A 576,716-nucleotide genomic window follows, 5' to 3' on the forward strand; every position below is an offset into this window, starting at 1 on the left:
GCGTTTCTTTATTTACTGTTCTCCCCGGTGGTGCCTGGGGTTCTTTCACTCTCTCTTTCTCTCTGCCGTTGTCTCTTTTTCCTCCTCTCTCTCCACAGCGCTTTCCCCTACACACACAATGGCCGGGATGTAATGGGAGCCAAATTTGTAAATGTCCTGATTTTGCCGCAAAAATCGGATATTTTACAAACTCGGCTAATGTAACAGCATCCAAGTTCATGAAAAGTCAGATGTTTTCTACTCTGAAAAAAGTCGGAACCAGATGTTTTCCCCATGTTAAACATACAACTCTGCCGATGTAATGGAGTCAGGTTTTTCACACAAAACAGCTCTACAAATCGGACATAAATACAGCTGTTTTTTTGGGTATCCGGTCTCTAGGATCTGCTTGTGCGTCTTGGAGGACTGGGTTTTAGATAGTGTGTGCTGCTTCAATCGTGGGACTTTTGGGTGACAATGGGTGACTTTCGATCACACTGTGCAACTGTTATAGACCCATTCCGGTTGGTCTGAAAAAGTTAGATGCTTCCTGATCTAAATCTCCCGCAAGAAGTCGGATTCAATTTGCATTCGGAGCTTAAAAAACGCAAACCATTACATTGAGTTCTGTCAAAAATTGCACATTTTAATGTCCTTTTCCTGGACGCAAAACTCGTCTTCCATTACATCCTAGCCATTATCTCCTGGCCAATGGTAAAAACTATGATGGCTAAATACCGATGGTGAGTGTTGGCCCCACTATGATCATGTGCCATCTGTGCTCACCAGCACTCACTGGCTCACCATCGATTATTTGCAGATTGTGGAAAACCAGTGACGATTGATGGCAGCTCCATCGATGGTCATTACTAGCCTGCAGTTAGGGCTAGGCTACAGTTAGTGTTAGGGTTGGGCTGCAGGGTTACAACTACAAGTACCTGAAAACATTATGTTGTCATGCCGACTGTTGGCATCTCGGCAATGTCGACATAATGTCAATGTAGACATTGTGAGTATCGATAATTGACGCTGACAGAACGTTCAAGTTGACATTCTGAATGTCAATATTCAGTACATGTCAACATTTTGATCCACACTTTTCATGGGGACATTGGTAGTCCTCCAATATTATCCAAAACAAAATATTGGTACACCATGAAGCAGGGTTATATTTATAACCCTTTTCCACTTCCACTATAACCCGGGTAAATGCCGAATTAACGCAGGCCGCGGCCCAGTGGAAAAGAGTCCTTAAAAAATTACCCAGGTCCAGTGACCTGGAATTCCGACCCGGGCAGCTACCGGGTGTTGGACCCAGGTAACAGGGCAGTGTAAACAGGTGACACAGGTAATCTGACCTGGGTCACATTAAAAGCTTGGGGAGATCCAGATCACCGGCGTTGGGAAATTATAAAAGTCTAGCAGATTAGGGGGGAATTTAATTGCCGTTGCCATAATGTGTTAACTCTGGCAATTGCACGCCGCCTCACAACCTTCACCCGCAGATTCACACAAAAGGTGGGGTAGAGAACACGTTTGTGTGAGGTTCCACTGCCGTATGTGCAGCAGATGCCACACAGAATCAGTCGAGCAATGGATTCACCAGCAACTGAATTCCTCACTAGTTGTTTATTAAAGTTAAAACATACATTTTATTATAAAGTCACTAAAATTAGAAGACACTATAAATACAGGTCTCACCTATATATTAGACAAAACTACTAAAGAAACGTTCTTATACAAGTCTAAAAACCATCAGTACAGATTAATGGTCTTCAGAAGCACTCAGTACTCAGTGTTCATAAATTAAAATAATAAGTGTCTGAAGACTGGTCCAGAATATGGCAGCTAATCTAAATTATGTATCAACTAGTAACATTAGGTGAGTACCAGTACCTTTTTTCTGACTTTTTTCTCATTGAATAATATTACCTACTTGTCTAAAAAAAATGGAACAAGTAGGAATATTATATAGACAGTATTATGTAATATCTCGTGGCAGAATGTTGGCAATTTCTATAGTTACAGTATAAGGAGAACACTATTGTACACTGCTTATCTTTACCTGTGAACATTAAATCAAACTATTATCACTTGGTCTGTTTACGATTCCCACAGACATCTGAAAATTGTCTGACCAAGTATAAAGTCACAATGCAGTTTTAGAAGCATGGCACAGTACTCATACATACTCAGGTATGTATTAATGTGACTAGTGTTTACTTTTTCCCAATTTTAGAGAAGAAAATGACAACTGGAATGTTTTCTGAATTTGTTCTCATCATTCTGACCCATTCCTGAGCAAGAATTGTCTGGTAGTATATGACCTATTGTGGCACCAGACATTCCAAGCATTGGGTCTTACTTTAGACTTTTTGTATTTTTTTGGTGTATGTTTCTAAATACTCCTTTGCACATACAGTAATTGAATATAAATGGTAAATTCTATTGAAATAGTTTTCATTCTAGCATTTTACAGCCATTTTACAATTGGGCCCCCATATGTAGCAAACAGTGGGTCCCTTACTTGTGACCTGAAGCCAGAAGCTGAAGGGAGCTGAGAGCACTGTGTGCTCACAATCAAACTATGGGGGAGATGTACTAAGCAGTGAAAAGAGTGGAGAAGTAGCAATCAGCTGCTCTGTATAATTTTATATTATGCAAATTATAAATGTTACTTCAATGCTGATTGGTTGCCATGGGCAACATCTCTGTACTGGCTCACTTCTCCACTCTTTTCACTGCTTAGTACATCTCCCCCTATAACGTGTCCATCAATTACTTTCTCTCAGCACTAAATAGAACCATATGAGACAAGTGGATGAACTCAGTGTTCCTTTAATGATTGATGCCATCATTATGTTATCAAAGTCATCAGTATACTGTAGATATGACAAATGCAGATATTATTCTGTTTTATAAGAGCAATATCATTTCCAAGATAAGGGAAACCAAAGTTGTTAGCAGCTGAAAACTATAATTTAATCCATTTTATATATTAATTGTGTCAGTGTATATTTTCACAGACGGACGATTTGACAGAACAAATCCATGTGTAGCTACCATCAGATATTGCTATGTATAGTAAGTTATCATTACATTTTGTAAAATATTTAACTGTTTCTATTTCGCAAATGTAACCACTCAACTGACAATTTTTTCCTTCAAAATCATACATAAAGTACATATAGTTTTTATTTCTTAACTTTTTTATTTAATATAGTTTAAAAAGTATTTTTAAAAATATTTAAATATTATATTGTGCACATCTGCAGAACGGATCTCCTCGTCAAAAACTGGGGGACAGTGGGATGGCGCGGACGCATGTTACCTGACCATGCCAGTTAAGTGGTTAATTTCAAGTGATATCACAGTAAGAGGTTCCAATACAAACATTTCTAAAATAACACTAAAGTATTAGCCAGCTCTGGGTTATATTGATATCAGCTAGCCACATAGTCATCACAGGAATAGTCTGTGAGCCGAACAATTTAATGAATCACAAATTTCTACTTGATGCATGAATCTGAGCAAAATTATAGAATTTATTTTGTTGGTACAAAAAGCGAGGCTTTTTACAAAGTATTAATAAGAATACTAGTGTGCTTATCGGGATAGAGAATTGGTGAGAGGGATGCAGATTTTGTCATTATGATGTAGGATTCAATGAAATCCTCATAGGTAATAATCTCCTTGAGAAACTTGCTCAGAACCTTTGAAAAGGAAAAACAAAGACGTGATGAGATAGAAATTAACACACACACAGACAGACAGACAAGAGAATAAAACACAACTGGGAGAATTACGGTTTAACCACAGAGACAGGGTAGTGTCAGAGGGTTACCTTTCAATGCTGCATTTTTTTATGACTCAAAACATGGTGCGGTGAAGGTCAATGGCTTGCCCTGCCTACCCTGACTTCATGTGACTGTCAAAAAGCACCAGAGGCACCATTTCTTCCAAATAATTTACAGTGGGAAGTGCTGTAGCCCTGCTGCAGGAAAATAACTCAGCAGCCAAAATGCAACAGGAAAACAGACTTTCCCATTGTCTGTTACGAATTGCAGTGACATCCTATTTCTTATTGCTGAGAAAAATGCAGTTCTTAAAAGCCCCATCTAGCGCTAGCCAAAGTAACATAGTACAGTAACATAAACAATTATGGGTGGAAAAATGCACATATAAAGAGTACTGTAGCTTGATAAAGAAGGAAAAGTGACATAAGTACAGTATTTTCACTTAGGGGGGGTCATTCCGAGTTGTTCGCTCGTTATTTTTTTCTCGCAACGGAGCGATTAGTCGCTAATGGGCATGCGCAATGTCCGCAGTGCAACTGCGCCAAGTAAATTTGCTATGCAGGTAGGTATTTTACTCACGGCATTACGAGGTTTTTTCTTCGTTCTGGTGATCGTAATGTGATTGACAGGAAGTGGGTGTTTCTGGGCGGAAACTGGACGTTTTATGGGAGTGTGTGAAAAAACGCTACAGTTTCTGGGAAAAACGCGTGAGTGGCTGGAGAAACGGAGGAGTGTCTGGGCGAACGCTGGGTGTGTTTGTGACGTCAAACCAGGAACGACAAGCACTGAACTGATCGCACTGGCAGAGTAAGTCTCGAGCTACTCAGAAACTGCACAGAGAAGTCTTTTCGCAATATTGCGAATCTTTCGTTCGCAATTTTGATAAGCTAAGATTCACTCCCAGTAGGCGGCGGCTTAGCGTGTGCAAAGCTGCTAAAAGCAGCTTGCGAGCGAACAACTCGGAATGACCCCCGGGGACCGATTCAATTAGGAGTGATTTATCAGTTTGGTTTATCAGTTTTTGCTGCAAAATCACAGCACTGTTTTTATTTGCAAATCAATTCCAAAATTACAATCCAATTTCACAGTAAATTTGCGTTTTGTTTGAGTCCCTCATCCTGAACAGGTGAAAAGATATGCAAAATATTTATTCCAAGGTAAAAATTACGAGGCACCGTGCAAAACCTCCTGTATACATCTCCCAATGAATAATAATACAATTGAAAGGGTTCAATGATATAATTTTGCCAATAAAGACCTGTACTTTTTAGGTGATTTTCTCTAAAAGCTCAAAAATGGGTTCAATTACGTGGGATGGGCTCAATTACATGTATGCATAGCTGTTGTACTGATGGTTAATAAGGGTTTGAACATGCATATGACAGTAGCAAGTATATATTTCAACATTTCACAAAGTTTACTTTGATGAACATTTATCCACAATTAATAAAAATATGCAAAAAAATATACTCAAATGCTTTGCTTCTGGACACTAGTAGCCTTCTATACAGTCTGTCCTGTCTTAATTGAGATTTTTGGGGGGTTCAGGATGATTTTCTGACTTTTTCATGAACATGTCCCAGGTCTCAACTTGTAGACAAATTATGTGACATCGCTGTGATACCTGTGGACCACCATTTCTAATTGGATTTTGCAGAAATAAGCCAAAATGCTTTCACTGGTAAAATCGCTCCTACTTGAATTGACCTCTAGGAGGTGTAACATACAAGCAAGACATGGGGAGGCATTCATTCTGTCACATATAGAGGAAACGAGAGAGACAAGTACACGGAGCACATAATAGCTTCTCACTGTGTGATGCGACAGTTTGTGGCTGACACATATCGTCCTGTATAGTGGATATTGCATCGCACCACATTATTGGTGAAATCAGACTCCAAAACCGTGTATTTGGGATTCACCACAACCTAAGAGACAAATGTTGTATATTAATGACATGTAGCTTATTGGAGAAGAATAGATGTGACATAGAAATAAATAACAATAAGATCAACTACTCGAACATATAAAGTCAACTTGACACAATGAATGGCATTACTTTCTCACAGTCAGGGGTTCTATTTGGAATAGGTCATTGTACAGATTTTGAAGGTTCTCCCCATGTTTGTGTGGGTTTCTCTATTATGGTAAGTTACTTAGCTTCTGATGAAAAGGGACAGTGGTGTATGTTTGCGTGGTAACACTGTGAGCTCCAGGGAGAAGAGTCTGATGTGAATGATTGAATACATTCTTCTCCAGCACTGCATAATACATACCTCCCAACTGACCCGATTTTCACGGGAGAGTCACGTTTTTTTGGGACTGTCCCTCCCTCGGGCCGCAGTGTCCCGTGGTGGTGGTGATGGGGGGTCAGCTGGGAGGCTCCTATCACTCGCTGCTCTGCTTAGTGCAGAGCAGCGATGAATATACGCTGTGCGCACGCGCAGAGCATCTATTCTTGGGAGGCAGAGCGACTGGGGGCATTACCAGCAGCTCACAGAGCGCTGGCCATGCCCCCAGGGTGACTAAAATGGGAGGCGTGGCTCGTGATCACAGCATCCCCACAAGCCATGACCCCTTTTCAACAGGCCACGACCCCTTTTCGGCGGCACGGAGTGTTCCAATTTGCCTGCCGTGGATGTTGGGAGGTATGATAATATAGTATATACAAATAAACAATAATGAATAAACTTACCTTCAGTATGTAGTTTCCTGGCTTTACTTCTGTTATATCAATCCACTGACAGTCTATATCCGCATTGTATGTGTCATAACAGCCAGGACTTAGACCCTGAATAAGGGGCACAGATTGTCACTGTGTTCACAGTAGAGAGAGTGTGGAGAGGAAGAGGAAACAGCTTTTTGAGAAGAAAAATAGCAAAGGGAGTTACAGGCAGAAAATGAAGCATCCAAGCAAAGAACAGGAAGAATATTCACTAACCTGGGTGTGCGAAGTGCAAGCATATCTCTTGAGGTTTCCAAAGTCACAGGTGGTATCCTCTAGACAAAAGCTGGCCTTATGCCCTTCTGCCACTTTCCTTCCTGTTGTGGCATCCAGTAGATCATAGTGACTGAACTCATCCATGCTGTGATAGTGTCTGTAGGTCATAGATCAAATGTGAACACTGTCATCATACATTCAGCCTACTTTCTTTTAGTTATCCGAATTAATAGGAATTGTTTTAAAAAGCAAACACGCAAGATTCAGTAAGAATGAAAGTGGCTATATAGAGATAATGGTGGGGATCCCCGGGGATCTGTATTTCTACCTTAAAACACAGTGGTAATCTATTTATAACCCTCATGTACTCACTGATGGCAGCTGTGCCACTCCCATGCTTGGCGTGGACGAGTGGGCAAGAAATCTGCAGTTCCCTGATTTTTCACTCTCTGTGGGAAGCGAAGCAGAACTCTGACATCATAATCTGAAGCGTCCGCTGCATACGCAGAGCTGAGGAGAGAGTAAATAGAGCAAGGGTGGTAACAGTCATTCTCTTACACCATGCAAAATTGCAGCATCAGTTAGCCTTTCAATGCAAAACAGGAATGTCAGCCTGAAGCCCAGATACAAGGAGTACCATCCGGCAACCCCAATACACACTGAGGGAAGTAACTAATCAAACCTAGATAATGCTTTCATCTTTTCTCAGTAGTTTGACAGAAAGCTCCCAGCACAACTCTGAACTGCTGTAACTTTAGATGCAGGAATAGGCTATATGTGGGCCTAGCCAATCAACTTAAAATTGTCTATACTAAACATGGATACTCATGAGGTTACTTCATGTACTCTACTACTGCTAATACTCTAATGCTACAGTTTGTTCTAACACCACCCATTTAATTTCCTATGTGCAGCAATGTCATGTTTTAGAAATTATTACTGTACACAGTTTTCATAGATGTCTCTCATTGTGTTATACTACTTGCAGACTATGAAACCTAGCTTATAAAAGTAGTTGTAGTTCCTAATTTTATGGTGCCTCTTTGTACAGTATAAGCTAACATACAATGGTGCCCATTCAATTCAGCACAAACTTCCATCAGAATCCTGAGTGATCTGTAATTGCGCAGATTTCCAGTCATTATGGTATGGAAATATTTTTTGTTTTTTTTGGCTGCAAAGTATTAGCATTAAGTACTAACAGAAACTCACGCTAATCAATCTGCTAAATGTACTTATACTTGTGATTATTGGAGGTCATTCCGAGTTGTTCGCTCGCAAGGCGATTTTAGCAGAGTTGCTCACGCTAAGCCGCCGCCTACTGGGAGTGAATCTTAGCATCTTAAAATTGCGAACGAAGTAATCGCAATATTGCGATTACACACCTCGTAGCAGTTTCTGAGTAGCTTCAGACTTACTCGGCATCTGCGATCAGTTCAGTGCTTGTCGTTCCTGGTTTGACGTCACAAACACACCCAGCGTTCGCCCAGACACTCCTCCGTTTCTCCGGCCACTCCTGCGTTTTTTCCGGAAACGGTAGCGTTTTTCCCCACACGCCCATAAAACGACCTGTTTCCGCCCAGTAACACCCATTTCCTGTCAATCACATTACGATCGCCAGACCGATGAAAAAGCCGTGAGTAAAATTACTAAGTGCATAGCAAATTTACTTGGCGCAGTCGCAGTGCGGACATTGCGCATGCGCATTAAGCGGAAAATCGCTGCGATGCGAAGATTTTTACCGAGCGAACTACTCGGAATGAGGGCCTTGTTAGATATACTGTATAAAATAAAACTGAACTTTGCTAGGGAATACTTCATCAATGATGGAACAGACCACCGTGAGAATTTGCATTGTTTTGCTTCTAAAATGAAGCACTGCATATAGGATGCACAATCAGCTCCTGCTGTTTAAAATGATATACAGCATGCCTATATTCTGTGTGTAATAGCCACTGTATTTGCATAACATTTTTTATGCTACATTGTATTCCAGCCAAACACTGTAACATAATTAGATACAGTCGCAATTACACACTGAATATAGCCATGCCACATGTCATTTAAATCAGCATAAGATGCTTGTGCATCCTAGAGGACTGGGCATTATTTAGTGTGTGTTGCTTTAATCATGGGACTTTTGGGGGCAAATGGGTGACCTTCTTTGACACTGTGGTCCTCCTATACTAAAAGACACATTTCAGTTGGTCCGAAAATATCAGACATTTTCTAGTCTAAATACCGCGATACCTCAGATCCGATACACTGAAGCCAGGAAATACATTTCCTGAGTTCCGGGAAAGAGAAGCACATTTGAAATGTCCGATGTGTTGCGTTAGTTTCCCAGGCAGCATTATCGGCTCTCATTACATCCCGGGGGGGCAGATATAACATGTGCAGAGAGAGTTAGATTTGGGTGAGAGTTAGATTTGCAGTATAAAAATAAAGCAGCCAGTATTTACCCTGCACAGAAATAAAATAACCCACCCAAATCTAACTCTCTCTGCAAATGTTATATCTGCCCCCCCTCTCCTGCAGTGCACATGGTTTTGCCCAATTGCTAACTTTCTTGCTGCTGCGATCAACTTGGAATTACCCCCTATGTCTGATGTCATTGCTTAAATATCAGTGACTTTTTATATCTGCACTACAGTGTTATTGAACTAAAAATGTGTATTATAAAAAATAATGCACTGTCATCTACTGTAAATTATGTAGGGGATAATATGACCCCTGCTGTAAAGGATATGGATATTATAAGTCAGTGAGTTCTGTGACATAAAAAAAAAAAAAAAGGCTGTATGTAGGCTGAGGACTACATGCAATAGGGGGTGCACTGTTCAATAGTCAACATTGAAATTATGACATTAGATCTCACTAACTATAATAAATGACAACAGAAATCCCTGCTCAATCATACCACTTTCAGACTGCCTTTGCCGGGTCGCACCCGGGATTTGTACATGGATACATCCCGGGTGTGACCTGGCTAAGACCCTTTTTCAGACCAGAGGCCCCGACCATCTCACCAGTTCACACAGAACCATGAACCAGTTTGAATCTGTGTTCAACCCTGGTCGCTAGACTCGCTACCCAAGTTGAAATACCTCAACCTGGGTTATTTCAACTGGCCCCTATCAGACCCATTCACGTGCAATAACCTGTGTTATTGCTGGTGGTCAGAAAATAGGATTGTTATACCTACCGGTACATCTTTTTCTCTTAGTCCGTAGAGGATGCTGGGGACTCCAAAAGGACCATGGGGTATAGACGGGATCCGCAGGAGACATGGGCACTTTAAGACTTTAAATGGGTGTGAACTGGCTCCTCCCTCTATGCCCCTCCTCCAGACCTCAGTTATAGGAACTGTGCCCAGGGAGACGGACATTTCGAGGAAAAGGATTTTTGTTAACCAAGGGTGAGATACATACCAGCTCACACCACAACACACCGTACAACATGGCATTTAACTAAAACCAGTTAACAGCATGAACCAAAGAATCAGCAACAGGCTGATCGAAACCAAAAACACAACCTTTGTGTAACAAAAGCAATAACTATGAACAAGTACTGCAGATAGAGTCCGCACAGGGACGGGCGCCCAGCATCCTCTACGGACTAAGAGAAAAGGATTTACCGGTAGGTATTAAAATCCTATTGTCTCCTTCGTCCTAGAGGATGCTGGGGACTCCAAAAGGACCATGGGGTTTATACCAAAGCTCCAGACCGGGCGGGAGAGTGCGGATGACTCTGCAGCATCGATTGAGCAAACATGAGATCCTCATCAGCCAGGGTATCAAACTTGTAGAATTTTGCAAAAGTGTTTGAACCCGACCAAGTAGCTGCTCGGCAAAGTTGTAGCGCCGAGACTCCTCGGGCAGCCGCCCAAGATGATCCCACCATCCTGGTAGAATGGGCCTTCACTGTTTTCGGTAACGACAATCCAGCTGTAGAATGAGCATGCTGAATGGCATTACAGATCCAGTGTGCAATAGTCTGCTTAGAAGCAGGAGCCCCAATCTTGTTGGAAGCATACAGGACAAACAGAGCCTCCGTTTTCCTAACACGAGCCGCCCTGGCTACATACATTTTCAAAGCTCTGACCACATCGAGAGACTTTGAATCAGCCAAGGCTTCAGTAGCCACAGTTACCACAATAGGTTGGTTCATGTGAAACGAAGAAACCACCTTTGGTAGAAATTGTTGACGAGTTCTCAACTCCGCTCTATCCTTGTGGAAAATCAAATAGGGGCTTTTATGAGACAAAGCTGCCAATTCCGACACCCGCCTTGCGGACGCCAAGGCCAATAGCATGACCACTTTCCAAGTGAGAAATTTCAACTCAACCGTTTGTAAAGGTTCAAACCAATGTGACATAAGGAACTGTAACACCACGTTAATGTCCCATAGTGCCACTGGGGGCACAAATGGAGGTTGGATGTGCAGCACGCCTTTCACAAAAGTCTGTACTTCTGGAAGCGAGGCCAATTCCCTGCACTTTAATGGAGCCTAACTTTAGGCCTGCATCCACACCTGCTTGTAAAAAATGTAGAAACCGACCCAGCTGAAATTCTTCCGTAGGAGCCTTCTTGGATTCACACCAAGACACATATTTTCTCCAAATACGGTGGTAATGCTTCGCCATTACCTCCTTTCTAGCATTCAGTAGAGTGGGGATGACCTCACTGGGAATACCCTTTCGAGCTAGGATTTTGCCTTCAACCGCCACGCCGTCAAACGCAACCGCGGTAAGTCTTGGAACACGCACGGCCCTTGCTGTAACAGATCCTCCCTTTGAGGAAGAGGCCAGGGATCCTCTATGAGTAATTCCTGAAGATCTGGATACCAGGCCCTCCGTGGCCAATATGGAAGAACGAGTACCGCCTGAACCCTTGTTCTTCTTATGATACGTATCACCTTTGGGATGAGTGGAAGTGAAGGGAACACAGAGAACCGACAGATATACCCACGGTGTCACTAGGGCGTCCACTGCTACTGCTTGAGGGTCCCTCGACCTGGAACAATATGTCTGAAGTTTCTTGTTGAGGCGAGACTCCATCATGTCTATTTGAGGAATTCCCCAACGACTTGTCACTTCTGCAAAGACCTCTTGATGAAGACCCCACTCTCCTGGATGGAGATCGTGTCTGCTGAGGAAGTCTGCTTCTCAGTTGTCCACGCCTGGAATGAAGACCGCCGACAGAGCGCTTGCCTGTTTTTTCGCCCAGCGAAGAACTTTTGTGGCCTGCGCCATCGCCGCTCTGCTCCTGTAGAAGGCCGTTGTAGATGGCCCTTAATTTCAGAATGTTTATGTGCAGACAAGCTTCCTGGCTTGACCATTTTCCCTGGAAATTTTGTCCCTGTGTGACTGCTCCCCAACTTCGGAGACTTGCATCCGTGGTTACTAGGATCCAATCTTGGATCCCGAACCTGCGTCCCTCTAGAAGGTGAGCACTTTGGAGCCACTACAGGAGAGAAATCCTGGCCCTGGGAGATAGGCTTATCTTCCGGTGCATGTGTAGGTGAGACCCGGACCACTTGTCCAACAGGTCCCACTGAAAAAACCTGGCATGGAACCTGCCAAACGGGATGGCCTCATAGGCCGCCACCATCTTCCCCAGCACCCGAGTGCCTTGATGAATCGACACTCTTGCCGGTTTCAGAATCCCCTTGACCATGTTCTGTATTTCCAGAGCTTTTTCCATCGGGAGAAAAATTCTCTGCAGTTCCGTGTCCAAAATCATGCCCAAGAACGACAGCCGTGTTGTCGAAATCAACTGTGACTTTGGCAATTTTAGGAGCCAACCATGTTGTCGCAGAACTGACAGCGAGAGCACAACGTTTTTTGTTTTTTTTTGTTAATAACTGCTCCTTTTATCTCGCCTTTATCAGGAGATCGTCTCAGTACGGGATAATTGTGACACCCTGCTTGCGCAGGAGCACCATCATTTCCGCCATTACTTTGGTGAAAATCCTCGGGGCCATGGAAAGACCAAACGGCAACGTCTGAAATTGGTAATGACAATCCTGAACAGCAAACCTCAGGTAAGCCTGATGTGGAGGATATATAGGGACATGTAGGTAAGCATCCTTTATGTCGACTGACACCATAAAATCCCCCCCTTCCAGACTGGAGATCACTGCTCGGAGAGATTCCATCTTGAATTTGAATCTTTTCAAATATAGATTGAGGGATTTTAAGTTCAGAATCGGTCTGACCGAGCCATCCGACTTCGGGACCACGAACAGGCTTGAATAAAACCCTTCTCCACGTTGTGACGGGGGTACCGTGACAATGACTTGCTGTTGACACAGCTTTTGTATTGCAGCGCACACTACTTCTCTTTCCGGAAGAGAAGCTGGCAAGGCCGATTTGAAAAATCGGTTGGGTAGCACGTCTTGAAACTCCAGTATGTATCCTTGGGGCACAATTTCCAGCACCTAAGGATCCAGGCCTGAGTGAGCCCAGACCCGACTGAAGACCTGAAGACGTGCCCCCACCGGTGCGGACTCCCGCAGCGGACCCTCTGCATCATGCGGTGGACTTGGTAGAAGCCGGGGAGGACTTCTGCTCCTGGTAGCTTGCCACAGCCGGCGATCTTTTTCCCCTTCCCTTACCTCTAGCAGCAAGGAAGGAGGATCCTGCATCTGATACTGAGGCATTTTCTTTTGCTGTGGAGGGCAAAAGGTAGAAAAGATGACTTACCCGCGGTAGCTGTAGATACCAGGTCCGCGAGGCCTTCACCAAACAAAATGCCACCTTTGTGGGGCAGAGCCTCCATAGCCTTCTTGGAGTCAGCATCACCATTCCATTGATGAGTCCACAACGCTCTCCTAGCCGAGATTGCCATGGCATTGGCCCTTGATCCCAAGAGGCCAATATCTTTCACATCCTCCCTTAGAAAGACTGCAGCGTCCCTGATATGACCCAGCGTCAAAAGCACGCTATCTCTATCCAGGGCAATTTCAGATGACAAGTTATCTGCCCACTTTTCAATAGCGCTATTCACCCATGCCGCTGCCACGGCAGGTCTGGGCAGCGTACCTGTAGTAACATAAATAGATTTCAAGGTAGTTTCCTGCTTACGATCCGCAGGATCCTTTAGGGCTGCCGTGTCAGGAGACGGAAGCGCCACCTTCTTGGACAACCGCGCTAGAGCTTTGTCCACCGTGGGAGTTGACTCCCACTTTACCCTATCCTCAGAGGGAAACGGATATGCCATAGAAATTCTCTTGGGAATCAGCAACTTATTGTCAGGAGTATCCCAAGCCTTTTCAAAAAGAGTGTTCAGTTCATGAGAGGGAGGAAACGTTACCATATGTTTCTTTCCCTTATACATACAGACCCTTGTCTCAGGCACAGCAGGGTCTTCAGTGATATGTAACACGTCCTTAATTGCCACAATCATGTACTGAATGCTCTTAGCCAGTTTAGGATCCAATTTGGCATCACTATAGTCGACACTGGAGTCCGAATCCGTGTCGGTATCTGTGTCAGCTATCTGGGTAAACAAACGTTTCTGTGACCCTGAGGGGGTCTGAGTTTGTGACAAAACATCTTCCATGGATTGTGTCCATGCTTGGTTCTGTCTAATCTCTTATGCAACGAAGCCACACTTGCATTTAAGACACTCCACATATCTACCCAATCAGCAGTCGGCGGTGCCGACAGAGTCACTCCCACATTCTGTTCTGCCCCCACACCAGCCTCCTCCTGGGAAGAGCATTCAGCCTCTGAGATGTCGACACACGCGTACCGACACCCACCATCAGACTGGGCTATAGGGAACAGAACAACAGTAAGGCCCTTCAGAGAGACAGAGAGGGAGTTTGCCAGCTCACACCCAGCGCCTCACCCGGTCTGAAGGAATATACAATGCCCCAGACCTTGCAGCGCTTTTATATATATACACATATTCAACACCAAATATGCTGTGCCCCCCCCTGTTTTTGCACCCTGTTACTTGTGACAGAAGTGAAGGGCCAGGACCAGCGTCTCTGCAGCTTGCTGTGAAGAGAAACAATGGCGCTGATAAGAGCTGGAAGAACAAAGCCCCGCCCCCTAAATGGCGCGCTTGTGTCCCGCTTACTTTTATACTGGCGGGGGTCTGTATACAGTGCCTTTGCACTGTATACCTCTGTGCCAGATCTTAAAAGAGATTTTATTGCTGCCCAGTGCGCCTCCCCTGCGCCCTGCACCCGTGTAGTGCCGTTTGTGAGCGGGAGCAGTGGCACGCAGCACGACCGCTGCGCGGTACCTCTGAGACTGATGTCTTCTGCCGCCTTCACTGAAGTCTTCTTTGCTTCGGTTACTCACCCGATTCTTTCTTCTGGCTCTGTGAGGGAAACGGCGGCGCAGACTCCGGGAACGAGCAGCTAGGCTATACCAAGTGATCAGACCCTCTGGAGCTAATGGTGTCCAGTAGCCTAAGAAGCAGAGCCTTTAACTCACAGAAGTAGGTCTGCTTCTCTCCCCTCAGCCCCACGAAGCAGGGAGCCTGTTGCCAGCAGTGCTCCTTGAAAACAACAAACCTAACAGAAAGTCTTTTCTAGAGAAACTCTGTAGAGCTCCCCTAGTGTGTGTCCAGTCTCTCTGGGCACAGAATCTAACTGAGGTCTGGAGGAGGGGCATAGAGGGAGGAGCCAGTTCACACCCATTTAAAGTCTTATAGTGCCCATGTCTCCTGCAGATCCCGTCTATACCCCATGGTCCTTTTGGAGTCCCCAGCATCCTCTAGGACGAAGGAGAAAGGGGTATTACAGAAATGTATACATGTATTAACATTACTTTGTATGGATATTAAATGTAGGCTCTTTGGTTATAGCCTTGTGCTTTTATATAGTCACAAAGTCCCCAGTGTTCAAATATCCATAACATTTATATTAGGAAGTTCATTATGCCATATGTAATCAGAATGTGCTTCAATTTTCTAGATATGTGTGTGTGTGTGTGTGTGTGTGTGTGTGTGTGTGTGTGTGTGTGTGTGTGTGTATATTTATATTTAAAATATATCATATTTTAGTCTTAAGACAGCATTAGTGTTCCTATATGAGTCTGTTAGCATTACCTATTAGGTCACTGACTCTAATGAACAACGCATGAATCTACAAGTGATTGAGGCTATCTGACAACTTCATCTCTATTAATGTTGGAATCAGTGAGGCTGATGTATTAAGCCTGGAGAAGGAATAAAGAAGTGATAAAGCGGTGGTAAGTGCAACGTGATAACGCACCAGCCAATCAGCTCCAATATGTAAATTGACAGTTATGAGCTGATTGGCTGGTGTGTTATCACATTGCACTTATCACCGCTTTATCACTTCTTTATGCCTTCTCCAGGCTTAATACATCTGCCCCATTGTGCCTACATGAGTACATAGAAGTACAGTATATCTACTATATAAAAGTGAAAATTTGTCCTTCTGTCTGTCTTTCTATACAAATCCACAGTTTACAAGCGAAGATCGTGAAATTTGGCATACAAGCGTATTAAAACATGCCGGAGGCAACTAAAAAAATTAGAAATCCCTAGCACCCCAAGGGGGCGGGACAGCAGCACAGAGTATATCAGGAGACAGCATAACTCCGGAATTTCAGGACCCATACACTCCAAAATTGGTACACATATGACTTTCACTCTGGAAACAAACACTGGGGTATATTTACTAACATTCGTAATTCTCCCGATTTGGTGGGAGAATAATCACGAATGACATCGAAAGTGTAAAACTGCAACTTTTTGAATTTATTACGACTAATTTACTAAGCTGCCGTATTCTGCATTTTCGGGTTTTCCGATGTCGATGTCATTCGTTTTTTTAGGCAGTGTTTTACGTGAGTGACTTGTAAAACACTGCCGACTTTAATACAATGAATCTCGGCCGGATCTGAGAGATCCGTGCTGGGCTTCATTGTGCACTTTGTTAAACAAAAAAATAAGAATTTACTTACCGATAATTCTATTTCTCGGAGTCCGTAGTGGATGCTGGGGTTCCTGAAAGGACCATGGGGAATAGCGGCTCCGCAGGAGACAGGGCACAAAAAGTAAAGCTTTTCCAGATCAGGTGGTGTGCACTGGCTCCTCCCCCTATGACCCTCCTCCAGACTCCAGTTAGGTACTGTGCCCGGACGAGCGTACACAATAAGGGAGGATTTTGAATCCCGGGTAAGACTCATACCAGCCACACCAATCACACCGTACAACTTGTGATCTAAACCCAGTTAACAGTATGATAACAGAGGAGCCTCTGAAAGATGGCTCCCTAAACAATAACCTGAATTAGTTAACAATAACTATGTACAAGTATTGCAGATAATCCGCACTTGGGATGGGCGCCCAGCATCCACTACGGACTCCGAGAAATAGAATTATCGGTAAGTAAATTCTTATTTTCTCTATCGTCCTAGTGGATGCTGGGGTTCCTGAAAGGACCATGGGGATTATACCAAAGCTCCCAAACGGGCGGGAGAGTGCGGATGACTCTGCAGCACCGAATGAGAGAACTCCAGGTCCTCCTTTGCCAGGGTATCAAATTTGTAGAATTTTACAAACGTGTTCTCCCCTGACCACGTAGCTGCTCGGCAGAGTTGTAATGCCGAGACCCCTCGGGCAGCCGCCCAAGATGAGCCCACCTTCCTTGTGGAATGGGCCTTAACAGATTTAGGCTGTGGCAGGCCTGCCACAGAATGTGCAAGTTGAATTGTGTTACAAATCCAACGAGCAATCGACTGCTTAGAAGCAGGCGCACCCAACTTGTTGGGTGCATACAGTATAAACAGCGAGTCAGATTTTCTGACTCCAGCCGTCCTTGAAATGTATATTTTTAAAGCTCTGACAACGTCCAACAACTTGGAGTCCTCCAAGTCGCTTGTAGCCGCAGGCACTACAATAGGCTGGTTCAGGTGAAACGCTGATACCACCTTAGGGAGAAAATGCAGACGCGTCCGCAGCTCTGCCCTATCCGAATGGAAAATTAAATAAGGGCTTTTATAAGATAAAGCCGCCAGTTCAGATACTCTCCTGGCGGACGCCAGGGCCAGTAACATAGTCACTTTCCATGTGAGATATTTCAAATCCACATTTTTTAGTGGTTCAAACCAATGGGATTTGAGGAAATCTAAAACTACATTTAGATCCCACGGTGCCACCGGAGGCACCACAGGAGGCTGTATATGCAGTACTCCTTTGACAAAAGTCTGGACCTCAGGAACTGAGGCCAATTCTTTTTGGAAGAATATTGACAGGGCCGAAATTTGAACCTTAATAGATCCCAATTTGAGACCCATAGACAATCCTGATTGCAGGAAATGTAGGAAACGACCCAGTTGAAATTCCTCCGTCGGAGCACTCCGATCCTCGCACCACGCAACATATTTCCGCCAAATGCGGTGATAATGCTTCGCGGTGACTTCCTTTCTTGCCTTAATCAAGGTAGGAATGACTTCTTCTGGAATGCCTTTTCCTTTTAGGATCTGGCGTTCAACCGCCATGCCGTCAAACGCAGCCGCGGTAAGTCTTGGAATAGACACGGTCCCTGCTGAAGCAGGTCCTGTCTTAGAGGTAGAGGCCACGGATCGTCCGTGACCATCTCTTGAAGTTCCGGGTACCAAGACCTTCTTGGCCAATCCGGAGCCACTAGTATCGTTCTTACTCCGCTTTGCCGTATGATTCTCAATACCTTTGGTATGAGAGGCAGAGGAGGAAACACATACACCGACTGGTACACCCAAGGTGTTACCAGCGCGTCCACAGCTATTGCCTGCGGATCTCTTGACCTGGCGCAATACCTGTCCAGTTTTTTGTTGAGGCGAGACGCCATCATGTCCACCATTGGTCTTTCCCAACGGTTTATTAGCATGTGGAAAACTTCTGGATGAAGTCCCCACTCTCCCGGGTGAAGATCGTGTCTGCTGAGGAAGTCTGCTTCCCAGTTGTCCACTCCCGGGATGAACACTGCTGACAGTGCTATCACGTGATTCTCCGCCCAGCGAAGGATCCTGGCAGCTTCTGCCATTGCACTCCTGCTTCTTGTGCCGCCCTGTCTGTTTACATGGGCGACTGCCGTGATGTTGTCCGACTGGATCAACACCGGTCTTCCTTGAAGCAGAGGTTCCGCCTGGCTTAGAGCATTGTAGATTGCTCTTAGTTCCAGAATGTTTATGTGAAGAGACTTTTCCAGGCTCGACCACACTCCCTGGAAGTTTCTTCCTTGTGTGACTGCTCCCCAGCCTCTCAGGCTGGCGTCCGTGGTCACCAGGATCCAATCCTGTATGCCGAATCTGCGGCCCTCCAATAGATGAGCCCTCTGCAACCACCACAGAAGAGATACCCTTGTCCTTGGAGACAGGGTTATCCGCAGGTGCATCTGAAGATGCGTGCATTGATGTACAGACACCTTTCCTGGTTTTAGGAGATTCCTGACCAGGTCGGATAACTCCTTGGCTTTTTCCTCGGGAAGAAAAACCTTTTTCTGAACCGTGTCCAGAATCATCCCTAGGAACAGCAGACGAGTTGTCGGCATTAATTGGGATTTTGGAATATTCAGAATCCATCCGTGCTGCTTTAGCACCTCTTGAGATATTGCTAATCCCATCTCTAGCTGTTCTCTGGACCTTGCCCTTATTAGGAGATCGTCCAAGTATGGGATAATTAATACGCCTTTTCTTCGAAGAAGAATCATCATCTCGGCCATTACCTTTGTAAAGACCCGAGGTGCCGTGGACAAACCAAACGGCAGCGTCTGAAACTGATAGTGACAGTTTTGTACAACGAACCTGAGGTACCCCTGGTGTGAGGGGTAAATTGGAACGTGGAGATACGCATCCTTGATGTCAAAGGATACCATAAAGTCCCCTTCTTCCAGGTTCGCTATCACTGCTCTGAGTGACTCCATCTTGAACTTGAACTTCTTTATGTACAGGTTCAAGGACTTCAGATTTAGAATAGGCCTTACCGAGCCATCCGGCTTCGGTACCACAAATAGAGTGGAATAATACCCCTTCCCTTGTTGTAGAAGAGGTACCTTGACTATCACCTGCTGAGAGTACAGCTTGTGAATGGCTTCCAAAACCGTCTCCCTTTCGGAAGGGGACGTTGGTAAAGCAGACTTCAGGAAACGGCGAGGTGGATCTGTCTCTAATTCCAACCTGTACCCCTGAGATATTATCTGCAGGATCCAGGGATCTACCTGCGAGTGAGCCCACTGCGCGCTGTAATTTTTGAGACGACCTCCCACCGTCCCCGAGTCCGCTTGAGAAGCCCCAGCGTCATGCTGAGGCTTTTGTAGAAGCCGGGGAGGGCTTCTGTTCCTGGGAAGGAGCTGCCTTGTTTCTTCCCTCGACCTCTGCCTCGTGGCAGATATGAATAGCCCTTTGCTCTCTTATTTTTAAAGGAACGAAAGGGCTGCGGTTGAAAAGTCGGTGCCTTTTTCTGTTGGGGAGTGACTTGAGGTAGAAAGGTGGATTTCCCGGCTGTAGCCGTGGCCACCAAATCTGATAGACCGACTCCAAATAACTCCTCCCCTTTATACGGCAAAACTTCCATATGCCGTTTTGAATCCGCATCGCCTGTCCACTGTCGCGTCCATAAAGCTCTTCTGGCCGAAATGGACATAGCACTTACCCGTGATGCCAGTGTGCAGATATCCCTCTGTGCATCACGCATATAAAGAAATGCATCCTTTATTTGTTCTAACGACAGTAAAATATTGTCCCTGTCCAGGGTATCAATATTTTCAATCAGGGACTCTGACCAAACTACCCCAGCACTGCACATCCAGGCAGTCGCTATAGCTGGTCGTAGTATAACACCTGCATGTGTGTATATACTTTTTTGGATATTTTCCATCCTCCTATCTGATGGATCTTTAAGTGCGGCCGTCTCAGGAGAAGGTAACGCCACTTGTTTTGATAAGCGTGTTAGCGCCTTGTCCACCCTAGGAGGTGTTTCCCAGCGCTCCCTAACCTCTGGCGGGAAAGGGTATAATGCCAATAATTTCTTTGAAATTATCAGCTTTTTATCAGGGGCAACCCACGCTTCATCACACACGTCATTTAATTCTTCTGATTCAGGAAAAACTATAGGTAGTTTTTTCACACCCCACATAATACCCTGTTTAGTGGTACCTGTAGTATCAGCTAAATGTAACGCCTCCTTCATTGCCAAAATCATATAACGTGTGGCCCTACTGGAAAATACGGTTGATTCGTCACCGTCACCACTGGAATCAGTGCCTGTGTCTGGGTCTGTGTCGACCGACTGAGGCAAAGGGCGTTTTACAGCCCCTGACGGTGTTTGAGGCGCCTGGACAGGCACTAATTGATTGTCCGGCCGCCTCATGTCGTCAAACGACTGCTTTAGCGTGTTGACACTATCCCGTAATTCCATAAATAAAGGCATCCATTCTGGTGTCGACCCCCTAGGAGGTGACATCCCCATATTTGGCAATTGCTCCGCCTCCACACCAATATCGTCCTCATACATGTCGACACACACGTACCGACACACAGCAGACACACAGGGAATGCTCTAAACGAAGACAGGACCCACTAGCCCTTTGGGGAGACAGAGGGAGAGTCTGCCAGCACACACCAAAAAGCGCTATATATGACAGGGATAGCCTTATAATAAGTGCTCCCTTATAGCTGCTTTATATATATCAAGATATTGCCATTAAATTTGCCCCCCCTCTCTGTTTTACCCTGTTTCTGTAGTGCAGTGCAGGGGAGAGACCTGGGAGCCGTCCTGACCAGCGGAGCTGTGAGAGGAAATGGCGCCGTGTGCTGAGGAGATAGGCCCCGCCCCTTTTTCGGCGGGCTCGTCTCCCGCTATTTTGTGAATACAGGCAGGGGTTAAATATCTCCATATAGCCTCTGGGGGCTATATGTGAGGTATTTTTAGCCTTTATATAGGTTTACATTTGCCTCCCAGGGCGCCCCCCCCCAGCGCCCTGCACCCTCAGTGACTGCGTGTGAAGTGTGCTGAGAGGAAAATGGCGCACAGCTGCAGTGCTGTGCGCTACCTTTAGAAGACTGCAGGAGTCTTCAGCCGCCGATTCTGGACCTCTTCTTACTTCAGCATCTGCAAGGGGGCCGGCGGCGCGGCTCCGGTGACCATCCAGGCTGTACCTGTGATCGTCCCTCTGGAGCTGATGTCCAGTAGCCAAGAAGCCAATCCATCCTGCACGCAGGTGAGTTCACTTCTTCTCCCCTCTGTCCCTCGTTGCAGTGATCCTGTTGCCAGCAGGAATCACTGTAAAATAAAAAACCTAAGCTAAACTTTCTCTAAGCAGCTCTTTATGAGAGCCACCTAGAATTGCACCCTTCTCGGCCGGGCACAAAAATCTAACTGGAGTCTGGAGGAGGGTCATAGGGGGAGGAGCCAGTGCACACCACCTGATCTGGAAAAGCTTTACTTTTTGTGCCCTGTCTCCTGCGGAGCCGCTATTCCCCATGGTCCTTTCAGGAACCCCAGCATCCACTAGGACGATAGAGAAAATAAAGTTTAAATGTTAAAAAAAAATTGCGTGGGGTCCCCCCTCCTAAGGCAAACCAGCCTCGGGCTCTTTGAGCCGATCCTGGTTGCAGAAATATGGGGAAAAAATGGACAGGGGTTCCCCCATATTTAAGCAACCAGCATCGGGCTCTGCGCCTGGTCCTGGTTCCAAAAATACGGGGGACAAAAAGAGTAGGGGTCCCCCGTATTTTTGAAACCAGCACCGGGCTCCACTAGCTGGACAGATAATGCCACAGCCGGGGGTCACTTTTATACAGTGCCATGCGGCCGTGGCATCAAATATCCAACTAGTCACTCCTGGCCGGGGTACCCTGGGGGAGTGGGGACCCCTTCAATCAAGGGGTCTCCCCCCCCCCAGCCACCCAAGGGCCAGGGGTGAAGCCCGAGGCTGTCCCCCCCATCCAATAGGCTGCGGATGGGGGGCTGATAGCCTTTTTGTAAAAGTGATTGATATTGTTTTTAGTAGCAGTACTACAAGGCCCAGCAAGCCTCCCCCGCATGCTGGTACTTGGAGAACCACAAGTACCAGCATGCGGCGGAAAAACGGGCCCGCTGGTACCTGTAGTACTACTACTAAAAAAATACCCAAAAAAAGACAATACACACACACCTTGAAAGTAAAGTTTTATTACATCCATCCACACAAACATACATACATACTTACCTTATGTTCACACGCAGGTCGGTCCTCTTGTCCAGTAGAATCCATGGGGTACCTGTTGAATAAATTATACTCACCAGATCCAGGGTACCAGGCTCCTCGGATAATCCTTTTGTAATCCACGTACTTGATTAAAAAAAAAAACCGGAGACCCGAGCCACGCACTGAAAGGGGACCCATGTTTTCACATGGGTCCCCTTTCCCCGAATGCCAGAAACCCACTCTGACTTCTGTCTAAGTGGGTTTCTTCAGCCAATCAGGGAGCGCCACGTTGTAGCACCCTCCTGATCGGCTGTGTGCTCCTGTACTGTCTGACAGGCGGCACACGGCAGTGTTACAATGTAGCGCCTATGCGCTCCATTGTAACCAATGGTGGGAACTTTCTGCTCAGCGGTTGACCGAAAGTGACCTCACCGCTGAGCAGAAAGTTCCCACCATTGGTTACAATGGAGCGCATAGGCGCTACATTGTAACACTGCCGCGTGCTGCCTGTCAGTCAGTACAGGAGCACATAGCCGATCATGAGGGTGCTACAACGTGGCGCTCCCTGATTGGCTGAAGAAACCCACTTAGACAGAAGTCAGAGTGGGTTTCTGGCATTCGGGGAAAGGGGACCCATGTGAAAACATGGGTCCCCTTTCAGTGCGTGGCTCGGGTCTCCGTTTTTTTTTTTTAATCAAGTACGTGGATTACAAAAGGATTATCCGAGGAGCCTGGTACCCTGGATCTGGTGAGTATAATTTATTCAACAGGTACCCCATGGATTCTACTGGACAAGAGGACCGACCTGCCTGTGAACATAAGGTAAGTATGTATGTATGTTTGTGTGGATGGATGTAATAAAACTTTACTTTCAAGGTGTGTGTGTATTGTCTTTTTTTGGGTATTTTTTTAGTAGTAGTACTACAGGTACCAGCGGGCCCGTTTTTCCGCCGCATGCTGGTACTTGTGGTTCTCCAAGTACCAGCATGCGGGGGAGGCTTGCTGGGCCTTGTAGTACTGCTACTAAAAACAATATCAATCACTTTTACAAAAAGGCTATCAGCCCCCCATCCGCAGCCTATTGGATGGGGGGGACAGCCTCGGGCTTCACCCCTGGCCCTTGGGTGGCTGGGGGGGGGACCCCTTGATTGAAGGGGTCCTCACTCCCCCAGGGTACCCCGGCCAGGGGTGACTAGTTGGATATTTGATGCCACGGCCGCAGGGCACTATATAAAAGTGACCCCCGGCTGTGGCATTATCTGTCCAGCTAGTGGAGCCCGGTGCTGGTTTCAAAAATATGGGGGACCCCTACGCTTTTTGTCCCCCGTATTTTTGGAACCAGGACCAGGCGCAGAGCCCGATGCTGGTTGCTTAAATATGGGGGAACCCCTGTCATTTTCTTTCCCATATTTCTGCAACCAGGATCGGCTCAAAGAGCCCGAGGCTGGTTATGCTTAGGAGGGGGGACCCCACGCAATTTTTTTTCAAAAAATTAACACTTTCCCACCCCTTTCCACTGATATACATGCACGGATCTCATGGATCCGTGCATGCCTATCCAATCACGGCTCAAAAAAGCAGGTCTGGTTTTTTTTAGCACTTTTTTACGAGTTGTATTTTTTCACGGCAGTGGTTTTTTTTTTTTTGCTTTGCACTTCTTAGTAAATGACCGAGATTCATACTTAAACAGCCGCGTTTTGACCGATGGTGTATTCATTCGTATTTTTTTTGTTGGACTTCAAAAAAAATACGAATGCCCTCATCACTGCCGAGATTTGAGTTTAGTAAAAGACCGAGATGACACTTTGAAGAAAAAACGGCATCTCGGTCAAAATCGGGACCTTAGTAAATATACCCCACTGTGTGGGAAAGACACCCCTAGGCTTGAGGCAGCAGCACAGAGTTTTTCAGCAGACAGCATAACTCTGGAATGCCTGGAGCAATTTACACCAAACTTGCTACACAAATGACTTACACTCTGGGAACAAACACTGTGGGGGTAACACACCACTAGCACCCCTAGGGGTGGGCCAGCAGCACAGACTATATCAGGACATGCATGATGTCAGTGATGACAGGGCTGCATGTGACAGGGCCGGTGACATGATGTGAGGAGGGGAATGCAGGTAGCACAAACCCACACACTGACAGTTATATAGTGGAAGTAGCACGGTCCCCCAGCAGCACAGAGTATATCAGGAGATACATAATGTGCTGTGCTATATAAGAAACTGTCAAAAAAAACACTCATTTCACAGGGGCACTGACATGATGTGAGCAGGGGAATGGAGGCAGCAAGAAGCCACAGACTAAGAGCTGTATAGTGGGAAGAGCAGGGTCCCTCGGGGGACCAAAAACGGGTCTGGCCACTACACAAAGTGCGTCAGGGAAGTAAGATATGCCTATATACTAGATCTCCAACCAACGTAAATTAACGAACAACTATCATTCGCATTTACCATCCTCATCCCATAGCAAAGCATGGGTATTCAATTATCTACAATGTTATTTATACTGTGGGGCAGATGTATTAACCTGGAGAAGGCATAAGGAAGTGATAAACCAGTGATATGTGTAAGGTGCTAAAGGCACCAGGCAATCAGATCCTAACTGTTAATTTACATATTGGAACTGATTGGCTGGTGCCTTTAACACCTTGCACATATCACTGGTTTATCACTTCCTTATGCCTTCTCCAGGTTAATACATCTGCCCCTGTGTGTTTAATATTTACATTTATTTTTGTAAATAGACATTCTTAAAATCCCAGCCAACGCCGGGTGCTCCAGCTAGTAAGAAATAAATGACTGCTTTAAGACACATTTTAGGGATGCAGACCTAGAGAGACAATTCTCCTCCGCCGCACAGCGCAGGGAATAAAGATGAGCTCGCTGGACATAAGTTGCAGCTTGGACATAACTTGGATCAGGCACCAAATCAGGAAGTCCTGGAACAGAAGAAAGGGTTAACTCTAGCACCACTAACTAGGAAACATAAAACTCACATATTCCTGATGTACTACCAGTGTTTGAGTACACTGGGCTTGCTAGTAGTAAATCTAGTTACACTAAACAGTTACAAATAATATATTTTATGTCACACATATTTTGGGGGTAATTCCAAGTTGATCGCAGCAGGAATTTTGTTAGCAGTTGGGCAAAACCATGTGCACTGTAGGGGAGGCAGATAAAACATGTGCAGAGAGAGTTAGATTTGGGTGGGGTGTGGTCAATCTGCAATCTAATTTGCAGTGTAAAAATAAAGCAGCCAGTATTTACCCTGCACAGAAACAAAATAACCCACCCAAATCTCTTTCTGCACATGTTATATCTGCCTCCCCTGCAGTGCACATGGTTTTGCCCAATTGCTATCAAAAATCCTGCTGCGATCAACTTGGAATTACCCCCTTTATACCATAATTACACAGTAATTTACAATATAGTCAGATTGAATGAATCATTTAATAATATAAAGTATTTTCTTTGTATCATGTATTCTGTAGCGGATCATCACAAAACACTATGTACAGACTGGACAAATCACAGAAGCCACGTAGCCAAGTTGACTATATTTATTGAAGTTAAATGATACACATTTGCTCTAGATCCCAAAAAGAGCATCATGGCACCTAGATCTGACTGAGCTGTTCTTTAAATCTACATAATATTGTCCATCGCTGCTCTAAAAACGTAAATGGTCAGACCAAGCCTGTGAACTAGAACTATCTACCTGTAACATTAAAGTGGTACCCACACCACTTGTATAATTGGCATATGAGTTGCACATTTTCACAGTGACCATCCTCCATCCCCAAACTCACCTCTCCCATTCTGACCACTTCTGAAAACACTTCCAACGGTGGCTCTTCCTTGTTGTCCACCCTGTGATTCATCTGTATTGGCTGGGGGATTTGCCACACGGCTTTGTGGCTGAAACAAATCTGGCCTTTGTGCTCCATAATACCCTCCTTCTCCCTGACTCACTCCTCCATATGGGGGGAACCCTGTTTCACCCCCCCCAACTCCTACACCTGGGCGCACCGAATCACTTTCTACAGGAATGTCAGCTCCCCGAAAGAGACTGTGGGCAAAACGTCTGTCAAGTCCATCTTGTGGCACAACAGGGTTGGCTGGAGCTGGCTGCTGTGGGGGCAAGTTAGGAGGTGCAGCAAAATATGGCGGCTGCGCAAAAGGAGGAGATGGTTCTTCATAAAAATCCTCATATCCACCACCCCAAGGAGGTTGTGCAGCATAGCCACCCCCTCCTCTGGCATAACCATAGCTTTCTTCATATGGTTGAGGGTAGAATTCGGGTTGTTGTACATAGGGAGGTTGGGGTCTTGGGAAAAAAGTCTGTCCTACTGAATTCTGGGAAGAAGATTGACGTATTCTCCCTCCACCACCAGCCCCTGCGGAAGGAACAAATCGACCTGTGCTTGCTGATTCGCCTCCACCTCGCCAGCTGTCAGGCACTTGTCCAAAACCAAACGGATGACGAGTATTTCCTCTCACTGTCTGTGATCCAGTGCGAGGTAAAGTGGGGGCCTGGCGGCGGAGATCCACACCACCTCCACGGCTCCCATCCAACAGAACTCGAGTTCCTCCTGTGCCCTCCCCTGCAGCCTGGTACTCAGAACCTGAATTTAGCAGTCGGTAGCGTCTTCCATTCTCTTCCCATTGGATCATTTGCCCCCAGCCAGCCCCATCCTGCCCCAGAGTCAGGTACAGTCCTGACAAACATAAGCAGAGTTGTGCTAATAGGGCCATGTTGGTGTACCCTTTTCACTGATACCGGACTTCGAGGAACTGTGACTGTCAGGTGCCCGACCAGTGGGGAAATCGGAATAGTAACTGGGGACAAACTAGATTTCTCTGCCAATCATAACACACATCGTGGTTAGTAAGGAATGTGGTCGATGCTATAACACACAGCAGAATGCTGACTGGATAGGGTTGAATTGATAAATGCTCTGCACAAATCTGGGGGTTAATAATGCAACTCAATGAAGTTAAGGAATAGAAAGAATGAACAGCAGCTGCAGCTTTCTGTCATTAAGAGGGATAATGGCAGCAGTAATCTGCAGGCTTGCGGGGCTGTGTAGATCACAGGCAGAAAGTGATGCTGCTCATGAGGGAATAACTGTATGCACTCCAGCAGAGGAGGGGTTAACGGTCACATCCTTTGTTCTCTCCGTCCTGTTACTCCGGTCATCTTTGTCAGTAACGTTCTGAGCCTCGCAGTCGGTCCTCTTACGTCCAGTCCCGTTATTCGGTCTCCTTATCTGTTTCCTCTATCACTCCATCCCTCTTTCTCTCTATCCATTTCTCCCTCTCACTTCCTGTTTATGCCTCTCTCCCTCTTTCCCTTTTTCTGAGCCCTCCTTTCCTGGCCCCTCCAGAAAGTCGCTGTATGTTCTATACACTCTGACTGCAGTCTTTCTCCGGGTCTCTGACACTGCTATCACCCGTCCGCTTCCCTGTTCTCACGCTCTAGCTGGAAGTCTGGATTGGAACAGGACGTGTGCAGTAACTGTATAACATTTGACTTTATACAAATGGTCCTAAAGCCTGCCCTACACTCCCTCACGTGTTGCCAGTAATGTAGCCCCCCCTTGTAGAAGGACTCTTACTGACGCAAGACTTTATATTTTTTTTAATTGCAAGACAAAATTGCATTGTGTAACCCAATCTTGATTCTAATGTTTTCCACATTATATACTGGAAGTGCAGACAGCTATCCTGTAATGAATCCAGTCTTCTAGCCAGTTTCATGCACATACAGTAACATACAGCAGCATGATAATTTATGCTTCTTAATCTTTCCCAATTCATTATATTTAAGTTTCTCTATTTTTTTACTGTGTGTGATGGAACTGTTTTCTCTCTCCCTCTCTCTTTCTCTTGGCGAGATGCAGCAAGTGTAAAATCAGGGGCAAACCTGCAAAAATTCAAATCCAGAGGTTTGGCTGCGTGCTACATATGCACCAAGCCCCGGAATGCGATAGATTCTGGGGCTTGGATGTGGTGGGCAACGTCATCTTCAGATGCCATTGTCCAATATAAGCCTATGGGCTTCTATCGCACAGACCCTTATGAGAGGGACCTTCCAGCACCCCACCGCTGTGTGCGCATTACTCAACGCACGCGCAGATAGGACTCTGGGTCCTAATACCGAAAGTCCTATCATTGCAAAGGACTCATATCGCAAGAGCTATCCTTTATGATTTTCTTCATGCATACGCTGTTAGTAAACGCTGATATGCATGCGGAGAGCGGTGAAATGCATCGCAAGCAAAATGCCATGAGTGCTGCATCATGCACTCTCAGATTTATCTACATATATAACTCTTACAAATAATAATAATTTTAGCATCACTAAGTAGATATGGAATCACAATGATGATTAACAATCAGGCTCTTTAAAGGGGCCTACACACTGGCCGATTTCTGCATAAAAAATAAACGATAACAACATTTATGTGATTATCGTTTTTTTTAGCTTGAAATCGGCCAGTGTGTACGGGGGTAATATTGATGAACGATGTGCGTTCCCGCACGTTGCTCAGCGTTCATCAGTATTGAGCTGACATGCAGCTCAACCCGTCAATGTTGGGCTAAGCTGCATGTTCAGGAATGGTGGCGATGACGTCACTGAATGTTTTCGTTGAACGATAACATTCAGTATGTACGCACTATATTGTTGAACACTGTCGTTCAACGATATAGTCGTCCATCGCCGCCGTTCTGCCTACGGGTAGTGTGTACCCGCCTTTAGGCCCATACACACTAGAAGACTTGAACAATGTGAAAGATGAACAATGTGGAAGATTAGCAATTTCCCCTGAACTCCCTGACAAACAAGATTGAGTGTACACACTGAGCTTTGTTACAAACGATCTGAACGACAAACGATCTGCTCTGCTGGGATTGAGGGAATTGAGCTGCATGCATGGATGACTGACAACCTGCTTCCAACGACTACGGGTGCATTCATCGTTTGCTGTGTACACACTAGAACAATTTGAACGATCTGAAAGATTTGATCGTTCACAACCGTCATTATCGCTCATATCTTTGGAAAATATCTTCTGGTGTGTATGGGCCTTTAGAAGTTTGGGTCCCATTTAAGTAGGAGACATAACCCCTTTATCATTCGCTAAAGGGGATACGGTATGACCCACTTTCAGTATTCAACACACAGCGGTAAACTAGGTTTACAAATGTTTGTCAATATCTTTCTCAGTAGATGGCGAGAGTGATACTGTGCCCATTGCCGACAATGGGAACCCAGGACAGCCTTTCTAGCTTTTATCGAATCCTTCCAGGAACTGCCGGGTCCCTGCCAGATGAAACTGTCATGTAAATTCACAGACTGGCCGCCACGCACGTGCATGACACAGTAGCCTGTCACTGGCAGCTACACCATGCTGGCGTGGCAATGCGGAATACCAATGATATATTTGTTAGTAGCACTGCAATAATAAACAAAATATGGTATTAGGATTCATTATTAAATGGAGCCCTTTATTTTGAAATAACGTGTTCTTAATCCACTCTATGATTAGTACTGTTTTTCTCATTGGCTGTGCTCAGTATAAATTTTGCCATCTTGGTGTGCCAGGTCCCAGACGACTCGTCTGCGCTGAGCGTCTTTTTCATTCGAAATGTGCATCTTATTTGCATGAATAAAACAACTACAATTGACAAAACTACATTGCTAGTTGTGCTGATCAATTTAGTGTGCTACACCTGTATATCTATGTGCGAATGAATCTGTAAACAAAGTGTTGTGATGCTGTGGCTTTTCTCATGGCAAGTTCCGTTGTGCTTAATCTGCGACTGTGGGGTATGTTCAACTGAGGCCGGATCCATTCCAACATGCATTTGTCGGAATGGATCCGACAAGGGCTATCCAATGCCCATCTCAATCCGACTTTAAAAAACTCGAATTGAGATGAGGGACTGGAGAAGGGGGAGACCAGTGGGGAGACGGGGGACAGCCGCGGGCCGACGGGGGACAGCAGCGCTGGAGGAGGATGTGGCACAGCCGCCACACCTCACGGCAGCGTCCACCCGGCTCCAGCAAGTGGGACCTCACTTGCTGGAGCCGGGTGGATGCTGCCGTGAGCGGCGGCTGTGCCACATCCTCCTGCAGCGCTGTACTGTAGCGCTGCTGTCCCCCGTCTGCCCGCGGCTCTCCCCCCTCTCCTCCTCTCAGGTCCCTCATCTCTGTCCGATTTTTTTTTATGCCGGACTGAGATCAGAATCAGAATCAGCTTTATTGGCCAGGTGTACTCACGTACACTAGGAATTCTTTGTAATACAATGCATCGCCAAGCAGCAACATGGAGGAAAAAACGTAGCATACATTACAAACATTACACATATGAGTTCATACTGCACATATGCAACTGTACAGTAGACATATTATACATTTAAGACTAAAAACTAAGGCTGCTTGGCAGAGCAGCACCGAGGCAGCCATCCGCGGCGCCAACTAGAACTCACACAATGCACATAATACAGAAGATTTAAGTATTACATCAAAAGATAAACCACACAGACAAAGACACAGAAAGAATAATGCATGATTGGTGTAGGCATTTTGAGTAATAACCTCCAGGGGTTGTGTATTCCACCATCACAAGGCACCAGGTGCGGCAGCCATCTTAGGCGCACTGCGTAGGATTACCCAGGGTGGAATAGTCCACCCCTAAAAGAGAACACAAAATGGGGAGATTGCAGAGTCCTTAAGTTCAGAGTAGAGTTCCAATAAAAACATCAGGTCCACGCATTTTTCATCCCATCCACAAGCGCACCAGATAAGGCAGCCATGTTGGGCGCACTACAAGGTTACACAGTGGGAGATGAGCCATACAGGGGCCAAATGCATGTATGGGAGAACTGACACGTGTGTAGGAGTATGCTATACCCTGCATGGAAAGATCCAAATGAAGCACACCCCGCCCACAGGGGAACCATCCGAGGCAGCCATGTTGGGCGCACTGCATAGGTTACTGCTGGCAGGGTGTGCAACCAATGGAGGTACACATTACGGGAATAGCACACAGTGGGGTGGAAGTACCGTGTAAGAAGAAAGAGAAGAGAAAGACACATTTGCAGGAAAACTGTACTAACATTATTTTGTGAAAAAGATAAATGTCCTGGTCTCATGAGAGCAGTGCGGGTGGGTGTGAGAATGTGGGGTGCACACTAATGTCCAATGGAACTGACCCAGCAAAGTCTGGTCCTGATGCGCACGTCCCTCAGTTCCCTGCTGAGCTTGAGGGGTAGTCCCGGGGGCAGTCATGATGTTCTTGGACACAGAAGTAGTAGGCATTGGTCCTGGTGTTCTCATGGCAGAGGTGAGGAGAGGCCACATAATGTTCCAGATTTCTTTCTTGATGCTGTTCAATGTTTTTTTAACTGTTCATTTTCAAGACGCTTAGAGAAGGAACGCTTTGAGTATTGGAACGCACAGCTGACATGCACAGCTGTGCATGGTTGAAGTTACAGATATACTATGGGAAATTGACACAACTACAGCTGAGGCAAATGGGTTCACTACGGCTGGCCGGCGGTCGGGCTCCCGGCGACCAGCATCCCGGCGCCGGGAGCCCGAAACAGAAGACCACCCGAGGCAAATGTCCCACTAATCAAAGGTGTTACATTACACAGTGATTGACTAAACAAACACCAGCCCAGTGAGCCTTAATTAAATATGCGGCACTGACCAAGCTTTGAAACGCAGGTATTTTAAAATACAAACAAAAGCATAAATCACAAAACTGTCTAACAAAAGATTTGAACATACATTTGGAATAAAGATGATTTGCATACGTGCAGATAGCAATAGCCAGATTACATGGGGAGATTTGATGGTCAGAAACGGGGCCAAAACCTGTCGAATTTGGCCCTGTTTCCCTCAGAAGCACGTGAATCGTCAGCTATACCGCTGATTCACATACTATTCGACATGTCGAATTTCCCGACTTGTCGAATAAAAAAGCTGGGGACTAAATAGGTCGGAACTACTTCCGACCTGGAAAAGTAAAAAACTGCCGTCTTTTCGACAAGACGTCAGTTTCGATCTTAATTGAATATACCCCTGTGTGTTTAAAACCAATTCATGTGCAGTTAAAGTCACAGACCAGCGTCTCTAGTACACATTTCAGTGGTCTTGCTTTGAGTATGTGAGGCGAAGGAGATGCACATAAAAAAAAGAAGAGAAAAAGATGGCATGCTACCCCTCTCTGAGCAGCTCAGTCCTGCCAGACATTTCTCGCTGTATGACGTATTGAGGCTAAGTGTATGAGGACACTGTGTGTTCTAAAATTATTTGTTTATATACTCTGTAATTGGGCGCTGCGGAACCCTTGTGGCGCCATATAAATAAAGGATAATAATAATAATAATAAAAAAAAAACAGTAGTCTAATAACAATTCTATGATATAACCTTCCTAAATGTCTGTCTAGAGCAAATACAGTAGAGCTGAATGGAATGTGCCTACTGACAGCTCCCTCCAACTGGCACCCCTATGCTAATCTCTCTGCCCAGCTGCCCGCAGGCCACAACTCAGACACTTTCTGGTACCTCTTCCTGCCTCTTACAGCCCAGTTTCACACTGTCATGCCACCCAGTCCCACTCTCCTCAGGGGTCACACCTTGAGAAAAAGCCTTAATGGATTGAAACACGTTGGTAAGGAGAGTGTGGACTTCTAAGGACCATCTTAAAGTTTGATATCCAAAGCATAAAGGTATGCTGTGTCTGTTTGCATTAGACTGTAGCCCAGACCTGCACTTTTGCATTTAGACACTTTATTTTAACATTGTTGCATACCGACTTGGTGTTGGACTTTGAATGGACTTCCTGTGTGTCTTTTTTAATCTTTGTTAACATTTCGGAATACATTTTTCATAAACCTTACACTGCTTGTGGAAAGAATTTGTGGCTAAACGTAAAAAAATCGCTATATGGGGATCCCAACTGCCTTGATGTGAGTTTGGGTATGCTCCACTAGTCTCCCTTTTGGCGATTGGTTTTATTGGTATTAGCTGTCTTTGAAAGAAACCTTTATATATGCCCCATCCATTTGCCAAGTGAGATTTTGGTACGCCTGATGTCATTGTTTTGGTGTTGAGAACTATAGGTATACACTATACCTTCTTTTATTCCCATTCTATAACACTGAGGTGTAAAATATCTCTCAGTAAGAAAATACCACACATTGGTATAATACATTTAATTTTATTTATATGTATTCAATCTGGAGTAAAAGTAATTCAAAGGAAAAATCGGTATCATGGATCCAGTCAACTATCATCAAATAAACCGTTATATGAGGAACCCAGTCCCTTTATTTGTGAGTTTGGGTACGCTGCAGTATTCTTTCTCCCTGTGGTGATTGGTTCCATTGATGTCTAGTCTCTTCTGAAAAGAAACCTGTATATATCTAGTGTATTTATTTGACAAGTTTTTGGTACACCCGATGTTGTTATTCTGGTGATGAGAACTACATCTCCCACTACACCTCTCCAAGATTACTTGTTGTTAACACAGATGTGTATAACATCTCCAAATACGAAAGTATTACACATTGCTTTATTCTCTATTTTATTTACATGTACCATTTTTGGAGGAAATGTCAATAACAGAAAGATCTGTCATCTTTAACCCAGTGGACTTTTGGTTTGCATTATCATTGTTTATCTAGTGTTGCCTTTGATCTATTGCCTTATCCGTCGTATATTATATCAAATTGTGAGCACTTACTCAATGCTTATGGGTATGTTGGAACCAGGTATGTATCTAGAGGTCCAATTGCCCCACACAGTGCCAGTTACATATGAACCCCCAGTGCCAGTTACACAATAACTTGGAGCAGCGGCGCATGTAACATGCTGCCGTCAGTGGCCCTGGGAGAGAGAGCGGCAGCACACACTGGCCGGCAGAGTCAGCTGAGGGAAAGGAGAAGCGCACGCTGAGCTCTCCTCCCCGCCCCGACACAGGAGCAGCAGCAGAGCCCGGGCGGCGGCGGTAATTAGATCCCACGCAGAGTGGGACTGTGGGCCAGGAGAGGCGCAAGCTGCGCTCTCCTCCCCGGCCCAAAGACACGGAGCAGCAGCAGAGCCCGGGCGGCTGTGGTGAGTAACGTGTAACTTGACACTGTATGTGTAACTGGCACTGTGTGGGGGATATGTATATCCTGCACTTTGGGGGTCATTTGTGTAACTGGCACTGTGGGGGGGGGGATATGTATATCCTGCACTGTGGGGGCATGTGTACATACTACACAGTGGGAGCATGTGTATATCCTGCACTGTGGGGGCATTTGTGTAACTGGCACTGTGGGGGCATGTGTATATCCTGCACTGTGGGGGCATGTGTATATCCTGCACTGTGGGGGCATTTGTGTAACTGGCACTGTGGGGGCATGTGTATATCCTGCACTGTGGGGGCATTTGTGTAACTGGCACTGTGGGGGCATTTGTATATCCTGCACTGTGGGGGCATGTGTATATCCTGCACTGTGGGGGCATTTGTGTAACTGGCACTGTGGGGGCATGTGTATATCCTGCACTGTGGGGGCATTTGTGTAACTGGCACTGGGGGTACATATGTAACTGGCACTGTGGGGGCATGTGTATATCCTTCACTGTGGGGGCATGTGTATATCCTGCACTGTGGGGGCATTTGTGTAACTGGCATTGGGGGTACATATGTGTATCCTGCACAGTTGGGGGCATTTGTGTAACTGGCACTGGGGGTACATATGTGTATCCTGCACCGTGAGGGCATATGTGTAACTGGCACTGGCAGGGCGTATGTGTATCCTGCACCGTGGGGGGCGTATGTGTATCTGGCACTGCTGGGGGCGTATGTGTATCTGACATTGCTGGGGGCGTATGTGTATCTGACACTGCTGGGGGGCGTATGTGTATCTGGCACTGCTGGGGGCGTATGTGTATCTGGCACTGCTGGGGGCGTATGTGTATCTGGCACTGCTGGGGGCGTATGTGTATCTGGCACTGCTGGGGGCGTATGTGTATCTGGCACTGCTGGGGACGTATGTGTATCTGGCAATATACTCCAGTCATTATGTGTATCTACTGTTCTCTCCCAGATTAACTCAGGTGCATATACTACTGCTCTCTCCCGATGTAACCCAGGCACGTATACTACTGCTCTCTCCCGGTGTAACCCAGGCACATGTATACTACTGCTCTCTCCCGATGTAACCCAGGCACATGTATACTACTGCTCTCTCCCGATGTAACCCAGGCACATGTATACTACTGCTCTCTCCCGATGTAACCCAGGCACATGTATACTACTGCTCTCTCCCGATGTAACCCAGGCACATGTATACTACTGCTCTCTCCCGATGTAACCCAGGCACATGTATACTACTGCTCTCTCCCGATGTAACCCAGGCACATGTATACTAATGCTCTCTCCCGATGTAACCCAGGCACATGTTTACTACTGCTCTCTCCCGATGTAACCCAGGCACATGTATACTACTGCTCTCTCCCGATGTAACCCACGCACATGTATACTACTGCTCTCTCCCGATGTAACCCAGGCACATGTATACTACTGCTCTCTCTCGATGTAACCCAGGCACATACACAACAGCTTGAAGTGGACAGCGAGGTAGAGCTCTTTTTCTTTATATACTATGCTAGGTGGCACCTCTAATGGCTGGCCACTCCCCTCTGGTCATGTGGCCACACCCCTTCCAGCATATGGCAGCGCCTTTAGTGGGCCCCTGTGATTACATTTCCCTGGTGGGCCCTTCATGCCCCAGTCCGACACTGGCGGGATCCCTCCTTACAGGGCCTGATTCTGTGTTTAAGCAGTTGCGGCCTTCCTTGCGTTTTTTTTTTGCTGCAGTTACGTCTGCAACTTCAACCTAATGCTGCTACAATGCCCTTCCCTGGTGTACATCCGTGCATCCAAATATGCAAGGACTGATACGCCCGCTGCCAGTATCTACAGGTGCTGCAATCACACCAATAAAACTTTTACCAGCCCTATGCTAGGTGCAGATCATCCATCTGAGTATGGCCTCCATTGTAAGCAATTTAGTGTCTCTATACACATCCACTTTCAGCAACACGCCCATACTATGATATATCTGCATCTGATTAGCCAACCTCCTGTTACCGCCTTAGGAGCACCCAACACATTTCTAATACACTTCTTCCTGAATCTGCCCTGCAACAACGTGAGAGCACCATCAGGATATATGCGCAGTGCTACTTAAACGCATGTGCAGACACAGAGGCCCCCACAGGGGAAAATAACATACTTTGGCCCCCAGAAAAGAACACAATGCCCCCACAGAAAACAATAAAAATAAAATTGTTTTTTACAGTAAACAAACTCATTGACCCCTGACAGAGAAAAACACACACATTGGCCCCAACAAGAAAAAAATAGGGTGGATAATGTACAGTACTTAGCAGTTTTGTAGAGTAAGACAGACCACTTCATGCATAATCAGGTCACTGTCTGGGCCCCGGGTGTCAAACTGGCGGGCCGCATGCGGCCCCTTCTGCATCCTATTGTGACCCGCGGGCAGAGGTCCTTTTGTGGCCTGTCGGCAGGGCACTGGCGTTTCTATAATGGGTGCAGTGTGTGCGGTGCACATGGGCCCCTGAGTCCAGAGGGGGTCCCCACCGCACACACTGCACCCATTTTTAAAATACTCACCCCTCCGAAGTCCAGTGCCGGCATCCGCAGCGCTATTAGAACTCCATGAAAATGGCTCAGCGGCCATTTTCACGGTGTTCTGCGCATGCGCAGTAAAGAAATCTCAGGGGAAATGGCCACCGTGCGCATGCGCAGTAGAGCCTGAGCCCTCTAGAGCAGATTTTCCTACCAAGTTGTGTGTGTGTGTCTGTGGATCTCAGTGATTACTGTGATCTTTGGGTCTGCATATGTACTATGTTACATAAACTGCACTTTGGGGTAGACTATAGCTTGTTATATGCTAATTATGCATCCTTCAGAGGCTGGTAACAATCACTCTAAATTTGGATACCCCCTCCAGAAATCCTGCATTTGCCCCTGGAGTTTATGCTTAGATAGGCATGCACCACTATCACAGCGCTGCTATTTACTTGTAAGTCCCTGATTGTAAATACTGCATCTACAGCAATATGCTCTGTGTATAGCAGGGTGGTCTGTAGCATACTTACCGACTATCTGGCTGCTCCTTCCAGGAGGGAGTAGCAAGGTCGCTCACCAGGGGGGCGGCGCTCGGCAAAAGGAGACGGTCGTGGGGCGTGGAGACATGAATGTGTCATTGCGGCCCCACCTTCGCTATGCAATGTCCACATTATCGGCATTGCAAAGAGGGGGGCAGGGCTACAGTATGTTGTCGTGATTCAGCGTGAAATGCGTCATCGCTTGCTCACTTTTCCTCTCACTGCAGGCGATTGCTGACGGCTGCTGGGGGCTGCAACCAAGCTGCATCAGACTTGCCCACTTTTCCGAGTGGCTGTGAGTCCATCCGAATTTTGTGAGCCTCCTGGCCATTCAGGAAGAGTAAGCAGGTATGGTCTGTAGTCAACTGATCACTTACGATTTTGGGGGTTTTCTCCTGGTGCAACGTGGTCAGCCTCATTATTAGTTTATGAAGCTGTAAATACCACTGATGTTTATGAGGCACCACAGAAAAAACACGTCAGACTCACTAATAATTACAAATTGTTATTTGTTACACATAATTGAAGTGATTCACATAACTGATTAAAATGTTGAACAGGAGAGAGGGATGGGGGGGCAGAGTTGAGAGAATTAGAGAAGAGCAGATGGAGTATGGGTGAGAGAGAAAGGTTGGTGTGGGACAGAGACGACAGAGAGGGAGAGACAGGGGTGGGGGAACCAGTGGTGTCGAGAGGCAGGGGGAGCGGGTACAAATTACCCGGGCCCAGGCCTCTGGAGGGGCCCTAGGTCTACTAACCCCCTCTTCCCGGATACCTGTACTGCGGTGCCATCTTCCTGGTTATATCTTCGGGAAGGTGGTGCTACACATATAAAGCCAGAGTCTTTGCTCTCTAGTGGCTGGCGTCATCTTTCCAAATGTCACTGGAAAGATGGTGCTGGTTGGAGAGGAGGGACACATTTTCAGATCAAGTAAGGTAAGAAGCGGGTGCCTTCCCCCTGCCCCCCCTATCTTAAAACAGTGCCCCCTATGTTAAAACGGTGACCCCCATGTAAGCCCCACAATTATTTTATTATTCACATATTTTTAAACTAAAGTGCATAACCATGCCCACTTAATAAGCCACGCCCCAAAGCCTTTACCAGGGCCCGGAGTGGCTCTCAGCGACCCTGGGGGGAACAAAGATGGCAGAGATGGAAAGGAGATCAGTGGGGGCAGAGATAAGGGAGAGAGAGAAGAAGTGGGGGAGGGATAGGGAGGGGAAGGAGAACAGGGGGAGGGATAGGGAGGGGGAGGAGAACAGGGGAAACTGATATGAGAGAGAGAGAGAGAGAGAGAGAGAGACAAGATGTGTGAGGGGAGACTGAGATATGAGAGAGACAAATGGGGGTGATGGCGGGGTACAGAGAAGGGAAATGGTTGAAAAGAGAAACAAACCCTGCAACAGGGACTGGCACCTGGCGAATGATGGGTCCCTAATACTACTTAATTATATTGGTAGACGAAAGCACAAGTTCAAATGAGTTTCTTTAGCTTCTGGCAAACTTTAGTTGTGAGCATGTTTTACCAGCTACAGATTGTCTACAGTATCACTATCTGCAGCATGTAACTATGAAATAAAGAACGTTTTTTTAGTGATGATCTGACCTTTCCACAAACTATGAAAATAGATTACTTTTTATGATTCTTTCCCAGACAAAATGTTCTATATCAAATATATATTCAAGCATGCAAAACAGAGTACTTTTAAGACTCTTCAAATATACAAAGTTTGGCTGCTTTGTGGGTAGAATTGATGCCTTTGAAATGCAGGCTCACTGACATAGATTTTAACCCAGGTTGGTATATAGGGGGTCATTCCGAGTTGTTCGCTCGCAAGCTGCTTTTAGCAGCTTTGCATACGCTAAGCCGCCGCCTACTGGGAGTGAATCTTAGCATAGTAAAATTGCGAACGAAAGATTCTCAAAATTGCGATTACACACCTCTTAGCAGTTTCTGAGTAGGTTCAAACTTACTCGGCATCTGCGATCAGTTCAGTGCTTGTCGTTCCTGGTTTGACGTCACAAACACACCCAGCGTTCGCTCAGACACTCCTCCGTTTCTCCAGCCACTCCCGCGTTTTTCCCAGAAACGGTAGCGTTTTTTCGCACACACCCATAAAACGGCCTGTTTCCGCCCAGAAACACCCACTTCCTGTCAATCACATTACGATCACCAAAACGAAGAAAAAAACGTGAGTAAAATTACTAACTGCATAGCAAATTTACTTGGCGCAGTCGCACTGCGGACATTGCGCATGCGCATTCGCGACTAATCGCTCCGTTGCGGGGGAAAAAAATAACGAGCGAACAACTCGGAATGACCCCCTTAGTATGTAGTGTACGTTGTGTTTGTATGTCTTCAACGTGTTTGAGTAGGTTTAACCATGATGTTACATTTTATTTTATTTTTGCTACTCCCAGTGCAAAAATATACTGAGAGGTTGATTGACTTCTGAATAAAGTTGGTGCTGGTTTATGCCAGCAGTAGGCAACTTTGATATTTAGCTCCACGGGGGCAGGGACTAACGTACATTAATCTAATTCTTTGATCATACAAAATATGTTGGTGTCATATAGATTAAGCATAAAAATGATGAATAACTCTTTCACTTGATGGAAATAGGTCATAATTAAAAGCGTGCTGTACTGTGATCAAATGCAATAAAATCAAAAGTGGCCTGTGATGTATTAAACCAGCCTCACACAAAGCAATTTGTTTCTGAACAACTTGACCACAAATGGTCAGATTGATGACCAATTTTCTTTTAAAGCTGTATCACCAATTTTTGGTACAAATCAACTCACCAGATCGGATTATGATCTTTAACGGGGTATTTATCAAGGAGAGAGATAAAGTGGAGAGAAAAAAGCACTAACCAATCAATTCCTGTAATTTTTTCAAACACCACCTGTAAAATGAGAGTTAAAAGCTGATTTGTTAGTGCTTTGTATCTCTACATTGTTCTCTGTATTGTTCTAAGCAACACACTGGGCTCAGAATTACTATGGCATTGGATGTACCACGTAATAATGTTTGTCTGTACAATGCAACAAGGAGTGTGATTTATTAAAGGTGTATATTTTCCTTAGCATGGTGCATGTGGTTTTTTTTTATTCAGTCACCAAACCAAGTTAAATACAAAGCTACCAACATTTAGATAATTGTTTTCACCACTCAAATTTGTACCTATGCCTCTTTTATACTGTTTGTGTACTATGTGCGTGTAGTGTGGTTGTAGTGGGGATTGTCATGTGACTACCTCATTAACTTATATATTGGAATCACGTGTGGTTGGCCAGAGTTTAACAGAACAAGTAATGGTGAGCAGGCTGGCAGTAGGACCCCTCACATACAACCTGCTCCTCCCCTCATGCTTTCCAGAGCTTTGCCCCAGGGGATGGAAACAGCTGGAATGAGGTAATGCAAGGAATGTGACCAGGGTAACCGTTTCAGTGCCAGCTTCATCCAGTCATGGCTGTAGGCTAAATACCCAGCAGCTTGCTGAAAACATTTTTAAAAATCTTTATAGCTGTTCACTAATAGTATGAACATTTCAACAGTGATGAATGTCCATCTAAACATATTCCATCAATGTACATTGGAGCCAACAAAAACCAACAGAACGCATTTCCCATTCTTCCCACTCTAGTTTATCTGTTAATTTTAGATTTGGAATGCAGCTCGTGAGAACAGTCTGCTGTCCCTACAATTGCAACTGTACTGTATAACCGGGCATATATCCATAAAAGTCACTTTAGCCTACACTCATATGCCATGCACAGACATAGTGGCTATACAGATATTGGGGGTACTACAGCACCCACAGAAGTGACTCACATACATAGCTCAACGTAATTTCTTGTAATTTATTTTTAGTTTACAATAAAATTATGTATTCAGAAATAGAGTTCAGAAACCATTGTTACACTAAACTAGGGGGTGGGCAATACGCGACATGCTGGGATGTGTAGTTCTGCAACAGCTGGAGGGCCGCTTATTGCCCGCTCCTGCACTATACCAACAAAAATTGGTTATACTGTAGTTGTGGTATAAGAAGTAAGGCTTTAAAATTGAGTCATGATCGCCATCTTCTGGCATTTCATCTGGAATTACTCTGTTTGCTCAAATAAGTGTTACTTCTACTACAAAAGTGCCAACCCATGCCTGCTCAGGTTGGATATGTGACATTTTCACTTTTCATAGCCCCTTCTCAAATTTTGCCCACTTTCTGAGCCATTTTACATTACAGAGGCAGTCCTGATGGCAGCTCCAGTATGGCAGGGACTGATGTGAATAATTTCCTCCATAGAGCACTACGTAATATGGATGTGATATACTGTATAAATGGTATAAATTATAATCAAAGAAATCCCAGTGGATGACTATAACAATACATGACATGAGGTTGTGACAGTGGATGAAATAAAAAATAATGTGAGAAAATTAAACAGGTGAAACCAGTGGTTCCCAAACTGTGTGCCGTGGCTCCTTGGGGTGCCTCAGGACACTTGCAGGGGTGCCTTGGGTTGGTGGTCCAGAACCAATTCAAATTCTGCATGGTCAATGTAAAAAGTAAAACCAGTGTTAATGGCTGCCAATCATTAAATATATTGACAATCAGAAGCAAATCTTGTTCCTCACCACATAATTTACCGTAAGGATGACCTATAAAGACAGTTTACATAATTTAATATTTCTTTCTACATTTTTCAATAAGAAACTATTGGCATAGGGGTGCCGTGCAAAAAATTCTGATACTCTAGGGTGCCGTGATTCAAAAAAGGAAACCACTGGGTGAAACCACTGATATAACAATGTCTGATATAATTTTTGCCATAAAAATATTTGACCTAGCAATTTGATGACAGTCTACATATTAATAGCAGAAGGAATGAGTGACATATTTCTATGATGCCACTGTCTGAGCAGGGCACATCATATACCAAATTAAAGGTTTTAGCTCATAGATTTGTAGCCATTCAAAATGCATCACCATTGTGCCCTGGAAAATGTGACAGTTGGTGAACTCCCTTTGTGCATCTGCTGGTTGACCTGGAACATGTGACCTGCTGGGTGGTCTGGAGACTGTGATAGTTATTTGCAGTCACCCACTAAGCAGGAATTTTTCCAAATTTGACTTCTAAGGGGGTGAAAAGTGGTAAAATGTTCTGCCCAGCAAACCTTTGCTTGGTTGAAACCAGACACATCAACTAGTTACAATAGAATACATGACATCTCTGAACATATGATAATGAAATATGACATCACAAGGTAATTAAACTAATTATCACAACAGATATCACAACATCAGTGATGAAATTCCAATATCAGTAATAACATCACAATTAGTCATAACACTGTAAACATCACAATGTGTGTAATCACAATTAACTGATATCACTAATCGCATCACAATGTGAAGCCAGAAACCGAGGACCGGGACCGGGTGGCGCTTGCGAAACAAACGTATGTATCATTGATTGTAGCCTGTATCTCTTATTAGGAATTGTATTACTATTGTAACCCCCTGTTAGTAAATAACTGTTGGTGGGTCGGATCCCAACTTATTTAAATACAATTGGTGTCGTGTCCCTTTCCTGCTAAGGTTTAAGGTGTATTTCAGCCACACGCGTAGCTGCATTGTGCTTACAGCGTGTCGGTGTGTGTGTACGCAAAGAGTGTACTTTGTACGTCCGTTGCGGCGTGTGTACGCAAAGTGCGTACACGGTACGGGCCTGTGTATGCTAACTGGGTAAAAAGTACGTAGGTTAAGGATTACATCCAGCAGCCGCAGCGGCTAGGGTTTTAGTGTAAAAGGTATAGCTTTTCTGTCCTGTATGTTAATCAGCATTTTAACACTGCAAATAACTGTCACAGTTTCCAGATCAGGAAAGGTGTTACTATAGACTCAAAATGGGTGAAATTACTGATGGCATTTCAATGTTCAATGTTAGCTGTTACAAGGATATCACAATGTAATGGTTACCATCATTAACTACAGCGCTGTTGATATACAGTATAATACATTACAGATTGACATTACTGAAACTGATGCATTTCACTTCTCTGGCCTGTAAAGATGTTCCCTAGTTGAGTGTCTCCTAAAAGAGGCTGTGGCACCAACGCAAGCTGGTTTATATAATCCACTGCCACCACTGCATGTATCCGCAGGCGCATGCTCCAGACACTGCATGCCACCCAGGGGCGTCTCTAGAGAGGAGGGGACCTGTGTGCAGACTACGTGTGTGGGCCCCATCCTCGTCCGTAGCCATCGCGCTGCTGCTAGCACTCTGAGCGCTGTAGTCTCTGGCACAGCGCCAGAGTCTACAGCGCATGCGCAGGACTCAGAAAAATGGCTGCTGCGCCATTTTTTTGGAGTACTGCGCATGTGCTGTAGACTCTGGCACTGTGCCAGAGTCTCTAGTGGTCAGTGCGCTAGCAGCGGCGTGTTGAATACGGGAGAGGAGGGGGCCCACACACGGTCAGCGATGGACTCCGGAAAGACAAGTATTGGAGAAATGGGTGCAGTGTGTGTGGTGTGGGCCGCCCCTGGACTCAGGGGCCCATGTGCACCGCACACACTGCACCCATTATAGAAACGCCAATGATGCCACCGCATTAACCTGATCCTGGTTAGATCTGTTCAGGGTATTGACATTTAAAATACTCCCTGAAGGGAAATTTGCTATTCCCTTGCTAACGGTTATCGTTTGGGTAGCCAAAAAGGTTATTTTATGTAATTGGCTGTCTACTACTCCCCATTTTTTAGGTTCAGTTGAGCAGGGCCGTAATTAGGTGTGTGCGGAGGGGGCACTGCACATAGCGCTGCAGGGTAAGGGGCGCTGTTGGCAATACTTTTAATTATATGTTTTATTTACTTTCTCTTGCTGCTTCCCCCCTTTTTGTAGCCCAGCATCTCCTGACCGCCGCTGTCTCCTGCCCTGACCCCTTCTGTCGCTAATACGTATACAACATTCATGAACTCAACTTGAGATTTCTTTGTTATTCAGTCATACTGTTCTTTATTAAATTTCAAGGTGTTGACATATCCGGGATTCGAACCCATTGCCTGTGACATTGCAGTCAGGCACTCTATTCATTGAGCTACAGTATCTGCCCTTGCATAGAAAGGTAGATAATTCTAAGCTGGAGAATTCTAACTATTTGAAGCTTATCTTGTTCTTTGTGAAAAAATGATCAGCATTGTGGCTGAGCAAATCTAGTTAGTGTGTGGCTGCAAGATATTTGATGGGTGGCTGCACACTACTTAGGTCTGCTCAGCCACAATGCCGATTATTTTTTTACAAAGTACCAGTAGCTTCATATAGTGTTTATAGTTTTTATGCAGGATCAAATAGCTCAATGAGAAGGGTGTTGTTAAGTGCATGAATGTGGTATAAAGAGCATTCATGTCCAAATCCTTATTCTTGCAGTGGTCTATAAATGAGTATTTTATATATATATATATATATATATATATATATATATATATATATACACTGCTCAAAAAAATAAAGGGAACACTAAAATAACACATCCTAGATCTGAATGAATGGAATATTCTTAATTAATACTTTGTTCTTTACATAGTTGAATGTGCTGACAACAAAATCCCACAAAGATTATCAATGGAAATCAAATTTATTAACCCATGGAGGTCTGGATTTGGAGTCACCCTCAAAATTAAAGTGGAAAAACACACTACAGACTGATCCAACTTTGATGTAATGTCCTTAAAACAAGTCAAAATGAGGCTCAGTAGTGTGTGTGGCCTCCACGTGCCTGTATGACCTCCCTACAACCCACACAAGTGGCTCAGGTAGTGCAGCTCATCCAGGATAGCACATCAATGCGAGCCGTGGCAAGAAGGTGTGCTGTGTCTGTCAGCGTAGTGTGTGTGTATGTGTGTATATATATATATATATATATATGTAGTGGGGCAACTTAGCATCAATCTTGTCACCATGCCCCCTTCCCCCACGAGGCATGTGCCTTCTGTACCTATTGGAAAAATGGGGGTGGGAGGGCACCAATTCTCGCTCTGGCACAGGGCACCAAAAAGTCTAGTTACGGCTCCCAGCTCTTGAAGTCGAAGTCTCCTGTTTTTATAAAAAATGGGGTGTTTATATTGAGTCACTTGACTCTTCCGCGCAGCACCAAATTATGAAACTAGACAACCTCATGGCACTTGTATAGACAATCATGGGCTGCCCGCTCTCTGTCTATTTATACTACCATTACTATTTGTATACTGTATGCCACTTTGGGGAACAACATTGGGCTGGGTGTCTCTGGGTTCCGTGTGGGATACCTTTGCTATTAACGGAATTTTGAGGTGTATTGTCTTGTTTTGTTTACCCTATTTTCTTTGTTTTCTTTTTTTTATGAATTGCTTTCCACCCATTATTTATATTGTTGTTTCTCTTAATCTGTTTTTTATTTTCTCTTTTGGACTGCAACTGAGTGTTAGGCTAATCTCCTTGCTATGTTATAAATCAGCAGAGATGCATTCCTAGTGTATGACGACAATGCCCCGCCCACCCCTTTTTTATAACATTACTTGCTCCTTCTTTGCCTTAAATTGTACTAACTTTTACTGGCTGATCATATGCTGAGTATTGCTGATCCATAAGTTTATTGTAAAACCAATAAAACATATTAAAAAAATAAATAAGTACTTCTTGGACCTATGACCGAATAGCTTATAAAACATATAAAGCATATAAAACAGACTCATTAGTGCAGCCATGGTCACATAACTGTAACAAGTGAGTATGATAGTCCTTACATACCAGCCATCGTCCCTTATGAAGTCTTTAGGAACAAACTGTGCATGAGATAAAAGGTGGTAAAGTTCATACTGATGTGTAACCCATTCCAACTGCGTTTATTACATATTTACTAGGTCAGGGGTGGGCAATTAATTTCTATAGGGGGCCAAATGAAAAATCTGAACTGTGTTGGAGGGCCGAACCAATGATAACTTGAACTTAATTTATGAATTGTGGTGTAGGTCAAAGAGGAAATGTCAACGTCCGGGATCTTACCGGCACGCTGGGGCCGCGGGGCTGGCTTCACAGGCGGCTGGGCAGCGGCGGAGGTGGGCTGTTGTGCCGGTTCCAAGGGCAGCGGTAGTGGCGGTGAGGGGGTCTGCTCGTGGCAGCGGGACGCCGCTGCAGCGGGTCTCTCTTGCTGAGCTGTTGCTAGGAGACCAGGGGCAGTGAGCTGTGTGGCTATGTAAAAAGGTCTGCATTACTGGGCGCCGCCATGTTGGAGACCAAGTTTGAGGCATAGTTCTTGCTTCCTGTTCCTTCCAGTCAATCCCGGGAAATTTCTTCCTATGAAAGGGGGATGGTTTAGGACAGGGATGCCAGTGCTTCAAGTTACAACCCTGTTGTAGGTGCTTTAGCCCTGTGCTCCCAGGATTCTTGCCGTATTCTGGTTACTCCTAATCCTGCTTAGCCGGTTCTCATTCGCTGCTGCAGTCCTGCCGTTCCTAACCCACTGCTGCCTGTGGAAACGCTCCTGGAAAACCTGGTCCAGTAAGACCCTTTGGGCACGGTCGGCCTCGGGTCTCCTGCCTCGTCTTTCAAGCCACAGTCCGCAGATCTTTGTCTCCAGCCACGTTTTTGAAACCACCGTCCACAGTCCGCAGCCCATTATCTCCAGCCTCATCTTTCAAACCACAGTCCACCGTTCCTTGTCTCCAGCCACGTCTCCAACTACCATTCACAGTTCCACAGTTCATTGTCTACAGCCTCGTCTTTCAATTCACAGTCCACAGTTCTTTGTCTCCAGCCACGTCTTTAAGTCATCATTCACCAGCCACAGTTCTCTACCTCAGCCCTGTCCACAAGAACTACAATCCACTGACTCTTAGCCCCGCCTACGCTCTTCATTGCCCCTTGTCCTATGAGAAGGAACTATATCCAACCCCCTCGTCTTGTTCACCCACAGACAACTACCACCTTGGGCAAGTCTCAGCTGCCGGATCCTCAAACCTTGCCAGCTGTGACAGGAAAATATGCAAAAGTGTCTAAAAGTAATAAACAGTTTACTTTAAAACAAAAACAATCATTACATCACTGTTTCATTTTATTTTTAACTTGTTAATCTTCCATACCTCCCAACATGACCCTCTCCAGGAGGGACAAAATGCTCTGCTTCTGGACTTTTCTATTAATTTATGATTAAAGGCACATGTTTTGAACAGGCTAGGTGTTTCAGCACAGGTGATGGCAATTATAAGTTGAGAGTAAAATCCAGAAGCAGAGCATTCTGTCCCTCCTGGAGAGGGTCATGTTGGGAGGTATGAATTCTTCACAAATACTAAAGAGGTGTTTTGCGGTATGTTAAAGATAAGCAACTGATCAACTTTAGACAAAAAGCAATAAATGCTTTTGATGTTATCAGTTCAGTTACTTGTTCAGTGAGACAAATCCAGTCTGTCTTGGGCTTGAACACGTGTAATGAAATCTGGCTTAATGTCTGAGGTGGCTATGCGAAGGATAGCTGAGAGGTGATCATCAGTGATAGAGGATCTGTGTCTGGATTTGTTGAACTTCATCACTGAGAATGTCTGTTCACATGTGTAGGTAGATCCAAAGAGGACTAGAATCCTCAGAGCATGTCTCCTCATGTGTGTAAAGTTCTCCTCTTTGAGTGAAGAGTAAAACTCAAGCAGTGGGACTGATCTAAAGTGCTCTGCCAGAAGTGTGTCAAACTGCAAGTCAATGAGTTCCATAAGAACATCACTGGGTGCATTATCCACACTGCAGGTGAAAGGAGAAGAAACTAGAGATGTGCACTTGAAATTTTTCGGGTTTTGTGTTTTGGTTTTGGGTTCGGTTCCGCGGCCGTGTTTTGGGTTCGACCGCGTTTTGGCAAAACCTCACCGAATTTTTTTTGTCGGATTCGGGTGTGTTTTGGATTCGGGTGTTTTTTTCAAAAAACACTAAAAAACAGCTTAAATCATAGAATTTGGGGGTCATTTTGATCCCAAAGTATTATTAACCTCAAAAACCATAATTTCCACTCATTTTCAGTCTATTCTGAACACCTCACACCTCACAATATTATTTTTAGTCCTAAAATTTGCACCGAGGTCGCTGGATGACTAAGCTAAGCGACCCTAGTGGCCGACACAAACACCTGGCCCATCTAGGAGTGTCACTGCAGTGTCACGCAGGATGGCCCTTCCAAAAAACACTCCCCAAACAGCACATGACGCAAAGAAAAAAAGAGGCGCAATGAGGTAGCTGTGTGAGTAAGCTAAGCGACCCTAGTGGCCGACACAAACACCTGGCCCATCTAGGAGTGGCACTGCAGTGTCACGCAGGATGGCCCTTCCAAAAAACACTCCCCAAACAGCACATGACGCAAAGAAAAAAAGAGGCGCAATGAGGTAGCTGTGTGAGTAAGCTAAGCGACCCTAGTGGCCGACACAAACACCTGGCCCATCTAGGAGTGGCACTGCAGTGTCACGCAGGATGGCCCTTCCAAAAAACACTCCCCAAACAGCACATGACGCAAAGAAAAAAAGAGGCGCAATGAGGTAGCTGTGTGAGTAAGGTAAGCGACCCTAGTGGCCGACACAAACACCTGGCCCATCTAGGAGTGGCACTGCAGTGTCACGCAGGATGGCCCTTCCAAAAAACACTCCCCAAACAGCACATGACGCAAAGAAAAAAAGAGGCGCAATGAGGTAGCTGTGTGAGTAAGATAAGCGACCCTAGTGGCCGACACAAACACCTGGCCCATCTAGGAGTGGCACTGCAGTGTCACGCAGGATGGCCCTTCCAAAAAACACTCCCCAAACAGCACATGACGCAAAGAAAAAAAGAGGCGCAATGAGGTAGCTGTGTGAGTAAGGTAAGCGACCCTAGTGGCCGACACAAACACCTGGCCCATCTAGGAGTGGCACTGCAGTGTCACGCAGGATGGCCCTTCCAAAAAACACTCCCCAAACAGCACATGACGCAAAGAAAAAAAGAGGCGCAATGAGGTAGCTGTGTGAGTAAGGTAAGCGACCCTAGTGGCCGACACAAACACCTGGCCCATCTAGGAGTGGCACTGCAGTGTCACGCAGGATGGCCCTTCCAAAAAACACTCCCCAAACAGCACATGATGCAAAGAAAAAAAGAGGCGCAATGAGGTAGCTGTGTGAGTAAGCTAAGCGACCCTAGTGGCCGACACAAACACCTGGCCCATCTAGGAGTGGCACTGCAGTGTCACGCAGGATGGCCCTTCCAAAAAACACTCCCCAAACAGCACATGACGTAAAGAAAAAAAGAGGCGCAATGAGGTAGCTGTGTGAGTAAGGTAAGCGACCCTAGTGGCCGACACAAACACCTGGCCCATCTAGGAGTGGCACTGCAGTGTCACGCAGGATGGCCCTTCCAAAAAACACTCCCCAAACAGCACATGACGCAAAGAAAAAAAGAGGCGCAATGAGGTAGCTGTGTGAGTAAGATAAGCGACCCTAGTGGCCGACACAAACACCTGGCCCATCTAGGAGTGGCACTGCAGTGTCACGCAGGATGGCCCTTCCAAAAAACACTCCCCAAACAGCACATGACGCAAAGAAAAAAAGAGGCGCAATGAGGTAGCCGTGTGAGTAAGGTAAGCGACCCTAGTGGCCGACACAAACACCTGGCCCATCTAGGAGTGTCACTGCAGTGTCACGCAGGATGGCCCTTCCAAAAAACACTCCCCAAACAGCACATGACGCAAAGAAAAAAAGAGGCGCAATGAGGTAGCTGTGTGAGTAAGATAAGCGACCCTAGTGGCCGACACAAACACCTGGCCCATCTAGGAGTGGCACTGCAGTGTCACGCAGGATGGCCCTTCCAAAAAACACTCCCCAAACAGCACATGACGCAAAGAAAAAAAGAGGCGCAATGAGGTAGCTGTGTGAGTAAGGTAAGCGACCCTAGTGGCCGACACAAACACCTGGCCCATCTAGGAGTGGCACTGCAGTGTCACGCAGGATGGCCCTTCCAAAAAACACTCCCCAAACAGCACATGACGCAAAGAAAAAAAGAGGCGCAATGAGGTAGCTGTGTGAGTAAGGTAAGCGACCCTAGTGGCCGACACAAACACCTGGCCCATCTAGGAGTGGCACTGCAGTGTCACGCAGGATGGCCCTTCCAAAAAACACTCCCCAAACAGCACATGACGCAAAGAAAAAAAGAGGCGCAATGAGGTAGCTGTGTGAGTAAGCTAAGCGACCCTAGTGGCCGACACAAACACCTGGCCCATCTAGGAGTGGCACTGCAGTGTCACGCAGGATGGCCCTTCCAAAAAACACTCCCCAAACAGCACATGACGTAAAGAAAAAAAGAGGCGCAATGAGGTAGCTGTGTGAGTAAGATAAGCGACCCTAGTGGCCGACACAAACACCTGGCCCATCTAGGAGTGGCACTGCAGTGTCACGCAGGATGGCCCTTCCAAAAAACACTCCCCAAACAGCACATGACGCAAAGAAAAAAAGAGGCGCAATGAGGTAGCTGTGTGAGTAAGATAAACGACCCTAGTGGCCGACACAAACACCTGGCCCATCTAGGAGTGGCACTGCAGTGTCACGCAGGATGGCCCTTCAAAAAAATACTCCCCAAACAGCACATGACGCAAAGAAAAATTAAAGAAAAAAGAGGTGCAAGATGGAATTGTCCTTGGGCCCTCCCACCCACCCTTATGTTGTATAAACAGGACATGCACACTTTAACCAACCCATCATTTCAGTGACAGGGTCTGCCACACGACTGTGACTGAAATGACGGGTTGGTTTGGACCCCCACCAAAAAAGAAGCAATTAATCTCTCCTTGCACAAACTGGCTCTACAGAGGCAAGATGTCCACCTCATCATCATCCTCCGATATATCACCGTGTACATCCCCCTCCTCACAGATTATCAATTCGTCCCCACTGGAATCCACCATCTCAGCTCCCTGTGTACTTTGTGGAGGCAATTGCTGCTGGTCAATGTCTCCACGGAGGAATTGATTATAATTCATTTTAATGAACATCATCTTCTCCACATTTTCTGGAAGTAACCTCGTACGCCGATTGCTGACAAGGTGAGCGGCGGCACTAAACACTCTTTCGGAGTACACACTTGTGGGAGGGCTACTTAGGTAGAATAAAGCCAGTTTGTGCAAGGGCCTCCAAATTGCCTCTTTTTCCTGCCAGTATAAGTACGGACTGTCTGACGTGCCTACTTGGATGTGGTCACTTATATAATCCTCCACCATTCTTTCAATGGGGAGAGAATCATATGCAGTGACAGTAGACGACATGTCCGTAATCGTTGGCAGGTCCTTCAGTCCGGACCAGATGTCAGCATCAGCAGTCGCTCCAGACTGCCCTGCATCACCGCCAGCGGGTGGGCTCGGAATTCTGAGCCTTTTCCTCGCACCCCCAGTTGCGGGAGAATGTGAAGGAGGAGATGTTGACAGGTCGCGTTCCGCTTGACTTGACAATTTTCTCACCAGCAGGTCTTTGAACCCCAGCAGACTTGTGTCTGCCGGAAAGAGAGATCCAAGGTAGGTTTTAAATCTAGGATCGAGCACGGTGGCCAAAATGTAGTGATCTGATTTCAACAGATTGACCACCCGTGAATCCTTGTTAAGCGAATTAAGGGCTCCATCCACAAGTCCCACATGCCTAGCGGAATCGCTCCGTGTTAGCTCCTCCTTCAATGTCTCCAGCTTCTTCTGCAAAAGCCTGATGAGGGGAATGACCTGACTCAGGCTGGCAGTGTCTGAACTGACTTCACGTGTGGCAAGTTCAAAGGGCAGCAGAACCTTGCACAACGTTGAAATCATTCTCCACTGCGCTTGAGACAGGTGCATTCCACCTCCTATATCGTGCTCAATTGTATAGGCTTGAATGGCCTTTTGCTGCTCCTCCAACCTCTGAAGCATATATAGGGTTGAATTCCACCTCGTTACCACTTCTTGCTTCAGATGATGGCAGGGCAGGTTCAGGCGTTTTTGATGGTGCTCCAGTCTTCTGTACGTGGTGCCTGTACGCCGAAAGTGTCCCGCAATTCTTCTGGCCACCGACAGCATCTCTTGCACGCCCCTCTCGTTTTTTTAAAAATTCTGCAACACCAAATTCAAGGTATGTGCAAAACATGGGACGTGCTGGAATTTGCCCATATTTAATGCACACACAATATTGCTGGCGTTGTCCGATGCCACAAATCCACAGGAGAGTCCAATTGGGGTAAGCCATTCCGCGATGATCTTCCTCAGTTGCCGTAAGAGGTTTTCAGCTGTGTGCGTATTCTGGAAACCGGTGATACAAAGCGTAGCCTGCCTAGGAAAGAGTTGGCGTTTGCGAGATGCTGCTACTGGTGCCGCCGCTGCTGTTCTTGCGGCGGGAGTCCATACATCTACCCAGTGGGCTGTCACAGTCATATAGTCCTGACCCTGCCCTGCTCCACTTGTCCACATGTCCGTGGTTAAGTGGACATTGGGTACAACTGCATTTTTTAGGACACTGGTGAGTCTTTTTCTGACGTCCGTGAACATTCTCGGTATCGCCTGCCTAGAGAAGTGGAACCTAGATGGTATTTGGTAACGGGGGCACACTACCTCAAGAAATTGTCTAGTTCCCTGTGAACTAACGGCGGATACCGGACGCACGTCTAACACCAACATAGTTGTCAAGGCCTCAGTTATCCGCTTTGCAACAGGATGACTGCTGTGATATTTCATCTTCCTCGCAAAGGACTGTTGGACAGTCAATTGCTTACTGGAAGTAGTACAAGTGGTCTTCCGACTTCCCCTCTGGGATGACCATCGACTCCCAGCAGCAACAACAGCAGCGCCAGCAGCAGTAGGCGTTACACGCAAGGATGCATCGGAGGAATCCCAGGCAGGAGAGGACTCGTCAGAATTGCCAGTGACATGGCCTGCAGGACTATTGGCATTCCTGGGGAAGGAGGAAATTGACACTGAGGGAGTTGGTGGGGTGGTTTGCGTGAGCTTGGTTACAAGAGGAAGGGATTTACTGGTCAGTGGACTGCTTCCGCTGTCGCCCAAAGTTTTTGAACTTGTCACTGACTTATTATGAATGCGCTGCAGGTGACGTATAAGGGAGGATGTTTCGAGGTGGTTAACGTCCTTACCCCTACTTATTACAGCTTGATAAAGGCAACACACGGCTTGACAAATGTTGTCCGCATTTCTGTTGAAATACTTCCACACCGAAGAGCTGATTTTTTTGGTATTTTGACCAGGCATGTCAATGGCCATATTCCTCCCACGGACAACAGGTGTCTCCCCGGGTGCCTGACTTAAACAAACCACCTCACCATCAGAATCCTCCTTGTCAATTTCCTCCCCAGCGCCAGCAACACCCATATCCTCCTCATCCTGGTGTACTTCAACACTGACATCTTCAATCTGACTATCAGGAACTGGACTGCGGGTGCTCCTTCCAGCACTTGCAGGGGGCGTGCAAATGGTGGAAGGCACATGCTCTTCACGTCCAGTGTTGGGAAGGTCAGGCATCGCAACCGACACAATTGGACTCTCCTTGTGGATTTGGGATTTCGAAGAACGCACAGTTCTTTGCTGTGCTTTTGCCAGCTTGAGTCTTTTCATTTTTCTAGCGAGAGGCTGAGTGCTTCCATCCTCATGTGAAGCTGAACCACTAGCCATGAACATAGGCCAGGGCCTCAGCCGTTCCTTGCCACTCCGTGTGGTAAATGGCATATTGGCAAGTTTACGCTTCTCCTCCGACGATTTTATTTTAGATTTTTGAGTCCTTTTTTTACTGATATTTGGTGTTTTGGATTTTACATGCTCTGTACTATGACATTGGGCATCGGCCTTGGCAGACGACGTTGCTGGCATTTCATCGTCTCGGCCATGACTAGTGGCAGCAGCTTCAGCACGAGGTGGAAGTCGATCTTGATCTTTCCCTATTTTTGGAACCTCAACATTTTTGTTCTCCATATTTTAATAGGCACAACTAAAAGGCACCTCAGGTAAACAATGGAGATGGATGGATACTAGTATACTTATGGATGACGAGCGACTGCCGACACAGAGGTAGCTACAGCCGTGGACTACCATACTGTGTCTGCTGCTAATATAGACTGGATGATAATGAGATAAAATTAAAATATATATATATATATCACACTAGTACTGCAGCCGGACAGGTATATATTATGTAATGACGGACCTGCTGGACACTGTCTGTCAGCACTGCAGACTCCTAAAGTAAGCTACTAGTATCAAGAAGATAGAAAAAAAAACCCACGGGTAGGTGGTATACAATTATGGATGGACGAGCGACTGCCGACACAGAGGTAGCTACAGCCGTGGACTACCGTACTGTGTCTGCTGCTAATATAGACTGGATGATAATGAGATAAAATTAAAATATATATATATATCACACTAGTACTGCAGCCGGACAGGTATATATTATGTAATGACGGACCTGCTGGACACTGTCTGTCAGCACTGCAGACTCCTAAAGTAAGCTACTAGTATCAAGAAGATAGAAAAAAAAAAACCACGGGTAGGTGGTATACAATTATGGATGGACGAGCGACTGCCGACACAGAGGTAGCTACAGCCGTGGACTACCGTACTGTGTCTGCTGCTAATATAGACTGGATGATAATGAGATAAAATTAAAATATATATATATATCACACTAGTACTGCAGCCGGACAGGTATATATTATGTAATGACGGACCTGCTGGACACTGTCTGTCAGCACTGCAGACTCCTAAAGTAAGCTACTAGTATCAAGAAGATAGAAAAAAAAAAACCACAGGTAGGTGGTATACAATTATGGATGGACGAGCGACTGCCGACACAGAGGTAGCTACAGCCGTGGACTACCGTACTGTGTCTGCTGCTAATATAGACTGGATGATAATGAGATAAAATTAAAATATATATATATCACACTAGTACTGCAGCCGGACAGGTATATATTATGTAATGACGGACCTGCTGGACACTGTCTGCAGAATGCGTTTATAAAAACACCACACGACGAGTGTTTAACTTTTTCAGGCAGACAATCACAATATACTGGTGGTCAGCAGACAATCACAATACTGGTGGTCAGTGGTCACTGGTCAGTCACACTGGCAGTGGCACTCTGGCAGCAAAAGTGTGCACTGTACTTAAATGTGCTCCTGCTATAACTGCTCCCCAGTCTCCCCCACAATTAAGCTGTGTGAGCAGTGAGCACTCAGCAGTCAGATAATGATATACAGTATATGATGCAGCACACTGGGCTGAGCACAGATATGGTATGTGTGACTGTGTCACACTGTGTATCGTTTTTTTTCAGGCAGAGAACGGATTAATTAAACTGGTGGCACTGGTCACTGGTCACACTATCAGCAGCAAGTAGTACTCCTCCTATATGCTCCCCAAAATTTGTGTCTCTCTCTAGTACTCTAGTCACTCTAAACGGAGAGGACGCCAGCCACGTCCTCTCCCTATCAATCTCAATGCACGTGTGAAAATGGCGGCGACGCGCGGCTCCTTATATAGAATCCGAGTCTCGCGAGAATCCGACAGCGGGATGATGACGTTCGGGCGCGCTCAGGTTAACCGAGCAAGGCGGGAAGATCCGAGTCGCTCGGACCCGTGTAATAAAACCTGAAGTTCGGGCGGGTTCGGATTCCGAGGAACCGAACCCGCTCATCTCTAGAAGAAACCATGTTCATTTCACTGTCAAGTGTTTTGAAGTCTTGAAATCGCCTTGAAAACTCACCATGCAGTGCTTCTAACATGGATGTGTACCTGTGGAGGTGATCAGCTGATGGTGTGGCTTCCTTCAGTGTTGGCATGTGAGTGAGAATATTGTCCCCCATTTGGCTTGAGAGAAGCTGCAACTTTCTCATGAAAGCCTTCACTGAGCTGTACATTTCATGCACAAAAAGGCCCTTGCAGTGCAGTTTGAAATTCAGTCCTGGGCGGAGCACAATACCCCAGTGGCCTCAGATCCTGATCCTCAGGCTGGCTTGATCTGCTCACTTCCTGGGCGGAGCACATTACCCCAGTGGCACTCACGTCCTGGGCGGCGCACAATACGCATTAATGATAAATATATGGTGCAGGGAGGTGTGGGCTGGACAGGGATTGGCAAAGGGCCGTATGTGGCCCGCGGGCCATACTTTGCCCAGGTCTGCACTAGGTTGTCCTCTGTCAGATATCTTACCAACCACTGGATGATAATAACGCAATATAAGATGCCCTGAGACTAATGCTAGAGACCGGCAGTGCCGGATTTCCCACTATGCACATGCCTATGGGCAGCACCTACTGGGGGCGGCATGGCAATTCCACCCCTCCCCCCTCACCATTCATTGGAGAAGCTGATGTCCCCTGGGCCCGGCCGTGTGCCCATTGTGCAGTATAAGTAGAAGAGCCACCCACCCGCCGAGTGCAGCGTCCATCAGCAGCAGCGGCACTGGCGCTCCTCCTCACTCCTCTGTCCTCTGTCTTTGTGCACTCTGTGCTCCACACCAGTCACTGGCATCATGTCATGTGACATGACATCTGAGCGCACGAGAGCCTGCATGAGTCTGCATGAGGAGCCGGCCAGGAGGACACAGTACGGAGAGGTTGCAGTGTGGGGCTGTCACTGGCTCTGACTGAAGTGAGGAGGACACAAAACGGTATGTTTTAACAACAACAGGAAAGGATTACATTCTGCAAGTGCAAGTCAATTGGGGAGGGGGTGGGTTACATTTATGGAGTGGAGTGGGTAACATTTATGGCACATGATCTATGCAAGGCCGTAACTAGGTATCGCAATGTGTAAAAAGGGGGACTCTGCCTGCCGTAGTGTGTAAAAAGGCGACTCTATCTGCCAACTGCCATAGTTTGTAAAAAGGGGGACTCTGCCTGCCTAATGTGTAAAAAAAGGACTCTGCCTGCCGTAATGTGTAAAAAGGGGGACTCTGCTGCCATAATGTGTAAAAAAGGGGACTCTGCTGCCGTAATGTGTAAAAAGGGGACTCTTCTGCCGTAGTGTGTAAAAAAGGGGTCTCTACCTGCCGTAGTGTGTGAAAGGGGGCTCTGTCTGCCATAATGTGTGAAAGGGGACTCTGCCTGCCTAATGTGTGAAAGGGGATTCTGCCTGCCGTACTGTGTGATAGGGACTCTACCTGCCGTAATGTGTGATAGGGGCACTACCTGGCGCAATATGTATAAGGGACTCTTCCTGGTGTGTATAAGGGGTACTACTGTGTGGTGTAATGTGACTGACGGTCATTACTGTGTGGTGTAATGTGAATTGGTACTATTCTGTGGCCACACCCCTTCCCTTGGTGCTTGTGGGGGGGGGTGTTGGTCCCCTCAGCTGATTGGGAAATGATGTTGTGGGACAGAATACTAGTGGGGTCCCCCGTGCCAGTGTGACCTGGACCAATCAGCAGGAATCCGCCAGCATAGGTGGAGCTAGAAGCAGTGTGTGCCTGGAGGGGACAAGTGAAGGAGAATATGAACACAGCAGGGCAGCAGCGTGGAGTATGGCAGCCCAGAGTCTCTACATGGGCAGGACAGTGTGGTCTAGAGACCAATGAGAGGATCAAACCAGTGGGCAGAGCAGAGAAGGACATTGCTGAACACAGGTAGAACAGGGTATGAAGAGATGGTGGCGTGTGCTGATCCTGGGAGAAGAAGTCCGGTGGATCCTGCTGAAGAGCCTGAGTCTCGAGAGCAGCCAGGGGATAATCATGAGGTGCTTTTAGCAGGGACGTGCAGTCAAGAGAGGCAGGGGAGGCAGTGCCTCCCCTTTCATCAATGATTAAAATAATACAAAAAGATACATATAACACATATTCAGTGTCATGTATCTTCTTTATATTATTCTAATCATTTTAGATTATTAAACTAGTTTGGGAGGCCCTGATAGCTAGTGCCTCCCGCTGACAGTGGGAACGGGGACAGAGCGGGGGGCGGGGCCAAACACTGGGCTGTATAAGCCCATTTAAAAAAAACACTGAAAGTGGCACTTCTACAAGTGCCTCGCTGGCAGGGAAACCACATGAGATTGGACAGCGGATCCAGTGCTGGATCCGCTGGTCCAATCAAACAGCGGCAGCAGGACAAGGAAGGGACTCAGAGCTCTCCCTTCCGCCACTGAGCACACGGTGACAGCATCCGCCACTGAGCACCCGGTGACAGCATCCGCCACTGAGTACCCGGTGATCTACAGCTGGAAGAACCGGCGCCTCAAGTGTGGGACCCTTTCAGTAGCTCCTCGCCTCTCCCGAAGCTTCTCCTTGATGAGCTTCTCTCTGTTTACCACCTGCACACCCCGGCTAAGTTGCGGCTCCCAGCAGTGGCAGTAGCAAGCTTTGTTGTCATGCGAGTATGGGGAGGAGGAGGAGCAGCGCCCTATCCCCCTGCTGCGGGCTCCACCGGCCGCTCCGCTCGTTAGCAGTACTCAATATCAGGGACGTGCAGTCTCAGTCTCTCTCTCTCTCTCTCTTTTTACTCCTGTGGATTACTTTAGGAACGAAAAGGTCAGAGTTTCACTGGATTGTTTGTAAGTATCATTTTCATTTTTACAGGTACCCCTATTGGATTCTACATGGACAAGTGGACGTGATTCTCGACGTGGGATGTAGGTAAGTATGTGTGAGTGTGTAAGTGTGTTTTAATAAATTTTTACTTTCAAGGTGTGTGTGTTGTGTTTTTATTTGGGTATTTTTGTTGTTGTAGAACTACAGGTACCAGCGGGCCCGTTATTTCCCCGCATGCTGGTACTTGAGGTTCTCCAAGTACCAGTAATTGGGGGAGGCTTGCTGGGCCTTGTAGTTCCACAACAAAAAACAATATTCTTTTTTTTATACACTTATGGCTATCAGCCCGGCACACACCACCCAGGGGTGCTGAGGACAGCCTCGGGCTTCACCCCTGGCCCTTGGTTGCCTGGAGAGGGGTCCCCACTCCTCCAGGGAACCCCGGCCAGGGGTGACTAGTTGAGGGGGGGGGGGTAATGCCACGGCCGCAGGGATTTATATAAATGTGTTATATAAATGCTGTGGCATTATGTCCCTGGCTAGTGGAGCACGGTGCTGGTTTTAAAAATACGGGGGACCCCCTACATCTTTTGTCCCCTGTATTTTTGGAACCAGGACCGGACTAAGAGCCCGGTGCAGGTTGTCTAAATACAGGGAACCCCTGTACAATTTTTTTCCAGCATTTAAACAACTAGGACTGGCTCAAAGAGCCCGAGGCTGGTTATACTTAGGAGGGGGGACCTCACACATTTTTTTAACATTTTTTAACCCATTCAGACCCTTCTCCATTAAGTAATGGAAGCCCTGGACAACAAAATTGCATTCATGTCATCCTCCCACTCCCTTCCCAGTCCCAAACACTAATTTCCATTTTTTTCCCCTATAAAAATGTACAATATATCACAAGTATGATGAGCAGGCAGGCAGCGGGCATTGGCGGCATCGGACTGAGATGCAAATTAGTGGTGGAGGGCTGGGTCAGTTGATGGTGGGCGAATTTGTAAGCCATTGGTGGTGGCAGCGGGCATCGGCTCAGAGGCAGTAGCGGGCATTGGCTCGGCGGTGGTAGGGGTCATCGGCAGGATTATGGCTGTAGTGCCTCACCAGCCACTGACCTCACAGCATGCCACTGGTTTTTAACCCACCCCCCGCTATGGATAAAAGCCGAAGCCGCCTGCTGTAAGTTCTGCTGGCAAACAGCAACTCCTTCTGTAAACTACTGCTGCCGCTGTTCAAGAGAGCCGCATCTTGAGGAGCAAGTCACTGCCTGTCAGCTAAGAAAGGAGAGGCTGACCCTGACTCCAGCACTCTAGAGATAAAGCTGCTGAGACTCCATTCCTGTCAGTGCTGCTGCCAGTCCCCATCCAATCCTGGAGGGAGCCGTAGTCTCGGTGTAACCAGAGTGCAGGGGGGGTTGGTGCTGCTACACACACCTACAGTACACAAACACTCAGCAAACCTCTAGTGACTCTTAGGACGGAATTCAATTGTTTATCGTGCCCGATCTCCTGTCTAAAGTGATGGGTGATTGAGGGTGGGCCATATTAAATAGTTTTTTTTTAACGCACCGATCGTGACCAGACAGGCAGGGTTAAGCTGCATAAAATGGCTAAACCCAACCAAAGTGCTGGGCGCAACTCAAAAGTGCCATTTGGGTGTCCAAACAGGTCACTTTTTGCACATTTTAGTTCGCCAGCATGGATGCTGTGAGCTGAAATGTGTCTCTCCATCGCTCATCACATCCCAAAATGGAGCAACAATCGAATTGCTTCCTTGGGTGCCATCTAGTGCCGGCCGTGGGGAGAAATAATCGAATTCCCCCCTAAGCATGTAAACTATGCATACTAGAGAGATCTTCCCTGCTAACAAACTGCTCTTAAGGTGTTTCTGGTAACCTCCCAGCTAAGCAGGGGAAGCAGTTATCCACAGACAAATCATCCCCATCCTGCTTCACTGTAATTGCAAATTAACACTAAAGTATAGGTCTACACAGAAAGACTATTTTGTTTAATAGCCAATGTCATAGTTAATGGTTAAAGCTAGTAAATGGGGTTCAGTATGGTATGCCGGCGGTCGGGCTCCCGGCGACCAGCATAACGGCGCCGGGAGCCCGACCGCCGGCTTACCGACAGTGTGGCGAGCGCAAATGAGCCCCTTGCGGGCTCGCTGCGCTCGCCACGCTATGGGCACAGTGGCTATTTTATTCTCCCTCCAGGGGGGTCGTGGACCCCCACATGGAAGAATAAGTGTCGGTATGCCGGCTGTCGGGATCCCGGCGCCGGTATACTGTGCGCCGGGATCCCGGCAGCGGCATACTGAAGACCACCCAGTAAATGCATGCCTACTTCAAAAACTGTCTGCTTATTGGTTACCAGCTGCATATAGGTGGTCATTCCGAGTTGTTCGCTCGTTGCCGATTTTTGCTTTGCTGCGGTTTGTTGCTAAATGCGCATGCGCAAGGCACGCAGGGCGCATGTGCTTAGTTATTTAACTGAAAACTTAGTAGATTTGCTGTGGATCCTGCGGCGCTTTTCAGTCGCACTGCTGTTCGGTGAATGATTGACAGGAAAGGGGCATTTCTGGGTGGTAACTGAGCGTTTTCCGGGAGTGTGCTAAAAAACGCAGGCGTGTCAGGGAAAAACGCGGGAGTGTCTGGAGAAACGGGGGAGTGGCTGGCCGAACGCAGGGCGTGTTTGTGACGTCAAACCAGGAACTAAACGGACTGAGCTGATCGCAATCTGTGAGTAGGTCTGGAGCTACTCAGAAACTGCAAGAAAATACTTAGTAGCAATTCTGCTACTCTTTCGTTCGCTATTCTGCTAAGCTAAGATACACTCCCAGAGGGCGGCGGCCTAGCGTGTGCAATGCTGCTAAAAGCAGCTAGCGAGCGAACAACTCGGAATGAGGGCCATAGTCACAAAGACTTTTATTTCAAAACGGATAACGTGCTGAACTGTTTAATAAGTAAAGGCAACAAAAGCATATTGGAACATCGTTTCATTTGTCACCAGGGCTGCCATCAGGGGGGTACTGCTGGAACTGGAGTCCTGAGCCCAGATGGAGATGGGGTCCGAGGGGGCCTGTCCCTGGCTCCGACAGTCTATAGTGATACCTGCTGTAGTCAGTGCTGGTAGCATTGGTCCCTCCTGTTGTCAGCCCTGGCGGGCCTCCTATCATCGCTGCCACTGCTGAAGGTCCCGAGTTGTGCCTTTGTTGGATCAGGCGGAAACCGGCTAGAGCGTGCTGTCCATCAACCCATCTTCCTGGGGTCTCTCTGACTGTGGCGGACACCGCATAGAGAGGCCTTGCTACTCTCTCACATGCTTCTCCCGGCTGCCCTTCCTCAGCTTTGGCCCATGGTCAGACTCCAGGTACGCAGGCTGCAGGGGAGTTCTTGTACTGGTAGGACATGTGCAGTGCAGTGCTATGTGTTCCTCCTGTCCCTCCATGTACTCCATTGTGTGTCTGTCATCCACTGCATGTCCTCTGCCTGCCATGCTGTGCTCTTTGCTGGTGGGTTGCACTTCAGCTGCCTGAGCCCTTGCTGGTTGCTGATGGGTGGTATGTGTGTGGTCTGGGTCGGAGGGGGTCTTGCCTAGTCTGACACCTTGCTGGTTTTGCTGTTGGGTGCACTGCCTCTGCCCAAACCCTTTCTGGTTGGTCTCTGCCACCATCCATTCCGGTGTGTGATTTTAGGGTACCCCTATCCATGTGTGCCTTTGGTGCCCTCTCTGATGTGTTCCTGTGGCCACCTCTCCTCATGTGTTTCTCTGGCCCCTTCCCTGTCACTTTGGCTCCACTCCACATGGATGGTGTCTGAGAAGCGCATGTTAGTACTGTAGGGGGGAGGGGGGTGTGGCATGTGTGTGGTCTGGGTTGGAGGGGGGCCCTACCTGTTTCATCTGTACTGGGCCCCGCAATTTCTGATGACGCTTCTGTAGTGTTGATCTGTGCAATGGATCTCAGATGCATAACATGACATATCTATATGGATATGCCTATTAATACAGATATACCTATTGTAACAGGAGAATTGCTAGAATGTGCTCTGCTACAAAAATCCACCAACGACTGACTCCAGGATTGTGCAAAAACAACAAATACCTTTTATTCAGGTAGCTCAAAAACAAAGATATACATAAAATAAAGATCACTGTCTTTAGTATAAGCTACCAGGGAGGTTAGGCCCTGCCGCACTCCCTCTTACTTAATAAGGAACCCTTCAGGTCCCGGCATCCTGACACTAGTGGCCCAGCCCTCTGGATCCCACTGTCCCTAGCAGGCCTATCACCTGGACACTAACTGCCTTCAGGAGCCCTGACTCATGGGAGAGACTCTGCTTTAAACCCAGCACCCAGGTGCTGGCTGATGAAGCAGCTTCTTGGGCTAAGAAGCCTATAAGACCTGGTCTGGGCCAAATGGATGGGAAGCTGGTCCATCCACACTTCCCATCCACCCCCAGAACCCTGTGTGTAGCTTACAGGTGGCAAAGCACCTCTCCTGCCACAGTATCTCTATAGATAGATAGATAGATAGATAGATAGATAGATAGATAGATAGACAGACAGACAGACAGACAGACAGACAGACAGACAGACAGACAGATATATGCCTTCTGCTGAAAATGAATTCATATATATATATATATATATATATATACAAACAGGAAATTCAGCACTCACCATAGCACCCTATGAGTGGCGAGTGCGGACGCTGCACCCCGCTTCTGGGGTGGCGAGTGCTGTGGTTTTCTATACTTGTTTGTACAGGTTGAGTATCCCATATCCAAAATGCTTGGGACCAGAGGTATTTTGGATATCAGATTATTCCGTATTTTGGAATAATTGCATAACATAATGGGATATCATGGTGATGGGACCCAAGTCTAAGCACAGAATGCATTTATGTCTCATATACACCTTATACACCCAGCCTCAAGGTAATTTTAGCCAATATTTTTAATAACTTTGTGCATTAAACAAAGTGTGTGTACATTCACACAATTCATTTATGTTTCATATACACCTTATACACACAGCCTGAAGGTCATTTAATACAATATTTTTAATTATTTTGTGTATTAAACAAAGTTTGTGTACATTGAGCCATCAGAAACAAAGGTTTCACTATCTCAGTCTCACTCAAAAAATTCCGTATTTCGGAATATTCCGTATTACGGAATATTTGGATATGGGATACTCAACCTGTATATATATATATATATATATATATATATATATATATCATGCATATAACTGACACTACAATTAAATTTATGTAACTGGCTGGGTGCCTTCAATAGAGTTATGTTTACCATTGTTCCAGAGGTAACGGCACTCACAGGTCTTGCTGAGAAATATATATATATATACAGTATATACACGGTATATATATAAACACACTCACTTTATGGGAAAAGCATAAAGACCTGCACTCACGTTTAGCAGGATGTTTATTCCAAAAACATCAGTTCCCATTTCAAACAGTACCCATGTAGCAGCGGCAGCGCCTGACAGCCGTTTCAACCACCTTCTAGTGGTTTTCCAAATACCAATTACTAATACTAATACTAATAGATTTATAGATGCATGTATTATATATTTATATGCAATTTATAAATAAATATGGCACTGTGGGGGCACTGTATCTGGCACTGTGGGGTCACTGTATCTGGCACTGTGGGGGCACTTTATCTGGCACTGTATCTGGCACTGCAGGGGGGCATTGTATCTGGCACTGTGGGGGGCATTGTATCTGGCACTGGTAGGGGCATTATTTGTGTATCTGACACTGCTGGGGGGCATTATTTGTGTATCTGACACTGCTGGGTGGGGCATTATTTGTGTATCTGGCACTGCTGGGGGGCATTATTTGTGTATCTGTCACTACGCGGGGGGGGCAATACTTGTAGTTGTGAGGCCACACCCACTTTTGCAGGAACACGCGTATTGGGGGTAGCTCTTTCAGAGGTTTTATTTTTCAAAAGTAGCTCACACCCCAACTAAGGTTGGAGACCACTGCTCTAGTGTGTACACATGATATAGCATATGATGCGCACTCCCGCGGGTCACCTGCAACATCGGACCTGCATGCAGCCTTGATAGGGTGATATTGTGAGCTTTTTGCCGCATATCGTTTAATGTGTACAAACAACCAAACGATTTCACATACAGCCTGGACCCTCTATCTTGTGCTTCTGACGTCGCCGGAGAGAGAGCAGCAGCATTACCAGGGAAGCACACAAGCCTATTAAAGCTAATATAGGTATTTGTGCAAAGTTTTTAAAGTGTGTATTGCTGCTGACCACCACTGTATGTTTCACTCTGTCATAGTGCTGACCACTGCCCACCTCTGCCAATCCTAGCATCGTCAGTAAAATCGTTCAGTGTGTACGCGCGATATTGTCTGTACAGGGAAATCGTTCTAGTGTGTACATAGCCTTAGATAGATAGATTAGATGGATAGATATAAATAGATTATAAATAGATAGTAATGATAACATGGGTGTGGTATGGAAGGTCGACAGTAACTAGGTCGTCAGTGTCTAGGTCGACCACTATTGGTCGACAGTAACTAGTTCGACAGGGTCTCTAGGTCGACAGGGTCTCTAGGTCAACATGGTCTAGGTCGACTGGTCAAAAGGTTGACATTAATTTTTTATGTTTTTTTGTGTCGTTTTCTCTGTACAGTGACCGGGAACCCCAGTTAGTGGACCGTGTCCCCTCGCACGGCTCGCGTTAGGGCAAGGTGCCTAGCTCCACTACCGCTGCTCTCTGCACAGGTTACTATTCCCAATCGTAGTCCGCGTGGATCGTTAAGTATGAAAAAGTTCAAGAAAAGGAAAAAATTGTGAAAAACTCATGTTGACATTTTGACCTGTCAACCTAGAACATGTTGACCTAGAGACCCTGTCGACCTAGTTACTGTCGACCAATAGTGGTCGACCTAGTTACTTTCGACCTAGTTACTGTCGACCTAGAGACCGAATCCCTGACAAAATACAGGCAGGATGTGACTGCTTTGTAGAAAATTGCCAGATATCAACTGTTCCTTCCACAATTATGCTTATTTTCACCTAAATATTCTAATAAAATAATGTTAGATAGCTAAATAGATTATAAATATGTAGATAGCAAGGGTAAAATATAGGCAGGATGTGACTTTTCACCTCTGTATGCTCAGCTGATCATGTGACTAGAGATGAGCGCCTGAAATTTTTCGGGTTTTGTGTTTTGGTTTTGGGTTCGGTTCCGCGGCCGTGTTTTGGGTTCGACCGCGTTTTGGCAAAACCTCACCGAATTTTTTTTGTCGGATTCGGGTGTGTTTTGGATTCGGGTGTTTTTTTCAAAAAACCCTAAAAAACAGCTTAAATCATAGAATTTGGGGGTCATTTTGATCCCATATTATTATTAACCTCAAAAACCATAATTTCCACTCATTTTCAGTCTATTCTGAATACCTCACACCTCACAATATTATTTTTAGTCCTAAAATTTGCACCGAGGTCGCTGGATGACTAAGCTAAGCGACCCTAGTGGCCGACACAAACACCTGGCCCATCTAGGAGTGGCACTGCAGTGTCACGCAGGATGTCCCTTCCAAAAAACCCTCCCCAAACAGCACATGACGCAAAGAAAAAAAGAGGCGCAATGAGGTAGCTGTGTGAGTAAGATTAGCGACCCTAGTGGCCGACACAAACACCGGGCCCATTTAGGAGTGGCACTGCAGTGTCACGCAGGATGTCCCTTCCAAAAAACCCTCCCCAAACAGCACATGACGCAAAGAAAAAGAAAAGAAAAAAGAGGTGCAAGATGGAATTGTCCTTGGGCCCTCCCACCCACCCTTATGTTGTATAAACAGGACATGCACACTTTAACCAACCCATCATTTCAGTGACAGGGTCTGCCACACGACTGTGACTGAAATGACGGGATGGTTTGGACCCCCACCAAAAAAGAAGCAATTAATCTCTCCTTGCACAAACTGGCTCTACAGAGGCAAGATGTCCACCTCATCATCATCCTCCGATATATCACCGTGTACATCCCCCTCCTCACAGATTATCAATTCGTCCCCACTGGAATCCACCATCTCAGCTCCCTGTGTACTTTGTGGAGGCAATTGCTGCTGGTCAATGTCTCCGCGGAGGAATTGATTATAATTCATTTTAATGAACATCATCTTCTCCACATTTTCTGGATGTAACCTCGTACGCCGATTGCTGACAAGGTGAGCGGCGGCACTAAACACTCTTTCGGAGTACACACTTGTGGGAGGGCAACTTAGGTAGAATAAAGCCAGTTTGTGCAAGGGCCTCCAAATTGCCTCTTTTTCCTGCCAGTATAAGTACGGACTGTGTGACGTGCCTACTTGGATGCGGTCACTCATATAATCCTCCACCATTCTTTCAATGGGGAGAGAATCATATGCAGTGCCAGTAGACGACATGTCCGTATCCGTAATCGTTGTCAGGTCCTTCAGTCCGGACCAGATGTCAGCATCAGCAGTCGCTCCAGACTGCCCTGCATCACCGCCAGCGGGTGGGCTCGTAATTCTGAGCCTTTTCCTCGCACCCCCAGTTGCGGGAGAATGTGAAGGAGGAGATGTTGACAGGTCGCGTTCCGCTTGACTTGACAATTTTCTCACCAGCAGGTCTTTCAACCCCAGCAGACTTGTGTCTGCCGGAAAGAGAGATCCAAGGTAGGCTTTAAATCTAGGATCGAGCACGGTGGCCAAAATGTAGTGCTCTGATTTCAACAGATTGACCACCCGTGAATCCTTGTTAAGCGAATTAAGGGCTCCATCCACAAGTCCCACATGCCTAGCGGAATCGCTCCGTGTTAGCTCCTCCTTCAATGTCTCCAGCTTCTTCTGCAAAAGCCTGATGAGGGGAATGACCTGACTCAGGCTGGCAGTGTCTGAACTGACTTCACGTGTGGCAAGTTCAAAGGGCATCAGAACCTTGCACAACGTTGAAATCATTCTCCACTGCGCTTGAGACAGGTGCATTCCACCTCCTATATCGTGCTCAATTGTATAGGCTTGAATGGCCTTTTGCTGCTCCTCCAACCTCTGAAGCATATAGAGGGTTGAATTCCACCTCGTTACCACTTCTTGCTTCAGATGATGGCAGGTTCAGTAGTTTTTGGTGGTGCTCCAGTCTTCTGTACGTGGTGCCTGTACGCCGAAAGTGTCCCGCAATTCTTCTGGCCACCGACAGCATCTCTTGCACGCCCCTGTCGTTTTTTAAATAATTCTGCACCACCAAATTCAAGGTATGTGCAAAACATGGGACGTGCTGGAATTTGCCCATATTTAATGCACACACAATATTGCTGGCGTTGTCCGATGCCACAAATCCACAGGAGAGTCCAATTGGGGTAAGCCATTCCGCGATGACCTTCCTCAGTTGCCGTAAGAGGTTTTCAGCTGTGTGCGTATTCTGGAAACCGGTGATACAAAGCGTAGCCTGCCTAGGAAAGAGTTGGCGTTTGCGAGATGCTGCTACTGGTGCCGCCGCTGCTGTTCTTGCGGCGGGAGTCCATACATCTACCCAGTGGGCTGTCACAGTCATATAGTCCTGACCCTGCCCTGCTCCACTTGTCCACATGTCCGTGGTTAAGTGGACATTGGGTACAGCTGCATTTTTTAGGACACTGGTGACTCTTTTTCTGAGGTCTGTGTAAATTTTTGGTATCGCCTGCCTAGAGAAATGGAACCTAGATGGTATTTGGTACCGGGGACACAGTACCTCCAACAAGTCTCTAGTTGGCTCTGCAGTAATGATGGATACCGGAACCACGGTTCTCACCACCCAGGATGCCAAGGCCTCAGTTATCCGCTTTGCAGTAGGATGACTGCTGTGATATTTCATCTTCCTCGCAAAGGACTGTTGGACAGTCAATTGCTTGGTGGAAGTAGTAAAAGTGGTCTTACGACTTCCCCTCTGGGATGACCATCGACTCCCAGCAGCAACAACAGCAGTGCCAGCAGCAGTAGGCGTTACACGCAAGGATGCATCGGAGGAATCCCAGGCAGGAGAGGAATCGTCAGAATTGCCAGTGACATGGCCTGCAGGACTATTGGCATTCCTGGGGAAGGAGGAAATTGACACTGAGGGAGTTGGTGGGGTGGTTTGCGTGAGCTTGGTTACAAGAGGAAGGGATTTACTGGTCAGTGGACTGCTTCCGCTGTCACCCAAAGTTTTTGAACTTGTCACTGACTTATTATGAATGCGCTGCAGGTGACGTATAAGGGAGGATGTTCCGAGGTGGTTAACGTCCTTACCCCTACTTATTACAGCTTGACAAAGGGAACACACGGCTTGACACCTGTTGTCCGCATTTCTGTTGAAATACCTCCACACCGAAGAGCTGATTTTTTTGGTATTTTCACCTGGCATGTCAACGGCCATATTCCTCCCACGGACAACAGGTGTCTCCCCGGGTGCCTGACTTAAACAAACCACCTCACCATCAGAATCCTCCTGGTCAATTTCCTCCCCAGCGCCAGCAACACCCATATCCTCCTCATCCTGGTGTACTTCAACACTGACATCTTCAATCTGACTATCAGGAACTGGACTGCGGGTGCTCCTTCCAGCACTTGCAGGGGGCGTGCAAATGGTGGAAGGCGCATGCTCTTCACGTCCAGTGTTGGGAAGGTCAGGCATCGCAACCGACACAATTGGACTCTCCTTGTGGATTTGGGATTTCGAAGAATGCACAGTTCTTTGCTGTGCTTTTGCCAGCTTGAGTCTTTTCATTTTTCTAGCGAGAGGCTGATTGCTTCCATCCTCATGTGAAGCTGAACCACTAGCCATGAACATAGGCCAGGGCCTCAGCCGTTCCTTGCCACTCCGTGTGGTAAATGGCATATTGGCAAGTTTACGCTTCTCCTCCGACAATTTTATTTTAGGTTTTGGAGTCCTTTTTTTACTGATATTTGGTGTTTTGGATTTGACATGCTCTGTACTATGACATTGGGCATCGGCCTTGGCAGACGACGTTGCTGGCATTTCATCGTCTCGGCCATGACTAGTGGCAGCAGCTTCAGCACGAGGTGGAAGTGGATCTTGATCTTTCCCTAATTTTGGAACCTTAACATTTTTGTTCTCCATATTTTAATAGGCACAACTAAAAGGCACCTCAGGTAAACAATGGAGATGGATGGATACTAGTATACAATTATGGACGGACTGCCGAGTGCCGACACAGAGGTAGCCACAGCCGTGAACTACCGTACTGTACTGTGTCTGCTGCTAATATAGACTGGTTGATAAAGAGATGTCGTAGTATGTACGTATAAAGAAGAAAGAAAAAAAAACCACGGGTAGGTGGTATACAATTATGGACGGACTGCCGAGTGCCGACACAGAGGTAGCCACAGCCGTGAACTACCGTACTGTACTGTGTCTGCTGCTAATATAGACTGGTTGATAAAGAGATGTCGTAGTATGTATGTATAAAGAAGAAAGAAAAAAAAACCACGGTTAGGTGGTATACAATTATGGACGGACTGCCGAGTGCTGACACAGAGGTAGCCACAGCCGTGAACTACCGTACTGTACTGTGTCTGCTGCTAATATAGACTGGTTGATAAAGAGATGTCGTAGTATGTATGTATAAAGAAGAAAGAAAAAAAAACCACGGTTAGGTGGTATACAATTATGGACGGACTGCCGAGTGCCGACACAGAGGTAGCCACAGCCGTGAACTACCGTACTGTACTGTGTCTGCTGCTAATATAGACTGGTTGATAAAGAGATGTCGTAGTATGTATGTATAAAGAAGAAAGAAAAAAAAACCACGGTTAGGTGGTATACAATTATGGACGGACTGCCGAGTGCCGACACAGAGGTAGCTACAGCCGTGAACTACCGTACTGTGTCTGCTGCGACTGGATGATAAATAATGATATAAAAAATATATATATATCACTACTGCAGCCGGACAGGTATATATATTATATAATGACGGACCTGCTGGACACTGTCTGTCAGCAGAATGAGTTTTTTATAGAATAAAAAAAACACACCACACAAGTGAAGTCACACGACGAGTGTTTAACTTTTTCAGGCAATCACAATATAGTATACTACTAACTATACTGGTGGTCAGTGTGGTCAGGTCACTGGTCAGTCACACTGGCAGTGGCACTCCTGCAGCAAAAGTGTGCACTGTTTAATTTTAATATAATATGTACTCCTGGCTCCTGCTATAACCTATAACTGGCACTGCAGTGCTCCCCAGTCTCCCCCACAATTATAAGCTGTGTGAGCTGAGCACAGTCAGATATATAATATATACATAGATGATGCAGCACACTGGGCTGAGCAGTGCACACAGATATGGTATGTGACTGTCTTGTACTCCTGGCTCCTGCTATAACCTATAACTGGCACTGCAGTGCTCCCCAGTCTCCCCCACAATTATAAGCTGTGTGAGCTGAGCACAGTCAGATATATAATATATACATAGATGATGCAGCACACTGGGCTGAGCAGTGCACACAGATATGGTATGTGACTGAGTCACTGTGTGTATCGTTTTTTTCAGGCAGAGAACGGATATATTAAATAAAACTGCACTGTCTGGTGGTCACTGTGGTCAGTCACTAGTAAACTCTGCACTCTCTTCTACAGTACTCCTAAGCTCCAGTAAATCAGGTCAATCTCTCTCTCTCTCTCTCTCCTAATCTAAATCACTGTACTCCCTAACAGCTGCTCCCCGTCCCCAATCCTCCCCACAATTATAACTAAGTCACTCAGTCTTTACTCTTTTCTACTATAACGGAGAGGACGCCAGCCACGTCCTCTCCCTATCAATCTCAATGCACGTGTGAAAATGGCGGCGACGCGCGGCTCCTTATATAGAATCCGAGTCTCGCGAGAATCCGACAGCGTCATGATGACGTTCGGGCGCGCTCGGGTTAACCGAGCAAGGCGGGAAGATCCGAGTCGCTCGGACCCGTGAAAAAAAACATGAAGTTCGTGCGGGTTCGGATTCAGAGAAACCGAACCCGCTCATCTCTACATGTGACTGCTTCACATCATAAACCACCTTTGTGATGTCACTCTGCTATGTCAGAAAGGTCACTGCTGTGTAGAGAATTGTCTAGGCGCAGTGGTGAGAGAGAAGCAGAGGACGAAAGGGTATCAGGGAGTGAGAGGTGTAGGGGGTAAGTAAAAAAGAGAAAGATTTTGGTGTTCACACACAAAGCTGCTGAAGAGTGGGTGAAAGGGGCGGGACTTATTGGGGGAGTCTGTTTCAGGACCCCTGCGCTCCTCAGATTAATTGATGCTGATGCTGCCTTAGGAAGAGCGACATTTCATCCTGGTACACCAGTTCTGACCAGCAGTAAAGAGGGACACTGGCAGAAGGTAAGATTCGGCACTGGACACACCATGCTACTGGGCAGCACTGGCACACAATAGTAATGGGCAGCATTGGGCACACTGCAGTACTAGGCAGCACCACTATAGTACTCAGCCGCATTAGGCACACCATAGTACTGTGCCATTACTGGGCACACCCTAGTAATCGGCACACCATAAGTATTGTGCAGAACTGGGCACACCCATGGGAAGCAGTTAGCTTCCCGCAGGGTGCGATCCTGACAGTCAATATACCGACGCCGGGATCCCGAAGGAGGATGCAAAGCCAGCGTCTACATACCAACGCTGCTCGGGATGCCGGCGTCACATTACCGACAGCCAGCATCCTGAACGTCCTCACAGCAGGACGTGCTGGCGCCCTGTCACAGAGGGAGGAGGTTAAGTTTAGGCAGGAGATGCGAAGGTTAGGGACCGGAGAGGGAGGGTTAGGTTTAGTCACTGAGAGGGGGAAGTTAGGGTTAGGCATCAAGCGTGGAGGGTTAGGTTTAGGCAGCGTGGAAGGGAGGGTTAGGGTTAAGCACCTTGCGGGGATGGTTAGGGTTAGGCACCCCCAAGGGAGGGCTAGGGTTGGGAAAAGGTGAGGGTTAGCGATCTTAATGAGGGGCTGTCGGGATTCTGATGGATGGGATGCCACTGTCGGTATACTGACAGCCGGCATCCCGTCCATAAGGAAATCATACTGATTCCACACCCAGAGACATAAGGAAGGCGATATGGCCAGTGCAGCTGCACAGATCCTGAAAGTAGAATTGTATGCTGGGTGCCCGCTGCTATGTATGTTAGTAGCAGTACTCCACTGCACTCTGGGGCACTGCAATCTGTCTCCCACACTATGTATAGGGAGTGGCGTTGTTTTGTGCAGAGTGGCTTCATTCTTCAGTAAGCCCACAGATTTATTGGTAGTCAAGTGCGCCGACTGCATGTTATGGGGGCACAATGCCAGAGTCTACTGCACCGCTGGAGAGGAGGGGGCCCAATCGAAGACTTCACACAAGCCCCTTCTTAAAGCACCTGTGCCAGCAAGAGCAGCCCCATGCACTGACAACTTGCATCTTCAAATTTGCAGGGTTGTTTGTATTTTCTCTTACGTCCTAAAGGATGCTGGGGTCCAGATTAGTACCATGGGGTATAGACGGGTCCATTAGGAGCTACTGGCACTTTAAGAGTTTGAGAGTGTGGGCTGGCTCATCCCTCTATGCCCCTCCTACTAGACTCAGTTTAGAAAATGTGCCCGGAGGAGCCGGTCACAGCTAGGGGAGCTCTCCAGAGTTTCTCTAGTAAAGTTTAATTTTAGAGTTTATTATTTTACTGGGAGGCTGCTGGCATCAGCCTCCCTGCTTCGTGGGACTAAGGGGGGGGGGGGGGGGGAGTAGTGTCCGCCCTGCAGGGTCTGAGCCACTATCTCCGCTGACAGGACACTGAGCTCCTGAGGGTGATGATCGTTAGTCAACCTAGGCGACCGCTTACTCCCGCAGCATGCCGCCACCCCCTTACAGAGCTGAAGATCAGTGGCGAGTGAGTCACCGCCCCCCCCCCCCTGGCAAGCGGGGAGCCGGTGTGAAGATGGTGGCAACATGGTATGGAGTGCAGTACTAACTGCGCTCCGGGGCTCAGTGGTACACAGTGCGGCACTGTGAGGGGTGCCCTGAGCCAGCGTTGAATGTTATGAACCACAAGCAGTGGTTCATTCCTGTTCATGTATTTTATGTTATAGTTCTCTTGCAGGCCAGGATTTCCCTTTGCTCTAATTTAGAAAGACTCTTGTTGGCCGCCAGTGGTGAGTCTTTGTAATTGCAGCCTGTTTCCATGTGTTTAGCCTCACCTGTCTGTTAATTGCACTTGTCAGTTTGGAGTCGTGCAGCAGGGCAGCTGCACGACATAATTAATTAGGGTCTCTGCTGTGATTGGAAGAAATCCTTGTTATATTATGTCTCAGTGCATTACACAGACGCCGGTGATAGCTTCTGTCTAGCTGCTTCCTGCCTTGAAGCATTCCTGTCCAGGAGTCCTGTGGCTTTGCCTGTGTTTGATCCAGTATCCTGCCTTGAAGCATTCCTGTCTAGGAGTCCTGTGGCTTTGCCTGTGTCTGATCTAGTATCCTGCTTCTTGGGGTCCACCAGTCTGTCGTTTGGAATTCTGCCTGTCCTCCGGTCCTGAGAGCCTGTGTCAGCTACTTTGGGGGTTCCTGTCCTTTTGCCAGTATTCGTACCGGTTTCGTGAGTAGCGGCTTTGCCGCGTCCCTAGGCCGTAGCTACCTGTTGCTTTTGCTTTGGATTTTCTGCAGAGGATTCTGCATATGCTGTCACCGCAGGTACACAACAGTATTGTGTCGGTGTGTGGACAGCATTTCCTTTGTTGTTGTTTATCCTGGCGGCTGTGCCATAAACCATAGTCACGCAGGCGTAGGCTGACAACGAGGGTGAGACAATGGAGTTAGGGATCCTTGGGGGTGCTGCCGAGCTCCGTGTCTATTGCAGCATTACGTTCCTGTACTTGGGGCTTATCCGCCCAGTTCCAGGAGTACCAAGTACAGTGAACGTAACATCGAAACCCTACACTGACCTCCAAGCCTGTCAGGGTCCCAGGATCGCTGCCAGCACAATTCCTCAGGCCAGTATAATCTTCAGAAGACCGGGAAGACAGCTCCATTAAGGGGGCGGAGCTTCTCCTCAGAGCTGACCCAACAGCGTTCAGCGCCATTTTCCTGCCTGCAAAAGCGCTGTCAGTGAAAGCAAGTCCCTCCATGTCAACTCCATTGGGGGGGGCAGCTGTATACAGGCTGTGTAACTTATTAAGGTACACAGTCAGCGCTGGTGGCGGTCTCCGTATACCTTGAAAGTGCTGTGTGTGGGTTGGCTCCAATCTCTGTGTCTCTCTTGCCTTTCTTGGGGGTGAAACTCTGTCTAACCTCCCGTGTGTGTGTGTAGTGTTTGTGGTCTGATCTTAGCTTTGTCTAGGGACTCTGTGTCATATGCTGCAGAGGATTTGTCCTCTCAGGATGATCTCGTTCCAGGTAATTAGGATTGCACTGTTTTAGCGCAGATACCAGCAAGGGAACCTGAATGGTTTTCCTCTTTTAAATCTATGACGGCTGAGATTTCTACTAGGGTTGCACAGAATGAATCTGCAACTCCGGTTTTACAGAACTCTATGGCAGTTTGGTTACCTCAGGGCCTCCCTCTGTAGGTTCCCATAAACGTGCTCTTGCCCAGATTATGCAAGATGACACGGATACCGATTCTAATACGGCAAACAGTGATGGGGATGTGCTCAGGGGGACCGCATCGCTTGCTAAAGGGGTGCAGTTGATGATAGAGGCTATTAGGGATGTGTTGAAAATTACTGAGCAGGTTGAGGAGGCTTACTTCACAGACAGTAAGAAAGCCTCGCTAACCTTTCCTGCATCCAAAGAATTGAATGCTATCTTTGAAAAAGCGTGGGAATACCAGGAGAAAAAAATCCAGATCCCTAAAAGGGTTCTGGTTGCTTTTCCCTTTCCTGAGGAGGATAGAAAAAAATGGGAAAACCCACCCATAGTGGACGCATCTGTATCCAGACTCTCAAAAAAGGTGGTTTTGCCGGTGCCAGGATCTACCACCTTAAAGGAGCCGGCTGATCGCAAAGTTGATGCTACGCTCAAATCCATATACACGGCTTCAGGGGCGATACTACGTCCTACTATTGCCTGTGCATGGATTTCCAAAGCTATAGCAAAGTGGTCAGGCACTTTACTAGAGGATTTGGATACAATGGATAAAAGTGATGTTGATTTGTTTTTACGTAACATTCAGGATTCTGTAGGATTTGTGCTGGAATCCATGAAGGACCTGGGTTCAATGGCTGCAGTCATTTCTTCCATGTCTGTCTCAGCTCGCAGAGGACTGTGGCTGCGTCAGTGGTCTGCTGATGCGGAATCCAGAAAAGGTGTGGAGACCCTACCTTACACAGGTCAGGCTCTCTTTGGGGACATGTTGGATGCGTGGATTTCCATGGATACAGCGGGTAAGTCACCCTTTCTTCCCTCAGCTGCACCTGCTACGAAGAAACCTTTTTCTTCAGCTGCTTCAGTCCTTTCGGGTTACTAAAGCAAGAAAGGCCAAACCATCCAACACCTTCTTTAGAGGAGGTCAACCAAAATCCAAGAAACCTGCTGCTGTGGGTTCCCAGGATCAGAAACCTGCTTCGGGTATGCCGAAGTCCTCAGCATGACGATGGACCGTGCTGCCTGGAGGTAGGGCCGGTGGGGACGAGACTCAGACATTTCAGTCATGTCTGGGTGTCGTCCGGCCTGGATCCATGGGTACAAGATATTGTGTCCCAGGGGTACCGGCTGGAATTTCAAGATCTCCCTCTGCACCGGTTCTTCAAATCAGGCTTGCCGGCTTTGCCGGCAGACAGGGCTATCTTACAGGGAGCCATTCAGAAGTTGGTGGAGGCACGAGTTATTATACCGGTTCCTCCACAGATGCAAAACAAGGGTTACTATTCAAACCTTTTCGTGGTAACGATACCGGATGGTTCGGTCAGGCCCATTCTGAACTTAAAATCACTAAACCCCTTTCTGAGGGAGTTCAAGTTCAAAATGGAATCTCTAAGGGCAGTGATATCCGGTCTGGAGGAGGGGGAATTCCTGGTATCCCTGGATATCAAGGATGCGTACCTCCACATACCAGTTTGGCTGCCGCATCAGGCTTATCTCCGATTCGCACTGTTGGACTGTCACTATCAGTTCCAGACCCTGCCATTCGGCCTCGCCACAGCGCCGAGGGTATTCACCAAGGTGATGGCGGAAATGATGGTTCTCCTCCGCAGACAGGAGGTGAACATAATTCCATATCTGCATCCAGGGAGAAGCTGTTACAGTCCATTCTTCTCACGACCCACCTGCTCAGGAAACATGGTTGGATCCTGAATCTTCCAAAATCACATTTGGAACCAACTAGGAGGTTGTCCTTTCTGGGAATGATCCTCGACATGAAAGTTCAGAGGGTGTTTCTTCCAGAGGAAAAAGCGTTGGTGATACAAACAATGGTCCGGGATGTCCTGAAGCCAGCCCAGGTGTCGATTTATCAGTGCATTCGCCTTCTGGGGAAGATGATAGCCTCTTACGAGGCTCTGAAGTACGGGAGGTTTCATGCTTGGTCCTTCCAACTGGATCTCCTGGACAAGTGGTCGGGATCCCATGTACATATGCACCAGAGAATACGTCTGTCACCAAAGGCCAGGATTTCACTCCTCTGGTGGTTGCAACTGCCTCACCTTCTGGAGGGCCGCAGATTCAGGATTCAGGACTGGATCCTTCTAACCATGGATGCAATTCTCCGGGGCTGGGGCACAGTCACTCAAGGGGAGACCTTCCAAGGAAGGTGGTCAAGTCTGGAGGCCGGCCTGCCGATAAACATTCTGGAACTAAGAGCCGTCTACAACGGTCTTCTCCAAGCGGCCCATCTTCTGAGAAATCGGGCCATTCAAGTGCAGTCGGACAATGTAACGACAGTGACTTACATAAACCGACAGGGCGGAATGAAGAGCAGACCTGGAAATGTCAGAGGCAACAAGAATCATCCTTTGGGCAGAAAAACATGCGTTGGCGCTGTCAGCAATCTTCATTCTGGGAGTAGACAACTGGGAAGCTGACTTCCTCAGCAGACACGATCTACATCCAGGAGAGTGGGGTCTCTATCCGGAGGTGTTCAAGGAGGTAACAGATCTTTGGGGAGTATCTCAAATAGACATGATGGCCTCTCGTCTCAACAAGAAGCTTCGGCGATATTGTTCCAGGTCGAGGAACCCGCAAGCAGTGGCGGTGGACGCCCTAGTGACTCCGTGGGTTTTCCAGTCGGTGTACGTGTTTCCACCACTCCCACTCATTCCAAGAGTGATAAAGCTCATAAGGAGAACAAGGGTTCAAGCGATCCTCATTGCTCCAGACTGGCCAAGAAAGTCTTGGTACGCGGATCTTCTGGATCTACTGCTGGAAGTGCTGAGGCCTCTTCCTCTTCGGGAGGACCTGCTGCAGAAGGCGCCGTTCGCCTATCAAGACTTACCATGGATGCGTTTGACGGCATGGAGGTTGAACGCCAGATACTAGCTCAGAAGGGCATTCTGAACAAGGTTATTCCTACCCTGATACAGGCTAGGAAAGGAGTAACGTCTAAACATTACCATCGTATTTGGAAAAAAATTATCTTGGTGTGAGTTTAAGAAGTTTCCTATGGTGGAGTTTCAACTGGGACATTTTCTCCTCTTCCTGCAGGCAGGTGTGAATATGGGCCTGAGGTTGAGATCCATAAAGGTCCAAATTTCGGCCCTATCCATTTTCTTCCAGAAACAGTTGGCTGCCCTCCCTGAGGTTCAGACTTTTTGAAGCGAGTTCTGCACATGCAGCCTCCCTTTGTACCGCCTACGGTGCCCTGGGATCTTAATGTGGTGTTGTATCTAACTCTCTCTGCACATGTTATATCTGCCTCCCCTGCAGTGCACATGGTTTTGCCCAACTGCTAACAAAAATCCTGCTGCGATCAGCTCAGAATTACCCCCTAATTCAGACCTGGTCATAGCAGCAAAATTTGTTAGTAGATGGGCAAAACCATGTGCACTGCAGGGGGGCAGATATAACATGTGCAGAGAGAGTTAGATTTGGGTGGGGTGTGTTCAAACTGAAATCTAAGTTGCAGTGTCAAACAAAGCATCCAGTATTTACCCTGCACAGAAACAATATAACCCCCCTAAATCTACCTCTCTCTGCACATGTTATATCTGCCCCCCCCTGCAGTGCACATGGGGGGTCATTCCGAGTTGATCGCTAGCTGCCGTTGTTCGCTGCGTAGCGATCAGTGAAAAGAACGGCTAATCTGCGCATTGCGTACGGGTACAAACTCCTTTGTGGTTTTGCACTGGTTCTAGCGACGATTTCAAACGCACAGCCGATCACAAAGAGATTGACATGAAGTGGGCGTTTGTGGGTGGCAACTGACCGTTTTCAGGGAGTGTTTGGTAAAACGCAGGCGTGGCAGAAAAAATGCAGGCGTGGCTGGGCGTTTGCTGGGCGGGTGTGTGACGTCAAAAGCCGTCCCTCCGCCGTTAGCATTAACGCACACGAAGAGTAACTACAGGGCTGGTCTTGTTTTGCACAAAAAGATTTTGCAGGCGCTCTGCTGCACAAGCGTTTTCACTTCTGCAAAGCGAAAATACACTCCCCGGTGGGCGGCGACAATGCGTTTGCACGGCTGCTAAAAACTGCAAGCGAGCGATCAACTCGGAATGAACCCCCATGGTTTTGCCCATCTGCTAACAAAATTGCTGCTACAATCAGGTCTGAATTAGGCCCTGTGTACTGTTAGCTGCTCAGAGAGGTGTAGTGTACCATCTGTTTCTTAACATTTTGCATCTTATTCGCATCACAGAGACAGCAAAACACCACTCAGACTGTACTACAGATGCTGGTCTGTGACTTTAACTGCACAAGAATTTGTGTTAAACACATACAAAGTAGGTGCCTTTTTTAACCTTCCGATACAGGCGAGGAATTGCTGCTCTGGTAAAATGGAATGAACATTGAATTTAGTAGCAGGGACATAGGACCTCAATTTACTGTCTAAAACAGATGCATTAATGGCTAATATTGGATTCAGATCTAATACATAGCCATCATCCACTGTAAAACTAGAGAAGAGCGGGTTCGGTTCCTCGGAATCCGAACCCTCCCGAACTTCACGCTTTTTACACGGGTCCGAGGCAGACTCGGATCTTCCCGCCTTGCTCGGCTAACCCGAGCGCGCCCGAACGTCATCATCCCCGCTGTCGGATTCTCGCGAGGCTCGTATTCTATCGCGAGACTTGGATTCTATATAAGGAGCCGCGCGTCGCCGCCATTTTCACACATGCATTGAGATTGATAGGGAGAGGACGTGGCTGGCGTCCTCTCCGTTTAGATAGAGAGTGAGACACTTGATTTACTGGAGCATTAGGAGTACTCAGAGAGTGCAGAGTTTTGCTGATAGTTATACTAGTGGTGACCACCAGTTTTATTTATTATTTAATATAATCCGTTCTCTGCCTGAAAAAAAACGATACACAGTCACATACCATATCTGTGCTCAGCCTCAGTGTGCTGCATGATAATATCATCTATGTATATCTGACTGTGCTGAGTAGTGCTCACTGCTCACACAGCTTAATTGTGGGGGAGACTGGGGAGCAGTTATAGCAGGAGTACATATTTAACAGTGCACACTTTTGCTGCCAGAGTGCCAGTGTGACTGACCAGCAGTGACCACCAGTATATTGTCTGCCTGAAAAAGTTAAACACTCGTGTGGTGTTTTTTTTTTTTATTCTATGAACGCATTCTGCTGACAGTGTCCAGCAGGTCCGTCATTCATTATATTTCTATCTTCTTCATACTAGTAGTTTAGGAGTCTGCAGTGCTGACAGTGTCCAGCAGGTCCGTCATTATACAACATATACCTGTCCTGCAGTTGTGATATATATATATTTTTTTATATCATTATCATCCAGTCTATACTAGCAGACGCAGTACGGTAGTCCACGGCTGTAGCTACCTCTGTGTCAGCAGTCGCTCGTCCATAATTGTATACCTAACTGTGGTGGGTTTTTTTTTTCTATCTTCTTCATACTAGTAGTTAAGGAGTCTGCAGTGCTGACAGTGTCCAGCAGGTCCGTCATTATACAATATATACCTGTCCTGCAGTAGTGATATATATATATTTTTTATATCATTATCATCCAGTCTATACTAGCAGACGCAGTACGGTAGTCCACGGCTGTAGCTACCTCTGTGTCGGCAGTCGCTCGTCCATAATTGTATACCTACCTGTGGTGGTTTTTTTTTTTTTCTATCTTCTTCATACTAGTAGTTTAGGAGTCTGCAGTGCTGACAGTGTCCAGCAGGTCCGTCATTATACAATATATACCTGTCCTGCAGTAGTGATATATATATATTTTTTATATCATTATCTTCCAGTCTATACTAGCAGACGCAGTACGGTAGTCCACGGCTGTAGCTACCTCTGTGTCGGCAGTCGCTCGTCCATAATTGTATACCTACCTGTGGTGGGTTTTTTTTTTCTTTCTTCTTCATACTAGTAGTTTAGGAGTCTGCAGTGCTGACAGTGTCCAGCAGGTCCGTCATTATACAATATATACCTGTCCTGCAGTAGTGATATATATATATTTTTTATATCATTATCATCCAGTCTATACTAGCAGACACAGTACGGTAGTCCACGGCTGTAGCTACCTCTGTGTCGGCAGTCGCTCGTCATCCATAAGTATACTAGTATCCATCCATCTCCATTGTTTACCTGAGGTGCCTTTTAGTTGTGCCTATTAAAATATGGAGAACAAAAATGTTGAGGTTCCAAAAATAGGGAAAGATCAAGATTCACTTCCACCTCGTGCTGAAGCTGCTGCCACTAGTCATGGCCGAGACGATGAAATGCCATCAACGTCGTCTGCCAAGGCCGATGCCCAATGTCATAGTACAGAGCATGTAAAATCCAAAACACCAAATATCAGTAAAAAAAGGACTCAAAAATCTAAAATAAAATCGTCGGAGGAGAAGTGTAAACTTGCCAATATGCCATTTACCACACGGAGTGGCAAGGAACGGCTGAGGCCCTGGCCTATGTTCATGGCTAGTGGTTCAGCTTCACATGAGGATGGAAGCACTCAGCCTCTCGCTAGAAAAATGAAAAGACTTAAGCTGGCAAAAGCACAGCAAAGAACTGTGCGTTCTTCGAAATCACAAATCCACAAGGAGAGTCCAATTGTGTCGGTTGCGATGCCTGACCTTCCCAACACTGGACGTGAAGAGCATGCGCCTTCCACCATTTGCACGCCCCCTGCAAGTGCTGGAAGGAGCACCCGCAGTCCAGTTCCTGATAGTCAGATTGAAGATGTCAGTGTTGAAGTACACCAGGATGAGGAGGATATGGGTGTTGCTGGCGCTGGGGAGGAAATTGACCAGGAGGATTCTGATGGTGAGGTGGTTTGTTTAAGTCAGGCACCCGGGGAGACACCTGTTGTCCGTGGGAGGAATATGGCCATTGACATGCCTGGTGAAAATACCAAAAAAATCAGCTCTTCAGTGTGGAAGTATTTCAACAGAAATGCGGACAACATTTGTCAAGCCGTGTGTTGCCTTTGTCAAGCTGTAATAAGTAGGGGTAAGGACGTTAACCACCTCGGAACATCCTCCCTTATACGTCACCTGCAGCGCATTCATCATAAGTCAGTGACAAGTTCAAAAACTTTGGGCGACAGCGGAAGCAGTCCACTGACCAGTAAATCCCTTCCTCTTGTAACCAAGCTCACGCAAACCACCCCACCAACTCCCTCAGTGTCAATTTCCTCCTTCCCCAGGAATGCCAATAGTCCTGCAGGCCATGTCACTGGCAATTCTGACGAGTCCTCACCTGCCTGGGATTCCTCCGATGCATCCTTGCGTGTAACGCCTACTGCTGCTGGCGCTGCTGTTGTTGCTGCTGGGAGTCGATGGTCATCCCAGAGGGGAAGTCGTAAAACCACTTTTACTACTGTCCAACAGTCCTTTGCGAGGAAGATGAAATATCACAGCAGTCATCCTGCTGCAAAGCGGATAACTGAGGCCTTGGCATCCTGGGCCGTGAGAAACGTGGTTCCGGTATCCATCATTACTGCAGAGGCAACTAGAGACTTGTTGGAGGTACTGTGTCCCCGGTACCAAATACCATCTAGGTTCCATTTCTCTAGGCAGGCGATACCGAAAATGTACACAGACCTCAGAAAAAGACTCACCAGTGTCCTAAAAAATGCAGTTGTACCCAATGTCCACTTAACCACGGACATGTGGACAAGTGGAGCAGGGCAGACTCAGGACTATATGACTATGACAGCCCACTGGGTAGATGTATGGACTCCCGCCGCAAGAACAGCAGCGGCGGCACCAGTAGCAGCATCTCGCAAACGCCAACTCTTTCCTAGGCAGGCTACGCTTTGTATCACCGCTTTCCAGAATACGCACACAGCTAAAAACCTCTTACGGCAACTGAGGAAGATCATCGCAGAATGGCTTACCCCAATTGGACTCTCCTGTGGATTTGTGGCATCGGACAACGCCAGCAATATTGTGTGTGCATTAAATATGGGCAAATTCCAGCACGTCCCATGTTTTGCACATACCTTGAATTTGGTGGTGCAGAATTATTTAAAAAACGAGAGGGGCGTGCAAGAGATGCTGTCGGTGGCCAGAAGAATTGCGGGACACTTTCGGCGTACAGGCACCACGTACAGAAGACTGGAGCAACACCAAAAACGCCTGAACCTGCCCTGCCATCATCTGAAGCAAGAAGTGGTAACGAGGTGGAATTCAACCCTCTATATGCTTCAGAGGTTGGAGGAGCAGCAAAAGGCCATTCAAGCCTATACAACTGAGCACGATATAGGAGGTAGAATGCACCTGTCTCAAGCGCAGTGGAAAATGATTTCAACGTTGTGCAAGGTTCTGCAACCTTTTGAACTTGCCACACGTGAAGTCAGTTCAGACACTGCCAGCCTGAGTCAGGTCATTCCCCTCATCAGGCTTTTGCAGAAGAAGCTGGAGACATTGAAGGAGGAGCTAACACAGAGCGATTCCGCTAGGCATGTGGGACTTGTGGATGGAGCCCTTAATTCGCTTAACAAGGATTCACGGGTGGTCAATCTGTTGAAATCAGAGCACTACATTTTGGCCACCGTGCTCGATCCTAGATTTAAAACCTACCTTGGATCTCTCTTTCCGGCAGACACAAGTCTGCAGTGGTTCAAAGAACTGCTGGTGAGAAAATTGTCAAGTCAAGCGGAACGCGACCTGTCAACATCTCCTCCTTCACATTCTCCCGCAACTGGGGGTGCGAGGAAAAGGCTCAGAATTCCGAGCCCACCCGCTGGGGGTGATGCAGGGCAGTCTGGAGCGACTGCTGATGCTGACATCTGGTCCGGACTGAAGGACCTGCCAACGATTACGGACATGTCGTCTACTGTCACTGCATATGATTCTCTCCCCATTGAAAGAATGGTGGAGGATTATATGAGTGACCGCATCCAAGTAGGCACGTCAGACAGTCCGTACGTATACTGGCAGGAAAAAGAGGCAATTTGGAGGCCCTTGCACAAACTGGCTTTATTCTACCTAAGTTGCCCTCCCACAAGTGTGTACTCCGAAAGAGTGTTTAGTGCCGCCGCTCACCTTGTCAGCAATCGGCGTACGAGGTTACTTCCAGAAAATGTGGAGAAGATGATGTTCATTAAAATGAATTATAATCAATTCCTCCATGGAGACATTCACCAGCAGCAATTGCCTCCACAAAGTACACAGGGAGCTGTGATGGTGGATTCCAGTGGGGACGAATTGATAATCTGTGAGGAGGGGGATGTACACGGTGATGAATCGGAGGATGATGATGAGGTGGACATCTTGCCTCTGTAGAGCCAGTTTGTGCAAGGAGAGATTAATTGCTTCTTTTTTGGTGGGGGTCCAAACCAACCCGTCATTTCAGTCACAGTCGTGTGGCAGACCCTGTCACTGAAATGATGGGTTGGTTAAAGTGTGCATGTCCTGTTTATACAACATAAGGGTGGGTGGGAGGGCCCAAGGACAATTCCATCTTGCACCTCTTTTTTCTTTCATTTTTCTTTGCGTCATGTGCTGTTTGGGGAGTGTTTTTTGGAAGGGCCATCCTGCCTGACACTGCAGTGCCACTCCTAGATGGGCCAGGTGTTTGTGTCGGCCACTAGGGTCGCTGAGCTTAGTCACACAGCTACCTCATTGCGCCTCTTTTTTTTCTTCTTTGCGTCATGTGCTGTTTGGGGAGTATTTTTTGGAAGGGCCATCCTGCCTGACACTGCAGTGCCACTCCTAGATGGGCCAGGTGTTTGTGTCGGCCACTAGGGTCGCTTAGCTTAGTCACACAGCTACCTCATTGCGCCTCTTTTTTTCTTTGCGTCATGTGCTGTTTGGGGAGTGTTTTTTGGAAGGGCCATCCTGCGTGACACTGCAGTGCCACTCCTAGATGGGCCAGGTGTTTGTGTCGGCCACTTGGGTCGCTGAGCTTAGTCACACAGCTACCTCATTGCGCCTCTTTTTTTCTTTGCGTCATGTGCTGTTTGGGGAGTGTTTTTTGGAAGGGCCATCCTGCGTGACACTGCAGTGCCACTCCTAGATGGGCCAGGTGTTTGTGTCGGCCACTTGGGTCGCTGAGCTTAGTCATCCAGCGACCTCGGTGCAAATTTTAGGACTAAAAATAATATTGTGAGGTGTGAGGTGTTCAGAATAGACTGAAAATGAGTGGAAATTATGGTTATTGAGGTTAATAATACTTTGGGATCAAAATGACCCCCAAATTCTATGATTTAAGCTGTTTTTTAGGGTTTTTTAAAAAAAACACCCGAATCCAAAACACACCCGAATCCGACAAAAAAAATTCGGTGAGGTTTTGCCAAAACGCGTTCGAACCCAAAACACGGCCGTGGAACCGAACACAAAACCAAAACACAAAACCCGAAAAATTTCCGGTGCACATCTCTATGTAAAACTGGATGGCAGCTTTCATACTAGTCTTCTTGGTTCCCTTCTGGGATGAAGATTCACCCCCAGCAGCAGCAGTCCTAGCGCACAAGGACTCTTCTGGTGAATTCTGGATAGGGGAGAAGTCCGTTAGCCTTTGCAAATTGTTTGCAGGGCTACCTTTTTTGGTCTTATACCCAGGCCTGACAGTGGCCTTTTTTTTAATCATGGGCAAGAACTGCTGCTACTTGTGGCAGATTTACTTTGACACAAATAACATCCTCATCAGCAACATTCTCATCAGCATAAAATACACAAATATCCCCTCATCCTGTTGCACTTCCACAGTGGCATCCTCAATTTCTATTTCACTGTCTTTAAGTGTCCTGGTTTTCCCAAATGTTCAGAGGATGCAGAAATGGTGGAAGTAGCTTCTGTATCAGTACTATGTATGAAAAATCAGACTCACATGATTGTGGATACCCCTAGAGTCTCCTCAGGGATTTGTGAACACAGTTTGTTTTTCAGCCTTTATCGAGTACATACCAGTGTTAATAACGCCAGAATGAACTTAGAACTGCAATTAAAATCACAAAGGACAGCCCTCCCGATGAGTGCTGTCCTTTGCGATAGAAGGGCCTCCAGGTTAGAACCCGGGAACACTTCTGTGCATGTGCAGAGTGGCGCCCGCCTCCATGGGAGGGTGGGGTGTGTGCTGGGAGGGATCCAATTGGATCTCGGGAACAATGCAAAAAGAAGCCCATAGGCTTCTGTTGGGTAACGCCACATAAAGATGGCATTTCTTATTGGGTCCAAGCTGCAGAATGTTCTGCATATGCAGTAAGTGCCCAAACCTCCAAAAACTAAATTTCAGAGGCTTGACCACAAAATATGGTTTGCTGAATCCCCATCCATTATGTTTCAGATAGCAATGGGACATCCAGAAACAAAACAGGAAGAAAGATAGATCTGCCTAAGCTGCGTTTGAATTAGAATAGTATGGGCATTTGCTAAAAATGCATACAGAAGCTATATGCAGAAACTTTGTACATATGGCAAACTCTGACAAATTCCAAGAATGTCAGTTTTTGGATTTTTGCTTGCATTTGCCCTTTAGTACATCCTGCCCAGTAGTGTTCTTCTGTTTTGTAGGCACTGATTTGTTTTAAAGGTGACACCTCTTCTAGACTGCAATTCAGCTTTCAGTTTGAACACATCCCACCCAGTAGCGGCTCTTGCCACGGGCAAGCAGGACTTTTGCCCGGGGCGCCGCTGTCCCGGGGGCGCCGCTACTAACTGGGATGGCGGCGGCGGTGGTTATGAAAAGGTCCTCTCTGCAAAGGGAATCTAGACACGCAGTGAGGTAGCATCTAGTTTCCCTTCGCAGAGAGGACCTATCTGTGCGGCGCTATGGAAGAGACGTCATGACGTCTCTCCCATAGATCAGAAGAGCGGCAGCCGGCGGCGGAGACGGAGTTCAGTGGTCGGGAAGCAAGAACGGGGCTGGTAAGTTTTTTTTTTTTACTAGGGGCACACTAAGGGGGGCACAACTACTGGGGCCACAACTAATGGGGGCACAGCTGCAGTGGGCACAACTTCTGGGGGCACAGCTGCAGGGGCATAACAGCTACTGGGGGCACAGCTGCAGGGGGCACAACAGCTGCAGGAGGCACAACTACTGGGGGCACAGCTGCAGGGGGCACAACGGCAACTGTGGGCACAGCTCAACAGGGGGCAAAACTATAGGGAGCAAAACTGACCACGCCCCTTCCCTATGAAGCCACGCCCACATTTATTTATTTCCCCCCGCGCGCCTGCGCCGCGCACTAGCCCTGTTTCACCGCTGGGGGGGGGGGGGCAAAGGAAACATTTGCCCTGGGCGCCACAAGGTCTAGAACCGGCCCTGATCCCACCCAAATCTAATGCTCTCCCAGTTGCTTACTATTTTGCTTTACTTACAAACATGAATCAGGCCCTCAGAGCGAGAAGAAGATGCTTGACTGTGTTTGGCCCTTGTTTCCGCAATAGGCATTCTTTTCCTGCATGAAACAGCAGAAGCACTAGTAGGATCTCCTTGCTACTGTGTGTGGTGTATGGCATTGTTGCCAATTTTACATTTTTCGGCATTACATATTCTCTTTATTATTAGAGGTGACGTTTTCTATAACTGTATGGGCCAAATGTTATAGAGTGAGAATTTCAGAAAGTGAGAGATTTGGTAAGGTTTTGCAGTTTTTTTTAAAGTGGCAATCCTTTACACAGCAAGATCAGCCTGGTTTTGCAGTGTAAATGATTGCCACTTTAAAAAAAACTGAAAAACCTTACCAAATCTCTCACTTTCTGAAACTCTCACTCTATTACATTTGGTCCTATGTCCCCTAGACCACCTTTAGTAGATATTGAAGTACTCTCATAACTGGCAGTAGCCACAACACTAGTACTGTGTTGCTGCTCCTGCTATTCTATCAACTGATCTATATTAAGATTTTTTTTTTCACACACTGTGACTCACAGCGCATCTAGTACTGGTGGCACACTGGCAATTATTGACTATTATTATTATTAGTTTACAACACAATGCCTGAGCCTGAAGAACACACACATTTTATTTTTTACACATTGCGATTCACAGCACTTTTTAGTACTGGTGAAACACTGGCACATAATGAACGTTATTATTATTTTAGAACACAATGCCTGACCCTCATATATGTTTTATTTCATGTTTTATACACTGTGACGCACGGCGTGTCTAGTGGCACACTGGCACCTAATGACTTCTGGTAATGATGGCACACTGGCACTTTATGAATATTATTTTTTTAAAGTTTTATTTACATTTTTTAACACGGTGCCTGCACTGAACACACAACACAGTGCCTCACAGTGCTTCAGCCAACAGCCTTTCAATGACACTGTCACAGTATGATGCAGCTCACAGCCCTTAACTCTGTGGTTCCCAAACTTTTTTAATCATGGTGCCCTAGAGTATCAGAATTTTTTCATGGCACCCCTAGGCCAAAAGTTTCTTTGAGAATTTGAGAAAACAATAAGTAAATTATGTTTATGTGTCATCCTTAGTTTCTTTAGTGTGGTGTGGGACAATATTTGCTTCTGTTTGTCCTCATATTTTATAATTGGCAGCCACAAGCACTGGTTTTGTCTATTACTTTGACTAAAAATAGTTTGAATTGGTCCTGGACCACCAATCCAAGGCACCCCTGCTAATGTCCTGAGGCACCCCAGGGTGCCTAGCAGGGCCGGTTCTAGCCCTTTTTGTGCCATAGGGGCGTGGCTTCATAAAGCAGGTGTGGTCAGTTACGCCCCCTGTACAGCATAGTAGCGCCACTGAAATGATGTGCGGTGCGCGATGATGTCATCACGCACCGCACAACAAGGGTCCTCTCCACGAAGGGAAACTAGACGCGTAGCGTCTAGTTCCCTTCACAGCGGGACCAGCGGGGGACACAGCGGGCAGCGGGGGGCACAGCAGTAGCAGATCTTGCCATGGTGCGGCGCCCTCCGGATGGCACCGGCGCCCTCTGAAAGGCGGCACCCCGGGCAAAAGTCCTGCTTGCCCGTGGCAAGATCCGCTACTGGTGCCTAGGCACACAGTTTGAGAACCACTGACTGACAGTCACAGCAGTGCTGTACCCCACAGCCCTTCACAGTCTGACACAGTCACAGTGGTGCCACTTGCACCAACCCTACACTAGGCGCAGATTTTCCATCTGAGTATGGCCTCTAATGTGAGCTAATAAATATCTGTGTACACAACTACTTCAGTGACACGCCCACGATAATCTCATAAAACATCCATAAAATGGACTATCCATGTGCATCTGAATCCCTACCTCCCAGTCACTACCCAGGAAAGCTCAGAACATTTCCAATACATTTTTAATACTGTGTATCTCAATCACAACTGTAGCTCTGTGCATATACACAGTGTAATACATATGCAATACGGTAGGTATGCTCACTGAAACTTGGAAAAGGAGAGAAATGAGAACATTTTAAAATATAACCTTTATTATACATATAGTATTAAAAGCAAAATCTTATTAAGAACCAGCAGATTGAAATGGATCAATATCTATTCTGCTTCCATTTAGCAACCACCTTGTTGAAATTGAAATACCTTGAAATATATCAAATAAGCATATATATTTTTTTCGATATGACCGTGGTGTATATTTATTAGGATTCATTGGTCATCACCTCAAACTAAAGTATATAGGCCCTCATTCCGAGTTGTTCGCTCGCTAGCTGCTTTTAGCAGCATTGCACACGCTAAGCCGCCGCCTACTGGGAGTGTATCTTAGCATAGCAGAATTGCGAACGAAAGATTAGCAGAATTGCGAATAGACATTTCTTAGCAGTTTCTGAGTAGCTCCAGACTTACTCAGTCATTGCGATCAGTTCAGTCAGTTTCGTTCCTGGTTTGACGTCACAAACACACCCAGCGTTCGGCCAGACACTCCCCCGTTTCTTCAGACACTCCCGCGTTTTTCCCAGAAACGTCAGCGTTTTTTTGCACACGCCCAGAAAACGGCAAGTTTCCGCCCAGAAACACCCACTTCCTGTCAATCACAGTACGATCACCAGAACGATGAAAAATCCTCGTTATGCCGTGAGTAAAATACCTAACTTTTGTGTAAAATAACTAAGCGCATGCGCTCTGCGAACCTTGCGCATGCGCAGTAAGCGACTAATCGCAATATATCGAAAATCGTCAACGAGCGAACAACTCGGAATGACCCCCATACTTTCTATGACAAAGATTTGAGGTCATGTTCCTTGGATGAAGGAACTCATGTGCTTCCTTTATGCACCTGAAGAAGAGGAAATCAAACTTCATGACATTCAAGTCATCATCAGCTTCAGAGACACCTGAGTTTGGTGAACATGTGATAAAGGTTCAGCAACATGGATGTCCTTTCCACATTTGAGCACCACATCCAGATGATACCTTTGGAGCTTGAGCATGAAACATTACATTTAAAATGTGGACAGAGAATGGTAATCAGTACAGAGAATGGAAATCAGTAGTTGGTGGTCTATCTAGCAGTGGACGCCCATAGATGAACTTGCTAAACTTCCAGATCCAACATTTTTTTTTTTTTTTTCAATTTGTGCATAATGTGACTAAGACTCACTAAGGGCTCTGGAAGCAAAACCAATGGGCTTATAACACTGCAGGCTAACAGCACCAAGAGCATGTTGGGAGGCATTAGCAGAGATCACAATGGAATATGCACATCCAAAAATTGGGACACCGGGTTGAAAGGGAGCATAGCCTTGAGGCAAGAAACAGCAACAGCATATCAGTCAAACCAACACAATTTAATATTGTTATGCAAAAGATTGTGGTCCTGAACTGTGACCTCACTGTAGTATGGCATAAATTTGAAAGGTAGTTAGACATACTCAAAAAGCGTGCAGAATCAGCTTATCTGTGGGTGTAAGCATGTGTTGTAAAGCCTGTGCCTTGGCAAGATCTGGATGAGAGAGATTACCAATGCAGGACCTCAGTTACTCTGAAATGACACTTAACAAGGTTTAACTACATATTGATTTCATGGACTCTTTGGAGGAGGACACTTTGCATAGGTGCATGTTGTGTTCTTCCATGGTGCGGCCACAAATGAACATGTTATCCACAATGATCTCACCATGGTATCCCTCGAAGAGATGCTCCATGCAACATTGGAATACTTCACTGCAAGTGCATATGCCATAGGGCATTCGGAGAAAGGCATACCTGCCCACAGCTTTCATGAATGTGGTGAGCATGAATGATTCCTTGTCCAGTATGGTCTACCAGAATCCAAATTTGGAACCTAGAGTGGTAAATATCTTTTATTTGGCATATCAGCTATTACTTGCTCCACAATTCTGAAGGGGTGATGCAGTCTCATCAGAACTTTTTTTCTGATGTACAGTCAATGTAGATTCATACCAAACTACACTGCTCAATAAAATAAAGGGAACACTTAAACAACACAATGTAACTCCAAGTCAATCACACTTCTGTGAAATCAAACTGTCCACTTAGGAAGCAACACTGATTGACAATCAATTTCACATGCTGTTGTGCAAATGGAATAGACAACAGGTGGAAATTATAGGCAATTAGCAAGACACCCCCAATAAAGGATTTGTTCTGCAGGTGGTGACCACAGACCACTTCTCAGCTCCTATGCTTTCTGGCTGATGTTTTGGTCACTTTTGAAAGCTGGCGGTGCTTTCACTCTAGTGGTAGCATGAGACGGAGTCTACAACCCACACAAGTGGCTCAGGTAGTGCAGCTCATCCAGGATGGCACATCAATGCGAGCTGTGGCAAGAAGGTTTGCTGTGTCTGTCAGCATAGTGTCCAGAGCATGGAGGCGCTACCAGGAGACAGGCCAGTACATCAGGAGACGTGGAGGAGGCCGTAGGAGGGCAACAACCCAGCAGCAGGACCGCTACCTCCGCCTTTGTGCAAGGAGGAACAGGAGGAGCACTGCCAGAGCCCTGCAAAATGACCTCCAGCAAGCCACAAATGTGCATGTGTCTACTCAAATGATCAGAAACAGACTCCATGAGGGTGGTATGAGGGCCTGACATCCACAGGTGGGGGTTGTGCTTACAGCCCAACACCGTGCAGGACATTTGGCATTTGCCAGAGAACACCAAGATTGGCAAATTCGCCACTGGTGCCCTGTGCTCTTCACAGATGAAAGCAGGTTCTCACTGAGCACATGTGACAGACGTGACAGAGTCTGGAGACGCCAAGGAGAATGTTCTGCTGCCTGCAACATTCTCCAGCATGACCGGTTTGGCAGTGGGTCAGTAATGGTGTGGGGTGGCATTTCTTTGGGGGCCGCACAGCACTCCATGTGCTCGCCAGAGGTAGCCTGACTGCCATTAGGTATCGAGATGAGATCCTCAGACCCCTTGTGAGACCATATGCTGGTGCGGTTGGCCCTGGGTTCCTTCTAATGCAAGACAATGCTAGACCTCATGTGGCTGGAGTGTGTCAGCAGTTCCTGCAAGACGAAGGCATTGATGCTATGGACTGGCCCGCCCGTTCCCCAGACCTGAATCCAATTGAGCACATCTGGGACATCATGTCTCGCTCCATCCACCAACGCCATGTTGCACCACAGACTGTCCAGGAGTTGGCGGATGCTTTAGTCCAGGTCTGGGAGGAGATCCCTCAGGACACTATCCGCCACCTCATCAGGAGCATGCCCAGGTGTTGTAGGGAGGTCATACAGGCACGTGGATGCCACACACATCACTGAGCCTCATTTTGACTTGGATCAGCCTATAGTGTGTTTTTCCACTTTAATTTTGAGTGTGACTCCAAATCCAGACCTCCATGGGTTAATAAATTTGATTTCCATTGATAATTTTTGTGTGATTTTGTTGTCAGCACATTGAACTATGTAAAGAACAAATAATTTAATAAGAATATTTCATTCATGCAGATCTAGGATGTGTTATTTTAGTGTTCCCTTTATTTTTTTGAGCAGTGTATATTTTTCTTCTTCCTCCACTAGCGGGCACAGAGAGGACGATGGGTATAGTCTGGAGAGGAGAGTCTGGGCACCAAATAGTTAGCAACCCAGGGCTCCCTCTCCCCTATATCCCAGCCCCAGGCCAGCCAGTTTTCAGTTTGTTTCTGGCAAGGAAGGGCACCAATTTGGAGGGGCTGTTTTTAGTGGTCCCTGATTCAGTTTTTTTTTACTTTTGAGTGGGCAGTGAAAGGTGTCCTATAGCATGCCCTCACTGCTGCTCCGACTGTGATGTTAGTGTATTAGAATGCTTAATATTTGTAGACACTCCCTTACTAATATGTATAAGCCTGAATCTTCAGTGATGGTCCCTGGGACCAGGGAGATGCTGAGAAGTGGGTGGTGCAGTGTGCCTGGAGTTGGTGATGGAATAAAGCAGCACAGCAGTGAACTCACATGTCTCTGTGTCCTTATGACTGGATTTACAAACATATGAACAAAACATGGCATCAGAAGAAGTTTAACTTAGACTGCTAGTGCTCTCAGAGTGTGAAAGAATCCTGCAGCAGTCTGTAAGGCTGTGATACTCAGTGTCTGCAAAGCCTGCCGTGTGCTCCTCTCTTCAAACAGTGAGTAACCATGGATAAACTAGCTTCTCCAACCGGCATGCTGATGTCTGGTAACTTGTCTGAAAACTGGAAAAGATTTAAGCAACGGTTTAATATATATCTTGCTGCATGTGGAGCTGATACAGAGGCTGACAAAACTAAGGCATCCATTTTCCTCCATGTGATAGGAGAGGATGTGCTGGACATTTATAATAGTTTTCAGTTTGCTGAGGGGCAGAATATGGTGCTATCTTCTATGATGCAAAAGTTTGAAGATTACTTTGTGCCAAGGAAAAATGTGACATATGAAAGATATATGTTTTTCACATGTGATCAGAAGTCTGGAGATGGATTTGATCAGTATGTTACAGAACTGCAAGCACTCAGTAAAACCTGTGAGTTTGGTGATTTAAATGATTCACTGATTAGAGATCGTATTGTCTATGGAATACCTGATAATGGACTCAGAGAGAGACTGCTGAGAGAGCAAGACCTAACACTAGACAAGGCAGTGACTATGTGTAGATCTGCAGAAATAACTAGATTTCAAGCCAAAAAGTTACACAAGGACGCTGATGGTGCTGTACATGTAGTGCAGAAAACAGAGCCAAGCAAACCTCCATTCTCAAGAATGAAGCAGTCTAAGCCACAGTCTAATAAGTAAATGTGTAGTAGATGTGGAGATGCTCACAATCCTAAAATGTGCCCGGCTTACGGTAAAACCTGCATGAAATGTGGTAGACTTAATCACTTTGTCAAATGCTGTAAAATGAAAAGAGAAACAACCAATGTGCATGCTGTTAAACAAACAGAGGAATTCTTTGTGGATTGCATTGAACTTTGCAGTGCAGATAAGAAAGAATGGATTGTCCCTTTAACTGTGAACGAGATTGTCATTCCCTTTAAGCTTGATACTGGCGCGCAGGTGAATTTAATATCGTTTCAAGACTATAAGACTTTTAGAGTAAAACCTAAAATTCATCCAGCCAAAGTGAAAGTTACAGGGTACACTGGGGAGGAAATTCCTGTGAAAGGTACATGCTTAGTGACACTAAAATATAAGGGACAACAGTTTAAAACATATCTACTGATTGTGGATAAAAATGTGCAACCGATTCTAGGATTAAGTTCCTGTGAGAAACTAAGCTTGCTAAAGAAAGTTTTTATGCTGACATCACAAGTAGAAGATGACTGCAAATCGATGTTTACAGAATACAGAGACTTGTTTGAAGGTCTAGGTTGTTTGCCTGGAGAGCATAAAATAAATATAGACACGCAAGTTTCTTCAGCTATACACTCCTGTAGAAAAGTGCTGTTGCGCTGAGAGAAAAACTGAAACAAGAGTTAAATTGCATGGAAGCCTTGGGTGTGATACAGAAAGTTGATGAGCCTACTGAATGGGTAAGCTACTTAGTAATTGTTGAAAAGAAAAATGGACAACTCAGAATATGTCTAGACCCCAGAGATTTAAACAAAGCTATTAAATGAGAACATTTCAAACTACCAACCAGAGATGAAATCATGTCGCAATTTGCGGTAGCAAAATGGTTCAGTAAATTGGACCCATCTTCAGGATTCTGGCAAATGAAGCTAGATGAGGCCAGCTCAAAGCTTTGTACATTTAATACACCAGAAGGTCGATACACATTTCTTCGACTACCATATGGAATATTGTCTGCTCCAGAAGTATATCACAAAAAGATACACATGATTTCTGAACATATTCCTGGTGTTGAAACAATGATGGATGACATTATTGTCTGGGGATCTACAAAGGAAGAACATGATTCTAGATTGAGAAAAGTAATGGAACTTGTCAAGAAAGTGAATCTAAAGCTAAACAAGGACAAATGTGAATTTGGCATGAATACACTTACCTTTATGGGCGACGTGGTCTCGGATCAAGGTGTAAAACCAGACCCAAGGAAAATATCAGCCATAGTGAACATGGAACGTCTTAACAACAAAGACGACGTCAGAAGATTCCTAAGAATGATTACTTACTTAGGAAAGTTTATTTCTCAACTCTCTGAACAAACAGCCTCTCTTAGATGGTTGTTGGACAAAGATAACGAGTGGATGTGGTCACATGAACAAGAAGAAAGTTGGCAAAACTTGAAACAGATCATTACAGAGCAACCAGTGCTCAAATTCTTTGATCCCGCGAAAAGAATAAGAATTTCAGCAGATGCTTCGCAATTTGGCCTAGGCTCAGTGCTGTTACAAGAACATAAGGATACGTGGCAACCAGTAATCTATGAATCAAGGAGCACTGACAAGTGCTGAAACAAGGTATGCTCAAATAGAAATAGAACTTCTAGCGATCACATATGCATGTGAGCGATTTCATCAGTTTGTGTATGGTCAAACATTTACAGTGGAAACTGACCACAAGCCATTGGTAGCTATCATGACTAAATCATTACATGACTGTCCCATGAGAATTCAACGAATGCTTATCAGACTACAGAAATATGATGTACACTTGCTGTACTGTCCCGGCAAATACATGTACATTGCAGATACACTTTCTCGTGCTGTGGACAAAAGTAAAGGTTCCAAAAGTCTGATGGATGAAGAGATTGAAGATTATGTTAATTTGATCATAGCTTCTCTACCAGTGTCTCTTGCAAGACAAGAACAGATTAGGAAAGAAACTGAGACAGATGACACAATGAAAGTGTTGAAAGATATCATTCTGAAAGGTTGGCCAGCAGAAAAACATGCATGCCCGCTGTCTATCCATGATTATTGGATGTACCGCAGTAACCTTACAGTTATCGATGGTATTATTTACAAAGGCAATAGGTTTGTAATACCTGCACGACTAAGAAAAACTATGCTGTGCAAGATACATGAAGGCCACTTAGGAGAAGAAAAATGTAAGCGGAGAGCGCGGGAAGTTATGTATTGGCCATGAATGAACCAAGACATAGCACAGACTACAGCTACATTTGAATTATGTCTTACATATAGACCGAAACAACAAGTCGAGCCACTGAGTCCTCACGCAGTGCCAGAGAGACCGTACCAGAAAGTTGGCACAGATTTGTTTGATTGTAATGGGAAAACGTACATTGTCGTGACTGATTATTACTCTAACTACCCTGAGGTGAAGACAGTACATACAACTACTAGTAAAGCCGTAATCAATTGCATGAAGTCAATCTTTGCAAGGCATGGTGTTCCTATGGAAGTGTTCACTGACAATGGTCCTCAGTTTTCCAGTGCTGAATTTAGACAATTTGCTGATGAGTGGGAATTTGTCCATACTACGTCAAGTCCCCACTATCCACGCTCAAATGGGTTGGTGGAAAGTTCAGTAAAAACTGTAAAGAGTCTCATGAAAAAAGCTCAAGAAGGTAAAGAAGAGTTCTACAAAAGTCTTTTAATCTACTGCAGTACACCTTTACAGAAGGGACTTTCTCCTGCACAAATGCTGATGGGAAGGAGGATTATAGCAAATCTCCCGATACATGATGAACTGCTTAATACACATAACTCAGCGTTGGTCAGACTGAGTAAGGAACGTCAACAGGCAAAACAGAAACTGTTCCATGACAGGAGAGCAAAAAGCTTATCTGATCTAAAATCGGGTGACCAAGTCCGTCTCAGAGATCACAAGAAAGGTATTTGGGTGCAGAAAGGTATTGCGCAAGCACAAGTAGCACCAAGATCTTATACTATACGTACAGAGCGTGGAACGGAAGTAAGAAGAAATCGGCTGGATTTAAGATCTCAACCTTACCATAATGAAGACAACATGACTGAAGAATACCCTTCATCTGACATGTATGATGATCCTGATAATGGTGAACAAACCACGATTATAGAAAGGTCCAACATGGTCGATGAAACACAGACTGTGTATGAAAGACCCAAAAGGGAAATACGCAGACCTGAGAGACTCATTGAAACGTGTTAGATGATGTTCTTAATATGACGTTGTTAATTGTTGCATTGAAGCGTACAGGGCTTATCTTTAAAGAAAAGAGGATGTGATGTTAGTGTATTAGAATGCTTAATAGACACTCCCTTACCTATATGTGTAAGCCTGAATCTTCAGTGATGGTCCCTGGGACCAGGGGGATGCTGGGAAGTGGGTGGTCCAGTGTGCAGTGTGCCTGGAGTTGGTGATGGAATAAAACAGCACAGCAGTGAACTCACATGTCTCTGTGTCCTTATGACTGGATTTACAAACATATGAACTAAACACCGACAACCCCCAGTGCTGTGGGCCACAGCACTGGTAACTGGGTCAGTGACTTTGGCTGCAACTCCTTTGCACACAGGGACATCTCCTTAGCTGGACGCACAAAGGGGATAGGTAAAGTGCTGCTGCAGTGGGGCCTCTGGTCTTTTCTGCACCACCCACAAAACCCCCAGGGAAGTTTGCAACAGGTAACCTATATTTAGTAGTAGTGGCCATTTTTGTCTTGGTGTCCAGGCCAGATGAGGGAGCCAGGCTCAGCTGGTTAGCCACCCCCCATCCCTCTCTGCAGACAGCCTACCATAGGGTGATACCTCCTCTCTCTCCCCTCTGCAAAGACGAGCTGTGCAGCCATTTATAGGTATGCCTGCCTCAGTACTTCTCCAGAGATTAGCTTGGGCCTGTTTCCCTGTATACCTCACTCTAGTTAGTTAGGTTATAAATCTCCCTGCCCTCTGGGACTGGCTTGTTTTCCTGTGTGTACCTTGCGTTTGATATATATATGCAAATCCTAATATAAGGTTTATATACAATATATATATATATATATATATATATATACCAAAAAAGTAAAGTGCCCCTTTTTTTGCGCTAAGAAACTACAAAGCTCGCACCACTGAGAAATGCCTCCTGTCAGATAAGGCAAAGAATGGGGAACAGATCTAAGAAATTCTCATGGGAGCTTAACCACTTCAGATTTCACATACAAATGTGTTTATTTTAAAATAATTTTTTAACAGTCAAAACTGTACTCATAAAAATATCAATAAAACATACACATGACTTTACTTTACAAATAGACAATATAGACAAATATTTATCTTGATGATTTTTGGTAATCTCCACATCAATTTTTCGTTCAGATGTATATTCAAATCACAAATGCGTGAATGCCCAACGCGTTTCGTCCTTACAGGACTTCATCAGGGGACGCAATCTGAGTGGTAGTTAAAAAGAAGATGATACACCATATACTAATTATATTTATCACAGTCTTGCTACATTAAGATCATCTACTTACATACCAATGTGATCAAAGTTTGTAAAATATCACATCCAACTTTTGCCGTAGGTGTATGTAAGAATTCTCACAGATAAAGGATCTGGAAATGTCACCATTAGAATTGATATTAGATTACAGTGACCATATATATTCACAATAGAATCAGTAAACATAATCAAGGAGGGAGGAACAAAACAGAACAAAATGGAGTAATGGAGGAATGGATGCAATATATTCTCTATCAATTAGTGTGAAAATTACTTAATTGATCACAAATTGAGTACAATCTTATGTTGCTCATTATTCAGAAGCAGAAGTAATTATTCCATTTTATCAAAGAAATTTAAACACAGCTACTTACATTCCAATATTGGTGTCTATCATAAAGAGTTCACCAATGTGTATAAACAGAAGAAAAATTGCTGTGATAATAACCTATGAATTAGAAATATAGACAGTAATATACGCACTTAACCAGCATACAATATATAAACTGCAGATTGTTAATTACATTATATATTGGAACCTGACTATACATAAAATTCCTTATGCAAATAGAATAAATCCCAATTATTCTTATATATACAATGTCATTGTGCTATTTATGAGGAACCATGTAGAACCTAATCGCTGATCCATAACTATATCTCTATATATATTCCCAATTATTCAATATACCAATTTGTACTTTTAAAAATAATGAAGATGCAGAGCTTTGACAGCCAATTATAAGTTCAGACAATATATATATATATAAATGCAGCAGCTCCGGCACTCCAATAAATTAGCTAAATATCAATACTTGCTCCTGTGCCTTCCATCAGGGGGGCTACCCCAGGATAATAGCAGAGAAAGAGGCGGCACTCGGAGTCAGCAAAATCGAAACTTGTATTAAAAAAGAATGTTGACGTTTCGGGGACGTGCTCCCCTTCCTGAGGAAGGGGAGCACGTCCCCCGAAACGTCAACATTCTTTTTTAATACAAGTTTTGATTTTGCTGACTCCGAGTGCCGCCTCTTTCTTTGCTATATATAGGAAAAAAGAATTCTCATGGGAGCTGAACCACCTCAGATGTCACATATAGATGTATTTATTCTTAAAACTTGACAGTGAATACTGCAATATTACATAAAAACATCAGTAAAACAAGTAGATAACTTTATACCATAAGTGGACAATATAGATTGAAAATCATCTGACGAATTCTGTTTGGTGATGACTACACTTAAATCGAATATCAATTCTTCCACCAAAGCGTTCAGATGTATGCTCAAATTCACAAATGCGTGAAAACCCAACGCGTTTCGTCCATATAGGACTTCATCAGGGGTCGTGATCTGAGTGGTTTATAGAGAGAGGAGAATACACTGGTGATATGTTTATTTAGCATATTGTTACTAAATTATAATTATCTACTTACATACCAAAATGGTCAATGTTTGTAAATTTCAAAATCCCATCCAGCCTTTGCCGTGGGTATGAACAATATTCTCAAAGATAGAAGATCTGAAAATGTCACCATCAGAATTGATGTTAGTTTAAAATGACCATATACATATATAGCAATAAATAGAAACAAATCAGAGAAGGAGGAATGAACAAAATCGGATGATGGAGGAATGGATATAAATAACTCTCTACTAATGGCTATAATCAACACTTAATTTATCACTGTTAAGTTCATTTATATATTACTTATTATAATGAAATCCAAAACAGGGATAGTGGTTATAACTGTTACAATCACATCACAGGTAATCAAACGGAATTACTTACATTACAATATTCGTGTTTATCATATATAGTTCACCAATATACATAAAGAGTAAAATTGCTGTGACAATGACCTATGGATTGAAAATGTAAAAAATACGTTGAAAATAACTATTTTTTAACAACATTGATTATAAACATCAAGCTTTCACATACAATGTGTATAATGAAGTTTAACCCTGTACAGTATTGCCTTTTATAAAGGATAAATCCAGAAAGCACTTATAAATACAGTATAATTAAACTATTGATAAGGGACCATGTTGAACACAATAACTGATCAAAAAAATGTATCAATTTGGAGATTTTCCTATTCACACATGGTAAAATGTCCAGTGTAGTTATTAACAATCTATTACCAATTTGTATGGAATAGGGTGGAACCTATTTTAGTCACACCCCATTCCACAATACTTGAATCGCGCCTACTTCCGGTACCGGTTGATGACAAAATTACGTCACTTCCGGTATTATTCGGGACAACAGATGGCGTGTCTTGCATAAAAATGCTACTTCATTGATAACACTATAAATTAGATCTAATAATTATTATCATTAACAGCATGATGTCACTACTTATAATTAATGTAGACAATGGGCCATTCAATATTGTTTCTGATTGTTCATTAATTATAGTGTTGGTGTCCTAAATAATCCAATAGGTGGAAATAGTTGCTATATCAATTTGATAATTTGAAAACTAATATTACTGAAACCAGATTAAATCACTTAATGAATAATGTTATAATAATATTAGGCTCACCTTTTAAGTATAAAATGACAACTCCAATTCTGAATAAGAGCAATAAGGTAGGCTCAAAAATAGGTCAATAAAAATCCTAAAAGAAAAAAAAAATTTCTTTACAAATTCTTATTATAAGTAGGATTTTCTTTCCTAATGATATCAAGATGTCTATTAGTAAAGTACTCACCCTAGTAGTCTCTCAGGATTCCCTTCACAGCTATAACTGAGGGTGAGAATGGGACTGCTATATATACCTCCTATAGGATGACATCATTTCCTGTTAGGGTAATTAACTTATTTTTTTATTTTTAATACTCCTATTCTGTAGTCATTCTATTTACTATATTTATGGTGCCCACTGTATACTCAATGATAGACATTTTAAGGGAATAATCAGTTTAATCCACCTCATAAAGAATAGAATATTTATGAACGCATTTGCGTTCCACCATCGCTAGCGGCGTGCGTTTCACGGCCGCTACTTCCGGTTCCGGCGTGCGTTCCACAGCCGCTACTTCCGGTTCCGGCGTGCGTTCCACGGCCGCTACTTCCGGTTCCGGTTAGGGGCTCACTTCGTTCTTTCTGGTCACGGCTTTGCGGCGCAAATGAGGTCTATATTAAACTGCATGCCACTCATATTTAGAGTGTATGAGATGCGATGCGAATTACTCAATCCTAATCAATTATATTCAATCATATTAAATCATAATGCTATTGGTTATTGTCTCAAATTCATTAATCATATTAAATAAAAAATGTGTGAATGGTCCAATTTCTTAATTGAATCCTCTTACAGAATAATATTAAATTCATATATTAATAAGTGACTATTTTGTAATATTACTTATATTCTCATGGATTATTCAGGTGATAATTAAATTCAATCATGCTAAATTATTGAAGATTAGTTTGTGTACTAAGTTTATTGATCTATGTTTCCTAATTATTAACAAAATGTTATTAATTTCATATACCCTTAAACTCATTTTGTGGTAATCAGGTTGTGCTAATTGATTAATTTTAGAATTAATTAATGTGCTCAGTGAATACATCCAACTTAACTAACCATACGTACTCTACAATTTGACTATGTGGCAATTCAAAAGCTATTTAGATCGACATGATCCCTTATTTACAATTGCTATAAGATTAACAATTCACATCATAAAATATCAGTATGTCCCACTATTGTCACCAACCTAAAAATGAATCGTATCACAAAATGTCAACTATTAAATTGTTATACAATAAAAGAAAATACTCTGATATGGGTTTAGACGACTACCGTACAATAGTACATTAAATAGGATATACTAAACAGGAGAAATTGAAGATTTTCAAAGAAAGAAGAACAATGGACTTTTCAATGTTAGGGCCATTATAAGCCAGATTGACTATTAAACAGGGGAATTTAAAGGTGATTATTTAGGTTCTTAAAGGAAGGAAACAATATCCACATCTTCATTAAGGCCATTAGGGGCCAAAGTGCCAAGTGTGTATATCCAGTAAGTTTCACGTTTGGATAATCTCAGATCCCTACTTCCTCCTCTTGGATCTACCGGTATGTGTTCTAAGACAGTAAATGAGAAATTATCCTTAGTCACTATAGCATTATGCTTCTCAGCATAATGCCTTGAAAGACTATGGGAAAGAAATCTGTTTTTGACATTTCTCATATGTTCTTGAATTCTTATCTTAGTTAATCTTTTCCTCTTTCCCACGTATGTTAAACCACAGTCACAAGTGATCTTATACACAACGTATTCTGTGTTGCAGTTGACCAAGTGCATCAGCCTGTAACATCTCCCTGTCTCTAATTTCATGCTGAAAGATTTACGGTCCATAAATTTACAGCATATGCATCTAGAACATGGAAAGCATCCTTTCGTAGGTATAATATCATTATTTTTATTTTTATTGAAAGGGTGAGGTCTTGGCAACCTACTGGGTGCCACTATGTTTTTTAAATTAGTGGCTCTCTGGAAGACCAAATTCGTTTTTTTCGGAAGAGAAGGACCTAAAATTGAATCTCTTAAGAGTATACCCCAATGCCGTTCCATAATTTTTCTAATGGCTACATTTTCCTGATTAAATTGTGTAACAAAAGGTCTGCAGAACCTCTGGTCAATCGGAGCTTTATTTTTGGGACATAGCATTAAATCCCTTTTTTGCAGAGATGCTCTAGACTTTGCTGCTTCAATAGTGTCAAAATTATAACCTCTTTCAACAAACCTTTTACCTATTAAAGTCGCCTGTTCCCAGTAATCATCTGTATTTGTGCAATTTCGTCTTATTCGCAAAAATTGCGCGTATGGCACACTATTCTTCCAAGCTGGATAATGGCAACTGGTTTGGGGAATATAGCTGTTGGCGTCAACTTCTTTGAAGAATGTCTTCGTTTTTATCTTTTCACCTGATACCCCTGTTAAGGTCAAATCCAAAAAATCAATCTCTGTTGGATTTTTTTGATAAGTAAATTTCAAGTTGAATCCATTGGACTGTATGAATGTCATGAATCTGATAATACTATTTTCATCCCCTCTCCAAATAAAAAGATCATCAATATATCTTTGATAGAGTATTATGTTGACTTGAAACTCTGAATGATTTATATAGATGTCCTCCCATGCTTTCATAAACAAGTTGGCATACGATGGGGCAAATTTAGTCCCCATCGCCGTGCCTTGTTGTTGCAAATAAAACTTGTTTTCAAACTCAAAGAAATTATGATTCAGAATAAATGAGATGCTGTCCAATAAGAACTGTACCTCATTTTGAGATAAACTTGGATCATTCGACAAAACCAACCCAATAGCCTCTACACCTTTACAATGAGGGATAGACGAGTACAATGCTTGTACATCTATGGTTAGCCAATGATATTCTTCGGACCACTCTAATGTCTCCAACTTTTGTAATACGCTAGTAGAATCTTTGAGATAAGATCTCATTTTTGTCACATAGTGTTGCAATCTTAGATCTAAATAATGGGACAAATTCGCCGTCAGGGAATTAATCCCTGCCACTATAGGTCTTCCTGGTGGTGCAGTCTTGCTCTTGTGAATCTTTGGAATATGATAGAAATTTGGGACTACCGGGTGTTTAACATACATATAGTCAAACTCTTCCTTACAGATCAAACTGTCTTTAAGGGCTTTTGAAAGTAAACAGAATAACTCCTCCTGGTATAGTAAAGTGGGGTTATTTGGCAATTCCATATACGTCTGTCCGTCTAATAGTATTTTGGATGCCTCATTTAGGTATGCAGTTTTAGTTTGTAAAACAACTGCTCCACCCTTATCCGCCCCTTTAATCACCAAATCAGTATCCTTTTTCAGGGATTTCAAAGCTCCCTTTACTTGTGGATTGAGGTTAGTCCCATACTTGTTGCTCTTAAGCTTTATTTTCTTAAAATCTTCCCTAACCGATTCATAAAAAATATCTAGATTGCTACCCCTGGACTCAACTGGGTAATACTTAAAAGGTAATTTAACCAAAGGAGTTTTCTCATTCATGCTGGCACCTGATTGAGGATTCTTAAGGAAATGTCTTTGTATCGTTAATTTGTGAACATATTTATTGAGATCAACAAATAGATTGAATTTGTTCACATGTAAATCTGGTGCAAATTTCAACCCCTTATCTAATAGGGAGCATTCCGCTGATGATAATTGTCTCTCTGTGATATTGACAATCCCAGACGGGCTTCTCCTGATTGAACAGGGCTCTCCTTTTTTTGGGGCTTTTTTCGGCCCCCTCTACACCCTCGTCTCCTCCAGTGTGACCTCTCTTTATACCCTGTGGTGAGTCCAATCTGATATGTAACTCCTCTCTTTGTTGCTGTATACGGGGAAATCTGTAACCCCGCCTTTCCTCTAAAAAATGTCCCTTTTGATTTCTGTCAGGGGTAGGTGATCTGTCCGTGTTATATCTATTTCTATAGGAGGAATTGTAATACTCCTTGGATGACATAAAGCTGTTCCTTTGGTAACCCTGATGGGAAGGGAATTTATTCCTATAACCTCTCTGTTCGTAACCCCGATTGGGGTAAGGAGATCTGTAAGATCTCCTAGGTCTATACATGCCTTTTCGGCCACCTTGATTCTCTCTATAGTTCTTATAAACTTCTTGTTGCGGCCTTTCCCATCGGGGATATCTAGTCATTGGCATTTGATTCCTTTCATCTAATCTCCCCTCTTTGATGGGTAGATGGTGTATTTGACCAGAGATATAGTCATTTTTATCCCTAATAAATTTCTTTTGCTTACGTGCTATAATTTCCTCTTCCATAGTGTCCAATTTATAATGTAAATCCAATACATCCCGTTTGAACTCCTCGCTATCCTCAAATTTGGTAGCTTGTAATTCTACTCTTTTTATTTCCTCCTCTAACCGACTTAACTCCTTCTTCCTTTCAGTAATTATTAAAGTAATAAGTTTCGCTGAACAATCATCCAGAATGGTGTTCCAGTTGGTAATGAAACTTTCGTTCCCCCCCCCCCTATTGTGGGGGTTTTATGTAATCGTAAGCCTCTCGGAATCCTACCTACTTCTAAATATTTTTCTAGCGTCATAATATCATACCAATTTTTCAACTCCTTAACTGCTAGTTTTTCTACTAAGTTAAGATAACCATAATAATCGTCATCATCTGTTTGAAAAACTTGTTCCTCCTCCTCAAAAATGTTTCTAACCTTCAAAGATCTCTTTGATCTATCATTAAATATAGGCATAATAGCTTCTTATTGAAAAAGCAGCAATAAGGGTGCTTACTGACAAAATACTACACAAACAAAAAAATAAAAAAATAAAGAACCCTTTTTTTTGCGCTAATATACAATATAGCTCGTACCACTAAGAAATGCCTCCTGTCAGACAAGGCACAAAATTAGGAATAGGAAAAAAGAATTCTCATGGGAGCTGAACCACCTCAGATGTCACATATAGATGTATTTATTCTTAAAACTTGACAGTGAATACTGCAATATTACATAAAAACATCAGTAAAACAAGTAGATAACTTTATACCATAAGTGGACAATATAGATTGAAAATCATCTGACGAATTCTGTTTGGTGATGACTACACTTAAATCGAATATCAATTCTTCCACCAAAGCGTTCAGATGTATGCTCAAATTCACAAATGCGTGAAAACCCAACGCGTTTCGTCCATATAGGACTTCATCAGGGGTCGTGATCTGAGTGGTTTATAGAAAGAGGAGAATACACTGGTGATATGTTTATTTAGCATATTGTTACTAAATTATAATTATCTACTTACATACCAAAATGGTCAATGTTTGTAAAGTTCAAAATCCCATCCAGCCTTTGCCGTGGGTATGAACAATATTCTCAAAGATAGAAGATCTGAAAATGTCACCATCAGAATTGATGTTAGTTTAAAGTGACCATATACATATATAGCAATAAATAGAAACAAATCAGAGAAGGAGGAATGAACAAAATCGGATGATGGAGGAATGGATATAAATAACTCTCTACTAATGGCTATAATCAACACTTAATTTATCACTGTTAAGTTCATTTATATATTACTTATTATAATGAAATCCAAAACAGGGATAGTGGTTATAACTGTTACAATCACATCACAGGTAATCAAACGGAATTACTTACATTACAATATTCGTGTTTATCATATATAGTTCACCAATATACATAAAGAGTAAAATTGCTGTGACAATGACCTATGGATTGAAAATGTAAAAAATACGTTGAAAATAACTATTTTTTAACAACATTGATTATAAACATCAAGCTTTCACATACAATGTGTATAATGAAGTTTAACCCTGTACAGTATTGCCTTTTATAAAGGATAAATCCAGAAAGCACTTATAAATACAGTATAATTAAACTATTGATAAGGGACCATGTTGAACACAATAACTGATCAAAAAAATGTATCAATTTGGAGATTTTCCTATTCACACATGGTAAAATGTCCAGTGTAGTTATTAACAATCTATTACCAATTTGTATGGAATAGGGTAGAACCTATTTTAGTCACACCCCATTCCACAATACTTGAATCGCGCCTACTTCCGGTACCGGTTGATGACAAAATTACGTCACTTCCGGTATTATTCGGGACAACAGATGGCGTGTCTTGCATAAAAATGCTACTTCATTGATAACACTATAAATTAGATCTAATAATTATTATCATTAACAGCATGATGTCACTACTTATAATTAATGTAGACAATGGGCCATTCAATATTGTTTCTGATTGTTCATTAATTATAGTGTTGGTGTCCTAAATAATCCAATAGGTGGAAATAGTTGCTATATCAATTTGATAATTTGAAAACTAATATTACTGAAACCAGATTAAATCACTTAATGAATAATGTTATAATAATATTAGGCTCACCTTTTAAGTATAAAATGACAACTCCAATTCTGAATAAGAGCAATAAGGTAGGCTCAAAAATAGGTCAATAAAAATCCTAAAAGAAAAAAAAAAATGTCTTTACAAATTCTTATTATAAGTAGGATTTTCTTTCCTAATGATATCAAGATGTCTATTAGTAAAGTACTCACCCTAGTAGTCTCTCAGGATTCCCTTCACAGCTATAACTGAGGGTGAGAATGGGACTGCTATATATACCTCCTATAGGATGACATCATTTCCTGTTAGGGTAATTAACTTATTTTTTTATTTTTAATACTTCTATTCTGTAGTCATTCTATTTACTGTATTTATGGTTCCCACTGTATACTCAATGATAGACATTTTAAGAGAATAATCAGTTTAATCCACCTCATAAAGAATAGAATATTTATGAACGCATTTGCGTTCCACCATCGCTAGCAGCGTGCGTTTCACGGCCGCTACTTCCGGTTCCGGTGTGCGTTCCACGACCGCTACTTCCGGTTCCGGCGTGCGGTCCACGGCCGCTACTTCCGGTTCCGGTTAGGGGCTCACTTCGTTCTTTCTGGTCACGGCTTTGCAGCGCAAATGAGGTCTATATTAAACTGCATGCCACTCATATTTAGAGTGTATGAGATGCGATGCGAATTACTCAATCCTAATCAATTATATTCAATCATATTAAATCATAATGCTATTGGTTATTGTCTCAAATTCATTAATCATATTAAATAAAAAATGTGTGAATGGTCCAATTTCTTAATTGAATCCTCTTACAGAATAATATTAAATTCATATATTAATAAGTGACTATTTTGTAATATTACTTATATTCTCATGGATTATTCAGGTGATAATTAAATTCAATCATGCTAAATTATTGAAGATTAGTTTGTGTACTAAGTTTATTGATCTATGTTTCCTAATTATTAACAAAATGTTATTAATTTCATATACCCTTAAACTCATTTTGTGGTAATCAGGTTGTGCTAATTGATTAATTTTAGAATTAATTAATGTGCTCAGTGAATACATCCAACTTAACTAACCATACGTACTCTACAATTTGACTATGTGGCAATTCAAAAGCTATTTAGATCGACATGATCCCTTATTTACAATTGCTATGAGATTAACAATTCACATCATAAAATATCAGTATGTCCCACTATTGTCACCAACCTAAAAATGAATCGTATCACAAAATGTCAACTATTAAATTGTTATACAATAAAAGAAAATACTCTGATATGGGTTTAGACGACTACCGTACAATAGTACATTAAATAGGATATACTAAACAGGAGAAATTGAAGATTTTCAAAGAAAGAAGAACAATGGACTTTTCAATGTTAGGGCCATTATAAGCCAGATTGACTATTAAACAGGGGAATTTAAAGGTGATTATTTAGGTTCTTAAAGGAAGGAAACAATATCCACATCTTCATTAAGGCCATTAGGGGCCAAAGTGCCAAGTGTGTATATCCAGTAAGTTTCACGTTTGGATAATCTCAGATCCCTACTTCCTCCTCTTGGATCTACCGGTATGTGTTCTAAGACAGTAAATGAGAAATTATCCTTAGTCACTATAGCATTATGCTTCTCAGCATAATGCCTTGAAAGACTATGGGAAAGAAATCTGTTTTTGACATTTCTCATATGTTCTTGAATTATTATCTTAGTTTATCTTTTCGTCTTTCCCACGTATGTTAAACCACAGTCACAAGTGATCTTATACACAACGTATGCTGTGTTGCAGTTGACCAAGTGCATCAGCCTGTAACATCTCCCTGTCTCTAATTTCATGCTGAAAGATTTACGGTCCATAAATTTACAGCATATGCATCTAGAACATGGAAAGCATCCTTTCGTAGGTATAATATCATTATTTTTATTTTTATTGAAAGGGTGAGGTCTTGGCAACCTACTGGGTGCCACTATGTTTTTTAAATTAGTGGCTCTCTGGAAGACCAAATTCGTTTTTTTCGGAAGAGAAGGACCTAAAATTGAATCTCTTAAGAGTATACCCCAATGCCGTTCCATAATTTTTCTAATGGCTACATTTTCCTGATTAAATTGTGTAACAAAAGGTCTGCAGAACCTCTGGTCAGTCGGAGCTTTATTTTTGGGACATAGCATTAAATCCCTTTTTTGCAGAGATGCTCTAGACTTTGCTGCTTCAATAGTGTCAAAATTATAACCTCTTTCAACAAACCTTTTACCTATTAAAGTCGCCTGTTCCCAGTAATCATCTGTATTTGTATATATATATTTCTGTGACCGGACGGTTCCGTACGAAAGCCCTCACCGCTTCGCGTCCCGCTTCCAGCCACAGAATGGATATTTCGGTCACACGGGACCTGGCCAATTAGGGGATTCCAGCTTACCATCAGTAAGTACCTGTTACTGACTCCACCCACTGCACAGTGGGCGGGCACTACGCTGCCACCACCAGTCTCCTTGTAGCCGTGGCGTCTGGAACCACGGTTCTGCTCTGTATGCGTTGACACGCTGTCATACCACCCCTGTGTGGTGTTGACGAATCCCCAATCGTTGCTTGCCTAAGCACAGCACGGTGGAAGGCAGAGCTTGGAGATGCTGGGTATACCCTGGACAGCCGGAAAACGGAGCTAGGTTTTGCCTAGCCCTGCAGGTCACAAGATGAAGCGGTCCTCTTGAGGCAAATTATTGAGGCGGTTTATTTGCAATAGTTCTAAAGAAAACTCTTCCCTATTGCTAGGGGAAACAGCATACAGAAAGATGTTCACAGCAGAAAGTAGTTGGTATAATACACTCCTGAAGCTCATAGGCCAACTCTTTTTATACAGTAAAACCACAATGCATCTCAGGGGGTAGTTCCCCCCTGAGTCTTTTCAGTCCAATCAGGATATCTTACAAAATATAAATAAATTACATTTTAAAAGGATATAAGTGCATGAGGCAATTTCCTCCTTCCTGTCACACACAAAGTTTGGTGTCATTTAAATTCCATTCCTTACCACCTGGTAGTTTACGTTATCACATAGCTACAAAATACGGTTTGTATTTAATTTCTCAAACAAATGTTCCTCATCCTTCCTGCATATACCATTCAGGATCCGTATATCAATCAAACCAGCTACATAAATAAATACAGGTTCCGAACCCATACCAATCCATACCACTTTACATATGGAATAACGAAATTCCCCATGATTAACGCATTTGTCTAAGGAACTCACACTCCCAGCCACTATCTGTGCCCTGTCCAACATCAAAAGGTTTTGTCATGCAACAGATCTGCTAGGAGAGGGCAATTAGCATCCCATTTCCTAGTCACAGAAGACAGGGGATCCTTATTCAGTCATGTATAGTAAGTGCATTTCACTTACGTCCTTGGGGATACTGGTAATCCAGTTAGTACCATCGGTATAGACAGGTCCACTAGGAGCCTTGGGCACTTTAAGAATTTGATAGTGTGCGTTGGCTCCTCCTTCTATGCCCTTCCTACCAGACTCAGTTTAGAAAATGTGCCCGAAGGAGCCGGTAACGTCTCTGGAAGCTCCTGAAGAGTTTTCTACATTTATTTTCTCAGTTTGTTATTTTCAGGCAGGACTGGATGGTTCTAGCCTGCCTGCTTCATGGGACTTAGGGGGGAGGAACGGCCCAACCTCTTGAAGGGTTAATGGTCCCGTTCCCCGCTGACAGGACACTAGCTCCTGAGGGAACTATTTGCAAGCCCCACCGCAGCGAGCGTGTCACGATCCGGGTATCTGGACGCCATTTCTTACCCATCAGATGCCTCCTAAGGCTGGCTCAGCGCTCCAGGACCGGATCCCATCTGTTATCCTGATGTGTACATTCCTGTATCCTCTCCTGTCACTCTGGGACGCTGTCACAGTAAACGCCATATTACACCTGGCATGGCGTCTCCCGCGGCCTCCGCCGCCGTCCCTGAACTTCTGCATGCAGAGTGTCTGAGTGGCGATTACGTCAGCCGCGGCCTCCGCTGTGTCCGCGTGGTTGGATGTGCATCTGTCAGCCTGGCGCCTCCTGTCTCCGGTGGCCGGCGCCGCCATTACTGTTTTCATTACCACATGGATTACAAACCAAACTTCCCTCCAAGTGTCTGCATGGGCGCAGCCATCTTGGATTCTGTCAGCTGATCATTTCCACCAATCTGTTCTCAGTATTGATAATCTGCATAATTGCCTAGCCAATCCCTTCCTTGCTGCAGGTATAAATACACTGTGCCTGAGCAAGGAAGGCGTCAGTGCTTTGGTTGTCAAACCTAGTTCCTGTTTGTCTCTCTCCTGTGATTGTCTTCCAGGTTCCAGCTCCTGTCTCAAGACTTCCACCATAGAGACCCGCACCAGCATTCCACCTGCGGTGTAGCCTGACTCTCCAATCCATTGTGGATTCATCTGTTTCCAGCTACAACATTACCTGCTTCCAGCTCAGCTTCCAGCAGAGTACAGCTTCCCTTAAAGGGCCGGTGTCCTTTCTACACTTTACCACTCTCCACCGGTATTATTATTTCTCTGCTCTCAAGTTCTACATTTCAGTTCATATTTCATCGCTCCCAAGTTCATTTATTATTTAACTGGTTCCAGCCAGTATCCACTCCGTGCTAACAACAGTCTGGTTCCAGCCAGTATCCACAGCAGCTGTTTTATCTTCAGCAACCCAGCTTTTCCTGGAACACCAGCTGGCACAATCCTGGGTTATCTCCATTGCTACAGTCGGGCCTGGTAAGGACTTTCCATCTAGAAAGATCATAAGAACTATCTCACACTACCAGTGCCCTGTGGCTCCTGCCATCCTGTAGTACCCAGGAACTGTATTTATTCTTTGCTGACTTTTACGTTTTCTTTTACTGCTGCTGTGTTGCGGAGTTGTCATAATAAACATCATTGACTTTTATCCAAGTTGTCGTGGTCACGCCTTCGGGCAGTTATTATTCATGTTACTTACATGTCCAGGGGTCTGATACAACCTCCCAGGTTCCGGTACATCTCAGCCCCTACAACTGAGGCTGCCTCCCGTCAGCTCAGGCCCTCAGTTGTGACAGAGCGTACACACCGCAGCATGCCGCAACCCCTAACAGCCAGAAGAAAGAAGAGTGGTGAGTACTAAGCCGGCATCCCGGGTAGCGGGTCGCCGGCCATTATGGTGGCATGAGGGTACGGAGATGCACGGCTTCTACATGGGGCGGCTGGGTCTCCAGACTCAGTACACAGTGCAGATGCACAGCTTCTGAGGGGGTGAACTGGGTCTCAGTATACTATGGGGGTCATTCCGACCTGAACGCTCGCTGCAGTTTATCGCAGCAGAGCGATCGGGTTGGATCTGCGCATGTGCCGGCGCCGCAGTGCACCGGCACATGCTGGGCGGCAGAGGCGGTCGTTGGGCGGGAGGGGATTGGATGGCGGCGTTAAGCTGCTGTTCAGGGGGCACGGTCCGGCCAATGCAGGCGTGGCCAGACCGTTGGGGGGGCGGACCGCGGCAACTGCGTGACATCACACGCAGCCGCTGCGACCCGGGCAGCGAGGAGGTACTCCCGGCCAGCCGCAGGAGCTGCGCTGGCCGGGAGTTACTCCTGAAATGCAAAAGCATCGCCGCTGTGGGCTCTTTGTGGGTTCATTGTGCATTTAACCTGTTCCTGTGTGTGTGTGCTGTTACTGTCACAGTATGTCAGACAAAGAGTGTTTTTCATGTAAGGCAGAGTACTCCTCTTCTCCAGGGGGTTCACTAGTGTGTACTCAGTGCAGTGTACCTTCCCAGGCTAGCGGGGCAGAGCCAGCTTGGCTGGACTCCATTAAGGTAATGATTTCCAATATTTCTACGAAATTGTCCCGCAATGAGAAAGAGATGCAATTCTTAAGACAATCGATGACTGAGTTTATGAAAAGAGACTCCGTACCCAAACCAGCATCTCAGTCCCCTGCCATTTGTCTGCAAAAACGTACTTTGGCCCATATCCTGCAGTCTGACTCTGATGATGAAGGGTCAGACGTGGAGGAGGGGGAGGTGGAGTCAGAGGTAGGGGCGGCTACTCTATCACGGGGAATACAGGCTCTCATAGAGGCTATCAGAGAAGTTCTGCATATCTCTGAAAAGGTGACAGAGGAGAGTGAGGAATCTTATTTTAATTTAAAAAAAAGAAATCCTGTGCCACTTTTCCTGTGTCACAGGAATTAAATACCCTGTTTGAAGAACCGTGGGTTAATCCTGATAGGAAATTTCAAATCCCTAAAAGGTTACTATCATCTTTTCCTTTTCCTCCTGAGGATGGGAAAAAATGGGAAAATCCACGATAGTGGATGCATCAGTATCCAGGCTGTCACGGAAAATTGTATTGCCTGTCCCGGGTGCAGCCTCCCTAAAAGACACGGCTGATCGTAGAATTGAAACTACACTGAAATCCTAGTATACAGCTGCTGGGGTGGTCCAGAGACCCATTATAGCATGTTGGTGGATTACTAAGGCCATCGCCAAATGGTCGGGTAACCTACTTGAGGGGTTAGATACCTTGCCTCAGGTGGAGATTATTTTACTCCCGCAACATATACAGGACTCTGAAAACTTTATGGTGGAAGCCATAAAAGAAATAGGCTTGCTTAATGCATGCACCACTGCTATGGCAGTGTCACCACGCAGAGGCTTATGGCTACGCCAGTGGACTGCTGATGCGGACTCCAGGAAAGGCGTGGAAAGCCTACCCTTCACAGGAGAGGCCTTATTTGGAGATGAACTAGGCAAGTGGATCTCCAAAGCTACTGCTGGTTTGTCCACATATCTTCCTTCTGCAGCTCCCCCAGCCAGGAAAGCCTACTCAGTCTACAGTCATTTCACACTGCCAAGTTTAAGGGAAAAACCAGAGGTTCTTTTACAGCCACCAGAGGCGCTAGAGGTAAACCACGCAAACCAGCAACTGCCGGTTCTTAGAAAGAGAGCTCAAGCTCTGCTAACTCAAAGCCTTCAGCATGACAGTGGACCGCGATGCCTGGAAGACTGGCGGGTGGGAGCCCGACTAAAAATTTTCAGTCACATCTGGACAGGTTCATGCCAGAATCCGTGGGTAATAGATATTATTTTACAGGGCTGCAGACTGGAGTTTCAGGAGCTCCCGCCTCACAGATTCTTCAAATCAGGCTTTTCAGTTTCACAAGAGGCAAGTATAACTTTACAGGATGCCATTCAAAAACTGGTATGTACCCAGGTCATTGTCCCAGTTCGTTCCACCTCATCTGCAAAACAAGGGGTACTATTCCAACTTGTTTGTAGTACCTAAACCGGACGGTTCTGTAAGACCGATTTTGAACCTCAGGTCGTTGAACCCGTACTTACGAGTGTTCAAATTCAAGATGGAGTCTCTGAGAGCGGTGATCTCAGGTCTGGAGGAAGGGGTACTCCTAGTGTCTCTGGATATCAAGGATGTGTACCTTCACATTCTGATCTGGCCAGCTCATCAGGCTTATTATGGTTTGCACTGCAGGACTGTCACTACCAGTTCCAGGCCCTGCCATTTGGTCTCTCCACGGCACCGAGAGTGTTCACCAAAGTGATGGCAGAGATGATGTTTCTATTCCGCAAACAGGGAGTGAACATAATTCCATACCTGAACGATCTTCTGATAAAGGCACCATCCAGGGAGCAGTTATTGGACAGCATTGGCCTCTCAACCAGACTACTTCTGGATCACGGGTGGATTCTGAACTTAACAAAATCTCACCTGGAACCGACGCAGAGGCTTCCTTTCCTGGGAATGATACTGAACACAGAGTCTCAGAAAGTGTTCCTTACCTTGGAGAAGGCTATGGTAATCCAGTCGATGGTTTGGGTTGTCCTGAAGCCAACCCGGATCTCAGTGCATCTGTGCATTAGCCTTCTGGGGAAACAGGTGGCTTCTTACGAGGCACTTCAGTATGGAAAGTTTCATGCGAGGCCCTTCCAGCTGGATTTGTTGGACAAATGGTCCGGATCGCATCTTCACATGCACCAGAGGATCTATCTGTCGCCAAGAGCCAGAATCTCCCTTCAGTGGTGGCTACAGACGTCTCACCTCGTCAAGGGTCGGAGGGTCGGGATTCAGAATTGGATTCTGCTAACCATAGACGCAAGCCTCAGAGGGTGGGGAGCAGTCATCCAGGGGGTGCAGTTTCAAGAAAGATGGTCAAGTCGGGAAGTCGTCCTTCCAATAAACATCTTGTAACTCAGGGAAATCTTCAATGCCCTTATGGAGGCCTCATCTCTATTCCGGAATCAGGCCATTCAAGTCCAGTCGGACAATGTAACGGAGGTAACATACATAAACCTACAGGGCGGAACGAAAACCAGAGCAGCAATGTCAGGGGTGTCAAGAATTCTCCTCTGGGTGGAAAAACACGCCGTGGCATTGCCGGCGGTCTTCATTCCGGGAGTAGACAACTGGGAAGCAGACTTTGTTCCAGGTCGACAGGGGGAAATTGTTACTACAACTTGAATCCAGATGGATTTTCCGTCTGGACTGTGTAGCCCCCAAAGGTCTGAACGAATCATTAACGTTGAGCCATTTTTTATAAGTTAACTTTCTTTACTAATAAGGTTTACAAAGGTTTGTTATTTTTTACAAGCTTTTTTGTAATAATTAACGACAGGTCTGAGTTATCTGTCACAGAGAGAATATCTCCCTTTGAGTAAGATACAAAAGGTGTTATTAAATTTAGCCACAAGATGGCAGTATGACACATTCATACACTAACGAGAGATTTGTTTTTTTGCACAAAGGCTTTTTAACCACTTAACTGATGATTTATTTCACCGAAAACCACTCCGAAATTGTCGGGGGGGGGGGGGGGGGGGGGGGGGGTTATGAGTGAATTAGGTGAAGAACATGAATTTAACCCTATCCCAAATCATTTCAGTTAAAAAAAAGTAAAAAAAAAATACTTTTTTTGATTTAAAAAAAATATATATATTTTTTCCAAACATCGAAATATTGATCGGGAACATCGCAACCATCGGAACATCGGGAACATCGCGACCATCGCGGCTTTCATTTTGAAAGCCGGGACAGCCTACAGGTATACAAGGGGGGTCTGGGGGTGGCTTGGGAGGGTGAATTTACACTCCGCAGCGGCTGCCATTGTCTGCAGCTGCTGGATGGGGGGGGGGGGGATGATCCTGCTGTGCTGCCGATCACACGAAACAAAGAAAAATCTGCACTCTCAAAATTCCATATGAAGATATCTGAGGAGGACCCCGATTAGTATATCTGGAAGAATCCCATAATCTCATGTCGGGGGTGCTACCTAAGACAACCATGAATAACACCTAATACACGAGAAGAAAATGGGGTTGTACTGCTATTTTGGCAATTCGACCGCAATTGAATATACCCCTAAATCTCCTAACCTTTGAACAGTGGAAAACGTTCATACAAATTTCCAAGCATAGTGCAATAACACTAATCATACAATCACAGTGTTATAATCTTTAAAAAGTAAGAAAGAAATATTACATTTTAAAAAAAGTCAGAGTGTTAGCAGCGGCAGGGAAGATAAACTTCCCTCCGCTGCTGCTGTCACTCCCCGCACTCTCCCCCTGTGTGATCGGCAGCACATAATACACGAGAAGAAAATGGGGTTGTACTGCTAGGTGCACAAAAATAGAATAAAATGTAACTTTTATTTGTACATTGTATTAAGAGACCGATATTTCGGACAGCATGCGAAAAATAGGGTTAAAATTGGATGAGAAATCCAGAAATGTGCTCTAAGATAGAAAAGTGATACGAATTAAAAAGTGTCCGCTCCTTTGGTTGCACTGACTCTCTTATAGGGTGTGTTTTTATGATCAATTAAATATCTTTATATGTATTATATGCCCCTATTAAAGAACAACACAATTTAAATGCATTTCAAAGTACCCATCATTTGATAGCCCACTGTTGATTTAAATTCACTGTATCATATGAGGCGAAAATAACCACCGTGAATTCTACTGCTCACACCTGTAACTGGTGTCCACAGATATTAAATAATTAAAGGCTCAAATTGTAATGCATGAAACCAACTGCTCGCTAATATAAATAGATTTTATAAAGGAATTTGACCAATATGCGGGTATCTACCCTGAATCCCCAATCACAATAATGGCAGGGTACTGAATCCCATATAACAAAAAACTGCTACAAATAATTAGAGATGTGCACCGGAAATTTTTCGGGTATTGTGTTTTGGTTTTGGGTTCGGTTCCGTGGCCGTGTTTTGGGTTCGAACGCGTTTTGGCAAAACCTCACCGAATTTTTTTTGTCGGATTCGGGTGTGTTTTGGATTCGGGTGTTTTTTTTCAAAAAACCCTAAAAAACAGCTTAAATCATAGAATTTGGGGGTCATTTTGATCCCAAAGTATTATTAACCTCAATAACCATAATTTCCACTCATTTTCAGTCTATTCTGAACACCTCACACCTCACAATATTATTTTTAGTCCTAAAATTTGCACCGAGGTCGCTGGATGACTAAGCTCAGCGACCCAAGTGGCCGACACAAACACCTGGCCCATCTAGGAGTGGCACTGCAGTGTCACGCAGGATGGCCCTTCCAAAAAACACTCCCCAAACAGCACATGACGCAAAGAAAAAAAGAGGCGCAATGAGGTAGCTGTGTGACTAAGCTCAGCGACCCTAGTGGCCGACACAAACACCTGGCCCATCTAGGAGTGGCACTGCAGTGTCACGCAGGATGGCCCTTCCAAAAAACACTCCCCAAACAGCACATGACGCAAAGAAAAAAAGAGGCGCAATGAGGTAGCTGTGTGAGTAAGCTAAGCGACCATAGTGGCCGACACAAACACCTGGCCCATCTAGGAGTGGCACTGCAGTGTCAGGCCGGATGGCCCTTCCAAAAAATACTCCCCAAACAGCACATGACGCAAAGAAGAAAAAAATGAGGCGCAATGAGGTAGCTGTGTGACTAAGATAAGTGACCCTAGTGGCCGACACAAACACCTGGCCCATCTAGGAGTGGCACTGCAGTGTCACGCAGGATGGCCCTTCCAAAAAACACTCCCCAAACAGCACATGACGCAAAGAAAAATGAAAGAAAAAAGAGGTGCAAGATGGAATTGTCCTTGGGCCCTCCCACCCACCCTTATGTTGTATAAACAGGACATGCACACTTTAACCAACCCATCATTTCAGTGACAGGGTCTGCCACACGACTGTGACTGAAATGACGGGTTGGTTTGGACCCCCACCAAAAAAGAAGCAATTAATCTCTCCTTGCACAAACTGGCTCTACAGAGGCAAGATGTCCACCTCATCATCATCCTCCGATTCATCACCGTGTACATCCCCCTCCTCACAGATTATCAATTCGTCCCCACTGGAATCCACTATCACAGCTCCCTGTGTACTTTGTGGAGGCAATTGCTGCTGGTGAATGTCTCCATGGAGGAATTGATTATAATTCATTTTAATGAACATCATCTTCTCCACATTTTCTGGAAGTAACCTCGTACGCCGATTGCTGACAAGGTGAGCGGCAGCACTAAACACTCTTTCGGAGTACACACTTGTGGGAGGGCAACTTAGGTAGAATAAAGCCAGTCTGTGCAAGGGCCTCCAAATTGCCTCTTTTTCCTGCCAGTATACGTACGGACTGTCTGACGTGCCTACTTGGATGCGGTCACTCATATAATCCTCCACCATTCTTTCAATGGTGAGAGAATCATATGCAGTGACAGTAGACGACATGTCCGTAATCGTTGTCAGGTCCTTCAGTCCGGACCAGATGTCAGCATCAGCAGTCGCTCCAGACTGCCCTGCATCACCGCCAGCGGGTGGGCTCGGAATTCTGAGCCTTTTCCTCGCACCCCCAGTTGCGGGAGAATGTGAAGGAGGAGATGTTGACAGGTCGCGTTTCGCTTGACTTGACAATTTTCTCACCAGCAGTTCTTTGAACCCCTGCAGACTTGTGTCTGCCGGAAAGAGAGATACAACGTAGGTTTTAAATCTAGGATCGAGCACGGTGGCCAAAATGTAGTGCTCTGATTTCAACAGATTGACCACCCGTGAATCCTTGTTAAGCGAATTAAGGGCTCCATCCACAAGTCCCACATGCCTAGCGGAATCGCTCAGTATTAGCTCCTCCTTCAATGTCTCCAGCTTCTTCTGCAAAAGCCTGATGAGGGGAATGACCTGACTCAGGCTGGCAGTGTCTGAACTGACTTCACGTGTGGCAAGTTCAAAAGGTTGCAGAACCTTGCACAACGTTGAAATCATTCTCCACTGCGCTTGAGACAGGTGCATTCCACCTCCTATATCGTGGTCATTTCTATAGGCTTGAATGGCCTTTTGCTGCTCCTCCAACCTCTGAAGCATATAGAGGGTTGAATTCCACCTCGTTACCACTTCTTGCTTCAGATGATGGCAGGGCAGGTTCAGGCGTTTTTGGTGTTGCTCCAGTCTTCTGTACGTGGTGCCTGTACGCCGAAAGTGTCCCGCAATTCTTCTGGCCACCGACAGCATCTCTTGCACGCCCCTCTCGTTTTTTAAATAATTCTGCACCACCAAATTCAAGGTATGTGCAAAACATGGGACGTGCTGGAATTTGCCCATATTTAATGCACACACAATATTGCTGGCGTTGTCCGATGCCACAAATCCACAGGAGAGTCCAATTGGGGTAAGCCATTCTGCGATGATCTTCCTCAGTTGCCGTAAGAGGTTTTTAGCTGTGTGCGTATTCTGGAAAGCGGTGATACAAAGCGTAGCCTGCCTAGGAAAGAGTTGGCGTTTGCGAGATGCTGCTACTGGTGCCGCCGCTGCTGTTCTTGCGGCGGGAGTCAATACATCTACCCAGTGGGCTGTCACAGTCATATAGTCCTGAGTCTGCCCTGCTCCACTTGTCCACATGTCCGTGGTTAAGTGGAAATTGGGTACAACTGCATTTTTTAGGACACTGGTGAGTCTTTTTCTGAGGTCTGTGTACATTTTCGGTATCGCCTGCCTAGAGAAATGGAACCTAGATGGTATTTGGTACCGGGGACACAGTACCTCAATCAAGTCTATAGTTGGCTCTGCAGTAATGATGGATACCGGAACCACGTTTCTCACCGCCCAGGATGCCAAGGCCTCAGTTATCCGCTTTGCAGCAGGATGACTGCTGTGATATTTCATCTTCCTCGCAAAGGACTGTTGGACAGTCAATTGCTTGGTGGAAGTAGTAAAAGTGGTCTTACGACTTCCCCTCTGGGATGACCATCGACTCCCAGCAGCAACAACAGCAGCGCCAGCAGCAGTAGGCGTTACACGCAAGGATGCATCGGAGGAATCCCAGGCAGGAGAGGACTCGTCAGAATTGCCAGTGACATGGCCTGCAGGACTATTGGCATTCCTGGGGAAGGAGGAAATTGACACTGAGGGAGTTGGTGGGGTGGTTTGCGTGATCTTGGTTACAAGAGGAAGGGATTTACTGGTCAGTGGACTGCTTCCGCTGTCGCCCAAAGTTTTTGAACTTGTCACTGACTTATGATGAATGCGCTGCAGGTGACGTATAAGGGAGGATGTTCCGAGGTGGTTAACGTCCTTACCCCTACTTATTACAGCTTGACAAAGGCAACACACGGCTTGACACCTGTTGTCCGCATTTGTGTTGAAATACTTCCACACCGAAGAGCTGATTTTTTTGGTATTTTCACCAGGCATGTCAATGGCCATATTCCTCCCACGGACAACAGGTGTCTCCCCGGGTGCCTGACTTAAACAAACCACCTCACCATCAGAATCCTCCTTGTCAATTTCCTCCCCAGCGCCAGCAACACCCATATCCTCCTCATCCTGGTGTACTTCAACACTGACATCTTCAATCTGACTATCAGGAACTGGACTGCGGGTGCTCCTTCCAGCACTTGCAGGGGGCGTGCAAATGGTGGAAGGCGCATGCTCTTCACGTCCAGTGTTGGGAAGGTCAGGCATCGCAACCGACACAATTGAACTCTCCTTGTGGATTTGTGATTTCGAAGAACGCACAGTTCTTTGCTGTGCTTTTGCCAGCTTAAGTCTTTTCATTTTTCTAGCGAGAGGCTGAGTGCTTCCATCCTCATGTGAAGCTGAACCACTAGCCATGAACATAGGCCAGGGCCTCAGCCGTTCCTTGCCACTCCGTGTGGTAAATGGCATATTGGCAAGTTTACGCTTCTCCGATGACGATTTTATTTTAGATTTTTGAGTCCTTTTTTTACTGATATTTTGTGTTTTGGATTTTACATGCTCTGTACTATGACATTGGGCATCGGCCTTGGCAGACGACGTTGATGGAATTTCATCGTCTCGGCCATGACTAGTGGCAGCAGCTTCAGCACGAGGTGGAAGTGGATCTTGATCTTTCCCTATTTTTGGAACCTCAACATTTTTGTTCTCCATATTTTAATAGGCACAACTAAAAGGCACCTCAGGTAAACAATGGAGATGGATGGATACTAGTATACTTATGGATGACGAGTGACTGACGACACAGAGGTAGCTACAGCCGTGGACTACCGTACTGCGTCTGCTAGTATAGAGATGATAATGATATAAAAAATATATATATCACTACTGCAGGTATATATAATATAATGACGGACCTGCTGGACACTGTCAGCAGACTCCTAAACTACTAGTATGAAGAAGATAGAAAAAAACCCCCACCACAGGTAGATATACAATTATGGATGAGCACTGACGACACAGAGGTAGCTACAGCCGTGGACTACCGTACTGCGTCTGCTAGTATAGAGATGATAATGATATAAAAAAAATATATATATCACTACTGCAGGTATATATAATATAATGACGGACCTGCTGGACACTGTCAGCAGACTCCTAAACTACTAGTATGAAGAAGATAGAAAAAAAACCCCACCACAGGTAGGTATACAATTATGGACGAGCACTGACGACACAGAGGTAGCTACAGCCGTGGACTACCGTACTGCGTCTGCTAGTATAGAGATGATAATGATATAAAAAATATATATATATCACTACTGCAGGTATATATAATATAATGACGGACCTGCTGGACACTGTCAGCAGACTCCTAAACTACTAGTATGAAGAAGATAGAAAAAAAAAACCCCACCATAGGTAGGTATACAATTATGGACAAGCACTGACGACACAGAGGTAGCCACAGCCGTGGACTACCGTACTGCGTCTGCTAGTATAGAGATGATAATGATATAAAAAATATATATATATCACTACTGCAGGTATATATAATATAATGACGGACCTGCTGGACACTGTCAGCAGACTCCTAAACTACTAGTATGAAGAAGATAGAAAAAAAAACCCCACCACAGGTAGGTATACAATTATGGACGAGCACTGACGACACAGAGGTAGCCACAGCCGTGGACTACCGTACTGCGTCTGCTAGTATAGAGATGATAATGATATAAAAAATATATATATATCACTACTGCAGGTATATATAATATAATGACAGACCTGCTGGACACTGTCAGCAGACTCCTAAACTACTAGTATGAAGAAGATAGAAAAAAAAACCCACCACAGGTAGGTATACAATTATGGACGAGCACTGACGACACAGAGGTAGCTACAGACGTGGACTACCGTACTACGTCTGCTAGTATAGAGATGATAATGATATAAAAAATATATATATATCACTACTGCAGGTATATATAATATAATGACGGACCTGCTGGACACTGTCAGCAGACTCCTAAACTACTAGTATGAAGAAGATAGAAAAAAAAACCCCACCACAGGTAGGTATACAATTATGGACGAGCACTGACGACACAGGTAGCCACAGCCGTGGACTACCGTACTGCGTCTGCTAGTATAGAGATGATAATGATATAAAAAACATATATATCACTACTGCAGGTATATATAATATAATGACGGACCTGCTGGACACTGTCAGCAGACTCCTAAACTACTAGTATGAAGAAGATAGAAAAAAAACCCCACCACAGGTAGGTATACAATTATGGACGAGCACTGACGACACAGAGGTAGCCACAGCCGTGGACTACCGTACTGCGTCTGCTAGTATAGAGATGATAATGATATAAAAAATAAGATTTTACTTACCGATAAATCTATTTCTCGTAGTCCGTAGTGGATGCTGGGGACTCCGTCAGGACCATGGGGATTAGCGGCTCCGCAGGAGACAGGGCACAAAACTAAAGCTTTAGGATCAGGTGGTGTGTACTGGCTCCTCCCCCTATGACCCTCCTCCAAGCCTCAGTTAGGATACTGTGCCCGGACGAGCGTACACAATAAGGAAGGATATTGAATCCCGGGTAAGACTCATACCAGCCACACCAATCACACCGTATAACTTGTGATCTAAACCCAGTTAACAGTATGACAGACGTAGGAGCCTCTGAACAGACGGCTCACAACAAATAACAACCCGATTTTTTTGTAACAATAACTATGTACAAGTATTGCAGACAATCCGCACTTGGGATGGGCGCCCAGCATCCACTACGGACTACGAGAAATAGATTTATCGGTAAGTAAAATCTTATTTTCTCTGACGTCCTAAGTGGATGCTGGGGACTCCGTCAGGACCATGGGGATTATACCAAAGCTCCCAAACGGGCGGGAGAGTGCGGATGACTCTGCAGCACCGAATGAGAGAACTCCAGGTCCTCTTTAGCCAGGGTATCGAATTTGTAGAATTTTACAAACGTGTTCTCCCCCGACCACGTAGCTGCTCGGCAGAGTTGTAATGCCGAGACCCCTCGGGCAGCCGCCCAGGATGAGCCCACCTTCCTTGTGGAATGGGCCTTGACAGATTTAGGCTGTGGCAGGCCTGCCACAGAATGTACAAGTTGAATTGTGCTACAAATCCAACGAGCAATCGTCTGCTTAGAAGCAGGAGCACCCAGCTTGTTGGGTGCATACAGTATAAACAGCGAGTCACATTTTCTGACTCCAGCCGTCCTTGAAATGTATATTTTCAATGCCCTGACAACGTCCAGCAACTTGGAATCTTCCAAATCGCTAGTAGCCGCAGGCACCACAATAGGCTGGTTCAGGTGAAACGCTGACACCACCTTAGGCAGAAACTGAGGACGCGTCCGCAGTTCTGCCCTGTCCGAATGGAAAATCAGGTATGGGCTCTTATACGATAAAGCCGCCAATTCTGATACTCTCCTGGCTGAAGCCAGGGCCAGTAGCATGGTTACTTTCCATGTAAGATATTTCAAATCCACCGATTTAAGTGGCTCAAACCAATGGGATTTGAGAAAATCCAAAACTACATTCAGGTCCCACGGAGCCACTGGGGGCACAACCGGGGGCTGTATATGTAGTACTCCTTTTACAAAAGTCTGGACTTCAGGAACTGAAGCCAATTCTTTCTAGAAGAAAATCGACAGGGCCGAAATTTGAACCTTAATGGACCCCAATTTGAGGCCCATAGACAATCCTGTTTGCAGGAAATGTAGGAATCGACCCAGTTGAAATTCCTCCGTGGGGGCCTTCCTGGCCTCACACCACGCAACATATTTTCTCCAAATGCGGTGATAATGTTGTGCAGTCACCTCCTTCCTGGCTTTAACCAGTGTAGGAATGACCTCTTCTGGAATGCCTTTTTCCTTTAGAATTCGGCGTTCAACCGCCATGCCGTCAAACGCAGCCGCTGTAAGTCTTGGAATAGACACGGTCCCTGCTGAATCAGGTCCCGTCTTAGAGGTAGAGGCCACGGATTTTCCGTGAGCATCTCCTGAAGTTCCGGGTACCAAGTTCTTCTTGGCCAATCCGGAGCCACGAGTATCGTTCTTACTCCCCTTTGCCGTATAATTCTCAGTACTTTGGGTATGAGAGGCAGAGGAGGAAACACATACACTGACTGGTACACCCACGGTGTTACCAGAGCGTCCACAGCTATTGCCTGAGGGTCTCTTGACCTGGCGCAATACCTGTCCAGTTTTTTGTTGAGGCGAGACGCCATCATATCCACCTTTGGTTTTTCCCAACGGTTCACAATCATGTGGAAGACTTCTGGATGAAGTCCCCACTCTCCCGGGTGTAGATCGTGTCTGCTGAGGAAGTCTGCTTCCCAGTTGTCTACTCCCGGAATGAACACTGCTGACAGTGCTATCACATGATCTTCCGCCCAGCGAAGAATCCTTGCAGCTTCTGCCATTGCTCTCCTGCTTCTTGTGCCGCCCTGTCTGTTTACGTGGGCGACTGCCGTGATGTTGTCCGACTGGATCAACACCGGCTGACCCTGAAGCAGGGGTTTTGCCAGGCTTAGAGCATTGTAAATTGCTCTTAGCTCCAGTATATTTATATGAAGAGACATCTCCAGGCTTGACCATACTCCCTGGAAGTTTCTTCCCTGTGTGACCGCTCCCCAGCCTCTCAGACTGGCATCCGTGGTCACCAGGACCCAGTCCTGTATGCCGAATCTGCGGCCCTCTAACAGATGAGCACTCTGCAACCACCACAGAAGAGACACCCTTGTCCGTGGCGATAAGGTTATCCGCTGATGCATCTGCAGATGCGATCCGGACCATTTGTCCAGCAGATCCCACTGAAAAGTTCGTGCGTGGAATCTGCCGAATGGAATTGCTTCGTAAGAAGCCACCATCTTTCCCAGGACTCTTGTGCATTGATGCACAGACACTTTTCCTGGTTTTAGGAGGTTCCTGACAAGTTCGGATAACTCCTTGGCTTTCTCCTCCGGAAGAAACACCTTTTTCTGAACCGTGTCCAGAATCATTCCCAGGAACAGCAGACGTGTTGTCGGGGTCAACTGAGATTTTGGAAAATTCAGAATCCACTCGTGTTGTTGCAGCACTACTTGGGTTAGTGCTACTCCGTCCTCCAGCTGTTCTCTGGACCTTGCCCTTATCAGGAGATCGTCCAAGTAAGGGATAATTAATACGCCTCTTCTTCGCAGAAGAATCATCATTTCGGCCATTACCTTGGTAAAGACCCGAGGTGCCGTGGACAATCCAAACGGCAGCGTCTGAAACTGATAGACAGTTTTGCACCACGAACCTGAGGTACCCTTGATGTGAAGGGCAAATTGGGACATGCAGGTAAGCATCCTTTATGTCCAGGGACACCATAAAGTCCCCTTCTTCCAGATTCGCTATCACTGCTCTGAGTGATTCCATCTTGAACTTGAATTTTTGTATGTACAGGTTCAAAGATTTCAGAATTAGAATAGGTCTTACCGAGCCGTCCGGCTTCGGTACCACAAATAGCGTGGAGTAATACCCCTTTCCCTGTTGTAGGAGGGGTACCTTGACTATCACCTGCTGAGAAAACAGCTTGTGAATGGCTTCCAATACCGTCGCCCTGTCTGAGGGAGACGTTGGCAAAGCAGACTTTAGGAACCGGCGAGGGGGAGACTTCTCGAATTCCAACCTGTAACCCTGAGATACTACCTGCAGGATCCAAGGGTCCACCTGTGAGCAAGCCCACTGTGCGCTGAAATTCCTGAGTCGACCCCCCACCGCTCCTGAGTCCGCTTGTACAGCCCCAGCGTCATGCTGAGGGCTTTGCAGAACCCTGGGAGGGCTTCTGTTCCTGGGCAGGGGCTGCTTGCTGCCCTCTCTTACCCCTTCCTCTGCCCCGGGGCAGATATGACTGTCCTTTTGCCCTCTTGTTCTTATAGGACCGAAAGGACTGCGGCTGAAAAGACGGTGTCTTTTTCTGTTGGGAGGGGGTCTGAGGTAAAAAGGTGGATTTTCCGGCAGTTGCCGTGGCCACCAGATCCGATAGACCTACGCCAAATAATTCCTCCCCTTTATACGGCAATACTTCCATATGTCGTTTGGAATCCGCATCACCTGACCACTGTCGCGTCCATAAACTTCTTCTGGCAGATATGGACATCGCACTTACTCTCGATGCCAGAGTGCAAATATCCCTCTGAGCATCTCGCATATAAAGAAAAGCATCCTTTAATTGCTCTATAGTCAATAAAATACTGTCCCTATCCAGGGTATCAATATTTTCAGTCAGGGAATCCGACCAGACCACCCCAGCACTGCACATCCAGGCTGAGGCGATGGCTGGTCGCAGTATAACACCAGAATGTGTGTATATACTCTTTAGGGTAGTTTCCAGCCTCCTATCAGCTGGATCCTTGAGGGCGGCCGTATCAGGAGACGGTAACGCCACTTGTTTTGATAAGCGTGTGAGCGCCTTATCCACCCTAGGGGGTGTTTCCCAGCGCGCCCTAACCTCTGGCGGGAAAGGGTATAATGCCAATAACTTTTTTGAAATTAGCACTTTTCTATCTGGGTTAACCCACGCTTCATCACATACATCATTCAATTCCTCTGATTCAGGAAAAACTACAGGTAGTTTTTTCACCCCCCACATAATACCCCTTTTTGTGGTACTTGCAGTATCAGAGATATGCAAAGCCTCCTTCATTGCCGTGATCATATAACGTGTGGCTCTACTTGAAAATACGTTTGTTTCTTCACCGTCGACACTAGATTCAGTGTCCGTGTCTGGGTCTGTGTCGACCGACTGAGGTAAAGGGCGTTTTACAGCCCCTGACGGTGTCTGAGACGCCTGGGCAGGTACCAACTGGTTTTCCGGCCGTCTCATGTCGTCAACTGATTTTTGTAATGTGCTGACATTATCACGTAATTCCATAAACAAAGCCATCCATTCCGGTGTCGACTCCCTGGGGGGTGACATCACCATTACCGGCAATTGCTCTGCCTCCACACCAACATCGTCCTCATACATGTCGACACACACGTACCGACACACAGCAGACACACAGGGAATGTTCTTATCGAAGACAGGACCCCACTAGCCCTTTGGGGAGACAGAGGGAGAGTTTGCCAGCACACACCCAAGCGCTATAATATATATGGGAACAACCTTATATAAGTGTTGTATCCTTATAGCAGCTTAAATATATAAAATATCGCCAAAAAAGTGCCCCCCCCCTCTCTGTTTTACCCTGTTTCTGTAGTGCAGTGCAGGGGAGAGTCCTGGGAGCCTTCCTCACAGCGGAGCTGAGCAGGAAAATGGCGCTGTGTGCTGAGGAGAATAAGCCCCGCCCCCTATTCCGGCGGGCTTTTCTCCCGTAGTTTGTAATATCTGGCAGGGGTTAAATACCTCCATATAGCCTCAAGGGCTATATGTGATGTATTTTTTAGCCATAAAAGGTATTTACATTGCTGCCCAGGGCGCCCCCAGCAGCGCCCTGCACCCTCCGTGACCGTTGGTGAGAAGTGTGTGACAAACAATGGCGCACAGCTGCAGTGCTGTGCGCTACCTTCAAGAAGACTGAAGAGCCTTCTGCCGCCGGTTTCTGGACCTTCAATCTTCAGCATCTGCAAGGGGGGTCGGCGGCGCGGCTCCGGGACGAACCCCAGGGTGAGACCTGTGTTCTGACTCCCTCTGGAGCTAATGGTGTCCAGTAGCCTAAGAAGCCAATCCATCCTGCACGCAGGTGAGTTGAACTTCTCTCCCCTAAGTCCCTCGATGCAGTGAGCCTGTTGCCAGCAGGACTCACTGAAAATAAAAAACCTAAAAACTTTTTCTAAGCAGCTCCTTAAGAGAGCCACCTAGATTGCACCCTGCTCGGACGGGCACAAAAACCTAACTGAGGCTTGGAGGAGGGTCATAGGGGGAGGAGCCAGTACACACCACCTGATCCTAAAGCTTTAGTTTTGTGCCCTGTCTCCTGCGGAGCCGCTAATCCCCATGGTCCTGACGGAGTCCCCAGCATCCACTTAGGACGTCAGAGAAAATATATATCACTACTGCAGGTATATATAATATAATGACGGACCTGCTGGACACTGTCAGCAGACTCCTAAACTACTAGTATGAAGAAGATAGAAAAAAAAAAACCACCACAGGTAGGTATACAATTATGGACGAGCACTGACGACACAGAGGTAGCTACAGCCGTGGACTACCATACTGCGTCTGCTAGTATAGAGATGATAATGATATAAAAAATATATATATATCACTACTGCAGGTATATATAATATAATGACGGACCTGCTGGACACTGTCAGCAGACTGCTAAACTACTAGTATGAAGAAGATAGAAAAAAACACCCCACCACAGGTAGGTATACAATTATGGACGAGCACTGACGACACAGAGGTAGCTACAGCCGTGGACTACCGTACTGCGTCTGCTAGTATAGAGATGATAATGATATAAAAAATATATATATATCACTACTGCAGGTATATATAATATAATGACGGACCTGCTGGACACTGTCAGCAGACTCCTAAACTACTAGTATGAAGAAGATAGAAAAAAAAAAACCACCACAGGTAGGTATACAATTATGGATGAGCACTGACGACACAGAGGTAGCTACAGCCGTGGACTACCGTACTGCGTCTGCTAGTATAGAGATGATAATGATATAAAAAATATATATATATCACTACTGCAGGTATATATAATATAATGACAGACCTGCTGGACAGTGTCAGCAGACTCCTAAACTACTAGTATGAAGAAGATAGAAAAAAAACCCCACCACAGGTAGGTATACAATTATGGACGAGCACTGACGACACAGAGGTAGCCACAGCCGTGGACTACCGTACTGCGTCTGCTAATATAGAGATGATAAAGATGATAGAGATGAACAAAAAAAATATAACACTACTGCAGGTAAATATTTATATAATATAATGAATGACGGACCTGCTGGACACTGTCAGCAGAATGCGTTTATAGAATAAATAAAAAAAACACCACAGGAGTGTTTAACTTTTTCAGGCAGACAATATACTGGTGGTCACTGGTCAGTCACACTGGCAGCAAAAGTGTGCACTGTACTCCTGCTATAACTGCACCCCAGTCTCCCCCACAATTCAGCTGTGTGAGCAGTGAGCACTCAGCACAGTCAGATATACATAGATGATATTATCATGCAGCACACTGAGGCTGAGCACAGATATGGTATGTGACTGTGTATCATTTTTTTTCAGGCAGAGAACGGATTATATTAAATAATAAATAAAACTGGTGGTGGTCAGTCACTAGTAACTAACTATCAGAAAAACTCTGCACTCTGAGTACTCCTAATGCTCCCCAAAATTACTAAGTAATCAACTCAAGTGTCTCTATCTATTCTAACGGAGAGGACGCCAGCCACGTCCTCTCCCTATCAATCTCAATGCACGTGTGAAAATGGCGGCGACGCGCGGCTCCTTATATAGAATCCGAGTCTCGCGATAGAATACGAGCCTCGCGAGAATCCGACAGCGGGATGATGACGTTCGGGCGCGCTCGGGTTAGCCGAGCAAGGCGGGAAGATCCGAGTCTGCCTCGGACCCATGTAAAAAGGCTGAAGTTCGGGGGGGTTCGGATTCCGAGGAACCGAACCCGCTCATCTCTACAAATAATCAGACCACTAGGTCTGCATCAAATCTGAGATGTATGTGCAATAAGCCATTACATACTAATGTAGTAAATCAAAGGAATGACTCAGGTGTGCCCAGTGACCTAATGGGCATGTGTCTAATTAGCGTTAATTCTCATGCTGCGTATATATCAATTGGCAAATGTTACCCTAGTAATGTGCTACCCTGGATATTCCTACGTCGGGTGCACCCCAATCTCCCAGGACAGGGATCTCATTCTCACAATAATGATCTAATCTGTGAGTATTCTCATTTATATTGTGGGAGCCATCTGTCCCTGCTGTCAATGCTGACAGGGACAATATTCGTTGTAACACTAAAATACTCTGAATAAATGAATTACATCTGTGTGTGTTTATTACACTTGTATCCAGTTAAATTTCAAGTCTTTATATTTGCCATATATTTGCAGTGTGAGTAGTCTGGACACAGGACACACCTAAGGAGAATTGGCTGTTTTACTATATAGATAACAGAAATGAAATAATATAATGCTACTCTTGATTTGTACCTATAGGAACCCCAGTGTTCCTATATTCTCTGCGCAATGACTAACAGTCCTATGCATATACAATATGCATGTGGCTAGATGGTACTATCAATTATGTATCCCACTGGGTGTCTGAAGCCATAACAGCTGCAACATGACTTCAGCTTTGCCAGTACTAGCCGTACAGTACTGGGACACCTCTGGATGCGCAATAGCAGTTTAATGTCAAGAGCCTATTTCTTATAGCACTGCAACAGTGTGTGAGCTGATCAGCAATTGTCCGATTAGCGGGGTGTTCCCATGCTCATTGTGCAGTGCATATCACCTATCATGCGCCCACAATTGGGTATTGAAAGCCTATTCCTAATACAAATGACGGCGCTGCAGCAGTGTTAAGACTAATCAGCATTTGTCCGATTAGTGGGTGTTCCCGTTCACACTGTGCAGAGCCTGTCAGTTATCATGCAGTTACAATATATGATACAGGTATCAAAGATACTATTGTTTGTGGGTATCTTGACTGCATCAGCTTTTGATCGGCATTTGTCCGATCCACGGGTATTCCCGTGTTCGCCGTGCAGTACTCTGATAACCCCGGGAACACAAAATAAAGTATAACAGTCAGTGTAAGAGCATCGGAGCAGACCACAGTGCCGATGCGCACATTTCGCAACAAGCTTTTTCGAGGCCTCTTGTGAACCCTTGTATTCCCGGGGTTATCAGAGTACTGCACGGCGAACACGGGAATACCCGTGGATCGGACAAATGCCGATCAAAAGCTGATGCAGTCAAGATACCCACAAACAATAGTATCTTTGATACCTGTATCATATATTGTAACTGCATGATAACGGACAGGCTCTGCACAGTGTGAACGGGAATACCCGCTAATCGGACAAATGCTGATTAGTCTTAACACTGCTGCAGCGCCGTCATTTGTATTAGGAATAGGCTTTCAATACCCAATTGTGGGCGCATGATAGGTGATATGCACTGCACAATGAGCATGGGAACACCCCGCTAATCGGACAATTGCTGATCAGCTCACACACTGTTGCAGTGCTATCATCTATATAAGAAATAGGCTCTTGACATTAAACTGCTATTGCGCATCCAGAGGTGTCCCAGTACTGTACGGCTAGTACCGGCAAAGCTGAAGTCATGTTGCAGCTGTTATGGCTTCAGACACCCAGTGGGATACATAATTGATAGTACCATCTAGCCACATGCATATTGTATATGCATAGGACTGTTAGTCATTGCGCAGAGAATATAGGAACACTGGGGTTCCTATAGGTACAAATCAAGAGTAGCATTATATTATTTCATTTCTGTTATCTATATAGTAAAACAGCCAATTCTCCTTAGGTGTGTCCTGTGTCCAGACTACTCACACTGCAAATATATGGCAAATATAAAGACTTGAAATTTAACTGGATACAAGTGTAATAAACACACACAGATGTAATTCATTTATTCAGAGTATTTTAGTGTTACCACGAATATTGTCCCTGTCAGCATTGACAGCAGGGACAGATGGCTCCCACAATATAAATGAGAATACTCACAGATTAGATCATTATTGTGAGAATGAGATCCCTGTCCTGGGAGATTGGGGTGCACCCGACGTAGGAATATCCAGGGTAGCACATTACTAGGGTAACATTTGCCAATTGATATATACGCAGCATGAGAATTAACGCTAATTAGACACATGCCCATTAGGTCACTAGGCACACCTGAGTCATTCCTTTGATTTACTACATTAGTATGTATGGCTTATTGCACATACATCTCAGATTTGATGCAGACCTAGTGGTCTGATTATTTGTAGCAGTTTTTTGATATATGGGATTCAGTACCCTGCCATTATTGTGATTGGGGATTCAGGGTAGATACCCGCATATTGGTCAAATTCCTTTATAAAATCTATTTATATTAGCGAGCAGTTGGTTTCATGCATTACAATTTGAGCCTTTAATTATTTAATATCTGTGGACACCAGTTACAGGTGTGAGCAGTAGAATTCACGGTGGTTATTTTCGCCTCATATGATACAGTGAATTTAAATCAACAGTGGGCTATCAAATGATGGGTACTTTGAAATGCATTTAAATTGTGTTGTTCTTTAATAGGGGCATATAATACATATAAAGATATTTAATTGATCATAAAAACACACCCTATAAGAGAGTCAGTGCAACCAAAGGAGCGGACTCTTTTTAATTCGTATCACTTTTCTATCTTAGAGCACATTTCTGGATTTCTCATCCAATTGTAACCCTATTTTTCGCATGCTGTCCGAAATATCGGTCTCTTAATACAATGTACCAATAAAAGTTAAATTTTATTCTATTTTTGTGCACCTAGCAGTACAACCCCATTTTCTTCTCGTGTATTATGTGCTGCCGATCACACAGGGGGAGAGTGCGGGGAGTGACAGCAGCAGCGGAGGGAAGTTTATCTTCCCTGCCGCTGCTAACACTCTCTGACTTTTTTTAAAATGTAATATTTCTTTCTTACTTTTTGAAAATTATAACACTGTGATTGTATGATTAGTGTTATTGCACTATGCTTGGAAATTTGTATGAATGTTTTCCACTGTTCAAAGGTTAGGAGATTTAGGGGTATATTCAATTGCGGTCGAATTGCCAAAATTGTCGAAAAACGGGGCATTTTCGACACAAAAAACCTGTCAAATTGGATTCGACAATTCAATACAGTACTTTTCGACAAAAAACCTGCCGTTTCATTTTCGACTTTTTGCAATTCGACATTTTTTAAATTCGACATGTCTGCAATGTTAAAGATGTGGCTTTTCAACAAAAGTATATTCAAATGAAGAATGTTGATTCGACAACAGTGCTTTTCGACAGTCATTTCGTCAATTTCATTCCGCCTCATTTTTCTGTCGTGATCTAATAATTTTTTTTAAAACCTGTATAATTTGGTGCTTTTTTGATTACTAATAGCATATCTATTTATATTTGAAGGGATTATCTACTTTGTCTATTTATGAGCCACAAGTATTATTTAATAGATTTTTTAAAAGAATATTTTTTTTTTACTGACTACAATAATATGAAGAGATCAGTGCATGTTTTTCAATTGGACGGGGTGTGAAATGGTTAAAAATCCTGAAAAAAATTGCGTGGGGTCCCCCCTCCTAAGCATAACCAGCCTCGGGCTCTTTGATCCGGTCCTGGTTGTAAAAATACGGGGGGGAAATTGACAGGGGTTCCCCCATATTTTAACAACCAACACCGGGCTCTGCGCCTGGTCCTGGTGCAAAAAATACGGGGGACAAAAGACGTACTTCTCCTGCCACATCTCTGTTCCCCTTTCCCTCAGCTTTTTCTGGCCCAAAAATGCAGCATGTGACATTGGCAAGGTTCCACCTTTGCCAGTTGTTTTGGGCTGACAAATCTTTTGGACATAACCTGGGCCCATACACATGGGTCTCAAGTTCCTCTCCCAAGTACATGTCTGAGACCCTTTTAACTGGCCGTGGAAACTATTTACATTAAAGGTTGGGGGCACCGACTCCACTGTGCCACCCTCCCTTTCCCTCCACTATGGCATAGCGACCGAAGTGGTCGTTTCAACGCTTGGGGATCAGAGTTCAGGAGCCAGAGCAATCCACCATTAAAAATATAAAACTGCATACCAAGCGTGTGGATCTGGAGCAGGGACCACCTGCTTGATGGCTGATATCTCTGGTTCTGGGCATAGTAGAGACAAGTTGGAGAGCCCCAACTTTTGCAGTATACCATCAGAAACACTCTAAGTTAGGCAGAACCTGAGATATCTGGCTGGGAAGAGCAATTAACAGGCTTGGATGGGGACCACTGCTTTGAAGTCAGATATCTCCGGTTCCCCATGGCCGATTTTCAAAAATCTGGTACCCCTGGAAAGAGAGAACCCTCAGCTATCAGCCTAGGGCCCTTACGTTCCTGGGGCCCTTGGGCAAGAGCCCATTGAGCCCATACGAAAAGACAGCCCTGTGTGACACCCTACCTTAACCAACTCTGGACTGGGGAAGAGTTTTAAGTTCACTCTGGGCCAAGTAGTCACTCCGGTACTCACTGGTCTTGGGCTATATGGACAATTCCACCTTTTATTGCCCAGCTCTTGGCACTGGTAACATCTAGTCTATGCCCGAATTTAATTGTTCCGAGGTCACGGTCCATCTTTGCACCCACCCTTTCCCTCAGAGTGAAGCACTAGCCCTAAGTCTCAAAAAGTCCTTTCAACTGTTGAACTTTTAGTGCTTCCTTCAGACTTTCCAGCTTCAATAAAGTTTTCTTCATTAACGTGACTGGGTCATCCTCTCATCTCCCATCTTTGTCTCCCCTCACTGTCTCCTGCTCTTCTACGACCGGCACAAAACCCATTTTATTTCTCTTGTCCAGGTTTTGGGAACTTCTAGACAATTTCTCCTATATTTGCAGAAGGGTAATATATTCTTGGTCCAGATCTCTTATTTGACTCTCACTTTTTCATCTAGCTAACTGTTACTTAGGGCCATGTTTTGGATCTCTACCCTCAAGTTTTCCAGCTCTCCTTCATTACTTTGGAGTATCCATCATATTTCTGCAGTTTCAAGTTCAGCACAGTAGACCCTGGCATAGAGCCAGAGCCAACTAGTGCTCAGAGCACTGAGCAGTGCTGCCGGCTAGATGTGATAGGTCCCAAATGGAGGCTGTACATGGGCCCCATCCTCTCTTTATTTGCCCATGTCTGCTATTATATCTCCAGGTGTGGCCCATATTATCAGCATACCTACTTAAGCCGATCTGCCATAGTGCCACTGTGGATGTGATCTTTCACTTTGTCAGCATTGTTGCAGCTGCTGCAAATGCCCAACAGAGATTGTGCAATTAGACGCAGCCTCTCAGAAGACACAGCTCTACACCTTGTCTGGTTGGGATGCGGCTTCATTCTTGGAACAAAAAGCTTATTTTTCTATTCCCTCAGATGTTGGGTCCTCCTCTTGGAGAGGAATCTCTGTTACAGTGAATGAAGAACTGCTAAAAGCAGATAAATCTGAACTTTCTAGTGAACATTCCAAGTAGACCCCCAGACTCAGAGCCCTGGCTAATCAGTCATTTTATCCGCTACCTACTGTGATCAGGCCATGTGGGAGTGCCCTCTCGTTTGCTGCTCACATTGCTGTTACAGCAGCGGCGTGCGGCTCTCAGAGTCCGGTCGTCAGCACTCATCTCCAGACAGTGTTCCTGTGTCCAGCCCTTACTCATTTCCAGAGTTATTTTGTGTGTTTTTGCATGTCTTAATGCCTTAAGTTTTATTCTACTGTACACTTGTGTACTGGTGTTTAGCAGAAGTTGCTGCTCCTCCCATTCCGGATGCAGCTCCCTGGTTCAGGGTTCTTCATTTTATAATTCCCTCTGTGTCTTGTACCCTTCAGTCTCATTTTTTCCCTTAACCCATGTACCTCAGTTTCAGCCCTGTCTCTATTGTTTGCCTTACCTTTGGCTCACTCATCGTAATTCCACTCTTTCTTTCATACTGTTTCCCTCGCCGGCATTGATTCAGGACACCCTGAGGTTGGCTCATACTACCGTCAGTGGTGTAAGTCCTGGTGGGCATCCCAGTACCGGTAGGTGCATAAAGCCTTATGTGAGAAGCAGCTCTTATAGGCTAGAAGACCTGCTGGTGCGTTCCATGGGACTCTACCCCGGGGGGTCAGGGGTCACTGCCAGAAGATCCTCGAAGTTCTAGGAAGAAACCAAAGGAGGACTCTTCAGTTGTAACAATTGCCCATCTTGTTAGATCTTCTATCCTCCCTATTCTGCACATGGCTTCCTTTAGGGATCCAGCATTTAGCAGCTGCATAGTTTCCTCAAGACATTCTGTGCTAATGCAGGTGCGAATCCACACCCAACCTCAGATCTGCTTGGATGGCTAAGACTTGTCGCTGCTGGATAGATGCACTCAATTCTGGTATAACAGAAGGAGGTTATTGTCTCTAGTGTGGCAAGTTAAGGTGGACCCCTACCTAAACTGAGATGTGGCTGTTGACTCAGGTGTATTGACCTTTTAGGTGTCAGCATCTGTTATGGCAACCAGGAAAGACCTCGGGCTGTCTTTCCGGTGGTCTTACATGGATTTTAAGAACACTTTAGAGTCTATCCCTTAGCAGGAGATTTCCTCTTTGTTTCAGAGTCGGAGGATTAAGCACCCAAGACGTCTTTCCTTCCTGGTGCATCTGTGACAATCTAGTCTTCTTTCCGGCAGAGAGGCAAGAGGTTCTCCCCAAACACGTTAATTGAAACAATATAAATTAAAATGTCTTTATTTAACAGGAACTCTGGACATTTGGTAATTACTCTTTTACCCTTACCTAAATATATTTTGAATAGCGCTTTAAATATCACAACAAAATATTGTAACAGATATCTGGGAATAAGAGCTCCAAACTATATCGCAACTATACTTTTGTCTAATTTTTCTGAGGAATGCAGCTGCACTTTAGCTCTTGTTACAAGCAAGGAATCCTTGTGATATATATTTACATTTTTGGATAGGTTAGCAGTAAATGTATTACATAGCTCCATTTAGATAAATGCCTGGTTTAATATCAGAGGTAAAAAGCTATCATGTTGTTTCTTTCATTTTAGGACAATTTCTCCAACTATCCATTGCGGTAGTATGTGTAATAGGAAACTACCAATGTGCTAGTAGGTTTCCCTTGTAATTATCCCTGGCAAAGTCCTTGTATTTCCTTATCTGGCTTAAAGTACAGTATAAGCAGTCTCTCCTTGCTCTCACTAGTTCTCAATGTACAGTAGGTAAGAAGTCACTAGTCTCTATTTAGAAGGCATACTCAGGGTGCAATGTATTATGACAGTTCTCACCCTCAGCTGGATATCCTGCTAATCCCTGCTTTGCTGTTACACTGTTCTATGTAAGTGCAAACTGAAAGGTAATACTCTGCTGGAGAAATAGGGATTGCTAGGTGACAAAGGGAGCAGGCTTTCTACTGTACTCACTGTAGACACCCACTCTGCTTCCAGCGCTGCAGCAGTCGCAAATTAGAAGTAGAAGTTTATAGACTTTTACTGAGTGGCTCTCACAGCCACTGCCTGTCAGCTGCTCTCAGTGGCACCTCCATTTTCTGAGAGGAATTTTCCACTGCCAGAGATGCCCTCCTCTCTCACAGCTACCTCAGACCGTGTCCTGACCAACTGTCCTCCCTCCAACTGCCACTGGTCATGTGACCTGCCCCTGACCTCCAGAGCTGCTGCCAAGGCTGCTGGAAAATTATCTGCCTGTATAATCAAATGTAGATACTCTGTAGCGTGCCACACGTAATACCTCATATAGCAGGGTATTACATATCCCTCCACTAGAATTTTGCGTGTCCTCACGCAACAGGCAATATTCCAAGTTCAATATAGCATAGTCTAAATTAAAAATTTTGTGTTACAGTTAAACATTTGAATAAATGGTAAGTACATACATTACATAACAAATGACTCTCTATACCACAGGCTAATATCTATTCTGAATACGTGAAGCACCTTTGTTCCTCTTCCCTGACCTCCTCAAAGCCTGCTGGAACATCAAATTAATCTCCTCAGAGGTTATCGTGGTGTACTCGCCTGAGTAATACCACTCTGGAGGATACCTCTCACTCTTTTTAGCTACACTAGGTGATTCTGCTGGAACATTAGATTCAGAATTTTGCATAACAGAATCTGGGCAATTGGGTCTGAGGGTTGCCAATCCCTCTGCCATGGACATGCAAGTCACTCCCTCTGTATGTTTTTCCTGGTCAGTGTCGGTTAAATCTACTTGATTGGGGTAGGCCATGCTGGAATCGGTATCTTCCACTCTTGGTTTGATCTCATGTAGTGGCTGTGTAGGAAGTTGCAGCCTGACTGCATCCGGTACGCTCTGCTGCATTTTTTCACTCTGTTCTTCCACAACTTGTTCATCTGTTCGTTCCAGTGATTGACTTTGCTCTGGGATGACAGGTTCTTGTTGTCTTTCCTCAGCACTTTTTGCTTCTCCTTGTTCTTCTCCACTTCTGTTGTGTTGGTAATCCTGCTGACAGTTGTGTGGAGGATCTCTACAATACGAACAGCACCAGTACTGTTTGTGCCATGTGGCATGTTTGTTGCCTTGCACTTGGACACCACCAGGACCAGTTACATTAATGGCTTTGATGCCCTTCTTTCCATTTGCCAATTCAAACTCAACCATTTCTCCACTTCCCAGACTTCGGAAACACTGTTCCAGGCTGGCCTTCTGAATGGCAGTATAATGCACGTATACTCTTTTTTTCGTGTCGGTTCGCTTTATAAATCCATAACCACGTGGTACACTAAACCACACAACTTGGCCTGGAATTATTCCTGCGCTGACTTGCTGAATATCCTCATCAGATAGTGTGCCAGACACGATAACCTGGTTCTGTACTACTGTATTTTGACCTGCATCTCTGGACTGTCCTTAACAGGGTGGTCCTACTCTCTCCACTCTTCCTGAGGGTTGTTGACAATTTCTTTTGATATGCCCACTTTGTCTGCATCGCCGACAAATAGGCCTCCCCCGAGCGTTGAATTGCTTAGTCACCCATTTTCCAGTCTTTCGGGGAACATCCCATCGGGGTTGGTTTCGCAATCCACGGTCTGGACACCACTTCTTGTATCTGGTTACAGACCATTTATGTCTCAGGTCTCTTAACTCTCTTCTTATCTCAGTGAGAGTTTGGGTAAGTTCTGCAATCTTGTCATTAATGATACTGATCCTGTTGTCATCTGTGGTGGGGTTGCCTTCTTGCACTTCCATGTTCGATCCAGTTCGTTGACGCCAAATGTGACAATCTAGTCTTCTTTCCGGCAGAGAGGCAAGAGGTTCTCCCCAAACATGTTAATTGAAACAATATAAATTAAAATGTCTTTATTTAACAGGAACTCTGAACATTTGGTAATTCCTCTTTTACCCTTACCTAAATATATTTTGAATAGTGCTTTAAATATCACAACAAAATATTGCAACAGATATCTGGGAATACAGGTTGAATCTCCCTTATCCAAAATGCTTGGGACCAGAGGTATTTTGGATATCGGATTTTTCCGTATTTTGGAATAATTGCATACTACAATGAGATATCATGGCGATGGGACCCAAGTCTAAGCACAAAATGCATTTATGTTTCATATACACCTTATACACACAGCCTGAAGGTCATTTTAGCCATTATTTTTAATAACTTTGTGCATTAAACAAAGTGTGTCTACATTCACACAATTCATTCATGTTTCATATACACCTTATACACACAGTCTGAAGGTCATTTAATACAATATTTTTAATAACTTTGTGTATTAAACAAAGTTTGTGTACATTGAGCCATCAAAAAACAAAGGTTTCACTATCTCACTCTCACTCAAAAAATTCCGTATTTCGGAATATTCCGTATTTCGGAATATATGGATATGGGATACTCAACCTGTAAGAGCTCCAAACTATATCGCAACTATACTTTTGTCTAATTTTTCTGAGGAATGCAGCTGCACTTTAGCTCTTGTTACAAGCAAGGAATCCTTGTGATATATATTTACATTTTTGGATAGGTTAGCAGTAAATGTATTACATAGCTCCATTTAGATAAATGCCTGGTTTAATATCAGAGGTAAAAAGCTATCATGTTGTTTCTTTAATTTAAGGACAATTTCTCCAACTATCCATTGCGGTAGTATGTGTAATAGGAAACTACCAATGTGCTAGTAGGTTTCCCTTGTAATTATCCCTGGCAAAGTCCTTGTATTTCCTTATCTGGCTTAAAGTACAGTATAAGCAGTCTCTCCTTGCTCTCACTAGTTCTCAATGTACAGTAGGTAAGAAGTCACTAGTCTCTATTTAGAAGGCATACTCAGGGTGCAATGTATTATGACAGTTCTCCCCTCAGCTGGATATCCTGCTAATCCCTGCTTTGCTGTTACGCTGTTCTATGTAATACCCCTTTTCCACTTACGATCACGGGTCGCAGCCGGGAGCCTGACACGGGAGCTGCCCCCTGCTGCGACCCGTGCTCGTCCCCTTTCCCATCAGCAGTCACAACCCGGCATATGCCGGGTTGGTGACGCTTCTAGTGACGCGGCAGGGGCGGCGCAGGGAGATCACATGATCTCCCAGCGCCGCCCTTCCATACAGTGTAAACGGGAGCCGTGTCGCATCGACACGGCTCCCGTTTACACTAGAACCCTACCCGGATCATTCCCGTGTCCTACCCAGGTAAATAGCCGGGTAGGATTCACGGGTCACTTGATCCGGGTTGACCCTTTTCCACTTGCCAAAAACACGGGTAAATGCGCGCCCCCGTGCATTTACCCGTGTTTTTTGAGCTAGTGGAAAAGGGGTATAAGTGCAAACTGAAAGGTAATACTCTGCTGGAGAAATAGGGATTGCTAGGTGACACAGGGAGCAGGCTTTCTACTGTACTCACTGTAGACACCCACTCTGCTTCCAGCGCTGCAGCAGTCGCAAATTAGAAGTAGAAGTTTATAGACTTTTACTGAGTGGCTCTCACAGCCACTGCCTGTCAGCTGCTCTCAGTGGCACCTCCATTTTCTGACAGGAATTTTCCACTGCCAGAGATGCCCTCCTCTCTCACAGCTACCTCAGACCGTGTCCTGACCAACTGTCCTCCCTCCAACTGCCACTGGTCATGTGACCTGCCCCTGACCTCCAGAGCTGCTGCCAAGGCTGCTGGGAAATTATCTGCCTGTATAATCAAATGTAGATACTCTGTAGCGTGCCACACGTAATACCTCATATAGCAGGGTATTACATATCCCTCCACTAGAATTTTGCGTGTCCTCACGCAACAGGCAATATTCCAAGTTCAATATAGCATAGTCTAAATTAAAAATTTTGTGTTACAGTTAAACATTTGAATAAATGGTAAGTACATACATTACATAACAAATGACTCTATACCACAGGCTAATATCTATTCTGAATACGTGAAGCACCTTTGTTCCTCTTCCCTGACCTCCTCAAAGCCTGCTGGAACATCAAATTAATCTCCTCAGAGGTTATCGTGGTGTACTCGCCTGAGTAATACCACTCTGGAAGATACCTCTCACTCTTTTTAGCTACACTAGGTGATTCTGCTGGAACATTAGATTCAGAATTTTGCATAACAGAATCTGGGCAATTGGGTCTGAGGGTTGCCAATCCCTCTGCCATGGACATGCAAGTCACTCCCTCTGTATGTTTTTCCTGGTCAGTGTCGGTTAAATCTACTTGATTGGGGTAGGCCATGCTGGAATCGGTATCTTCCACTCTTGGTTTGATCTCATGTAGTGGCTGTGTAGGAAGTTGCAGCCTGACTGCATCCGGTACGCTCTGCTGCATTTTTTCACTCTGTTCTTCCACAACTTGTTCATCTGTTCGTTCCAGTGATTGACTTTGCTCTGGGATGACAGGTTCTTGTTGTCTTTCCTCAGCACTTTTTGCTTCTCCTTGTTCTTCTCCACTTCTGTTGTGTTGGTAATCCTGCTGACAGTTGTGTGGAGGATCTCTACAATACGAACAGCACCAGTACTGTTTGTGCCATGTGGCATGTTTGTTGCCTTGCACTTGGACACCACCAGGACCAGTTACATTAATGGCTTTGATGCCCTTCTTTCCATTTGCCAATTCAAACTCAACCATTTCTCCACTTCCCAGACTTCGGAAACACTGTTCCAGGCTGGCCTTCTGAATGGCAGTATAATGCACGTATACTCTTTTTTTCGTGTCGGTTCGCTTTATAAATCCATAACCACGTGGTACACTAAACCACACAACTTGGCCTGGAATTATTCCTGCGCTGACTTGCTGAATATCCTCATCAGATGGTGTGCCAGACACGATAACCTGGTTCTGTACTACTGTATTTTGACCTGCATCTCTGGACTGTCCTTAACAGGGTGGTCCTACTCTCTCCACTCTTCCTGAGGGTTGTTGACAATTTCTTTTGATATGCCCACTTTGTCTGCATCGCCGACAAATAGGCCTCCCCCGAGCGTTGAATTGCTTAGTCACCCATTTTCCAGTCTTTCGGGGAACATCCCATCGGGGTTGGTTTCGCAATCCACGGTCTGGACACCACTTCTTGTATCTGGTTACAGACCATTTATGTCTCAGGTCTCTTAACTCTCTTCTTATCTCAGTGAGAGTTTGGGTAACTTCTGCAATCTTGTCATTAAGGATACTGATCCTGTTGTCATCTGCGGTGGGGATGCCTTCTTGCACTTCCATGTTCGATCCAGTTCGTTGACGCCAAATGTGACAATCTAGTCTTCTTTCCGGCAGAGAGGCAAGAGGTTCTCCCCAAACACGTTAATTGAAACGATATAAATTAAAATGTCTTTATTTAACAGGAACTCTGGACATTTGGTAATTACTCTTTTACCCTTACCTAAATATATTTTGAATAGCGCTTTAAATATCACAACAAAATATTGTAACAGATATCTGGGAATAAGAGCTCCAAACTATATCGCAACTATACTTTTGTCTAATTTTTCTGAGGAATGCAGCTGCACTTTAGCTCTTGTTACAAGCAAGGAATCCTTGTGATATATATTTAAATTTTTGGATAGGTTAGCAGTAAATGTATTACATAGCTCCATTTAGATAAATGCCTGGTTTAATATCAGAGGTAAAAAGCTATCATGTTGTTTCTTTAATTTAAGGACAATTTCTCCAACTATCCATTGCGGTAGTATGTGTAATAGGAAACTACCAATGTGCTAGTAGGTTTCCCTTGTAATTATCCCTGGCAAAGTCCTTGTATTTCCTTATCTGGCTTAAAGTACAGTATAAGCAGTCTCTCCTTGCTCTCACTAGTTCTCAATGTACAGTAGGTAAGAAGTCACTAGTCTCTATTTAGAAGGCATACTCAGGGTGCAATGTATTATGACAGTTCTCACCCTCAGCTGGATATCCTGCTAATCCCTGCTTTGCTGTTACGCTGTTCTATGTAAGTGCAAACTGAAAGGTAATACTCTGCTGGAGAAATAGGGATTGCTAGGTGACACAGGGAGCAGGCTTTCTACTGTACTCACTGTAGACACCCACTCTGCTTCCAGCGCTGCAGCAGTCGCAAATTAGAAGTAGAAGTTTATAGACTTTTACTGAGTGGCTCTCACAGCCACTGCCTGTCAGCTGCTCTCAGTGGCACCTCCATTTTCTGAGAGGAATTTTCCACTGCCAGAGATGCCCTCCTCTCTCACAGCTACCTCAGACCGTGTCCTGACCAACTGTCCTCCCTCCAACTGCCACTGGTCATGTGACCTGCCCCTGACCTCCAGAGCTGCTGCCAAGGCTGCTGGGAAATTATCTGCCTGTATAATCAAATGTAGATACTCTGTAGCGTGCCACACGTAATACCTCATATAGCAGGGTATGACACATCCCAGAGGGAGTTCAGAACGTCTATTTTGTTATTTTTCTAGATTCAGTCTTCCTGGAGTTTGATTGTTTGTGAATACAGACCAAAGCATGTGGTAAACTCCATTTAAGACTTAATACTGGTGTGAGATTGTTCTCCTTCAGAAACTTTAGGTCCCGGGGTCTGCAGTATTGAACTACTAGACAGCTGACAGGCCTGCCCATAATGGGGGGAACCCCAGCCGGGCTTCTGCTTTCTCCAAAGTATGGAGGGAAATACAAGAGCTCACAGGGAGCCCATTCGCTCCCTTTCTGGCCTCAGTGGTCATCATTCCGGTTCCCTCATCTCACAGAGGTACGGGTTTCTATGGCAGTGTCTTTCTGGCTCGTTCTGGCCTCTTTTCAAGTGCTTTACAGGTACGAGAAGATTCCCGGGTTCAGTATGGAGGGGGACTTTATGGCATACCTGTGCGTCTAGGAAGCCTACTTACTAATTGCCATCTGAGTCAGTCTACATTCCTTCCTCAGATTTGCGGTGTGGGAGAATCACTTTCATCCTTTGCCGTTGCAATGTCAGCTGTCCCCAGGGCAGCGCACCTTCAACAGAGGCGTCTATACCCAGGGGCAAATGCAGGATTTCTAGAGGGGGTTTCCGAATGTAGAATTTTAAAGTGAGTGTGGCTAGTCCATGAAGAGGGCATAATTAGCATTTAACCAGCTATAATATGAATCCTAGAAATTTAATAAAATTAAATAAAATTATTTCAATAATGTATTTTAATTCGTAGTTGCTGTTTTAACAATGAATAAAAGGTTTTTTACCATGCTCAAAATGAAGTTATAGGGCGGGATGTAATGAAGTCAGAGTTCAGCGGCCATGTGGGATGCCGGCCGAACTCTGACTTTTTTAAAGGGACAATCATGTACAGGGCATGGTTTAGCCTTTATAAATTATTACCCTTTAAAAAAAAAGTCAGAGTTCGTTCAACATGCTGCATGGCCACCGAACTCGGACTTCATTACATCCCGGCCATGATATTTCTTTAAGCAGTCCCAGAGCACAGTTTTCTTCACTATGATTAAGGGACTATTTAGTCACGGATAAACCATCATATACATTTTTAAAGGTTTGCACAGGAAATGCAGGCACCCTGATCACCCCGCCCCCACCCCCTTCATATACAGACAGCGCAGGCACCTCTCATCCCTCCATGTACAGACAGCACAGGCACCCTGATCATCCCCCTCCCTCCATACACAGACAGCACCGGCACCCCCCCTTCCTCCATATACAGACAGCGCAGGCACTTCTCCCCTCTCCACACAGGACAGTCAAGAGCCGGGCTGGGCTCAGGTACTTTTCAAGGGGCATGGCCTAATCACAGGAGGTGTGGTCATGTACTTTTAGAAAAAAATACTGACAACAATTGTATTTTAAGCAACTCCATGGCCACACTGCAGCCCAGTACACAGCAGAGTGTGCTGGGCTGAGGAGAAGAGCTGCAGCTGCTGCTGCCAGGTAAGGGGGACTGCAGCTGCTGCTGCCAGGTAAGGGGGAGGGGGCCTGGGCCCCTACTGGACCCTCACTGGGCCCCTCTATCAGACCTGGGCCCGGGTAATTTGTACCCTCTCCCCCCCTCTCTCGACATCACTGTCTCCACACCTAGACTTAGCAGGCACCCCCTTCCTCCCTCCACACACAGACAGCAGGCACCCCCACACACAGGTAGCAAAAGAGGATTAGAGGACTAGGACTATATAATCTACCTGGGTGCAATCGCAGTTGAGGTGCTTTCTTCAGCTAGAATTATCAGGCCAGAGGTTTCTACACCCGATCATTCTGGCTCTCATGAGTCCTTTCTATTCTTTTCCTTGAAGGTACAGGTTTCAGCCCTGTCTGTTCTCTTCCAGATTGCGCTCTAACCTAATGTACAGACATTTTTTTTTGCCATTTGTTCCTCCAGTGGTTCCATAGAACATATATTTGATTCTATGGGCTCCTGTTCTGCTCCTTTGTAGCCTTTGGATCAGGTGGACTTTCGTTGGCTTAAGTGGAGGACTGTCTTCCTACTTGCCATAGCATCAGCTCAACGGGTGTCCACCTTGATTGTCTTGTCTTGTCGTTCCCCTTTCTGATCTCACATTTGCGTCGGGCCATTCTGTGGTCTCACTTAGGTTACCTACCCAAGGTTGTGTGTCATTCCACATCAACCAGGAGATTGTGGTACAGCCTTTCAGTGTTCTGGGCTCTTCACCGGATGAAGCCTCTCTGTATTTATTGAGGGCTCTTCTGATTTATGTAGACAGGTCCAGAATTTCTGCAGATCAATTTTCCTGTATGATTTTCACAAGTGGGGCTGGCTGGCTTCTGAACAGACTTTGGCCAGGTGGCTCTACTTGACTATACGCCATAACTATTCTGCGGTGGATCATAGTATATCTGTAGATTCAGCTAGGTTCCATCCTGCGCGTGCACGGCTGCCGAATGTGATCAGTTTGCAATGGATACTAATGCCTCTGCCTGATTGACAGGAAGAGGCGTTTGCGCGGGAGGTGGCGCAATGGACCGGTGCAGGGGTGGCGCAAGGAAAACAGGGGCTGGTCAGTTGCGTTTTGGGGGCGGCAGCATGACATCACATGCAGCCACTCCGATGGAAAAAATGGCGGCTGACCACCTGCAAACGCAGCCTAGCAGGGGGTCATCCACAATTGCTCCAATCGCACTGTAAATTGCAGTCGCAGCTGGTGGCCGCCAGTTAGCATACTGGGTGGCCTTGCCCTGCGATGAGTGGCCCCCAGCATGCTACAGAAGGAACTGCAGATTCTGCTTTTTAGCAGAATCTGCAATTCTTAAAAATAACCCCCTTAATAATCTTCCTTTTCTTCTCATCCTCAGGTATGTTCATATCTGCCTACTGCAATCTGAACTCTACGAACAATCTCTATACTAAATGTATGTTCATATCTCACCCTGTATTCTGCTGCAATCTGAACTCTGCAAACAATCTCTATACTAAATGAACACTATGCAAACAATTTGTTTGTTGGATAGATTGTAATTTCAGGATTTATTTGCAATTTAAAATACCTGTGTTTGAAATTTCGGTCAGTGATGCATAGATAATGAAGGCAGACTGGGCTGGTGTTTGCATAGTCAAACACTGTGCAATTGAACACCTTTGATTAGAGGGACATTTGCCTCATCTGTAGCCTGTTAATTTTCCGGGTTCAGTATGATTTACCGACGGACACAATACCGACGGTCATAATCCCGGCAGCCATTGACCTACAGTCAAAATACCGACACGGTCAACATACCACATTTGAAATGCTGACATGCCAAAATACTGACTGATTTGTGGCGAACAGGTTACTGGTTTTCCATCATAATGCACCTGCCCACACAGCAGGTGTTTAGCAATTTTTAACCAAAAACGACATCTGCCTTTGCCTCACCGACCGTATTCACCAAATCTCACCTCGTGCAACTTTGTTTTTATTTCCACGGATGAATAGAGACCTTAAAGGAAAACTTTTGCTGATATTGAAGAGGTGAAACAAAAAACGTCAAAAGTATTAAAAGGCGTCAATGAAGATGAGTTTAAAAAAATGTTTTGAACAATGGAAAAAACATTTGGACAAATGTATTGATTCAAGTGGAGAAAACTGTACTTTGAGGGTGACTGAAGTTTCAAAATGTACAATCAATCAATCAATCAATCAATCAATCAATCATTAATTCCTGTTTCTTTTGGGTACCCCCTTGTATATTGTGACAAGATCACTGGAATAGTGGTGGAAGGCAGGTATATTTACCCCAGGTTTCTTACCTATGTGCTTTAAAACCCCAGGAATATTGTGTTGGTTCTGCTGAGAGCTTTTGACTTTTGATAAGAACTGGATTAGAGTCCTGGGGTTGGATGTGAAATGTGAGGACAGGTTTTCCATCCATTTAGTTCCAGTTTGGGTCTTTGGGCTATTAGCATCACAGAAAGCTAATTAGGACTTTCAACTGTAGCTGTGTGTTAAAAGGCTGTCGGCCTGATCATCTGTCTCTCATACTGCCTGGGGAAAGAAGAGAGACTACAGAGAGAAATCTGCTATTGAAAACCAGTGAGCTGTGCCTGGTAAACTTCTCCTTTGGTTTTGTTTGTTTAATTAATTAGAGTTATTCTGTTCTGTGTTTAGAAAGTGCCAGCCAGCAAGGTATTTATTTTTTATGTTTTCCTGTCTTACTGCACAATAAAACGGTCTGAAGCCAGTGTCGCACCAAACCAGCCGACTTGTGTGATGAAATATTATATATGCATGTGTGTGTGTGTGTGTGTGTGTGTGTGTGTGTGTGTGTGTGTGTGTGTATATATATATATATATATATATAAAATATCAATAGATTTATGAGGGTGCACAAATTAAAATTATATTGTTAAAATTCTAATTTCATCCAGCAACCAATTTTATCTGTGTATAAAATGTATTAAAATCTATTCGAATGCAACTTGAGGCATTATCTCACAATACATATTACAAAACAGATGAAGTAATAGTCCCCTTCACAAACGGGATAATCAAGATACCGAAGTCCATTTATTCAGACGGAATGGTCTTTAAACCCAACGCGTTTCGTACTCAAAAGGGCTTTATCAGGGGTATACGTTTTTGAGAGACTGTTAAGCAGAACTCCTTATTGGAACCATTCTCTTTAAACAAATTATAGGCGACTTCAGGCTACCCTTGCAGGTGCAAAAACGGATAAAGATCCTATACACTCCAGGAGTATAAACTGCCTTGTGATACCCTTGTTATTATCTGGAAATAACCCAGGATTTTACTGTGTGGAAATGCTAAATAGGTGAATTATTATGTACCAAGTGATGGTGGCAACAATAAATGAAGTCAGTCCTCTTTTTCCAAATTATATAGGACCTATCGAGTATCCAACTAAAATCCGATGAATCCTATCAAAGAGTGTAATATAGTGGAATTCAATCGATGTGTGAGTGTCTCCCCTCCTAAACTGCAAGTGATATATATTCTAGCATTGTTATCCGGCACTCTACATACAAGGATTCCTCGTCCTGTTGCTCTCCGGTTTGTGCTGTATGAAAGTCACTGTATATACAATCTGGACGGCGACAGTCAGGAAAATAAAACCACAATATGCAGGTTTCTTTACCACATCAATGTTTTAATGTACCAGCATTTTCATCCTCATATATAATTAAAAACCTGTCAAAATGATGGACACAGGGCCATATTATAGGGGGTGCGGTCGCTATTCACACAGGAGCTGCTTGGTTTCTGGAAGTCCTACTGCTCGGAGCAGGGGCTCTGACATGCTGAGCAGGTGTGCGACTGTGTGTGTGTGTTTGTGCAGCATTAGCTATTATATATATATATATATATATATATATACAGTATCTGTGCTACACCACTTCTTTGGAATTCCCTACCTCTCCCCCTCAGACTCTCCACCTCTCTACAAAACTTCAAACGATCTCTCAAGACCCACTTCTTCACCAAACCCAGCCAAATCTCATCCTAACCCTCTGTTCTACGCTCTCTATGTACCCATCTGTGTCAACCCTGTCTGTCTACCCCTCCCCTTTAGAGTGTAAGCTCTCACGAGCAGGGCCCTCTTCCCTCATGTGCTTATCCTTTCTTACTTTAATAATCTTCAACTGCACCACATCCAGCAGTCTTCTGCCACCTGATACTTATTCCAGTGTCATCTGCTTATGTAACTATGTTTATTTACCCTGTACTTGTCCTATGCTGTCATCAACTGTAAGTTGCTGTTTTCCTGTTCGATTATTTGTTTATGTATTATGTAATTGGGCGCTGCGGAACCCTTGTGGCGCCATATAAATAAAGGATAATAATAATAATGGGCAGGCTATAATGATGGTGCTCTATATACACCAGTACTGGCACATGTAAGCTCACCAGTCCCTGCACAGCTCCCGGCCAGTCTGGGGTAGAAGACACCAGTAGCCACCAGCAGCTGACCAGAGGGGTCTGAGCATGGCCTGTGCAGTGTGTGGGAGGAGTGAGCACAGGACCTTCATCGTCACACAGCTTATATAAAGCAACTGAGCCAGCTATCTGCTTCCTTCTCACAAGCATCATCTGCAGCTCCAGCACCGACTCCTTCTCCTCCTGGTCACCGCACTACTCTCTGCACACAGGCATACCCTCCAACTGTACCTTTTTAGCAGGTACAGTACCTTTTTTTTATGGCCTGTACTGATTTTTGGCTCTCCAAACTTCCATTGAAAGTGTAGGAAAAGGGGCGTGGCTATCAGTGGACACGCCTCCTTTTCTAATTTGTACCTATTTTTATGTTTAAAATGTTGGAGGGTATGCATAGGGTCTCACCATTTCTTGCCTGATTCACCTTCTCCCCCTGGCCGGTAAGTGGCCACACATGTCCCCGATGCCTCCACACTGAGTGCTTCGGGACCGTCTGGTGGTTGCTGCTTGCTGCCAAGTCCCGTGATGGCAAGTAACCTGGGGTTGCGGTATATGGCAGGAGCAGTATATGAAGGAGCGGGGTGCCCTGTATATAGGGGGCACTATATGGAGGGGTATGGGGATGCAGTGTGTATATAGGGGCAGTATATGTTGAGGGTGCAGAATATTGAAGAGGATGGGGGTGCAGTGTATATAGTGGCAGTATATAGTGGGGGGTGCACTGAACATAGAGTGTGTGTGTGTGTTAAAGGGAGTGCAGTCGGGGGCCCTCCAGCGGCACCACAGAGGTGAGGACTGCCACAACAAAAACCTACCCCTACCCCCACTCACTCTCTCCACATGCAGCAACTGTGAAACAGTCAGATCAGTATTTTTAAGGAGGGAGATGTTACAGCCTGCTGCTAATGAATTACTTTACTTTATTTAAACTATATGACGTCGTCTGTCTGAGTCCGGTCCATTTATGAACCACTACATTTTCAAATGACATATTGGTGAATGTAGAGTAGGGGAAAGGCGAGGGTCTACTACAGACTCATTATGGACCCAGTTTGAGGGTTCGATTTCTCCAGTCCCAATAAAATGTATGTTAAGGCTACAAATGAAAATGTAGATTTATTACACAAATTATATGGTTCTCTTTGAATTAATGTGGTTTTTAATTTGAAAAACAGCTGTTAGTGAGTTAGGAGACTCACTTTTTTATGTATATAGACACATACAGCGTTGAATATTATATTTGTTGTTGGGATAATCTGGCAATCTTGGGTACATCTTGGTAAAAATAGATACAAAGTCCCGTAACGTGAAGGTTGGTTATATATCTCCAGAAATGTGAACACTAATGTTTTGTATAGATTTTTTCTATATATCATGTCTCTATATTAGGTGAATACATTAGCTGATATGCTTGAGAAATATTGAGTAAATGTTGGCGTCTGTAGGGTAGCGGTCTAAGCTTCGGTAAGGACTAGGGTTCAATTCCTATGGTACCTCTTTTTGATTATAAATCAAAATTAAAATGTACTTCCATTATTAACATGTAGTTTTGTTAAATATTGAGTATACTGTACATCTCTCCATGACAAGCTTTTTAATTAATTAATCTTAGTGGAATAAGTTACTGTTTTATTTACATATATTTAGTAGAGATGTGCACCGGAAATTTTTCGGGTTTTGTGTTTTGGTTTTGGGTTCGGTTCCGCGGCCGTGTTTTGGGTTCGAACGCGTTTTGGCAAAACCTCACCGAATTTTTTTTGTCGGATTCGGGTGTGTTTTGGATTCGGGTGTTTTTTTCAAAAAACCCTAAAAAACAGCTTAAATCATAGAATTTGGGGGTCATTTTGATCCCAACGTATTATTAACCTCAAAAACCATAATTTCCACTCATTTTCAGTCTATTCTGAACACCTCACACCTCACAATATTATTTTTAGTCCTAAAATTTGCAACGAGGTCGCTGGATGACTAAGCTAAGCGACCCAAGTGGCCGACACAAACACCTGGCCCATCTAGGAGTGGCACTGCCGTGTCACGCAGGATGGCCCTTCCAAAAAACACTCCCCAAACAGCACATGACGCAAAGAAAAAAAGAGGCGCAATGAGGTAGCTGTGTGACTAAGCTCAACGACCCAAGTGGCCGACACAAACACCTGGCCCATCTAGGAGTGGCACTGCAGTGTCACGCAGGCTGGCCCTTCAAAAAACTACTCCCCAAACAGCACATGACGCAAAGAAAAAAAGAGGCGCAATGAGGTAGCTGTGTGAGTAAGCTAAGCGACCCTAGTGGCCGACACAAACACCTGGCCCATCTAGGAGTGGCACTGCAGTGTCACGCAGGATGGCCCTTCAAAAAACACTCCCCAAACAGCACATGACGCAAAGAAGAAAAAAAAGAGGCGCAATGAGGTAGCTGTGTGACTAAGCTAAGCGACCCTAGTGGCCGACACAAACACCTGGCCCATCTAGGAGTGGCACTGCAGTGTCACGCAGGATGGCCCTTCAAAAAAATACTCCCCAAACAGCACATGACGCAGGGAAAAATTAAAGAAAAAAGAGGTGCAAGATGGAATTGTCCTTGGGCCCTCCCACCCACCCTTATGTTGTATAAACAGGACATGCACACTTTAACCAACCCATCATTTCAGTGACAGGGTCTGCCACACGACTGTGACTGAAATGACGGGTTGGTTTGGACCCCCACCAAAAAAGAAGCAATTAATCTCTCCTTGCACAAACTGGCTCTACAGAGGCAAGATGTCCACCTCATCATCATCCTCCGATATATCACCGTGTACATCCTCCTCCTCACAGATTATCAATTCGTCCCCACTGGAATCCACCATCTCAGCTCCCTGTGTACTACTTTGTGGAGGCAATTGCTGCTGGTCAATGTCTCCACGGAGGAATTGATTATAATTCATTTTAATGAACATCATTTTCTCCACATTTTCTGGATGTAACCTCGTACGCCGATTGCTGACAAGGTGAGCGGCGGCACTAAACACTCTTTCGGAGTACACACTTGTGGGAGGGCAACTTAGGTAGAATAAAGCCAGTTTGTGCAAGGGCCTCCAAATTGCCTCTTTTTCCTGCCAGTATAAGTACGGACTGTCTGACGTGCCTACTTGGATGCGGTCACTCATATAATCCTCCACCATTCTTTCAATGGGGAGAGAATCATATGCAGTGACAGTAGACGACATGTCCGTAATCGTTGTCAGGTCCTTCAGTCCGGACCAGATGTCAGCATCAGCAGTCGCTCCAGACTGCCCTGCATCACCGCAAGCGGGTGGGCTCGGAATTCAGAGCCTTTTCCTCGCACCCCCAGTTGCGGGAGAATGTGAAGGAGGAGATGTTGACAGGTCGCGTTCCGCTTGACTTGACAATTTTGTCACCAGCAGTTCTTTGAACCCCAGCAGACTTGTGTCTGCCGGAAAGAGAGATCTAAGGTAGGTTTTAAATCTAGGATCGAGCACGGTGGCCAAAATGTAGTGCTCTGATTTCAACAGATTGACCACCCGTGAATCCTTGTTAAGCGAATTAAGGGCTCCATCCACAAGTCCCACATGCCTAGCGGAATCGCTCTGTGTTAGCTCCTCCTTCAATGTCTCCAGCTTCTTCTGCAAAAGCCTGATGAGGGGAATGACCTGACTCAGGCTGGCAGTGTCTGAACTGACTTCACGTGTGGCAAGTTCAAAAGGTTGCAGAACCTTGCACAACGTTGAAATCATTCTCCACTGCGCTTGAGACAGGTGCATTCCACCTCCTATATCGTGCTCAGTTGTATAGGCTTGAATGGCCTTTTGCTGCTCCTCCAACCTCTGAAGCATATAGAGGGTTGAATTCCACCTCGTTACCACTTCTTGCTTCAGATGATGGCAGGGCAGGTTCAGGCGTTTTTGGTGGTGCTCCAGTCTTCTGTACGTGGTGCCTGTACGCCGAAAGTGTCCCGCAATTCTTCTGGCCACCGACAGCATCTCTTGCACGCCCCTCTCGTTTTTTAAATAATTCTGCACCACCAAATTCAAGGTATGTGCAAAACATGGGACGTGCTGGAATTTGCCCATATTTAATGCACACACAATATTGCTGGCGTTGTCCGATGCCACAAATCCACAGGAGAGTCCAATTGGGGTAAGCCATTCTGCGATGATCTTCCTCAGTTGCCGTAAGAGGTTTTTAGCTGTGTGCGTATTCTGGAAAGCGGTGATACAAAGCGTAGCCTGCCTAGGAAAGAGTTGGCGTTTGCGAGATGCTGCTACTGGTGCCGCCGCTGCTGTTCTTGCGGCGGGAGTCCATACATCTACCCAGTGGGCTGTCACAGTCATGTAGTCCCGAGCCTTCCCTGCTCCACTTGTCCACATGTCCGTGGTTAAGTGGACATTGGGTACAACTGCATTTTTTAGGACACTGGTGAGTCTTTTTCTGAGGTCTGTGTACATTTTCGGTATCGCCTGCCTAGAGAAATGGAACCTAGATGGTATTTGGTACCGGGGACACAGTACCTCCAACAAGTCTCTAGTTGCCTCTGCAGTAATGATGGATACCGGAACCACGTTTCTCACCGCCCAGGATGCCAAGGCCTCAGTTATCCGCTTTGCAGCAGGATGACTGCTGTGATATTTCATCTTCCTCGCAAAGGACTGTTGGACAGTCAATTGCTTGGTGGAAGTAGTAAAAGTGGGCTTACGACTTCCCCTCTGGGATGACCATCGACTCCCAGCAGCAACAACAGCAGCGCCAGCAGCAGTAGGCGTTACACGCAAGGATGCATCGGAGGAATCCCAGGCAGGAGAGGACTCGTCATAATTGCCAGTGACATGGCCTGCAGGACTATTGGCATTCCTGGGGAAGGAGGAAATTGACACTGAGGGAGTTGGTGGGGTGGTTTGCGTGAGCTTGGTTACAAGAGGAAGGGATTTACTGGTCAGTGGACTGCTTCCGCTGTCGCCCAAAGTTTTTGAACTTGTCACTGACTTATGATGAATGCGCTGCAGGTGACGTATAAGGGAGGATGTTCCGAGGTGGTTTACGTCCTTACCCCTACTTATTACAGCTTGACAAAGGCAACACACGGCTTGACAAATGTTGTCCGCATTTCTGTTGAAATACTTCCACACCGAAGAGCTGATTTTTTGGGTATTTTCACCAGGCATGTCAATGGCCATATTCCTCCCATGGACAACAGGTGTCTCCCCGGGTGCCTGACTTAAACAAACCACCTCACCATCAGAATCCTCCATGTCAATTTCCTCCCCAGCGCCAGCAACACCCATATCCTCCTCATCCTGGTGTACTTCAACACTGACATCTTCAATCTGACTATCAGGAACTGGACTGCGGGTGCTCCTTCCAGCACTTGCAGGGGGCGTGCAAATGGTGGAAGGCGCATGCTCTTCACGTCCAGTGTTGGGAAGGTCAGGCATCGCAACCGACACAATTGGACTCTCCTTGTGGATTTGGGATTTCGAAGAACGCACAGTTCTTTGCTGTGCTTTTGCCAGCTTGAGTCTTTTCATTTTTCTAGCGAGAGGCTGAGTGCTTCCATCCTCATGTGAAGCTGAACCACTAGCCATGAACATAGGCCAGGGCCTCAGCCGTTCCTTGCCACTCCGTGTGGTAAATGGCATATTGGCAAGTTTACGCTTCTCCTCCGACAATTTTATTTTAGATTTTTGAGTCCTTTTTTTACTGATATTTGGTTTTTTGGATTTTACATGCTCTGTACTATGACATTGGGCATCGGCCTTGGCAGACGACGTTGATGCAATTTCATCGTCTCGGCCATGACTAGTGGCAGCAGCTTCAGCACGAGGTGGAAGTGGATCTTGATCTTTCCCTATTTTTGGAACCTCAACATTTTTGTTCTCCATATTTTAATAGGCACAACTAAAAGGCACCTCAGGTAAACAATGGAGATGGATGGATACTAGTATACTTATGGATGACGAGCGACTGCCGACACAGAGGTAGCTACAGCCGTGGACTACCGTACTGTGTCTGCTGCTAATATAGACTGGATGATAATGAGATAAAATTAAAAAATATATATATATCACACTAGTACTGCAGCCGGACAGGTATATATTATGTAATGACGGACCTGCTGGACACTGTCTGTCAGCACTGCAGACTCCTAAAGTAAGCTACTAGTATCAAGAAGATAGAAAAAAAAAAAAACACGGGTAGGTGGTATACAATTATGGATGGACGAGCGACTGCCGACACATAGGTAGCTACAGCCGTGGACTACCGTACTGTGTCTGCTGCTAATATAGACTGGATGATAATGAGATAAAATAAATATATATATATATATCACACTAGTACTGCAGCCGGACAGGTATATATTATGTAATGACGGACCTGCTGGACACTGTCTGTCAGCACTGCAGACTCCTAAAGTAAGCTAGTAGTATCAAGAAGATAGAAAAAAAAAAACCACGGGTAGGTGGTATACAATTATGGATGGACGAGCGACTGCCGACACAGAGGTAGCTACAGCCGTGGACTACCGTACTGTGTCTGCTGCTAATATAGACTGGATGATAATGAGATAAAATTAAAAAATATATATATATCACACTAGTACTGCAGCCGGACAGGTATATATTATGTAATGACGGACCTGCTGGACACTGTCTGTCAGCACTGCAGACTCCTAAAGTAAGCTACTAGTATCAAGAAGATAGAAAAAAAAAAAAAACACGGGTAGGTGGTATACAATTATGGATGGACGAGCGACTGCCGACACATAGGTAGCTACAGCCGTGGACTACCGTACTGTGTCTGCTGCTAATATAGACTGGATGATAATGAGATAAAATAAAAAAATATATATATATATCACACTAGTACTGCAGCCGGACAGGTATATATTATGTAATGACGGACCTGCTGGACACTGTCTGTCAGCACTGCAGACTCCTAAAGTAAGCTACTAGTATCAAGAAGATAGAAAAAAAAAAACACGGGTAGGTGGTATACAATTATGGATGGACGAGCGACTGCCGACACAGAGGTAGCTACAGCCGTGGACTACCGTACTGTGTCTGCTGCTAATATAGACTGGATGATAATGAGATAAAATTAAAATATATATATATATCACACTAGTACTGCAGCCGGACAGGTATATATTATGTATTGACGGACCTGCTGGACACTGTCTGTCAGCACTGCAGACTCCTAAAGTAAGCTACTAGTATCAAGAAGATAGAAAAAAAAACAAACCACGGGTAGGTGGTATACAATTATGGATGGACGAGCGACTGCCGACACAGAGGTAGCTACAGCCGTGGACTACCGTACTGTGTCTGCTGCTAATATAGACTGGATGATAATGAGATAAAATTAAAAAATATATATATATCACACTAGTACTGCAGCCGGACAGGTATATATTATGTAATGACGGACCTGCTGGACACTGTCTGTCAGCACTGCAGACTCCTAAAGTAAGCTACTAGTATCAAGAAGATAGAAAAAAAAAAACACGGGTAGGTGGTATACAATTATGGATGGACGAGCGACTGCCGACACATAGGTAGCTACAGCCGTGGACTACCGTACTGTGTCTGCTGCTAATATAGACTGGATGATAATGAGATAAAATAAAAATATATATATATATCACACTAGTACTGCAGCCGGACAGGTATATATTATGTAATGACGGACCTGCTGGACACTGTCTGTCAGCACTGCAGACTCCTAAAGTAAGCTACTAGTATCAAGAAGATAGAAAAAAAAAAAACCACGGGTAGGTGGTATACAATTATGGATGGACGAGCGACTGCCGACACAGAGGTAGCTACAGCCGTGGACTACCGTACTGTGTCTGCTGCTAATATAGACTGGATGATAATGAGATAAAATTAAAATATATATATATCACACTAGTACTGCAGCCGGACAGGTATATATTATGTATTGACGGACCTGCTGGACACTGTCTGTCAGCACTGCAGACTCCTAAAGTAAGCTACTAGTATCAAGAAGATAGAAAAAAAAAAAACACGGGTAGGTGGTATACAATTATGGATGGACGAGCGACTGCCGACACAGAGGTAGCTACAGCCGTGGACTACCGTACTGTGTCTGCTGCTAATATAGACTGGATGATAATGAGATAAAATTAAAATATATATATATATCACACTAGTACTGCAGCCGGACAGGTATATATTATGTAATGACGGACCTGCTGGACACTGTCTGTCAGCACTGCAGACTCCTAAAGTAAGCTACTAGTATCAAGAAGATAGAAAAAAAAAAAAACCACGGGTAGGTGGTATACAATTATGGATGGACGAGCGACTGCCGACACAGAGGTAGCTACAGCCGTGGACTACCGTACTGTGTCTGCTGCTAATATAGACTGGATGATAATGAGATAAAATTAAAATATATATATATATATCACACTAGTACTGCAGCCGGACAGGTATATATTATGTAATGACGGACCTGCTGGACACTGTCTGCAGAATGCGTTTATAAAAACACCACACGACGAGTGTTTAACTTTTTCAGGCAGACAATCACAATATACTGGTGGTCAGCAGACAATCACAATATACTGGTGGTCAGTGGTCACTGGTCAGTCACACTGGCAGTGGCACTCTGGCAGCAAAAGTGTGCACTGTACTTAAAATATGTACTCCTGCTATAACTGCTCCCCAGTCTCCCCCACAATTAAGCTGTGTGAGCAGTGAGCACTCAGCACAGTCAGATAATGATATACAGTATTACATATGATGCAGCACACTGGGCTGAGCACAGATATGGTATGTGACTGTGTCACACTGTGTATCGTTTTTTTTCAGGCAGAGAACGGATTAATTAAACTGGTGGTGTTCACTGGTCACTGGTCACACTATCAGCAAGTAGTACTCCGTCCTAAGCAGACAATCACAATATACTGGTGGTCAGTGTGGTCACTGGTCAGTCACACTGGCAGTGTGGCACTCTGGCAGCAAAAGTGTGCACTGTACTTAAAATATATTATTTATGTACTCCTGCTCTAACTGCTCCCCAGTCTCCCCCACAATTAAGCTGTGTGAGCAGTGAGCACTCAGCACAGTCAGATATACAGTATTACATATGATGATGCAGCACACTGAGGCTTAGCACAGATATGGTATGTGACTGTGTCACACTGTGTATCGTTTTTTTTCAGGCAGAGAACGGATTAATTAAACTGGTGGTCAATGGTCACTGGTCACACTATCAGCAAGTAGTAGTACTCCAGTCCTAATATGCTCCCCAAAATTAGTAAATAGTGTCTCTAACTCTCTACTCTCTTCTCTATAAACGGAGAGGACGCCAGCCACGTCCTCTCCCTATCAATCTCAATGCACGTGTGAAAATGGCGGCGACGCGCGGCTCCTTATATAGAATCCGAGTCTCGCGATAGAATCCGAGCCTCGCGAGAATCCGACAGCGGGATGATGACGTTCGGGCGCGCTCGGGTTAACCGAGCAAGGCGGGAGGATCCGAGCCTGCTCGGCCCCGTGTAAAAAAAGCTGAAGTTCGGCGGGTTCGGATTCCGAGAAACCGAACCCGCTCATCACTAATATTCAGGTGGTTGATTTTGAGAATAGTATTCTGCTGTGGGTGACATCAAGTGTTTTAGAAACCAGGCATGCAATGTTATCCAGATGTAACACACCTGTGTTCCTCCACTGACCAATGAGAGAAGAAGTCAAATTGGGATGATAGGAATATAAGTACTTTCTGAGCCACAATTAAATCACTCTTTGAAAAGGCACCCAAGGATGCCAAACGCATTAGAGGGACTACCACTAAATCATCCTGAAAAGGACTTTGCATCCTGGGAGCATTCACCCACTGGTCAACTGTGAGATAATTATATATAATATGGCATAAAGACACTTTGTATAACCAGTCCAGCACTTTATATTTTCGTTGGAATAAGCCATTATATATTAAAGCACTTTATTGAAATTATCTCTGACACTATGGGGGTCATTCCGACCCGTTCGCACGCAACGGTTTATCGCTGCGGTGCAAATGGGTGCGGAATGTGCATGCACGGCGGCCGCAGTGCGCGATGTTGCCCGGCAACAGGGGTCACCGGGTTACGTCACGGCTTAAGAAGAAAGCGATCGCAGTACGGACCGCAAAGAAGATTGACAGGAAGAGGGCGGTGCAGGGCGGATCCGGACCGTTTGGAGCCGTATTCGGGGAGTGGTGAGTAAAACGCAGGTGTGCGCAGGAGAACGTAGGGCGGAGGAGTGACGTCAAAGCCAGGCCCATCATCGCTGGATCCATCGGACAGGGTAAGTATGTCCAGGCCTAGTCTTCTTTTGTGTGAAATTTTTTTAGCTTAGCAGGGCTGCACAACCGATCGCTGCTCTGCTAAGCTAAAATACACTCCCCCATAGGCGTGGACTATTGATCGCAGCAGCAGCTAAAAGTTGCTGGCTGCAATCAACTCGGAATGACCACCTATGTCACAAAGCTCTCTTTTGGGCCACAGCAATTTGCCCAGTAACTCAGCTTTACTGAAGCAGACACTGAGAGATTATTGTTCACGGAGGAACTAGCGGATACTGAAAAGCAATTGAACATGGATGATATTTACCATCAATTAATTAAACTAAAACGGCGTGAAATAGATTATTTAATGCATGGCATTTCACTGTCGGACTATTTCCACGATAAGATGATTCCCCCGTGGTTTTAGGATCCGCAATGTGCCGACCATCGGCCGTTTTAATCCGGAATTTTTTACTAAGTGGATGTGCATTTTAAACAAATGCAGTTTGGACTTAATTTTATTAGTAGTGGAGGAAGCTGAACGGGAACTGAAAATTACTAGAGAAAAGATCCAATACCTGGAGATGAAGCACAAAGCCACTTTACAGTTGGAAGTTAATCAGAATTTAGTAAACAAGATACAGACACAATGCGAGAACTACAGGAAGGAGCTTATCAAGTTTAAACGTAACAAACATCTAATTGTTAAAGAGGACTATGAAACCAACAAAGTCTACCGATGGGTGTCTGGTGACGAACCTGGAAATCACAGGCTCTAAATTTAGAGCAAAACATAGCTGGCGGAAACGCAGGGAACTGCAGAGCAGAGACTCTGCTACATCTAATAGTGACAGCAAATTTGTCCTGGCTGATTCCGAGGGTCTATCTGATGCTAGAAGTGTCCTTTTAGGGACCCCCCGGGTGCCATAAGAACAAGAAGACGCTCACCTGCAAGGGCAAACAAAATGTCCGGATCCAAGGGCACACCTGCCAAAAAGAAGACTTAATGGGGGTCATTCCGAGCTAGCAGTTTTTAGCAGCCGTGCAAACGCTATGCCGCCGCCCACTGGGAGTGTATTTTAGCTTAGCAGTAGTGCGAACGAAGGGATCGCAGAACGGCTACAAATACATTTTGTGCAGTTTTAGAGTAGCTTCAAACCTACTCAGCGCTTGCGATCACTTCAGACCATTCAGTTCCTGATGTGACGTCACAAACAAGCCCTGCGTTCGCCCAGCCACGCCTGCGTTTTTCCTGGCACGCCTGCGTTTTTCCGATCACTCCCTGAAAACGGTCAGTTGACACCCAGAAATGCCCTCTTCCTGTCAATCACTCTGCGGCTGCCTTTGCGATTGAAAAGCATCGCTAGACCCTGTGTAAAACAACATCATTCGTTGTAATAGTACGCCGCGCATGCTCATTGCACCGCATACGCAGAAGTGCCGTTTTTTGCCACATAGCTGCACAGCGAGCGAATGCAGCTAGCGAACAACTCGGAATGACCATCAATATGCAATCTTTCAAGCCGGACTCTTAGTGATCTAGAAATAAAAGTCCTCAACAATGCTTAGTCATTTACACCTACAAATAGCTTTGACGACCTCACCTGGTAGTCTGAACTTTACAATTTTGCCCATAGGCCACATTTACAGGAATTTTTTCAGAACCACCAATCTCTTCCATCCACTGATCCGCACCACAACTTTATTAAAAATAGATCCAAATCTGAGTTTGACCCACAGTCCAGCAATTCTTCCATCAAGTCTTTTACAAGATTAATGGATGACTCTATGGTGAAATACACGACGGCTTCCACCAAGAATCATCAAAATCTATCTAAGTCTGAATATAGAGCTCTGAAACAACTAGGTGCCTACCGTGACACCTTCCGATAAGGGGGGCGGTATAGTGATTTTGAATTTATCTGATTACAAAGCAGAGATATATGGCCAACTATCTGATCCTGCAGTTTAGCAGTCATTACCATCAGACCCGACCCCTGGTTTCAAGACCGAGGTGGACAACATCCTTAATCAAGCAAGTAATTCCAAATTGATCACAGAAAAATTATGTTCTGCTTTAAAACAGCAGTTTCCAAAAGTACCGGTCTTATTTACAGTCCCAAAGATACACAAAAGTTTAGTTAAGCCTCTGGGTAGGCCCATCATTTCTGCTCACCAGTCACTTTATCAGCTCATCTCAATTTTTCTGGACAGTATCCTTCAGCCTTTGATTCTAAAGCAACCCAATTTTGTGAAAGATACTACCTCTTTTTTGACCCGCCTGAGTTCCTTCAATGAGGTTCCTGATAATGTGTTAATTTGCACAATCGATATTTGCAGCTTGTATACAAGCATTCTATATTTGCAAGGTCTAACAGCAATGAGAGCCTTTTTGATCAAGGAGGACATGACTTCATTTGATTTGGATCTGTTCCTCAAACTATTGGAACTCACCCTTACCAGAAATTTTTGTTTGATGGCAATTTTTTTTACCAAACTAGTGGGTGTGCGATGGGGAGCAATGTCTCCCTCCACATTTGCCAATGTATTTATGTTACAGGAGGAACAAGTAATGTTTTTTGATGATGAGGAGTAGAGTCAGCATATTTTACATTATTCGAGATACATCAATGATGTTTTTATACTATGGACTGGTGGCTTACCGAAATTTAACCAGTTGATATCACTAATTACCAACAGGAATTCACCTATCAAAATTACTGCCCAAAGTGACTCAGTGTATTTAAGTTACTTAGATTTAAAAGTAACCCTCAGTAACAACAGAGTCCAAACTGAGGTACATTACAAAATTACGGATAAGAACACCTTATTGCGCTCGAATAGTCACCATCCAAGGGCATTAAAAAAAGGGCCTACCTAAATCGCAGTTGATCAGAGCGGCGAGAATCACGAGTGATCCAGACAAGGTTGATGAGGCATTATCCCTAGTGGTGGATTGGTTCATCGCACGTGGATATGACCGTCATGAATTGCTTAAATGTAAACAGGAGGTAATGGTCATCCCCAGGTCCAAATTGCTGGAACAGAAACCTAAATCTAAGGAGGAGATATTGTCCTTCGTTATGAAATACAATTCATCCAGTCCAGTAGTGCCCAGAGCCCTATGAGCATTATGGCCCATAGTATCAATGGACACAAACCTACCTACACTTAAAAATAAACGACCGCTTACCTGTTTCTCCAAGAGCAAGAGCATTAAAGATCATCTTGTACATACGGACATCACTGGATTCGGAGATGTAGTACCGACCAATTTTTTTAACCAAACCATATGGATGCTATAAATGCCTTGGTTGTAAAACATGTAGCAATATGCGGACGGGGGCTTCATTTACATCATGTGTTACAGGTCAGTCATTTAAAATCAGACATGTTTTGACCTGCACTATAACGCACGTTGTGTTCGTGATCACCTGCCCCTGCCACTTACAATATGTGAGCAAAACTATACGTAGGGTTAGGGAAAGTCTCACTATGCATAGATCAGAAATTAAGGCTGCCCTCACAGGCAAACCGTCTGATCAACCTGTAGCCAGGCACTATGCAGATATGAAACATATACTCATTAATTTAAGTTTCCAAATCATTGATCATGTCTCTAGAACAATTAGGGATGGAGACCGAGGCGGACATCTTCTACGTATGGAAGCAAGATGGATATACATGCTGAAAACTACCAGACCCATTGATTTGAATGATAAGATACAGTGGAGTATCTTCAGTTAAAGCAACAATTAATAACACCTTACTTTCTATTTTTTGTCCCAACCTTATTATTTTATCCAACTCCTTTTTGTTTTTTGTTTACAACAGCCAGTTATTATTAACTAGGTGATTCATCGCGCCCTACGGGCGCTCTTCACACCGTCGTAAGGGGCTACGTAACCCTTGCACACCCTTGTGGCGTGCAATATTTTTATTATATGGAGTATTACCTCCAACCATAATTGTGTGAGTGGTTAAATATTGCACAGACAAAGGGCGTGCAATGGTTAAGGGGTCGAAGCCCCTTGCAATGGCGTGAACAGCGCACGCAGGGCCTGTTGAATCACCTAGTAGGTGCTTTGGTTGGGGGAGTGGCGGGTGCGGGGAAGACGCGGATGGGATCCGCGGGTACCGTGGGTAAGGGAGGGGCGGTTGCGGTGGTGCCGCAGGTGGGGGAAGGGGCTGGTGCCGCAGGTGGGGTCCGGAGCCACCGCGGGTGGGGAAGAAGCAGTTGCGGGGGTACCCCGGGTGGGGAAGGGGCGAATACGGTGGTGCAGCGGGAGGGGCGGGTGCGGGGTTGCTGCGGGTGGGGGAGGGGGTCCGGAGCTACCGCGGGTGCTGGAGGGGGTGTGTGGGGGTGCCGCGGATGGGGCGGGTAATGCTTATCCTGCTTCTCCTCCTGTCAGCAGCTAAGCTGCTGTCCTCCCTTTGGCAGTGGCTCTCCCGGAGACTCGCACAGCAGCCAGTCACTATTGTTAGCACCGGTGTCCCAACGCGCTGCATTACAGGGAAGAAGATGCACTCAATAAACTACTGCTCCCAGCAGCCCTAAGGGCCGGAATGCTTCGGCGCTAAGGGCTGCTGGGAGCTGTAGTTTATTTAGTGCGTCTACTTCCCTGTAATGTGGCGCGTTGGGACACTGGTGCTAACAATAGTGACTGGCTGGCAGAACTGAGTGACTGGCTGAATCAATGTAAAAGGTGAGAGTGCTGTGCAGTGTCAGAGTCAGTGACACTGCACACAGGCCCGGCGCTAGCCGCTCAGCAAAGGGATGCAGTGCAGGGAGGCACCAGGAAGGAGAGGCGTTCTCCCTGCTCTGCATCCCTGTGCTGAGCTAATGCTGCTATCCCTGCTGCTGCTGCCGGCTGCTGTCACACATGCATCGGCGCCAGCAGCACAAAATCTCCTCTCCCCCTCGGCGCCAGCAGCACAAAGCCTCCTCTCTCCCCCCGCTCCCCTGTGTGACATTCAGTGGCCGCGCGGGAGCCAAAGGGGGTGGAGCTAGATGGGAATAAGAGGCGGCGCTAGACGGGACCATGCTGCAGCAGGAGGATGAGCTGCTACAGCTTCGACCAGTCAGACTTCATTAGGTAAGTGTCTGGAAAGAGAGTGAGTGTGTGTGTGTGTGTATATACAGTGTCTGTGTATACTGTATATATGTGTGACTTTGTATGTGTGTAATGTATGTACAGTATGTATGTGTGTGTTTGTATATATACTGTATGTGTCTGTTGTGTGTGTATGTGTGTCTGCAGCATAATGTGTGTAAACGGCACTGGTACAGGGGGCGTTACGTGTGTAAGCGGCACTGGTACAGGGGGCATTACGTGTGTAAGCGGCACTGGTACAGGGGGCGTTACGTGTGTAAGCGGCACTGGTACAGGGGGCGTTACGTGTGTTATCGGCACTGGTACAGGGGGCGTTACGTGTGTAAGCGGCACTGGTACAGGGGGCGTTACATGTGTAAGTGGCACTGGTACAGGGGGCGTTACGTGTGTAAGCGGCACTGGTACAGGGGGCATTATGTGTTTAAGCGGCACTGGTACAGGGGGCGTTACGTGTGTAAGCGGCACTGGTACAGGGGGCGTTACGTGTGTAAGCGGCACTGGTACAGGGGGCGTTACGTGTGTAAGTGTCTCTACTACAGGGGGTATTATGTGCGCAGTGCCTTTGTAAAGTATGCGAGGGTGCAAATTTATAGTTTGCAGGGGGGCGCCGAACATCCTAGCACCGGCCCTGACTGCACACCCACTGCACTGCACAGCACTGTCACCTTTTACATTGATTCAGCCACCAGACATTACCCTCCACAATATCACCCACTCTATCCGTTACATTAGCCATCTCGGGGCTTCCAGGCCGGCAGCCCAGGTGCTGTGTTGTGGAGTCAGGGCCTCTGGGGATCTGGGCGCGGCTGTGGCGGGAAGGCACTTCTGTGACATCACGAGCAGAGAAGGCTCCGGGGCTCAGAGAGTATGCGGTGCAGGGAGGGCTATGAAAGCCTTCTGCTGCGCCGCTTTCATACAGATCTATGCCGGTGGCAGCAGCAGCTTTTGTTCCACCTGCGCTGCGGGCAGCAGCAGCTTTTGTTCCACCTGCGCTGTGGCTAGGGAGTGGGGATTGTTGATGCTGCAGGGGGCAGGCGGTCTGGCAGCAGGACATAGGACGCTGAAGTAAAAAGATTCCCCCCCCCCCCTATCTGCAGCGCAGAGACTTTCTGCAGATGCAGTGGTATACCCTCCAGCTGTACCTTTTTGGCAGGTACAGTCCCTTTTTTTTTTTTGGTCTGTACTGATTTTTGACTCTCCAAGCTTCCATTGAAAGTATAGGAAAAGGGGCCTGACCACGCGGCTGTACCCATGGCCACGCCCCCTTTTCAAATTTGTATCAATTTTTATGTGTAAATTGTTGGAAGGTGTGTTGCTGCAGATGCAGTGGGCCTATTTTGGGGTGTGGGGCTGGAGCTGCAGCTCCATCAGTCCCATTGCTAATCCTGCTCTGTAAGAAACACAGCAGCCAAAGGGCAGAGCCTCCCATTGGATGTAACCTGTGTGGGAGGGCGCTTCTTGCCCAATCAGCTGTGGACTGGGTGTGATAGACCTGCCACTAACCCAATGATAGCTCCTAGCCACTCCCAGCGTTATACACATGTGGGACCCCTGTCCCAGCAGGAACCCCTGCAAGATTGCCCTAGAGATATCAGAGATTCCCTCAGTGTTACGGTCTTGGTGCTCAGAACGAAAGAGGTATTGCGTAGTTAGTCTAGAGCACAAGAACGTGGCGCTGAAACAATGGCAAGGTATAGTAATAACCCCTAGCAACCTACCTCCGTTGTTTCACCCGCGTGGTCAGTTTACGCCTGCGAGACTATGGGTTCTTGGGCCTACGGCAGCCACGTTTGAAGGGCGGATTATGTCTGCCCAATTCCGATGCCCCCAGGTCTTGATATGGGACAAGGCGTAAACCGAGACAGAATGATAACAAGGGGACCTCTAACTAAACCAACTAAGAGCTAGGGGCTATTAAAAGACCTAAAACTAAATGTATGTGCGGCATGCCGCCAAAGGAAAAGAACAACAAAGGTACTACTGTCCACACCCTACACGACACCGCCGTGTACCGGGGAGGACAGTAAGGGCGGAAACATCCGCAAAAACACCAGTAACTGGTTAAACTAAAGAATACAGCGATACTTAATACAGAAATAAAGTAAAAAATATAAAACAAATCAATATACGTCACATGAAATCCCAATGAACTGATGTTAATGTTGATCTTTTCTTATCCAGTGTCTATGGTGAATTTTTTCTTATCAGTTCAGACAGATCTCCAACGTGGAATGCATAGGAAACAAAATGAAAGAGGGGCATACAATGTGTAGCAACGTTTGTTATGAAATAACATAAAAATAAGTCCAGTGACTTCTCCACGGAAAAAAGACTCTGTAAGGTGTGAATCTTGATAGATGAGAAAGGGACAGTTCCTCACCACCTTTTCATATAGAAATGAACGTACCAAAACTCACTTAAGGAAATATATCGCCATACATATCAAGGTATCTTTATAATTTCTAAGAGGAAAACAGCAAAAGAAGTCGAAAGTTCATTCAATTAAACGTACCACACTCACTTTCTTGGAATGCGGGTATCCTCATATAAAGGTTTCTTTAGAATAGATGTACGTGAAGCCTTCTCTTTTCCAAAAAAAGGTCATTTATTGTTACAAATAAAATTACATAAAATAATTTTTCCTCCTTATATGTTACCATAAAAAAGGTATAGATACAATAGGTGGGTCAGATTGAATGAGAATGACATAGGTGAATTCCGGACTGTCGCCTAGGTAACACCAATGTACTATACCTTCAAAATTTTGGGTGGCAACAGGAGGACGCAGTAAAAACACGGATAAATCACTGTCTGGGTGCACCAACGCCGTTTCGACCCACAGGTCTTTTTCAAGGTGTGTGCCCAGACAGTGACAGACAGGATATTTATACTCTAAAACAGGAAATAGTAAGGAAGCATGGGTAATATTTTTACCAAAAATATCTGGCTCCAGTTTTATCTTTACAATCTAGATTCCTATGTCTATAACCAGTACTTATGTTATCTATGAATGCTTAAGGTGTACACAGAGGCGAGTGCCATCCATATCCACCAAGATTCCATTTAAGTTTTTTCCATCTTTTGCGGTGTGTAACATAATGGATACAGTGAAAATGGGTCCACTACAAGGGAGATTTGATTCCCCTCCATTCGATTACCCTAAATATATAAACTCACTAAGAAAATGAATATCACTATATACAATATTATTTATGTTTCTGTAGTATAGTGGAAACTGACAACGTCTAGATCATTTCCGGTCAGTGGAACGCACAATGGAACGCGGAAGTGCGGCTCCCGTAGAAAATAGATCATGGAAGAGACCATCTACCACAGATTCTAAGTTCGTATATAACACACATTGATCGTGCAGGCTGAACCGCTGTGGGACTACAACTGCATTGATGGCAGTGTGAATACACTAGTAGACCACAGCAGAAACGTAATCGCGGGCCACTTCCGGTTCAGTGGAACGCACGCTGGAACACGGAAGTGTGGCTCCCGCAATTCTACAACAGACCTTTTAAACAGTTTATATTATTAAAATATTGAAAAGCATTCATAGATAACATAAGTACTGGTTATAGACATAGGAATCTAGATTGTAAAGATAAAACTGGAGCCAGATATTTTTGGTAAAAATATTACCCATGCTTCCTTAATATTTCCTGTTTTAGAGTATAAATATCCTGTCTGTCACTGTCTGGGCACACACCTTGAAAAAGACCTGTGGGTCGAAACGGCGTTGGTGCACCCAGACAGTGATTTATCCGTGTTTTTACTGCGTCCTCCTGTTGCCACCCAAAATTTTGAAGGTATAGTACATTGGTGTTACCTAGGCGACAGTCCGGAATTCACCTATGTCATTCTCATTCAATCTGACCCACCTATTGTATCTATACCTTTTTTATGGTAACATATAAGGAGGAAAAATTATTTTATGTAATTTTATTTGTAACAATAAATGACCTTTTTTTGGAAAAGAGAAGGCTTCACGTACATCTATTCTAAAGAAACCTTTATATGAGGATACCCGCATTCCAAGAAAGTGAGTGTGGTACGTTTAATTGAATGAACTTTCGACTTCTTTTGCTGTTTTCCTCTTAGAAATTATAAAGATACCTTGATATGTATGGCGATATATTTCCTTAAGTGAGTTTTGGTACGTTCATTTCTATATGAAAAGGTGGTGAGGAACTGTCCCTTTCTCATCTATCAAGATTCACACCTTACAGAGTCTTTTTTCCATGGAGAAGTCACTGGACTTATTTTTATGTTATTTCATAACAAACGTTGCTACACATTGTATGCCCCTCTTTCATTTTGTTTCCTATGCATTCCACGTTGGAGATCTGTCTGAACTGATAAAAAAAATTCACCATAGACACTGGATAAGAAAAGATCAACATTAACATCAGTTCATTGGAATTTCATGTGACGTATATTGATTTGTTTTATATTTTTTACTTTATTTCTGTATTAAGTATCGCCTTTGATTTCCCCTCAACAAACCCTTACATTTATCATTATTGTGTGTGATTTGTGGTTGGGCAAATCACTAGAGGAGTGAGATTGGGTTGACACTTTAGACCGCGCCAGAATACACACACCTTATTTCTATTCTAAAGAATACAGCGGCCTAGGCCGCAAGACGCGGCAGAAGCCGCTACTCACGATACCGGGAGAGTAACCCAACTGAACGAGAACCCCGAGATGACAGACACAGGTAACAATCGGCTGGAGAACTGAAAAGATTGCCACGACCGGCTTCCGGACACCAGGACTCGGGACCACAGGGAACAGAGTAGACCAGATCACAGCACGCTGGAAAAGGAAAACTGCTGGGCAGGAACAGCATGCAGGAAGCTATCACTGGCATCTGTGTAAAGCAGTGAGGAGGCATATAAAAGGGAGCCCTCCAATGACTATGCAGAACCTAAATTACTGATGTCGTGCAGCTGCCCTGCTGCCCGACCAGAGAAGGGCAGGTGTGTGTGAAATCCTAACATGGCAACGGGGAATGCAGTCCGCCTGTGGCGTCCCTGTTGCCATGAACCCGGCGGCTCTGAGCGCACGGCGTCCTGGCATTGCCAGGGACCCGGCGGCTTCAGCGCGCACGGCGTCCTGGCGTTGCTAGGCGCCGTGCGGGGGAACAGGGAGGCGCGGCGGCCGTGACGTCGCCCGGCAACGGTCCGGGCGCCGGCAAGAGCCGCCGCGCCTAACACTCAGACTATTAAAGATTCTGACAACACAGGGTTAATGGAACAAGAGCGGCACTAGGACCCAGGGAAGGCAGACTCAACTCTGAAGCTGGAAAGGAAAAGCCCGCTATTTTGATAACCCTGTGACCTGTGTGAGGAGTGAGCTGGGGAGTTGCAACATTACATGTGTGCAGAGGAGGAAATAGGAGCTGCAGTGTAAAGAGCGTGCAGGAGGGCCAGAGCCAGCCTTAGCTATAGGCAGGCTAGGCATTTGCCTAGGGCATCCAAGCATGTCTAGGGGCATCCAAGCATGTCCCTGCAGTATCTCATGCTGGGAGGGACAGTCTGCCAACTAACTGTTACTTTCCAAAGTATTCAATCAGTACTTGTATACACTGCTGTTTACATTTATAAAAACAAATGCACACTCTCCCTTAAAGTTCTTAAAACTCCCTCTGACATGCTTGAATGCCCCTGACTTGTGAGAACTCAGACAGACAGCAGAAGCCCAGTAACTGCAATGCCTGGACCTGTGACATTTTCACTGAATATATAAGGTTATTACTGGATGGTTCCATATGTTACCACATGTGTATTTGGAAGACTGCTTCACATAAATATGACATCACCTATACTGCTTGTGCACATGGGGGAGGGGGACCCTGCTGCTATCCTGTGTCCCTTATCCCTGTGCAAACCCCAGGTGTCTGCAGGGACATAACATGGGCAGTATTCTCCTCACACTTTATTTCCTAGTCAGTCCAGTAAAATTACCCTGCCATTATGGCATACCCTGTGAGGTCACATCCCTTGTATGGGTGCCCCTTTAACGGGTGTGAGCGCAAGCACGCACCCACCCTGCTACCCCCATCTCACAAAACGCAGTCACGGATCCATGGAGCTGCATGGGCGCACACACTGACTGCAAGCATGCCAGCAAGCAAAAGTAAGTTATATAAAAAAAGCTACTAGCATTACTAATGTGGGGCATATGTGTAAGGTGCATTGCTATGTGGAATTATGTGTATTATGGGCATCACTGTGTGCCATTATGTAGGGTTGATCTGGCCCAAAGTGTACCCCCCTCGGTGGGCCCTACTGCCTAAGTGTGGCTGGGTCAGATGCAGAACCAGCGGCGGTGCTAGGGGGCACCAGACAAAATTTTGCCTATGGCATCAAATTGGCTAGGGCCGGCTCTGAGGAGGGCCAGTGTGTGGACACACGTGGCGAGGAGCAGGAGTGACGCAGAGGCGGTGTTCCCACAGCAGGACAAGGGGTCAGCGCTGAGTGCGGCAACGCATAGCGCCCACACTAGCGTGACCCAAGTTTAGAGACAGCCAGGCAGCGATCGCTTCCACAGAGGCCTACTATGCACAGGCAGCTGCGGAGCGGGCGAGACTACAGTGACCAAGGGATACTGTGTGTCAGGGATCGCGACATCCAGCTGGAGCTGGCAACTGCGGAAGGTACTGGGCATTAGCACTGTCACCACAGAACTGAGCCAGGGACACTGGGCATCAGCATTGTCACCACAGAACTGAGCCAGGGCTATTACAAAGACACATGTCTCCCCTTCTCTCCTTCCATATCTCATATTAATACTGGGTTACCTGCCCAGAGGCAGATTCTGCTACCCAGCAACGGTGAATGGGACAGTGACTGTGGGTGTAAACCCTATTTCTAGAAATAGACTTAAATCCCTGTGCACAGTAGAGATGAGCGGGTTCGGTTCCTCGGAATCCGAACCCCCCCGAACTTCAGCCTTTTTACACGGGTCCGAGGCAGACTCGGATCTTCCCGCCTTGCTCGGCTAACCCGAGCGCGCCCGAACGTCATCATCCCGCTGTCGGATTCTCGCGAGGCTCGGATTCTATCGCGAGACTCGGATTCTATATAAGGAGCCGCGCGTCGCCGCCATTTTCACACGTGCATTGAGATTGATAGGGAGAGGACGTGGCTGGCGTCCTCTCCGTTTAGATAGAGAGTGAGACACTTGATTTACTAGTAATTTAATTTTAGTAATTTTGGGGAGCATTAGGAGTACTCAGAGAGTGCAGAGTTTTGCTGATAGTTATACTAGTGACCACCAGTTTTATTTATTATTTAAAATCCGTTCTCTGCCTGAAAAAAAACGATACACAGTCACATACCATATCTGTGCTCAGCCTCAGTGTGCTGCATGATAATATCATCTATGTATATCTGACTGTGCTGAGTGCTCACTGCTCACACAGCTTAATTGTGGGGGAGACTGGGGAGCAGTTATAGCAGGAGTACATAACAGTGCACACTTTTGCTGCCAGTGTGACTGACCAGTGACCACCAGTATATTGTCTGCCTGAAAAAGTTAAACACTCGTGTGGTGTTTTTTTATTTTTTATTCTATAAACGCATTCTGCTGACAGACAGTGTCCAGCAGGTCCGTCATTCATTATATTATAATATATACCTGCAGTAGTGATATATATATATTTTTTATATCATTATCATCCAGTCTATACTAGCAGACGCAGTACGGTAGTCCACGGCTGTAGCTACCTCTGTGTCGGCAGTGCTCGTCCATAATTGTATACCTACCTGTGGTGGGTTTTTTTTTTCTATCTTCTTCATACTAGTAGTTTAGGAGTCTGCTGCTGACAGTGTCCAGCAGGCCCGTCATTATATAATATATACCTGTCCTGCAGTAGTGATATATATATATTTTTAGATCATTATCATCCAGTCTATACTAGCAGACGCAGTACGGTAGTCCACGGCTGTAGCTACCTCTGTGTCGGCAGTGCTCGTCCATAATTGTATACCTACCTGTGGTGGTTTTTTTTTTTCTATCTTCTTCATACTAGTAGTTTAGGAGTCTGCTGCTGACAGTGTCCAGCAGGTCCGTCATTATATAATATATACCCAGAGGCGGATTGGCCATAGGGTCCACAGGGAAGTTTCCCGGTGGGCCGACGCACCAGTGCGGCCTGTTTTGTTTGAGGACATGTGGTCCTTTTTATAGACATAATGAATAAGATGCTAAATAATTTGCATACATGAAAATTGCAGATGATCTAGTGTATGCTCTGTCTGCCTGCTTGGCTGACATATAAGATTGAGTGAATAGTGATTGGGATACGGTTGGTGTAATAAGAAAATATATATATTTCTAAAGAATTATATAGTTTCCTAAATTCTGAAAGTGTATCATATAATGTGCTCATAATATTTAATTTTATATCTTTTTAACTTCCCCCTTGATGTTGGACATGCCCACTACCTGGAAAGTTTTGGGGGGAGGGTGCTGCTGCCATGGCCCATGGCTAGACCTTACACCTCTGGTGCTGCCCATGTGGGGCCACTAGTACAAATTTTTCCCGGGCCGCTTTTTGTTCCCAATCCACCCCTGTATATACCTGTCCTGCAGTAGTGATATATATATATTTTTTATATTATTATCATCCAGTCTATACTAGCAGACGCAGTACGGTAGTCCACGGCTGTAGCTACCTCTGTGTCGGCAGTGCTCGTCCATAATTGTATACCTACCTGTGGTGGGTTTTTTTTTTCTATCTTCTTCATACTAGTAGTTTAGGAGTCTGCTGCTGACAGTGTCCAGCAGGTCCGTCATTATATAATATATACCTGTCCTGCAGTAGTGATATATATATATTTTTTATATCATTATCATCCAGTCTATACTAGCAGACGCAGTACGGTAGTCCACGGCTGTAGCTACCTCTGTGTCGGCAGTGCTCGTCCATAATTGTATACCTACCTGTGGTGGGTTTTTTTTTTCTATCTTCTTCATACTAGTAGTTTAGGAGACTGCTGCTGACAGTGTCCAGCAGGTCCGTCATTATATAATATATACCTGTCCTGCAGTAGTGATATATATATATATTTTATATCATTATCGTCCAGTCTATACTAGCAGACGCAGTACGGTAGTCCACGGCTGTAGCTACCTCTGTGTCGGCAGTGCTCGTCCATAATTGTATACCTACCTGTGGTGGGTTTTTTTTTTCTATCTTCTTCATACTAGTAGTTTAGGAGTCTGCTGCTGACAGTGTCCAGCAGGTCCGTCATTATATAATATATACCTGTCCTGCAGTAGTGATATATATATATTTTTTATATCATTATCATCCAGTCTATACTAGCAGACGCAGTACGGTAGTCCACGGCTGTAGCTACCTCTGTGTCGGCAGTGCTCGTCCATAATTGTATACCTACCTGTGGTGGGGTTTTTTTTTTCTATCTTCTTCATACTAGTAGTTTAGGAGTCTGCTGCTGACAGTGTCCAGCAGGTCCGTCATTATATAATATATACCCAGAGGCGGATTGGCCATAGGGTCCACAGGGAAGTTTCCCGGTGGGCCGACGCACCAGTGCGGCCTGTTTTGTTTGAGGACATGTGGTCCTTTTTATAGACATAATGAATAAGATGCTAAATAATTTGCATACATGAAAATTGCAGATGATCTAGTGTATGCTCTGTCTGCCTGCTTGGCTGACATATAAGATTGAGTGAATAGTGATTGGGATACGGTTGGTGTAATAAGAAAATATATATATTTCTAAAGAATTATATAGTTTCCTAAATTCTGAAAGTGTATCATATAATGTGCTCATAATATTTAATTTTATATCTTTTTAACTTCCCCCTTGATGTTGGACATGCCCACTACCTGGAAAGTTTTGGGGGGAGGGTGCTGCTGCCATGGCCCATGGCTAGACCTTACACCTCTGGTGCTGCCCATGTGGGGCCACTAGTACAAATTTTTCCCGGGCCGCTTTTTGTTCCCAATCCACCCCTGTATATACCTGTCCTGCAGTAGTGATATATATATATTTTTTATATTATTATCATCCAGTCTATACTAGCAGACGCAGTACGGTAGTCCACGGCTGTAGCTACCTCTGTGTCGGCAGTGCTCGTCCATAATTGTATACCTACCTGTGGTGGGTTTTTTTTTCTATCTTCTTCATACTAGTAGTTTAGGAGTCTGCTGCTGACAGTGTCCAGCAGGTCCGTCATTATATAATATATACCTGTCCTGCAGTAGTGATATATATATATTTTTTATATCATTATCATCCAGTCTATACTAGCAGACGCAGTACGGTAGTCCACGGCTGTAGCTACCTCTGTGTCGGCAGTGCTCGTCCATAATTGTATACCTACCTGTGGTGGGTTTTTTTTTTCTATCTTCTTCATACTAGTAGTTTAGGAGACTGCTGCTGACAGTGTCCAGCAGGTCCGTCATTATATAATATATACCTGTCCTGCAGTAGTGATATATATATATATTTTATATCATTATCGTCCAGTCTATACTAGCAGACGCAGTACGGTAGTCCACGGCTGTAGCTACCTCTGTGTCGGCAGTGCTCGTCCATAATTGTATACCTACCTGTGGTGGGTTTTTTTTTTCTATCTTCTTCATACTAGTAGTTTAGGAGTCTGCTGCTGACAGTGTCCAGCAGGTCCGTCATTATATAATATATACCTGTCCTGCAGTAGTGATATATATATATTTTTTATATCATTATCATCCAGTCTATACTAGCAGACGCAGTACGGTAGTCCACGGCTGTAGCTACCTCTGTGTCGGCAGTGCTCGTCCATAATTGTATACCTACCTGTGGTGGGTTTTTTTTTTCTATCTTCTTCATACTAGTAGTTTAGGAGTCTGCTGCTGACAGTGTCCAGCAGGTCCGTCATTATATAATATATACCTGTCCTGCAGTAGTGATATATATATATATATTTTATATCATTATCATCCAGTCTATACTAGCAGACGCAGTACGGTAGTCCACGGCTGTAGCTACCTCTGTGTCGGCAGTGCTCGTCCATAATTGTATACCTACCTGTGGTGGGGGTTTTTTTTTCTATCTTCTTCATACTAGTAGTTTAGGAGTCTGCTGCTGACAGTGTCCAGCAGGTCCGTCATTATATAATATATACCTGTCCTGCAGTAGTGATATATATATATTTTTTATATCATTATCATCCAGTCTATACTAGCAGACGCAGTACGGTAGTCCACGGCTGTAGCTACCTCTGTGTAGGCAGTGCTCGTCCATAATTGTATACCTACCTGTGGTGGTTTTTTTTTTTTCTATCTTCTTCATACTAGTAGTTTAGGAGTCTGCTGCTGACAGTGTCCAGCAGGTCCGTCATTATATAATATATACCTGTCCTGCAGTAGTGATATATATATATATATTTTTTATATCATTATCATCCAGTCTATACTAGCAGACGCAGTACGGTAGTCCACGGCTGTAGCTACCTCTGTGTCGGCAGTGCTCGTCCATAATTGTATACCTACCTGTGGTGGGTTTTTTTTTTTCTATCTTCTTCATACTAGTAGTTTAGGAGTCTGCTGCTGACAGTGTCCAGCAGGTCCGTCATTATATAATATATACCTGTCCTGCAGTAGTGATATATATATTTTTTTTATATCATTATCATCCAGTCTATACTAGCAGACGCAGTACGGTAGTCCACGGCTGTAGCTACCTCTGTGTCGGCAGTCACTCGTCATCCATAAGTATACTAGTATCCATCCATCTCCATTGTTTACCTGAGGTGCCTTTTAGTTGTGCCTATTAAAATATGGAGAACAAAAATGTTGAGGTTCCAAAAATAGGGAAAGATCAAGATCGACTTCCACCTCGTGCTGAAGCTGCTGCCACTAGTCATGGCCGAGACGATGAAATGCCATCAACGTCGTCTGCCAAGGCCGATGCCCAATGTCATAGTACAGAGCATGTAAAATCCAAAACACCAAATATCAGTAAAAAAAGGACTCAAAAATCTAAAATAAAATCGTCGGAGGAGAAGCGTAAACTTGCCAATATGCCATTTACCACACGGAGTGGCAAGGAACGGCTGAGGCCCTGGCCTATGTTCATGGCTAGTGGTTCAGCTTCACATGAGGATGGAAGCACTCAGCCTCTCGCTAGAAAAATGAAAAGACTTAAGCTGGCAAAAGCACAGCAAAGAACTGTGCGTTCTTCGAAATCACAAATCCACAAGGAGAGTCCAATTGTGTCGGTTGCGATGCCTGACCTTCCCAACACTGGACGTGAAGAGCATGCGCCTTCCACCATTTGCACGCCCCCTGCAAGTGCTGGAAGGAGCACCCATTCCCAACACTGACGTGAAGAGCATGCGCCTTCCTACCATTTGCACGCCCCCTGCAAGTGCTGGATGGAGCACCCACAGTCCAGTTCAGTCAGATTGTAGATGTCAGTTTGAAGTACACCAGGATGAGGAGGATAGTGTGGTTGCTGGCGCTGGGAGTGAATTGACCAGGAGGATTCTGATGTGAGGTGGTTTGTTTAGTCAGGCACCCGAGGAGACACCTGTTGTCCGTGGGGAGGAATATGGCCATTGACATGCCTGGTGAAAATACCAAATAAATCAGCTCTTCGTGTGGAAGTATTTCAACAGAAATGCGGACACATTTGTCAAGCCGTGTGTTGCCTTTGTCAAGCTGTAATAAGTAGGGGTAAGGACGTTAACCACCTCTGAACATCCTCCTTATACGTCACCTGCAGCGCAGTCATCATAAGTCAGTGACAAGTTCAAAAACTTTGGCGACAGCGGAAGCAGTCCACTGACCAGTAAATCCCTTCCTCTTATAACCAAGCTCACGCAAACCACCCCACCAACTCCCTCAGTGTCAATTTCCTCCTTCCCAGCAATGCCAATAGTCCTGCAGGCCATGTCACTGGCAATTCTGACGAGTCCTCTCCTGCCTGGATTCCTCCGATGCATCCTTGCGTGTGTAACGCCTACTGCTGCTGGCGCTGCTGTTGTTGCTGCTGGGAGTCGATGGTCATCCCAGAGGGGAAGTCGTAGACACTATTTACTACTTCCACCAAGCAATTGACTGTCCAACAGTCCTTTGCGTGTGAAGATGAATATCACAGCAGTCAATCCTGCTGCAAAGCGGATAACTGAGGCCTTGCATCCTGGCGGTGAGAACGTGTTCCGGTATTCATCATTACTGCAGAGCCAACTATAGACTTGTTTGAGGTACTGTGTCCCCGGTACCAAATACCATCTAGTTCCATTTCTCTAGGCAGGCGATACCGAAAATGTACACAGACCTCAGAAAAGACTCACCAGTGTCCTAAAAAATGCAGTTGTGACACAATGTCCACTAACCAGCGACATGTGGACAAGTGGAGCAGGGCAGACTCAGACTATAGACTGTGACAGCCCACTGGGTAGATGTATGGACTCCGCCGCAAGAACAGCAGCGCGCACCAGTAGCAGCATCTCGACAAACGCCAACTCTTTCCTAGGCAGGCTACGCTTTGTATCACCGCTTTCCAGAATAGCGCACACAGCTAAAAACCTCTTACCAGACTGAGGAAGATCATCGCAGAATGGCTTACCCCATTGGACTCTCCTGTGGATTTGTGCATCGGACAACGCCAGCAAATTGTGTGTGCATTAAATATGGCAAATTCCAGCACGTCCCATGTTATGCACATACCTTGAATTTGGTGGTGCAGAATTATTTAAAAAACGAGAGGGGCTGCAAGAGATGCTGTCGGTGGCCAGAAGAATTGCGGGACACTTTCGCGTACAGGCAACACGTACAGAAGACTGGAGCAACACCAAAAACGCCTGAACCTGCCCTGCCATCATCTGAAGCAAGAAGTGTAACGAGGTGGAATTCAACCCTCTATAGCTTCAAGGTTGAGGAGCAGCAAAAGGCCATTCAACCGTATACAACTGAGCACGATATAGGAGGTGTAATGCACCTGTCTCAAGCGCAGTGGAGAGAATGATTTCAACGTTGTGCAAGTTCTGCAACCTTTGAACTTGCCACACGTGAAGTCAGTCAGACACTGCCAGCCTGAGTCAGGTCATTCCCCTCATCACTGTTTGCAGAAGAAGCTGAGACATTGAAGGAAGGAGCTAACTCAGAGCGATTCCGCTAGGCATGTGGGACTTGTGGATGGAGCCCTTAATTCGCTTAACAAGGATCACGGGTGGTCAATCTGTTGAAATCAGAGCACTACATTTTGGCCACCGTGCTCGATCCTAGATTTAAAACCTACCTTAGATCTCTCTTTCCGGCAGACACAAGTCTGCAGGGGTTCAAAGAACTGCTGGTGAGAAAATTGTCAAGTCAAGCGGAAACGCGACCTGTCAACATCTCCTCCTTCACATTCTCCTGCAACTGGGGGTGCGAGAAAAGGCTCAGAATTCCGAGCCCACCCGCTGGCGGTGATGCAGGCAGTCTGGAGCGACTGCTGATGCTGACATCTGGTCGGACTGAAGGACCTGCCAACGATTACGACATGTCGTCTACTGTCACTGCATATGATCTCTCTCCCATTGAAAGATGGTGGAGGATTATATGAGTGACCGCATCCAAGTAGGCACGTCAGACAGTCCGTACTATACTGGCAGGAAAAAGAGGCAATTTGGAGGCCCTTGCACAAACTGGCTTTATTCTACCTAAGTTGCCCTCCACAAGTGTGTACTGCCAAAGAGTGTTTAGTGCCGCCGCTCACCTTGTCAGCAATCGGCGTACAAGGTTACTTCCAGAAAATGTGGAGAAGATGATGTTCATTAAAATGAATTATAATCAATTCCTCCATGAGACATTCACCAGCAGCAATTGCCTCCACAAAGTACACAGGAGCTGTGATGTGGATTCCAGTGGGGACGAATTGATAATCTGTGAGGATGGGATGTACACGGTGATGAATCGGAGATGATGATGAGGTGGACATCTTTTTGGTGGGGTCCAAACCAACCCGTCATTTCAGTCACAGTCGTGTGGCAGACCCTGTCACTGAAATGATGGGTTGTTAAAGTGTGCATGTCCTGTTTATACAACATAAGGTGGGTGGGAGGGCCCAAGGACAATTCCATCTTGCAACCTCTTTTTTTCTTCATTTTTCTTTGCGTCATGTGCTGTTTGGGGAGTGTTTTTTGGAAGGGCCAGCCTGCGTGACACTGCAGTGCCACTCCTAGATGGGCCAGGTGTTTGTGTCGCCACTAGGGTCGCTTAGCTTACTCACACAGCTACCTCATTGCGCCTCTTTTTTTCTTGCGTCATGTGCTGTTTGGGGAGTGTTTTTTTGAAGGGCCATCCTGCGTGACACTGCAGTGCCACTCCTAGATGGGCCAGGTGTTTGTGTCGGCCACTAGGTCGCTGAGCTTACTCACACAGCTACCTCATTGCGCCTCTTTTTTTCTTTGCGTCATGTGCTGTTTGGGGAGTGTTTTTGGAAGGGCCATCCTGCCTGACACTGCAGTGCCACTCCTAGATGGGCCAGGTGTTTGTGTCGGCCACTAGGGTCGCTGAGCTTAGTCACACAGCTACCTCATTGCGCCTCTTTTTTTCTTTGCTTCATGTGCTGTTTGGGGAGTGTTTTATGAAGGGCCATCCTGCGTGACACTGCAGTGCCACTCCTAGATGGGCCAGGCGTTTGTGTCGGCCACTAGGGTCGCTTAGCTTACTCACACAGCTACCTCATTGCGCCTCTTTTTTTCTTTGCGTCATGTGCTGTTGGGAGTGTTTTTTTGAAGGGCCATCCTGCGTGACACTGCAGTGCCACTCCTAGATGGGCCAGGTGTTTGTGTCGGCCACTAGGGTCGCTGAGCTTACTCACACAGCTACCTCATTGCGCCCCTTTTTTTCTTTTGCATCATGTGCTGTTTGGGGAGTGTTTTTTGGAAGGGCCATCCTGCCTGACACTGCAGTGCCACTCCTAGATGGGCCAGGTGTTTGTGTCGGCCACTAGGTCGCTGAGCTTAGTCACACAGCTACCTCATTGCGTCTCTTTTTTTTCTTCTTTGCGTCATTGCTGTTTGGGAGTATTTTTTGGAAGGGCCATCCTGCCTGACACTGCAGTGCCACTCCTAGATGGCCAGATGTTTGTGTCGGCCACTTGGGTCGCTGAGCTTAGTCACACAGCTACCTCATTGCGCCTCTTTTTTTCTTTGCGTCATGTGCTGTTTGGGGAGTGTTTTTTGGAAGGGCCATCCTGCGTGACACTGAGTGCCACTCCTAGATGGCCAGTGGTTTGTGTCGGCCACTTGGTCGCTGAGCTTAGTCATCCAGCGACCTCGGTGCAAATTTTAGGACTAAAAATAATATTGTGAGGTGTTCAGTGTTCAGAATAGGACTGAAAATGAGTGGAAATTATGGTTATTGAGGTTAATAATACTTTGGGATCAAAATGACCCCCAAATTCTATGATTTAAGCTGTTTTTTAGGGTTTTTGAAAAAAACACCCGAATCCAAAACACACCCGAATCCGACAAAAAAAATTCGGTGAGGTTTTGCCAAAACGCGTTCGAACCCAAAACACGGCCGCGAACCGAACACAAACCAAAACACAAAACCCGAAAAATTTCCGGTGCACATCTCTAGTGCACAGGTCAGGTTTTGTTTACCACACACTTGCAAGTGTTAGTAATAAAAGTATACCATTGCTAGCCTAAAATAGTGATTGGGACATACTAGTATTAATAGCACTGTTGTGAGTTATATAAGCTATAGATAAAGTAACTCACTTACTGTTGATGAGACCACTGTACTGAAAGTGTTGTGTTTGTTACAAGTGCAGAAGCATTATTGAGGTGACCTGTTTATTAACCAGGTGTCTGACAGCATAGAGAAACTTAGGGGTTCTCGCCCCAGTGACGTAGTACACATGCAGATGGTAACAATTGTGGAATAATAAAAGTACCTGATTGCATAGCCCTATTGTTACTTGCTCCTTGAGTCCCCTCAGCAGTTTCTCTGAACTACCGGATAACAAGAACTGGGTTTCCCCGCACCGATAAGGTAATCACACTCACACTCGGGCCGGGTGTGTCACACACACAGCACAAAGTCACAGATCTGGGCTATTATATAGGAGATATCAGATAAGCAGCACTCACCATCTTCTCACATTAATAAAAACGTCCTTTATTGAGATCCTACGTTTCGGGGACGGACCCCGTCATCAGGGACAGCATGCTGACACAAGTGTGCAGAGGTGCAAAGACCTGCTGGTTAGTAAATTGTCAGCTCAAGCGGAACGTGACCCATCAACAGCTCGTCCTTCAATTTCTCCCGCAACTGGGGCTGCAAGGAAAAGATAAGATTTCTTAGCCCACCCACTGGCAGTGATGCAGGGCAGTCAGGAGTGAAAGCTGACATCTGGTCCGGACTGAAGGACCTGCCAACGATTACTGATACTGTATGTCTACTGTCACTGCATATGATTATGTCACCATTGAAAGAATAGTGGAGGATTATATGAGTGACAGCATCCAAGTAGGCATGTCAGACAGTCCGTATGTATACTGGCAGGAAAAAGAGCAATTTGGAGGCTCTTGCACAAACTGGCTTTATTTTACCTAAGTTGCCCCCCCCCCCCCCCCCCCCCCCCCCCCCCCCCTCCAGTGTGTACTCCGAAAGAGTGTTTAGTGCAGCCGGTAACCTTGTCAGCGATCGGCGTAGGAGGTTACTTCCACTAAATGTGAGAAGATGATGTTCATCAATATGAATTATAAATTCCTCTGGAAAGACCTTTACCAGCAATTGCCTCCAGAAAGTACATAGGACCTGTGATGGTGTTTTCCAGTGGGGACGAATTAATACTCTGTGAGGAGGAGAATGTACACAGTGAAAGGGGTGAGGAATTGGAGGATGAGGTCGACGTCTTGCCTCTGTAGAGCCAGTTTGTGCAAGGAGAGATTGATTGCTTCTTTTTTGGTGGGGGCCCAAACAAACCAGTCATTTCAGTCACAGGTCATGTTGCAGACCCTGTCGCTGAAATGATTGGTTAAAGTGTGCATGTCCTGTTTATACAACATAAGGGTGGGTGGGAGGCGCAAGGACAATTCCATCTTGCACCTCTTTTTCTTCTTTGCATCATGTGCTGTTTAGGACTAGTTTTTTTTAAGTGCCATACTGTCTGTAACTGCAGTGCCACTCCTCGATGGCCAGGTGTTTGTGCCGCACACTTGTGTTGCTTAGCTTGGCCATCCAGCTACCTAATTGCACCTCTTTTTCTTCTTTGCATCATGTTTGTTTTACGGACTAGTTTTGAATAGTGCCATCTTGTCTGCAACTGCAGTGCCACTCCTAATGGGCCAAGTGTTTGTGCCGCACACTTGTGTCACTTAGCTTAGTCATACAGCCACCTCGGTGCAACTTTTAGGCCTAAAAACAATATTGTGAGGTGTTCAGAATAGACTGGAAATGAGTGAAAATGAAAGTTATTGAGGTTAATAATACCGTAGGAGCAAAATTACCCCCAAATTCTGTGATTTTAGCTGTTTTTATATATTTTTTCAAAAATCATCCAGATCCAAAACCAAAACACGAAAGGTTGGTTTTGGCAAAACCAAGCCAAAACCAAAACACAAAAGTGGAATTAGAACCAAAACCAAAACACAAAACACGAAAAGTTCCCGCCGCACATTTCTAGAAACAGCCAATGACAGGAGATTGTCCACTTCACGTTTGAATTCTGTGGTCGAGTCAGTGTCTAGCCTTCTATACACTAGAGGGTCATTAAGTTGCAAGTATATGTCCTGTTTGTAATAGTCTAGATCCATCACGACTATAGCGCCCCCCTTATCAGGGCGTATGATGATGTCATCACATTTACTGAGATCCCGTAAGGCCTTGGATTCCTCCCTTGAGAGATTATAGTGAATGAATTTGTTGTCCAGATTCTTGTCTTTGATATAGGTATCCAATCCATAAGCCTCGAGTAGCACTTGATGGACTGATTCTGTGAGGCTGGGTCAAAGAAGGAAACCGGCTGAACAGGTAGCTTATTTTCCAAAATTGTAGTTGGAGACTGATTGAAAAATTATTTTAATCGTAGCGTGCGGTCAAATTTGTAGAGTTCCACTTTGTTTGAAAAGGCATCATGTCTATTGGTTGGTATAAAGGACAGTCCACGGTTATGCACCTTTGTTTCAATTACTGTCAAAGGCCTTGCTGACAGATGGAGAAAGAATTGACTACATAGAAAAGGAATGAGTTAAACATCTTGTGAGGGGTGGACCTAGTTGTGAGGAAAGTACAGCCTTTGGAAAAGGGGAGGGTTAATATATATAGGGAAGGCTGGGCCATTTTTGCTCTCTCTTGTTGGTGAATTGCCTTTGTGAGTGGGTGAGTGCTGCATAGCAGGCTTCCCATTTTTGATTGCATTCCCAGTGATTTTTACCTGCGAGCTCTCCCCTGCATTCCTCTATATTACACCATGACTGCCCGCCCTCGTCGTTCCGCCGGGATCCCAGCTCGGTACCGCGCATCTGGCGGTGGGGCTGGGCCCGAGGAAGGGGTGGCTGGCCTGGGGGATGGGGCCCCATCCCCTGGGGCCTCCACAGGCTCGGGCAGGGACGCAGGGCGGTGGACCGGGTCAGCCTTGCCGCTGGGGGCCAGGCCGGCTTTGCCGAAAGGGCGCGAGCGGCGGGGTAGGCCGGAGGTCCGGGCAGGCCGCCCGGAGGTGGAAGGGCGGCAGCCCTCACCTCCGAGCGCGGCAGAAGAGGCGCTGGTGTCGGGCGATCGCGTGCGCGTGCATGCGCGCCGCGGTGGGCGCCCGTCGGTGGAGCCGCACTCGGCTCCCATTATGCCCCCCTCGCCGAGGCAGTGTGGAGGGGCCAGGCGGGAGACGGCTGCGAGCCGCGCGAGGTCTGTCGCTGGGCCTCGCGCGGCAGTTCAACAGGAGGATGCGGCTGGGAGCTCGCGGGTGGGAAGTGGCGGCGCACGAGTGCGCGCAGCGGCGCCGCCAGCTACCCTGTCTCCCCAACTCGCTTCCCTGCAGTCGGAGTCCGGCGGGGGGCGGGGGGGGGCGGGGGGGGAGGGGAGGCAGCGCTCCGCGTGTTGGCAGCAGGGCTGCGCATACAAGGGGGACTGATAGTGGGGACCACGGGGATTTAGCGGCGCAAAGAGTCGGGGCGCGCACACGAGGTGCGCGCGATCCCGTGCTCACGGCAGGCGGCGCCGTTCGCGCACGTGCGCGCGCAGCGGCGCCGCACGTATCTCTGTCTCCCCAGCTCACTCCCCTGGAGCCGGAATCCAGCAGCTTGCGGGGGAGGAGGGGGGACAGGGAATGGTTTAGTGGCTGCAGGGCTGCTGCGGCCGCTAACCGGTCTCGCCGCAGCTCCCTCCCAGCGGGCGGAGTTGGCTCCGGTCTGCAGGGGGAGGGGGCGAGTGTAGGTTCAGAAAGCGAGGGCAGCGCTGGCACCGACGGCCAGTCCCTCGATAGAGGCGGAGTTTGGTGGGGGACTGGTTCGCAGTGGGTCAGGGGCCCCCCTTTTCCCCGCCAGGGCAGACGGGACGGCAGACGTCGGGGTCCCAGTTGACGCCTGTCGGGCGTCATGCGGGTAGGCGCGCGCGGGACCCGGCTGGGGGTCCCTCGGGATCCGGCGCCGGGTTTTGGGGCGGTCAGGACCCCTCCGGAACGCTGGCGTCGGCATTGGCCACGGTGGTGGCGGCATTAGGGCCGCTGGCCGCGGCTGCATCCCCGGGGGTAGCTGCAAGCTCCAGCACGCCGGCAGTGGCAGGCGGGTCCGGTGTGCGGGCGGCGCAGCGAGTTGCCCGCGCCTGCCGGGAGCTCGGGGCGGCCGCCGCGGACCTGGATCATTGTCCGGGACAGGACGGGCAGGGACGCGCGGCGGAGACGCCCCCCTCACGAGTTGCTCGGCATGCGCAGCGAGTGCGTCCTGGGTCCTTCGCTCCTTTCTCTTCTGCAAGGGATCGCGGTGAAGTGGAGATGGTGGAGTCCGAGGAAGAAGACGTCGGTTTTGCCACGCCGGAGGATTCCGTGTCGGGGCAGTCGACGATATCAGGTGAGGTGGTACAGTCGGTATCAGGCTCCTCCACGAGCTCTAGTTCTCGCAGCTTTTCCTCTTCCTCCTCTTCTCTGTCGTCGCCGGCGTCCGAAGTCAGTAGTACGACTAGGGCAAAGAAGCGTGCGACGAAATTCGCCAAGAGGGCGGCGGGGCAGCAGAAGAGGCGGAAGAGGCGCAAGCGGCTTAGCGAGGAAGCTCGCAGGGCCAAGAAATGCTACGATTTGCCAGGGGTGGTTCGCTGCGACTACACTGCCGTTATGCGGGGGCTGAGGGATAGCTGCCGTAGGAAGATTCGCAGGGGGGACTTCGTTGATGGTTCGTCTTGACAAAGGACGCGAAGAAGGAGTATAAGTCGGCGGCAGCAAAGAAGGGCATTGGGGCCGAGGCCTTCGTACCTTCGACAACTGGCTGGCCGGTTTTTGGGTCTTCGCGGCTTGTTACCTGGAAGATAGGCCGGACGAGCACATGAACATCATTCGGTACCTGCATCTCATACGCGACATGCAGCGCACATCTTCGGGCTCTGAGTGGCGTAGGTATGACCAGGAATTCAGGGAGAAGCAGGACGGGTTACAGGTCATGGACTTTGGGTGCAAGGACGTGGAAGTCTGGCTCAAAGTCACTCGGGCTTCGCAACAGGCCAAGGAGCCCCGGATCGCGGGGGCGGACGGGCACCGCGCAGGGTCGTCCGCCCACGGGTCCGGCGCGGACGGCTGATCGGCCAAGCCAGGTAGGTCGGCCGTCCGTGCAGGGGGGCAAGCCGCCTCAAAAGGAAAAGCAGTGTCGTTTTCGATACTTCTGCTTGCAATGTGGCGGATCCCACCCAGCCTCCTCCTGCTTCAAAGGCAGTCGTCAGGGTGCCAGGGGTAAGCAAACTTACCCAAGACAGGCCGCGGGCGGGAGCGCTCCGCAGAGCTCCAACGCCAATTAATTTGGATACGATGGGCAAGTGGTTGGATTGGTATCCAAATAGGGCGGATGCGAAATTTCTGTTTTCCGGTTTTCGTTTTGGTTTTCACTTGCCTGTTGCGAGCGAGGTGCCGGTTCGGGCCCAGCGGAACCTCCAGTCTGCCCGAGCCTTGCCGTTGGTGCTGCGGGAGAAAGTGGATAAGGAGGTCAGGTTGGGCAGGATGGAGGGACCGTTTATTTCACCCCCGGTGGAGGGTTTGGTCATCTCTCCAGTGGGGGTGGTTCCCAAAAAGACTCCAGGCGCTTTTCGGCTCATTCAGCATCTTTCTTACCCGTCGGGGGCATCGGTCAATGACGCGATACCGCCGGCTCATTGCTCGGTGGTGTATCAGTCGTTTGACGAGGCGTTGGAGCTGGTCCGCAGTTACGGGGCTGGGGCCCTCATGGCTAAGATTGATGTTGAGTCCGCTTTTCGGTTGCTGCCGTTACATCCGGACTCATTCCGTTTTATGGGTTTTCGGATTGGAGCGGAGTATTTCATCGACAAATGCTTGCCTATGGGATGTTCCGTTTCATGCTCGTTTTTCGAACGGTTTAGCACGTTTCTACATTGGTGCGTGGAGTCTTCGTCAGGGGGTCACGGGGTCGCCCATTACCTCGATGACTTCCTGTGTGCGGGACCGGCAAATTCACCGCGGTGCGGCGACTTGCTTTTCAGCATCCGAGCTCTGTTTTTCCACTTCGGCGTTCCCGTGGCCGAGGATAAAACAGAGGGACCGGCCTCCTGTTTGTCATTTTTGGGGATTGAGATTGACACGGTGGCGGAATCGTGTCGACTGCCTCGGGACAAAGTGGTGAAGCTCCGCGACGCTATTTGCCGGTTCGAGGGGTCGCGTAAGGTCACGCTGCGGCACGCGCAGTCCTTACTGGGCATGTTGAACTTTGCTTGTCGGGTAATCCCGATGGGCAGGGTTTTATGCCGGAAGCTAGAAAGGGCGACTGCGGGGTGTGCCAGACCGCACCATTTCGTGCGCCTGTCCTCCGAGATTAAGAGGGATTTGGCCGTATGGGCCTCGTTCCTGGAGGACTTCAACGGGGTGTGTATATGGCAGGCCCCTACGGTCGACAGCGCTAGGTTGCAGCTGTTCACTGACGCAGCGGGTGCCTCTGGATTCGGTTGCTATCTGGAGGGATCTTGGTGCGCTGCCTCGTGGCCGGCGGACTGGCATCGCGAGGGTTTAACTAAGGACCTGTTGCTTCTTGAGCTTTTCCCCATTATGGTGGCGCTGGAGGTCTGGGGCGATCGGCTGGCTCATCGCAGCATCTTGTTTAGATGTGACAATCTGGGCGTGGTGCATGCGATAAATAACCAGAGGGCGAAGTCGCTGGTGGTTCTACGGGTGCTGGGACAGTTGCTATTGACATGCCTACGTAGAAGCATGTACCTGGCCTGGAGAACGGAATTGCCGACGCTTTGTCACGAGGGCAGTGGGAAAGGTTTTGGTTGTTGGCACCCGAGGCCGACGAGCATGGTTTTCATTGTCCCGGTTATGTCTGGCAGGTGATCGGGCCGGACTGGAGGGTCTAGCGTTGCGGTCAGTCGCGCCAACCACGCTGAAGGCTTACGGACAAGCTTGGAGCGAGTTGGAGGAGTTTGTTCGAGGACGAAATCAGCAAGGTAAGAGCGGGCATCGGATGATGCTTTCTTTTATTTGGCAGCTGTATGTTTCGGGTAGGTCCAGAGCGGTGGTAGCCCGGTACTTGGCTGGTATTTCGTTTTTCAGCAAAATCAAGGGTGTCCCTGACGTGACGAAAAGTGGGATTCTGCTGAAGGCGATGAAAGGATGGGCGCGCGTCGTGCCAACGTCGCCTTACAAGAGGCGGCCCATTGATGCGGCCTTGCTGCCGGCTGTCATCAGGGCGGTCGGAGGTATCGCGTCGTCCATGTTTGAGTCGCTGTTGTTTAGTTTGGCGTTCTCCATGGCTTACCACGGGGCCTTTAGGGTTTCGGAATTGGTAGCGCCTTCTAAGCGAGCAGATTCGCGCATGCTAGTCGGGGACGTGGTAGTGGGTGAGAGGTCCTTGCTATGCAGATTGCGTCGCTCTAAGACGGACCAAGTGGGGAGAGGTCGATGGGTCACCTTGGTTCCGCCACTTGAGGAGAGCATTTGCCCAGTAAGGTTGGCAGTGCAATATGAGGCAGTACGGCCCGACAGGAGGGGTCATGGCTGCTGCATTATGACGGGCTGCCGGTGACGAAATACCAATTTCGTTGGATGCTGGGTCGTTGTCTGGCGAGCTTGGGCCTTCCACCCGCTGCTTTCGGGACGCATTCCTTCCGCATAGGGGCTGCGAAGTCGGCTGCGTCGGCGGGGTTTTCCATGGCTGAAATCCAGGCGGTGGGGCGATGGAAGTCGTCCAGTTACAGACGGTATATTCGCCCCGTCGCATGAGATGCTGGCTTGCGCGTGGTTTTTTGTTTAATTAGTTGTTAGAATCATGTTGTTACAGTTCAGTACGTTCTTGTGTTGTGCGTCTGTTTGTCTTCCCGTTTTACCCTACTCATGGATTAGCCACTCGCCGCTGCAGGCATGAGCCGGCAACGGGGGTCTGGAGTTCTTTTGCGATTTTTTGCCTGACTTGACGGACTGAATTCTAATCCACAATTCGACTGATCAGTTCTAATCAAAGTCCCTCAGCAGGTTTTTACGCTTTCACCTCCAGTTGAGTTCTTACATGTTTTTCCCCTTTTTATAACCCCCCGCTTGTTTAATTTCTTATTTTAATTTGAATTTTCCCATTGTGTGTTTATGTACGCTTCAAATTGGCCAGAAGCTTGTGCAGATCGGCTAGGCCGTGACCTTCAGGTTAATGCATTTAATTAACAATGGTTTAGATAATTAGTAACCAATTTTACCCCTTTTTCCTCCTCTTCAGGTTGGTTTGACGATGACTTGGCTATTTGGGTGGTTGGCCACTCCTATGTGTATTGGGCCGCCAGGTTTTTGGCCTCAGAGGGGGCTCAGATGTTTCCTAGGGCTCAGGGAGTTCGTTGGCTTGGTTGGCGAGGGATGATGTGGAAAGATTTGAGGAGTAGACTAGTCAGTCAGGCCAGCAAGCATGGAGTCCCTAGGGTCCTGGTTGTCCATCTAGGTGGCAACGACCTGGGGAAGAGGACATCCTTGGAGTTGCGGTGGGCCATGATACAGGATCTGGCAAGTGTGGCCGCAGCATGGACCAATTGCGTAGTGGTGTTCTCCTTGATGGTGCCAAGGTTGAGTTGGCGAGGTGTGGCGGACGGTCGCCTGATTGATGAGGCCAGAAAGAAGGTGAATGGGGCGGTGGCGAAGTGGGTGCTGTCCCACGGAGGCAAGGTAGTTCGCCACCCTAGGATTCGGTTCCGAGACAGTCACCTTTTTCGGCCTGATGGTGTGCATCTATCCAATGAGGGGATGATGCTTTTCCTGGAGGATCTGTGTCTAGTGTTGCAGGAGTTAGGGTGAGGTTATGGTGGCGGTCCGAAGACTCTGGGGGAAGTCTTTCGCTGTTGGCGGAAAAGAACGGCAGTTTGTATGGTATGGTAAGCTGTAGTGATTTACAGTTTGGTGTGGTTTAGGTGCACTCACCTCCATCGACTTATTGGCCGCTCGACCACCCGTCCGGGAGGCAGCGGCAGGGCACCCATCAGGGTGGGTAGTCACTGTGGGGGTTGAGTTGTCACCTATTACCGATTTTGATAGTTTGTAGTTAAATTAGGATGGTTTCGAATTTTAGTTTTTAAGTTTAGCGTTAGTTTAATAGAGCCGTTCTTTTTTCTGCCACCATATACCGGCTGAATCGGTATCTTAACTAAGTTTTCATTTACAGGTTTGCGATGGTTAGGGTCAAATAAATAGCTAGTAATTTTTCTGCCAAATTCAAGTCTCCGTGTCTTTATTTCTGGTTAGTAGAGGTAACAAATGCTTTACTTTGAATGAGGGGTCCACCAAATATCACTAGGATGTTTATATTAAAGACTATTTTTTCTTTTTCTGTTCGCCCTTTGAGGGTTCTTTGCCACTGTCCCCCTCGTCGAGTATGGGCTCTCCGCAGGCCTCTCTCTGTGCCCGCGTGCTGACCCCTAAAGGGGGCTTCCGTGCAGGCTGATGACCACTGGCTCCATCTGTCTCACTAGCTGAGGAGTTACCGAACAGCATACCGAAAATAATAAAGTTAAAATAAACTGAAGAAAAAATCCTCTGGGAGCTCCAGAGTGTGCATCCTCTCCTGAGGGCACATTTTTCTAAACTGGCTGTGGGAGCGGGCTTAGAGGGGAGGAGCCAGCACACCCAGTTGAAGAAAGTTAAAGTGCATCGGCTCCTTTGGACCCCTTCTATACCCCATCGAATTAAGTGAACCCCAGTATCAGGGCTTAAAGTGGTCCTGGAGAGGTGGGGGAACTCATCTCCACTATCACCTGCGCGCCGTAGGCGCGCGCCGCAGAAAGGGGTGTGGCCTCACTAAGAAGGGGCGTGGTCACACAATAGTACCCCCAATTAAAAATCAGCTCCATTACACCTAATTACATCACTGTTACTTTAACATTAATGAAAAAACTGAGCCAGCCTAAAACTACACCTGCAACCTGGGAAGCATATAAGTTAACCCAATGCACAGCCAAGATGGGGGTAGGGGACCCCAGCTGGATACATACAGAGCAGTATCACTATATAAACACAGCGAGGGGGTCTCAGCCCCGGTACTCACAGAAAGATCCCGAACAGCAGTGCAACAACTCCGAGCTCCTGTAGCTGCACCCTCATCGTCCACTGCAGGGGCAAACACAGGATTTGGTAGGGTGGGGGGCGTGTGTGTGTGTCATATATAAATAAAATGCCCCCGCACACACACTGGGACTGCAGACTGTACATACACACACACACTGGGACTGCAGTCTGCCCCACCACACCATGACTGCAAATTACAAACACACACTGGGACCGCAGACTGTCCCCCCCCACACACTCACAGACACTTAAACTGCAGAATACATTACACACATGCTCATTCCCCCCCCCCTCCCACACACACACACACACACACACACACACACACACACACACATACACAATAGGACTGCAAATTACACACACACACATATGCTGGGACTGCAGATAGTACACACACACTCCCCCTTCTCCCTCCTTCCCCAGGGACAGCAGCAGCTCACATCTGACCTGTGTAAGTGTAATTATGGGAGGCACTGGCAGCTGTGGACTGGAGCCGAGGAAGACGGGAGTTCCTGCCGATGAGTAGTGCAGTGAGTGTCCCCTGCACTGCTTGGGAAATGAAAGGGCTGCACGGAGCTGTGCCGCGGCAGCACAGATCACAGTTCAAGCTTGAGGCTTCTCTCACAAAAAAATAAACAATAATCGGTGCACTGCGATGGGTCTGCCTGGCAGTCCTCCTGCATCGCAGTGCAATGATTATTGTTTATTTATTTGTGAGAGAAGCCTCAAGCTTGAACTGTGAAATGTGCTGTCCACCGGCATCATAGAGATGGGGACAGCCGGTGGCACTGCACTGGAGGGAGGCAGCTATCCGGGTACTGCTAGACGCGGGAGAGAGGAGGGAGTACACCTCTGTCAGTGGGAAGGAGGAGTAGCAGAGTGCGTCAGTGGGTCCCAGCTGTAGTGAGGTTTGACGTTGTCTGCAGCCGTCAGCCATTCCTGCGGACCGGCTGCTGATCAAAAGAAGAGGCCGCTCTTTGAATCTGATTATGGCGCCGATTGTGCACCAATCACGGCTAGCGGACCGCCAGCCAATGAGAAGGTGCCACTAGGCAGCTTCTCATTGGCTGGCGGTGCGCGAGCCATGATTGGCTCACATGCTCACCCACTTTTTAAAAAAAAAAAGCCTTGCTTTCTTTTTATTGGCAGCCGGTCCGCCCATGAGCCAGGATTAGCTGGCGGCTGCTGCAAGTTTCCAAGTACACTGAGCAGACGCTAGTGGCCGGACGGAGGCGGAACTGGTTCCACCTTCAATTTGAAGTGACGGAACGCAGTTCCTCCCCGTTCCGGCCCACTTTAAGCACTGCCCAGTATCCCTTATGGACTACGAGAAAGGGTTTTACCGGTAGGTATTAAAATCCCGTTTTCTAAGAACTGGCTGTTGCCAGTTCTTGGACTAGCTGGTAATTGTTCCCTTTTAGCTATAGCAGGCTCAATAGGTCTTTAGAGCTCTGCTTTTATTGCTTTTGTTCTTATGTTTTATCTACGTAAGTTTGCTTGTTATTAAAAATGTACTACACTAATATATATCTTTTTTTGTTTTCTCCTCATGTCATTGATGTTGAACCTTGTGAGCCTGGTACTTAGGAAGGAAAAGCATTGTATGACTATCAACACATATCAGGAGGATGGACCTAACAAGCTTGTGACTTTCTACAAACCAGGGATGTATATTTTATTATATGTATCCATTTCAAACTTGTGCCATTGGTTGCAATACATTAAGAGATGCCATTCGGACCTGATCTCACTTTTTGGGGGATTCAGTCACCATCCCGGCCGTCAGCATACCGATGCCGGGATCCTGGCTGCCAGAATGTCGGCAGGGGGCTGAGGACTATTCCCACTCGTGGGTGTCCACAACACCCATAGAGTGGGAATAGAACCTGTGGCTAGCACAGCGAGCCAGCGAGCCCGGCATTCTAGCGTTCGGGATCCCGACGTCGGTATGCTGACCGTCAGAATCCCGGCAGCCGGTCACCCATACCCAACACCTTTTTTGTATATACTTGTTATCCATTCTGAGGTGTAGGGATCACATATAGATATCCTGAGTCCTTTTCCTGCTCCTCCCCTTCCCCCATAGCTGCGTCCCTGCTCCTCGCCTCCAGCCAGTAAGGGAGGCCCACAGCACACATTGGCAGATGGCGTATCATGAGTCACTATAATACCACTGGCTTTGTGCCCCTTGATTGTGGCAGGCCCCAGTGCAATGCACCAGCTGCACCACCGCTCGTTCCGCCATTCAATCTATGCATTAAAAATACTTGTACCATCACAACCATGTAATGTGGTCTGTGTGCAAATCACCACAGGACTTAGGAGACCTGCAGAAGTATGTATTATTTACAGGCTGCAATCATGCTGAACAGGGCCACCGAGAGGGCGGGGGTGTAAATAATTACTTGGCCCGGGCTTGTTGGTGTTGGCCCCACGTGACTCCCCTCTTACGTGGCAGCATCTTCTCTTCCTAGCACACGCAGCTGTGTGCTGGGCCGCAGTGAGGTCAGGGGGATAGAAAACAATCACACTGATCACCCCTCCCCCCAGATTTGCCCCAGCTGTGGAGCTCACAGCGCACCTCCTTCTCACCACTCAAGGCAATATACTTTCTGCAGCAGGGTACACTGTGTTCCACAGGGAAAACATCGGGTGTAGAGTGGATCTTGATCCAGAGGCACCAACAGGCTAAAGCTTTAGGCTGTCCCAGGATGCATTGGGGCCTCCTCTGTAACCCCACCTCCAGGCACTGAGAGCTCAGTTTTTCAGTTGGTGCTGCAGCAGCAGGTCACCATAACAGGAGGGCTGCACTGCGCAGCCCTGAAAAAGCTTTTCTTGAAAAAAAATGTCTTCAAAACTGGGCTGTCCAGAGATGCAGCTCCATTACCTCCCAAGCGGAGTCGCATACTCCCGCAGCCTGTTCCCAGGTACTTGTGGCGGAGATTCTCCGGCTTTAGGCACACGGTCACAGACGTTCTCCTGGTTCGCGTAAGTAAGAGGGTCCCCCAGACGGGACCTGCCATTAAATCACATTCTGATCGCATGTCTAGGGAGACGGACTGCAACGCTGGTGTGGACACTGTCGCTGAGCAAGGACCCCACTATATCCGCCAGGGTATAGGAGTACAGGTTGGGTGTACTAACGCCCCTGTTAATAAGGCTCTGTAGTACCGGCAGTGAGGCCCAGCATAGGGGAGTCGGCGCTTGACCTGTAGCTCCTCCCTGGCCCAGGGTGACATCTACTGCAGATTTTCCCGCACTGGAGCTTCCTCACACTCCCCCTCACTCCCTGACTGAAACACTTGAGTATTCTACATGGCCTTATACAGACAGCGTTAGTTAAGAAAAAATGTACCGATTACAGAATATATTGTATGAGTATTCTGATATATACCGGTCCGTGCTGTGTTTATATATATATATATATATATATATATATATATATATATATAAAAACGTAGAAAAAAGGCAGCGGCACTCGGAGTCTTATTTCAATACAAAGTGTATTCCAAACCAATCTCACAGCATACCAACGTTTCGGGGCCGTCCCACCCCTTTGTCAAGGTGAGTAACTCACCTTGACAAAGGGAGGGGCGGGACGGCCCGAAAACGTTGGTATGCTGTAAAATTAGTTTGGAATACACTTTGAATTGAAATAAAACTCTGAGTGCCGCTGCATCTTTTCTACGCTGTCTACATCATTTACATGAGGGCACCGGAGCAAGTTGAAGGGGAAGGAGTGAGTGCTGGTCCATGGAATAGGTATATATATATATATATATATATATATATACCGCTCTGTTGGGTCTGGCACTCCTCGTACCCGCTGGGAATGTGCTCCGGTGCCCTCCTTGAGCAAGATGGTTCTATGTATGGTGCATGGAAGGCGGCACTCAGGAGACTTTCATGAATGTAGAAAAACGTGCTTTAATGTCAACGTTTCGGGAGACGCACTCCCTTCCTCAAGACTTGTCTTGCTGTGTCTTGAGGAAGGGAGTGCGTCTCCCGAAACGTTGACATTAAAGCACGTTTTTCTACATTCATGAAAGTCTCCTGAGTGCCGCCTTCCATGCACCATATATATATATATATATATATATATATATATATATATATTAGTTCAGTGCAGTTTTATTGTAATATAATATTTATCTGCATTGCTAATGTGACTGTGTGTGGCTGTATCTGCTGTGAGGTTTCACTTTCAGTGTTTCCCAGAGATCTATCACTATATTCTGTACCCTAAGGGACTAGGTGCGTCAGTGTCGTTTATATAGTGCGTCACAGTATTTACCTATTACGTGTATCCTACTGTCTACTCAGTCGCATAATACAGGATTTTTTTCTGCATGTGTTGTGTACTGGGGACTCAGTCACCTACTATTGGATTTATTTGCAGATATTGGGGGTCATTCCGAGTTGTTCGCTCAGTATTTTTCTTCGCATCGCAGCGATTTTCCGCTAACTGCGCATGCGCAATGTTCGCACTGCGACTGCGCCAAGTAAATTTGCTATGCAGTTAGGTATTTTACTCACGGCATTACAAGGTTTTTTCTTCGTTCTGGTGATCGTAATGTGATTGACAGGAAGTGGGTGTTTCTGGGCGGAAACTGGCCGTTTTATGGGAGTGTGTGAAAAAACACTACCGTTTCTGGGAAAAACGCGTCAGTGGCTGGAGAAACGGAGGAGTGTCTGGGCGAACGCTGGGTGTGTTTATGACGTCAAACCAGGAACGACAAGCACTGAACTGATCGCAGATGCCGAGTAAGTTTGAAGCTACTCAGAAACTGCTAAGAAGTGTCTAATCGCAATTTTGCTAATCTTTCGTTCGCAATTTTGATAAGCTAAGATTCACTCCCAGTAGGCGGCGGCTTAGCGTGTGCAAAGCTGCTAAAAGCAGCTTGCGAGCGAACAACTCAGAATGACCACCATTATACTTTGTCTGGCTTCATCGTACTACACCGCTCTGTGTTGCATTTGTGTACAATATCTAACAGAAAGGGCAGTAAGTCTGTGGACGCTCCTGCATCATGCAGAGCATGCACCAAAGATTTTTCAGAGGGGGAAGCTGTGTATGATGGTCTGTGTGTACTATGTGCCATACAGCCCCTAGTCAGTCTGCGGCTCCTGTAACCAATCAAGAGCCACCCTGGGCCGAGTTCTCAAACCTACTGGGTACTCTAGTGGGACGCCTAACGCCCCCTATGGGACCACCTGTACCATTACAGCCTCAAATAGTCCCTATGGTCAATCTGCCTTCGGTGGACAACTTGTCTAACCAGTTGCAGCAGTTCCTCATTCCTTGGTCAGACAAAAATCTACCCCAGGTCAATTTCGTGTCTCTGGATTATCTAAGCGGGCAGCTTCCTTCTCGCAATCCAAAAATATCTCAGATGTTTCATCTGAAGAGGAGTGGGAACATACTGTCCTGTCAGACACTGAATCAGGCGTTTCTGATGAGGATTCTACATTGCAAGTTGACATCCCTGCTCTAGTGAATGCTATTAAGCAAATCCTACAAGTCACTGATGATGAGGATTTCACTACGGTCACCAAGAAAACGGATAATGTTTAAATGGTGTAGTATGGTATGCCGGCGGCCGGGCTCCCAGCGACCAGCATACCGGCGCCGGGAGCCCGACCACCGGCATACCGTCAGCATGGCGAGCACAAATGAGCCCCTTGCGGGCTTGTTGCGCTCGCCACGATGCAGGCCCGGTGGTGCGCTACGCGCGCCACGCTATTTTATTCTCCCTCCAGGGGGGTCGCGGACCCCCACGAGGGAGAAAAAGTGTCCGTATGCTGGCTGTCGGGATTCCAGCGCCGGTATACTGTGCGCCGGGATCCCAACAGTCGGCATACTGAAGACCACCCGTTTAAATGGCAGGAGGTGGCTAAAAATCTGTTACCCCATTCTGACCATTTGGTAGACATCAGGCAGAAACCCTGGTCTAATCCAGGGAAGAAATTCCCTCTCTCTCCAAACGGGCCTTAGCTCGCTATCCTCTCCCCGCAGAGTTAAGTAACAAATGAGATAATTCACCGCCGGTGGATTCTTATGTCACCCGCCTAGTGGTGTCATCCGCTCTACCTGTCACCACTGTCACTTCACTGAACGAACTAAAGGTATTGAAGCATGGGTTCAGGCATTAGAGGAAGAGCTGCCCGAGGATATATCTGTCAATGCCGGACAATACGTGTCTCACATCACCACCGCCTCTTATTATATTCAAGAGGCGTCCTCTGAGGCGAGTGTGTTGGTGGCCAAGGCGTTGACTACGTCTGTCCTGGCTCGCCGCATGTTGTGGTTCAGGTCATGGAAGGTGGACCTGGACTCCAAAAAGACCTTGGAGGTACTCCCTTCTAAGGGAGACATCTTGTTTGGGGAAGACTTAAATAAAATTGTGTCTGAAATGGTGGGTGCTGAGACTGCCTTTCTCCCAAATACTAAAACTTCTGCACAGAAGACAAAAGGTACCACTTTTCGTTTCTTTTGACCTCAAGGGAAAGCAAAAGGTCAGGCATACCCGAGACAATCTCATGCTTCCAAAACCAATAAGCCCAAGGCAAAGCAGTCCTTGGTGACCCATCAGCCTGCTTCTAAACAAGACAAGCCTGCTGCATGACAGGGTGGGCCTCTCCCTGGGGCCGACTTCTGCAGTTTACCCAGGTCTGGTTAAAGACCACTTCAGACGCATGGGTGCGAGAAGTTATCTCTCATGGGTACGCAGTCTCTTTCAAGAGATGTCCCCCTCGCTAGCTTTGCACCATGGTCATCCCTTCGGATCCACTAAAGGTCCAAACTCTGCAGCAGGTTGTGAGTTCCCTCCTGGATACACGAGTGGTAGTGCCAGTACCTTTGTGTCAAAGTGGTAGTGGTTATTACTCGACTCTGTTTCTAGTCCTGAAACCCAATGGGACATTCCGGCCTATACTCAACCTCAAATCACTAAACCAGTTTGTTAGAGTGTCCAAGTTCCATATGGAGACACTGCGCTCAATTGTGCTTGCAATGGAACCCAGAGACTATATGGTATTCCTGGATATTCAGAATGCGTACCTGCATAGACCTATTCCCAAGTCACATCAGCAGTATCTGCGGTTTGCTATTGGCAACCTACACTATCAGTTCCAGGCTCTGCCATTTTGACTGGCTACGGATCCTCGGATCTTCACCAAGGTCATGGCTGCAATGACGGCACATCTCCATCGCCAGGGAGTCAGAATCCTGCCGTATCTGGATGACTTGCTGATCCTGGCAAACTCACACAATGTCTTCCTCAGTCATCTACAACTGACGGTAAGCTTCCTACAAGGCCACGGGTGGCTCATCAATTGGAAGAAATCCTCGCTGGTCCCAGCTCAAAGCATGGTGCACCTGGGGGCACTCCTGGACGCAAAACAGTCAACATCTGTTCCAGTCTCCGGAGAAAGTCCTGAAGCTTCAGGACAGGATAACATGCTTCCTCCGTTGCCCCAGAGTGTCGATACACATGGCGATGCAAGTACTTGATGGTGTCGGCATTCGACATGGTAGAATATGCTCAATTTCATTCCTGCACTCTGCAGAGGTTAATCCTTTCCAAATGGGATGGCCTACCTCATCGGATCAGATCTCACATGATTACCTTGACTCCGGAGGTTCATCAATCGCTGACCTGGTGGCTCCGGGACCAGGGGCCATACCTTCTGGGTCCTGCTGACGATGGATGCCAGTTTGCAGGGATGGAGTGCGGTGTTTGAGCAACACTCTTTCCAGGGTCGTTGGACCAAGGAGGGGTCCCTCCTCCCGGTAAACATTCTGGAACTGCGGGCGGTGTTCAATGCGTTAACTCTCGCCCTGCCTCTGGTACAGAACAGGCCTGTTCAAGTACGGTCAGACAATGCCACCACATACATCAACCATCAAGGTGGCACACGAAGCTGCATGGCAATGTTGGAAGTGTCAAAATCCTTCAATGGGCAGAACGCCATCTGCCAGCAATATCGGCAGTGTTCATTCCGGAGGTCCTAAACTGGGAAGCGGACTTCCTCAGTCATCAGGACATACACACCAGAGAGTGGAGTATTCTTTCGGAAGTCTTTCAACTCCTAGTGGGCACGTGGGGCCTACAGATGTAGACCTGATGGCGTCTCGACACAAAGTTCCGGTCTTTAGATCAAGGACCAGGGATCCTCAAGCAGCGTTCCTGGATGCACTAGCCATTCCATGGAACTTTTGGCTGCCTTACGTGTTCCCTCCAGGGTCACTCCTGCCCAGGGTCCTGCGGAAGTTCCAGCAAGAAGGAGGAATACTACCTCTAGTCGCTCTGGCGTGGCCCAGACAGCATTGGTTCTCAGACCTGCAGGGTCTATCAACAGAGCGTCCTCTTCTACTTCCTCAATGACCAGACCTCCTCGTACTTGGCCAGACTGACTTTGACAGCGTGGCTCTTGAAGCATCACTCCTGAGGGCCAAAGGATTCTCTGAGGTGGTCATTCAAACTATGTTGAAAGCCTGTAAGCCGAAGTCTGCTCGGATCTATTATAGGGCCTGGAATTCTTACTTCACCTGGTGTGCTCATAAGAAATATGATGCGTACAGATTCAAAACATCCAGAATCCTGGCTTTCCTGCAACAAGGCATGGACTTAGGCCTTAGTCTGGCCTCCCTCAAGGTTCACATATCTGCCTAGTCGGTTTGGTTTCAGAGAAAAATTGTGTCTATACCTGACGTTCATACATTCACTCAGGGTGTGTTACGGATTCAGCCTCCCTATGTGCCTCCTGTGGCTCCATGGGATCTGTCTGTTGTCCTGAATGCCCTACAAGAGTCTTCATTTGAACCTCTTGAGCCAGTGGACCTTAAATCGTTCAAAGCCAAGGTCCCGTTTTTGCTGACTATTGCCTCTGCTAGAAGGGTGTCGGACTAAGGCGCTTTGTCCTGTCGTCCACCCTTTGTAATATTCCATAGTGACCTGGCAGTTCTGATAAGTCAGGTTACTTATGTAAAGTGGTGTCATCTTTTCACCTTAACTAAGAGATTGTGGTTCTGGCCTTTATCTCTTCTGGCTTGTCCCCCAAAGAACGGTCTTTGGATGTGGTAAGGGGTATCCATATATATGTGGAGAGGAATGCCTCTATCAGGAGGTCAGATACCCTTTTTGTACTGTTTGGTTTCCGCAAATGTGGCTGGCCTGCGAATAAGCAAACCTTGGCCAGATGGATTAGAATGGTGATTGCACAAGCTTATGCGCAGGCTGGACTCCCAGCTCCTGCTGCTATTAAAGCCCATTCTACTCGGTCTCTTGGACCTTCTTGGACGGCCCGCCATGTCGCATCTGCAGAACAATTGTGCAAGGCGGTTACGTGGTCCTCAGTGAACACGTTCATTAGGTTTTATGCCTTTGATACTTCCGCCTCCCAGGAGGCTTCCTTTGGACGCCGGGTTTTCATACTCACTAAGGCACGTCCCCTCCCTTGAGGAACTGCTTTAGGACATCACCCGATGTTTTCCCTGTGGAACACAGTGTACCCTGCTGCAGAGAAGGAGAGTAATGGAAGACTTACCATGGTTAGCTCTCTTTCTGCGAAGTACACTGGGTTCCACAAGGCGCCCACCCTGACGCACCTAGCTTCTATGGGTTTGTATGGCATTAGCCGCTGGTCCCTTCTCCTGTCGTGAGAATGTCGTTCTATGTGACTAACATCTGCCTTCTATCTTACCTGCTCCCACATTGGACTTGTTAATGAAACTGAGCTCACAGTGCCTGGAGGCGGGGTTACAGAGGAGGCCCCAATGCATCCTGAGACAGCCTGAAGCTTTAGCCTGTTGGTGCCTCTGGATCAAGATCCACTCTACACCCAATGTTTTCCCTGTGGAACCCAATGTACCCCGCAGAAAGAGAGTTAACCATGGTAAGTCTACCATAACTGTCCTTTTTTTTTTTTGCTCTATTCTTCCATGCCTTTTGTGATTAGGCTGTACCCTCAAAAAATGCCCATTTTGGCACAGTTCTCTATTGCCCTGATGCTGAACAATGGCTGAAAAGGCACTTACTGAATAACAAGTGGATGACAGTGATGCCACTTCCACCATCCATATTAAAGCAATATACTGTAGCAATATACTAAATCTAGTGTATACTGTATCTGGGGAAATAATACATTACGTGGTTGGTAACAATATACCTAGCTAACATATTTCTTTCACCTGTGCACACTTACTGTACTGCACCTGCACATTACATGATCTACCCTCCAAGTGACAGGGGCCATCAGTGCAAGAAACAACTCTAAATACGGTTCTCAAGTTTAGTTGCATGCATTGTAACACTGTAAGGGAACAAGGTGCCATTTTGTGGGGTAAATGTTAGCAAGCAGCAGCTGAGGAATCACACAAGTCTAGTGTGTGGTGCAACTGGCCACGACCAGTTTTATGAAGCAGAAAACAAAACAAACAACAAAAGAAAATACCTTGCCTGTCCGGCACTAACTAAACACAAGATGTTCCTAACTGTCTCTAAACAAAAAAACACAGAGTTTTCCAGTCAACACTGTATGGTTCACATGTATAAGGAAGCGTATTTCTCTCACAGAGATCCTGCAGTCTTCCCAGGCAGTCTGCACACACTAATCAGGCTAGCAGCCTTATAACCCACTTATACAGCTGAAACCCTGATTAGCCCTCTGTGAGGCCAAAGACCCGAACTGGGCCCAACGTCTGGAACTTGCCCTATCTTTCTTTCAGGCCCTTATCCAGCTTTTCCAATAAACTGAAAAGGTTCTGACAAAACAAAACATTTTCCTAATACAGGTAAGACAAGAACCTGGGACAAACATACCTGCCCTCAAACACTATTCCAGTGTTCTTGTCACATATCCCCCTCCCCTGTTTCGACATAGGGGCCGGAACACTTGTAGCCCCCAAACAGAAGATGTGGGACAATGCATCTGCATTGGCCATTTGTGTACCCGGTCTATGTTCAACAGTAAACTTAAAATCCTGCAACGCTAGAAACCATCTAGTTACCCGAGCATTTTGACCTCTATTTACATACATACATTTTAAAGGGGCGTGATATGTCACTAGTCTGAATTGTCTACCCAAGAGGTAATATCTCAAGGTATCTAGTGCCCACTTAATGGCCAAAGACTCCTTTTCCACAATGGCATACCTTTTTTCATGCTCATTGAGTTTCCTACTCAAATAAATGATAGGGTGTTCGTCCCCATCTCTGGTTTGGGACAACACAGCCCCTATCCCTACCACTGAGGCATCTGTCTGTACAACAAATTCTTTCGAGAAATCTGGTGTTATCAATACCGGTTGAGAACACAAAGCCACTTTTAATATTTTGAACGCTTTTTCTGCATCAGGGTTCCATTTCACCATATTTGACTGCTTCCCTTTGGTAAGGTCTGACAACGGCACTGCTGTGGTCGCAAAATTGGGAATAAACCGTCTATAGTACCCAGTTATTCCCAAAAAAAGCCCTTACCTGTTTTTTATTCACTGCACGAGGCCAGTTTTGAATAGCATCAATTTTATTAAATTGGGGCCTAATCAGACCTCTGCCTATGGTGAAGCCCAAGTATTTGACCTCCATTGCGAGGCAGCACTTCTTTGGGTTAGCAGTTAACCCTGCCTCTCTGATTGAGTCCAGAACTGCTTGCACTTTAACCAAATGGGACCCCCAGTCTGTACTGTGAATTACCATATCATCCAAATAGGCAGCTGCATATTTTCTATGGGGCCTCAAAATTTTATCCATCGCCCATTGAAAGGTTGCTGGAGCCCCATGCAACCCAAAGGGTAACATCTTATACTGGTATAGCCCCTCCGGAACCGAAAAGGCTGTTTTTTCTTTTGCGCTATCAGTTAAAGGTATTTGCCAGTACCCTTTGGTCAGGTCCAACGTAGTGAGAAACCTGGCTGTTCCCAGCCTTTCTATAAGCTCATCCACACGGGGCATGAGGTATGCGTCAAATTTGGACACCTCATTTAACTTACGAAAGTCATTACAGAAGCGTATGCTACCGTCTGGCTTCGGGATGAGAACTATGGGACTGGACTACTCACTGTTAGATTCCTCTATGACTCCAAGTTCTAACATAGTTTTAACTTCTTTAGACACAGCTTCTCGCTGAGCTTCAGGAATCCTATATGGCTTTAAATGGACCCTGACCCCTGGTTCTGTGACAATGTCATGTTTTATTAGGGTCGTTCGGCCCGGCAGCTCTGAAAATATCTCCCTATTTTGGATGAGAAAATAAGATTTTACTCACCGGTAAATCTATTTCTCGTAGTCCGTAGTAGATGCTGGGAACTCCGTAAGGACCATGGGGAATAGCGGCTCCGCAGGAGACTGGGCACAACTAAAAGAAAGCTTTTAGACTACCTGGTGTGCACTGGCTCCTCCCACTATGACCCTCCTCCAAGCCTCAGTTAGGATACTGTGCCCGGAAGAGCTGACACAATAAGGAAGGATTTTGAATCCCGGGTAAGACTCATACCAGCCACACCAATCACACCGTATAACTTGTGATACTATACCCAGTTAACAGTATGAAATATAACTGAGCCTCTCAACAGATGGCTCAACAATAACCCTTAGTTAGGCAATAACTACATACAAGTATTGCAGACAATCCGCACTTGGGATGGGCGCCCAGCATCCACTACGGACTACGAGAAATAGATTTACCGGTGAGTAAAATCTTATTTTCTCTGACGTCCTAGTGGATGCTGGGAACTCCGTAAGGACCATGGGGATTATACCAAAGCTCCCAAACGGGCGGGAGAGTGCGGATAACTCTGCAGCACCGAATGAGAGAACTCAAGGTCCTCCTCAGCCAGGGTATCAAATTTGTAGAATTTTGCAAACGTGTTTGCCCCTGACCAAGTTGCAGCTCGGCAAAGTTGTAAAGCCGAGACCCCTCGGACAGCCGCCCAAGATGAGCCCACTTTCCTCGTGGAATGGGCTTTTACTGATTTAGGATGCGGCAATCCAGCCGCCGAATGCTCCAGCTGAATTGTGCTACAAATTCAGCGAGCAATAGTCTGCTTAGAAGCAGGAGCACCTATTTTGTTGGGTGCCTACAGGATAAAAAGCGAGTCAGTTTTCCTGACTCCAGCCGTCCTGGAAATATAAATTTTTAAGGCCCTGACTACGTCCAGTAACTTGGAATCTTCCAAGTCCCTAGTAGCCGCAGGCACTACAATAGGTTGGTTTAAGTGAAAAGCTGATACCACCTTAGGGAGAAACTGGGGACGAGTCCTCAATTCTGCCCTATCCATATGGAAAATCAGATAAGGGCTTTTACATGACAAAGCCGCCAATTCTGACACACGCCTGGCCGAAGCCAAGGCCAATAACATGACCACTTTCCACGTGAGATATTTCAAATCCACAGTTTTAAGTGGCTCAAACCAATGTGATTTTAGGAAACTCAACACCACGTTGAGATCCCAAGGTGCCACAGGAGGCACAAAAGGGGGCTGAATATGTAGCACTCCCTTTACAAATGTCTGAACTCCAGGCAGTGAAGCCAGTTCTTTCTGGAAGAAAATCGACAGAGCCGAAATCTGGACCTTAATGGAACCCAAGTTTAGGCCTATAGTCACTCCTGACTGTAGGAAGTGCAGAAAACGACCCAGCTGAAATTCCTCTGTTGGGGCCTTCCTGGCCTCACACCACGTAACATATTTTCGCCAAATACGGTGATAATGGTTTGCGTTACTTCTTTCCTGGCTTTTATCAGCGTAGGAATGACTTCCTCTGGAATGCCTTTTTCCTTTAGGATCTGGAATTCAACCGCCATGCCGTCAAACGCAGCCACGGTAAGTCTTGGAACAGACAGGGCCCCTGCTGTAGCAGATCCTGTCTGAGCGGTAGAAGCCATGGGTCCTCTGATATAATTTCTTGATGTTCTGGGTACCAAGCTCTTCTTGGCCCATCCGGAACCACGAGTATCGTTCTTACTCCTCGTTTTCTTATTATTCTCAGTACCTTTGGTATGAGAGGCAGAGGAGGGAATACATAAACCGACTGGTACACCCACGGTGTCACTAGAGCGTCCACAGCTATTGCCTGAGGGTCCCTTGACCTGGCGCAATATCTAGTTTTTTGTTTAGGCGGGACGCCATCATGTCCACCTGTGGCCTTTCCCAACGGTTTACCAACAGTTGGAAGACTTCTGGATGAAGTCCCCACTCTCCCGGGTGTAGGTCGTGTCTGCTGAGGAAGTCTGCTTCCCAGTTGTCCACTCCTGGAATGAACACTGCTGACAGTGCTAAGACGTGATTCTCCGCCCATCGGAGAATCCTTGTGGCTTCTGCCATCGCCATCCTGCTTCTTGTGCCGCCCTGTCGGTTTACAAGGGCGACTGCCGTGATGTTGTCTGATTGGATCAGTACTGGCTGGTTTTGAAGCAGAGGCCTTGCCAGACTTAGGGCATTGTAAATGGCCCTCAGTTCCAGAATATTTATGTGTAGGGACGACTCCTGACTTGACCAAAGTCCTTGGAAATTTCTTCCCTGTGTGACTGCCCCCCAGCCTCGAAGGCTGGCATCCGTGGTTACCAGGACCCAGTCCTGTATGCCGAATCTGCGGCCCTCTTGAAGATGAGCACTCTGCAGCCACCACAGTAAAGATACCCTGGTCCTTGGAGACAGGGTTATCAGCCGATGCATCTGAAGATGCGATCCCGACCACTTGTCCAAGAGGTCCCACTGAAAGGTTCTTGCATGGAACCTGCCGAATGGAATTTTGCTTCGTAAGAAGCTACCATTTTTCCCAGGACTCGTGTGCAGTGATGCACCGATACCTGTTTTGGTTTCAGGAGGTCTCTGACTAGAGATGACAGCTCCTTGGCTTTCTCCTGCGGGAGAAACACTTTTTTCTGTTCTGTGTCCAGAACCATCCCCAGGAACAGTAGGCGTGTGGTAGGAACCAGCTGTGACTTTGGAATGTATAGAATCCATCCGTGCTGTTGTAGCACTTCCCGAGATAGTGCTACTCCGACCAACAACTGCTCCTTGGACCTCGCCTTTATAAGGCGATCGTCCAAGTACGGGATAATTAAAACTCCCTTTTTTCGAAGGAGTATCATCATTTCTGCCATTACCTTGGTAAAGACCCTCGGTGCCGTGGACAGTCCAAACGGCAATGTTTGGAATTGGTAATGGCAATCCTGTACCACAAATCTGAGGTACTCCTGGTGAGGATGGTAAATGGGGACATGTAGGTAAGCATCCTTGATGTCCAGGGATACCATGTAATCCCCCTCCTCCAGGCTTGCAATAACCACCCTAAGCGATTCCATCTTGAACTTGAATTTTTTTATGTATGTGTTCAAGGATTTCAAATTTAAAATGGGTCTCACCGAACCGTCCGGTTTCGGTACCACAAACAGTGTGGAATAGTAACCCCGTCCTTGTTGAAGTAGGGGCACCTTGACTATCACCTGCTGGGAATACAGCTTGTGAATTGCCTCTAGCACAGCCTCCCTGCCTGAGGGAGTTGTCGGCAAGGCAGATTTGAGGAAACGGCGGGGGGGGGAGACGCCTCGAATTCCAGCTTGTACCCCTGAGATACTACTTGAAGGATCCAGGGATCCACCTGTGAGCGAGCCCACTGATCGTTTGAGGCGGCCCCCAACCGTACTTGTCTATGTGGAGCCCCCGCGTCATGCGGTGGACTCAGAGGAAGTGGGGGAAGAATTTTGATTCTGGGAACTGGCTGACTGGTGCAGCTTTTTCCCTCTTCCCTCGTCTCTGTGCAGAAAGGAAGCGCCTTTGACCCGCTTGCTTTTCTGAAGCCGAAAGGACTGTACCTGATAATACAGTGCTTTCTTAGGCTGTGAGGAAACCTGCGGTAAAAATATTTCTTCCCAGCTGTTGCTGGGAGACCATCCCCAAACAATTCCTCACCCTTATACGGCTCTATGTGCCTTTTAAAGTCAGCATCACCTGTCCAGTGTCGGGTCTCTAATACCCTCCTGACAGAATGGACATTGCATTAATTCTGATCTGGATGCCAGCCGGCAAAATATCCCTCTGTGCATCCCTCATATATAAGACGACGTCTTATGTTCGCAAAATAGTATCCCTGTTTGACAGGGTTACAGACCACGCTGCAGCAGCACTATCTGCAGGTCTCAGTCTAGTACCTGAGTGTGTAAATACAGACTTCAGGATAGCCTCCTGCTTTTTATCAGCAGGTACCTTCAAAGTGGCCGTATCCTAAGACGGCAGTGCCACCTTTTTTGACAAACGTGTGAGCGCCTTATCCACCCTAGGGGATATCTCCCAGCGTAACTTATCCTCTGGCGGGAAAGGGTACGCCATCAGTAACTTTTTAGAAATTACCAGTTTCTTATCGGGGGAACCCACGCTTTTTCACACTTCATTCACTCATTTGATGGGGGAACAAAACACTGCCTGCTTTTTCTCCCCAAACATAAAACCCTTTTTTAGTGGTACTTGGGTTAATGTCAGAAATGTGTAACACATTTTTTATTGCCGGGATCATGTAACGGATGTTCCTAGTGGATTGTGTATATGTCTCAACCTCGTCGACACTGGAGTCAGACTCCGTGTCGACATCTGTGTCTGCCATCTGAGGGAGCGGGCGTTTTTGAGCCCCTGATGGCCTTTGAGACGCCTGGGCAGGCGCGGGCTGAGAAGCCGGCTGTCCCATAGCTGTTACGTCATCCAGCCTTTTATGTAAGGAGTTGACACTGTCGGTTTATACCTTCCACCTATCCATCCACTCTGGTGTCGGCCCCACAGGGGGCGACATCACATTTATCGGCATCTGCTCTGCCATCACATAAGCCTCCTCATCAAACGTGTCGACACAGCCGTACCGACACACCGCACACACACAGGGAATGCTCTGACTGAGGACAGGACCCCACACAGCCCTTTGGGGAGACAGAGAGAGAGTATGCCAGCACACACCAGAGCGCTATATAATTTAGGGATTAACACTATATTGAGTGAATTTTTCCCAATAGCTGCTTGTATATACAATATTGCGCCTAAATTTAGTGCCCCCCCCTCTCTTTTTAACCCTTTGAGCCTGCAAACTACAGGGGAAAGCCTGGGGAGCTGTCTTCCAGCTGCACTGTGAAGAGAAAATGGCGCCAGTGTGCTGAGGGAGATAGCTCCGCCCCTTTTTCGCAGACTTTTCTCCCGCTTTTTTATGGATTCTGGCAGGGGTATTTATCACATATATAGCCTCTGGGGCTATATATTGTGATATATTTGCCAGCCAAGGTGTTTTTATTGCTGCTCAGGGCGCCCCCCCCCCCCAGCGCCCTGCACCCTCAGTGACCGGAGTGTGAAGTGTGCATGAGGAGCAATGGCGCACAGCTGCAGTGCTGTGCGCTACCTTGGTGAAGACTGATGTCTTCTGCCGCCGATTTTCCGGACCTCTTCTTGCTTCTGGCTCTGTAAGGGGGACGGCGGCGCGGCTCCGGGAACGAACACCAAGGCCAGTTCCATGCGGTCGATCCCTCTGGAGCTAATGGTGTCCAGTAGCCTAAGAAGCCCAAGCTAGCTGCAAGCAGGTAGGTTCGCTTCTTCTCCCCTTAGTCCCTCGATGCAGTGAGCCTGTTGCCAGCAGGTCTCACTGTAAAATAAAAAACCTAAAATAAACTTTCTTTCTAGGAGCTCAGGAGAACCCCTAGTGTGCATCCAGCTCGGCCGGGCACAGAAATCTAACTGAGGCTTGGAGGAGGGTCATAGTGGGAGGAGCCAGTGCACACCAGGTAGTCTAAAAGCTTTCTTTTAGTTCTGCCCAGTCTCCTGCGGAGCCGCTATTCCCCATGGTCCTTACGGAGTTCCCAGCATCCACTAGGACGTCAGAGAAATTCTTTAACTTGATTGTTCTGATCAACTGATAACGTCTCTGACACCTTTACTGCGGGAAGCAACCGAGGTGAAGACACCGAAGGGCAAGGCTCCGCTGACAGAGACAACCTATCTTTCCAGGGTTTGATTAAGTTAACATGGTAGATTTGTTCGGGTTTTCTCTTTCCCGGTTGGTATACTTTGTAATTAACCTCATTCACTTTTTCCCTAATCTCAAATGGACCCTGCCATTTAGCTAGGAACTTGCTTTCCACAGTGAGTACCAAAACAAGAACTCTATCTCCGGGAGCAAATTCACGTATCTTGGCACTCTGGTTATATACCCTCTGTTGAGCACTTTGGGCCTGTTCCATGTGCTCTCTGACAATAGGTACCACGGCTGCAATCCTATCCTGCATTTGTGTTACATGTTCAATAACGCTTCTATAAGGAGTGGGCTGTCCGTCCCACGTCTCTTTGGCAATGTCCAACAGCCCTCTGGGGTGTCTACCATACAACAAATCAAATGTAGAAAACCCCGTAGAGGACTGAGGAACTTCTCTGATGGCTATTAACAAGTAGGGCAACAAACAATCCCAGTTTTTCCCATCTCTATCAACAACCTTTTTTAACATACTTTTTAATGTTTTATTGAACCTTTCCACCAACCCATCAGTTTGGGGATGGTAGATGGACGTCCTGAGGTGAGTGACCTTAAATAATTTGCACAATTCTTTCATGACCCTTGACATAAATGGAGTACCTTGGTCAGTCAAAATTTCTTTTGGTATTCCCACTCTACTAAAAACCTGCACCAGCTCCCTAGCTATCGCCTTGGTTGTGATTGTGCGTAAAGGGACAGCCTCAGGATATCAAGTGGCATAGTCCATAATTACCAGGATATACTGATGGCCCCGAGTGGACTTTAACAAGGGCACCACGACATCCATGGCTATTCTGTCAAACAGGACCTCTATAATAGGCATGGGAACTAGTGGGCTCCTGAAATGGGGTCTAGGGGCATGGTACTGGCATTCAGGACAGGAAGAACAATATTCAGACACTTCTTTATAAACCCATGGCCAAAAGAACCTTTGTAAAACTCTTTCAGTGGTTTTTTCTGCCCCTAAATGTCCTGCTGTAACGTGACTATGAACTAAATCTAGTACCGTTCTCCGATAAGGCTGGGGAACTACCAGCTGTACCACCACATCCTCACCCTTTTTGACAATGTGGTACAAGAGCTCATTACAGATGGCCATGTGGGGATACGTAACCTTGTCACCTGGTACCACAGGTTCCCCATTAACAATCTTAACATTCTCTCTAGCCTTTATCAAGGTAGGATCCTTTAACTGTTCAGACGCAAACAGATCCTTCTTTATCTCCAGGTCAGGCACGCTTTCAGTTCTAACTACTATGTCTCTGTTCCCAGCAAGAGGGTCCTCACTGGACTCCCCATCTGTCACTTCCCCAGCCAAACTGGCAAAAGACAAAGGGTCAGAAAATTCCGAAGACACACGTACATCCATGAAATCACTGGTATTATCAACTGGCTCTTTACTTCTCACATCTGTTGATAAACGTGATTCCCAGAGTTTCCAAATATTAGGAAAATCCCTCCCTATTATGGCCTCATGCACCAAGGTGGGGACCAGTCCTACTTTAACCATTGCTGACCCACAACAAGTTTCTATATTCACTTCAGCAGTGACATAATGGCCCTCATTCCGAGTTGATCGCTCGGTATTTTTCATCGCATCGCAGTGAAATTCCGCTTAGTACGCATGCGCAATATTCGCACTGCGACTGCGCCAAGTAATTTTACAATGGAGATAGTATTTTTACTCACGGCTTTTTCATCGCTCCGGCGATCGTAATGTGATTGACAGGAAATGGGTGTTACTGGGCGGAAACAGGCCGTTTTATGGGCGTGCGGGAAAAAACGCTACCGTTTCCGGAAAAAACGCAGGAGTGGCCGGGGAAACGGGGGGAGTGTCTGGGCGAACGCTGGGTGTGTTTGTGACGTCAAACCAGGAACGACAAGCACTGAACTGATCGCACAGGCAGAGTAAGTCTGAAGCTACTCTGAAACTGCTAAGTAGTTAGTAATCGCAATATTGCGAATACATCGTTCGCAATTTTAAGAAGCTAAGATTCACTCCCAGTAGGCGGCGGCTTAGCGTGTGTAACTCTGCTAAAATCGCCTTGCGAGCGATCAACTCGGAATGAGGGCCAATGTTGGGTATCCCCATGTATGCAAGTTACCCCAATAGGTATTTGCTGGACCTTTAAGGGGTTCACTAACCCAGTTTTCATGAGGGTAACTAAACTTCCTGAATCTAGCAAGGCCTCTACCCGGTTACCCTCTAAGAACACATCACACATTTGTTTTTCCAGCTCGGGTGAAGGTACCACAGTACAGGCTAACCTAGACATTCTGCGACATTCAAAGGCAGCATCACATTGCATGGGTTCTTGCGTGACTGGGCAATTGGCAATAACATGACCTGGTATACCACACCTAAAACATTTAACCACACGATTGCCAACCCGTTTGGGCAGCATAGACCGTTCTAGCCCCATTGGCCTGTCTCCAGGGCCAGTGTTTACAGTCACTCCAGCCTTGCGTTCTCTTAACCGCCCAGCAACATTTTCCCATGGAACAGTCTTACCAGTCTTTACTGAAGGGCGTTGTCGAGGATCTATGGGTTGCTGGGTGGTCATCAGTAGTTCCTATGCTGCCAAATACCTTTCTACCATGTCCACTAATTGGTCAGCAGTATCCGGGTTTCCATGGCTCACCCACTTGCGCAGGACCACGGGCAAAGATCTCAAATAGCGGTCCATGACGACTCTTTCAACCATCTGGGGACCAGTTATTGTCTCTGGCTGTAACCATTTTTTTGTTAGCTGAATAAGGTCGTGCATCTGGGAGCGAGGAGGCTTCTCCATGGCGTACACTCAGTGATGCACCCGTTGTGCTCATACTGACAGCGTGACTCCCAGGCGGGTCAGGATCTCAGTCTTTAGTTTATCATAGTCCCGAGCCTCAGCAGGGCTTAAATTAAAGTACGCTTTTTGGGGCTCACCTGACAGAAAAGGTGCCAGCACTGTACTTTCGGCCAGTTCTCACGCTCGGCAGTCCTTTCAAACGTGGTCAGGTAGGGCTCCACATCATCAGCCTCTGTCATTTTCTGCAGGAAGTGACTGGCCCGTATAGAACTAGAGCTGGTCGGAGCACTGACGGCCACATCTCCAATCCGGGCTGCAAGGCTCTGCACCACTTCTATTAAAGCCTCTCTATCCTGACGCTGTTGCCTGTAAAGTTTGTCAACAGCCACCTGCTGCTGTCTCCTATTTTCCTCCATTGCCACGTGCTGCTGTCTGTTGGCCTCCTGCTGTAGTCTCCAATTTTCCTCCATTGCCATCTGCTGCTGTCTGTTGGCCTCCTGCTGAGCCGCTGTAGCTTGCAGCAAGGCTTTAAGCAGTTCCTCCATGTCAACAGATTTTTCAGGCGGCTTTGTAGCTGCTTTCACCCAGGACATATATCAAACCCTCAGGGGTGACTCTCAGCAACTTCACACTGGGCTGTATCTGCATAAACCACCGTTTTCTGCAGGCCTCATAAAGCTGCTGCTTTCACTTATGCGCAGAACGGAATGCTCGCATTCTCCACCAAGTTGTAACACTGTAAGGGAACAAGGTGCCGTTTTGTGGGGTAAATGTTAGCAAGCAGCATCTGAGGAATCACACAAGTCAAGTGTGTGGTGCAACTGGCCACGACCAGTTTTATTAAGCAGAAAACAAAACAAACATCAAAAGAAAATACCTTGCCTGTCCGGCACTAACTAAACACAAGACGTTCCTAACTGTCTCTAAACAAAAAAAAACAGAGTTTTCCAGTCAACACTGTATGGCTCACATGTATAAGGAAGCGTATTTCTCTCATAGAGATCCTGCAGTCTTCCCAGGCAGTCTGCACACACTAATCAGGCTAGCAGTCCTATAACCCACTTACACAGCTGAAACCCTGATTAGCCCTCTGTGAGGCCAAAGACCCGAACTGGGCCCAACGTCTGGAACTTGACCTATCTTTCTTTCAGGGCCCTTCTCCAGCTTTTCCAATAAACTGAAAAGGTTCTCACAAAACAAAACATTTTCCTAATACAGGTAAGACAAGAACCTGGGACAAACATACCTGCCCTCAAACACTATTCCAGTGTTCTTGTCACAGCATGTACAATATGACAAGCTTTGAGTCACACAAATGACCTTATGTGCAGTTCTAAATCATCTGCTTGGTTAAAATGTTTTATGTTTTACTAGGGCTAAATCCATTACAAATGGGTGTTGAATACTTTGTAGTTCCCTGTACAATAATTCACCAAAAAGGTTAAATGACAATAACATTGTTAAATGACAGTAAGATTAATTAGTGCATGAGAATGTGCACCTTTATCACACTATGCATCAGGAATGATTCATTTCTTGTACCAAGGTGATGGGAGAGAGAAGCAGCCTGAATCCGCAGTTATATCAGACTCCAGTTGCTCAAGGACATCTTTCACAGGACCAATGTCAACATATATTAAAATGTTGCTTGCAAATTCAGATACAGTACCTCTTCTATAAACATCCTAACAGCTGATGGATGAGCATGTGCATTCATAAACCCTTAACACTTAACTCTAAAATAAAGACTCAGAGACTTAGATTTGGCAGAAATTGTTAGCTGATTTATTCAATAACTTCTAACCAAATATGTCTGAATAAAGATAAAATAGTGGTGACTAAGAAAGGACGGCTAACTTCTACCCCAACCCGTACAACTGTACCAACTTAAAACTCAGCCTAAACAACAAAACAGTATCCACTCAACCTTATACCTTGACTACCCACCCGTCCGGGTGGTGTTGCTGTCCCCGACAGGGTGATCCAGCAGATACATATAGTCAACAAAGGTCAGCGCACCAACCAAACCTGAAATAATCATTAAAACATCTAGATAAGACCTAAAAACAATTAACCTGCCGTTCTTTCCTGCCAATCAGCTAAAGCAACGACCCACCCCCATCTATCACAAAAAAGGGGAGGGAGGGTGGGAAGAACCAGAAAAAGAGGAAGACTACTCCTCTTCCCAGGCAATTTCAACCAGGTAGATCCTGCAACCCTGCATCCCTATTGGATGGCTAATCACATGTCCCCAGAGAGTCATCCCCAGCCGATGGATGTTTAACCCTCTCCACTCCTACTTCAGTCATTCCGTTCTTCTTCAGGGAATATAAACTAGTGATTGACTTCTTTACTTATACTTTAAGTTTTATTTTAACTACAGTTTATACTGCAATAACTACCTGGAATTGTATTAATCATATAAAATGATAAAATGGGAGTATTCTTACGCAGGCTGGCCAGTGCCTGAAACCATCACAAATTGAGTTCAATGGCCATGATGGTCACAATGGGGTTCCACTCCATTGGCACGCCCTGTTTTGGGCAGTCCCGCCGTACATGACCAGGTTTGCCGCACTCAAAACACACCAAGGGAGGCGGAGCCTTTGGTTTAACTACTGGGACCTGAGTCCTGGGTTTAGGTGTTGGCCCATATCCTGACCTGGCTTTATTCGGCTTACCCAGCGTCAGGTGCCGCTCAATCACCACCGCCAACTCCTCAAATGTCTGGGGGTCAGCCTGAAGGGCCCACTGCTGCACCGAGCGGTCTAACACTCGCATAGCCTGGTCCAGTGCGACTACTTCCACAATCTGTACTGCACAGTTTTTATCCGGCTGCAACCAGGCCCTTGTCAGTCGGGCTAGTCTGGCCAGCTGAATCCTGGGAGGCTCAGAGCCCTCCAACTGCCAGTCATGGAATTCTTGGGCTTTGCTGGGCCCCGTCACTCCAATCCTATCCAGTGTAGCCTTTTTCAGGGCAGGATAGGAGTGTGCCTCAGCCACAGTCATGTCCACATACGCCAGCTGTGCCTCCCCTGTTAAACAGGGAGCCAGCCTGTCAGACCATTCCTCCGCAGGCCATCCCAACGGTGTGGCCGTGCACTCAAACGTGCAAAGGAATGCCTCTATATCATCCGCTGGGGTAAGCTACAGCAGCCTTTCCCGCTCTGGCTGGCTCAGATTTCTTTAGCGCTTTTAACTCATCACACAACATTTGAATTTGAGTTTGCTGTCTTTCAGCCTGGGTTCGTTGGCCCTCATGTAACATTTGAATCTGAGTTTGTTGCCCAGCTATCTGGGCTTGTTGCCCCTCATGTAACATTTGAATCTAGGTTTGTTGCCCAGCTGCAAGTTCAGCAAATTGTTTTAGCAATTCCTCCATATTGCCCTGTGTGGCCCCTTTAAGGACAAATCTAGGAGGTTTAATATAATGTGACAGGTTTATCAAACAGGCCAAGCCAACATCCACCTGCTTTGCTGGCTTATTTAACACATAACAGCAAACTGTCTGCCTACAATGCTATGGCCCTTTAAGACTGCCACATGCACTGCATAACCAGAGAGGAAAAAAGGAAAACTTGCAGTTTAAACACAGGTAGGCTTACCAACCATTTCTTCTGTACACCGTGTCCTTGCTCGCATTCTCCACCACTTGTGACAAGGATCACACACACGGGGACTGAGATGAACACTTTCGGTGTTTATTTTGCACAGCAGGTCACCACATAGCAAGTTGATTCTATACAGTTGGTATTACAGGCAGTAGCATACAGATACTTACAGCATAGCAGATTCTTGATAGGCTCCAGTGGTCCCTAGTCTAACCCACACAACCCGGCCTATCACTCGGGTAGCTATTCCACCATCAAGAGCAAGGTGATTCTGCCCTGGAAACCCTTATATCAGGAAATCCCAGGTGTTGCTGATCACACCACTTGGATTCTGCTACTGCAGCCAAAACCTGGCCCGGATCCTCCACATTACTTTCACATGGAACAATGCTGTCTCTGCCACAATATATATACTGTACATACATATATATATATATGTATATTTTTATATATATATATATATATATATATGACCACAGCTACCAATCAGCGGCACTCAGAGTCTGAACAAACTTCAAAGCTTTAAATCATCTTGGTGTTTAATGTGTCCAAAATTTGCATTCCATACCAACGTTTCGGGGCAACAACCGCCCCTTTGTCAAGGTGAGCAAACAGAAAGTCATATATATATATATTAGAGATGAGCGGGTTCGGTTCGTCGCGATCCGAACCCCCCCGAACTTCACAGATTTTACACGGGTCCGAGGCAGCCTCGGATCTTCCCGCCTTGCTCGGTTAACCCGAATGAGGGCGAACGTCATCATCCCGCTGTCGGATTCTCGCGAGATTCATATTCCATTTAAAGAGCTGCGCGTCGCCGCCATTTTCACTCGTGCATTGGAGATTGAACGGAGAGGATGTGGCTACGTTCTCTCCCTGAAAAGCTCCATATCTGTTCTCAGTGTGCTGCAAATATCTGTGCTCAGTGTGCTGCATTGTGGGGACCACCAGTATATTATATTAGTACAGTACAGTAGGCCATTGCTGTATCTTGCAGCTCCATGTCAGACTCAGTTCTAGACAGTATCCTGATCAGTGCTCAATATCTGCTTCATTGTTGTGTGACCAGTATATACTATATATATATATATATATAGTAGTACAGTGCAGCAGTTTGGTGACCAACAGTATATAGTTGTACAGTACAGTAGGCCATTGCTGTATCTTGCAGTATCTTGACACACTGCAAGTATCCATATCTGTGCTGCATTGTTGTGAGCAGTATATATAGTAGTACAGTGCAGCATTTTGGTGACCAACAGTATATAGTTGTACAGTACAGTAGGCCATTGCTGTATCTTGCAGCTCCGTGTCACTTCAAGTATCCATATCTGTGCTGCATTGTTGTGAGCAGTATATAGTAGTATAGTGCAGCATTTTGGTGACCAACAGTATATAGTTGTACAGTACAGTAGGCCATTGCTGTATCTTGCAGCTCTGTGTCACTTCAAGTATCCATATCTGTGCTGCATTGTTGTGAGCAGTATATAGTAGTACAGTGCAGCATTTTGGTGACCAACAGTATATAATTGTACAGTTCAGTAGGCCATTGCTGTATCTTGCAGCTCCGTGTCACTTCAAGTATCCATATATGTGCTGCATTGTTGTGAGCAGCATATATAGTAGTATAGTGCAGCATTTTGGTGACCAACAGTATATAGTTGTACAGTACAGTAGGCCATTGCTGTATCTTGCAGCTCCGTGTCACTGCAAGTATCCATATCTGTGCTGCATTGTTATGAGCAGTATATAGTAGTACAGTGCATCATTTTGGTGACCAACAGTATATAGTTGTACAGTACAGTAGGCCATTGCTGTATCTTGCAGCTCTGTGTCACTTTGAGTATCCATATCTGTGCTGCATTGTTGTGAGCAGTATATATATATAGTAGTACAGTGCAGAATTTTGGTGACCACCAGTATATAGTTGTACAGTACAGTAGGCCATTGCTGTATCTTGCAGCTCCGTGTCACTGCAAGTATCCATATCTGTGCTGCATTGTTGTGAGCAGTATATAGTAGTACAGTGCAGAATTTTGATTGACCAACAGTATATAGTTGTACAGTACAGTAGGCCATTGCTGTATCTTGCAGCTCTGTGTCGCTGCAAGTATCCATATCTGTGCTGCATTGTTGTGAGCAGTATATATAGTAGTACAGTGCAGCATTTTGGTGACCAACAGTATATAGTTGTACAGTACAGTAGGCCATTGCTGTATCTTGCAGCTCCGTGTCACTTCAAGTATCCATATCTGTGCTGCATTGTTGTGAGCAGTATATAGTAGTACAGTACAGTAGGCCATTGCTATTGATATAATAATATTACTGGCATATAATTCCACACATTAAAAAATGGAGAACAAAAATGTGGAGGGTAAAATAGGGAAAGATCAAGATCCACTTCCACCTAGTGCTGAAGCTGCTGCCACTAGTCATGGCAGAGACAATGAAATGCCATCAGCATCGTCTGCCAAGGCCAATGCCCAATGTCATAGTAGAGAGCGTGTAAAATCCAAAAAGCAAAAGTTCAGTAAAATGATGACCCAAAAATCTAAATTAAAAGCGTCTGAGGAGAAGCGTAAACTTGCCAATGTACCATTTACGACACGGAGTGGCAAGGAACGGCTGAGGCCCTGGCCTGCATTCATGGCTAGTGGTTCAGCTTCACATGAGGATGAAAGCACTCATCCTCCCGCTAGAAAAATGAAAAGAGTTAAGCTGGCAAAAACACAGCAAAGGTCTGTGCGTTCTTCTAAATCACATATCCCAAAGGAGAGTCCAATTGTGTCGGTTGCGATGCCTGACCTTCCCAACACTGGAAGGGAAGAGGTGGCTCCTTCCACCATTTGCACACCCCCTGCAAGTGCTGGAAGGAGCACCCACAGTCCAGTTCCTGATAGTCAAATTGAAGATGTCACTGTTGAAGTACACCAGGATGAGAATATGGGTGTTGCTGGTGCTGAGGAGGAAATTGACAAGGAGGATTCTGATGGTGAGGTGGTTTGTTTAAGTCAGGCACCCAGGGAGACACCTGTTGTCCGTGGGATGAATAAGGCCATTGACATGCCTGGTCAAAATACCAAAAAAAAAATCACCTCTTCGGTGTGGAATTATTTAAACAGAAATGCGGACAACTGGTGTCAAGCCGTGTGTTGCCTTTGTCAAGCTGTAATAAGTAGGGGTAAGGACGTTAACCACCTAGGAACATCCTCCATTATACGTCACCTGGAGCGCATTCATCAGAAGTCATTGACAAGTTCAAAAACTTTGGGTGACAGCGGAAGCAGTCCACTGACAACTAGATCCCTTCCTCTTGTACTCACACCACCAACTCCCTCAGTGTCAATTTCCTCCTTAGACAGGAAAGCCAATAGTCCTGCAGGCCATGTCACTGTCAAGTCTGACGAGTCCTCTCCTGACTGGGATTCCTCCGATGGATCCTTGTGTGTAACGTCTACTGCTGCTGGCGCTGCTGTTGTTGCTGCTGGGAGTCGATCATCATCCCAGAGGGGAAGTCGGAAGACCACTTGTACTACTTCCAGTAAGCAATTGACTGTCCAACAGTCCTTTGCGAGGAAGCTGAAATATCACAGCAGTCATCCTGTTGCAAAGCGGATAACTCAGGCCTTGGCAGCTGTGTTGGTGTTAGACGTGCATCTGGTATCCGGCGTTAGTTCACAGGGACTTAGAGAATTTCTTGAGGTAGTGTGTCCCCGGTACCAAATACCATCTAGGTTCCACTTCTCTAGGCAGGCGATACCGAGAATGTACACAGACGTCAGAAAAAGACTCACCAGTGTCCTAAAAAATGCAGTTGTACCCAATGTCCACTTAACCACGGACATGTGGACAAGTGGAGCAGGGCAGACTCAGGACTATATGACTATGACAGCCCACTGGGTAGATGTATTGCCTCCCGCACCAAGAACAGCAGCGGCAGCACCAGTAGCAGCATCTCGCAAACGCCAACACGTTCCTAGGCAGGCTACGCTTTGTATCACCGCTTTCCATAAGAGGCACACAGCTGACAACCTCTTACGGAAACGGAGGAACATCATCGCAGATTGGCTTACCCCAATTGGATTCTCCTGGGGATTTGTGACATTGGACAACGCCACCAATATTGTGTGTGCATTACATGTGGGCAAATTCCAGCACATCCCATGTTTTGCACATACATTGAATTTGGTGGTGCAGAATTTTTTTAAAAACGACAGGGGCGTGCAAGAGATGCTGTCGGTGTCCCGAAGAATTGCCGGCCACTTTCGGCATTCAGCCACCGCGTGCCGAAGACTGGAGCACCAGCAAACACTCCTAAACCTGCCCCGCCATCAGCTGAAGCAAGAGGTGGTAACGAGGTGGAATCCAACCCTCTATATGCTTTAGTCAGGTCATTCCCCTCATCAGGCTTTTGCAGAAGCAGCTGGAGAGATTGAAGGAGGAGCTAAAACTGAGCGATTCCGCTAGGCATGTGGGACTTGTGGATGGAGCCCTTCATTCGCTTAACCAGGATTCATGGGTGGTCAATCTGTTGAAATCAGAGCACTACATTTTGGCCACCGTGCTCGATCCTAGGTTTAAAGTAGTGATGAGCGGGTTCGGTTCCTCGTAATCCGAACCCGCCCGAACTTCACCTTTTTTTTACACGGGTCCGAGCGACTCGGATCCTCCCGCCTTGCTCGGTTAACCCGAGTGCGCCCGAACGTCATCATCCCGCTGTCGGATTCTCGCGAGACTCGGATTCTACATAAGGAGCCGCGTGTCGCCGCCATTTTCACACGTGCATTGAGATTGATAGGGAGAGGACGTGGCTGGCGTCCTCTCCGTAATAGAAAAGACTAAGAGTGACATTGTTATAATTGTGGGGAGGATTGGGGACGGGGAGCAGCTGTTAGGGAGTACAGTGCAGGGTTTTGATTATACCACCAGTGAGTTTAATCCTTTGTTTCTCTGCCTGAAAAAAACGCTCCGACCACCATATCTGTGCTCACTCAGTGTGCTGCACTGCTGCATGATATATCTGTGCTGAGTGCACTGCTCACACTGCCTAATTGTGGGGACTGGGGAGCAGTTATAGCAGGAGTACAGTGCACAGTTTTGCTGACAGTGACCACCAGTCCAGTATACGTTTGTCTGCCTGAAAAACACTCCTGTGTATTTTTTTTTCTTCATACTAGTTTGTTTAGCAGTCTGCTGACAGTGTCCACCAGGTCCGTTATACAGTATATTATATAAGCAGCAGTACGGTAGGCCACGGCTGTACCTACCTCTGTGTCGTCAGTGCACTCGTCGTCCATAAGTAATATAATACTATACTATCCATCCATCTACATTGTATACCTGTGGTGTTTTTTTTTTTCTTTCTTCATACTAGTTTAGCAGTCTGCTGACAGTGTCCACCAGGTCCGTTATACAGTATATTATATAAGCAGCAGTACGGTAGGCCACGGCTGTACCTACCTCTGTGTCGTCAGTGCACTCGTCGTCCATAAGTAATATAATACTATACTATCCATCCATCTACATTGTATACCTGTGGTGATTTTTTTTTCTTTCTTCATACTAGTTTAGCAGTCTGCTGATAGTGTCCACCAGGTCCGTTATACAGTATATTATATATATAAGCAGCAGTACGGTAGGCCACGGCTGTACCTACCTCTGTGTCGTCAGTGCACTCGTCGTCCATAAGTAATATAATACTATAATATCCATCCATCTACATTGTATACCTGTGGTGTTTTTTTTTTCTTTCTTCATACTAGTTTAGCAGTCTGCTGACAGTGTCCACCAGGTGCGTTATACAGTATATTATATATATATATATAAGCAGCAGTACGGTAGGCCACGGCTGTACCTACCTCTGTGTCGTCAGTGCACTCGTCGTCCATAAGTAATATAATACTATACTATCCATCCATCTACATTGTATACCTGTGGTGTTTTTTTTTCTTTCTTCATACTAGTTTAGCAGTCTGCTGACAGTGTCCACCAGGTCCGTTATACAGTATATTATATAAGCAGCAGTACGGTAGGCCACGGCTGTACCTACCTCTGTGTCGTCAGTGCACTCGTCGTCCATAAGTAATATAATACTATACTATCCATCCATCTACATTGTATACCTGTGGTGTTTTTTTTTCTTTCTTCATACTAGTTTAGCAGTCTGCTGACAGTGTCCACCAGGTCCGTTATATAGTATATTATATAAGCAGCAGTACGGTAGGCCACGGCTGTACCTACCTCTGTGTCGTCAGTGCACTCGTCGTCCATAAGTAATATAATACTATACTATCCATCCATCTACATTGTATACCTGTGGTGTTTTTTTTTTTCTTTCTTCATACTAGTTTAGCAGTCTGCTGACAGTGTCCACCAGGTCCGTTATACAGTATATTATATAAGCAGCAGTACGGTAGGCCACGGCTGTACCTACCTCTGTGTCGTCAGTGCACTCGTCGTCCATAAGTAATATAATACTATACTATCCATCCATCTACATTGTATACCTGTGGTGATTTTTTTTTCTTTCTTCATACTAGTTTAGCAGTCTGCTGATAGTGTCCACCAGGTCCGTTATACAGTATATTATATATATAAGCAGCAGTACGGTAGGCCACGGCTGTACCTACCTCTGTGTCGTCAGTGCACTCGTCGTCCATAAGTAATATAATACTATAATATCCATCCATCTACATTGTATACCTGTGGTGTTTTTTTTTTCTTTCTTCATACTAGTTTAGCAGTCTGCTGACAGTGTCCACCAGGTGCGTTATACAGTATATTATATATATATATATAAGCAGCAGTACGGTAGGCCACGGCTGTACCTACCTCTGTGTCGTCAGTGCACTCGTCGTCCATAAGTAATATAATACTATACTATCCATCCATCTACATTGTATACCTGTGGTGTTTTTTTTTCTTTCTTCATACTAGTTTAGCAGTCTGCTGACAGTGTCCACCAGGTCCGTTATACAGTATATTATATAAGCAGCAGTACGGTAGGCCACGGCTGTACCTACCTCTGTGTCGTCAGTGCACTCGTCGTCCATAAGTAATATAATACTATACTATCCATCCATCTACATTGTATACCTGTGGTGTTTTTTTTTCTTTCTTCATACTAGTTTAGCAGTCTGCTGACAGTGTCCACCAGGTCCGTTATATAGTATATTATATAAGCAGCAGTACGGTAGGCCACGGCTGTACCTACCTCTGTGTCGTCAGTGCACTCGTCGTCCATAAGTAATATAATACTATACTATCCATCCATCTACATTGTATACCTGTGGTGTTTTTTTTTTCTTTCTTCATACTAGTTTAGCAGTCTGCTGACAGTGTCCACCAGGTCCGTTATACAGTATATTATATATATATATATAAGCAGCAGTACGGTAGGCCACGGCTGTACCTACCTCTGTGTCGTCAGTGCACTCGTCATCCATAAGTAATATAATACTATAATATCCATCCATCTACATTGTATACCTGTGGTGTTTTTTTTTTCTTTCTTCATACTAGTTTAGCAGTCTGCTGACAGTGTCCACCAGGTCCGTTATACAGTATATTATATATATATATATAAGCAGCAGTACGGTAGGCCACGGCTGTACCTACCTCTGTGTCGTCAGTGCACTCGTCGTCCATAAGTAATATAATACTATACTATCCATCCATCTACATTGTATACCTGTGGTGTTTTTTTTTTCTTTCTTCATACTAGTTTAGCAGTCTGCTGACAGTGTCCACCAGGTCCGTTAAACAGTATATTATATATATATATAAGCAGCAGTACGGTAGGCCACGGCTGTACCTACCTCTGTGTCGTCTCTCGTCGTCCATAAGTACAAGTAATAATAGTATACTATCCACCCATCTACATTGTATACCTGAGGTGTTTTTTTTTTCTTTCTTCATACTAGTTTAGCAGTCTGCTGACAGTGTCCACCAGGTCCGTTTTACAGTATATTATATAAGCAGCAGTACGGTAGGCCACGGCTGTACCTACCTCTGTGTCGTCACTCGTCGTCCATAAGTATAAGTAATAATAGTATACTATCCACCCATCTACATTGTATACCTGTGGTGTTTTTTTTTTCTTTCTTCACACTAGTTTAGCAGTCTGCTGACAGTGTCCACCAGGTCCGTTATACAGTATATTATATAAGCAGCAGTACGGTAGGCCACGGCTGTACCTACCTCTGTGTCGTCACTCGTCGTCCATAAGTATAAGTAACTAGGTGATTCATCGCGCCCTACGGGCGCTCTTCACACCGTCGTTAGGGGCTACGCCCCGTTAACCTCTGCACGCCTTTGAACATACGCAGGGCGGTAAATAACAGAATCAGAAACGCAGGGCAGTATAGAGGGCATACAGAAATGGGTTCTGGTTGAGATAAGATAGAGAGGCGTAGGGGGAGAGAAAGGGAATGTACAGAAACGCTGTGCGATCGGTAAAGGATAGGGAGAGGCAGGGTGGTAGGGAGAGGATAAAGAGAGGGAAGGTGTTAGACAGAAAATACCGTTGAAAGGGGCTACGATCCATTATCCCCTGCACGGGCTTCAGCTGTGCTATAATTGTTATTATATGGAGTATTACCTGTTTTTTTTTATGGCAGTGGGTAAATATTGTAAGGGGGGAGGGCGTGCGATTGTCAAGGGGGCGTAGGCCTTTGTGAGGGCGTGCAGAGTGGCCGCAGGGCACAATGAATAACATAGTGTAGAGTGTAGTATATATTGCTAGGGTCTGCATTATGAAGTACCAGATGAGTAACAGCAATGCACTGTAGATAAGATACGAAGGTGCTGTGGCCACAGGTAGCAGAGCCGCTTATACACACAATGGCCACAGGTAGCAGAGCAGCTTATACACACAGTGGCCACAGGTAGCAGAGCCGCTTATACACACAATACCCACAGGGGGCAGAGGCGCTTATACACACAGTGCCCACAGATAGCAGAGCTGCTTATACACACAATACCCACAGGTAGCAGAACCGCTTATACACACAATACCCACAGGTAGCAGAACCGCTTATACACACAATACCCACAGGGGGCAGAGGCGCTTATACACACAGTGCCCACAGATAGCAGAGCCGCTTATACACACAATACCCACAGGTAGCAGAACCGCTTATACACACAATACCCACAGGTAGCAGAACCGCTTATACACACAATACCCACAGGGGGCAGAGGCGCTTATACACACAGTGCCCACAGGTAGCAGAGCCGCTTATACACACAATACCCACAGGGGGCAGAGGCGCTTATACACACAGTGCCCACAGGTAGCAGAGGGGCTTATACACACAGTGCCCACAGGTAGCAGGGGCGCTTATACACACAATACCCACAGGTAGCAGAGCCGCTTATACACACAATGGCCACAGGTAGCAGAGCCGCTTATACACACAATACCCACAGGTAGCAGAGGCGCTTATACACACAGTGGCCACAGGTAGCAGAACCGCTTATACACACAATACCCACAGGTAGCAGAACCGCTTATACACACAATACCCACAGGTAGCAGAGCCGCTTGTACACACATTACCCACAGGTAGCAGAACCGCTTATACACACAATACCCACAGGGGCAGAGGCGCTTATACACACAGTGCCCACAAGTAGCAGAGGGGCTTATACACACAATGGGCACAGGTAGCAGAGCCACATGTACACACATTACCCACAGGTAGCAGAACCGCTTATACACACACAATACCCACAGGGGGCAGAGACGCTTATACACACAGTGCCCACAGCTAGCTGAGCCGCTTATACACACAATACCCCCAGGTAGCAGAGGCGCTTATACACAGTGCCCACAGGTAGCAGAGGTGCTTATACACACAATGGGCACAGGTAGCAGAGCCACGTGTACACACAATACCCACAGGTAGCAGAGCGGCGTATACACACAATACCCACAGGTAGCAAAGCCGCTTATACACACAGTGACCACAGGTAGCAGAGCCGCTTATACACACAGTGTGCACAGGTAGCAGCGCCACTTATACACAATGGGCACAGGTAGCAGTGTTGCTTATACACATAATGGCCACAGTATTAGTGTTTCTAATTAATCCAATGTCCATTGGTAGCAACTATACTCACAAAAGTTTGGGGGGTTTGGAAAGGGGGTGGGTTCAGTGAGGTTCCTATCCGTGGGAATCACTTGTAGCGGCTGTGGATGGTGATTCGAGGTGCTACGTGTGGTGGAGGGTTGGGTGTGGGAGGGGGTCCAGAGGTGTTGTGGGTGGCGGAGGGGTGGGTGCAGGGGCACGGATGGCATAAAGGGTGCAGAGGTCCTGTGGGTGGGGGAGGGGGAGGTGTAGAGGGGGCGCGGATGGGGAGTGTAGTTGCTGTTGGTGGGGGAGGGGTGGGTGCGGGGGGACTGTGGATGAAGGAGGGGGTATGGAGGTGATCTGTGTGTGGGAGGGGCGATGTAGGGGTGTGCGTTTGGAGGTGCAGGGGGGGTGAGCTTAGGTGATGGGTTTCAGAAGAGCTGCGGGTGGGGGAGGTGTGGGATGGCACGGATGGGGGATGTAGATGTTGTGGATGGGGGAGGGGTGGATGCGGGGGAGCTGTGGATGGGGGAGGGAGTCCGGAGGTGGTTCGGGTGGTGGTCCAGAGGTGTTGCGGGTGGGGGAGGGGCAGGTGTGGGAGGTCCGCAGATGTGAAGGGTGCCTGTAGATAATGCGGGCGGGTAGGTGCTGTGGTTGTGGGAGTGGCGGGGGTGTTGTGGGTGGGGTACGTGATCTGGATGGGGTAGGTGATGTGGATGTGCGGTAGCTAGGGGAGGGGTGGGTGCGGGGATGGCACGGATGGGGGAGGGGGTCCGTGGGCGCTATGGATGAGTGAGTGGTGGGTGTGGGGTTACGGCGGTTGTGGTGGGCCAGGTGTGCTGCTGCAGTGGGTGGGGGAGGGTGCCGGTGCAGGGATGCCGCAGTTGGGGTAGGGCGGTTGGTGCAGCTGTGGCGGGTAGGGGAGGGGCAGGGGAGGGGGTGCGGCGATGGGGAAGGGGCGGGTGTGAGGATGCTGCGGGTGGGGGGGGGGGGGCGGGAGGGGGTGTGGATGGGGTCTGTAGATGCTGGTGGTGGAGGGGCAGGTGCAGGAGGCTGTGGATGAAGGAGGGGGTCTGGAGGTGCTGTGTGTGGGGGAGGGGCGATGTAGGGGGAGGTGGGGTTGCAGAGGGGGAGGTTGGGTGATGGTTTGTAGAAGTGCTGGGGGTGGGGGAGGTGTCTGTAGATGATGGGGTTGGGGGAGGTGCTGTGGGTGGGGGAGTGGTGGCTGTGGGGGTGTGGTGGTGGTCCGGATGTGCCACCGGGCAGGGGAGAGGCGGGGATGGGGCGGATGGGGGAGGGGACCAGAGGGCGCTGTGGGTGGGAGAGGGGCTGGTGCGGGGTTAACGCAGTTGGGGAGGGCCGGCTGTGGTGGTGTTGCGGGTGGTGGAGGGGCAGGTGCGTGGGTGTTGGGGAGGGGCGGGTGCAGGGGTGCTGTGGGTGGGGGCCATTTGGCGGGGTGGTGCGGTTGGGTGGGAGGTGGGTGTGAGGGTGCCACGGTTGCGGGGGCGGGTGGTGCTGCAGGAAGGGGAGGGGTGTGGGGTGCGGGAGCAGGGGTCCTGTGCGTAGGGGAGGGGCGGGGTGCCATGGGTGGAGGGTTGGGAGCAGGGGTGATATGGGTGTGGGAGGGGTTGTGGGAGAAACTGGTGTGGGAGTGCCGTGGGTGGGGGAGGGGGGGCTGCGGGTGGGAGTGTGGTGCCATGGGTGTGGGGACAGGTGCGGGGGGGCAGGGACGGGTGCAGTAGTGCTGCGTTTGGGGTGTGGGAAGCGGCTGCGGGGGTTTCCAAGGGTTGGCGCGGGTGGGGGAAGGGGTGCGGGAGCAGGGGTGTTGCGGATGGCGGAGCGGCGGATGCAGGAGGGGCAGATGCGGTGGTGGTGCGGGTGGGGTGGAGGGGTGTAGCGGGGGAGAGGTGGGTATAGGGGTGGAGTGGTGGAGTGGCGGGGGTGCCGCGGGTGGGGGAGGGGGCAGTTTGCCGGGGTGGTGCGGTTGGGGGTGGGTGGGTGTGAGGGTGCTATGGTTGCAGGGGCTGGTGGGGGGGTGCTGCAGGTAGGGGAGGGGTGGGGGCGCGGGAGCAGGGGCGCTGTGCGTAGTGAAGGGTCGGGGTGCCATGGGTGGGGAGTTGGGAGCAGGGGTGATGTGGGTTTGGGAGGGTTGGGGGGGCTGTGGGAGAAGCTGGTGTGGGAGTGCCGTGGGTAGGGGAAGGGGGGGGGGGTGTTCTGGGCGTGGGGGCGTTGTGCCATGGGTGGTGGACAGGTGTGGGGGGGGCAGTGGCGGGTGCAGTGGTGGTGCGGATGGGGGGTGGAAGGCGGCTGCGGGGGTTCCGAGGGTTGGGCGTGTGGCGTGGGTGGGGGTGCAGGGGTGGGTGCAGGAGGGGCAGATGCGGTGGTGGTGCGGGTGGAGTGGAGGATGCAGGGGTGTAGCGGGGGGAGAGGTGGGTATGGGGGTGGAGTGGGGGGTGTCACGGGTGGGGGAGGGGGCGGTTTGCCAGTGTGGTGCATTGGGGGGGGGTTTTGAGGGTGCCACGGTTGCAGGGGCAGGTGCTACAGGTAGGGGAGGGGTGGGGGTGCGGGAGCAGGGGTGCTGTGCGTAGGAGAGGGGCGGGGGTGCCATGGGTGGGGGGTTGGGAGCAGGGGTGATGTGGGTGTGGGAGGGCTGTGGGAGAAGCTGGTGTGGGAGTGCCGTGGATGGGGGAGGGGGGGTGCTGGGGGTGGAGGGACAGGTGCGGAGGGGGGCAGGGGCTGGAGCAGTGGTGGTGCAGTTGGGTGGTGGGAGGCAGCTGCTGGGGTTCCGAGGGTTGGGGCGGTGGTGCGGGTGGGGGAGGGGTGGGTGCAGGAGGCGTGGGTGCAGGATGGGGCAGTTGCGGTGGTGGTGCGGGTTGGGTGAAGGGTGCAGCAGGGGGGAGAGGTGGGTATGGGGGAGGGGCAGGGTTGCAGCGGGTGGGGGAGGGGCGGGGGGTGCTGCAGGTGTGGGAGCTACGGGTGGGGGCGAGTGCCGCGGGTGGGAGCGGATGTGGGGGATGCGTTGGGTGCCGCAGGGGGGGCCAGCGGGTGTTGGTGCTGTGGGTGGGGGAGGGGGCAGAGTGCCACGGGTGGTGCGGGTGTTGGTGCTGCGGGTGGGGGAGGGGGTGGAGTGCCACGGGTGGTGGGTGGATGCAGTGGGTGTCGCGGGTAGGTGGCGCGGGTGTTGGTGCTGCGGGTGGGAGTGCCGCGGGTGGGGGGCGAATGCGGTTGGTTGCCTCGGGTGTTGGTGCTACGGGTGGGGGAGGGGGCGGGAGTTCCGCGGGTGGGTGGCGCGGGTGTTTGTGCTCTGAGTGGGGGAGGGGACGGGAGTGCCGCGGGTGGTGGGTGGATGCGGCGGGTGTTTGTGCTACGGGTGGGGGCGGGAGCAGTCGCGCCACAACGTGGGTGCGGGGGGTGCGGCCCGCACCCGGGTGTTGCGGTGAGTGCCACGGGTGGTGGGTGGATGCGGTGGGTGTCGCGGGTAGGTGGCGCGGGTGTTGGTGCTGCGGGTGTTGGTGCTGCGGGTGGGAGTGCCGCGGGTGGGGGGCGAATGCGGTTGGTTGCCTCGGGTGTTGGTGCTACGGGTGGGGGAGGGGGCGGGAGTTCCTCGGGTGGGTGGCGCGGGTGTTTGTGCTCTGGGTAAGGGAGGGGACGGGAGTGCCGCGGGTGGTGGGTGGATGCGGCGGGTGTTTGTGCTACGGGTGGGGGCGGGAGCAGTCGCGCCACAACGTGGGTGCGGGGGGTGCGGCCCGCACCCGGGTGTTACCCTCTGAGGGGTGACACCAAAGTGCTGACTCCTGTCACAGTCCAAAAGCCAGCACTGCAGATTCAGCAGTGTCCGGGTGAAGGCCGTATGCCGCGACCCACAATGTGCTGAAAACGGGGGTCGGGACGCGAAGCCACGCCCCTTCAACGAAGCCACGCCCCCTTTTCACCCGCGGCCGCGGGTAAGTGACGGGTGGATGCCGCGGGTGGGGGGCAGATGCGGGTGGTTGCCGCGGGTGGGAGGGGGGGCGAGTTGTGCCGAAAACGGGGGTCGGGACGCGAAGTCACGCCCCCTTCCGCGAAGCCACGCCCCCTTTTCACCCGCGACCGCGGGTAAGTGACGGGTGGATACCGCGGGTTGGGGGCAGATGCGGGTGGTTGCCGTGGGTGGGAAGGGGGGCGAGTTGTGCCGAAAACGGGGGTCGGGTCGTGAAGCCACGCCCCCTTCCGCGAAGCCACGCCCCCTTTTCACCCGCTACCGCGGGTAAGTGACGGGTGGATGCCGCGGGTGGGAGAGGGAGTGAGAGCAGCTGCCAGTGCTCAGCATGTCCCCCTGAACTCTGCAGCAGCCGCTAGTCTGTGAGGCGGGTAGTGTGAGTTCCGCTCACAGTCAGCGGCTGCGGTGTCACCAGAGAGAGTGTACGGGGAGAAGGGAGTTCGGGGAGAAGGAAATCTGTATGGGGGGGTTCAACAGTATGCAGAAGAGGAATACACGTATGAATAGGGAGAAAGCAGCTGGTGCAAGACAGAAGAAAAGTGATTTATGAGGGGCAAATGGGAAGACTGGGAGTTGATGGTAAAACGTTCACATGGTAGATATGATATGAAGGGTAAAGGGATGCAGACACATGGGGGTATATTTACTAAGGTCCCGATTTTGACCGAGATGCCGTTTTTTCATCAAAGTGTCATCTCGGTAATTTACTAAGCAATAATCACGGCAGTGATGAGGGCATTCGTAATTTTTTGGAAGTCCAACAAAAAAATTACGAATGAATACACCATCGGTCAAAACGCGGCTGTTTAACTATGAATCTCGGTAATTTACTAAGAAGTGCAAAGCAAAAAAAAAAAAAAACACTGCCGTGAAAAATTACCACTTTATACAGGCTTATTTTGCACATGGCACTGACATACATAACATATATATACCTAACTGTATACTCACCACGTGTGCACAGGGAAGCCGCCGTCTGCTCCGGAATCCATGTGACGTCATAGGCAGCCGCCGGCGCCCAGGATCCGTCACAGAGGCTGAGGGCGGGGGGAGTGACCATCACCATGGTAACTAGTAATAACACACTGCGGATATGTTATGTATGTCAGTATGTTTTAAAGTCTTGATAAAGGAGCACTGCTCCGAAACGTTGGCTACCTACCTGGTTTCCTGATCATTTATTCACATGCTGGAGTGCCATCCATCCCACCCCATTTCATATTACCTCAGGAAGGGCACCCAGACGAGTTGATCATTAAGGTATTGGAGTGCCGGACATCATCCTTGTTTATGTTCTCAGTGGTGCAACCTCCCCTAGGATTGTCCACTTTGCAGTCAAGGCACCCACACGGATTGTTTATATTTATCAGACTGTCTATTCACTAGTGGTTGTCACAGTGATTGTTTTTACACTATCTTCACATGCTGTTATGTCAACTACGGAAGAAACAGCTGGATTCAGCAACCAGCAATTGCCATCAGGTGAGCAGCTGTCTCTCACTGACACAGAGGTAGAGAACATTTTATTTAAAGCCAAACTATTGGAATCTGCAGGCACGAACCGATTGAACAACTGGTGGCACAGTTATTACGACTTAAAAAGCGTGAGATAGATTTCTCTCTTCACGGAGTTTCATTGTCGGACTATTACCGGGACAAGCGCATCCCACGGGGATTTCGTATAAGAAACATACCCACCATCAGCAGATATAATGCAGATTTCTGCCGTCGTTGGGCAGCAGTCCTTAACAAGTGCTCGACACTGCTCGTATGATTTGATTTTATTAGTCATAGAGGAATCTAGGAGGGAATTGGATATAGCCACTGAGAAAATTAAAACATTTGAGGAGACTCATTTAAACACAATCAAAGCCGATACCACGCAGGATTGGCTAAGCAAGCTGACTGCTCAAGTGGATAAATATCGTGTTGATTTGGTGAACTTTAAAAAATCAAAGCTTGCCACGGTTGTACGCGATTGCGCAGAGTTCAAAGTATACAGTTGGGCATACAACCGGGGACCTAACCGAGAACAGAGACCGAAGTTTCGCAGAAATCGCCGATTCCCACTTGAGACAGACCATTCTAGTGGGGCAGCATCCTCCAGTGAAACAGAAGGAGCAGAGCGAGGGGCACACTCTAGCAGTCAGAAGCCCCCTTTAGGGGTGGCCACACGCACCACCCTAGATTTAACAAAGGAGCCCCCACCAGGCGTGGGGGGTAGTGGGCGCGCCAAAGCAAAGCCCAAGTACAACCAGAAGAGATAATCTTCAATTTGTCATCTCGCACCTTTACCACTGAAGAAATGAGGGTATTACACAAAGGTTTATCCTTTGTTCCCACACTAAAACCAGACGGCTTTCAAAATAAAGTGGACCTCTTTAAATTTGACCGACGACTTAAGCTTAGAGAACACTTCGGCAAGACGGCTACCTCTACGACCACCACACCAATATACAAACCATCAATGTTTATACCACAGTCCTTTAATTGTAACATCAAAAGCTTTACGGGACATATGGAGAATGTTATGGAACAACAGTGCCTACACAAAAATAAGGCTGACTATAACCTAACCCTCTCTGAAAGAGACGCCCTCAAAAATCTAGGGTCATATCGTGACATAGTCATCCGCCCTGCAGATAAGGGCGGGGGCATTGTTATACAAAATCTGGACGATTATACTAATGAAATATACCAGCAATTGTCCGTCACTCGAGTCTACGAACAGCTTGCCTCAGATCCCACTCAAACTTTCAAAAAAGAGGTTGATGAGATTCTGCTTCATGGCATGGACATGCATTTCATTGATTCTAAAACCAAAGATGCTCTTACAGTGGACTGGCCCAAAATACCAGTAGTTTACACTATACCCAAACTCCACAAAAATCCTGACAAACCCCCCGGCCGCCCCATCATTGCGGCGAGGGAGTCTTTTTTTTTACAACATCTCCAGGTATTTAGACCATTTTTTACAGCCTCTAATTAACCAAGAAGCTTCTTTCCTCAAGGATACCACTACATTCATCGGGTGTAGTACGGGTGACCGGCGGTCTCCTGACCGCCGGTCACCTTACCGACGCCGGGATCCCGGCAGCATACCGACGCCGGGATCCCGGCGGGGAGGGGCGAGTGCAGCAAGCCCCTTGCGGGCTCGCTGCGCTCGCCACGCTGCGGGCTCGGTGGCGACCTGCGGTCGCCACGGGTTCTATTCCCACTCTATGGGTGTCGTGGACACCTACGAGTGGAAATAGTCCCTGTTGGTCGGCATGCCGACCATCGGGATAGTGAGCCGTCGGGCTCACGGAGGAGGTCATGTGACTGTCGGTCAGCCGACCGGCGGTCACATGACTACCACCCCATTTATCTTGTGGCTACAACAACGCTCACCCTTACCAGCGAAACAGCTCATGTGCACCATCGATGTCGTGAGCTTATACACATCAATCCCACAAGAACACGGCATAGAGATGGTCAAAAGGTACATCAATGACCATCCGTTGTATACTGGGCCTGATGTAGAATTCTTCATTCAACTCTTACGGCTCACACTGACGCATAATTATTTTATCTTTGATGGGAAGTTCTTCATCCAACGCTCAGGCTCTGCTATGGGTTCTTGCGTAGCACCAAGCTTCGCGAATATCTATATGTTCGGAGTGGAAAAGGATTTCTTTTTTGCGGAGGATACCAGATGTCAGCACATTACTGGGTATACTAGGTATATAGACGATATTTGTCTCTTCTGGAACGGGACACAAGAAGCATTCCTTGCCATGATAAAGGACATCAACAACCAAGACAGTCCCATCAAATTCACCTTCGACAACAGCTATGAGTGTATCCATTATTTAGATGTCACAGTAACACAAAAAGAGGACTGCACCTTACACACCTCCATGTATGTCAAACCCACCGACCGTAACACGGTATTACATGCAGCCAGTCATCATCCACCTTCTTTAATAAAGGGCCTCCCATTCTCACAGTTTATGAGAATTGTCCGCATATGCAGTGATCCTACGGACACTATTGACCAAATAGATAAGATGCTCATCAAATTTCTGGCACGCGGTTACCATCCTCGAGCATTGAAAGCAGCCAAGCAAAAGGCCCTTTCAATTTCTAGAGAACTGGCTTTACACAAGAGTAATCCCACGGCACGTCAAGACCGCATAGTATGGACTCAACAATACACCACCTCCAGTAGTGCGCTGATGAAATCTGCTAAAAGCATATGGCCCATCGTGTCACAAGATCGCAGTTTACCAGCATTACATAACACCACTATGCTACCATCTTTTTTTCGTGGTAGAAACATCAAAGATGTGGTGGTCCATAATGACATTAGCCAGCATACTACTTCTACAGCCACTCATTTCCTAAGCATGAAGGGTGGCAACTACCGTTGTTTGGGCTGCACCACCTGCAGTTTCTTGGAGACTGGCAACAGTTTCTCACATCCGAGATCGGGCAAAGTATTCAAGATACAACACCCAGTTACATGTACCACGAGATTCGTGGTCTATTATATTAAATGCCCTTGTAGTCTACTTTATGTGGGCAAGACCACAAGGCAAATGAAGGAACGCATGACCCAACACAGGTCCAGTATACGTGCAGCCCTCGAAGGCAAAGAATGTGATCAGCCAGTTGCTCGACATTTTAGGGATTTACACCACAACTTATCCTCCATTAGGTACCGCATCATAGATTGGGTACCCCCCTGTCCACGAGGTGGGAACAGGGGTCGTATTCTACTTCAGCGAGAAGCAAGGTGGATACATCTGCTACAAACGGTCCAACCATTCGGACTCAATGAATCATTAGCACTCAATTGCTTTCTATAATGTATTCCTGCTTTCTTCATCTCAGTTTATTCAGCATGTTTATTAAGATTACTTGAATGACACTAGTTAGGTGCAGCTTATGTGGGCGACACTGTTCACCTTAGTTTTTCTTTTAGTGACAGATCACCCCGACCAGTGTCTTGCACTATATACATTTGTTTCAGACAGCTTATACAGCATTGGTCATGTATGAGACTCGTTGCTCTTTGATGTGCTTCATGGTAATGTATTTTTGTTACAGCCCTTATTAGATCCTATGGACATCATGTTTTTTATCATATTAATATTGTATTTCCTATATATTTGCCCAAGTCTGTGACTCTGTGCCCGTAACGCTGGGCTGAGACACAGGCACAGATCTGGCCAGGAACAGTCCCCTCCCTCTCTCCGCCCAGTCCCCTCCCCATCTCCGCCCAGTCCCCTGTCTCCCTTCTCCCCGTACACTCTCTCTGGTGACACCGCAGCCGCTGACTGTGAGCGGAACTCACACTACCCGCCTCACAGACTAGCTGCAGAGTTCAGGGGGACATGCTGAGCACTGGCAGCTGCTCTCGCTCCCTCTCCCACCCGCGGCATCCACCCGTCACTTACCCGCGGTCGCGGGTGAAAAGGGGGCGTGGCTTCACGTCCCGACCCCGTTTTCGGCACAACTCGCCCCCCCTTCCACCCACGGCAACCACCCGCATCTGCCCCCCACCCGCGGTATCCACCCGTCACTTACCCGCGGTCGCGGATGAAAAGGGGGGCGTGGCTTCGCGGAAGGGGGCGTGACTTCGCGTCCCGACCCCCGTTTTCGGCACAACTCGCCCCCCCTCCCACCCGCGGCAACCACCCGCATCTGCCCCCCACCCGCGGCATCAACCCGTCACTTACCCGCGGTCGCGGGTGAAAAGGGGCGTGGCTTCGCGGAAGGGGCGTGGCTTCGCGTCCCGACCCCCGTTTTCAGCACATTATGGGTCGCGGCATACGGCCTTCACCCAGACACTGCTGAATCTGCAGTGCTGGCTTCTGGACTGTGACAGGAGTCGGCACTTTGGTGTCACCCCTCAGAGGGTAACACCCGGGTGCGGGCCGCACCCCCCGCACCCACGTTGCGGCGCGACTGCTCCCGCCCCCACCCGTAGCACAAACACCCGCCGCATCCACCCACCACCCGCGGCACTCCCGTCCCCTCCCCCACTCAGAGCACAAACACCCGCGCCACCCACCCGCGGAACTCCCGCCCCCTCCCCCACCCGTAGCACCAACACCCGAGGCAACCAACCGCATTCGCCCCCCACCCGCGGCACTCCCACCCGCAGCACCAACACCCGCGCCACCTACCCGCGACACCCACTGCATCCACCCACCACCCGTGGCACTCCACCCCCTCCCCCACCCGCAGCACCAAAACCCGCACCACCCATGGCACTCTGCCCCCTCCCCCACCCACAGCACCAACACCCGCTGGCCCCCCCTGCGGCACCCAACGCATCCCCCACATCCGCTCCCACCCGCGGCACTCGCCCCCACCCGTAGCTCCCACACCTGCAGCACCCCCCGCCCCTCCCCCACCCGATGCAACCCTGCCCCTCCCCCATACCCACCTCTCCCCCCTACTGCACCCTTCACCCAACCCGCACCACCACCGCAACTGCCCCATCCTGCACCCCACGCCTCCTGCACCCACCCCTCCCCTACCCGCACCACCGCCCGAACCCTCGGAACCCCAGCAGCTGCCTCCCACCACCCAACTGCACCACCACTGCTCCAGCCCCTGCCCCCCCTCCGCACCTGTCCCTCCACCCCCAGCACCCCCCCTCCCCCATCCACGGCACTCCCACACCAGCTTCTCCCACAGCCCTCCCACACCCACATCACCCCTGCTCCCAACCCCCCACCCATGGCACCCCCACCCCTCCCCTACCTGTAGCACCTACCCCTGCAACCGTGGCACCCTCAAACCCCCCCCTCCCCCAAATGCACCACACCGGCAAACCTCCCCCTCCCCCACCCGTGACACCCCCCACTCCACCCCCATACCCACCTCTCCCCCCGCTACACCCCTGCATCCTCCACTCCACCCGCACCACCACCGCATCTGCCCCTCCCGCACCCACCCCTGCACCCCCACCCACGCCACACCCCCAACCCTCGGAACCCCCGCAGCCGCCTTCCACCCCCCATCCGCACCACCACTGCACCCGCCACTGTCCCCCCCACACCTGTCCACCACCCATGGCACAACGCCCCCACGCCCAGAAACCCCACCCCCCCCTCCCCTACCCACGGCACTCCCACACCAGCTTCTCCCACAGCCCCCCCAACCCTCCCAAACCCACATCACCCCTGCTCCCAACTCCCCACCCATGGCACCCCGACCCTTCACTACGCACAGCGCCCCTGCTCCCGCGCCCCCACCCCTCCCCTACCTGCAGCACCCCCCCACCCGCCCCTGCAACCATAGCACCCTCACACCCACCCACCCCCAACCGCACCACCCCGGCAAACTGCCCCCTCCCCCACCCGCGGCACCCCCGCCACTCCACCCCTATACCCACCTCTCCCCCGCTACACCCCTCCACCCCACCCGCACCACCACCGCATCTGCCCCTCCTGCATCCGCCGCTCCCCCATCCGCAACACCCCTGCTCCCGCACCCCTTCCCCCACCCGCGCCAGCCCTTGGAAACCCCCCGCAGCCGCTTCCCACACCCCAAATGCAGCACTACTGCACCCGTCCCTGCCCCCCGCACCTGTCCCCACACCCATGGCACCACATTCCCACCCGCAGCCCCCCCTCCCCCACCCACGGCACTCCCACACCAGCTTCTCCCACAACCCCTCCCACACCCATATCACCCCTGCTCCCAACCCTCCACCCATGGCACCCCGCCCCTCCCCTACGCACAGGACCCCTGCTGCCGCACCCCACACCCCTCCCCTTCCTGCATCACCACCCGCCCCCGCAACCGTGGCACCCTCACACACACCTCCCACCCAACCGCACCACCCCGCCAAATGGCCCCCACCCACAGCACCCCTGCACCCGCCCCTCCCCAACACCCACGCACCTGCCCCTCCACCACCCGCAACACCACCACAGCCGGCCCTCCCCAACTGCGTTAACCCCGCACCAGCCCCTCTCCCACCCACAGCGCCCTCTGGTCCCCTCCCCCATCCGCCCCATCCCCGCCTCTCCCCTGCCCGTGGCACATCCGGGCCACTACCACACCCCCACAGCCACCACTCCCCCACCCACAGCACCTCCCCCAACCCCATCATCTACAGACACCTCCCCCAGCACTTCTACAAACCATCACCCAACCTCCCCCTCTGCAACCCCACCTCCCCCTACATCGCCCCTCCCCCACACACAGCACCTCCAGACCCTCTCCTTCATCCACAGCCTCCTGCACCTGCCCCTCCACCACCAGCATCTACAGACCCCATCCACACCTCACCCGCAGCATCCTCACACCCGCCCCTTCCCCACCGCCGCACCCCCTCCCCTGCCCCTCCCCTACCCGCCACAGCTGCACCAACCGCCCTACCCCAACTGCGGTATCCCTGCACCGGCACCCTCCCCCACCCACTGCAGCAGCACACCTGGCCCACCACAACCGCCGTAACCCCACACCCACCACTCACTCATCCACAGCGCCCACGGACCCCCTCCCCCATCCGTGCCATCCCCGCACCCGCCCCTCCCCTAGCTACCGCACATCCACATCACCTACCCCATCCAGATCACGTACCCCACCCACAACACCCCTGCCACTCCCACAACCACAGCACCTACCCGCCCGCATTATCTACAGGCACCCTTCACATCTGCGGACCTCCCACACCTGCCCCTCCCCCACCCGCAACACCTCTGGACCACCACCCGAACCACCTCCGGACTCCCTCCCCCATCCACAGCTCCCCCGCATCCACCCCTCCCCCATCCACAACATCTACATCCCCCATCCGTGCCATCCCACACCTCCCCCACCCACAGCACTTCTGAAACCCATCACCTAAGCTCACCCCCCCTGCACCTCCAAACGCACACCCCTACATCGCCCCTCCCACACACACATCACCTCCATACCCCCTCCTTCATCCACAGTCCCCCCGCACCCACCCCTCCCCCACCAACAACAACTACACTCCCCATCCGCGCCCCCTCTACACCTCCCCCTCCCCCACCCACAGGACCTCTGCACCCTTTACGCCATCCGTGCCCCTGCACCCACCCCTCCGCCACCCACAACACCTCTGGACCCCCTCCCACACCCAACCCTCCACCACACGTAGCACCTCGAATCACCATCCACAGCCGCTACAAGTGATTCCCATGGATAGGAACCTCACTGAACCCACCCCCTTTCCAAACCCCCCAAACTTTTGTGAGTATAGTTGCTACCAATGGACATTGGATTAATTAGAAACACTAATACTGTGGCCATTATGTGTATAAGCAACACTGCTACCTGTGCCCATTGTGTATAAGTGGCGCTGCTACCTGTGCACACTGTGTGTATAAGCGGCTCTGCTACCTGTGGTCACTGTGTGTATAAGCGGCTTTGCTACCTGTGGGTATTGTGTGTACACGTGGCTCTGCTACCTGTGCCCATTGTGTGTATAAGCACCTCTGCTACCTGTGGGCACTGTGTATAAGCGCCTCTGCTACCTGGGGGTATTGTGAGTATAAGCGGCTCAGCTAGCTGTGGGCACTGTGTGTATAAGCGTCTCTGCCCCCTGTGGGTATTGTGTGTATAAGCGGTTCTGCTACCTGTGGGTAATGTGTGTACATGTGGCTCTGCTACCTGTGCCCATTGTGTGTATAAGCCCCTCTGCTACCTGTGGGCACTGTGTGTATAAGCGCCTCTGCCCCTGTGGGTATTGTGTGTATAAGCGGTTCTGCTACCTGTGGGTAATGTGTGTACAAGCGGCTCTGCTACCTGTGGGTATTGTGTGTATAAGCGGTTCTGCTACCTGTGGGTATTGTGTGTATAAGCGGTTCTGCTACCTGTGGGCATTGTGTGTATAAGCGGCTCTGCTACCTGTGGCCACTGTGTGTATAAGCGCCTCTGCTACCTGTGGGTATTGTGTGTATAAGCGGCTCTGCTACCTGTGGCCATTGTGTGTATAAGCGGCTCTGCTACCTGTGGGTATTGTGTGTATAAGCGCCTCTGCTACCTGTGGGCACTGTGTGTATAAGCCCCTCTGCTACCTGTGGGCACTGTGTGTATAAGCGCCTCTGCCCCCTGTGGGTATTGTGTGTATAAGCGGCTCTGCTACCTGTGGGCACTGTGTGTATAAGCGCCTCTGCCCCCTCTGGGTATTGTGTGTATAAGCGGTTCTGCTACCTGTGGGTATTGTGTGTATAAGCGGTTCTGCTACCTGTGGGTATTGTGTGTATAAGCGGCTCTGCTATCTGTGGGCACTGTGTGTATAAGCGCCTCTGCCCCCTGTGGGTTTTGTGTGTATAAGCGGTTCTGCTACCTGTGGGTATTGTGTGTATAAGCGGTTCTGCTACCTGTGGGTATTGTGTGTATAAGCAGCTCTGCTATCTGTGGGCACTGTGTGTATAAGCGCCTCTGCCCCCTGTGGGTATTGTGTGTATAAGCGGCTCTGCTACCTGTGGCCACTGTGTGTATAAGCTGCTCTGCTACCTGTGGCCATTGTGTGTATAAGCGGCTCTGCTACCTGTGGCCACAGCACCTTCGTATCTTATCTACAGTGCATTGCTGTTACTCATCTGGTACTTCATAATGCAGACCCTAGCAATATATACTACACTCTACACTATGTTATTCATTGTGCCCTGCGGCCACTCTGCACGCCCTCACAAAGGCCTACGCCCCCTTGACAATCGCACGCCCTCCCCCCTTACAATATTTACCCACTGCCATAAAAAACAAACAGGTAATACTCCATATAATAACAATTATAGCACAGCTGAAGCCCGTGCAGGGGATAATGGATCGTAGCCCCTTGCAACGGTATTTTCTGTCTAACACCTTCCCTCTCTTTATCCTCTCCCTACCACCCTGCCTCTCCCTATCCTTTACCGATCGCACAGCGTTTCTGTACATTCCCTTTCTCTCCCCCTACGCCTCTCTATCTTATCTCAACCAGAACCCATTTCTGTATGCCCTCTATACTGCCCTGCGTTTCTGATTCTGTTATTTACCGCCCTGCGTATGTTCAAAGGCGTGCAGAGGTTAACGGGGCGTAGCCCCTAACGACGGTGTGAAGAGCGCCCGTAGGGCGCGATGAATCACCTAGTATAATATATAACCCTCTGTTCCATGCTCTCTATGTACCCCATCTGTGTCACCCCTGTCTGTCTACCCCTCCCCCTAGAATGTAAGCTCTCACGAGTAGGGCCCTCTTCCCTCATGTGCTCACCCTTTTCTTACTTTAATAATTCTCAACTGCCCAAATCACAGTTTTTGGGCCACCTGGAACTTATCTCTGTCATTTACTGGTGTAGTTATGCTTAGTTACCCTGTACTTGTCCAAAATTGATTTCAACTGTAAGTCACTGTTTTGATTATGTGCATATGTACTCTGTAATTGGGCGCTGTGGAACCCTTGTGGCGCCATATAAATAAATGATAATAATAATAATAATAATAATATATGATTAATATAGAAGCTTTTCCATACACCCATTTGTTCTTTCAGTCGCATAGATTGCACAGTGTGCCATATGATTAGACTGTAGTGTCATATCCTAGGATCCAGGGCTGTAAGCGCGGCTGTATCATTGCTGTCTCTTTCCGCAGTGTGTTATTACTAGTTACCATGGTGATGGTCACTCCCCCCACCCTCAGCCTCTGTGACGGATCCTGGGCGCCGGCGGCTGCCTATGACGTCACATGGATTCCGGAGCAGACGGCGACGGCGGCTTCCCTGTGCACACGTGGTGAGTATACAGTTAGGTATATATATGTTATGTATGTCAGTATGTTTTAAAGTCTTGATAAAGGAGCACTGCTCCGAAACGTTGGCTACCTACCTGGTTTCCTGATCATTTATTCACATGCTGGAGTGCCATCCATCCCATCCCATTTCATATTACCTCAGGAAGGGCACCCAGACGAGTTGATCATTAAGGTATTGGAGTGCCGGACATCATCCTTGTTTATATATATATATATATATATATATATATATATATATATATATATAATGAGGAAGCCTCAGCGATATCACTGTCAGGGCCCCCGAGATTTCTGTTGCTTGCCCTGCTCACACCCCCGAAGCGTAGTGCATGTACATGGGGGTCATCTATGGGCACTGGGATGGGCAGAGACACATCCTCCTTTCAGTAATTTTTGTTTTGGTTTATGTGTATTGTTTATTTTTTGTTGCTGAAAATAGTTTGGAAAATGTCTCCAGTAAACTGTTAACACCCCAAAACTTGTGTGTGTCTTTGTAAAGTAAGTAATGTTATTTGAAATTGGTATTTCATTTTTTGTAATGTGTTTTTTTAATGTATTTAGGGGGAACATTATACATTATAGGTTTGTTAAATGGGTTTTTGTCACTTAAATGTATATGTTATAATAACACGGTATCTGAGTAGTCAAGCTGTGGTGCTAGTGTCGGTCGTACCTGTTCCTCCTACAACACCTGTATCAGCTTCATCTGGACCTCACTTATAACTTCAGGCAGAAGGACAGAGAACCCCAAGGAATCCCCAAAAAGTTGCCACACATGTGTAAAGTGACTAAAGATTTATTAAACTGCAACCAAAGGTTGTCACCTCCGTCTAGGAGTAATTGGTTAAATGGCAAGATGCAACACACAGTGGAACGTAACAATACAGGATGCAACACACAGTAGCATATACAGTAACAACAGACGATACAAAATAAAGTGGCCAATACATAACAGTATAAGGTTCAAAGTGTAACTAGAAGATTATTCCTATGTAATGAACCTCAGCCAGAACTAGGGAGGCCAATCCCGGGGCATTTTTTCAATCCCAGGATTCGGGATTGAAAAATGCTCAATCCCGGGAATCCTGGGATTGCAGTAGGGATCAGTGTAGGGAGCAGGGAAAGTATATGTGGAGGGCAGCAAGGCAGGGTGGATGTAGGGAGCAAGGGAGGGTGGGTTTAGGGAGCATGTAAGGAACAGGAAGGGAGGGTGGGTGTAGGGAGCAGAGGGAGAGTGGGTGTATGGAGCAGCGGGAGGGTGGGTGTAGGGAGCAGCGGGAGAGTGGGCGTAGGGAGCAGTGGGAGGGTGGGTGTGTAGTGAGCATGTAAGGTACAGGAAGGGAAGGTGCCAGAGGGTGTAGCGAGCAGAGGAAGGATGTCAGGAGCAGAGAGTGTGGGTGTAGGTAGCGAAGATAAACACTTACTACTTAGCCGGACCGCGGACACCAGCCATGGACACACACACACTGACCGCGCTGGCAGCATTTCAAACGTAGCGCTGGCCGCCAGCCAGTCAGAACTGGCAGTCCGGCAGCCAATCAGGGGCCGCGGCTGCTGCTGCTTCCCTGATTGGCTGCCGGTCTGCAAGCTCTGATTGGCTGGCGGCCGGCGCTACGTTTGAAATGCCGCAAGCGTGGTCAGTATGTGTGTGTCCATAGCTGATGTAACTCCCTCGCTGACAGCCGGGCAGCGCTGAGCTATAGTGCTCAGCGCTGTCCGGCAAAACTGCGCATGCGCACTCTAATCCCGTGAATCCCGGGATTCAAATCCCGGCATTTTTGGGCCCAAATCCCGGGATCCCGCCGATCCCGGGATTGGCCTCCCTAGCCAGAACCACCCCTTATCAGTACTGGCCATAGCTGTACATAGAACCAGTCATAATCTGCTCCCATTCCAGCCAATGGTAGACTGTCAGTCAGTCAGTACAGGTCAGAGACTCTTGCCAGCACCAGTACAGTATGTGGCAGCTAGCACCTAATACCAGTCACCGTCAGTACCTCAGACTTTACAGTTGCCTGCAGGAGCCTGCTTTTTTTTTCTTTTTTTCTCTTCACCTTCTTCAAAGAGTAAAGTTTTAATGCTCAGGTTTACCCATAAGAATTTACATTGCAAGAATTCCACATATAGGTAGATTTTGGTTGGGCAGTATGGGGTGGTGTAATGGTTAGCACTACTGCCTCCCAGTAGTGAGGTCATGGGTTCAATTCCCACTGTGGCCATAACTGTGTGGAATTTGTATATTCTCCCCATATTTGCGTGGATTTCCTCCGGGCACTCCGGTTTCCACCCACAATCCAAAAATATACTGGTAGGTTAATTGGCTCCCAACAAAATTAACCTTAGTGTAAATGTAGTGGGATATATAGTGTGTAAACTCCACTGGGGCAGGGACTGATGTGAATGGCCAAATATTCTCTGTAAAATGCTGCTGAATAATATGTGTGTGCTATATAAATAACTGATAATAAATATATATATATATATATATATATATATATATATATATATATATATATATTTGCTGGCAATAAGGACGGCACTTGAAGACTTTGAAAAGTGGTGAAACCAAATGTGCTATTTATTCAACGTTTCGGGGTCGCAGCCCCTTCGTCAGGATGCATACTAGTGACAAAAACAGTGTTTAAATACCTGTACAAAGAGGAGGTCCACACCGCCGCCTCCGTCCGCGCTGCCCGGGTCCCGGTACTGATGTCACTCCGCCCACAGGATATGACGCGACTCCGGCCCGTCCAGCTGGCGTGGTGAGGCTAGGACAGAGGTAACCAGGGAAACCATCAAACATTGCTGCGACCAACCAATCCAGTCACAGCCTATTGTAAACAGTAGTGACAATCAATATTAAAGTGACCTGTGCATAACATCAACTAGTCCGTAATAGTTTTCCCTTTTGTTACTGACCCAAAAAAATATATAAGAACAAACATACATAAAATGACGATCTTACCCAATTACTACCCAGCAACTGATGATTATAGCAAGCCGGTGCTGCACATGATAAACCTGATATTAGCATAATACTTATGACTCTTAATGCTAAAAGCCATTTACCATAAACAACTACACAATTCTGTATTACTCCCATGGTTACTAACTAGAATTAAATCCTGCCACTCTCTAACAAGACAAATGGAATCTACAAAAAGCATCTTAAGCTGAGGGCTTCATTTAAACCCTTAGGAAATTGTGTATTTAAAGTAAAAATCCATTTTGCTTCTACCTGTAGAAGTTTCTTTGACCTATCACCCCCACGTATGGAGAATGGAACATGATCAATTATTTTGTAGCGTAATGTCGCCATCCCGTGCTTCGCTAGCATGAAATGACGTGCCACCGGCTGGTCACTATTGCCTGATTTAATGGCTTTGCGTATGGCATACCGATGTTGTGCCATCCTCATTTTAAAGGCACACTCAGTTTTGCCCACGTATGTCAATCCACATGGGCACGTTAGTAGATAAATGACAAATTTAGAGTCGCAAGATAAGGGGAGGAAGTATTTTATAAGATACCCCTTATCTTGCGACTCTAAATTTCGGTATGCCATACGCGAAGCCATTAAATCAGGCAATAGTGACCAGTATGCCATACACCGGTATGCCATACGCGAAGCCATTAAATCAGGCAATAGTGACCAGCCGGTGGCACGTCATTTCATGCTAGCGAAGCACGGGATGGCGACATTACGCTACAAAATAATTGATCATGTTTCTCTTATTTTGCTGGAGATTTTAATAATGTACTGAACTGATATGATATGTGTGTTTTGTTTTTATAGTAGAGATAGTATGGATTATCCCAGAAGATTGTGGATATGTAACACCGTGGGGTTGGCAGGTATGTCTAAGTGGTTGGAAGAGGTATCACAGATGTTTGGTGGCTATGTGACAGGCAGAGTCGGTTGCTGGGTGGGAGGGGACGGGCCGGCGGCATTTGGCCACTGTTTTGGGGGCATGGTCGGGCAACGCAGATGTGCCCGGACCATGCGGGGGGCGGGGCGGTGTGACGTCACACGCAGCCGCTGTGACCCGGACAGTGACATGTAGCTCCCTGCCAGAGCGCAGGAGCTGCACAGGTAGGGAGATACTCGTCAAGTACAAAAGCATCGCCGCTGCGCGATACTTTTGTATTTGTGCTGGGGGGGGGGGGGGTGCTAGTGCCATGCGGGGCGGACTGGCCCTGTGCTGGGCATCCCCCCACATATCTGAGTAACTGATCATAGCAGTGCAAAATTTTGCTCGGCTACGATCAGGTCTGAATTAGGCTCCTTGTCCATAGTACCATTCTCAGAGAGGTAGGATAGATTGATACGCAACAAGAATGTATAGACAGCAATTCCAACAGGATGTCTTTTTATTAAGATGGAATAAACTCTGGATTAAAGAGTGTAATTAGTTATTTGGCAAAATGAGACAATCACAAGAATAAGATGGCATTAAAATAAGAATTTACTTACCGATAATTCTATTTCTCGGAGTCCGTAGTGGATGCTGGGGTTCCTGAAAGGACCATGGGGAATAGCGGCTCCGCAGGAGACAGGGCACAAAAAAGTAAAGCTTTACTAGGTCAGGTGGTGTGCACTGGCTCCTCCCCCTATGACCCTCCTCCAGACTCCAGTTAGGTACTGTGCCCGGACGAGCATACACAATAAGGGAGGCATTTTGAATCCCGGGTAAGACTCATACCAGCCACACCAATCACACCGTACAACTTGTGATCTAAACCCAGTTAACAGTATGACAACAGAAAGGGCCTCTTAAAGATGGCTCCTTAACAATAACCCGAATTAGTTAACAATAACTATGTACAAGTATTGCAGATAATCCGCACTTGGGATGGGCGCCCAGCATCCACTACGGACTCCGAGAAATAGAATTATCGGTAAGTAAATTCTTATTTTCTCTATCGTCCTAAGTGGATGCTGGGGTTCCTGAAAGGACCATGGGGATTATACCAAAGCTCCCAAACGGGCGGGAGAGTGCGGATGACTCTGCAGCACCGAATGAGAGAACTCCAGGTCCTCCTTTGCCAGGGTATCAAATTTGTAAAATTTTACAAACGTGTTCTCCCCCGACCACGTAGCTGCTCGGCAGAGTTGTAATGCCGAGACCCCTCGGGCAGCCGCCCAAGATGAGCCCACCTTCCTTGTGGAGTGGGCTTTTACAGTTTTAGGCTGTGGCAGGCCTGCCACAGAATGTGCAAGTTGAATTGTGTTACAAATCCAACGAGCAATCGACTGCTTAGAAGCAGGTGCGCCCAACTTGTTGGGTGCATACAATATAAACAGCGAGTCAGATTTTCTGACTCCAGCCGTCCTTGCAATGTATATTTTTAAGGCTCTGACAACGTCCAACAACTTGGAGTCCTCCAAGTCGCTAGTGGCCGCAGGCACCACAATAGGTTGGTTCAGATGAAATGCTGATACCACTTTAGGGAGAAAATGCGGACGAGTCCGCAGTTCTGCCCTATCCGAATGGAAGATTAGATAAGGACTTTTATAAGATAAAGCCGCCAATTCAGATACTCTCCTGGCAGAGGCCAGGGCTAGTAACATAGTCACTTTCAATGTGAGATATTTCAAATCCACCTTTTTCAATGGTTCAAACCAATGGGATTTGAGGAAATCTAAAACTACATTTAGATCCCACGGTGCCACCGGAGGCACCACAGGAGGCTGTATATGCAGTACTCCCTTGACAAAAGTCTGGACCTCAGGGACAGAGGCCAATTCTTTTTGGAAGAATATTGACAGGGCCGAAATTTGAACCTTAATGGATCCCAATTTGAGACCCATAGATAATCCTGATTGCAGGAAATGTAGGAAACGACCCAGTTGGAATTCCTCCGTCGGAACCCTCCGATCCTCGCACCACGCTACATATTTTCGCCAAATGCGGTGATAATGTTTCACGGTGACTTCCTTCCGTGCCTTAATCAAGGTAGGAATGACTTCTTCTGGAATGCCTTTCCCTTTTAGGATCTGGCGTTCAACCGCCATGCCGTCAAACGCAGCCGCGGTAAGTCTTGAAAAAGACAGGGACCCTGCTGTAGCAGGTCCCTTCTCAGAGGTAGAGGCCACGGTTCGTCCGTGAGCATCTCTTGAAGTTCCGGATACCAAGTCCTTCTCGGCCAATCCGGAACCACTAGTATTGTTCTTACTCTTCTTTGCCGTATGATCTTCAATACCTTTGGTATGAGCGGCAGAGGAGGAAACACATACACTGACTGGTACACCCAAGGAGTTACCAGTGCGTCCACAGCTATTGCCTGTGGATCTCTTGACCTGGCGCAATATTTGTCCAGTTTCTTGTTGAGGCGAGACGCCATCATGTCTACAATTGGTCTTTCCCAACGGTCTATTAACATGTTGAAGACTTCTGGATGTAGACCCCACTCTCCCGGATGAAGATCGTGTCTGCTGAGGAAGTCTGCTTCCCAGTTGTCCACGCCCGGGATGAACACTGCTGACAGTGCTATCACGTGATTCTCCGCCCAGCGAAGAATCTTGGCAGCTTCTGCCATTGCACTCCTGCTTCTTGTGCCGCCCTGCCTGTTTACATGGGCGACCGCCGTGATGTTGTCCGACTGAATCAACACCGGCTTTCCTTGCAGGAGAAGTTCCGCCTGGCTTAGAGCATTGTAGATTGCTCTTAGTTCCAGAATGTTTATGTGAAGAGACTTTTCCAGACTCGTCCATACTCCCTGGAAGTTTCTTCCTTGTGTGACTGCTCCCCAGCCTCTCAGGCTGGCGTCCGTGGTCACCAGGATCCAATCCTGAATGCCGAATCTGCGGCCTTCTAATAGGTGAGCCTTCTGCAACCACCACAGAAGTGACACCCTTGTCTCTGGTGACAGGGTTATTCGCAGGTGCATCTGCAGATGCGACCCTGACCATTTGTCCAACAGATCCCTTTGGAATATTCTTGCATGGAATCTGCCGAATGGAATTGCTTCGTAAGAAGCCACCATTTTTCCCAGGACTCTTGTGCATTGATGTACTGACACTTTTCCTGGTTTTAGGAGGTTCCTGACCAGATCGGATAACTCCTTGGCTTTTTCCTCTGGAAGGAAAACCTTTTTCTGAACCGTGTCCAGAATCATTCCTAGGAACAGCAGACGAGTTGTCGGGATTAAATGGGATTTTGGAATATTCAGAATCCACCCGTGTTGTCTTAGCACCTCTTGAGATAGTGCTAAAGCTGTCTCCAGCTGTTCTCTGGACCTTGCCCTTATTAGGAGATCGTCCAAGTATGGGATAACTAATACGCCTTTTCTTCGAAGAAGAATCATCATCTCGGCCATTACCTTGGTAAAGACCCGAGGCGCCGTGGACAATCCGAACGGCAGCGTCTGAAACTGATAGTGACAGTTTTGAACAATGAACCTGAGGTACCCCTGGTGTGCGGGGTAAATCGGAACGTGTAGATACGCATCCTTGATGTCCAAGGATACCATAAAGTCCCCTTCTTCCAGGTTCGCTATCACTGCTCTGAGTGACTCCATCTTGAAATTGAACTTTTTTATGTAGAGGTTCAAGGACTTCAGATTTAGAATAGGCCTTACCGAGCCATCCGGCTTCGGTACCACAAATAGAGTGGAATAATACCCCTTTCTTTGTTGTAATAGGGGTACTTTGACTATCACCTGCTGAGCGTACAGCTTGTGAATGGCTTCCAACACCCTCTCCCTTTCGGAAGAGACGGTTGGTAAGGCAGACTTCAGGAAACGATGAGGAGGATCCGTCTCTAATTCCAACCTGTACCCCTGAGATATTATCTGCAGGATCCAGGGGTCTACCTGCGAGTGAGCCCACTGCGCGCTGTAATTTTTGAGACGGCCCCCCACTGTCCCCGAGTCCGCTTGAGAGGCCCCAGCGTCATGCTGAGGTTTTTGCAGGAGCCGGGGAGGGCTTCTGTTCCTGGGAAGGAGCTGCCTGTTGGTGTCTCTTCCCTCTTCCTCTGCCTCGTGGCAGGTACGACAAGCCCTTTGCTCTCTTATTTTTGTAGGAGCGAAAAGGCTGCGGTTGAAAGGTCGGTGCCTTTCTCTGTTGGGGAGTGACTTGAGGTAAAAAAGTGGATTTCCCGGCAGTAGCCGTGGCCACCAAGTCTGATAGACCAACTCCAAATAACTCCTCCCCTTTATACGGCAAAACCTCCATGTGACGTTTTGAATCCGCATCGCCTGTCCACTGTCGTGTCCATAAGGCTCTTCTGGCTGAAATGGACATAGCACTCACCCGAGATGCCAGTGTGCAAATATCCCTCTGTGCATCACGCATATAGATAAATGCATCCTTTATTTGTTCTAACGACAGTAAAACATTGTCCCTATCTAGGGTATCAATATTTTCAATCAGGGATTCTGACCAAACTACTCCAGCACTGCACATCCAGGCAGTTGCTATAGCTGGTCGTAGTATAACACCTGCATGTGTGTATATATTCTTTTGAATAACTTCCATCTTTCTATCTGATGGATCCTTAAGTGCGGCCGTCTCAGGAGAGGGTAACGCCACTTGTTTGGATAAGCGTGTGAGCGCCTTGTCCACCTTAGGGGGTGTTTCCCAGCGCGCCCTAACCTCTGGCGGGAAAGGGTATAATGCCAATAACTTTTTTGAAATTATCAACTTTTTATCAGGAGCAACCCACGCTTCATCACACACGTCATTTAATTCTTCTGATTCAGGAAAAACTGTTTGTAGTTTTTTCACACCATACATAATACCCTGTTTTACGGTATCTGTAGTATCAGCTAAATGTAACGTCTCCTTCATTGCCAAAATCATATAACGTGTGGCCCTACTGGAAAATACGTTTGAATTTCTACCGTCGTCACTGGAATCAGTGCCCGTGTCTGGGTCTGTGTCGACCGACTGAGGCAAAGGGCGTTTTACAGCCCCTGACGGTGTTTGAGGCGCCTGGACAGGCATTAATTGATTGTCCGGCCGCCTCATGTCCTCAACTGACTGTTTAAGGGAAGATAAACCATCACGTAATTCCACAAATAAAGGCATCCATTCTGGTGTCGACCCCCTGGGGGGTGACATCTGCATATTTGGCAATTGCTCCGCCTCCACACCAATATCGTCCTCATACATGTCGACACCACGTACCGACACACACCGCAAACTCACAGGGAATGCTCTAATGAAGACAGGACCCACTAGCCCTTTTGGGGAGACAGAGGGAGAGTCTGCCAGCACACACCACAAAGCGCTATATATACAAGGGATATCCTTATATTAAGTGCTCCCTTATAGCTGCTTTAATATATATATATATAGCCATTAATGTGCCCCCCCTCTCTGTTTTACCCTGTTTCTGTAGTGCAGTGCAGGGGAGAGACCTGGGAGCCGTTCTGACCAGCGGAGCTGTGACAGAAAATGGCGCCGTGTGCTGAGGAGATAGGCCCCGCCCCTTTTTCGGCGGGTTCTTCTCCCGCTATTTTTCCAGTCAGGCAGGGGTTAAATATCTCCATATAGCCCCTATGGGCTATATGTGAGGTATTTTTAGCCTTGTATAAGGTTTATATTTGCCTCTCAGAGCGCCCCCCCCCAGCGCTCTGCACCCTCAGTGACTGCCCAGTGAAGTGTGCTGAGAGGAAAATGGCGCACAGCTGCAGTGCTGTGCGCTACCTTATGAAGACTGAGGAGTCTTCAGCCGCCGGTTTCCGGACCTCTTCACGCTTCAGCATCTGCAAGGGGGTCGGCGGCGCGGCTCCGGGACCGGACTCCACGGCTGGGCCTGTGTTCGATCCCTCTGGAGCTAATGGTGTCCAGTAGCCAAGCAGCAAATCCACTCTGCATGCAGGTGAGTTTACTACTTTCCCCCTAAGTCCCACGTTGCAGTGATCCTGTTGCCAGCAGGACTCACTGTAAAGAAAAAAAACCTAAACTAAACTTTCTCTAAGCAGCTCTTTAGGAGAGCCACCTAGATTGCACCCTTCTCGTTCGGGCACAAAATCTAACTGGAGTCTGGAGGAGGGTCATAGGGGGAGGAGCCAGTGCACACCACCTGACCTAGTAAAGCTTTACTTTTTTGTGCCCTGTCTCCTGCGGAGCCGCTATTCCCCATGGTCCTTTCAGGAACCCCAGCATCCACTTAGGACGATAGAGAAAAAAGATTAGCATAATCACAGTTGACCATAGCTTACAATGCACTGGAACATTTACTAATTCAATGGAACAATCACTCTAATCATAGAAATATGCAAATTCCAATCACAAAACAATAATGAGGGTGATGAGAAGAGTGACGAGAAATACAATTCTCAATGACAGTTTCTATATTCCTAGCATTCCCTAATAATGATGTTGCAATCTTCACGGTCAAATTACGTTGGAGCTCTCTTTTGATCCTGAAGTGCCATGGTGTTGTAATGGAGTGTTGACGGCACTTGTAAAGCAAGGAACGGGTTGCCAGAGCTATTGCCTGAGGCGCTGTAACCCTGCCAGCACCATCTAGTTTGGCAGTCATTGGCATAGTCGCACTCATTAGGTGAGGCCTGCCACCGATACAGGGAAAGTCCAGTTTCCTGTGCTACCAGAATGCCAGATGTGATGACATAGCACCATGTGATGTCATCACGTCAGGCATTCTGGAAGGAGTACATTGAGAGAAGGAGCCATTCAGCTGCACCTCATCATTCAGCATGCCTCAATCACAATACAGGTAAGTGAAGGGGGCTTGTGGGGCAGTCCGAGGAGGGGACATAGCAGGACAGGGAAAGTGGCATGTGGGGTCAGGCAGGTGAGGAGAGGCACAGGCTGGGGTTGAGGGGGGCTTGTAAGGAAAGTGGCATGTGGGGTCAAGCAGGTGAAGAGAGGCACAGACAGGTGAGGAGAAGGCATGCAGAGTTGTGAGGACAGTGCCATGTGGGCTCAGGCAGTGAGGGGAGGCATAGACTGGTAAAAAAAGGGGCATGTGAGGCACAGACTGGTGAGGAAAGTGGCAAGTTGGGCCAGGCAAGTGAGGGGAGGCACAGACTGGTGAAAAAGGGACACATGAGGCACATACTGGGGGAAAAAGGGATACATGAAGCATAGACTGGTGAGAAAGTGGCATGTGGGGTCAGGCAGGTAAAGGGAGGCATAAACTTGTGAGGAGGGGGTAAGTGTTGGGTTGAGTGGCAAAGGTAATTCTTGCCCTGGGCTTCACTTGGTCTAGAACCAGCCCTGTACCTGTTATCTGCTGCAATTCTGATTAGGTTTATAGTTTCTCTTGTTTATGCAAAATATATTTTTGGATATAAAAATCCAGAAAGCATAAGTCATCCCACCTTTTAACTAAATTTGCCAGGGAGGCTTCTGTGTCAGCTTTGTGTGATCTCTTTCAATTTTATTGGTGGGATCGAGTAGTGGTAGACAGACGGTTCCCCAAATCTCCCCTTGATGTTCGTGATTCCAGATATTATGACAGGAATCCACATGTCGACAGTTGGGCGTTAGAGTTTGCCAGGTGGGCTGTGCTGGATGCAGGTCCCGGTTGTTGCCTGGCGACTGGGATGCTGTGCCTCTTCCGGTCATTCGGCCTGACAGCGTCCGCCCGGTGCCTAGCAATGCGGCAGTAGCAATGCCTGTTGGGAGATGCCGGGTGCCTGGTAACCAGGTCGCCGGATGCAGACTGTGTTACCGGTTTCTAGGTAACGCCCCGTAGTTAACTTCCGTCTCTTAGCCGGGATGAGTGGATGTGCAGCAGTGCACACGTCATTGTGAGTGGCTGTGCAGGATGTGCAGCAGTGCACACGTCATTACTATTCACTGTTCCCTCTTCACTGCCTGTTTGTGCAATGGCCAGAATGCCCTTTATATTCCCAGCTGGCCACTCCTTCCTTGCTGGTTATAGTTTACCCATGCCATGTAAACTGCTGGTTCTTGATCTCTGCACTGTATTGTGTTCCTGTGGATGCTCTTCTGGAATCCCTACCTGTCAGCACCTATTATCCTGCTGTACTTGCCGTAACCCAGGCTTGGTGAGGCTTTCTCCATCTGCCAACCCTAGAGTCCCCGACTAGGAGCCTGTGCACCATCTGCATTGTTAACACCTGCTTATACAAAGGCTTATCCAGCTATGGGCCTCACACCCCACCAATCGGGTGCCTCACTATCGGCAGCAATTCGGTACTACCCGGGGTCTTCATACTATAGGGTGAGCTCCTACTGCTGGAGGTATTAAGCCCAGGCAGCCCCGTAAGTACCGGTGTACGCGTCCTGTACTAAGGGAACAGTGGGAGGTTGTTATTGGCAGAAGAACCTCTTGAGGGTTATAGGTGTCTCGCCCTAATAGTTCTGGAACTACCAGCTACGTCTTTCAAGTCCAAGTGTCAGAGTTTTCATGAAGTCCAAGTTTCTGTACTACCATGAAGTCCAAGCACTTTGAGGTTCCTAACATTGGGGGAAGGCACTGAAATCAAGAGAGAAGGTGAGACTGCATCATATCACATTCAGTTACACACCATTAAGTGTCATGCCTGTGCAGGTGCTACACATGCAAATGCTAAAGTGCCACTGAGTTTCTGTAAATTAAATGAAAAACTAGTGACTGTGATATTGTGTTTAAAATGATGGTAATAAACATTTATGAATTAGTTATTTTTTGCCTTGGGTAAATATTCCCTACATTCACACCTTTACATTAAATCTGTTCATGGCCATAGACTTGTCATAAGACTCTTCACATGATTGTGCGGACACTCTCCTGCATGGAAATATGAGAACTGTTTCTTTATGCAAAAGCAAAGGCAGATTCAGAGGTGATAATGAATATGCCAGTTATTCGCTGCAGATATTATCACTTCAATAAAAATGACTGCAAGGCAGCATAAGCTATGATTAGAACATAAGATATGGTTTGAGCTTGGATACCCACATTTCAAAAAGTGAGGAGCGTGTGCATAATTGGATTTTCTGGCTGCAACACAATAGGATCTCAATAAAATAATATTACATATTATATATCTTATATCATAGTGCTGTGGGAAGAAGGGATTCATCAATATTTCATTGCTTACTTGGTAGTCTTGTACATAAATTCTGTTCCACTACATACATGTTTCACTACCCCGCAAGTGCTATGATTATTGTAACTACAGTGCTTAGATAATGACACTGGGGTTGGCAGCGTGTGGGAGCAGTACACTTGTGACCTCCTCATACAGCAGTCAGAGATGATTGTAAATAAAGTAGTGATGTGCACCGGACATTTTTCGGGTTTTGTGTTTTGGTTTTGGATTCGGTTCCGCGGCCGTGTTTTGGATTCGGACGCGTTTTGGCAAAACCTCCCTGAAAAATTTTTGTCGGATTCGGGTGTGTTTTGGATTCGGTTTTTTTTTACAAAAAACCCTCAAAAACAGCTTAAATCATAGAATTTGGGGGTCATTTTGATCCCATAGTATTATTAACCTCAATAACCATAATTTCCACTCATTTTCAGTCTATTCTGAACACCTCACACCTCACAATATTATTTTTAGTCCTAAAATTTGCACCGAGGTCACTGGATGGCTAAGCTAAGCGACCCAAGTGGCCGACACAAACACCTGGCCCATCTAGGAGTGGCACTGCAGTGTCAGGCAGGATGGCACTTCAAAAAAATTGTCCCCAAACAGCACATGATGCAAAGAAAAAAAGAGGCGCACCAAGGTCGCTGGATGGCTAAGCTAAGCGACCCAAGTGGCCGACACAAACACCTGGCCCATCTGGGAGTGGCACTGCAGTGTCAGGCAGGATGGCACTTCAAAAAAATTGTCCCCAAACAGCACATGATGCAAAGAAAAAAAAGAGGCGCACCAAGGTCGCTGTGTGACTAAGCTAAGCGACACAAGTGGCCGACACAAACACCTGGCCCATCTAGGAGTGGCACTGCAGTGTCAGGCAGGATGGCACTTCAAAAAAATTGTCCCCAAACAGCACATGATGCAAAGAAAAATTAAAGAAAAAAGAGGTGCAAGATGGAATTGTCCTTGGGCCCTCCCACCCACCATTATGTTGTATAAACAGGACATGCACACTTTAACGAACCAATCATTTCAGCGACAGGGTCTGCTACACGACTGTGACTGAAATGACTGGTTGGTTTGGGCCCCCACCAAAAAAAGAAGCAATCAATCTCTCCTTGCACAAACTGGCTCTACAGAGGCAAGATGTCCACCTCATCATCATCCTCCGATTCCTCACCCCTTTCACTGTGTACATCCCCCTCCTCACAGATTATTAATTCGTCCCCACTGGAATCCACCATCTCAGGTCCCTGTGTACTTTGTGGAGGCAATTGCTGCTGGTGAATGTCTCCACGGAGGAATTGATTATAATTCATTTTGATGAACATCATCTTCTCCACATTTTCTGGAAGTAACCTCGTACGCCGATTGCTGACAAGGTGAGCGGCTGCACTAAACACTCTTTCGGAGTACATACTGGAGGGAGGGGGCAACTTAGGTAGAATAAAGCCAGTTTGTGCAAGGGCCTCCAAATTGCCTCTTTTTCCTGCCAGTATACGTACGGACTGTCTGACGTGCCTACTTGGATGCGGTCACTCATATAATCCTCCACCATTCTTTCAATGGTGAGAGAATCATATGCAGTGACAGTAGACGACATGTCAGTAAACGTTGGAAGGTCCTTCAGTCCGGACCAGATGTCAGCACTCGCTCCAGACTGCCCTGCATCACCGCCAGCGGGTGGGCTCGGAATTCTTAGCCTTTTCCTCGCACCCCCAGTTGCGGGAGAATGTGAAGGAGAAGATGTTGACGGGTCACGTTCCGCTTGACTTGACAATTTTCTCACCAGCAGGTCTTTGAACCTCTGCAGACTTGTGTCTGTCGGAAAGAGAGATACAACGTAGGTTTTAAATCTAGGATCGAGCACGGTGGCCAAAATGTAGTGCTCTGATTTCAACAGATTAACCACCCGTGAATCCTGGTTAAGCGAATTAAGGGCTCCATCCACAAGTCCCACATGCCTAGCGGAATCGCTCTGTTTTAGCTCCTCCTTCAATGTCTCCAGCTTCTTCTGCAAAAGCCTGATGAGGGGAATGACCTGACTCAGGCTGGCAGTGTCTGAACTGACTTCACGTGTGGCAAGTTCAAAGGGTTGCAGAACCTTGCACAACGTTGAAATCATTCTCCACTGCGCTTGAGTCAGGTGCATTCCCCCTCCTTTGCCTATATCGTAGGCAGATGTGTAGGCTTGAATGGCCTTTTGCTGCTCCTCCATCCTCTGAAGCATATAGAGGGTTGAATTCCACCTCGTTACCACCTCTTGCTTCAGATGATGGCAGGGCAGGTTCAGGAATGTTTGGTGGTGCTCCAGTCTTCGGCACGCGGTGGCTGAATGCCGAAAGTGGCCCGCAATTCTTCGGGCCACCGACAGCATCTCTTGCACTCCCCTGTCGTTTTTAAATAATTCTGCACCACCAAATTCAATGTATGTGCAAAACATGGGACGTGCTGGAATTTGCCCAGATGTAATGCACGCACAATATTGCTGGCGTTGTCCGATGTCACAAATCCCCAGGAGAGTCCAATTGGGGTTTGCCATTCTGCGATGATCTTCCTCAGTTTCCGTAAGAGGTTGTCAGCTGTGTGCCTCTTCTGGAAAGCGGTGATACAAAGTGTAGCCTGCCTAGGAACGAGTTGGCGTTTGCGAGATGCTGCTACTGGTGCCGCCGCTGCTGTTCTTGCTGCGGGAGGCAATATATCTACCCAGTGGGCTGTCACAGTCATATAGTCCTGAGTCTGCCCTGCTCCACTTGTCCACATGTCCGTGGTTAAGTGGACATTGGGTACAACTGCATTTTTTAGGACACTGGTGACTCTTTTTCTGAGGTCTGTGTACATTTTCGGTATCGCCTGCCTAGAGAAATGGAACCTAGATGGTATTTGGTACCAGGGACACAGTACCTCAATCAAGTCTCTAGTTGCCTCTGAATTAACGGTGGATACCGGAACCACGTTTCTCACCACCCAGGCTGCCAAGGCCTGAGTTATCTTCATTGCAGCAGGATGACTGCTGTGATATTTCATCTTCCTCGCAAAGGACTGTTGGACAGTCAATTGCTTACTGGAAGTAGTACAAGTGGTCTTCCGACTTCCCCTCTGGGATGACGATCGACTCCCAGCAGCAACAACAGCAGCGCCAGCAGCAGTAGGCGTTACACTCAAGGATGCATCGGAGGAATCCCAGGCAGGAGAGGACTCGTCAGACTTGACAGTGACATGGCCTGCAGGACTATTGGCTTTCCTGGGTAAGGAGGAAATTGACACTGAGCGAGTTGGTGGCGTGGTTTGCAGGAGCTTGGTTACAAGAGGAAGGGATTTAGTGGTCAGTGGACTCCTTCCGCTGTCACCCAAAGTTTTTGAACTTGTCACTGACTTCTGATGAATGCGGTCCAGGTGACGTATAAGGGAGGATGTTCCTAGGTGGTTAACGTCCTTACCCCTACTTATTACAGCTTGACAAAGGCACCACACGGCTTGACACCTGTTGTCCGCATTTGTGTTGAAATAATTCGACACCGAAGAGCTGAGTTTTTTTGTATTTTGACCAGGCATGTCAATGGCCATATTCGTCCCACGGACAACAGGTGTCTCCCCGGGTGCTTGACTTAAACAAACCACCTCACCATCAGAATCCTCCTTGTCAATTTCCTTCCCAGCGCCAGCAACACCCATATCCTCATCCTGGTGTACTTCAACAGTGACATCTTCAATTTGACTATCAGGAACTGGACTGCGGGTGCTCCTTCCAGCACTTGCAGGGGGCGTGCAAATGGTGGAAGGCGCAAGCTCTTCCCGTCCAGTGTTGGGAAGGTCAGGCCTCGCAACCGACACAATTGGACTCTCCTTGGGGATTTGTGATTTAGAAGAACGCACAGACCTTTGCTGTGCTTTTGCCAGCTTAAGTCTTTTCATTTTTCTAGCGAGAGGATGAGTGCTTCCATCCTCATGTGAATCTGAACCACTAGCCATGAACATAGGCCAGGGCCTCAGCCGTTCCTTGCCACTCCGTGTCGTAAATGGCATATTGGCAAGTTTACACTTCTCATCAGACGCTTTCAATTTTGATTTTTGGGTCATTTTACTAAACTTTTGTTTTTTGGATTTTACATGCTCTCTACTATGACATTGGGCATCGGCCTTGGCAGACGACGTTGATGGCATTTCATCGTCTCGGCCATGACTAGTGGCAGCAGCTTCAGCACGAGGTGGAAGTGGATCTTGATCTTTCCCTATTTTAACCTCCACATTTTTGTTCTCCATTTTTTAATGTGTGGAATTATATGCCAGTATCAATAGCAATGGCCTACAACTATATATACTGCGCACAACTGAAATGCACCACAGGTATGGATGGATAGTATACTTGACGACACAGAGGTAGGTAGAGCAGTGGCCTACTGTACCGTACTGCTATATATTATATACTGGTGGTCAGCAAACTGTGCAAAACTGAAATGCACCACAGGTATGGATGGATAGTATACTTGACGACACAGAGGTAGGTACAGCAGTGGCCTACTGTACCATACTGCTATATATTATATGATGGTGGTCAGCAAACTGTGCAAAAATGAAATGCACCACAGGTATGGATGGATAGTATACTTGACGACACAGAGGTAGGTACAGCAGTGGCCTACTGTACCGTACTGCTATATATTATATACTGGTGGTCAGCAAACTGTGCAAAAATGAAATGCACCACAGGTATGGATGGATAGTATACTTGACGACACAGAGGTAGGTACAGCAGTGGCCTACTGTACCGTACTGCTATATATTATATACTGGTGGTCAGCAAACTGTGCAAAAATGAAATGCACCACAGGTATGGATGGATAGTATATTTGACGACACAGAGGTAGGTACAGCAGTGGCCTACTGTACCGTAATGCTATATATTATATACTGGTGGTCAGCAAACTGTGCAAAACTGAAATGCACCACAGGTATGGATGGATAGTATACTTGACGACACAGAGGTAGGTACAGCAGTGGCCTTCTGTACCGTACTCCTATATATTATATACTGGTGGTCAGCAAAATTATGTACTGTACTCCTACTATATACTGTCTACAATGCAGCACAGATATGGAGTGTTTTTCAGGCAGACAACGTATACTGGTGGTCACTGGTCAGCAAAACTCTGCACTGTACTACTCCTCCTATATAATATTATACTGGTGGTCCCCAGGGCCGGCCTTAACCAATATGATGCCCTAGGCAAGATTTTGGCTGGTGCCCCCTAGCACCACCACTGGTTGCACCTCTTTCCCAGCACCATCACCCCTCACCCATTGCAGTCCTTATTTTGGTGTTTGTACCCCCTATATTTTAAATAGGAACAGTTCGCACATTTGGCGCACAGCCCAAAAAGGGTGTGTTTTTGCTGGCAAGGGGCATGGCCACACAATAGTACCCCCAATTCCAATTACGCCTCACAGTAGTGCAACTTTATTCACATTTGATCATGCAATAGTGTCCATAATTCATATTACATCCCACAGTAGTATTACTTTACCTTATAAACATTACTCCTCACAGTAGAGCCCCTTATTCACATAATATCACATTGAATTGCTCCTTATTCACATTACACCACACCCTATTGCTCTTTATTCATATTAGATGACACAGTAGTGCCCTTTCTATACGCAACACCACATAGTAGAGCACCCTATACACATAATGCCACACATTAGTAATGCATTTATACACATAATTCCACACAGTAATGCCCCTTACACATTATTAATGTCCTTATAAACATAATGTGCCTTACACATTATGACAACCTTTATTAATGCCCTTTTACACATAATGTCCCTTACATATATGCCGCACATTATTAATGCCCTTATACACATAATGACACACACAGTGCCCCCTACACATTTGTTGCACATTATTAGTGCCCCTATACACATAATGACACACATACAGTAGTACCCTGTTACACATATGCCGCACATTATTAATGCCCTTATACACATAATGACACACATAGTGCCCCTTACACATGTGTTGCACATTATAAATGCATTTTTACATGACACACATAATGCTCCTTACACATATTCTGAACACTACTGCACAACCAACCCACTCACATGCACACAGCACTCACACTTCCACTAACACTGTGACCTCTGCCTCTGCTTGGATACAGATGTGTCCTCATAAATCTTGCCTCAATGCTAACGTCGGGCACCTTTTCTTATGAAAATGTATCTTATTTGCATTGCTATGTGGCTAGGATGCACAAGCAGCTTCTGCTGATTAAAATGATATGCAGCATGCCTATATACTGTGTGAGACTGTGGCTGTATCTTCATATGAAATGCTATACAGAATATAGGCATGCCGCATATCATTTTAATCAGCAGAAGCTGCAGATGCCCCTAGGCATATCAAATGCCCTAGGCAATTGCCTAGTTTGCCTATAGCTATGGCCGGCTCTGGTGGTCCCCAGTCCCCACAATAAAGCAGCACACTGAGCACAGATATGGAGTGTTTTTCAGGCAGACAACGTATACTGGTGGTCACTGTCAGCAAAACTCTGCACTGTACTCCTGCTATATATACAGCTGCTCCCCAGTCCCCACAATTAAGCAGTGTGAGCACAGATATATGCAGCACACTGAGCACAGATAAGGAGTGTTTTTTTCAGGCAGAGAACGGATAAAACTGGTGGTCACTGATCAGCAAAACTCTGCACTGTACTCCTCCTATATTATACAGCTGCTCCCCAGTCCTCCCCACAATTAAGCAATAAAGCACAATCAATCAAGTTCAACAATAAACGGAGAGGACGCCAGCCACGTCCTCTCCCTAACATTTCCAATGCACGAGTGAAAATGGCGGCGACGTGCGGCTGCTTATATAGAATCCGAATCTCGTGAGAATCCGACAGCGGGATGATGACGTTCGGGCGCGCTCGGGTTAACCGAGCCATACGGGAGAATCCGAGTATGCCTCGGACCTGCGTAAAATGGGTGAAGTTCCGGTGGGTTCGGTTTCCGAGGAACCGAACCCGCTCATCACTAAAATAAAGGCAGCAGCATGGTTTACTAACTATGCAGAGGCAGAACTCTGGGAGGCAACGGAGTCAGCTGCCGCCGGGCTCCTGCTTTGAAGGGGGGCACCTCTCCTCCTGTTCCGTGTGTTCAGCGACATTAATCAGTTAAGTTAATTGACAGCAGCTGGTATCTCTTCCGTAGCCGACTTACACACTAGTCACTGCACCTTACAAATCACACCCTCTTTATTATAGATATACTGGAAGCAGACACCTTACTGATGAAGCTATTTGCTCCTATAAAGGAAACATGAGAATTCTCACTATATGAAGTTATTTCTCTGACAATTACACGTAACTTCATATAGTTAGAATTCTCATACTTCCTATGCAAGAGCAGATATCTCCATCAATAAGGTGCATGCTACCAGTGTAAAAGGTTGTGGGTTCTAATCCTGGATATGTCACTTGCAAATTAATTGTCAGAGACATAAGCATTGTGAGTGACTGAGCAAGCAGATCTATGTAGTGTGTGGTTGGACCCCTACATAGATCTGCCTAGTTGCAACGGTTTTGTAGTAGCTTCATATAGTTAGAATTAGAGGTGAGCGGGTTTGGTTTTACTCAGTGTTACTCGGATCTCAAAACGGCATCTTATTGGCTCACAGATTATATATGGGGGGGGCACCAATATTTTTCTTGCCTCCGGGCAACTGGGATAAACTTACGCCACTGTACCTATGCCTATGACAGTGCCTAATAAGACTGAAACAAAAGTGATCTAGAGAGTTAGCTCTGTTAGGCAAATTGATAATTTTCTGCCAAAGCAAAGACAGAAAGTAAATACTGGACTTTTCCTGGTTCGGTTTCTCACTTATCAATTTAAAAAGTCGAACTTAAAAATAAAATGCTAGAGAAACATTTGGAAAATAATTTATGTAAAATTTGTACTCAGTGGCGGAACCTAGGAGCCTGACTGCCAGCGGATACAGTACGTATAATCTATTCTTTCTTTCTATTCTGTCTGTCTGCCGTAATGTGTAAAAAGGGGACGCTGTCTGCCATAATGTGTAAAAAGGGGGACGCTGTCTGCCATAATGTGTAAAAAGAGGGACGCTGTCTGCCGTTATGTGTAAAAAAGGGGACGATGTCTGCCGTTATGTGTAAAAAGGGGACGCTGTCTGCCAATATGTGTAAAAAGGGGACGCTGTCTGCCGTAATGTGTAAAAAGGGGACGCTGTCTGCCGTTATGTGTAAAAAATGGGACGCTGTCTGCCTTTATTTGTAAAAAGGGGACTCTGCTGTAATGTGTAAAAGGGGGCTCTTTCTGCCGTAATGTGTAAAAAAAGGGGAACTGTCTGCTGTAATGTGTAAAAAAGGGGACTCTGTCTGCCGTAATGTGTAAAAAGGGGACACTGTCTGCTGTAATGTGTAAAAAGGGGACTCTGTCTGCTGTAATATGTACAAAAGGGGACGCTGTCTGCCATAATGTGTAAAAAGGGGACGCTGTCTGCCGTAATGTGTAAAAAGGGGGCGCTGTCTGCTGTAATGTGTAAAAAGGGGACGCTGTCTGCCGTAATGTGTAAAAAGGGGATGCTGTCTGCCATAATGTGTAAAAAAAAAGAGGACGCTGTCTGTCGTAATGTGTAAAAAGGGGACTGTCTGCCGTAATGTGTAAAAAGGGGGCTCTTTCTGCTGTAATGTGTAAAAAAAGGGGAACTGTCTGCTGTAATGTGTATAAAGGGGACGCTGTCTGCTCTAATATGTACAAAAGGGGACGCTGTCTGCCATAATGTGTAAAAAGGGGACTCTGTCTGCCATAATGTGTAAAAAGAGGGACGCTGTCTGCCGTTATGTGTAAAAAAGGGGACGCTGTCTGCCGTTATGTGTAAAAAGGGGACGCTGTCTGCCAATATGTGTAAAAAGGGGTCGCTGTCTGCTGTAATGTATAAAAAGGGGATGCTGTCTGCCGTTATGTGTAAAAAATGGGACGCTGTCTGCCTTTATTTGTAAAAAGGGGACTCTGTCTGCTGTAATGTGTAAAAGGGGGCTCTTTCTGCCGTAATGTGTAAAAAAGGGGAACTGTCTGCTGTAATGTGTAAAAAAGGGGACTCTGTCTGCCGTAATGTGTAAAAAGGGGACACTGTCTGCCGTAATGTGTAAAAAGGGGACGCTGTCTGCTGTAATACGTACAAAAGGGGATGCTGTCTGCCATAATGTGTAAAAAGGGGTCGCTGTCTGCCGTAATGTGTAAAAAGGGGATGCTGTCTGCCGTAATGTGTAAAAAAAAAGGGGACGCTGTCTGTCGTAATGTGTAAAAAGGGGACTCTGTCTGCCGTAATGTGTAAAAAGGGGGCTCTTTCTGCTGTAATGTGTAAAAAAAGGGGAACTGTCTGCTGTACTGTGTAAAAAAGGGGACTCTGTCTGCCGTAATGTGTAAAAAGGGGACGCTGTCTGCCGTAATGTGTAAAAAGGGGACTCTGTCTGCCAGAGGCGCTGGAATGTTTTTAGGTTGGGGGGGGGCGTAGAAAAAAAATATTTTGGCGCCCCCATGGTGCAGGCCTCCTCTACCGTTTTAGCCCCCCACCGCTGTGCGGATGAGCGCTTACCAGCAGATCCATGCGGGCGGCATCTCCTTTAAAAACAGTCTGCTACTGCAGGGTGCTATGTCCTCCTATTTTTGTTCGTTGTGTCCTAGCCACCAGCGGCTGTCTCTCCTTCACAGTTGCATTACTGGGAGGAGGCTTGGCCAGGCTGGGACATACACTATAGGCCAACCAAGGCAATATTCATGAGAATGTAGCCCCTCAATTCACTAGGAACTGATGACATCAGTGAGGCACAGACTGCCTCATGCCTCAGTGACCTCAATAGTATCTAGTGGCAGATTACTGACCCAGCCTGTCTAAGTGAAAGCTAAAATAGTCTAGTAGCATTTTAATTAGAGTTAGCACACATTTCTTTCCCATTATAATTACTATTTTATAATTATTTGGGGAATCTCTACTGTAGATCCTCCTGTAATATATATATATTGTGGCAGAGTGTGCAGTGAATGTATCCATAAACCCCCATATATCAAGTCAATAATTTGGTTTCTCTGAAGAAGGGTGGGGGGTGGGGGGTTTGTGTTAGGAAATATTAAACTCCAAAACAATTATAATTAACTTAAGAAATTAAAATGGATCCTAAAAACGGATCGAATATGTACATATTCCAGCTGCTTCATGCACCCAAGTGGCTAAAAGTCCTATATAATATAGTTTCTGGGCGAAGGGGGGACAAAAAACACATCTGAGTCTGTACAGATTGACAATAGATGGGGGAGGAGGGGAATCTCCCCCACGTATATACACTTACCAAGGAGCTTTGGGTTGGAACACCATTCATAGAGCATCTCAATGGAAGGGCCTGAGGGTACAGTCCAGATCCCAGATGAGCAATAAATAGAGGCCATGGCTGAGCAGAGCAGTGTATGAGGTCCAGGCTAGTGGTCGAAGTAGAAATTTTGAAGTGGGGGTATGCAAAAGTCAAGGACGTAATTATGTGCATGCCTTCGCACCAGAAAAGGGGGCGTGGTCACCCAAAGGGGGCGTGTCCCGTGCAGTAGAACCCCTTATACTATCTAGTACTGGTGCCCCTTTCACCTTATAGCACACGGTACGAGCCAAAATTCACATTGCAGCACACTGAATGAACCGAAATTCACATTGTAGCACACTGAAGGAACCGAAATTCACATTGTAGCACACTGAATGAACCGAAATTCACATTGTAGCACACTGAATGAGCCGAAACTCACATTGTAGCACACTGAATGAGCCGAAATTCACATTATAGCACACGGTACGAGCCGAAATTCACATTGTAGCACACTGAATGAGCCAAAATTCACATTGTAGCACACTGAATGAACCGAAATTCACATTGTAGCACACTGAATGAGCCGAAACTCACATTGTAGCACACTGAATGAGCCGAAATTCACATTATAGCACACTGAATGAGCTGAAATTCACATTATAGCACACTGAATGAGCCGAAATTCACATTGTAGCACACTGAATGATCCGAAACTCACATTGCAGCACACTGAATGAACCGAAATTCACATTGTAGCACACTGAATGAGCTGAAATTCACATTGTAGCACACTGAATAAGCCGAAATTCACATTTTAGCACACTGAATGAGCCCAAATTCACATTGTAGCACACTGAATGAGCCCAAATTTACCTTGAAGCACACTGATTGAGCCAAAATTCACATTGTAGCAGACTGAATGAGCCGGAATTCACATTGTAGCACACTGAATGAGCCCAAATTCACCTTGTAGCACACTGAATGAGCCAAAATTCACATTGTAGCACACTGAATAAGCCAAAATTCACATTATACCAAACTGAATGAGCCGAAATTCACCTTGTAGCACACTGAATGAGCCGAAATTCACCTTGTAGCACACTGAATGAGCCGGAATTCACATTGTAGCACACTGAATGAGCCGAAACTCACATTGTAGCACACTGAATGAGCCGAAACTCACATTGTAGCACACTGAATGAGCCGAAACTCACATTGTAGCACACTGAATGAGTTGGAATTCACATTGTAGCACACTAAATGAGCCCAAATTCACCTTGTAGCACACTGAATGAGCCGGAATTCACATTGTAGCAAACTGAATGAGCTGAAACTCACATTGTAGCACACTGAATGAGCGGAAATTCACATTGTAGCACACTGAATGAACCGAAATTCACATTGTAGCACACTGAATGAGCCCAAATTCACCTTGTAGCACACTGAATGAGCCGGAATTCACATTGTAGCACACTGAATGAGCTGAAATTCACATTATAGCACACTGAATGAGCTGAAATTCACATTGTAGCACACTGAATGAGCCGAAATTCACATTGTAGCACACGGTACGAGCCGAAATTCACATTGTAGCACACTGAATGAGCCGAAATTCACATTGTAGCACACTGAATGAGCCCAAATTCACCTTGTAGCACACTGAATGAGCCGGAATTCACATTGTAGCACACTGAATGAGCCGAAACTCACATTGTAGCACACTGAATGAGCCGAAACTCACATTGTAGCACACTGAATGAGCCGAAACTCACATTGTAGCACACTGAATGAGCCGAAACTCACATTGTAGCACACTGAATGAGCCGGAATTCACATTGTAGCACACTGAATGAGCCGAAATTCACATTGTAGCACACGGTACGAGCCGAAATTCACATTGTAGCACACTGAATTAGCTGAAATTGTGACAACAGGGACAGCCAGAGTGACGACAGGGAGAGAGAGTGAAGACAGTGACGACAGGGAGAGAGTGACGACAGGGAGGGAGAGTGACGACAGGGAGAGAGAGTGACGACAGTGACAGCAGGGAGAGAGAGAGTAACGACAGTGACAGCTGGGAGAGAGAGAGTGACGACAGTGACAGCTGGGAGAGAGAGAGTGACAGTAGGGACAGGGATGGTAATGACGGAGAGACGTGACAGCAGGGGAACATTACCTCATTTGTTGCTGGTGGCTGGCAGCAGTGAGCGGTGGGTTGCTGGCGGCAGTGGGCGGCTGGCGGCGGTGAGCGGCTGGCAGCGGTGAGCGGCGGGCGGTTGTGAACTAGTACAGCGCTCTACACAGCTGCCAGCCGCCGCGCAGGGACGAGGAGCAACATGTGCAGCGGGATGGCCACTTCCCTCACCTCCTGCTGCACTTTCAGTTCCGCTTTTCCGGGTCAGTGGAAGAAGTGGCGGTATACCATACCGCCGTATACCGCCCCACTTCGACCACTGGTCCAGGCACAAGTTACTGGGAACCAGGCAGAGCCACAGGGGAGCCCTGCCCTGTCCTTCCCGCTGGCACCAGGGCTCACAGCACCTAGAACTTCCAGGTAGACTGATCCTTGTAGTACAGGCAGTCAGAGGAGTTGAAGGGTAGCGCTGTGCCGGCATAGCCCTAGTGGTGGTGGTGATGGGGGTGGTGACTGGAGCTCTGGCTCAGGTGGTGGCCGGATATGGAGGAGGGGGGCCATGGGGCTGAGTTGGGGGTGGTGGTGGGAGTGCATGGGGGCCAGGTACGAGCTACAGTCCACACCCCCAAAGTAAGAGAAGGAAGGGGCCGGGTATCCCTGGCTGTAGCTGGCGGCCTGGGTCTGGCCTTAGGACAGGACATGGGGTAGGAGGTGGCTGTAAACGAGGAGCTGGAGTGCTGCATGCAGGAGGCGCTGTCAGGGCCCAGGGAGTCTACGCCAGAGGCCAGGGCGATTGGTGCTGAATTTGGAGGAGCCGCCGGAGCTGGACACGGCCGTTGGCGGAATGAACTGGCCGCTGCTCTCCGAGCCCGAGCTCTCCCGGGGCGTGCGGCACTTCTTCTTTGCCGGACGGCACTTTCCCCCGGCACCGCTGCTGCCCTGCCCTGTTGTATATTCCCGGGGAGCTAGGAGAGAAGCAGGCTGTTTTTAAAGGAGATGCCGCCTGCAGGGATTTGGAGGTAAGCGTTCCCCTGCGCCTCTGTCATATTTTGGGGGGGGCAAGCTGCCCCCTTTCCCCCCAGTTCCGACGCCCCTGCTGTCTGCCGTAATGTGTAAAACAGGGGACGCTGTCTGCCGTAATGTGTAAAAAGGGGACGCTGTTTGCCGTAATGTGTAAAAAGGGGAATCTGTCCGCCGTAATGTGTAAAAGGGGCTCTACCTGGTGTAGTGGTGCTACTGTGCGGCGTAATTTGAATAATGGAAACTACTGTGCACCGTTATATGAATTGGTATTATTTTGTGGCCTCACCCCTTCCCCACAAAGCCATGCCCCTATATTTTTTGCGCGCACCTACGACAAGCACTGCCCCTGTTTTACATAGAGGGGGGGATGGGGGGGGGGGGGTTACGATGCCGTTTCTTGCACACAGCGCTAAAATGTCTAGTTACGGCACTGTTGCTAGGTATCCATTTCTCTGGCCCTGAGCAGGTCTCCCTCACCAGATCCTCTCCAGGGGTGAGGGGGTGGACTTGGATGGGGGTGGGGGGGGGGCAAAGCATTTTGTCGCACCTGGGCCCACCACTCGCTAGTTCCGCCACTGCTTGTACTGTACCTGTACACCCTTACAGTAACAGTAACTGCTTACCATGTGCAATCTATTATGTTAGCACTTTTCCCAAGTTCCCCCCTGGCGTGTGTCATTTTATTCCAAAGGAATATTTTTCATTGTTTTGTTTTACAAAATATAATTTGTTTTGAATATATGACCGGGGTGTTTATGCAGAGTAGGTCATACATCTGTTACATTACTCTGAAAAAACAAACAAAAATGAATGCAATAACTATCATGTTTATGCCATATGCAGCAGGGGCATAACTCTCACAGGTACTGGAGACACCTGCCTCTAGGCTCCAAGCTCTGAAGGGGCCCCTGCATATACAGCAGCACCTGTGTGGTTCACAGCGGGATCCACGTGTGACCGCTGCTTTTCCAACAGAGCTCTGCGGCGCACCCACTGCTGCAGAGTTAATTAGCTCTGTAACAGGAGACCTGCTAACATCTGCAATAGGGGACAGGATGGCTGCTCCCTAATACCGTTCAGCCTGCGCTGCACCCACCGCTGCTGCTGGACCATGAGATGGGATCGCCCAGTGAATGCTGATTCTGCATGCTGCAGATGGCTGAATCACAGCATAGCTGGAACCCTGCCAGTTCACTGCGAGTTCCGGTTCCTGTAGATCAGCTGTATCTATCTATCTTTCTCTCTCTCTCGCTCTCTCTATACACACCCCATATTTATTTTCCCTTATGTTAAAGAGGGAGAGGGGGCACCAAACTCCAAACTGCCTCCGACTGATTGAGATGAACTTACGCCCCTGATATGCAGAGCTGTACCTCTAGAGATGCATTTCACTATCCATTGGCAGCTTATGCTCCTGGTTTTGCACTCTATCAGTTGCAAAAGATGGCTCCCAACCAGAGCCAGCAAGACATTGGGTTGGCCCTGGTAGTGAGGGGCGTGGACATTGAAGGAGTATCTATGGCCAGTGGCGTAACTATAGAGGGTGTAGGGGATGCAGCTGCTGTGGGGCTCAGCCTCTTCCACTGCACCTTTTGGAATTTTTATTTCTCTTTTTTATTTTTAATATTTAGTAGTGCTCCACCGTCGCTGCCGAGTTTGAAGCCCGGCAATTCACTTCCTGGTAGGAGGAAGGAGGTAAGGGAGGAGAGAGCTGTCCTCAATGTGTGCCCAAACCTCCTTGTTTGTGACAAAGACTCACGAAATGATGATGTCATTATCTCGCGAGTCCGAGACCATAACCATATCAGCATGGCTGGTGGAGCCTTCCCTGGAAGGATTGAAGCAGCTAACTGAGCCAAGTGAGCAGATTGGAGAGTGAGCAGTCCTGCTGACAGTGAGCCCCCCTCCCCTGTCTATGTTCCCATATGGTGCTGCTGTATGCTTTGGGCTGGCTTACCTCCAGTTTTAGCTACTCCACGCCGGCATTTTTAGCAAAAATTTCCGCCTAACACATCCTTATAGACTTCAATCAGCTCTGCGTCCAGCAAATATCTCTCCTTTCTTTTACTGTATTCATAAAACTATACTAATATACAGAGTTCTCACTTCCTGTATTCCTGGGAGAAGGACAATATACACTTAAAAACATTAGACTCCAGCAGATTCCTGCAGATATGCCGACTTTACACTTTGCTCCTGAGGAATGTCCACTTGAAAGGATTCTCACATTTCTTCCCCATGGAAAGCCTTTAACACCTCTCATCAAACCTGCTTTGCTCTGGAATAATTTATACTGTATGACTTTCAGTCAACACATCATAAAAAACTCACTCTAGTTTATTTAATACTCTCTAGACCAAAATAAACTATATCCTTAGGGAAAAGATATAAAACTACAGGCAGCAAAAAACTAAATCTAAATCACTCAGACTCTGCACATCACCCACTATCATTTTAGGATCACACACAGACGTGACTGAAAACGTTTTACTGTTTCCCTTTACCATCACTAACACACCACAGTTTGATCTAATTATTTTAATATTAACCTTTATTTATAGGTCATTGCAAAAGGTATGCAGCACCTTACAAAGTGCATATGCAGATATAGTGAAAATTAGAGATGAGCGGGTTCGGTCTCAGAGATCTTTACCACCCCACCCCCCCCCCCCAAAAAAAAAAAAAAACTTCACGATCCCAGTTCGGAACCGAGTATGGCTCAAGACTTCCTGCCAGACTCGGATCCCAGAATGAGGCAAAACATCATCATCCCGCTGTCCGATTCTCACGGGTTTTGGATTCCATATAAAGAGGCGCGTATCGCCGCCATTTTCACTCCGGACTTGGAGAGTGAGGGAGACAGACCTCTGTATCTCTCTGTCAGGTGGGGTCAGTATGTGCTCTTTGGGGGTGCTGACCTGTGTGCTGTTAGGGGTGCTGTCCTGTCACTATGCTGTCTGTGCTGTCCTGTCACTGTGGTGTCATGTGCTGTTAGGGGTGCTGCAGCTGTACATGGGTGTTGCTGTCCTGTCACTGTGCTGTACAGGGGCACTGTCTTGTATGCTGTAAAAATACAGGGGCGTTGTGAAAATACTGGGGCGCTTGATCTGTCCTGTATGCTGTAAAAAATACAGGGGTGTTGTAAAGGTACACTGTCCCTATCTTGTATGCTGTAAAAATACAGGGGTGCTATGGAAATAAATGTACACTGGCCTTTTCCTGTATGCTGTAAAAATAAAGGGGTGCTGTGAAAATAAATGTATACTGGCCCTGTCCTGTATGCTGTAAAAATACAGGGGTGTTGTAAAGGTACACTGGCCCTGTCTTGTATGCTGTAGAATTACAGGGGTGCTGTAAAAATAAATGTACACTGGCCCTGTCTTGTATGCTGTAAAAATACAGGGGTGCTGTGAAGGTACACTGGCCCTGTCTTGTATGCTGTAGAGTTACAGGGGTGCTGTGAAAATAAATGTACACTGGCCCTGTCTTGTATGCTGTAAAAATACAGGGGTGCTGTGAAGGTACACTGGCCCTGTCCTGTATGCTGTAAAAATACAGGGGTGTTGTAAAGGTACACTGGCCCTGTCTTGTATGCTGTAAAATTACAGGGGTGCTGGGAAAATAAATGTACACAGCACCCCTGGTGGTGCTGTGAAAATAATGGGGTGCTGGTTCTGTCCTGTATGCTGTAAAAATACAGGGGTGTTGTGAAAATAAATGTACACTTGTATGCTGTATAAATGTCTTGTATGCTGTAAAAATACTGGGGTGCTGGTTCTGTCCTGTATGCTGTAAAAAAATACAGGGGTGATGTAAAGGTACACTGGCCCTGTCTTTTATGCTGTCAAATTACAGGGGTGCTGTGAAAATAAATTTACACTGGTCCTGTCCTGTATGCTGTAAAAATTCAGGGGTGCTGTGAAAATACAGGGGTGCTATGGAAATAAATGTACACTGGCCCTGTCCTGTATGCTGTAGAAATACAGGATACAGAGGTGCTGTGAAAATAAATGTACACTGCCCTGTCCTGTGTGCTGTAAACATACAGGGGTGCTGTGAAAATACAGGGGAGCTGGTTCTGTCCTGTATGCTGTAAAAAAATACAGGGGTGTTGTAAAGGTACACTGGCCCTGTCTTGTATGCTGTAAAATTACAGGGGTGCTGTGAAACTAAATGTGCACTGGCCCTGCCTTGTATGCTGTAAAAATTAGAGATGAGCGCCGGAAATTTTTCGGGTTTTGTGTTTTGGTTTTGGGTTCGGTTCCGCGGCCGTGTTTTGGGTTCGACCGCGTTTTGGCAAAACCTCACCGAATTTTTTTTGTCGGATTCGGGTGTGTTTTGGATTCGGGTGTTTTTTTCAAAAAACCCTAAAAAACAGCTTAAATCATAGAATTTGGGGGTCATTTTGATCCCAAAGTATTATTAACCTCAAAAACCATAATTTACACTCATTTTCAGTCTATTCTGAATACCTCACACCTCACAATATTATTTTTAGTCCTAAAATTTGCACCGAGGTCGCTGTGTGAGTAAGATAAGCGACCCTAGTGGCCGACACAAACACCGGGCCCATCTAGGAGTGGCACTGCAGTGTCACGCAGGATGTCCCTTCCAAAAAACCCTCCCCAAACAGCACATGACGCAAAGAAAAAAAGAGGCGCAATGAGGTAGCTGTGTGAGTAAGATAAGCGACCCTAGTGGCCGACACAAACACCGGGCCCATCTAGGAGTGGCACTGCAGTGTCACGCAGGATGTCCCTTCCAAAAAACCCTCCCCAAACAGCACATGACGCAAAGAAAAAAAGAGGCGCAATGAGGTAGCTGACTGTGTGAGTAAGATAAGCGACCCTAGTGGCCGACACAAACACCGGGCCCATCTAGGAGTGGCACTGCAGTGTCACGCAGGATGTCCCTTCCAAAAAACCCTCCCCAAACAGCACATGACGCAAAGAAAAAAAGAGGCGCAATGAGGTAGCTGACTGTGTGAGTAAGATAAGCGACCCTAGTGGCCGACACAAACACCGGGCCCATCTAGGAGTGGCACTGCAGTGTCACGCAGGATGGCCCTTCCAAAAAACCCTCCCCAAACAGCACATGACGCAAAGAAAAATAAAAGAAAAAAGAGGTGCAAGATGGAATTGTCCTTGGGCCCTCCCACCCACCCTTATGTTGTATAAACAGGACATGCACACTTTAACCAACCCATCATTTCAGTGACAGGGTCTGCCACACGACTGTGACTGATATGACGGGTTGGTTTGGACCCCCCCCAAAAAAGAAGCAATTAATCTCTCCTTGCACAAACTGGCTCTACAGAGGCAAGATGTCCACCTCATCATCATCCTCCGATATATCACCGTGTACATCCCCCTCCTCACAGATTATCAATTCGTCCCCACTGGAATCCACCATCTCAGCTCCCTGTGTACTTTGTGGAGGCAATTGCTGCTGGTCAATGTCTCCGCGGAGGAATTGATTATAATTCATTTTAATGAACATCATCTTCTCCACATTTTCTGGATGTAACCTCGTACGCCGATTGCTGACAAGGTGAGCGGCGGCACTAAACACTCTTTCGGAGTACACACTTGTGGGAGGGCAACTTAGGTAGAATAAAGCCAGTTTGTGCAAGGGCCTCCAAATTGCCTCTTTTTCCTGCCAGTATAAGTACGGACTGTGTGACGTGCCTACTTGGATGCGGTCACTCATATAATCCTCCACCATTCTTTCAATGTTGAGAGAATCATATGCAGTGACAGTAGACGACATGTCCGTAATCGTTGTCAGGTCCTTCAGTCCGGACCAGATGTCAGCATCAGCAGTCGCTCCAGACTGCCCTGCATCACCGCCAGCGGGTGGGCTCGGAATTCTGAGCCTTTTCCTCGCACCCCCAGTTGCGGGAGAATGTGAAGGAGGAGATGTTGACAGGTCGCGTTCCGCTTGACTTGACAATTTTCTCACCAGCAGGTCTTTCAACCCCAGCAGACTTGTGTCTGCCGGAAAGAGAGATCCAAGGTAGGTTTTAAATCTAGGATCGAGCACGGTGGCCAAAATGTAGTGCTCTGATTTCAACAGATTGACCACCCGTGAATCCTTGTTAAGCGAATTAAGGGCTCCATCCACAAGTCCCACATGCCTAGCGGAATCGCTCCGTGTTAGCTCCTCCTTCAATGTCTCCAGCTTCTTCTGCAAAAGCCTGATGAGGGGAATGACCTGACTCAGGCTGGCAGTGTCTGAACTGACTTCACGTGTGGCAAGTTCAAAGGGCATCAGAACCTTGCACAACGTTGAAATCATTCTCCACTGCACTTGAGACAGGTGCATTCCACCTCCTATATCGTGCTCAATTGTATAGGCTTGAATGGCCTTTTGCTGCTCCTCCAACCTCTGAAGCATATAGAGGGTTGAATTCCACCTCGTTACCACTTCTTGCTTCAGATGATGGCAGGGCAGGTTCAGTAGTTTTTGGTGGTGCTCCAGTCTTCTGTACGTGGTGCCTGTACGCCGAAAGTGTCCCGCAATTCTTCTGGCCACCGACAGCATCTCTTGCACGCCCCTGTCGTTTTTTTAAAAATTCTGCACCACCAAATTCAAGGTATGTGCAAAACATGGGACGTGCTGGAATTTGCCCATATTTAATGCACACACAATATTGCTGGCGTTGTCCGATGCCACAAATCCACAGGAGAGTCCAATTGGGGTAAGCCATTCTGCGATGATCTTCCTCAGTTGCCGTAAGAGGTTTTTAGCTGTGTGCGTATTCTGGAAAGCGGTGATACAAAGCGTAGCCTGCCTAGGAAAGAGTTGGCGTTTGCGAGATGCTGCTACTGGTGCCGCCGCTGCTGTTCTTGCGGCGGGAGTCCATACATCTACCCAGTGGGCTGTCACAGTCATATAGTCCTGACCCTGCCCTGCTCCACTTGTCCACATGTCCGTGGTTAAGTGGACATTGGGTACAACTGCATTTTTTAGGACACTGGTGAGTCTTTTTCTGACGTCCGTGTACATTCTCGGTATCGCCTGCCTACAGAAGTGGAACCTAGATGGTATTTGGTAACGGGGGCACACTGCCTCAATAAATTGTCTAGTTCCCTGTGAACTAACGGCGGATACCGGACGCACGTCTAACACCAACATAGTTGTCAAGGCCTCAGTTATCCGCTTTGCAGCAGGATGACTGCTGTGATATTTCATCTTCCTCGCAAAGGACTGTTGGACAGTCAATTGCTTACTGGAAGTAGTACAAGTGGGCTTACGACTTCCCCTCTGGGATGACCATCGACTCCCAGCAGCAACAACAGCAGCGCCAGCAGCAGTAGGCGTTACACGCAAGGATGCATCGGAGGAATCCCAGGCAGGAGAGGACTCGTCAGAATTGCCAGTGACATGGCCTGCAGGACTATTGGCATTCCTGGGGAAGGAGGAAATTGACACTGAGGGAGTTGGTGGGGTGGTTTGCGTGAGCTTGGTTACAAGAGGAAGGGATTTACTGGTCAGTGGACTGCTTCCGCTGTCGCCCAAAGTTTTTGAACTTGTCACTGACTTATGATGAATGCGCTGCAGGTGACGTATAAGGGAGGATGTTCCGAGGTGGTTAACGTCCTTACCCCTACTTATTACAGCTTGACAAAGGCAACACACGGCTTGACAAATGTTGTCCGCATTTCTGGTGAAATACTTCCACACCGAAGAGCTGATTTTTTGGGTATTTTCACCAGGCATGTCAACGGCCATATTCCTCCCACGGACAACAGGTGTCTCCCCGGGTGCCTGACTTAAACAAACCACCTCACCATCAGAATCCTCCTGGTCAATTTCCTCTCCAGCGCCAGCAACACCCATATCCTCCTCATCCTGGTGTACTTCAACACTGACATCTTCAATCTGACTATCAGGAACTGGACTGCGGGTGCTCCTTCCACCACTTGCAGGGGGCGTGCAAATGGTGGAAGGCGCATGCTCTTCACGTCCAGTGTTGGGAAGGTCAGGCATCGCAACCGACACAATTGGACTCTCCTTGTGGATTTGGGATTTCGAAGAACGCACAGTTCTTTGCGGTGCTTTTGCCAGCTTGAGTCTTTTCAGTTTTCTAGCGAGAGGCTGAGTGCTTCCATCCTCATGTGAAGCTGAACCACTAGCCATGAACATAGGCCAGGGCCTCAGCCGTTCCTTGCCACTCCGTGTGGTAAATGGCATATTGGCAAGTTTACGCTTCTCCTCCGACAATTTTATTTTAGGTTTTGGAGTCCTTTTTTTACTGATATTTGGTGTTTTGGATTTGACATGCTCTGTACTATGACATTGGGCATCGGCCTTGGCAGACGACGTTGCTGGCATTTCATCGTCTCGGCCATGACTAGTGGCAGCAGCTTCAGCACGAGGTGGAAGTGGATCTTGATCTTTCCCTAATTTTGGAACCTCAACATTTTTGTTCTCCATATTTTAATAGGCACAACTAAAAGGCACCTCAGGTAAACAATGGAGATGGATGGATACTAGTATACAATTATGGACTGCCTGCCGAGTGCAGACACAGAGGTATCCACAGCCGTGAACTACCGTACTGTACTGTGTCTGCTGCTAATATAGACTGGATGATAATGAGATGTAGTATGTATGTATAAAGAAGAAAGAAAAAAAAAACCACGGGTAGGTGGTATACAATTATGGATGGACTGCCGAGTGCCGACACAGAGGTAGCTACAGCCGTGGACTACTGTACTGTGTCTGCTGCTAATATAGACTGGTTGATAAAGAGATGTAGTATGTATGTATAAAGAAGAAAGAAAAAAAAACCACGGGTAGGTGGTATACAATTATGGATGGACTGCCGAGTGCCGACACAGAGGTAGCTACAGCCGTGGACTACTGTACTGTGTCTGCTGCTAATATAGACTGGTTGATAAAGAGATGTAGTATGTATGTATAAAGAAGAAAGAAAAAAAAACCACGGGTAGGTGGTATATAATTATGGATGGACTGCCGAGTGCCGACACAGAGGTAGCTACAGCCGTGGACTACCGTACTGTGTCTGCTGCTAATATAGACTGGTTGATAATGAGATGTAGTATGTATAAAGAAGAAAGAAAAAAAAAACCACGGGTAGGTGGTATACAATTATGGACGGACTGCCGAGTGCCGACACAGAGGTAGCTACAGCCGTGGACTACCGTACTGTACTGTGTCTGCTGCTAATATAGACTGGATGATAATGAGATGTAGTATGTATAAAGAAGAAAGAAAAAAAAACCACGGGTAGGTGGTATACAATTATGGATGGACTGCCGAGTGCCGACACAGAGGTAGCTACAGCCGTGGACTACCGTACTGTGTCTGCTGCTAATATAGACTGGTTGATAATGAGATGTAGTATGTATAAAGAAGAAAGAAAAAAAAACCACGGGTAGGTGGTATACAATTATGGACGGACTGCCGAGTGCCGACACAGAGGTAGCTACAGCCGTGGACTACCGTACTGTGTCTGCTGCTAATATAGACTGGTTGATAATGAGATGTAGTATGTATAAAGAAGAAAGAAAAAAAAACCACGGGTAGGTGGTATACAATTATGGATGGACTGCCGAGTGCCGACACAGAGGTAGCTACAGCCGTGGACTACTGTACTGTGTCTGCTGCTAATATAGACTGGTTGATAAAGAGATGTAGTATGTATGTATAAAGAAGAAAGAAAAAAAACCACGGGTAGGTGGTATACAATTATGGACGGACTGCCGAGTGCCGACACAGAGGTAGCTACAGCCGTGGACTACCGTACTGTACTGTGTCTGCTGCTAATATAGACTGGTTGATAAAGAGATGTAGTATGTATGTATAAAGAAGAAAGAAAAAAAAAACACGGGTAGGTGGTATACAATTATGGATGGACTGCCGAGTGCCGACACAGAGGTAGCTACAGCCGTGGACTACTGTACTGTGTCTGCTGCTAATATAGACTGGTTGATAAAGAGATGTAGTATGTATGTATAAAGAAGAAAGAAAAAAAAACCACGGGTAGGTGGTATACAATTATGGACGGACTGCCGAGTGCCGACACAGAGGTAGCTACAGCCGTGGACTACCGTACTGTACTGTGTCTGCTGCTAATATAGACTGGTTGATAAAGAGATGTAGTATGTATGTATAAAGAAGAAAGAAAAAAAAACCACGGGTAGGTGGTATACAATTATGGATGGACTGCCGAGTGCCGACACAGAGGTAGCTACAGCCGTGGACTACTGTACTGTGTCTGCTGCTAATATAGACTGGTTGATAAAGAGATGTAGTATGTATGTATAAAGAAGAAAGAAAAAAAAACACGGGTAGGTGGTATACAATTATGGACGGACTGCCGAGTGCCGACACAGAGGTAGCTACAGCCATGGACTACCGTACTGTACTGTGTCTGCTGCTAATATAGACTGGTTGATAAAGAGATGTAGTATGTATGTATAAAGAAGAAAGAAAAAAAAACCACGGGTAGGTGGTATACAATTATGGATGGACTGCCGAGTGCCGACACAGAGGTAGCTACAGCCGTGGACTACTGTACTGTGTCTGCTGCTAATATAGACTGGTTGATAAAGAGATGTAGTATGTATGTATAAAGAAGAAAGAAAAAAAAACCACGGGTAGGTGGTATACAATTATGGATGGACTGCCGAGTGCCGACACAGAGGTAGCTACAGCCGTGAACTACCGTACTGTGTCTGCTGCGACTGGATGATAAATAATGATATAAAAAATATATATATATCACTACTGCAGCCGGACAGGTATATATTATATAATGACGGACCTGCTGGACACTGTCTGTCAGCAGAATGAGTTTTTTATAGAATAAAAAAAAAAACACCACACAAGTCACACGACGAGTGTTTAACTTTTTCAGGCAATCACAATATAGTATACTACTAACTATACTGGTGGTCAGTGTGGTCAGGTCACTGGTCAGTCACACTGGCAGTGGCACTCCTGCAGCAAAAGTGTGCACTGTTTAATTTTAATAATATGTACTCCTGGCTCCTGCTATAACCTATAACTGGCACTGCTCCCCAGTCTCCCCCACAATTATAAGCTGTGTGAGCACAGTCAGATATATACATAGATGATGCAGCACACTGGGCTGAGCAGTGCACACAGATATGGTATGTGACTGAGTCACTGTGTATCGTTTTTTTCAGGCAGAGAACGGATTATATTAAATAAAACTGCACTGTCTGGTGGTCACTGTGGTCAGTCACTACTAAACTCTGCACTCTCTACAGTACTCCTAAGCTCCAGTAAATCAAGTGTCTCTGTCTCAAATCAATCTCACTCTCTCTCTTCTAATCTAAATGGAGAGGACGCCAGCCACGTCCTCTCCCTATCAATCTCAATGCACGTGTGAAAATGGCGGCGACGCGCGGCTCCTTATATAGAATCTGAGTCTCGCGAGAATCCGACAGCGTCATGATGACGTTCGGGCGCGCTCGGGTTAACCGAGCAAGGCGGGAAGATCCGAGTCGCTCGGACCCGTGAAAAAAAACATGAAGTTCGGGCGGGTTCGGATTCCGAGGAACCGAACCCGCTCATCTCTAGTAAAAATACAGGGGTGCTGTGAAAATACAGGGGTACTGGCCCTGTCCTGTGTGCTGTAAAAATACAGGGGTGCTTTGAAAATACAGGGGAGCTGGTTCTGTCCTGTATGCTGTAAAAAAATTACAGGGGTGTTGTAAAGGTACACTGGCCCTGTCTTGTATGCTATAAAAATACAGGGGTGTTGTGAAAATAAATGTACATTGGCCCTGTCCTGTATGCTGTAAAAATACAGGGGTGCTGTTGTTAAAATAAATGTACACTGGCCCTGTCTTGTATGCTGTAAAAATACAGGGGTGCTGTGAAAATAAATGTACACTGGCCCTGTCTTGTATGCTGTAAGAATGCAGGGGTGCTGTGAAAATAAATGTACACTGGCCCTGTCTTGTATGCTATAAAAATACAGGAGTGCTGTGAAAATAAATGTACACTGGCCCTGTCTTGTATGCTGTAAGAATGCAGGGGTGCTGTGAAAATAAATGTACACTGGCCCTGTCTTGTATGCTATAAAAATACAGGGGTGCTGTGAAAATAAATGTACACTGGCCCTGTCTTGTATGCTGTAAAAATACAGGGGTGCTGTGAAAATAAATGTACACTGGCCCTGTCTTGTATGCTGTAAAAATACAGGGGTGCTGTGAAAATAAAGGGGCACTATTCTGTGTGCTGTAATTATAAAGGGGTGCTGTCCTATGAAATGGAGAACAAATATTTGGAAGAAAAAATAGTGAAAGATAAGGAACCACTTCCAGTTCCTAGTACTAGTGCTGAAGCTGCTGCTGCCACCAGTCATGACATTGATGATGCAATTCCATCAACGTCATCTACTAAGGCCAATGCCTAATGTCATAGAGGTCATGTAAAATCCAAGAAGCAAAAATTAAAAACCAAAAATAAAAAGAAATTATCTGATAAGAAACGTAAAATTTACAATATGCCATTCACGACACAAAGTGGCAAGGAAAGGCTAAGGCCTTGGCATATGTTCATGACTGGTGGTTCAGCTTCTCATGAAGATGAAAGCCCTCCTCCCTCTCAATTTTTTTTTAAAAATTAAAGCTTGTTAAAGCACAGGGAAAAATGTCCATTCAGAGATATCACAAATCGCCAAGGAGAGTCCAAGAGTGCCCGCGATTGCCATGTCTAGGCCTTACCTTCCCAAAACTGTATGGGAAGAGGAGGCTCCTACCACCATTTGCACGCCCCCTGCAAGTGCTGGGAGGAGCACCGCCGGTCCAATTGCTGATATTGAGATTGAGTTTGTCACTGTAGAAGTACACCAGGATGAGGAGGATATTGGTGTAGCTGGCGCTGAGAAGGAAGTTGACGAGGATTCTGATGGTGATGTGGTTTGTTTGAATAAGACACCAGTGGAGACAGTTGTTGACCATGGGATGAAAAATCCCATTGTCATGCCTGGGCAAAACACCAAAAAAATCCACCTCTTCGGTGTGGAATTATTTCTCTGTGAGGATGAGGATGTAATCACTGAAGGGGTTGAAGAATCGAATGATGAGGATGAGAACGACATCTTGCCTCTGTAGAGCCAGTTTGTGCGAGGAGAGATTAATTGCTTATTTTTTGGTGGGGGCTCAAACAAAGCAATCATTTCAGCCACAGTCATGTGGCATACCCTGTCGCTGAAATGATTGGTTTGTTAAAATGTGCATGTCCTGTTTATACAACATAAGGGAGAGACAATTCCATCTTGCACGTCTTTTCTTTGTCTGCCACATCATACCAGGGGTGCTGCCCTATATGGGGTGCTGCCCTTCTGCCCTATCAGCCCAGGGGTGCTGCCCCACTGCCATTTAAGTCCAGGGGTGCTGTTGCCTGTCTGCTGTGCTGTGTAATTCTCCAGGGGTGCTGCATATGCTGTATAAGTCCAGCGGTGCTGCCTATCTGCTGTATAAGTCCAGAGGCACTGCCGTATAATTCCAGGGGTACTGCTGTACTTGATCCTAGGTTTAAATTAAATCCTAGAGCAGAATATGAAACAAGCTTCAACATCACAACCAGATTTATGAAAACTTATATCTAAGAAGGTGGAAATGGAAATTGCAATTTTGCCGAAGTATTTTTTAATAAAGTAGGGAGAGACCACATTTGTGGCCAAAGTCAGTCAGACTCAGAAGAGACAAAATCATAATCCAGCAGAACATGACAAGGCAATATCTCCTACTTCATTTTCTCTGGCAACTGCTGGAGAAAACTAGATTTTCCAAACACACCTATGTCTAAGGGCCTAATTTAGACCTGATCACTATGGTGCATTTCTTGCATCCCTGCAATCAGGTAGTCACCGCCTACAGGGGGAGGGGGAAATCGATGTGCAGGGGTGCAATCGCATGTGCAGTAGAGCTGCACAAACAGAAGTTTGTGCAGTCTCTGCACAGCCCAGGACTTACTCTTTCAGTGTGATGATCGGGGCCGGAGCTGACATCAGAAACCCTCCCTTCAAACGCCTGGTCCCTTCTGTGTTTCTCTGGACACTCCTTAAAAACGGTCAGTTGCCACCCACAAATGGCCTCTTCCTGTCAGTCACCTTGTGATGACCCATGCGATCACTTTTCTCGCACCATCCCGTTGCTGCCCGGTGATCCCCATCGCTGCGGACCAACGCGCCTGCGCATTGCGGTGCAAACACATGTGCAGTTCAGACCTGATCGCAGGCTGTACGAAAACACAGCCTAGCAATCAGGTCTGAATTAGGCCTTATATGTCTGCCATATAACTCCAGGGGTGCCTGAACCTGCTCATCTCTAGTAGATATATATTTTAGTGTGCACTGTGTATCCAGCATTAGAGAGAGGTTCTTCTCAATTGTTTCATGTTAGGGACTCAAATGAAAGGCTCCAGTTAGTCAACCTTAATTTTGGTTTATAATTAATGTTCCACATTTTGGGATAAGTGCACATTTGTTGTACAGGATTCTTTTCCTTTATTTTGTAAATATTTTCTCCGTAATAATTGTACAATTGTAGGGTTATTGCAAGACCTTGCGATGTTAGAAGAACAGAGTTTCAGTGATCTTGCATTGCATCAGCTTACCATTGCACTGCAGCACTAGATGGGCCAGGAGCTCCTGTGAGACACAAACAGTTACTGAATAAGGCCCAGTATGGAGTCTCATGGTGGCTTACAGCCAGGAAGATGTCTGCCTTGCTAGGCTGAGGCATGCTGGTGGCACAGAGGTTAGCATTGCTTCATCAAACAGTCCTACTTGTAATATGAAATGAGTTTCGACTATAGAGTGGTAAGCTCCACTAGGGCAGGGGCCCACTAAAAAAAAATTCACTGAACAGTCCTGCTTAGTACTGTACCGAACCCACTCAAACTCAACTTGCCTGATCTGGGGCTGCTGTGGGGGCTCACGAGGGGCTGCTTTATTTAAAAATAAAATATGAATAAAATAAACAAGACATACAGGTATGCTCACATGCGTGTAACTGGGACACACAGGTATGCTCACATGCGTGTAACTGGGAGCTAAGAAAAATGAAAATAAGGCATCTGCCACAAAATATGAAAATAAAAATGCAATAAAAAAATGGAAAAAAGAAACCCACGAGATTTTCACAAAATAAGTCTCCAGACTTCGTGGAGGGGAAAATATCCAATCTTGATCCTGTGGTATACACCAGTTTATTTGCATCCCAGCATTAAATCCGAGATTATCTTAATCCCTGAAAATGGAAAAGGGGGTACAAATTCTGAGGCTTTGGTCCCTAGTTTTTCAGTTTTTCCAGTAATGTGGTAATTTTATATTTGCTTAGTTAAAGTCCTTTCTGTTCCACACCAATATAGGAGTGGAGGTGAAAGCTTATGTGTTGTTCCTGAATGTGTATGCCACAGTGCCTCTCTAATATTTAATCACCTTCTTGACACTGTTTTCTCTCTTGCCTCTTCTGAGGTGTGACGTGTTCAGACTGGAACTAGCAAAGCAGAAAAAGCAGGCTATAAACTAAGATCAAGGCTGTATTAACAGCATTGTAGGCACTGGGCAAAGCAATGCACTAGGGCCCTTACCCATTAATTAATGGGAATAAACTTTTGAAAATCATAACATGACTCTCCTGAGGTCCCATGCCATCTCTCCACATGCTTCAATGTAACTGGCACTGTGGGGCATTGTATCTGGCACTGTGGGGCATGTATCTGGCACAGTGGGGCATGTATCTGGCACAGTGGGGCATGTATCTGGCACAGTGGGGCATGTATCCGGCACTGTGGGGCATTGTATCCGGCACTGTGGGGCAATGTAACTGGCACTGTGGGGCATTGTATCTGGCACTGTGGGGCATGTATCTGGCACAGTGGGGCATGTATCTGGCACAGTGGGGCATGTATCTGGCACAGTGGGGCATGTATCCGGCACTGTGGGGCATTGTATCCGGCACTGTGGGGCAATGTAACTGGCACTGTGGGGCATTGTATCTGGCACTGTGGGGCATGTATCTGGCACAGTGGGGCATGTATCCGGCACAGTGGGGCATGTATCCGGCACAGTGGGGCATGTATCCGGCACAGTGGGGCTTTGTATCCGGCACTGTGGGGCAATGTAACTGGCACTGTGGGGCATGTATCTGGCACTGTGGGGCATGTATCTGGTACTGTGGGGCAATGTAACTGGCACTGTGGGGCATGTAACTGGCACTGTGGAGCATGTATCCGGCACTGTGGGGCATGTATCCGGCACTGTGGGGCATTGTATCTGGCACTGTGGGGCAATGTAACTGGCACTGTGGGGCATTGTATCTGGCACTGTGGGGCATGTATCTGGCACAGTGGGGCATGTAACCGGCACAGTGGGGCAATGTATCCGGCACAGTGGGGCATGTATCTGGCACAGTGGGGCTTTGTATCCGGCACTGTGGGGCAATGTAACTGGCACTGTGGGGCATGTATCTGGCACTGTGGAGCATGTATCTGGCACTGTGGGGCAATGTATCTGGCACTGTGGGGCTTGTAACTGGCACTGTAGGGCATGTATCCGGCACAGTGGGGCATGTATCCGGCACAGTGGGGCATGTATCCGGCACTGTGGGGGCATTGTATCTGGCACTGTGGGGCAATGTAACTGGCACTGTGGGGCATGTATCTGGCACTGTGGGGCAATGTAACTGGCACTGTGGGGCATGTATCCAGCACTGTGGGGCATTGTATCTGGCACTGTGGGGTAATGTAACTGGCACTGTGGGGCATGTATCTGGCACTGTGGGGCAATGTAACTGGCACTGTGGGGTATGTATCCGGCACTGTGGGGCATTGTATCTGGCATTGTGGGGCAATGTAACTGGCACTGTGGGCCATTTTCAGTGGCCACACCCCTTCTGGTGCATGGCCACACCCATTTTTTCGCCACGCGGGCCTTCGGCACGCACATGCTTCTTTGGTGTTTTTTTTTTGGTGTGGGGGGGCGCCATTTTCCATCTTGCCCTGGGCTTCGAAAACCCTAGTTACGCCTCTGGGTGTAGGTACCTGGTGGCTACCAGTGTTCTCACTGGCTTGTGCTGGCTGAACTGGATGCTCCTTTCACGGCTCCCCCCTCACCTGGGTACACACCTAAACACAGCTTGCTCTAGTCCCGGCCGCGGTTTTCCCCCTCACTTCCCTGTGTCAGTGGCAGCGCTGTCAGCTCTCCCTCTGGCCTGTGGCTCTCCTGGTCGCTGCAGCAGTGTGACGCGCTCCCCGGCTCTCTTCTTTCTTCACTGGCGCCCTCCATCTCCCGGTCAGTGCAGCGGCGGGCCACGCTCTTCTCCTTCTCCCTTCACCGGCGCCAGTCCCGCCTGTTCTCTCTCCCGCCCTGCGGCAGCCAATCCCCGGGGTCTCCAGCTCTTCAGCACTGGGTCCTAGTGCCCTCCGGGTAATCGTCCTACCAGCTGCGGTTGCCTAGCAACCGGACGGTCCGTTACCCTTGCAAGTTGCTTCAGCAGAAGTTGGGGGAGCAGATACTGGGCATCACAACCTCACTTCCTCTCCGTGAGGCGCAGCTGACAGGTAAGTTACCTGTCAGCTGCGCCTCACGGATCGGAAGTGAGGTCAGTCCTCCAGAGTCTGAGTCGGCCGCCTCTTAACTCTATTGCTACTGCACTGTAGCATGCTTATTCAGCTTTACTACCAATGCTTTATCCATAGACCAGTGAAAGTACAAGGGTGGAAAAAGGAGATTTATGGTAGACTTACCATGGTTAAATCTCTTTCTGCGATGTACACTGGGTTCCACAGGGAATGCATTGTAGTGTAGAGATGGATCTTGATCCAGGCACCAACAGGTTAAAACTTTAGCTGTCCCAGCATGCATTGGGTCCTCCTCTATAACCTCGCCTCCAGGCACTGTGAGCCCGGTTTCGTTAACCAGTCCAATGCAAGAGCAGGAAAAAAAGAAGGGGGATGTTAGTCACATAGAACCACATTCTCACGACAGGAGAAGGGACCAGTGGCTAATGCCATACAAACCCATAGAAGCTAGGTGTGTCAGGGCGGGCGCCCTGTGGAACCCAGTGTACCTCACAGAAAGAGATTTAACAATGGTATATCTACCATAAATCTACTTTTCTGCAGCGGGGTACACTGTGTTCCACAGGAAAACATCGGGGATGTGCTAAAACAGTTCCTTATGGAAGGGATGGGCCTTAGCGTGTATGAGAACCCGGTGTCCAAAGGAAGCATCCTTGGAGGCGGAAGTATCAAAGTTATAGAAGCTAATGAACGTGTTCATTGAGGACCATGTAGCCGCCTTGCACAATTGTTCTGCGGACGCGCCACGGCGGGCTGCCCAAGAGGGTCCAGCAGACTGAGTAGAATGGGCGTTAATAACAGCAGGAGCTTGTGCAATCACCATTCTAATCCACCTGGCCAAGGTTTGCTTTTTCGCAGGCCAGCCACGTTTGTGAAAACCAAAAAGTACAAATAGGGAATATGACCTCCTGATAGAGGCAGTCCTCTCCACGTATTTACGGAGAGCCTGTACCACATCCAAAGACCGCTCTACGGAGGACAAACCAAAAGAGATGAAGGCCGGAAACCACAATCTCTTGGTTAATGTGAAAAGATGACACCACCTTAGGTAAATAACCAGGACGAGTTCTAAGAACTGCCCGGTCACGGTGAAATATCAGGAAGGGTGGATGACAGGACATTGTGCCTAGGTCTGACACCCTCCTAGCAGAGGCAATAGCCAGTAGGAGCAGGACTTTGACCGTGAGCCATTTAAGGTCTGACTCAAGAGGTTCAAATGGAGACTCTTGCACGGCATTCAGGACAACAGACAGATCCCATGGAGCGACAGGAGGGACATAGGGAGGCTGAATCCATAAAACACCCTGAGTGAAAGTATGAACATCAGAAATAGATGCAATTTTTCTCTAAAACCACACCGATAAGGCAGATATATGAACCTTGAGGGAGGCCAGACGAAGGCCTAAGTCCAGGCCTTGTTGCAGAAAAGCCAGAAGTCTGGAAGTTCTGAATTTGTATGCCTCATAATTCTTAGCAGCACACCAAGTGGAGTAAGAATTCCAGACCCTTGATAGCACTGGGAGGCACGTGTCCCTGCTGTTACCGTGGAGCCGGGACACCGCACCTCCCGCTGACCACCGCCCGGCGCCTAGCAGCAGGCGGACACCGGGTGCAAGGTTTTCTGGTCCCCACCCAGCTCCTAGCAACAGGCAGACGCCAGGCACAAAGTCTCCTGGTCCCCGCCCGGCGCCTAGCAACAGGTAGACGCCGGGCGCTGTGAGCCGCCGGAACCCTAGCAACGGAGACGCCGGAGGCAGACGGTGTCCCACGTTGCTGGGTAACTAAGTACCCAGCTTTGTACAAGGACGTACAGCAGGACAGCTGCACGATATTTGCAAGTAAGGAGTTTCTTCTGTGATTGGTGCAGCACCATTTATATTCTCTTCCTGGTCACGCCAAAGACGCTTGTGATAGTTCTTACTTCTGTGTGAACCTGTCAGCTTGTTGGAGATCCTGCCTGTGTTGTGCTGAGACCTGGAGACTCTGACTGATCGATTCTTGACCAGATCTTGCCAGCTGGTATTCAGGTTTTCGTGGAGTATCCACACTAACAGTTCTTTGTTTATATTTATATCTTTAACATCCCTGAGCATTGTTGCTCTCGCTGTTTATGTGCTTATAACATCTAAGACCATTGTTGTTCTCATTATCACTCATGCATTGGTGTTGCTGGGTTAGTTAGGTTCCCCTTTACTTACTTGCAGTCTCGGGTGGTGCCTTGTCACTTAATAACTAAGACTGGGGGGCATCAGAGTTTGGGCTGACCTAAGTCGCCCATTCAAACGCGGCTGCCATGGGCAAGCACCGCAGGCACCATCCGACCACTAAGAGGGGAAACGGAGTCAGGGGTAGAGCACGATTTGCTGCAGACATCAATTCTAGCTGCAGCCTTACCTGTGAGTACTGGAACTTCCCAGTTGTCACATACTCCCCTGAGTTCCAGGTACTCATCCATAACAGTATCACCAGCCAAAAAAACGTAGCTTCGTGGGTCGTTTGTCTCCGGATGGAACCAACACAAAATCCGGCTCAGATTCTGGCGGGCCAGATCCAGGGTTTGACCCAGCAGCTACGAGATCTTACTCTTCGAGTGGACACTCAGGAGGAAACTCGTAGGACCCAGACTGTCTCATTATCCGCTCCCAGGGAGCCTAAGCTAAACCTCCCAGATAGGTTTTCTGGAGACCGTAAGCAGTTTGTGAATTTCCAGGAAAGTTGCAAGCTGCATTTCAAGCTCAGGCCTTTCTCTTCGGGTCCAGACCCAGCGAGTAGGGATCATAATTTCCCTGTTACAAGGTGACCCACAGTCTTGGGCCTTTGGCCTTTCAGCAGATCACCCCAGATTGCTTTCTGTGGATTCCTTCTTTAAAGCCTTAGGTGTTCTCTATGATGATCCAAGACTTAGGTGTTCTCTATGATGATCCAGATCGGGCAGTGTCTGCAGAGGCCCATCTTCATTCTCTTAAATAAGGAAGAAACTCTGCCGAGGTGTATTGTACCGAATTTCGCCGATGGGCCAATGATTGCGGCTGGAATGAACCAGCACTTCGAACTCTGTTCCAGTTAGGATTAAGAGAACAAATTAAGGATTTTCTCGTCCAATATCCTTCTCTGGCCACCCTGGATGCAGTCATGGAGTTAGCCATCAAAGTAGATAGGCGGATTCGGGAACGAAGAATATAGGAGGTCCCCTCACCTATGTTTCATTGGATGGTGCCAGAAGTTGTAGGGATTATGGAGCAACCAATGCAAATTGGGGCTTTCCGTTTAACGTCTCAAGAGAAGGCGAGACGTCGCACTCTTTTACTGTGTCTCTATTGTGGGACCAAGGGACATCTGGCGAACATTTGTCCACAGAAGGCGGAAAACTAATAGACCCGAGAAATTTTGGGAGAGTCTTTTCGGGTCTCTGTTCAATCTCCCCAAATAATTTGTTGTTGTTACCCATTAGGATAACAACCCCTTCTGGTCCTAGTGTGGTTACTGCTTTTGTTGATTCCGGGGCTGCTGGAAATTTTATGGACTTGGAACTTGCTCTTGCCAGAGGAATTCCTACGGAAACTCTTTGCTCACCAATTTCCATTTGTGGATTGTATGGTAGTCCTCTCCAAAATGGTCGGGTCAGTACCTGGACTCCAGTCCTCCAGTTTTTTGTTGGAATGTTCCATTGTAAAGAGTTATCTTTTTTTCTGGTACATTGTCCCCTAACTCCAATTGTTCTGGGCTTGCCTTAAGATTCATAATCCAGTATTCAACTGGAGTACTGGAGATCTGGTTTCTTGGGGCTTGGAATGTGCAATCAGATGCCTGACAATGCCGGTTCGCTCAGCACTTCCTGTCCCTGAAAGGTTGTCAGTGCATATCTTTTACGGACGTTTTCTCCAACCAACAAGCTGAATCTCTGCCTCTTCACCGTCCTTATGATTGTGCAATCAATCTCATATCTGAAGCTAGACTCCCCAAGGGCCGCATTTACGCTCTGTCTTTGCCCGAGACAAAAGCTATGGAGGAATATATCCGGGAGAGTTTAGAAAAAGGCTTCATCAGGCCTTCTAAATCACCAGTAGGAGATGTTTTTTTCTTCATCAGTAAAAAGGTCGGCTCTTTACAACCATGTATTGACTACAGGGGACTGAATAAGATTACAATCAAAAATTCATACCCATTACCCCTGATCACTGTCTTATTTGATTATCTCAGAAGTGCTACAATATTTTCCAAGATCGATTTACGAGGGGCCTATAATCTCATTCGGATCCGGCAGGGAGATGAATGGAAGACCGCATTCAATACTCATTTGGGTCACTATGAGTACTTGGTTATGCCTTTTGGACTCTCCAACGCTCCTACCGTCTTCCAGGATCTCATAAATGATGTTCTTCTGGATTTCCTTGGAAAATTTGTGGTCGTCTATATCTATGATATTCTGATCTACCCTGCCTCACTTAAAGAACATCGAGCTCATGTAAAGGCAGTCCTCACCAAACTAAGGGAGAATCATCTGTATGCAAAATTGGAAAAATGTGAATTTAAGGTTGAGAAGGTGGCCTTCCTAGGATACATCATCACCACCAAGGGGTTTTCTATGGATCCTAAGAAACTTCAGGCAATTGTGGAATGGGTCTGTCCTTCCAATCTAAAAGCTACTCAATGTTTCCTTGGTTATGCAAACTATTACAGAAGATTCATTGATTCTTTTTCCTCAATTGTTGCTCCAATTGAGAGCCTGACCAAGAAAGGTGCAGATCCTGCTCATTGGCCACCACAGGTGGTAAAGGCTTTTTGAGGACCTCAAAAAAGCGTTTATCTCTGCTCCTGTTCTTCGGCATCCAGATCCAAATCTACCTTTCATTGTAGAAGTGGATGCCTTCGAAGTAGACGTTGGATCTATCCTTTCGCAAGAGGATCCACTCAGTCATAAGCTCCATCCCTGTGCCTTTTTCTCTCGAAAATGTTCTCCTGCTGAAGTCAACTATGATGTAGGGAATCAAGAGCTTCTAGCAGTCAAATGTGCTTTGGAAGAATGGAGACACTGGCTGGAGGGAGTAAGGCATACAATAACTGTTTTCACAGACCACAAAAATTTAGTCTACCTTGAATCTGCTAAAAGATAAAATTCTCAACAAGCCAGATGTGCACTGTTTTTTTGCCAGGTTCAATTTCATTATTACCTATAGGCCCGGTTCTAAAAACATCAAAGCTGATGCTTTATCCCAAAGGTTTCTGTCTTGTCATGGAGTCTCTAAGCGTCCAGAGCCGATTCTTTCCCCAGGGTGTATCCTTGCTGGCCTAACTATGAATCTTTCTCTCAAGTGCAGTCAGCATAGATGCAGGCCCCACCTGAGACTCCTTCAGGACTCCTGTTTGTTCCAGAGAAACTCAGATCAGCTGTGTTATCTGAGTTCCATGACAATAAGACTTCAGGACATACAGGGGTTAATAAGACTTTACATCTTCTCTCACGCTTTGTATGGTGGCCAGCTATTAAGGCAGACGTTCAAGAGTTTGTTAGGGCCTGTCAGGTCTGTGCCAAAAACAAGTCTCCTCGTGTTCTTCCTTCTGGACAATTACTTCCCCTGTCTATACCCTCCAAGTCATGGACCCATTTGTCAATGGATTTTATTGTAGATTTACCAAGATCTTCCAAATGTTCGGTCATCTGGGTGGTGGTTGACCATTTCAGTAAAATGGCTCATTTCATTCCTCTGTCTAAATTGCCTAATGCTGAGGATCATGCTTCTTTATTCATCCAGCACATATTCCGTATTCATGGCCTACCACAAAGACATTGTCTCGGATAGAGGCTCTCAATTCATAGCCCATTTCTGTAGATCTTTCTGTACGGAACTAGGAATCAATATCAGTTTCTCGTCAGGATATCACCCACAGTCCAATGGCCAGACAGAACGGGTTAATCAATCTTTGGAGCAATATCTATGATGTTATATCTCTAAATGCCAGTATGATTGAGTTGACTATCTACAGGGCCGAAACTAGGATTCTTGTCACCCGGGGCAAAACAGTAATCCGGCGCCCCACACACAAACACACACACACACACACACACACGCACAGACAACCAACCCACCACCACCACCACCACGTGTAACTCTGTGCGAAGACTGACAATGCCATCAGCCAGTACCAGCTAACGGGCTATTTCCACTCATTGGTGTCCACGACACCCATAGAGTGGGAATAGAACCTGTGGCGAGCGCAGCGAGCCCACAAGGGGCTTTTTTACACTCACCCCTGACGACATTCTGGTGGCCGGGATCCTGGCGTCGGTATGCTGACCGTGCACCGGCCACGTAACCCCAACCCATATATACTCCATGAGAGCAAAGGGCTGGTAGCTGCTATATAGCTTCTTTTCTAGACATTTAGCTGGACTCAGGGGGTCATTTTCGACCCGTTTGCATGCTGCGGTTCATTGCAGCGGTGCGAACGGTTCAGAACTGCGCGTGTGCGGCGGCCGCATTGTGCAGGCGCGTCATTGCCTGGTGATGGCAGTCTCCGGGCAGCGACGCCGCATACTAAGAAAGCGGTCGCAGCGGCGACCGCAAGAAGATTGACAGGAGGAAGGCGTTCCGGGGTGTCAACTCACCGTTTCCCAGACGTGGAGATCCGAACGCAGGTGTATCCAGGCGTTTGGAGGGCGGATGTGTGATGTCAATTCCGGTACCTTCATCGCTAGATCCCTCGCACAGGGTAAGTAGGTCTAGGGCTTGTCTGGTTTTACACAAAACGTTTTTAGCATAGCAGGGCTGCACAAGTGATCACAACCCTGCTATGCTAAAATACACTCCCCCATAGGCGGTGTCTAGTTGATTGCTACGTGCGATCAACTCGGAATGACCCCCTTAGTTAGACATTTGGGCTACAGATTAAGTTAACAAGGAAATAATACCCCATACATTGATACATATGTAAAATCACACACATACATACTGTCACACATCTAAACACGCACGCATACATTAAATTCACTCGCGTACATAGTCACACACTGTCCTGTATACATACATAGTCACACATACATACATACATTACAGTGGCGGATCCAGGGGGGGGGCACTCGGGCCCGTGCCCCCCCTGTCATTTGTGGCTTCCCCCCCCCTCCCCCGCCCCCCCCGCGGCGTCGGCGCCGCACAGGGAGATGACGGGCGCCCGCTGAGATTGTGTTACCAGCGGGCGCCCGTCTCCCTGCACAGCGGTAGCCGGAGGCAGGAGCTCAGTACTGAGCTCCGGCTTCCGGCGCTGTCACTGCGCCGTGCGCTATGGGAGAGACGTCAGTCATGACGTCTCTCTCATAGTACTGAGGAGAGGACGCCAGCCAGAAGGAGGACTGCAGCGGCGCGGGAACGGGGCTCGGTAAGTATTATGTTTTTTTCTTCCTTAATGCAGCGGGGGCATCACCTGGGGGAAACTACGGGGGACATTACTACTGGGGGGGCACCAACAAGGGGCATTACTACTGGGGGAGGCATCAACAAGGGGCATTACTACTGAGGGGGGGCATTACTACTGGGGGCATTATAACTGGGGGCATCACTACTGGGGGGGCAGCTACTGGGGGCATTATTACTGGGGGGGCAGCTACTGGGGGCATTATTACTGGGGGGCACCTACAGGGGGCATTACTACTTGGGGGCTAAACTACAGGGGCATTACTACTTGGGGGCTAAACTACAGGGGGAGCCAAACTATTGGGGGCATAACTACAGGGGCCAAACTATTGGGGGCATTACTACTGGAGGCTAAACTATAAGGGGGGCATAACTACAGGGGCTAAACTACAATGGGGCAAACTATAGGGGGGCATTACTACTGGTGGCTAAACTACTGGGGTCATAACTGCAGGGGCATTACCACTGGGGGCATAATGACTGGGGGCATTACTACAGGCAACATTACTACTGGGGGCAATACGGGCATTGCATAAGGGACACCACTACTATGGGGTCTATATAAGGGGCACTACCAGTACAGTGGACATTGCATAATGAGGGCTACAACTGTGGGCATTGTATAAGAAGCGCCACCTCACATGCACCGAAGCCGCACGCAAATGTACTTGCCCCTTCCATGGTGCCCCCCCTATAATTTTCTTCTGGATCCGCCCCTGATACATTATACATACATACATACAGTGACACACAAGCACGCATACAGATATGTAGTGACACACCTATTCACATACAGTCACACACATGCACAACACATTCATACACACACACATATAGTAGTTGCACACACAGACAGTGTCACACTCACTATTTAGGCTTCGGTGTGTGCTGCTGCTCCTCTCCCCTCCTCTCTTCGATGGTGCTGGCTGGCCTGGCACTGAGTAAAGTGCCGTGTAGCTCCGCCCCCTTTTCGGACCATTCATGTTTCCAGCTCAGCAGTGCAATAGTGCACTGCTGCGATTATCAAAGGCAGCAGGGGGGGCTGGGGTAACTTGTTCCATGTGCCCCGTCTTAGGGCACAACAGGCAGCACACGACAGTCAGCATAGAAGAAACTGAAAGTAAACTACAGCTCCCGCAGCAAGGGCTTCTGGGAGCTGTAGTTTATTTTCAGTTTCATCACACACAGACTGGACTGCTTTGTGCTGCTCCTGCGAAGGGGGACCTGTGCGCATCGGGACTCGGAGGGGGTGTAAACATTGCGGCGCCCCCTCCAATCCGGCGCCCAGGTCACATGCCCCCCTAGCCCCCCCTTAGTTACGGCTCTGCTATCTACCCTTTGCAGAGTTTGCGTATAATAATTCTGAACATTCTTCTACTTCCATGTCTCCTTTCTTCTGTGCTTTCGGTATTCATCCTAAATTCAATACTTTCGCTCCATCACGACTGTCTAGTTATTCTTCTTTTTCTCAAGCCTTGGAGGATGCGGTAGTCCGGTCTAAGAAATTTGCTGACAGATTTCGGAAACCTTGTTATTTTAAAGCAGAAGACATGGTATGGTTATCTGCCCGAAACATCAAGTTCCGCCAGAAATCTCATAAATTGGGTCCCCGTTACATTGGACCATTTCAAATTATCCAGAAAATCAATCCTGTTGCTGTTTGTCTGCAATTACCCAGGTCTTTGAGAATCAATAATACCTTCCATTGTTCTCTATATAAATTGGCATTTAGTTCTAAGAAATTTAAAGTAAGAGGTTTCAGGAGACCTTCTCCAGTCTTGATTCAAGGACATCAAGAATTTGTTGTTGAGAAAATTCTGGACTCCAAGTTTGTACAGGAGTCAAGTACATTTTTTAGTTAATTGGAAAGGCTATGGTCCTGAAGAGAGAACTTGGGTGCCTGGGAAGTTCCTTCATGCTCCTGAATGAAAGAAATGATTTTTCAAGAAATATCCCCAGAAGCCTGGATCTAGGGGTTTCTTAACCCCTCTTCAACAGGGGGGGGGGGGGGGGGTACTGTTAGCGCTGGGAGGCGCGTATCCCGGCCGTTGCCATAGAGCAGGGACGCCGCACCTCCCGCTGACCCCTGCCTGGCACCTAGCCACAGGCAGGCTCCGGGCGCAAAGCCTCCTGGTCCCCGCCCGGTGCCTAGCAACGGGCCACCGGAGGCAGGCGGTGTTCCCCGTTGCTGGGTAACTAAGTACCCAGCTGTGTACAAGGACATTCAGAAGGACAGCTGCACAATATTTACAATTAAGGAATTTCTTCTGTGATTGGTGCAGCACCATTTATATTCTCTTCCTGGTCATTCAAAAGAAGCTTGTGATAGTTCTTACTTCTGTGTGAACCTGTCAACTCGTTGGAGATCCTGTCTGTGTTATGATGTGACCTGGAGACTTTGACTGATCGATTTTTGACCAGATCTTGCCAGTCGGTGTTCAGGTTTTCATGGAGTATCCACGCTAACAGTTCTTTGTTTATATTTATATCTTTAACATCCCTGAGCATTGTTGCTCTCACTGTTTATTTGCTTATAACATCTAAGACCATTGTTGTTCTCATTATCACTTGTGCATTGGTATTGCAGAGTTAGTTAGGTTCCCCCTTACTCACCTGCAGTCTCTGGTGGTGCCTTGTCACTTAATAAGACCGGGGGGCATCGGAGTTTGGGCGGACCTAATTCGCCTATTCAAATGCGGCTGCCGTGGGCAGAAGAACACTAGCACCGCAGGCACCATCCGACCACTAAGAGGGGTAACGGAGTCAGGGTTAGAGCATGAGTTGCTGAAGACATCAATTCTAGCTGCAGCCTTACCTGTGAGTACTGGAACTTCCCAGTTGTCGCATACTTCAAGGTACTCATCCATAACAACCCTGTAACATATCCATGCAGATGCCGCTATTCGGGCCTTTAGCATAGTTTGACTAACCACCTCCGTGAACCCTGTGGCCCTAAGGAGTGATGCTTCAAGAGCGCCGCTGTCACAGCCAGTCTGGCCAGGTCTGGGTAGACACAAGGGCCCTGTACGAGGAGGTCTGGGCATTGAGGAAGTAGAAGAGGACGCTCCATTGACAGACCCTGCAGGTTTGATAACGAATGCCGTCTGGGCCATGCTGGAGCGACTAGAAGTAGTATTCCTCCTTCTTGTTTGTACTTCCGTAGTACCCTGGGCAGGAGTGACACTGGAGGGAACATGTAGGGTAGCCGAAAGTTCCATGGAATTGCCAGTGTGACCACGAACATTGCTTGGGGATCCCTGGTTCTTGATCCGAAGACCGGAACTTTGTGATTGTGTCGAGACGCCATCAGGTCTACATCTGGTAGGCCCCATTTGTCCACTAGGAGTTGAAAGACTTCCTGATAAAGACTCCACTCCCCGGCATGCATGTCCTGACGACTGAGGAAATCCACTTCCCAGTTGAGGACTCCCGGAATGAACACTGCCGATATTGCTGGCAGATGGCGTTCCACCCAACGAAGGATTTTTTACACTTCCATCATTGCCAAGTGGCTTAGAGTGCCTCTTTGATGGTTTATGTATGCCACCATGGTGGCGTTGTCTGACCGTATTTGAACAGGCCTGTTTTTTAACAGAGGCAGGGCGAGAGACAAAGCATTGAACACTGCCCACAAGTCCAGAATGTTTATCAGAAGGAGTGATTCCTCCTTGGTCCACCGACCCTGGAAAGAGTGTTGCTCCAACACCATGCCCCAGCCCCTCAGACTGGCATCCATAGTCAGTAGGACCCAGTTGGGGATCCAGAAGTGATGGCCCCTGTTTAACTGCTGGTCCTGTAGCCACCAGGTCAGCAATAGACGAACCTCCAGAGTCAAGGAGATCATGTGAGACCTGATCCGATGAGGTAGGCCGTCCCACTTGGAAAGGATTAACCTCTGCAGAGGGCGGGAATTGAAATTGAGCGTACTCTACCATGTCGAAAGCCGACACCATCAGGCATAGTACTTGCATCGCTGAGTGTATCAACACTCTTGGGCGAGAGAGGAAGTATCTTATCCTGTCCTGAAGCTTCAGGACCTTTTCTGGGGACAGAAACAGCCACTGACTGTGTGTGTCCAGCAGTGGCCCCAGGTGCACCATGCTCCGAGCAGGAACCAGTGAGGACTTCTTCCAGTTTATAAGCCATCCGTGGGCTTGTAGGAAGCACATTGCGGGAGTTTGCCAGGATCAGCAAGTCATCCAGATATGGTCAGTCCAAAAGGCAGAGCCTGGAACTGATAGTGAAGGCTGCCAATAGCAAACTGCAGATATTGCGGATGCGATATGTCAAGAGGTATATGCAGGTAAGCATCTTGTATATCCAGGGATACCATATAATCTCCGGGTTCCATGGCCAGTACAATTGAGCAGTGTTTCCATACGGAACTTGGATACTCTCACAAACTTGTTCAGTGATTTGAGGTTGAGTATAGGCCGGAAAGACCCATTGGGTTTCGGTACTAGAAACAGGGTTGAGTAGTATCCTCTGACTCTGTGGGATAGAGGTACCGGCACCACCACTCCTGTATCCAGGAGGGAACTCACAACCATTTGTAGAGCTTGCGCCTTTAACAGATCCGAAGGGATAACCATTGTGCAGAACTGGCGAGTGGGACGCCTCTTGAAAGAGATTGCGTATCCATGAGAGACAACTTCTCGCACCCATGCATCTGAAGTGGTCTTTAACCAGACCTGGGTGAATAGCAGAAATTAGCCTCCCACCCTGGGATCCCCTAGGGGGAGGCCTGTCCCATCATTCAGCAGGCTTGTTGTGTTTAGAAGCAGGCTAATGGGCTGCCCTGGATTGTTTAGGGTATGTCTGACCTTTTGCTTTCCCTTGAGGCCAAAAGGAGCGAAAAGTGGTACCTTTTGCCTTCTGTGAAGGAGTAGTGTTAGGGAGAAGGGTCTGGGACTCCAGGTCGACAACAAAAAGGTCGACACACCTTAGGTTGACGCCAATTGGTTGACACACCTTAGGTCGACATGGACAAAAGGTCGACATGGACAAAAGGTCGACAGGAACAAGGTCGACATGGAAAAAGGTCAACATGAGTTTTTTATGTTTTTTTGGTGTCGTTTTCTTCGTAGAGTGACCGGGAACCCCAATTAGTGCACCGCTTCGCTCGCCATGCTTCGGGCATGGTGCCTTTGCTCCGCTCCGCTCGGCACAGATTACCGTTCCAATCGTAGTCCACATGGATCGTTAAGTATGAAAAAGTTCCAAAAAAGAAAAAATTGTGAAAAAGTCATGTCGACCTTTTTCCATGTCAACCCTTTGTCCATGTCAACATTTTGTCCGTGTCGACCAATTGGTGTCGACCTAAGGTGTGTCGACCTTTTTGTTGTCGACCTGGGGTCCGGATACCAGGGAGAAAGGCAGTCTTAGCAGCCGCCAAGTCAGACACAATTTTATTGAGGTCTTCCCCAAACAGGATGTCTCCCTTAAAAGGGAGTACCTCCATGGTCTTTTTGGAGTCCAGGTCCACCTTCCATGACCTCAACCATAAAATACGGCGAGCCAGGATGGATGTAGTCGATGCCTTGTACGCCAACACATCTGCCTCAGAGGACGCCTACTGAATGTAATAGGCGGTGGTGGTAATGTGAGAAAGGTACTGTCTGGCAATGTTAGATATATCCTGAGGCAGCTCTTCCTCTAATGCCTGAACCCATGCTTCATTTCCTTATGCAGCCCAAGAGGCTGCTATAGTGGGTCTATGTACAGCACCTGTAAGGGAGTAAATAGACTTCAGGCATCCCTCCACATGCTTATCTGTCGGTTCTTTCAGTGAGGTGACAGTGGTGACAGGCAGGGTAGACGACACCACTTGACAGGTGACATGGGAATCCACCGGTGGTGAATTTTCTCACTTGTTACACAACTCTGTAGGGAGAGGATAGCGAGCGACCATCCTTTTAGACAAGGGGAATTTCTTTCCTGGAGAAGACCAGGGTTCTTGGCGTATGTCCACTAGATGGTCAGAATGTGGTAATAGAGTTTTAGTTGCCTTCTGACATTTGACAGGTTTCTTAGACACCGTAGTGGAATCCTCCTCATCATCAGTGATTTGTAGGATCTACGTAATAGCAATCACTAAGTCAGGGACATCAACCTAAATAGTAGATTCCTCATCAGAAGCGCTGTGTCAGTGTCTGACGGGACAGTCTACTCCCCATCCTCTTCAGAAGAATCTTCAGAGAGATTAGTGGATTGTGAGGAGGAAGTGGCCTGCTTAGATGACCCCGTGACGCGAGAGTGACTTGGAGCAGTTTTATGTCTAACCAAGGTTTGACTCAATTGCTTCAACTGGGTAGACAAATTATCCGCCCAAGGCGGATTTACCATAGGGACAGTATGTGGCTGCAATTGCACAGGAGGTCCCATAGGGGGCATAAGGCATATCACAAGCATATTTAGCATAGCTGAGATTTAGCACAGCCCGTTGTGTTAGACATTATTAGTGAATGCAACCGCAGAGCGTATTAGTACGATACAGCCAGACAGAGTACAACATCTGCGAATAAATTCCCTAGTATGTGACTGCGCACACAGTACACAACACCAGCGAATGAATCCGGCATTATGTGACTTAGTACACAGTAGAATACATTAACGGTAAATATTGTGAAGCACTATATATGGACCCTGATGCACCTAGTTCCTTAGGGTACAGACTACATTGATAGATATAGCTGGGATACACTGAAAGTGAAATCAACACAGCAGATACAGGCACACACAGTCACAGTGACAATGCAGATAATTATTTTAGTAATAAAATAAAACTACACTGGACTAGTATATGTATATTATATATAACAATGCATGGTCTGAGACCGGATGTATATATCAGAATACTCGTACAATATATTCTGGCACAGGTAGAGTTGTTCTTAACTAACGCTGTCTTGATACTGACATGTAGAATACTTAAGTGCTTGTAAAACCATGGCGCTGTGTACAGGCAGGTTTACAAAGGAGACCTTGCCCTGCAGTCCCGGAGACCAGTCGCATCTATTTTAGAAAATGGAGCCCAGCGGCTCAGTCAGGGAGTGAGGGAGAGTGTGAGGCAGCACCAGGGCAGGAACACCAGCAGTAGATGGCGCCCTGGGCCGGGGAGGGGCTACAGGTCAAGCACCGGCTCTCCTATGCTGGACTTCACTACCTGGTACTATGGAGTCTTATTAAAGTGGATATTAGTATATCCGACCTGTACTCCTATGCCCTGGTGGGTATAGTAGGGTCCCTGCTCGGTTACAGTGTCCACGCCAGCATCGCAGTCCGTCTCCCTAGACTGCGATCGGAATGCGATTTAATGGTGGGTCCCGCCTGGGGGACCCTCTTACCTTCTCCCTTCTGTAGCAGCCACGCGTACCAGGAGAACGCTGCGACCGTGTGCCCAATGTCGGAGCGTCCCCACTGCAAGTACCCAGGAACAGAGCCAGCAGGAGTATGCGACGACGCTGGGGAGGTGACAGAGCCGCAGCACAGAATGTCACCCTGACATGTAAGTGCTGCGGCCCTTGAAGTCTTCTAAAAGCTTTTTCAGGGCTGCCCAGTGCAGCCCCCCTGTTAAGTGACCTGCTCTGCAGGGCATTAACTCGAAACTGAGCTCACAGTACCTGGAGGCCGGGTTATAGAGGAGGCCCCAATGCATCCTGGGACAGCTAAAGCTTTAGCCTGTTGGTGCCTGGATCAAGATCCAGCTCTACGCCCCAATGTATTCTTTGGGGAACACAGTGTACCCCGCTGCAGAAAGATAACTTTATGTGCATATACACAGCTGCTTTACATGTAAACATAATTTCAGGCTATTGACACAAGTGGTGATATTTTTCTGACATTTAAAGGGGAGCAATTGGTGGTGCAAGGAACTTCTTCTATAAAAGGTCCACAACTACTCCATCTCGATCCACGTGTTTGGTGCCTTGTTTTTGGACTATAATTGAAAATACTACACTATGGGGGTCATTCCGAGTTGATCGCAGCACAACGATCATGAACTCAGACATGCGGGGGGACGCCCAGCACAGGGCTAGTCTGCCCCGCATGTCAGTGCCGCCCCCCATCCCCCCGCAGAAGTGCAAAGGCATCGCACAGCGGCGATGCCTTTGCACTTCAAGAGTAGCTCCCGGCCAGCGCAGCTGTAGCGTGCTGGCCGGGAGCTACTCTTCGCTCCCCGGCCTGCAGTGACTGCGTGTGACATCACGCAGCCGCTGCAGGCCACTCCTCGCACGGTCCGGCCACACCTGCGTTGGCTGGACTGCGCCCACGAAACAGCTGGCAAACACCGCCATTTCGCTCTCTCCCGCCCATCGACTGCCTCTGCCTGTCAATCAGGCAGAGGCGATCGTAGCGCAGCGACGGGCGGCCATGCGCCGGCGCACTGTGGAAATGCGTATGCGTCGGCGCACTGTGGATCTGGCGCATTTCTGACCCGATCGCACCACTGCGAAAAACTGCAGCGTGCGATCGGGTCAGAATGACCCCCTATATTGTATTGTTTTGCTTGCTTTTACATGTACCTGTCCACAACGCACACATTGCACCCATTTTAATACTTACCTTCCCGTTGTCCAGCGTCGAGCGCGGAAATTGCGGTGGAAATTGCCACCAAAATGGCAGTTGTGCATGGGCGGTAGCCAAATTGGTCTCCGGATTATGGCAGGTGCCATGTTTCCGGAGACCTGTGCATGCACAGTAGACAGCGCCGTACAGAGGAGAGGGCCCACCCGGGCGGTGCACACTGGCCCCCTACTCTGTAGAAACGCCCCTGCCCACTACTCACCCATAAGATGGTACATCTCCATGCGTCTGAACAGCCACAGAGACTGGGCATCTCAATTGCAACTGTGCTGTGCAGCAACTTTTCAGCGCCTTAGAAGCATGTGCAATTGAAAAATTTTGGCCAATTGAGCGAACATCTGCATTGTGTGTGATTCAGAATCTCAGTTCTTTGGTGTGGCTATTCCATGTGTAAAGTGGTAAATAGTCGAAAACTTAATGTAGCTGACAGAGTGCTGTGGATATGGTTGCAAAACATTCTGCAGGATTTGGGAACTAATCTTAATTTGTTTAAATATTTTTATTTATCCCTACCAAAATTGGATAAAAAGGCTGCTGAGGCCCTGAAAGAATATGCAATCTTGAACATCCTGGTTTGTCTCCTCTTGACCAGTTTGAGAATTATGTATCATCTGAATTTCTAAGAACATCCGTATGCTGTGATATCCCTAGTACCCTCAACTAAGTAGACTTTCTTTTTAAAGACATTTTCTTGTGTCAACTCTGATTATAAGTTAAGTGACAAACGCTCTCAGGCAGTCCTGCAGTTTAGCCCAATGCTACCAAGCTTAGCGCTGGTTCATACGAAGTGGCTTATGGGGAGTTAGCCAACACCAACACAGAGGTGTTGCAACAGCATAACCACACATACCCAGAGATGCCGGTATAGGAGCCTGGTGGAACAAGCTGTTTGAGATGCTGATGTAGAAGGCTGGGGTTGACAGTGAGTTACCTACCCACAATGCAGTTGTCTGTAGACAGTTTCTGATGGTGACAAGAAATCTATATGCCTCAGGAGTGGCGAAGTGAGCCCACTCTGGTTGCTTAAGAATAGAGTAACTACCCTGCAGTCTATACTGGTCAGCAAAGTAAGGCTACTGGTCACAGCAGGAATCTGTATTATTTTACAGCATATGCCTTTTGGTTGGTTAGTGTGCTTCAGTTGTAAGACAACTCTGTTCTTCTGTGGCAATTTGTGCTGGCACATCCAGGGAATACTTACATGCAAGACTACTTTAAAGAAGCCTGGCTCTGCTTTCTCAGGAATCATAAGGTACGTTTGTCATCTAGAGATAAGAGTATCAGTAAAGGTGCCAATCTGACCACTTGATAAAAAGATGCGGCCTAGCTAGGTATTGTCTTTTTAAAAAAAAAAATATTCAAGACTCAGAGACTAGCAATAAACAGCCACAAGAATAATATAAAAAACTGAGGGGGTAATTCAGACCTGATCGCTGGGCAGCGTTTTTGCAGTCCTGCGATCGGATAGTCGCCGCCTTCAGGGGGAGTGTATTTTAGCTGTGCAAGTGTGCGATTGGATGTGTAGCAGATCTGCACAAATTGATTTTGTGCAGTCTCTGCGCAGCCCAGGACTTACTCAGCCGCTGCGATCACTTCAGCCTCCCCGGGACCCGATTTGACGTCAGACACTCTCCCTTCCAATTCTTGGATACGCCTGCGTTTTTCCAGACACTCCTTGAAAACGGTCAGTTGCCACCCACAAACTCCCTCTTCCTGTCAATCTCCTTGCGAACGCCCATGCGATCGGATCCTTCGGACAAACCCATCGCTGACCGGCGATCCCCGTTGCTGCGGTCCATCGCACCTGCGCATTGCGGTGCATACGCAGGTGCAGTTCAGATCTGATCGCAGGCTGTGAGAAAACGTAGCCTAGCGATCAGGTCTAAATCGGCCCCTGAATTACAAAGCAAAAATACTAAACCTAGTTTTTAAAATAAATGTTTTTATTGATTCCGAAGCATGTCAAAAAGGTATTGCAATTAGACATGAAGTATAATGGTTCACCAAACAACAGTTAACATAAGATACAATACCAATAAACAATAAAGTGAAAGGTGTGTTGTGCGAAAGAAGAGGATATACAGTATCATTAAGAAAAAGGGGGGTCATTGTCTACAAGCCTCATTAGGTAACACGAAGTAGATGAGAAATATTGCGTAAGCAGTAGTTGTGTCTGCATAGCGAGTAAAGCAATGTAGCTCTCCCAAACCTCAATAAAACCTGGCTACTCTGGTTTCCTGATCTAAGGAAGCCTCTAACCAGTCCATTCGGAATAGATAAAATATATTTTCTTGAAATAGAGAAAAAGGGTCTCTCCAGGCTGGATCCAGACCTGTAAAAAATATATATATTTTTTAGCCACTGAACTCAGTGTCAGTAAAAGTTTACGACATTCACTTGACACCTGTTGACTCCGTGGCAAAATTCTCAATATAGCCCATGCAGGATCAAAGGGCAAAAAATTAGCCAGATGGTCCCAGGCACAAAACCACGAACCCAGAGCCAGAAGAGTCTGACCAGGGAACAAGACCATAAACATTGAGAGGTCAGTGTTACTCTCCTCACATCAGGGGCACATATGCAAGGAGAAAGAGCCCTTTAAAAAGCCACAGTGTGGCCTAATATATGTTCTGTGATATATATTCAGGAACAACTCTCTGTAAGAACTAGCAGGAATAATGCAACAAGAGTCTAACAGGTTTTTAGGCAGTATGTCATCAGTGAGATAAGGAAAGTGGTGAAGCCACTGGGGAAAACCAGTCTGGAGTGTATCATAATCTAAATTACTTTGTAAAAAGATGTAGTGGCTAGAAATTGCCTTATACACTGGTGGAGAATAAGACAAAAGTATATCTACCCCAATCTTTGCCGGAGAAATTACAAATAGTTTGCTCAACAAGGCGTCTGGTATTACACAAAAGGAAAATAAGACCAAAAAAAAATCATATTTCTCAACTTCCTGAAAGAATGTGAGGGGCCTCTAAGAGTTCTGTCCACCAAGCAACCAATAGAATGTATACCCCTAGCTGACCACAACAGGAAAGGGTTGGCAGCTAAGCCATACTAGAACTCTGGGTTACTTAATAATGGAAGAAAAAGAGTTTTATGTGCATTCAAACCTTTTTTATTATGTAATATATACTATAGACGATGTGTGTTCCAGAGAAGAGGATTCTCCCGCAAATCTGTAGGTATCTCATGATCCTGGAGATGTAAAAAGGATACTAAACTGCAATTTGTTAAGAAATTCTCCTCTAATAATAGTGTCTTCCATTGTGAGCAATAACAGGTAGTCATTGGAGCAAATAAATCAATCTTGGGAATGTTTTCATTTTAAGCAAACTGGCCCTATCCAAGTAGGAGAGCTGGAGACAATGCCACCCTCCAGATCCCCAAACAAAGCCGTTATAGTCTTAGTTATGTTCATATGATAAAGAGGGTTCTGACGCTGCTCAGAATACCGATGCCAGTATGCCAACATGGATCGGTTAAGCTGCAGGGAGGAGGGGTTAGGTTTAGGCATCCCTGGGGAAGGCTAGGGTTAGGCTGCGGAGTTTGGAGGTCTAGGTTTAAGCTGTCGGGAGGGAGGTTTTGGGGTTAGTCACCACCGGGGGTTTTAGGGTTAGGCTGCGATGGTGGCAGGAGGGTTAGGGTCAGGCTGCAGGTAGGGAAGGTTAGGGGGGTTGGGGATTAGGTATGTACCTAACAGGTGTTGCCGCTGCCGGTTTCTGACCGTTAGCATCCCAAGTGCCAGGATCCCGATACCATCCCGATAAAGAGAAGAGGGGTTTTTAGTACTCTGCATACCTAAATATATAAATCTCCCCCTAGCCCAGGAAAAGGGTATGCTAGCTTGCCAATATAGGCGGACGAAACCCAGCTGCAAATACAAAGCAAGAGATTTTTCTGGATTAACCTGAAGATCAGAAAAATCTCCAAAGTAAGCACAGTAGATGTGGTTTTGAAGTGGTGGGTTGAGACAAGTACAGCAACACATCATCCACAAATGATGTAACCTTGTTTTCCTTTGAACCCACTTGTATGCCATTAATGTTGGGGCTTTGTTGAATTAATCGGAGAAGTGGGTCTAAAGGTAAATTAAACAGAAGGGGGGACAAAGGGATACCCCTGCCCGAACCTAGTTTTTAACTTGAGGAAAGGAAAGAGAAAGAGGGGATAGGGGAACGGGTGCTGTGGCATTGCATACAACTTTGAATCAGGCTTATTATCACTCCTGTAAGAACGTTGGTATGACAACAGTATTGGACAGTTGAAGAAGGGGATTGCATATTTGAAGGGGGATGATGGAAGACTTGCATAAAGATAAAATAAAATGAATCAAGTGTGCAGAAGAATTGCAGACCATAATCACACATAAGAAGTCAGCCTTCTTGTCCAATGAACATACCAGTTCAGCTTGTCCATACAGTGGAGAGGTTTTGCAGACCAACGTGTCTGCAGATTGTCTCTCAATCAAGGTGCTATAAATTTGTAAAGTTGTTTGCTGATAAGCTATTCTCCATCTGGGCTGGAATCCCAGCAGATGTCAAAAGAGTGGAAAGGTTCCAAGCTTGAGAAAGTAGGTTATCTGTTCTCTTCAATTAGTGTAGCTCTGACTCCTGAATGTAGAACACATTGTTGTAATTACTATAAATTCACAATACCAATGATCTGGCTCCAGCCCCAAAACACATTTTAATAAGGAGTATTGATGCAATTGGTCCACTATTTCCCAAAATAGTAAACCTTTTGCAGACAAAACTTATTTATATCCAGACTGCACAGCAGAGTAAAGAATGTTACAAAATCATCTGTGAATTCCTAGGGAAGGTTATTAACAAGGCAGTTGCAACCAAACTGGAAAGCCATAGGTCAACCCATGATATATACTGTAATTCCATTCCAGTAAATATTCTGGGGTTGACACAGTAATGAACATGTTGTATGATATTCTGGTAGCAAGAGACAGAGGCGACTGTCCAGTCTTAAACTGGGACCTGAGCTGGAGGTAACTACTGTACTGTGGTAGTGTGTGTGCCTCAGTATGAGTGCCCGTGGGCCTCTGCCTCAGTATGAGTATCAGGGTGTGTCAGTATGAATGTGTATGCCACTGTTTCAGTATGAGTGTGTGTGCTTCTGCTTCAGTATGAGTGTCAGTGTGTGTTCCTCAGCATGAGTGTGTATGCCTCAGTATGAGTGTGTGTGCCTCTGCTTCAGTATGAGTGTCAGTGTGTGTTTTAGTATGAGTGTCAGTGTGTGTGTGTGTGTGTGTGTGTGTGTGTGTGTGTGTGTGTGTGTGTGTGTGCCTCTGCCTCAGTATGAGTGTCAGTGTGTGTATTGTGCCTCAGTATGAGAGTGTGTGTGTGCGCCTCTGCCTCAGTATGAGTGTCAGTGTGTGTGCCTCAGTATGAGTGTGTGTGCCTCTGCCTCAGTATGAGTGCCAGTGTGTGTGCCTCTGCCTCAGTATGAGTGTCAGTGTGTGTGTCTCAGTATGAGTGTGCGTGTGGGCCTCAGTGAGAGTGGTTGTGTGTGTGTTATAGGGCTCATTGGGAAACATCCAGTACCTGTATTGCTATACCTCACACTGGGCCAGATGTACTAAGCTTGAAAAGTGATAAATATCACTGTGATAAAGTACCAGCCAATCGGCTCCTAACTGTCATTTTTCAAACACAGCCTGTGACATGGCAGTTAGAAGCCGATTGGCTGGTACTTTATCACAGTGATATTTATCACTTTTCAGGCTTAGTACATCTCCCCCACTCTGTTAGTTAAAGAAGTTCCCTGCACACATACTGTATCACTAGAGGCCTGCAGTTGGCGAGAGCATAGGAAAATTCAGTGGCAGCACCAAGCTCTCCCCCGAGAGAGCTCTCATTCCAATGGGAAAGGGAGTGATACAAGTTCTGATGACTTCTGTACAGCACTGTGCAAATTAGTGGCACTATATAAGCAAACAATAATAATAGTTTAAAGATGTGCACCGGAAATTTTTCGGGTTTTGTGTTTTGGTTTTGGATTTGGTTCCGCGGCCGTGTTTTGGGTTCGAACGCGTTTTGGCAAAACCTCCCTGAAATTTTTTTGTCGGATTCAGGTGTGTTTTGGATTCGGGTGTTTTTTTCAAAAAACCCTCAAAAACAGCTTAAATCATAGAATTTGGGGGTAATTTTGATCCTATAGTATTATTAACCTCAATAACCATAATTTCCACTCATTTCCAGTCTATTCTGAACACCTCACACCTCACAATACTATTTTTAGTCCTAAAATTTGCACAGAGGTCACTGGATGACTAAGCTAAGCGATACAAGTGGCCGACACAAACACCTGGCCCATCTAGGAGTGGCACTGCAGTGTCAGACAGGATGGCACTTAAAAAAATTGGCCCCAAACAGCACATGATGCAAAGAAAAGAGAAAAAGAGGTGCACTGTGGTCGCTGGATGGCTAAGCTAAGCGACACAAACACCTCAATATCATAGGAATTATTCGTTCTAATCAATGGTATTATTGGTCTAAATCACTGGAAGAAAATGACAAAATCACTGGAATTATATGGCAGTAATGTCGGGAATTATATCAAATGGCAGTACCACTGGACATATATGGAAGTGTCAGACAGAATGACACTTAAAAAAATAGTCCCCAAACAGCACATGATGCAAAAATAAGAGAAAAAGAGGTGCACTGTGGTCGTTGGATGGCTAAGCTAAGCAACACAAACACCTCAATATCACAGGAATTATTCGTTCTAATCAATGGTATTACTGGTCCAATCACTGGAAGAAAATGACAAAATCACAGGAATTATTCGTTCTAATCAATGGTATTATTGGTCCAAATCACTGGAAGAAAATTACAAAATCACTGGAATCATTTGGCAAGATCACTGTAATTAATAATTAATTATAATTCACTAATATTAATTGGTAAAATCTCGCTATCGCCTGCCTAGTGAAGTGGAATCTAGATGGGATTTTGTACCGGGAACACAATAACTTCATCATTTGTCTAAATCCCAATGCACTAATGGCGGAAAACGGGCGCACGTCTAACAGCGCACTGATTATACTGAGAACTGATTATACTGATCAATCACTGATTATACTGAGCACTGATTTTACTGAGCACTGATGATACTACGGAGAACTGACACTGAGCAGCGAGAACAGTACTGGACTATTGTACTGTAGTATACTGGTCACCACAATGCTGCACTGTACTACTATATACTGCTCACAACAATGCAGCACAGATATGGATACTTGAAGTGACACAGAGCTGCAAGATACAGCAATGGCCTACTGGACTGTACAACTATATACTGTTGGTCACCAAAATGCTGCACTGTACTACTATATATACTGCTCACAAAAATGCAGCACAGATATGGAATGGATACTTGGAGTGACACAGAGCTGCAAGATACAGCAATGGCCTACTGTACAACTATATACGGTTGGTCACCAAAATGCTGCACTGTAATACTATATATACTGCTCATAAAAATGCAGCACAGATATGGAATGGCTACTTGCAGTGACACAGAGCTGCAAGATACAGCAATGGCCTACTGTACAACTATATACTGTTGGTCACCAAAATGCTGCACTATACTACTATATATACTGCTCACAAAAATGCAGCACAGATATGGAATGGATACTTGCAGTGACACATAGCTGCAAGATACAGCAATGGCCTACTGTACTGTACAACTATATACTGTTGGTCACCAGAATGCTGCACTGTAATACTATATATACTGCTCACAAAAATGCAGCACAGATATGGAATGGATACTTGCAGTGACACAGAGCTGCAAGATACAGCAATGGCCTACTGTACTGTACAACTATATACTGTTGGTCACCAAAATGCAGCACACTGAGCACAGATATTTGCAGCACACTGAGCACAGATATGGAGCTTTACAGGCAGAGAACGTAGATATTTGCAGCACACTGAGCACAGATATTTGCAGCACACTGAGCACAGATATGGAGCTTTTCAGGTAGAGAACGTAGATATTTGCAGCACACTGAGCACAGATATTTGCAGCACACTGAGCACAGATATTTGCAGCACACTGAGCACAGATATGGAGCTTTTCAGGCAGAGAACGTAGCCACGTCCTCTCCGTTCAATCTCCAATGCACGAGTGAAAATGGTGGCGACGCGCAGCTCTTTATATAGAATACGAATCTCGCGAGAATCCGACAGCGGGATGATGACGTTTCAGCCACGTTTGGGTTAACCGAGCAAGGCGGGAAGATCCGAGGCTGCCTCGGACCCGTGCACATGGTATTGCCCAATTGCTAAAAAACTTGCTGCTGCGATCAACTCAGAATTACCCTCACTGTCTTTAGTATAAACAACCATGCCTCTTACTAAATTAGGAACCCTTCAGGTCCCGGCATCCTGACACTAGTGGGCCAGCTCTCCGGATCTCACTGTCCCTAGCAGGCCTATCACCTGGACACTAATTGCCTTCAGGAGCCCTGACTCATGGGTGAGACTCTGCTTTAAACCCAGCACCCAGGCGCTGGCTGATGAAGCAGCTTCTTGGGCTAAGAAACCTATAAGACCTGGTCTGGGCCAAATGGATGGGAACCCGGTCCATCCACACTTCCCATCCACCCCCAGGACCCTGTGTGTAGCTTACAGGTGGCAAAGTACCTCTCCTGCCACAATATATATATATATACTTACCAGTGCCAGGAGCCAGGGATCGGTGCTTCGGTGAGCGCTGCTAAACACCGGGTCCTCCATGTGACCCCTTTGCAGGAAAGTGACGCTGCAAAGTGGCAGCTCACTTTACAGCACTGGAGGTCACAGCACAGAAGCAGGATCCGGTGTCCGGCAGCCTCCTGGAAGCAGTGGACACTGGCTCCTGGGACTGGTAAGTATAGATCCCGGGTGGGTGGGCTATTTGCGGCATGGGGGTAGTTGCGACAGGGGGATCCCAGTGGTGGCAGTATTGACGGATGGAAGCTCATGCGCAGCAGGACATCAGGGTATTTTTTCCGAAAAATACCCTAATGATGCTGTTGAGAGGCGAGGCTTTCTCACGGGTTCTGTCCCTGCATGCGATAACTGATACATCCATGCGATGTATTCAATTATCGCATTGCGAGTTTGGCTGTTATTATCACGTCATCCGCATAATCGATGCGGATGGTGATAAATCAGACCCTTAGCTTTTTTTCTTATACATAAGCGCAGAGAACATATACACCACCTGGCCGTATGCATATCCGACATAGAACATAGAACAAAAACACCCAGACTCTCTTCTTATAATGCTAGGCAACTTCAACAGAACTAACCTGAGCAAGGAGCTACCTAAGTACAAACAACAAGTCACATGTCCCATTAGGGAAGGGCGCACCCTTAATCACTGCTATACTAACCTCAAGTTTGCCTTCCAGTCAATCCCGTGTGCTGCACTCGGCCTATCTGACCACTGCCTCATCCACCTATTCCCTACCTATACACAGAAGCTGAGAGCGGTTAAGCCTGTCGTCAAGACTGTTAAGAAATGGACCAACGAGGCTAAGATGGAGCTCCAGACCTGCTTTGACTGCACGGAATGTGGGGTCTTTGAAGCCTCGGCAACCAACCTGAATGACCTGACAGACACTGTCACATCCTACATCAGCTACTGTGAGGTCATGTGTGTACCTACCAAGACTTACCGCACTTACAACAACAACAAGCCCTGGTTCAATGCCCAGCTCAGGCAACTTCGTTGGGCCAAAGAAGAGGCCTATAGCAGCTGTGACAGAGCACTATACAACCGAACTAGGAACTCTCTGACTAATGGAATCAGGCTAGCAAAAAAGCGGTTCTCTGACAAGCTGACAAACGATCTCTTCACCAATGACCCCGTATCTGTATGGAAAGGAATGCAATCCATAACCAACTACAAGAAAACATCGAAGTCCACCACCATACACCAAGACCTAGCAGACGAACTGAACCACTTTTATTGCAAGTTCGCAAAGAAGTCCCCTGCAACCCAAACAATCACCTCTACGATGCCCCAAACACTGACGGCCAACTCCAGGCACTGCAAGTCACCCAAGAAGAGGTGGAGGCATTGTTCAAAAGGGCCATACCCAGGAAAGCTCCGGGTCCTGATGGAGTGTCACCATCTGCCCTAAGAGCATTGCAGGTCAGCTCGCCCCCATATTCACCAAGATCTTCAACAAATCGCTGGAGCTACAGAAAGTACCTTCCTGCCTCAAAAGGTCTACTATCGTCCCGGTTCCCAAGAAACCCTCTATCATGAACCTGAATAACTACAGGCCGATAGTACTGACGTCTGTGGTCATGAAAACGTTCGAGCGTCTGGTTTTGAATCACCTGAAAACTGTGACTGGCCCCCAACTGGACAGTTCGCCTATCGATCGAATCGGTGTGTCGAGGATGCAGTCAACCTGGGCCTGCACTGTATTCTACAGCACCTAGACATTCCCGGTACCTATGCAAGGGTCCTGTTTGTCAATTTCAGCTCGGCCTTCAATAAAATCGTCCCCAGCATCCTCCACCCCAAATTACTTCGCCTAGGGGTCCCAGAAGCTACCTGTTCCTGGATAGTAGGACTTCCTTACAGATAGAACACAGGTGGTGAAAGCGGGGGAATTCACCTCTCAAGCGCGGTCCATTACTACAGGGACCCCTCAGGGCTGTGTCCTCTCACCCCTGCTCTTCGCCCTGTACACAAATGACTGCACCTCGGAGGCGCAATCAGTAAAGATCATCAAATTCGCCGATGACACCACCGTCATCAGCCTCATCAAGGATGGGGACGTATCGGCCTACAGACAGGAAGTAGACCGGTTGGCCCAGCCCCCTCAAAACTGTAGAGAAGATAGTGGACTAATGATTGCTGACAGTGTGGTATCACTAGTGGACTCCTTCAAGTTTCTAGGGACCACAATCTCCCGGTCCTTAAATGGGGGTCCAACGCTGACGCCACTGCCGGGAAAGCACAGCAGAGGTTGTTCTTCCTCAGACAACTAAGGAAGTTCAACATCCCACAGAAGCTTCTGCTCCTCTTCTACTCTGCGATTGTGGAGTCGGTACTGTGCTCCTCGATACTGGTATGGTACAGCTCCGCCAGCACGAGGGACAGATGCAGGCTCCAAAAGGTGGTCAGAACCGCAGAGAAGATCATCGGGGCTGACCTTCCCTCAGTCCAGGACCTGTACCTGTCCAGAGCTAAAAAGCGAGCAACAAAGATACTAAAAGACCAGCTACACCCCGGCCACAGCAAGTTTAACTTGTTTCCTTCAGGCAGGCGTTACAGGGCCATCCCCGCCAGGTTTAACAGAAGTCTCAAAAGTTTAATTCCCCAAGCGGTCCGCCTGCTGAACTCCCAAACATTGACTGACTAGACGTATATGCAACTAACTTGTGTCCCTATGGTATGCCTATCTGCATGACTTTACTTGCCCCACCCCCACCCCCACCTGCTTATCTGGTACCTACTTGGCTGTTGGATAGCAAACCTAAGACAAATTACTAGTATACGCAAGTATACCTGGCCAATAAAGCTGATTCTAATTCTAATATATATTCAGCCCCTTAATAATGCCAGAGAGTGATTTTTAGGAATTTATTATGGAGACTTAATTTCAGTATTCAGTATGGGAGTCATAAAAATTTATTATTTGAGCTAGCATATACAGGGGCGAATCAATTTAGTGAGATATGAATAGCGTCGGGAAGGAGGTCCTGGAGCTACTCAGTTGCTCCTATCGCATTTTGCCGGTTATTGCGCCTTAAGCCAGGGAGATGCCGGTTACTGCGCCTTAAGCCAGGTGTTTACAGGCGGTAACCGGCATTCTCTACTAAGTGCCAGCCGTGATGCTGTTTGCACATGCACAAAGGCAGAAAAAGCATTGTGACACACTAGTTTAGTTGGATTTCTGCTCTCACCTCAGGGGGAGTGCAAGAAGAAATCCTATATTTGGGCTTAACAACGCGGCCAACTGAATAGCTCTGGAACCTCCTTCCCGACACTACTCATGCTGTATGCTGAACTGAATCACCCCCAAAGTAGCACAGACAATATTTACTTAAGTTCCATAAGGAGTGTTATGTACAAAACTGCTAAATTCTGGATGGCCAGCATTTGGCACATATGATAGACTTTCCCCAAATCCACCATTACAGGCCAGGTTTTAAGCATATCCATGCTTGACCACAGGTGAACTTCAGTCAATTTCGAATTAACCATCTGGACTCAAGCCACTGCCATATTTAGAATTGGTACAGTGTGTGTGATGCACACGAGCCCCTGAGTCCAGGGGGCCCACGCTGCACCCATTTCCTTAAAACTCACATCTCCAGAGTCCCTCATCGGTGGCAGAAAGAGCACAAATCATCGCCAGGAAAATGGCACAGAGGCCATTTTCCCACTGTTTTGTGCATGCGCAGTAGAGAAATTGCTGGGGAAATATTCACTGCGCCATTCTTCCAGAGACCTGCACATGGGTATTAGAGGCTAGTCTAGTGCTCAGACTGTACAGTGCTGCCGGCTAGAGAGGATGGGGCATGGACAGAGGAGGGCTGTACACGGTCCTCAAACTTTCTTAAAAATGCCATTGACTCAAGCATATTCTTAAAACTTGGACTGTAATGTGGAGTTTGGGAAACCTATTTTCCTGCCTTTGCATCTTTGACAGTGCGCAATAATTTGTGCAATTAAAATCCAGAATGGGGACATGCATGACAGAAAAGTAATAGCCATGACCTGTCCACTTTTTGAACCATCTCTTGAAATTAATTTCAACTTTTCCATTTTTGTCTTTTTTTTAAGCTTTGTTCATGTATACGCATAGGTGTGCGCACGGGGGGTGCCTGGTGCGCACAGGCACCCCCTTATGTCCGGCACCCCCGCACTGCACGCCTGCAATCTGAACATTGATGTCTGCTTTAGTACCCGATGGTTGGCGCCGCGTGCGGCTCTGCACTCGCACATCTGAGCAGAGCTGCTTGCGGTAGCGCCGGTGAGGGTACAATGCGGCGCCGGCACAGCTGATGGGGCAGTCAGTGTATGATGCCCCTAACAAATATGGCGGCCGCTCCGGGAGGAGGGCTGCTGCGCATGCCCGGCTGCAGCAGCTCCTCCTCCCATGTTCCTTTGCGGAGTTGGTCAGACTCCGGGGCACTGCGCCACCACTGAGCCAGGACCATGCTAGCCGCCACCACAAAGTGCAGGGGCAGAGCAGCATATGAAGCAGTGTATTTTTAATAAAAGTAAGGCATTTCACCTGTATTCAAATGTGTCTGGGCACGTATATATATATATATATATATATATATATATATACATATACATATACATATATACACACACACATACATTATATATATATATATATATATATATATATACATATACATATATGTGTGTGTGTATATATATATATATATATATATATAAAAGCAGCGAACAGCGGCACTCCTAACGGACTTGTATATGAGACAAGACACTTAGGTCTGATAGCGAAGTTTTGGATTTGACTCCGTCCTCAGGCTACATGTAAAGATGCACCTGTAGCCTGAGGACGAAGTAAAATCCGAAACTTCGCTATCAGACCTACTGTAGGTGTCTTGTCTCATTTACAAGTCCGTTAGGAGTGCCGCTGTTCGCTGTTTCTGTATCCAATTGTTAGCTGTGCACCACAACAGTTATCTGGGAATACTGATTTGGAGTGCCTACTGATTTGGAGGATATATATATATATATATAAATATATATATATATATATATAAAATGTGTGTGTGTGTGTGTGTGTAACTATATATATATATATATATATATTGGCTGATTGGCTGCCGGGTCCGCGGCAGATATGAAATAGTAGCGCCGGGTCATAGGAGCCAGTGCAGTGCCGCACCACCAAAGGCCGCCGACCACAGCCTCCTCCGTCCTCCTCCGTTGCACTGCCACCGCCCTCTGCCTCCTCCTCCACTGCACCACCGCTGCCCTCAGCCTCCTCTGCCGTCCTCAATCCTTCTCTGCACCATCTCCGAGGCCTCATACTGTGTGGTATAATGTGAATTTCAGCTCATACCGTGTGCTATAATGTGAATTTCGTCTCATTCTGTGTGGTATAATGTGAATTTTGGCTCATTCCGTGTGCTATAATGTGAATTTCGGCTCATTCAGTGTGCTACAATGTGAATTTTGGCTCATACTGTGTGCTATAATGTGAATTTCGGCTCATATTGTGTGGTATAGTGTGAATTTCGTCTCATTCCGTGTGCTATAATGTGAATTTCGTCGTATTCCGAGTGCTATAATGTGAATTTTGGCTCATATTGTGTGGTATAATGTGAATTTTGGCTCATTCCAAGTGCTATAATGTGAATTTTGGCTCATTCAGTGTGCTACAATGTGAATTTCGGCTCATATTGTGTGGTATAATATGAATTTTGGCTCATTCCATGTGGTATAATGTGAATTTTGGCTCATACCGTGTGCTATAATGTGAATTTCGGCTCATACCGTGTGCTATAATGTGAATTTCGGCTCATACCGTGTGCTATAATGTGAATTTCGGCTCATACCGTGTGGTATAATGTGAATTTCGGCTCATACCGTGTGCTATAATGTGAATTTCGGCTCATACTGTGTGGTATAATGTGAATTTCGGCTCATACTGTGTGGTATAATGTGAATTTCAGCTCATACTGTGTGCTATAATGTGAATTTCGGCTCATACCGTGTGCTATAATGTGAATTTCGGCTCATACTGTGTGGTATAATGTGAACTTCAGCTCATACCGTGTGCTATAAAGTGAAAGGGGCACCAGTACTAGATAGTATAAGAGGTCCTACTATTGTGATGCATAATGTGTATAATGGGTATGTAATGTGGCAAACTATACTGAAGGACACGTCCCCTTTTGAGTGGTCATTCCTTCACTTTTCCATACCCCACTTTACAATTTCCACTTCGACCACTGTATGTATGTATGTATGTATGTATGTATGTATGTATGTATGTATATATATATGTATATATGTATACATACATACATACATACATACATACATACATACATACTCACACACTCTAGCCCAGTAGGCGATGCTAGTCACGCCACTCCAGTCGTGCACCCCCTAATAAAATGTGCTGCGCACGCCTATGTGTATACGTCATGAGCTAATGGTGACATTGCGGCTATGTCATGAATTATCACATGTATATTTTATTATTATTATTATTATTATCCTTTATTTATATGGCGCCACAAGGGTTCCGCAGCGCCCGATTACAGAGTACAAATGCACATAAAGAATAGGAAAACAGTGACTTACAGTTGAATACAATATAGGACAAGTACAGGGCAGCTAAGCATAACTACACCAGTAAACATAGAGATAAGTTCCAGGTGGTCAAAAAACTGTGGGATCTGGGCGGTTGAGGATTATTAAAGTAAGAAAAGTATAAGCACATGAGGGAAGAGGGCCCTACTCGTGAGAGCTTACATTCTAAGGGGAGGGGTAGACAGACAGGGATGACACAGATGGGGTACATAGAGAGCGTGGAACAGAGGGTTATGTTGAGATTTGGCTACGTTTGGTAAAGAAATGGGTCTTAAGAGCCCGTTTGAAGTTTTGTAGAGAGGTGGAGAGTCTGAGGGGGAGAGGTAAAGAATTCCAGAGAAATGGAGCAGCACGTGAAAAATCTTGGAGATAGGAGTGGGAGGAAGTAATCAGAAGACAGGAGAGACGGCGTGCATTAGCAGAGCGAAGAGGACGGGTGGGAGAGTAAAGGGAGATAAGGTCAGAGATGTAGATGGGAGAGGAGTGGGTGAGTGCTTTGTAAGTGAGTGTGAGAAGTTTGAATTGGATTCTGAAAGGGAAGGGAAGCCAGTGGAGGGCCTGTAGGAGGGGGGAGGTAGACGTAGTGCGTTTGGTGAGGAAGATGAGCCGGGCAGCAGCATTGAGGATAGATTGGAGTGGAGAGAGGTGATTGTCAGGGAGGCCAGTTAAGAGGAGATTACAGTAGTCCAGTCTGGAAATAATCAGTGAGTGAATAATGATCTTAGTGGCATCCTGTGTGAGAAAAGGTCTGATTCTAGAAATGTTTTTGAGATGAAAATGACAGGTTTGTGAGAGGTGCTGAATGTGTGGTATGAAGGAGAGGGAGGAGTCAAGGATTACGCCAAGACAGCGTACTTGGGGGCTAGGGGAGATAGTTGTGCCATCAATGGATAATGAGATTGTGGGAGGTGAGGCTGTGCGGGAGGGTGGGAAGATGATCAGCTCAGTCTTAGACATGTTGAGTTTAAGAAAGCGCTGAGACATCCAGGAAGAGATAGCAGAAAGACAGTTTGAGGTACGAGTGAGGAGAGCCGTGGAGAGATCAGGGGAGGAGAGGTAGATTTGAGTGTCATCAGCATAGAGGTGATATTGGAAGTTAAAAGAACTAATGAGTTCACCTAAAGAGGACGTATAGAGAGAGAAAAGGAGAGGACCAAGAACAGAGCCTTGGGGGACACCAACAGTTAGTGGAAGTGGGGGGGAGGTAGCATCATGAGAGGAGACAGAGAAGGAACGATCAGAGAGGTAGGAGGACAGCCAGGAGAAGGCAGTATCACGCAGACCAAGAGAGTGAAGGATTTGCAGAAGGAGAGGATGGTCCACAGTGTCAAAAGCAGCAGAGAGGTCAAGAAGAATAAGCAGAGAGTAGTGGCCCTTAGATTTGGCTGCATGGAGGTCATTGCAGACTTTTGTGAGGGCAGTTTCAGTGGAGTGGAGAGAACGGAAACCAGACTGGAATGGGTCAAGCAGTGAGTGAGAGGAAAGAAAGGCAGTGAGGCGATTATAGACAATACGCTCAAGAAGTTTGGAGGCAAAGGGGAGGAGAGAGATGGGTCGATAGTTGGAGAGAGTGTTAGGATCAAGGGTAGGTTTTTTAAGAATAGGGGAGACAAGAGCATGCTTGAAGGCAGAGGGGACAGTGCCTGATGAAAGGGAGAGATTGAGAAGGTGGGCAAGATGGGAACAGGCAGAAGGGGAGAGGTAACGGAGGAGGTGGGAGGGGATAGGGTCGAGCGGGGAGGTTGTGGGGGGGGAGGAATGGATGAGGGCCATGACTTCCTCGCCAGATACATCGGAGAAAGATGTCAGAGTTGGTAAGAGGGAAGGGGAGGGGTGGCAAGGGATGGGTGGTGGCTGGTTGCTGGTCTGGTGGGAAGTGATATCCTGACGTATGGAGTCAATCTTGGATGTGAAATAAGTGGCAAAGTCAAGAGCAGACAATGAGGAAGGGAGAGGAGGTGGTGGTGGGCAGAGGAGGGAGTTAACAGTGGCAAAGAGGCGCCGGGGGTTGGAAGACTGTGTAGAAATGAGGATTTTGAAGTATGATTGTTTAGCAAGGGAAAGGGCAGTACTGAAGGATGAGAGCATGAATTTGAAATGGAGGAAGTCTGCTTTAGAGCGTGATTTCCTCCACTGTCGCTCGGCAGTACGTGAGCATTTTTGTAGGTATCTGGTGCATTTGGTGTGCCAGGGTTGAGGTGTTGATCTGCGAGGGTGAATAGTGGTTGGCGGAGCAACAGAGTCAAGGGCAGAAGTAAGAGATGCATTGTATAGGGATGTGGCTTGTTCAAGGCATGTGAGAGAGAGAAGAGGAGAGAGAAGGGAGTCAAACAGGGAGGACAGGGATGAGGTGTCAATAGCCTCAATGTTACGCTTCGTGATGGTAGCCTTAGGAGGGAGAGATGGGGAAGCAGAGATAGATAAGTTGAAAGAGAGCAAATGGTGGTCAGAGAGGGGAAAAGGGGAATTGGAGAAATCAGAAATATCACAGCGGTGAGTGAAAACCAGATCCAGTGAGCTCCCGTTCACATGGGAGGGTGAGGTGGTCCACTGGGAGAGACCAAGTGAAGAGGTGAGGTTAAGGAGTTTAGAGGCAGGTGATTTTGTGGGGTTATCGATAGGGATGTTGAAATCACCTAGAATAATGGAGGGAATGTCAGAAGAGAGGAAGTGAGGTAGCCAGGAAGCAAAGTTGTCAAGGAATTTGGAGGAAATGCCAGGTGGACGGTAAATTACAGCAACTCGAAGATTAGTTGGTTGGTAGAGGCGTAATGCATGGACCTCAAATGTAGAGAATGTAAGAGAAGGTTCTGGAGGTATAAGTTGGTATGTGTAGCTTGAGGGTAAAAGGATCCCAACACCACCCCCATGGCGACCCCCGGGTCGTGGTGTGTGTGAGAATGTGAGGCCCCCAGCAGAGAGAGCAGCAGGAGAAGTGGTGTCATGAGGAGTAATCCAGGTTTCTGTAATGGCCAGGAGGTGCAGGGAGTTGGAAATGAAAAGGTCATGAGTGGGGGTCAGTTTGTTGCAAATAGATCGGGCATTCCAGAGTGCACAAGATAGGGGGTATGAGTTTGTGGGAGAGATGTGAATGAGATTATCAGGATTGCTGTAGCGTTGAGGTAGGAGTAATTTGGAAGGAGAAGATAAAGAGGGTGTGATGATGGTGCTGGGGCCTTGGCTAGGAAGGGAGACTGCATGCGTGAAACAGGGAGGGAGTGCAGTTTGATCCTGGTGGAGGAGAGGTGAGGAGACAGGCAGAGGAGGGAAAGAGTAGGGTTGAGTGGTGGGGTATAAGTGGTGTGAAGGGGCAGAAGTGAATTGCAATGGGGAAACAGAAGAGGGGTAGGGAGGCAGACAGAGGAGAGGAGGGAGGATGAGATGTAGGAGACTGTGAGAGAGGGATAGAGGTGGTAACAGGGGACAGAATAAAGGAATAGAAGGACAATGAGTAAGGGGGGTTGCCAGCCTGGCCATAGTGTGGATGGTGTGTAAACTGGTAGTGTAATGAGAATAGGGGGAGGAGTGGTGGCTGTATGAGAGAGCAGTGAAGTTTGCAGAAAGAAATACGATTTGCAAGTAATTAAAATGATGTTAATATCTACAGATTACCAGTAAATCAAATATTTGTTGATGTTAGATGGAAAATTATACAGTGTTGGCAAACCACAAGTCAGTGTTATTTCATCAAATATGCTTCTCAATTAAACATTTGTTTTCCAGGTATTTGCAGGGTCAGAGTAAAAGTTGTATTGCAGGTTTTTTGCAGAAAGTGAATGTTTAGTGTCCGGGTAAGTGAGGTTTGGAGAATAATAGGTGTGTACATACATTTGTAGCTGCAGTCCAAGGTTTGGTGGATTGTGTTGATTTGCTTTTGTTTGGAGTTTCCATGCAGTTTCCGTCCAGTTAAAGTCCAGTATAAGTGCCAGACGAATCCCTTAGAGATTTCCTCCCTTTGAGATCTTTCTCCACACAATGATTCAGCTACGCTAAAATCAGCTAAACTACACACCAATATAAAGCCCAAACATGTGTATGTAAGCACATTGATTGATTGGACCCTCCCCTAGCCCATCACCCATTTGGGGCAATAAAACTTAAACAAACAAATAATGTGTAGGGATGAAACCATTACACATTCCCCAAATAACTACAAATAAAACTTGGATAAATCTGCTAATATTTAATACACTAGTGACTAGACATACCTATGGCTAAGCATTCAGGATATGAATACTAAATGTTGTAATACAGGTTGAGTATCCCATATCCGGAATGCTCGGGACCGGGAGCATTCTGGATATGGGATTTTTCTGGATAACAGAATATCTGTTATCCCGACGGGTTCCAGGGGTCCGCAGCGGGTCTAGAGATTCGGCGGGGTGGTTCCGGGGGGTCCGCGATGGGTCCAGGCACATCAGCAGGTGTGGGGGGGGGGGGGTCCTACATGCCTGCGGCGGGTCCTGGCAGCAGTGATGGTGAAGGAATGGCTGCAAAGCCTCACCCCCCACCTGTCTGTGATTGGCTGCAGACTCCAGTGACATCATGACGCCGGCTGCGTCATGACGTCACTACAGGGCCGAAATATTCTGGTTTTTGGATTATTTCACTTTTCGGGTATCCAGATAACGGATTCCCGACCTGTATATGTTTTATGCCTTTAAGTAAACATTCCCCTTGATGGTGCAAAGTTGTAAATCCAATTTGCCATTAGCAGCTAAGGCATTAAAACATAATGCATACAGAGGCTTTTTGGTGGCCAAGTAATCAAAAATAATCATAGATTACATGACATGCACTGATACTTTTTGGACTGGTAGTGTAACATTTTTTTTCTATTTATTTTACATTGTGATGTTAATGTCCTTGACTAGCACAAATCTAATCCGTGTGTGTTTCTTTAAGGAGGTCATGCGTGACATCCAGTTCTATTCACTAAATGTGACTATAATAATCAGAATATACAGGCAATTTTAAGTCTCTGTGATTAAATCTTATGACATTTAATTGGCCACTGGGAAAAAAAAATAAAATTCTTACTGAGAATCGCCCGAGATCTCCTGAATGAGCATTTAATCACTCATCACTCTAAACTCTATGGAGATTTATTGTTTGAAGTTCACGCTAGGTGATTAGGAGAAGCAGTAGAAAACAAATGAACTGAAAGAGATCATCACACTATAAAGCGATTAAACTGCTCTACACATAGGAAACAATAAATTCCAAAAACAAGCAATCTCTGTTATGAGATTAATCTCTGAGATCTCAAAACTACAAATGACCTGCGTGGTTTGCCTTACAGCATAAATCTCTTTGTGTCCGCGTAATGGAATGAAATAAAATAACCAATAAACATTGTTTCTGTAGGTGCTTTACTCAGCAAAAACATCCGCACCAATTCTACCCTTCTGAAAGCAGTCATTCTAAAATACTCTCTCTTATTTATGCAACAATCTGCAGCAGTAGGCAAGTAGGTTAATGTAACAATACACCACTACATGGCCTGACTGTTGATGTGAGAATGAATTAAGAAAAACACTGCAGTTCTCTAGCAAGGGAGGAGTTAATGCACCAATGCCCTACAGGCCTATCCTGGGGAAATATTTTCTGGGGGGCCATGGATAGACACAACTCTGGCAGGGAAATAGTAACTAACATGGTGCAGGTATGTGACCAGGGAGAAAAGATGAAGCAAGTGATCAGATAAGGGGTATTGGAGAAATACTCTGCAAGTCTCTATTAAACAATGTTCAGTAGCTTTCCCTCCTCCATCACTTCCTCCCTCCCTCCTCCTCCTCTCTGGCTGAACTGGGGCACATGCTCCGGCCGCTGTGTTTGACAAGTGGGATTTCAGAAACACAGCAAGCGATAGCTGTGTATACCCCATGAGAGAAAGAGGAGAGCGAGAGGGTCCCCTCCCACAGGCCAGCAGAGGAAACCGTGAAAGGGAGAAGGATAGAGAAGGAGGAATGTCGCAGAGAGCCGAAACATCCAGCTCTGAATCAGCGGTGTTACAGCATCAGCACCACAGAGGGAGAGATGAGGCCTGAGCTGTGCATCTGCTCTTCTACCAGAGGAGGGAGAAAGGCAGATGCAGAATAGAGAAAACATCGACCCTTAGAAAACTGCAAGGTGAGGACGATAGAGGAAGGAAATAGGATGGAGGGTTTAACAGAGAACGGAAAGGGCGACACAAGGAATAAAGATGGATTGAGAAGGGATGCAGATGAAGGAGACAGGGAGGACGTTACGTATAATGAGAAAACATACACTGTAGAGGTTACATGCAAACACATAGGATTGTAATATTAACCAAATAGAACATGGGAACATAAATAAGAGAAAATATAAGTCAGACAGGTCATTTATATTATTTTGCTTTAGGAAATGTTGTATTACAGATATAGATTTAAAAATTGAAGGAGTAACCAGAGAGTTGAAAATACAAATGTAGTGAGATTAAGGAAACATGGTAAATGTACCAGGAGAAACAGAAGGGAGCACGGACATTACAGAGTAGAAACAGCAACGGTAAAGAAGACATAAGGAAATGAAGAAATGGTGGAGGGCATTGAGTAAAGAGAGACTACAGGAATAGTAGGAATATAGGGACAATACTAATAAAATATCTATCTGAATAGGTTGGAGGACCAGCTCTTCACCGGTGTAATCCCTTTTACACACTCCTCCAGAATTGTCTCATATCTGCAAATGGAGGCACAAAGAAAACATTGATTCTTCTGACGTCTTGTGAGAATTATATGGAGAGCGAACAGTGACCACTCTGGATTGTGTGTAACCGAGGTTACCCGGATGTCATATTACACTCATCGGAGCAGGACAATAAAGAAGGGAAAGTCGCTCTGTTCCTTGCAATTCACAAGTATAAACAGACCACCTAGCAGTATTACCAGGTAAGATGAGGTAATGATCTGCCATCCTCTCCCCTGACAAAGTGTGCAGCAGAGAAGGACACAGGGGGTGGGAGAAGTGAGATGCACTATACAGAATGGGATAGCAAGGGACATGACATCTAGAAAAAGAAAGAGTTGCAAACAACAGAAAAAGGAAATTGAGGGAATGAGACATTAAAGTAAGAGAACAACATCTGAATAATAATGATAGTGTGTATATTGCAGTCATTCCTTTTAGCCCATGTTCTAACTATGACACACATTCATCTCATAACCCTATTCTTTCTATATTGACTTTTCCCCTTGAACTACTTCTTCTGCTTCATACTGTATACAGTAGTCTATAAGTACATTATGGGTTTCACCAAGGAGTTTCCAGAATAAGATTATACAGTGACATACTGTACTTGTATGATTTGGGTTTAGGACAGCTAGCTATCACTTGTTTTATCATCTTACCACATTTTCGTATATAAAGCATCATTCATTGACTATTTGTAATTACTCAAAGACCACTTATTACACGGATGCATAAAATCTGGGCCTGAATGTATTACACAACTAGTGGACATCTTCTGTAACTAGGCCAGAAGTCATTCTAGAATATATTATTTATGTGAGTGACTGGTAAACTCCAGCAGATGTGGGTGGAAAATCACAGCAAAAAGATGGCCAAGCATCTGTCTGTACATCAAGCTACATGCATGAAATTGTATCCTCTCCACCACTTTATCATTTGCCCTTATTAGCAGCATACGTAGGAACATCAGTGTCCTTACTTCATATTTCTCATGTTCTCTGCCATCTTGCTCCACCAGACTATTTTTGGAGGAGAACTAGGCAAATTTGCACATTTCAAGGCAGATAGCAAAACCCAAGCTCATTTTCTACTTTGCTTTGGCTGTTGTTAGTAGAGATGTGTGGGTTCAGATTTACTCAGATCTCAAAAATGGCTATCGGCTCTCGCGTGTCTTAGATAGCCAATAAAATAAATCCGGATAAATCGTATGCTAGTTTAGCAAAAAGAACCAAAAATCAGAACCACCATATCTCTAGGTTTTACACTACATAATTTAATGACTTCTAGTGTAACTGTCAAAGTATTACATACTTTTATAGATGAAAGTCTTTTTCATATTATGAGTGGTTAAGTTAGGATTCACAGTTTTGGGTAATAACCACTCACAAGGGGTTCTGAGGAATACACTATTAGTACTTGCTCCATCATACACATTACCTATGTATGGTTACAGGAGACTCTAATAGAAGAGTAAATGCCTGTTTAGTAGAGAGACACTGGTGTTGGAGTCATACAAAAGTTTCATTTAAAATAAGTTGCCATATATAAATTAAAAAAATAATAATGATAAGATACTAAGGGCCCCTGTTTTCAGGGCCAACTCACATGGCAATCAACTTTTTAATACAAACCAAGAACAGTGGTGGCATTCAAAGTCCCTGGAGGTAGTCCAAGTTTTTGACATTAAAAGCGATATTTATTATTTATCAAAGCATGGAGAGATAAAGTGAAGCAAAATAAAGCACTAGCCAATCAGCTTCTAACTCTTATTTTACAGGCAGTGTTTAAAAAATGAAAGGAGCTGATTAGTTAGTGCTTTATCTCTCTATACACTATCTCTCTCCATACTTTGCTAAATAACCCCCCCCCCCCCCTAAATAAGAGATGTTTATGCTCCCTTGATAGGTTACCCATCATTCTATTACTTTACAATCGGATTTCATCCATAACTGGTACTGTTATATGATGATTGCCAATAGGTTACTAGTACAGGTTGAGTATCCCTTATCCAAAACGCTTGGGACCAGAGGTATTTTGGATATGGGATTTTTCCGTATTTTAGAATAATTGCATACCATAATGAGATATCATGGTGATGCGACCCAAGTCTAAACACAGAATGCATTTATGTTACATATACACCTTGTACACACAGCCTGAAGGTTATTTTAGCCAATATTTTTTATAACTTTGTGCATTAAACAAAGTGTGTGTACATTCACACAATTCATTTATGTTTCTTATACACCTTATAGACACAGCCTGATGGTCATTTAATACAATATTTTTAATGACTTTGTGTATTAAACAAAGTTTGTGTACATTGAGACATCAAAAAACAAAAGTTTCACTATCCTACCCTCACTCAAAAGAGTCCGTATTTCGGAATATTCCGTATTTCGGATATTTGGATATGAGATACTCAACCTGTATTAAGAATTACGTGGTATTTATTTGTGACAGGAATCCATAACAGCTGAAAGCTTTGCTCTGTAATGAACTAGGCAGCACATACAAATTTCTAAATTTAAAGAAATGATTCTGGGTCAGTTTTATAATGTATTGCCTATTAAAGGCAAATAAATAATATCTATAATTAATTAGAGGTAATTTCACAATGTTGCTCAGTAAATATTACATAGAATGCTTTGGTATAAGTCATCTTACATGGAAAACTCTGCTTCTAAATGGCTGTATGCTTTTTGGCCACTACGGCTGTACTTCATTCATTGGCATTAAATCTATATTAGGTCACGTTGAAGCTGCTTTTTTGTTTGTCATTTGTTTTTGGACTACTACAGGAAAAGTAGACTCATTGTATGTAAAACTATTCTGTGTAGCGTTTGTGACACTTCAATAGAGTTACAGTGTACTGTATATGTATAGGGTAATGCAACTTTCACATTTAAAACATTGTCAATCTACTTTTCTACACTAGAGTTGTACATAAGTACTTGCTTATGTATGCCTGATGTAGACATACTGCTGTGTTTAGAGTTGGAAGTATACTAATATATGTGCAGCACTGCAGCTCAAAATATACATTTAAGAGCACAAGTTTTGCAATAAAATTTTTATGTGTAGCTCTAGGACCAGGGCTGGTTTATAGGAGGGGCAGTCATCCTGGGGGCCCTCACCCATTAGGGGCCCCACACACTACCCCCACACTATTGCTCACATAAAACTGAAGCATTTAGCTGTCTCTGGCTGCTGTTAGGGATCAGCTCACGCAGCGAGGAACTTCAGTGAAGTCAGTCTCACAACTGGTGAAATAAGGAAGAACTGGCTGGTGTGTTCTCCAATGCTGGGTGGTGTCAGCAGGGGTCGAGTGAGCACTGTCAGTGTCTTCCATACTGATGTCCCTCCCGCGGGATTCGGTCAGCATAACGCACTGGGATCCAGATGCCATCTGCCTCCCGCATACTCCCTCATGGCTGACTAAAGCCCTGCCGGAATGTGGGGAACCCACCAAAGTCACTTCATGTTCTGGGGCATCTAGCTGGAAAGACAACGCGGTAGCTTCCCACAAACCTTTAGAGCTAACGGGCACGTGAGTGCAAGCACTTCTGCCCTGTCTCTCCCTACTGCACCTTCACTCTCCATGGCTGTCTATTCCCCCCATGCCTCTCTCTCCCATGCCCCTATCTCTGTCTCCATGCCCCCCCCCCCCCTCTCTCACCCCCCATGCCTGGAGACCCCCTTGTTCAGAATGCTGACTGAGGTGCAGTTATATATATATATATATATATACCAACAAATATAAAACCACAGCACTCACCACCCCAGAAGCGGGGTGCAGTGTCTGCACTCACCACTCATAGGGTGGGGTGCATGTAACCCATGGCCACCTACTTAAAAATATACAAACAGAAAGTTCAGCACTCACCAAAGCAAGCAAAGTGAGCTTGCTTTGGTGAGTGCTGAGCTTTCTGTTTGTATATTTTTAATTAGGTGGCCATGGGCTACATGCACCCCACCCTATGAGTGGTGAGTGCAGACACTGCACCCCGCTTCTGGGGTGGTGAGTGCTGTGGTTTTATATTTGTTGGTATATTGTAGGGTTAATCTTTGGTTGACTCATTAACTGTGGCCACAAGCTTTGTTCATGCACCCCTATGCAAGCCCAATTATCTTAAACCTGGGTCAGCTGTTCTTTAGTAATTTATCAGCCATTGTCAGGTGACTAGTGTACCTTTTAAAAGCCATGGAGTATTGGCAGATACACATTAAACCAAGTAGGCATTTTTTCAGTTATATTATGTGTGATACAGTTGCTAGGTTTTAATTTTTGAGACTCTGTGATAGTGTAGGACCTACATGAAGATGGGGTACCATCTTGGCCAATTCACTAACAAAACCCCATCATTTATTCATGTTGTGAAAATAAGTGAGCTTGCTTTGGTGAGTGCTGAACTTTCTGTTTGTATATATATATATATATATATATATATATATATATATATATACTGCTCAAAAAAATAAAGGGAACACTAAAATAACACATCCTAGATCTGAATGAATTAAATAATCTTATTAAATACTTTGTTCTTTACATAGTTGAATGTGCTGATAACAAAATCACACAAAAATTATCAATGGAAATCAAATTTATTAACCCATGGAGGTCTGGATTTGGAGTCACACTCAAAATTAAAGTGGAAAAACACACTACAGGCTGATCCAACTTTGATTTAATGTCCTTAAAACAAGTCAAAATGAGGCTCAGTAGTGTGTGTGGCCTCCACGTGCCTGTATGACCTCCCTACAACGCCTGGGCATGCTCCTGATGAGGTGGCGGATGGTCTCCTGAGGGATCTCCTCCCAGACCTGGACTAATGCATCCGCCAACACCTGGACAGTCTGTGGTGCAACGTGGCATTGGTGGATGGAGCGTAGACATGATGTCTCAGATGTGCTCAATTGGATTCAGGTCTGGGGAACGGGCGGGCCAGTCCATAGCATCAATGCCTTTGTCTTGCAGGAACTGCTGACACACTCCAGCCACATGAGGTCTAGCATTGTCTTGCATTAGGAGGAACCCAGGGCCAACTGCACCAACATATGTTCTCACAAGGGGTCTGAGGATCTCATCTCGGTACCTAATGGCAGTCAGGCTACCTCTGGCGAGCACATGGAGGGCTGTGCGGCCCCCCAAAGAAATGCCACCCCACACCATTACTGACCCACTGCCAAACCGGTCATGCTGGAGGATGTTGCAGGCAGCAGAACGTTCTCCTTGGCGTCTCCAGACTCTGTCACGTCTGTCACATGTGCTCAGTGAGAACCTGCTTTCATCTGTGAAGAGCACAGGGCGCCAGTGGCGAATTTACCAATCTTGGTGTACTCTGGCAAATGCCAAACGTCCTGCACGGTGTGGGGCTGTAAGCACACCCCCACCTGTGGACGTCGGGCCCTCATACCACCCTCATGGAGTCTGTTTCTGATCGTTTGAGTAGATACATGCACATTTGTGGCTTGCTGGAGGTCATTTTGCAGGGCTCTGGCAGTGCTCCTCCTGTTCCTCCTTGCACAAAGGCGGAGGTAGCGGTCCTGCTGCTGGGTTGTTGCCCTCCTACGCCCTCCTCCACGTCTCCTGATGTACTGGCCTGTCTCCTGGTAGCGCCTCCATGCTCTGGACACTACGCTGACAGACACAGCAAACCTTCTTGCCACAGCTCGCATTGATGTGCCATCCTGGATGAGCTGCACTACCTGAGCCACTTGTGTGGGTTGTAGACTCCGTCTCATGCTACCACTAGAGTGAAAGCATCGCCAGCTTTCAAACGTGTCCAAAACATCAGCCAGAAAGCATAGGAGCTGAGAAGTGGTCTGTGGTCACCACCTGCAGAACAACTCCTTTATTGGGGGTGTCTTGCTAATTGTCTATAATTTCCACCTGTTGTCTATTCCATTTGCACAACAGCATGTGAAATTGATGGTCAATCAGTGTTGCTTCCTAAGTAGACAGTTTGGTTTCACAGAAGTGTGATTGACTTGGAGTTACATTGTGTTGTTTAAGAGTTCCCTTTATTTTTTTGAGCAGTATATATATATATATATATATATATATATATATACAATAAATACAGAGTACGCTATAATATTAGATGCTGATTGGAAATTATTCAATTCCAGATTCGTGGACGAAACTTCTCTTGGATTCTTTTCCCCTTAGAGAATTCCCAATTGGGGCCTATAGAGAAACCCTCTCACCAAAGAAATAGTCACCCGACAAAAAATACAACAGTTTAGTAACAAATTTTAAAAAGAGTTTTTTAATCCATAGTCATAATCTGACATGACAGGACAATAATAAAACAACAATACAATTAATTGGACACACACCAAAATGCTTGAGATGGTACAATGAAAAATCCTCCTCACCTGAAAACGTGGAGGTGGTCCTCGAAACGTAGACCTCACTTTAATACACAAGCTGTTTGATTTTCAAGTCTCTGAGTGCCGCCTCCATTCTTTCAAGTCATATCCAGAAGGGCTGAGACCCTTGGGGAGGGCACCGGAGCAAGGTACACCCTGCGGAGGTAGCTAAGAGTGCCGGAGTGTTTTTGTGTATATATATATATATATATATATATATATATATATATAAACTTTGATAATTATATTTATAGGGGCTACCACAGGTTTGTTGCCCGGGGGCCCCACAGATCTTAATCCGGCCCTGTCTAGGATTTTGAAAATTATCAAACTCTAAATCAAGCCCCAAATGCCTAACTAATAATCAATAGAAGTGCCAGACCTCCTGATTAAAAATTGTAACTGTCCTTGTGAAACAGTTATTATATCATGAGAGATTTGCTGCAATCATAATGGCTGACACAAATGTATTAATATATTTATACAGTTGTTTGAACTATTTGTTAATCCAGATTTCAGACTTTTTTTGTTCTTTTTTCACACACAAACACATTGATTGTACAATGGGGGTGATTCTGAGTTGTTCGCTCGCTAGCTGCTTTTAGCAGCATTGCACACGCTAAGCCGCCGCCCTCTGGGAGTGTATCTTAGCTTAGCAGAATTGCGAACGAAAGAGTAGCAGAATTTCAAATAGAAATTTCTTAGCAGTTTCTGAGTAGCTCGAGACCTACTCACAAACAGCGATCAGTTCAGTCAGTTTCGTTCCTGGTTTGACGTTACACACACGCCCAGCGTTCGGCCAGCCACTCCCCCGTTTCTCCAGACACTCCCGCGTTTTTCCCTGAAACGCCTGCGTTTTTCCGCACACTCCCAGAAAACGGTCAGTTTCCGCCCAGAAACACCCACTTTCTGTCAATCACACTACGATCAGCAGAACGATGAAAAAACTTTGTTATGCCGTGAGTAAAATACCAAACTTTTGTGCTAATTTACTTGGCGCAGGCGCCCTGCGTACATTGCGCATGCGCAGTTTGCGACTAATCGCTCCGTAGCGAAAAAAAATAACGAGCGAACAACTCGTATTATTGGGGGCTTTTTCATTTTTACTAATGGGCCCATAACACATGTAGATGGGGCCACCTAATATTCAGCAAGCTTCAAAAACAAAGTTTTCAGAGTTTTCCTGTGGGAACCTATATCATCTTCAGATGGCATTGTCCCCCAGAGCCCTGCTCCTTCCCATGGGAATAAGCGTCAGGTTGCAAAATGGGATACTCTGCCAGTGCCAGCCTTCTCCATATAAATGACTGACTTGGCTTACGCTGCGCACTAACACTTCTGGCTCAGACACTGATACTGACTAGCAGCGTAACTACAGTTGTTAATGATCATGAGGACTGCTGCTTTTTGGAACATCTGTCCCCACACTGGAGTAATGCCTTAGTTAAGTATCCACTATTGCAACTCCCGGTGAGTTGGGCACTTAATTATTGGGAACCAATAGGCCCCTGATAATGAATAGGCCCCTTTATGAAAAGAAAGGAAGTTGGGAAGAGAAGGCATGCAATCCACAAAATGCAAAAACATTTTATATTTTGGTTCAGATATGACACAAAAAAAGAACATATGCAAGTACGGGATACATACGACTGACCGGCAGACAGTATGCCGGCTGTCACTATACCTACAGTGTCATCCCGTCTGTCGTAATCCCGGCAGTGAGTCCCCTCGCAGGCTCACCTTGCTTTGGGCCCGGTGGCTCGCTTTGCTTGCCACAGGTTCTATTCCCACTCGGTTGGTGGCATGGACCCATCAACCAAGTGGGAATACCCCAAGTTTGTCTGGATTCCGGGTGGCGGCATTCATCGGCTGCCGAGATTCTGATGTCGGTCTCCTGAACTCGGGATCCTAACAGCCGGCATATTAACTGCATCCCATAAGTACAAACTCTTTCCAGGGTATATCAAACAATTACTGTATGACTACGGCTATAGACCACCATAGTGAAGAGACTTCAGTTTAGATTCATTATCTCACAGGTGACCTAGACTTCGGGCTTAAATGGCACTAGTATTGGCCCCACTATACTTTCTGTTCTAAATCCTTTTTTCTACTTATTGGGGGAGATTCAATTGTTTGAAAAGTCAGTTGGGTGTCTGTTTTTTCCTACCTAATAGACAGGAAAAAACAGACACCCAACTGACTTTTCAAACATTTGAATTCCCCCCATTGTGTCATTTTAACAAAAATGATTGTGACTATGGGGTTGCCAATGTTTAAACTTTCTGATGAAAAAATCATGGGCATTCCATGTTGACTATGGATTTTGTAAGACAAGATGATATAAATTTCATAAAGTGGTGGAGAGGGTGTATTTAATAGGGAGTTGCCTACTTTGTTGGAGGCACTCAAAAAGAGATTTTTACAGAGGAACTGGAGAACTGATCTGGCAGAAATTGGATCTCATGTTAAACAGATGCGGCCGTCGTCTGCTTACCCACGAATTGCGACTAGCCACACCCGTTTGTGTCACGTTTGTGGGAGCATATGCTCCCTTTTATGGATTGTGGGTGTGTATGCAGTGCATGCGCATGGCCACGGGCACACTAGTTGCGGCAAACAACTTTCAAAGTTGAGGGACGACATATTTGTACTTTTAATGGTACTCAGTTTGCTACTTCTAGTCCAACTGCACAAAAGTACATTTGTATCCACACTAGTGCTGATTCAGAGATGCACACAAGTCCGTTTTGCAGGTGGATCTTTTTTATTTTCCTTGTGCATGCATCTAAATCATTTATATGCAACTGTGAGCAGCTATGAACAATTCATACGGATCTCTATCGCAACTTCGTGTGTGGCATAATGGATAGCAACGAGTCATTCATATGTAGTATAAGTGTAATGAGTGTGTGTCATGGGTATGTAGTGGACTTAACGGCTATTCATAGGTGAGCGTACACAGCAATCCTTCTGATTTCGGACAGATTTCTTGTACCAAAAACAAGACTGATGTAAATTCTATGCTGATAGCTACTGTATGACGGCTAATGTCACAAGCGGATGGATGGGAGTTGTGTGGCCATCTCTTAATAAAGGCTAATATGCACATTTATCCCAAGCACACAATGCAGCCCCACTTGTAAGCAATTTGTATGCAACACTGGATTAAGGGTGGCCACTGACCATCGATGGTTAGCATCCATTGATGGCCTGTCATCCATGGCAGAGATCCAAGGGTTCTCTCCTATCAATGGCTCAATGGGCATGTCACTAATCCCCACCCCCTTCCCTGATTGGCCTGCCACCAGTGGCAGATTTTATCTATGGGCTGCAGGACTGCAGCCCCCCCAGTAAAATCCGCCACTGCATGGAGGGAGCCAGTTGCAGTCTGTGACTGTACTAGCTACACAGGGACTGGCAGTGTAGAAGTCCTAGCTGCCAGTCAACCCCAGTACAGTCAGCCCCATTGGGTGATGTTTCCTCCCTCCGGGACTGCCAGACCGGGCTGCAATCCCATGGGAGTGATCGGCACATGCGCAGTAAAGCAGCGGCAAACCTGGCATCTATAGACTGCAACTGATATAGTCCATAAAAGCTGGGGGTTTGCACATGGGCAGCCAAGCCGCCACTCGTCTGCACGTGTGTGATCCAGGGACCTGGCCCACAGCAGCTCCACTTCTCCTCAAAAGGTAGGAGCCACTGCTGCCTGCCACTTAGCCCCATGTTTTGCTGCTTGAACCCCACCCACCAGCCCTGATAGGACTGCCCCCATTGAGACCCACATCAGGGATGCTCATCAATGGTTTCCGGTCTATAGATATATGCTTTGGATGCAAAGCACATATAGCACCATTGCTGGTGACCCAGTGGTTGGTGATCGCTTTGATAGTCATCTCTACTCTGAATCGGGACCAATATGCCCAATGTAATAAATGCATTCAAACACAAAATCCACTCTCATGATTCATTTCAGACATACAGTAAGATAAATGAGAATTCTAAGAGAAAAACTAGAAGCTGCACTGGTTGCATAGTATTTTAAGCGGCAGTGTTGCACCACAGTGCACTTTGTAAATATCCATATTGCAGTCAGTCTGCATTTTCCTAATGTTGAAATATTTACTCCTTTAATTACTGTGATGTATACTGAAACTCCACCACTCAATATAACTATATTTTGATCATGTGTATCCATACAGCAGTTGACAAATACAACCCTTTCTGTTATGTGTATGGGATCTGTTGTCCAGCATTTATGTGATCAGATAGATATGGGTTTTTTCCTATAAATTGTAGCTCTATGCCTAAAACATTGAAAAATAGTTAGAATGTACCGCTCATCCAGAAGAGGTGCTCACAGAGATCACTGCACAGCAGCATTTAATAACCTTTTATGTGATTTTCAGAATTTTCTGAATATTGGTTTTCCGGATAAAAGATGTCTTCATTATGCCTACAGCATTCCAGATTGCTCCTTATATTACCTCCTGTTCTATCATAAAATCTCCAGCTGCAAATAGGAATAATTTTCATCTCAACCTTTTCTTTCTATACACAGGTATCGGGACTTCATCTCAGACCTTCATGACTTGCCCCCCCATCTCAAAAAGTTTTGGTGCAGCTTGAAAAGCCCCTATCAAATATTACATATTTTGCCTTCTATGTCTCTATTTTTCTTATTAGATAACGCACTGTCTCCCAGATTTACATTCAGCCACAACAACAGTGTCTGCCTGACCTTGTACAGTCTATTAGCCCTCCTGAAAGGGGGCCTGGGTGGAGTCGTGAGGGGCTGTGTGTAGGGAGGGGGTGCAGGGCTAGAGGGGGTTTAGACGTTAAGATGCAGAGCTCCCCCCAGAGGAGAGAAGCTGTAGAGGAGGCTGGAGGCCTCTCTCTGAACCATGTGCTCTCGGGGGGTGGGGAAGACCACGGAGCAAGGGGGACGCAGCTGCAGAGCTGGGGAGAGGGAGAGAATCCGAGGGAGAGTCCGGGCAGTCATTGGTCAGCTAGAAGGAATCTTACGGGACCTCAAAGAAGTGGCAAAAGAGCTGAGAGAGGTAAGTGAATGTTATATCCATCTCCACCAAAGTCCATCACAGTAAATGACCATTGCTCTATGAACTCACCATCAACATGTAGACTAAACTGTTCACCTCGGTGCCAAATTAGGGCATGAGTATTGTATGTTTCGGTATGTTTTGTTTACAAACACGATGTTGACAATCACTATATCGACACCATACTGTTGACAGGTACAGCATGTTGACAGACAAAATGTTGACAGCTACATATTGTTGACACCCAATTATAAGCCTACTGCTTATCCTCCGTAACCCGTATCTATAATGGGTGCAGTGTGGCCCACACCACACACACTGCACCCATTTCTTCTATACTCACCTTTCTGGCGTCCAACGGTGACTGTACGTGGGACCCCTCCTCTCCTGTAGCTGTCCCCACCGCAGCTAGCGCACTGAACACTAGAGACTCTGGCACAGTGCCAGAGTCTACAGCGCATGCGCAGGACTCCGAAAAATGACGCAGCTGCCATTTTTTCAGAGTCTGCGCATGCGCTGTAGACTCTGGCACTGTGCCAGAGTTTCAGTGCTGCGAGCGCTAACAGCAGCGGTGATGGCTACAGGAGAGGAGGGGTCCCACACATGGAGTCTGCACACGGGTCCCCTCCTTTCTAGAAACGCCTCTGCCGTAACCCTAAAGTTTCCATTGTCAACATTTTAACTGTGTTGACGTTTTGCAGGTATCTACATGTTGGGTGCCAACATCTTATCCATGTCAACATTTTACATTACGGTATCGACCTTTTGAGTGCCAAATTAATAAATTCCCTCTGAAACAAAAATACAGTTTAATACAATAAATGCTAAAAACATATATCGTTTACAATCCTAAAGTGTTGAAAGTCTATGGAGCGCCAGTCATTCGTATTCCATTAATCAATGCAACCATGCCTATTTCTATTTCATAAACCTAATTTAAAAAAACACAACATTCATTTATCAGTGATTACACAGTGTGTGTGTGTGTGTGTGTGTGTGTGTGTGTGTGTGTGTGTGTGTGTGTGTGTGTGTGTGTGTTCTCCCAATGTATTATCAGGTGCACACACCAATGTGTCTTTGTCAGTGTTAATGGACAATGCGAGTTGTCCCACAGCCATCTCACTACCAGGAACCAATTGCAAAAGAGAATAATGGATCATTATAGCAATATGTTTTAAAATATTTAATCTTAGATGTATATTTAAAAACTTTTATTACTTCAAAGGCTATTTTCTTAACAAAAATATGTAGCCCATATTAGGAATAGCGAGCTTCGACAAGCAATAGAAGTACAAATACTGTATTAGCCTGATGCTGTAAAATTGTTTTTGTACCAATTATTATTCTTATTATTATTATTATTATTATCCTTTATTTATATGGCGCCACAAGGGTTCCGCAGCGCCCAATTACAGAGTACATATGCACATAATCAAAACAGGAAAACAGTGACTTACAGTTGAAGACAATTTAGGACAAGTACAGGGTAACTAAGCATAACTACACAAGTAAACGACATAGAGATCATTTCCAAGGTGGCCAAAAAAACTGCGGGATTTGGGCAGTTGAGGATTATTAAAGTAAGAAAAGGATAAGCACATGAGGGAAGAGGGCCCTACTCGTGAGAGCTTACATTCTAAGGGGAGGGGTAGACAGACAGGGGTGACACAGATGGGGTACATAGAGAGCGTGGAACAGAGGGTTAGGATGAGATTTGGCTGGGTTTGGTAAAGAAGTGGGTCTTAAGAGCCCATTTGAAGTTTTGTAGAGAGGTGGAGAGTCTGAGGGGGAGAGGTAAAGAATTCCAGAGAAAGGGAGCAGCACGTGAAAAATCTTGGAGATAGGAGTGGGAGGAAGTAATCAGAGGACAGGAGAGTCGGCGTGCATTAGCAGAGTGAAGAGGACGGGTGGGAGAGTAAAGGGAGATAAGGTCAGAGATGTAAATATGAGAGGAGTGGGTGAGTGCTTTGTAAGTGAGTGTGAGAAGCTTGAATTGGATTCAATAATTCAGCACCTCTCACAAACTTGTCATTTTCATCTCAAAAACATTTCCAGGATCAGACCTTTTCTCACCCAGGATGCCACTAAGATCATTATTCACTCACTGATTATTTCCAGACTGGACTACTGTAATCTCCTCCTAACTGGCCTCCCTGACAATTACCTCTCTCCACTCCAATCTATCCTCAATGCTGCTGCCCGGCTTATCTTCCTCACCAAACACACTACGTCCACCTCCCTTCTCCTACAAGCCCTTCACTGGCTTCCCTTCCCTTTCAGAATCCAATTCAAGCTTCTCACACTCACTTACAAAGCACTCACCCACTCCTCTCCCATTTACATCTCTGACCTTATCTCCCTTTACTCTCCCACCCGTCATCTTCGCTCTGCTAATGCACGCCGACTCTCCTGTCTTCTGATTACTTCCTCCCACTCCTATCTCCAAGATTTTTCACGTGCTGCTCCCTTTCTCTGGAATTCTTTACCTCTCCCCCTCAGACTCTCCACCTCTCTACAAAACTTCAAATGGGCTCTTAAGACCCACTTCTTTACCAAACCCAGCCAAATCTCATCCTAACCCTCTGTTCCACGCTCTCTATGTACCCCATCTGTGTCACCCCTGTCTGTCTACCCCTCCCCTTAGAATGTAAGCTCTCACGAGTAGGGCCCTCTTCCCTCATGTGCTTATCCTTTTCTTACTTTAATAATCCTCAACTGCCCAAATCCCGCAGTTTTTTTGGCCACCTTGGAAATGATCTCTATGTCGTTTACTTGTGTAGTTATGCTTAGTTACCCTGTACTTGTCCTAAATTGTCTTCAACTGTAAGTCACTGTTTTCCTGTTTTGATTATGTGCATATGTACTCTGTAATTGGGCGCTGCGGAACCCTTGTGGCGCCATATAAATAAAGGATAATAATAATAATAATAAATAATGAATGAGTAATGAATAATGAATCCAATAAGGAATAAGTAATGATATAATGGCAATCGTAATTTGTGACAGCTTGCAATGCCAAATGTCATAGTCAAATACCCACCCCCCTCCCCCCAAAGTGAATCTGTGACTGTTCCCTCACAGTGGGAAAATCCTGGAGGATAATTGTTCCACATTTGACAGCATTTTGTTCAGCAATTTTTGGTCATTAATTAAGGAAACCAATCACAGTGAAGGAACTAAACACTTCAGTCGCCTGCTAAGCAGCTACTTATTCTCTAATGATAAACAGTCCTTTCCAGCGGCAGCTCCTACCTTTTAAGAGGAGAGCTGCCACTACTGCCAGGTCCTCCCTCTCCTTGTCCCCACCGCAACTGCTGTCTGAGTCCCTTCACCTGTGCTATTTAAAGTTTACAGATGCTGGGACCCAGCGCATGTGCAGTAGCAGCAACAGTCCTGCGCATATGCAAAACCACGGCTTCTATGGACTGCATTGGCTGCAGCCCATAGAAGCTGGCTAGGGCTGATGAGTCAAGGAGTTGGCTTCCTACAGGAAGCCAGCTCTCTGCCTATAGCAGCCCGGTCTGGCAGTCCCAGATGGAGGAAACAGCTCCCAATGGGACTGCCTGTAGTGTCTGTGACTGACAGGTAGAACTTCCAATAAGAAGTCACTTCCAGTCAAAGCCAGTGTAGTGTCACGGACTGAATCTGGCTTCACCGACACTGAGTTGGGTAGCAGATTTTACCTGGGGGGAGCTACAGTCCTGCAGCCCATAGGTAAAAACCGCCACTGGTCCTTTCCACATAAGGGCTACACATTGTTTTCATTCTTAACAACTAATATAGGCCCTCATTCCGAGTTGATCGCACCAAGCAACTTTTTGCTGCTGGTGCGATCAACTACTCTCCGCCTACGGGGGAGTGTATTGTAGCATAGCAGGGCTGCGAACGCTTGTGCAGCCCTGCTATGCTAAAAAAGTTTTACTCAAAGCTAGCCCTGCAGTTACTCACCCAGTGCGATGGATCCAACGATGAAGGTCCCGGTCCTGACGTCAGACATCCGCCCTCCGTTTGCCTGGACACGCCTGCGTTCTTCTTACCACTCCCGAAAACGGCTGGAAACGGTGAGTATCCGCCCCGGAACACCTCCTGCCTGTCCATCTTCTTGCGATCACCGCTGCGATCACATTAGTCGCTGGCAGCATCCATCGCACATGCGCATTTCCAACCCGTTCGCACCGCATCGAAGAACCGCTGCGTGCGAATGGGTCGGAATGACCCCCATAGTCTCTACTATCTCTGCTGTTTTCTGGGGTAGAAATATGGGCACCATAATGATAATGTAGGTACATTTTTCATCATGTAGGGCAGGGAATACATTCAGCATGCCGAAGGTCGGGATTGTGGCAGTCGAAATCTTGGCACCGGAATGCCAACTTGCGGCCATAATACCAGCGCCGGAAATCTGACAGTGTTGATGCCTGAATCCTGACAGCCGGTATCCCGATCATAAGTATGTCAAGGTCTCTTAGGTACAGGCCAGGAGGAGGTTAGGTTTAGGCGCCACTGGGGAGGGTTAGGGTTAGATTGCGGGGGAGGGAGGGTTAGGGTTAGGCTCTGAAGAGGGGAGATAGGGTTAGGTTTTGGCACCCTCTGGGAGGGTTAGGGTTAGGCAGCGGGGGAGGGAGGGTAGGCTGCAAGAATGGGGGGTTAGGTTTTGGTGCCACCAGGGAGTATTAGGATTAAGCTGCGGTTTAGGCTGTGGGGAGGGAGGGTTAAGGGGGTTGGTGGGGTAGGTAAGTATATTTACCGGACACCTGTTTGGATCTTCTCCATCAAGTTGTCGCTGTTGGCCATATGACCGCTGGCCAGCATCCTGGGCACTGCCAGTAAAAGGTATCACACCCATAGGGAAGTATCAAGTAAGGTAATCTTTTTTATGCAGCCATCATCAAGGTGCTCATTTATGGTTCTTCATACATTTAATATTTTGTGTAAGATAAGCATATGTCCATGGATACATTTTATGCCTGGAGAGGTGGAACAGGAAGACGACAGATGCTATTATGCTTAAGCCAAGTACTGTAAGTGCATGTTTACATAATTGTGGTACAGTAAGACATGGATGCATCTGCAGTTATGCCTTTAACAAAAGAGATCTCTTGCAGGACCTCAGGGGCTTGATGAATAAAAAATGTTTGCGTAACAGACCAGCACTTCCCTATTTAAACATGTTAACATTTTTTATTCATCAAGGCTATTTAGGGTGTTGGATGAACGGGATCCGGTCTGAAGATCGACAGTATCTAGGTCGACAATGTTTAGGTCGACCACTATAGGTCGACAGTCACTAGGTCGACATGGATGGAAGGTCGACAGGGTTTCTAGGTCGACATGTGCTAGGTCGACAGGTCTAAAGGTCGACATGAGTTTTTCACATTTTTTTTCTTTTTTTGAATTTTTTCATACTTAACGATCCACGTGGACTACGATTGGAACGGTAAAGTGTGCCGAGCGAATCGGTAGCGGAGCGAAGGCACCATGCCCGAAGCATGGCGAGTGAAGCGAGCCATGCGAGGGGACGCGGTGCACTAATTTGGGATCCCGGTCACTCTACGAAGAAAACAACACCAAAAAAAAAAAAATCCTCATGTAGACCTTTAGACCTGTCGACCTAGCACATGTCAACCTAGAAACCCTGTCGACCTTCCATCCATGTCGACCTAGTGACTGTCGACCTACAGTGGTCGACCTAAACATTGTCGACCTAGATACTGTCGATTTGATGAACCACACCCGGATGAACACCCTGTTTTGTGTAGACACTAGCTGCAGACCTATTTTTAACAGCGCATAACTGTAACATACCTTTGATATTGCTAGGACTTCAAGGACTGGCACAATAATACACAATGATGATAAAAACTTTCAGCAGCTGATGGTTTCTTGTACATTAACCATCCCCAGCTGATAGTATTAAACCCATTAACCTCACAGCTATAGTATATGGGGGGTGATTCCGAGTTGTTCGCTCGCTAGCTGCTTTTAGCAGCATTGCACACGCTAAGCCGCCACCCTCTGGGAGTGTATCTTAGCTTAGTAGAATTGCGAACGAAAGATTAGCAGAATAGCGAATAGAAAATTCTTAGCAGTTTCTGAGTAGCTCGAGACTTACAAATAGCGATCAGTTCAGTCAGTTTCGTTCCTGGTTTGATGTCACACACACGCCCAGCGTTCGGCCAGCCACTCCCCCGTTTCTCCAGACACTCACGCGTTTTTCCCTGGCACGCCTGCGTTTTTCCACACACTCCCAGAAAACGGCCAGTTTCTGCCCAGAAACACCCACTTCCTGTCAATCACACTACGATCACTTCAACGATGAAAAATCTTAGTTCGGGCGTGAGTAAATCTAAGTTTTGTGTTAAAATACTAACCGCATGCGCACTGCGAACCATGTGCATGCGCATTTTTGCCTTAATCGCTCCGTTGCGAAAATCGGCAACGAGCGAACAACTTGGAATGACCTCCCTTTGATGTATACCGTGCCAGTTGAAAACCAATTTGAGCAATGGCCCTTATTCCGAGTTGTTCACTCGCTAGCTGCTTTTAGCAGCATTGCACACGCTAGGCCGCCGCCCTCTGGGAGTGTATCTTAGTTTAGCAGAATTGCGTACGAAAGATTAGCAGAATTGCTACTAAAAAATTTCATGCCGTTTCTGAGTAGCTCCAGACCTACTCCTATCTTGCGATGACTGCAGTCAGTTTAGTTCCTGGTTTGACGTCACAAACACGCCCTGCGTTTGGCGCCAGCCACTCCCCCGTTTCTCCAGCCACTCCTGCGTTTTTGCCTGGCACGCCTGCGTTTTTTATCACACTCCCTGAAAACGCTGAGTTGCCGCCCAGAAACACCCACTTCCTGTCAATCATACTACGATCACTCGAGCGACTGAAAAACGTTGCTCGAGCTTGGGTAAAACTACAAAGTTTTGTGTGAAAGTACTTAGCACATGCGCGCTGCGTACCATGCGCATGCGCATAATTGCCATTTTTTCACTTGATCGCTGCGCTGCGAAAAACGGCAACGAGCGATTAACTCGGAATGACCACCAATGTGTAAGAATTTCCTTTGGCATCCCCCCTCACATACTCACTGCCGCCATAGCCTTACACACATAAAGCCCCCATAGCCTCACATACACACACTTTCCCCATAGCCTCACGCACTGCCCCCTCACACTGTCTCATAGCCTCACATACACACTGCCCCCATAGCCTCACACACATGTTGCCCCATAGCCCCACACACATACCGTTCAATAGCCTCACACACATAGGGGTATATTTACTAAAGATTGTGGCAACCAATCAGATTATACGTATAATTTATCTAGCACATGCGCTGTAGTGTACTCCACTTCTAACACCCCCTCCCACTACAAGCTTCTCCATGTTACATAACCTTACTACTGAAGCTCTCTTGTAGCAACCTGTAAAAAAAAAGTGGTTAGGCATATCATATAAAAAAAACTTTGTTTTACCCTTCTTCACTTGAACTTTAGTAAAGTCCATCTCACTGACAATATAAGACTCAGCAACAGTCTTTTGATTCAGAACTTTTAAACTGTTGTTACTGTCTTAATGCTTGATATCTTGTTTACTTTGGATTCCTAACTCTTGAAAAGTCTCTTATCCTATTGTAGACTTCCATTCACACTAATCAGTCTCCTTCGGATCTGCTGAGGTACACAATATGCAATGCTTGCAAATTCCTTATAAAATCTTCTGAGTGGCTTGCCAATGTTTGATCTTTGTTGTGGTTGAACTTACTTCCACGCTGATAATCTTTGGTTGAGATTTATCTCCAGCTTCTGGCATGTCCAATGACACATACAGTATTTGCTCTGCATGTCAAATCCATCTTTTCTGCAACTTGCCTCTTTAAATACAACATCCCTTCTCTTGACAAGCTTTCTTGTAATTGGATTCCACAATCTGTAGTGTTTAGTCTTATGACAATAACTGAGCATTATACACTTTATTGACTTCGAATCCAGCCTGCGTCTTTTCTTTGGTATATGGTTGTAAGTAGAGATATGCAGCGGGCACTTTTCATGTTCTGTGTTTTGGTTTTGGCTCTGGATCCCCCCTCGTGTTTTGGATCTGGATTGGTTTTGCCAAAACCACCCTTTTGGGCTTCGGTTTTGGATCTGGATGATTTTTGAAAGAAACATAAAAACAGCTAAATTCACAGAATTTGGGGGTAATTTTGATTCTACGGTATTATTAACATCAATAAAATTAATTTCCACTAATTTCCAGTCTAGTCTGGACACCTCACAATATTGTTTTTAGGCCGAAAGGTTGCACCAAGGTGACTGGATGACTAAGCTAAGTGACCCAAGTGGGCGGCACAAACACCTGGCCCATCTAGGAGTGGCACTGCAGTGGCAGACACGATGACAATTTTAAAAACTAGGCCCCAAAGAGCACATAATGCAAATAAAAAAAAGAGAGGTGCAAGATGGAATTGTCCTTGGGGGTTGTAGTATGTGATGCTGGCGGTCGGGCTCCCGGCGGGCAGCATACCGGCGCCGGAATCCCGACCGCTGGCATACTGACAGCTGTTCAAGCGCAAATGAGCCCTTTGCGGGCTCGCTCCGCTTGCCAAGCAGCTATCTGTTCTCCCTCCAGGGGGTCATGGACCCCCAAGAGGGAGAAAAGCTGTCGGTATGCCGGCAGTCGGGATTCCGGCACCAATATGGTGGTCGTCGGGAGCCCGGCCGCCAGCAACCTGAAGACCACCCATCCTTGGGCCCTCCCACCCCACCCTTATGTTGTATAAACAGGACATGCACACTTTAACAAACCAATCATTTCAGCGACAGGGTCTGCCACACGGGTGTAGTATGTGTTGCCGGCGGTCGGGCTCCCGGCAACCAGCATACCAGCGCCAGAATTCCGACTGCCGGCATACCGACAGCTGGGCGAGCGCAAATGAGCCCCTTGTGGGCTCGCTGCACTTGCCACGCTGCGGGCACGGTGGCGCACTACGCGCACCACGCTATCTATTCTCCCTCCAGGGGGGTCGTGGACCCCCAAGAGGGAGAAAAGTTGACGGTATGCCGGCGGTCGGGATTCTGGCGCTGGTATGGTGGTTATAGGGAGCCGGGCCGCCGGCAACCTGAAGATCACCCCTGCCACACGACTGTGGCTGAAATTATTGGTTTGTTTGGGCCCCCACAAAAAAAGAAGAAATTAATCCCCCCACCAAAAAAGAAGCAATTAATCTCTCCTTGCACAAACTGGCTCTACAGAGGCAAGATGTCATCCTTATCCTCCGATTTCTCACCCCTTTCAGTGTGTACATCCTCCTTCTCACAGAGTATTAATTCGACCCCACTGGAATCCACCATCACAGGTCCCAGTGTACTTTCTGGAGGCAATTGCTGGTAAAGGTCTTCCTGGAGGAATTTATCATTAATTTTGATGAACATCATCTTCTCCACAATTTGTGGAAGTAACCTCCTACGCCGATTGCTGACAAGGTTACCGGCTGCACTAAACACTCTTTCGGAGTACACACTGGGGGGGCGACTTAGGTAAAATAAAGCCAGTTTGTGCAAGGGCCTCCAAATTGTCTCTTTATCCTGCCAGTATGCATACGGACTGTCTGACATGCCTACTTGGATACTGTCACCGATAGAATCCTCCCCCATTCTTTCAATGGTGACAGCATCATATGCAGTGACAGTAGACATGTCAGTAATAGTTGGCAGGTCCTTCAGTCCAGACCAGATTTTAATACTTGCTCCTGACTGCCCTGCATCACCGCCAGTGGGTGGGCTAGGAAATGTTATCCTTTTCCTTGCAGCCCCACTCGCGGGAGAGAATGAAGGAGGAGCTATTGACAGGTCACTTTCCGCTTGAGTTGACAATTTTCTCACCATCAGGTCTTTGCACCTCTGCAGACTTGTGTCTGCCGGAAAGAGAGATACAGTGTAGGCTTTAGACCTAGGATCGAGCACGGTGGCCAAAATGTAGTGCTCTGATTTCAACAGATTGACCACCCTTGGATCCTGGCAAAGTGAATGAAGGGCTCCATCCACAAGTCCCACATACTTAGCGGAATCGCTCCATCTTAGCTCCTTCTTCAATTTCTCCAGCTGCTTCTGCAAAAGCCTGATGAGGGGAAGGACCTGACTCAAGCTGGCAGTGCCTGAACTGACTTCATGTGTGGCAAGTTCGAAGGGTTGGAGAACCTTGCACAACACGGATATCATTCTCCACTGCGCTTGAGTCAGGTGCATTCCCCATCCTTTACCTATATCGTAGGTGGATGTTTGGTCTTTTGCTGCTCCTCCATCCTCTGAAGCACATAGAGTGTTGAATTCTACCTCGTTACCACCTCTTGCTTCAGGTGATGGCAGGGCAGGTTCAGGAGTGTTTGCTGGTGCTCCAGTCTTCGGCACGCAGTGGCTGAATGTTGAAAGTGGCCTGTCATTTTTCAGGCCACCGACAGCATCTCCTGCATGCCCGTCATTTTCCAAAAAATTCTGCACCACCAAATTAATTGTATGTGCAAAACATGGGACATGCTGGAATTTGCCCAGAAGTAATGCACGCACAATATTGGTGGCGTTGTCCAATATCACATATCCCCAGGAGAGTCTTAAGTGGGGTAAGCCATTGTGCAATGATGTCCCCCAGTTTCCATATGAGGTTGTCAGCGGGGTGCCTCTTTTGGAAACCGGTGATACACAGTGTAGCCTGCCTAGGAATGAGTTGGTGTTTGTGAGATGCTGCTACTGGTGCCGCTGCTGTTGTTGCGGGAGGCAATAAATCTACCCAGTGGTCTATCACAGTCATGTAGTCCTTAGTTTGCCCTGCTCCACTTGTCCACATGTCCGTGGTTAAGTGAACAGTGGGTACAACTGCATTTTTCAGGACACTGAGGACACTTCTTAATGCCCCTGTACAGTCTGGAAATTGCTTTCCTAGTGAAGTGGAATCTAGATGGGATTTGGTACCGGGACACAGTACGTCCATCAACTGTCTAAATCCCACTGCACTAATGACGGATATCGAATGCAGGTCTAACACCAGCATAGTTGTTATGGCCTCAGTAATCCGCTTTGCAACAGGGTGACTGCTGTCATACAGTATTTCATCTTCCTCGCAATGGACTGTTGGACAGTCAATTGCTTAGTTGAAGTAGTACAAGTGGTCTTCCGACTTCCCCTCTGAGATGACGATCGACTCCCAGCAGCAACAACGGCAGCAGCAGTAGGTGTACCACTCAAGGATCCTCCGGAGGAATCCCGGGTAGGAGAGGACTCGTCAGTCATGCCAGTGACATGGCCTGCAGGACTACTTCCGTTCCTGACTGAGGAGGAAATTGACATTGCGGGAGTTGGTGGTGTGGCTTGCAGGAGCTTGGGAACAAGAAGGGATTTAGGTATCAGTGGACTGCTTTCGCTCTTACCCAAAGTTTCTGAACTTGACAATGACTTCTGATGAATGCGCTGCAGGTGACGTATAACGAAGGATGTTCCTAGGTGGTTAACGTCCTTACCCCTACTTATTATGGATTGAGAAAGGCAACACATGGCTTGACACCTGTTGTCCGGATTTGTGGAGAAATAATTCCACACTGAAAGGTGGCTTTTTTGGTATTTTGTCCAGGCATGACAATGGGCTTTCTCATCCCACGGACAACAACTGTCTTCACTGGTGCCTTATTCAAACAAACCACATCACCATCAGAATCCTCATCATCAACTTCCTCCTCAGCGCCAGCTACACCTATATCCTCCACATCCTTGTGTACGTCTACAGTGACATTCTCAATCTCAATATCAGCAACTGGACGGGCGGTGCTCTTCCCAGCACTTGCAGAGGGCGTGCAAATGGTGGTAGGAGCCTCCTCTTTTCATACAGGATAAACAAGAAAAAGAGACCAATCTGTGCGCAACAGGATTAATTTCTAAAATATAATATTTTTATTAATAATCCAAAATATGGATAGAAATTTTTTTTAAAATATAATGTATATAAAAATACACAGTATACACTATATAATTCAGAAGTGACCTCACAGTAATGTTGAACAATTTGTAGCAAATTTTAAACCATCTGGATCATAAAAGAACCTGTAATAATGCCACAATCACTCTAAACTTAACTCGTGATATAATCACAATAAGATCCCTTAATAAAAGATTTAGAACACCATCAAGAAACGGTAGACTAGCTAGGTCCCCTAATAGATCCTCTGACAATACTAACTATATTGAACGTGAGAGGATCTCAGAGGGTTTTGGGAGTAGACAGGAGAGAAGGAGGAAACCAAGCTATAGACAGAGATACGACTCAGGTCCAGGTAGGAATCATATGGGGAATAGGAATAATGAGACCACTACATGGAGGAATAGAGATTACTCAGATAGATCCATTAGGGGACATCAGAGATTACGTGATGATTATGATAGATATACACATGTAAATAGATATGACTCTCTAAATGATAATATCCCTGCCCATAGAGTTAAATTAGATCAAGGTGGACCGTCCTCGGTTCATTTTTTAGACAGGAGAAATGCATCACTTCGAGAATCACAACAATTAAATCAGAGGGAGCAAATAAGGAGCAGATACACTCCAAAAAGGAGAAGAGAAGAAGAAAGCGAGGTTGTAGAGGAGGAATCAAGAAATCAAACAAACAGTCAGCTACCTCAAAGAAATCTAAGAAACTAACAGCCAATAAGGGTATTTTTAATCTTTCAACAAAGACTCTAACTTCAGGGGAGATTACCCTTCTTAACAAGGGTCTGAAATTTGCCCCAGAAACTAGACCTAATTTATTTACATTATTTGTTGATTTGAACAAATTTATTCGTACCCTAAGCCGTAAGAGATACTTTACGATGAAATCTTTACAGAAAAAGAAAATCAATGGCACTCCAGTTTGTCTTGATAAGGATGATATCCTAGCAATAGACATTTTGGAGTCTCTGAGTGATGAAAGGGAAGAAAGGTCTTGTGTAGAACTTACTAAAATATCTGACATTATGAGCCCCATAAATGAGAGAATATCTAAATTTAAGAAGGCGTCAGATTTCTATCCACTCGAACATAGAGGTCCCTTTGTGGAGGGTTTTTATTCCACGACTATGCGAGATTTTAAGAATCTATGTGATAGACAAGATAAAAAGTCCTTTAAGGATAATTTATCTAGATCAGAGAGATTGGCACTTAAAAACCTTACTAAAGATAAGGCAATAATAATTAAACAAGCGGATAAAGGGGGGGGGTCTGGTCATTCAAGACCAGACCGATTACCTTAAAGAAGCATATAGACAACTTAATGACGAGATGTTCTATAGGAAATTACCTGCTGATCCTACAGGTGCCTTTTTGGAAGAATATAAATCCCTGATTGATTCAGCATTAGAACAACAAGTCATTACTAAAGATATTTGGAATTATTTATGGACACCTTACCCGATTATCCCAATCTATTATCACCTCCCAAAGGTTCATAAAACATTAAATTCCCCTCCAGGACGGCCCATTATATCTGGAGTAGGATCTCTTACAGCAAACCTTTCTTCCTTTATTGATGCCCATTTGCAAAAGTATGTTACCTCTCTCCCCTCACACATTAAGGATACGACTCATTTTCTACAGAAGCTAGAAGGAGTAAAGTGGAAAGATGGATATATATTATCCACATGTGATATAGAGTCTCTGTATACGAACATATCACATGAATGGGGTCTAGTGGCTGTTAATTATTATTTGACACGTGATTCGGAAGTGTCTGATGAACTTCGTCATTTTTTATTATTGTCAATTAGGTTCATTTTAGAACATAATTATTTTTCATTTGACTCCCGGTTTTATTTACAAAACAAGGGGACTGCCATGGGGACTAGATTCGCGCCAAGTTTTGCCAACCTTTTTCTAGGTTGGTTTGAGGATAGTTATATTCTCAATACCACCATTGGCGCGGGTCTGGTCCTCTATGGCAGGTTCATTGATGATGTCTTTATTATTTGGGAGGGTGATACCGAATCATTGGTAGGTTTTATTAACTATTTAAATTTAAATATGTTGGGTCTCAAATTTACGAATAATTATAGCCCGAATAGTCTTAATTTTTTGGACATTACGGTCTCGATTAAGGATCGTGTAATAGAATCCTCTACATATATCAAGGAGGTGGACTGTGGTAATTATTTACACTATAAGAGCAGTCATTACAATCCCTGGAAGAACAATATTCCTAAAAGTCAGTTCCTCCGGTTACGTAGGAACTGCTCCACGGAAGAAATGTTCAACACACAGGCCAGGGATATGTATGGGTCATTTGTTAAACAAGGATACCCGATCCACCTCCTTGATAAGGCATTAGAATATACTTCACGTCAATCGAGACCACTAATGTTAAATCCTGAGAATGTAACACCTCGTAAAAATAGGAGATCTGATCAACCACCCATTTTTATTACACAGTATAATTCAGCTGCAGGACAAATTAAGAGGATTATCTCTAAGAATCTTATGATTCTACAATCAGATCGTTTTTTAGAAGGGGCAATTACGGAGAAGAACCCTGTGGTTTTTAAAAAAGCACAAAATCTTAAACAAAAATTAGCACCAAGTTTGTTTAAGAGAGGACCTATAATATCTGGTATAGACACTGAAGAGCCCATCTTTGGTTTGCCCCCTAAACCAAGGGGGTTCTTTAAATGTGGGAAGGACAGATGTCTGACGTGTACATATGTTGATCATAAATGTACTACTATCAATTCACATACAACCAAGGAGAATTTTGAAATAACTACCTTTCTCAATTGTAGATCTAGCTATGTAATCTATGTAATCCAATGTTTCTGTGGCATTCAATATGTGGGGAGGACTATACGTCCCCTACATGTGCGATTTCTTGAGCACAGACGTAACATCATGAAGGGTGTGAAAACACATACCCTCTCGAATCATGTTAATGTATGTCAGAAGGGGAATCTCAAAGGTCTCTCAGTAAGAGCAATTGAGCAAGTCAGACCCACGTGTAGGGGGGGTGATAGGTACAATAAACTTTGTAAACGTGAAGCTTTTTGGATATTCCAACTACAAACATTATCCCCACAGGGTCTGAATGACACAGTTGAACTGAATAATGTATAAGAGTCTGAATGTTCCCTCACAGAATGGGTTAATATCCAATTACTGATAGGATTTTGGAATTATCTATTTGTCCAGTATGAAGTAGGTTTTATATTATAGTATGTTTATGGTAGTCTGGGGTTATTTTAGTGTCACTGTAAAGTTGCAGACATATGTAATATGCGGCTTTGCATTTTTACATATATACACGGAGCGACACATGCATATGGGGGCACTGATATTTAATAATAAATATAGATTTAGTTAATTATGATATTTTAGGTTTAATTGTAGGTAAGGATTATATTATTATTTTTTGAAGTGTGACTGTGGGTTTGACGGATGGTTGACAGACACACTCTGGATGAGTTTAAATATATCTCTCCGTTTTGTGTCTGTCTTTTTCCTTCGGTCGATTCCACGGATGAATTCAGCATTATTTGAATATTATAATATATACAATAATTATAATATCACCATCATCATTGGTTAAATGTTTCCTCATTATTTGAGTATATATTTATATTAAAGTGTGTATTTATGTCACTGTTTGGAATTTTATAGTACCTTATTGGTGCCGTTATCAATTTAATTATGTAATTACGGAAATTATTATTATCATTTTTTAAGAGTGATGGATGCGGGATTTTGTCTATGTGTTATCTATTCCATTCCTGAGTATTTTGGTATTTAATTCTATTGTGTGGATGTATATTTGAATTTTATGGTCCTTTATCACTTTAAATTTTGCTCCACAGAGTTGAATAAGGCTAGCAGCTGTTTTTATTTGATAATTAGTCTGGGGCTTTAAATATGGCTAGAGGGGAACTTCCCTCTATCTACCTCTGATGAAACGACCGGGGCTAATGGTCGAGAAACGCGTTAGGTATTAGCTCTGGAGTGACCTCTGTATTTGGATCATCTACTATTGCCCTAATCACTGGGGAATTTGAACATTTCTGAACCTGCAACAAGGGACTCTACACATCTCGGTATATTGGACTCCGGCTCTAAAAGGTAAAATCAGCCGTGCTAGCTGAATAGCTTCCAGGCAGTACGGTGAATGTCAGCCACCACTGCCGTAATTGCTGGGTAATTACTACACCCTAAACCCGCTGCAAAGGGACTCCGTGTATCAACGTGTTTTGGACACCGGCTGTTAAGGATATTCCAGCCGCACTATTTGGGTGGTAACCGGGCGATGCAGTGAATGCCGGTACGTGGAATACAGATAACGGAGGTCTTGGGTGATTCCAGCTAGTGAACCAGCACAAGTACAAGTGTCAGAGACGGTTACTCTACAAAAAATATCCCCACTAAATAGCTCCTTACATCAGTGGCACGGGGAGGATATTTAACTTTCAGCAAAGAGGAGGCACTTGTTATATACCGACGGTACCCAATTGCATGGCATACAAATGGTTCAACTATATGGTTCTCTTTCTTTCTTTTTTTCGTTTTAATCACAGTACTGTGGTATAGACATTAATTATACAAAACAACTGATTCCTTGGATGAACCTATAGGTGTAACACACCTCATTTAATTACAGGCTGGCCAGCATATGTGGACATTTTATGGTTAATGAATCAGTGTACTGCAGTGTGATTTTTATTAAGGGATCTTATTGTGATTATATCACGAGTTAAGTTTAGAGTGATTGTGGCATTATTACAGGTTCTTTTATGATCCAGATGGTTTAAAATTTGCTACAAATTGTTCAACATTACTGTGAGGTCACTTCTGAATTATATAGTGTATACTGTGTATTTTTATATACATTATATTTTAAAAAAAAATTCTATCCATATTTTGGATTATTAATAAAAATATTATATTTTAGAAATTAATCCTGTTGCGCACAGATTGGTCTCTTTTTCTTGTTTATCTTGTTTTGTGGGGGTTAGCAACCTTCCCCTTTTCACCAAATTGTGCAGCAATAGGAGGTTCTCTTAAAGTGGAAAGTTTCGGGCGCCCATTTTTCCTTGTTTGTTCTTTTCATACAGTCTTGGGAAGGTCAGGCCTAGACATCGCAACCGTGGACACACTTGGACTCTCCTTGGGGATTTGTGATATCTATGAATGCACAGCTGTTTTTTCCTGTGCTTTAACAAGCTTATTTTTTTTACATTTTTTGAGAGGGAGGAAGGCTTCCATCCTCATGAGAAGCTGAGCCACCAGTCATGAACTTAGGTCAAGGCCTTAGCCTATCTTTGCCACTTTGTGTTGTAAATGGCATATTGCCGATTTTACGTTTCTCGTCAGATAATTTCTTTTTTTTGTGATTATTAATTTTTGCTTCTTGGATTTTACATGCCCTCTATGACATCGGCCTTAGCAGACGACGTTGATGGAATGAATTGCATAATCAATGGCATGAGTGGTGGCAGCAGCAGCTTCAGCACTAGTACTAGGAGCTGAAAGTGGTTCCTGATCTTCCACTATTTTTTCCTCCAAATTGTTGTTCTCCATTTCATAGGACAGCACCCCTTTATTAGTACAGCACACAAAACAGTGCCCCTTTATTTTCACAGCACCTCTGTATTCTTACAGCATACAGGACCAGTGTAATGTTATTTGAACAGCAGCAACCCTATATTTTACAGAGTGCAGGAGCAGTGTGCTTGTAATTTTTAACAACTGCACCCCTGTAGTTTTACATCATACAGGGCCAGTGTAATGTTATTTGAACAGCAGCACCTCAATATTTTACAGCATACAGGAGGTGTGTGCTTTTAATTTTTAACAACTGCACCACTGTATTTTTACAACATACAGGGCCAGTGTAATGTTATTTGAACAGCAGCACCCTTGTATTTTACAGCATACAGGAGCAGTGTGCTTTTAACAACTGTGCCCCTACATTTTTACAACATACAGGTCAAGTGCAATGTTCTTTGAACAGCATCACCCCTATATTTGACAGCATACAGGAGCAGTGTGCTTTTAATTTATAACAATTGCACCCCTGAATTTTTATAGCATACAGAGCCAGTGTAATGTTATTTGAACAGCAGTACCTCAATATTTTACAGCATACAGGAGCAGTGTGCTTTTAATTTTTAACAACTGTACCTCAATGTTTACAACATACAGGGCCAGCAGCACCCCTATGTTTTACAGCATACAGGAGCAGTGTGCTTTTAATTTGTAACAACTGCACCCCTGAATTTTTACAACATACAGGGCCAGTGTAATGTTATTTGAACAGCAGCACCCCTATATTTGACAGCATACTGGAGCAGTGTGCTTTTCATTTTTAACAACTGCACCCCTGAATTTTTACAACATACAGGGCCAGTGTAATGTTATTTGAACAGCAGTACCTCAATATTTTACAGCATACAGGAGCAGTGTGCTTTTAATTTTTAACAACTGTACCTCAATGTTTACAACATACAGGGCCAGCAGCACCCCTATGTTTTACAGCATACAGGAGCAGTGTGCTTTTAATTTGTAACAACTGCACCCCTGAATTTTTACAACATACAGGGCCAGTGTAATGTTATTTGAACAGCAGCACCCCTATATTTGACAGCATACTGGAGCAGTGTGCTTTTCATTTTTAACAACTGCACCCCTGAATTTTTATAGCATACAGGGCCAGTGTGGTGTTATTTGAACAGCAGCACCCCAATATTTTACAGCATACATGAGCAGTATGCTTTTAATTTTTAACTGCACCTCTGAATTTTTACAACATACAGGGCCAGCAGCAACCCTATATTTTACAGCATACAGGAGCAGTGTGCTTTTAATTTTTAACAACTACACCCCTGAATTTTTATAGCATACAGGGCCAGCAGCACGGTTATATATTACAGCATACAGGAGGACAGTGCCCCTGCACCCTGTACAACAACGTGACAGCCAGGACAGCAATACCTATGTACAGCTGCAGCACCCGGCCGTAACAGCACATGAAACACCAGTGACAGCCAGGACAGCACCCCTAACACAGCACAGGTACACCCCAGTGACTGCGGCAGCACCCCTAAAGAGCACACAATAACCCCACCTTAAGCCACCAACCACAGGGAGGACAGAGGTCTGTCTCCCTCACTCTCCAAGTCCAGAGTGAAAATGGCAGCGACGCGCGGCTGTTTATATGGAATCCAAATCCCGTGAGAATCCGACAGCGGGATGATGATGATATTTTACCTCGTTCTAGTTTCTGAGTCTGGCGGGAAGTCCCGAGCTGGACTCAGATCTGGGCTCAGAGCGTGAAGTTCAGGGGGGTTCGGTTTCTAGGGAACTGAACCCACTCACCCCTAGTTGTAAGTAGCTCTTCCAAATGTTCTTAGCTGTTTTACACTTGAGACAGCAGGTCTCAATTGGTCTTACTGTATGTTCTTTAGGGCAACTGTTGACAGCATCTGCCTAAAATTGTTTTTCTAGCTTTGCGTTCTTCACCATACAGCTTGATTTCTGCTCTAGTGTACGATTTGCCCATTCACTAATACATTTCTACTCAGGACTATAAACAATGGTCAACTGATGCTTTATTCAAAATTTTCTCTCAATTGTTCCACTTCTTTTTTGACATACTCTCAATGGTTATCAGATCTCAGAACTTTGAGTATGAGGCCTATTTGTTTTTCTTGTAGTGAGGACTTCAGTTGCTATTTCAGATTTCTCCTTTATGAAGTATACATGTGTCATTATTGTGAAGTCATCTACAACTTTAGCTCTACTGGTTGACTTTGGAAACTGTTAACAGCTCTATTTCCCAAATATGCAGCTTAAACACATGGAATTCTCTGTGGTAGTTACTGACATTCCTGTGACCATAATGTTCTGCAGTTTCTGAACAATTTTATATTCAAGATGGCCAAATCTTCTATGCCAGACCTCCAATGAATGTGACTCACATGCATCAAGGACATACAATTGCTGACAACTTGTGCCTATAGTGATGATTGTCCCACCTCTGTTTCTCATACTGCACTTTCCCTTGCAAATTGAATTCCTAGGCCACTTTGCCCTTATGAAACTGATAGCAATAAGATTTGTTCCCATCTCTGGTACATGGAACACATTTCGGGTTTCTTTTCTTAATTCCAATTTTCAAGCAAGCTTTAATTGTCCCAACTTTTATGACTGGCCTTTGATTTTGATAGGGTCATACTAATTTCCATCAGATATTAATGTGCTCCCAACATTCTTATACCCACCCGTACTGCTCCCATGAGACTAGGACATTTATAATTTTGTCAAAATAATGTTACCCCAGTTTTCACCCTTCTGTTGGTTACCTGCAAATCCGTTCTTACCATGTAATTTTTTTTTTAACAGCATACTTCCGTCCCACTGTGTGCTATTCTTGTATTGTGTACCTCTACTGATTGCACACCCTGCCAGCAGCAACCTACGTAGTGCGCCCCAGATGGTTGCCTCAGTTGGGTTCTATGTGGGCAGGATGTGCTTCATGTGGATCTTTCTGTACAAGGTATATCATACTACACAAAAGTGTCAGTTTTCAAATATATGCATTGGGCTCTTATAATGCTCACTTCCCACAGTGTAACCTTCATAGTGCGCCCAACATGGCTGCCGCATCTGGTACGCCTGTGGATGGGATGAAAAAATATATGCACCTGACTGTTTTGTTAGGACCATACTCTAAGCAATGGGACACTGCAACCACCCCATTTTGTGTCATCTCTTCTAGGGGTAGACTATTACACCAAGGGTAATCCTACATAGTGCGCCTAAGATGGCTGCCTCACCTGGTACCTTGTGAGGGTGGATACACAACCCATGGAAGTTATTACCCAAAATGTCTATGCCACTCCTGCTTTATGCTTTTGTGTGTTCTCTAGGTTGTCTTTTTATGTCCGTGTGGTTGGTCCATTGCTGTATTATAACTAGAGATGAGCGGGTTCGGTTCCTCTGAATCCGAACCCGCCCGAACTTCATGTTTTTTCTCACGGGTCCGAGCGACTCGGATCTTCCCGCCTTGCTCGGTTAACCCGAGCGCGCCCGAACGTCATCATGACGCTGTCGGATTCTCGCGAGGCTCGGATTCTATCGCGAGACTCGGATTCTATATAAGGAGCCGCGCGTCGCCGCCATTTTCACACGTGCATTGAGATTGATAGGGAGAGGACGTGGCTGGCGTCCTCTCCATTTAGATTAGAAGAGAGAGAGTGAGATTGATTTGAGACAGAGACACTTGATTTACTGGAGCTTAGGAGTACTGTAGAGAGTGCAGAGTTTACTAGTGACTGACCACAGTGACCACCAGACAGTGCAGTTTTATTTAATATAATCCGTTCTCTGCCTGAAAAAAACGATACACAGTGACTCAGTCACATACCATATCTGTGTGCACTGCTCAGCCCAGTGTGCTGCATCATCTATGTATATATCTGACTGTGCTCACACAGCTTATAATTGTGGGGGATGACAATGCTAAATTCCTTTGTCGTATAAACAACCCTTTATGAAGCTAAGAACACTGTACGCTGTTTACTTAAGAAGTACCGTAATGGTACGCTATCTGCGTAGCGATCGCTCAGCCGTAGGCGAGACGCTCAAGCGTCACGTTCGCTCACGGCCCAGTGATCACAGGACACGTTATTGGTTATGTCTAGGGGAATGATTCGCTATGGCGTAGCATACGCTCGAGACCACGAGGAGGTCACCAGCGATGCAGACGCTCACAACACTATACCTTTATGTTAAAACCTTATACCAATGAAATACACTGAATACCTTAATGTGAGTACAGGGTGTAAGTGCAACCTTGTGTAACCTGACTAACTACAAAGCTGCTTGAGCGTCACCGACGCTCAAGTGAACACTTAACACTATAGAAAATACACAGATACTGGTTTAGGTTCCAAGGCCTATTAACTGTATTATATCTAATATACTTGTAAAAGGGGATAACAGTACAAATGATACACTACAATATAACAGAGACTTCCTAACCACAGAACTAAACAATAAATACAAAAGGACAATACTACTCTGACCTAAAAGAAATACAATACAATACTATCTAATACAATACAATACTAGCCTAGTCTAGGGGAGATATGAGAGAACAGAACAGAGAGAGAGAGAGAGAGAGAGAGATGAGATGAGAGAAATTGGCTCACAGAAAGACAATGATTACGGAGAGAAACTTACGCACAAAGGGTATGATCGCCTGCGCCTCGATATCCAGCTCCCGGCTATCAGCAGATAACCGTTGATGAGAGAGTGAGAGCTGGATGTGGTCGGCCTGCCTATTTATGCCCCACACACAATGCAATCTCCTGGTCCTACAATCCCATTGTCCATTGGCCGAAGGAATTCGGCCCTGTATCATAACAAAAGGTCATAGGGTGATTCATACAGGTGGGCTGTGACGATTTCCAACAGCTCAGGTGGGTGGGAAACTGGGTTTCCCGCCGCATACCTGAGTATGTGTAATTAATAGAAATGGACATAAACTTCTTATGTCCATAACTATTCGCACGAGCGATTAATACGCTCCAAACCAACACCGGAATATTGCTAATTAAATACTCTTCCGATGGGTACCAAACACTGCTGTATGATTCCTATTAGACCCTTCGTACGATATAAAGAGGGATTCCTCAGCTCTGGGACATTGTATTTTAACCAAACTTTCAGAATCTATCAAAGGGACCATGATCTATAAACTACATTAATTGTGAACATTTGTAACGAATGAGTCGCACGCTACGACTACATAAACTCTACCGTAAATACGCATACCGCGCCTGCGAGTGCACGTTATTGCGGGTATGCGCATCCACGGGAGAGCGCACGCACGCGCAGCGCGGACCAGTGTGCGGTGCAAATATGGCAACGTGCATTGAGACATTTTTCTGACTTTGACAGTCCACCCTTTGGCAGTCAATAATAACTGCCACAAAACATTTAAGGAGAAAAATGTAAGTCAGGGGTTAATTGATTTCCATGGTTGGGTAGGGGAGGAGAGAGGAGAAGGTGTGAAGAGGGTATGACCTAGTGAGATAGCAGAAGCATGTGTGTATGAATCCATGTTTGGGGGGTCATGTATCATCGTGCCGTACGTGTTGTAAATCAAGCTTCGAGGTATTGCGAAGTATACATTTGAATTCCTTCTTATCCTGTGGTACAGGTCTGTGGATGGGCTGTCAAACTCTACCGAGCTCATTTCGGCTGTGGTTGTAACAAAATGGGGATGCACATTTTAGTTGATGATACATGAATGGGGGAGGTATGTGGTTGCTGCTATCTGTGCCTGTATTCCCTATCGTCTATGTGTGTCGTTACCTGGGGGTTGCAGAGATGAAGATAAAGAACACTTACGAAAAATGCAATGATATTCTATGTCAGGGAAATGTACATCTGTCGTCGAAGTTGTTTTCGGTATCTGTTGAGAGTCGTCTTCTTTGCGCTGTATTGCTCCTTAGGCATGAGCAAATAGCTTTGTCTGAGCCATCAGATTTACAAAAATGTTGGGCTAGCGTGAGTTTAAAGATACTAGGGAAACTGGGGATCCATGGCAAAGTTCATCAAGTGTCCATATTTAAAGTTGTCAAATCTTCTTCTTTGGTCAATCCGTTGTCTGTATACATCTCGTCTCGTCAGCTTCCTCGTCCAAGGGGGTCTTTGTATCTGGGAGAAAAGCAGAAAAACAGGTGAAAGAAACGGACCGTATAATCGCATTTTCATCACATTCTGGTTTCTATCATTGGGTCATAAATCAAATCCAGGTTAATTACAGTTTCCTCACTCCTCAAGCTCATCACTTTTGTACTTTGTTTGCACCTCATTAAAGCCTGCCCGCATCTAAATATCAATCCAATCGATATAACGACACCCAAGATACATAGTAGAAACTTTCCAACATCCATTATGACTCCTTGAGCCCAGTCTCCTAAACCGGAGAACCAATTTCGCGGGTTCAACCATGACACCCAACCAGTCAGCTCATTACCTACAGCAGCAAGGGTGAGATTGTGTTTTTGACGAAATTCCCACTTTAGTTGGAGAATATCGTCCATCTTTTGGTCTATGACCTCTACCGGATCCTCGGTGCTATTCGTGATATACGTGCAACACTTTATGCCGTACTGTGTTGCCAATGTAACACAATATCCGCCTGTTACTGCTGTAAGATAATTAAGAACCATCCTATGCTGAACTAGTTCTGTTTTGTAAGCTTGAAGTTCTCTTCCAGTGTATCTAAACGTGTCATCATACATTTCAGTGATATTATCTAACAAATTGGCGAGTGCGGAAATGTATCTATAATTCATCACACCTCGAGCGGTGCGAGTGAAATCTAACGCTACCAGAACCTGAATCCCGGTGGATTCATGGATAAGATCAGAGGCCGGATGCTCTAGCCTTTCTGACAGTTGTCTTTTAACTCGGTGCTCGTAATGAGTGTGAGTATAAGGAGCTTGGGCACCACGGTGTATGTCCTTCATTTTGTCATGTGTAACAGTCATCACTTCGGGCAATACTTTTCCAATATAACACAATCCTTCAGAGTTTGGGGCAAGCCACTTGTACGCCTTTCTCCCGCATATGAAATATGCATCATCGGGGAGAACATATGGGACGGAGAAGGACATGACCATGTTACAAACCTTCCAGGTGAAATCTCCTGACCCTAATTCTTCCATCTGCCTAATGCACGTATCGGGTTGTACGATATGTGCACAGTATCCTGGTGATACCTCTCCAACTCTAGTAATCCTATTTCCTAAGGTATATCGATACCGGAAAGATTTTCCTCTACTGGCTATGTGGCGTACGAGCTCTGTATCTGTAGGCATTCTATCTGCTCTGTGTGAAAAGGTCATGGTAAGGTTGCTCCATGACACTTCCCAATTTCCCGGTTTTCTGGGATTGGAGATGTTAAAACATATGAGGGACCTATCCACATGGTATTGGTGGAGCTTCAAACTAGGAGGGCTGGAGATGTTAAACCTCCGGTCCACCGGTCTCCCACCACTTAGCTCAAGTACCTCCCCTAACGTTAAAGGAAATGGTACTAGCCCTGATTTACTGTGACCCTGAGGTACTTGAGAGCATACCCAACAATCTGTTTGGTTTAACACGTTACCCACTAAGGAGTGATAGTCACTCAATGGATGCCGGTCTATATGGATATTAAAACTAGATTGGCATTTCTTTATGCATCCATCTTCAACCAGATTATCACAGAGCCTACAGATACAATTTTCTTCAGCTAACAATCCATCACAATTTCTTCTATCGGATCGTTTTCTGATACTCGCCTTTGCTTGTTGGTTTGGTTGATCTTGGAAAACTACGCCTCCATCATCATAATCGGAACCCATTCCAGAACCTCTTTCGACCTCTATGGTACTCTCGCCGGAACAGACTGCTCTGGTCAACATCATGGTTAACATCAAAATCCGGATCACAGTCTCTTGGGGCAAGTCCATCTTTGAGGAGGAAATAGAGAAGAATGAGGAGGGGGAAAAAGAAATTTTAAGGGAGAGGGGCTGGGAAGTGGAGAAAAACAATAAAAGGGAGAAGGGAGTCGACAACTGCTTTCGGTCTTCAAGGCTCAGGTGCCGCCTCAATCCTCCTGGAACAGACACTCCAGTGATACAACCTCTACCGTCTGTTCCTTATCGCGGGACTTCTCTGGATCAGCAACCTTTTTGCAGTGGGATGAATGGACCCAAGTCTCTCTCTCAGCAACCTTCAATGCTGTGGTGCTAGTCAATAAGACCTGGTATGGTCCTTCCCATCTATCAATAAGACAACCTGAGCGTAGAAAATTTCGTATCATTACATAATCCCCAGGTTCAATGTCATGACAATTACTATCTGGTAAATCAGGAATCACCAACTTCAGATTATCATTTTGATTCCTCAACTGTTTACTCATGTTAATCAAGTACTTTACAGTTACTTCATTGTTACATTTCAAATCATCCTGAGGGTTAATCATGACATGCGGTTGTCGACCAAACAAGATTTCAAAAGGAGACAGATTAAGAGGGGACCTGGGAGTGGTTCTGATGCTATACAAAACAATGGGTAAAGCTTCTGGCCACGTCAATCCTGTCTCTGCCATTACTTTACTCAATTTATTTTTAATAGTGCTGTTCACTCTTTCGACCTTCGCACTCGCCTGTGGACGGTACGGAGTGTGCAGCTTGCTATCAATACCCATCAATTTACACATTCCTTGAAAGACATCACCTGTAAAATGGGTACCCCTATCACTTTCAATGATTCTAGGGATACCATATCTACATACAAATTCCTGCACAATTTTCTTAGCTGTAAACATAGCGGTATTTGTAGCTGCTGGAAAAGCCTCGACCCAATTCGAGAAAACATCTATACAGACAAGTACATATTTCAAATTTCGACATGGGGGTAATTGAATGAAGTCAATTTGTATTACCTGGAAAGGGCCGCCGGCAGGTGGGATATGGGATGGTTCTGTAGGTATTGCTTTTCCAATATTCTTTCTCAGACAGGTAAGGCATGACATTGCTCTTTTACTCGCATGAGAGGAGAATCCTGGGGCGCACCAGTATGCTCTTACCAATTTGCACATCCCCTCCTTGCCTAGATGAGTCAGCCCGTGAGCTGCTTCAGCCAGACATGGAAGGTATGCCCTGGGGGCCACTGGTTTACCATGTCCATCCGTCCAGAGCCCTGAGGACTCCTGGCCATATCCCTTTGCCCTCCAGACTGCTCTTTCCTGTGTGGAACACAAATTCTGCATCTCACACAACTTCTGTGTGTTGATGGTATTAAATACCATCAACTGTGTGGTGTCTGTCCGTGTGGGGGTAGCAGCTGCAAGCTTTGCGGCTTCGTCTGCTCGGCTGTTACCAAGGGATACTGGGTCTTGGCTATATGTATGTGCTTTACATTTGATAACAGCCACTCTGTCGGGTTCCTGTATCGCTGTTAGAAGCCTTTTTATGTGAGCTGCATGCGCTATCGGTGTACCAGCTGCCGTCATGAAATTTCTGAGCCGCCATAGGGCTCCGAAATCATGGACTACCCCGAACGCGTATCTGGAATCGGTGTAGATATTGGCTGACTTACCCTTAGCCAATTCACATGCTCTGGTTAGGGCGACCAGTTCAGCAACCTGGGCTGAGTGAGGTGGGCCTAGCGGTTCCGCTTCTATGGTGTCTTGGTCATCTACGACTGCGTATCCAGTACACAAGTCTCCCGAGTCTGACTGTCTGTGACAACTACCGTCCGTGTAGAACGTGAGTTCTGCATCTTCTAGTGGATTGTCACTGATGTCAGGCCTTGCGGTAAAATTTTGGGTCAAATATTCCATACAATCATGTGCATCTTCCTTTGCATTAAATCCTCCTTCCCCATCACTCTCACCTCCCACCCTTTGTGTCTGACCAGGCACACCTGGGAGAAATGTTGCAGGGTTTAATGCACTGCATCTCCTTATGGTGATGTTTACGGGGGCCATTAATGCCAATTCCCATCTTGTAAACCTTGCTGATGAGACGTGTCTGGTTTGGGCAGAATTCAATAAGGCAGATACCGCATGCGGTGTATGGATTGTGAGGTTGTGGCCTAGCACGACATCTTCGCTTTTTGTCACTAGCAATGCTATCGCCGCAACGCTACGCAAGCATGTGGGGAGGGATCGCGCTACCGTGTCTAGCTGAGCGCTGTAGTATGCAATTGGCCTGCTGGCATCACCGTGTTTTTGTGTTAGTACACCTGCTGCGCACCCAGCACTTTCTGTTCCGTATAGTTCAAAGGGTTTCCCATAGTCTGGCATACCTAGTGCTGGTGCCTGCGTTAGGCACTGTTTGAGTCTCTCAAATGCTGTTTCGGATTCGTCTGTATGCGAAATCCGATCAGGTTTGTTTGAGGAGACCATTTCCTGCAAAGGTAGCGCCAATATGGAAAACCCTGGGATCCAATTACGGCAATACCCACACATTCCTAAAAACGTCCTGATCTGTTGCTGGGTTTGTGGCAGTGTCATGTCTCTAATGGCTTGGATTCTATCAGCGGTCAGGTGTCTCAGTCCTTGTGTTAGACAGTGTCCCAAGTATTTTACCTTAGCTTGGCATAATTGCAACTTGTCTTTGGAGACCTTGTGACCTGTGTCTGAAAGATGAAACAGGAGCTGTTTCGTATCCTTCAGGGATGCCTCCAATGAATCAGAACACAGTAGTAGATCATCCACGTACTGTATCAACACTGATCCACTTTCCGGTTGGAAAGACTGTAAACAATCATGCAAAGCCTGAGAAAATATACTTGGACTATCTATGAAACCTTGGGGTAACCGAGTCCACGTGTATTGGACTCCTCTGTATGTGAATGCAAACAAATATTGGCTGTCAGGGTGCAGAGGTACCGAAAAGAAAGCGGAGCAGAGGTCAATAACAGTGAAAAATTTGGCAGTGGGAGGAATTTGCATTAGGATGACAGCTGGATTAGGCACTACGGGGAACTGACTCTCAACTATTTTGTTAATCCCCCTTAGATCCTGCACTAGCCTGTAACCCCTCCCCCCACTCTTTTTAACAGGGAAGATGGGACTATTTGCGGTGCTGGACGTTCTTACTAGAATGCCCTGTTGTAGCAAGCGCTCTATTACGGGAAAAACTCCTAGCTCCACCTCTGGCTTCAGAGGATACTGTGGGATTTTTGGAGCTATCCTACCATCTTTTACTTGCACAACTACTGGAGCTACGTTTGCCATTAATCCAGTGTCCTGTCCATCTTTTGTCCAAAGTGACTCTGGTATCTGAGATATCATCTCTTCTACTTGGGATGGATTCCTATTTGTCATAATGGAATGTGACATTAATTTTGATGGGGAGTCTAACATGTCTCGTACTTCCTGAGCGTGATTCTCAGGGATGTCCAAGAATACACCTTCAGGAGTACAATAAATGACGCAACCCATTTTACATAGTAAGTCTCTTCCCAGGAGATTAGTTGGTGCAGATGCAGCCAGCAAAAAGGAATGCTTGGTATGCAAAGGCCCTATTGTAATCTCGGCTGGTTTGCTAACAGGGTAGTGCTGGACTACTCCTGTTACTCCCATGGCTGGAATTGTCCTACCAGTGGTTCTCATGCCCACTGTCGAATTTATCACTGACTTGGCCGCCCCTGTGTCTACAAGAAAGTTTAAAGTTTTACCAGCTACATTGATTGCAATCTCTGGTTCGCTTCCAAGACTGGCAATCAACTTAACTGGCTGCAGATTACAGGTATGGCCACACCCCTATTGGGTATGCTGACCTCCCTGAATCCCATTGGCAGCAACTACTTGTGGGGGAGTTAGCTGGGAACTACCAGAGGCATGCCAGTCTCTGTTTGGGGGATATCTTTTTGTTTCCCCTGTATGTGGCTCAAAACTCCGCCTCTGTGGACCCTGCTCCCAATGTCGTGTGTTGTGTTGTTGTCTAGGGGGTTGAAAAGATCTTTGTACATTCTTTGTTCTACATTCTCGTGCAAAGTGTCCCGGTCTGTTACAAGAAAAACATGTTATTACACTTGCCTTACCCACAGGATTCGGTGGTACATACGCAGTCTGCCTTGTGGTCAGCGCCTGTATACTTACGGACATCAACTTATCACTTTGCGACTCTCTGTGCCTAGTGATGTTTCTGTCGTGATCAATAGCAGCCTCTCTCAAGGTGGACACTGACAGACCTCGCCAACATGGCTGCGTGGTCTGTACCCTAGCTTTTAATGTTTCTTTCAAACCATCCATCAGTACAGATACTGCTACTTCTCGATGGTTTGGGTTGGTCTTAATGTCTTCTATACCAGTGTACTTTGCCATTTCTAATAGTGCCCGGTGAAAATATTCTGTTGCCGTTTCGGACTCCTTTTGCTTAATGGAAAATATTTTATTCCATTTAACAACGGCTGGGAAATACTCTTTTAGCTGTAAATTTATCCTTTTTACATTATCCTTGTTGTACACGTCTGTAAGCGGTACATCTTTATCCAATGCACAATCAGCTAAAAACTGAGTTGCATCAACATTGGAAGGTAAACAAGCTCTTAGCAGTATCTGCCAATCCTTGTTGTTGGGTTCTACAGTTTTACCTAGATCCCTGATGTATTTTTGGCTAGCAACTAAATCCTTCCTGGGGTCAGGAAATTCGGACACTATTGTTCTTAATTCCATTCTGGAAAATGGAGTGTACATGGCAATGTTCCTTATGGGAGTGGCTCCAGACACATCTGTTTTTCCATTGGGAACTGCTATTACCCTTACAGGAGCAATTCTAACAGCCTCTTCCTGTGTAGATTCTACAGCTTGTTGTGGTACAATTGTTTCAGTGTAGTGCATGGTGCCGTACTTACCCGTTGACACGACCTCACCTATCCCTCCGCTAGGGGCTTTCACTAATCTCGTGGGTGTCGCTGTGCCTACTGTGGTCTCTGCTATGGTGGCTGCAAGAGAGAGAGCTGAAATTGTTGCTGAATCGTCTTCTTGATCACACTCCTGAGGAAGGTTCAAAACAGGGTACATCTTGCACGGGTTAATACTTGCATGAGTTATTTGGTTAACATCATTAACATTTACAGTGTTACTAAGAGTTTGTGTTTTACAACCCAGTGCGTTTCTCTCCGCAATCAACTTCTCTCCTGCAATGTATGGTGGGGGAGGAGCTGTGGCAATCAACTTCCTGACTGCCCCAGATCCTGCCGCCAGAGCCAAACCTCTCTGTATCTCACCTTCCTGGTGCCATAACTGTAAATAATCATGATGCTGAATTCGTCTCTTTGCTGATTTTACGAGACATATCCTCCTCCTTAAATTTTGTAACACTTCTGGACTGAAGCTACCTATTCTTGGGAATTTGTCCCTGTCTTGTACAGTCATTCTCTCCCATTCATCACATAAAGATTCGGTGTGAATTCCATATTTTTCACACATTACATATCGTGCCGACCCAACTGGTCGGTTCACAGAATCAACCTGAACCAGGGTTGATCGCCCCCTACCTGAGCAACTGGCCCCCATAGTCTGCAGGTGTTGCTTAGTCCTCCTTGGATCTCTGTATCAAGGTTTTCAGCAAGCCTTTTCAGACAACCAAATTACTCCACAGTAGGCCGGCGGTGGCGGTTTACCGAGTACCCCACTCACTCGCCCACCTCGACCAATACGACCTGATCACACCGACGTGGTGCTGGCGTACTCGATACAGGGCCCCTATGGAACCTTCAGTTTACTGGAACATATGAGGGTTACCCGCAGGACACTTACTCTTTCCAGTAAAGGTGGGGTTGTTAGATAGTTCCTGAGTGACCAGCGAACTTCCCTTCCAAAAATAAAAAATTACACAAATCACGTCAGAATGTACAGATAGCGTTTGTGACCACTTTACTCTAATGGTATTAGGTCAGATTACTAACCACTGCACACAATAACGTGCGGTCCAATCGTTCAGTATACGAGCACTACTTGTCATGTACTGAAAGATCAATGGAATCTATGTTTCCGGCTGCGATTCCTTCAGCCAGAGCTTGTATGGCCTATATGGGTTCTGCACCAACACCCCAGGCGTTGTGCCACTGGACTTTTATAGCGGACCTTTTACCTTACGACCTCCTGGTCTTGTTCCTTATGACCTCCTGGTCTTGTTACCTTATGACCTCCTGGTCTTGTTACCTTATGGTCCGCTATACTCTAATGCTCAAATATTATTTAACCAGGGATGCCTCCCTGGCCACCGTATATGTCACTTACACGTATGTCCCTTGACGAGTACCCGGCTTTCCTTTTGGTTCCACCTTAAAGTTATATAAACTTTTGTATACAAAACACACTCACTCAACACATGTACACTTTTGTTTCTATATCTATTTCTGCGCAGAAATTTGTCTTTAGCCCAAGAGTGTTACCAATTAGGAGCAGGATCTGTTAAACTAAATTTCAGATTTTCTAAAAATAGATTTGCGTTATTTACCGCTTCGCGTTATCTACCGCTGTGCGTTAATTATCGCCTTGCGCTAATTATCGCTTTGCGCTAATTCAACTTTTTCGTGACTTGAGCTACGTGAGCGTAACCGGACGCTACGTTGCGTAATGAACGCTGCGTGCGTCTGCCTTTGGATTGCGTACGCTAGTCTTTGTTAGCGACACGTGTACGCAATGCAAAGGATCCACCGTAACACAATATATTTTTATCAATGTAAATGATCCCTGATCATCTACCGCAATCCACACTGACTGCCTTGTATCTCAGACAAACCGTGTGTTTGTTCTATACTTTAACTATCACCTCTACTATGAAATAACAGCAAATCTCTTTTTAGCACTTTCTATCAACTATAAAATTGGCAAACAGGAATAGTGATATACGAAAAATGAAACAAATGCAGATATATGTATGCGTGCGTGTATACGCAAGACAGAAGAGAAATAAAAGTTTTAAAAGACACAAGCGTTTTGTTCTTACTTCCGGTTACCGGGTTCCTTCAGCACTCTTTATCTAAGCGAAGCAGACGCTTATCCCGCCAGCACTGTGAGACAACCTCCCACCCTTTGCTGGAGGGATAATGTCCGCTGATCTACCTAGTGCAGATATGAGAAGGATAGGACGAGCCCGCAATTGACAATGCTAAATTCCTTTGTCGTATAAACAACCCTTTATGAAGCTAAGAACACTGTACGCTGTTTACTTAAGAAGTACCGTAATGGTACGCTATCTGCGTAGCGATCGCTCAGCCGTAGGCGAGACGCTCAAGCGTCACGTTCGCTCACGGCCCAGTGATCACAGGACACGTTATTGGTTATGTCTAGGGGAATGATTCGCTATGGCGTAGCATACGCTCGAGACCACGAGGAGGTCACCAGCGATGCAGACGCTCACAACACTATACCTTTATGTTAAAACCTTATACCAATGAAATACACTGAATACCTTAATGTGAGTACAGGGTGTAAGTGCAACCTTGTGTAACCTGACTAACTACAAAGCTGCTTGAGCGTCACCGACGCTCAAGTGAACACTTAACACTATAGAAAATACACAGATACTGGTTTAGGTTCCAAGGCCTATTAACTGTATTATATCTAATATACTTGTAAAAGGGGATAACAGTACAAATGATACACTACAATATAACAGAGACTTCCTAACCACAGAACTAAACAATAAATACAAAAGGACAATACTACTCTGACCTAAAAGAAATACAATACAATACTATCTAATACAATACAATACTAGCCTAGTCTAGGGGAGATATGAGAGAACAGAACAGAGAGAGAGAGAGAGAGAGAGATGAGATGAGAGAAATTGGCTCACAGAAAGACAATGATTACGGAGAGAAACTTACGCACAAAGGGTATGATCGCCTGCGCCTCGATATCCAGCTCCCGGCTATCAGCAGATAACCGTTGATGAGAGAGTGAGAGCTGGATGTGGTCGGCCTGCCTATTTATGCCCCACACACAATGCAATCTCCTGGTCCTACAATCCCATTGTCCATTGGCCGAAGGAATTCGGCCCTGTATCATAACAAAAGGTCATAGGGTGATTCATACAGGTGGGCTGTGACGATTTCCAACAGCTCAGGTGGGTGGGAAACTGGGTTTCCCGCCGCATACCTGAGTATGTGTAATTAATAGAAATGGACATAAACTTCTTATGTCCATAACTATTCGCACGAGCGATTAATACGCTCCAAACCAACACCGGAATATTGCTAATTAAATACTCTTCCGATGGGTACCAAACACTGCTGTATGATTCCTGTTAGACCCTTCGTACGATATAAAGAGGGATTCCTCAGCTCTGGGACATTGTATTTTAACCAAACTTTCAGAATCTATCAAAGGGACCATGATCTATAAACTACATTAATTGTGAACATTTGTAACGAATGAGTCGCACGCTACGACTACATAAACTCTACCGTAAATACGCATACCGCGCCTGCGAGTGCACGTTATTGCGGGTATGCGCATCCACGGGAGAGCGCACGCACGCGCAGCGCGGACCAGTGTGCGGTGCAAATATGGCAACGTGCATTGAGACATTTTTCTGACTTTGACAGGGAGACTGGGGAGCAGTGCCAGTTATAGGTTATAGCAGGAGCCAGGAGTACATATTATTAAAATTAAACAGTGCACACTTTTGCTGCAGGAGTGCCACTGCCAGTGTGACTGACCAGTGACCTGACCACACTGACCACCAGTATAGTTAGTAGTATACTATATTGTGATTGCCTGAAAAAGTTAAACACTCGTCGTGTGACTTGTGTGGTGTTTTTTTTTTTATTCTATAAAAAACTCATTCTGCTGACAGACAGTGTCCAGCAGGTCCGTCATTATATAATATATACCTGTCCGGCTGCAGTAGTGATATATATATATTTTTTATATCATTATTTATCATCCAGTCGCAGCAGACACAGTACGGTAGTTCACGGCTGTAGCTACCTCTGTGTCGGCACTTGGCAGTCCATCCATAATTGTATACCACCTACCCGTGGTTTTTTTTTCTTTCTTCTTTATACATACATACTACATCTCTTTATCAACCAGTCTATATTAGCAGCAGACACAGTACAGTACGGTAGTCCACGGCTGTAGCTACCTCTGTGTCGGCACTCGGCAGTCCGTCCATAATTGTATACCACCTACCCGTGGTTTTTTTTTCTTTCTTCTTTATACATACATACTACATCTCATTATCAACCAGTCTATATTAGCAGCAGACACAGTACAGTACGGTAGTCCATGGCTGTAGCTACCTCTGTGTCGGCACTCGGCAGTCCGTCCATAATTGTATACCACCTACCCGTGGTTTTTTTTTCTTTCTTCTTTATACATACATACTACATCTCATTATCAACCAGTCTATATTAGCAGCAGACACAGTACAGTACGGTAGTCCACGGCTGTAGCTACCTCTGTGTCGGCACTCGGCAGTCCATCCATAATTGTATACCACCTACCCGTGGTTTTTTTTTCTTTCTTCTTTATACATACTACATCTCATTATCATCCAGTCTATATTAGCAGCAGACACAGTACAGTACGGTAGTCCACGGCTGTAGCTACCTCTGTGTCGGCACTCGGCAGTCCATCCATAATTGTATACCACCTACCCGTGGTTTTTTTTTCTTTCTTCTTTATACATACTACATCTCATTATCATCCAGTCTATATTAGCAGCAGACACAGTACAGTATGGTAGTCCACGGCTGTAGCTACCTCTGTGTCGGCACTCGGCAGTCCGTCCATAATTGTATACCACCTACCCGTGGTTTTTTTTTCTTTCTTCTTTATACATACATACTACATCTCTTTATCAACCAGTCTATATTAGCAGCAGACACAGTACAGTAGTCCACGGCTGTAGCTACCTCTGTGTCGGCACTCGGCAGTCCATCCATAATTGTATACCACCTACCCGTGGTTTTTTTTTCTTTCTTCTTTATACATACATACTACATCTCTTTATCAACCAGTCTATATTAGCAGCAGACACAGTACAGTACGGTAGTCCACGGCTGTAGCTACCTCTGTGTCGGCACTCCGTCCATAATTGTATACCACCTACCCGTGGTTTTTTTTTCTTTCTTCTTTATACATACATACTACATCTCTTTATCAACCAGTCTATATTAGCAGCAGACACAGTACAGTACGGTAGTCCACGGCTGTAGCTACCTCTGTGTCGGCACTCGGCAGTCCGTCCATAATTGTATACCACCTACCCGTGGTTTTTTTTTCTTTCTTCTTTATACATACATACTACATCTCTTTATCAACCAGTCTATATTAGCAGCAGACACAGTACGGTAGTCCACGGCTGTAGCTACCTCTGTGTCGGCACTCGGCAGTCCGTCCATAATTGTATACTAGTATCCATCCATCTCCATTGTTTACCTGAGGTGCCTTTTAGTTGTGCCTATTAAAATATGGAGAACAAAAATGTTGAGGTTCCAAAATTAGGGAAAGATCAAGATCCACTTCCACCTCGTGCTGAAGCTGCTGCCACTAGTCATGGCCGAGACGATGAAATGCCAGCAACGTCGTCTGCCAAGGCCGATGCCCAATGTCATAGTACAGAGCATGTCAAATCCAAAACACCAAATATCAGTAAAAAAAGGATTTCAAAACCTAAAATAAAATTGTCGGAGGAGAAGCGTAAACTTGCCAATATGCCATTTACCACACGGAGTGGCAAGGAACGGCTGAGGCCCTGGCCTATGTTCATGGCTAGTGGTTCAGCTTCACATGAGGATGGAGGCACTCAGCCTCTCGCTAGAAAAATGAAAAGACTCAAGCTGGCAAAAGCAGTAGCACCGCAAAGAACTGTGCGTTCTTCGAAATCCCAAATCCACAGGGAGAGTCCAATTGTGTCGGTTGCGATGCCTGACCTTCCCAACACTGGACGTGAAGAGCATGCGCCTTCCACCATTTGCACGCCCCCTGCAAGTGCTGGAAGAAGCACCCGCAGTCCAGTTCCTGATAGTCAGATTAAAGATGTCAGTGTTGAAGTACACCAGGATGAGGAGGATATGGGTGTTGCTGGCGCTGGGGAGGAAATTGACCAGGAGGATTCTGATGGTGAGGTGGTTTGTTTAAGTCAGGCACCCGGGGAGACACCTGTTGTCCGTGGGAGGAATATGGCCGTTGACATGCCTGGTGAAAATACCAAAAAAATCAGCTCTTCGGTGTGGAACTATTTCAACAGAAATGCGGACAACATTTGTCAAGCCGTGTGTTCCCTTTGTCAAGCTGTAATAAGTAGGGGTAAGGACGTTAACCACCTCGGAACATCCTCCCTTATACGTCACCTGCAGCGCATTCATAATAAGTCAGTGACAAGTTCAAAAACTTTGGGTGACAGCGGAAGCAGTCCACTGACCAGTAAATCCCTTCCTCTTGTAACCAAGCTCACGCAAACCACCCCACCAACTCCCTCAGTGTCAATTTCCTCCTTCCCCAGGAATGCCAATAGTCCTGCAGGCCATGTCACTGGCAATTCTGACGATTCCTCTCCTGCCTGGGATTCCTCCGATGCATCCTTGCGTGTAACGCCTACTGCTGCTGGCGCTGCTGTTGTTGCTGCTGGGAGTCGATGGTCATCCCAGAGGGGAAGTCGTAAGACCACTTTTACTACTTCCACCAAGCAATTGACTGTCCAACAGTCCTTTGCGAGGAAGATGAAATATCACAGCAGTCATCCTACTGCAAAGCGGATAACTGAGGCCTTGGCATCCTGGGTGGTGAGAAACGTGGTTCCGGTATCCATCATTACTGCAGAGCCAACTAGAGACTTGTTGGAGGTACTGTGTCAACGGTACCAAATACCATCTAGGTTCCATTTCTCTAGGCAGGCGATACCGAAAATGTACACAGACCTCAGAAAAAGAGTCACCAGTGTCCTAAAAAATGCAGCTGTACCCAATGTCCACTTAACCACGGACATGTGGACAAGTGGAGCAGGGCAGGGTTAGGACTATATGACTGTGACAGCCCACTGGGTAGATGTATGGACTCCCGCCGCAAGAACAGCAGCGGCGGCACCAGTAGCAGCATCTCGCAAACGCCAACTCTTTCCTAGGCAGGCTACGCTTTGTATCACCGGTTTCCAGAATACGCACACAGCTGAAAACCTCTTACGGCAACTGAGGAAGATCATCGCGGAATGGCTTACCCCAATTGGACTCTCCTGTGGATTTGTGGCATCGGACAACGCCAGCAATATTGTGTGTGCATTAAATATGGGCAAATTCCAGCACGTCCCATGTTTTGCACATACCTTGAATTTGGTGGTGCAGAATTATTTAAAAAACGACAGGGGCGTGCAAGAGATGCTGTCGGTGGGCAGAAGAATTGCGGGACACTTTCGGCGTACAGGCACCACGTACAGAAGACTGGAGCACCACCAAAAACTACTGAACCTGCCCTGCCATCATCTGAAGCAAGAAGTGGTAACGAGGTGGAATTCAACCCTCTATATGCTTCAGAGGTTGGAGGAGCAGCAAAAGGCCATTCAAGCCTATACAATTGAGCACGATATAGGAGGTGGAATGCACCTGTCTCAAGCGCAGTGGAGAATGATTTCAACGTTGTGCAAGGTTCTGATGCCCTTTGAACTTGCCACACGTGAAGTCAGTTCAGACACTGCCAGCCTGAGTCAGGTCATTCCCCTCATCAGGCTTTTGCAGAAGAAGCTGGAGACATTGAAGGAGGAGCTAACACGGAGCGATTCCGCTAGGCATGTGGGACTTGTGGATGGAGCCCTTAATTCGCTTAACAAGGATTCACGGGTGGTCAATCTGTTGAAATCAGAGCACTACATTTTGGCCACCATGCTCGATCCTAGATTTAAAGCCTACCTTGGATCTCTCTTTCCGGCAGACACAAGTCTGCTGGGGTTGAAAGACCTGCTGGTGAGAAAATTGTCAAGTCAAGCGGAACGCGACCTGTCAACATCTCCTCCTTCACATTCTCCCGCAACTGGGGGTGCGAGGAAAAGGCTCAGAATTCCGAGCCCATCCGCTGGCGGTGATGCAGGGCAGTCTGGAGCGACTGCTGATGCTGACATCTGGTCCGGACTGAAGGACCTGACAACGATTACGGACATGTCGTCTACTGTCACTGCATATGATTCTCTCCCCATTGAAAGAATGGTGGAGGATTATATGAGTGACCGCATCCAAGTAGGCACGTCACACAGTCCGTACTTATACTGGCAGGAAAAAGAGGCAATTTGGAGGCCCTTGCACAAACTGGCTTTATTCTACCTAAGTTGCCCTCCCACAAGTGTGTACTCCGAAAGAGTGTTTAGTGCCGCCGCTCACCTTGTCAGCAATCGGCGTACGAGGTTACATCCAGAAAATGTGGAGAAGATGATGTTCATTAAAATGAATTATAATCAATTCCTCCGCGGAGACATTGACCAGCAGCAATTGCCTCCACAAAGTACACAGGGAGCTGAGATGGTGGATTCCAGTGGGGACGAATTGATAATCTGTGAGGAGGGGGATGTACACGGTGATATATCAGAGGATGATGATGAGGTGGACATCTTGCCTCTGTAGAGCCAGTTTGTGCAAGGAGAGATTAATTGCTTCTTTTTTGGGGGGGGGTCCAAACCAACCCGTCATATCAGTCACAGTCGTGTGGCAGACCCTGTCACTGAAATGATGGGTTGGTTAAAGTGTGCATGTCCTGTTTTGTTTATACAACATAAGGGTGGGTGGGAGGGCCCAAGGACAATTCCATCTTGCACCTCTTTTTTCTTTTATTTTTCTTTGCGTCATGTGCTGTTTGGGGAGGGTTTTTTGGAAGGGCCATCCTACGTGACACTGCAGTGCCACTCCTAGATGGGCCCGGTGTTTGTGTCGGCCACTAGGGTCGCTTATCTTACTCACACAGTCAGCTACCTCATTGCGCCTCTTTTTTTCTTTGCGTCATGTGCTGTTTGGGGAGGGTTTTTTGGAAGGGACATCCTGCGTGACACTGCAGTGCCACTCCTAGATGGGCCCGGTGTTTGTGTCGGCCACTAGGGTCGCTAATCTTACTCACACAGCTACCTCATTGCGCCTCTTTTTTTCTTTGCGTCATGTGCTGTTTGGGGAGGGTTTTTTGGAAGGGACATCCTGCGTGACACTGCAGTGCCACTCCTAGATGGGCCCGGTGTTTGTGTCGGCCACTAGGGTCGCTTATCTTACTCACACAGTCAGCTACCTCATTGCGCCTCTTTTTTTCTTTGCGTCATGTGCTGTTTGGGGAGGGTTTTTTGGAAGGGACATCCTGCGTGACACTGCAGTGCCACTCCTAGATGGGCCCGGTGTTTGTGTCGGCCACTAGGGTCGCTTATCTTACTCACACAGTCAGCTACCTCATTGCGCCTCTTTTTTTCTTTGCGTCATGTGCTGTTTGGGGAGGGTTTTTTGGAAGGGCCATCCTGCGTGACACTGCAGTGCCACTCCTAGATGGGCCCGGTGTTTGTGTCGGCCACTAGGGTTGCTTATCTTACTCACACAGTCGGCTACCTCATTGCGCCTCTTTTTTTCTTTGCGTCATGTGCTGTTTGGGGAGGGTTTTTTGGAAGGGCCATCCTGCGTGACACTGCAGTGCCACTCCTAGATGGGCCCGGTGTTTGTGTCGGCCACTAGGGTCGCTAATCTTACTCCCACAGCTACCTCATTGCGCCTCTTTTTTTCTTTGCGTCATGTGCTGTTTGGGGAGGGTTTTTTGGAAGGGACATCCTGCGTGACACTGCAGTGCCACTCCTAGATGGGCCCGGTGTTTGTGTCGGCCACTAGGGTCGCTTATCTTACTCACACAGTCAGCTACCTCATTGCGCCTCTTTTTTTCTTTGCGTCATGTGCTGTTTGGGGAGGGTTTTTTGGAAGGGACATCCTGCGTGACACTGCAGTGCCACTCCTAGATGGGCCCGGTGTTTGTGTCGGCCACTAGGGTCGCTAATCTTACTCACACAGCTACCTCATTGCGCCTCTTTTTTTCTTTGCGTCATGTGCTGTTTGGGGAGGGTTTTTTGGAAGGGACATCCTGCGTGACACTGCAGTGCCACTCCTAGATGGGCCCGGTGTTTGTGTCGGCCACTAGGGTCGCTTATCTTACTCACACAGCGACCTCGGTGCAAATTTTAGGACTAAAAATAATATTGTGAGGTGTGAGGTATTCAGAATAGACTGAAAATGAGTGGAAATTATGGTTTTTGAGGTTAATAATACTTTGGGATCAAAATGACCCCCAAATTCTATGATTTAAGCTGTTTTTTAGGGTTTTTTGAAAAAAACACCCGAATCCAAAACACACCCGAATCCGACAAAAAAAATTCGGTGAGGTTTTGCCAAAACGCGGTCGAACCCAAAACACGGCCGCGGAACCGAACCCAAAACCAAAACACAAAACCCGAAAAATTTCAGGCGCTCATCACTAATTATAACGTCTATATTATATGCATTATTTTTGAAAGAACACTTTATAAATAAAATTATTATTATTATTATTATTATTATTATTCCTGATTGCAGCTGAAATGTCTTGTTGCACCTGAATCGATATACCAAGAGTCATTTCTGTGGTTAACTGTAACACTCAGGATTGACTGTTCCGTGTCATCCCATTCTGGCTCTACATAGCATTAATTTTTCTCTGCTTACAATTGATTGCTTTGTGACCTGTCTTGTGACAATTATAACACTTGAACTTAAAGTTTCTTAATTCTCACTTTTGCTTGCAGTTGCCTCATTATTAGATTTGCAGGTTACACATTCCTGAAACTGCAATAGCTCTGTTCTTACTGTGTCTGTTGTTAACATCACACTATTTGCCTCTAATGCCACAACTAAGAAGTTAAACTCTGGCGTCAACTTTAGAAGCATGGCAGTTGCTATGTCTTCAACTGTATGTATAGCAACATACGTTAACTACTGAGAGACAGAAATCATCCTGTCTATGTAATCATTCATACTTTTGCATTCATATAACTTTGTACTATGGGGGTAATTCAGATCTGATAGCAGCAGCAAATTTGTTAGCAGTTGGGTAAAACCATGTGCTGTGCAGGGGGGGGGGGGGGGCAGATATAACATTTGCAGAGAGAGTTAGATTTGGGTGGGTTATTTTGTTTCTGTGCAGAGTAAATACTGGCTACTTTACTTTTACACTGCAAGTTAGATTTCAGATTGAACACATCCCACCCAAATCTAACTCTCTCTGCACATGTTATATCTGCCCCCCCCCCCCCCCCCCCCCCCGCAGTGAACATGGTTTTGCACAACTGCTATCAAAAGTTGCTGCTGTGATCATGTCTGAATTATCCCCTTAGGCTCTATGTTGCTCCACACGCATGCCTATGGTGCCCATGGATCTGTCTACTTCATCTGAACTTGGACTGTTTCCAGGATCTACTGTTACTTTTGCTTAAGTTGCGTTTCCATAGCAAATTTCCATGAAGTGTAGCTCTCTGCACATTTAAGTTTAATCAACCCTATTACATGTGTCATTCCTGTGTGTGGTCTGCTTACAGCCATTACTCTGCAGCTCTGTCATTGTAAATGTGTTTGCTGTGACACCTTTTAGCTTAAAACACACTGTACTTGCTTCTTTCTGTGCTGTAGCAGCTCTCTATGGGGCCTATTTATTAACATTATTTTTACAATTTTTTTAAAAAAAGGGTGTGTCACATCCTTTCCACATTATTTCAGTATAACTCAAACGTATTGAAGGGCTTTTGGAGCAGTTTTCGTCAAAAACTGCTCCAAACCCTATAATTGTAATTTTTTTAGGAACCTATATTGCATTTCCCATAATTATATTGAGAAATACGCTATGGCTGAATTTACTAAAAAAAAAATGTGAAAAAACACTGCAGTGTGCCCTGTCATAATAACGCGAGGGCAGCACTACGATAGGCAGAAAAAGATGTGCGGGACCGGGCTCTGGTGATGAGCTCTGTGTGTCCGATGGACAAACAAGCTGATCACCTTTAAAAAAAAGTATAAAAAAAAAAAAAACATACTTACCAGTGCCAGGAGCTGGGGATCGGTGCTCCAGTGAGCACTGCCGGGTACTGGGTCCTCCATGTGCTGCGCTGTGACTCCTTTGCAGTAAAGTGACGCTGCAAAGTGGCAGCTCACTTTACAGCATCGGGGGTCACAGCACAGAAGCAGGATCTGCGTCCCGGCAGCCTCCTGGAAGCAGCGGACACCGGCTCCTGGGACTGGTAAGTATAAATCCCTGGGAGGATTGCAGTGGGGGGGGTTAGGTGCAACAGAGGGAGACCCCGGTGGCAGTAGCAACGGATGGCGGAGCATGCACAGCAGGACATCACAGGACCCTGATGATGCTGCCGAGAGACATCGCAGGGCCAGGACTTTATCGCAAGCTCTGTCCCTGCATGCGATACTTGATACATCTATGAGATGTACTCAATTATCGCATTGCGAGTTTGGCCAATATTATCACCTGTCATGCACATCATCAGATGCGGATGGTGATAAATCGGCCCCTATATCCATGTGGCCTCAGCGCTGGCCTGGTGTTTGTAACAAACTTCACAACGTGTCTGGGGCATTTCTGTATATACTCTGTATGCTTTGGTGCCTCGTCACTTCTCATATATTGAGGTACCCCTTCTGTATTTAAGTGTTCTGGGTGCCTTTTACCAGGGATGTAAGTTCATACTAGGCGCCCGGAGGCGAAGTGGAAGGTTGTGGCCCCCAGTGGCTCTGACTTGCACATGTACCGATGTTCCAGCAACTTGCCAATGGTACATCTGGAAGAATAATAAATCTTTATTGCTGCTAATTGCGGCAATAATGAATATTTATATTCGGGTGTTGGCCGCAGATAATAAACAATAGAGCCCGGGGGAAGGGGTATCAAAGCTCGGAGAGAGATAACATTGTAAGAGATAAAGGGAGTAATTCAGACCTGATCGTAGCAGCACATTTGTTAGAAGTTGGTCAAAACCATGTGCACTGCAGGTGTGGCAGATATAACATTTGCAGAGAGCGTTAGATTTGGGTGGGTTATTTTGTTTCTGTGCAGGGTAAATATTGGCTGCTTTATTTTTACACTGCAGTTTAGATTTCAGTTTGAACACAGCCCACCAAAATCTACTGTTAAGTTCGTTTAACTTACAGGAAAAAAATGTTCAGGCCGCTGTGACCGCTAAGCGTGTGTGAAACTCCTATCAAATGCGTACACATTGCGTAAGCATGCCGTCCCGCTGTGAGCACAAAGTAGCTACACGTGCGGCGGAATACACTTTATAACCCCTAACAGGAAAGGAATGCGACACCAATTGTATATGTAATGTTGTGGTCCAACGCAGCAACAAATATTTACTTAAAAGGGGGTACAACAGAAATACAATTACACAAGAGAAAAGCTACAACCAATGGATACATACGTTTGTTCGCCTGCGCCACCCGGATCCGGTCCTCAGTCAATCTGGAAAGATGACCTTCAGAGAATGAGACTGGGACCGGCCAGGAGGCTTGGCTTTTATACAATAGTCCAAAGCATGAAACAAAGGAAACTGTAATCTCTTCATCCATAGGTCAAAGGGCTGGTCATTTACAGTACATGAGGGGTCATAGGTCGGTTTGAATAGGTGGGCAATGCCTGGTCCAGGTGCACTTGCAGATGTCCTCCACTGGGTTCCCGACGAATATCAAGAGTACAGTAAATACAGTGTAATATTAACATTGTACTCCTGCGCATATCTATGCGCAGGAGCGTGCTACATTCTGCAAACTGCCATCGGAATATTGCCCTTGAAATACTGTACAGCTGGATACCAAACACCACCTCCTAACCTAATTCTGTCCCCTCACATCCTGTAAAGTTGAATCCCTCTGTTGCTATACCTCTGAAGCAAATGTAACTTGCTGGTGTGGTGCATGTAGGCTATGTGTAAATGATGCACTATGTGGATTAAATATCAGATATGTCTTTGTAGCTTTTCCATGCGAATGCGTATGCTACCGTATTTACTCATACCACGCGTTAATACGCAGGACTTCGTGAGCCAATATACGCAACGTGCGGGTATGCGCACGCACGGCAGAACAAGCACACGCACGGAGGCCACTCTGAGTTGTGTTTGTACGTGATGCATGTGGGTCTAATATTTTCGACTTCGACACTACTCTCTCTGCACACGTTATATCTGCTCCACCTGCAGTGCTCATGATTTTGCCCAACTGCTAACAAATTTGATGTTGTGATCAACTCTGAATTAGGCCCCAAGTACCAGCCAATCAGCTTCTGCCTTACATTTTACAGGCTGGGTTTAAATAATGACAGGAGCGGATTGGTTAGTACATTATCTCTCACAATTGTATCTCTCTCTTACCTTTGATAAAGGCCCCCTAAAAGTTTTATTATAATAATTAGTACATTTCCTTAAAACATCTTCTGCTCTCCAACACACTTTGATCAGTTATCACAAAGTCACATTCCAAGACTCTTCAGCTGAAGGGGGCTGCAAAGGGGATTCGTGAACATAGACGTCAGCAGTGACTGTAGCAAATCATTATGAAATGAGTAGAGAGAAATCTGTCCTAGTTCAGCAGCCCCATCGGTCTTTCTTTCTTGGTGACATTTTGACAGATGGAGCATGGCGGCTAATGCCTCCAATGTCTCTGTTAGTTATGCCACTGCATGTTACAGTTATGCACCCTTGGTGCTTTCATGCTGTCTGGATGCCTGGTGATACTTTCGCTCTTGTTTATCTGGATGCCTAGGCCAATAACTTGTTGGGAATATGTGTGCAGTTTTGTTGTTAAACAAAGCACACCAGCAGTTTCTAATTCAGTCAAGAACCAGTCCATTGGCTTAACCAGGCATTATGGTTTATTAACACAGGTGATGGTACAGCTGTACAATCTGTAACACTGCTTGGTTGGATGACGCAGAGTCTGTAGTAGAGTAGGGTGTAGACAGTTCACCAGCTTTTAATCGTCTTTTAGTCTCAGATAGCAATGCCAAGGTCTGGAACATCAGTATTGAGGGTTAAAATTGCAGGTCTTTGGAGCTAAGAGGACAGCTGTCCTCCACAATGTCGCTCATACACAGTGAACAAGATTGCACCATGCATCACTGATACACTATCACTGTCCATCTTGGTAAGGGAATAAAGTATCCGTTGAGGAGCCATATTGTTGGAAACTACGCTGTAGAGCAATCCACTGCTAACAGATCGTGACTATGAATAAGTACTATAGGTGTGTGTGTGTGTGTGTGTGTGTGTGTGTGTGTGCGCACCTGGGTTGAATCAAAGACTAAGGAGCCTAAGTAAATGATCATGGGTCTATTGTGAGAAGTAGAGGATGTGTGACTAGCGTTGTGTGAGTGTGGTCATTGCATATGGGTGAGTACACTCACTATACCCTCAGCCCCAAAGTCTCCCTAAATATGTATCAGTAAAAACATTATATCATTTTTTGCCGAATTTGGAAATACAATTTTAATACTTGTGATTTATGGGTGACCATGTGGCTAGCTCGTAACTGGTCATCATCATGTTGTCATAATAATGGGCCTATATTTATGTGGAGGCCTGGAGCTGTAGCTCCATCTGCCCCATTGTTAATCTAGCCCTGATAATCACAAAGATTAGCCATATCAAGTAATCATTGCTGTAGTTATTCTGTAACCATGAACTCACTACCTGTTTATGTTGTTACATTAAATTGATTCTCTTTGTGTAGCCTTAGTATCATGAAATACACACACTGATAAACTGAGATCAGTTTTGAAGAGCAATCATATTCCAGACTTCTTTGATTGTCCTTTGTTGTGAGTTACTGGCTTGAAACTGCAATTGTTTGGTTTTAATGACTTGAAGAGGAGGAGTTGATTAAAACACTTGGCCTATACATATGCCAGGTTTCCATGGAAATGATAGTTCTCATATTCTAAAATCAGGCTGCCAGTGAATCATACGACTGTTTACTCAATATAACATAGAAATTAAGGTTTTTTATATATATATATATATATATATATATATATAGTCCAAGAAAGGGCCGCACTCTCGCTGTTATTTCATCATCTGCTGGGTTGCTGGTCTCAAAATCACAGATGTTACTTCCTCTATTATGCTAGTAATAGAGGGAATGGTTTAGATGTTACTTATAGCACTAGTAATAGAGTAAGTGGGTCTAACTCTGAAGCTACAGAAATTACACACTGAATTGAAGACCTTTGAACTCCTATTTTGTTATCTGATACAGACTCAAGTGGATAAATACAGGAGTGATTTGATCTTATTCAAAAGGAAGAAATTAGAAGTGTAGCTCAGTGTAGACTACCAAATACACACTGTCTATAAATTTGTTAATCTGTCTCTTGCAGAAAAGAAGTCACTTAGAGCTCTACAGGACAATACCTCTATTGTCATAAGAAATGCCGACAAGTGCAGTGCAATAATCCTGCAGGACTTTTCAATTTATGACAAAGAAATGAGGAGACAACTTTCTGACTCTAACACTTATGAAAAATGTAATTTTAATCCAATGATGAGCGTTAAAAAAAGAAATTGACATACAGTATTGATCAATTTAGCATTTTCTAATCAGTGGATTGATGAGAACATGAGGTTATTTTTGACAGTAGAACACCTAGTATGCCCCATATTATATAATTTACTAAAAGTCCACAAACCGCTTAAAGATCCCTTTGGCAGACCTATCATTTCTGCCAGGTGCTCTATATTAGATTCCATTGCTCAATTTTTGGATTTTTACTTTCAGCCATTTGTGAAAAATAACTGGAGTTACCTACAGGACACTGGTCACTTCCTGGCGGATGTAAGAGTAATTGTGGACCTACCATTAAATTTTATGTTAGCATCAGTGGACGTATGTTCATCATATACTGTGATCCCTCATGAAGCAGGAATTGTAGCAGTTCAAAATGCTCTCTTGAAAGGTTGGTCCAGCAATACACTGGGTGATGGAACTGTTGAGGAAGGTACTGGAGTGTAATCATTTTATCTATCAAGGGGACTATTATGTCCAATTAGCCGTCACAGTAATGGGCTCGAATTTGCTCATACACCAATATTGTTCATGCACCAATATTAGCATGAACATATCCTTACCAGTTTTGACAAATACATATTTTATTCTAAAAGATTCATTGATGATGTTTTTTTAATCTGGCTAGACAGTGAAGAGTCATTTAATACCATGATTATGAGCCTCAACAGTTTAATGAGCCCGATTCGCTTTACTACTTCCATCAGTAGTGAATCCATAAATTATTTTGACGTCACAATTTTTAAGCATCCTGCTGGACTATAATATACATTATTTCGAAAACCAACAGATCGGAACACTCGTCTGTGGACCACAAGCCACCACCCTGTTTCACTAAAGTCGAATTTACCCATCTCTCAATTTTTGTGAATCTTGAGAAATAACTCTGATTCTAAGTTAGCTGAAACTCAACTACAGGAATATTATAATCATTTTAGTGAACATGGGTATAGTGCCTCTACCATTAGGTGCTGCCTCACCAAGGCTAGGATGTGAGTTAAGACTGAAAACTCACAGATGAGAGACAAGGTGATTTATGGCTGATCAAATTATTTTGAGCACTATATGTGACACAATCTACAATGATGTGCATGGATCAATTAAGAAACATAGGCCGTTAGTCTCTACAGACCCTTCATTTAAGAGACTGAAGAGGTCCAAACCATTATTGCATGTGAGCAGAGGCCGTAATCTAAAAGGTATGCTATTACAACCCAACATGCAACCAGAAACCATAGACAGAATCGGTGACCAATTCGTTGTCACAACAAAAAGGATGCTACAGGGCGTGGCTTAGCTGTGTGAGGGGACAGAAGTGCTGGGCCCGAGCTCCTACGTGAGACTTACTAATTCACCTATTCCAGCCTCTTCGTCTGTTCCCTGAGCCCCATCGTTCGACTACTGTAGCTCCCCTGCACTGGGTCGGTGGGTCTGCGGAGCCGGCGGGTACCCCCTGTGCCCGTGCGGGTTGCGGCCTTCCTACTTAGTTGGAGCCGGGGACTCGCGCCGGGCGCTGACTCGGACCGGAAGTGATGCGGCGGGGCCTTTATAGCACCATCGGATGGCAACGAGCCGGCTCCTGCCTCCCTTGAAGCTCCCCCACTTGCCTTGGACCTAACCGCCGGGTACGGCGGCCCAGCTACCCGTTGCGGCGCCCGCTGTGTGGATCCGTACGGTGGGAGAGTGCACGGCTGCGCTCTCGGCGCCGGATGTGGTGGACGCTGCCATCTGCCCCCGCTCTTCAGAGACTTACCGTGCGGGGGGGGGGGGGGCGCTGGCACTGCCGGGACAATCACCACTGCCACCAATGCACCGGACCGGAGACCAGGTACCTACAACATTCAGACACAGGATGTGAGTCTGACGGCGCCATCTTGCACACTGGCAAATTGCCTGGCAAATGGCATGCATAGAAATCTCCTGCTGTACAGTGCATTTTTGGCCCCTATTCTCCAGGCTTTCCAGGCTTAGCTTTCTCCCAGCATACCCCGCGTTACTATAGGATACTATTGGATACTCTCTGCTCCTGAGATGCCCCATTTATTCTCCCACCTCGTGGTAGCTGTTATACTATTCTAAAGGGGACTTTAAGATTTCACTGTCAGAAAACCTCTGGTGCCTATATCCACCCAGTGCTTATATCTGATCCCTCCGACAGTGCACCTCAGTGGTAGGGGAGGCTCTTCCCCTCTCTGGACAATTATCAAACCGATATAACTCTGTCCGTCCTCCTGTATCCAATTTGCCTAGTTCACGCCTGCTGTAGTGGGATACACCCTCCGGTATTATGCCGCCTAAACGCCAGAAAGACCAGACCCCAGCTCATCCGGTTGCTTTCTTCAAATAGTCTCCCGCATCCCAGGGACCGAAAGGATCTCCCATGTCAGATTCCCATTCCAAGCCCTCCCCGGAGCGGGATGACGCATCTGCGATTTACACGTGGGGGCCCACCGAAACTCTCCCATCTGGCTGATGATGCACCTCTCACGCTTGGCTCTATGTGGCAGCTTCTGGCTACTTTCAAGGATGATATCACGATGGAAGTTAAGACGGCGCTGCAGTGCTGTCAACAAGCCGTCGATGCCATAGGCCAGCGCACGGACCATCTCGAGAATAAGTGTGAGGAGGTTGTGAGGTCCCACAATGAGGTGATTACTCAACTTGAAGAGCTACAGTCCGAGGTTGCGGACCTACGACGGAAGACCTGTGACCTTGAGGATAGATCACAACGTAACAACATAAAGCTCCGCGGCATCCCGGAAACGGTCTCCAACCCGGACCTCAAACAGTTCGTGACGGATCTCTTCATGAACCTCCTTCCTACCAACTCCATCGATGATTTCCTCATTGACTGCATCCACCGACTCCTGAAGGCAAAAAATGCCCCAAAGGACGCTACAAGGGATACTCTGATGAGGATGCACTATTTCCACATTAAAGAACAAATTCTACGGGCGGCTATGCAACCGGATCTACAGGCCTCCACCTTGGGGGACCTACATGTATATGGGGACCTCTCAGCGGCTACTCTCACTATGCGACCTTCATTTTATCCGGTGACCACAGCATTGAGGAGAGCTGATATCCCCTATCGCTGGGGATTCCCAACCAAATTGCTTATTAGAAGGAACGGCACTAGAAATGTGATAACTACGCCGGAGGCTGGATTGGAACTTTTGGACACTTGGAAATTGGAGGATGCACCCACAAAGGCTCCCAAGACCCTCAAATTGGCTCAAGAATGGTCAATGGCCGGCAGCCCCACCTGAGGTACCGCTGCTACAACCAGGTCGTATGTTGCTGCTGGACTTGATTTCTTTACTCATTCCTGCATTGTTTTAGGTCTTTATTCTGTTCCCCCGGTCAATGCCTTAGGTAGTTACTGAGCAAAGTATTCCCGCTTGCCTCTGAGATGACCCCATACATTGCCCGGGACTTTGAATTTGCTATTGCATTTTTTCTCTGTTTTTCTGATATTGCTGTCATATGCTAATTGCTAAAGGAGTGAGGGAGGGGCTCTCCCCTCGCCTCGACCCCATGTGTTTCCTCTTTAGGCGACCTTGTTTGGCATCCATGACGTGCCTACTATGTTTTCTACCTTTACTATTTCTCCTCCTCTCTCTGTCTTTCCAAGTATTGGTACACATGTGTTCTTGTTTAGCTCATTATACAGTTCATGCCTATAGATTGTATATAGCACTGTTACATAAGATGCCTGATGGTTAAAGTTCTCTCATTGAACGTGAACGGTCTGAATTCACCCAACAAGCGTCGTTTGGCCCTGAACCATTTTGCGAAATGTAGAGCACACATAGTGGCTCTTCAGGAGACTCATTTCATGTCTTCATCACCGCCCTCACTTATGAACAGAAAATTCCCCACCTGTTATATGTCCAACGGCCCAAAGAAAAAAGCGGGGGTGGCCTTGTTACTTTCTAATACATGTGACTTTTCTCTTGAACATCGAATCTCATATCGGGAAGGTAGATACCTCATCCTGACAGATAAATTGGAGGACAAACCAGTCACTTTGGCTACGCTGTATGCACCCAACACCAAACAAATACCCTTCTTTCGGAAATTCTTTAAGACCCTCCAGACGCACCGCTCGGGTGCGCTGTTATTGTTGGGGGATTTTAACGTTGCCCCTGATCCCATGGTGGATAGATCCTTGACCCGCTCTGTCTCCAGTGCAGGCCCGCTCCGAGATAATTCTCACTCCTTCCGGAATATTTTACACGAGTATGATCTCTATGATGTCTGGAGAGCTAAAAATCCGACCTGTAGAGACTACTAGTTTTTCTCCCCAGTACATGGTTCTTTCTCTAGGATCGACCTAGCAATATTGGATAAATGGACCCTTCAACAGGTATCAAAGGCTTCTATCCTGCCAGTATCATGGTCTGACCATTCTGCCCTCTCTGTCCATTGGAACCTTCAACGTAATAGGACCTCTCCTACCCTATGGCATCTTGGAGACTATCTCCTCACGAATGCGGAAGCTAAACAATCGATATCCCAGGCCCTCTCTCTATACATCGAGACTAATATCCCAGCTGACACATCTATATTTATACACTGGTGTGCCCTCAAAGCGGTAGTTAAGGGAGTGGCTATACAAGCTGCTGCCTATATTCGTAGAACTTCCCGTGAACAACAGATAGCACTCGAAACCCGTCTGAAGGATGTGCAAAGCCAACTTAAGTTGAACCCATCAAATAAGAAAATTTATCGTGATCTAATCCCTATCAGGGATGAGATAAATAAATTGGCCCTAACTGAAGTCCACAAAAACCTTTCCGATTGCAACAAAAGTTTTATATGCAAGGGGACAGAGCTGGTAGAATGCTTGCCCGCAAGCTGAGGGGGAAGACCGCTAAGGAGAGGGTGAAATCGATTGTCGATTTAAATAACATAAATTAACAGACCCGTCTGCAATTGCTGACACCTTTGCCGCGTACTATTCCACCCTTTACAACTTGAAAGAAGACTCATCTATTCCACAACCCACACCAGCTTCTATTGCGGCCTTTCTGAAAGACATGCGCCTCCCCTCACTGTACCCTGACTCTCTACAGACTCTAAATCAGCCCTGGTCCCTACGGAAATAGATCAAGTGATTGACTCACTCCCGTTGGATAAAGCGCCAGGCCCTGACGGGTTAATTAATACATTTTATAAATGCTTCAAAAGCTCCCTCACCCCGATTCTAGACTCAGTATATAATCACGCTTCCTCCGTCGGGAACTTTCCGGTAGAGATGTTGGAGGCTCGTGTAGTTGCCTTCCCCAAGCCAGGGAAGAACCCCGCTATGATGCCTAACAATCGCCCCATTGCACTACTAAATACTGACCTCAAAATTTATGCAAAACTAGTGGCCAACAGACTCAACCCTCTACTTCCCTCTCTCGTTCATTGAGATCAGGTGGGATTTGTCCCCGGTAGACAGTCCCCCGATAATATTAGACGAGTAATAAATGTGATGGACGCCTTCTCCGCCTCGGACGACCCCTTATTATTGCTTTCGTTGGACGCGGAGAAGGTGTTTGATCGCCTCCACTGGGGATATCTTCAAGCTGTGCTACGTAAGTTTGGCCTTGATGGCAGAGTTCTCACCTCCATTTTCGCTTTATACTCTAATCTCTCGGCAAGGGTGTGTGTGAATGGACTCCTTTCTCCTTCCTTTTGGATCACAAATGGTACACACCAAGGGTGCCCCCTATCCCCGCTTGTATTCGCTCTTGCGATAGAGCCTCTAGCTGAAAAAAATTAGATCTACGGCCCTAATTAAAGGCGTGGACTATTTAGGACAATCGCATAAGATATGTCTCTTTGCGGACGATGTCCTCTTAACACTTACTGATCCTACTAACTCTCTGCGAGCTTTACACACACTCTTGACCGACTATTCTGCGGTATCCTATTATAAACTCAATAATACCAAAACGGAAGCGCTCCCTATAAACTTCCCACCTCCCCTTTTATCCACGTTGAAAGCTTCTTATACATATTCCTGGCAGGATAGAAGCCTCAAATATCTGGGGATTCATATCACCCAGAAGATAGATGATTTGATCTCTGCAAACTATCCCCCACTATTGCGTAAATTCACCAACCTGGTCTCCGATTGGATGCTACAACATGTATCATGGTTAGGACGATGTTATGCACACCAGTGCCTGCAGGAAAGTACTGGTGTTTGAACTGTTATGCAAAACAGATGGACTCACAGACAAACTGGGGGATATGACATAATGTACACAGAAGGTGATAGGGTAACAAAATACACACAAAGTGAACAGAGAAGCCCAGAGGCTAAGGAACTGGGTATCTCCCTTGTATTAGAACTGCTCAGATGGAAAAGCAAGATGTTGTGTTTTAATACGTAGAGAACCCGAAATGCTGTAGCTAAGGGCAACAGCAAAACCCTAAAGGGTTACCAACGGGTGTGGCAGTAAACTCCTTGGTCAGAGATGGAATGATAGACACAAGGAGAATCTCCACAATCCTAATTCTCACTTGCAGTGCACAGGTTTTAGCTTACTGCCACTAAACTGACCCCTGACACCTAGCACAGTGAGACAGGATTAGACAGGCAAGTCTTAGAATACAGCCGCAAACTTGCTAAGTTCACAGAGTAGTAACAGAACCCCAGCAAGCTAAACGACTGACTCCAGTCTTACTGCTAGGTCTGGATTGGCAGAGTGTAATACCAAATCCCCAGGCCTATTTGCAGTAAGCAACAAACAAATACAAAGCTACACAGTACTGGCTAACTTTCATGAACTGACTAACCAACAAAGATTCAGCAGCATCTGCTTACCCTGAAAAGAGGCCTTATAAAGCAGGTGCTGTCCACGCCCCACTCAGACCTCACAGACTGTGAGCACAAAAACCAGCAACGGATCCCCTGCCGTGCACAGAGCCTATAACCACTGCACAGCAAAAGACCCGAACCGGAGTATCAGCTGCGCTCAGGTTACTCCACTAGCACTTGTCTCCCGGTTGCCATGACGACGTGGCAGCACAGGGCAGGAGACCCTAACAGTACCCCCCCTCTGACGAGGGGTCAAAGAACCCCTACCACCGGGTTTATCGGGGAACTGCGAGAAGAAAGAGCGTATCAGTCTGGGGGCATGAAGATCACAACTGCGCACCCACGACCGCTCCTCCGGGCCATACCCCTTCCAGTGCACCAAAAATGACAGCCGACCCCGAACCACCTTGGAGTCAAGAATCCTTTCAACAACAAACTCCCTCTGGCCACGTATCAGAAGAGGGGAAGGTCTTCCACTGGAAGAAGGATTACTAATCGCCCGTTTTAAAAGGGAACAATGGAATGTTTTATTGATACCCAAAGAACGGGGCAGATCTAACTGAAATGCCACCGGATTGATAACCCTGGTGATCTTATAAGGGCCGATGAACCGGGGCCCTAACTTATGAGATGGCTGTCTCAACTTCAAATTCTTGGTAGACAACCAGACGAAGTCTCCTAATTTGAAGCTGCAGGGTCTTTTCCGCTTATCAAAAACCCTTTTGGTCACTAATGACACAGACACAAGGGCTTTCTTCACTTTCCGCCAAATACCTCTAAGGACCGAAACCACAGAGGAACCACCAGGCGTGGAGTCCAGGGGGTCAAAAGAATTGGCCTTAGGATGATGCCCATACACACAAAGGAAGGGAGAGATCCCTGTAGCAGAGTGAGCCGCGTTGTTATAGGCAAACTCCGCCATGGACAGATGAGCAACCCAGTCAGTCTGACACTTGGAGACATAACACCTGAGGAACTGCTCCAAGGACTGGTTCACCCTTTCAGTCTGCCCATTAGACTGCGGATGGTAGCCTGACGACAAGCTGACAGAAATCTGGAGATCGGAACAAAATGCCCTCCAGAATTTGGCCACAAACTGAGATCCGCGGTCAGAGACCACATCAAGTGGCAACCCGTGGAGACGCACAACATGCAGCATAAATAATTCAGACAGGCGTCTGGCTGATGGCAGCCCAACCAGTGGAACGAAGTGCGCCATCTTCGAAAACCTGTCAACGACAACCCAGATGGCTGTCATCCCCGAGGATTTGGGCAAGTCCACCACAAAATCCATTGAAATGTGGGCCCATGGCTTAGATGGGATAGAGAGTGGATGTAATGGGCCAACAGGAACCCCTCTAGGAGTCTTATTTCGGGCACAGATGTCACATGCCCGAACCCACTGATCCACATCCTTAGCCACCGAGGGCCACCACACCGCCCTAGATAGCAACTCCCGAGTTCTGGCAATACCCGGGTGACCTGCCGACTTCTTGGCATGGAATTCCAGGAACACTCGCTGTCTTAACCTAGGAGGCACAAACAAAAGACCTACCGGAAGGTCTGGAGGAGCCTGCTCCTGTGCTCTAAGGACTAATGATAAGAGGTCCTGGGTAATGCCCACTTTAATACATGATGGGGAAACAATGGGCAACGGCTCCTCGGTGGTCTCCTGGATTGGAGCAAAACTCCGCGAGAGCGCATCAGCCTTGATGTTTTTTGACCCAGGGCGATATGTTATCAAAAAATTAAAGCGAGCAAAAAACAAAGCCCATCGTGCCTGCCTGGCATTGAGACGCTTCGCTGACTCTAAATATGCCAGATTCTTATGGTCAGTGAGAATTGAGACCACAAACTTAGCCCCCTCAAGCCAGTGTCTCCACTCCTCGAGTGCATCCTTAATAGCCAACAATTCCCGGTTACCCACGTCATAATTCATCTCGGCAGGCGAAAATTTACGGGAAAAGTAAGCACAGGGATGAAGGCGATTATCAGACACTCCCATCTGAGAAAGCACTGCCCCAATACCCATCTCAGAGGCATCCACCTCCACCACAAAAGGACGCTCTGGATCTGGGTGTCGCAGCACCTTGGCCGAAACAAATGCCCTTTTGAGACGGGCAAAAGCCGCTTTAGCCTCACAAGACCAGTGAGCAACATCCGCCCCTTTCTTAGTGAGTGCCACCAAGGGCGCCACTATAGACGAAAATCCAGCGATAAATCGTCTATAAAAATTTGCAAAGCCCAGGAAACACTGAAGCGCCTTCAAACTAGTGGGCTGCACCCAATCCAGGACTGCCTGTACCTTGGAACCCTCCATTTGGAAACCTTCTGGGGAGATAATATATCCTAGAAATGCGATTTGCTGAACTTCAAATTCGCACTTCTCCAGCTTCGCCCCAAGCCGGTGGTCTCTGAGTTTCTGGAGGACTAAGCGTACATGCTTCCGATGTTCCTCCAGGGAATGGGAGAAGATTAGGATGTCATCTAAGTATACAACTAAGAATCTATCCAAATATTCCCTGAGCACATCATTCATGAAATCCTGGAAGACTGCCGGGGCATTACAGAGCCCAAAAGGCATCACCAAATATTCATAATGCCCTGAGTGGGTATTAAAGGCAGTCTTCCATTCATCCCCCTCTCTTATTCGGATTAGATTGTACGCACCGCGTAGGTCAATCTTAGAAAAAATGGTGGCAGTACGAAGCTGGTCAAACAAGACCGAAATGAGAGGCAGTGGGTATGAGTTTTTAATCGTGATACGGTTCAATTCCCTGAAGTCGATGCAGGGTCGCAACGAACCGTCCTTTTTACCCACGAAGAAGAACCCCGACCCAACTGGAGACTGTGAAGGTCTGATAAATCCCTTAGCCAAGTTCTCCTGAATGTACTCTGCCATAGCCTGAGTCTCAGGACGTGACAGGGAGTACAACCTGCTCTTGGGAAGCTTAGCATTTGGCAACAAATCAATGGCACAGTCATAGGGGCGATGGGGAGGTAGTACCTCTGCAACTTTTTTGGAGAACACGTCCGCAAAATCTGCATAACACCCTGGCAATCCTGGCAAACTTAGCTGCGAGAGCCTGACTGGAAGGCTCAAGCAACTCCTGAAACAATCAGTACCCCAACTAAGAATCTCCCCAGAGACCCAGTCAAATTGAGGATTGTGGGCCCTTAACCAGGGTAACCCCAACACCAATGGGGCAAAAGTACAGACAGTCACATAAAAGGACAATTTTTCAGAGTGTGTGGCTCCAATAAACAAAGAAATCTGGCTAGTGCAAGAGGTAATTTTACCTTGGGATAATGGTTCCCCGTTTAACCCACAAATCTCAATTTCCGATGCCAAGGGTACTAAGGGAACAGAGTGTTTCAGGGCGAATTGGCGGTCCATAAAAACCCCGTCGGCCCCACTGTCCACAAAGGCCTCAGTCTTGACAGTTTGACCGAGGATCTTCAAGGTCACCGGAATGATAAAAGTCTTCTTGGGAAATTCTGACTTCTGGCCTGACAGGATATTTCCCATCACCCTCAGGCCCTGAAGTTTTCCGGCTTTTCTGGGCATGATACTACCACATGACCTTTATTCCCACAGTACAAACACAACCCCTGCTGTCTCCTCCGCGTCTTCTCACGCGAGGAGAGGCGGGTAGCCCCAATCTGCATAGGCTCCTCAGAAAATTCCTCAGAGTCTGAGGTTCCCTTGGGAAGGAAGGAAATCTCAGTCTCCCTTTCAAGCCTACGCTCTCTCAGCCGTCTATCCACCCGGATGGATAACTGCATGAGCTGATCCAAGCTATCAGGCAAGGGATATTGTACCAGTTGGTCCTTTATCTGGTTAGAAAGACCTCTTCGGTACTGGTGTCTCAGGGCTGGGTCATTCCACTGGGTATCATGGGCCAACCTCCGAAACTCCGTACAGTAAACCTCAACTGGCCTTCGCCCTTGCTTAAGGATCGAAATCTGAGCCTCGGCTGAGGCCGTCTTGTCAGGGTCATCATACAACATGCCCAGTGCCGTAAAAAAAGCATCAACACTTTTAAGCGACGGACAGTCAGGCTGCAACCCATATGCCCAGACCTGTGGGTCTCCTTGTAGCAAGGAAATCACTATGCCCACCCGCTGAATCTCCGACCCAGAAGACTGAGGCCTAAGCCGGAAGTATAGCTTGCAGCTCTCCTTGAAACAAAAGAACTGCGAGCGATCTCCAGAAAAACGATCCGGGAGATTTACTTTCGGCTCCTTAACCCCTGCAGGTGCTGCTGCTGCGGGAGCTCCGCCAGCAGCCTGGGAGGTGTGCATTTTAATGGACAAATCATTAAATTGTCGAGTCAGGACCTGCACCTGATCGACCACCTGTTGCAATGTATTTTGAGGGGTATGCTCCATATTCCCACAAAATTTCAACAGGAGTATTAGGCTGCTGAATATGTTATACAAAAAAACTATAACCAGGCGCTAATGTATCATTACCATATTTAGATAATAGTATTACTGGTAAAAAAAATTTGCTTTATAAATGATATTACATTCTGCGTACAAACCAGCTGCAGGAGAAAGCTTGACTTGGGGTAAGTCAAGTCAAAAAGAACCGGCACTACACAGTCCCGGTAACACTAGAACAGCAAACGAATCCCCTCCTGCGCTATAAATGTTATGATATGGCTCAGAGTTCAATGAAAAACAAATATATAACTTATTATATTATATATATTTTTTATTTTATTTAATAGTATTCCATATAAATATATATATAAATTACACTTCAGACCGGTCAAATATGAAAAATCATTTACATATCTCTTGCCTAACTAAAGGAGGTGGATCTAAGATAAACTTCTGTGCACAGAAAAAATGTAAAAATATAAAATTAATAAAAAATCAGTCCATATGAAAAAGGTTACCCGCTAGATTCACACCCATGAAATAGGTAGCATATTCATGTGTTGTATTGTATTGGATATCCTCAATACGTTACCACTTTGCAAAGAAGACAATGTTGTGCAATAGAACTGCTCCCCGCAGGAGCCTTACATGCGGCTTGCACCAGTGGTTGTCACACGGGAAAGTTCAAATGACATGTGAGACGGACTCGGGCTGCGGGAACGGCGCTTCACTAGCGCCTGCTGTGCTGATATTTCACCCGACTTCCAGGCTCTATGAGTCCACGTCTCCGAGTGCCGTATGCAGACACCTCAGTCACGGTTGTAATGTCCCGTTCTCCGTTGCTTCCACAGATAATACTGCTGAATGAAGGTCTATTATAAGGGTGTAATGTAGCTGGTATATGGGTCCAAAAAGATCTGCTTCTAGACCACTGGTGCAAGCCGCATGTAAGGCTCCTGCGGGGAGCAGTTCTATTGCACAACATTGTCTTCTTTGCAAAGTGGTAACGTATTGAGGATATCCAATACAATACAACACATGAATATGCTACCTATTTCATGGGTGTGAATCTAGCGGGTAACCTTTTTCATATGGACTGATTTTTTATTAATTTTATATTTTTACATTTTTTCTGTGCACAGAAGTTTATCTTAGATCCACCTCCTTTAGTTAGGCAAGAGATATGTAAATGATTTTTCATATTTGACCGGTCTGAAGTGTAATTTATATATATATTTATATGGAATACTATTAAATAAAATAAAAAATATATATAATATAATAAGTTATATATTTGTGTTTCATTGAACTCTGAGCCATATCATAACATTTATAGCGCAGGAGGGGATTCGTTTGCTGCTGAATATGTTATGCACACCAGTGCCTGCAGGAAAGTACTGGTGTTTGAACTGTTATGCAAAACAGATGGACTCACAGACAAACTGGGGGATATGACATAATGTACACAGAAGGTGATAGGGTAACAAAATACACACAAAGTGAACAGAGAAGCCCAGAGGCTAAGGAACTGGGTATCTCCCTTGTATTAGAACTGCTCAGATGGAAAAGCAAGATGTTGTGTTTTAATACGTAGAGAACCCGAAATGCTGTTGCTAAGGGCAACAGCAAAACCCTAAAGGGTTACCAACGGGTGTGGCAGTAAACTCCTTGGTCAGAGATGGAATGATAGACACAAGGAGAATCTCCACAATCCTAATTCTCACTTGCAGTGCACAGGTTTTAGCTTACTGCCACTAAACTGACCCCTGACACCTAGCACAGTGAGACAGGATTAGACAGGCAAGTCTTAGAATACAGCCGCAAACTTGCTAAGTTCACAGAGTAGTAACAGAACCCCAGCAAGCTAAACGACTGACTCCAGTCTTACTGCTAGGTCTGGATTGGCAGAGTGTAATACCAAATCCCCAGGCCTATTTGCAGTAAGCAACAAACAAATACAAAGCTACACAGTACTGGCTAACTTTCATGAACTGACTAACCAACAAAGATTCAGCAGCATCTGCTTACCCTGAAAAGAGGCCTTATAAAGCAGGTGCTGTCCACGCCCCACTCAGACCTCACAGACTGTGAGCACAAAAACCAGCAACGGATCCCCTGCCGTGCACAGAGCCTATAACCACTGCACAGCAAAAGACCCGAACCGGAGTATCAGCTGCGCTCAGGTTACTCCACTAGCACTTATCTCCCGGTTGCCATGACGACGTGGCAGCACAGGGCAGGAGACCCTAACAGACGAATAGCCGCACTGAAGATGACGGTTCTTCCGAGGCTTATGTATCTATTTCGGGCCATACCCATTAATAAGGGGTCGTCCGAGGCGGAGAAGGCGTCCATCACATTTATTACTCGTCTAATATTATCGGGGGACTGTCTACCGGGGACAAATCCCACCTGATCTCAATGAACGAGAGAGGGAAGGAGAGGGTTGAGTCTGTTGGCCACTAGTTTTGCATAAATTTTGAGGTCAGTATTTAGTAGTGCAATGGGGCGATTGTTAGGCATCATAGCGGGGTTCTTCCCTGGCTTGGGGAAGGCAACTACACGAGCCTCCAACATCTCTACCGGAAAGTTCCCGACGGAGGAAGCGTGATTATATACTGAGTCTAGAATCGGGGTGACGGAGCTTTTGAAGCATTTATAAAATGTATTAATTAACCCGTCAGGGCCTGGCGCTTTATCCAACGGGAGTGAATCAATAACTTGATCTATTTCCGTAGGGGACCAGGGCTGATTTAGAGTCTGTAGAGAGTCAGGGTACAGTGAGGGGAGGCGCATGTCTTTCAGAAAGGCCGCAATAGAAGCTGGTGTGGGTTGTGGAATAGATGAGTCTTCTTTCAAGTTGTAAAGGGTGGAATAGTACGCGGCAAAGGCGTCCGCAATTGCAGACGGGTCTGTTAATTTGATGTTATTTAAATCGACAATCGATTTCACCCTCTCCTTAGCGGTCTTCCCCCTCAGCTTGCGGGCAAGCATTCTACCAGCTCTGTCCCCTTGCATATAAAACTTTTGTTGCAATCGGAAAAGGTTTTTGTGGACTTCAGTTAGGGCCAATTTATTTATCTAACTATCCAAATTTAATGCTATATTTAGTTCCTATGTATGGAAAGGTAGGAAACCGAGACTAGGAAAATGATGATCCGGCCCAAACGAGAGGGGGGCCTGGCCTATCCTGATATACATGCCTATTAATTAGCGTGCCGACTTGCACAAATAGGTGCCTAATACTCACACTCTGTCCGTAAACCGTGGGTTCACCTTGAACAGGGACTTGTTTCCCCACTCCCCCTGACAGATATATTGCTGCTCCCGAAAAATGAGGGCAAAATGTTAATATCTAGATCCCTCACGGTCCAGTCTACTCGGAAGGCATTGCAGGAAGTAGCGCTTAGAGGGACGGGTATTGTCCTCCCCTCCTCGACTCTTTCGCTGACGGGCATAGCCTCCCTGATTCCCGATCTGAGATTCGATGCCTGGATATCCAGGGGAATTTTGTCTCTCCATGATGTAATGGTGGACAACACCCTGCTTTCTTTTGCTCAGATACAAGAAAAGTTTTCATTGCCGCATAGGGAGTTTTATAAATATTTGCAACTTAGACACTGGCTTTACGGGAATTCCAGCTCCCCCCATGTTATATCACCATTGCCTAAGCTTGTCCAGAATTTCCTTGATACCGGGGAGGGCAGGGGAGGCATCACTAAATGGTATAATTATATTACCAACCCTCAACCGCTACAGAAAGCTGCATATTCAACTGAAATGGGAGATGGATCTTGGATGCTCCATCTCGGAGGAGGAATGGGAGACGATCTTCCAAACATGCTTTAAAATATCTAAATGTATTTCACATATGGAATTATATTATAAACTCCTCCACCGTTTGTATTTCACCCCTTCCCGCTTGCATGCGATGCACCCTTCCACGCCTAATCTATGTAGGCGCAACTGTGGTAATGTTGGCACCTTATTGCATGTTTTCTGGGAGTGCCCAACGATAGCCCAACTTTGGAACTCTGTTTTTCACCTTATAAGCTTGGTGTTGGGCCACCGTTTAACTCCACACCCAGGGCTAGCTCTTCTACACCTCTATTATGGCGACCTATCGCCGGGCGATAAATATATCTTGGGTCATATACTTATCACCACCACATCATATAGTTTTTAATAATTATTCTTATCAACAAGTGCAGCCGCCTATTCGCTCCCCGCCCTCCTATTCCCCGATAATGCAATATCCGGCCAGAGGGGAAGGAGCAGCCGAGATACCCTTTCCTCTCGGCAATCGTCTCCCATTAATCAAGCCAGCGGCTCCCTGACCGGCCCCAGTGCATCCCTGTACAGAGGAGAGGATGAGCAGCACCACACAAGACCCCCCTCCCCCCGCGCGCACGGACAGCAGGCGGAGTTAGGAAGACCCTGGAGAGGACGAGCTGCGCGCACCGCACCCCCCGTCCCGCCACGCATGGTGCACAAACTCCTCTTCTGCCTGGTGTGAGGCAGCTGGGGCAGAGGAGAGCTCCTTTGTGAGTAGCAGGGAAAGGCGGCGGCAGGGACCAGGAGCTACTGGAAGCAGTTGAGGTGACATTCATGTTTAACCGCCTGCTCCTTCCCAGCACTGCTCCCATCCTGCCCCCACCACTCTGCACCATTTCTCCCATCCTGCCCCCCTGCTCTGCACTGCTGCTCCCACCCTGCCCCCCCCGCTCTGTTCCACTGCTCCCTTCCTGCCCCCCCGCTCAGCACCACTGCTCCCATCCTGTTTCCCCCCCCGCTCAGCACCACTGCTCCCATCCTTCCCCCCGCCTCTGCACCAATGCTCCCATCCTGCCCCTCACACAGCACCACTGCTCCCTTCCTGCCCCCCCGCTCTGCACCTATGCTCCCTCCCATCCTGCTCCCCCTGCTCAGCACCAATGCTCCGATCCTGCCCCCTTGCTATGCACTGCTACTCCCATCCTGCCCCCCCCCCTGCTCTACACCACTACTCTCATTCTGCCCCCCCTGCTCAGCACCACTGCTCCCATCCTGCCCCCCCCGCTCTGCACCACTACACCCATCATGCCCCCCTGCTCCACCCCACTACTCCCATCCTACCCTCCCTGCTTTGCACCACTGCTCTCATTCTGCCGCCCTGCTCTGCACTACTACTCCTACTATCCTGCCCCCTTACCCCACACTTCTCCTCCGTCTCCTCCTATCTTACCTCCCTGAGCCACACTACTATTCCTCCTATCCTGCCCCATTGCTCCACACTACTCCTCCTCCTATCCTGCCCCTTTGCCCCACACTAATGTTCCTCCTATCTTATCCCCCTGCTCCGCACTACTCCTCCTCCTATCCTGTCCCCTGCTCTGCAATACTACTCCCATCCTGCCCGCTGCTCCACACTACCCCTCCACCTCAATGTACTGTGCGATGTGACCCGATGACATCACACCACGCGAACAGCCGCCCATCTGCCCGTGTTCTCCTGCTAGACCCACCAACTTCACTGATGAGGCTGAGAGACAGTGAAGGGCGGGCGACTGCGAGGCACAGAGAGAAGGGTGGGAGGCTCAGAGGCACAGAGTGAAGTGGGGAGAATGAGAGACAAAGTGAGGGGTATTGCGAGAGATTCAGATGGGACATGATGGTGTGGCTGAGAGAGGATGCAGGGCAGAGATGATGTTGTGGCTGAGAGACTGCTGACTGCTGTCACCCTCTCCTTGTCACCCTCTCCCCGTCACCCACAGCTGACACCGACTGCTGTCACTCCCTGCCATCGCCCTCTCTCCGTCACCCACAGCTGGCACAGACTGCTCTACCCTCTCACTGTAACCCGCTTCCTTTCACCATCTACCTTGCGTCAACCTCTCCCTGTCACCGACTGCTGTCACCCTCTCCCCGTCACCCACAGCTGGCATCGACTGCTGTCACCCTCTTCCTGTCACCCTCTACCTGGCGTCACCCTCTCTCCGTCATCCACAGCTGGCGCCGACTGCGGTCACCCTCTCACCCTCTTCCTGTCACCAACTCCCTGGCATCAACCTCTTCCTGTCACCCCCTCCCTGTGACCCACAGCTGGCACTGACTGCTGTCACCCTCTCCCTGTGACCCTCTTGCTATCACCAGCTCCCTGGCATCATCCTCTCCCTGGCATCGCCCACTGCTGTCACCCACTTCCTTTCACAAACTGCTGTCATCCTTTCCCTGGCGTCACCCACTGCTATCACTCTCTCACTGGTAACACCCTCTCCCTAGCATCACTCGATGCTGTCACCCACTGCATCTCCCTGGCATCACCAACTGCCTTTGTCACCCACTGACCCAGGGACAGTGGTGGTAGCAGGCATTGGCTTGGGGAGGGTGGCGGGCATCGGCGGGACACGGTAACATTAAGGCTGCAGTGCTTCACCAGCCACTGACCTCACCGCACGCCACTGCAGCACACATGCTGCTATGTGCTGCGCTGGGGAGAAAGGCAGCTGCAGAAGCAGTGTCCTCTCTCTCCATGTATGTGTGGGGAGGGGTTTGCGATCCGTCCCCGCGCCAATCAGTCCCACCTGGTGCCTCCATGTGCAGCGTGCCTGATGCTTCGCAGCCACACATACACTATTTTTTTATATATTTTCTAAAGGAGGGGGGCTGGCCACATCTCCCTGCATTGCCCACGCCCCCTCCTAGTACCTGAGTCTGATACAGTTGTCAGTGCCCCTGTCTGTACTGACAGATACTAGCCGTGGGCTCCGAATGTTGGTCTGCAGAGATTTCTGCTCAGCAATGTTTTCAGTTCTGCAGTGATTGCTGAAACCACAGTGATTTTGGAAGCTATACCTGATATCTTCTGTAAATCAATCTGCTCCTGATTTACCACTTCCAGTCACAAGATACACCTGCCTGCACTGTCATTTACTCCTAATTTGCATTGTTTACCAGGTGTGAATGACTTCTGTGTTCCTTTTCAAAGCTTTCCCCTTTTATTATACCACATTCACACTAAGTTTACTTCTTTTCACATCTCAGCCTTCAAAAGTGGGGTCCTTTTCAGACTAACCGCAGACTACGTTTCTAAAAGCCATGCCACCATAAAAAATGATCCAGTCTGGGTCGCAGCTCCTCAGCTGCTAGAAGTAAGAGTGGCAAGACGTTTAGCAATCAGGATGCAGTTAATTTGCTGGTGGTCGGGATCCCGGGAAACAGGATACTGATGCCAGATTCACAGACACTGACAATGCCGACAGCTGGATTCCCAGCTAACAGGGGCTATTCCCACTCGTGGGTGTCCACGACACCCATAGAGTGGGAATAGAACCTGTGGCGAGCGCATCGAGCCACCGAGCGTGCAGCATGGCAAGCACAGCAAGATCGCAGGGCACTCTTTGCACTTGCCCAGCTGTCGGCATACTGACGGCTGGGATGCCGTTGTCGGTATACTGACAGACAGCATCCCAACCGTCGGTATATTATACTGATCCCTAGCAATCTCCAGCAGCAACACAAATTTGACAATCTGCTAATGCTGCAAGTACTACTGATCTCAGATTAAACCATGGCAAGACTTTACACATGCTGCATTTCACTATGATGATAATAATAATAATAATAAAACTGATTATGATAATATTAATAATAATGAAACTGATTATGATGATAATAATAATTTTATTTATATAGCGCTCTTTCTCCAACAGGACTCAAGGAGTTTTACAGACATCAAAAACAAAGCACATAATACAGAAGATTTAAGTAATACAACGATAGACAAGCCACACAGAAATAAATAGAAAACCTAGAGCACACAATAACTTAAGCATAATGCAGGGTTGGTGTAGGCATTTTGGGAAAACACATGCATGGGTTGTATATTCCCCCCTCACAAGGTACCAGGTGGGCGTACTACGTAGGATTACCCTGGGTGAAATAGATTACCCATACAAAAGATGACACAAAATGGATGGTTGCATCTTACTAATGCTAGGAGTAGGATCCCAGCTATAATCCAAATATCAAGTATGAAATGCACACTAAGGTAAATATTGGGAACATGACCATGTGTTGCTGTGGGACCCACCTGAGCCACTTACGTCTCTGGTTGTTGAACACACAATAAATTAAAAGTGTTTTGCTCAAACATTAACACTAGGGATGAGCGGGTTCGGTTCCTCGGAATCCGAACCCGCCCGAACTTCAGTTTTTTTTACACGGGGCCGAGCGACTCGGATCTTCCCGCCTTGCTCGGTTAACCCGAGCGCGCCCGAACGTCATCATCCCGCTGTCGGATTCTCGCGAGGCTCGGATTCTATCGCGAGACTCGGATTCTATATAAGGAGCCGCGCGTCGCCGCCATTTTCACACGTGCATTGAGATTCATAGGGAGAGGACGTGGCTGGCGTCCTCTTCGTTTATAGAGAAGAGAGTGAGACAGTAGAGAGAGACACAGTAGTAATTTTGGGGAGCATTAGGAGGAGTACTAGTAGTTACTTGCTGAAGTGATAGATAGTGTGACTGTATTATCTGACTTGTGGGGGAGACACTGACAGTGGGGAGCAGTTAGAGTCTGAGAGCAGGACTCAGGAGTACATATAACGTACAGTGCACACTTTTGCTGCCAGAGTGCCACACTGCCATTGTGACCACACTGACCACCAGTATAATATATATTGTGATTGTCTGCTTAGGAGTACTACTTGCAAGTTGCTGATAGTGTGACCAGTGACCTGACCACCAGTTTAATAATCACCACCAGTGAGTTTAATATATATATATAATTGTATATAATATATATATAATATTGTATACCACCTACCCGTGGTTTTTTTTTTTTCTTTCTTCTTTATACATACTACTATAGTAGCTTACTGTAGCAGTCTGCGGTGCTGCTGAGCTGACAGTGTCCAGCAGGTCCGTCATCAGTCATTACATAATAAATATATATACCTGTCCGGCTGCAGTACTAGTGATATTATATATATATATATATTGATAGCATCTCATTATCATCCAGTCTATATTAGCAGCAGACACAGTACGGTAGTCCACGGCTGTAGCTACCTCTGTGTCAGCAGTCGCTCGTCCATCCATAATTGTATACCACCTACCCGTGTTTTTTTTTTTTTTTTCTTCTTTATACATACTACTATAGTAGCTTACTGTAGCAGTCTGCGGTGCTGCTGAGCTGACAGTGTCCAGCAGGTCCGTCATCAGTCATTACATAATAAATATATATACCTGTCCGGCTGCAGTACTAGTGATATTATATATATATATATATATATATTGATTTCATCTCATTATCATCCAGTCTATATTAGCAGCAGACAAAGTACGGTAGTCCACGGCTGTAGCTACCTCTGTGTCGGCAGTCGCTCGTCCATCCATAATTGTATACCACCTACCCGTGGTTTTTTTTTTTTCTTTCTTCTTTATACATACTACTATAGTAGCTTACTGTAGCAGTCTGCGGTGCTGCTGAGCTGACAGTGTCCAGCAGGTCCGTCATCAGTCATTACATAATAAATATATCTACCTGTCCGGCTGCAGTACTAGTGTGATATAATATATATTGATTTCATCTCATTATCATCCAGTCTATATTAGCAGCAGACACAGTACGGTAGTCCACGGCTGTAGCTACCTCTGTGTCTTTTAGTTGTGCCTATTAAAATATGGAGAACAAAAATGTTGAGGTTCCAAAATTAGGGAAAGATCAAGATCCACTTCCACCTCGTGCTGAAGCTGCTGCCACTAGTCATGGCCGAGACGATGAAATGCCAGCAACGTCGTCTGCCAAGGCCGATGCCCAATGTCATAGTACAGAGCATGTAAAATCCAAAACACCAAATATCAGTAAAAAAAGGACTCCAAAATCTAAAATAAAATTGTCGGAGGAGAAGCGTAAACTTGCCAATATGCCATTTACCACACGGAGTGGCAAGGAACGGCTGAGGCCCTGGCCTATGTTCATGGCTAGTGGTTCAGCTTCACATGAGGATGGAAGCACTCAGCCTCTCGCTAGAAAACTGAAAAGACTCAAGCTGGCAAAAGCACCGCAAAGAACTGTGCGTTCTTCGAAATCCCACATCCACAAGGAGAGTCCAATTGTGTCGGTTGCGATGCCTGACCTTCCCAACACTGGACGTGAAGAGCATGCGCCTTCCACCATTTGCACGCCCCCTGCAAGTGCTGGAAGGAGCACCCGCAGTCCAGTTCCTGATAGTCAGATTGAAGATGTCAGTGTTGAAGTACACCAGGATGAGGAGGATATGGGTGTTGCTGGCGCTGGGGAGGAAATTGACAAGGAGGATTCTGATGGTGAGGTGGTTTGTTTAAGTCAGGCACCCGGGGAGACACCTGTTGTGGGAGGAATAGGGCCGTTGACATGCCTGGTGAAAATACCAAAAAAATCAGCTCTTCGGTGTGGAAGTATTTCACCAGAAATGCGGACAACATTTGTCAAGCCGTGTGTTGCCTTTGTCAAGCTGTAATAAGTAGGGGTAAGGACGTTAACCACCTCGGAACATCCTCCCTTATACGTCACCTGCAGCGCATTCATAATAAGTCAGTGACAAGTTCAAAAACTTTGGGCGACAGCGGAAGCAGTCCACTGACCAGTAAATCCCTTCCTCTTGTAACCAAGCTCACGCAAGCCACCCCACCAACTCCCTCAGTGTCAATTTCCTCCTTACCCAGGAATGCCAATAGTCCTGCAGGCCATGTCACTGGCAATTCTGACGAGTCCTCTCCTGCCTGGGATTCCTCCGATGCATCCTTGCGTGTAACGCCTACTGCTGCTGGCGCTGCTGTTGTTGCTGCTGGGAGTCGATGATCATCCCAGAGGGGAAGTCGTAAGCCCACTTTTACTACTTCCACCAAGCAATTGACTGTCCAACAGTCCTTTGCGAGGAAGATGAAATATCACAGCAGTCATCCTGTTGCAAAGCGGATAACTGAGGCCTTGACAACTATGTTGGTGTTAGACGTGCGTCCGGTATCCGCCGTTAGTTCACAGGGAACTAGACAATTTCTTGAGGTAGTGTGCCCCCGTTACCAAATACCATCTAGGTTCCACTTCTCTAGGCAGGCGATACCGAGAATGTACAAGGACGTCAGAAAAAGACTCACCAGTGTCCTAAAAAATGCAGTTGTACCCAATGTCCACTTAACCACGGACATGTGGACAAGTGGAGCAGGGCAGGGTCAGGACTATATGACTGTGACAGCCCACTGGGTAGATGTATGAACTCCCGCCGCAAGAACAGCAGCAGCGGCACCAGTAGCAGCATCTCGCAAACGCCAACTCTTTCCTAGGCAGGCTACGCTTTGTATCACCGGTTTCCAGAATACGCACACAGCTGAAAACCTCTTACGGCAACTGAGGAAGATCATCGCGGAATGGGTTACCCCAATTGGACTCTCCTGTGGATTTGTGGCATCGGACAACGCCAGCAATATTGTGTGTGCATTAAATATGGGCAAATTCCAGCACGTCCCATGTTTTGCACATACCTTGAATTTGGTGGTGCAGAATTTTTTTAAAAACGACAGGGGCGTGCAAGAGATGCTGTCGGTGGCCAGAAGAATTGCGGGACACTTTCGGCGTACAGGCACCACGTACAGAAGACTGGAGCACCACCAAAAACGCCTGAACCTGCCCTGCCATCATCTGAAGCAAGAAGTGGTAACGAGGTGGAATTCAACCCTATATATGCTTCAGAGGTTGGAGGAGCAGCAAAAGGCCATTCAAGCCTATACAATTGAGCACGATATAGGAGGTGGAATGTACCTGTCTCAAGCGCAGTGGAGAATGATTTCAACGTTGTGCAAGGTTCTGCAACCTTTTGAACTTGCCACACGTGAAGTCAGTTCAGACACTGCCAGCCTGAGTCAGGTCATTCCCCTCATCAGGCTTTTGCAGAAGAAGCTGGAGGCATTGAAGGAGGAGCTAAAAGGGAGCGATTCCGCTAGGCATGTGGGACTTGTGGATGGAGCCCTTAATTCGCTTAACAAGGATTCACGGGTGGTCAATCTGTTGAAATCAGAGCACTACATTTTGGCCACTGTGCTCGATCCTAGATTTAAAACCTACCTTGGATCTCTCTTTCCGGCAGACACAAGTCTGCTGGGGTTCAAAGACCTGCTGGTGAGAAAATTGTCAAGTCAAGCGGAACGCGACCTGTCAACATCTCCTCCTTCACATTCTCCCGCAACTGGGGGTGCGAGGAAAAGGCTCAGAATTCCGAGCCCACCCGCTGGCGGTGAAGCAGGGCAGTCTGGAGCGACTGCTGATGCTGACATCTGGTCCGGACTGAAGGACCTGCCAACGATTACGGACATGTCGTCTACTGTCACTGCATATGATTCTCTCACCATTGAAAGAATGGTGGAGGATTATATGAGTGACCGCATCCAAGTAGGCACGTCAGACAGTCCGTACTTATACTGGCAGGAAAAAGAGGCAATTTGGAGGCCCTTGCACAAACTGGCTTTATTCTACCTAAGTTGCCCTCCCACAAGTGTGTACTCCGAAAGAGTGTTTAGTGCCGCCGCTCACCTTGTCAGCAATCGGCGTACGAGGTTACTTCCAGAAAATGTGGAGAAGATGATGTTCATTAAAATGAATTATAATCAATTCCTCCGTGGAGACATTGACCAGCAGCAATTGCCTCCACAAAGTACACAGGGAGCTGAGATGGTGGATTCCAGTGGGGACGAATTGATAATCTGTGAGGAGCGGGATGTACACGGTGATATATCGGAGGATGATGATGAGGTGGACATCTTGCCTCTGTAGAGCCAGTTTGTGCAAGGAGAGATTAATTGCTTCTTTTTCGGTGGGGGTCCAAACCAACCCGTCATTTCAGTCACAGTCGTGTGGCAGACCCTGTCACTGAAATGATGGGTTGGTTAAAGTGTGCATGTCCTGTTTATACAACATAAGGGTGGGTGGGAGGGCCCAAGGACAATTCCATCTTGCACCTCTTTTTTCTTTCATTTTTATTTGCGTCATGTGCTGTTTGGGGAGTGTTTTTTGGAAGGGCCATCCTGCGTGACACTGCAGTGCCACTCCTAGATGGGCCAGGTGTTTGTGTCGGCCACTAGGGTCGCTTATCTTACTCACACAGCTACCTCATTGCGCCTCTTTTTTTCTTTGCGTCATGTGCTGTTTGGGGAGTGTTTTTTGGAAGGGCCATCCTGCGTGACACTGCAGTGCCACTCCTAGATGGGCCAGGTGTTTGTGTCGGCCACTAGGGTCGCTTAGCTTAGTCATCCAGCGACCTTGGTGCAAATTTTAGGACTAAAAATAATATTGTGAGGTGTGAGGTATTCAGAATAGACTGAAAATGAGTGGAAATTATGGTTTTTGAGGTTAATAATACTTTGGGGTCAAAATGACCCCCAAATTCTATGATTTAAGCTGTTTTTTAGTGTTTTTTGAAAAAAACACCCGAATCCAAAACACACCCGAATCCGACAAAAAAAATTCGGTGAGGTTTTGCCAAAACGCGGTCGAACCCAAAACACGGCCGCGGAACCGAACCCAAAACCAAAACACAAAACCCGAAAAATTGTGCACATCTCTAATTAACACTCTCTCTCTCTATATATATATACTTACACTCATACCATGGTAAGCAGTCCATAAATACTGTACACAAGGATCCACAAGTATATTCAATCTACTTGCTTATATATACTGTAAGAAAACAATGGTCCAAACTTTGTCAGACCCTGGGTCAGACCCCGTTTACACCGCAGACTGGATGAGGCATATTGGTAGGTAGACCCCTTTCAGATTGCTCCCCGTGAGCAGTCTTTCTGCTGTGTTGGTGCTTGGAGATGACATCATCTCTAAGCACCAGTGATCTGGCTCTCTCTATACTTTTAGTGTGACCGAGATCAGATTACCTGGGTCGCACTGTTTACGCAGCAGGCTACCTGGGTCCAACCCTGGTAGCTACCTGGGTTGGATTCCCAGGTAACTGGACCTGGGTTATTTTTCAAGGACACTTTCCCCCATGCCCCAAACACAGGTTGCCCCAGCAATAACCAGGGTTATTGCAGCAGTAGAAAATAATTAGCACCACTGGGATCTAACCAGTCATGTGTGTGTCCAGTATTGATTGACACTGCTGACAAATGACGAGTTGTGTATAAGTCTATACTGGTATAAGATGCCATTCATAGCAGCTAGCCAGTGTCACTGATTTAAAAATAATTTGTGTATTGGACATATACAAGGATTCCCTTAGTATTGTGGCAAAATGAATTAAGAAGTAATATCATGATTGTAAATGAAGCGCTTATTGTATGAAAAGATAGTATGCATTTAAAAGACATTTCACAACATAATATGCCACACAATTGGATATAGGTGACTGATTGTATGACAGCAGAAAACAGAAGAGACTGTGGTTCTCTGATGTTGCACTATCTGCCTAGAACCTGTGCATTTATATTGCATAATCAACATACAGAGCTGGATAAAAAGTGGGGCAACAGAGACGGTCATTCCGGGGCACCCACACACTCTCCCCCCGAATCAGACACTGCTGGCACGGAAATCAGAGCACAGCATTCAGCTGTGTCTCTGTTGTCCCCAGTATACGGCCACCGAGGTGTAGCTGCAGTCTCGCAGGATTTCTATCACTTTCACCACAACCTGCGCTGGGAATATTGGCCCTCATTCCGAGTTGTTCGCTCGGTATTTTTCATCGCATCGCAGTGAAAATCCGCTTAGTACGCATGCGCAATGTTCGCACTGCGACTGCGCCAAGTAACTTTACTATGAAGAAAGTATTTTTACTCACGGCTTTTTCTTCGCTCCGGCGAACGTAATGTGATTGACAGGAAATGGGTGTTACTGGGCGGAAACACGGCGTTTCAGGGGCGTGTGGCTGAAAACGCTACCGTTTCCGGAAAAAACGCAGGAGTGGCCGGAGAAACGGTGGGAGTGCCTGGGCGAACGCTGGGTGTGTTTGTGACGTCAACCAGGAACGACAAGCACTGAAATGATCGCACAGGCAGAGTAAGTCTGGAGCTACTCTGAAACTGCTAAGTAGTTAGTAATCGCATTATTGCAAATACATCGGTCGCAATTTTAAGAAGCTAAGATTCACTCCCAGTAGGCGGCGGCTTAGCGTGTGTAACTCTGCTAAATTCGCCTTGCGACCGATCAACTCGGAATGAGGGCCATTATGACATACAGGAGTTGAAAATGAGGAAGCTACATATTACTCTCAGCTCTGTCCTCAGCGGCGCCGTCTGTGTGATAGTGATGGACGGCTTTGTCTTTGAAGGGTTCCTGGGCCGGACCCTGTACCACTTCCCTACCCCTTGTGCTGTCTGGACCTGCAGCAACCAGGGCACACTGCAGACAGTGCTCATATAGCATATTAATAATGTAAGTTGTTTCATGAGCTATTAGCTCAGCTGCCTCTGAGACTGCAGTACATTATTATATTTATAAATTATAAATCACGTTTTACCAATCCATTTAGACAGACAATGCTTTTGAAGTTGTGCCATCCTACGAAGAGTTGATGGTGTTGTTGATAAAACCCCTCCAGCTAGATCAAATATTATATACTTTATTTTTATAACATCGCCATTATATCATTTTTATTGATAAGGTCCCCACAGACCTTAATCTGGCCCTGCCAACATGTTTACAGACTGTCATTTTACAGATCATTACTAAAACATATGTTTATTCTTGAAATATTTTTTGGCTCCTGTCAATTATATTAAATGTATATTTGAATAGGACTATTGAGTATCATACTGCCATGAAACTGTTCTCTGAATTGTGCATTAGATAGCAGGTGGGCCAAGTATAATTTGACAATTTTGTTATTATGCTGTCAAACTTACTTTTGATATTTTGTATGTGGTATTACACACTGGGCTAGCTCAAGAAAAAACTATTGTCCTGGTGTAACAGTGGGGATTCTAGGATGAGTTACCTGCTTTCTGAGATTGACTATACCTGTGGATCCCCGTGTACATTATTTATGGATTGCTTACTATGGTATGAGTGTACATACATACTGTGTACAAATAATATGTTCTATGGGGAGACCTTAAGCAAAATTGTCTCTGCAATTTCTGACCTAATTTGAATAGCCTATACAATTATTATTTCACCACCAGACAATATTTTGTCATTTTGATTAACTACACCTTAATGCTCTATTTTTGAATATATGATGTGTTATTAATATTTTATTAATATTTTAGGAAGACTAACCATTTAAACAGTTTGTATACCATACCATTGATAGGACAGTCCCATTTTTCTGGGACTGTCCTACCAATGGGTCACAGTGTCCTGCGGTGGTGGCAGTTGGGAGACTCACAGCGTCTATTCACCATGAGAGGGGGTCATGCCAACAAATCATCTGTATATCCCAATATTGATTTTTTTTTTAATGTATATGTTTTTGAAACACCCCTGCATGTGAATGAGACCCCTAGAGCCTCCTACTAAGATCTACTGCCAATAACAATAACCTGCTGTTCCCATAGAGTTTTACACACTCACTGGTACTTAGGCGGTCACCAGGACTTAAGCTTAGGCAGTAGTAGCTCATTCAATACAAGGGTGATCGCAAGGTATTGGCTGCAGTAAACACAAATAGAGGTAGAGGTAATTTGCAGAACCAGCATAAACAGGGTTAATTGCAGGTCAGAGTATCAGGATTGCACACAGGAGAATTGCAGACAATTATCCACAACAGCAATACTTGTAATAATGGCAGAAACTCAGAATCCAAACAGTATGTAACTTGAATAGCTTTCAGCAATACAGCAATAACAGCAGCATAAAGTCCAGCACAGCGTATACTTGAAAAGCAGAGATACTTATAATTAATTTGTAATACAGTTACTTATAGTTCAAGATGGTAATCAGCACAAGGGTAATTACTGCTATCTCTTTCAGACATGTGACCCAGGAATTTTCCGGGTCACACATGCAGTAATCTTTACGTGCATAAACCCGGGATTTTGATGCATGTCTGAAAGGGGTATTAGTAAGGGTATCTGGATGCTAGGTGGACATGACTAAGGTCGACAATCATTAGATCGACCACTAATGATCGACAGACAGGTTAACATGCCAAAGGTCAACACAGGAAAAGGTTGACATGAGTCTTTCACTATTTTTAAAATTTTTTGAACTTTTTGTAACTTTATGATTCACATGGACTACGATTGGGAATATTAAAAAACAAACATAAAAATCCTTGAAAATCCCCATAGCGCTGTCCTTAGTCAGTTCTACACCATATATAAAGAATATCTTCACACTCTGCATATACGGATATAGGTGAGTTCTATCACCACTTCAATTCCATTTAACACTGAAATGTCCACAGAAAACAAATATATAGTCCAGCCATAAGTAAAATCAAAAAACACAATGTTTTTATTTAAAAAATATATATTAAAAAATTGTACTCCTTGTCATAATTAGTACAGAGTTCAGCTGTATCACAGTTCGGCTTATAGATGTTAATGAACGTGGAATTATCTCACCGGACTCCCTGGACACCAATTGTAAATGCGGTATTGCCTCTCCTCCGAAAATTCTATTACCCGGGACTCTGCAAACAGGCTTCTTATCCGCTGGCCGTCCTCTGGTCCGCTGTCCCAAACACAATTATTATGCCGCTGATCCTCCCGCTATTAGATCAGTCTAACATGAACAGTGGATTTGGTCACTTCTATGAGGACAGAGCCGGGAACGCCCGTGTTTTTTTGTGTACGATTGCACAGCGGTAGCAGAGCAAGCCACCTTGCCCGAAGCCACGAGTCATGCGAGGGGACGCAGGGCACTAATTGGGGTTCCCAGTCACTTTACAGAGTAAACAACACCAAAAAAACCCACCAAAAACTAATTTTGACATTTTCCTGTGTCAACCTTTTCCATTTCGACCTTTTGTTCATGTCAACATTTTCCTGTGTCAACCTTGTGTCTGTCAACCTTTTGTGGTTGACCTTTGCACTGTCGACCTTTTCCAGGTCGACTTAGCCAGCCATACCCATTAGTGAGCATGGACACATAGCTTTGCATTTGGTAATCAGCATAGATGGAATTCTCTGTGTAGAATTAGTAGTACTTGCAGTTAATAGATAAAAAATAAAGTTCCACAAGAACGTAGCAACTAGAAACAGAAACATGGAGCATATCCCGAACAGGAGACGAGGACTACAATACACATGGAACAAACCAGGCAGCAGCACTGAGGTATAAACTATCACCGGCGTTGGATACGCAGCACTACCTGGGTAATAACAAATGCAAGATAGCAAGCTGCAGGTCCAGCCTCTCTAATGGGATACTCACATCAGCTGTGCAAAGGCACGTACAGTCAAGCTCTGGCTGTCAAGTTAATCTAGATCTACAGTACCCTGCGGCCACCTGGCATGTTGATCGCTCAGCAACTGGCATGACCAGCGGCCCATGCGGCAGAGTAACACGGCGTCCCAGCTGCCTAGCAATGGCTGGAACCCGCTGAAGTAATGAGCCACGCTGGCAACTCCTAACAGTTCTATACTAAACAACCATTTCTATAATAAATTTAAGAGTACCCCAAAAAGGAATTACTATCTTTATTAGCCTAGGATAAAAAAATATTTTTTTGAGTACATTGTATTCAATTCCTGGGAACACCACCAAATTTGAGAAATGATTAAATTAATACAATACAACACTACCTTTGAAATCTCACAAACTCATGAACACAAGAATGGAAGCTACTTTATCCTTATTTGTCAAACTGCAGGTACTCAGACCCTTTATCTCAGCCATTGCTGTTGTTTTACTAATAGGCCAGACATCTCAGGATTTTCCTGTTTTTTCCACTTCAGAAATATGTTCCTGCTGCATGGGGGCAGCCATCTTGTCTGAGGTCAGCTAACACCATTGCATCCACTCACAGAGACTTGTTTCTCACATGACTCTTGTACCCAATCCCAGTGCAGTAAGCCTTAAATAAACCATTTCCTAGCACATTAACAGTTCAGCTTGTCTCCTAACTTGGTTATGTGATGGTTCCTGGCTCAGGAGAGCATCTTCAGCTATTCTTCTGCCATGCGGTTCAAGCTGTTCCTGCCTGCTCTCCAGATCTCTAACAGTCTACATACTGCTCATTTTCCAGCAGTCAACACACTGCCCATCTTCAAGCAGTCCATATAGCCCAAGTTAATGTTTCTATTCTGTTTATTTGCAAGCAGTTCTCACTGCTAAGATACCAAGTTCAACTTCTCTTCTAACAAGTTTCCTGACTCATGTATCTGCAAACCCTGTGCAGCTTCCAACACTGCAAAGCATTAGCACTTTTGCCTCCTTTCAGCCTGCTAACAGCACTTAACCACTCAATAGCAGGATCCATCTCCAAGCTTCCCAGCAGCACTCAACTGTCATCCCTAACACCAGTATGCTGTCTGCCTCCTGCAACACATCCTGTAACTCCAGTCTGCTGTTCTCAAACCACAAAGGTAAACTCCAGTCTGCAGTCCCCACTCTGCAGAGTATCAACTCTGCAAAGTACACAGTATACAGCTTCTCCCTGCAGTATTCAGTCATTTGCAAACCTGAAGCAGTATTTACACTGCCAATCATCTCAGCTCCAACTCACCAGTTACCATACATACCATTGTGTCCAGTACTTAGTTACAAGTCATCTGCTATCATACATTCCACGGGGTTCCAGTACTCTGTGTCTACTCACCTGTTATACTCGGCATCCATTCCAGCTCCAGTTCAGTTCAATCTGCATTTTCCAGTTTGTACCAGTCCTGCTCGTGTTCCCAGATGAACTGCAGCGAGCAATCGGGTCGGACTGACCCCCATTATGCTAGGTAGTGGGGAGAGAGAGAGAGAGAGAGTGTGTGTATGTGTGGGAAGAGTGTGTGTGTGTCTGTGTAAAGAGAGTGTGTGTTGCCTCTTCCTTTGTGAGAACCTGTCAGCTTGTGTGAGAACCTGTCAGCCTGTGAAATACCCGTGATTCTGAGACCCTGCCCGATTGATTCCTGATCTGATCCAGCTATCCGTGAACTCAAGTTTTGGTGTGGAATTTCCACACAGGCACTGTCTTGCCAACATTTCTTTATTGCATTCATCCTGTGCATTGTTGCATGTACATAGTTATTGTGTTTATTTTATATTCCAACCTGTGCATTGTTGCACACACATGCATTAGGTTATCCCTCTCTGTCCGCAAATATTGCAGCGGCATCTAGCCAGGTTTTTGTGTACGTCTCACCATACTGCAACCTACTCTTGCCCAGCCTCCAATAGCCGCCTTGTCTATACATAAAACCTGGGGGCATCTGAGTATGGTGTGGACCTAATCTGCCCTGAAAAGGCGGCTGCTATAGGTGAAGTCTTTTGCTGCAGGAGGCTAAAAGACTGCTGGGCAGGGGTAATTGCGTGAGCGTCACCAGGAACCATCAGATAGCCCATCTCAGAAACTATTGCACTACCTATTTTATCTCCATTCAGCTGCCAGCTTCTGTCCCCCGGAAGTCCTCTCCACACACAGCAAGGTGGGAGGCGCGGGGTGGGCAGAGCGCATGGGAAGCACACTTTCTCTCTGCCTGCTGCTGTAATCTACACACAGCAGACAGACATTGGTGGGGGGCACGAGGTACTGAGTGGATGGGGCTACAGAAGCCAACTGATGGTGTTAGCAAGCGGCCGGAGAGGGGGAGTCAGAAGAAGGGGAGCCGGGAGCAGGTGGGCAGCAGGAGCGCTGGGGGTCGCGGCAATGGTGTGAGAAGGGGCAGGGTGTACCTCCCCACGGGCAGTTCTGCAGCTAGCAGCGGTGGTCGCAGCCCTGCGGTTTCTGCCGGTGGTCCTGTGCCCACAGTACTTTTGCGCTGTGTGCCAGGCACCACTGGCCTATAACTAGTTATGGTCCTGCTGTCTCTCTAATTACACTGCCTGTATGACTTCTGGAGGTCTAAGAAACTATATACAATAATAATATAACAATAATGCATGTAATACCCTCCACAAACAAAATTGAAGTATGATCAAATCCATCTAGCAGTCCAACAAGTGGGAGAAGGGGAAGGGCATACCTCATTGCAGGCAGTTCTGCAGTGGGCAGCGCTGTACACCAGTACGAAAATATATAGAAAACATATAAACCTTAGCATAAAATTATACAATAGGCTTTGCTCCACTACACTCAACCATCTATGGTGCCTGAGGTATGTGACCACACCATTTAAATAAAAAAGTCATATATACTCTGCATTAACCTAATTACACTCCAAACTGTATTTTATTTAAATTGAGGGAAAGTTAGTTCCAGAACATTGCAATACTTTGTATTAGTATTTGTAATAGTATAAGCACATACAGGTATATCATGTATACTACAACACATAGCATTAAAAGTAACAAATAAAAGCATAAGAAAGACCATAATTAAGCAAATAAATGGGAGAATTCATATACTAAAACAGTAGAATTTAGAAGAATACTTCAAATACAGATTTATAACATAAAAAAAAGAAGACCATGATAAAAACCTTCTGGACTGAAATGGATTCTGAAATTTTCCATGTATCTAAATTTGTGAAACTTAATGAACCTATCTAATAGCTCTGCTCTATATCAATCCAACAACAGTGTCACCTCCCTTAGCTATGACCATACTATACCACACAGTAATGACCACAATTTATATACAAGTGTGTAATGTAGTACAGTGCAAGTACAATACACAGCAGTGCTCGTCCTCGTCTCCTCTAGGGATGGAGATAATTATAGCATGGAGTGATGAAGTGACCTCACTGACAAGCTCTGCACTCCCAGGGCCTCACAAAGTGTTGGATGCATTTGATCCTAGAATGCTAACAAAAATATGCATTAGGAGCAGATGGAATTATTGCATCTCTTTGTACCAGCCTTAAAGCACTAGCAATAGATACATTATCTCACAAGTCAGCCTAAATCAGCATTTAAGTATAAAGGGGGGATGGCAATGGAAGAAGCAGAGCGCTGCACAATTCAATTCAGAAACTATGAATCAATATTAGATATCTGCTCCAGTTGTGTTGTGGTTTTTCCAGGGCTGTCTTCTTTTTCCAGCTTCAAATATTTAATCTACAATATCTACAGTGTTTTCTCGGAACTTAAACGTTTGATGAAACCAAAGTGACAAAACAATGTGGATGCACTTCCTATAACAGTTTTCCTTGTTAGGCATATATATGGGGTGGATTTCAAGATCCATGATATTCAGTGTCTCAGCTTTTCCATTTCACAATGTTGGGAGAAGTACTTATTTGGCATGTTACCTTGTATATTGAAACATGGCAAGTTCTACAACTGATGGCTGGGGAAAGGACATACAGCATTTCCTACACAAAAGGTTTCTTACATGTTATGGGCATTAATCGGTCAATGCCCTTATGTATCATAATCATTCAACTTTAATTTCATGTCTGTCTGTGCAAAATGATTAGCAGCGAAAGAAGTACCTGGGAGGTGAGTATTTCATGAATGGCAGGGACCTGTCTAATACCAGAGTGGATGACGCTTACAATAAATCTATATACTGTTTGAACTGAGCATCATGCAAGGTGTACATTATATTAGAACACTGGCCTTTATTGTTATTTTGTGCAAACCTTAATTTCCATCTTCTCTACATCAATTATCTAGAATATGTAATCATGGTTCTAACAATGGATTTGTGATATACCAATTATATGTGATAATGGAACAGATTTTAGAAACAACAATAACGTAATGCTGTATTGTTCTAATGAAGCATATATTTCATAGGTAGTTCTCTATTGTGAGAACAAATCCCTTAACAAATTCTATGTATGTTGTAGGTGGTGGAGCAGATAGACAGACTTACTTCTGACTTTGAATTTGAGCTGGACACTGATGACTGGACCCCTGGAACTATTAGTAGCACATCCAGCAGTGAAAAGGGGGGTCCTCTGTGTGACCTGGGACCCCTGGATTTCCTGAGTTCAGACAGTTGGGAATTCTGCTCTTTTCTTGAAGCATCCACTCCTTCTGATTCTGGAGATGGCTCAGACCGTCCTCCTGACTACAGGCTGCTTAATGGTGGAGCCACTCCAAATGGGCCAGACTCCTCTAGTGAAGAAACCCCTGTCCCACCACAGAAACCCCAGCCAACCAGGACCCCTGGCTCCAGAGACCGGGTGAGGTTCAGTGACAAAGTACTGTACCATGCACTCTGCTGTGATGACAGTGAAGATCCCCCATATGGCCAGGACACTCATCGGGACCCTCCAAGAGCTGCAGTCCCTTGTGCTGCTATACGGAGCAGTAAAGGGGGAATTGCTGGAGTCAGGAGGGGCACCAGGAACTGCAGTACTCAGACTGTGTGCGACAAGAGCACCCAGACTGTGCTACCATATGTGCCAAAAAAGGGAAAGAAGGAGCAGAATTTAGGAGTGAAAGAATGAAAAGGGCAATAAGGATTGGTTGATCAGGAAAATAAAATATAAAACTTGACCAGTTTGAATGAGTGGAGTGAATGAGTAGATGAAAGAACAGATCAGTAGGGTTTTATATGCATAGAAAGCAGGGTGGATAGCTAAGCAAAACAGGTGTCATGTTGACATCTCTGCACACTTATATACTACGGGCAATATATGGTGCACTTTTTAACCTTTCTTATGAACTATGGGGTAGAGGACACTAGAGTGGGGGCACCTCATAACCCACCCTGTAACCTCACATCTTCTGCTGTGACCTCACATGTCTTTCTGTCCCTGCGCCAAATCTTCACCTCATGTGTATACTATTAAAGAGAAAAAATAAATCTGTGAGTTCAGAGTGTTTTATCATGGGCAGGGGTGTGATGTAGATGATTGACACTTTGTGTGCAGTGTGTTAATGTCTGATTGTCTCAGGGTTACAACAGGGTTTTTCTAAAACAACCGAGCCATTAAGCTATTTTAATGCTATGTAAAGGGCTTCTATAATAGCACAAGAAAGCAGAATGGAAAAGCTTTAATCAAAAAGACACTCCTATAACTGGGGTAATTGCTCTCCAGAGGGTAGTGTACTCTCTGTTGCACCTCACCAATTTCATAGCTGTAATGCCATTGCATTTCCAGACCATTAATCTTCAAATACTGCACTTGCTGTGTAGTTCCGTTCTCCGGAGAAATAGAGAGAGCATGTGTGCAAGAAAATTAATTTATTAGGATAAATTTATTAACTATGTGTTGAAATGCCTCCTGTACACAAAATGTTTTTTGTCTATTCAAGCAACACGGAACGGACAAACAACATGGTCCAGATAATGAATAGCGCATAATTTTATAAGCCCTCTAATATACAGATTTACTTCCCATCATTCCAGTAAAAAAATGAGCAAAAATTGTTGATAATCCCTAACAATCCAGCCATAAAGTACAGTGGATGGTCATAAATGTGAAGGTGAGTTGGTATTTGGGGATTATTATGCACATTTCAGGTTTTAGAACATATTTGTCTTTACATTTATTGTAAAACAATGTGATTTGTGCACTTGTGATTTACCAACTGTAAGTATTAAAGAAAATGTGCTGGCATGGGATTATGCTGTTAGCAGTAACTCATTTTTCATTACAGTTACGCATACAGTACTTTCCTACTGTGGAATACTCTACTCTGGAAGAACCTGGAGGGGAGGTAGATGTGGAAGTTATGGTGAGCATAGACAGGGAGGGGTAGACGTCTTTAAATAAATGAGTCGGGTGTGCATCATAGGGTCGACAGTCATTAGGTTGACCACTATTGATAAACAGTGACTATATCGACACCTGAAATAGGTCGACCTAGTCATTGGGTCGACATGGAAATGGTCGACATGGAAAAAGGTTGACATGAGGTTTTTTTGTGGGGGGTTGTGTGTCATTTTCTTCGTAAAGTGACCGGGAACCCCAATTAGTGCACCGTGTCCGCTCACCATGCTTTCGGCAAGGTGCCTTGCTCCCCTACCGCTGTGCTCGACACAGGTTACTATTCTTAATCATAGTCCACGTGGATTGTAAAGTATGAAAAAATAAAAAAAAAAGGAATTAAAAAATAAAAATTGTCGACCTTTTCATGTGTTGACCTTTGCCATGCCAACCTAATGATTATGTAGACTTAATGACCATGTCGACCTAATGCATGTCAACCAATCGTGATCGACCTAATGAGTGTCGACCTAAGTGCCGTTGACCTAAAGACCGAATACCAAATGAGTCTAGGGGCTGTTTAAAGATTTTGCACTTTGAGGAGAGCCTAAAATGGTAGAACAATAGGTTTCCGAAAAGGGGAACATTATTACAGGATTTCTGGTGGGGTCAGCTATCAGCAATACAGGTGGTACAGCGTTAAGTAGACACTTTTAAGGAAAACTTAGCACTTATAATTGTATATAATTTGATTCTAAAGTTTAGGGGAAGTCAGTGAAGGAAGTGCATCAGATAAGAAAGGATGGGTAGCGTAGAGGAGTCTTACAATAGCATTTATGATGAATTGCATGGGAGACAGTTATTGGTAGGCCAGCAGGATGAGGTTGCAATAGTCAAATCAGAAATTAGAAGTTTGGTGACATGTTCTGTCAGGAAAGGCCTCTATTGGAGATGTTTTGCAGGCTGAAGCAACATGACGTGGATGCAAAATAAAAAGTGCAGCAGTGACAATGGTGACACAAGCAGTGTGAATCTGGTAGGTAGGTAGAATGATGGTAAAATCAGTGAAATTATTGGGCACCTGAGACATTTTAAAATGTTGAATGGACAGATATTCCTTTATTAAAAGTGACTCCATGCTTGTTTAGAGACAGTTGTACCTACATTTTAGCAACATAGGGGTTTACACGCCCTTACATGCATTACAGACTCTTGGATGAGCATAAAAATAGATAACATACATCTATTTCTCTTGAGACTCAAGGTCACTTCCTCTGCACATATTACATTTCCATTTAAACCATTTAAGATGATGTGAGAAAAAAGAAGAAAGTTTTTTTCCTTTGCTAAATTAATTACAGAGTCAGTCACATACCGTATGTGGTAGTTGTAGTTGATGAAACTAAAACTGAAACCAGATTTCCTCAAGCTAAGTGTGAAAATGGGGTGGTTTTTGGAGTATGGACAACATGGCTGGCAGGGGAAACCTTATGCTGAGCAGTCTACTGGCAGACCTGGTTTGGGGCATGATGACAATAATAATAATAATTCTGTTATTTATATAGCACTTTTCTACCAATATGACTTTAAACCACTTAACTGGCATGGTCAGATCCCATGCGACCTTGCCGCTCCACTGTGTTCCCCAGTTTTTGACAAGGAAATCCGTTCTGCAGCTGTGCATAATATAATTTTCAAATATTTAAAAAAAAATACTTTTTAATCTATATTGAATAAAACATTTTTTTTAAACAATGTTTTGAACGGCTTTGAAGGGAAAATCGTCAGTTAAGTGGTTAAAACACAAAATAAGTTTAACAGAAAAGAGAACTAAGCATTTGCTTTGTAATTTTTAGGCACTACAGGGACATTAGTGAAATGCTGAGTAAACAGGAAAGCCTTGTGTCTGTTTTTGAAGGATTCTAGAGTGGAGACATCTCAAACTATGCAGGACAGCGAGTTCCATAGAGTCAGAGTTGCAAAGCAGAAAGCTCGACCCCCAGAAGAATTCCTGGAAATTCTAGGCACTGCTAATAATCCTTCATCTACAGATTGCAATAATCAAGTGGGACAGTAAGGGATCAGAACAGGGACGTGCAGTCAGGGGAGGCAGTGCCTCCCCTGTCATTAATGATTAAAATAATAGAAAGAAGATACTTATGACACATATTCTGTGTCATAAGTTTCTTCTTTATATTATTTCAATCATTTTAATACAGATAATTACTTTGGGAGGCACTGATAGCAGTGCCTCCCATTCACAATTGGAACGGGATACAGCGGAGGGGCGGGGCCAGGCACTGGGCTGAAAAAGCCCATTGAGAAAAGTGGTGAAAGCGGCACTAGTATCGGTGCCTCATTGACAGGGACGGGCTTTCAGCTCACATGAAAGCACGTCCCTGTCAGCACTGCAGATGTGATTGGACAGCGGATCCAGTACTGGATCCGCTGGTCCAATCACCTAAGTGGGACAAGGCTTGTCAATAATTACCTCCAGCTCCAGCGCAGTCGGATGTATGTTACATGACTGTGACTCCCAGAGCCCTGTGGGACGGTCACCAGTGAGGAGTGCCGCGTTGATGATTCTCAGCGCTCCACTCGGCAACTCGTCTAACAGGAAGGACCCGTCCGGCTGTCAGCACACTGAGCGGTTGAATGTGCTGAGGAGCCGGCCGGTCCTGTGTCAGATCGCTCCTCATTCCTTGGACAGGGCTGCTCCTCTCCCGAGCACTCTTCCTGACTGCCTGTCTCTCCAGCACCAATCCCCGCTGTCAGAGCCGCACAGTACCCGCAGCCTGACGGGTCCTTCCTGTTAGAGGAGCTGCCGAGTGTAGCGCTGAGCGCACAGCTGCATCATATAACGATTTAGTAATGTGAGGTGAGCGGGTGACTAGGGAGGGCCGGTGTCTATGTGCTGTGGGGGGCGAGTGTCTGTATGTATTGCAGGGGGAGGTGAGTGGGTGACTATGTGCTGGGTGGTGAGCAGGTGACTATGGAGGGGAAGGGGGGTCCGGTGTCTATGTGCTGTGGGGGGAGTGTGTCTGTATGTATTACAGGGGGAGGTGAGTGGGTGGCTATATGCTTGGGGGGTGGGTGTCTATCTGATGTGTGGGGGGAGGTGAGCAGGTGTCTGTATGCTGTGGGGGGATGTGAGCAGGTGACTATGTGTTGGGGAGGGGAGCGGGTGTCTGTATGTGCTGTGGGGGGGAGTTGAGCGGGTGTTTGTGCTGTGTGGGGGGAGGTGAGGGGGTGTCTATGTGTTGTGGGGGGGGGTGAGCGGGTGTCTATGTGCTAGGGGGTAGAAGGTGAGCGGGTGTCTGTATGTGCTTCGGGGGGAGGTGAGTGGGTGACTATATGCTTGGGGGGTGGGTGTCTATCTGATGTGGGGGGGGGGGTGAGCAGGTGTCTATATGCTGTGGGGGGATGTGAGCAGGTGACTGTATGTGCTGGGGAGTGGAGCGGGTGTCTGTATGTGCTGTGGGGGGGAGGTGAGCGGGTGTCTGTGCTGTGTGGTGGGAGGTGAGGGGGTGTCTATGTGCTGTGGGGGGAAGGTGAGCAGGTGTCTATATGCTGTGGGGGAATGGTGAGCAGGTGTCTATATGCTGTGGGGGGATGGTGAGCAGGTGTATATATGCTGTGGGGGGATGTGAGCAGGTGACTGTATGTGCTGGGGAGGGGAGCGGGTGTCTGTATGAGCTGTGGGGGGGAGGGGAGCGGGTGTCTGTATGTGCTGTTGGGGGGAGGGGAGCGGGTGTCTGTGCTGTGGGGGGGGGGGAGGTGAGGGGTTGTCTATGTGCTGTGGGGGGGAGGTGAGCAGTTTCTATGGGGTAGAAGGTGAGCGGGTGTCTGTATGTGCTGCAGGGGGAGGCGGGGTGAGCAGGTGTATGTGCTGCGCGGGGGGGATGAGTGGGTGACTGTGTATGTGCTGCGGGGGGGAGGTGAGCAGGTGACTGTATGTGCTGTGGGGGAGGTGAGCAGGTGACTGTGTGTGCTGAGGGCGGTGAGCACCGGTGACTGTATGTGCTGCAGGGTGTGGTGAGCGGGTGATGGTGTGAGACCGATGGGACCCAGAAAAAGACAGGTAAAACCCCAATTTTTAAAAGTCACCCACTTTTTTGGGGGCTCAGCGTGATCACTGTGTGTGGCTTAATTTGTAAGTGGCACTACTGTGACATTACAGAATAAGGGGCACTACTATGTGACATGGTGTGAAAAAGGGGCACTACCGTGTTGCGTAATGAAAATAAGGTTACGCTACTGTGTGGCGCACTTTGAATTGGGGGTACTGTTGTGTGGACACACCCATTCACAGTGAGACCACACCTTTTATTGGTGCTGTCCCTATTTAGCATGTGGTGAGTGAAGGGGGGGGGCACCAACATCTATCTTGCCTCCGGGCAACTGGGATGAAGTTACACTACTGGAGCTACCCCACCTCTGGTGATTGTCCTGGTGTAATCGCCATACCCCGCTCTGCGCTGCACAGACAGTCCGCGCTCACATCCTCCCAGCCAGCGGCTGCGCTGACTAGTTCCGCCCACCGCCAGTGTTAGTCAGTCTCCTCTCCCTGGGGTAATGGTGGCAGAAAATGGGCTGTGAGAGTCTGGGTCTGGGAGAAGCTGAGCACGGAGAAGGCCCCTGCGGAGGACCCGGTGCTGTCCCTGCAAGATGTGCGTGAGGAGCCAGAAGGCGATACCCTGGAGAGTGAGCCCAGCGCTGTGTGGACGGGACACCGAGAAGTGCTCTTACCCAGAGGTAACAGGGAGATCCCCTAATGCCTGCCCCCCCCATCAGCCTTTTTATGTGAGAATTTAAACAGTAGTTATGGAATATAGAGACACACACACACACACACACACACACACACACACATATATATATATATATAGGGAGAGAGAGAGAAGGTACGGGCCGGCACTCCTTCTAGTAGCTGGAGATTACCCTGGTGCCTTCTAGTGGAGATTTTGCAGAGTCCCAAGTACAGAAGACAGCGGCACTCAGAGATTTTCAAAAATGTAAATTTGTATTTAAAGTGTACAGAAAAGCCGACGTTCCGGGGCTCACCCGCCCCTTTGACAAAGGGGCGGGTGAGCCCCGGAACGTCGGCTTTTCTGTACACTTTGAATACAAATTTACATTTTTGAAAATCCCTGAGTGCCACTGTCTTCTTTATTGGGACTATATATATATATATATATATATATATATATATATATATATATATATATATCCTTGTTAGGGCCCCCCCTCCCCCCATCCTATAATTTGGTGCCTCCCCAGCAATTGACCTCACCGCACGTCACTGGATCAGAAGCTGCTTCAAGTTCCTTGGACTCTGGTTATGTAGGGTTTTGAAAGTCAGTAAGCAAATCTTGACATAGATTCGCTATCTTACAGACAGCCAGTGGAGGGAGTATAGAATGAATGTTATGTAGCTGGAAAGGGCGCTGGTTAGTTAATAGTCTGGAAGCCACAATTTGAACCAGCTGCAAGTGGGGCAATTCTTTTGCTGGGAGACCAAGGTAGAGGACATTGTAGTAGTCTGAGCATGATGATACAAATGCATGGATGACCGTAGGCATATCTTCTGATGGAATTAAGTGCTTGATTCTGGTTAAATTCCTCAGATGAAAGAATGAGGATATTATTGTGGCTGATACCTGATGTTTATGTGTCAAGCCACCATCCAGGACAACACCAAGAATCTGCACACGTTCAGTGTTTTGTAATTCTGAACCACCAAGTGTAGTTGGTTGGCTATGCAGCAGTCTTGTCCTTGTACCTATCATAAGGACCTCTATTTTATCAGGATTCAGTCGCAGCCAACTGGTATTCATCCACTCCTGGATCTCAGCTAGACACCCATTTAGGGTTGTTATCATGTTCTCAGTACCTGGAGTAAAGGACTAGGAATGGAAGGATAACAAAACAGACAGAGTTTATCATGAGTCACTTTGTGGTGATCTCTAAGTATAGATGATGCATCATACGCATTTAGATGCATCTCCACAGTGACTTCTGGGGTTAATGTGGTCTATAATGACATATTCTCTCATATGAAATGTTCAGTAAAGATTAATGTCCATTTCAAACTTTGCAGAGTTGAGTGGAAGCATAAAAATGCATGTTATCAGGCAAATGTTTTGCAACAAGAAGAGGACTAGTGCAAGTGTGGGCTAATGATGATGAATAACAAACCAAGCATGCAGATATGGGGCATTCACTCACACAGGATGCAAACAACACTGCATACGGACAAATGTATGCATTCGGTTAAAAACAAATAATGTGGGAACAGTTACAGCCAGCTTGTGATCAATTGTGCATCTGCCCCATAGTAGGGCTGTAACTAGGGTGGTGTGTAAAGGTGCATTGGACATTGTGCATTTGTCCTATGGGCGAAACTGGTTGCATCCACCTGCAAATTGCTTTTTCTGTGTGTGCCACCAGCTCAGAACAAAGGATAATTAATCACTGTTTGTCCCCTCCAGGCGTCCATAGCTTCATGTTGGCCATGCATGCGCAGCAGAAAGCCCTGACTGGGTCCTGCAGCAGTAGTGGCATTGCCAGTGATCACCAGGGTGTATATTTACTAAAGTTTGATTTTTAGGTCATTTTTATTAATCTACAATATCAACTGAAATCGATTCTATTTGATTTTCTGAATCCCTTCAAAAATCCCACATTTATTAATAATCAATTTTGTATTCGGTTTTCAAATCGAATTCAATGTGGATTCATGTTTGGAAGGGATTTTGAGTTGAATTTATGAAATCTCTTCCAAAATCAAACCTCAAATCCCCATTAAAATCCCCAACAAAATCAAACGCAATTTTGAACAGAACTTCCTCATTACTTCCTATTGGTCCAAATGTATCACATGCACACTAATTAAAGGAGAGGGTCTCTCCATACACTGTTTTTTACATGAAAACCTAACTGATGATTACAATTTTGTGTTTTTTTTGTTAAACACTTACAGCTTATAGTTGGCAATAAGCTTAAGCCCTAATTTGCCTTCCTGCCTGCCTTACACTTTCTGTGCTCACATAGTCAGTTGTTGGTAACAAAACCTCTGCCTGCTCCCTGTTTATTGCATAATCTGGGGGGAGTGGTTTATTTAATGTGCAATTATGCAATAGACGTCAGAAGGACACAATATCAAACAATTTTGCCAAATTATATAATAATATGCCTTCCAAATAATTTCTTTAAATAAACCAAAGATGCATTCTGTCATTGTTTTGTTGGCTATATGTACCTCTTAGCAGGAGTTTGTGGATTTGCAATGGAGTCAGAAGCCATGAGCAACAGCCATATCCTAAATAATAAAAATTTGGCTGAAGGGGAACAAATTAGAACAATATAGTAACAATTACTATTAGCTGCATTATTAGCACATACTGGTATCTTACGCAACAACCATCCCTCTGGCATTTGTCCCACAAGAATTTTTGCAGACAAGGTTGAATTGCTGAGGATGTTGGCCTCATGGGACGAACCAGGAAAGCCAGTTACAACACTCTATGATTTTAAAATTCATTATATCATCCAGACAAATTGGACAATATTGTGCTCTGGTGCTATCTATTGCACATTAGTGGGATAAGTATGATAAATATAAGTATAAATATGTGCACTATTCAACTCATGAAGCTGCTGATGGTGCTCTGATTGATTCTCCATGGTAATCTCAGTCAGGTGGTGATTTGCATTGTGTAGGTAGGTGCACAACATATTATAACCTTGGACATCCATTATTACTACTTCCACACTGCCCTACATGCTTTTGCGTACTTAAAAAGTCATCACTATCAATTTCCTACCATTAGAATGTCTAACATCATTCTAAACATTTGGGGATTTTAGGTTCGATTTTGAGTTTGATTTCAAATCGATTTGCAAATTGAATTTAAATAAATGAGGTGATTCTATGTTGGGCTATGAGAAAACATAATTTTTTTTTAGAAATTTGATTTCTATTGGGATGTGAGTTGAATTTGGCTTAGAATTTATCTGACATTCGGTTTGGTCATTAGTAAAGCTCTTCAATCCAAATTGAATGGAAATTAAATGTCAAATACATTGAAACTCCAGAATCGAATTTTAGTAAATATACTCCCTGGAAGCAGGAACCCAGGTCTGTAACGCAACATCGGCACTGCAGTATTAGTGGCTGTGTAACTATATATATCTATAATGTGCTGGTATAAAAGCAGCAGTGTGTGGCCACGTCTGCAGCTACTCCGCAAACACACTGCAGGGGAAGGATTGATAGTCATTAGCAAAGACCATTGTCACTGCACTGTGCAGCCATCCCCCATTGCTATCCCCTCTGTAATGCTGCTGATCTGTCCTCCACATCCTGCAGGATGTTCAAGAAGCAGAAGCTCAGTGAGGAGCAGTCCCCTGTACGGAGCAGATTCAGCCCCCATCAGCAGGTAGGACAGGAATGCTACTGGATGCTCATGAAGAACACTCACTAGTCATTAGGTGACAGGAAAACCAAAAATACTTACAGTAACTGGTGACCTGTAACATTGCTGTGATTATATTATTTCAGCTTCTGCCAGTAAATCACATTTAGGTTTCTGTAAAAGTTTTCCCTCTTGTTCCTGGGAATTTAACGACAAAGTAATGAAATGCATGTCCTTTTACTATAATATGCATACCTCCCAACTGTCCCGATTTTCGCAGGACAGTCCCATTTTTATAGGACTGTCCCGCTGTCCCACCCGTGGGCCGCAGTGTCCCGTGGTGGTGGAGGGCAGTTGGGAGGCTCTGTCAGTCACTGCTCTGCATAGCAGAGCAGTGGTGAATAGACGCTGTGCGTCTATTCACAGGTGCGAGAGGGGGAATGCCAGCAGCTCAGAGAGCACTGGGCATGCCCCCTCAGTGATGGTAAAAAAGGGCATAACTCGCAATCGTGGGTCTGCCGTGAGGCCATGACCCTTTTATATAGGCCGCACCCCTTTTTAGTGCACACGCAAGGTCCCGTTCTATGCTTTTAAAAACTTGGGAGGTATGTAGATTGTGAACTTTACACAACTATATTTTTGTGTGGCCTGGTAAGCAACAGTATCACTATATATACAGGTTGAGTATCCCTTATCCAAAATGCATGGGACCAGAGGTATTTTGGATATGGGATTTTTCCGTATTTTGGAATAATTGCATACCATAATGAGATATCATGGTGATGGGACCTAAATTTAAGCACAGAATGCATTTATGTTACATATACACCTTGTACACACAGCCTGAAGGTCATTTTAGACAATATTTTTTGTAACTTTGTGCATTAATCAAAGTGTGTGTACATTCACACAATTCATGTATGTTTCATATACACCTTATACACACAGCCTGAAGGTCATTTAATACAATAACTTTAATAACTTTGTGTATTAAACAAAGTTTGTGTACATTGAGCCATCAAAAAACAAAGTTTTCACTATCTCACTCTCAGTCAAAAAAGTCCGTATTTTGGAATATTCCGTATTTCGGAATATTTGGATATGGGATACTCAACCTGTATATATATATATATATATATATATATATATATAAATATATATATATATATATATAAATATAAATAATTTACAAATGGATCGGCACTCACCCTTACATAAATATTAAGTGCTCTGGTGCCTTCCGGAGTAGAATTATTCACAAAACAGTCCTTACCAAACAGTGGCACTCAGAGACTGGACCAAGGTAAATATCAAAAGAAGCGTGTACTTTAATGTGTCACATCACATCAAAAAAAGCATCCCAACGTTTTGGGGCACAGACGCCCCTTTGTCAAGGTGAGTGGAACAGAAATATATATATATATATATATATATATATATATATATGTAACAATAGAGGAATAGGCGCCCTTGGGATATACTTCCTCCCAATAATAAATAGGATTCAGCAGGAATCTCTAGACATGTATAAGTATATGTTTGCTCAATATTTTAGAGCATAAAAATCACATTAACATGTTCCATATAAAATTTATTAAAACATAAAAACACAAGCAATGGTACAGAGAATTAAGTATCCATCCTTAACAAATGACACCAAACAATTATACAGAGGACAAGTAGAATAACTTTTACAGACTCCTCCTTCTCCTTATAGCAAGTTTGGAGATTGGTGTAACAAATAGAAAAACCCAACGCGTTTCGTCTTGCTCAAAGACTTCATCAGGGGTATATCTATAAGCGTAAAATAATTTATCAGAATATTCCACTAATTATACAAATATAAAAAATACAAAAATAATGAAATAAAAGAATAAAAAATGGGAACATGTCAATAGATGAAAAAGGTGCAGGAACATGCAAAAACAGAGCTGGATAATAAAGTGCAAACCTACACCAATCGGGAGCACTTACTACAGTAAAGTACTTTCAAATAAGTTGACAATGAGTTACAAAGGTTAATGATTATACACAGAAGAGAAAAGAAAGAAAAAGAAGAAGAAGAATGAGAACATCAGAACATGTCAAGGAAACTTCATATGACATACCTCGAATGCTTGATAAAAATTGATAGAATGTCAAATGAATTAACAAATAGGCGTTCAGGATACTTGAATACTACCCACACATCAGTGGGATATATAGATGAAAAATAGATTGGGCCTAGTTAGGGAAATATTAGTTTTAGTAACTTTAAAACCACATGATATGTACATAATAACTGATTTATTAAATCAATCAGTGTGCTGGTGAATGGGAACACATACCATTGCTCGCTTCCAACCCACCACGTGTTTTTCCTGTAATGTTTACCTCCACTGATTGCACACCTTTCCATTGTGCCCTACATGCAGGGTACATCATACTACTACATAAGCATCAGTTTTCCCATATATGAACTTGGCCCTTGTATGGCTCACCTCCCACAGTGTAACCTTCAAAGTGCGCCTAACATGGCTGCCCCATATGGTACACTTGTGGATGGGATGAAAAATACATGGACCTTGTGGTTTTGTTGGAACCCTACTCTAAACTGTAGGACTCTGAAATCACCCCCATTTTGTGTCATCTCTTCTAGGGGTAGACTATTCCACCCTGGGTAATCCTACGCTTAGCGCCCAAGATGGCTGCTGCACTTGGTACCTATAAGGGTGGAATACACAACCCTTGGAAGTTATTACCCAAAATGCCTGCACCAATCCTGCGTTATGCTTTCTGTGGGCTTAAGATTTTTCTTTTATGTCTGTGTTGCTTGTCTATTGTTGTATTACTCAAATCCTCTGTATCATGTGCATTGTTTTTGATGTCTGTAAAGCGCCTTGAGTCCTGTTGGAGAAAGAGCGCTATATAAATAAAATTATTATTATTATTATTATTTATTTCAAATGCTTGACTGACAAGTTCAAATACACAGGTCTAACAAGGGTTCATATAGATGTGTGTCCTAATAAAATTATTATTGATATTAGCCAATTAGAGAGATAACCTCACTGGTCTACATAAACTCAAGAGGCTTACCAAGTATATTTATATTCTCTAGAACATTAATAAAATGCAGAATTTTTATTTGATAGGGAATATCTACCAATCTATACAGCCTCAACCCAAATCTTAGACTCAAACAGTTTTTTTTTTTTTGTTTTTTTTTTATATAGTACTGGTATTATAATTAACTTCCCTCATTGTCTATATGAATTCTAATTCACAGTAACATAATACAATAAAAATAATGGGAATAATTACAGACCAATCAAAATAGTAAATGGAGCCATATTTAAGGGTGATGCCAACATAATATCACATGAAATAGTCCTTACTCTCCAGCAGATCAGCAGTGTTAAGCTCAGTTCCAGTGGAATGAAACTGTGTTCAAATTTTTACCCTTAAATAGGGGAAAGGTGATGACATCACTTCCCATTAGTGCAGTGATTGGAAGTCAAATAAAACTTAAAAAATACCTTTATTTATGGCATAATTAATTCTATATACCCAACATTCATTAACCAGTTTATTTAGGGGGCAGTACTTAACAAATATCCTTATATCTTATATAGATTTAAACATGAATATCCTTAATTGATGAATGTATCCCATAATGCATCTATTTGGACCGGGACTAGGTGTTTCATGATTGACAGCAATGTTCACCAATAGAACCACTATAGGACCTATGATATAAATTATATATATAAAACCTCTTCTAATGTGCACACTATTAAACTAAGTGAGTGATACTATATGAATGAACCTAATCAGAGTGCAAACCAAGGACACCACAGTAGAAGTCGAACGCTGATTTAGTCACTCGCATCCCTTGATATGCCTAATCCCGCGGCGCTGGGACAAGAGCACTTATGCTCCAGCGTCGCCTCAATAAGCGCTGCACAGGGCCAGAAGTGCCCTGATCGCGGCGGAGAGCAGAGCTTCCTGCGTTCCAGCGGTCCGCGACTTTGCGTTCCACCGGGCCGTGATGACGTTTCACGTCACGTGATCATACCTCGTGACTAGTGGACATGTGATCCGGACGGCCAATAGACGTGTTCCCCTCTGTAACCTAGGAGACCGCTGTGGTTATAACTAGTGTGGTTAATATTCGTGAAGGACTATTATACAATGTTATATAAATCGGAAGTGTAACTGATTATCAGTGTATACATACTTATCACTAAATTCATAACATCATTAGTGTGATATAAACTAATAAACATATATTATTAGAGTGTGGAATGTATAGTTATTAGATAAAATAAACTAATAGAAACACCCCATAAATATTAAACTATTAAACTGCACCTACTATTATAACCCCAAAAATCCCAATATCTCTAATAGTGATGAATGGAAAATAATAATCTTATACCTATTATTCATAATATCCTATCTAATAAGAACTACCTATCAACGTGTTAAAGCACCATCCTCAAAAATTGGCTCCATTTTTACAAGATGACATTAATTTAAAAAAAAAAAAAAAAAAAAAAGGAAAGAAGTATCTTGGTATTCAGAATTAAATAATTAAATAGGCACATATTACAAAAAGTACAAAATATGAAAAGTATAAAATCTATACATGAACCCTTACAAGAATGCCACCATATCAATACTTTCATTTAGGCCAAAAGGGATAAGGGTATTCAATGTATAAATCCAAAAGGATTCACGCTGGGCTAACCGTCTATCCCTATCACCTCCTCTCTTATCTAACAAAATGTGTTCAACGACCGTAAATGAAAGACCTGAAACTTCAGAATTATGTTTCTCCTGGAAATGTCGTGGTAGGCTATGATTTTGGACCTTATTAGTAATATTTCGTAAATGCTCCTGTATTCTAATCTTGAGACATCTTTTAGTTTTACCTATGTAAGAGAGTTTGCAACTACAGTCAATTTTGTAGACAACATAGTTGGTATTGCAGGTAACTATGGTCCTCAGCTTGAAAATACGTTTGCTGTCATCTCTCCAACAGAAACCTTTCTTGTCTATGAAGCGACAGCATTTACATTTGTTACACGGAAAAAGCCCTGATCTCTTCATTACTGGATGTTCAACCAGGATCTCATCTTTGTCTCTGCCTTTCTGTAGTTGACTGGGAGCCAGTATGCTCTTAAGGTTCCTAGATTTCCTAAAAATTATATTGGGTCTGGTGGATAAATGTGGACCCAATAATGGATCTTTTAGAAGAAGATGCCAATGTCGGTTCATGATGTACTTGATCTTAGTACTCTCTTGGTTATACTGTGTGATGAAAGGTCTTTCAGTGGGGCATTTTTCTCTCTTGTTTGTTTTAGCTTCTAACAGGCTATTTCTATCAATTTTGGATGCACGGATCTGGTCACTTTTTAAGTGAGTCTCATTATAACCCCTATCAATGAATTGTTCAACCAAGACGGAAGACTGTTCCCAGTATTCTTCTAAACGGCTACAGTTTTTCCGGACTCTCACAAACTGGGAATAAGGTACCGAGGTTTTCCATCTAGACAGATGGCAACTGTCTGCAGGTATGAAACTGTTTGCGTCCGTTTCCTTGAAAAATGTTTTGGTATTGAGAATGCCCTTATCATCAATACTTAATAGAATACTTATATACACACACACAAGAAATTCCGGCAGCACTCCCAAACACAAAATATAACTGTCCGGTGCCCTCCTAAACCCGTATGGCAGCGGGTCATGTATAGCGTCCTGTCGGCGGCACTCCGGTATCACAAAGACACAACAGCAGGTTTGCAGAAATAACAACGTTTCGAAGCTTTAATCACTCCGTCTTCAGGTTATACAAGTATTGAACACCACATACCTTTTATCCCCTCCCAATGTGCAAAGAGCCCCGGCGTGGACCCCGCGTTCCGACGCCCGCTAATGACGTCATCCCGCCATCCCACCTGCCAAAGGCATCACTTTAATGAATGTGACTATGATAACATATAAAAACATCTACAAACAAATACATTACATACATAAAATTAAAAGCAAATGTAGCACAGACACAGATGCAGTGATTATATGTAGATAATCAAATTTCAAAGATAACATGTATATCTGAAATATCAAACATTATTCACCCAAACACTGTAAATTCCTACCACAGAAACTCATCTGATTTACTTATAAAAAAACAGTGTAGTCCCAGAGTCTCATTGAGACCCCTAGGTGCCAATGTTTGAAGCTCATAAATCCACTTAGATTCTCTTTGCAGTAACTGCAATGACCTATTCCCCCCTCTAATGTTGGCCGGTACATGATCGATAATAATATATTTTAAACACGCTACACTATGTCTTGCCAATGCAAAATGATGTGCCACTGGTTGATCGCTTGTGCCATTTAATATGGCCTTTCTAATGGCCAATTTGTGGTTGGCCATCCGTTCCCTCAATGTGCAGTCAGTTTTCCCGACATAGTGTAAGCCACAAGGGCAACTGATCAGGTAGATAATATACTTAGTCGTGCATGTCAATCTAAAATTGATAGTGTATTTCTTACCACTAAAGGGATGATTGAATGTACTCCCCATTAAGAGTGATCTGCACGTGGTGCAATTCAAACACCTGAAACAAACCTTACGTAAGGACAGAAACGTGTTCTGTTCGCTTTGTGTAGAAGATAACCCCGTGATGTCTGTTTTAACCACCCAGTCACGCAAGTTTCTACCTCTTGTGTATGTTGGCATAATAGAGGTCTCAGAGAGGTTCAAATCCTTGTCAGACTGGATCATGGGCCATAAAGATTTAGCGGCCTTGGAGATCGCCCCACTTTTAGTATTAAAGTGATTCACCCAAGGGAAACGGGAATTGATCGTTTTCTTTTGTTTCTGTGAGAGCAACAATTGCCTATCCATATTAAGTGCTTTCTGTTTTGCCACCAATAATTTCTCAAGAGGGTATCCCCTCTGTCTGAATTTGATGATCATATCATCAATCTGGGCTACAGCATCATCTTTGTCACTGCAAATTCTCACAGCTCGTAAGAACTGTGAGTATGGTAACCCATATTTTGATGACAGGGGGTAAAAACTTGAGAAATGGAGTAAAGTGTTACGATCTGTGTTTTTGTAATAAAGATCAGTAGATATAATACCATTCTTACATTTCACCAATAAATCCAAAAACTTGACACTCTCCCTACTCATCTCACACGTAAATTTAATGGGGTGTCCTGATTGGTTATGTAAGTTAATAACATCACTTAATTTCTCCTCAGCTCCTGCCCAGATGACAAAGACGTCATCGATATACCGTAAATACAAAATGATGGCTTCAGAGACAAAGGCCCTATCAAAAAAAAATTCTTGCTCCACCATAAACATATATGAATTAGCATTCGACGGGGCCACAGGGGACCCCATCGCACACCCAGAGGTTTGCAGAAAAAATCTGCCGTCAAATAAAAAATAATTATGCGTGAGGGTCATGGCTAGCAGATCTATTACAAAATCCACATCAGGTCCATTATATAGGGGATTACCCATAATTAGTTTGCGTACTGCTTGTAACCCCGCCTCATTGGGAATCACTGTATACAAGCTGGTAATGTTTATGCTGCATAACACACTGTCACACGGAATATTCCCAAGATTTTGTAAATGCTTAATGAAAGAGGTCGTATCTAATAAGTATCTATCCCTGTTCACTATACATGGTTGCAACAAAGAGTCAAGGTAAGTAGCAACGTTCTGAAAAAGCCCATTTCGGGCAGCAATAATAGGGCGTCCCGGCGGATTATCCAGCCGTTTATGTATCTTTGGTAATGAATATAACAAAGGAACCATAGGATGTTCAACAATTAATGCTTTCATTAAGGAATTAGAGATAATCCCTGCATTGACAGCCCTCTGTAATTTATCATGCAAACTTTGGGCAAATGTGTCAGTGGGATCACCCTTCAAAACCCTGTATACTGTAGAATCGCTTAATTGATGATGTAATTCGTCTTTGTATGCATCCAAATCCTGTATCACAATACCCCTACCTTTATCGGCGGGGCGTATTGTGATATCAGAATAAGATGCCAAATCTCTCAGTGCTTCAAGTTCGATTTTACTTAAATTATTGTAACACTTCATATCAATGTTAGAAACATTTTCAACAGATACATCATTATTTAACAACCGACCATAGGTCTTAATAGTGGCATTGTTAGAAACAGAGTCAAACTTACTGCGTCTTTGTAATTTAGCTAACTTGGGAGGTAATGGGTCCACCACATCTGATGCTAAAGTATTTTTAGCACCACAAAAGTGCTCATGTAGTTTTAATTGCCGGTTGAGTTTGTACTTCTCCACTTCCCACTTGAAGGGGTCAAACTTAACCGTAGGAACGAACGAAAGTCCCTTTCTCAGTACCTGCAATTCCGTCGGAGTAAAGGTATGTGTGGACAAATTAAACACTATTTCTTGCGGTACAATGGAGGACGGCCCACTCAGCCACGGCCCCGTCCTTTTCCACTGACCACCTCGGCGCGTCCACCGCCTTTGTCGGCGCCTGTATCCCGGATCCGTGCTCCCAAAGGGGACCTGGTGGAAGATGTGGTAGCATCAGAAATTATATCTGAATCGCTGTTGGTGTTCTTATCCGCCGATGAATCTGATTGCCAGAGTTGTTTGTAATTCCGTGGTCGAAAATACCGTTGTCGGTCATTGCGTGTCCCGCAGGCCCATAGGTATACACGATTTTGTTCATAATCGGCATTGACCTTGGCCAATTTTTTACGTTTGAATTGGATTAATTCTTTCCGATATGCTGAAATTTGGTTTTCCAATTTCTCCAGCCAATTACAACGTGTATCACTTGTGATAGCTTCCTTATGTTTCTGTTCAAAAGCAGTTATCTTCTCTCTAGCAATCGTCAATTCACGTGTTGATTCCTCAATGACGAGTAAAAGAAGATCGAAACTGCACTTATTAAGGATTGCTATCCATCGTTTACAAAATGCAGTATTGTATCGCCCGATGGTCGGGGCATTACGAATTCTAAAACCACGTGGTATGCGTTTTTCCTTGTAGTAATCGCTCAAGGTTATCCCGTGGTAGAGATAATCAATCTCCTTTTGTTTTAGTTTAAGCCAGTCCCAATATAACATGTCTGCAGATTGTACCTCCATATCATCGTTGAGCCCACGATCACGTAGGATGGCTTCAGCCTCTGCTTCAGAGAAGGTAAGAGTCGTTCCCTGTGTAAGGAGTGCTAAGTTCACATGCTCAGCTGCATCTGTGCCTGCCGACACAATCGATTTAGCCATTGTAGGCTGACAGACAAATGAAGCACACTGAAAGAAGGAATTAATTTGACAAGCGTGGGTGCTTAAGCCATGGACATGCTGCTACCTGCCAGCAAGCCTGTCCACATATGCAAGAAATTCCGGCAGCACTCCCAAACACAAAATATAACTGTCCGGTGCCCTCCTAAACCCGTATGGCAGCGGGTCATGTATAGCGTCCTGTCGGTGGTACTCCGGTATCACAAAGACACAACAGCAGGTTTGCAGAAATAACAACGTTTCGAAGCTTTAATCACTCCGTCTTCAGGTTATACAAGTATTGAACACCACATACCTTTTATCCCCTCCCAATGTGCAAAGAGCCCCGGCGTGGACCCGGCGTTCCGACGCCCGCTAATGACGTCATCCCGCCGTCCCACCTGCCAAAGGCATCACTTTAATGAATGTGACTATGATAACATATAAAAACATCTACAAACAAATACATTACATACATAAAATTAAAAGCAAATGTAGCAGGTGCGTCCGTGTTCGGTGTTCGGTGCTTCCGAGTGCGGCGCGGCACGGCTTTAAAAGGTGAGTCTCTCTCTTGGTATGTTTTGGTTCTTGCTGTTCCTCACTACACGCTCTACATGGGTTAACTTACCTGAAGAAAAGGCTTTGCCTTGAAACGTTGTAAGACTTCCATGTTTTGATTGTTTGCACAGTTTTTTTGGATTTGCCATGCTTTGCACATAAAGTATTTACAAAGTCCTTGGAGTGCCGCCTCTGTCCCTTCCAGATATACCTGAGCCACAGGTGGGAAAGGCATGCTACCTGCATTAATTTAAGGAGGGCACCCAGGCATATCCTTTTTCCATACTGAGTGCCGGATGTATACATCGATATATATATATATATATATATATATATATATATGGCAAGAAAAAGAGAACTTTCATGTGAAGCTCGACAGTCTATTCTTGTTCTTAGAAATGAAGGCTATTCCATGCGAGATATTGCCAAGAAACTGAACATTTCCTACAACGGTGTGCACTACTCCCTTCAGAGAACAGCACAAACAGGCTCTAACCAGAGTAGAAAGAGAAGTGGGAGGCCCTGGTGCACAACTGAGCAAGAAGACAAGTACATTAGAGTCTCTAGTTTGAGAAATAGACACCTCACAGGTCCTCAACTGGCAGCTTCAGTAAATGGTACCTGCAAAACGCCAGTGTCAATGTCTATAATGAAGAGGCAACTCCGGTATGCTGGCCTTCTAGGCAGAGTGGCAAAGAAAAGGCCATATCTGAGACTGGCCAGTAAAAGGAAAAGATTAGTATGGGCAAAAGAACACAGACATTGGACAGAGAAAGATTGGAAAAAAGTGTTATGGACAAACGAATCGAAGTTTGAGGTGTTTGGATCACACAGAGGAACATTTGTGAGACACAGAACAAGTGAAAAGATGCTGGAAGAGTGCCTAACGCCACCTGTCAAGTATGGTGGAGGTAATGTGATGGTCTGGGGCTGCTTTGGTGCTGGTAAAGTGGGAGATTTGTACAAGGTAAAAGGGATTTTGAATAAGGAAGGCTATCACTCCATTTTGCTTGACTGGAGCCAATTTACTCCTACAACAGGACACTGACCCAAAGCACACCTCCAACTTATGCAAGAACTATTTAGGGAAGAAGCAGACAGCTGGTATTCTGTCTGTAATGGAGTGGCCAGCGCAGTCACCAGATCTCAATCCCATTGAGCTGTTGTGGGAGCAGCTTGATCATATGGTACACAAGAAGTGCCCATCAAGCCAATCCAGCTTCTGGGAGGTGCTTCAGGAAGCGTGGAGTGAAATTTCTTCAGATTACCTCAATAAATTAACAGCTAGAATGCCAAAGGTCTGCACTGCTGTAATTGCTGCAAAGAGAGCATTCTTTGACAAAAGCAAAGTTTGAAGGACAAAAAATTATTATTTAAAATAATAATCAATATTTCTAACCTTGGTAATTTTCTTGACTATATGAACAAAACAACAAATGGTAGTTCCTGCGCACTTATCCTCCAGGGTATATGACACTGCAAATTAGATGTCTAAAAATAAGATTTTACTTACCGATAAATCTATTTCTCGTAGTCCGTAGTGGATGCTGGGGACTCCGTCAGGACCATGGGGATTAGCGGCTCCGCAGGAGACAGGGCACAAAAATAAAGCTTTAGGATCAGGTGGTGTGCACTGGCTCCTCCCCCTATGACCCTCCTCCAAGCCTCAGTTAGGATACTGTGCCCGGACGAGCGTACACAATAAGGAAGGATTTTGAATCCCGGGTAAGACTCATACCAGCCACACCAATCACACCGTACAACTTGTGATCTGAACCCAGTTAACAGTATGAAAAAACGTAGGAGCCTCTGAACAGACGGCTCACAACAATAACAACCCGATTTTTTTGTAACAATAACTATGTACAAGTATTGCAGACAATCCGCACTTGGGATGGGCGCCCAGCATCCACTACGGACTACGAGAAATAGATTTATCGGTAAGTAAAATCTTATTTTCTCTGACGTCCTAGTGGATGCTGGGGACTCCGTCAGGACCATGGGGATTATACCAAAGCTCCCAAACGGGCGGGAGAGTGCGGATGACTCTGCAGCACCGAATGAGAGAACTCCAGGTCCTCTTTAGCCAGGGTATCAAATTTGTAGAATTTTACAAACGTGTTCTCCCCCGACCACGTAGCTGCTCGGCAGAGTTGTAATGCCGAGACCCCTCGGGCAGCCGCCCAGGATGAGCCCACCTTCCTTGTGGAATGGGCCTTGACAGATTTAGGATGTGGCAGGCCTGCCACAGAATGTGCAAGTTGAATTGTGCTACAAATCCAACGAGCAATCGTCTGCTTAGAAGCAGGAGCACCCAGCTTGTTGGGTGCATACAGTATAAACAGCGAGTCAGATTTTCTGACTCCAGCCGTCCTTGAAATATATATTTTCAATGCCCTGACAACGTCCAGCAACTTGGAATCCTCCAAATCACTAGTAGCCGCAGGCACCACAATAGGCTGGTTCAGGTGAAACGCTGACACCACCTTAGGCAGAAAATGAGGACGCGTCCGCAGTTCTGCCCTGTCCGAATGGAAAATCAGATATGGGCTTTTATACGATAAAGCCGCCAATTCTGACACTCTCCTGGCTGAAGCCAGGGCCAGTAGCATGGTTACTTTCCATGTGAGATATTTCAAATCCGCCGATTTGAGTGGCTCAAACCAATGGGATTTGAGAAAATCCAAAACTACATTAAGGTCCCACGGAGCCACTGGGGGTACAACCGGGGGCTGTATATGTAGTACTCCTTTTACAAAAGTCTGGACTTCAGGAACTGAAGCCAATTCTTTTTGGAAGAAAATCGACAGGGCCGAAATTTGAACCTTAATGGACCCCAATTTTAGGCCCATAGACAATCCTGTTTGCAGGAAATGTAGGAATCGACCCAATTGAAATTCCTCCGTGGGGGCCTTCCTGGCCTCACACCACGCAACATATTTTCTCCAAATGCGGTGATAATGTTGTGCAGTCACCTCCTTCCTGGCTTTTACCAGTGTAGGAATGACCTCTTCCGGAATGCCTTTTTCCCTTAGAATTCGGCGTTCAACCGCCATGCCGTCAAACGCAGCCGCGGTAAGTCTTGGAATAGACACGTTCCCTGCTGAAGCAGGTCCCGTCTTAGAGGTAGAGGCCACGGATCTTCCGTGAGCATCTCCTGAAGTTCCGGGTACCAAGTTCTTCTTGGCCAATCCGGAGCCACGAGTATCGTTCTTACTCCCCTTTGCCGTATAATTCTCAGTACTTTTGGTATGAGAGGCAGAGGAGGAAACACATACACTGACTGGAACACCCACGGTGTTACCAGAGCGTCCACAGCTATTGCCTGAGGGTCTCTTGACCTGCGCAATACCTGTCCAGTTTTTTGTTGAGGCGAGACGCCATCATGTCCACCTTTGGTTTTTCCCAACGGTTCACAATCATGTGGAAGACTTCTGGATGAAGTCCCCACTCTCCCGGGTGTAGATCGTGTCTGCTGAGGAAGTCTGCTTCCCAGTTGTCCACTCCCGGAATGAACACTGCTGACAGTGCTATCACATGATCTTCCGCCCAGAGCTTCTGCCATTGCTCTCCTGCTTCTTGTGCCGCCCTGTCTGTTTACGTGGGCGACTGCCGTGATGTTGTCCGACTGGATCAACACCGGCTGACCCTGAAGCAGGGGTTTTGCCAGGCTTAGAGCATTGTAAATCGCTCTTAGCTCCAGTATATTTATGTGAAGAGACATCTCCAGGCTTGACCACACTCCCTGGAAGTTTCTTCCCTGTGTGACCGCTCCCCAGCCTCTCAGACTGGCATCCGTGGTCACCAGGACCCAGTCCTGTATGCCGAATCTGCGGCCCTCTAACAGATGAGCACTCTGCAACCACCACAGAAGAGACACCCTTGTCCGTGGCGATAAGGTTATCCGCTGATGCATCTGCAGATGCGATCCGGACCATTTGTCCAGCAGATCCCACTGAAAAGTTCGTGCGTGGAATCTGCCGAATGGAATCGCTTCGTAAGAAGCCACCATCTTTCCCAGGACTCTTGTGCATTGATGCACAGACACTTTCCCTGGTTTTAGGAGGTTCCTGACAAGTTCGGATAACTCCCTGGCTTTCTCCTCCGGAAGAAACACCTTTTTCTGAACCGTGTCCAGAATCATTCCCAGGAACAGCAGACGTGTCGTCGGGGTCAATTGAGATTTTGGAAAATTCAGAATCCACCCGTGCTGTTGCAGCACTACTTGGGTTAGTGCTACTACGTCCTCCAGCTGTTCTCTGGACCTTGCCCTTATCAGGAGATCGTCCAAGTAAGGGATAATTAATACGCCTTTTCTTCGCAGAAGAAACATCATTTCGGCCATTACCTTGGTAAAGACCCGAGGTGCCGTGGACAATCCAAACGGCAGCGTCTGAAACTGATAATGACAGTTTTGCACCACGAACCTGAGGTACCCTTGATGTGAAGGGCAAATTGGGACATGCAGGTAAGCATCCTTGATGTCCAGGGACACCATAAAGTCCCCTTCTTCCAGATTCGCTATCACTGCTCTGAGTGACTCCATCTTGAACTTGAATTTTTGTATGTACAGGTTCAAAGATTTCAGATTTAGAATAGGTCTTACCGAGCCGTCCGGCTTCGGTACCACAAATAGTGTGGAATAATACCCCTTTCCCTGTTGTAGGAGGGGTACCTTGACTATCACCTGCTGAGAATACAGCTTGTGAATGGCTTCCAATACCGTCGCCCTGTCTGAGGGAGACGTTGGCAGAGCAGACTTTAGGAACCGGCGAGGGGGAGACTTCTCGAATTCCAACCTGTAACCCTGAGATACTATCTGCAGGATCCAGGGGTCCACCTGTGAGTGAGCCCACTGTGCGCTGAAATTCTTGAGTCGACCCCCCACCGCCCCTGAGTCCGCTTGTAAAGCCCCAACGTCATGCTGAGGGCTTTGCAGAAGCCGGGGAAGGCTTCTGCTCTTGGGAAGAAGCTGCTTGGTGCACTCTCTTACCCTTTCCTTTGCCTCGGGGCAAATATGACTGTCCTTTCGCCCGCTTGTTCCTATAGGAACGAAAGGACTGCGGCTGAAAAGACGGTGTCTTTTTCTGTTGGGAGGGGACCTGAGGTAAAAAGGTGGATTTCCCGGCTGTTGCCGTGGCCACCAAATCCGATAGACCGACCCCAAATAATTCCTCCCCCTTATACGGCAATACTTCCATATGCCGTTTGGAATCCGCATCACCTGACCATTGTCGCGTCCATAAACTTCTTCTGGCAGATATGGACATCGCACTTACTCTCGATGCCAGAGTGCAAATATCCCTCTGAGCATCTCGCATATAAAGAAAAGCATCCTTTAATTGCTCTAAAGTCAATAAAATACTGTCCCTATCTAGGGTATCAATATTTTCAGTCAGGGAATCCGACCAAACCACCCCAGCACTGCACATCCATGCAGAGGCGATGGCTGGTCGTAGTATAACACCAGTATGAGTGTATATACTTTTCAGGGTAGTTTCCAGCCTCCTATCCGCTGGATCCTTGAGGGCGGCCGTTTCAGGAGACGGTAACGCCACTTGTTTTGATAAGCGTGTGAGCGCCTTATCCACCCTAGGGGGTGTTTCCCAGCGCGCCCTAACCTCTGGCGGGAAAGGATATAATGCCAATAACTTCTTTGAAATTAGCATTTTTCTATCGGGGTTAACCCACGCTTCATCACACACTTCATTCAATTCGTCTGATTCAGGAAAAACTACAGGTAGTTTTTTTCAGACCCCACATAATACCCCTTTTTGTGGTACATGCAGTATCAGAGATATGCAAAGCCTCCTTCATTGCCGTGATCATATAACGTGTGGCCCTACTGGAAAATACGTTTGTTTCTTCACCGTCGACACTAGATTCGGTGTCCGTGTCTGTGTCGACCGACTGAGGTAAAGGGCGTTTTACAGCCCCTGACGGTGTCTGAGACGCCTGTACAGGTACTAACTGGTTTGCCGGCCGTCTCATGTCGTCAACTGATTTTTGTAATGTGCTGACATTATCACGTAATTCCATAAACAAAGCCATCCACTCCGGTGTCGACTCCCTAGGGGGTGACATCACCATTACCGGCAATTGCTCCACCTCCACACCAACATCGTCCTCATACATGTCGACACACACGTACCGACACACAGCAGACACACAGGGAATGCTCTTATCGAAGACAGGACCCCACTAGCCCTTTGGGGAGACAGAGGGAGAGTTTGCCAGCACACACTCAAGCGCTATAAATATATAGGAACAACCCTATAGAAGTGTTGTCTCCCTTATAGCAGCTTAATATATATCAAAAACGCCAAAAAAAGTGCCCCCCCCTCTCTGTTTTACCCTGTTTCTGTAGTGCAGTGCAGGGGAGAGTCCTGGGAGCCTTCCTCGCAGCGGAGCTGAGCAGGAAAATGGCGCTGTGTGCTGAGGAGATAGGCCCCGCCCCCTATTTCGGCGGGCTCTTCTCCGGAGTTTGAGAGACCTGGCAGGGGTTAAATACATCCATATAGCCCCAGGGGCTATATGTGATGTATTTTTTAGCCAGAATAAGGTATTCTCATTGCTGCCCAGGGCGCCCCCTGCAGCGCCCTGCACCCTCCGTGACCGCTGGTGTGAAGTGTGTGACAACAATGGCGCACAGCTGCAGTGCTGTGCGCTACCTCATGAAGACTGAAAAGTCTTCTGCCGCCGGTTTCTGGACCTCTTCGCTTTTCGGCATCTGCAAGGGGGTCGGCGGCGCGGCTCCGGGACCGGACTCCATGGCTGGGCCTGTGTTCGATCCCTCTGGAGCTAATGGTGTCCAGTAGCCTAAGAAGCCAATCCATCCTGCACGCAGGTGAGTTCACTTCTTCTCCCCTAAGTCCCTCGTTGCAGTGAGCCTGTTGCCAGCAGGACTCACTGTAAAATAAAAAACCTAAAAACTTTTTCTAAGCAGCTCTTTAGGAGAGCCACCTAGATTGCACCCTGCTCGGACGGGCACAAAAACCTAACTGAGGCTTGGAGGAGGGTCATAGGGGGAGGAGCCAGTGCACACCACCTGATCCTAAAGCTTTATTTTTGTGCCCTGTCTCCTGCGGAGCCGCTAATCCCCATGGTCCTGACGGAGTCCCCAGCATCCACTAGGACGTCAGAGAAATGTCCATTACAACTAGTGATGAGCGGGTTCGGATCCTCGGGATCCGAACCCGCCCGACCTTCACCTTTTTTTTCACGGGTCCGAGCAACTCGGATCCTCCCGCCTTGCTCGGTTAACCCGAGCGCGCCCGAACGCCATCATCCCGCGGTCGGATTCTCGCGAGATTCGTATTCTATATAAGGAGCCGCGCGTCGCTGCCATTTTTCACTCGTGCATTGGAGATGATCGTGAGAGGACGTGGCTGGCGTCCTCTCAGTTTCTATGTTCAGTGGGCTGCAAATTGTGCTGCAAATATCTGTGCTCAGTGTGCTGCAAGTGCAAATATCTACGTTCTCTGCCTGAAAAACGCTCCATATCTGACTGTGCTCAGTGTGCTGCAAATATCTGTGCTCAGTGTGCTAATTGCTTTATTGTGGGGACTGGGGACCAGCAGTATTATATAGTAGGAGGACAGTGCCGAGTTTTGCTGACCAGTGACCACCAGTATTATACGTTCTCTGCCTGAAAAACGCTCCATATCTGTGCTTCATTGTAGTATATAGTAGGAGGACAGTGTAGAATTTTGCTGACCACCAGTATAACTATATATATTGTGACAAGAACACTGGGATAGTGTTTGAGGGCAGGTATATTTGTCCCAGGTTCTTGTCTTACATGTTTTAGAAAATGTTAACTTCTAGGAAAAATGCTTTTTGTTTTGTCTGAACCTTTTCAGTTTGCTGTAAAAGCTGTGTAAAGGCTCTGAGAGAGAGATAAGGCGAGTTCTAGACATTGGGCCCAGTTCGGGTCTTTGGCCTCACAGAGGGCTAATCAGGGTTTCAGCTGTGTAAGAGTGATATAGTGCTTCTAACCTGATTAGTATGGGCAGACTGCCTGGGAAGGCTGCAGGATCTGTGTGTGAGAGACACGCTTTCTGATGCAAGTAAGCTATACAGTATGTACTGAAGAACTCTGTGTTTTGTTTAGTGACAGTTAGGAACATCTTATGTTTAGTTAGTGCCGGACAGGCAAGGTATTTTTATTTTGGGGTTTGTTTTATTTTCTGTTTCAATAAAACTGGCCGGGGTCAGTTGTACCAGAAACTGGACTTGTGTTGTTCCTCAGCTGCTGCGTGCTGCCATATTCCCCAGGAAAAGGCACCTTGCACCCCTACAGTGTTACAACTTGGTGGAGAATGCGAGCAGGCCGTTCTGCGCATAAGTGAAAGCAGCAGCTTTGTGAGGCCTGCAGAAAACGGTGGTTTATGCAGATACAGCCCAGTGTGAAGTTACTGAGACTCACCCCTGAGGGTTTGATATATGTCCTGGGTGAAAGCAGCTGCAAAGCCGCCTGAAAAATCTGTTGACATGGAGGATCTGCTTAAAGCCTTGCTGCAAGCTACAGCGGCTCAGCAGGAGGCCAACCGACAGCAGCAGGTGGCAATGGAGGAAAATTGGAGACTACAGCGTCAGGATAGAGAGGCCTTAGCAGAAGTGGTGCAGAGACTTGCAGCTCGGGTTGGAGATGTGGCCGTCAGTGCTCCAACCAGCTCTAGTTCTATACGAGCCAGTCACTTCCTGCAGAAAATGACAGAGGCTGATGATGTGGAGGCCTATCTGACCACGTTTGAAAGGACTGCCGAGCGTGAGAACTGGCCGAAAGCACAGTGGGCCAGTCTGCTGGCACCTTTCCTGTCAGGTGAGCCCCAAAAAGCTTACTTTGATTTAAGCCCTGCTGAGGCTCGGGACTATGATAAACTAAAGACTGAGATCCTGACCCGCCTGGGAGTCACGCTGTCAGTACGAGCGCAACGGGTGCACCGTTGGCTGTACGCCATGGAGAAGCCTCCGCGCTCCCAGATGCACGACCTTATTCAGCTAACAAAAAAATGGCTGCAGCCAGAGACATTAACTGGTCCCCAGATGGTGGAAAGAGTCGTCATGGACCGCTACTTGAGATCTTTGCCCATGGTCCTGCGCAAGTGGGTGAGCCATGGAAACCCGGGTACTGCTGACCAATTAGTGGACATGGTAGAGAGGTATTTGGCAGCAGAGGAACTACTGATGACCACCCAGCAACCCATAGATCCTCGACAGCGCCCTTCAGTAAAGACTGGTAAGACTGTTCCGTGGGAAAACGTTGCTGGGCGGTTAAGAGAACGCAAGGCTGGAGAGACTGTAAACACTGGCCCTGGAAACAGGCCAATGGGGCTAGAACGGTCTATGCTGCCCAAATGGGTTGATAATCGTGTGGTTAAATGTTTTAGGTGTGGTATGCCAGGTCATGTTATTGCCAATTGCCCAGTCACGCAAGAACCCATGCAATGTGATGCTGCCTTTGAATGTCGCAGAATGTCTTTCTTTGCTAGGTTAGCCTGTACTGTGGTACCTTCACCTGAGCTGGAAAAACAAATGTGTGATGTGTTCTTAGAAGGTAACCGGGTAGAGGCCTTGCTAGATTCAGGAAGTTTAGTTACCCTCGTGAAAGCTGGGTTAGTGAACCCCTTAAAGGTCCAGCAAATACCTATTGGGGTAACTTGCATACATGGGGATACCCAATATTATGCCACTGCTGAGGTGAATATAGAAACTTGTTGTGGGTCAGCAATGGTTAAAGTGGGACTGGTCCCTACCTTGGTGCATGAGGCCATAATAGGGAGGGATTTTCCTCATTTTTGGAAACTGTGGGAATCACGGTTATCAACAGATGTGAGAAGTAAAAAGCCAGTTGATAATACCGGTGATTTTTTGGATGTACGTGGGTCTTCGGAACTTTCTGGCCCTTTGCCTTTTGCTAGTTTGGCTGGGGAAGTGACAGATGGGGAGTCCAGTGAGGACCCTCTTGCCGGGAACAGAGACATAGTAGTTAGAACTGAAAGCGTGCCTGACCTGGAGGTAAAGAAGGATCTGTTTGCGTCTGAACAGTTAAAGGATCCTACCTTAATAAAGGCTAGAGAGAATGTTAAGATTGTTAATGGGGAACCTGTGGTACCAGGTGACAGGGTTACGTATCCCCACATGGCCATCTGTAATGAGCTCTTGTACCACATTGTCAAAAGGGGTGAGGATGTGGTGGAACAGCTGGTAGTTCCCCAGCCTTATCGGAGAACGGTACTAGATTTAGCTCATAGTCACGTTACCGCAGGACATTTAGGGGCAGAAAAAACCACTGAAAGAGTTTTACAAAGGTTCTTTTGGCCAGGGGGTTATAAAGAAGTGTCTGAATATTGTTCTTCCTGTCCTGAATGCCAGTATCATGCCCCTAGACCCCATTTCAGGAGCCCACTAGTTCCCATGCCTATTATAGAGGTCCCGTTTGACAGAATAGCCATGGATCTCGTGGGGCCCTTGTTAAAGTCTGCTCGGGGCCATCAGTATATCCTGGTAATTATGGACTATGCCACTCGATATCCTGAGGCTGTCCCTTTACGCACTATCACAACCAAGGCGATAGCTAGGGAGCTGGTGCAGGTATTTAGTAGAGTGGGAATACCAAAAGAAATTTTGACTGACCAAGGTACTCCATTTATGTCAAGGATCATGAAAGAATTGTGCAAGTTATTTAAGGTCACTCACCTCAGGACGTCCATCTACCATCCCCAAACTGACGGGTTGGTGGAAAGGTTTAATAAAACATTAAAAAGTATGTTAAAAAAGGTTGTTGAGAGAGATGGGAAAAACTGGGATTGTTTGTTGCCCTACTTGTTAATGGCCATCAGAGAAGTTCCTCAGTCCTCTACGGGGTTTTCTCCATTTGATTTGTTGTATGGTAGACACCCCAGAGGGCTGTTGGATGTTGCCAAAGAGACGTGGGAAGGACAGCCCACTCCTTATAGAAGCGTTATTGAGCATGTAACACAAATGCAGGATAGGATTGCAGCCGTGGTACCTGTTGTCAGAGAGCACATGGAACAGGCCCAAAGTGCTCAACAGAGGGTCTATAACCGGAGTGCCAAGATACGGGAATTTGCTCCTGGAGATAGAGTTCTTGTTTTGGTACCCACTGTGGAAAGCAAATTCCTAGCTAAATGGCAGGGTCCATTTGAGATTAGGGAAAAAGTGAATGAGGTTAATTACAAAGTATACCAGCCGGGAAAGAGAAAACCCGAACAGATCTACCATGTTAACTTAATCAAACCCTGGAAAGATAGGTTGTCTCTGTCAGCTGAGCCTTGCCCTTCGGTGTCTTCACCCCGGTTGCTTCCCGCAGTGAAGGTATCAGAGACATTATCAGCTGATCAGAACAATCAGGTTAAAGAATTTCTCATCCAAAATAGGGAGGTATTTTCAGAGCTGCCTGGCCGAACGACCATAATAAAACATGACATTGTCACAGAACCAGGGGTCAGGGTTCATTTAAAGCCATATAGGATTCCTGAAGCTCAGCGAGAAGCTATTTCTAAGGAAGTTAAAACCATGTTAGAACTTGGAGTCATAGAGGAGTCTAACAGTGAGTGGTCCAGTCCCATAGTGCTCATCCCGAAGCCCGACGGTAGCATACGCTTCTGTAATGACTTTCGTAAGTTAAATGAGGTGTCCAAGTTTGACGCATACCCCATGCCCCGTGTGGATGAGCTTGTAGAAAGGCTGGGAACAGCCAGGTTTCTCACCACATTGGACCTGACCAAAGGTTACTGGCAAATACCTTTATCTGATAGCGCCAAAGAAAAAACAGCCTTTTCGGTTCCGGAGGGGCTGTACCAGTATAAGATGTTACCCTTTGGGTTGCATGGGGCTCCAGCAACCTTTCAACGGGCGATGGATAAAATTTTGAGGCCCCATAGAAAATATGCAGCTGCCTATTTGGATGATGTGGTAATTCACAGTACAGACTGGGGGTCACATTTGGTTAAAGTACAAGCAGTACTGGACTCAATCAGAGAGGCAGGGTTAACTGCTAACCCAAAGAAGTGCTGCCTCGCAATGGAGGAGGTCAAATACTTGGGCTTCACCATAGGCAGAGGTCTGATTAGGCCCCAATTGAATAAAGTTGATGCTATTCAAAACTGGCCTCGTCCAGTGAATAAAAAACAGGTAAGGGCTTTTTTGGGAATTACTGGGTACTATAGACGGTTTATTCCTAATTTTGCGACCACAGCGGTGCCGTTGTCAGACCTTACCAAAGGGAAGCAGTCAAATGTGGTGAAATGGAACCCTGATGCAGAAAAGGCGTTCCAAGCGTTAAAAGTGGCTTTGTGTTCACAACCGGTGTTGATAACACCAGATTTTTCAAAAGAATTTGTGGTACAGACAGATGCCTCAGAGGTAGGGATAGGTGCTGTGCTGTCCCAAACCAGAGATGGGGACGAACACCCTATCATTTATTTGAGTAGGAAACTCAATGAGCATGAAAAAAGGTATGCCATTGTGGAAAAGGAGGCTTTGGCCATTAAGTGGGCACTAGATACCTTGAGATATTACCTCTTGGGTAGACAATTCAGACTAGTGACAGACCATGCCCCTTTAAAATGGATGTATGTAAATAGAGGCAAGAATGCTCGTGTAACTAGATGGTTTCTAGCGTTGCAGGACTTTAAGTTTACTGTCGAACATAGACCGGGAACACAATTGGCCAACGCAGATGCATTGTCTCGCATCTTCTGTTTGGGGGCTACAAGTGTTCCGGCCCCTAGGTCGAAACAGGGGAGGGGGATATGTGACAAGAACACTGGGATAGTGTTTGAGGGCAGGTATATTTGTCCCAGGTTCTTGTCTTACATGTTTTAGAAAATGTTAACTTCTAGGAAAAATGCTTTTTGTTTTGTCTGAACCTTTTCAGTTTGCTGTAAAAGCTGGGTAAAGGCTCTGAGAGAGAGATAAGGCGAGTTCTAGACATTGGGCCCAGTTCGGGTCTTTGGCCTCACAGAGGGCTAATCAGGGTTTCAGCTGTGTAAGAGTGATATAGTGCTTCTAACCTGATTAGTATGGGCAGACTGCCTGGGAAGGCTGCAGGATCTGTGTGTGAGAGACACGCTTTCTGATGCAAGTAAGCTATACAGTATGTACTGAAGAACTCTGTGTTTTGTTTAGTGACAGTTAGGAACATCTTATGTTTAGTTAGTGCCGGACAGGCAAGGTATTTTTATTTTGGGGTTTGTTTTATTTTCTGTTTCAATAAAACTGGCCGGGGTCAGTTGTACCAGAAACTGGACTTGTGTTGTTCCTCAGCTGCTGCGTGCTGCCATATTCCCCAGGAAAAGGCACCTTGCACCCCTACAGTGTTACAATATATATAGCAGTATGGTACAGGAGTCCACTGCTCTACCTACCTCTGTGTCATCAAGTATACTATCCATCCATACCTGTGGTGCATTTCAGTTTTGCACAGTTTGCTGACCACCAGTATATACTATATAGCAGTACGGTACAGAAGGCCACTGCTCTACCTACCTCTGTGTCGTCAAGTATACTATCCATCCATACCTGTGGTGCATTTCAGTTTTGCACAGTTTGCTGTCCACCAGTATATAATATATAGCAGTACGGTACAGTAGGCCACAGCTCTACCTACCTCTGTGTCGTCAAGTATACTATCCATCCATACCTGTGGTGCATTTCAGTTTTGCACAGTTTGCTGACCACCAGTATATACTATATAGCAGTACGGTACAGTAGGCCACTTCTCTACCTACCTCTGTGTCGTCAAGTATACTATCCATCCATACCTGTGGTGCATTTCAGTTGTGCGCAGTATACAGATGTAGCCACCTTTATCTTGACTGTTTCTCCGCCGAGACGGGCGTTTAGTCACGCTAAGGCGATAGCTGAGTTTAATCACAGGTAGGCGCGTTGAGGCGATCTAGATACTCATCATGCATTACACATCTCCACCACTGTGTGGCTAATGCTCCACTAATCCAGTACTTTCGATCGTACAGTATAGCGGTGGATTGATCTACAGCTCTGGCAATACTGTAGGCGTAACGGGAGGCGGTGGAAAAAGTATGGAGTACTGTATGTGTATGGAGACGCAACTACAGTAATTGTGTAAAAGGAAGAATGTACAGGACAATGTATAAACACCGTGCTTTTAAAATACATGAGCGTCTGGGAATGGAGGGCTACAGTAGCTAGCAGGAGGCGGTGGAAAATACCGTGCTTTACAAATGCGAGCGTCCGAGTCCTCTAAGGCATAAACCAACACCAATGGGGTGGGGGTCGGGCGCTGTTTGCAGTACTTTCACACATGAAATTGGGAGTCTCTCATGAGGCGTCGTGGGCTAGGGGTGAAGGCTCCCACCTCCCACGCTGGGGGGTCCTGGGTTCGAGACGTGATGTGCCTTTTTTTTTTCTCTGACGTCCTAAGTGGATGCTGGGGACTCCGTCAGGACCATGGGGATTAGCGGCTTTAGGATCAGGTGGTGTGTACTGGCTCCTCCCCCTATGACCCTCCTCCAAGCCTTAGTTAGGTTTTTGTGCCCGTCCGAGCAGGGTGCAATCTAGGTGGCTCTCTTAAGGAGCTGCTTAGAAAAAGTTTTTAGGTTTCTTATTTTCAGTGAGTCCTGCTGGCAACAGGCTCACTGCATCGAGGGACTTAGGGGAGAGAAGTTCAACTCACCTGCGTGCAGGATGGATTGGCTTCTTAGGCTACTGGACACCATTAGCTCCAGAGGGAGTCGGAACACAGGTCTCACCCTGGGGTTCGTCCCGGAGCCGCGCCGCCGACCCCCCTTGCAGATGCTGAAGATTGAAGGTCCAGAAACCGGCGGCAGAAGGCTTTTCAGTCTTCATGAAGGTAGCGCACAGCACTGCAGCTGTGCGCCATTGTTGTCACACACTTCACACCAACGGTCACGGAGGGTGCAGGGCGTTGCTGGGGGCGCCCTGGGCAGCAATGTATAATACCTTATTCTGGCTAAAAATACATCACATATAGCCCCTGGAGGCTATATGGATGTATTTAACCCCTGCCAGGTCTCAGAAAAACGGGAGAAGAAGCCCGCCGAAAAGGGGGCGGGGCCTATTCTCCTCAGCACACAGCGCCATTTTCCCTCACAGAAAGGCTGGTGGGAAGGCTCCCAGGCTCTCCCCTGCACTGCACTACAGAAACAGGGTTAAAACAGAGAGGGGGGGCACTTATTTGGCGATATGTATATATATATTAAAATGCTATAAGGGAAAAACACTTATATAAAGGTTGTCCCTGTATAATATAGCGTTTTTGGTGTGTGCTGGCAAACTCTCCCTCTGTCTCCCCAAAGGGCTAGTGGGGTCCTGTCCTCTATCAGAGCATTCCCTGTGTGTGTGCTGTGTGTCGGTACTTGTGTGTCGACATGTATGAGGACGATGTTGGTGAGGAGGCGGAGCAATTGCCGGTAATGGTGATGTCACTCTCTAGGGAGTCGACACCGGAATGGATGGCTTATTTAAGGAATTACGTGATAATGTCAACACGCTGCAAGGTCGGTTGACGACATGAGACGGCCGGCAAACCAATTAGTACCTGTCCAGGTGTCTAAAACACCGTCAGGGGCGTTAAAACGTCCTTTTACCTCAGTCGGTCGACACAGACACAGACACGGACACTGACTCCAGTGTCGACGGTGAAGAAACAAACGTATTTTCCTTTAGGGCCACACGTTACTTGTTAAGGGCAATGAAGGAGATGTTACATATTTCTGATACTACAAGTACCACAAAAAAGGGTATTATGTGGAGTGTGAAAAAACTACATGTGGTTTTTCCTGAATCAGATAAATTAAATGATGGGTTTTCCCCGATAGAAAATTATTGGCGGTATACCCTTTCCCGCCAGAAGTTATGGCGCGTTGGGAAACACACCTTAGGGTGGATAAGGCGCTCACACGCTTATTAAAACAAGTGGCGTTACCGTCTCCAGATACGGACGCCCTCAAGGAGCCAACTGATAGGAGGTTGGAAAATATCCTAAAAAGTATATACACACATACTGGTGTTATACTGCGACCAGCGATCGCCTCAGCCTGGATGGGCAGCGCTGGGGTGGCTTGGTCGGATTCCCTGACTGGAAATATTGATACCCTTGACAGGGACAGTATTTTATTGACTATAGAGCATTTAAAAGATGCATTTCTATATATGCGAAACTCTGGCATCAAGAGTAAGTGCGATGTCCATATCTGCCAGACGATGTTTATGGACACGACAGTGGTCAGGTGATGCAGATTCCAAACGGCACATGGAAGTATTGCCGTATAAAGGGGAGGAGTTATTTGGGGTCGGTCCATCGGACCTGGTGGCCACGGCAACAGCTAGAAAATCCACCTTTTTTTTACCCCAAGTCACATCTCAGCAGAAAAAGACATAGTCTTTTCAGCCTCAGTCCTTTCGTCCCCATAATATCTGCCCAGGGATAGAGGTAAGGGAAGAAGACTGCAGCAGGCAGCCCATTCCCAGGAACAGAAGCCTTCCACCGCTTCTGCCAAGTCCTCAGCATGACGCTGGGGCCGTACAAACAGGTGCGGTGGGGGGTCGTCTCAAGAGTTTCAGCACGCAGTGGGCTCACTCGCAAGTGGACCCCTGGATCCTACAAGTAGTATCCCAGGGGTACAGATTGGAAGTTCGAGACGTCTCCCCCTCGCAGGTTCCTGAAGTTTGCTTTACCAACGTCTACCTCCGACAGGGAGGCAGTATTGGAAACAATTCACAAGCTGTATTCCCAGCAGGTGATAATCAAAGTACCCCTCCTACAACAAGTAAAGGGGTATTATTCCACACTATTTTGTGGTACTGAAGCCAGACGGCTCGGTGAGACCTATTCTAAATGGAGTCACTCAGAGCAGTGATAGCGAACCAGGAAGAAGGGGACTATATGGTGTCCCTGGACATCAAGGATGCTTACCTCCATGTCCAAATTTGCCCTTCTCACAAAGGGTACCTCAGGTTCGTGGTACAAAACTGTCACTATCAGTTTCAGACGCTGCCGTTTGGATTGTCCACGGCACCCCGGGTCTTTACCAAGGTAATGGCCGAAATGATGATTCTTCTTCAAAGAAAAGGCGTCTTAATTATCCCTTACTTGGACGATCGCCTGATAAGGGCAAGGTCCAGAGAACAGTTGGAGGTCTGAGTAGCACTATCTCAAGTAGTTCTACGACAGCACGGGTGGATTCTAAATATTCCAAAATCGCAGCTGTCTCCGACGACACGTCTGCTGTCCCTAGGGATGATTCTGGACACAGTCCAGAAAAAGGTGTTTCTCCCGGAGGAGAAAGCCAGGGAGTTATCCGAGCTAGTCAGGAACCTCCAAAAACCAGAAAAGTGTCAGTGCATCATTGCACAAGGGTCCTGGGAAAAATGGTGGCTTCTTACGAAGCGATTCCATTCGGCAGATTTCATGCAAGAACTTTTCAGTGGGATCTGCTGGACAAATGGTCCGGATCGCATCTTCAGATGCATCAGCGGATAACCCTGTCTCCAAGGACAAGGGTGTCTCTTCTGTGGTGGCTGCAGAGTGCTCATCTACTAAAGTGCCACAGTTATGCATTCAGGACTGGGTCCTGGTGACCACGGATTCCAGCTTGAAAGGCTGGGGAGCAGTCACACAGGGAAAAAATTTCCAGGGAGTGTGATCAAGTCTGGGGACTTCTCTCCGCATAAATATACTGGAGCTAAGAGCAATTTACAATGCTCTAAGCTTAGCAAGACCTCTGTTTCAAGGTCAGCCGGTATTGATCCAGTGGGACAACATCACGGCAGTCGCCCACGTAAACAGACAGGGCGGCACAAGAAGCAGGAGGAAAATGGCAGAAACTGCAAGGATTCTTCGCTGGGCGGAAAATCATGTGATAGCACTGTCAGCAGTTTTCATTCCGGGAGTGGACAACTGGGAAGCAGACTTCCTCAGCACGTCCTCAGCACGACCTCCACCCGGGAGAGTGGGGACTTCATCGAGAAGTTGTTTCCACATGATTGTGCACCGTTGGGAAAGACCAAAGGTGGACATGATGGCGTCCCGCCTGAACAAAAAACTGGACAGGTATTGCGCCAGGTCAAGAGACCCTCAGGAAATAGCTGTGGACGTTCTGGTAACACCATGGGTGTACCAGTCGGTGTATGTGTTCCCTCCTCTGCTTCTCATACCAAAGGTACTGAGAATTATAAGATGTAGAGGAGTAAGAACTATACTCGTGGCTCCGGATGGGCCAAGAAGGACTTGGTACCCGGAACTTCATGAGAAGCTCACAGAGGACTCAGGGCCTCTGCCGATAAGAAGGGACTTGCTTCAGCAAGTACCATGTCTGTTCCAAGACTTACCGCGGGTGCGTTTGACGGCATGGCGGTTGAACGCCGGATCCTAAGGGAAAAAAGGCATTCCGGAAGAGGTCATTCCTACCCTGGTCAAAGCCAGGAAGGAGGTGACCGCACAACATTATCACCACATGTGGCGAAAATATGTTGCGTGGTGTGAGGCCAGGAAGGCCCCACGAAGAAATTTCAACTCGGTCGATTCCTGCATTTCCTGAAAACAGGAGTGTCTATGGGCCTCAAATTGGGGTCCATTAAGGTTCAAATTTCGGCCCTGTCGTTTTCTTCCAGAAAGAATTGGCTTCAGTTCCTGAAGTCCAGAAATTTGACAAGGGAGTACTGCATATACAACCCCCTTTTGTGCCTCCAGTGGCACTGTGGGATCTCAACGTAGTCCTGGGATTCCTCAAATCACGTTGGTTTAAACCGCTCAAATCTGTGGATTTGAAATATCTCACATGGAAAGTGACCATGATGTTGGCCCTGGCCTCGGCCAGGTGAGTGTCAGAATTGGCGGCTTTGTCTCACAAAAGCCCATATCTGATTGTCCATTCGGACAGGGCAGAGCTGCGGACTCGTCCCCAGTTTCTCCCTAAGGTGGTGTCAGCGTTTCATCTGAACCAGCTTATTGTGGTACCTGCGGCTACTAGAGACTTGGAGGACTCCAAGTTGCTAGATGTTGTCAGGGCCCTGAAAATATAGATTTCCAGGACGGCTGGAGTCAGGAAAGCTGACTTGCTGTTATCCTGTATGCACCCAAAAAACTGGGTGCTCTTGCTTCTAAGCAGACGATTGCTAGTTGAATGTGTAGTGCAATTCAGCTTGCACATTCTGTGGCAGGACTGCCACAGCCAAAATATATAAATGCCCATTCCACAAGGAAGGTGGGCTCATCTTGGGCGACTGCCCGAGGGGTCTCGGCTTTACAACTTTGCCGAGCTGCTACTTGGTCAGGGGCACACCCTGGCTGAGGAGGACATGGAGTTCTCTCACTCGGTGCTGCAGAGTCATCCGCACTCTCCCGCCCGTTTGGGAGCTTTGGTATAATCCCCATGGTCCTGACGGAGTCCCCAGCATCCACTTAGGACGTCAGAGAAAATAAGATTTTACTTACCGATAAATCTATTTCTCGTAGTCCGTAGTGGATGCTGGGCGCCCATCCCAAGTGCGGATTGTCTGCAATACTTGTACATAGTTATTGTTACAAAAAAATCGGGTTGTTATTGTTGTGAGCCGTCTGTTCAGAGGCTCCTACGTTTGTCATACTGTTAACTGGGTTTAGATCACAAGTTATACGGTGTGATTGGTGTGGCTGGTATGAGTCTTACCCGGGATTCAATATCCTTCCTTATTGTGTACGCTCGTCCGGGCACAGTATCCTAACTGAGGCTTGGAGGAGGGTCATAGGGGGAGGAGCCAGTACACACCACCTGATCCTAAAGCTTTATTTTTGTGCCCTGTCTCTTGCGGAGCCGCTAATCCCCATGGTCCTGACGGAGTCCCCAGCATCCACTACGGACTACGAGAAATAGATTTATCGGTAAGTAAAATCTTATTTTTTTTTATTGTAATAATACACTGTATTATTTTATCTACATTGTAAGACAGTCAATGGAAAGGTGCACACAAGTTACATATAAATCAGAGTACATCTGCAGGAGCGATTCTTTACGCTAAATGCAACTAAACAGCGGGAATGAAATCAGGGTATTCTGACGCTACTAACTGAGCAAAACAGTACTGTAGATCTTCAGCGTTTGTGTATTGCACATGACCTGAATTCCCTCCCTGTGCAGGCTCCCAGGGGGGAAGGGCGATGGGGGTAGGGGGAGACGATGGGAAATACTGTACTGTGCCTTTGAAATGCAATTACATGAGCGTCCGAGTCCACTACGGCATACTGTAAACCAACACCAATGGGAAGGAAATGCCAACCATTTTTTTTATGTGTTCCCGTGACATTCATTTAAAAAAAAAAAAAATTCTCTCTAATACATCCAATGGAAGGATGCACACAGGTTTCACATAAATCAAAGTACATCTGCAGGAGCGATTCTTTACGCTAAATGCAACTGCACAACGGCAATGAGTAGAACTGAGTGTATTCTGACGCTACTAAGTGAGCAAAACAGTACTATACAGTAGATATTCGGCGTTTGTGTATTGCACATGACCTGAATTCCCTCCCTGTCTACTGCATGATCTGTGCAGGCTCCCAGGGGGGAAGGGCAATAGGCTAGCAGGAGGCGGTGGAAAATACCGTGCTTTACAAATGCGAGCGTCCGAGTCCTCTAAGGCATAAACCAACACCAATGGGGTGGGGGCCGGGCGCTGTTTGCAGTACTTTCACACATGAAATTGGGAGTCTCTCATGAGGCGTCGTGGGCTAGGGGTGAAGGCTCCCACCTCCCACGCTGGGGGTCCAGGGTTCGAGACGTGATGTGCCTTCTTTTTTTTTTTTTATTGTAATAATACACTGTATTATTTTATCTACATTGTAAGACAGTCAATGGAAAGGTGCACACAAGTTACATATAAATCAGAGTACATCTGCAGGAGCGATTCTTTACGCTAAATGCAACTAAACAGCGGGAATGAGTAGAAATGAGTGTATTCTGACGCTACTGTGAGCAAAACAGTACTATACAGTAGATATTCGGCATTTGTGTATTGCACATGACCTGAATTCCCTCCCTGTCTACTGCATGATCTGTGCAGGCTCCCAGGGGGGAAGGGCAATAGGCTAGCAGGAGGCTACTGGGGACTCAGACTCATACAGTACTTGCATTTCAAAAGCACAGTATTTTCCACCGCCTCCCGCTTGCCCATCGCCCTTCCCCACTGGGATCCTGCACAGGTCATGCAGTAGACAGGGAGGGAGTTATTCACGTAAACTAGGGCAAAGCTGCAGGAGCAGTTGTACTGTTTAGGGTCTATGCACCATATGGTATACATACAATTCTATAGCAGGGCAGACTCAATTGAAATGGCTACCGCCTGTGTCTCCTCGCCCAATGGAGGCCCTCGGCTATGGAGCAAGTAACAGCACAGATTTGGTAGGTCACGGGGCAATGCTGAAGGAGCGTCAGAATCCCCTAGCTAAAATACACAGGGGTGATAGGGATAAGTGAGGTCTTCGCGCATAACGATACACCGCAAAGTTCCCCATGGTTTTGATTATGCCTTTTCTTTGAACACGGTATTTTCCACTGCCTCACCCTACCCCCATCCCACTTTCCCCTTCCCCCCCTGGGAGCCTGCAAAGTACATGCAGTAGACAGGGAGGGAGTTCCGATCAGGTTACAAGACATGTGCAACAGTATACTACTGTATGTAGGAAAATCCCCCGCCCACTCTGATTTATGTGAAACCTGTGTGCACCCTTCCATTGAATGTATAACAAAGAAAAATAATAATAATAAAGTGAATGTTACAGGAACACATTAAAAAAAGGTTGGCACTTCCTTCCCATTGGTGTTGGTTTATGCCTTAGGGGACTCGGACGTTAATACTTGTATTTCAAAAGCACAGTGTTTTCCACCGCCTCTCCCTACCTTCATCGCCCTTCCCCCCTGGGAGCCTGCACAGGTCATGCAGTGGACAGGGAGGGAGTTCAGATCAGGTACAATACACAAATGCTGACGATCTACAGTACTGTGTTGCTCAGTTAGTTGCGTTGGAATACACTAATTTATACTCATTACCGCTGTGTATTTGTATATAGCGGAATGAATCGCTGCTGCAGATTTACTTTGATTTATGTGAAACCTGTGTGCACCCTTTCATTGAATGTACAACAAAGAAAAAAAATAATAAAGTGAATGTCACGGGAACATAGAAAAAAAAAGGTTGGCACTTTGTGACTCTCAGCATGGGAGGTGGGAGCCTTCATCACTAGGTTGGTATGGAAGGGGAGACAATTAGCTACCGGAGGGTACCAACCCCAAGTTTCTGTGACCCCCACAAGGCTCATGGCAAGCGTCGGAACCTATGGTGGGTCTGAATTAACGGTCCCATTATAGTCTATGGGAAAATGGGTCCACTTTGCATACTGATATCTCTGGTTCTGGGTGTCCCAGAGACTCAGGACTGGTACCATACAAAAGAGGAGACTCTTGGCTTTCGGGGCAGACCAACCACTAGTTTATGTGACACTGGAAAAGGAAACGGGAAGCAACCGTGTTTCGGGTCCCCTCCAGTTGTCCGCCTAGCTTGCACAGGATACAGGGTTTCTGGCTAGATAGGAAATACTGTACAGAAATGCTAAGCATGGTAATTTGCCATCCAGGAACATAGGGAGGAGTTTTTATCTCACTCCATTATACTTAGAAAAATTACACTTGCCACTGTACGTTACAAGCTGTTTGTGCTAATTAGTACACTAGTAGAACATACTGTACAGAGATACTAAGGACAGTGATTTGGCATCCACTGTTAGGCGCCGGGGTCCGCTCGGCCGTGCGGCCCGGCGCCTAGCAACCAGGGACGCCGTGCGCGTTCAGCCGCCGGCTCCCTGGCAACGCTAAGACGCCGGGTGCACGGAGCCGCTCTGACCTTAGCAACGGGGACGCCACGTTCAGCCGCGTTCCCCGTTGCTGGGTCTATTCTCATTACCCTGATTATGTGCTGGCCGTGCAGCATGCAAGCTGCACGGCATTTCTATTTGATTGTCCTGTCTGGATCTTGATTGGAGGGTGCCTGAATAAAGGCACCCTCAGGACTTCTTACAGACGCCGGTGATAGCTTCCTGTTTGCCTGTGTCTGCTGCAGAGAGTTCCCAGTCCCGGTCTTTTCGGTTGTTCCTGTCCTCAGAGATCCTGTACTCGGAAGTTACCATCTGTTCCTGGAGTCTGACCGAGCACCTTTAACATCTGGTGGTGTTCGTGAGTCGCGGCGCAGCCGTGTGTTGCGGCTTGTCCGCTTCTGTTTATTATTTTGTTTAATTGTGTTCTGGAGCTTTGCGGAGGATTCCGCTTCCACAGATCCACTCTGGTGTCCGGCGGAGCCGGATAGGAGTGTCGGATCAGTGGATCCTTGGTTGTCCTTTTTCCTGGCGGCTAGTCCGCACATACCTTTTGATTTAGTTAGTTAGCTTGTAACCCCTGGCCTGGTTGCTTAGTCAGAGGGCCCCTTGTTATCACCCTGTCTCGGACTTCCCCTTGTCTCCCATTAAGACCTGCGGGGGCATCGGGGTTGGGCAGACATAATCCGCCCTTCGAACGCGGCTGCCATGGGCTCAAGCAACCATAGTCTCGCAGGGGATTTCTGATAACACGGGCGAGACAACGGAGTTAGGGCGCCAGGGGTTACTAGGCTATCCAGCTCCCACTACCAGCTTATTTTCCTGTACTCAGATCCCGGCCATAAGATCTCCTCCGGTCTGGAGTACAGGAATCATAACATTATCACCGGCCACAAAAGAAAAGATTTAACTTACAGTAAATTTTTTCACTTTTTAGTTGGGAGATTTTTGTCGGCCTTATGAATCCCACCGGTGTTGGGCCAAACCCTGGCCAGCTTCTTGTTAGTCAGATTCAGGAACTTACTCAGATGGTTCAGGATCTGTCCCTCCGGGTGAGGTCACAGGAAGATCTGTTACGGACTTCCCCGAGGGTCATCCCTGAACCAAAAATGCATCTGCCTGACCGTTTTTCTGGGGATAGAAAACAGTTTTTTAATTTTAAAGAATCTTGCAAACTGTATTTTCGTTTAAGACCAGTTACCTCAGGTACAGAGGCTCAGCGGGTTGGGATTATTATTTCTCTACTTCAGGGGGATCCTCAGACCTGGGCTTTTGGTTTAAAGACGGACGATCCGGCCTTATCGTCTGTAGACGCCTTTTTAAAATCTTTAGGGCTATTGTATGACGACCCTGATAGAGAGGCGTCCGCAGAAAGTCAGTTGCGTGCTCTTAGACAGGGTAGGAATCCCGCAGAGAATTATTGTACGGAGTTTCGCCGTTGGTCGAACGACTGTGGCTGGAATGACCCAGCCCTGCGCAGTCAGTTTCGCCTCGGCTTATCTGAATCTATAAAAGACAGTCTCCTCCAGTATCCCGCTCCTGAGACCCTCGATAACCTCATGGAGCTAACTATTAAAATAGATCGTCGGCTCAGAGAGCGGAGGGCTGAAAAAGGGGCATCTGTCGGGTCCTCTCCTTGGGTTCCTTCCATTCCTGTAGACATAGAGGAGCCTATGCAGATTGGTCTCTCCAAATTGTCTCCGGAAGAAAGAACCAGGAGGCAAAATTATGGTCTGTGTTTATACTGCGGAGGTAAGGGACATTTTGCCCGTAGTTGTCCAAACAAGTTGGGAAACTTCCTGACCAAGTGAATTGTGAGGGGGTTCACTTTGGTCTGCAGCTCATCTCCTCAAATAATTCACTGTTGGTTCCTGCTAAAGTTTCCTATGGCAGCCTCTGTTCCTCGGTCTCTGCTTTTGTGGACAGTGGAGCTGCAGGAAACTTTATGGATTTAACATGGGCCAAGGCCTTAGGTATTCCTCAGCTAACCTTAGGTAGGTGTATCACCATGCATGGTTTAGATGGGAGTCCTTTATCCAATGGGGTTATTTCTCTATGTACACCTCCTGTTTTGCTCTCGGTGGGAGCTCTGCATTCTGAAAAAATTTAGTTTTTCCTTACCCATTGTCCAGCAGTTCCTGTGGTTCTGGGTCATCCTTGGCTGGCCTTTCATAATCCCGTCATTGATTGGCAGTCTGGGGAGATCCTACAATGGGGTACCATCTGTGATAAAGAATGTATTACGCTTCCTATCCGAGTAGCTGCCGCCAGTTCCGCACATATTCCTGGGGAATACCAGGATTTTGTTGATGTGTTTTCCAAGGGCAATGCGGATATTTTGCCTCCCCATAGGCCTTATGATTGTGCCATTGAGTTAATTCCTGGTGCCACGTTGCCTAAAGGAAGGTTATATGCATTGTCTGGTCCTGAAACTGTGGCCATGAATGAGTATGTGAAAGAAAGCCTTGGGAAAGGGTTTATCAGGCCATCTAAATCCCCTTTAAGTGCAGGTTTCTTCTTCGTAGAGAAGAAGGATGGTTCACTCAGACCCTGCATTGACTTTAGAGCCTTGAATAAAATCTCAGTAAAGAATACTTACCCTCTGCCGCTGATCTCTGTCCTCTTTGATCAGCTACGTTCGGCTGTTATTTTTTCTAAGATTGATCTTAGAGGAGCATATAACCTCATCAGAATCAGGTCAGGGGATGAGTGGAAAACGGCATTTAGTACTCAGTCGGGCCACTATGAGTATCTGGTCATGCCATTCGGCCTATCTAACGCTCCGGCAGTTTTCCAGGATCTCATTAATGATGTGCTCCGTGAGTTTCTGGGAAGATTCGTCGTGGTCTATTTAGACGATATTTTGATATATTCTGACTCCGTGGAACAACATGTTACCCAGGTGCGTCAGGTGCTAAAGAGATTACGTGAAAATCACTTATATGCCAAGCTGGAGAAGTGTGAATTTCATGTCACGGAAGTATCCTTTTTAGGGTACATTATTTCCCCTCGGGGATTCCGAATGGAACCAAAAAAGCTCCAAGCCATCCTTAGTTGGGCGCAACCCACCAATTTAAAAGCAATTCAGCGCTTTTTAGGGTTTGCAAACTACTATAGAAGATTTATTCACTCTTTCTCTGACCTAGTTGCTCCCATTGTGGCACTTACTAAGAAGGGAGCAGATCCTACCAATTGGTCATGTGAAGCGGAGTTATCTTTTCAGGCCTTAAAACAAGCCTTTGTCTCAGCCCCTGTCCTTAGACATCCCAACCCAGAATTACCTTTCATTGTTGAGGTGGATGCCTCGGAGGTTGGAGTAGGGGCTATCCTTTCTCAGAAGGATCCAGATTCCCTTGAGTTACATCCTTGTGCCTTTATGTCCAGGAAATTCTCATCTGCAGAATCCAACTACGATGTTGGTAACCGGGAATTGCTGGCTATTAAATGGGCTTTCGAGGAGTGGAGACATTGGCTTGAAGGAGCTACCCACACCATTTCAGTTTTGACTGATCACAAAAATCTTCAATACATTGAATCGGCTAAACGACTGAATGCCCGACAGGCTCGTTGGGCTTTATTTTTTACTCGTTTCAAATTCATTATCACCTTCAGACCAGGTTCCAAGAATACCAAGGCAGATGCCCTGTCACGCAGTTTCCTTCCGGTTCAAGACAACAGTCCTGTTACTCCCATACTTCCGCCTTCAGTCATTCAGGCAGGTCTCACACAGGATGTATTTTCCCAATTAAAGCTGCTTCAACATCAAGCTCCGGGAAATACTCCTGCTAGTCGTCTTTTTGTTCCTGAGTTTTTGAGAGCAACTGTTTTGGCGGAATTTCATGATAGCAAACTTTCAGGGCATCCGGGAATCGCTAAGACTTTGGAATTAGTATCCCGCTCAGTATGGTGGCCTGGTCTTTCCAAAGACATTAAAGAGTTTGTTTTTTCGTGTCAGGTCTGTGCACAGCATAAAGTTCCCCGTTCTTTGCCTATTGGTCAACTTATGCCCTTGAAAGTTCCTCTTAGGCCATGGTCGCATATCTCCATGGATTTTGTGGTGGATCTCCCTCTGTCAGCCGGATGCCGAGTCATATGGGTGGTAGTGGACCGTTTTAGCAAGATGGCCCATTTTATTGCTCTTCCCCGATTGCCATCTGCCCAGGGATTGGCAGTCTTGTTCCTCCGTCATGTTTTCAGACTCCATGGGTTACCCACTGATATTGTTTCTGACAGGGGTCCACAATTCATTGCGCAATTTTGGAAGTCTTTTTGTGCTTCGTTAAAGATGAAATTATCATTAACCTCCGGCTATCATCCACAATCCAATGGACAGACTGAGCGAGTTAACCAATCTCTAAAACAATATTTGCGTTTGTACTCGGCCAAACTCCAAAATGACTGGTCTGAGTTTCTTCCATTGGCGGAGTTTGCTTATAATAATGCCTGTCATTCCTCCACCAATGTGTCTCCATTTTTTGCAGTTTTTGGTTTCCACCCCAGAGCTAATTCATTTTTTCAACATTCCTCTGTCTCCTCTCTGGCCCTGACCTCTCATCTTAAACTTATTTGGAAAAAAGTGCACCTGGCTCTCAGAAAAGCAGCTTTCCGGGAAAAAAAAATTTCTGACAGGCTCCGGCGGCCGTGCACTTTTAAAGTAGGAGACAGGGTGTGGTTGTCGACTCGCAACATCAAACTTCGACAAACCTCAGCCAGATTGGGTCCTAGATATATTGGACCATTTCTCATTATCAAAAAAGTCAATCCAGTTGCTTTCCGGTTACGTTTACCAAAAACTTTACGGATCGGAAATACCTTCCATTGCTCATTGCTTAAACCATATGTTTCGTCCAGCAGATTTCCTCGTAAAAAATCTCAGGGGAGATCACCAGTTAATGTACAGGGTCAGCAAGAGTTCTTGGTTGAGAAGGTTCTCGATTCCAAGTTGTCCCGGGGTCGGCTTTATTTTTTGGTGCATTGGAGAGGTTATGGGCCAGAGGAAAGGTCGTGGGTCCTGGATGAAGACCTTCATGCCCCAAAGCTCAAAAGGGCATTTTTTCGTGAATTTCCTCGGAAACCTGGCTTTAGGGGTTCCTTGACCCCTCCTCAAGGGGGGGGTACTGTTAGGCGCCGGGTTCCGCTCGGCCGTGCGGCCCGGCGCCTAGCAACCAGGGACGCCGTGCGCGTTCAGCCGCCGGCTCCCTGGCAACGCTAAGACGCCGGGTGCACGGAGCCGCTCTGACCTTAGCAACGGGGACGCCACGTTCAGCCGCGTTCCCCGTTGCTGGGTCTATTCTCATTACCCTGATTATGTGCTGGCCGTGCAGCATGCAAGCTGCACGGCATTTCTATTTGATTGTCCTGTCTGGATCTTGATTGGAGGGTGCCTGAATAAAGGCACCCTCAGGACTTCTTACAGACGCCGGTGATAGCTTCCTGTTTGCCTGTGTCTGCTGCAGAGAGTTCCCAGTCCCGGTCTTTTCGGTTGTTCCTGTCCTCAGAGATCCTGTACTCGGAAGTTACCATCTGTTCCTGGAGTCTGACCGAGCACCTTTAACATCTGGTGGTGTTCGTGAGTCGCGGCGCAGCCGTGTGTTGCGGCTTGTCTGCTTCTGTTTATTATTTTGTTTAATTGTGTTCTGGAGCTTTGCGGAGGATTCCGCTTCCACAGATCCACTCTGGTGTCCGGCGGAGCCGGATAGGAGTGTCGGATCAGTGGATCCTTGGTTGTCCTTTTTCCTGGCGGCTAGTCCGCACATACCTTTTGATTTAGTTAGTTAGCTTGTAACCCCTGGCCTGGTTGCTTAGTCAGAGGGCCCCTTGTTATCACCCTGTCTCGGACTTCCCCTTGTCTCCCATTAAGACCTGCGGGGGCATCGGGGTTGGGCAGACATAATCCGCCCTTCGAACGCGGCTGCCATGGGCTCAAGCAACCATAGTCTCGCAGGGGATTTCTGATAACACGGGCGAGACAACGGAGTTAGGGCGCCAGGGGTTACTAGGCTATCCAGCTCCCACAACCAGCTTATTTTCCTGTACTCAGATCCCTGCCATAAGATCTCCTCCGGTCTGGAGTACAGGAATCATAACATCCACGAACTTAGGGAGGAGCTTTTATCTCTCTCCATTGTAATCTTTCTAAGTATAATGGAGAGATAAAAGCTCCTCCCTAAATTCCTGGGTGCCAAATAACCGTCTTTAGTATCTCTGTATAGTATTTTCAATTAGGGTACTAATTAGCACGGACAGCTTGTAAAGTACAGCGGAAAGTTTAATCTTTCTATGTAAAATGGAGAGAGATAAAAGCTCCTCTGGAAGTTCCCAGATGCCAAATCACCATTCTTAGTATCTCTGTACAGTATGTTCTACTAGTATACTAATTAGCACGAACAGCTTTTAACTGGATGCCAAATCACCATACTTCGTATCTCTGTACAGTATGTTCTATTAGGGTACTAATTAGCACGAACAGCTTGTAACGTACAGCGGCAAGTTTAATCTTTCTATGTATAATGGAGAGAGATAAAAGCTCCTCAATAAGTTCCTGGATACAAAATCACCATACTTAGTATCTCTGTACAGTATGTTCTATTAGGGTACCAATTAGCTGTTTGTGCTAATTAGTACCCTAATAGAAAATACTATACAGAGATACTAAGGACGGTGATTTGGCAACCAGGAACCTAGGGAGGAGCTTTTATCTCTCTATATTATACATAGAAAGATTAAACTTGCCACTGTACGTTACAAGCTGTTCGTGCTAATTAGTACACTAGTAGAACATACTGTACAGAGATACTAAGTACAGTGATTTGGCATCCACGAACTTAGGGAGGAGCTTTATTCTCTCTCCATTGTAATCTTTCTAAGCATAATGGAGAGAGATAAAAGCTCCTCCCTAAGGTTCCTGGATGCCAAATCACTGTATGTAGTATCTCTGTACAGTATGTTCTACTAGTGTACTAATTAGCACGAACAGCTTGTAACGTACAGTGGCAAGATTAATCTTTCTATGTATAATGGAGAGAGATAAAAGCTCCTCAGTAAGTTCCTGGATGCCACATCACTGTACTTAGTATCTCTGTAAAGTATTTTCTATTAGGGTACTAATTAGCTGTTCGTGCTAATTAGTACCCTAATAGAAAATACTATACAGAGAAACTAAGGATGGTGATTTGGCAACCAGGAACTGAGGGAGGAGCTTTTATCTCTCTACATTATACATAGAAAGATCAAAACTGCCACTGTACGTTACAAGCTGTTCGTGCTAATTAGTACACTAGTAGAACATACTGTACAGAGATACTAAGTACAGTGATTTGGCATCCACGAACTTAGGGAGGAGCTTTATTCTCTCTCCATTGTAATCTTTCTAAGCATAATGGAGAGAGATAAAAGCTCCTCCCTAAGGTTCCTGGATGCCAAATCACTGTATGTAGTATCTCTGTACAGTATGTTCTACTAGTGTACTAATTAGCACGAACAGCTTGTAACGTACAGTGGCAAAATTAATCTTTCTATGTATAATGGAGAGAGATAAAAGCTCCTCAGTAAGTTCCTGGATGCCACATCACTGTACTTAGTATCTCTGTACAGTATTTTCTATTAGGGTACTAATTAGCTGTTCGTGCTAATTAGTACCCTAATAGAAAATACTATACAGAGAAACTAAGGATGGTGATTTGGCAACCAGGAACTGAGGGAGGAGCTTTTATCTCTCTACATTATACATAGAAAGATTAAAACTGCCACTGTACGTTACAAGCTGTTCGTGCTAATTAGTACACTAGTAGAACATACTGTACAGAGATACTAAGTACAGTGATTTGGCATCCACGAATTTAGGGAGGAGCTTTAATCTCTCCATTGTAATCTATCTAAGTATAATGGATAGAGATAAAAGCTCCTCCCTAAATTCCTGGATGCCAAATTGCTGTCCAGAGTATCGCTGTACTCTATGTTCTACTAGTGTACTAAATAGCACGAACAGCTTGTAACCTACAGTGGCAAGATTAATCTTTCTATGTATAATGGAGAGAGATAATAGCTCCTCAGTAAGTTCCTGGATGCCACATCACTATACTTAGTATCTCTGTACAGTATTTTCTATTAGGATACTAATTAGCTGTTCGTGCTAATTAGTACCCTAATAGAAAATACTATACAGAGATACTAAGGACGGTGATTTGGCAACCAGGAACCTAGGGAGGAGCTTTTATCTCTCTATATTATACATAGAAAGATTAATCTTGCCACTGTACGTTACAAGCTGTTCGTGCTAATTAGTACACTAGTAGAACATACTGTACAGAGATACTAAGTACAATGATTTGGCATCCACAAACTTAGGCAGGAGCTTAATTCTCTCTCCATTGTAATCTTTCTAAGCATAATGGAGAGAGATAAAAGCTCCTCCCTAAGGTTCCTGGATGCCAAATCACTGTATGTAGTATCTCTGTACAGTATGTTCTACTAGTGTACTAATTAGCACGAACAGCTTGTAACGTACAGTGGCAAGATTAATCTTTCTATGTATAATGGAGAGAGATAAAAGCTCCTCAGTAAGTTCCTGGATGCCACATCACTGTACTTAGTATCTCTGTACAGTATTTTCTATTAGGGTACTAATTAGCTGTTCGTGCTAATTAGTACCCTAATAGAAAATACTATACAGAGAAACTAAGGATGGTGATTTGGCAACCAGGAACTGAGGGAGGAGCTTTTATCTCTCTACATTATACATAGAAAGATCAAAACTGCCACTGTACGTTACAAGCTGTTCGTGCTAATTAGTACACTAGTAGAACATACTGTACAGAGATACTAAGTACAGTGATTTGGCATCCACGAATTTAGGGAGGAGCTTTAATCTCTCCATTGTAATCTATCTAAGTATAATGGATAGAGATAAAAGCTCCTCCCTAAATTCCTGGATGCCAAATTGCTGTCCAGAGTATCGCTGTACTCTATGTTCTACTAGTGTACTAAATAGCACGAACAGCTTGTAACCTACAGTGGCAAGATTAATCTTTCTATGTATAATGGAGAGAGATAATAGCTCCTCAGTAAGTTCCTGGATGCCACATCACTATACTTAGTATCTCTGTACAGTATTTTCTATTAGGATACTAATTAGCTGTTCGTGCTAATTAGTACCCTAATAGAAAATACTATACAGAGATACTAAGGACGGTGATTTGGCAACCAGGAACCTAGGGAGGAGCTTTTATCTCTCTATATTATACATAGAAAGATTAATCTTGCCACTGTACGTTACAAGCTGTTCGTGCTAATTAGTACACTAGTAGAACATACTGTATAGATATACTACAGACAGTGATTTGGCATCCAGGAACCTTAGGGAGGAGCTTTTATCTCTCTCCGCTGTAATCTTTCTAAGTATATTGGAGAGAGATAAAAGCTCCTCCCTAAGTTCCTGGATGCCAAATCACTGTCTGTAGTATCTCTGTACAGTATGTTCTATTAGGATACTAATTAGCACGAACAGCTTGTAACATACAGCGGCAAGTTTAATCTTTCTATGTATAATGGAGAGAGATAAAAGCTCCTCAGTAAGTTCCTGGATACCAAATCACCGTCCTTAGTATCTCTGTACAGTATGTTCTATTAGGGTACTAATTAGCACGAACAGCTAATTAGTACCCTAACAGAAAATACTGTACAGAGATACTAAGTACAGTGATGTGGCATCCAGGAACTTACTGGGGAGCTTTTATCTCTCTCCATTATACATAGAAATATTAAACTTGCCACTGTATGTTACAAGCTGTTCGTGCTAATTAGTACACTAGTAGAACATAGAGTACAGCGATACTCTGGATGGCAATTTGGCATCCAGGAATTTAGGGAGGAGCTTTTATCTCTCTCCATTATGCTTAGAAAGATTACAATGGAGAGAGATTAAAGCTCCTCCCTAAGTTTGTGGATGCCAAATCACTGTACTTAGTATCTCTGTACAGTATGTTCTACTATTGTACTAATTAGCACGAACAGCTTGTAACGTACAGTGGCAAGTGTAATTTTTCTAAGTATAATGGAGAGAGATAAACTCCTCCCTATGTTCCTGGATGTCAAATTACCATGCTTAGCATTTCTGTACAGTATTTCCTAGCTAGCCAGAAACCCTGCATCCTGTGCAAGCTAGGCGGACAACTGCAGGGGACCCGATATACGGTTGCTTACTGTTTCCCTTTCCAGTGTCACATAAACTAGTCGTTGGTCTGCCCTGAAAGCCAAGAGTCTCCTCTTTTAAATGGTACCAGTCCTGAGTCTCTGGGACACCCAGAACCAGAGATATCAGTACGCAAAGTGGACTCATTTTCCCATAGACTATAATGGGCCCGTTAATTCAGACCCACCATGGGTTCCGACGCTTGCCATGAGCCTTGTGGGGGTCACAGAAACTTGGAGTTGGTACCCTCTGGTAGCTAATTGTCTCCTCTTCCATACCAACCTAGCGATGAAGGCTCTTACGTCCCACACTGAGAGTCCCAGCTTTGAGTCCCAAAGTGCCAACCTTTTTTTTTTTATATGTTCCCGTGACATTCACTTTATTATTGTTTTTCTTTGTTATACATTCAATGAAAGGGTGCACACAGGTTTCACATAAATCAAAGTAAATCTGCAGCAGCGATTCATTCCGCTATATACAAATACACAGCGGTAATGAGTATAAACTAGTGTATTCCGACGCAACTAACTGAGCAACACAGTACTGTAGATTGTCGGCATTTGTGTATTGTACCTGACCTGAACTCCCTCCCTGTCCACTGCATGACCTGTGCAGGCTCCCAGGGGGGAAGGGCAATGGGGGTAGGGAGAGGCAGTGGAAAATACGTGCTTTTCAAATACAAGTATTTGCGTCCGAGTCCCCTAAGGCATAAACCAACACCAATGGGAAGGAAGTGCCAACCTTTTTTTAATGTGTTCCTGTAACATTCACTTTATTATTATTTTTTTTCTTTGTTATACATTCAATGGAAGGGTGCACACAGGTTTCACATAAATCAGAGTGGGCGGGGGATTTTCCTACATACAGTAGTATACTGTTGCACGTCTTGTAACCTGATCGGAACTCCCTCCCTGTCTACTGCATGTACATTGCAGGCTCCCAGGGGGGAAGGGGAAAGTGGGATGGGTGTAGGGCGAGGCAGTCGAAAATACTGTGTTCAAAGAAAAGGCATAATTAAAACCATGGGGAACTTTGCAGTGTATCGTTATGTGCATATACCTCGCTTAGTCCTATCGCCCCTGTGTATTTTAGCTAGGGGATTGTGATGCTCCTTCAGCATTGCCCCATAGCCTGCACAATCTGGACTGTTACTTGCTCCATAGCCTAGGGCCTCCGTGGAGCAAGGAGTCATAGGTGGTAGCCATTTCAATTGAGTCTGCCCTGCTACAGAATTGTATGTGTACTGTACGGTGCATAGAACCTTAACAGAACCGCTCCTGCAGCTTTGCCCTGGTTTATGTGAATAAAAAAATAATAAAGTGTCTGGAAAAAACTAACATGCATTCGTACTTTAGAAATCTAACTCGGGACTCTGAGTATAGGAAGCGGAACACTTCACCACTTCGCCGCAGACAGATGAATAAATCCATTGGTTTTGATTATGCTGTAATGGCTATGGGATTAGGACGCTAACATACTGTACAAAATTCCTAATCTCAAGAGGCAATAGTGAACTTCTAACACGTCCATTTGCGACAGTGTAAACTACTGGTTTTATGTTGTTTTGTCTGCGGGACTTGGACGCTCACATATTCATAAAGTACTGTAGATGGATCATATACTTTATGCTGTACTATTTGCGTCTGTACCGTATATACTGTATTAAATAATGCAGCATAATGAGTATTTACTGTATGCAGCGTAATGAGACGCTTAGTAAAGTAGTCCTTATTATATATTTCAGTATTGTATTTTACGGGAGACCACACGCATGCACAGTGGTGATTGTAAAAGGCGACATCTGGTGGATGATCGCAGGTATTACACGTAAAGGTAACGCCAAACGCTCTGTCTGCCTCCGTGCGATTAGGTACGCCTCTCTGTGACTAGGCGCGCCTCCCTACGCTGCGTATGCTCGATCGGGACAAACGCCTCAGCCAGTCAAGATAAAGGTGGCTACATCTGTATATAGTAGTAGGCCATTGCTATTGATATATTACTGGCATATAATTCCACACATTAAAAAATGGAGAACAAAAATGTGGAGGGTAAAATAAGGAAAGATCAAGATCCACTTCCACCTCGTGCTGAAGCTGCTGCCACTAGTCATGGCCGAGACGATGAAATGCCATCAACGTCGTCTGCCAAGGCCGATGCCCAATGTCATAGTAGAGAGCATGTAAAATCCAAAAAAATAAAGCTCAGTAAAATGACCCAAAAATCTAAATCAAAATCGTCTGAGGAGAAGCGTAAACTTGCCAATGTGCCATTTACGACACGGAGTGGCAAGGAACAGCTGAGGCCCTGGCCTATGTTCAAGGCTAGTGGTTCAGCTTCACCTGAGGATGGAAGCACTCATCCTCCTGCTAGAAAACTTAAAAGAGTTAAGCTGGCAAAAGCACAGCAAAGAACTGTGCGTTCTTCTAAATCACAAATCCCCAAGGAGAGTCCAATTGTGTCGGTTGCGATGCCTGAACTTCCCAACACTGGACAGGAAGAGGTTGCGCCTTCCACCATTTGCACGCCCCCTGCAAGTGCTGGAAGGAGCACCCGCAGTCCAGTTCCTGATAGTCAAATTGAAGATGTCACTGTTGAAGTACACCAGGATGAGGATATGGGTGTTGCTGGCGCTGGGGAGGAAATTGACAAGGAGGATTCTGATGGTGAGGTGGTTTGTTTAAGTCAGGCACCCGGGGAGACACCTGTTGTCCGTGGGACGAATATGGCCATTGACATGCCTGGTCAAAATACAAAAAAAATCACCTCTTCGGTGTGGAATTATTTCAACAGAAATGCGGACAACTGGTGTCAAGCCGTGTGTTGCCTTTGTCAAGCTGTAATAAGTAGGGGTAAGGACGTTAACCACCTAGGAACATCCTCCCTTATACGTCACCTGGACTGCATTCATCAGAAGTCAGTGACAAGTTCAAAAACTTTGGATGACAGCGGAAGCAGTCCACTGACCACTAAATCCCTTCCTCTTGTAACCAAGCTCCTGCAAACCACACCACCAACTCCCTCAGTGTCAATTTTCTCCTTAGACAGGAAAGCCAATAGTCCTGCAGGCCATGTCACTGTCAAGTCTGACGAGTCCTCTCCTGCCTGGGATTCCTCCGATGCATCCTTGAGTGTAACGCCTCCTGCTGCTGGCGCTGCTGTTGTTGCTGCTGGGAGTCGATCGTCATCCCAGAGGGGAAGTCGGAAGACCACTTGTACTACTTCCAGTAAGCAATTGACTGTCCAACAGTCCTTTGCGAGGAAGATGAAATATCACAGCAGTCATCCTGTTGCAAAGCGGATAACTCAGGCCTTGGCAGCCTGGGCGGTGAGAAACGTGTTTCCGTTATCCACCGTTAATTCACAGGCAACTACAGACTTGATTGAGGTACTGTGTCCTTGGTACCAAATACCATCTAGGTTCCATTTCTCTAGGCAGGCGATACCGAAAATGTACACAGACTTTAGAAAAAGAGTCATCAGTGTCCTAAAAAATGCAGTTGTACCCAATGTCCACTTAACCACGGACATGTGGACAAGTGGAGCAGGGCAGACTCAGGACTATATGACTGTGACAGCCCACTGGGTAGATGTATTGCCTCCCGCAGCAAGAACAAAAGCGGCGGCACCAGTAGCAGCATCTTGCAAACGCCAACTCGTTCCTAGGCAGGCTACGCTTTGTATCACCGCTTTCCAGAAGAGGCACACAGCTGACAACCTCTTACGGAAACTGAGGAACATCATCGCAGAATGGCTTACCCCAAATGGACTCTCCTGGGGATTTGTGACATCGGACAACGCCAGCAATATTGTGCGTGCATTACATCTGGGCAAATTCCAGCACGTCCCATGTTTTGCACATACATTGAATTTGGTGGTGCAGAATTATTTAAAAAACGACAGGGGCGTGCAAGAGATGCTGTCGGTGGCCTTTAGAATTGCGGGCCACTTTCGGCATTCAGCCACCGCGTGCCGAAGACTGGAGCACCAGCAAACAGTCCTGAACCTGCCCTGCCATCATCTGAAGCAAGAGGTGGTAACGAGGTGGAATTCAACCCTCTATATGCTTCAGAGGATGGAGGAGCAGCAAAAGGCCATTCAAGCCTATACATCTGCCTACGATATAGGCAAAGAAGGGGGAATGCACCTGACTCAAGCGCAGTGGAGAATGATTTCAACGTTGTGCAAGGTTCTGCAACCCTTTGAACTTGCCACACGTGAAGTCAGTTCAGACACTGCCAGCCTGAGTCAGGTCATTCCCCTCATCAGGCTTTTGCAGAAGAAGCTGGAGACATTGAAGGAGGAGCTAAAACAGAGCGATTCCGCTAGGCATGTGGGACTTGTGGATGGAGCCCTTAATTCGCTTAACCAGGATTCACGGGTGGTCAATCTGTTGAAATCAGAGCACTACATTTTGGCCACCGTGCTCGATCCTAGATTTAAAACCTACGTTGGATTTCTCTTTCCGGCAGACACAAGTCTGCAGAGGTTCAAAGACCTGCTGGTGAGAAAATTGTCAAGTCAAGCGGAACGTGACCCGTCAACAGCTCCTCCTTCACATTCTCCCGCAACTGGGGGAGCGAGGAAAAGGCTAAGAATTCCAAGCCCACTCGCTGGCAGTGATGCAGGGCAGTCTGGAGCGAGTGCCGACATCTGGTCCGGACTGAAGGACCTGCCAACGATTACTGACATGTCGTCTACTGTCACTGCATATGATTCTCTCACCATTGAAAGAATGGTGGAGGATTATATGAGTGACCGCATCCAAGTAGGCACGTCAGACAGTCCGTACGTATACTGGCAGGAAAAAGAGGCAATTTGGAGGCCCTTGCAGAAACTGGCTTTATTTTACCTAAGTTGCCCACCCTCCAGTGTATACTCCGAAAGAGTGTTTAGTGCAGCCGCTCACCTTGTCAGCAATCGGCGTACGAGGTTACTTCCAGAAAATGTGGAGAAGATGATGTTCATCAAAATGAATTATAATCAATTCCTCCGTGGAGACATTCACCAGCAATTGCCTCCAGAAAGTACACAGGGACCTGAGATGGTGGATTCCAGTGGGGACGAATTAATAATCTGTGAGGAGGGGGATGTACACAGTGAAAGGGGTGAGGAATCGGACGATAAGGAGGAGGTGGACATCTTGCCTCTGTAGAGCCAGTTTGTGCAAGGAGAGATTGATTGCTTCTTTTTTGGTGGGGGCCCAAACCAACCAGTCATTTCAGTCACAGTTGTGTGGCAGACCCTGTCACTGAAATGATGGGTTTGTTAAAGTGTGCATGTCCTGTTTATACAACATAAGGGTGGGTGGGAGGGCCCAAGGACAATTCCATCTTGCACCTCTTTTTTCTTTCATTTTTCTTTGCATCATGTGCTGTTTGGGGACTATTTTTTTGAAGTGCCATCCTGCCTGACTCTGCAGTGCCACTCCTAGATGGGCCAGGTGTTTGTGTCGGCCACTTGTGTCGCTTAGCTTAGCCATCCAGCGACCTTGGTGCACCTCTTTTTTTCTTTGCATCATGTGCTGTTTGGGGACTATTTTTTTGAAGTGCCATCCTGTCTGACACTGCAGTGCCACTCCTAGATGGGCCAGGTGTTTGTGTCGACCACTTCGGTCGCTTAGCTTAGTCATCCAGCGACCTCGGTGCAAATTTTAGGACTAAAAATAATATTGTGAGGTGTGAGGTGTCTGGAATAGACTGAACATGAGTGGAAATTATGGTTATTGAGGTTAATAATACTATGGGATCAAAATGACCCCCAAATTCTATGATTTAAGCTGTTTTTGAGGGTTTTTGTAAAAAAAACACCCGAATCCAAAAAACACCTGAATCCGCCAAAAAAATTTCAGAGAGGTTTTGCCAAAACGCGTCCGAATCCAAAATACGGCCGCGGAACCAAATTCAAAACCAAAACACAAAACCCGAAAAATGTCCGGTGCACATCACTAATTACAATACAATAGGTGAGGTATATAAAGTATTGATTAATATCACGACCCGGCCTTGTATGAACCTAGGACCCACACCGCCCCCAGAGCACAGTACTCTCATAGCGCAAGAGCAGGGGAGGAGTATATAGATGTAGTCCAAGGGGACCATATATTCTCATATTTGGAAATGGCATTATTTTTCATGTATACATAGCGGTCTTTAAGGAGGGTGTCATTAACCAGAGCCTTAAAGGCTGATACAGAAGGGCAACGCGGGGCCATCCATGACCGCACAATGCACACTTTGGCCAGGGCACAAATACTACGAGCATAAAGGTCCTCCCACTTGGACCCCAAAGCAGGACCCCCCATTCCCAGTACACAGAATCTCGAGGTCAACATACTCCCAGGCATCCCCGTGTGCTCCAGAATCGACCTGACCCCAGACCAGAACACCTGAATGGATGGATACTCCCACACAAGGTGTCAAAAGGATCCCCCATCGGCCCCACATTTAGGGCAAACAGCTGTAGTGCCAGCCCCAAACCTGGCCAATCGAGCCGGTGTCATATATGATCTGTGCAAAATAAAGAGCTGTATTTGTTGAAATCGGAATGACTTAGTCACCACACCCGGGTACTCCAGGGGAAGCTCCCAGTCCTCCTCACCTATGGGGCCCAGGTCACCCTCCCAGCGCTCACGAAGTCCCGAGAGAGGGTCTGCATGAAATGTCCCCAATAAGTACGAGTAGGTAAAAGAAATCACCCTAACCCGTCCCAGCAAGCTTAAAAAGGTCTTTATGGGGAAATGAAGGAGCGCCAGGGGTGAGTCCCGAAATTGTGATTGTAAAGCATGTCGGAGTTGTAGGAATCTAAAGAAATAAGAATTAGGTAGACCAAATTCCTCCTTTAACTGCTGAAACGATTTCAGCGTACCATCACTGTACAATTGGGATATGGAGACAATGGAGTATGGAACCCACACCACCCCACCCTCAAGAGCCCCCAACTCGGGTAGTAAAGATGAGTGCCAGAAGGGAGTATCCGGATCCAAGCCATCAAACCCAAGCAAATTTCTCAGAGCAAGCCAGATCTTCATGGCCTGGAAGACAACAGGGGGAGAGTACCGAGAAACCTTTCCACTCAACAAAACCTGCACCGGAGAGAGACCCGGGTAGTAGCACTGGAGAAATGCCCATTGTAAAGTGCCGGCATCCCCGCCCTGTATCCAGGTGCTAAGGTGTGATAACTGAGACGCAAAGTAGTACAGTTGAAAGTTGGGTAAGGCTAAACCTCCATCAGCTTTCAGCCTAGTGAGAGTATTCAGCTTTATCCTAGGCCTTTTGTTGGCTCAGATTAAGGATGACAATATATCATTCAGTTTCCTAAAAAAGGACGGAAAGATATATACCGGGGATTGCAATACAATGTATAATAGTTTGGGTAGAATTATCATTTTAATTAGACTAACCCTGCCAGTCACCGTCAAAGGAAGTTTGCACCAAGCTCTCGACTTGCGTATAATCATTTGCGTCAGTGGGTCTAAATTCAGGGGTATAAAATCAGAAGGGTTATTCGTGACTTGAATTCCAAGATACTTAAACTGATCTGTCCAGCATAGCGGCAAGGAGAGCTTCGGGATCTGGGGAGGAGAACCAATGACGGGCATAATAAATGACTTGGGCCAGTTGATACGGAGACCAGAAAAGCTGCCGAGTTCATCAATGACCTGCAGCAAAATAAGCATATCAACAGCATAATCATGTAGGAATAGCAGTAGGTCATCCGCATAAAGGGCAATTTTGTCTACACAAAGGCCCGTGGCGATTCCCCCAATGTCCGGGTGTGTCCTAATCAGGCAGGCCAAAGGCTCTATGGCTATAGCAAATAGGGCAGGAGAGAGGGGGCACCCCTGTCTAGTGCCCCGAGACAGGGTAAAGGAGGGTGAAATATAACCATTTACCAAGATCCTGGCACACGGATTTTGATATAGCAGTCTGATCCATTGTATGAAGATAGGGCCAAAGCCCATACATTTCATAACTCCCCACAGGTAGGACCATTCAACGCTATCGAACGCCTTAGCCGCGTCCAAAGAGACCACGACCGAGTCCGAGGGGAAAGTATGTGGAGCTTGCAGAATAGTATACAGCCTGCGCAAGTTAATGGACGTGGACATACCCGGCATAAAGCCAGATTGATCCTGATGTATTATGAACTTAATAACCGAGGTGAGCCGAACTGCCAATATTTTTGCCAGGATCTTAGCTTCAGTGGGAATGAGGGAGATTGGCCTATAAGACTCCAAGAGTCTGGGGTCCTTGCCGGGCTTCGGCAGTACTATAATAACAGCCTCGGACATTGAGGGAGGAAGTTGATTAGCAGCAAACGTGTCCGTAAACATAGTAAGCAACTTGGGGCCAAAGAACTCTATATGTGTTTTATACATCTCAGTGGGGATGCCATCACAGCCCGGAGACTTGCCACTGGGGGACATGCCCACTGCCGCAGACACCTCCTCCAAAGTCAAAGGCGTTTCCAGAAAACTGCAAGCCTCGGGGGAGAGTCTGGAGAGGGGTACACTATTCAAATATATGTCCAAGTCCGCCGCAGAGCACGTCAGTTGAGACTCATACAAATCCCTGAAGTAGGAAAGGAACAATTGCGCAATATCTGGGGTGTTGTCTGCAATGGAGCCATCAGGACCAGACATCTGCGCAACCGTAGACCCAGGCCGGTCGTGATGTACCAAGTGGGCTAACAAGCTTCCCGGTCTATCCGCCTGCATGTACAAATTAGTGGCCCGAAACAAAATGGAGCGCGCGTTTTTATCGGAGAGATGAGCCAACCATGCCGCCTGAGCCGTCAGCCATTGCGTCTTAAGTGCAGAAGTGCCCTCTGCCAGATAACGGATCTCGAGGTCCCCAAACTCTGATTCAAGTGTCCTCTCCCTCTCCCTACATGACAATTTATGTGCAGCAATTTTACCAATCAGTGTACCACGTAGAAAGGCTTTAAATGAGTCCCATACGACAGGAACCGGGGCCGAGCCCACATTATACGCAAAAAAAACCTCCCACTTTGTTGTCAAGTCCGAGCAGTCGCCCAAGTGAGCTAACCAGGATGGATGTAACTTCCAATACGACTGTCCCCTCTGGCACTCCACCTCCAAAGATAACAGCAAGGGCGAATGGTCGGACACCCCCCGCACCTCATAGTGAACATCTAAGATTCTGGGCAGAAGCTCAGGGGAGACCAGGGCCAGGTCGATTCTGGAGAATGAGCCATGTGTGCCGGAGAAGCACGAAAACTGTCTAAGTGCAGGATGCCGTACCCTCCAAGCGTCCACCCACTGCATATTACTCAGAAAGTCTGCAAATCTAGACTGGGTACCCCCTACCCCGGGAGCCGAAGGAGATCTCCACCTGTCCAGGGTGGCGTCCAACACGTTATTAAAATCCCCTAAGCAAATAACGGGGGCATGGGGGGAAGAGGCAATAAATGAGGTGGCTTTCTGCAATACATCATACGAGAAAGTACTGATAGCAGGAAGAAATGACAGGAATTCAATTTGCATTCCAGGAACACAAACCTACCATAGGGGTCAGTATTTACCGTAATCAATTCAAATTGGACAGTTCTTTTTATCATGACTGACACCCCTCGGGAAAAGGAGGAATGAGAGGAATGATACGCCCACCCCACCCAAGGTCTGCAGAGCGACAGCAGCCTATTTCCCTCTAAATGAGTCTCGCTCAAACAGACAATGTCCGGGTCATATTTCTTAATCATTTTAAGCACCAGGGACCTCTTCACTGTATTGTTGATACCCCGGACATTCCACGCCAAAAATTTTAAGGCAGGCATGGCGTCTGTACGGCCATCTGGGACACATCACATATGTACCTCGCAAGGTGGATAAGGGACCCTGCAATCAAAGTCGTCCGCACACCTGCCCGCCCACAGAAAGCATTATCCCGCAGACCCTGCCGTCCGCAGACCCCGGGCCACAAACCTAGCCGGTCAAAACAACACATCAGTACCTCACAAAGAAAAACACAGAAATATAGAAAACAATAAACTAAAAAAAGAAAAACAGATCCCACACAGGAACAAACAATACCCAAATACCAAACCCCCTCCCAGTATACCTTCCCAAACAGTGGCATACACATATCCCTAACAAAACCCAACCCTGGAGATCCAAGTGCCTACGACAACCTTATGCGTAGCATAAAAACCTAAAGTCCCAATGCAAATAGAAAACCTAAGTGTATGTAACACTACGCAACAAAGTCCAGAACCACCAAGACAAAAGGGTGCTCCCCGGACATATACTTGCATGCTTTATGTTCATGCAGAAGGGGAAACAGAATATCAGTCCGGAGCGAGTTGACGGACGCCCGGAGCATATCTGTCCAGCCAGGCCGCCGCCTCCCTTGGAGAGCCGAAGAACTTAGTTTCCCCGTCCGCCACAACACGCAACCTGGAGGGGAATTGCATCGAGTAGGGAAGATTCAAGTCACGAAGGCGCCGCTTGATAGGCAGGAACTGGGCCCTGTCTTTCTGGACATCCGCTGCAAAGTCCGGGAATGCCGACACCCGGACACCATTTCGAAGCAGAGGGCCCTTCGTGCGGCCCAGACGTAGCACAGAGTCCCGGTCTTTGTAATGCAAAAATTTTGCAATGAAAGTTTGTGGTGGGGCACCAGGAGGTAAGGGCCGGAAAGGAACTCTGTGGGCCCGTTCGACCGCAAACTGGGAGGTGAAGGATTCTACACCATATGCCTCCTTGAGCCATGACTCCAAGAAATCTTCAGGATGTGCCCCCTCCTCCCTTTCAGGCAGGCCCACAAACCGCACGTTGTTTCTACGGAGGCGCCCCTCCATATCCAGAAGCTTGGATTGCATTGTGGAAACCTGCTGAGAGACTGCCGACACGGATTGCTTCAGGTGGCCGCAGAGATCCTCCAGATTAGGGCTCACCCACTCTCTCCCGGATACGTTGAACATCCTGACGCAACAAGGACAGATCGCACTGCACCCTTTCCATTTTGTCCAACAAGCGTTGTTCGCTAGCAGCTATAGCCTCCAGTACCTGCTGAATGGATGGAGCAGAAGGCTGCATAACCGCGTCCGAGACGGCCCCGGCCGGGGGATTAGGGCGTGTAGGAGGGGACGATTTAGGAGATGACTGCGCCGGCTGGGTGGTAGACTGGCGGGCAAACTTCTCCAACTTAGCCGCAGCCGCGCGTTGACTGTCTTTCACCATATTAGCAGAGTTGGAACCACCAACCAGGTACGACACGGACCCAATCAGGCACAGGCGGCACACAGGTCCCAAATATTCAGTGTCAGAAGGTCCAGCAGTAAGGAAGAAATGTAGTACAAAATGCACCCCAATAGCCAGTGAAGAAACAGGTGAGGTGGGTCAGGAGGGCCCAGAGGCATATGTAGAGTCGGTGGGGTGGCAGTTTATTAGAGAGCAGGACAGTGTGCCCAGTGACACTGCAGCCAGCCCCACAAGCTCCTCAGTGTCTCAGTGCAGTATTGCCTATGGAGCTGCTTCCAAAATGGCCGCCAGGCCCACAGCCTCCTCACCCGCCCCCCCACCCCAGTCCTAGGAGCCCAGACACCGGGGGACAAGTGCAGGCAGACAATTATTCAGGGTGCAGGGGGGTGCCGCGTCCTCCAGGCTGCGCAAAGCACGATTTTTCACCCGCGGGCGCGTACCAGGCACCCGCAAATTGAGGCCGGGGATGCTCCGGCGGCCTAGGCCGGAAATACGAGCGGCGGCCGGCGCGGCCGGGGAGACGCTTCGAGGAGGATGCTAAGGGCGCCCGCCGCTGCCCCAGAGGCACAGGAGGTAGATTTTGCAGGAGAACAGCTCTGGTAAGGGGATTAGGATGGTGTCAGGATGGATCGTCCGGGGAGCTCCCTCTCCCTGCTTCCTACCCTGATGCCGCCGTGGCCATGCCCCCCCAGTGTCCCCTGTTTACACATTACGGCAGACAGCGTCCCCTTATGTTTACACATTACGCCAGAAAGCATCCCCTGTTTACACATTACGGCAGACAGCGTCCCCTGTTTACACATTACGGCAGACAGCATCCCCTGTTTACACATTACGCCAGACAGCGTAGTGACCCCAGTAGTTGTGCTGCTTATACACAGTGCCCCCAGAAGTAGCTCCACTTAGACATACAGTATAGTGCCCCTAGTAATACTTATACATAATCCCCCCAATAATAGTGCCACCTACACACATAATCCCCCCACAAACACACACACACACACACACACACACACACACACACACACACACACACACACACACTTTCTCTCACTCACTCTCTCTTTCCCTCCACTTACCTAAATCTGGCTGGCCGGATCAGGAGCAGCTCCCTCTCCCTCTTCAACACAGAAGCCTGGTCTGTGTAGCTCCGCCCCTCAAACCTGTGTAACTCCGCCCCCTCCATACATTTTAGTCCCGCCCCTTGTGTCACCCAGAAGAACACTGTGACTGCTCTGCTGCTGCTTTGACAGGGAGAGGGGGGACAGACTCTTCAGGCTGCCGGTATCTGTAGTAGTGTGACAAGAGCAGCGGCAGCCGGCAGCAGCAGCAGCAGGGGAACTCAGCACAGGGATGCAGAGCAGGAAGAGCGCCTCTGCATCCTGGCACCTACCTGCACTGCATCCCTTTGCTGAGCGGGCAGCGCTGGGCCTGTTCAAGAGTACCCTTTTCTTAGCTGCTGTGTACTGCCCGCTGCAATGTATAATAGTAGAGGTGTGCCTGGCTCCTTCTCTGTTGGGTACACTACACCACAGATTATCTGCCACATAATTGTATAGTGTATGCCCAGCTTTAGGAGAATACTATATGGTTGTCCAGTAGTAGTATTCTGGTGGTAAGCACAGTGGAGTAACAGTTAAGCATAGAAATATTCCAATTTGATGCATTCATTAAAGCTTACAGAAGCATTAGTTGCTCAGGCATAGTCCTGTTTATCTGTTTAGGGGCCCTTCCAAATAGCATACTGGTCAAGCTTCAGTGGCATGGGGGCGTATCTATAATGAGTGCAGGGTGTGCGGTCCCTTTAGTACACAGGAGTCCACACTGCACAAGTTGCACCCAATCAGAATACTCACCTCTCCATCTGCACCACAGATATCACCGTGCACCATGTTTCTGGAGAAATGCACATGCATACTACAGAAATCTTCGACAAAATGGCAGCCACTGAATTTTCCCAGAGATCAGCGCATTCACACAGTGTCAGAGTCTACTGGGGACAGGTGTTTGTGAAAGAGGGGGCCTGCATGGAGACTGCACATGATATCCCTCTTCACTTGAACCTCCCCTGCACAGAGCTTCATTTATCCTGATCCCTCTGTGTCAGCTGACACATTTTGTCCAATCCTCTCAAATATATGAGCCCAATTATAATGAATCGCATTTGCAATGCGATCTGGGAGTGATATTAGTGCCTGGAATCAAACTGCAGGATGTGCTTATTATGGTGAAATGTAACAATCTACACTCGCAGGTACAGGGGCTCTGAAAGGAGCGCATCCCTGTGATGTGTTTAGCTTGGCTGTGGGGCTCCTGCACATACATAGCCCCATTGGAGATGCATGTGTGGTGGCCAATACTGGGGAGGGTTCTGGGGAACCCTCTGCTGTGGGGGTCAAGCTCAGGAATGCTTTGCTGGCATATCTGTGGGGCTTTGTGTTTCCAGGATAGACACTTGGACTGGAACAGAGGCAAGCGCTGTGTGCAGGACACTGGGCTGCCTGATGTAGTTCTTGCGCATGAGGTGTAGACAGGAATTTACTGAGACAAAGTTTGTCAGAACTAAGAAAGATAGGCAGTTGCTTGAGGATTCTGGAACTAGACTGAGTTGGAGTTGTTTAGGCTGAGAGCAGGACTGGAACCTGGCAAGTGAGTGGCAGGCTAGTTTGGTTGCCGGGCTAGGACTGGATAGGCTTGTTGCTGGGCTGGGACTAGATATGCTGGTTGGCAGGCTGGGATTGGCTAGGCCGGACGCTGTACTGGGACTGGCTATGCTGGATGCTGGACTGGAACCAGTAATGGTATCACAAGTGACTCGACAGAGACCAGTAGCACTGTGGTCTGGATTGGTAGCAGTATCAGATACAACCAGGCTGGAACTGGAATCATTGGCAACTGAGCTAGAACCAGTAGTACTGCAAATCGGATCAGAACTGGTCTCAAGCAGTGGTAGTTCAGATTCTGAATGCTGTCGCAGAAATTCTGGAGCCAAAAGATGGTGGAAATTCTCAACATTGCACTGGCAATTTGCTAGTGTACCTAAAAACCTTCTATACCCCCTGCTACTGTATGCCGGGATTGGTGGTCTGGATCACATGACAGGATCATGTTGCACCATTGCTGTTTTGGCAATCAGCTGACCTGACCAAAGATGGCAGCGCCCAGTGAACGAAGCCAGTGCTGTCAACTTCTTGGAACAGACCAGGCTCAGACACAGGAACAGCATGCAGCCAACAGAAAGCCATGGGACAATGGGTTCCATGGAGGAGAGATGCCCATCGGACAGGTAACAGGGAGCCGCTTGCTGATTAGTGACAGTCACACTCAGGAGCTTGGTAAATTGGCTAACATTGTATCTGCTGCTATTGGAAATGGAATGGAATCTTTACTTACATATCACTGCCTGTAATGAACATTATACATACAGTATTTATACCTCCCAACTTTTGGGTCCAGCAAATGGTCTACGTTAGGAGGGGTGTGGCCTCATGGATAGGGGGCATGGACTCACAGGAAATGCCACAAAGGCCAGCGTTCCGTGAGCTGCTGACCATGCGCCCCCACTCACTCTTCCCCGGTGATCAGATGCCATGCACATGTGTGGAACCCACATCTGGAGTACTGTGCAGCACACTGGTTTCCCCTTAATTGCAGCTAATGCTGCCAGATAGGCTACTATTAACAGGAGCACTGCAAGGGTTAAGTCCCTTGCCTGGTTACCTGGCAACGGCTCGGATTACTGAGAGCGGGAGCCCTGGAGTGCCTGTGATTGGTGGAAGAAGGGCACGAGGAAGGAGTGAGGAGGAGTCGGCGTGTATAGAGGAGACACGCGGCTGGCCGGAGCGAAGAAGACTTTACTGCTGCTGCACCTGGAGGAGAAGAGAAGAACCGGGATCCGGCGGGCAGAAGAGGAGTGCAGCGTGGTGCGGCTGGAGACCGGCTGCATCACATGAGTGAGCAGGGAGAGATGCGGCTGGCAGCAGCGCAAAGCCGCCAGCTACAGCCACAGTTGGGGACGGAGGAGCCGGAGCTTCCCGGCAGCCGCCCCATAGTGAAGACGCCACTGCACAAAGGAGGATTCCCAGCGGCCAGTACCTGGCAGAGGCGGTGGTGATAAAAAGCACTGCAGGTACACTCACAAACCTTCCCCCAACTGGCTGATATTGTGCACCTCCACTCCTGCAGGTACACTCACATCTTCCCCCAGCAGGCTGATAATATTGTGCACCTCTACTCATGCAGATAAATATTTATTAAAAGTGCCTTACCACTGCTCCAGGTGGCGACATATATGAACTGCATCCAGTTGTTATTATACAGCCCCACTAAAGGGACAGAGTTGTTCGAACCCCTGTTCTCACTCTGCCAGCCAGAACTGTTTGATGACTTTACTAGTTTGCACTACGAGACTGTATGCTAAAATTGACTTACCTTTCTGCGGATACAAATACCTTTAACACCCTTATCTATTGTTGCTGTGCTATATTTAAAGTTACCCACCCTGCACGCTTACCTACAAATATTTACCTGGTGTCTGTTGACACTATTTCAGGAGTTCACCATTGCCTGCAGGCTTTACAAATCTGAGACACTGATACTAAACGGAAACCACAATGCAGAAACTGAATGTTATTACTTGGCACACAGCGCCACCCTGTGAACACAGTCTAGACTTTGTGCCAAATTTAGTGCCGGAACATTTCTTGCCTTAAACTACTTGAAGTTGGTAATTATACCTTAACGTTTGATGTTGTATGTGATTTATGTGTTTGTTTGACTAAACCTTTACTGTGCCTTACACGTTAGCAACCTGTGATTGCTGTTTTAGACATTAATTGAACTGGAGTACTGCTAATGAGTAATATATGCAATTGATCCTAACAAGAATTGATTTACAGCGGTGACTAGTATTTTCCCGTTCAATAAATGGTTGTCACCATTCTTATGCATGGTGAGTCTTAAATATACAGTGTTTGGGTTTTATCCTCCTGGGGGTATCCTTGTCCTTCTGCCTTAGTTATACAGGTGACATAAAGAACAGCTCCTGATTTCGACATCGTGGAGAAGTGGAATTAGCTGACAACAAGCACGGTCGAGCTCCAGGTACGAATACATTCCACCCACATTACCGATCCATCACACATGCTCACAGCATCTATTCACTGCTGCTTTGCTAAGTGAGAGAGGGTCTCCCAACTGGCCCCCATCACGGGACACTGCAGCCCACAGGTGGGACAGCGGAACATTGCCGAAAAAAACTGAACTGTCCCGCTAAAATCGGGACAGTTGGGAGGTATGCATAGTTTTTTATTCCTGTCTTCAGGGTACATAGGCGAATATATTCCAAGGGGAATTTCCATTGGGCCTACCTTTATATAAACCAAAGTAATATAGCCAGTGGTCGAAGTGGAAATTTTGAAGTGGGGGTATGGAGAAGTGAAGGTTGTAATTATGCGCTCGCGCTCTGGGAAAGGGGGTGTGGCCACTGAAAAGGGGGCGTGTCCTTCAGTGTCGTTTACCACACCATATACTCTTTATACACATTATGCACCACAATAATAGGACCTCTTACTGGTGCCCCTAACACACAGTATGAGCTGCAATTCACATTACAGCACATGGTATGAGCCAAAATTCACATTATAGCACACGGAATGAGCCAAAATTCACATTATAGCACAGTGAATGAGCCGAAATTCACATTATAGCACAGTGAATGAGCCGAAATTCACATTATAGCACACGGTAGGAGCCGAAATTCACATTATAGCACACTGAATGAGCCGAAATTCACATTATAGCACACTGAATGAGCCGAAATTCATATTACGACACACCGAATGAGCCAAAATTCACAATATGCCACACTGTATGATCCACAATTCAAGGACAGGAAGAGAGTGACAGCAGGGACAGAGAGAGTAACGACAGAGAGTGACAGCAGGGACAGAGAGAGAGACGACAGAGAGAGTGACAGCAGGGACAGCAATGACAGGGAGAGTGACAGCAGGGACAGCAATGACAGGGAGAGTGACAGCAGGGACAGGGAGAGCGACAGAGGGACATAGGGAAGCAGGGGAACATTACCTAATGAGATGAACAGCGGAGGTGCGGAAGGGACTGTCGTCTGCAGCTGTGCAGAGGTGTAGTCGGCGGCGGTGAAGCCCATGGGCAGCGGTTAGAAGGAGGCCTCTGGTGCAGCGGTGGTGAGGTACCTCTGACCGCCGCCATTTGTGGTCAGCGGCGGTGAGCAGCAGAGAGCCTAGAGCCAGGGGCAAACGCAGGAATTTTAGAGGGGGGTTTCTGTATACAGTATGTGCAAACATGAAGGGTGGGAGACCGGAAGAGAGACATGGCAAGAGAGAGAAAGGGACATGAGAAAGAGACATGACAAGATATGGTGAGAGAGTGAGAGAGGCATGGGAAGGGAGAGAGGAAAATGGCGCGGAAGAGACATGTCGAGAGAGATGTGGCAAGAGGAAGAGAGAAACATGGCAATAACGAGGAGGCGAAAGTGAGTGTGAGAGAGACATGGTGAGACAGACATGGTAAGAGAGACACATGGCGAGAGAGAGAGGCATGTGAGGGGAGATAAAGACAGACATGGCGCGAAAGATGTGGCGAGAGAGAGATATGGCAAGATTGAGAGAGACATGGCGAGTGAGATAGAGAGAGGCATGGTGAGAGACAGATAACGAGACAGACATGGCGAGAGAGAGAAATGGTGAGAGTGAGATGTAACAGAGAGAGTAAAAGCGCACTACATGCAGAGAGAGCTTCTGTAAATGGTGAGTTGGGGAGAGAGAACTACATAGAGAGAGAGCTACATAGAGACCATTGCCCCCCCCCCCCCCATAAACAGACAGCACAGCTGACCCAAACTGGCCACCCCAGCACCCCCAGCCCTCCATAGACTGCAGCATAACATGCCAGCGGCAAGCCTGACTGTGACTCACTACGTACATAGCGGAGCTACTGCAGCCGCGGCTGAGCTCCGGCGGACGTACCCGTAGTGTATAGTCACCGCTGATCTTTTGCAAAACAGGTGACTATACGCTACGGGTACGTCCGCCGGAGCTCAGCCGCGGCTGCAGCAGCTCAGCTATGTACGTAGTGAGTCACAGTCAAGCTTGCGGGTATGAGAGCCTCACAGGTCCGGCGCCGGGCAGGGACGGGAGCAGCATCCTTAGTGCAGTAGGATGACCCCTTCCCTCGCCTCCTGCTGCACACTCTTTCCTTTAATAAAAAAAAAAAAAAGACTTCCGGGTTCAGTGGTAAGATGTGCCGGTATGCCATACCGCCGCATACCGGCCCACTTCGACCACTGAATATAGCTCATAAAAGCCCTCTACAGTTTGAGCCCAGGCTCTAATTGTTATTGCATATTCACCATTATAAATGTTTCACTGCCCCTTTGTAAAACACATCATTAGAAAATATGATTGTATTATATAGTAAGTTAAATGAAAATGCTTGTAATGAAGGGAAAAATAAATACTCATTACTTTCTTATTGTCTTTTCATTATCAGAATTGCAATCCTTATCCAGATATAGGGGGTCAGTCCGAGTTTATCGCTAGTGGAAAATGTTCGCAGCGCAGCGATTAAGTTAAAAAGCGACACTTCTGCGCATACGTATGCGGCGTTGTGCGCACGCGCGATGTACTTTCACAATGGCCGATGTCTTTTTACACATGGTCTAGCGACGCTTTTCAGTCGCAATGCCAGCCGCAGAGTGATTGACAGGAAAGGGGCATTTCTGGGTGTCAACCAACCGTTTTCAGGGAGTGCTCGAAAAAACGCAGGAGTGCCAGGAAAAACGCAGGCGTGGCTGGCCGAACGCAGGGCGTGTTTGTGACGTCAAATCCGGAACTGAACAGTCTGAAGTGATCGCAAGCTAGGAGTAGGTCTGGAGCTACTCTGAAACTGCACAATTTTTTTTTGCAGCTGCTCTGCGATCCTTTCGTTCGCACTTCTGCTAACCTAAGATACACTCCCAGAGGGCGGCGGCTTAGCGTTTGCATGGCTGCTAAAAACAGCTACCGAGCGATCAACTCGGAATGACCCCCATAATTTGTTACTAATAATTATTTACTTTTCTTTTTGTATGGTCTCATGATGCCTGCCATTATTGTGTGTAATCCTTCTTTCTAAAACAAAGAAAATTGATACTCTCATGAGATGAGAACTCATAGTAATAGGTGGCCCCATCCTGTGGGCAACAGAAACAAGGTTCTTTCCTCCTGGCTCACATGCCCTTCTCTGTTGCTCTGTTCACTGGCTACTGCAAGAGCAAGCAATTCTGTGATGTCACAGCAAGTAAACTATGAGTCACTTATTGATGAATACTTTAGAGACCTTGTTTTTATCATCAATTTTGAATTGTTTATGCAAGCGAGGACTTTGCCCAGGAGACCAGTCATCTCTGGGTTGTGGCACCTGACTCCATATGCTGAAGAATTTCAGAAATACCCTTGACCAGAAAGATCAGGTAGATGGTGGGACCAGTAGCGGATCTTGCCACGGGCAAGCAGGACTTTTGCCCGGGGCGCCGCCTTCCGGAGGGCGCTGGCGCCATCCGGAGGGCGCCGCACCATGGCAAGATCCGCCACTGCTGTGCCCTCCGCTGCCCGCTGTGTCCCCCGTTTGTGCCTTCTGTGAAGGGAACTAGACGCGTAGCGTCTAGTTTCCCTTCGTGGAGAGTACCTTTGCTGAGTGGTGCGCGATGACGTCATCGCGCACCGCACAGCAAAGGTCCTCTCCACGAAGGGAACTAGACGCTACGCGTCTTGTTTCCCTTCGTGGAGAGGACCTTTTGCTGTGCGCGATGACATCATCGCGCACCGCTCAGCATTCAAGCGGCGCTACTAATGTACAGGGGGCGTGACTGACCACGCCCCCTGTATTAAGCCACGCCCCGTTTCCTGCCCGGGGCGCAGAGCGGGCTTGAACCGGCCCTGGGTGGGACGGTCACTGAAATTGCAGTATGTTTAACATAGAAACCAACATGCATTAAAGTGATACTTTTTATAATCTAATTTCTACAGTATATATGAGCAGAGGCGTAACTTCATTCCAGTTGCCTGAATGCAAGATGGATGTTGCTCCCACCCCATGTCAACTCATAAAACAAATGCAATGCCCATGACATTCCTATGAAGATGAGTTGTTTCATGCTCCCCATCCAGGTACAGCTCATTTTCCGCAAATCTGTAACTGCTCACGTTTGCCCATTGGCTGCAGATCCATGCAACTTTGGACTACAAATTTGACTCATGTGCAGAGTGAAATCTCAGTCAATGACAAATGCACAGTAGCATAAAAATCACTAATTTCATCTGCAATCTTTGTGAGTTTCAGTACAATAGAGAGAGCACTTTAGTGACCGCCAGACAATATTGACAGCAATTTTGTTACCACCAGACAATACTGAGAGCATTTTAGTGACTGCAAAACACCAATGAAAGCATTTTTTGTGATCACCAGACAATAAGGAGAGCATTTTAGTGACCATTATATAATATAGATAACAACGCAAAGATCACCAGACAATACAGAGCACATTGTACTGACCATCATATAATACAGATTGTTGCAGTACCCATCATATAATGCACAGAGTGTGCATTGGTTGCCATATAATGCAGAGAGTGTGCAGTGACTGCCATATAATGAAGTATCATAGTGACCACAATATTATACAGAGAGTGTCGCGGTCTTATACAGAACTGCCTCCCCACACACCCACCCATTATACACATATATACACAGACACATACAGTACATACTGAAGTTACACAGACACATATATGCACACAGTGGTGGAACTAACTGCGGTGCAGCGAGTGCATTGCACCAGCTCCCGTGGCAATGAAGGGGCCCGCCACCTGCAGTCAGCGGCACTGTCAGCAGTACTGCAATGAGTCAGACTGATTCATAACAGTACTCTGCCGCTGGTCGCGGACAAAGGTGGATGCCACTGCGGACCAGAGGGAGGACAAGAGGGGGGCAGGAGGCAGTCTAGTGTCTGGAGTGAAGGAGCAGGCCCCTCCCCTTCCAAAAAACAGAACTATGGATTCCGCTCCCCTCTCCTGCACAGTCATTGTGTGAAGAGGAGCCAGCTACCAGCATCCAATTACAGGAGAGCTGGGCCCGTCTGATGAGATCAAAGAACAGGTGAGTGCGCTGGCACTGCTTGGGGAGTAGTTGTCCCTTAGTGCTGTGAGGGGATCAGTGTGCACTTTGTGGGGGGCTGTGAGAGGATCAGTGTGCACTATGAGGAGGGGCTGTGAGGGGATCAGTGTGCACTATGAGAAGAGGCTGTGAGAGGATCAGTGTGAACTATGGTGAGGGCTGCGAGGAGATCAGTGTGCACTATGAAAGACTGCTGCAAGGGAATCATTGTGCAATATGAGGGGGGTATCAGTGTGCACTATGAGGAGGGGCTGTGAGGGGATCAGTGTGCACTATGAGAAGAGGCTGTGAGAGGATCAGTGTGCACTATGAGGAGGGGCTGTGAGGGGATCAGTGTGCACTATGAGAAGAGGCTGTGAGAGGATCAGTGTGAACTATGGTGAGGGCTGCGAGGAGATCAGTGTGCACTATGAAAGACTGCTGCAAGGGAATCATTGTGCAATATGAGGGGGGTATCAGTGTGCACTATGATGGGGGCTTTGAGGGGATCAGTGTGCACTATGAGGAGCAGCTGTGAGGGGATCAGTGTGCACTATGAGGAGAGGCTGTGAGGGGATCAGTGTGCACTATGGGGTGTCTGTGAGGGGATCAGTGTGCACTATTAAAGGTTGCTGTGAAGGGATCAGTGTGCACTATGAGGCGGCACTGTGAGAGGATAAGTGTGCAATATGAGGGGGGTGGGGATCAGTTTGCACTATGATGAGGGCTGCGAGGGGCTCAGTGTGCACTATGAGGGGCACTGTGAGAGGATCAGTGTGCAATATGGGGGGCTGTGGGGATCAGTCTGCACTATGAAGGGGAGCTGTGAAAGGATAATTGTGCACTATGAGGGGCTGTGAGGGAATCAGTGTGCACTATGAGGGGGCAGTGTGCTACTAGTGGATCAGTGTGTGCTATGGGGTGGTTGTAAGCTGTGAGGGGTTCATTGTGCACTATGAGGAGGGCTGTGAGAGGATCAGTGAGTACTATGAGGGCTGTGAGGGGATCAATGTGCACTATGAGGGGGCAGTGTGCTGCTAGTGGATCAGTGTGTGCTATGGGGTGGTTGTAAGCTGTGAGGGGATCATTGGGGGTAATTCCAAGTTGATCGCAGCAGGAAATTTTTTAGCAGTTGGGCAAAACCATGTGCACTGCAGGGGAGGCAGATATATAATTTGCAGAGAGAGTTAGATTTGGGTGGGTTATTTTGTTTCTGTGCAGGCTGCTTTATTTTTACACTGCAATTTAGATTACAGATTGAACACACCACACCCAAATCTAACTCTCTCTGCACATGTTATATCTGCCTCCCCTGCAATGCACATGGTTTTGCCCAACAGCTAAAAAAAAAATCCTGCTGCGATCAACTTGGAATTACCCCCACTGTGCACTATGAGGCGATCAGTGAGCACTATGAGGGCTGTGGGGGGATTAGTGAGCACTATGAGGGCTGTGAGGGGATCAGTGTGCACTATGTGGAGGGCTGTGAGGGGATCAGTGTGCACTATGAGGATGGCTGTGAGGGGATCAGTGTGCACTATGAGGATGGCTGTAAGGGGATCAGTGTGCACTATGAGGGAGCAGTGTGCTGCAAGGGGATCAGTGTGCACTATGAGGGGGCATTGCGCTGCGAGTTGATCAGTATGAGCTATGAGGGGGGTTGTAAGCTGTGAGGGGGTCTTTGTGCTATGAGAGGGGGTTGAAAGCTGTAAGAGGATCAGTGTGCTATAAGGGGCGGTAGTAAGCTGTAAGGGGGCAGTGAGTGCTGCAAGGAGGGACAGTGGGCTATGAAAGGGTCAGTGCGTACTATGAGGTGGGAGGGGGCAGTGAGAGCTACAAGTGGGGACAGTGAGCTATGAAGAGTTCAGTGTGTGCTCTTATGGGGTAGTAAGCTGTGAAGGGAGCAGTGATTTTGTGCACATCTCAGGATGAGATTTGTGTTGCATTTATTACACTATAGCAGGGGTGTCAAAGACAAGGCCCGCGGGCCAAATCCGGCCCGCCAGACCTCGTCTGATGGCCCGCGGTGCCGCCGCCATGAAACCCCCTTCTCCCGAGTGCCCAGCTCGGGGGGGGGGGGCGGGGTTTCGCGGAATGACGCGATTGCGTTGTGACGTCACGGCGCAAACGCGTCATTCAACGAAACCCCGTCGGAGGAGGGAGAAGGGAGCCGCGCAGACGAGGAGGGAGAGGCGGCTGAAGAGCGGCGAGAACCGCTTCAAATGTAAGTCAGCCCCTCTCCCTTCCTCTCTTTCTCTCTCTCTCCCTCCTTCCACCACCTGCCGCAATGTGTAAAATGGGGACCTGTACCTGCCGCTATGTGTAAAATGGGGACCTGTGCCTGCCACAATGTGTAAAATGGGGACCTGTGCCTGCCACAATGTGTAAAATGGGGACCTGTACCTGCCGCTATGTGTAAAATGGGGACCTGTGCCTGCCACAATGTGTAAAATGGGGACCTGTGCCTGCCACAATGTGTAAAATGGGGACCTGTACCTGCCGCTATGTGTAAAATGGGGACCTGTGCCTGCCACAATGTGTAAAATGGGGACCTGTGCCTGCCACAATGTGTAAAATGGGGACCTGTACCTGCCGCTATGTGTAAAATGGGGACCTGTGCCTGCCACAATGTGTAAAATGGGGACCTGTGCCTGCCACAATGTGTAAAATGGGGACCTGTACCTGCCGCTATGTGTAAAATGGGGACCTGTGCCTGCCACAATGTGTAAAATGGGGACCTGTGCCTGCCACAATGTGTAAAATGGGGACCTGTGCCTGCCACAATGTGTAAAATGGGGACCTGTGCCTGCCACAATGTGTAAAATGGGGACCTGTGCACTATAAAAGGGGGCACATGGCTGGGCACTATAAAAGGGGGCACATGGCTGGGCACTTTAAAAGGGGGCAGATGGCTGGGCACATATAAGGCAGGTGGAGCGGTAAATTTTGGATAGACCTACATATACAACCGGCCCTTTGATGGGGACCAAACTGCTGATGCGGCCCCCGATGAATTTGAGTTTGACACCCCTGCACTATAGTATAATAAATGCAAGATAAATTACAATTGTAATCTCCTGTATCCAATTTTTCTTTTGTGTAGTGGTGGTGGAGGGCCCAAAGCATATTCTTGCACCTGGGCCCACCACTCGCTGGTTTTGGAACTGTTAATAAAATAATGGTATATCAAGAGAGATACTGTAAATAGGGAGCCCGGGTCCCGGCACTTGCACAATGGATTCGGCAGCTGCCAGGACTGGCGCAGAAGCAGCGGTGCACATACGCAAACCTCTGGCTGCTATGGACTGCATTGGCTGAAATCCATAGAAGCCGGATTGGGCTGCATGAAAAGCAGGAAGTGACTTCCTACAGGAAGCCAGCTCTCTGTCTATCGCAGCCTGGTCTGGCAGTCCCATAGGGAGGAAATACCTCCCAATGGGACTGCCTGTGAATGACAGGTAGGACTTCCAATAGGAAGTCACCGACAGTCACAATGAAGACAGTGCACTCATGGACTACATCTGGCTTCACTAACGGGGTGGCGGATTTTACATAGGGGGGCTGCAGTCCTGCAGTCCATAGATAAAATCCGCCAGTGGGTAGATTATAAATAGATATACTGTATCGCAATAATAAAATGCAAGCAAGATCTGACTGCTTTGTAGAAAATTATCAAGATATCAACTGTACCTGATGATATATCTCTAAACATAGGCGTGCGCAGGGGGGGTGCCTGGTGCGCACAGGCACCCCCTAAAGTCTGTCACCCCCTCACACACACCTGCTGCAATCGCCGAGTGTGCTCATTTCTGTCCTCTCGCCCATTGCGCCCGCCACCCCCTCTGCTTAGTCTGGCTGTCATTCATTTGTTGTATGGGTGCAGCATCACTGACGTAATCCTACTCCCAGTTCCTCTAACCTGTGGGATGTGTCATGATGATTTCATGCCGCGTGCATGCCCGCTCTTGCTCCCACCCACGCTCTCTCTCTCCTCATCATGTGCCAACGCCACAGAATACAGCGTTTCTCTTGGAGGAGGACAAGTTAAAATTCAATATCAATATATATTTCGACAGATAAGGATATAATCTATGGTAATAAAATATACAAATTTAACATATTAAACAGATATATATCTGTGAATCAATTCTCTATATTATTTAGTTAGCATTGAGTGCCAATATATGGTGGTGGACACTCCCATTAGGTGGTGTTAGACATGCCCAATAGGCGGTGCTAAACACGCCCTTCTAATCGTGCACCCCCTAATAAAATGTCCTGCGCACGCCTATGTCTCTAAATCTAAAGTATACTTATTTTAACCTACGGTAAATATTACATGAAAATAATGTTAGACAGATTATTAATATATACTTAGCAATGGTAAAATATAGGCATATAATATGTGACATTTCACCTCAGCATGCTGATCATGTGACTTGCTCACATCATAAACAGCCTTTGTAATGTCACTCTGCTTTGGCAGAAAGGTCCCTGCTGTGTAGAGAATTGTCAGATATTGTTAGATATCATCTGTGTCTGCTATGACATCTCACAATGTATGCCTATATTAACCTAAATGCGTTATGAAAACAACTACTGTAGTTTTTGCCCGCAGCTTCGCTCATGTGCATGCCTATACAGCAGGGGTGTCAAACTCAAATTCATCGGGGGCCGCATCAGCAGTTTGGTCCCCATCAAAGGGCCGGTTGTATCTGTAGGTCTATCCAAAATTTACCGCTCCACCTGTGCCCAGCCATCTGCCCCCTTTTAAAGTGCCCAGCCATGTGCCCCCTTTTATAGTGCCCAGCCATGTGCCCCCTTTTATAGTGCACAGGTCCCCATTTTACACATTGTGGCAGGCACAGGTCCCCATTTTACACATTGTGGCAGGCACAGGTCCCCATTTTACACATTGTGGCAGGCACAGGTCCCCATTTTACACATAGCGGCAGGTACAGGTCCCCATTTTACACATTGTGGCAGGCACAGGTCCCCATTTTACACATTGTGGCAGGCACAGGTCCCCATTTTACACATAGCGGCAGGTACAGGTCCCCATTTTACACATTGTGGCAGGCACAGGTCCCCATTTTACACATTGTGGCAGGCACAGGTCCCCATTTTACACATAGCGGCAGGTACAGGTCCCCATTTTACACATTGTGGCAGGCACAGGTCCCCATTTTACACATTGTGGCAGGCACAGGTCCCCATTTTACACATAGCGGCAGGTACAGGTCCCCATTTTACACATTGTGGCAGGCACAGGTCCCCATTTTACACATTGTGGCAGGCACAGGTCCCCATTTTACACATAGCGGCAGGTACAGGTCCCCATTTTACACATTGCGGCAGGTGGTGGAAGGAGGGAGAGAGAGAGAAAGAGAGGAAGGGAGAGGGGCTGACTTACATTTGAAGCGGTTCTCGCCGCTCTTCAGCCGCCTCTCCCTCCTCGTCTGCGCGGCTCCCTTCTCCCTCCTCCGACGGGGTTTCGTTGAATGACGCGTTTGCGCCGTGACGTCACGACGCAATCGCGTCATTCCGTGAAACCCCGCCCCCCCCCCGAGCTGGGCACTCGGGAGAAGGGGGTTTCATGGCGGCGGCACCGCGGGCCATCAGACGAGGTCTGGCGGGCCGGATTTGGCCCGCGGGCCTTGTCTTTGACACCCCTGCTATACAGGTTGAGTATCCCATATCCAAATATCCGAAATACGGAATATTCCGAAATACGGACTTTTTTGAGTGACAGTGAGATAGTGAAACTTTTGTTTTCTGATGGCTCAATGTACACAAACTTTGTTTAATACAGTTATTAAAAATATTGTATTAAATGACCTTCAGACTGTGTATATAAGGTGTATATGAAACATAAATGAATTGTGTGAATGTAGACACACTTTGTTTAATGCACAAAGTTATAAAAAATATTGGCTAAAATTACCTTCAGGCTGTGTGTATAAGGTGCATATAAAACATAAATGCATTCTGTGCTTAGATTTAGGTCCTATTGCCATGATCTCTCATTATGGTATGCAATTATTCCAAATTACGGAAAAATCCGATATCCAAAATACCTCTGGTACCAAGCATTTTGGATAAGGGATACTCAACCTGTAGTAATCTAAATGCTTTATAAAATATCTAGAATTTTCCTGCGGCTTTGCTTGCATGGATGTTTACCAAAGAATAAATGTCTCCACGGAACTAGAAGTATATTTCTCACCAAAAATGTATATTTAAATACGTATAGCCATTTCGAACTTAAGGAGCCCGCAGACTGCACGCGCCGAGTGTCACGTTTCTGGTTTTTCTTTTATTTCTGGATATCTTGATGTCATATTGAGATCATACATGCCTGAGTTTCTTTTTAGGAAACTAATAATAATAATAAGAAGAAGAAGTACATTTATATAGAGTTCTTTCTCCAATAGAACTCAAGGCGCTTAACAGACAGAATGATAATATATGAATTCAAAATTGGAAGAAATCCTGCCGCGCCCTCTAAACTGCTGCAAAAGGTGGATAGAGGGAGATGTCACACAATCTCCAAAGAGGCAAATGGAAAAAAAGAGAAATACTACCACCTTATCGCGCTGTACAACACAATATAACAAAAAAGCATATGAGTAGGATGGGAATATCCCAATGGTGGGTGTGGAATGATAGTGTCCCAAATGGTGGAAGGGTCTTTGCTCTTGAAAGGAGGTATGCAGGGAAGACAGTTCCTAAATGTGTAGAGCAGTTTCACGGGGTACACACCGTACTCACGTTGACGAAGGAAAGTCAATATTCATAAAGGTTTCTTTTCTCATCAGAAGTTCATTGGATGGATGTCCTTGGAGAAGGGGTTCTTCCCAGAATGATGGAATATTTCCTCGAAAATACAAATGATGGGGAGACTGATAGTGTAGTATGTCTCAACAAATATATGGGGGTAGATGATGGAGAAGACTAGGTTTATTCTGGACTGTGAGGAGAAATTTAACGTACCAAACTTACGTTGGTACGTGTGTGAATCCTCAAATAAAGGTATCTTTTAGGGGATAATTCAAAGGAAGAGATATCCTAAGGAGCAGGAGTATAGGATTTTTTCTGGGTACACACCGTACTCACGTAGAATCAAGGAGACTGAAGCTCATAAAGGTTTCTTTTTCGGTCAGTGGTTCATCAGGTTGCAGTCCTCTTGGTGGTACTTTGTTATATCAGTGGAAAATCTCCCAGGCGGACCGGAAACATAAGCAATGAAGAAACCAATGATGTGGTATATCCCACCCGTATAGAAAGGGTGAGGGTAAAGTGGAGATAAATGCAGACGATGGAAACGTACCAAACTTACATAAACTTTAAGTAATAGTCCTCATATAGAGGTATCTTTAACAGATGAGGACAAATCTAAAATGGTGCGTACCAAACTCACATGGAAAGGGTGAAGGACGAAGCTTATAAAGGTATCTTTTAGATGATTTTTCCTCAAATGTTCCCGGAAACAGCCTTAGCTTTCCAGCAGGGTAGGTTATTCCAGCGGCCTCCTTCTTTCTGCTTTCTCTCGTGGTGTCACAGAAAATAAGCAGAAACAGGGGACCAATTGTTGATAATGGCTGGCTGATCTACGTGTCCAAGTGTATACAGAGGGGTGTCCCTCCTATGTTACACGTATGGTTACAACAAAGGGATTACCCAAAATTTATATAAAAACAAGTTTAATAGTGAACCATAAAAGAATACATCTGCAGTGATGTGTATGGAAGCACATGTAACTGGGGGAACAGGTGAAATAAACAGAAGCTGGAAGGTGGTGATGTCCGGACCGTCACACTTCTAGGGACTTGGCCCCCAAGTAAGCAGGTGTCTCCCAAATTAAAACCAACACGTTTCGACATACAGTCTTTCTCAAGGTAAGTGTGTGAAGTGATAACTGTCCTTATATAACAAGGAATCCTGTCCTTATATAACAAGGTTCTGTTTATTTCACCTGTTCCCCCAGTAACCGAAAGTAACCTCACCGCTGACCGCAAAGTTCCCACCATTGGCTACAATGGAGCGCATAGGCGCTACATTGTATCTGTGCCGTGTGCTGCCTGACAGACACTACAGGAGCAGTCAGCCAATCAGGAGAGTGCCACGACGTGGCGCTCCCTGATTGGCTGAAGGGACCCTCTTTGACAGGAGTCAGGGGGGGTCCTGGCAGTCGGGGAAAGGGGTCCCATGTGTAAACATGGGACCCCTTTCAGTGCGTAGTCGGGTTTCCGTTTTATTATTTTGCCAAGTACGTGGATTATACAAAGGTCTGATTCTACACTGGATTCTGTGAGTATAATTTTTTTCACAGTTACCCAAAGGATTCTACATGGAGAAGAGGACCGAGCCTCGTGGGAACATAGGTAAGTATGTATGTATGTATGTATGTATGTATGTATGTATGTATGGAGGTGTGCATGTATGTAATAAACTTATACTTTCACGGTGTGTGTGTCCTGTTTTTTTTGGGGTATTTTTTTTGTAGTAGTACTACAGGTACCAGCGGGCCCGGTTTTCCACCGCATGCTGGTACTTGTGGTTCTCCAAGTACCAGCTTGCGGGGAGGCTTGCTGGGACTTGTAGTACTGCTACTAAAAACAATATTCACATTTTTTCACAAGGCTATCAGCCCCCCATCCGCCGCCCTTGGATGGGGGGACAGCATCGGGCTTCACCCCTGGCCCTTGGGTGGCTGGAGGGGGGGACCCCTTGATTTAAGGGGTTCCCACTCCTCCAGGGTACCCCAGCCAGGGGTGACTAGTTGGGTATATAATGCCAGGGCCGCAGGGACCAGTATAAAAGAGTACCCCGGCTGTGGCATTATGTACCTGGCTAGTGGAGCCCGGTGCTGGTTTCAAAAATACGGGGAACCCCTACGCTTTTTGTCCCCCGTATTTTTGGAACCAGGACCAGGCGCAGAGCCCGGTGCTGGTTGATTAAATATGGGGGATCCCCTGTCATTTTTCCCCCCATATTTTTTCAACCAGGACCGGCTCAAAGAGCCCGAGGCTGGTTATGCTTAGGAGGGGGGACCCCACGCAATTTTTTTCTCCGTTTTTACACTAAACAGACCCTTTCCCATAGATAACCATGCACAGATCTCACTGATCCGTGCATGGTTATCCAAACTCGACTGGAAAAAGCAGGTCTATTCTTTTGCTGCTTTTTTTAACGAATCGAAAAAAAACAGACCCGCACTTGAGCACTCAGAAACTAACACCCAAATACGAATTAATAGTGAATGCCCGTATTGTATGAAATAACAGCCGTGTTTGACCGATGGTCTATTCATTCGTATTTCGGAACTTTGCAAATCAAACCATTACGAATAGACCAGACACTGCCGAGATTGGTGCTTAGTGAATTCCCGGATTGGGACTTAGCAAAAAAAAAAACACAAATCGGACAAACTCGGATTCTTAGTAAATACTGGCCCTTGTCTGTTCTCTAATCTTTTGTGCAATAATTTCACCTTAGCACTTAATTACACATATCCAAACAGGTGTCGGCGTTGTCGACGGAGACACCCCTCACACACACATTTGCTCTATCTTCTCCTTAGTGGAACCTTTTACCTCAGACATGTCGACACACACGTACCGACACACCACACACTCAGGGAATGCTCATCTGAAGACAATTCCCCCACAAGCCCCTTTGGAGAGACAAAAACAAAAAACTGCAACAAACGAGCGCCTAATCATCAAAATAAAAAGTGAAAACCAATACGTGTTTCATAGAATTAAATAATCACAATTTTATGTTCCCGATAGTCTGCGCTTGCCGGAATACTATGTGTAGTATTGTGGTGATAGCATAGAAAAAGAACAAACGGCTGCGCTGAATATCAGGAACGAAACATAATGTACAGAGAGCCAACGTAAAAAATAACAATGTTTATTAATAAAACATATAAAAAGATTAATTATCAAATAACCGGTGAATAATATATATAAATATATATAAGAACAATCACTAGATGTGAACTAGTGGTATATTGTAATAACTCAGCTTATTGGGGTGAAAAGTTCCGTGATTCACTTGTTAGATAGTTGATAAATACCAGGTGTGTTGGTAGGATCCTAATGAATTAAAAGTCCCTCAGTTGAAATTGATATTCAATACCTTTCCAAAATGGGCTGGTAAGAGCCGAGCGTCCTCGGCTTCAATGTCCTGCAATGCCCATATACGCTGTGCAGCGGAAAGGAATGGACCGTCTCTCTCACAACCCGGTCGTGGCGGCGTGTGCGCTGAAGCCGCTGATGTCGGATGCTGTAGACGGAGGGTGCAGCGGGGACCAAGGAACACCTGGAAGATTTCACCTGAGCTGAGTGTGGATAGTGGCGGGTCCTGACGCGTTTCGTCACGTTCACGTGACTTTCTCAAAGGTAGATGAGAAAGTCACGTGAACGTGACGAAACGCGTCAGGACCCGCCACTATCCACACTCAGCTCAGGTGAAATCTTCCAGGTGTTCCTTGGTCCCCGCTGCACCCTCCGTCTACAGCATCCGACATCAGCGGCTTCAGCGCACACGCCGCCACGACCGGGTTGTGAGAGAGACGGTCCATTCCTTTCCGCTGCACAGCGTATATGGGCATTGCAGGACATTGAAGCCGAGGACGCTCGGCTCTTACCAGCCCATTTTGGAAAGGTATTGAATATCAATTTCAACTGAGGGACTTTTAATTCATTAGGATCCTACCAACACACCTGGTATTTATCAACTATCTAACAAGTGAATCACGGAACTTTTCACCCCAATAAGCTGAGTTATTACAATATACCACTAGTTCACATCTAGTGATTGTTCTTATATATATTTATATATATTATTCACCGGTTATTTGATAATTAATCTTTTTATATGTTTTATTAATAAACATTGTTATTTTTTACGTTGGCTCTCTGTACATTATGTTTCGTTCCTGATATTCAGCGCAGCCGTTTGTTCTTTTTCCTTTGGAGAGACAGACAGAGAGTATGCCAGCACACACCCCAGCGCTATTAACCCAGGAATAACACAGTAACTTAATGTTAACCCAGTAGCTGCTGTTTATATTGATTTTTGCGCCTAATTATGTGCCACCCCTCTCTTTTTACCCTCTTCTACCGTGTATCTGCAGGGGAGAGGCTGGGGAGCTTCCTCTCAGCGGTGCTGTGGAGAAAAACATGGCGCTGGTGAGTGCTGAGGAAGAAGCCCCGCCCCCTCAGCGGCGGGCTTCTGTCCCACTTCAATGTACAATTTTTGGCGGGGGCTCATACATATATACAGTGCCCAACTGTATATATGTGTACTTTTTGCCAAAGAGGTCCCAACTGCTGCCCAGGGCGCCCCCCCCCCCCCCCCCCCTGCGCCCTGCACCCTTACAGTGACCAGAGTATGTGAGGTGTGTGTGGGAGCAATGGCGCACAGCTGCAGTGCTGTGCGCTACCTCAGTGAAGACTGGAGCCTTCTGCCGCCGATTTCGAAGTCTTCTTTGCTTCTTATGCTCACCCGGCTTCCGTCTTCCGGCTCTGCGAGGGGGACGGCGGCGCGGCTCTGGGATCGGACGACGAGGGTGAGATCCTGTGTACGATCCCTCTGGAGCTAATGGTGTCCAGTAGCCTAAGAAGCAGGACCGATCTTCAGAGAGTAGGGCTGCTTCTCTCCCCTCTGTCCCACGATTCAGGGAGTCTGTTGCCAGCAGAGCTCCCTGAAAATAAAAAACCTAACAAAATACTTTCTTACAGCAAGCTCAGGAGAGCTCACTGAACAGCACCCAGCTCGTCCGGGCACAGATTCAAACTGAGGTCTGGAGGAGGGACATAGAGGGAGGAGCCAGAGCACACCAGAATCTAAATTCTTTCTTAAAGTGCCCATGTCTCCTGCGGAGCCCGTCTATTCCCCATGGTCCTTACGGAGTCCCCAGCATCCACTAGGACGTTAGAGAAAGAGGTGGAACTAGAACAATGACCTGAGTCAGTAACAGTTTTTGAATAGCTTCTTGTAAGGTTATTCTTGCTTCCTGTGAAGCTGGTAAGCCTGATTTGAAGAATATGTGAGGTGGGAGATCCTGGAACTCCAGCCTGTACCACTGTAAAATAAGGTCAAGGTCCCCCAGGGGTGCTGGCAAGACCTCGCCCAGGCGTGACCGAAGAATTTTAGCCGGGCTCCCACCTGCCTTTCTTCCAGGCATGTGGGCCCCCGTCATGCGGAAGGCTTTGAGGCAACAGAGCTGGATCTCTGTTCCTGAAAACCAACAGTGGTTGGCTTGCGTTATTTCCCTCTAGCGGCGGTAGAGGAACCCCTGGCTCTGCCCCAAAACTTTGCAGTAGGTCGTCCTAGCAGGAGGAGTTGCAGAAGGCAGATAGGTGAATTTACCCGCAGTAGCTTTTGAAATCCACTTATCCAGTAAGGCCTCACCTGAGAATGGCAGGCCTTCCACACCTTTCTTGGAGTCTGCGTTGGCAGTCCACTGATGTAACTATAAACCTCTGCGTGCCGACACTGCCATAGCTGTCATGCGTGTATTTAGCAAACCTATCTCCTTTATGGCTTCAACCATAAAGTTTGCAGAATCTTGTATATGTTGCAGAAGTAAAACAATTTCACCTCGAGGTAGTGTCAAAACCCTCTATGACAGGGGTGTCAAACTCAAATTCATCGGGGGCCGCATCAGCAGTTTGGTCCCCATCAAAGGGCCGGTTGTATCTGTAGGTCTATGTGTCCACTCTTTATTATCATAAATTAATGTCACTGCATTCAATTATTATGTGCCCCCTTTTATAGTGCCCAGCCATCTGCCCCCTTTTATAGTGCCCAGCCATCTGCCCCCTTTTATAGTGCCCAGCCATCTGCCCCCTCCATTTACTTTACTTACCTTTTACTTCTTTCTTTCTTTTACTTCTTTCTTCTTGCTCCTCTCCGCGGCGTCTGCGCGCTCCTCTGATCCCTGGTGATGTCGGGCGGACGTCACGTGATGACGTCACGTCCGACACCCAGGGAGCAGTGCGGGGCAGGAAGAAGTCGGGCCAGGTCCCGGAAGGTAAGTAATTTTTTTTTTTTTTTTTTAACTTGAGCCATTTTTAAAATGAATTTACTCCGTGCAGGGGAGGCTGCAAGGCTGGCGGCGGCACCGCGGGCCATCAGACGAGGTCTGGCGGGCCGGATTTGGCCCGCGGGCCTTGTGTTTGACACCCCTGCTCTATGACATTATCAGACCACTTTGCAATGGCTTTTGCAATCCATCCACATGCTATAGTGGGTCTCTGAGCCACACCTGCAGCTGTATACAAAGATTTGAGGGTAGTTTCAATCTTACGAACAGCTGTGTCTTTTAGGGAGGCTGCACCAGGAACAGGTAAAACAATTTTACGTGAGAGCTTGGAGACTGATCTCTACATCTACAATCGGTGAATTTTCCCATTTTTTCCTATCCTCAGGGGGAAAGGGAAAAGTTGACAGTAACCGCTTAGGGATCTGGAACTTTTTTTCTGGATTAACCCACGGTTGTTCAAACAGGGTATTTAGTTCTTTTGACACAGGAAAAACAGGATTTTAATACCTACCGGTAAATCCTTTTCTCCTAGTCCGTAGAGGAGGCTGGGGTCCACTTATTGACCATGGGGTATAGACGGTTCCGCAGGAGCCATGGGCACTCTTAAGACTTTTCAATGGGTGTGAACTGGCTCCTCCCTCTATGCCCCTCCTCCAGACTTCAGTTATAGGAACTGTGCCCAGGGAGATGGACATTTCGAGGAAAGGATTTACTTTAATACTAGTGGTGAGATACATACCAGCTCACACCTCAACCATGCCGCACACATGGCAATCAACATAACACACGCCAACAGGCATGAATCAATTGCAGCAACAAGCTGAAACTAACATAACACAACTTGTGTATAACTAAACTGCAGGTAAAGTACGCACTGGGACGGGCGCCCAGCATCCTCTACGGACTAGAAGAAAAGGATTTACCGGTAGGTATTAAAATCCTGTTTTCTCATACGTCCTAGAGGATGCTGGGGTCCACTTATTGACCATGGGGTTTATACCAAAGCTCCAGTACGGGCGGGAGAGTGCGGGTGACCCTGCAGCACCGATTGACCAAACTTGAGGTCTTCATCAGGCAAGGTATCAAACTTGTAGAATTTTGCAAACGTGTTTGACCCCGACCAGGTAGCTGCTCGGCAAAGTTGTAATGCCGAGACCCCCCGGGCAGCCGCCCAGGATGAGCCCACCTTCCTAGTGGAATGGACCTTCACCGACATCGGCAACGGCACTCCAGCCGTAGTATGAGCTTGCTGAATCGTACTTCTGATCCAACGTGCAATAGTCTGCTTGGAAGCAGGACACCCAATCTTGTTGGGAGCATACAGGACAAACAAAGACTCTGTTCTCCGAATTCGAGATGTTCTAGTGACATAAATCTTCAAAGCTCTAACCACATCTAGAGACTTTGACTCAGTGAACGTGTCAGTAACCACTGGCACCACAATAGGTTGGTTTATGTGGAAAGAAGAAACCACCTTTGGAAGAAAATGTTGGCGAGTTCGCAACTCAGCTCTATCTTCATGGAAAACAAAGTAAGGGCTCTTGTGAGACAAGGCCCCCAATTCAGACACCTGCCGTGCGGATGCCAATGCCAAAAGCATCACTGTCACAACTGAGGGCCTGAGCTGACGGGAGGCAGCCTCAGTTGTAGGGGCTGAGATGTACCGGAACCTGGGAGGTTGTATCAGACCCCTGGACATGTAAGTAACATGAATAATAACTGCCCGAAGGCGTGACCACGACAACTTAGATAAAAGTCAATGATGTTTATTATGACAACTCCGCATCACAGCAGCAATAAAAGAAAACGTAAAAGTCAGCAAAGAATAAATACAGTTCCTGAGTACTACAGCATGGCAGGAGCCACAGGGCACTGGTAGTGTGAGATAGTTCTTATGATCTTCTAGATGGAAAGTCCTTACCAGGCCCGGCTGTAGCAATGGAGATAACCCAGGATTGTACCAGCTGGTGTTCCAGGAAGAGCTGGGTTGCTGAAGGTAAAACAGCTGCTGTGGATACTGGCTGGAACCAGACTGTTGTTAGCACGGAGTGGATACTGGCTGGAACCAGTTAAATAATAAATGAACTTTGGGAGCGATGAAATGTGAACTGAAATGTAGAACTTGAGAGCGGAGAAATAATAATTCCGGTGGAGAGTGGTAAAGTGTAGAAAGGACACCGGCCCTTTAAGGGAAGCTGTACTCTGCTGGAAGCTGAGGCTGGAAGCAGGTAGTGTTGTAGCTGGAAACAGATGAATCCACAATGGATTGGAGAGTCAGGCTACACCGCAGGTGGAATGCTGGTGCGGGTCTCTATGGTGGAAGTCTTGAGACAGGAGCTGGAACCTGGAAGACAATCATAGAAGAGAGACAAACAGGAACTAGGTTTGACAACCAAAGCACTGACGTCTTCCTTGCTCAGGTACAGCTTACTTATACCTGCAGCAAGGAAGGGGTTGGCTAGGCAATTATGCAAATCAACAACACAGACAGCAGATTGGTGGAAATGATCAGATGACAGAATCCAAGATGGCTGCGCCCATGCAGACACTTGGAGGGAAGTTTGGTTTGTAATCCATGTGGTCTGGGAAACAGTAATGGCGGCGCCGGCCACCGGAGACAGGAGACGCCAGGCTGATAGATGCACATTTAACCACGCGGGCACAGCGGAGGCCGCGGCTGATGAAAAGACCACTCTGCATGTGGAAACTCAGGAACAGCGGAATCCGGTCCTGGAACGCTGAGCCCGCCTTAGGAGGCATCTGAAGGGTAAGTAATGGCGTCCAGATACCCGGATCGTGACAGCACCCCCCCCCTTTAGGAGTGGCCCCAGGACACTTCTTAGGCTTTAAAGGAAACTTTGCGTGGAAATTTCGGACCAAGGCAGGAGCATGGACGTCAGAGGCATTGGTCCAAGAGCGTTCTTCAGGACCATAGCCCTTCCAGTCAATGAGATACTGAAGTTGACCGTAACGGTGACGTGAGTCCAGGATCTTGGCCACTTCATACTCAACGCCTCGTTGAGTTTGGACTTTCGGAGTTGGTGGAAGTGAGGAATGAAACCGATTCAAGATTAGCGGTTTCAACAGGGAAACATGGAATGTCCTGGGTATTTTTAAGAAGGGAGGTAACTGGAGTCTGTAAGCAACAGGATTGATGACTTGATCAATTTTAAAAGGACCGATGTAGCGAGGTGCAAACTTCATACTGGGAACTCTTAACCTCAAATTCTTCGTGGATAACCATACCCGATCACCCACCTTGAGAGCAGGAACTGCTCGACGCTTCTTATCCGCAAACTTCTTGTACCTGAACGATGCCTTGAGCAGAGCTGATCGTACGCTCTTCCAGATATTGGCAAACTGATGCAAGGTGATATCCACTGCGGGAACAGAAGTTGCTGGAAGCGGTTGGAACTCAGGGACTTTAGGGTGGAATCCAAAGTTGGTGAAGAATGGTGTTGAGGAAGATGAAGAATGATACTGGTTGTTATGACAGAACTCGGCCCAGGGAAGTAATTGAACCCAGTCATCTTGAGAGGAGGACACATAGATGCGGAGGAAGGCCTCCAAGTCCTGATTCACCCTCTCAGTTTGACCATTGGTCTGAGGATGGTAAGCCGTGGAAAACTTTAACTTGACTTGGAGGACTTGACATAAACTTCGCCAGAATTTGGCTGTGAATTGAACTCCTCGATCTGAGATAATTTCTTCTGGAAGACCGTGGAGTCGGAAGATCTCTTGTATGAATACTTGAGCCAACTTGGAAGCTGACGGAAGACCGGTGAGAGGAATGAAGTGTGCCATCTTGGTGAACCGGTCAACTACCACCCAGATGGTATTGAACTTGTTGCACATGGGCAAATCTGTAATAAAATCCATCGACAAATGGGTCCATGGTCGACGGGGAACAGATAGTGGAACCAGTTGCCCCGCAGGCGACTGGCGGGATACTTTATGTTGAGCACACTTTGGGCAAGATGCAATAAACTCCAAAACGTCCTTTTTCAGAGTTGGCCACCAATAGGACCTAGAGATAAACTCCAGGGTTTTTTGGATACCTGTATGTCCGGCAAAACGGGAAGCATGGGCCCAATGCATGAGCTTCTTCCTTAGTGTCGGCTTCACAAAACTTTTCCCTGATGGGGGCGTAGAGTCCATCCCTACCGTGGAGAATGCCAACGGATTTATAATAGGATGCTTGTCTGAAGACTCTGACTCATTTTCTTGCTCCCATGAGCGGGAAAGGGCATCGGCCTTGCGATTCTGAGAGCCCGGACAGAACTGGAGTTTAAAGTCGAACCTGGAAAAGAAAAGTGCCCATCTGGCCTGACGAGGGTTGAGACATTGTGCGCCTTTTAGATATAGAAGGTTCTTGTGGTCTGTAAGGATGGTGATTGAATGAGAAGCTCCCTCCAACAGATATCTCCACTCCTCTAGAGCGAGCCTGATGGCTAGCAACTCCTGGTCGCCAATGGCATAGTTGCGCTCCGCTGGGGAGAACTTCCGTGAGAAGAAACTGCAAGGATGTAAATTACCATCTTTAGCCCTCTGAGATAACACCGCTCCTACTCCAACGGAGGAGGCATCCACCTCTAAGATGAAAGGAGAGTCGATGTCAGGCTGTTTCAGGACAGGTGCAGAGATGAACCTCTGTTTTAAAAGATGAAAAGCTTGCATGGCTTCTTCAGACCACTTGGACGGGTTAGCACCCTTCTTGGTGAAAGCAGTAATAGGCGCCACAATGGTGGAAAAGTCTCGTATAAACTTTCGGTAATAATTGGCGAACCCTAAGAACCTCTGGACCCCTTTGAGGGTTAAGGGTACCGGCCAATTCTGGATTGCTTGTAGTTTCTCAGGATCCATCTCTAGTCCGGAACCGGACACAATGTACCCTAGAAACGGAATGGACTTGACTTCAAAGACGCATTTCTCTAATTTGCAGTAGAGATGATTGACACGGAGACGGGACAGAACCTCCTTTACCCAGAAACGATGTTCCTCTAAATCGTTGGCAAAAATGAGGATATCATCTAGATAGACCACGACATGACGGTATAGAATGTCTCTGAAGATCTCATTGACGAAATGCTGGAAGACAGCTGGAGCATTGCTCAATCCGAAGGGCATGACGAGGTACTCATAATGTCCGTCACGGGTGTTAAATGCGGTCTTCCACTCGTCACCCTCACGGATCCGGATGAGATTGTATGCACCTCTCAGGTCCAGCTTTGTAAAGATGGTAGCTCCGCTAACTCTGTCAAAGAGCTCAGTAATCAGGGGTAAAGGATAGCGGTTCTTGATGGTAATGTCGTTCAAACCTCTGTAGTCGATGCACGGCCGCAGACCACCATCTTTCTTCTTTACAAAAAAGAAGCCTGCGCCGGCTGGAGAAGAAGAAGGTCGAATGAACCCCTTTGCTAGGTTCTCTTTAATGTATTCCTCCATAGAATGTGTCTCGGGGAGAGACAACGGATAAGTTCGGCCTCGAGGTGGAACCTTCCCTGGAACGAGATCAATCGGGCAGTCCCATTCTCTATGAGGAGGAAGGATATCAGCAGAAGCTTTACTGAACACATCCGTGAAATCTTGATATGGAGGAGGTGGAACATCAGACGACCTGGGGGAGGAAGAACAGACAGGCAACACTTTAAACAAACATGTCTTAGTACAGGAGGAACCCCATGCCAGGATTTGCGTAGTCGTCCAATCAATTGTAGGATTGTGAAGACGGAGCCATGGAAGGCCCAGGACCACAGGATGTGTGGCTCTTGGAATCACTAAAAATGAAATAAGTTCGGAATGAAGAACTCCCACTCTCAGACGAACTGGTAGAGTCCTTAGAGAAATAACTGTATCAAAAATTTTACTGCCATCCACAGCAGTTAAGGAAAAGGACGAAGGAAGTCTCTCGGTGGGTAGGGACCACCGTTTAACATAGGCTTCAGTAATAAAGTTCCCAGCTGCTCCGGAATCCAGGAGGGCAATGACGTTCTGATAACGTTGAGCAACTTGAAGCGAGACTGGGAGGTTACAATCTTGAGGAGATGGAGAGGAGATCATTACTCCTAGCCGGCCCTCTCCTTGGCGAGCTAGGATTTGGAGTTTCCCGGACGTTTGGGACAGGCATTAATGGTGTGAGACGGAGCTGCACAATACAGACAGAGAAACTCGGAGAGACGTCTTCGGCGCTCAGCAGGAGTTAAACGGGAACGGACAATTTGCATGGGTTCATCTGTAGTTGGTGACAGTTGGCGAGGAGGAGGAGTAGAAGATTTTGGAGCAGATGATCTTCCACGCTCAGTTGCTCTCTCTCTGAAACGTAAGTCAACTTTCGTACAAAGTGAGATTAGCTCATCTAACTTGGAGGGTAAGTCTCTGGTAGCTAACTCATCTTTAATACGCTCGGATAAACCATGCCAGAATGCAGCATACAGGGCCTCGTCGTTCCATGCCAGTTCGGATGCCAGGATCTGGAACTGTATAAGATATTGTCCTACAGTACGTGATTCCTGGCGTAAACGGAGAATCTCAGACGAAGCTGAAGTTACCCTGCCTGGCTCGTCGAAGATGCGCCTGAATGTTGACACAAATGCAGTGTAAGAAGATAGCAGGGTGTCGGACCTCTCCCATAACGGTGATGCCCAATCAAGGGCTGAGCCACTGAGAAGAGAAATAATGTAGGCAATTTTTGTACGGTCACTGGGAAAATTGCCAGGTTGTAGCTCAAACTGAATCTCACACTGGTTGAGAAATCCCCTGCAGAATCTTGGAGATCCGTCAAATTTTGCTGGCGTTGGAAGATGAAGACGTGGAGCAGAAATGGGTAAGGTGGGTGGGGTTATAGCTGGAGTCACTGTGGTTGACGCACCAGACGCGCCTGATCCACGGAGAGTTGTCTGAATCCCATCCAGCCGAGTAGAGAGATCCTGGAGACAGCGGATGATGTGGCCCTGTGCAGCCTCCTGATGTTCTAGTCGGGCTGCCAGTTCTTGCATCGGCCTGGCCGCTTGATCCTGGTCTCCGGCTGGATTCATTAGGTCAGTGCTTACTGTCACAACTGAGGGCCTGAGCTGACGGGAGGCAGCCTCAGTTGTAGGGGCTGAGATGTACCGGAACCTGGGAGGTTGTATCAGACCCCTGGACATGTAAGTAACATGAATAATAACTGCCCGAAGGCGTGACCACGACAACTTAGATAAAAGTCAATGATGTTTATTATGACAACTCCGCATCACAGCAGCAATAAAAGAAAACGTAAAAGTCAGCAAAGAATAAATACAGTTCCTGAGTACTACAGCATGGCAGGAGCCACAGGGCACTGGTAGTGTGAGATAGTTCTTATGATCTTCTAGATGGAAAGTCCTTACCAGGCCCGGCTGTAGCAATGGAGATAACCCAGGATTGTACCAGCTGGTGTTCCAGGAAGAGCTGGGTTGCTGAAGGTAAAACAGCTGCTGTGGATACTGGCTGGAACCAGACTGTTGTTAGCACGGAGTGGATACTGGCTGGAACCAGTTAAATAATAAATGAACTTTGGGAGCGATGAAATGTGAACTGAAATGTAGAACTTGAGAGCGGAGAAATAATAATTCCGGTGGAGAGTGGTAAAGTGTAGAAAGGACACCGGCCCTTTAAGGGAAGCTGTACTCTGCTGGAAGCAGGTAGTGTTGTAGCTGGAAACAGATGAATCCACAATGGATTGGAGAGTCAGGCTACACCGCAGGTGGAATGCTGGTGCGGGTCTCTATGGTGGAAGTCTTGAGACAGGAGCTGGAACCTGGAAGACAATCATAGAAGAGAGACAAACAGGAACTAGGTTTGACAACCAAAGCACTGACGTCTTCCTTGCTCAGGTACAGCTTACTTATACCTGCAGCAAGGAAGGGGTTGGCTAGGCAATTATGCAAATCAACAACACAGACAGCAGATTGGTGGAAATGATCAGATGACAGAATCCAAGATGGCTGCGCCCATGCAGACACTTGGAGGGAAGTTTGGTTTGTAATCCATGTGGTCTGGGAAACAGTAATGGCGGCGCCGGCCACCGGAGACAGGAGACGCCAGGCTGATAGATGCACATTTAACCACGCGGGCACAGCGGAGGCCGCGGCTGATGAAAAGACCACTCTGCATGTGGAAACTCAGGAACAGCGGAATCCGGTCCTGGAACGCTGAGCCCGCCTTAGGAGGCATCTGAAGGGTAAGTAATGGCGTCCAGATACCCGGATCGTGACAATCACCACTTTCCAAGTGAGAAACTTCAACTCTATCTCTCGTAGAGGCTCAAACCAATCCGATTGAAGGAACTGCAACACCACATTAAGGTCCCATGGTGCCACTGGAGGCACAAAAGGAGGCTGGATGTGCAGAACGCCTTTTTCACGAAGGTCTGAACCTCTGGAAGAGAGGCCAATTGTTTTTGGAAGAACACTGACAAGGACGAAATCTGGACCTTGATTGACCCCAATCAGAGGCCCGCCTCCACACCATCCTGCAGAAAATGGAGAAAACGTCCCAAGTGAAACTCTTCCGTAGGAGCCTTCTTGGATTCACACCAAGACACATACTGTCTCCAAATACAGTGGTAATGTTTCGACGTTACTCCTTTCCTGGCCTGAATAAGTGTGGGAATGACTTCTTTCGGAATACCCTTACGGGCTAGGATCCGGTGCTCAACAGCCATGCCATCAAACGTAGCCGCAGTAAGACCTGATACACGCACGGCCCCTGCTGCAGCAGGTCCTCGCCAAGAGGAAGAAGCCGAGGATCTTCTATGAGCAACTCCTGAAGATCTGGGTACCAAGCCCTCCTTGGCCAGTCTGGAGCAATGAAGATTGCTCGAACACTTGTTCTTCTTAGGATCCTGAGAACTTTTTGGATCAGCAGAAGTGGAGGGAAGACATACACTGACTGGAATACCCACTGAGTCACTAGCGCATCCACTGCTATTGCTTGAGGGTCTCTCGACCTGGAACAATATTTCCGAAGCTTCTTGTTGAGATGAGATGCCATCATGTCTACTTGAGGAACTCCCCAAAGACTTGTCACCTCTGCGAAGACTTCTTGGTGGAGGCCCCACTCTCCTAGATGGAGATCGTGTCTGCTGAGGAAGTCTGCTTCCCAGTTGTCCACACCTGGAATGAAAATTGCTGACAGAGCTTTAGCATGCCTTTCTGCCCAGAGGAGGAGCTTTGTCACCTCTGCCATTGCTGCTCTTTTCGTTCCGCCCTGTCTGTTTATGTACGTGACTGCTGTTACATTGTCCGACTGGATCTGCACGGGATGATCTTGAAGAAGATGTACCGCTTGTCGGAGGCAGTTGTAAATGGCTCTCAATTCCAGCATGTTTATGTGAAGGCAGTCTTCCTGACTTGACCATTTTACTTGGAAGCTTTCCCCCTGAGTGACAGCTCCCCAGCCTCGGAGACTTGCATCCGTGGTTACCAGGACCCAGTCCTGAATCCAGATCTGCGTCCCTCTAGTAGGTGCGGACTGTGTAGCCACCACAGGAGTGAAATCCTGGCTTTTGACGACAGGACTATTTTTCAGTGCATGTGAAGGTGGGATCCCGACCACTTGTCCAACAGGTCCCACTGGAATACTCTGGCATGGAACCTGCCAAACTGTATGGCCTCGTAGGCCACCACCATCTTCCCCAACAACCGAATGCACTGATGGATCGACACACTGGATGGTTTCAATAATTGTTTTACCATTTTCTGGATTTCCAGAGCCTTTTCCACCGGAAGAAATACTCTCTGAACTTCCGTGTCCAGAATCATCCCGAGAAAAGACAATCTTGTTGTCGGTTCCAATTGTGGCTTTGGATAATTTATGATCCAACCGTGTTGTTGGAGTATCGACAGGGAGAGCGTGATGTTTTGTAACAACTGCTCCCTGGATCTTGCCTTTATCAGGAGATCATCCAGATAAGGAATTATATTGACTCCTTCATCTCCGCCATCACCTTGGTGAATACCCTCGGCGCCGTGGAGAGACCGAAAGGTAACGTCTGGAACTGGTAATGGCAATCCTGAACCGCAAATCTCAGATAGGCCTGGTGAGGAGGATAAATGGGAACATGCAGGTAAGCATCCTTGATGTCTACCGACACCATGTAATCCCCCTCCTCCATACTGGAAATCACTGCCCAGAGTGATTCCATCTTGAACTTGAATCGTTTCAAGTAGATTCAAATTTTTTAGGTTCAGGATCGGTCTGACCGAGCCGTCCGGCTTCGGAACTACAAAGAGGCTTAAATAAAACCCCTCCCCTTGTTGCGGCAAAGGCACCAGGACTACGACCTGGTCCTGACATAATTTTTGGATTGCCGCTGTTACTGCTTCTCTTTCTGGAAGAGAAGCTGGCAAGGTTGATTTGAAAAATCGGCATGGGGGAACGTCAAGAAACTCCAGCTTGTATCCCTGGGATACTATTTGCAACACCCAGGGATCCAGGCCAGACAGAATCCAACCTTGGCTGAACAGTTTGAGATGTGCCCCCACCCGAGTGGCCTCCCGCAAGGGAGTTCCAGCGTCATGCTGAAGATTTGGCAGAAGCAGGGGTAGACTTCTGCTCCTGGGAACCTGGAGCCGCTGTGGGCTTCTTTCCCCTTCCACTTCCTGCAAAGAAGGGGGAACCTCTCGCTCTTTTGTATTTATTTGGCCGAAAGGACTGCATGTGTGCGTGATAGGTCTTTTTTGCCTGTGCAAGTGCAGAGGGCAAAAACGTTGACTTACCTGCGGTAGCCGCCGAGACTAACGCATCCAGATCATGGCCAAATAAGGTCTCACCTTTATATGGGAGAGCCTCCATGTTTCTTTTGGAATCCGCATCCGCATTCCACTGGCGAATCCACAATGCCCGCCTAGCTGATACCGCCATGGTAGCGGCTTGTGAACTCAAGAGTCCAATATCTGTCATCACTTCTAGCATGTATGCGGCAGCGTCTTTGATATACCCTAACTTAAGGAGTATCTCATCTTTATCAACCGTGTCAATTTCTGATGACACGCTGTCTGACCATTTTTCAATAGCGCGACTGACCCACGCGCAGGCAATAGTGGGTCTGAGCAGTGTACCATTGGCAACATAAATGGATTTCAATGTACTTTCCATCTTACGGTCAGCCGGCTCTTTTAGTGAAGCCGTGCCAAGTGTAGGGAGAATGACCTTCTTTGTCAACCTGGATAGTGCACTGTCTAACACAGGGGGCGATTCCCATTTTTTCCTGTCCTCTGCTGGGAAAGGGGTAAGCTACCTGAATCCGCTTAGGAATATGAAATTTTTTTCTCAGGATTCACCCACATCCCTGCAAAGAGAGCATTTAGCTCGTGGGAAGAAGGGAACGTGACTTTGGATTTCTTTTCCTTACATAAATAAGCCTTCTCCTGAGGTACAGGCGAGGCTTCTGTAACTTCCAACACGTCCCTTATAGCCACAATCATATATTGTATATTTTTTTTCCAATTTATGATCTATTTCTCTAGAGTCACTATCGTCGACACAAGAATCAGAGTCTGTGTCGGTATCAGTATTCACAAATGGTCTCTTATGTGACCCAGAGGGGCCGCCTGCAGAAGAACTGAGTCCAGAAAAATCACATCTTCCACAGATTTTCTCCAGCATTCAGCCTGAGATTCAGACTTATCTAACCTCCTGTTAATAAGATGCATACGGTCACGTATTTCTTTCACCCATGTAGTCTCTTAGTGTGCCGGCAGCACCACCACATTACAACTCTGTGTCCCTAAAATGCCTTCCTCCGGGGAGGAACTCCCTGCCTCAGACATGCCTTACACGTGTACAGCACACACTCACAGACACACTGGGACTTATAAGGGGACAGATCCACAGCAAAATCTGTCAGATGGACACAGTATAGGAGCAGCCAGTCCACAACCCCAGCGTCAGTATGTAATGTTTGTGAACACAGAATGCCCACATACAACAGCACTTTTACACAGTAATTCACACTAGTAATGCACCACTAAACGCTTTGTGCCCCCTGTACTTGTTGCCAGAAGTGGAGGAAAGGACCAGCGTTGTTTCTGCAGCTGAGGAGAGAGAGGAAATGGCGCTGAGCAGTGTGCTGGCTGCCTGAGGAAGAATCTCCGCCCCCGCAAGTGGTGCGTTTTTCGTTCAGCAAGGTCTGTTAATATTTATACTAGCAGGGGTAAGCCTGTGCCAGCGGCATCGTATGCCCCCTTTGCGCCAGTTTAAGGTAATAATTTGCTGCCCAGGGCGCCCCCGCGCCCTGCAGTGCTCTGTGTGTGTGGGCAGCAATGGCGCGCTGCGCTCCCGCCAGCTGCGCCGTACCTCAGCCGTCACTTTAGTTGCTAGAAGATCTATCTTCAAATTACTCACCTGTCTTCAGACTTCGGGCTCTGCGAGGGGGGTGACGGCGTGCTGTGGGACTGAGCATCTAGGCACAGCTAGCGTTTAGCTCCCTTCAGGAGCTAATGGTGCCCTGTCAGCCAGAAGCAGAGCCATGAAACTCTTCAGGAAGTTGGTTCTGCTTCTGCCCCCTCAGTCCCACGAAGCAGGGAGTCTGTTGCCAGCAGTTCTCCCTGAAAATAACAAACCTAACATAAGTCTTTTTCAGAGAAACTCAGTAGAGCTCCTCAGAGTGCATCCAGTCTCCTGGGCAAATTTCTAAAACTGAAGTCTGGAGGAGGGGCATAGAGGTAGGAGCCAGTTCACACCCATTGAAAAGTCTTAAGAGTGCCCATGGCTCCTGCAGAACCGTCTATACCCCATGGTCAATAAGTGGACCCCAGCATCCTCTACGACGTATGAGAAAGTAGCTGAGGATTTTTTCTATACATTAAAGTAAGATTCCTCACTCTCCTCAGTCACCTTGTCAGGAATATTGAGGACTTCCCTGATAGCGTCTATGAGCGCGTCAACTCCCTGTGACAGAGACCCCTCCTTACCGCCATGTCCACCTCACCTTTTTCCATTTCTGACCCTTCTTGATCAGAGTCAGAATGCAGGAACTGGGTTACAGTATGTTTTTGTGAACAAACAGCAGAGGACTGAGACGCTGATCTGAGTTCTGAGTCCTTTTACATAAACTCAGTCATAGACTTTAAGTATTGCATCTCGTTCTCATTTCAAGATAATTTAGGAGAGATGGTGATCATCCCTCTAATGGAGTCCAGCTACGCTGGCTCTGCTTCCTTCGTCTGGGAAGGGATACTACACTAAGTACACACTAGTGAACCCCCAGGAGAGGAGGAACAGTGTCTTACATGTAACACACTCCTTGCTTTCTGACATCCTTGCAGCAGAATGGCATACACACAGAAAATAGTTAACAGCACAATTAACCAACAAAGAGCCCTTCAGGAGAGACACAAATGTAGAGAAACCAGCACACAGCGCCCTTACCGGGTCGCAGACTAAGTACCCTAATTGGGGACTCAGTACACTATATAACGCTCCCTCCCTGCTATAACCCCCTGGTACCGCTGAGGTAAACTGGGGGATTTCCGGAGGAGCGGCGCGTCTCTGCAGTCAGTGATGACGCAGTCTGTAAAATGGCGCCTATGAGCTGCTGGTCCTGTCAGCGGGGAATGGGACCTTTAACCCTTAAAAGTCCTGACTGAAAATAACAAACAGAGAAACTAAATGCAGAAAACTCTTCAGGAGCTTCCAGAAACGTGACCGGCTCCTCTGGGCACACTTGCTAAACTGAGTCAGGTAGGAGGGGCATAGAGGGAGGAGTCAGCACACACTATAAATTTCTTAAAGTGCCCATGGCTCCTAGTGGACCAGTCTATACCCCTTGGTACTAAATGGATTCCCAGTATCCCCTAGGACGTAAGAGAAATATAGTGGTATTGAACTAGGTTATGTCAAGGTCAGAAGACCAGAAGAGTTTTCTTTTCTCTTTAAAGTTTTTTTGAACAAGATGTGTGGGTAGGGTGTGTATTTCGTTTGTACTTTAACAGATGTTGGTGATACTTGCAATTCCTTAAGACTCCAAAAAATAAGAATTTACTTACCGATAATTCTATTTCTCATAGTCCGTAGTGGATGCTGGGAACTCCGAAAGGACCATGGGGAATAGCGGCTCCGCAGGAGACTGGGCACAAAAGTAAAAGCTTTAGGACTACCTGGTGTGCACTGGCTCCTCCCCCTATGACCCTCCTCCAAGCCTCAGTTAGGATACTGTGCCCGGACGAGCGTACACAATAAGGAAGGATTTTGAATCCCGGGTAAGACTCATACCAGCCACACCAATCACACCGTACAACCTGTGATCTGAACCCAGTTAACAGCATGATAACAGAGGAGCCTCAGAAAAGATGGCTCACAACAATAATAACCCGATTTTTGTAACAATAACTATGTACAAGTATTGCAGACAATCCGCACTTGGGATGGGCGCCCAGCATCCACTACGGACCATGAGAAATAGAATTATCGGTAAGTAAATTCTTATTTTCTCTGACGTCCTAGTGGATGCTGGGAACTCCGAAAGGACCATGGGGATTATACCAAAGCTCCCAAACGGGCGGGAGAGTGCGGATGACTCTGCAGCACCGAATGAGAGAACTCCAGGTCCTCCTCAGCCAGGGTATCAAATTTGTAGAATTTAGCAAACGTGTTTGCCCCTGACCAAGTAGCTGCTCGGCAAAGTTGTAAAGCCGAGACCCCTCGGGCAGCCGCCCAAGATGAGCCCACTTTCCTTGTGGAATGGGCTTTTACAGATTTTGGCTGTGGCAGGCCTGCCACAGAATGTGCAAGCTGAATTGTACTACAAATCCAACGAGCAATAGTCTGCTTAGAAGCAGGAGCACCCAGCTTGTTGGGTGCATACAGGATAAACAGCGAGTCAGATTTTCTGACTCCAGCCGTCCTGGAAACATATATTTTCAGGGCCCTGACTACGTCCAGCAACTTGGAGTCCTCCAAGTCCCTAGTAGCCGCAGGTACCACAATAGGCTGGTTTAAGTGAAACGCTGAAACCACCTTAGGGAGAAATTGAGGACGAGTCCTCAATTCTGCCCTGTCCGTATGAAAAATTAGGTAAGGGCTTTTATAGGATAAAGCCGCCAATTCTGAGACACGCCTGGCTGAAGCCAGGGCTAACAGCATTACCACTTTCCATGTGAGATATTTTAAGTCCACAGTGGTGAGTGGTTCAAACCAATGTGATTTTAGGAACCCCAAAACTACATTGAGATCCCAAGGTGCCACTGGAGGCACAAAAGGAGGCTGTATATGCAGTACCCCCTTGACAAACGTCTGAACTTCAGGAACTGAAGCTAGTTCTTTCTGGAAGAAAATCGACAGGGCCGAAATTTGAACCTTAATGGACCCTAATTTTAGGCCCATAGACAGTCCTGTTTGCAGGAAATGCAGGAAACGACCCAGTTGAAATTCCTCTGTAGGGGCCTTCCTGGCCTCACACCACGCAACATATTTACGCCAAATACGGTGATAATGTTGCACGGTTACATCCTTCCTGGCTTTGATCAGGGTAGGGATGACTTCATCCGGAATGCCTTTTTCCTTCAGGATCCGGCGTTCAATCGCCATGCCGTCAAACGCAGCCGCGGTAAGTCTTGGAACAGACAGGGTCCCTGCTGGAGCAGGTCCTTTCTTAGAGGTAGAGGCCACGGGTCCTCCGTGAGCATCTCTTGAAGTTCCGGGTACCAAGTCCTTCTTGGCCAATCCGGAGCCACGAGTATAGTCCTTACTCCTCTCCTTCTTATGATTCTCAGTACCTTGGGTATGAGAGGCAGAGGAGGGAACACATACACTGACTGGTACACCCACGGTGTTACCAGAGCGTCCACAGCTATTGCCTGAGGGTCCCTTGACCTGGCGCAATATCTGTCTAGTTTTTTGTTGAGGCGGGACGCCATCATGTCCACCTTTGGTATTTCCCAACGGTTCACAATCATGTGGAAGACTTCTGGGTGAAGTCCCCACTCCCCCGGGTGGAGGTCGTGTCTGCTGAGGAAGTCTGCTTCCCAGTTGTCCACTCCCAGAATGAACACTGCTGACAGTGCTATCACATGATTTTCCGCCCAGCGAAGAATCCTTGCAACTTCTGCCATTGCCCTCCTGCTTCTTGTGCCGCCCTGTCTGTTTACGTGGGCGACTGCCGTGATGTTGTCCGACTGGATCAACACCGGCTGACCCTGAAGCAGAGGCCTTGCTTGACTTAGGGCATTGTAAATGGCCCTTAGTTCCAGGATATTTATGTGAAATGACGTTTCCATGCTTGACCACAAGCCCTGGAAATTTCTTCCCTGTGTGACTGCTCCCCAGCCTCTCAGGCTGGCATCCGTGGTCACCAGGACCCAGTCCTGAATGCCGAATCTGCGGCCCTCTAGAAGATGAGCACTCTGCAACCACCACAGGAGAGACACCCTTGTCCTTGGAGACAGGGTTATCCGCTGATGCATCTGAAGATGCGATCCGGACCATTTGTCCAGCAGATCCCACTGAAAAGTTCTTGCGTGGAATCTGCCGAATGGAATCGCTTCGTAAGAAGCCACCATTTTTCCCAGGACCCTTGTGCATTGATGCACTGACACTTGGCCTGGTTTTAGGAGGTTCCTGACTAGCTCGGATAACTCCCTGGCTTTCTCCTCCGGGAGAAACACCTTTTTCTGGACTGTGTCCAGAATCATCCCTAGGAACAGCAGACGTGTCGTCGGAATCAGCTGCGATTTTGGAATATTTAGAATCCACCCGTGCTGTCGTAGTACTACTTGAGATAGTGCTACTCCGACCTCTAACTGTTCCCTGGACCTTGCCCTTATCAGGAGATCGTCCAAGTAAGGGATAATTAAGACGCCTTTTCTTCGAAGAAGAATCATCATTTCGGCCATTACCTTGGTAAAGACCCGGGGTGCCGTGGACAATCCAAACGGCAGCGTCTGAAACTGATAGTGACCGTTATGTACCACAAAAACATGAGGTACCCTTGGTGAGAAGGGCAAATTGGGACATGGAGGTAAGCATCCTTGATGTCCAGAGACACCATATAGTCCCCTTCTTCCAGGTTCGCTATCACTGCTCTGAGTGACTCCATCTTGAATTTGAACCTTTGTATGTAAGTGTTCAAGGATTTCAGATTTAAAATAGGTCTCACCGAGCCGTCCGGCTTCGGTACCACAAACAGCGTGGAATAATACCCCTTTCCCTGTTGTAGGAGGGGTACCTTGATTATCACCTGCTGGGAATACAGCTTGTGAATGGCTTCCAATACCGCCTCCCTGTCGGAGGGAGACGTTGGCAAAGCAGACTTCAGGAACAGGCGAGGGGGAGACGTCTCGAATTCCAATTTGTACCCCTGAGATACTACCTGCAGGATCCAGGGGTCCACTTGCGAGTGAGCCCACTGCGCGCTGAAATTCTTGAGACGACCCCCCACCGTACCTGAGTCCGCTTGTAAGGCCCCAGCGTCATGCTGAGGACTTGGCAGAAGCGGGGGAGGGCTTCTGTTCCTGGGAAGAGGCTGCCTGCTGCAGTCTTTTTCCCCTTCCTCTGCCGCGGGGCAGATATGAGTGGCCTTTTGCCCGCTTGCCCTTATGGGGACGAAAGGACTGAGCCTGAAAAGACGGTGTCTTTTTCTGCTGAGAGGTGACCTGGGGTAAAAAGGTGGATTTCCCAGCCGTTGCCGTGGCCACCAGGTCCGATAGACCGACCCCAAATAACTCCTCCCCTTTATACGGCAATACTTCCATATGCCGTTTGGAATCCGCATCACCTGACCACTGTCGCGTCCATAACCCTCTTCTGGCAGAAATGGACAGCGCACTTACTCTTGATGCCAGAGTGCAAATATCCCTCTGTGCATCTCGCATATATAGAAATGCATCCTTTAAATGCTCTATAGTCAATAATATACTGTCCCTGTCCAGGGTATCAATATTTTCAGTCAGGGAATCCGACCAAGCCACCCCAGCACTGCACATCCAGGCTGAGGCGATTGCTGGTCGCAGTATAACACCAGTATGTGTGTATATACTTTTTAGGATATTTTCCAGCTTCCTATCAGCTGGATCCTTGAGGGCGGCCGTATCAGGAGACGGTAACGCCACTTGTTTTGATAAGCGTGTGAGCGCCTTATCTACCCTAGGGGGTGTTTCCCAACGCGCCCTAACCTCTGGCAGGAAAGGGTATAATGCCAATAATTTTTTAGAAATTAGCAGTTTTTTATCGGGGGAAACCCACGCTTCATCACACACCTCATTTAATTCATCTGATTCAGGAAAAACTACGGGTAGTTTTTTCACACCCCACATAATACCCTTTTTTGTGGTACTTGTAGTATCAGAAATGTTCAAAACCTCCTTCATTGCCGTGATCATGTAACGTGTGGCCCTACTGGAAAATACGTTTGTTTCCTCACCGTCGACACTGGAGTCAGTGTCCGTGTCTGGGTCTGTGTCGACCATCTGAGGTAACGGGCGCTTTAGAGCCCCTGACGGTGTTTGAGACGCCTGGACAGGTAATAACTGATTTGCCGGCTGTCTCATGTCGTCAACAGTCTTTTGTAAAGTGCTGACGCTATCACGTAATTCCTTCCATAAGACCATCCAGTCAGGTGTCGACTCCCTAGGGGGTGACATCACTATTACAGGCAATTGCTCCGCCTCCATACCATTTTCCTCCTCATACATGTCGACACAACGTACCGACACACAGCACACACACAGGGAATGCTCTGATAGAGGACAGGACCCCACTAGCCCTTTGGGGAGACAGAGGGAGAGTTTGCCAGCACACACCAGAGCGCTATATATATACAGGGATAACCTTATATAAGTGTTTTTCCCTTATATAGCTGCTATATTGATTAATCTGCCAAATTAGTGCCCCCCCTCTCCTGTTTTACCCTGTTTCTGTAGTGCAGGACTGCAGAAGAGAGTCAGGGAGACGTCCTTCCAGCGGAGCTGTGAGGGAAAATGGCGCTTGTGTGCTGAGGAGATAGGCTCCGCCCCCTTCTCGGCGGCCTTTCTCCCGCTTTTTTAAGGAAAAACTGGCAGGGGTTAAATGCATCCATATAGCCCAGGAGCTATATGTGATGTATTTTTCGCCATCTAAGGTGTTTTTATTGCGTCTCAGGGCGCCCCCCCCCAGCGCCCTGCACCCTCAGTGACCGGAGTGTGAAGTGTGCTGAGAGCAATGGCGCACAGCTGCAGTGCTGTGCGCTACCTTATTGAAGACAGGACGTCTTCTGCCGCCGATTTCCTGGACCTCTTCTGTCTTCTGGCTCTGTAAGGGGGCCGGCGGCGCGGCTCTGGGACCCATCCATGGCTGGGCCTGTGATCGTCCCTCTGGAGCTAATGTCCAGTAGCCTAAGAAGCCCAATCCACTCTGCACGCAGGTGAGTTCGCTTCTTCTCCCCTTAGTCCCTCGGTGCAGTGAACCTGTTGCCAGCAGGACTCACTGAAAATAAAAAACCTATACTTAAACTTTTTCACTAAGCAGCTCAGGAGAGCCACCTAGTGTGCACCCTTCTCGTTCGGGCACAAAAATCTAACTGAGGCTTGGAGGAGGGTCATAGGGGGAGGAGCCAGTGCACACCAGGTAGTCCTAAAGCTTTTACTTTTGTGCCCAGTCTCCTGCGGAGCCGCTATTCCCCATGGTCCTTTCGGAGTTCCCAGCATCCACTAGGACGTCAGAGAAAGTGCAGTTAAGTCTAAGTAACATTAAACCTTTCATACAGATGGAACCCATCCACACACAAAACTAAGGGGGTAATTCAGACCTGATTGCTAGGGTGCATTTTTTGCATCCCTGAGATAAGGTAGTCACTGCCTACAGGGGGAGTGGGAATTGGCTGTGCAGGTGTGCGATCGTATGTGCAGGACAGCTGCACAAACAGCAGTTTGTGCAGTCTCTGCACAGCCCAGGACTTGCTCAGCCGCTGTGATGATCGGGGCCGGAGCTAACGTCACGAATCCTCCCTCCAAACGCCTGGTCTCCCCTGATTTTTCCGGACACTCCCTAGAAATGGTCAGTTGCCACCCACGAATGCCCTCTTCCTGTCAATCTTCTTGCAATCGTTGGTGCGAACGGATTTGTCACACCATCCAATCGCTGCCCCGCGCTCCACATCGTGCCTGCGCATTGAGGTGCATGCGCAGTTCAGACCTGATCGCCCGCTGTGCGAAAATGCACAGCAGCGATCAGGTCTGAATTACCCCCTCAGTACAATAACAGATCAATATTTCCTGTGTTTGTGGAACCCTCTACAACCAATGTCACAGTGAGTCATGAATAAATTATAGGTATCTTAGGAAATACTTTATAGACACATACAGGCAGATATATTAAGCCTGGAAAAGTGATAAAGCAGTGATATGTGGAAGGTGGTAACGCCCCACAATATTTACAGGTTTGAAAAATGACAGTTAGGAGCCGAGTGGCTGGTGTGTTATCCCCTTCCACTTATCACTGCTTTATCACTTCTCCAGGCTTAATACATCTGACCCATCGTTCATTCTCACTAATGATGAGTTTTATGAAAGACTGGTTGTGGCAAACTGGGACCATTAGCTTCTATGAGGAAAAATTTTAAAAAAGTTTGCGCTCTTTGATGTACTGTACTTCTCAAAGTGCATACAGCCATTCTGTGGTATGAATGTACAGATTTGAGTACTTAATATACAGCCGCTAATATTACAACAAATGCTTCACATGCCATACTGTACCATAACAGATACACTGGTCTATGGGCCTAATTCAGATCTGATCGTAGATGTTCTACGATCAGTTACTCTGACATGTGGAGAGACGCCCAGCACAAGGCTAGTCCGCCCCGCATGTCAGGCCCTCCCCCGCATAGGTACAAAAGCACTCAATTGAGACTCAGGCGTCAGCATCAATTGTCCGCTTACAGACTCACCGCTACTGACAGTAAAAAGGTTGACTAATCCTGTGGACCAGCAGCCGGTGAAAAGGGAAAAAAAAACAGAGTACAAATATCCGAGGACACTCGGAACCGGGGGTAAGATTACACTGCTGATCTCCACCTAACAGCTAAAGGTGATATCTGGACACATTGTAGCACACAAGTATAATTGCTACATTATAACCTAAATCCTCCTGTGCCTATAACATCGACTTCTCCAGTGACTGTTACAAAGTATATACAAGTGCTAATTAGATACAATCTAGCACTACTAACAGTACAAATTGACTCATAAACAGCAGGAGAACATAGAAGATAGCTATTGCTATTATGAACTGTTAGCTTGAGAGTAAAATCATTTTTTTAGCTAACATAGGGCTGTTATTAATTTTAAATACATGTATTTAGAAATTTATTGATGTACTATATAAATGTTCTTTAGAATTAATTTATTAAATGTTTATTTTTTTTAATCAAATCGGCTTTGAGTATACATATTATATGTATAAGGTATGATCCCATGAGCGCAGCTCTCTATCCTCCATTAGTTATCTGCTTGAACAATTAGAGGTGTATACAACCCCTTGAGTGAAGCGAACGTGGGCTCATCTCTCATCTAATTAGACACATGCGCTCCACTTATTTCCTCTTTTTTTGATGCATGGGCTGGTGGTCAAGTCCCAAATAAATGATGTGGGCCAGTTAGTTTGAGGGCTGACCAGTGCTCTGCCTGTAACTTAGAATGAAAATACACAACATTTACACACAGCACACTTAAGGCTAAATATAATAAAGTCCGCGTTTTGTAAAATGTCTGAATTTACCTCTAAAAATCGCACATTTTTAGAAATTGGATAATGTAATAGGATGCGGGTACATGCAAATTCGCATATTTCCTGCAATGGGCAAACTGATCCTGGTCATTCGCATAGAGGAAGTGTACTCATGTCAGTCTTGGTTCGGGACTTCAGTTTATTTATTTTTTAACCCCTTGATGCCTACTTGGACTGAAGAATAGGAGAGGATGGATTTTTTTTTTTTTTGACAGGTTTTATGGATGCTAGTGTACGAGGACCGAATGGCTACAGGGACTGTATGTATGCGCAAGTGTGCTTATTAAAGTTATACTTTCACAGCTTGTCTTGTGTACAGGAGTACTATAGGTACCAGCTAGGCCCTTAATGCCCTGCATGCTGCTACTTGTGGTTCTCACTGGGACCAAGGGACAATGGGTCTAATTCAGACCTGATCGGTGCTGTGCGTGTTCGCACAGCAGCGATCAGGTCTGAACTGCACATGCACCGGCGCTGCAGTCCGCTGGCGCATACTAGACAGCCGACGGCTGTCTCAGCCCTACGATCGTCTCTGCCTGATTGGCCGTTTAGGGGGCACGGTCCGGGCAACGCAGGCGTGCCCGGGACGTGCGGGGGGGGGGGGGCGCGGGCTGCGGCAGCTGCACAACGTCACACGCAGCCACTGCGACCAGCACATCGACGGGTAGCTCCCTGCCAGGTCGCAGGAGCTGCGCTGCCAGGGAGCTACTCGTGAAGTACAAAAACATTGCTGCTGTGAGATGCTTTTGTACTTCTGCAGGAAGGGAGGGCCTGACATGCGGAGCAGACTAGCCCTGTGATGGGCGTCCCCCTGCATGATCGTAGATGTGCTAAACTTAGCACATCTATGATCAGGTCTGAATTAGGCCCCATATTTTATACCAAACTTAAAACCACTATACTAAATACTCAGCACCCACATTTCAGGGGTGCCAGGCGCTGGATTCTAAAATACGGGGGATCCCAACACCTTTTTCCCCGCATTTGTGAAACCAAGATCGGTCCAAGATCCCGCAACCCTACACAATTTTTCCCCTTAAGTTTTTTTTTTTAACCATGACTGGTTATGAGGTTTTTTATTTCTTTTTAATTAATATTTCTTCACTTTTACAGATCTCACTGATCTGTGCATACTTCTGTCAAACGTGCACCTTGCAGTATGCAGTAAAACTCACTTTACAAGATGCGAGTTAACATTCTTGCATTGGCTCGCATAATGTAATAGCCTGCGAGTTCGAGGCTATCACATTTGACGAGTTGTGGGACAAATTTTTCCCCACAACTGCATGATTGTCAAACACAGTAAACACTGACACTATTACAGTTGGCCCTTAGTTTAGAGCCATGTGTTCCTGCCTCCTCCATAGCCCCATTTACTTCAACAATCAAGTGAGTTATTTAAGGTTTGAGGAGAATTGAAGAATTGTGTAGTTGGAGGCACGACCACTATCCCTTTATTCACAGCACTACACCCCCGACCCTACTGCCTAGGACCCCCCTCCAGAACCTCCCTGGTGGCCCAAGTAAAGAGTCTTTTAATATGTTTGAACTTGTGTGCGAGTGATTGGTTCCATTCTTGGGCGGCCAATTCAATTAGCAGCTTGGACGTGAGCTGACGTTCTGACACTTTGCAGCCTCTTATCACAGATGTTTCTCTCACAATACCGTAATTCTTGGGGCATGAGCACAACTAAGCATCGCAACAGCTGATCCCCAGAACGGAACTCAACCCTGGCAACTGTGCTAAAAGGCACATAGCTTTTTTTGTATCAAATTATTAATGTCTTGGAATTATTCAAAAGCAGAGTAATAAACATACAATAGTAAGTGCAGGGTTATGTTTTTTGTGATTAAATAACTGGATGCTGCTATGAGCAACTCGTTTACTGTGCATAATGTGATCCTTGAACTTATACACTTTATAATTGCTCTACAATACATGTACAGTTTCTCAGATTGTGAAAAATGTGTATTTGGTTATCATACTGTAGGTTTAACATCCTACAAACAGAAATAATGAATACCTGCAATGCTAATGGCTAGCTTAGTAAAACAACAGACTAGTGCAACAGGATAGTAAAGAGGTTTATTTATATACATTAAAAAACAATTAAAAAAATCCTACAAAATAAAATATCACTGAACCCCCTGATAGATATAGTTCCCTGGCAGATTAATACATCAAACTTCACTTTCATAGGAATGTGCAATATATTAAAAGGCACAGTGTTATTTTTCAAAGGCTTCTTAAGGATCATAGATTGAACAATTGTCCTGCAATGTAATGTCCTTAAATACTCTCCCAGATTTCTGGACCAGCAGAATTAAGGAGCAGTATGTCACATTTCATAGAACACATCAGACACAGAATGTCAGCACTTTGGGGCAATGAGTATTGTGGAACTTCTTTTGTACTAATAATGGAAAGGAGGAAATTAGAAGGAAAAAAAAAAGTGCTCTCGCATCTTCTTTATGACAGAGCTGAAAATGTACAAATACTTCTACAGCCTGGAGGCTCATCATAACGTCCCGTCAGTGCAAGCAAGTATAGCAATAGAATAGGTTACTTTGTCTGTCCATCTCCTGCTTCTTTCCAGCAATACCACTGAAATGAAATGCCTGTAGACAACGGACCAAATAAAGTTCTGCAGAGGCTGGCAGGTCCTGCCTATCATGAAAGTCCATGAAAGGACCTTATGGCTTCCCAGCATGGAATCCAGTGTGTGTTTGCTGAAGTTCGAAGAGTTTAAATTAGATGAATAAGCTCATTCTAAAGATGCAGTTTCATCACCTGGAAGTGACAGGGAATACAAATTAAAAATTTAACAATTTTAATTACTGTTCGGTATGGTAGCTTCTTACTGAGTTAGGCCTGTTTCTGACTTGCACGTAATGCCGATGTGCATGGAGTGGAGAGAGTTATGTATACCGCATGTTTCTACACTCATACGGCACAGTTGTGACTGTGTGTGAAATGTATTAACTTGCTGGTTGGTAGCTAATTAGACACACAGAGATGCACTGTCTTATGCTCTCTTATGGCAGTGATACTGAAGTGGCTGCAAACTCACACAGTGAAATCACTTGCACTGGAGGAGGCCACACTCTGACAGAGATTCTGCCTCTAGCACCAGCTTTTTAATGTTATTTTTCTGTTGTGGCTTCCAGAAGGAAACAGACTGCTTCAGCCTGAGGCCACGACACAGTCATTAGCTGCAAGCCCCCACTAACCTGTCTTTGCAGTACAGTCTATTGCAGAAACAGTTTATAGTGCAAGTGAGGCCATTTTAAATGGACTGTCAAATTTTAGTTAAATATTGCAGATTATTGCTATGGACTAGTAGTAATGATGATTTTGTGCAGAAAAAAAAAAAAAAAAAACAAGAACAACTCTGAGATTGAGTCACAACTGAAAACTTAATAGCTTCTCCCCCACTAGGGAGAAGCCTATCCATGCATACTGGCTATGTACTGTATATCAAACATCAGCATATATAGTAAATGTAGTAATACCAGACAATTGGAAAAAAGTCCCTGGATGATGCATCTCACTTTTTATGGAACACTAAGTAATGCGGGTAGCCTTACTAAAGGGGGGCATATATATCTTAAAGTGTCTACCATAAACAATACAAAGCAATAAAATCACTTATTCACAAAAAAATTACATATTAAAACTATTACAGTTGCATATCAATAATCCCTATATGACCAATTAAAAGACTCCAAAGACTGTCCTTGTATAACTCCACTAAGACCATGTATGAAACGCTCATACTAATAAGCAAAGTCGTGTCTGAAGTGTCTTTAGGACATGTTAAACTACTCCAGGCAGAATGTGTCCTTTAGAATGAAAGCTTTTTATGCTGTAATGAACTGCCATATAACTTTTCTGCACATGCGCACTGCATTGCATGGTATCCACATGAACGTTCACTGCAAGTCTGTTATATACTCACTTAGACCTGGTGATTTCTTATACCACTTTCAGATCGCAATGCTGGGTCCCACCCGGGAATTGGAAACGAGTCCTTCCCGGGTCCTGGCATTGGACCCTACACATCGCAATCCCAACCCGGCATATTGCCACCTGGGGGGCAGGCGAGGGACGGAGCTGGCATCGGGGGCGGTGCTTCGAGATGAGAATCTCCACGCGGCCTCTCCCTATGTAGTGCATCGACTCGGGTAACCAGTTTACACTGTGCCTGACACGGTAATTACCCGGGAATAATCCTTCTTATAACCCGGGTTGAATTACCGGTACCGGGTCAGGTGACCCAGGAATTTGTCCATGGCCCCTTTCACACCACACAGCGACACCTGTGTCGACCTGGCAATATACCGGGTCGAATACGGGTTATTTGTGTAGTGTGAAAGGGGTATTAGAGGACATATACACAATGCTTAAATGGCTATTAAAAATGCTGGGACTGGTTAAGAGCAGTCTGCTACACACGGATGAATGAGAAGACACCCAGGCAAAGCATTCCCAGGTGTCAGTTTCATGTAAAGTATGGCGCACAGTATGTTAATACCAAACAAATGAAACCTCCTGTAATTTGAGTACAGTGCAATTGCAATTAGATTAAGTAGTTCTGCTTCATGCTGATTGTGACATAGATGAAAAATAGATATTTGAAACTAATTTGTTCCAACTGTTGGGAAGAAGCTAAACTGCAGAATAGCCCCATCAGCATTAAACAAGCCAATTAAAGAATGGGGATAATTCTGCTAGCTGTTTGTAGATGCTTTAAAAAGTGTAGAGCAGTACTCCTTGTGTGACATGTATGTACATAAGCAGGCACCTGTATTATCAGTACTGTTAAAACTCTTGTACATATTTCTTAATGGACAGAGAGGCACTACTTTGCATGCTGTGATTATAGATTAGACAAAACATAAAACGGACCATGATTTTGGTCTAGCATTTTATTTAATGATCATTGGGGTCGAAATTGAATAGCGTTGGGAAGGAGCCCCCAGAGCTATTAAAGTCAGAGTGATGCCAAGTCGGAGAATACCCGTACTCATGAACTAAACTCCGACTGAAGTGCCTTGCCACGATGCTGTTTGCAGCACACTAGGGCACAAAACAGCATCACATACCTAGCTGTTGGATTTCTACTCGCCCAGCCGAATTGAATAGCTCTGGAAGCTCCTCCCGGTGCTATTAAATTCGCTCTGGATTGAATCGACCCCATATGACAACTCAACAATTCCACCTACAAAAACACAAATAGGTCTAAACAAATCATTCTTTTATCAAAGCATTGTCTTACCTTCTGCTGAGCTGGCTTGTAGAGGCTGCATGGCTGTAAAACAAAATAAAAAATGCATGCTTGTTATGGCTCAAGTGAGTAGACTACAGCATCTTATAAAAAGCACAAGTTGAAGGGGATTGCGGTTAACATACCGGCTGTTGGGATCCTGGCATTCAGGATACAGACACTGAAATCCCGACAGCCGACAATACCGACAGCCGGAATACCAGCGCAACAGGGCTATTCCCACTTGTGGGTGTCCACGACACCCATGGAGTGGGAATAGATCCTGCAGTGAGCGCAGCGAGCCACAGAGCTTACAGCGTGGCAAGCCTGCAAGGGGACTTATAATGCTCGTCCCGCTGCCGGCATTCTGGTGGATGGGATACCGCTGTCAGGATATTGACAGCCGGAATCCTGTCCGCCAGCAAATTGTCTGTATTCCGTTGAGGGATACGTCAGACACAGAAAAGGAATTTAGAGAGAAGTTGGTGGAGAAAAAAGTGAGAGACAAAAGAGGCCACAGACCACGCCATGACACTGGGGGCTTCATGTAGAGTTAGTACTGTAGATAAAAAAATAAAAAAAAATCTAAATATTTATTTTAAAATAAGAATTTACTTACCGATAATTCTATTTCTCGGAGTCCGTAGTGGATGCTGGGGTTCCTGAAAGGACCATGGGGAATAGCGGCTCCGCAGGAGACAGGGCACAAAAGTAAAGCTTTCCGATCAGGTGGTGTGCACTGGCTCCTCCCCCTATGACCCTCCTCCAAGCCAGTTAGGTACTGTGCCCGGACGAGCGTACACAATAAGGGAGGAATTTTGAATCCCGGGTAAGACTCATACCAGCCACACCAATCACACCGTACAACTTGTGATCTAAACCCAGTTAACAGTATGATAACAGCGGAGCCTCTGAAAAGATGGCTCACAACAATAATAACCCGATTTTTGTAACTATGTACAAGTATTGCAGATAATCCGCACTTGGGATGGGCGCCCAGCATCCACTAAGGACTCCGAGAAATAGAATTATCGGTAAGTAAATTCTTATTTTCTCTATCGTCCTAGTGGATGCTGGGGTTCCTGAAAGGACCATGGGGATTATACCAAAGCTCCCAAACGGGCGGGAGAGTGCGGATGACTCTGCAGCACCGAATGAGAGAACTCCAGGTCCTCCTTAGCCAGGGTATCAAATTTGTAGAATTTAGCAAACGTGTTTGCCCCTGACCAAGTAGCTGCTCGGCAAAGTTGTAAAGCCGAGACCCCTCGGGCAGCCGCCCAAGATGAGCCCACCTTCCTTGTGGAATGGGCATTTACATATTTTGGCTGTGGCAGGCCTGCCACAGAATGTGCAAGCTGAATTGTATTACACATCCAACTAGCAATAGTCTGCTTAGAAGCAAGAGCACCCAGTTTGTTGGGTGCATACAGGATAACAGCAAGTCAGTTTTCCTGACTCCAGCCGTCCTGGAACATATTTTCAGGGCCCTGACAACATCTAGCAACTTGGAGTCCTCCAAGTCCCTAGTAGGTGCAAGGCACCACAATAAGCTGGTTCAGGTGAAACACTGACACCACCTTAGGGAGAGAACTGGGGACGAGTCCGCAGCTCTGCCCTGTCCGAATGGACAAACAGATATGGGCTTTTTTGAGAAAAAACCACCAATTTGACACTCGCCTGGTCCAGGCCAGGGCCAAGAGCATGGTCACTTTTCATGTGAGATGCTTCAAATCCACAGATTTGACTGGTTTTAAACCAATGTGATTTGAGGAATCCCAGAACTACGTTGAGATCCCACAGTGCCACTGGAGGCACAAAAGGGGGTTGTATATGCAATACTCCCTTGACAAACTTCTGGACTTCAGGAACTGAAGCCAATTCTTTCTGGAAGAAAATCGACAGGGCCTGAAATTTGAACCTTAATGGACCCCAATTTGAGGCCCATAGACACTCCTGTTTGCAGGAAATGCAGGAAACGACCGAGTTGAAATTTCTTTGTGGGGCCTTCCTGGCCTCACACCACGCAACATATTTTCGCCACATGTGGTGATAATGTTGTGCGGTCACCTCCTTTCTGGCTTTGACCAGGGTAGGAATGACCTCTTCCGGAATGCCTTTTTCCCTTAGGATCCGGCTTTCCACCGCCATGCCGACAAACGCAGCTGCGGTAAGTCTTGGAACAGACATGGTACTTGCTGAAGCAAGTCCCTTCTTAGCGGCAGAGGCCATAAGACCTCTGTAAGCATCTCTTGAAGTTCCGGGTACCAAGTCCTTCTTGGCCAATCCGGAGCCATGAGTATAGTTCTTACTCCTCTACGTCTTATAATTCTCAGCACCTTAGGTATGAGAAGCAGAGGAGGGAACACATACACCGACTGGTACACCCACGGTGTTACCAGAACGTCCACAGCTATTGCCTGAGGGTCTCTTGACCTGGCGCAATACCTGTCCCGTTTTTTGTTCAGACGGGACGCCATCATGTCCACCTTTGGTATTTCCCAACGGTTTACAATCATGTGGAAAAAACTTCCCGATGAAGTTTCCACTCTCCCGGGTGGAGGTCGTGCCTGCTGAGGAAGTCTGCTTCCCAGTTTCCATTCCCGGGATGAAACACTGCTGACAGTGCTATCACATGATTTTCCGCCCAGCGAAAAGTCCTTGCAGTTTTTGCCATTGCCCTCCTGCTTCTTGTGTCGCCCTGTCTGTTTACGTGGGCGACTGCCGTGATGTTTTTCCCACTGGATCAATACCGGCTGACCTTGAAGCAGAGGTCTTGCTAAGCTTAGAGCATTATAAATTTACCCTTAGCTCCAGTATATTTATGTGGAGAAAAGTCTCCAGACTTGATCACACTCCCTGGAAATTTTTTCCTTGTGTGACTGCTCCCCAGCCTCTCGGGCTGGGCTCCGTGGTCACCAGCATCCAATCCTGAATGCCGAATCTGCGGCCCTCTAGAAGATGAGCACTCTATAACCACCACAGGAGAGACACCCTTGTCCTTGGATATAGGGTTATCCGCTGATGCATCTGAAGATGCGATCCGGACCATTTGTCCAGCAGATCCCACTGAAAAGTTCTTGCGTGAAATCTGCCGAATGGAATTGGTTCGTAGGAAGCCACCATTTTTACCAGGACCCTTGTGCAATGATGCACTGTTTTTAGGAGGTTCCTGACTAGCTCGGATAACTCCCTGGCTTTCTCTTCCGGGAGAAACACCTTTTTCTGGACTGTGTCCAGAATCATCCCTAGGCACAGCAGACGTGTCGTCGGGATCAGCTGCGATTTTGGAATATTTAGAATCCACCCGTGCTGTTGTAGCAGTATCCGAGATAGTGCTACTCCGACCTCCAACTGTTCCCTGGACTATGCCCTTATCAGGAGATCGTCCAAGTAAGGGATAATTAAGACGCCTTTTCTTCGAAGAAGAATCATCATTTCGGCCATTACCTTGGTAAAGACCCGGGGTGCCGTGGACAATCCAAACGGCAGCGTCTGAAACTGATAGTGACAGTTCTGCACCACGAACCTGAGGTACCCTTAGTGAGAAGGGCAAATTTGGGACATAGAGGTAAGCATCCCTGATGTCCCGGGACACTATATAGTCCCCTTCTTCCTGGTTCGTTATCACTGCTCTGAGTGACTCCATCTTGATTTGAACCTTTGTAAGTGTTCAAAAAAAATTTTAGAATAAGTCTCACCTAGCCTTCTGGCTTCAGTACCACAATATAGTGTGGAATAATACCCCTTTTCTTGTAGTAGGAGGGGTAATTTAATTATCACCTGCTGGGAATACAGCTTGTGAATTTTTTCCCATACTGCCTCCTTGTCGGAGGGAGACCTTGGTAAAGCAGACTTCAGGAGCCTGCGAAGGGGAAACGTCTCGACATTCCAATCTGTACCCCTGGGATACTACTTGTAGGATCCAGGGGTCCTGTACGGTCTCAGCGCCATGCTGAGAACTTGTCAGAAGCGGTGGAACGCTTCTGTTCCTGGGAATGGGCTGCCTGCTGCAGTCTTCTTCCCTTTCCTCTATCCCTGGGCAGATATGATCTTATAGGGACGAAAGGACTGAGGCTGAAAAGACGGTGTCTTTTTCTGCAGAGATGTGACTTAGGGTAAAACCGGCGGATTTTCCAGCAGTTGCCGTGGCCACCAGGTCCGATGGACCGACCCCAAATAACTCCTCTTCCTTTATACGGCAATACACCTTTGTGCCGTTTGGAATCTGCATCACCTGACCACTGTCGTGTCCATAACATCTTCTGGCAGATATGGACATCGCATTTACTCTTGATGCCAGAGTGCAAATATCCCTCTGTGCATCTCGCATATATAGAAATGCATCCTTTAAATGCTCTATAGTCAATAAAATACTGTCCCTGTCAAGGGTATCAATATTTTTAGTCAGGGAATCCGACCAAGCCACCCCAGCTCTGCACATCCAGGCTGAGGCGATCGCTGGTCGCAGTATAACACCAGTATGTGTGTATATACTTTTTATGATATTTTCCAGCCTCCTGTCAGCTGGTCCTTGAGGACGGCCCTATCTATAGACGGTACCGCCACTTGTTTTGATAAGCGTGTGAGCGCCTTATCCACCCTAAGGGGTGTTTCCCAACGCGCCCTAACTTCTGGCGGGAAAGGGTATACCGCCCATAATTTTCTATCGGGGGGAACCCACGCATCATCACACACTTTATTTAATTTATCTGATTCAGGAAAAACTACGGTAGTTTTTTCACATCCCACATAATACCCTCTTTTGTGGTACTTGTAGTATCAGAAATATGAAACACCTCCTTCATTGCCTTTAACGTGTGGCCCTAATAAGGAATACGTTTGTTTATTCACCGTCGACACTGGATTCAGTGTCCCTGTCTGTGTCTGTGTCGACCGACTAAAGTAAACGGGCGTTTTAAAACCCCTGACGGTGTTTTTGAGACGTCTGGACCGGTACTAATTGTTTGTCGGCCGTCTCATGTCGTCAACCGACCTTGCAGCGTGTTGACATTATCACGTAATTCCCTAAATAAGCCATCCATTCCGGTGTCGACTCCCTAGAGAGTGACATCACCATTACAGGCAATTGCTCCGCCTCCTCACCAACATCGTCCTCATACATGTCGACACACACGTACCGACACACAGCACACACACAGGGAATGCTCTGATAGAGGACAGGACCCACTAGCCCTTTGGAGAGACAGAGGGAGAGTTTACCAGCACACACCAAAAACGCTATAATTATATAGGGACAACCTTATATAAGTGTTTTCCCTTATAGCATCTTTTTTATATATTTCTAACGCCAAATTAGTGCCCCCCCTCTCTGTTTTAACCCTGTTTCTGTAGTGCAGTGCAGGGGAGAGCCTGGGAGCCTTCCCTCCAGCCTTTCTGTGAGGGAAAATGGCGCTGTGTGCTGAGGAGATAGGCCCCGCCCCTTTTTCGGCGGCCTCGTCTCCCGCTCTTAACGGATTCTGGCAGGGGTTAAATATCTCCATATAGCCTCCGGAGGCTATATGTGAGGTATTTTTAGCCAAAATAGGTATTCATTTGCCTCCCAGGGCGCCCCCCTCCCAGCGCCCTGCACCCTCAGTGACTGCCGTGTGAAGTGTGCTGAGAGGAAAATGGCGCACAGCTGCAGTGCTGTGCGCTACCTTTAGAAGACTGAGGAGTCTTCTGCCGCCGATTCTGGACCTCTTCTTACTTCAGCATCTGCAAGGGGGCCGGCGGCAAGGCTCCGGTGACCATCCAGGCTGTACCTGTGATCGTCCCTCTGGAGCTGATGTCCAGTAGCCAAGAAGCCAATCCATCCTGCACGCAGGTGAGTTCGCTTCTTCTCCCCTAAGTCCCTCGTTGCAGTGATCCTGTTGCCAGCAGGACTCACTGTAAAATAAAAAACCTAAGCTAAACTTTTCTAAGCAGCTCTTTAGGAGAGCCACCTAGATTGCACCCTTCTCGGCCGGGCACAAAAATCTAACTGGCTTGGAGGAGGGTCATAGGGGGAGGAGCCAGTGCACACCACCTGATCGGAAAGCTTTACTTTTGTGCCCTGTCTCCTGCGGAGCCGCTATTCCCCATGGTCCTTTCAGGAACCCCAGCATCCACTAGGACGATAGAGAAATTAACAATTATTATCCTGGACAAAAATGTTGCAACGGAAGGGGTGCAAATGGATATAATTTTCTGGTAAATACAGACTGCTCTTGCATGTAGCACATAAATACTGTAAGTTTTGTTTTCACTGTGGAACTTAGAATTGCCTTAAGACACACCCCTTTCCCACTATAATTCTGCTCTTTTGCATGTGCTCCCCTGCAGTACAACATATTTTTGCCATGGTGCAAACGTACTCCGTTGTTTGTTTTGCTCCTAACTGTACTGAGGCCCTCTGAATCTTCTACAAAGTGATTGGTGTAAATTGTCTATTTTACCTGTCTTTAATTCACCATTTTCCTCATGTTCACCATTGCCTGATTGGGAGAAAGGATAATAGTAAGTGGTAGATTTAGAAACAATACTCTAACAACAGGCAGCTGTCGAAGACAAAAATATTACATAGAAAGAACATACAAACTCTACACATTATAAGTCGCTATACTTGCAAATACGCGCAGCGAGCACAGCAATATATGGTAATACACGCATTTACACGGACATGCCATAGAGATGGATTCAACACTTATTGCATACAGTACATAATTATAATAATATCAAGCGCCAGACATCATAATGATTTAAAATTACATAAAGGAGTAATGTCATGTATGTGTATTATGGGAACGAAGCCAGATATACCTGTCATATTTGGTATTAAAGCAACCAGATTAATGTGTAGATTCATTTGATACTTGTTATTAAGTTGTAGGACACTGCAACAAATAGTTATGATTAAATGTATGAAAGCTAAAATCACTCTTATTAGGATAGTGGACTGGAAGCTCAGGCCAGCCCCTTTTGATGTCTTCAAGGCTGAACCTGTTTAGCATACGAACAGACTAGTGACTCATCATGAATGAGAAACTTCCCTCCCCCAAAACTAGACAACACATTACAGAGACATACAGTTGCCAAGTTGCTGTTTTGTGCCAGACGATGATGGAGGTGCTTCTAGACCAGTTCCTGTATTTATTTGCTGAGAGAGAGAGATATAAGATGCATTGAGGGAATGGTATGGTATGCTGGCCTGTAACTGTATGTAACTGTATGTATTAACTGCTTACTGTATGAGTTGTAACCATGTAACTATAGGTATACTGTACATTGTAATATATTGAATCCATATCCTTTTAATAACAAATATATACATCAATGAGCTTTGGAACTCAGATAATGTGTGGGTGTATTGTTTTCTCTTATGGGATGCAGTGTTTTGCTATGTATAGCGCACATTCATGGCACATGGTAATAAGAGGTGCAGGCGTTTACAACATATATTAGAGCGGGCATTTTAAATATTTGTTAGAAAGCAATTTGGTATTTACACAGCTCTTTGCAGCGTTTTTGGAACGATGTGCCAGTGAAATGTCTATCCCAACAAAACTGGATAGTGGTGTCAACTTCATCACAGAACTGATGAATACAACCCCTTTCATGCTTCCAGTTACCTGCTTCCTCCTGCTCTTCCTCACAGGATTGTTTGAGATGTTTTCTGCACACAAATCCAAGAGCCACAAGAAGACCAAGGAGACAAGCACACAAACCCACTGTCACCCATACAGCCACGGGAGGAAATGAGAGGTGCTGACCTGTAGAAGAGAAAAAGATAAGCTAAATCCCCAGTCTCAACTCGTTCCTGGGACAAACACCAGAGGCTATAATCTGCCCTACACCATGTACCCTCTGCAGAACAAATATGGACTTCTTACCAGCCAAAGCCTCAAACATCTCAACAATGGACCAACAAGATTCCCATCAGACATTGTCCCCGCATTTAATACAAACTTTATGAAAATTAGTTAAGTTTCCAAATCCCTCACTAGGGTTTACCTGTATATCTGGGATTTCCACTCCTCATGTCCACATGTACATGGTCACTATACTATTACAGAACCTCCACTAAGGGCCTAATTTCTACCACTTGGGTAAGATTCTAGACCAGAGGTTCACCAAACACAGACCTAAAGGCACCCTAACGGTCCATGTTTTAAGGATTACCAAGCTTGAGCACAAGTAACTTAATTAGTACCCAATCAATTTGATATAAACATCTGTGCTAGGCCATGGATATACTTAAAACCTGTACCGTTACCTAATGGTGGACTGTTACACAACAATGTGTAAAAAAGCTCAGTGTTGAGGTAAAAGAAACTCACTGAGAGTCTAATATAATTAAGGTGCATACACATGGTGAGATTCGGGCTATACCCGATTCTCACTGTGCAACAGGGACTAGGTCGGTATCGCAAGCATATAATGACTGCTTGCGATACTGGCTTGGTCCGATTTTGGCTAAGTGTCAATTTTGACTATCTTTTACATGAGATAGTCAAAATTGACTTGCCTCTACAGTCTATCTAGGCATGCGATACCGACCGCGCATCGGTATTGCATCGGGTTCGCAAGGTGATTTTCACCTCGCGATCTACATTAACTCTTTGCGATTTTGACTATACAGTCAAAATTGCAAAGAAATAGCTCACCGTGTGTACACACCATTAGAATCTCAACACCATAGGATTTCATGTCATGTTCCCTAGCTGCTTCAGTATTTGCTGGTAGGAAGCAGTAGAGACTAACCAAACATGAAACCACTATGTAGGGAAATATATTCTCGCAGCTGCAACATCACTAACCTGGTAGTTCCAGGCTGACTTACCTATTGCGCCCCTCTACTTTGTGATGGGAAATACATACAGTAATTTAGAATATAATGAGTGCTACAAAATGTTTAAATGGCCACTCACTAAAAGTATCTAAAAAACATTTGGCAGTCATTGAGAGTTTTGAACATACCGAATCTAACGTATCACTTAAATCTTAAGTGACTTGCCAAACATTTGGAAACGTAACTTTTCATTAGTCCTTACTCCAGAGTCCTGTCACCTCATTTTGCCTCCCATTGGCTCAAATATCTATAATTGGGTTTTTGCCCATTTTGCAGTTCTTACAGATATTTCTGATTTAGCCCTCCTTGTGGAGTGCCCATCTGCTACGCAGCTACAGGCGGCAGGACCCCTCTAGGCTTCGGCCCTACATCATTCTGATCTCCATGCTAATATCTCTTTAGCTCCCACTTTCAACCAATTGTAATCAATGAATACTCAATAAATACTCAAATTATTGGATTACGCTTCAATATATGTGGCTGTGATTGTATTTACTTTGGTAAACGTAGTTGGTGCTGCACATTAGAGGATGGTAATTACTAGAATAAACATATTGGTCCAGATCTGGTGCATGTAATGGAGGGGTTAATCTATACTACAAAAAACAAACAATCCCCAAAGCATTATGGACCAGCAAAAGAGACATACATCATACAATAGTAATGCAGAGATCTCAGTTACATCCATTTGCAAACGTATGAGAAGACACCAACCCACGACATTCTGCTCTGGTAGTCATACACTACATATTAATATTAACAGCACCTACATTTAGTCATGCATTTATGCATCTCTAAATTTACAGTTAAATCACTCCAAAATCCTCCAACTTGGCACTACAAGGACTAGCATACCCTCCAAATGCCGCTCATATTCATACCTCTCAGAACAGAATCCTAGATGCTCAAATAAATGTATTGGTCCACGTATGACTAGAAAAAAAAACAACAAAAAAAAAAATTCCCACCAGCACACCATAATGAACCAGCAAAAGAGACTGGTATATTAATTGATACTTGTAATTTCATGACTACACGCCCTCCATCCTTCGCCCCCCAAACCTTTGTCCATATGTATAGACCTTTCATATTTCCCCTTGATCTCTAAACATTTTTCCTTAAAATATATATGTGTTTATCAAAACATAAGTGGTAATCTGCTATAGGTTGAAAAAATTAAAAAGTTTAGGTTAACAAAAACTGAAAAATCATGTATATTTCTTTCAGAGTTGAAAATTAAGGACATTTTTTAGGGAACAAGTAATGGTTAATAAAAAAGTGGCATGTCTGAGCCATGCAGCACTGGTAGAAGATCTTATGAACAGAAGAATTAAAAATTAAAATCTTTGGATCATCATGCAGGCGAAAAGATGATTCCCCAATGGGTGGGGTTTATTTACCAGGAGGCGGCTTGTAAAAGCCATGCTGCTACAGCACTACACACCCAGGCCGACGCGATTGCCGGCCTCAGTAAGGTACCTGAATGTGTATAAATGGACTTCAGGGTACCCTCCTGTTTTCTATCCGCAGCATCTTTGAGGGTAGCCGTATCCTGTGACGGCAGGGCTACCTTCTTGGATAAGCGTGTCAAAGCTTTGTCCACCCTAGGGGAGGATTCCCAGCGTAACCTGTCCGTGGGCGGGAAAGGATACGCCATAAGAATCCTTTTGGAAATCTGCAGTTTTTTATCTGGAGATTCCCAAGCCTTTTCACACAACTCATTGAGCTCGTGTGAGGGGGGAAAGTTACCTGCGGCTTCTTTTCCCCATACATATGAACCCTCCTGTCAGGGACTGGGGTTTCCTCTGTGATGTGCAACACATCCTTAATAGCTATAATCATATAACGGATGGATTTAGCCAATCTTGACTGTAACTTTGCATCATCGTAATCGACACTGGAGTCAGAATCCATGTCGGTATCCGTGTCAATAATTTGGGATAGTGGGACGCTTCTGAGACCCTGTCGGCCTCTGCGACATAGGATCAGGCATGGGTTGGGACCCTGACTGTCCTGAGGCTTCAGCTTTTTCCAACCTTTTATGTAAGGAATTAACATTATCATTTAAAACCTTCCACATATCCATCCAATCAGGTGTCGGTGCCGTCGGCGGAGACACCACATTCATTTGCTCCCGCTCTGCTTCCACATAGCCTTCCTCATCAGACATGTCGACACAAGCGTACCGACACACCACACACACAGGGAATGCCCTTTTTGAAGACCGTTCCCCCACAAGGCCCTTTGGTGAGACAGAGAGAGAGTATGCCAGCACACACCCCAGCGCTATAAACCCAGGAATAACACAGTAACTTAATGTTAACCCAGTAGCTGCTGTATATTGTGTTTTTAGCGTCTAATTATGTGCCCCCCCTCTCCTTTTACCCTTTTCTACCGTGAACTGCAGGGGAGAGCCTGGAGAGCTTCTTCTCAGCGGAGCTGTGGAGAAAAAATGGCGCTGGTGAGTGCTGAGGGAGAAGCCCCGTCCCCTCGACGGCGGGCTTCTGTCCCGCTAAAATACATATCCTTGTGGCGGGGGCTCATACATATATACAGTGCCCAACTGTATATATGAGTACTTTTGCCAACAGAGGTCCATATGCTGCCCAGGGCGCCCCCCCCTGCACCCTTACAGTGACCGGAGTATGTGAGGTGTGTTTGGAGCAATGGCGCACAGCTGCAGTGCTGAGCGTTACCTCATGTGAAGAACGGAGTCTTCTGCCGCCGATTTCGAAGTCTTCTTGCTTCTCATACTCACCCGGCTTCTGTCTTCCGGCTCTGCGAGGGGGACGGCAGCGCGGCTCTGGGATCGGACGACGAGGGTGAGATCCTGTGTACGATCCCTCTGGAGCTAATGGTGTCCAGTAGCCTCAGAAGCAGGACCTAGCTTCAAAGAGTAGGGCTGCTTCTCTCCCCTCTGTCCCATGATGCAGGGAGTCTGTAGCCAGCAGAGCTCCCTGAAAATAAAAAACCTAACAAAATACTTTCTTACAGCAAGCTCAGGAGAGCTCACTGAACAGCACCCAGCTCATCCGGGCACAGATTCAAACTGAGGTCTGGAGGAGGGACATAGAGGGAGGAGCCAGAGCACACCAGAATCTAAATTCTTTCTTAAAGTGCCCATGTCTCCTGCGGAGCCCGTCTATTCCCCATGGTCCTTACGGAGTCCCCAGCATCCACTAGGACATTAGAGAAACCAATATTTCCAGTTGTAAAGCACAACGGAATACTGATGGCCAGTATGCCGTTGTCTGTATACTGATGGCGGGCAACCCGACCGTCTGTAAATCATACTGAACCCCTTCGGTCAAGGGATCATTCTATACCATGATAAAACCCAAAATAGGTGCCAGGCTACATCAGAACTACCGTTGCTAAATAGGACAGAGAAAAGTAGCCATCTTAAAAAAAGACTCTGGGGCAGATTCAATTAAGTGCAGGAGCCGCAGAGAACAGTCACAGCAGCCTCCGCACGTTAACTGTGTAAAGCATATTCTGCTCGCAGCCTGTCGAGGTACAAGCAGAATCTGCCTACTGTAACCAAATTAAATCAGCCCCTTTATGTAAATGACATATTGAAAGATTTGTCTTGTGCTTGAAGGGTCTTTGTATTTTATAGCGATATACAGCGGGATGTAATGGCGTTCGAGTTCGCCGGAGGTGCAGGATGGTGGCCGAACTCGAACATTTATTTAAAGTGTCAGTCATTTACAAGACATTGTTTTACCTTGTAAATGACTGACGCTTTAAAAAAAATGTCCGAGTTCGGCCGCCATCCCATACACCATTACTTCCCACCTATAAGATATAAGATTATTATTTATTTATTTTAAACTAGTAGGGATATATGGTGGTGAAATTAATTTGCGGCAGAATACTTTCGCCCAGCCGAATAAGCGCAGCACTAGCTGAGCTTTATGGCAGTCCAATCTTGCACAAAAGTGTTCATTGCCAAGAAGGGTAGCTAGCATTTTTGAGCAAATTTGAAAATCGGCCAGGCAGGTGAAGGGGGTGAGATGCAGTGCCGTTGCTGGTGTTTAAACACTGCTGCAACGGCAATTTGCACCCTTTACCTGGAATTGAACTCCCCCCATGGTCTCTTAATTGTGTAAATATATAATAAGGCACTAATTAGATGGTTTTCAGTATACTAGGAAACATTCTCGAATTACATGAATGAGAAAAAAAAAATCAGAACAGACATCTCTACTGTACAAAGCTAGGCATCTGTTACTCTAAACTTTGACAAAGGGATGTGCTCCACACACTGACCTGTGATTGTCAGAGATGCATGAGTCACCACCTGCAGGATGGGGTTATACACCACACAAGTGTACGAGTCACTGGTCTCCAAGACTACACGAACGGAACTCTGCACATGGAATAAGCCATCTTCAGTGGCCTCTTGTGATGTTGTGATATTTTCTGTCAGGTTCCGTCCCTTTCCATTCTGCCATAGTATTTCAACTTCAGGGTATCGACAATAAATATGACATGTCACAGTTACATGATCACCAGGTTTAAGGCCTTCGCTAGGTTCCAGGTGCAAAGTAGGCTTGGGAAAGGAGGCTGTTGTGAGGGAAAAAGTATAGTTAGGGTAGAGTATGGGTTTATACAGCATCACTAGCAGTGCAACGTCAGATGTCAGCCCACACCATTATATAGCTGTTGCTCACCTGTCACTTGCAGACTCACAGCTGCCGAGCTGGAGTTCTCAGCATTAACAAAGCAAGTATAAGTTCCTTCATCAGCCAAACGAACTCTACGAAGTAAAAGGGACATATTGCCATGTGGTAGCTGGTCAAGAAAAAGCTGCGTACGGTTAATGAACTCTGGGTCTTGATTCTCCAGTTGCTCTTGACCTAGTGTGAAGGCATGAACCTGCTGCATGTTTGCCAATGTCCAAAACACACTGAGGTCCTTCAGTGAAAATCCAACTGGAGGAGAAAACCAGCAGGGAAGGATGACATCTTCATCCACGATGCCAGTGACAGGACCATCGGGTACTCGGACTTCAATGGCTGCTTGAGAGAAGACAATGGAAATGACAGAACAGGGGTAAGAAAGCGGAAAGAATATATTGGGGCAGATTTAATAAAGAGTGATATTCTTGTTATCACTCGTTACGAATGTTAAGTCAACTCCTAATGGTCATGTGTATGTAAAATGACAGAATCAAGATTGGTTGGAGCACTATTCAACATTTGTAACAAGCAATAACAAGAATATCACTCGTTAAATCTGCCCCATTGTGTGTAGAAGAACAGAAAGTAGGAAAGAAATATCAGCCACAGCGTCACCCTAACAACCACTGATTAAGAAACTAAAAGTTGTTAAACCAGAGATGTTCAACTCTGTTGGATAATTTGCTCTGGTTAGATCCAGATCAGCAAAGTTAAATGGAAAGAACCCCCCCCCACACCCCCAATGTTCTAATATCACTAAAACCCCATCTCTGACCTGGGATACTGAACAGGTTTGGAGCAAAGGCTTCAGATTACTTAATCCTTTCACACAGCATTGATGAACCTGGGTTATTACCACGTTAATTGTTGGCTGGAGAAAAAGAAGACTCTTTTTTGGGGGCACTCTTAACCCTTTCAGTGGTAAGTTTTCAATTTAAAACACACCCTGGGCGGTGTGTTTTTAAATTGGCTTGGAAGTGGGGTGGGGGGGGGGGGGGGGGGGGGGGGGAGAAGGTGCAGGGGGAGGCGAGCGATGGGGCAGGGCGAAGTTGTCGCCTGGGGATCACCCGCGGAAATTGCCAGCCCTGAATCTCGGCTGCCTTATGGAGCCCGGGAATCAGCATAAGCCATTATACAGCTATGCCTGCACCACGGCCAATAGGAGTTCGGGGGGAAGCGGGCTAAACTCCATAATGGAGTATACCGATTCCCAGGTGCCGTGCATTCTGCACGGTTTCCCCCAGGGAATCAGCAGGTAGTATGCACGGAAATCTTCGAAGATTTCCGTGCACACGAAGATTTCCTTGCACACCACCGAAGGGGTTAAGGGGGACATTTACTAAGCAGTGATAATAGCGGAGAAGTGAGCCAGTGGAGAAATTTCCCCATCAACCAATCAGCAGCTCTGTATAATTTTATAGCATGCAAATTATAGCTGTTACTTCAGTGCTGATTGGTTGCCATGGGCACTCCTCCACTCTTATCAAGCTTAATAAATGTCCCCCTAAATGTGTTGCAAAATCCAGGACATTCAGTATCAGTAATTTATTACAAATTTAGCATTTGTTCAATATGTACTAAAAATGTTATTGGGGCTCTGGTATATTGGGACACAAGACAAACATAAAACACAAATTTGTTAAGAAGCAAGTCGGGGGTCGCTTATCTAGTTAGCATGTGGGAGTCTCGTTCGTTATCGGAATTAACCAGGAAAGTCGCTCCACCAACTAAGAAAGGCCATGCACCACCACCCACAGAATTGAGAAAGCTTTTGATCTGTCAATCCTTTCTGTGTCCGGGCCGGGTGAGGTTTCCCGTGTTGAGTCAATTTAAGCCGCAGGCTCCACTCCTTATTACCACATAGTCACTGTTAATGCAGGATGCTTGGACATGATGTCATCTCCAAGCCTCCTGAGCCCACCAATAAGGAGCATTTTAGTTTTAGGCATGACCACGGTCTGCCTTTCACACTGCAGCCGACCCAGATTGGACTCAGAAATATCCCTGGTCATGACCCAGATGCATGACTGGGTCAACCCATGCACACAGAGTATCGCCGGGGGTGGGCTAACTAATTAGCCCCGGTAAGCCGGAGCGTGCCGCGGTTTATCTGGGATTTGGCTTCGCCATCCGAAATCGGGGCTATTTCACCCGTAAACACACAGGTTTCACTGAACCTGTGTGTTTCTGTGTGAAAATGCACTTTTTACCGGCCGATTAAATCAATAGGCCAAACACAAAACCTGAAGAAACATCGGGAGTAATTGAATATTCCCCTTAGTGTGAAAAGGGTATAACAGCGATTTTGTTAATTTTACATTTCACATAGAGATCTAATTGCCGGACTTACTGCAAATAGACGGAAGGAGGAGGAGGAGCAAGCAAAGGCCGTCCATGTCCAAGTGTCACTAGGAGCTAAAAGAAAGAAGAAAGGAAGTTAGCGCTAACATGGAAAGTGGCAGCCACACCGAGAACACACAATGGATCCTGTAAATAATATCTCTATGTACACAGATCTAATGTCAATACTTCAGAGGGGATGTAGTTGGAATCCAGGCGTTCACATTGCCGGCAGTAAGAAGACCGTCACCGCAATGCCAACAGACAGAATCTCGAACTGGAGGGTTATGGTTAGTTAAGCTATAGGAGGGTTAAGGGTAGGATGCAGGTAGGGAGAGTTAGGATTAGCTTACCTTTGAAGAAGTGTCGGTATTCCACTGGCTGTATTCTGACCATCAGCATCCCGTACTCAACCGTATATATATATATCTATCTATCTATCTATCTATTGGGGTCTATTCATGAAGCAGTGAAAAGAGTGGAGAAGAGAGCCAGTGGAAAAGTTGCCCATGGCAACGACTCAGTGTTCAGGTAACATTTATAAAGTGCATTCTGTAAAATTATATGTAGCAGCTGATTGGTTGCCATGGACAACTTCTCCACACTTTTCACCACTTCATGAATAGACCCCATTATAAGAAGCAATGAACTCTGTACTGTTAATTATTAGGATAGTACGAGTCACCTTTGTTCTCCTGCCTTGTGCGAAGTCCTTAGAGAGTTTATTTAGAGGATACATTATTACATATATAAAATGCTAGTCACAATAGGTTATTGTATGTAGAAATGCACTGGGCACTCAAAGATTATACACTGTATGGTAGCTTTCATTTCTCTATCGTCCTAAGTGGATGCTGGGGTTCCTGAAAGGACCATGGGGAATAGCGGCTCCGCAGGAGACAGGGCACAAAAGTAAAGCTTTTACAGGTCAGGTGGTGTGTACTGGCTCCTCCCCCTATGACCCTCCTCCAGACTCCAGTTAGATTTTTGTGCCCGGCCGAGAAGGGTGCAATTCTAGGTGGCTCTCATAAAGAGCTGCTTAGAGAGTTTAGCTTAGGTTTTTTATTTTACAGTGATTCCTGCTGGCAACAGGATCACTGCAACGAGGGACAGAGGGGAGAAGAAGTGAACTCACCTGCGTGCAGGATGGATTGGCTTCTTGGCTACTGGACATGAAGCTCCAGAGGGACGATCACAGGTACAGCCTGGATGGTCACCGGAGCCACGCCGCCGGCCCCCTCACAGATGCTGAAGCAAGAAGAGGTCCAGAATCGGCGGCTGAAGACTCCTGCAGTCTTCTTAAGGTAGCGCACAGCACTGCAGCTGTGCGCCATTTTCCTCTCAGCACACTTCACACGGCAGTCACTGAGGGTGCAGGGCGCTGGGGGGGGGCGCCCTGGGAGGCAAATGTAAACCTTTAAAAAGGCTAAAAATACCTCACATATAGCCCCAGAGGCTATATGGAGATATTTACCCCTGCCTAAATGTACTAAATAGCGGGAGACGAGCCCGCCGGAAAAGGGGCGGGGCCTATCTCCTCAGCACACGGCGCCATTTTCTGTCACAGCTCCGCTGGTCAGGAAGGCTCCCAGGTCTCTCCCCTGCACTGCACTACAGAAACAGGGTATAACAGAGAGGGGGGGCAAAATAAATGGCAATATATTAATATAAAAGCAGCTGTAAGGGAGCACTTAATCATAAGGCTATCCCTGTCATATATAGCGCTTTTTGGTGTGTGCTGGCAGACTCTCCCTCTGTCTCCCCAAAGGGCTAGTGGGTCCTGTCTTCGTATAGAGCATTCCCTGTGTGTCTGCTGTGTGTCGGTACGTGTGTGTCGACATGTATGAGGACGTTATTGGTGTGGAGGCGGAGCAATTGCCAAATATGAGGATGTCACCTTCTAGGGGGTCGACACCAGAATGGATGCCTTATTTGTGGAATTACGGGATAGCGTCAACTCGCTTAAGCAGTCGTTTGCCGACATGAGGCGGCCGGACACTCACTTAGTGCCTGTCCAGGCGCCTCAAACACCGTCAGGGGCTGTAAAACGCCCCTTGCCTCAGTCGGTCGACACAGACCCAGACACAGGCACTGATTCCGGTAGTGAAGGTGACGAATCAACCGTATTTTCCAAAAGGGCCACACGTTATATGATTTTGGCAATAAAGGAGATGTTACATTTAGCTGATACTACAGGTACCACTAAACAGGGTATTATGTGGGGTGTGAAAAAACTACCAGTAGTTTTTACCGAATCAGAAGAATTAAATGACGTGTGTGATGAAGCGTGGGGTGCCCCGATAAAAAACTGCTAATTTCAAAGAAGTTATTGGCTTTATACCCTTTCCCGCCAGAGGTTAGGGAGCGCTGGGAAACACCTCCTAGGGTGGACAAAGCGCTAACACGCTTATCAAAACAAGTGGCGTTACCCTCTCCTGAGACGGCCGCACTTAAAGATCCATCAGATAGGAGGATGGAAAATATCCAAAAAGGTATATACACACATGCAGGTGTTATACTACGACCAGCTATTGCGACTGCCTGGATGTGCAGTGCTGGGGTAGTTTGGTCAGAGTCCCTGATCGAAAATATTGATACCCTGGACAGGGACAATATTTTACTGTCGTTAGAACAAATAAAGGATGCATTTCTTTATATGCGTGATGCACAGAGAGATATCTGCACACTGGCATCACGGGTAAGTGCTATGTCCATTTCGGCCAGAAGAGCTTTATGGACACGACAGTGGACATGCGATGCGTAGAGGAGTTATTTGGGGTCGGTCTATCGGATTTGGTGGCCACGGCTACGGCCGGGAAATCCACCTTTCTACCTCAAGTCACTCCCCAACAGAAAAAGGCACCGACCTTTCAACCGCAGCCTTTTCGTTCCTTTAAAAATAAGAGAGCAAAGGGCTATTCATATCTGCCACGAGGCAGAGGACGAGGGAAGAGACAGCAACAGGCAGCTCCTTCCCAGGAACAGAAGCCCTCCCCGGCTTCTACAAAAGCCTCAGCATGACGCTGGGGCTTCGCAAGCGGACTCGGGGGCGGTAGGCGGTCGTCTCAAGAATTACAGCGCGCAGTGGGCTCACTCGCAGGTAAATCCCTGGATCCTGCAGATAATATCTCAGGGGTACAGGTTGAAATTAGAGACAGAGCCACCTCGCCGTTTCCTGAAGTCTGCTTTACCAACGTCCCCCTCAGAAAGGGAGACGGTTTTGGAAGCCATTCACAAGCTGTATTCTCAGCAGGTGATAGTCAAGGTACCTCTTCTACAACAAGGGAAGGGGTATTATTCCACTCTTTTTGTGGTACCGAAGCCGGATGGCTCGGTAAGGCCTATTCTAAATCTGAAGTCCTTGAACCTGTACATAAAGAAGTTCAAGTTCAAGATGGAGTCACTCAGAGCAGTGATAAGCGAACCTGGAAGAAGGGGACTTTATGGTATCCTTGGACATCAAGGATGCGTATCTCCACGTTCCAATTACCCCTCACACCAGGGGTACCTCAGGTTCGTTGTACAAAACTGTCACTATCAGTTTCAGACGCTGCCGTTTGGTTTGTCCACGGCACCTCGGGTCTTTACAAAGGTAATGGCCGAGATAATATTTCTTCTTCGAAGAAAAGGCGTATTAATTATCCCATACTTGGACGATCTCCTAATAAGGGCAAGGTCCAGAGAACAGCTAGAGATGGGTTTAGCACTATCTCAAGAGGTGCTAAAGCAGCACGGATGGATTCTGAATATTCCAAAATCCCAATTAATGCCGACAACTCGTCTGCTGTTCCTGGGGATGATTCTGGACACAGTTCAGAAAAGGTTTTTCTTCCCGAAGAAAAAGCCAAGGAGTTATCTGACCTGGTCAGGAACCTCCTAAAACCAGGAAAGGTGTCTGTACATCAATGCACAAGAGTCCTGGGAAAAAATGGTAGCTTCTTACGAAGCAATCCCTTTCGGCAGATTCCATGCAAAGGGATCTGTTGGACAAATGGTCAGGGTCGCATCTTCAGATGCACCTGCGGATAACCCTGTCGCCGAGGACAAGGGTATCCTTTCTGTGGTGGTTGCAGGAGGCTCATCTATTGGAGGGCCGCAGATTCGGCATGCAGGATTGGATCCTGGTGACCACGGGTGCCAGCCAGAGAGGCTGGGGAGCAGTCACACAGGGAAGAAATTTCCAGGGAGTGTGGTCGAGCCTGAAAAAGTCTCTTCACATAAGCATTCTGGAACTAAGAGCAATCTACAATGCTCTAAGCCAGGCGGAACCTCTGCTTCAAGGAAGACCGGTGTTGATCCAGTCGGACAACATCACGGCAGTCGCCCATGTAAACAGACAGGGCGGCACAAGAAGCAGGAGGGCAATGGCAGAAGCTGCCAGGATCCTTCGCTGGGCGGAGAATCACGTGATAGCACTGTCAGCAGTATTCATCCCGGGCGTGGACAACTGGGAAGCAGACTTCCTCAGCAGACACGACCTTCACCCGGGAGAGTGGAGACTTCATCCAGAAGTTTTCCACATGCTATTAAACCGTTGGGTAAAACCAATGGTGGACATGATGGCGTCTCGCCTCAACAAAACACTGGACAGGTATTGCGCCAGGTCAAGAGATCCGCAGGCAATAGCTGTGGACGCGCTGGTAACACCTTGGGTGTACCAGTCGGTATATGTGTTTCCTCCTCTGCCTCTCATACCAAAGGTATTGAGGATTATACGGCAAAGTGGAGTAAGACTAGTGGCTCCGGATTGGCCAAGAAGGACTTGGTACCCGGAACTTCAAGAGATGGTCACGGACGATCCGTGGCCTCTACTTCTGAGAAGGGACCTGCTTCAGCAGGGTACTTGTCTTTTTCAAGACTTACCGCGGCTGCGTTTGACGGCATGGCGTTTGAATGCCAGATCCTAAAAGGAAAAGGCATTCCAGAAGAAGTCATTCCTACCTTGATAAAGGCAAGGAAGGAAGTCACCGCGAAGCTTATCGCCGTATTTGGCGAAAATATGTTACGTGGTGCGAGCAGCGGAGTGCTCCGATGGAGGAATTTCAACTGGGTCGTTTTCCTACATTTCCTGCAATCAGGATTGTCTATGGGTCTCAAATTGGGATCTATTAAGGTTCAAATTTCGGCCCTATCAATATTCTTCCAAAAAGAATTGGCCTCAGTCCCTGAGGTCCAGATTTTTATCACAGGAGTACTGCATATACAGCCTCCTGTGGTGCCTAAGGTGGCACCGTGGGATCTAAATGTAGTTTTAGATTTCCTCAAATCAAATTGGTTTGAACCACTAAAGAAGGTGGATTTGAAATATCTCACATGGAAAGTGACTATGTTACTGGCCCTGGCTTCGGCCGGGAGAGTATCTGAACTGGCGGCTTTGTTTTATAAAAGCCCTTATTTAATTTTCCATTCGACATAGGGCAGAGCTGCGGACGCGTCCGCATTTTCTCCCTAAGGTGGTATCAGCGTTTCACCTGAACCAGCCTATTGTAGTGCCTGCGGCTACAGACGACTTGAAGGACTCCAAGTTGTTGGACGTTGTCAGAGCCTTAAAAATATACATTTAAAGGACGGCTGGAGTCAGAAAATCTGACTCGCTGTTTATACTGTATGCACCCAACAAGTTGGGTGCACCTGCTTCTAAGCAGTCGATTGCTCGTTGGATTTGTAACAAAATTCAACTTGTACATTCTGTGGCAGGCCTGCCACAGCCTAAATCTGTTAAGGCCCATTCCGCAAGGAAGGTGGGCTCATCTTGGGCGGCTGCCCGAGGGGTCTCGGCATTACTACTCTGCCGAGCAGCTACGTGGTCAGGGGAGAACACGTTTGTAAATTTTTACAAATTTGATACCCTGGAAAAGGAGGACCTGGAGTTCTCTCATTCGGTGCTGCAGAGTCATCCGCACTCTCCCGCCCGTTTGGGAGCTTTGGTATAATCCCCATGGTCCTTTCAGGAACCCCAGCATCCACTTAGGACGATAGAGAAAATAAGAATTTACTTACCGATAATTCTATTTCTCGGAGTCCGTAGTGGATGCTGGGCGCCCATCCCAAGTGCGGATTATCTGCAATACTTGTACATAGTTATTGTTAACTAATTCGGGTTATTGTTCAGGAAGCCATCTTTCAGAGGCTCCTCTGTTATCATACTGTTAACTGGGTTTAGATCACAAGTTGTACGGTGTGATTGGTGTGGCTGGTATGAGTCTTACCCGGGATTCAAAATCCTCCCTTATTGTGTACGCTCGTCCGGGCACAGTACCTAACTGGAGTCTGGAGGAGGGTCATAGGGGGAGGAGCCAGTACACACCACCTGACCTGTAAAAGCTTTACTTTTGTGCCCTGTCTCCTGCGGAGCCGCTATTCCCCATGGTCCTTTCAGGAACCCCAGCATCCACTACGGACTCCGAGAAATAGAATTATCGGTAAGTAAATTCTTATTTTTGTGAATCATACAACAAAAATAAAAGAGCAACCATATCCTGGAGCTGATTCTGAGTCAGACACAAAAGTGGCTATTTTTGCGTGATACTGCAGAAGATTGATTTACTACCTTATAATAAGGATAGTTTCCATAGGGCTACTGCAGGTATCTGTGAGGCTGCAAGTGGGAAGCATATTAGGAGACGTGCTAGAACTCGCTACTTTCATCTGTACAAAGAGATTCGTCTGTCAAATTCGGCCACGCTATTTTTTTTTTGGAGGGGGGGGGGGGGGGGCACACACACAATGCGAATTAATCCTCTTTGAACTCATATTTACTACACCACAACTGCACACCAGTGTGTTAGCACCTTTAGCTCCTCTAAGATTCTGGAAGCTTTATCATTTACAACTGTACAAAACTTGGCTGCATGAAAGCACTGACTGATAATCTCTGATAGCTAAAGTAAATAATTGCAATGAGAAAAAAAGCACTAGGTCACTTGGGGGGTCATTCAGACCTGATCGCACGCTAGGATTTTTCGCTGAGCTGCGATCAGGTCAGAACTGCGCATGTACCGCAATGCGCAGGCGCGTCGTTGCTGGGCGATGGATTGTACGATGAAATCCATTCACACAGCTGATCGCAAGGTGATTGACAAGGAAGAAGGCGTTTCTGGGTGTCAACTGACCGTTTTTTGGGAGTGGTAAGAAAAACGCAGGTGTGTCCAAGCGTTTGCAGGGCGGGTGTCTGACATCAATCCCGGGCCAGAACAGGCTGAAGTGATCGCAGCGGCTGAGTAATGGTGTGTACACACGGTGAGATATTTTCTTACGATTTTGACTATATAGTCAAAATCATAAGAGTTAGTGCAGATCGCAAGGTGAAAGTTACCTTGCGATCCCGATGCGATGCCGATGCGCGGTCGATATCGCAAGCATAGATAGTCAAAATAGATTTGCCTGCACAGCTGCAGGGATGTACTAAAAGGATGATCACAGAAAGGGATGATCGGGATGATTGCCTGTAGTTCCTATTCACATCTCTAGATGTCACTATATTTTTTTACCTCAACTGAGTATTTACAAACTACAGCAAGCACATAAAGCTTTTAAATGATATACTCATAGTTAAAAAAAATAGTTACAGCATTTATATTGTTTCTGCATCAGTTTATATCAACAAAGCCATATAATTAAATAAGGAAACCAGCATCCTAATATCAATATTGAGTCCTGGCACCCTCTACCATTTTCATACCTGGGACTGTTTTCTATGCGTTTCCAGTGGGATGATGGCTATATCTTTTTTATTTACGTGGGATGATCACGTTTTTAGCGCAGATATACATACCTGGGACTGTTTTCTATACGTTTCCGGTGTGATGATGGCTATATCTTTTTTATTTATGTGGGATGATCACGTTTTTAGCGCAGATATACTTACCTGTCACTGTTTTCTATGCGTTTCCAGTGGGATTATGGCTTAATATTTTTTATTTACGTGGGATGATCACGTTTTTAGCGCAGATATACATACCTGGGACTGTTTTCTATGCGTTTCCAGTGGGATGATGGCTATATCTTTTTTATTTACGTGGGATGATCACGTTTTTAGCGCAGATATACTTACCTGTCACTGTTTTCTATGCGTTTCCAGTGGGATTATGGCTTAATCTTTTTTATTTACGTGGGATGATCACGTTTTTAGCGCAGATATACATACCTGGGACAGTTTTCTATGCGTTTCCAGTGGGATGATGGCTATATCTTTTTTATTTATGTGGGATGATCACGTTTTTAGCGCAGATATACTTACCTGTCACTGTTTTCTATGCGTTTCCAGTGGGATTATGGCTTAATATTTTTTATTTACGTGGGATGATCACGTTTTTAGCGCAGATATACTTACCTGTCACTGTTTTCTATGCGTTTCCAGTGGGATTATGGCTTAATCTTTTATATTTTATAAATATATATATAGCCATTATCCCACTGGAAACGCATAGAAAACAGTCCCAGGTAAGTATATCTGCGCTAAAAACGTGATCATCCCACGTAAATCAAAAAGAAATAGCCATCATCCCACTGGAAACGCATAGAAAACTGTCCCAGGTAAGTATATCTGCGCTATAAACGTGATCATCTCACGTAAATCAAAAAGATATAGCCATCATCCCACTGGAAACGCATAGAAAACAGTACCAGGTATGTATATCTGCGCTAAAAACGTGATCATCCCACGTAAATCAAAAAGATATAGCCATCATCCCACTGGAAACGCATAGAAAACAGTCCCAGGTATGTATATCTGCGCTAAAAACGTGATCATCCCACGTAAATCAAAAAGATATAGCCATCATCCCACTGGAAACGCATAGAAAAAACAGTACCAGGTATGTATATCTGCGCTAAAAACGTGATCATCCCACATAAATCAAAAAGATATAGCCATCATCCCACTGGAAACGCATAGAAAAAAACAGTACCAGGTATGTATATCTGCGCTAAAAACGTGATCATCCCACATAAATCAAAAAGATATACCCATCATCCCACTGGAAACGCATAGAAAACAGTCCCAGGTAAGTATATCTGCGCTAAAAACGTGATCATCCCATGTAAATCAAAAAGATATAGCCATCATCCAACTGGAAACGCATAGAAAACAGTCCCAGGTATGTATATTTGCGCTAAAAATGTGATCATCCCACATAAATCAAAAAGATATAGCCATCATCCCACTGGAAACGCATAGAAAAAACAGTACCAGGTATGTATATCTGCGCTAAAAACGTGATCATCCCACGTAAATCAAAAAGATATAGCCATCATCCCACTGGAAACGCATAGAAAACAGTCCCAGGTATGTATATCTGCGCTAAAAACGTGATCATCCCACGTAAATCAAAAAGATATAGCCATCATCCCACTGGAAACGTATAGAAAACAGTCCCAGGTATGTATATTTGCGCTAAAAATGTGATCATCCCACATAAATCAAAAAGATATAGCCATCATCCCACTGGAAACGCATAGAAAACAGTCCCAGGTATGTATACCTGCGCTAAAAACGTGATCATCCCACGTAAATCAAAAAGATATAGCCATAATCCCACTGGAAACGCATAGAAAACAGTCCCAGGTATGTATATTTGCGCTAAAAACGTGATCATCCCACGTAAATCAAAAAGATATAGCCATCATCCCACTGGAAACGCATAGAAAACAGTCCCAGGTATGTAAATTTGCGCTAAAAACGTGATCATCCCACATAAATAAAAAAAGATATAGCCATCATCCCACTGGAAACGCATAGAAAACTGTCCCAGGTATGTATATCTGCGCTAAAAACGTGATCATCCCACATAAATAAAAAAGATATAGCCATCATGCCACTGGAAACGCATAGAAAACAGTCCCAGGTATGTATATCTGCGCTAAAAACGTGATCATCCCACATAAATAAAAAAGATATAGCCATCATCCCACTGGAAACGCATAGAAAACAGTCCCAGGTATGTATATCTGCGCTAAAAACGTGATCATCCCACGTAAACAAAAAAGATATAGCCATCATCCCACTGGAAACGCATAGAAAACAGTCCCAGGTATGTATATCTGCGCTAAAAACGTGATCATCCCACATAAATAAAAAATATATAGCCATCATCCCACTGGAAACGCATAGAAAACAGTCCCAGGTATACGGAAATGTGATTATAACGCGGTCATCCAATGTAAATTTTAATCGATTTTTATACAGTTTATAAAACAGAAATTAGGTGTACTTTAACGCCTTATGCAATGGTATGTGTACATATATTATACTATATAATAAATGTGGGATAATGTACTTTTTACTGCAAATTATAAATATATTATAAGTCACTTTTTGGGCCTGACTGTATTACATAAAATTTGATGTTATATGATGTTTTTTTTGTTTGTTAATCTTTAAATTAAGTAAAAAATTCTGACATCTAGTGTCTTGGAGGTGAACTGCATGTAATCATCCCAATCATCCCTTTCTGTGATCATCCTTTTAGTACATCCCTCTGCACAGTCTATCTCGTAGAAAAGATAGTCAAAATTGACACTTTGCCAAAATCGCACATAGTATCGCAAGCACAGTCATTATGTGCTTGCGATACAGACTTAGGGAGTCATTCCGAGTTGATCACACGCTAGCTGTTTTTACAGCCATGCAAACGCATAGTTGCCGCCCACGGTGGAGTGTATTTTCGCTTTGCAGGAGTGCGAACGCCTGTGCAGCCAAGCTCTGCAAAAACATTTTGTGCAGTTTCAGAGTAAGTCTGAACTTACTCAGCCCTTGCGAACGCTTCAATCTTTTTGGTCCCGGATTTGACGTCACACACACGCCCTCCAAACGCCCGGACACGCCAGCGTTTTCCCTACCACTCCCAGAAAACGGTCAGTTGCCACCCATAAACGCCCTCTTTTTGTCAATCTCCTTGCGATCGGCTGGGCGAATGGATTCTTCGTTAAATCCATAGCTCAGCAACGATCCGCATTGTACCCGTACAACGTGTGTGCACATTGCGGCGCATACGCATATGCGGTAGAGACCTGATCGCAGCGCAGCGAAAATCGGCAGCGTGCGATCAATTCGGAATGACCCCCTTAGTCCCTGTCATATAGTAAGAATGGGGGTTAGCCCGAATCTCACCATGGGGGTAATTCCAAGTTGATCGCAGCAGGAAATTTTTTAGCAGTTGGGCAAAACCATGTGCACTGCAGGGGGGACAGATATAACATTTGCAGAGAGAGTTAGATTTGGGTGGGTTATTTTGTTCCTGTGCAGGGTAAATACTGGCTGCTTTATTTTTACACTGCATTTTAGATTGCAGACTGAACTCACCACACCCAAATCTATCTCTCTCTGCACGTTATATCTGCCCCCCCTGCAGGGCACATGGTTTTGCCCAACTGCTAAAAAATTTCCTGCTGCGATCAACTTGGAATTACCCCCCATGTGTACACACCTAAAGTTCTGAGCTACTCGGAAACTGCACAAAACTTTTTTCTAGTGCTCAGCTGCACATGCGATCGCACACTTGCAAAGTAAACATACACTCCCCTATAGGCGGCGACTATCTGTCCGCAGCGCTGCAAAAAAATAAGAATTTACTTACCGATAATTCTATTTCTCGGAGTCCGTAGTGGATGCTGGGGTTCCTGAAAGGACCATGGGGAATAGCGGCTCCGCAGGAGACAGGGCACAAAAAGTAAAGCTTTCCGATCAGGTGGTGTGCACTGGCTCCTCCCCCTATGACCCTCCTCCAAGCCTCAGTTAGGTACTGTGCCCGGACGAGCGTACACAATAAGGGAGGAATTTTGAATCCCGGGTAAGACTCATACCAGCCACACCAATCACACCGTACAACTTGTGATCAAACCCAGTTAACAGTATGATAACAGAGGAGCCTCTTAAAGATGGCTTCCTAAACAATAACCCGAATTAGTTAACAATAACTATGTACAAATATTGCAGATAATCCGCACTTGGGATGGGCGCCCAGCATCCACTACGGACTCCGAGAAATAGAATTATCGGTAAGTAAATTCTTATTTTCTCTATCGTCCTAGTGGATGCTGGGGTTCCTGAAAGGACCATGGGGATTATACCAAAGCTCCCAAACGGGCGGGAGAGTGCGGATGACTCTGCAGCACCGAATGAGAGAACTCCAGGTCCTCCTTAGCCAGAGTATCAAATTTGTAAAATTTTACAAACGTGTTCTCCCCTGACCACGTAGCTGCTCGGCAAAGTTGTAATGCCGAGACCCCTCGGGCAGCCGCCCAAGATGAGCCCACCTTCCTTGTGGAGTGGGCCTTTACAGATTTAGGCTGTGGCAGGCCTGCCACAGAATGTGCAAGTTGGATTGTGCTACAGATCCAACGAGCAATCGTCTGCTTAGACGCAGGAGCACCCATCTTGTTGGGTGCATACAATATAAACAACGAGTCAGATTTTCTGACTCCAGCTGTCCTTGCAATATATATTTTTAATGCTCTGACAACGTCCAGTAACTTGGAGTCCTCCAAGTCACTTGTAGCCGCAGGCACTACAATAGGCTGGTTCAGATGAAATGCTGACACCACCTTAGGGAGAAAATGCGGACGAGTCCGCAGTTCTGCCCTGTCCGAATGGAAAATCAGATATGGGCTTTTGTAAGATAAAGCTGCCAGTTCTGACACTCTCCTGGCCGAAGCCAGGGCTAGTAACATGGTCACTTTCCATGTGAGATATTATAAATCCACCTTTTTTAGTGGTTCAAACCAATGAGATTTTAGAAATTCCAAAACCACATTGAGATCCCACGGTGCCACTGGAGGCACCACAGGAGGCTGTATATGCAGCACTCCCTTAACAAAAGTCTGGACTTCAGGAACTGAAGCCAATTCTTTTTGAAAGAAATCGACAGGGCCGAAATTTGAACCTTAATAGATCCCAATTTGAGACCCATAGACAATCATGATTGCAGGAAATGTAGGAATCGACCCAGTTGAAATTCCTCCGTCGGAGCACTCCGATCCTCGCACCACGCAACATATCTTCGCCAAATGCGGTGATAGTGTTGCACGGTTACTTCCTTCCTTGCTTTAATCAAAGTAGGAATGACTTCTTCCGGCATGCCTTTTTCCTTTAGGATCCGGCGTTCAACCGCCATGCCGTCAAACGCAGCCGCGGTAAGTCTTGAAACAGACAGGGACCCTGCTGAAGCAAGTCCCTCCTTAGAGGTAGAGGCCACGGATCTTCCGTGATCATCTCTTGAAGTTCCGGGTACCAAGTCCTTCTTGGCCAATCCGGAACCACTAGTATCGTTCTTACGCCTCTTTGCCGTATAATTCTCAATACTTTTGGTATGAGAGGCAGAGGAGGAAACACATACACCGACTGGTACACCCAAGGCGTTACCAGCGCGTCCACAGCTATTGCCTGCGGATCTCTTGACCTGGCGCAATACCTGTCCAGTTTTTTGTTGAGGCGAGACGCCATCATGTCCACCATTGGTCTTTCCCAACGGGTTACCAGCATGTGGAAGACTTCCGGATGAAGTCCCCACTCTCCCGGGTGAAGGTCGTGTCTGCTGAGGAAGTCTGCTTCCCAGTTGTCCACTCCCGGGATGAACACTGCTGACAGTGCTATCACATGATTCTCTGCCCAGCGAAGAATCCTTGCAGCTTCTGCCATTGCACTCCTGCTTCTTGTGCCGCCCTGTCTGTTTACATGGGCGACTGCCGTGATGTTGTCCGACTGGATCAACACCGGTTTTCCTTGAATCAGAGGTTCTGCCTGGCTTAGAGCATTGTAGATTGCTCTTAGTTCCAGAATGTTTATGTGAAGAGACGTTTCCAGGCTCGTCCACACTCCCTGGAAGTTTCTTCCTTGTGTGACTGCTCCCCAGCCTCTCAGGCTGGCGTCCGTGGTCACCAGGATCCAATCCTGTATGCCGAATCTGCGGCCCTCCAATAGATGAGCACTCTGCAACCACCACAGAAGAGATACCCTTGTCCTTGGAGACAGGGTTATCCGCTGGTGCATCTGAAGATGCGACCCTGACCATTTGTCCAACAGATCCCTCTGGAAAATTCGTGCATGGAATCTGCCGAATGGAATTGCTTCGTAAGAAGCCACCATTTTTCCCAGGACTCTTGTGCATTGATGTACAGACACCTTTCCTGGTTTTAGGAGGTTCCTGACAAGCTCGGATAACTCCTTGGCTTTTTCCTCCGGGAGAAAAACCTTTTTCTGAACCGTGTCCAGAATCATCCCTAGGAACAGCAGACGAGTTGTCGGCATTAACTGGGATTTTGGAATATTCAGAATCCAGCCGTGCTGTTTTAGCACTTCTTGAGACAGTGCTAATCCCCTCTCTAGCTGTTCTCTGGACCTTGCCCTTATTAGGAGATCGTCCAAGTATGGGATAATTAATACGCCTTTTCTTCGAAGAAGAATCATCATCTCGGCCATTACCTTTGTAAAGACCCGAGGTGCCGTGGACAATCCGAACGGCAGCGTCTGAAACTGATAGTGACAGTTTTGTACAACGAACCTGAGGTACCCCTGGTGTGAGTGGTAAATTGGAACGTGGAGGTACGCATCCTTGATGTCCAAGGACACCATAAAGTCCCCTTCTTCCAGGTTCGCTATCACTGCTCTGAGTGACTCCATTTTGAACTTGAACTTCTTTATGTACAGGTTCAAGGACTTCAGATTTAGAATAGGTCTTACCGAGCCGTCCGGCTTCGGTACCACAAATAGAGTGGAATAATACCCCTTTCCCTGTTGTAGAAGAGGTACCTTGACTATCACCTGCTGAGAGTACAGCTTGTGAATGGCTTCCAAAACCGTCTCCCTTTCGGAGGGGGACGTTGGTAAAGCAGACTTCAGGAAACGGCGAGGCGGATCTGTCTCTAGTTCCAACCTGTACCCCTGAGATATTATCTGCAGGATCCAGGGATCTACCTGCGAGTGAGCCCACTGCGCGCTGAAATTCTTGAGACGACCGCCCACCGCCCCCGAGTCCGCTTGAGAAGCCCCAGCGTCATGCTGAGGCTTTTGTAGAAGCGGGGGAGGGCTTCTGTTCCTGGGAAGGAGCTGCCTGTTGGTGTCTCTTCCCCCTTCCTCGTGGCAGATATGAATATCCCTTTGCTCTCTTGTTTTTAAAGGAACGAAAGGGCTGCGGTTGAAAAGTCGGTGTCTTTTTCTGTTGGGGAGTAGCTTGAGGTAAAAAGGTGGATTTCCCGGCTGTAGCCGTGGCCACCAAATCTGATAGACCGACTCCAAATAACTCCTCCCCTTTATACGGCAAAACTTCCATATGCCGTTTTGAGTCCGCATCGCCTGACCACTGTCGCGTCCATAAACTTCTTCTGGCCGAAATGGACATAGCACTTACCCGTGATGCCAGTGTGCAGATATCCCTCTGTGCATCACGCATATAAAGAAATGCATCCATTATTTGCTCTAAAGACAGTAAAACATTGTCCCTATCCAGGGTATCAATATTTTCAATCAGGGACTCTGACCAAGCTACTCCAGCACTGCACATCCAGGCTGTCGCTATAGCTGGTCGTAGTATAACACCTGTATGTGTGTATATACTTTTTTGGATATTTTCCATCCTCCTATCTGCTGGATCTTTAAGTGCGGCCGTCTCAGGAGAGGGTAACGCCACTTGTTTAGATAAGCGTGTGAGCGCCTTGTCCACCCTAGGAGGTGTTTCCCAGCGCGCCCTAACCTCTGACGGGAAAGGGTATAAAGCTAATAACTTCTTTGAAATTAGCATCTTTTTATCGGGGGCAACCCACGCTTCATCACATACATCATTTAGTTCTTCTGATTCAGGAAAAACTATAGGTAGTTTTTTCACACCCCACATAATACCCTGTTTAGTGGTACCTGTAGTATCAGCTAAATGTAACGCCTCCTTCATTGCCAAAATCATATAACGTGTGGCCCTACTGGAAAATACGGTTGATTCGTCACCGTCGCCACTGGAATCAGTGCCTGTGTCTGGGTCTGTGTCGACCGACTGAGGCAAAGGGCGTTTTACAGCCCCTGACGGTGTTTGAGGCGCCTGGACAGGCACTAACTGATTGTCCGGCCGTCTCATGTCGTCAAACGACTGCTTTAGCGTGTTGACACTATCCCGTAATTCCATAAATAAAGGCATCCATTCTGGTGTCGACCCCCTAGGAGGTGACATCCCCATATTTGGCAATTGCTCCGCCTCCACACCAATATCGTCCTCATACATGTCGACACACACGTACCGACACACAGCAGACACACAGGGAATGCTCTTAACGAAGACAGGACCCCACTAGCCCTTTGGGGAGACAGAGGGAGAGTTTGCCAGCACACACCAAAAGCGCTATATATGACAGGGATAGCCTTATAATAAGTGCTCCCTGTATAGCTGCTTTTATAATATAATTTTTGCCACTATTTTGCCCCCCCTCTCTTGTTTTACCCTGTTTCTGTAGTGCAGTGCAGGGGAGAGACCTGGGAGCCGTCCTGACCAGCGGAGCTGTGTAAGGAAAATGGCGCTGTGTGCTGAGGAGATAGGCCCCGCCCCTTTTTCGGCGGCCTCGTCTCCCGCTCTTTAGTGTATTCTGGCAGGGGTTAAATATCTCCATATAGCCCCCGGAGGCTATATGTGAGGTATTTTTTAGCCAAATAGGTTTTCATTTGCCTCCCAGGGCGCTCCCCTCCCAGCGCCCTGCACCCTCAGTGACTGCCGTGTGAAGTGTGCTGAGAGGAAAATGGCGCACAGCTGCAGTGCTGTGCGCTACCTTTAGAAGACTGAGGAGTCTTCTGCCGCCGATTCTGGACCTCTTCATGTTTCAGCATCTGCAAGGGGGCCGGCGGCGAGGCTCCGGTGACCATCCAGGCTGTACCTGTGATCGTCCCTCTGGAGCTGATGTCCAGTAGCCAAGAAGCCAATCCATCCTGCACGCAGGTGAGTTCACTTCTTCTCCCCTAAGTCCCTCGTTGCAGTGATCCTGTTGCCAGCAGGACTCACTGTAAAATAAAAAACCTAAGCTAAACTTTCTCTAAGCAGCTCTTTAGGAGAGCCACCTAGATTGCACCCTTCTCGGCCGGGCACAAAAATCTAACTGAGGCTTGGAGGAGGGTCATAGGGGGAGGAGCCAGTGCACACCACCTGATCGGAAAGCTTTACTTTTTGTGTCCTGTCTCCTGCGGAGCCGCTATTCCCCATGGTCCTTTCAGGAACCCCAGCATCCACTAGGACGATAGAGAAATAGCTAGCGAGCGATCAGGTCTGAATGACCCTTTGTGACATTTGCTGGGACACAAATTACATTGTAAGGGGAGTGTCACCATCTGTGCCTCTAGTCTATTCTATGGCTGTAACGCATAACAAATCCCCCAATATGTGCACCATGCTACTAAAGCAGGTTATGTGAAATAGTATAACAAGGCCTATTTAACATGTCTAAAGAAAGATAGTCAATAACTATATACAATAACTGATAATATCCTATATTCAGCAAGTACAGTAGAGTCGTAGAATCATCTCCAGCATATAACTGTTAGCACATTAGTTTTCTTACTTCTGCAGCCACTAAACTTTACACAACACAGCTAGAAAGAATAAACCAGCGTCGCATACGCCGTATATGCAGCAGCTGTATAATACAGACAGTGATTCACGGGACAATGCACACACCGGCCTGCGTGCGGGTCGCTCAGGCAGCCAAGGGGTTAATCTCACCGGACAAATACAAACCTATAATAAGTGACCCGAATTTACCTGGCAGCTCGCAGCACGCACACGGTAACGGGGAGTGGCGGCGCGCCTCTGACTCCTCTCAGCCACCACTTGCCCACAGGAAGCGGCCGCTCACTCTCTCCCACTCAGCGGGCACGCCATGGCGGCAACTCCGCTTCCCGTCCCCTTCCCAAATCCCAATCCGTAGTGAGATCATCATCATACGCTGCTGCCGGGAGAGGGGAGGAGGAGGGATGGGTCGGCGGTGCCATTGGCCGGGCTGTAGGAGAAAATCCCCTCATTCCCTCATGCGAGGTGGCAATTAACTCTTCCTTTATCTGTTGTATGGACGGAGGTACAGCACGTTATTCATTCATAGTAAATACTGTACCTATAACGGTACTTATCCTCCTTGTCAGGATTACGAAAAAAATCAGAAATGTTCCCCAAACGGTGACAAATTCATCCACCTAATGTAAGACCTTCAAGTGCTCACTCACTGGTTACCATATTTATATTCTCTGTTATAGATAGATTAGATTAATTAATTAATTAGATAGATATGTTTATAAGTCCACGCAAACACATTAGCCATCAGAAATGGCCACTCCCTGAAGCATTTTTCACATTGTTCTTGTATTTGGAAATCCTTACAACTGGTCAGTGCAAAGTGCCACCCAGTAATGTGATTAATTTTTGAAACTGGAATGTTTTTTTCAAAATTAATTATAAAAAGGACTTTTAATATCCTCTGGAGGGTATCCGGTCTTTAGGCTGACACTCATTAGGTCAAGCACTATTGGTCGACATGGCAAAGATCGACACATGAAAAGGTTGACATGCTCTTTTCAAATAAAAAATTAATTTTTTTAACTTTTTCATACTGTACGATCCACGTGGACTACAATCGGGAATAGTAACCTGTGCCGTTAGCGGGGCGAGGCACCTTGCTCGAAGTGCGAGCCATGTGGGGTGCACTAATTGGGGTTCCCAATCACGAAGAAAATGACACAAAAAATATAAAAGACTCATGTTAACCTTTTGTCCATGTCGACCTAATGACCGTGTCAACCTATTTCAGGTGTCAACTAGAGATGAGCGCCGGAAATTTTTCGGGTTTTGTGTTTTGGTTTTGGGTTCGGTTCCGCGGCCGTGTTTTGGGTTCGACCGCGTTTTGGCAAAACCTCACCGAATTTTTTTTGTCGGATTCGGGTGTGTTTTGGATTCGGGTGTTTTTTTCAAAAAACCCTAAAAAACAGCTTAAATCATAGAATTTGGGGGTCATTTTGATCCCATATTATTATTAACCTCAAAAACCATAATTTCCACTCATTTTCAGTCTATTCTGAATACCTCACACCTCACAATATTATTTTTAGTCCTAAAATTTGCACCGAGGTCGCTGGATGACTAAGCTAAGCGACCCTAGTGGCCGACACAAACACCTGGCCCATCTAGGAGTGGCACTGCAGTGTCACGCAGGATGTCCCTTCCAAAAAACCCTCCCCAAACAGCACATGACGCAAAGAAAAAAAGAGGCGCAATGAGGTAGCTGACTGTGTGAGTAAGATAAGCGACCCTAGTGGCCGACACAAACACCGGGCCCATTTAGGAGTGGCACTGCAGTGTCACGCAGGATGTCCCTTCCAAAAAACCCTCCCCAAACAGCACATGACGCAAAGAAAAAAAGAGGCGCAATGAGGTAGCTGACTGTGTGAGTAAGATAAGCGACCCTAGTGGCCGACACAAACACCGGGCCCATTTAGGAGTGGCACTGCAGTGTCACGCAGGATGTCCCTTCCAAAAAACCCTCCCCAAACAGCACATGACGCAAAGAAAAAAAGAGGCGCAATGAGGTAGCTGACTGTGTGAGTAAGATAAGCGACCCTAGTGGCCGACACAAACACCGGGCCCATTTAGGAGTGGCACTGCAGTGTCACGCAGGATGTCCCTTCCAAAAAACCCTCCCCAAACAGCACATGACGCAAAGAAAAAAAGAGGCGCAATGAGGTAGCTGACTGTGTGAGTAAGATAAGCGACCCTAGTGGCCGACACAAACACCGGGCCCATTTAGGAGTGGCACTGCAGTGTCACGCAGGATGTCCCTTCCAAAAAACCCTCCCCAAACAGCACATGACGCAAAGAAAAAAAGAGGCGCAATGAGGTAGCTGACTGTGTGAGTAAGATAAGCGACCCTAGTGGCCGACACAAACACCGGGCCCATTTAGGAGTGGCACTGCAGTGTCACGCAGGATGTCCCTTCCAAAAAACCCTCCCCAATCAGCACATGACGCAAAGAAAAAAAGAGGCGCAATGAGGTAGCTGTGTGAGTAAGATTAGCGACCCTAGTGGCCGACACAAACACCGGGCCCATTTAGGAGTGGCACTGCAGTGTCACGCAGGATGTCCCTTCCAAAAAACCCTCCCCAATCAGCACATGACGCAAAGAAAAAAAGAGGCGCAATGAGGTAGCTGTGTGAGTAAGATTAGCGACCCTAGTGGCCGACACAAACACCGGGCCCATTTAGGAGTGGCACTGCAGTGTCACGCAGGATGTCCCTTCCAAAAAACCCTCCCCAATCAGCACATGACGCAAAGAAAAAAAGAGGCGCAATGAGGTAGCTGTGTGAGTAAGATTAGCGACCCTAGTGGCCGACACAAACACCGGGCCCATTTAGGAGTGGCACTGCAGTGTCACGCAGGATGTCCCTTCCAAAAAACCCTCCCCAATCAGCACATGACGCAAAGAAAAAAAGAGGCGCAATGAGGTAGCTGTGTGAGTAAGATTAGCGACCCTAGTGGCCGACACAAACACCGGGCCCATTTAGGAGTGGCACTGCAGTGTCACGCAGGATGTCCCTTCCAAAAAACCCTCCCCAATCAGCACATGACGCAAAGAAAAAAAGAGGCGCAATGAGGTAGCTGTGTGAGTAAGATTAGCGACCCTAGTGGCCGACACAAACACCGGGCCCATTTAGGAGTGGCACTGCAGTGTCACGCAGGATGTCCCTTCCAAAAAACCCTCCCCAATCAGCACATGACGCAAAGAAAAAAAGAGGCGCAATGAGGTAGCTGTGTGAGTAAGATTAGCGACCCTAGTGGCCGACACAAACACCGGGCCCATTTAGGAGTGGCACTGCAGTGTCACGCAGGATGTCCCTTCCAAAAAACCCTCCCCAAACAGCACATGACGCAAAGAAAAATAAAAGAAAAAAGAGGTGCAAGATGGAATTGTCCTTGGGCCCTCCCACCCACCCTTATGTTGTATAAACAGGACATGCACACTTTAACCAACCCATCATTTCAGTGACAGGGTCTGCCACACGACTGTGACTGAAATGACGGGATGGTTTGGACCCCCACCAAAAAAGAAGCAATTAATCTCTCCTTGCACAAACTGGCTCTACAGAGGCAAGATGTCCACCTCATCATCATCCTCCGATATATCACCGTGTACATCCCCCTCCTCACAGATTATCAATTCGTCCCCACTGGAATCCACCATCTCAGCTCCCTGTGTACTTTGTGGAGGCAATTGCTGCTGGTCAATGTCTCCGCGGAGGAATTGATTATAATTCATTTTAATGAACATCATCTTCTCCACATTTTCTGGATGTAACCTCGTACGCCGATTGCTGACAAGGTGAGCGGCGGCACTAAACACTCTTTCGGAGTACACACTTGTGGGAGGGCAACTTAGGTAGAATAAAGCCAGTTTGTGCAAGGGCCTCCAAATTGCCTCTTTTTCCTGCCAGTATAAGTACGGACTGTGTGACGTGCCTACTTGGATGCGGTCACTCATATAATCCTCCACCATTCTTTCAATGGGGAGAGAATCATATGCAGTGCCAGTAGACGACATGTCCGTATCCGTAATCGTTGTCAGGTCCTTCAGTCCGGACCAGATGTCAGCATCAGCAGTCGCTCCAGACTGCCCTGCATCACCGCCAGCGGGTGGGCTCGGAATTCTGAGCCTTTTCCTCGCACCCCCAGTTGCGGGAGAATGTGAAGGAGGAGATGTTGACAGGTCGCGTTCCGCTTGACTTGACAATTTTCTCACCAGCAGGTCTTTCAACCCCAGCAGACTTGTGTCTGCCGGAAAGAGAGATCCAAGGTAGGCTTTAAATCTAGGATCGAGCACGGTGGCCAAAATGTAGTGCTCTGATTTCAACAGATTGACCACCCGTGAATCCTTGTTAAGCGAATTAAGGGCTCCATCCACAAGTCCCACATGCCTAGCGGAATCGCTCCGTGTTAGCTCCTCCTTCAATGTCTCCAGCTTCTTCTGCAAAAGCCTGATGAGGGGAATGACCTGACTCAGGCTGGCAGTGTCTGAACTGACTTCACGTGTGGCAAGTTCAAAGGGCATCAGAACCTTGCACAACGTTGAAATCATTCTCCACTGCGCTTGAGACAGGTGCATTCCACCTCCTATATCGTGCTCAATTGTATAGGCTTGAATGGCCTTTTGCTGCTCCTCCAACCTCTGAAGCATATAGAGGGTTGAATTCCACCTCGTTACCACTTCTTGCTTCAGATGATGGCAGGGCAGGTTCAGTAGTTTTTGGTGGTGCTCCAGTCTTCTGTACGTGGTGCCTGTACGCCGAAAGTGTCCCGCAATTCTTCTGGCCACCGACAGCATCTCTTGCACGCCCCTGTCGTTTTTTAAATAATTCTGCACCACCAAATTCAAGGTATGTGCAAAACATGGGACGTGCTGGAATTTGCCCATATTTAATGCACACACAATATTGCTGGCGTTGTCCGATGCCACAAATCCACAGGAGAGTCCAATTGGGGTAAGCCATTTCGCGATGATCTTCCTCAGTTGCCGTAAGAGGTTTTCAGCTGTGTGCGTATTCTGGAAACCGGTGATACAAAGCGTAGCCTGCCTAGGAAAGAGTTGGCGTTTGCGAGATGCTGCTACTGGTGCCGCCGCTGCTGTTCTTGCGGCGGGAGTCCATACATCTACCCAGTGGGCTGTCACAGTCATATAGTCCTGACCCTGCCCTGCTCCACTTGTCCACATGTCCGTGGTTAAGTGGACATTGGGTACAGCTGCATTTTTTAGGACACTGGTGACTCTTTTTCTGAGGTCTGTGTAAATTTTCGGTATCGCCTGCCTAGAGAAATGGAACCTAGATGGTATTTGGTACCGGGGACACAGTACCTCCAACAAGTCTCTAGTTGGCTCTGCAGTAATGATGGATACCGGAACCACGGTTCTCACCACCCAGGATGCCAAGGCCTCAGTTATCCGCTTTGCAGTAGGATGACTGCTGTGATATTTCATCTTCCTCGCAAAGGACTGTTGGACAGTCAATTGCTTGGTGGAAGTAGTAAAAGTGGTCTTACGACTTCCCCTCTGGGATGACCATCGACTCCCAGCAGCAACAACAGCAGCGCCAGCAGCAGTAGGCGTTACACGCAAGGATGCATCGGAGGAATCCCAGGCAGGAGAGGAATCGTCAGAATTGCCAGTGACATGGCCTGCAGGACTATTGGCATTCCTGGGGAAGGAGGAAATTGACACTGAGGGAGTTGGTGGGGTGGTTTGCGTGAGCTTGGTTACAAGAGGAAGGGATTTACTGGTCAGTGGACTGCTTCCGCTGTCACCCAAAGTTTTTGAACTTGTCACTGACTTATTATGAATGCGCTGCAGGTGACGTATAAGGGAGGATGTTCCGAGGTGGTTAACGTCCTTACCCCTACTTATTACAGCTTGACAAAGGGAACACACGGCTTGACACCTGTTGTCCGCATTTCTGGTGAAATACCTCCACACCGAAGAGCTGATTTTTTTGGTATTTTCACCAGGCATGTCAACGGCCCTATTCCTCCCACGGACAACAGGTGTCTCCCCGGGTGCCTGACTTAAACAAACCACCTCACCATCAGAATCCTCCTGGTCAATTTCCTCCCCAGCGCCAGCAACACCCATATCCTCCTCATCCTGGTGTACTTCAACACTGACATCTTCAATCTGACTATCAGGAACTGGACTGCGGGTGCTCCTTCCAGCACTTGCAGGGGGCGTGCAAATGGTGGAAGGCGCATGCTCTTCACGTCCAGTGTTGGGAAGGTCAGGCATCGCAACCGACACAATTGGACTCTCCTTGTGGATTTGGGATTTCGAAGAATGCACAGTTCTTTGCTGTGCTTTTGCCAGCTTGAGTCTTTTCATTTTTCTAGCGAGAGGCTGATTGCTTCCATCCTCATGTGAAGCTGAACCACTAGCCATGAACATAGGCCAGGGCCTCAGCCGTTCCTTGCCACTCCGTGTGGTAAATGGCATATTGGCAAGTTTACGCTTCTCCTCCGACAATTTTATTTTAGGTTTTGGAGTCCTTTTTTTACTGATATTTGGTGTTTTGGATTTGACATGCTCTGTACTATGACATTGGGCATCGGCCTTGGCAGACGACGTTGCTGGCATTTCATCGTCTCGGCCATGACTAGTGGCAGCAGCTTCAGCACGAGGTGGAAGTGGATCTTGATCTTTCCCTAATTTTGGAACCTCAACATTTTTGTTCTCCATATTTTAATAGGCACAACTAAAAGGCACCTCAGGTAAACAATGGAGATGGATGGATACTAGTATACAATTATGGACGGACTGCCGAGTGCCGACACAGAGGTAGCCACAGCCGTGAACTACCGTACTGTACTGTGTCTGCTGCTAATATAGACTGGTTGATAAAGAGATGTCGTAGTATGTATGTATAAAGAAGAAAGAAAAAAAAACCACGGTTAGGTGGTATACAATTATGGACGGACTGCCGAGTGCCGACACAGAGGTAGCCACAGCCGTGAACTACCGTACTGTACTGTGTCTGCTGCTAATATAGACTGGTTGATAAAGAGATGTCGTAGTATGTATGTATAAAGAAGAAAGAAAAAAAAACCACGGGTAGGTGGTATACAATTATGGACGGACTGCCGAGTGCCGACACAGAGGTAGCCACAGCCGTGAACTACCGTACTGTACTGTGTCTGCTGCTAATATAGACTGGTTGATAAAGAGATGTCGTAGTATGTATGTATAAAGAAGAAAGAAAAAAAAACCACGGTTAGGTGGTATACAATTATGGACGGACTGCCGAGTGCCGACACAGAGGTAGCCACAGCCGTGAACTACCGTACTGTACTGTGTCTGCTGCTAATATAGACTGGTTGATAAAGAGATGTTGTAGTATGTACGTATAAAGAAGAAAGAAAAAAAAACCACGGTTAGGTGGTATACAATTATGGACGGACTGCCGAGTGCCGACACAGAGGTAGCCACAGCCGTGAACTACCGTACTGTACTGTGTCTGCTGCTAATATAGACTGGTTGATAAAGAGATGTCGTAGTATGTATGTATAAAGAAGAAAGAAAAAAAAACCACGGTTAGGTGGTATACAATTATGGACGGACTGCCGAGTGCCGACACAGAGGTAGCCACAGCCGTGAACTACCGTACTGTACTGTGTCTGCTGCTAATATAGACTGGTTGATAAAGAGATGTCGTAGTATGTACGTATAAAGAAGAAAGAAAAAAAAACCACGGTTAGGTGGTATACAATTATGGACGGACTGCCGAGTGCCGACACAGAGGTAGCCACAGCCGTGAACTACCGTACTGTACTGTGTCTGCTGCTAATATAGACTGGTTGATAAAGAGATGTCGTAGTATGTATGTATAAAGAAGAAAGAAAAAAAAACCACGGTTAGGTGGTATACAATTATGGACGGACTGCCGAGTGCCGACACAGAGGTAGCCACAGCCGTGAACTACCGTACTGTACTGTGTCTGCTGCTAATATAGACTGGTTGATAAAGAGATGTCGTAGTATGTATGTATAAAGAAGAAAGAAAAAAAAACCACGGTTAGGTGGTATACAATTATGGACGGACTGCCGAGTGCCGACACAGAGGTAGCTACAGCCGTGAACTACCGTACTGTGTCTGCTGCGACTGGATGATAAATAATGATATAATATATATATATATATATATATATATCACTACTGCAGCCGGACAGGTATATATATTATATAATGACGGACCTGCTGGACACTGTCTGTCAGCAGAATGAGTTTTTTATAGAATAAAAAAAAAAAACACCACACAAGTGAAGTCACACGACGAGTGTTTAACTTTTTCAGGCAATCACAATATAGTATACTACTAACTATACTGGTGGTCAGTGTGGTCAGGTCACTGGTCAGTCACACTGGCAGTGGCACTCCTGCAGCAAAAGTGTGCACTGTTTAATTTTAATATAATATGTACTCCTGGCTCCTGCTATAACCTATAACTGGCACTGCAGTGCTCCCCAGTCTCCCCCACAATTATAAGCTGTGTGAGCTGAGCACAGTCAGATATATAATATATACATAGATGATGCAGCACACTGGGCTGAGCAGTGCACACAGATATGGTATGTGACTGTCTTGTACTCCTGGCTCCTGCTATAACCTATAACTGGCACTGCAGTGCTCCCCAGTCTCCCCCACAATTATAAGCTGTGTGAGCTGAGCACAGTCAGATATATAATATATACATAGATGATGCAGCACACTGGGCTGAGCAGTGCACACAGATATGGTATGTGACTGAGTCACTGTGTGTATCGTTTTTTTCAGGCAGAGAACGGATATATTAAATAAAACTGCACTGTCTGGTGGTCACTGTGGTCAGTCACTAGTAAACTCTGCACTCTCTTCTACAGTACTCCTAAGCTCCAGTAAATCAGGTCAATCTCTCTCTCTCTGTCTCTCTCTCCTAATCTAAATCACTGTACTCCCTAACAGCTGCTCCCCGTCCCCAATCCTCCCCACAATTATAACTAAGTCACTCAGTCTTTACTCTTTTCTACTATAACGGAGAGGACGCCAGCCACGTCCTCTCCCTATCAATCTCAATGCACGTGTGAAAATGGCGGCGACGCGCGGCTCCTTATATAGAATCCGAGTCTCGCGAGAATCCGACAGCGTCATGATGACGTTCGGGCGCGCTCGGGTTAACCGAGCAAGGCGGGAAGATCCGAGTCGCTCGGACCCGTGAAAAAAAAACATGAAGTTCGTGCGGGTTCGGATTCAGAGAAACCGAACCCGCTCATCTCTAGTGTCAACCTAGTCACTGTCGACCAGTAGTGGTTGACCTAATGAGTGTCGACCTAGTTACTGTTGACCCTATGATCCACACACCCCCTGGAGCACTGTCAGGTTCCTGATAAAGAAATGGGAGAATGTAGGCCTGATTCACAGGTGGGCGCTAAGTAGTAGTGTCTCAGTCGCTACTGCCAAATTATGCTAATACTGCAGCCCTAATACGCATGTTGGTAGCCACAAAGTCTCACCATCAAGCGGACATCA

General features: G+C 46.4%; 3 protein-coding genes, 1 long non-coding RNA gene and 1 pseudogene across 23 annotated transcripts; 1 reads left to right on the top strand and 4 right to left on the bottom strand.

The window, feature by feature from the left end:
• Window positions 1-3,504: 3,504 nt before the first annotated feature.
• On the bottom strand, window positions 3,505-28,412 carry LOXL1 (lysyl oxidase like 1). Its single transcript, XM_063926455.1, has 7 exons — window positions 26,696-28,412; window positions 25,714-25,822; window positions 7,090-7,227; window positions 6,718-6,874; window positions 6,472-6,567; window positions 5,589-5,704; window positions 3,505-3,692 (listed from the first exon to the last, which is right to left on the bottom strand). Exons 1-7 carry the CDS (start codon window positions 27,639-27,641, stop codon window positions 3,686-3,688), a joined length of 1,569 nt encoding a protein of 522 aa, XP_063782525.1. The 5' UTR covers window positions 27,642-28,412; the 3' UTR covers window positions 3,505-3,685.
• Window positions 28,413-99,826: 71,414 nt separating this feature from the next.
• Window positions 99,827-297,111, bottom strand: LOC134932231 (uncharacterized). 13 transcript variants are annotated; one of them, XR_010179273.1, is made up of 15 exons: window positions 255,699-256,067; window positions 247,053-247,171; window positions 108,968-109,037; window positions 108,798-108,873; window positions 108,038-108,108; window positions 107,686-107,767; window positions 107,427-107,598; window positions 104,638-104,820; window positions 102,586-102,655; window positions 102,417-102,492; window positions 101,657-101,727; window positions 101,305-101,386; window positions 101,046-101,217; window positions 100,243-100,316; window positions 99,827-99,981 (listed from the first exon to the last, which is right to left on the bottom strand). It is a non-coding gene; the product is annotated as an uncharacterized LOC134932231 (long non-coding RNA). The 13 variants fall into 13 exon arrangements; XR_010179276.1 differs by lacking the exons at window positions 104,638-104,820; window positions 255,699-256,067 and adding an exon at window positions 296,829-297,111; XR_010179271.1 differs by lacking the exon at window positions 104,638-104,820.
• On the top strand, window positions 256,229-420,201 carry INSYN1 (inhibitory synaptic factor 1). 4 transcript variants are annotated; one of them, XM_063926459.1, is made up of 4 exons: window positions 256,229-256,840; window positions 326,536-326,808; window positions 337,548-338,046; window positions 419,237-420,201. In XM_063926459.1, the coding sequence occupies exons 3-4, from the start codon at window positions 337,891-337,893 to the stop codon at window positions 419,840-419,842; spliced, it is 762 nt and encodes a 253-aa protein (XP_063782529.1). In that variant the 5' UTR covers window positions 256,229-256,840; window positions 326,536-326,808; window positions 337,548-337,890; the 3' UTR covers window positions 419,843-420,201. The 4 variants fall into 4 exon arrangements, with proteins under 4 accessions (XP_063782529.1, XP_063782531.1, XP_063782530.1 ...); XM_063926460.1 differs by lacking the exon at window positions 256,229-256,840 and adding an exon at window positions 325,607-326,026 and having other exon boundaries at window positions 326,536-326,818; XM_063926456.1 differs by lacking the exon at window positions 256,229-256,840 and adding an exon at window positions 325,607-326,026.
• On the bottom strand, window positions 270,341-290,644 carry LOC134933896 (homeobox protein OTX1 B-like; annotated as a pseudogene).
• Window positions 420,202-530,620: 110,419 nt separating the features above from the next.
• On the bottom strand, window positions 530,621-567,844 carry CD276 (CD276 molecule). 5 transcript variants are annotated; one of them, XR_010179284.1, is made up of 9 exons: window positions 567,399-567,719; window positions 549,683-549,747; window positions 547,324-547,671; window positions 546,920-547,216; window positions 541,428-541,568; window positions 540,886-540,955; window positions 540,255-540,293; window positions 533,833-533,865; window positions 531,317-531,344 (listed from the first exon to the last, which is right to left on the bottom strand). XR_010179284.1 is itself a non-coding variant. In XM_063926465.1 (8 exons), the coding sequence occupies exons 2-8, from the start codon at window positions 549,726-549,728 to the stop codon at window positions 531,319-531,321; spliced, it is 927 nt and encodes a 308-aa protein (XP_063782535.1). In that variant the 5' UTR covers window positions 549,729-549,747; window positions 567,748-567,844; the 3' UTR covers window positions 530,621-531,318. The 5 variants fall into 5 exon arrangements, 4 of the variants coding, with proteins under 4 accessions (XP_063782535.1, XP_063782533.1, XP_063782534.1 ...); XM_063926465.1 differs by lacking the exons at window positions 540,886-540,955; window positions 567,399-567,719 and adding an exon at window positions 567,748-567,844 and having other exon boundaries at window positions 530,621-531,344; window positions 547,324-547,668; XM_063926463.1 differs by lacking the exons at window positions 540,886-540,955; window positions 567,399-567,719 and adding an exon at window positions 567,748-567,844 and having other exon boundaries at window positions 530,621-531,344.
• Between the last annotated feature and the right edge of the window lie 8,872 nt (window positions 567,845-576,716).

Source organism: Pseudophryne corroboree, chromosome 6 (genome assembly GCF_028390025.1).
Source record: "Pseudophryne corroboree isolate aPseCor3 chromosome 6, aPseCor3.hap2, whole genome shotgun sequence".
NCBI classification, from domain to species: Eukaryota; Metazoa; Chordata; class Amphibia; order Anura; family Myobatrachidae; genus Pseudophryne; species Pseudophryne corroboree.

Coding starts and splice junctions, on each gene's coding strand:
- LOXL1 (XM_063926455.1), bottom strand. CDS start 27,641: ATGGCCCTATTAGCACAACTCTGCTTATGTTTGTCAGGACTGTACCTG. Junction 7,228..25,713: donor GAGGAGAATTGTCTCTCTAG/GTCTGCATCCCT, acceptor CTCTCTCCTCAG/CTCTGCGTATGCAGCGGACG. Junction 6,875..7,089: donor GAGTGGCACAGCTGCCATCA/GTGAGTACATGA, acceptor TATGACCTACAG/ACACTATCACAGCATGGATG.
- INSYN1 (XM_063926459.1), top strand. CDS start 337,891: ATGTGCTCTCGGGGGGTGGGGAAGACCACGGAGCAAGGGGGACGCAGC. Junction 338,047..419,236: donor TGGCAAAAGAGCTGAGAGAG/GTAAGTGAATGT, acceptor TGTATGTTGTAG/GTGGTGGAGCAGATAGACAG.
- CD276 (XM_063926463.1), bottom strand. CDS start 549,728: ATGGACGGCCTTTGCTTGCTCCTCCTCCTCCTTCCGTCTATTTGCA. Junction 547,217..547,323: donor TGTGAGTCTGCAAGTGACAG/GTGAGCAACAGC, acceptor CCCTCACAACAG/CCTCCTTTCCCAAGCCTACT. Junction 540,294..541,427: donor GGAAGAGCAGGAGGAAGCAG/GTAACTGGAAGC, acceptor TCTCCCAATCAG/GCAATGGTGAACATGAGGAA.